The sequence below is a fragment of the Cydia pomonella genome, chromosome 6, assembly GCF_033807575.1.
Source record: "Cydia pomonella isolate Wapato2018A chromosome 6, ilCydPomo1, whole genome shotgun sequence".
NCBI classification, from domain to species: domain Eukaryota; kingdom Metazoa; phylum Arthropoda; class Insecta; order Lepidoptera; family Tortricidae; genus Cydia; species Cydia pomonella.
The window spans coordinates 13,097,231-13,626,678 of NC_084708.1; the positions used below are offsets into that span (position 1 = coordinate 13,097,231).

Here is a 529,448-nt window from a genome sequence, read left to right on the forward strand (position 1 = left end):
AAAAATGTTTAGGGCTAAATATTGTGATTGCAAAAACAGATTTTAGGTCTTAAATGGGGTTCAAACAATAGTGACAGTGCCAGTGCCGTAGAATTGGTCAAATTACAATATTTTTTGTATCTTTTGTATATTTGTAATAAGCGATATTAAATTTATATTAATATATCGCAATGTTCGGGAAGCAAAATTCTTCCAAATCATATCTGGGGGCACTAATCCGCCAAGACGAGCAAAGGAAGCGTAAGGGTTTAAGGATATAAACTCAATAGTGAACTTATATAAGCATAAAAATTTCAATTGCTTAGCTCTCATAGTTTAGATTTTATTCATATCTAAAAAAAAAACAATTTCGTTACTGACTCACTCACTCATTTACTGATAAACATCAAAACCCTTAGGGCACTTCTTGAAGTCTTAGGAAGCTGAAATTTGGTATGTAGGATAGTATTAGTACACAAACGTCGACGTCGAATAAAAATCGACGAACAAATATTGAATCGTCGAATGTAACGGTCGTGAAACATTTTTGCAGAGATCTTCCAAGATCTACATAAGACTACGACATCGGAGTAGGAGTTAGAAGACTTGTTAGTAACATAGAGGAACAATTTGACAGAGTCCGCGCAACTGACGAGCAGCTGTGACACTGCATTGGCGGAAGGACTCAATGTGTGCGTGTCACGAATGTACATCTAGGCGGATTGAGTACATTTTCTCTAGTTTGGTACGAACATCTTTCTAGCTCGGGGATAAGGTTCAATTTAGTATGGCAAAAAAAAAGTGAGAGCGCCCTCCACTTTAGGTACAACTTCATGAATTAATATCGTATTTTACGAAAGATAATGTGGTAATTGATTAACTTATGTAAGAAAATGTATCCTGCCTCTTTTTTTCTTTCGATCGATATAATTTTTGCAACGTTCGACCACGCGTGCCGGAACAAACTTTGCCTCCGAGTGAAACACAACATTTTTCATCACGCCAACGCGAGGAACCTACTAACTATGAAATAGGTACCAATAAAATCAAATCCAAATGAACGTAATAAAAAATATATCATTCACAAAAACTTTTTCCAAAAAAAGTAAACCGACTTCAAAAAGGATAAAATAAAATATTATCCTTTTTTTAAGTATAAGTATAAGCGTTACCTGCAACTGATATGTTTGAAGCCAAATTTAAGCATACCATGATTTTGGTGCGATTCGATAAAGATGCGGCTATAATAAGTATGTACAATACGTTGGATTGCCTTACTACGACAGTAAAAATCATCATTGAAAGTCAATTCAACAAGCTAACATAAGGAAACAACTTCAAATTTGCATCTGATTACTTTGCCCACATGTGGATAAAATGCAACTTATTTGTTTTTGATCAATCAAGAGGGCCTTTACCAGTTGGTGTGGTGAAAAATAATAAACGATACCGAGAATTAAAAGCATATACATTTGCATCTAGAATACTATTTTGTTCTGATTATTTATCACCAGCCTTGGAGATTAAAGGATGCGCGTACAATATCGCCTCGTGTGTAATAATAATAACCAACTTAGCACACTTGTATCATAATGTACTATTTCTTAATTTCACCAGCGGTTGAATCTTAGAGCATTTAACCAACCGGAGAGTTGCCTTTAAGAGCTTACGCCTCTGTCGAAAACTTCGGCCAATGGTCATACTCACGTCATACTTACCGTATGGACTGACGTTTATCTGTACGTTACGTCATAATTGCAAAACTAAGCTGATTTCTTTTGAGATCTTTCTTTAGCTAGTAAGTTCTTTCTTAAGATAGTGACTATTTGTTTTGTAGGTAACGACACCACAAATAAAAGTAAAATATAAATAGCCAGACGACCGGTCTTGCCTAGTGGGAAGTGATCCTGCCTATGAAGCGGATGGTCCCGGGTTCAAATCTTGGTAAGGGTATTTATTTATGTGATGAGGACGGAGGAGGATGATATTTTTTCCTGAGTCATGGCTGTTTTCTATGTATTTAAGTATTTATATAATATATATCGTTGTCGAAGTACCTACAACACAAGCCTTATTGAGCTTACTGTGGGACTTATTAGTCAATCTATGTAATAATGTCCTATAATATTCAGTGTATTCTTTATTTCAGATCAGGTCCATAATTATACATTTAAATCATAACATTCATATACATTTAAAATTAACATTAATACATTATATGTGTTAGTAGCAATATGAAATAAATAAATAATTAGTCTTCCTACAACTAAGGTTAGTAAACACAGGACATAACATACTATTTCTACATACAGTATATTGGCTTGTCTGTCAGTACATGTATCATATGATGTACTGACAGTCAAACCTTGCCGCAAATAAATAAATATAATAATAATATTATATTTAATAATAATATTATATTTATTTATTTGACGTGCCCCTCCCCCGTAAAAATCGGCAGACTGTTTTGTGCAGAAAATTACAGACAAGGAGTCTCTGGTTGGTTAAATTCTCTAAGGGTTGAATGGACTTGCGATTTGCCGTTCTGTAGGTGATAACAACGGCACATGTCATACATCATTCCACAAAGCTCCGTAGTAAAGTAGCACCTAATTCGGAAAACGCCTTTTTCTTGCCTGTTGTTAAGGGATCAAAGTAGCCCTGTCTTCTCTGCTAGGAGGGATCAACGGGGCCCTTTTCTGTTCTAGAACAGTTTATTGCCAGTATAGAATATTAACGTCATGTGAAAAGAAGTATGTGTATGTGACACATGGTAGTAAAATTTCCACCTTGGGCGTTAACACTTGAATCTCTCACTACATCACTCACTCCATTCAATGTACGCCCGTAATGTGTACGTATTTTGCTCGCTTGTGACACAATATAGGTACTATTGAAGTGTATTTTCAGCATAAAAAATACCATTCTTTGATCACTTTGTTTCGATCGATATTGAATAAAAGATTAAGCTGCTATAACTTGTCTTGAAAGTCGGATAAGGGAAGTTGCGTAAAGTTGGGTAATTCCATGCGTCGCAGGTCGCAGTTTTGTAACGACTCGACTGCAGCCGCGCCGCGGCCGTCGCCTCAGGCGGTGCGTCGCCAGCGTCCGACACCGACTGCAATTACGCATCTCATATGGGGTTCAACAACTAACAAGACCGAAAATGAATAATATGTTCAAATTTAAATCCTTAACCAGTACCTACCAACTTATCAAGTGAATAAGAAGATGAGTCTCGAGATAAAAAAAAACAACATTTTTATTCTCAGGTTATATCGTAATTTGACCGGCGCGGCGCTGGCGGCAAATTGCTGCGGCACCCTGGACATCGTCTCCGAGTAGGAGGGTCAGTCAGCATGCGTGGAAGATAAATTCGTCGTTTTGGTGCGTGCGTGTAGCGCGGCGGGGGCGGCGCGGGGAGGCGGGCGCGGCGCCGGGCCGCGGAGGCTGCTGCGCTCAGAGCACCTGCGCCCGCGCTCCGTAGCGCCGCACGTCGCGTGCTCAGTCCCCGCGCCCGCGTCCCGCGCCGCGTAGCGTCGCGACGCCACCCACGGTACGTAACGCCGGCGCGTCGGGGTCGGCCGGCCGCGCGTCCACCACTGCGCCGCGCCAGCGCCGCTTGTTGGCGCACTCGGCTGCCGCCGGCCGGTTTTGTAATTTCGCCGGGTGGGCCGTGACGTCACGATACTAGTTTGACGCGCGTGCGTGACGGCCTGCGCCAGGACGCCTGCGCCGCCGCCGCCCCCGATCAACCAGACCAGTGCTATGACGTGCTCGCTGCTGTCAAAAGTGTCTCGTGGTGCTCGGGGTTCATAATACTCCACAGGTCGTGGTCGTCGTCAGATGCTTTCCCTTCACGGATTCTCGAGATGCATTCAGAATCGAAAATACTTCTTTGTTTTGATTTAAATCTGTAGGAATGGCCGTCGATTTCCAATAAGCACTCTTATGAGATTAAGAAACGCAAATAATCTTAATTTTTAACTTGAAATAAAAAGGCCGCGATATCCATGTGTAAACGAGCGTGTGTGCTGTACGTGTAGCTACATAGGTATGTCCGCGCAGACAGGCCATATTTGCCAGCGTGTGTGAGTGAATTACGTTCATTTCTTGCTGTATCGATATGTCGGCGAGCTTCGTGCATGCTGAGAGTGTGTGCAACCCGCACACTGGCGAGGCTTGGCGGCTCCGCGGCAAAGCCTTTTTGTAATTTTATTTTTCCTCCTGCAGAGAGGCAATAGCGCTTGCCTGAGCAGGCATTACTGGTGGTACCTAATGACAAGGTCGTCGTCTTGGAATTTCAGAAAGTCGAATGACCAGGCTCCGACATTAACGAGGACATTATGACTCGATAACTCATTCGGATAGATTCGAATTCAGCGTAGTGCTTTAACACGATCATAAAATGTTACAAATTGGTACAAACAAATAAACAAAAACATCGGTCGAAAACCATTAGTTAGGTACTTTAACTTCTATAGTCAGTAAATAGTTCAAACATTTTACTACATATATATTGTATACAATCTATGTGTATTTTACAAAGAATCATTCTGGATTCTTATGAGTGCAAGGCAACCATATCAGGTAGACGGACAAAGAGAATTTTAAATCGTGAAAATAAAGCAACTGACCGATTCATTACCATTTCACTCGAACTGCCAGCAGCGCATATTCTCTGTCCTTTTCGCACGATGGCAGCCTCCCGGCTCCATCGAGAGGGCAAATTTATCTTTTTATGTATTATCCCTTACGATAATGGAAATTCGTTTTATATCTTCCGATTAAAAATATACAATAAACAATGGTGTATATTTTTTCTACTCACGCCCTTATCATAAATGTGTATCGGGAAAAGTAGGTAGTTACGAGTATTTTGATTTGCTTCAGTTTGATTCAATTAACTTATCTAATACGCGGTAATCTCATCGGATTCCAGTTTGGAAGTCCAGTTGTATCGAACGAGTTTACAATTTGGCGTACACAATAAAATGTAACCTGATGTATTAGGTGCATACTGTTGTTGTTTGACAGGCACGTGGTACAATAGTTACCAGTTTGTACCGTACGGGCGCGGTGGTCGGAGCGGCCGAGGGCGGCTTCTGAACGAGTTCGGGCGCTTCGGCGTCAGGTGCCTCGATACGAGTTCTTCTAACTGGACTCGCATCAGCTGTTGCCGTGTCACCCTTAACTCACCCGTATGCAATCTCGATTGTTATGGAACTGTGAACAATTAAGTTCTGATTTAGTCGTTTTTGATGTTCTTTCAAATCAGCGTTCTTTTATGCAATGTCTCGTTTCTTTCTTTGTTATAATTTAAGTTTATTTTGATATAGCTGGTTTAGTTCTTCGCTTGCAGTCTGAAACATATGACCCATCGTGGTTTTCTTTTTTAAGTTCCTGAACAAAAGAGTTCAACGCGTCACTGTCGCACGGGTCACGTCACACTACTGGTCATTATTAATAAACCTAAAAATTAAAAGTTTACGTACTTATAACTAATAATGAAATACAAGAAGACTATAACATTAATTACAAGTGTTCTAAATATATCATAGACTTTAGTTTTCCAAGCAGACTTATCCAATGTGGGAAATTATTTCAGAAGTTGAAATTGGGGGAGTCAAATTGTTACGCGGGGTGCTGGTGAGTGGGGCCTCCCGCGCGGCCTCCCCCCGCGGCGCCATGTCCGCCGTGTCGCCGGTGCCGCTGGTGCCCGAGCGCAGCCCTCCCGCCTCGCCGGCCTCCGCGCCGCGCTCGCCCGCGCCCGCGCACGCCGTGCTCGCCACCATGACGCCCGTGCAGCCCGCGCACGCGCACCACGCGCACCACCCGCACCCCCACGACTACTACCCGCACAAAGTCGAGATGGACTCCGACGACGGGTATCCCCCCGAAGCGCATTCCTACCGGCACTCGCCACATGAGCTCGCCGCGTACGCGCCCGACAACAAGGTGCCCGTGCAGCCGGACGTGTACGACCAGGGCATGGAGTCCATAGACGAGAAGACACCGATTGATCTCATTTACGAAGACGAGAAACAGACTGTTATATATACAACGACGCCGGACCAGAAGCGCGTGGAGATGATCAGTGGGCAGTTGGAAGACGGACAACTGGTGAGCGGCAGCGGGCAGCTTGTGGACGGCGGCGTATCGGTGGTGGTCGGCGCGCCTGGGCAGGGCACGGTACTGGTGCTGGCCGACCACGTCGTCGATGAGCTCGGACAAGTCATCACAATACCCAGGTCAGTAAATATTCCTAATACCTCACTCTTTTATTGAAGTGCCCTGACTCTTATGAGTCTGGTTGAGCTTATGCTTATATGTGTCAAGTTTCATTACAAGAAGTGGCTATTTACACAAATAGTTTCGAGATTACCATATCTGGAAGGTTTACTTCAAATATCTTATGACTTATTAAGATACGAATCAATAACGAAGGCAGGCAAATGACAAATTATACACTTTCATGTGATGCAATTTTTGGTAAATTTTAGTCAGCCTTAGGAAGGCCACTCAGATAACTTGAAAACAACATCGAAAATGAGAGGCAGTTTTAATTGAGAACACAAGTATTAATTTTCATTTTCCTTCACGAGGATTTCATTGAGGAAAACAATAGATACACACGACCGCGTCGACCACGGTTTATAGCCCGTTATCAAATTTCGAATAGCACAAGATTAACTCTAAATAGTCGTGGTTACGTCGTATTTTATTGCTTAGATTTATGAGACGGCATCGAAATATCGCGTTGCCAGGTGTCTTAACAGATTCAAGATGGGAAATTCCATCTCAGCGGATACAACTGAGTAGGTATAAAGTAAAATAAAACTTTAAATTTATTACAAGTTATTTATGTCGCTGCAATTTGGTATGCTTAATGTAAATTGCTTTTTTTAAGAACACGGCATGGGTCTTAACAAATATTAGGCTCCGTGTGAAATCCATACTTTGGAATATGTTTAATTATGGCTAAATAATTAATCGTCATATTTGTGCACAGTGTTTAGACTAAAATTACGGTGGGTCCCCTTTTGTAAACATTATTTGATATAGGATTTCTGTAAGCTGTAAGGTCATATTTTCCTTTGTGTGGATCAAAGTAGCTATGAGAAGTTACAATGCAAAGAAACACGTCAAACGTGAGATTGTGAAGTAAAATCAAACTCTGGACTGATCTAATAACTAATTACAGTAATTACACTCCATCCGTTTGGATATTGATATGGATATGTTATATGTTTCCATAAGCTTTTCTAACACATTCATTTATATCAGTCAAATTTACGGTACCTACGGAACGGGAGTCTACAAAGTTCTTCTATGCCTCCCCTGTTTGTTTTCAATTTATTTGACGACGGGTTGGCCTAGTGGCTAGTGACCCTGCCTATGAAGCCGATGATCCTGGGTTCGAATCCCGGTAAGGGCATGTATTTGTGTGATAAACACAGGTATTTGTTCCTGAGTCGTGAAAATGTTCTATATATTTATGTATGTATTTGTATATTATAAAGGAGGCCTTCACCTGTGAAAGCGGGGTTCTTGAATAATTTACCGAAAAAAAACAAATACGTAACCAATGTAAGGATTCGAGAAATAAAAGGCTTTTTATTTATATTTTTTATTTTTATTTATATATTATACATATCGTTGTCTGAGTACCCACAATACATGCCTTCTTGAGCTTACCGTGGTGGGACTTATTCAACTTGTGTAAGAATTTGAATTTTATTTATTTAATAGTTTACACACACTGAAAATTTTCTACGTCATATTACTGTTGACTCAGTATTTCCCGCTGACACAGACGGACAGCGAAGGCTTAGTAATAGGATCCTGGTACAAAACTAAAATTAAAAAACCCGTCAAGCGCGAGTTTATTTTACTCACGCACCGAGGGTTCCGTTCAAACTTTGAATTAGCTCGTGTAACTGTAAAGGCGAAAGACTTTTGATCAGAAGTACCAATACTAATTATAATTGTGTACAGCGCCATATATCAAAAAAGTTTCATGTATCAGCGCAATATATTACATATATTATGTACAAAATTAACATTAGTTTCTAAATTATACTAACAATCTGAATATCGGCAAATTGCCTAACTAATTTGCTTGATAGCTTTGCTTGCAATAGCTCTCTATTATATAATAATTCTCTATTATGAGAATCGATTTCAAAAATTGATCTTTTATTTGAAAAAAGCTGTCATGTAATCTCATAGAAATTTAAAGTGTAATAAACACTCGTAAAGTTGGTTAAATTGCAAACTAAATTCTGCAATGTGTTTTGTTAATTTAAAAAAAGTCATCAAGATAGAGGTCTGATTATATTTTTTCTGTAAAATTGATGAGATGGCATGAGGGGGGGGGGGGGGTATTATTTTTCACATTTTCCTTCATATATCTTTTTTTTCCACTACAAAAAAATATTAAAAATTGTTTGGGAATGGTCAATTTGAGCTCTTTCAAATGAAACCCCACTTGATCTAGCCACTAGATTTTGAAATTTTGCCTCCTCTTCATGTTGGGCATCTTACATAGTTATTAAAAATAAAAATATAATACTTTCTATGTGTCTGGATTAGCGTTGTTCCTAACTATTCCAAATTTCAAATCGACAGCTTAAGTGATGCTCGAGATATTTATCGATGTGACAGACAGACAGACAGACAGACAGACGGACGAACGGACAGAGTCTCACCATAAGGGTCCCTTTTGTGTACGTAACCCTAAAAATCAAATCATTTTGCCCCAAACGAAAATGCATGATGACGCGATGAATGTTACTTACCTACTCTAAACAAACGTGTTTTGCAGAATCAGGATCAATATTTTACGGGTTATTTAGTGCAGGTTGCACTGATAACGATCGCAGGTGTGAGGTGTGTGACATTGCACAGTCAAGCGGAGTAACTTAGTGTTAGGTACTAGGATGTAACAAGAAGGTCGTTAATTGTCAATTTGCGTTAGCATTAGCAAACTGGAGAAATAATCAGCGCGCTCATTTAAAAACTAATTAGAATCCATAACAAAAATGTAATACGCCAGTTTATTATATGCAGTTGAAATGAATGTTAGTTGCATGCGATGGAAAGGCCTCTCTTATTATGTATGCAGGCTAGTGATACCGATGCGAGATTAAGGCTTTAGAGCCGGGCAATTAAGTACCCTTTAGCAACTTCCGCGTTTTGGAGATTACTGGCATGCAGGTATTAAAGGTGAGCGCCAGGACAGCATTCCGCCCGTGATTAATTAACAATGAAGCATGACGATCGGACAATTTGGCTGCCCCGTCTAGACATGGTCAAAATCACAAAATAAAATGTTACAGGCAAACAGTTAAGGTTCCATTTCACTACGACCATCTTAATATTTAAGGATAGTTAGAGTTGCACAAAGATAATTTTCATAATAAAAGTATGTAAGTGTCAAAATATGACCTTTGTAATGACACTTTATCACTATGTTCCTTCAAAGTCGGCGCAGAGTCAGCTTAGACAGACTACGGAAGCTATCTTAATTTAAATACTAATGCTGTGAAGAGGAAAAACTAGATTTCGCTAGACGCCTACCTAAAGAGTGTGAAATAATGGAGTACCCACCTAGGTATGTGATGAAGATATTCGTATAGGAAAAAAAGTTTGCTAAGACCCCTTTTGAATGTGTGTGAGAGAGAAGTGTTTGAATAGACGTTCCATTTTTGCAATTTGTAATATAATGTATATAACGTTTGGTTTGTCTTTCAAGTTTGTTTTTACCTGTTCACTTACGATGCTTTTTTAATTATTAGATTAGTCAATATTGAGTATTTTTACTATCTTCGTATTTTTTGCGTATTTCATGAATTTACAATACAATAATAGTTTACCACAGAAGTAAATTAAACACATCTTATTTGAATTCAATTAGGCAAATAAATATGGCACCATTTCCTGCACTCGGTAGGGGACAACAATAAATTTGTAGAAATATTTCCAAGAGAAAAAAAAAATTAAAGATCCAAAAATAAATCTAATCAAAAATCACGCATTAAAGTTGACAATTCAATCAAGAGGCACCATATATTCAATATTTCTTATACTTATGCATTTTTTTGCAAACTGTACCCACACATACACACACGTAACAATGGCTTTAGTAAAGTTTTTTACCTATAAGCAAGGAGAATTGATTGTAATAGAGAGAGAGGTAAAGATTAAGACAAAAACGTGCCCCTTAGTTTGACATCCAACAGATGGCGCCGTACTGCGCCATATGTTTTGCCGTCATTGAATTGTCTAACGTAAAATTTTGACAATCAGTGTTACCGCGAAATGTATGGAGCTGTACAGTGCCATCTTGTTTATCTGTCAAAATTGAAGCACGAAATTGTCCTAGATTTTACGCATGTAGTTTTGCTATAAGTAACTCAGTAATGTTATACCAAGTATTTAAATTTCATAGAAGTTTAACGTTTAAAATAACAGTTGCACAGTCTGGGCTATCAAAAACGCTGCCAACTTAGCTTGGTCTAACTTTATGTCAGTTGATAGAGCGGTGGGTCAGTGTCCCAGAGGCGCGATTTTAAACTTCTCCCAAGGCGGTGAATTTATCCCAGTTCTCCTTTATTATCAAAAAAATTGTTTGTTGTAAACATACCAGTTAAATTAATTTGTCAAGCGATGATGATGTTATGATAGCACAATACCAACCTACATACGTATTTAATAGGTTTAGTTAAGAGCTCGATGACAGTGTTTATTTTCTGGTACAAATGTACCTATATATGACTTCGCCCGCCTGAATATTTAGTGTTCTTTGTTTGGTGAAAATTATGCCGTTGGCAAGGTAGGTAGGTAGTTACTTAATTTAGCGACAAGAAAGTGGTCATTGGATATCTGTAGTTCGCCAGTTAGGTTAGGAGCCTAGTGATAATAAAGTTTCCTCTGTTTTGATAGCTATATTATAGAACGATTGTGCTACGAGCTTAAGGAAAAATCGGGTAATTGTTTTTTATATGAAGAACGTTGCCACTAAAGTTGATATTAAGAATTTGCGATATGTCCACGAACTCGACTCCTATCGGGTTGCCTGTTATCATTTTTTTTCAACCAGAAACGTCACTTTTGACACTAACGTCATCGAGAGATCATATCCATAACAAATCTCATTCAAATTCATCATCTGTTATTACATTTAGAATAAGCCTAATTCGTCTTGAAGAAAATTTAGAAAGCGGAAGGCCGGTTCACCATAAAAGCGTAGTCCCCATTTTCCTCTCTAGATATTAACATTATGGGAATTATTTTTACATAATTTGATGTATGTTAACCAAAGCTATGCTCTACTTTTTAGATTTTTTGATTATTGTAAAAATTCGATGCGAAAAATATATTTCATACAAACTTTAAAATGCTCCTTACTCTTATACTGATTAAAAATTCGAAATAAAAAATAAACTATATTTTTAATAAAGTTAATATTCAGAGAGGCAAATGAAGACTACGTTTGCATGAAAAGGCGATTTCGCGCAGGTCCTTCACTTTCGTCTTGAGCGCTTGTATGCTCGTATCCAGAACGCGGATCTGCGTACGAGGAAACTATTTGAAAAAAAGTCGCGGCACACGTGATGTATGTTTGACGCTGCGCCGTTGATAGGTACCTACTTAGTTTAGGGTACAAAAACTGCTACAGCAAAAGTGGTCAATGGGTATGGCTAGGAGGCTGGCGATAGTGTTTGTTCTGTTCTGAAGCCTGCAGCATAACGGTTGTGCTAGGAGCGGCGCGTGGGCGGAGCGACGCGTTCACCTTGAACTTGCGAGGGCCCGCGGCGCGCCGCTCCCGAGCCGATCACATTTCGATGCTGTGATGTAGCCGTAGCTAAACCGTCGATACCAATACTTATTACTAATCTTTCTAAAGTGTTTAAATACATGGGTATTTAAACACTTCACTAAACTAAAGTCTAAAGTTATAAAAAATCGTCTCATATTTTACGGACGTTGCTCCACAAAGCATTGACGTGTATAAATAGTTCAACGTGCTAATATCGAATTCAAATTTACATGTTTACCTTCTCTAAGAATACCTTAAACCAGCTTTGGCTTGGTTTTATCATTCTCATATAGTGTACTATAATGTTTTCCTTAAATATTAATTCATACTAACTTTGGAACAAAACAAATAACAATTTTTAGTTATTTTACCTCAACTGTAAACTAGTATAGTGGTATAGTGTAGTTGGTATAGTTATAATAAATGAACCTATTACACCTAGTAAGCATTAAAATAACAATAATGTATATATGTACATATTGACAAATCATTCTATAGTTTCTGAATCTTACTCTTTTCGAGAAAGCTACTGTGACGGATTGGCCGCCACAAGAGTATGGAATATATTGTGGTATGAATCGAAAAACTGTACGTACTTATTGTTAGGTAAATTTTAATCTTTAGTCTGGGAAATCATCTCCATTAAAGGGAACTTGACTATTAGCTTGCCTATTCTCACAACATTTATAAGAATGTTTACATACCTATCTAATTAAGTAAATATTTTTATACAACACTTATACATAAAAATTAAACATAAAAGACTCGTACCTTCCTACCTTGCCTATTCTATCTATGATATCTTAATAGTTATTTTCCTAAACAAGCAGCTATACTTATATATATATATATTTTTAAATCGCTGTTATGTTTACACTAGCTGTTGCTCAAGACTTCGTCTGCGTGGATTTATTTCCCGGAACACACTTTCAACCCCTTTTTAACCCTATTAGGAGCTGAATTTTTAAAATTACTTCTTTTTTCTTGCATTCCAATAAAAAAAATTGTATACTACGTCGGTGGCAAAGAAGAATGCGGCCCGCCGGATGGTAAACAGTCTCCGTAGCCTATGTATGCCTGCAACTCCAGAGAAGTTACATGCGCGTTGCCGACCCTCGAGTTGACTACTCGACTACGAGACGACTCGTTGAGCTCTGGCAACCTTACTCACCGGCAGGAACACAACACTATGAGTAGGGCCACAACAATATGAATATAAACTAGTGTGCAAATTTCAACTTTCTTTAATTTTTGTAATTTCAGCTCTGCGTTGATGATGATGAGTCAGTCAGTCAGGACACACGCATCATATATACTTTAGTAAACATTTGCCTCTAAGGAGTAACTATCAATATATCGTACTATAATGTGTTGCATTTAAGCATTTTAAGAACCTATCTCATGCATACTACTAGTAAGATTAACAAACTAGAGTTAGAATCATACTATATCAACAATAATTCTTAATATAATAGCTTGAATTGTCGTATTTATACAATTACAATAGAGCTGAGTTTATAAGCGGCCCTCGTTAGGTCAGATACGTATCTTACTAGTGAAGCTCCGTCATGTGAATACCTCGGCCCCCATTTTGACCCTCCCATTAAGTCTTTATTGGGTCTTTTGTCTGTATTGGGTTTCATGGACTTAATTATGCAGGTAATAATATCACCTAACAAAATATCTAGTCTCATATCTGCTGTAGTCAATTGATGGGTATTTCTAGGCTTAGTGTATTCCAATCGCTTTTTGTCTTGTAGGTTAGAATCTAAGTGTCTAAAATTCTAGATCCTTTAACAAGCATGCCGCATCCGGATACGGATACCCTAACTCTGAGAGCGAGATGACGCGCACAATCCTCGGCTTTGGCCTCGACCCCGCGCTCATGGATAGGCGCCCATTCATTGTACACATGGCGACCTATCCACGCTTTAAAACGTGAAAGAACATTTGACACTGGAAAATTATGAAGATTGGACTTCATTTCTCTCTTGTTACGAAACCGATAGTAGTGTTCCGACGACCGTAATAAATAAGGCTTTAACGTATCTCGCTCCACTAACTAAGATCGTTCTTAACTGCTCCATCCACTCACCTTATCGGCAAAGTAATACGTATTAAGTGTTAGTTAGTATGCGAGTATGAGCTTAACATATGATGTAACTTGTGGTGAGAAATTTTTTAATGCATAATTTTTAAATAACAGATTTAAGAATATTTCCTGTTGTGGTTTGCGACTCAGCTGTAATTACTAGCCGTTATCGTAATTATCATTTATCGCGAGACTGTCGGCATTCGAATTCGCAGATACTCAATTTATTATTAAGAATAAATTACTTATTCAGAGATGAAAAAGTTTTATTTCAAGATACCAAAATCGGCAATATGTGCCGTTTGTCATTGCTATATAAATAAGTATACGATACGTGGCATAAATGATAAGATACTTGAAGAATATAAGACAACGTCGCTGAAAATATTTTGTTTGTTTCTTGTACTATTTGGCAAAAACGATGATCGAATATATGTATTAGCAATATAATTTGTATTACTTAAACCGTGATTTATTCAAAGATTTTAAAATAATTTAACCTTAATTTTCTCACCATCAACCTCCCTTACCGTACAGTAGTAAGGCATGTCATTGTTTTCTGAAGCTTGTCTTCATTCATTGTCTCAATATTCTCAAATCTAGCCATGAGTCACCGGTCTTGTAAGGCCTGGCGTCCAGTGGGAGCGGTCCAACTATTTCAAATAGGGTATTGTGTGCTGATAATTACAATAAGTTTTCAAAATGGAAAAGTTTCCAGTAGAGAAAACAAAAAGTGTCGATATGGATTGGTCGGTAGGTCGAGTGATAAAAAGTCGGCTGGATCGTTTAGGCGGGAGGCTGCGTTCGCCGCCTCCAACACTTTAATGATGACTTTTTGTTGAGAAGCGCCTTTTAATACAAGCTAAAAGCGATTTTTATTCTTGATTAAAACTCATTGCAGAATAATATAGTATTAAAAATTCGCATATTAAACAAGAGTGTTTATGAGCGTTAAAACTTATCTGACATTTTATTTAATACGGTATTCCTACCTAATTGACTTGTAGAAGTACAATGAAAATAACATAGTAATGTAAGATTATCAGCAGAATAATGCGACACTCAGCATAGGAGTATCTGTTACCTAGAGGAAAAGGGTAACTTATGTACCTCTGCAACTAAAACAAAGCATTTATATATTATAAGTCTAGTTATAATAAAGCAACCGCAATTTATATGTGACCACAAAATAAAACACAATTAAACTTAGTAAGAGACAAAATACCAATCTATAAGTTTTACCGTAACCAGTAGCAAATAACTGCATATTTTTTATCAATAATATTAATTGATCCGATTTGAACCAATTTCTATTCCAATATGAGTGCAGTTTGTCATAATCATAACCAAAAAGCGTTCGTTGAAACTTACTTAAGGATGCTAAAACGCTACCGGTGTTGACTTGCCACCGAAGGTTTCTCCTGAGGGCGACAGGCTGCGTGTCCCTCGCCCCCCTCTCCCATACTAGCCCCCCTCTCAGCCCGAATCCCTCGCCCCTCCCGCGTCGTGAAGCCTTATTTTACTGCCTCATCGAGCGGCCGGCGAGCCCTCGAGATGAGCGCCGTGCCTTTTTGCCCCCAATCATTATTTAATGTAATTATCTGTCCGGTAAACAACTTTTTTTTTGAAATCTTTACAGTTATGAATATTTTTTATTCGAATTTTGTGTTTCTCCCGAGACTTTGTGCGGTCGTGAAGGTAATTAAGTCCGAGAAAATTTTGCGGAATTTAGCTCAGAATATAACGAAGCCAGAGTACCTACGGCAATCATTAATCAAGTATATGAACTAAAAAATACAAAATTATACTGAAATAAACCAAGGTTGCAAATCTGAAAGTAACAATTCGGCTACTAAACCAAAAAAATTGTAGAATGTAGATTAGTTCAAACAATTTTGTCTTTCAATTTCAGTTTCCGTCCCTATTACCTTCAGTGTGGGTAAATCTGCATAAAAAGGTAAATTATGGTATACATGATTCAACAAGGTTCTCATTGAAAACGTTTACGCGAAATGTCTCAAGAGACAGGGTCAACAAACTCGTGAAAGTGGGAGACATTAAGCTCTTAGCAAAAGACATCAACGGGGTCTCGTACTCCCGGACAGCGCGCGGGTCCATTCCGCGCGGGTTATTCTCAATACGCGTATTTAGATTTTTGTAAAATATCATTTTAGTCGAACTTAGATATATTTGTACTACTTGGGTACTACAAAATCGTTATTATTGGCAAAGATTCATTGATTGTATAAAATGTGTAAAATCTAAAACAAATTAGTGCTTCGAATGCGATAGCTGTAGCGGTGGCAGCGTGGTTCCATTTTTATCATTTGTCATTATGCTCGTCACTTTCGTACTTACATACTTGTTGGAACGTGACAGGCACAGGTAGGCAGTTGATAACTGATAAAGAACCGATCATCTTAGCACTCTGATGTAGATGGCGATATAAATATGACGCCGTGAATTATACGGAACACTTCTAGTCAATAGTTGACATTTGACAATCCAGTTACTTATTACAAAACATATATATGTGCAAAGTACACCGCTTTCTATTTCAGTTGTCAACGAAGGGGCATGATATTTTTCGTAGACTTGAGATCTATTCTATAATCGACCACTCATTGCTATTGGGATGTTTATTTTGTTTCACCAACGAACGAGCGTCTTTTTGGTGCGTAATCGTATAGCAGTTACTATTATACCTAGTAAAATGCTTAAGGTCTGTTTTAAAGTCTGAGTAAAGTATTGGTTAGCTAATTAACAAATAAATTAACTGCCACTGCCAGATTTATCTTCCTGCAAAACTTTGCACTTTATCTACCAGTTAAGCTTATTTGAAGATTGTGAAACGCTAAAGATGACTTTGTTCCCCAGATAAGTGGCCATTAGCTCAGTCAGGACTTTACTTGGACATTGTCATACAGACCATAAAAGTTCTAAAGATGTAGAATTCTTACATGATTAATCATGTTTAACATCGCTTTATCAGTTTAGTGATAACAGAAATATCGATACAAATCTTGTAATCGTTGCCATGATGTATCTGATACTGTGCTTACATTTTTGTCGTTGAATGGCTATTAGTGGTAACTACTGGGAAACCTAAGTAAATAAATTTCAACTTTACTGGGAATATACCTTACGAGCATCCGCTGGCGTGATCGGCGAATAAGGTTCCTCCGTGATTCCACTATCGTGAATACCAAATCATTTTGTATTCGCTCGGTTTTCCGGGTTTATACTTAGATAGGTGTCCACACTGCTACTACGTTACATAATACCGCTTATAAATTTCCTATATTTTAGCTTGGTATTCAAATACAGTGAATCCTAATTTAATTTGACTGTATTGTAGATTTGATATCATTTTGTTTGGATTTGACTCAAGCGGGTGCGTCCAGCCAAACTAATGCGTTACAAATCTGATTCCTACGCGACCAATTACCATACGAAACCGCAGGTTTTCTTATCACGCTTATAGAATTGAAAAAAAAAACACGCTTACATACTTACATAAGAGTTGTATGTCTTCTTATTCTATTTGTAACATTTCTAATAAATACAAAAAAACACAGTTCTTCGATGTCATAGTCACATGCAATCCTGTCGTGCTCGCTATGTCATGAGATATCATTAAAACAAGTCAAATTTGACTTTAGATGTTTTTGAATTATTCCAATAAAATACGTGCCTCCAATTTTGAACGGTATTTACAGAACTGATTGAAAACAAAAACACACAAATCTATTTTAAGTAAACTTGACTTCCTTAAACTGCATAGCGAGAACAGGTTTGCTAATGTTATGGTATTGTTGGGAGTTCAATGATAATTGTTCACCGAAAAACCTGTTGCCGATGCAGACTTCTTAGAGATCACACTAACGTATCAGATCATGACCGCGTGTACAAACACAAAGTTCAGTATGTCCTTTAAAAATTAACGATCATCCTTTCTACCTGATGCCGCTGTCCGAGTGCAAATAAAAAACGGTTTCCCCGCGCAAAGGGTTCACTTCCCATCACATGGAGGCTGTAGATACCTACTCACGCACACATGTGTATCAGCAGCACTCACACATTCACCGCACCGACGTCACTTTAGGCAGCGAGGCTCGCAGCGTCCGACAGAAATCTCGACGGGGGATAAAATTTCTTCCGACCGTGAGCATAACGTGGATCTGTCAAATTAAACATTTTATTGATAATTCTTGGAACAAAGTCTTTATTGAAGGGTTGGCGAGAAATGAACTGTACCGATCATATACTCAAGTACCTACACGTCATTAACAGTTCCGTTCATTTACACTTTATTTGCAGAAAGTATGTAAATATGCCGTATTTTAATGCTACTGCCTAAAAAAGATAAATTTGGGTAGTAAAAGTACTTATAATTATAGTCATATTTCTATGATGATATATGATAATATTGAATACATTTAAAATCAATATGACGGGACAATTAAAATAAAGTTAAAAGTAGTAGTGCTTTAGTATTTTTGGCTGCCTTGCAATTACTGTAAGCATCACAACGACGGTTGGATACACGTACAATATACCTATAGATATTTAGATAAGTAAACGTAGGTAGGTACGTAGAAACATTCAAGGTATAAAAATTCTTATTTGTCGCATACATATTTCATATACTTACATATTTGTCTTTGACGAATCGAACCCGTATGTAAGTGACATTAATAACTAAGCCAAACATGCTGTCGGGTTTTTGAATTCGGCTGAGTTGAATACCTGTAGTATCGGTTGTCAATTGTCATATATATGTGTGTGTATATATATGTGCCTAATGCATCTTATTATAAGAACTATAATTCATTTTTAAGCATGAGAATCTATCTCCACAGAATTTTTATTAGGAAGTTTAAGTGGTAAACTAGTATAATATAATTTAATATTCAGCGAATACGAATATCGTTGACGACCCGTCTAGCCTAGTGGGTAGTGACCCTGCCTACGAAGCTGATGGTCCCGGGTTCAAATCCTGGTAAGGGCATTTATTCGTGTGATGAGCATGGATATTTGTTCCTGAGTCATGGGTGTTTTATATGTATATAAGTATTTATAAATATTTATATATTATATATATCGTTGTCTAAGTACCCTCAACACAAGCCTTATTGAGCTTACTGTGGGACTTAGTCAATTTGTGTAATAATGTCCTATAATAATATTATTATATCCCTGAAACTGCTGATATTCCGTAAATACTTACGAATACTCGTACCGGTATTGGCATAGGTACCAGAGTTGAGGTCACGCACACAACAGCATGATATGTAATGACTGCAGGATTTAGAAATTACTTAGGTACTTACTTGGATGGCGCGGTGATCCAAAATGAGTCTTGGGCTCCAACACAAGAGACGACGCCGAGCTCACGGAGATCTGCCTCCACTTTATCCGCCACACGATATTTAGGATTACCAACAGGACGGCGTCCAGTTGGTCGACTCAAGTAAGCCACTCACTCCTTTTGAGCCAAGTAGCGGAGACGACGTGCTTTGGTCTCACCTATCATTTTCAGCTCGGCTATTAGATGTTCTATCTCGGCATTCTTTCGGATCCTTCAACTGCCATCGTCTCTTTTGACGGGTCTTTTCTTCAGAATCTTCCTGAACACCTTACGTTCTGAGCTATAAGGCTGTTCTGATCCTTAAGTGTTAGTGTCCAAGCCTCACACCCATACATCAGGATGGGGCGTATCACGGTCTTATAGATCCGTAGTAATGCGTCAACTAAGAAGCTTGGACACCAACATCTTATGGAGCGCAGCACTGCAACGTAAGGTGTTTTGAGTTCGAATGTTGATTTCGTCCTCCCTTGTATGTGTATCAGTGACAGTACACCCAAGATATTTAAACTTGGACACTACCTTGTACGTGCTTTCACTCACAAGTAGGTTCTGCCTTTGGACGCGATTCTGATACCCACTTTTGTTGCTTCCTGCTCGAAAATCCTTGCCGATATTTCCACCTCTTCCGGTTTCTCCCTAGCAAGGTTAGGTCATCCGCATACCCTATCAGCCCTATCAGTCTATGCGTACCCTATCAGTCAGCGTGAAATGTTTTTGAACAACATGTTCCAGAACCAAATTGAAAAGCATAGGGGACACGGCATCGCCTTGCTTCAGGTCGGTACTCACCGTGAAATCAGCCGTCAACTGGTTGCCAATGCGTTTGGCGTATACTAGTAGCTACTTGGATCATATTGAGAAGTTTCTTGGGAATATGGAACATTCTCAAAATGGAATACAGGGCGCTTCGGTCAATGCTGTCGTATGATTTTGTGAAATTTGTGTTTGAGGAGGAAGATCTGGGGTACGATTCTGGCGAAAACCACACTGAAAATCGCTTAGGATTCTTTCCGCGTACGCCCGTACGGTTCTAGCCTTGTTTAATAGCACATACGACAACATCTTCTACGCCCCAGGAAGGAGAGGATTTAGAAATAAGTGTTCCTTTCGTAAGAAGTTTCTTCAATGTATTACCTAGCATCAATATCGTGCACGTAAATCATATTCGCACTTTAAATGCTTAACGCTTATCATGCTCAATTTAGAACTTTAAAAAAATTGTAATTACTAAGAAAATAAAAACTCCTCACCTCCTTAAGGGTCTCGTGAACACAGCGGAAAAACGTCATTACCATGTAATCGAAGATATGCTATTAATAAATAAATAAATAAATTACGATACGATAAGATACGCTATTAATAAGTAAATAAATTTTGACGACCGGTCTAGCCTAGTGGGTAGTGACCCTGCCTACGACGCCGATGGTCCCGGGTTCAAATCCTGGTAAGGGCATTTATTCGTGTGACGAGCATGGATATTTGTTCCGAGTCATGGGTGTTTTCCTATCTATTTAAGTACCTATATATATTGAGTCAATAAGGCTTGTGTTGTAGGTACCCTGACAACGGTATATAGTATATAAAATTATAAATACTTACATACATTGAAAACACCCATGACTCAGAAACAAATATCCGTGTTCATCACACAAATATATGCTCTTACCAGGATTTGAAACCGGGACCATCAGCTTCATAGGCAGTGTCACTAGCCACTAGGCCAGACCGGTCGTCGGCTATTATATTAAAACTTAAAATTATAATATATGTCTGGTACTAGTTTACGTTGCTAAAAATTGTTACACAAAGAAAGTAGTAAACGTTTTGTATATAAAACATCTACTTGAATATCTTTGTATTACAATTTCTAGCAATGAAAACTAGTACCAGATATATGTTACTTGAATGTTCATGTCAAATTTTATGTTATTTCCAAGTTATTTCAGAATGTCGTTTTAAAATGAGAGCGTAACTACTATTTTGTATACCAGTGACTATTTAGGTTCGTGTGACTCTTAACTCATAAACAAACAGACTAGCTATATGTTGTATTGAAACGATTTTATTTTCCTACTCGGCATATGAATATTGTCATTTATAATTATATTAATTGCACGATGGATAAATGTTCAATTTATTTTAAAATGACCATGTCCATATACAGTAGGTAAATCGGTCGTTGTTTTTTTTGTTCACTCACAGCCACAGCCGTACAAGAGCAAATCCATTATAGCATTTTATTATCTTATATCAAGGTTTGAAATTGTAAGGCATCAATATTTTATAGTGCTTGTGCGTGTGGATTATGTAAAACAGTTTCTTATTAGAGGGGTATAAGGCTGAAATCGAGAGTGCGTCCGCTGCAGGAGCTTCGGACATTAATGGGGATACTTTTTTTTTGTCGTTCGGGGATTCCTTTGTGGTTAGAATCCCATAAAGGGTCGACCGAAGATTTCAATCCCGTTGTTTGCCCTTTGTTTATGGACGAGTCAGTAGATAATTACTAATTACAGCATTGTTTTCACTGTGGAAATGTGCGGAAGCGGTGGTTGCTTACCGTCACGCCGTTTATTTCATTTGCTCATTATTATATTACGAGTAGGTACTAGATTAAAACAAGACATCCGCATTTAGATTTAGTTATTTTTAACAGAGCATCCAACACCTGAAACCAGTCGTGATTTAAAGATTTAATTTGTTATATTTCACCAGACCATTAAAATAATGTAATTCAAAATTATTATCCAACTTTGCATAGATAGGTATCTATATATCGCCATTGAGTCGTAAAATCGGAGAAACTGTTTATTCATCCATCGCGTAGACAACTCACACAGGCACGATGTATATGCGTGTGTAGCTACGAGCTTGAAACGTAGCTTATTAGTGGAAAAAAGACAGAGAATCTGAGACCAATAAGTGGAACTGAGAAAAACAGACGTCACTTGTTGACTAGCTTTACCTTTTTAGTATATGAATGTACATTTTTATTAACTTGCTTCGTTATACGGCTCCACATTATAATACGTGGGTACATATAATCGTAATTGAGTTCAGTTTAAAGATTACGGTATAAAAAGAAAAAGATGCTTGTTTTCCTGTTTATGACTTTTTGTTAACAAACGTGGTAGGTATGCGCTGTCCTCCAAAGTTTTTGAATGTTTAAGAATGTGAACCAATATCGCGTTAAGTAGGTACATGCACATGCGTGTGAAACGTGGTTCAGGATTATTTTTGCAGGTTGCTTTTATTTTACAAAATGTTTACTCGGTGTTTATGCAAACATATGAATAACACACCTACAAGTGTGGGTAGAAGATTTTTTTATCCGTTGATAGCCACTTCGAAGTAAGCTGGTCGATTTTCCTTCTAGTTATTGTGGTAATATTGTGGACACACTGCACACTACGGAGTGATATAAGCAAATTAACCACGTCTAATTCTCGTACCACCGTTTCAGTAGGCAGCTAAAGAGTAGCGGTGTGTTAACAACTATTTAATGACCTTATGAATGAAAAAGAAAATTGACGATAGGTTGCCATTGTGTGTAATTTTATAACCACCACAAATAGAATAATAGGTAACTTAATAATTGTGTATAGTCGTAGGCAAGATTAAGAATAGAGTGTAAATTAGTAATATGTAAATTGACTCGATAACACAATACACGCAGCGGTGCTAATTAGGAAATGACGTGTCGTACATAATGCTTTTGGAAACCACTACATTTATTATTTATTTAAAACTTTATTGCACAAAAGACAAACTTAATGTACAAAAGGCGAACTTAATGCCATGAGGCATTCTCTACCAGTCAACCTTAGGGCAAATCAGAAAAGATTGTAGGCGGCGCGTTTAAAACTAAAAGAAATTGTTATTGAAAGAATTAGAGTCCTAATACACATAAATTAATTATAAACTACTTAAATACATAAAGACACATACATACATTACAAAAATAAATAAATATATATATACATATATATATATACATAATATACATAACCGATTCGTGAGACACATATACATATATGAGACATTGTTTTTAATGAAATCTATTGCTACTAATATCATATACTATATAGGTATGTGGAATGTGGATATTACATGTGTCATGGACTTAGATCTTCTGTATCCTTATGATTAAACATAAATTAAATTAATTACGGATTTTCTTTTTTTATTGACTACCTCAGTGGCAAACAAGCATACGGCCCGCCTGATGGTAAGCAGCCTCCGTAGCCTATGTACGCCCGCAACTCCAGAGGAGTTACATGCGCGTTGCCGACCCTAAACCCGCCCTCCCTCGTTGAGCTCTGGCAACCTTACTCACCGGCAGGAACACAACACTATGAGTAGGGTCTAGTGTTATTTGGCTGCTGTTTTCTGTAAGGTGGGATTTTATATGAAAGAAGTGATAATGAAAAAAAAAGGAACTTGTGAGTCAAATAGAGCCATTATAGATAGGAGATTTTGCACTCTAAGCTATACTCCGTAAGGTGAATATGTAGGTCATACAAAACAAAATTACAAATCCTGGATAAACCCCTCTTTTCGGAGTTGTTCCTATCAATTTTGTGTTAACCTATGGCTAAAGTTCTTAATATGTATTAGTGTGATTGAGATGTACTGAGATCTTATTTATAAAATTGGAGTGCGTCCCTCACCAACATTAATAAAGGGAAGATACTTTGTAGTCCTACCTGTAGCTCATGAAATACGGCGTTGGGTGAACAAAACATTTCCTTTGGCAGGATTGGTCCTTAGGACCCAAGGATGGATTTAAGAAGTGGAGCCACCAAGATTTTTGTTGTTAAATTGGGGGGAGAGGAGGGTGGCTCTCAACTTTATATTGGTATCTATATCCTTTAAGATACTAGGCGAAGTTTGGTATTATTTCGTATAAATCTGGGATGCCGAATTCCTTAATGATATCATATTGACACCTTTCCTAAGTAAAAACATATTAAATAAATAAAAAAATCTCTTCGAGCTCACATTTGGTAATGAGATCATCACTTACCATCAGGTCTGATCGTGGTCAAACGCCTGCCTATCCTCCATAAAAAAAGAGATAGTTTGAGTCCCGTGAAAGAACATAGCATAGTTTTAATCCCAAAATATATCCCTTAAAAAGTGAAAAGGGAGGTGAAAGCTTGTATGGAGAATCAATAATAGCTGAACCTATTCAGATGAAATCTATTGATAATCTATCTACTTGATTTATTTGAAAATGATACCAAACTTGACCTATAATATATATAATAAATAGCTTTATGTTTCCACTTTTTTTAAGGTTACGATATTTTAAGTAGATTTAAGTTATACATTTAGTGTTTCTAATCTAATCTTATGTGGATCCCTTGTGGGTGAAAGCCTCCTCACACTTTTTTCATTTATCTCTGTCTTGAGTTGTATTAATCCATTCTGGACCCGTTACTGAGATTAATATCATCTATCCATTTCTTTTTTGGTTTTGCTTGGCGTCTCTTCCCTGCTCGTCCCTTCCATTTTGTAGATGCAAGTGTCCATCTTCTGTCTCTGTATCTGGCTATGTGTTCTGCCAATTCCAATCTTGACTTGTAACCTAAACTTAAACTTAACCTCTGACTTCGCCGACGCTAAAACCCCCCATCCCCTACCTGCATCAAAAATCTGGATGGCTCCACTTCTTAAATATATCTTAGGAACATAAGATTAATTCTGCCAAAGGAAATCTTTCATTCAGAGAACGCTGTAGCTATTTGACCTTTTTATGAAGTGTGCAAGTAGAACTATTTTTGGTAGGTATAGTCACTAAGGTCAATATAGATAAGTGTGGCTGCAGGATAAGTTTGGCTGACCTTCACATTGGAGCCTGTTTACACATTGGTTAGGTTTATTGCTTGCCAGGGTGCAGGGTTATCTCACAGTCAGACTTATCCGAATTGACCATATTCAGTTTGATTTGGAATTGTCGGCATTATGTTAAGTTTGGTTGTTTAGTTTAGACAAGTAGTAAGTCGTTTCGTATTATTCAATCGATGCATATGCATATGTATTTAAGAATTATTGAGTGTTATTAATATACTATTATTTATTTTCACGACTTCCAATTTATAAATGTACTTTGTTTTGTTGTGCACGCCAAAACCAATTAACAAAACTGTATATTGCCCGAAGGCTTTCGTTTTGCAGTACAGTTTTGTTGGTCAGTAAGGTTGGACATTCACTCGCATGGCACTGACAGGGTGCGCAGGCGCAGGGGCCGACTCTGTCGACCACGTCGTCGCTGCAAGGACCCGGCGCCGCGAGGGCGCGCCTCTCACTCGCCCCACAAAAGTTTCGGATACCTTAACGTACTCGGGTTCTTGTCATTTTCTATTTTAGTTGGTGATTAAACAATTTTGGATCTAAATTGACGTACCGAATGTAGAAGAATAAAAGAATTTGTAACAATGTTTAACGAAGCACAATAAAACAGACTTGTTGCTCTGAGGGTTTCTCGCATTGACTTGAACGGTTTAATCGTTAAGCGGATACCATAAGTACGTGAAAAAAGGAAGCGTTTAAGGAGCGCTATGTAGGGATTTTTTGCATGCAGTGGTGAGTGAGTGCCATAGCAGCCACCCTGTACTTACATACATGGAGTCGCAATCCCGCACGTCCGTCGCACCGCGATGTAAATGATCCCCAGTATAATGTATGACCATTCTTGGCCTTCTCCCACCACTAGCAAATAAGGCGTTCGACAATCGACCGTTACGACTAACTGCTAACTATGCAAATTGAAATAGTAATAAGCGCTTGCCTAATCTATGGGTGTAAAGTACCATGGGATTATTAGTTAGCTCTTGCCGAAACACTTCCGCGTGTCAGGGTTATTGAAGGTCACATGAGACCTTGAAAACTACCTATCTCACAACGTATTGTTAAAACAATACAGTGCTTATGCAAACACAATAATTTCGTTTTGTGTTGCCTCGAAGATGACGCCGAGTTCACGGCCTCGGGTTAGCGTCTAATAAATACGTGTCGCATCGTAGCGCGTTGTGATAACTGTTCGGGGTGACTCAAAACTAATAAAATATCTTGCATTGCAAAACCCATACCATCGCATAGAAATTATACCTAATACGCTTCTTGAAGTAGTTCGTAAAATATATTAGTTAATAAAATCATCCATGATCTCAGCGTGTCGCTATTCGGTGGTAGTGATTCAATGTTGTCGACCCACAGGACACGATTAATATGTACCTACATACATAAGTAAAAACAAAACGGCGCTGCAACTGCAATCTAATCGTTTGTGATATTATAGTGTACTATGCGGCTTTAACAACTGGTACAGTATTAGATGCAGGGCCCTAGCGAAATTAGTTTGGAATGATCATGGACTCTATCTGTATTGTGTTTGATGTAAATATCGCATGTAGTCGGTGGAGTTGAGCACAGCGCATGATCGGGTCACGACTGACGCGCACGCGCGGTCGTGACCTTGCCGCCGCGCGCGCCGCGCAGAGGTCACACTCTTGTGTTGATGCGCTAGATGCCAGAATACCCCACCATCACACACATTGTGGTTTTCTAGGGGTGGTGCGGGATCAGTTGAGGCGCGCATTTGTCATGCGGAGGTACATCCATGAATTATGTTAGGCTGGTTGTAGACGTCCGGTGTTTTCGCCGAACAATTGTCCGGGTTCGGCGACGATGTCTTGTTTTCTTGGGTGTAGCTGTCGGTAGCCATATATAAAACTAGTAGTCGCGTAACACAGTCCGGTTTCCGGCAAAAACACCGGACGTCTACATATCTATGCCCACTTCGTTGGATTTTTAATGTTCCCGGCCTGTTTTTATATTAAAAATGTTGCAATGCAAGGTAATCTTTTTGTGTAGATTTAAATAAATGGTTGAATGAAAGCTGTACTACGATCTTCAAACATTTTTAAGATGCACGTAGCAACAAAATCTAAATAATTTAGTTATATAGTGTACCTATATTTAGCTTATAAGTAGTTTTAATGATAATATTGTAGGTATATTCGCAAAGGGCACCTTTTGATACCATTTTTTGTACGGATAATCTACATGTATACGAAGTGTGTATGTACATATACTTAGTGTTTGAACCGTGCTGGGCGTAAATGTTCCAGAGATAAAGATGAAGATAAAGATATTTTATTATTCAAGTTGGCTTATTACAATGCGCTTATGAACATCAAATAAAGTTACATCGGCTCTAACCCTACACCTCTGACCCGAGAAGATTTAAATCCCCCCTCAATTGGAGGAAGGTATCCTAATAAGGACCGCCAAGAAACTCCGCGGGACATATCTTTTCAACACATTACATCTTATAGTAATTAACATGCATTAAATAAAAATCAAAATACAATTTAGATTACTATAGAAATCATGCAATTACATACAGTTTTCTTTATAGAAATTTGATAAAAAATGCGATATCCAAACCAATGGGTTCAATCCGGCTCGCAACAATTTGCTTATCGGCACTTAGGTATAGGTAAAACACTTAAGTCACCTGTTGTATGTAGTTGTGACGTGTTCGAATAGACACTACATGTTTAAAAGACACACACAAACAAAACAAATGTCTATTCGAACACGTCAAAACTACATGCAACAGGTGACTTACTTAAGTTTTTTACCTATACCTTTGTCCAAATTATCATTTCAGTATATTTTATAAAATTTTAATGTATTGAATTACCACCATAAAATTTTAATCATGTGATATTTAAGTATCAGTCGCTTTTCGGTGAGAAAACATCACCAGGAAATCGGACATCACAGTTGGGCGTAATTTTCCCAGAGTTAGAAGATCGGGGTGCTTAACCAGCATGCCAATCGTTATCGCTCCGTAGCGTAGCGTAGTCTTCTCTCTCTATCACTCTTTCATATTAGTGTGACAGTGACAGTTGCGTTTCGTTCACTACGGAGCGTTAACGATTGGCACGTTGGTTACGCACCTCAGATCAAGCGTGTGCTACTCTGCAGCGGCGCCACCATAATTCCAGCCTTCAGGTCCCTTTGGAGACCATGAAAAAATGCGAGGACACAAAGTTAGGAAGAAGAGCGTTTTTTTTATTTCTCTTTATTTTGGCACAAACAGTCATTACAGAAGAGTTACATTAGAAAATATTACAAATAATATTGACAATACAGTGCCGAAAACGTTATAGATTATAGTTATTAATTTTGTTGCAATGGACCTGAATTAACGTAACTAATGAAATTGAAAGAAGGAAAACGTTCAAGCGCTGACCACTATCCCAGTAAATGGCACCATTAAACTTAAGTAATTAAAATATTTAAGATACCTACATAATAATCAAAGATTAGGTCAGGTTTAAACTTTGGTAAAACTTTAACAAATATTTTGATGAAATTTATTTATTTATTTTCTTGACAAGCAGACGAAAGCTAATTCGGTTACGTTTACGATTTGAATTTTTTTTTTTCAAAAAAGAAACATATTTTCTGTAAAGAAAGGTACCCTTAAACTGATAATTTGTAAAAATATTTACTAAATCATTTGCTACCTTCGTTTATATCGTTTTGTTATTATGTATTATCCAAACCGAAACTAAAAACATTATATTTTTGGTAGGTGAGCTTTATAGCCTTCAAATATTTTTGTTTATGTTGATTGGTTTAACAATAACGTTAAAGTAACAAATCTATAAATAATATTTGTTGAACTTCTCTCCTTCTATGTTAACAATTCCAAGAGAAATATGGATGTAATTATAATACCAAAGAGACAGATTTACACAAGTAACCGGGGAAAAGGCTCGAGGAATGAGAAATGCCGCCATAACAGGGCGGTGCGCGGACTTTCTCCCGCGTATTCCCTTCCCTCGGAACGCAGGCAAGCTTTTGCCTCGGGATCCCCAGTCTACATGTGACCTCGAAATCCGTAATAATTGAACACATGAGTGTATTGAATGTGCTGTTACAATAACATAATTTTGAGTAAATCGCTTTAAAAGGATTTCGGCTGCAAGCAATGTAATCAAATCAATCGATAGGACGATGATTGTTTTTAATGTAACTGCAGCTAGCAAAATGTTTGCCAGGCAATAAATACTGTTTTCTAAATACGTAAATATAGTTGGTCAGTAACTCAGTAGAAAAAGGCGCGAAATTTAAATTTTCTATTGGAAGATAACCCATTCAATTTGATTCGAATTGATTACGAAATTCAATTTGCCGCTTTTTTCTACTCACTGAAATGGCTAGACAGATTATACAAGATTATTTTATAACTAAAAATGTATATTATGACGTTAATCCAAAAAATAACGTACCATATTCACAGATATTTGCAAATTGTCACATATGTACATGTTAAGTAACTTAGCACCTTCATTCGCGGAAAATATAACCTTTTATCAAATTTGAAACATTTCTTTTTATTAATTAATTTTACGAATGAAACTCGTAAGGTGTTTTGGAATGGAACGATGCGGTCTGACTTATTTCGAGGGTCTATAATAAAACCGTCAATAAACCGTTGAATTAAGTTTGATTCTTTTTCTTTTTGCTCATGACGTGAAAGGGACAGAGAGAATATAATCCAAATATTTCGAACTTGTATTAGGTCCCGCACGTAGAAATGACATTCCAATATGAAGGTCACTTGAATGTCATTTTGTATCACTCAGTGAGCAAAATCGGATTTGCAAATATTTCTAACTTGTATAACGCCCTGCACGTAGAAATGACATTCCAATATGAAGGTCACTTGAATGTCATTTTGTCTCACTCAGTGAGCATAATGCGATTTTGGTCACTGTTTTTAAGCCCTGTACACCTTGTACGAGCTGCTGAGTCGAAATAATGTTTTTCTTTGTACCGCCGACTTTATGACCTCACAGTTATTACCCCCGCCATTTTCATATATTTGGATTCAGGACATCATAATGAATCTATTGATACCATATTTATCATATACATGAGTCTAGGATATGAATCCTAGATGACTTGGATGGAAAGTAACCTGAAACCTAAGTTACCATCAACCTACTAGAATATGATTTCTATGTAAAAAAAGTCGTAGCATAATTTTAACGAAATAGTACCTGGGCGACCGGTTGTAACTATTTATTGTAATATGTGGTGTATAATAGGTGATAATCTTATTTACATTTTTTTACTAAATTAAACTTGTCTAAAACAATAAAAATTAAAAAATTATATATAAACTTGAACATATAAAAAAAAAAAAAATTAGTCACCGGGCGAGATTCGAACCCGTAACACTCGTTTACCAGTCCGCGTCTTAACCCGCTGGACCAGACGGACAGTGGCCGGCAACACGAAATTAGCGACCATATTCTGCGACGAAAGAAAAACGCATGAAAACTCGAAAACACGCGTTTTCCCAAACATAAGACTAATCTAGATAGATTGTATACCCCCAAAAACCCCCATATACCAAATTTCAGCGAAATCGTTAGAGCCGTTTCCGAGATCACAGAAATATATATACATATATATATATACAAGAATTGCTCGTTTAAAGGTATAAGATATTTGTATACAACACTTCCATAAGGAATTGACTATAGCAGGGAGTTTAAATGTGTATGTGTGGGAAATTAGGGGTCATTGTTGAACACGTATATATTACCTACTAGGATGGGTGGGACCCTTTAGGTCGGGGTCAAACCTGAGCACGGTCATTAGGAGCTTGAAAGTTTTCGCTTCGCGGGTATCCATTCCAAAAGTAGTAATAAACGTTAGATTACAAATCTTACTTTAAATATCGGTATAGTGTTTACAATAAATTATGCGAGTGATATTTATTCAAGAAATGCCGTTATGTCGGCTCATGTTATAATGTTATACGTTTTCTATTAACGTTTAGATTAGAACATAAAGTACAATATGTTCGAGAATGGCAACATTCTCATGTTGTGACCTAAAAAACGCAGATAAAAGTTGAGTTCTCAAATTATTAGTTGCCAGGTTTGAGAATTAAATTATGCGAGGATTGCCTAAAAAGTAGCAGCTAATTATGCATTATTTTAATCTTAATACAGACAGACATAGTGATGTAATAGAACGAATTGTCTGAAGAAAGGCATAGACCCTTCACATCCTGGGAAAAATCTCTGTTCATCATTGGTACATTACAGTCGAGTTGAAGGTGGATGGATAAAATATTGGTATGTTCACTTTGTATATTATTATACGATAGGTATGTTCGTACAAAGCCCAGCAATAAATTGTGTTATATACCATGGAGTTTTGTAGTTAGAGTCGCGTTATATTTGTACCGCCGCGCTGGCGGTTGCTGATTACTATGTAAGGCTTACCTACTGGCGGGTATAAACTAGATAAATGAATAAACGTAGCAGTGATTTCTGATTTATGTTCTTTAGCAAGTCAAATAAATACGCAGAATTAGAATCAAATACTCCTTACCTCTTAATACACTTAATTATGTCTTACGAAATAACTTTGTAGGTAATATAACACTATTCTAAATAGGTGCTAATTGGAGCTCTTAATTATTTGCTTGTTCAACGCTATTGTTGAAAAATGTAAGTAAATAGTTAGTTTAGGGGTTTATGGTTATAAGTAGGTTTACCTATAGACATAAATGATTAATGAAATTCAAATGGGATTGTGGTCATATTCCACTAAAATTGCTTTTGATTTTTTCTTTAAGTAAATAATTATGTGAATAAGTAGGTGCAAAAAGGAAAACTTGCGATCATTTTTGCAAATGAGCCAAGTAAATCATGTAGAAAACTCCATACCGTTACAGCCTTACTTGGGCAAAAGTAGTAATGAGCGCCACAGATGGTATCGCGCGGAGCACGTCCTCAGCTTACACACGCTAATGCTTCTCATTAAATACTGCAACACCAATTTGTATCTCCCGCCACGTATGAGAATGCCAAGATCATCGATTTTTATTGCTGATTTATATGAAAAACCATTTATGTCAGGTGGAAACTTGCCTAAGAGCCTATCAGCTGTAGCTTTTACCTGACTTTTTAATGCAACGTGCGATATATTAGAACTTTAAGGAAAATGTAATCTGGTTCTTTAATCACTATAAAGACCTACATTTGGAAAACATTATTAAAACCATTCTGGGGATCTTTTTTCCTGACTATGCGTTTTAAATCCTAATTTAAATCATTCCTACCCATAGTAACGGTACCAATCATGAAACTACCAAGAGTAAATTTGAAGTATTTTTGATGTTTCACTGACACTAAAAATATACTGCAATTGGTCTTAACATAATTAACAAATGAAAACAAATGTTTTTTCTCCAATCATAAACAACAAGGCGCCATTTCTTTTAGAACCGACAAAAATTAACGAAACATCAAACATAACTAGCTCAATGACTCTTTATGGTACAAATGTATGGTAAAATGTTGCCAGTGTTAAAGAAATGATGTTTATTACTTATTATACAGGATTTGTGGTTTATGTTTCATTATTGGTGCCATGTTCATTATAAGGGTACCATGCATACTAATGTATGAAACGAGTTAAGCGTTGACGAGACGAATTTGCAATTTCTTCAACGTTAGTGTTAATCATAGTACATTACGATAAAATATTAAAAAAAGCCTTTTATTTCTTGGATTCATACATTGTTTACGTATTTGTTATGTTTTTGGTAAATTATTCAAGAACCCCGCTTTCACAGGTGAAGGCCTCCTCCAAGCCCTCCATGTATGTCGATCCTTCGCCACTTGTATCCAGTTTGGCCCGGCAAATTTGGTGATCTCATCTTGCCACCTCAAGGTGGGTCTTCCTTTCCCTCTTTTTCCTAGAGGTCCCTTCCATGACGTCAACCTTGCTGTCCAGCGCTGAGCAAGAGCTGCTTAAGTTTAATTTTTCATTGATATTTGTTATTTTGAAAATGAATGGCGCCATACATTCCATGACTGGAGCAAAAAACCACAGTTTTAATTGGATAAAAAAATTGAAACCAATTGCAGTAGCTTCCATTAAATACATAGAAAATATAAAGGACGAATTGTAATGCGGTAGAAATTTTACAGGTGTCGGTCAAATATCAAAAACACTCCAATTTTTTTCTTAAATGATGTTCCAGGATTGGTGCCGTTAACTATAACATATGCTCTTTGTGTGCTGTCTTATTTTGGTATGGTTGATTGTCAAATCAAATAAAAAAAACAACATTACGGTACAAGTGCGGAAAACAGGAAAATTGTAACGAGTGGCGTCGTGTTTTAAATCGACACAAGTTGCGTTGCGAACTACCTATTCGCACATGTATCGTGTAACGTTTTACAGTACATATGACCCTTTAAATTTTCGACATAGTTACGTATTGTGCTAATTATCGCACTAGTGCGGTAAAGTAGCACCATATCTACTGTAAATATCGCAATTTTAGTAAGGATCGTGTGTTTTGATGACGATAGGTTCTCCTTTGGCAGACTGTCCAACTTTCTAGTGCGTATCTTGTGTGGTCTTGTAAGCAAGAAACTGAAAAAAGTCACCTTTAAAACCCCTTCCTCCTACCTCGATCTCACCCCCACCAACTAGGGTTTTTTCTTACTTAAAGCGTATTACCAAAGGAACATACAAACCAAGTTTCAATACTCCGGTAATCATTTTACCAGAATGACATTATACTCGTATTGAGTAATTCAATATGGGTGATATCACACTTTGTAATAATAAAAAATTAGAAAAAAAAACTAAATGTAAATATTTTCAGGTATAGGTATCATTTAACGTATATTTTCCAAAAAAAATAATATTCGTATCGTATCTGAAGGAGCACAAACTTGGTATGTTTTGCAAATGGTTTTAATTTTAATTTAAAATTAATGACTGAAATGGAATGTATAATAATATATATCAATATATCAACATTGTAATTGGAAAGACTGTTTGATGCCTCATGGAATAAAATAATTCAAATTACATATGTTCAATTAGTAGCTTTTAGGATGTTATTATATGATGACATACATAGCAATAAACAAATGTTTTTTTCTGACATAACTCCTAAAATAGAAGTCAGACCGAAGTTAAAAATAAATAAATAATAGCTTAAAATGCGAATACCAACGAATGCTTTACAATATTATTGCTTAATCCGTTGATTTAGGATCTTATACATCAGATGAACTTATATAATAATCTTAAACTCATACCAATTCCAATCTCCTTAAGAATTTTAATTAGAATTATAACACAATATAAACATATAATTAAAAAGAAACTTACATATATCGTGGTGTGTGAGGTATTGAAGCTCTTAGGGCAACTATACCAGCTATCCTTTTTGACATGGATTAGACACCCTTTCAATTCTAACAAAATAGCGATAATTGGCACTGTAATATAAATATTAATTGAATACCACTTCAAAAGTTTACCGTCCTGAAATTTAGATCCGTTTCAAGCTCTCGCCGTGGAAGTTATAGCAAAAATAATGCAAGCACATTCATTCCTGGGCAACTGCTTCTGGTAGACTGAGGTATGTGGGGGCTTGGGTTTCCTATTTATTAAATAGTTTTAAAGTATTTAAACTGTTATTTTTTCGTTCCGATGTTGGGAAGTTAGATTTTTTCAAAGTTGACACCTTTTTTACCTACAAAACTGGCTTAGAGTATATAAGGTAATTGCAATCCTATGAAATTATATTTATTTTGTAAGAAGTCATAGTTTTGATAATTATTAAATTTGGCCTGACGTTGTTTGTTTTGATGCATTTAAATGTGCAAAGTAGGTTGTATATTGAGCCTTATTATTAATTTATTTTATTGATGTTTGCAAGTTGCTTATATTTAATGATGACCTTTTAGGATATCTCCGTGGTGGACTTAATAATAAAATGGTAAATTTATTAGCAATATTGCGGATATTAAACTTTGGTTCAGGTATCACCAGTTACGAATAAAGATGGTAATTCGTATTTGTTACATTTTAATATAATGGGTTACGAAACTAATATATATTTGTTGCGTTTTGCAGAAGAGACGAAAGACTTAATTTAATACTAAATACGGTGATTACAAAGACGTACAAATAGCATCTCGCACAGATATACATTATCAAACACACATAACTACAAGGTGGCCAAAAATATGTGCATTCCCGTTGCCAGGGAGGTTTTGGGCTTATACTGAGCAACTTTTACTATGGGACCAACCCCGAAATTGCGAAAAAAAAACTGGCTGTTTCATACATTTTAGCTGGTTCATTTTCTATGGGAGAGTAATTTTTTTTTTATTAAAATAAATGTTGATTATTAATATTTTAATGAAAACAACCTTCACAAGAATTTTAGGTTATATGTTAAATGCTAACAAAATATATGACAAATTTGATTAAATTATTTGCAACTTCTATTGAACTACACTTTACTTGACGTTCTAAACTGTATAAGTATTATCTTTAGGGATGTACCGACTAGTCGGAAAAGCCGACCATCCGGCCTCATTTGTAGTACTCATTTGCAAAAGATACCAATTAGTCGGTCTTTTATTAGTTTCAGGGAAAATATACATTAACGAAAAAGGAGCCTATATTTTGCATATGTTTTATAACATTTTTACCCATACCTATTTAGGGTTCACACAAAAACTTTTGTCCATATTATCATATTAAGTTCATGTACCTTTGGGTATGTAGGTATGTTGCAGACGTAGAGTTGGTTACAATTACAATTAAAATATTACATTAGGTTTTTCATTATATGAGGTGTTTTTATTAGGCTACTAAGACCTACTAAGATATCACAAAACATGCAAAACATGGGTCTGAAGAAAAGTCTATATAGCTGAAAAGGCAATAAAGAGAGTTGTGCTTGGAGTTTCCCTGCGAGAACGAATTAAAGATAAGAAGAAAATAGTTGAATTGGACTTTAAACGAACAGTTGTTAGGTCTTTGAATCAACAGGGAACATCTTTCATTTATGATACATATCACGACGCAAGTTGCAAAAGCATAGTTTTTCATATGCATCTGAACTGAACTTGGACAAAGCTGTTGCAGAAGCCATCCGAATGTAAGCTTTATAAACGGAATTCAATAGAAATTGCAAATAATGTCAACAAATATGACAGATTTTGTTAACATTTGACGTATAACCTAAAAAAAATACTATGGTTGTTTTAATTGAAATATTAATAATTGACATAATATTTTAACTAGTATTTGATATATATAAAAGGTTTAGATATATATGGACCCGGGTACGTCCTTAAACTACGTCCAAAAGAGAGGTATGGGCATTGTGAATGTCATCTCGCTTTGTGGGGTAGGGCACAGCACAGCAGATGTCATTCGAGATCTAGAGCAGAGCCCAACTGGGGAAGTACCTTCACCTTACAGAAAACCGCAGCCAAATAACATTAGACCCTGCTCAACATAGTGTTGTGTTCCTGCCGGTGAGTAAGGTTGCCAGAGCTCAACGAGGGTGCGGAGAGTTAGGGTCGGCAACGCGCGTGTAACTCCTTCGGAGTTGCAGGCGTATATAAGCTACGGAGACTGCTTACCATCAGGCGGGCCATATGCTTGTTTGCCACCGACGTAGTATAAAAATAAATAAACTGTTAATAAAATCATGGTTGTCCACCAAAAGTACGAGATTTTGAAGAAATGAAGGTAAATTGGTTTATATTACATTATTTGCCATTTCTGTTGAACTCCCCTTTAGTGACGTAACGAATTAACGATTATGGATTCAGCCTAGGGAATGCAACCGGTTTTAGTTTTGTATGAGAAAAACCGGATATTAACCGAAAAACCGTTTTATTTCATAAAAAACTAGAACCGGTTGCATTCTCTACTTTAACCGACTAGCCAACTTTTCGGCTCGTCAGCCAGCAGGAGGAGCAGCGCCAGCGCCATTACGGGAGCGCACTTGAGCTGCGAGCTTGTCACTTTGAACGCGTCATACGTGAGCGGCGCCTGTAACTTTATAGGGATAATGGCTTCTGGCAAAATCTTGTCATTTCCTTAGCATAATGAACAATATTAAGAGCCCCGCTAAGCGTAATTGGGATTCGAGCAAAGTGCTCGGTTTATGCGGCCACATAATTACGTATAATAGGCGACTTTTGCAACGTACGCGTATTCAGAATGTTTAACTCTTGGACAGAAGTTTTGAAACGGCATGTAATTATGAGATGTAAGGTGTACATTATACGATTAACTTAAATATTGTTATTTGAACTTTTTCGTTCAGCGACCGCCTAAGCAGGTTTTAAAGTACCTAGGAAATTTTTCAGCCCGTTCGTCAATCAAGTACGGTTTGTTTTCTTTCCAATTGATTTATAGGCAGGCAAATATTTATTTCTTCAGAACTGTGTCAACTGTGCTATACAAAATGATTATCTACTCGTAGATAATGTATATACCGGATGTTTCCTGTAACACGAGCGAATAATTAAATTATAAATTGTACTCCTCAAACTATAAATCGTTTGTTCAAAAACTTTAACAAACAAACAACAACAAATTGATATTCTCTTTTTTATACGATTTTTTTTTTCAATGTAAGTACGCTATCAACAGTGTAATTGAGGTTGCTGGTCATTAAAACATAAAAAAGGTCGCGATACATTGTGTCTTACAATGAATTTTTAAGTGTACTAAAAATCAAAATACAAGTTATTTTTAAAAGTAGCTGAACAAATTAACAAATGTTGGTCAGTCTGCGAAGAACAGTCTACAGTTAAATTTAATAAGCTCCTGTAACAGGCCACACCCGGTATATGGTATAGACAATTGTACACTTAGCTGTAGAGACAAGTGACATCAAATATATTTTAATATCCAAAAACAAAGAAATAAACAAACATAATAAAACTTACTAAGTACATACACTAAAGATAAAAAATTTGGCCCAAATTGCCGTCAATGGGCAAGGTGCCTAGAAGGCTGGTCGTATTTCCCCGCTGTATTTCTTCAAGTGACTATAAAGGATGTTCACGGAAAAAGGTGCCATCGTAAAATGTTCTGTTTAGGGTTCCGAAGACACAATCGAAAGAACAGAATCGTTATATTGTCGTCATGTCTGTTTTTTTTTGTCTGTCCGTATGTCACAACTTCGCAACCACACACGCAGAAATTATGAATGAGCTGTATATTAGTTGAATTTTAATTATGTACCTATGCATGTTTTAAAATATGTAATGCTACATAGTGTTGCAGTAAAATAACTAAAAATACCTATCTCTTGGGAGGCTTAGAAATAGTACATTTCCGCACGTGTATCGAACGAGGTTCTTTAATACAGTTGCGAAAAAATAAGAAAAAGAGACAGAAACAATTGTAAATATAAAATATTATACTATTATTACCTAAGCATCGTTATTAACGATTTTATTTGTGCGTCGTATATTTAAATGGTATGAAAACAATATCGAATGTTGTCTATTGTATCCGGTTCCATTCAGACAACTTATTAAGAACGGTTTTTCAATATTCAATATTAAAAAATTAACGTATTATAATTATGAAGGGGTAAGTAATAAAATATCAAATATGCTTATGTTTATTATTTTTACATTAACAGTAGGTTTTATGTTGATTACGACTTTTAAAGGAAACTAAAATTAACACTCATAAATAAGTAGTCATGAATTGGAACAAGTGGAAAAGTAAAAAGCGCTAGTTTGCGAAATCCAACTTTCCGCACGCTAAACAGCTACGTAAAGTAGCACTTTTTGAGCAACTGTATTAAAATAGTACATTACGATACAAGTGCGAAAAATAGGTAATTCGAAACGAGTGGCGATAAATTAAAACACGACCAAAGGGAGTGTTTTAAATCGACACGAGTTGCGAATTACCTATTCGCACATGTATCGTACAACGTTTTACAGTACATATGGCCCTTTAAATGTTCGACATAGTAACGTAATATGCTAACTTTCGCACTAGTGCGGTAAAGTACCACCATATGTACTGTAAAAAATATTTTTAACATACCTACAATGACTCACTATTAACATTGTATAATGAACGATATATATCGTTTTCTTATAAATATTTTCATTATAAATGCAGGTTATACTTATTTAATGTTAAATGATTGATTCAGATGTTATTTATTTACACTCACAAATTTCTTTACACGAGTATTTACACTCAGGAATACAATCCTACACGTATACCTGCCATAAAATGATTCACCTCAACGGTTATATATTTTTCATTAATTGCAGATTAAATAATTGAATGCATTAAATGACTCAAAGCCATTACATACATATCTACAAACATTGTATAAAATACTTATTTCGAAAAAAATATAGGTACCTAGGCGAGTGAATTATCGGCGAAGGTTTAAATAAGGCTGCAAATAATAATTGACGTATTTACAGAAAAAAACTGCCAATTGAGATAAAATTACTTACGCTTAAATGTTATGGCTTTGTTTTATATACTTTGTGATGGCAGTCCCGAGAATAAATACAATCATCACAGTAAGGCTCGCTAACAAAACAAACGTACCCATCATGCCCATTACGGGCGTACCGTCCGCAGTGCACGCGCATCAGGTATTCGCTCTCATTTAATTTTACTTTGGGATATATTTATTGCTTACCTACGTTTGTTTAATTTTACAATGAAAATTGTGTGTATTTATGACTAATAATATCAATATCTCAAAAAAACCATAGTGGTGCGGTGCGATTATATGTGGTGTATAATGTATATTTAATAATTTATTTTGCAAGGAAATAAAACATAACAAGATTAAAAAATAGACATGGGTATGGATACTGTTTGAATTTGGTAAAAGCCTATTTTCGGCCTTGTTTATCCAACATAACATACGTTTCTGGTTCATACTTCATAATGTACGGTCCCATTCGAAGAATGAGATACGATAAGGATAAATTCTGGTTTAGATACGTTCTCATTTAGATATCGTTTTTATTTCGTATAATTGACAGAAGCAGCTCGATTCGGGCAACCAATGTCACTTAGACCTTAGAAATATCGTTGATAGATCTTATTGGGATCACAGCGGAATCAAAATAAACGTCAATTTTGACTTGTCCTTTAGTTATCGATCTTTTAAAGATCCTTCCAAGATCTTAAACGTGTCTTAATCATTATTCGAATCGGACCGATAGTTCAGATCACGAGTGGATCAAACACAGCAAAAACGGGTTCACATTGTACACAAGTTTTTGAAAGGTACGCTTTTTTCATATTGCTCGTGGGTGTATTTATTGTCAACGATATTGTTTTACTGATCGTACCTTACGGTATTGGAATCCATTAATAATGTATGGGCTTCATTAAACTTATTAAGTCACCGAAGGGTAACGAGCTTTTGGTAAAAAAATCGAAAAAAAAATCAAGGAGAAACTAATTAAGAAATTATTTCCATCAATTTACTTGCCAACCTATTAGTAAGTTGGCAATGTTAATATGTAGATTTCAATACAACTCCATCTGTACACATGCACAAAACATTTAGTAATCTGTACAATTATAGGCGTCGTAATTTCTCGTGGAATTTGGTGAGCAGGTTCAGTAGGTAAATATATTTTTTGCTGTCGTTTCGTTTTTGGGAAATATTCAAAATAGCGGAAATTGGCATAAAGGACTTAAGTGCCATTAGAGTCTATGGCATTTAAGACCATTGCGAGTACTCTGTAATAATGACTCAAAGAAGTATTTATTGTTTTTACATTTTTTAAGCTATGTTACTTAACGTGAGGTCTTAAGCTCACAGTGCCACTAGTATAATAATGGATATTTTCGTAAAAGTAGTTTTAAAGTCGGTTGAAAATGTAGACCATGTTAACCGCAGTAATTGTGGAGTACATTCATACATATCACATACATAAGTTGCCAAAATCATAGCCTGTGCTCTCGTAGTAGGTTAAAAATCGTTGTAAAATCTTTATAAGCGTTAAACTGTCTATCACGTTCGTATAGGGAAAATACGTAATGTTGTGTCGCTTTGTCAACAGATGGTATGTTAGGAGCACGTGTGTACGTTGAAATTCGGTTAGTTCCCGAGAGATGGCGTTGCTTATCACTAATTCAAAAGCGCGCGTAGCCTAGCCTCGATAAACAAAGTGATTCATAGCTAACCGTGTAACGTAGGTAAATACTTATGTATACTTTTTAGTTTTTACTGCTAACTCAATTTTCCATTTGACCCTAATGAATAGACTGGAGCGTTATATTATCCGTTAAATCAGTTTAGCTCCTATTACAGCCAGCTGAATACGGCGGTGCTACCAATTGAATGAACCATGATAACTTTTTGCAGTTATGATATCCATCGCGTTATTGACCCTAATCTCTAGAATTTATGGTCATTTAGTACAGAGTTCCATAAACGTTTTATTGACTGTCGTTATTTGAGAACGTGTATAAATGCGTTATGGCATTTCGCTGTTCGAATTTTATCACGAGATGCAAACTGCCACGATGAATCTTCTACTTTCGTCTGATCATAATAATTCAGGCGATATACGTACGTCCCACTCCCACTGTTGGGCACACACCTCCTCTCATGCACGAGAAAGATTGGGCTGTAGTCCCCACTAGGGTTTCTGGTTTCTCGACCTTTTTTATTTCTCGAGGCACGGGAATTGTCGACCAATATTTCTCTAGTTTCTCGGGTATCTCGAGAAATTTTGAAAGTATCAAAAAACACCATTTTATTTTAATTTTTTTGCTTTATTAAAAATCAGACTTATTGGAATCGTAGGTGAAATCAATAATCAAACATATGGTAAATTTTTAGTTACCTTAAATTGCACTTAATAATTAAAAATTAACCAACAAACAAAAAAAAACTGTAGGTGCGGGCGTGCGCACCGGCGATGTGATATGCTATAGTGTATTTCATTAGGTATTTAACAAAATGTACCACAATTAGGTATTTTATTAGGCAAGAATATTCAAGTCAATTAATTTAACTCGATGTGACAAACTTACAGAAGTTGTAGTGTTAATACTTACTGAACGTACAATGAAGCTGCTAAAATTATGCTATTTTGTTAATAGACATTCCTATTTTCGGGAATAGATATTTTCATTATCGGGAATTCGGGATGATTTGATATATGAATAGTAATTTGGTTTTGTAACATTTGTTATTACATGGCCCTATAATTTGTGTCCGACTTGCACTTGTTTTTATCTAATTTTATAGGACTTCAGTAATTCTATTTATTGTACTGTTTATCAAAAATATCTTACTAGATTAAATAACCAGTATGGTTTATTCTAACTTTTTCCAAGCCCTGCAGACGGCATTGCTTAGTATCAACGCATGAGCGTAAATTTACGTAAATGATTCCAAGAGTCACTGGAAATCTGTGTTATGCAAAGGTTGAATCGTCCTGGGTCTCTGCAAAGACAAAAACTGACCTATAGGTACTTACGTACTTACGTATCATATTACTTACTGCAAGTACGTACACAACATTGGCCTTTTCTTGGATCATATTTGCAACATTGTATAGGTAAGTAGGAACATTACTTTATATTATTGGCTTTGTATTATTTATATGCTTTTTTTTAAAATCCGGGGACAACTACTTTAAGAACTGTAAGTTCAATGAGAAAAATAATGGTTTAATATAACTAATTCTTAAATAAACTGGCTCTTAACCATTTTAGCAGACAATACTAGTATTTCTTTATTTATAAGTTATAAGTACAAAAGGTATGCGTTTTGACAAGGAGCTTGCTTAGCCGATTATATTTCTTTAAGCTTATAACATAGTGGGTCTGAAAATCATACTCTCAACTGTGAACTTTTAGACAGAGTTAAAGTACTTAGTTGTTATACTAATGTTTATGAAGGTACAGTCAGCAAAATTATTATGTTAGTGCCCTGCATACAAATATAGACTACAAATCGTAATTTGTTTTTTAACACCTCATTTCCGATACTCGGATAAAACTTGCTAAAGGTAGAGATACCATTAACATTTTAAAATATACTCCATAAATATAATTTAATATAATGTATTAACTTGACCGGAAATTTACTATACGCTTCGTTACAAAAATATTCTGAACTGTTATAAACGTATAACTAATGTATAAACCTTGAATCTATGCCATTTCCTCTATAAAACTGTTAGAAAAATTGGTTGGTCAATAAGCAACATGAACGTCAAACTAAATTGAATGTGCTACAAAATGTCATGTAAATACTTATTTAAATATACAGGCAGGTACAAAAAGTAAAGTATGTATGTCAGGAATTCGAGATCTGTATATAATAATTTATACAATTTATAACTCATTTTTATTTCACTCATTTGAAAGGGTCTCCTCTTATATAGATCCTCTCTTTATTACTGGAAGGTGCCTAACACTAACATATGGCACGATGTTAAAGTTAGATTTATATTGCAATGTCGCACGGAAGGGCACAGGAGTAATAATACGGCAGAGCCCTCGGGCGCAGATCGCCAGTGCGGTCACGTTCCCATTGTTCGAAAGCGGCAGATAAAAAGTTCACTGAGAACTAATTATTAGTTTCAGGTCGAAGCTCGCTCGAAACAAGAAGCTTAATTAGCACTCATAAAATAGCTACCACCAGGGCCTATATACTTTGTGGTGAATAGGCTTGAAAAAGTGATCTGTACGATATAGACTCTGGCTCTGTGGAATAACGTGTCGCATTCAATTAACTAATACTTTAGTATTTAATGGGTATGCCTATTGAAAGTAAATAACTGTTTTGACAACCGGTCTGGTCTAGTGGGTAATGACCCTACCTATGAATCCGATGGTCCGGAGTTCGAATCCCAGTAAGGGTTGTATATGTATTATATATATCGTTGTCTGAGTACTCACAACTTCTTGAGCTTACCGTCCGTGGGACTTAGTCAATCTGTGTAAGAATGTCCTATAAGTAATATTTCTTTATTTATTTATATAACCGCTTAAAATTGTCTTTAATAATAATGTAAAATAAATGCAAAACCCACATTGATTAACGCCTCCCTCCAAAAATCATATGCATAAACATAGGCATTACGAATATTTTTATTTCGTCGATAACAACTCCAAGGAGACATTAACTCAGAAGAATAGATTAAAATCACCTACACACGACTTTGGTTCCATTTGTGGGAGGTGCCATTTGTAATGTCGAGCACAAACAATGTGCATGCCGGGTATCAAGTGATCAGTGCGATAGGTCATCGCGCGCACGCTAACTATTCCTCCGTAGTCTATGCCTCTAAAAAATTTGTCATCCACTCAAATCATTTGATCAACAAAAAAATATTCTGCGAAATTAACTTAACTTTTGCGCTCATGCAAAAGTTAAGTTAAATTTTCTAGCGGTTTGGACAGTTGGACCATCGGTGATGTATGAATGAACCAACAAACAATTATTATTCTTTCATCTCAAGCTTAAATAATCTCTAGTACTACTCAACTGCATGATGCTCGTCTACAATATACTACTGCCAAAGGAGCAAGTCTCTCTGTTCTCATCGACGCGTTTTCCTACTTTATTTATTATTTTATTTAAACTTTATTGCACAATAAAAATAAGTAAAAATGGCGGACTTAATGCCTTACATGCCTTAATGCCTGGCATTCTCTACTAGTCAACCATAAGGTAAAACAGAAATTTTAAACTGCTTTCATTCTAAAGCAGCAGACTCCTGCTTAATTCCAAGATTGGTGTTCCCGTTGGTTTTTACAAAAAACGATAGTAATCTGAAGGTTTTCGATTTTAGAAGACAATTATAGTTAACCCTTTACCGTATAAATACGAAAATATTTAACTCTATTGGTAGATATTAAAGTCCAACTTTCAACAAATATTTTTTTATTACATGAATGTCGTTACGTTTTGTCTCATGAGTTTAGAAGTTCTTAAGCTGTCAATGTCTACGTAAAAGGATGTAAAATGTTGCGATAATTGAAATCACAGCACAGTTAGTATATACAAATTCTAAACCTAACTGCGGCCGATGTGGCAATGCCTGCATAATCAATGAATATGTGCAAGCTCCACAAAGCTACGAAAGTTTCATCCACAAATGTGCTCTGTAAAGCTTGCGTGCTTGAGGGTCATGCCTAGACACGGCTATCCTTCTCCGCCCTTCGCGCTAATTTACTTAAGCATAAATCTCCGAGCGCTCGCTGTATCTTGTCGCCATCTGTCACCGCTGTACGGCCGCCAACTGAAAAACGAACGTGATTTGGTAATAACAACGCACTAAACGAACCACTTAGATGGCTCATTAAATAAATTTATTCCATTTGATAACAATTCGATACGATTGCAAGTGAGCTGGACGTTAGGTTTTGATTAATGACTATCGCGTGGAGAAATTTTTATGTTACTCGATCTTAGAACGTGCGTCAGCGTCTGAATTTGCGCGGTGTTGATTATATGCAAATGAACATGGGTGTAATAGAAATTCATACGAATATCGATGGACAGTTCGCTGTGGAGAATAATTGCGTGACTAAATCCCGCTTCGGGGAGCGTGGTTATTCTCTTAAGTATACCAAGCTGTCGCTTTTCGCCAGCTAGTGTAAGCATGACATTTTTACCACAATTCCACAGTTCTACGATTATATCGTCACGTCAGGCGATATGGTCGGTAATTAAAGAAAATAGTACAGGCAGCTTATTCCCGTTGCTTACCTAAGTTAGTGCAAGCGTATCAGTTGCTCACACAAATCAGTGTATACCTAGTTAGAGTTTTTCAGGTATCCAAACAGTGTTATAAAACAATTAAAACGAGTTAAAAAAAAAAAACAATATATAACAGTCACTTGGATATATGTAACAACTATATGTAATTGCATATCTTTTAACTTTTTACTGGACAAGAATCCGGTTAGCAATTGGAATACAGAATACAGAGTCAGATCCAGCGCCGCTCGGTAGAGCGATTTTTGTTATTAATGAGACAATATTTGAAGCGATTCGTTTCGCGATTGCAATAAATCAAATTTGCGCAGGTTTATATAACGTAGAAATTGTAACGTTGTGAGGATTTTAATTAAATACAAAGGCATTTTTGATGAGTACTATGAGTACCTACCTACCTACTGTTACCTAATGATTAATGCTCATTGTTGTTATTTACAGTTTTTAATAGTATGAATAGTATCCCTTATTAGAGTTCCGTACTAAATAGGCTTAACAGTGATTTATGATTTATGAAAAGAATATAAAAAATACCATTCCTTTTTACATGATATTAACGTTATCACACTTACCTTGATATATATTTATTTTTAATTAACAAAACATTTTTCGAATTTAGTTTGCAATTTGAAAACGTTTGCGTATGTTTATTATTATTGAAATTCTATGAAATTAAACTAATTGCTCAAAGGTTAACTGCAAGAGATCCCTGAAAGGGATAAGTTCGCCTTTATACTAGTGATGTATGTTTTTTCCATTACTATTTCTTGCACAATAAAGTGTTTTACTACGTACTACTACTTCTAAATGAATCTTCTTTCAAATAAAATATTTCTTTTTTAAATCGGTTAACATAATAAAGAATTACCTGCAATAACAATTACGCAAATCAGTTAGACGAATTGCCGATAGATGGCGTTGTACGCAGTTATACTTAGTATACTTCGGGTCAAAAGTCTTTCGTGTTTATTAGCCTACCCTATCACTTATATACAACTGGTCAAAAATAAAAGAAATCCGGATGGCGACTACAGCAACATTACCGCTACAGCAGCGTAGAAGCGGAAAACAGGCGATATCCTTGATAAATTGTGTTGCTGTCGATGCCACATTTTTGAATGAAATTGACAGTGATATCGCCCATTTCCCTGAAAGTTCCACTAGCAACGCAGTCGCCATCCGAAGATCACCTTTGCACAGAGTGTTATGTTATGTTATTATGACCTTAGACTTGTTATCGGTTATTCCAGACAATATAAGTTGATGTTGATATTAAATCACTGTAAGCCGGTTCCAAGCTAGGTAACCTGTAATGCAGGAATGCACTAGACGTGACCTGCCCAGGTGTAAGGCTTCTAGACTGACAACAGATCGATACATCAACCTTCAGAATTATGCAATTTAAATAATGGGTTTATATTGATTTCTATGCATAGCTCAAGTAAAACTTGATTCCGTAGTACTGAAATATTCTTACTTGGTATACGTTTACAGTAAACTTGATTAAACGTGGCCTATTGATTGTTACTTTACAGCGACAAATCCACTCGTTAGTTTGGTATTGAATAAAGTGAATCCTTCTATTGACGACAGGTTGAAATCTTGAGATTATACAATCATTTTATTTAGCTTTTGACGTCATATATTTGGTATCTGTATACTAAATATAATATTTTTTGGAGAAATCGCGAAACGTCTGGTTGACGTAACTGGTGACCGAAGAGTTGGCGGCTTCCTCGCAAAACGTATCAGTATTGCGATACAACGAGGAAATGCCGCCAGCATCCTTGGTACAATGCCTCAAGGGCCTATTTTAGATATAAATGTATATTGTTATTGTAAATAATAAAGTGTCCCATATAAGAAAAATATAAAGATATCTCAGGTAATACCGGGAGAAACATTTACTTCGCAGCAAAGAATATTAGTCGCATGTCTCAATATATCCAGGCCTATTAAGACAACAATTGATGAAACCCCAAAAATCAAGCGGGGACTACTTTACAGCCCTAAAGGTGAAGACATGATTGCTATTCTCAAACATATTTGAAGGTTGACATGAACAAAGAATACAATGATTTTTTATTATCATAATATTATGAAATTTTATTATGAAAATAATAAAGACATAAGCCAGAGATGGCTCGCAGATACTATGAAAGGCTCCTTAACAAATAATTTGCAAGCCAACCACTGCCCTTAATAAAATCTTCTGCGGGATCAATATTAGAAATAAGTTTTTCAGAAGTTAAACTTGCTATCTCGAAAATGAAGAACCACAGAGCTGCTGGCCCAGACGATATATGGAAATAGACAGGACATTTTTAAGAACAGGAATTACGTCAGCGTCATGCCGAGGATGCATGGAGACAGAAGAAACAGCCTTCCACGTGGTGCTGGAATGCAGCGGAGTGGCCCCATACAGGGCAAAACATCTCGAATCCACGAAGTCCTACTCAACATCAAAAGTTTGATAGGATTCCTCGAGGTGTTGGGCTGGCACGAGTAGCCAACCCCTGTCACGCAAAATAGGCGCCAGTCGTCGAGTTGCGGAAAATCGCCCGTATTACAATACGATACAAATACACCATCCAGATCCACTATCGATGCTATACAAGCAGTACTATTCGTCATGGAAAAGCATCGGTCCATCCGGAAAGACTTGCACCTCGTCTTCATAGACTTTGAAAAGGCATTTGACCGGGTACCACGAAGTCTGGTATGGCAAGCGATGAGAGCGCAAGGTATACAAGAAACATTTGTTGCTTTAGTCCAAGTACCTGTGTACCTGTACCGCGAACGTGAGAAGTCTGGCCGGAGTGAGCAAGACGTTTAATGTAAATTTTGGCGTGCAGCAAGGTTCAGCGTTAAGCCTATTACTTTTCAACTTAGTAATGGACTCTCACCAAAGATATCCAAATTCCCTTGCTATGGTGTATTTTATACGCAGACGACATCGTACTAATTGACAAAAGTGCACAACAACTGCAAAATAACCAGTGAAGGACTACCATTTAAAACGACCAACGAATGTCGACTCCCCCTTAGATGGGGTGCTGCAGGGTCGCTATCAGCATTCGACCACGTGCGCCCCGTAGCCTGTAGGCTGTAGACATATTGGGTGTCAGTTGGTCAGCCATCCAATTGCTGTGGGCTTTTAACCGCAGGGACTCCCCCTGAGCCCTGCGTAGCTCACTGCGGCGGAGGCAGCAACTGCGCATAGCTATATCGAAGGAGATCAACTTCCAAAGGTATCCCAATTCAAATATCTCGAAACGTTGCTGAAGGTCGATGGTGCCATTGAATCCGACGTTGACAAAGTCCACGCTGGCTGACTAAGATGAAGATGAAGAGCCCTCTTTAGTGTTCTTTGCGATACAATAATGCCAATCAAAGTCAAGGGCAAAGTTTACGAGACAGTCGTGAGGCCGGCAATGATGTACGGTGCTGAATGCTGGGCAATCAAAAAAGCGCCCAAACAAAAATTACATGAGACAGAGATGAAGATGCTGAGGTAGCGGGAGGAGTAACAAGACTCGATAAAGTGTCTCTAATACTATGTAAAAAATACCTATGTAAATTGTATATGTACGGCTGTTGTTGTCCTGAATACCAATAAAATAAAATAAAGTGAAAAATGAATACATCAGAGGTTACAAAGTTGCACCCTCACAAACAAAGTTACTGAAAGTAGGCTTCGCTGGTATGGCCACGTGATGAGACGCTCCAAAGACCACGTAGTTCGGTATGCCTTGGCATTGGCGAACAGGGAAGTGAGCAGTCAAGGAAGACCTAAAGCCACATGGTGGTCTACTGTGACCTGCGACTTGGAACAAGCCCAACTTACCCCAATGACAACTCGGGACAAACAATCCTGGCACATGAGAACGAGGAGAGCCGACACCAAATAATGCAAAGAAAAAGAAGAGAAGAAGATAAAGATATCACATCAAAAGTAGGGCTTGCAGTCCGAGATTCCGTAATTTCGAAATTCCGGAATCTCGGACAAATTTTCCGATATTACAATTTCGGAATTGAGACCACTGAATATCGAAACTTCCGGAATTGGATTTAAGTACTTTAATTAGATTTTATTACGTTTACTTCTGAAAATCGTCACTATGCCACCTGTTGTCTGACTCTAACACTAATCAATTGTTTTCCTTTAAGCTGTATCTTTTACTGAGGTGTGCCAATATATAGTGTTATTAGCCGTCGCTAACAAAAGTCTGAAGTCTAGCAGCATGCAATGCCGCATTAACCAACGATTTTTTTTACTTTTGATACTCGCTGGACTTGGTTTACAGCATTAGTAAGAATGTGAGCGATATTGACATGTCTTTTTATTGAATAGCGCGTTTGACAAATAAGCCAATATGTAAAAATTATAAGTCATATTGGATAATTTACATGCTTTCATAAGTAAAAAAATACTTATTTTAAAAAGCGTTTTTCATTAGAAAGACACGTCAAGATTAGATTGTTTACCTTTTTTCTAATGCTAAAAACGAAGTATATAGCAAAGTCTTAAGTACATTTATGCTCGTTCAGAATCCTACCTACGCGTAACTTTTGGATTAAAATTTATAAACATGTGGATATTTTATTCGCAATCATCAGGCGGGCCGTATGCTTGTTTGCCACCGACGTGGTAAAAAAATACACAAAGAAAAGATTTCGGATCCTGTAGCAGCACATATTATAATCTGAATTAGGAACTAGGTAGGGTAAAGGCACCAGTGCTCAGCCATGCACCAGTGGTCAGCCTTTCTTGCTTATTTTTGGTTGTAATTATCAAAGTTTTTAAAATTTTCATGCCAAAAATAGGTGATATTACAGATTGATAAACTATTAATTGAAAAATAGCTTAATTTATAAAAGAATTGTCTAGCATGAACCACAACCCTACTTCAAAGAAGTGCTGTTTTCTGACATGATGGGTTAAGTGATATCCGCCATTTTTTTCGGAGTGTCAGATGGTATTTTCATAAGCCGTTAGCAGGCGAATTGTGATATTTTGTTATAAGAATTGGGACTGTTTTACATAATTAATACTTAATATATCTGAAAAAAGCAAAAAATAATATAAATCCATATTAAAGTAACATTTTTATGGGGGCTGGTTATTGGGAACTGCTTTTTTGTATTAAATCCAATAGTCAGCCTCCCCCGGCTGACTACTAGGTTTGAGGCAGTAATTTTAAAAAGGTCGTAAATCCAGAAGTCAGCCGAGGGTGGCTGACCATAGGATTTCTAGTTTTTTTTTGTTTCAAATGCATTGTAAGTCGTAAAATCAAACACCTTTAAATATTTACATTATTAGGACTTTATTTGACATCAAATACCCAGTAGTCAACCTGTGGCTGACCACTGGACACTGAGATTACGGAACTCAGAACCCACTAGTCAGCCATTAAAATGGGATGGCTGGACACTGGGTATTTAAAGGCTGTTTATTGGTACACAGGGGGCTGATTACTGGCAAAAAGGCTCGTTCTTTATATTTAATGGAATATTTCCAAAAGCAAAATTCAATTACATTTTATTCTTCATAAAAAAAAAAAAACTTTATGAAATTCTTGATCAATAAAAACATTCATGATTCTTATTGGTCAATTAGTGGGCAGATTAAACGACACAGAAATTTCGTATAAAGGCTGACTACTGGTGCCTTTACCCTAGTAAGAAAAGAACCAAACTTGAAAAGTTTAAGTATGTTTTGTGTAAGTCTATGAGCCATTACAGTTATTATTTTACACTTCATAAAAAGCAATGAGGATTTCTTTTTCTAATCCGGCTGTAATGAAGCGCTAATAAAATAATTCTAATCATTTAGCCCATTTGGTTTAATCTATTCAAGGCTTAAGTTTTGGGCACTATAGCTAGTTGGCAATGTATAGCGGATTACTTTAATACATAGAACACAACCTTAACTCAGGAACAAATAATCGTTATAAACACAATTAATGCCCTTACCGAGATCAGAAACCTAGGACCTTCATCTTCGTAAATAGAGCCACTACCTACTAGGCTACGCAGCCGTTATATTTAGACATTATATAAAATTAGGCATCTAATGGTTAGCAAGCACTCTTGTTTCCCCTAATAAATATGCCGTATCATTGAAGTGAATTAAAGTGACCATAGTAATAAAGTGCTATATCGAAACCCGAAGACCCAATATCGAAAATCTGTTCCGGAATTGGAAACCATCCGATTGTGCAAACCCTAAATTCAAAAGTCAAAGAAATAGTTTTGATTTTCTCTCAGGTAGTCATCAACACCTATTTAACCAGGTTTCACTAGGTTTATTTACTTTATTAATTATTTGCCACTCACGATTTATTAAAATCTCACAATTTAATGGGTCATGAGCTACAAAGCTGCGGTAATTTACACCGCGCTCTAACGAACACTGCACCCATGTCTGACCGGCCGGGTCACAATAAATATTGCCGCGTTGAGTCCCGTTTAAATTCTATGCGGATTGGACGTGTAGTTCATTAATACAGGCACTTGAGCGCCTACTTAGGTTTATATTTAAACATTTATTCCAAGTGGGTAATCACTAAACTTGTAGTAAAACATTCTAGGAGGGAGATCTTTCGCGTTAGCAATATATTAGAAATGTTGCGTCGTTATTTATCTTCTTCACATTATACGACTCGTTTGTACTGAGTAATTAGTAACGGGAAGTACCTACTTTCGGCACAGATTAAGTAATAGTATTTAATTCTGTACGTAAGCGTGCTATACGTATCGGTGTGTGGTGTCTATAAAATAAACGAAGTAAATAATTCAATGTAGGTTTGTGTTAAATATTCGAACATTACTTCTCTAGAAATTTTATCACAACTCTCTCACGATCGATCGAACGTTCAGAGCGACCGTAGTTTTAATTAGCTTCAAAAATTGTGGGCCCATAAAATTTATAGCAAGTTGGAGGTGTAATGTAAAGTCAGAGGAGTGCACGCCGGGCGCGCCGCCGCCGCCGTCGGCGTTCATTTGGGCACCCATCACCTGCAGACGTATGATAGTTTTACGATAGCGTTTATGATTGATTAATCAACGAGCCTAAAGCTGATCGCTTCCGCACTTAGTCGTTTGATTGCAAAACGTCAAACACTTCATCTTATACAAAGTGTATTAATTGGTAGGCAATGGTGGCCTGGTATCAAGATGAGAGGTGCCAGTGGCTGTTTTGTTGCATTGAAATGCATTAGAAGTCAAAGAGAAAAATTGCGTCATTTATTTTACATCGAGCGTCAATTCAATAGTGTTGCGTGAATTATTAGATTCTACACCTGTCGAGAACAATCGTTAATAGCAATCTTGTTCAGTGATTGACGATGACGTTAATCCTTATAATGTGTTTTAGTCATTCTTGGGATTATAGAGTTCAATAACCCCTTACTAAAATTTGGAATTAATTTATTAAAAAATATATAAATTTTAGGTCCTTTCTATAGGTATTTGACAGTGACAGTTTATTGTAAAATCAATACAAAAAAAAAAGAATAAATAAATAAATATTATAGGACATTATTACACAAATTGACTAAGTCCCACAGTAAGCTCAATAAGGCTTGTGTTGTAGGTACCTAGACAACGATATATATAATGTATTATAATTATAAATACTTAAACACCCATGACTCAGAAGCAAATATCCGTGTTCATCACACAAATATATGCTCTTACCAGGATTTGAACCCGGGACCATCAGCTTCATAGGCAGGGTCACTAGTGTCACTACCCACTAGGCCAAACCGGTCGTCAAAAGTATATTAATAGTCATATGACGACTAAAGCAACTCTTGGTTTAAGTTTATTATTATTATATTAGAATTCTTTTGTATTTTTATATGGACTTAGGTCTGAAATAGTGTTTTTTTATACATATGGAACTTAAAGTGAAAACACTTTCGTCAGTAAAAATCAACGTGAGGCACATCATTCGATAGGTCTCCAAAAATAGTCAAAAATTAGAACTCCTGGCTTAATATGTATTGCCTAAATGGCATTAACAGTAATGGTTTTTGTTTTAGTCTTATGCCAGTTAACTCTACTCCAGGGTATCTTGAGCATCAGAAGTAGCGGATAAGACTACGCGTCAAAAGTATTTACCATTCTCTAATAACTTAACAAAAATAGATATGTGTTTATATGTAGAGCAATTACACTGTTACATATACTTTAGAAAAGTAATCTGTAATACTTTAGTTGCACCACTACTGTTAAAAAACGAATAAGGAATGTCATCATAAATGTAGGTTTTAAAACTAGCTTGGTAAATACGCCAACATAAACAAGAACAAATAATTAATTGTACACAGTTATAATGGCAGAGTAAATATGGTAGAATAAGTAATTTGTAAACGAAATTGTGTAGAAAAAACCAAATCTAAGTCGAATTATATCACGGAAAACCCTAAAAATATGGCTTTATTGGCACCGGGCAAGATACCTACATGAACATTTTTTCTGCTCTTGCAATCGATCTACCTGTAATATAACCATTTGAGTTAAAACGTTGTTTCTGGGGTATATCATACAAAAGCGATGAAACCATACATTGTAATACATCTGAGAAAACGTTAAAGCTCATCTCAGCACGTATGTAAACTATACATGTATAAACAATTTGCTGCACGGCAACACTGAAAGAAATGTTTGCATAACTGTAACAAAATTTTGGTTACTGTTTACACAAAAATTGGGACTTGCGAACTATGTGTTATATGTTACAAAACCGTGTTTGGCTATCAGTGTTCAGGTACTGGGTATACACTACAAAATAAGTTTGTAAATTTATGCAAAGTTTATTTTCTTATAACCGTAGTTTAGTTATTTAGTAAAGTTACAAAACCAGTTCGGCTATCTATTTTTTTCAGTGAATGAGCATATTTTATAACAGGTAAAATAAACAAACATATACCATCGGCTTATTGCAATCGTGCAAGTAACTTATTGACATCAAACATAGCTGCCAAGATAAGGATCGTGATTGAGGAATTGGCACGTGTAGGTATCGAACAGCTGCGTAGGCCCGCAACATAGGTGCTGTTGTACATTTGAGAGAATGATCCATTAAAATGTTAATCATACGACTAACGAGCGGTAACTACACAATTAATCGCAGATTTAATATCTACGAACTGCTGTATCGGTGATCAGCCCGGAGTCCTCTAAATGATTGCTTAGCTTAGAGAATCATTAAAATTTAATTCTGTAATTATGTCTCATTAATCTACACATGCAGTTGATTCTATAGTAGGGTAAGAACGTATGTTTAGTAACATATTTATTTATTTAAGGTCTTGCTGTCTTGATGTTGACGCCTTCAATTTTTGCTCTATATCCCGGGTCTCAAAAAGGGCGCGTAGGTATTTAAATTTATATATGAAGTTACATGTAGGTAAAATATATTAATTAAGTACATACATATACGTATAGGTTCAACATAAAAAAAATACACAGACAGACATATGTATTTCCTGCCTGTTTACGCTACTTATTAATTAAACTGTAAGTACTTAAATCTTTCTGTACCTATATTACATTAAGAACCCTCGGAGTTCCCTCGTGTACCTATTTATTCGTAAACGAATGCCTGATTATTACCACTTAATATGTTATGGTGAGTGCTAGTGAGTGGATATGGGTACATTTAGGTACTCGTACTTTCCAACACCGTTAAGATAGTTGTAAAGCGTGCATAACTAGGATCACTAGCACTTTACCATTTTCTTAGAAAGCTTTGATGTTATAGCTGTAGATAAATAATGTTAGGTGTCATAGAGAATATTTTTAGAGAGTATTTTCTTTGACCCTCAGAGAGGTATTTTTCATGTTAAAAATTATATAGCTACACGTATGGATATCATTCGGACATCTGACCGTATAACATTGCATTAGCCATTACGGACACACTGTAGCATCTCAAAAGTACGTCGTAAACGCGCTACACAGCTACTAGAAACGCAATTTAGCGGTGCACAGAAAGAAACGATGGCTATCAGTAAACGTATAAAGCGGTGTTAGTGCCGTCACACATTTTTTCTCGTTACTGTAGGTGTTCTGGAAGCTTATCTCCCGGTCGTCATCACGTCATGTTTTGGGCTTGCTTTGCATTTTTCTTCCTTGTCGTTCCGTAACATACTCTCATTAAACTTTCGCAATGTCTCACGAAACGAATGGCATTTACTTTCGAGCTCCAATTGAGTTAAATTATTTATTATACCACAGTTTTACTTCTGATTTTAGTAGTAATTCGTTTCTTAGGATCGAAAACATCCGTTGTTGCCAGATATCCGTTGATACTAACATAAATCAGGTAATGCAATTTATGCTGAGAGCTAATGCCATCAGATCGTATGCTTGTTTGCTACCGACATAGTATGAAAAAAAAAACACTTAAGACAGATCTGTGAAAAGGAAAGCATAATTTTTCCGACGTCGAATGTATGACAATTTTAAGCGGGAAATGCAAGGGGCAGATAGGAGTACTGGCATACCCCCTTATTAATAAACGTGTACTAAAGTTACGATGCCGCTAATAATCGTTTGTCTCTTTCCATCATACCAATACGTCGACAAGGGACAAACGATTATAAGCGGCTTCGTAACTTTAGTACACGTTTTTGAATAAGGGGGTTAGTGTTTAATAATAAAATAGCCATAACTAGATATAGTAATTTATAACGTAAAAAAAACTTTATTACTGCCAAAAATAGTAAGTCATCTCATCACCAAAATTAAAATTCCATTTTAATGTGAAATAACAACCAAAATTTGGACATCTTGCTATCCTATTAAAGCAAATGACTCCAAAACCCAAAAACAGTTAATGACAACCAAAATTTTAACCACATTTGAGTTAAAAATGTCAAGCAAATATTTAATATCTCGTGACGAAGCCCCACAGTAAGTTCAAGAAGGCTTGTGTTGTGGGTACTAAGACAACGATATATATAATATATGAATACTCAAATACATACAAAACACCCAAGACTCAGGAACGAATATCCGTGGTGAATAAGGGTGCTAAAATTTAACCCTATATTATTGTAAAAATGTTTACTAAGGTCTAAGCTTTCTATGTTTCTAAATCAATTATTCCAATTTTATGATAGCATTTCGGTTCTGTAAGGATCACAGTTCTAACCTAGCCTAACCCACCTTTCTGCTAGTAATTCGATACTGTGCGGGTAGTAGTTCTAACCTAACTTAACTCATTTTTCTAGTAGCATTTCGCATTTCCTTTTAAGGGTCGCAGTTCTAACCTAATCTAACCCGCTTTTCTGGTAGCATTTCGGTTCTGTGAGGATCGCAGTTCGAACCTAACCTAGCCCACTTTTCTAGTAGCATTTCGTTTCTGTAAGCGTTGCAGTTCTAACCTAACCTAACGGCTAATCCACTTTTCTGATAGCAGTTCGGTTCTGTGAGGATTGCAGTTCGAATATGCATACATTTTATGATAATGATTGTGTTTATTTAAGTGAAAATAGTGCTTTAATTTGCTCGATAAGGTTTGGTGATCATTAATTATATTTAGTGTTTTAAAACAGTTTGAAGTGCAGTCGTGACTAAAACAGCTAGAACTACTCGTAGTGTAATTGTAGACTTTTTTTTTATGAGAGCTTAGGGTGTCAAAGTAAAATTGGGTTTTCATTATTACATGCAAAGTTCATGGTGGAGGTAAGTAAAGCGATCTCAGCGCATGCGCTGGTGAAAATTGGAACTAACCAAGGATAGCGTCTTTAACATTTCGTACAAGTTATATGGCTCGTAATGGAACTTTCATTTAGATTACTCCTGAAATATTCATTTAAATTGTATGGTGTAAGGGACTATTGTAATCTGTATGAAATGCTTAATATAACTAAAGTATTTAATTCGAAAATTATTAATACTGTATCCGTGTAAATAGCTTTACAAATGCCACATATTAAGAGATCTTTTTATAGAAGTTAAGAATGGGTATAGTAAGTTATCCTTAAAAGATAGACATACACCTGGCATACGCGCGCTGGTGGCCTAGCGGTAAGAGCGTGCGACTTGCAATCCGGAGGTCGCGGGTTCAAACCCCGGCTCATACCAATGAGTTTTTCGGAACTTATGTACGAAATATCATTTGATATTTACCAGTCGCTTTTCGGTGAAGGAAAACATCGTGAGGAAACCGGACTAATCTCAACGAGGCCTAGTTTACCCTCTGGGTTAGAAGGTCAGATGGCAGTCGCTTTCGTAAAAACTAGTGCCTACGCCAACTCTTGGGATTATTTGTCAAGCGGACCCCAGGCGCCCATGAGCCGTGGCAAAATGCCGGGACAACGCGAGGAAGAAGAAGAAAAGATAGACATACACCATCGTGTTATTTTTTGTAGACCCATAAAAGAGAGAACCCCATCATATAGTGTTGTTATAGCTCAAACCGATTAGACAGCGTCTTCGATTAAAGCTCCTAGCTCGCGTGTTTTATTCCGACAACATCGTCATATTTCAACTAATTTACACAACATCTTAACAAGTTACATACCTAAACCCTCCTCAAGAATCACTCTATTGATAGATGAAAGTCGTATGAAAATCCGTTCAGTCGTTTTTAGTTTAGGAGTAGTTTTATAAGATGTAATACATTGACGTTTTCCTCTAGATTTGCGGATGCTAGGTTGCGTTGCGTGACAGTCATGCACATAACATAGCGAATATTTAATGCCTGTAACAACTGTAATAGGATGTGCTTCTGGTAGTGGTTTTCTATACAATAATAGTGCCGGAACGGGAAATTCCCGGCTATATGCATATAAATTCAGTAATGAGCATTACCCTTCTGCAAATGAAGAATTTTTCATTGTACTTTTTAAATTAATATTCGATTGATGAGACAAAAACCAGAAATATTAATTGATCCAAGCGTGAACGACATTCACGCTGTCAGATTTAAGTCGTGTTCAAGGTGATAGTCTCTCTTGCGTCGGACTAAAATGGCGACCGAGTTGACATTTAAATGCCATGCATTTTTAAATTCATGCGACGTACGCAATTAACAGCGCTACTTCGATTATATTGTCATACGCCGGTGGACTTTTACAGAGCGCATACCGTTAGAATTCCGCTTTCTGGTTAATTTAATACTAGAAATTTTGGAGCACTAGTCGTAGTAGACTAATAAAAGTTTTTCATATCTTTCAAAGTACATGTATGTTCAAGAAAAAAAAAACTTTATTTATTTACCTATTTATTTAGAACATAGATACATAGATACATAGATATATCTAACGTATCATAAGCCAAACTGACAATTCTATGGATACAATTTATCTGACATGAAAAATTTATAATAATGAAATGGACCAATAGATTTATTCTGTATTACAAAATATTATCAACTAAGGGGTGTACCGAAAAAAAACTGATAATTTCAAATGAAAAAAAGTGATGCGATTGAGAACAAACTAGGGTTTTTAGAATAACTACAATAAAAAGCGACTTTTAATTTGGATATTTGTCAGTTTTTTTATTCATATTTTTTTCTGTAGGAGTCATAGGCAGCTTCTTCCTAGCGCATTCAGTGGCAGCTTTTTACGGACCCGTTTTTCAGCCCGTCACCTGCTGTGTGTTTTGGCTGTTTTTTGGCTGTTTCATTCTTCTCTTTTAATACACTTTTGACTTGAGCCCAATAATGGTTGAGAGAACGGCACTGCAGGACGTTTGGAGCTCTTACTCTATTCTATGTCGACGACCAAATGCGATTTTTGTACATAGTCATTGAGATGGGCCCAGGGTCACTTGTTCCTAGAGATCTGCCGCTTCGAGGCCTCTATTCAAAAGACAACATACTAAATTATTTGTTATGAATTGCACGAAACTTCGAGGTAATTTTTAGTGTGTCGAAATCAAGCATATAGGATGTTGCAAATTTTCTTGCTTTTTGGAAAAGCCCAATTTTCATGATCTCTTCTATTTACCGGTGTAAAGTCAAACAGCGTAAAACCAGAATGATTTTTATTGAAATATATAATATAATAATGAGACTTTTTATCGCGGTAAGAATGCCGTAATTATCTTGCTTAGAAACAAAATTAGAGGGGTTTGAATTTTAAAGTTTTTTTTCGGTACAGGCCTTAGGTATTATTTTTCGTACACATTTACCTGTTAGTGATACCAATAAGAAATGTTCTTGAGATGACCATTAACGAAAACCATTGTATTGCTTTGATTAGCTCTGCTCTACGTGCCATAAGACAGGGTCCATAATCTCATACCTAGTAGAATCATGTAGGTATAGGTACTGTGCATATTCTGCCTTACTTTGTAGGAAGGATTAAAAGCTTAGGTAGAGCTCGTCTATTATCTGAATATCCGTTGTCGCTATATGGACTAATAGGAGCTATAGGACCTAGTAGCAGTAGCGTATAAGTACTCAATTAACTTAAAGATCTTTCTGAATATTCAACACGTTAATAATTCATTTTGTTTACGAGAATGAAAATGTTTATTTCATTGGCGATACAAAGACTTTACAATGTAAACCGATATCGTAATTTCCTCTTACAGCGAGATGGAAGTATGTTAATTAATTGTGTTGGGTACTAAATATACAGTAGGTTTTTCTATACCTATTCTTACTGCACTAGTCAGTCCAGTGCTTGCCATGAGAATTGTCTGTTTGTGCTTTCTGAAAGTGATATAAATTGATAAAAAAGTGATAACTATTATGTTAAGTAATTTTAAATCAAAAGTTATGAGTCCCGTATCATACATAATACATGGACACAGTATTTGTAAGTATACTTACATATATGGTCACGTGTGATTTCTACCTAGGACCGGGACAATTTATCAACGCTGTCAAATGTCATGATTTACTGCGGTGCCTCCGTACAGCCGCGTTTAGTTATGAGGCTGGCTAAAAATATTCAATGCAACTCGAGTGTGAAGCTTTGCAGTCGGACATTATACTGACCAATATTGCAATAAGCGTTGATTTTTATAAAGTACTCACTCGTATACACTGATTTCGTAATCTCAATAACCCAGTAAACTTTCGCAAAATATCCATTTTATTTTGGTGTTTAAATGTCAAATATTATATTATTGTTTAATCCATAAAAATAAAATAACAAACAGCATTTCTGGTGCAATTGCCAAGTTTATTGAAGTGTTATGTTTGCGTTGTTACTTACTGATGACAGTTATTTTTAATTTTCAGGTATTTATTTCCTACACGTAGATCGTAAAATCGGGAGAAGGTACGAGTAAGTAAACCTTTTTATTCTTCGATTGTGATATTGGTACTAACTCCAATATATTTTTTTTTATAAAAAAACACTGATCGGCGATTGGCTCTAGTCACATCTGATGGAAAGTGAAGACAGGACCTAAGATGGAGCTCACCGGTTCAGTAGTAGCCTACTACTAGTAGTAGTTTGATGATTCACGGAGTTTTAAGTTTTTATTTTGGCTATGGGTTTTACGGCCGGTTGCCACTTGACGCCAAGACTGTCGTCCTCCTTAGGACCTGAGCCCGTTGGCCCCTTTGGGCTCATCCGACACCATCTCTTCTGGGTGCTTCAATCCAAACAACCAGCACTGTTGTCGACCTCGCCCTGAAGATGTCAGAGAAGCCCGACACGGGTGTTTGTTAACGGAGTAACCTTCTCCGGCCTCCAACAGGTCCGCGGAAGCTATTTTATTTCACCTTTACCCTCCTGGAGCTCCAGGCGGGCTTTCCACTATCCGCCACCTGTGGACGCGTTTTCTAGGGGTGAGGCTCCCCCGAGAACTAGGCCAATATTATAAAGACCTCCTAAATGAAGAATTTCCAATTCAAGAAATACCACCACCGCATCCAACGGTTGGTCCAGTTCAAGAAATCGACGTCGCCGAAGTGAAAGCCGCGCTTTTAAGAATGAAAAAACATTAGCTGTTGGTCCTGATGAAATTCCTTCTGGACTGGAAACGGATGGGCCCAGTAGGATTTATCTGGCTTGCAAGGTTATTCAATGCTATCCTTGTCTCAAATAAAATCCCGGAGATATGGCGTCAAAGTTAGATAGTGCCTTTCTTTAAAAACAAGGGTGACGTCAGCATCTGTGGAAATTACAGAGGTATAAAACTTACCTCTCATACCCTCAAAATATTGAACCACCGCTTCCTTAAGTATGTTTCAATATGATCAATATCCGAAAACCAGTACGGCTTTACTCCTTCGATTCTACGATTGATGCCATTCAAGCCATCCGTATCGTTATGGAAAAATACCGGTCAACCATGAAAATGGTGCCAGCCCAACTTATAGATACGACAACCCAGGACTGTCCGTCCTGGCGCCTTAGAACGAGGAGAGCCGACCCCAAATAATGGGATGTGGCAAGGAAGAAGAAGAAGAAGATTCCTGGAGTTTTAAGTTAAACTGGATATCGCTAAAATTAATCGTGAATCATGATCTGTTCTCATAGATTAATCTCTAATTGGCCAGTATGGAGTAATGTCGTTATCATCAATGAAGCATTTAAATTAAATGACTTACCGGATCAGAATGTGTGCTGAACGCAAAGTAGGTAGCCTATAAAATTAAAGCTATTTGACGTCTCCATTTTCAGCTAAATTGAATAGGCATCCATTTCACCGAATTCCGTTTTTAACCCCCGACGCAAAGAGGGGGTTGTTACATGTTTGACGCCAATGTCTATATGTCTGTCTTTCCATATGTGTACCGATGGACCGATTTCGATGCAGATGCAGTGAACGCGAGTTTTCTTACGGTGGTTCTTATCTATGTTTGATAGAAAAAGATCGAGCCGTTTGAAGAGTATCAGCACTTTTCCTAAATGTTGTGAGGCATTTATGGCATAAAATTGATATTTTTGATATATGGTGCAGGGTTATTTTTTAACTTTTAATTTAATAGTGTGAGGAAAAATTGCGTTAGGTAATATAACACGCTTACAAAAGTGTTTATGTTAAGAGGCGTAGGAACCTGCATTAAAAAAAAATCTGCATATTAAACGAATTTTAAACATGAATAGTATTTTACGAAAGGTATGATAAGGACTATAAAAATATAAAATCCGTAAATATATTGCATCAATTTACCATTTTTACAAGTACAAGCGTTATTACAACACTTTATTAATTTCCAATTGTTTTCGAGTGAAAGGCACAATTGCAGGAGATTACGGGTTATGATTACTTATGATGTGATGAAGCAAATAACGTCAAAAGGACTGGCAGATGGGGCGGGCAGGAGCTGTCGATGACGATGATTTATGAATATTGAATCCATTATGTGGCATATTTTTGCACTAAGTGCAACGTGCCTATATTGGGATTAGCGGGACGTGGCAATTAAATAGCTTGCAATCTAGATCCATGACTTATTAGGTTATACCTGCTTATAAGCGTCTTTTTAAGTCGAGCGGATGCATTTGTATGATAGGAATCCATTTAGAAAATCTGATAATTAAATGAGTTCCCATGGTTTAAAAAAATATTCTCATATTAGAACGTTCGTTGGATTTGGATAGTCAACTATTCATAGGTATTAGATTTTATGAGAATTAGAATAAATTATATTTCCAAACACAGGTGCAACACTTAATTCCCGCCGTATTAAGCAAATCAAATTAGAGCATGTAAACCTGGCTGAACTTACTGCTTTGGTTTTTCATACGTTATTGTTACATGTTTACTTTGTTTCCTAAACAAGGTAATATTAAACACTTAAGTTTAAGGTAATTTGCACCTTTTTATGGTTCCGTAGTCAACTAAGAACCCTTATAGTTTCGCCATGTCCGTCTGTCTGTCTGTCTGTTTGTCCGAGGCTTTGCTCCGTGGTCGTTAGTGCTAGAAAGCTGAAATTTGGCATGGATATATAAATCAATAAAGCCGACAAAGTCGTAGAATAAAATCAAAATTTTTTTTTTAGGGTACCTCCCCTACACGTAAAGTGGGGGTGAATTTTTTTTTTGTGCTTTAACACTACAGCGTGGGATACCATTTGAAAGGTCTTTCAAAACTAATAGGGGTCTTCAACAAACATTTTTTGATAAAAAGAATATATTCGGAGATAACCGCTCCGAAAGAAAAAAAAAATGTGTCCCTCCCCCTCTACTTTTGAACCATAGGTCAAAAAAATATGAAAAAAAATCATGGAAGTAGAGCTTAAGACAGATATTAAATGAAAACTATAGCGGACATGATCAGTTTAGCTGTTTTTAAGTTATCGCAAAAAGTTTCCCCTTCATAGTAAAAAGACGTAATATCCACAGTTCATCCCTTGGTTAATAATCTCCTATACTTTAAGCTCCAGTTTAGCTTATTATGACGGAAAAGTAACTACGGAATCCTACTCTGAGCATGGCCCGATATGCTCTTGGCCGATTTTGATTTATATGAATGAGTAGTTCGTGGAGCGGATTTCTTTTTGCGGCACATTAATCACACGATTAGGAAAGATAAAGCCTTCACTTAATCTCTCTTTGCTTTGTATGTGAGTATAGGTACAATCCGGGTACGTAATGAGTGCGTAAGTGCCACTCAATTTGCGGGCTAGGGCTACTCGGGTAGCAGATGTAATTTCACGCCGAAGGAGGATGGCCACGACACATCCCGTCCTCACCGACAATCAATTATCAACAATCCATAATCACGGACAATTAATTTTTTCTTGGCACGGTTAATGGGTCGCTTTCGTCGGTTATTTTCTCGATAAGGGTCAAATTGAGCCGCCCGCGGCCTATGTGAACAAAACAAGCAATTTACGGCACTCGATACATTACGGTTTTTATTATTATTCTACTCGGTTATCTCGTTACAGCGGCTCGGTCGAGACGTAATAACAGTGCTCGTTCATATCGCCTGCTGAGTCTGACTCGGAGGGGTAACTGAATACCTATCGTGCCGCATCTTCATTAATTGCTTTTAAAAAGCTGATTGAAGTAAACTTGCCTCACTAACAGTGAGTTATAGCAATGGCAAATTATCGAAAACAATTGCTTACGAAGTAGTAACTATTTATATAAATAAATAAAAATCGTTAAAGAGCATACCGGACCATGCTCAATGTAGGGTTCCGTGGTTACCATTCTGTCAGAATATGCCAGACGGGGGCTATTAGTTCTAGACACGCGGTAGCTTGTTCAGCCAAGTTCAAAGAAAAAGGAACTGGCGACGCAACCGTGAGTATTACACGAACCATTTCGAGCTACTTTTGACCCCTTCACAACATGAATCCTATTTTACCTACACATATGAAATTTGACACAGTTATTCAAGCCTCTTAGATTGTCTAAAACACAAAATTTCATAAACGTAGCTCAAATAGGTATTGATAAATTAATGTTTAAAAACTGGCATTTTTGTGACTGACTGACTTATAGATCAAAAATCAACCCACTTCCAGCTGACCTAGAAACTTGAAATTTGGAACCAAGGTAGGCTATTAGGTGTAAATAGGGGAAAAAATCTGAAAACTATTGAAAATTCGATTGAAAAAAAATCATATATTGATATAGAACAAAAACCTAACCCACTTCTAGATTATCTAGAAACTTGAAACTTGGCATCAAGGTAGGCTATTAGGTATACATAGGGAAAAAAATCTAAAAACAAAAATTCATTGAAAATTTGATTGATAAAGAATCATACTCGTATATTGATATCGGTCAAAAACCTAACCCACTTCCAGATGACGTAGAAACTTGATATTTGGTAACAAGGTAGGCTATTAGGTGTAAATAAGGGAAAAAATCTGAAAACAGAATATTATTACAAATTCGATTGAAAAAAATATCATATATTAATATAAGTCAAAAATCTAACCCACTTCCAGATGCCCTAGAATCTTCATATTTGGCAACAAGGTAGGCTATTAGATGTACATAGGGGAAAAAATCTAAAAACAGTAAAAAAATTAAAATGATGAATGAATGTTTAGTTACAAGAATATGCAACGTTCTAAAATGAATTTATATAACAATTTATTGTTTCTTCATACTACCACAATGTTTGCTCCTTAATAGGAAATATATATTTGAGCTTTAATTTAAATAGACAATTATTTACACAACATTTATTTAACTTGGTACGTTATTTAATTTCAGGATTTGACTTGGCTAGGTGTTTTTGTAGTTTTTAATTTCCGCTTCTGTTGCCATGCATATTTTATGTATCCATGCCAAATTGCAACTTTCTAGCGCTAACGATCACGGAGCAAAGCCGCGGACGGACAGACGTCGGACATGTACATGGCGAAGCTGAAATGAGTCCATTAGGAATCCTTATTTCCTAGTGGACTACGGAACCCAAAAAAATAGCAATTTAGTCATCTAAATTTAACAATCGCACAGATCCCACTGGGCACAATAGTATAAGCCATGACCCTATTTATGACGTTACTTAAGAGTTACATACGATGTGACATAGCCGCAAAAGCAGTCTTTTTTGATAAATCGTTGAAAAGAAACAAAGGGCGCATAAATTTATCGCCAGGGAGCGGCTTATCATGATCACGTCGACTTTCTCCGAGTGTCGATATACGCCGTGTGGCGGTAAAGGCGGCTCACACGTGTACCTGCGCTCCGCTATGGGATTTCTGAACATTCTACATTTCCGAGTGTTCGGTCTTGGGCGTCGTTGTATACTTAAGGCCCCGTAGATTCGTGTTGTTCTTTCACTCTCACTGCGAAAGTAAAAAATAACAAAAAAAATATGTATCGGGCACGAATACTTATTTGAGTGCGAGACTTGAAACTTCTTAGAACCTCATAATAAAAGAAAAAAATATTTCAGCGTTTTTGAAAATTCAGTCGTCCTTAAGCGAGTTAAAATGGGGTTAAAACATTTTTTCAAACGAGATACCTTAAACTTCGTAAAAATGCATTATACAAGAAAAACAATTTTAGTGTTCCATACGGAAAATTCATCTTCTAAGTTAAGCGGCATTACTTATATCGTAAACATTTTTTTTTTCAGTTAGGGGCTTGAACAAATGTCATGTTGACTGACAAAGATCTAAATTGTTAAGCAGTTCTGTAGTGTGCCATAATAATAGTAGGGCTATAATACCGAAAATAGCTATTTGAATTCCGTTAAAGAGTTACTACCTTATGTAAAGTATTTGAATCGCGAAGATTATTACACAGGTTTTTTAACGTTCGTTCGAATGCGATAATATTTGTAAAAAAATACTACTTACCCATAAATGTGTTTTAATCAAAAGGACAATTTCTGCGTCTTAATATGTTAGCATCCATTATTGCACGTTAATGCATCATGCATTGCATATGTGCATCCATTATAAAACGTATAATAAGCGTTCATGGTACCTGTAGCCTGAGCGATGAATAGCAACCGTTAACTTCCCTCGAAGGGGTGTCGCGCAACTAAATTTTCCTTTCAAATAAATCCGAGAGGGTGCTTCTTGAGGGTCTGCTTCTAAACAAAGCATTCGATGACCACCGATGACCAGTACCCACGATGACCAGTGTGGGAAGACCCGCTCATGTCTTTGTCAGGCTTGACCCTTTCTTAAGTTTCACTGTTTCATAGCGAAAGGGGATTTAGTCTATTGAAATGTATGTCTATCGTCTTTTGTTTATTTTTTCCTTGATATTAACGGCTAGAACATGAAAAATACGCACTTGGCAAACTTCCCATGGCCGTTTTTTCTACCCATAATTATGTGCACTTGGAATGGACTCTCAGAGATATTTTCGTGCGCACGACCTGAAGCACGACGTGCTTGCACAAGAACTGTTCAGGCGTTTCGGAGAAGAGAAATGTGATAAATCGGACCCACCAATTATGAACAACGCATTCGGTATGCGAAAGTGCTCACTATACTTATGGTGATTATTGACCAAAATCGGTACCTACGCTTGTTACGCCAATCATACCCCCGTAGGTACTCGCATCGTACGTGCCTCAGTTACAAGATTACGTATACTTACATACACAAATGCAACATAAATGACATTTACATATTTGTCGAGGCTTAATCGAATCACTTGTATACATACATACTCCCACTTTGGGCGTAAGTATGCGGATACGATGAAGTTAGAAAGACATCTCACTAAGCCATACAAAGGTTAATAAGAAGAGAGCTTTAAAGCTCAAATAATAATATTCTAGAATAAATTTATCTGGATTGGCATTTGATAGGTTGTTTACGAATACTATATTTATAAGTATGTAGATATATTGAAGAATACGTAACTAGATGGAAAATATGCACCTATTAAAAAAACCCCTACGCATTTTACAAAAAAAAAAAACATTTTATGCCGAAAATACCTTACATCATTTTAGAGAAGAGATGATACTCTTCAAACTGCTGGATCGATTTTAATCAAACATAGCTAAGAACCACAGTAAAAAAGCTTGCTTTCACGTTAAAAATGCATTGAAATCGGTTTATTCGTTTGTCTCGATTCAGCCGCCAGAAAATTCCGAAATTGTGAAATTTCCATATGGGAAAATTTCGGAAACTCGTAAATTTTTCATATTTTTGTATGGGCACCTAAATTTGCAAGATGAAAGTTTCCTTTGTTTCCTGAAATTTCAGAGAACTTTGCCAAGTTAACGGACACTCCGCAACTTGCACATCTGTCCTTAAATTAAGACTACTTTTAAGGCGCCGTGGATTCGGGTTCATCGCTTACTCTCACTGAGACTAAGTGTGAGCGAGGCGGATGTGCGTGCTTGGGACCACGGATATCTATAATGTTGTAGATTTTATAAGTTTTAACAAAACAAAAGTCGAGTTTTATCAAAAATAAAATAGCGCATTTTTAGAAGCAAATTTGCGCATAAATTGTTACAAATATTTTAAATTGGGTTGTAGACAATTGTTCGTGATTTTTTTCTATCGAGTGAGACTCAAAAACATCAGGTTTCGAATCTATGGAATACATATATATTATAAAGTCGTATAAAAATCAAGATTATCTTAGTAATACGTTTGATGACATTGAATAATGTGGTGAGCGATAAAATAGTAGATACATTATTGTAGAGGCCGAGAATTGTCAATTCGTGGATGAGATTCATTTTTTTTAAATTTGAGTTTTCCCGTAATAAAGAACTTTCCGTACTATTTTTGCTACAATAAGGTGACTATTTCCGACTATATTGGAGAAAATTATCTTTATTACCACGACTTTATGCACGCTTGCTTGTTTTACTGAATTGATACTTAGAGCGGTTTTAGACTAGCGTATTTTTCTGCGCGTATACGGTTGTTTTGGCGTTACGAGCTTCTACGCGCGTTACATTTCCCTATTTGGTCTATACAAGCTTACACGCGCATACGCGTACGCTCGTATAAAACGCTAGTCTGAAACCGCCCTTAATGCTACATATTGTAACGTTATCAACTAAAATATTCAGTGTCGTTGGAATTTGACATTAGAATACGGTAATAAATTCCTAACAGCACTTTATAACTATGTAGATATACTTCCAGAGCGTTATTGTCAGTATTTCTTTAGCATTATATAAAATTAAATGAATTTACAAAGAGGTTGCATGTAAGGATGTATTAAAGCCATTGGCAAATTTGCTACTCATTTAAAGCCCAATGGAAAAATAGCTAAATGTAAAAAAGTGTCCAATAAGAGTATTGTAAGATAACGATCTTTTCATATATATTATATTCTAATTTGATAGCTTCCCACTCAGCATTACTCGTCATGACAGTGAAACTAAAGTCATATTGGACGGCCCATTAGCAATTTGGCAGACTAGTTGTTATTTGGCTACTTGTGAACGAACATGACACGTTATCTGAAGCAATCCATCTCATATATAGACGAGCTTCTCTAATTCTCTTATTAGCCGCTGAGCGTGGGCGCGCCGGCGACCGGTATACTCGTAAATATAAGGCATAATTTTGTAATTATGTAAAACGGTAAAAAACCAAGTCCAAATCGTTTGCTATCTGTAACGCAATATAAATTAATGGCCGCCATATAATAAAACTCGGCGACGGCAAATCTTTTAAGTTGTTTTCGTTTCAATCGATTGACTCAAATGCCCTACTTTTATTATTCAATTAAGCTTACAGTATAACTTATTCGATGAACGATTTGATTGTCAAGGAAATCAAACTTTTAATTGTCAGACGTTGACGCAAAGACGAATAGTCAGTGGGGTTCGGTAAATTTTATTGCAAATATTTTTTTATGGATTAGGTAGGTACTTTTTGTGGATTTGATTTTATCGCATTTAATCTATTAAAAACCGGCCAAGAGCATGTCGGGCCATGCTCAGAGTAGGGTTCCGTAGTTATTCTTCCGTCACAATAAGATAAACCGGAGCTTTTAAGCTAGTATAGTAGATTGTTAACCAAGGGATGAACTGTGGATGTACGTCTTTTTATTATGAAGGGTAAACTTTTTGCGATAACTCACAAACATCTAAACTGATAATGTCCGCTATAGTTTTCATTTAATGTCTTTCTGAAGCTCTACTTCCATGATTTTTTTCATATTTTTTTGACCTATGGTACAAAAATTAGAGGGGGGGGGGGGACACTTTTTTTCCTTTCGGAGCGATTATCTCCGAATATATTCACTTTATCAAAAAATGTTTGCTGGAGAACCCTATTAGTTTTGAAAGAACTTTCCAACGATATCCCACACTGTAGGGTTGAAGCTAAAAAAAATTCACCCCTACTTTACGTGTAGGGGAGGTACCCTAAAAAAATTAAATTTTTAGATTTTATTGTACGACTTTGTCAGTTTTATTGATTTATATATCGATGCCAAAACCACGGAGCAAAGCCTCGGACAGACAGACAGACAGACGGACATGGCGAAACTATAAGGGTTCCTAGTTCACTACGGAACCCTAAAAAGTACCTAACGTGTACATACGTATTTACCCTACGATATAGTTATGTATCTTCTAAACAGCAGTAGACTGATTTCGATTCTACTCGAAAAAAAAAAAACATACGGTTTCCAAAAATTTTATTAGCAATCTTGAGGATTCAAAACATGTTTCTTTACTTTCACTCGACAGAAATAGATGGCACAAAAGCTCATATATCAATCAGCAATTGTTTTTGTTAAAACTTACATAATTCTAAATCATGATATCAGCTATCGCGGGCATAGCTTTTTTTTTTTTTTTTTAATAGAAGTGCGGGTTTTCACCTGTTCAAGAGTTACGTAGCGAGTAATAATTATTGTTCGCTACAAATAAGTATATTTACTTTTATAACGAGAAACATTTAGCATTATGTGTCTTTTATTGGATAAAATTATATTATATATCTATGTAGCTACCTAATGACTAAACTATAAATTGGTAATTAACGATTATTTATACATTACGATTCCTAGAATAGCAAATCGGTCATTGGTCTAAATTCTAAAGTAAAGTTTTTAAAGGAGATGTTTAATTTAAGGGCATGATATTTATATATGCTTTACAGATAGCATGTTGGATATAGGTACCTATATAGGTACCTGTACAGCTCATTTACATACATTGTTAGGAACAATTTACAATTAATTGCCGTGCCTAATGTTCATACTTCATATCAGGTATCTTAGAGTCAATACACGTACTGTAGCTTGGTGTAAAGCGGAGTATTAGCTATATGAGATTAATAAGTCCGCACGCAGACACAGCGGGCGCGCGCGGCGACTTCCTCGTCCGTCATTATGCCCGCTAAGATTCGACTTCTAATTATCTCGCCACTGCCAACATTTTATGTTTCCTCTGCGCCATTACCTTAATTAATGTTAGGCTCAACCATGCTTTTCTCACGAAGTTAAATTTAAAGTATTATGTACAATAAATAAGTTTTATAGTTAGAAACAGTGTTACGGGCACTAAGACAGTTTTATTAGTTTGAAGTAGGGATTAAAGATTTATTTGTTTATATAATAGTAATTTAACAGTTTGCTCTTAGTACATGTCAATCACAGTTACTGTTCTAATAGCTTAGCGTTTAAATCTTGATCGCGGGACTTAGAACATCGTAAAGTCGTATATAGTATAGTCCTTCATATATACATATTATATAAGAAACAATACTCAAATTATAAACATGCGCAAAATGACAGACGCAAATATCTTAGAGTATTAAAAATAAGGGTCGCCGTACAATGCATAGGCCGCATTGAGCACCCCTTTATGTGACATGATAAAGAGGAAGAACCGATGTCACCCTTCTCCGAATGGACTAAGAGAGCGCCAGCGGCCCGAGCGTGTGGGGCGAGCGGGCGCGGACAGGCTGGCAGTAGTGAGCAGCGCCGCACCCGGACCGCACCGCCGTCGGCAGCGCACTGACACCCCACACCGACCTTAACGGACCCCTTCCGGCTGGACAGTGGGGTGGACGCTGGATAGTCCATTGTGCACAAGTGACCCCTATTGGATGAGCCCGGCAACTGACCACCGCGCGGCGTGCCCGCCGCCCTCAGCCGCTGTCCGCTGATCCGGGGCTGCCCAGCCGCCCCCCCTGCGACCGCATTGCGACCCGTTCTACAGGTATTTTTAATAATCGTCGTGACCTGTTCTTATTGATAATTCATTAGTAAAATCAAGCATTGAATCATCTTTGATGGCGTCACTAATTAGTTAAAAGTAAGAACAATAATAACAAATCACTTAACTGATATTTAGACCTTTGGAAGTTTATCAGCGCTTGAATGCTTGCTACGTGTTTACGACTTTGAATTACACGACATGACTATAAATCATTTTTATAGTTCGTTCAAAATGCGTTTCCTATGTTTATTTTTTATTTGATTGCTTCACTTGATGATTTTAATTTCCGATGGAGAAAATAAATGTGTTAGTTGTTTAACTACACATTTGTATCTAAATTTAAGGGGTTTCTTGGTCCTAATGACCTATGAACAAATTGCCACTATATCAAATGATAATTCATTTTATAATAAATTAAAAAAAAAATGGCTAATTGACAACGCCTTTTATGACATTGATGAAATATTGCAAATATAGAACATAGTAAAATATTATAGTTTTTAATTTGTAACTTTATTGAACACATTACGTGAATATTTTTATATTATTATCTAGATGTTGCTATTAACTGAAATCCGCTTAATGATCATTTCACTAATTGTAATTTTGACATGTAATGTATGTGTACATTATTAATAATAAATATGAATATGAATATGAATCTCTCTCTCAACTGAATATCAGTTTTATCGTGTCTTTTAAATAACAAAGCACAAATATTATGCAAATATAACCGTTGTTTGGATAAAGGTAATATTGTGAAAATAAGTTTTTAGGTATTTGAAATCTCATTTATGTTATTACAGACATCAAAACGGAACAGTTATACAGTGTGTAAATTTAATAAGGGCGAATCTTTACACGGTGGTTAGCATAGGACCTTTGTAAGTATATTAAGATTTTTTTTGCTTAGAAATACAATGAAAATATTAATGCTCAGAGTAGGGTTCCGTAGTTATTTTTCCGTCACAATAAGCTAAAATGGAGCTTAAAGTATAGTAGATTGTTAACCAAGGGATGAACTGTGGATGTACGTCTTTTTACTATGAAGGGTAAACTTTTTGTAATAACTCAAAAACAGTTAAACAGATCATGACCGCTATAGTTTTCATATAATGTCTTTCCCAAAAAATTACCCCCACTTTACGTAAAGGGGAGGTACCCTAAAAAATTTTTTATTTTATTTTATTGTACGACTTGTCGGCTTTATTGATTTATATATCCATGCCAAATTTCAGCTTTATAGCACTAACGATCACGGAGCAATGCCTCGGACAGACAGACAGACAGACAGACAGACGGACATGGCGAAACTATAAGGGTCCCTAGTTGACTACGGAACCCTAAAAAGAGGAAAACAAGCCCCACAAGAATATTGTTGTTGATGGTAAGTATCGGCGGCGGGGACCAACAGAGGGTTACTTATAAGTTATAGTCATTTTGGTTGTTAAATTGGTCCCCGCCTGCGATACTTACCATCAACAACAATATTCTTGTGGGGCTTGTTTTCCTTTTTTTTAGTGTGAAGTCGGGTTTTTTGTTTTTTTATAATATTTTATTTTATAACTTTTTAGTTACCCCCAAAAAATCCCCATCCTATGACACTCCCGTGATCAAGACGAATCTAACGATACCTCATACATCAAAATCCATCAAGCTGTTTAGGCTACAGGAGGCCACAAATAAACAGACATACATACATACATACACTCGAAAAACATTACCCTCCTCCCTCTGGCAGTCGGGTAAATAATTCAACCCGCAATGTAAAGCAAAGCAACACACAAGTTACGAGCATTTTATAGTAACTGTCAACAAGCGTTACTATAAAAAGCTCGTAATGTCGTGTCATGTTATGTCTCGTAATGTGCAGTACATTGCTGCTCGGTAAATTTTCAAAAAATAATTACATGTCCATAATTAAGTATAATTCAAAAAACTTCTTAATTAATGATTACAGGAATAAATTCTGTCTGGTTTAATTTATCGGCCGTATTGGATTTACTCACTGTATATAGATGTCACTATATGTAAGTATAAGAGCAATTAAAAATATACCAATCCACAATGAACAGAACTTTATTATTAAAAATAGTGATTTAGTATTTTTTTAATAATTACTGTCTTGCAAATGAAGATAAAGATATGAATGAAGAACGGGAAATATTATTTCCTATAATTGTATCTATAGTGTTGATGGAGATATGTTAACTCAAACCTTGTTAAAATCAACGATGGAGCCACTGTATCAAACTTTATAGTCTCAACATTTTTTATCTCTGTACCAATAAGCTAAAATATGATGCAATTGAAGAAAAACGCTGCGTGGCATACTTTAGCTCTGGACTGGCTCAGAATTAAAAAGTGTTTCTTATCAACTTGTTGTATTTAGGGACTTACTGAGATACAGTTAACTGCATTACTTGTGTTCGAAAATTATGACAGAGACAATTATAGAAAATTATATTAAATAAGTATACAGTAAACTTGTGCTTTCAAATCGGGTACTTTTGCGGTAGAGAGAAGTAAATTATAAGTATAATATTTTCCATGTGATTCAATTATTACTTACTTTTAAAGAGGCTGATAAAAACTGCAGGCCTACTTCTGTGGAGTTCTTTCCAATGCAAACTAAAAACGAAATATTGAAATAAATTGGTTTTCATGTTTAATTTATTTTTACTTCCAATATTATTTAAGCAAAGTTTAGGCGGTTATCACACTGGATGCTATTCGCACATCTTTCCGATGTGTGAGCGGGATATCGCTATAATACGCGCATAGCGTTGTCTCATTCAAATATCGGAACAACATCGTGATAACTGCCTAACAGTTAATTTTGAATTCATGTTAAGTAATGCAGAGGAATAATAATAAAAGTTCGAATATGATTGATTTAAAGTTATGATTTTCTCTTAATTTTCACTTCATTGTTTGATTTTATAGCACACAGTTGTACATATGTATTTAACACGACTGTTTAAATAATAAAATACATGATGTAGATTGGTATTTTTAGCCCAGAAAATAAATTGGTATGATCCGATAGTCACTTGTACTAATGTACTTACACAATTTTATTTAGGTATAGAATATCTTTAGAATTTCTGTTTTAATCATATCTCTCCTAGGTAGGTACTTTACATTTTTTAAGTTATTAGATTGTAATGCAAGGTCAATTAACAATAGGCACAGGCCCTCCACGCTGTCCAGATAAATGTGCAGAGGACGTAACAATACTAACACTGCTGGCAATGTATTCGCATTGCTTACGTGAGCGCGGACGAGTAGAGTTCTGAAACTAACTTTTATAACGTGATCTCGAGATCTGTTCGTTATGGGAAAGCATTTATACTGGTCGGCCAAATGACTCGCACTCGGCAAGCAACTGGAGCGACAGCGGTGGTTTCCGCGTGCCCGGCCCGCTCCGCTCGCGACGTTCGTCACAAATTTACGGCGCGTTTGACCGTGAGATCCCAAGCGTGGCTGTTTTTTGCTGCTACCTAATGAGTTATTTATTAAAATTTGATTATAAAATCTCACAACTTAATGGCATAAGTCTGTATTTGTGTCAAAACCTTAAGAAAAACATAATAAATACCAAAACTGTGAATATTAATCATTGAGTGGTCAATTATTCCTATAAGAGGTCCAGGCCAGGAGGTATATCATGATCACGTTTATGTTATAATAAAAAAAATGTAGGTACCTGTCTTATGCCTGCAAATTTGTAGATTATTGCTTTTGAGTTCCGCTAATATCCATAACATAATAAAAATATATTTAATATAGTAAATATTATTATTAAATTGATTGATTTCTTGAACAAATATTGAATTGAATAATAAGCCGGTATACATCACAGTTAACGTTACTCACATAGGTATAATAGCGCTAAGAAGACACGTAATAATATAGACACAGACCAAAAGAGCCGCTAAAGTGCCAGATGCTTTGAGTGGTAGGTACCTATGTACCACGACATACATTAGAATAGTATTTTCGAATATCAAATATTGAACATGGCGGCGGTCACAGAGTAAACAGCTAATGTTTATTTCTCTAAAAACGTTGACGTCGTCGCGCGACCGTTCGTTTTTTTGTTTGGCTAATCATTGTTTTTTTATTGACTCCTCCGATGTAATGCTCTTCTAAGACAACGGCAAATGGTATTGGGGATATTTTCTCACGGCGCGTGACCTGTCCACGGATATGGCCCTATCAGGCTCCGTCATATAAAGCGTTTACGAAGACTCACAGGCACTTCCTGAAAGTGGGCATTAGAGATTTTCCTCTTATACTAAATTAGTATGGGAGCGTCAATGTATGGTGACCGCGCGTCAATTTAGCTGTTAAGTGATCTCTGCACGACCTGCAGCGTTTGGTCGCGAGACGCAACGCCGTCACAGCAGCGGACGATATAATCCGCAACGGGCTCTCGTGTCACACGTCAGATCAAATAGAACAGATAAAACTTAAACTAATGTACACTCAAAGCTTTTCACAATCACCGGCGAACGCAATAAATAAAGCTTCGTCGAAGAACGGGAGCAATTAATATGGGCGCGCCTGTCTTGCGTGAAAGTAGAGATACGACCCGGCACATGTGTGGCTCGCGGACGAAAGCACAAATGCCTGTACCTATACCTATACATATATGTATAATATCGTACAACCTACATGTGTATCCGCCCGGTATAACGTCCTTTATGTAATCAACTATGGAAAAAAAATGAAAACTGTGAATAGTCGTTATAAATCACTCTCACCAAATTTTCGCTGACTACTTACAAGGTAGCTACAGTACAAATTGACCTATAAATTCAGTTGTCGAAATATAAACGATTCACTAAGAACTGTGCCGCAAATTTGCAATACATTTATCTTTCTAAATTGCAAGCAATAACGAATAAATCATCGAACACGTATCGTAATCACAGGGTTTGGTGAAGTTAAACATAAACGTTTCATAGGTGTACAATTACACTCGATATCCAATTACTGTTCGATGCCGATCTGATATTCGGCTGACCTACATTAAAAACATTTGCGATATAGCCTCCCACGCACGTCGACGACATATCGAAATTGGCACACCTTCGATTTAAATACGGCCTCTGTGATAGTCTCCGCAACGTAGATACTGGAGGTTATGGAGGCATGTACCGCGTATGCTAATGGGAGCCGCGGGCGCCTGCGCATCGCGGACCGGGACGAGCAGCGCCGCCATCACGTCTTAGTGTTATTAGGTATTTACATACTAAAAAGGATTCTCGACTAAGACTTCACCGATAACTTCATTACATTATCACCCGGATAATACTGTCAACCTAGTACCTACATACCTTATGTTTCTGAGAAGAGGACTATATTTTTCATCGTTGTCAATAGCGTTATGGCAGTTTTATGGTATTAGAAAGGACTTAAAAAACATCATAGTTGTAATTATGTGATTGTCTATTGTATACAAACGTTTTTTTATTTAGTTAGTGTCTTCCCGAGAATCCCGCGCTCGTATGTTTTTCTAGGTATGACGCGTGAACACCGTGAACGCAGCTTGGAATGTTGTCGAGAGCACGCTCTTTCTCAAACGCTTTCAAAATTGCGATAGAAAGCCTATTTTTTTCCTTATGTGTTGTTATAATGTTAGTTCTAATTCAATGTTGTGGAACGTTACAAACCAATTGTATGCGTTTTATTATTATTTTACGCACTATTCCAAAATAACATTGTATATGGTTTGAAGAATAGTGGGTAGTAACCATCGAAGTGTCAGTATAAGGTCGGCATGCGCGGGATGCTGTGAGCATGGTGGCTACGGGCTACGCGCCGTAGATCATAATCGAACGAGTATTTATTGGTGCGCGCGCTTTCTAAAGCCCTGCGCCCGCGCTAAGGCTGAATACTCACGAATGTCAAATGACACGCGATGTTACACGCCACGTATTTTACTACACACCTTAAACTACATTATCATCGCATAAAAATTAGAATGTCTGAGTCGCCGGTGAATATAAGGATTTATTACTAGTTTACATCACATATCAATTTGATTAAATGACTTTGTATCACTAGGCAGCTAAAAATATACCTAGGTAGGTATATGATGTATAAGTACACAAGATTTACATTTTCATTCGGCATCTATTAAAGAGATTACCTCGTGGATTACTTTTTGTAACGGCTCGGAATGTAAAATTTATTGCATTCAGTTAACTTTTCTAAATTACTTCCAATTCCGAAACACGACAAGTCGGCTTCAAAGTGAAGCCACGAAACACATTTATACGGCGCGTCGTTAAAACGTATATCTTCCTCTGATTAGACGTGTATCTAGCTTCATTTAATTACACACACGCATTCATTAACGATCAAAAAGAAGTAACTAGTCATAAAATCGAGAACTTCATAGCAGTTGCGGATAAGCTTTTTTTTTGTAAAAAGTAATTGAATTTCGTTTTCCGAACACTGATTCTGGCTTTTTTAATCTGTATTATATCAGAAAATTTTATAATGAGAAATAGGTATCTATCCAAATAATTACCTTTCTATTTGAACTAACAAAACCAAGCGAGGACAAATATGTGGAATGTATGGTATACGTGTGTATATGTTATAAAGCTTTTAATTGCGTAAACATACGTTGCTAATAATAAGCTCTTTAACAGTTTGTTGTCCGAACAATGCATACGATCGTTGCTAAGGTGAGCTTAACCGATCTTGACACTTGCATTTTTGACATCCAGTTCGTAATGAATCTCGACGTAATCAGTATCGGGCTTGGTACATCCACATACTCACAGATTAGTAAAAAAGTGACTTTTGTAATGTTCAGAGTCGTATGTTTATACGCCGTTTTTCATAGAGAAGACAACGGTTGCGGGCCAACTGTATCGGAATTAGTCACATGGAATATATACGTATCATCGAACAATCTGGCGTCAGTCAGCCGAAATGCCGGTATTAGGCGATCATTATTGCGCTGCTTAGAAACTGTACTTGTGTTAATTATATACCTGCCTTCCTTGTTTTCACCGAAGTTTGGAACAGGTCGCGCTTACCTTTCACCTCAGTACCTATAGGTACATACCAAATTATTTAATTTATAAATATTTCATACCTAAGTTAAGAACAGGGTAAAATTGCAATTAGTGTACGATTTGTAATTAAATAGTCAAGCCAATATAAGTAAACTTTTTCACTCCACCAACCCAAGCTTATAAGCACACTTGATAATAGCTCTACAATAACTACTCAATTTCTGTCATGCATAAGTTAATCGCACAATGTAGAGAGTGATCATTCGTATACATAACATTAACCCTCTGAAATCCACTATCGTGGGCGGCGCGGGATCGTGAACCATATCGGAATGTACGAAGGTTGATATTTGGCTGTAGCTGCGGGCGTTAGTTGACGTCTTTGGTGGTCAAAGGGTTAATTAATTCAGATTATAACTTTCTGTGGGATTATACAGTAACATACTTTCAAATTAATAATTTTCGTTGATTAAGTGCATTTACCTAGCATGTAATATTAATTTTGCATTCGTAAATGCAAATGATAATTGTGATATGCAAATGACACACAAAAATAATAGCATCAAATAATGGTGTGTCGCAGTATTGTTCGCCGCCAGGGTACCTGCGGGAGCGTGTGAAGTCCGGCGCAAGGGGCGCAAGCGTAACAAAGAATAAAGGCATATTCAAATGCGCTCCTGGACGCTCCTCGCATGAATGTACCTTACCCTATGACCATATTATTTTTAACATCTAAAGATAATGGCTCATCGGGGCGATTCTTAATTTTTTTGTCCGCTCCTTATAAGACCCTTTATTAGGGTCCGCAACGCTTTAGGGTTTTTGTGCAGCCGTACGTGTCATTAATGAAAATTACATTTCTCACTGTGCGCATACTGCTCGCTTGGAACTTTATACTTATAATTTGTACCTCAAATGTTTATTCTCGAGAGCCCGACCGACGCTTTACCGTTATTTAACTAAGAATAGATCCGCGATAGAGTTGCCGAGTTTTACTACTAAGTTTTATAAAATACATATGTATTTATCTTGCTGTTTCGATAGCAAATCTCAACATTTACGTAGATAATCAGTTTTATAGATTCCGTCCTACCTAAGCATTAATTATAAAGTGCAATTAATATAGGTACCTAAGTTTTGATAGGTAGAATAACTGATTATTATTAATAACCCGTTTTCTAATGGCTACTGTAGCTCAGAGTCAAGTAATTTATATAAAGGTCAAGAATAGTTGCTATTAAATTCAGTAAATACAGCGCCAGGAGGTGTGGCGAAGTACCTGTACCTCGCTGTGCGATTAATAGCCAGATGGGCGATGTGTTCTCACGTATCGTGTCCCTGCGGAGCTACCTAGCTAACAAAATTGAACTCGACCGCGAGCTTGTCCCTGATGTAACTTGATGTCAAGATCAGTAATAAGTGAGCTTAATCATAGATCGCTTTGAAATAATTCACATGAAAAGACGCGGCTGGTAAGCATTGTGTATAACATCACTGTAGTGAAGCGCTACTTGAAATAAGCGAGTCAAACGTCCTAAAGACCAGTATAAAGTCTCTCTCCGATTATGCTTAATTATTATGTATCTTGATGTCACATTCAGACTGGTTTATCGGAGTGTTTGACTCGGTTACCAATAGCATTGTACGGACAGACCGCAGCGGCCCCCGCCGGCCCGGGCGCTGCTCAGTCGGAGGTGATACCCACCCTGTAATTTGGCAATCAGCGCCGTCGCGGCGCCGGCGTGCCATTGTGCGCCTAGACTAGACCATGTAATTTTGCGGTCTCATGCAGGTGTTTACTATATTTAACAACATTATACTCATGGCACTGTTCGCATTGGGGACGCCTCGATTAATAACCGACTTTTAATTATCAAGGCCGAATTTAAATCAATTTATTTTAACGGTTATGCTTAGATTAAATTTGCGAATAAATTATCTCGTGGCGGTTTGAAATTGGCAGCAATTTCACACGGTGAGAGGTGCACACTTGACCATTGTGTGTCCCCTATCATTAAATAGACAATTCGCGACCCTGGCCTTTGTGCCGTTCACCCCTTTCTCCGGCGCGTCCAAGGGCCTTGACGGCCTATGATAATGTCTCACAGTTTTGACAATCGCCTGATGTGAGGGTTTTATTGTTTTGCAGCATCCGAGGGTCCTGCCGAGAATTTATGCTCGCCTGTCATAACAGAATGAGTTTACGCTTTGTGAATCAATATAGTAATTTGATCTATAGACGGCCATTGTTTCTGGGCGTTGAGCTTGCGTAACGTATGTATTAGGATGTTGGTGTAAACAGTAACAGTATATTTTTTTGTGAGACAATGGCAACTCGTTTGTTGCGGCACAGATCGATAATAAGATGCGACGGTCGCCGCGGGCGTCGCTCCTCGCTCCTAACAAAAGACTTCAACGAGCTTTAACATAAACATAGTATATTTTTTGTTTTTGTTTACTTCATCAAATTAATATTAATAATATTGCTAAGGTTTCAACGTCTTGTCTCGTCAAGTATACCGCAAATACTTGGCTTGACTTGTTATTATTTTAGAACTATCATTATCAAACTAGATGCATAAATCTACCTACTAAATGTAATATGATTCGTCGCACACTTGATAATATACTGTATGTACTTATAGACCTATGAATAAAATAAATTCAAAATTATGGGGAACTGAAATGAATAATCTCATTAAAAGTATTTAATGTGATAATAGGTTAATATTAGCTATATAATGTGTCAGACTTGCAAATACTGAGGATACTATAAGTTAATGGAATGTGTAACCTTGGCCGCATTGCGATCAGCTTTATTCCTCCCTCAAGTTATGCCTCCCAGCGTCTCTTGTTTACACTCAATACTGTAATTTCATAATTCAAGCGTTTAAATGCATAGCTTTTCGTGAGCGTTCGCAAAAAGCGGAGGCACGCTGAGCCGCCATTACGGCCCTTAAAATAACATCGTACGTTTAAGTTAATGACAGACACACCGACAAAATGCATTTATAATTGCTTACACAAAGAGTTTTGGTGAAAAATTATCATGTGTATAGTCTTGCGGTAAGCTCTCCCACGACTGCGGGCGGTGCTTATAAGGCCGCAATTCCAATTCGTATTGGAGCCGTAACTTACTTGATTACCCGGTGTTTGTAGCAAGTTTCTTGGTTCACTACTTTACTTTTAATTGTTATCGTAAGTTAATCATCAATCGTACTATTATGGCAGAGAATTCGAAAATGTATCTCAGTCAAATATTACCTTGAAGTGCGTACCAACTTTTCCTGAAAGCTAGTAGTGGGCAATTAGCGCGGGCGCACCGGGCGATCAATTCTCGTAACTAGTCGGTAGTTACTATGCAATAATCGACGCAGCAGATTTGCATAATTGTGTCCGTTAAGTGTCTGTATCTACATAAAATTGCATCTTTTTCTCAAGTCCCCTATATTTAGCAACGACGAAAAATGCTTTAATCGAAAATTTCCTCGGGATCGCTTGACATTTCTAATTAAAGTTTAGTACATAGCTGCACATTATCAACGGGCGTTTTAGTTCTTACACGAAGACGCTAACTTTAAGTATAATTTATCGGCGGTTATATAATTTATGACTAAAATTTGTGTGTATTGTTTTGGATGAAAAACTTTTAATGAGGATTATTATATCGTCTGACGCGAGGCGGTAGGTAATAATATGCAATAAATTTTGTTATTCAAATGTTTGAATATTTTATATTACTTCCAATCGGTTACTCCGTTATTGGCTTATAGATAAAGCTGCTGCAAATGAATATGTATAATGGATCAGATTGAGATGTAAATAAATGTATAGATCCATTAACGAACACTCAGCGGACATTGCACGAGAGCCGTTCTGCGCGCTCTTTGATTATACATACTATTTACAAGGTAAATATGTACCTACCCGTGCCCAAGTTCTATTACCAGCTACACATTATAAGATATGACTAGCAAAGAAACATATCAGGTAAAAAAACCTTTACCTAATCACCGCTGACATTTGTGAATAATTCCCTAATATGATTTATACACTGATTAAGTATCCGCTATTTACCTTATAAGTATATAAACTATCTGTAAATATTCAAAGGCATTATAAAAACGTAAACAAGAACGGAAGAGAAAAAAAAGTGGTGCAGAAAACTGTTTTATTACAACGACATTTCCGTTTGATCTGATTTGAGATAATTTTAATATTGAGTTCCGACCGAGAATAGTAAGTAAATCTAATAAGATTCCAGCAAGTTGAACGACTATATAAAACTTGTTATGATATCGCAGTAGACGCGACGCGAGCACGGGGCGGGTGACAATTATTGTGTCGTTGTTTTGCTACTGAATACTTTTATTATTCCGAATCGAAATCAACCTGATATTGCATAAATATGTATATGTATGTATCCAAGTTAGCCATTACGTGTTATTGGAAACATGTCACTCTGCTCTTAGGGCCCTGAAGTTAGAACCTGGGCGTGTCTCGACTTAAATACGTATATTGCAAAATCCAATCAGAAAGTTGTTACCTATGAATCGATTTCCGTTTCTAATAACTTTTGTATGTCAGAATTATGTATCACAATCACGGTCATTGTACTGCACTGCTTGTTTTTCAGGTACCGTAAAATGGGGTGAGTAGGGATTACGAGGGCAGTTGGGTTATAAATGGGGTGAGGAAGGATGACAGAGGGGTGAGTAGGTTTTTACAGGCTACTGCTACGTAAATTATATATTCTAATAACAAATGAAGCTATTATAATGTTCATAATCCCAAAGTGTCAATCCAACAACTTTAAAAACTCACATTAGTAGGAAATCCCTCGTCACCCCGTTGTTGGTGTGAGCTGGGATTTCATACTATTTCGTGTTTATCTCTAAAGTTATGAAATGAAACAACAAATTATCATTGACAAACTAAAATTCATACATCCAGATTTTTTTTGTATATAAATCAATGTCAATTTTACGGTATATACTTACTGCTAAGTAGCATGCGGTTAGTGAATTCACTTATTAGTGGAGTACGAAAACATGGATTTTACTAAATGAAACGCGCTAATAAGACCCTTATTCAATAAATTAAGACGCAAAATCAAGCCATAAATGAGTAATAGGAGCTATTTTTCTTATTGGTTTTCAAATTATTCTTATTAGTTTTGAAATTGCACCACGCAATTTTGTAGTGCTGAAATTGATATGTACATTGAAATAGTAGATGCCCAGGCCATATGTATAGTATAAAAATCTTATATTTATAAGCATACTAATTAATTTATATTTTTACGTTAAACAGAAGTATGCAGAACCCTAGAAATGTTACTTAGTCGCTGGTAACTCCTTTGAATTTCGGAATTTTGTACCTACAACAACATCCTTTGAATTTCGGAATTTTGTACCTACAACAACATTATAATATACTTATTGTTGGTACGAGTAATACGAGTATATCTTGTTCATAAGCGACACTTTATAGCGGCAGCGATCGGAAACACGCATGTTTTGTGTTTGGTTCAGGTATAAGGAGTAAACATTCACCGAGTGATTTTGTATGCATATTATTATGTAATAAAAAGTTTAAACTGGAAAATATTTTACAATGAGCGTGTGTATGTTTATGCACATAATATAGTCGGTTATTATGCACGTACTATTCTTACGATTGGAGTAATTATTAATAAGTTTGTAAATAAATTACCCGACAATATTTAAGAGTTTATATCACTTCTTGATTAATTGTCATAGGATAGCGGTGCATATGAATTGAATGCTTGGGCCTTATTCGAGATGCACAACTGTCAAATTTCGCGTCCACATCAAATCAACACTTGATTCTATCGCATGTTGATTGTATCAAGTGTTGATTCTATCAACTGTGGATATTATCATTTGGAACAATCAAAACTCATTCATAAAAAAAATAATCAAACAAAAATCAACTTTGTTTATTACTACTATATAGTTTGAAATGGCTCTGAACTCGAAGTGGTTCGGTTTGATTTGATTGTCACCTGACTGTGGATTGCTAATGTCAAATTTTGACAAGTGTTGATTTTATTGCTAGACTTTATTGTCCATGGGCTTGGGCACCATCTTGGATTTTTTGACGTACGACAGGGAATACCCTTCCTTTCCTACAATATATGGCATAGAGTAAAGCGTCTTTTTTTTTTAAACATAAGTTTACAGGAATCAGCGACATCTTGTATTCGATAGGATAAGTAATGCGCTATGAACAATGCGGCGGCGAGTAGTGAAACTGTACCTGACAACGTCAATCAATTAAAAAGTGACCACACAGTTGATGGTCGATAAAGGCGATTATTAATTGAATTTTAACGACAATAAAGAACTATTGACATGCGATCTTTTTGTTGAACCCACACCTACACGTCGAATAATGCTCGCTCCACATATTCTCCTATAAACGCTCAAAATTGTAAAAAAAATTGATGCAATTTACTCCGCACCCAGTCTCAAGTTGCTTCTAAACCACATGCACGAACCAAGTTGTAACCTAACACATCTGTAAATATAAGGCATATGATTTAGAGATAGTCCGTTTTTTTTAAATTACGAGATGGTTCATGAATAACCTTTATTATTATAAAAATAATACTACATTTGTCAAAAAAAATTTCTGTATTGCGCTATTACATAATGCATAAAATTGATATAAAGATAGGTACCATAGTAGCTCGCTCACTTGGTCTATCAACAACTATTTTAATGCTCTTTGTACTCGTATACGCGACCCCATTGTATGTACAGTCGCCATCAGATATATCGGAACGCATGTATGAGATCTCAAATTATTAAGATAAGACCTACTGTACTGTCTATATTACTTACCAAGACCTAAGTACCTATTATTTATATGTACCTACACAAAGAGAATTCCTATGTTAAAAGGAGATTAAATACATATTTTGTTATTCAACTACAAATAAAATAAAATTTATCTTTTTCAGTTAACACATTTTTTTACCGATTTCTTTAATAAAATAAAACATTAAAGTATTATGTGACTATATTTCATTGTCTTCGGTGTAGATTATTTACTGATGTTCCAATTTCCTGTATCAGTTTGGTACCAGGAAATATAAAAACTACACCTCTTCAAAAACTTTGCTGATAGTTCGACATCTGTAAGTTTAAATATAAAACATGATAAAAACACTGAAGTCAAAAACGTAGTCAAATACATAAAATATTTGCCCTATATTCTGGTCGCTCGGTAGGGTGCCCAGAAGGCTGGGTGCATTTCCGCGCTGGTTAACAATGCTGATCCTCTGGTCACCAGAAGCCTATATAAGGCGCTCTCATAGAGCCACGCTAGTGCCCTAGAGTTTCAAATTCAACCCCAAGTGCCACAAATATGTAGTTAAGGGTTTAAATTCTGGATCAAGAACATGGAATACTATGTAAGGCCATAGGTATTAGAAAAAAATAATAGTAGGAGACGGCCGTGGTCATGGTAGGTGGTACAAGTGGGCCAGGCAAGCTTTGAAATTATGCACCTATTTTACTATAACTTTGTTCACCTGTGTATATTTACTGTTTCCATGATAATCATTTTTAATATGTAGCCCGTGTAATCGGGCTGTATAATTGGTCTCATATTTTTTAACACAAAATCATAATTTTAATTCAATAATTAATGGTGTTTTACATATTAATCATTAATGTACCTATTTTGCAAAAAATTCTTGCATATAATAATATTGTTTACTTCAATTGACGTGTTTATTATTTTCGTTACTATGTCAACGTTAATACTTAAAAAATTATAACGTGAAGGTTGAGTCCGCAGTACAGTTACAGTTTACGTACATAGTGGCATTAGCACAGTCGGATTAGGACCAAACTCGAAATGTCTGAACAGTCATGAAATTTGGTATGTATATACGCCCCTTAAAAGCCCCTTTTTCATGCCCACACCATTTGACATTTGGGGACCTCGAGGAACCGCAGCCATCTTGGAAAATGTGGACCATCCAGGAGAAATTCGCGTTTTACTCTAAATCTACGTTCTTTATTCAATAATCGTGTAAGGCAACATTCAAGCTTATAAAATTCTACATAAAATAGTTTTAGACATCTCTGCGAAAAAAAATGATCTTGCTTTAAAAAATACTTGCTAAACCCAGATTTAGCCCTTATACCCTTTCATGGGATATTCTCTTAATAGGAAACTTGGAAGAATAAAAATTCCACTTTTAACTATACATTTGTACATAATCTACCCCAATATCAATATTTTACTTGACTGCAACTTAACCAGAAAGTAGGGTTATGGGTATAAGTACTGAGGATTCAGGACACCCTGTAGCTTAGGATACTGGACGGATTTTTTAAATGACGTATTATTTAGCCCTAAACCTTTTTCTTCCGTTAATTTTAGTAACTTTGTATTGCATAGCACTTGTATACTAACTGTGGATCTACTGATGTCTGTTTTACTGTACTCCGCTCAATAGTTTAGGCGCTAGAAGAAAAAATATGATTTAATATTCGGAGTCCTCTCAAGGCGGCTGTATTGATTTTTGTTTAATAGAACAAGTAAAAGTAGGTTGTGAATGGCAAGAGGAATCTAACGATACGTCATTTAAAAAAATCCGTCCAGTATCCTAATACCTAGCTACTGGGTGTACTGAATCATCAGTACTTACACCCATAACCCTTCTTTCTGGTTTAGTCACAGTAGAGTAAAATGTTAATATTGGGGTAGACCACGTACAAATGTATAGTTAAAAATAGAATTCATATTCCTCCGAGTTTCCTTTTAAGAGAATGTCCCCTGGAAGTGTATAAGCGTTAAACTTAGATTCAGCAAGTATTCTCTATAACAAGATGTATTGTTCTGCAAAGGGGTCTCTATTGTTTCCCATAAAGTTTTAAGTCATAATGTATTGTTTGTCCGCATTTTCGTTAGTCATAATTTGGTTTTTCTCAGAAACGCGTAACTTTTCAGGATTGCCATAAAACAAACCTAACCTAACCTAACCAATCTATAGGATAATCTAAGGAAATTCCTGAAAAGTTAACGGTTTCAGAGTTATGACTAATGATAATATGACTATCATTACATTATGACTTTCAATAATTATGTCAAACAAAGGGATCCGTCTGCAAAGATATCGAGGACTTTTTTGTGTAGAATTTAATAAGTTTTAATGTTGACTGTTGTGTTGATGGTACACATTTTCCAAGATGGCTCGGATTCCTCGAGGTCCCCAAATGTTAAATGGTTTGGGCATGAAAAAGGGGCCTTTAATTTATATACATAATAAATTTCATGACTGTTACAGATATTTCGAGGTTGGTCCTAATCCGATTATGCTACATTGTGCGTCCGCAGCAAATTCGGTTCTCCATACAAATGTAGTTACGCTCTCATTTTAAAATGACTTGCTAGATTGCTCTGAAACTTTGTACTTACAATAGGATATGGTATGTCTATGCCTATAATTAATTTAAAACATAAATGTGAAATGAGAGCCAATTAAGTTCAATATTAAGAATATGTGTCGTTGTTGACTCGCCGACAACGGAATTGAGATCTATATGGGTGCCATGTTCTGTGTTGTGTAGAAAATCCTGAAATTATAAAGGATTTGTCTTGGCTAGTTTTTACGTATAGGCTACGTATCACCGAAACGTCACAAACACCACGAAGGTTCGGCTTGTACGGGCCCTCGTTTTTCCTATATTCTTATACGCTGCGGAAACCTGGACTATCCGAAAGACAGAGAAGAAGACGATAGACGCCCTAGAAATATGGTGCTGGAGGAAAATGCTGGGGATATCCTGGACCGAGTTTCGGACTAATGTCTCCATCCTTAAAGAACTCCGTATCAAGCAGCGCCTTTCGACTCTCGTAAAGACCCGCATACTCAGTTTTTTCGGTCACGTCTCGAGGAGGAACAACGACTCCATAGAGCGTCTAGTGGTGCAGGGTAGAGCAAACGGAAAAAGACCGCGCAAAAGGCCACCTATGCGATGGACTGACCTAATCAAATCTGCCATGAAGGGTCCCCTGAACGCATTTGCCAGAATGGCCCCCAACCGCGAAAAATGGCGAGAAATCGTACGGCAAGCAACATCTGCGCCTGATATCAGCAGTTGACCACGACGCTCTGCAAAGAGTACAACGACAAAGAAGAAGAAGACGTATCATATTTGTCTAAAATTTGGTTTATTGATACACACACAAGGGATAGTCTCTAGCTAGGTACGGGGTGCCACACTCGTCAGCGCGACGGCGATATTTTTTACCTTTTACCTAAAAATCTCAAATTTGTGTACGGGCTCAGCTCCTGTTTCGTCTTAAGCCTGAATTTAACAGATTCTGACTCACAGGGGGCTTTGAGCATGTTGTTGCGTTCGTTTTCAAATTTTGAAAAAAAAAGAACTAGCCTAACAACACAATAAATGCTTGTTTTTCCGCATTCTTCACTATATCTCCCTGTCTCACTACTATCTGACCTTCTAACCCAGAGGGGAAAATATACCTTATTGGGGCTACTCCATCTTCCTCATGATAATATATTTTACTTTACTGAAAAGCAATCGGTACATGATACAAGATGCACATTGTTAAGAGCCGGGGTTAAAACCCACGATCATTGGTTTTAAAATGAAGCTTTGTATATATTTAATTTGTATTTTTATAATAAATCTGTTTTCTTGTTGACATTTTGTGTTCTTTCATCCTGGACAATTGTCACATGCGTCACATGTACGTTTTTATGATAGATCTACATCGACGCAACTGCATGTCATTGTCAAAGAGCATATAATCACTAGGTTTTAAGAGACGGGACTTCCATACTAGCGAGTGGAATCAGTTTGTTTCGCAAATCATTACCAAAATGTACGACAAAGAACTGTCAAAGAACCATAGTACCAACATAAGCGATTTAAATAGTGTAGTACGCTACACGCTTACGATTCTTATCGATATCGATAAAATGGGGAGGGTTGAAACATAGGCTCCTGTCTAAAAATTTTGTACTCGAAATCAGGTTAGCATCGAGTCCACATTTAAGTTGTATGTTATATAGTGGATAGTTCTTAATTGGACTACTATCTGGTCGGGCTTAATGTGGACCCGAATTATTTTAATACAGTTTTTAAGTCGAATTTTTATTTTATTAAATGCTTGATTTTCATAATGATGTGCACATACATGTTTGAATAAATGTAACTTTTCTATGGGAAGATGTATCAGGTCTTCGATCCCAACAAATTTGGCCCACTGCCTGCATCTGAAAACATACAGCCTTGGAAAAACATGACTTTATCTACAGTTTATATTCCATGTGTTTGCTAATGAGATGATCAACTGATTATTTCGCGCTAATATGCATCTATAAATCATGTTTTTCGGCATCCAGTTATCAACAACCCTTTATCAATGCTTTAACTTTTTATGTATTTATATGTCTGTTAATCATGAGAACGGGTCTGGCCTTGTTGGCAGCGACCCTGCCTATGAAGCCGATGGTCCCAGGTTCAAATCCTGGAACGGGCATTTATTAGTGTGATGAGCATGAATATTTGTTCCTGAGAGATGGGTATTTTCTATGTATTTATAAATACTTATAAATTAGGTCTATGCACACACATATATATATATATATATATATATACATTATTGCACAAACTGACTTAGTACTAAAGTATGAATGGCATGTGTTGTGGGTATATATATATATATCGTTGTCTAAGTACCCACAACACATGCCATTCATACTTTAGTACTAAGTCAGTTTGTGTAATAATGTCCTATAATATTTCTTTATTTATCATAAAAACAGAGATTAATTTTCTTACATTTTAGGTTAATATATTAAATAATCACTAGATAAAAAAATATGTTAACTAATGACCATTAATGCATAAGTAATAGATAATTTATGCACTATTAATCTTCGACGAATTAATTATGGTCATATTGCATGCTATTTAGTTCTAAGGAAATTTCACATATTTAATTTAATTATTTACACTGATATACAAATAAAACTACAGTTATCGATAGTTATAGTACATCCCTAGTTCACAACGAAAAATAATGTAAAATATCTAATTTTCGATGTGTTTATAGCCTGCTGACCCAAAATAAGGTCAAAAGTATTTAAAGCAATACTTACCAGTCTTCATCCAAGGGAAATTTCGCCATAAAATCCCTTTTTTCGTGATTTTCTCGAGTGGCTCGCTTGCCACATATTTCACACTTAGTAAACCGTTTTCTCGCTGGCATTGTAACAAACTCGCTCTTTACTCTGATCACGGTTGACTATTTTCGATTTTTGCACTAAATAATAAAGAAATTACACGAAATACCCGAACAAAACATTGAAGCCTTCAAAACAAACAAAGCATTTAGGCTGACAGTAGACTTGATGTAAACTTGACATAATAAATAGCACTGACGTTTTCTTTTTCTTCGTTGGCAATGATTTGCGAAACAAATTCCATACAAAACTTTTTTCTTCCTAGTTGCGTCAGCCTGATCGGAATCTGGCAGCTAACTCCATCTTGCGTCCAGTAGAAGAATCAAAATCGTACAGGTAAAACTACTCTCTGCCTTAGGATCCCCTTTTAAATGTCATAAATCCAAACATGGCAGCCATACCCATCGACAAAAAAGTCTACCGTTGATCTAATTTCATTTGACAGTTAACTAATACGTATTCGACACGCTTATATTTGACAACTAGAATCCTGACTAGAGCTGGGACTGCGTACCAAAAGTACGTCTCTGTTACTCGTACCAAAAGTACGTCTAAAATACCAGTTTTACGAGTATGACCCCCAATAGGCAGTTTACGTATTTGCCGTGCTTAGGCGTCTTACAAATAAGGATTATTTATACAAATATCGACTTATTATTTCGGTAAGGGTCGGAAATATGGTGACGTTTTGAGTGAAGGCTATGAATCTATTGTCATATTTTTGTTATATATTATTACATTATTTTTAGATACAACAGACACCCAGACGACCATCTGTTAACAAAATTTTATTTTACCTTAAGTAACGGTAAGAATGGAGGTACGAGGTGATAAAAGTTTCATATTTGTTTTATTTCAGAAATCAAACTCCGTACTTTTAAATACTCGACAAGCTAAAAGTAGTCTATTACAAATAACCTGTTCCAAAAACTATTCCGGTACAACGCCCCGCCTCTAGTGTGGATATTGTTCACTGACAGGTGGTGATAATAGCAATTCGACAAGTCACAATATTTCTCACATCAAATGGAAATCAACACGAAACGTCACTTTTAGCATGTCGAATAAGGGCCCTTATAAGACACGGTGATAACGTGATATAGTGGCCGTAAACATAGTAAGTACAATTGAGTAGGTAGTAGTGGTCTCTGATGGACCGTAAATGGTTTTATGGCTATATTTAATTACAATGAAATTATCCACTTATCTACTGTTAATAGAATGAAATTATTATTTAAAAACTCGGCCGAGAGCATGTCGGGCCATGACCAGTGTAGGGTACCGTAGTTACAATTCTGTCAGAATAGGCTAAACGGGGGCTATTAATAAGTATCATGTACATTACAAGCATGAATAAGTACCTGCGCAGCGCTTTGTACATACGTCTTTTTACTAAGAGAAGACTTTTACAATAACTCAAAAACTGCTGGACCGATCATGTTCGCTATTGCTTTCATTTAAAGTATAATAAATACTTTTGTTTGGGTCATCATTGGGTTAAAGAAAAAACAAAAACAAAAAAAAAACTTTTTGTATGGGAGGTATCCTAAAACACTTGTTTTTTAGTTTTTATTTTACCTACCGTTCTATTGCCATGCTAAATTGCAGCTTTCTAGTACTAACGATCACGGAGCAAAGCCACTGACGGCCAGACAGACGAAGGGACATGGCGAAATTACCTATATGGGTTCCTACTTGTAGTGTATTGGGGAAGCGTTTGTACTGTAGTGTGCCGTATTGTGGATACGCGACGTATGGCTGCGCGAAGCGCCGCAGGGCCGGGCGGTGTAACGGTGCGCAAGAGTCTGATTTATCGTGGACATCCACCGAACCTATCCGATTTGCATTTAGATAGCGGCAGGCGGCGGGCGAGCGTCGAGAACGGACGACCGCTTTACTCTATCGCACGTAAATTAACTATAAAATTATGTTTGCGCAAAAAAATCAAGATGGCTTCGCATCCCATAAATGAGAGATTTAATCGTCCAATCAACGGACCAGGCTCAGTATTCTGCAAATAACTAAGACTGTTAAAGGAAAGAAACACTTACTGATTAGATCGTGGGTATTTGCGGACGGGACTACGGAACAAAATTCCTTCCAATGGTCGTAAAATTTATTTACGGTACTGTTCGCAGGGACATGGTATTTGGTTAACAACATTGTCAACGTTGATAATGTAGTTACCTAAGTGATATATTATTCTCACGAGAACCCTACATGTGTGTCATTTATAATGCAATGCTAAAGCCAAAGATTTCAAAAATATCTGAACATGAACCTTGAAAATAAAGGCATGTTAAGATACAAGTGGCTGCTCCAATATATCCGTAGGTTACTGTAAAAATCATGCAAATAGTAACGAAGCGAGCTCGATTCGGCTAATATAATCATATCAATTTTACACTTTAATGTATTTAACTCGATAGTTTGTAATAAATATTGTAATGTAATATAACTCTTAAACAAACTATTTATAGACAGTAATTGCATTAATCATTAATTGCCCAACAGTTGCGATACCGTTCAGATTAGAATATCAACAGATTATGGCTTTCTGCGGGCGGAAAAGTAAGCTATTAGATGAGGGGAAGGTTGCGAAGGGGGAGGGGTCTATTCAGACGGCTCGTAAATTATCCACCTCCGCAATTAGCAGGCGCCGAATTGGCGCATTATACGTTTCCTACGGCTGCTGCGGTGAGCCAGCCTGCCATACTTATACCATAATGTCACTTTTGACACTGACAGATTGGTATCGTACCACTGTGACTTCTTATAGGGATTGTTCGAATCGGGCCAATACTTTTTAATAAAAATAAAATATCTATGGAGTATGAGTGGACCACTGAGGAGAACAGGATATTTCTTAAACTAAGATTTATTAAACCAAATTAATCTTTAAAACAATACTTTTCTGTTGTTTTAAAGATATGTAACTTCGGGATTTAAGTTTTACTAGCAGTTTCCGTTCCTTATATAAACGCGAATGAAATCCTAATTATAGTCAAAAACTTTACTATGATGATGGAAAAAAATACTTTTATTGAATAATTCACTCTACGCGTGTGATCTGTGCGTAAGCGGCAAAGCTCCTCGTCTAACTAGTATTTTTTATGAATGCGAAATTGCAAGTTTAGCTACCGCAATCAACAAACTACAATTTGGTTAAAAAGCAGTTCTGCTGAGATAATTATAACAATTTTAATAAGTCATGGAGTTGCAGGTCTACATAGGCTACGGAGACAGCTTACCATCAGGCGGGCCGTATGCTTGTTTGTCACCGACTTAGTATAAAAAATGCAATTCAAATACAATATAAACTAGCCATAAATTAGTACATTACGATACAAGTGCGAAAAATAGGAAATTCGAAACGAGTGGCGATAAATTAAAACACGACCGAAGGGAGTATTTTAAATCGACACGAGTTGCGAATTACCTATTCGCACATGTATCGTACAACGTTTTACAGTACATATGGCCCTTTAAATGTTCGACACAGTAACGTAATATGCTACTTCTCGCACTAGTGCTATAAAGTAGCCCCATATGTACTGTAAAGTAGTTTACGCATTTCGATGCTTATTTGCATGGTAACGGGTTAGCATGCTAATACCAGCTATTAGACGGATAGATTTATTAATTATTATACTCGTAGTGTTATAAATGGAATTCGTGCCTGCTTTATGGTAGGTCTACCTACAATCTATATACCTCTATATCTGTGTTCATTCCAGACGCCCATATGCGTGACCAAGCAAATACTATGTACATATGTTCTGACTGTGCCGTTCGTATACAGATGATGCAGATTTTCCTCTTGAGAGCACTTAATCGTTCCGTCAAACAGATGTTATCGGATGAAACATCCCCGACCACTCCGAGGCGTAAAAGGAAGATGTATACGCCCCTAATTGCGAGATCTCCAGCAGTATCTACTACAATATGTAAATAGGCGTCGAAGGCAATTAAAAGCTTATCTCGCGGCCTGCCAGGCTCGCCGCGCCGCTGACCAGGATGGCTCCGAGAAATGATTGACAATCGCACTATTTTAACTGCAGCGGTCCGATAATGAAAACGTTCCTCCTCGATTAATTCATACTGTATTTATTGTTGACAATTACTATATTTACAAAACATTGCGGTATAATTGATCGCGTTCTCACAATTGTCAGGTTGATGAGTTGTTTGCAAGTTGTGTACGGTTAAAAAGTTGTCGGAGTCGAGACGTTGTCTGTCGACAACACTTCGCTCGTACAGCTTATTGCTATTTTTTCTTAAAGCGGTTTCCGATAATTTATCTTAAACGACAAATATTCGTATTCAGTTGGACCTATTAAACACAGTCATTTAATTATGTGTCTGTAGGTATATCGACGTATTTATATGTGCTTGAATGCAGATATCTTATTTAAGCAGCTCCCTAATAGAAATCGCTACTATAAAATAAGCCTACATGGATAGGGTTGTTTGGCAATGATAACATCCTGCTTTAGCAATCTATTGCATCAAATTGTATAAGAAAGTACCTACTGTATGTTATTTTACGTTTTTTTTTAATTCTATATTTATTTAAATCGTATTCTTTATTTAATGCATTTTAGTTATAAGATGTAACGTTTTGAAAAGATGTGTCTCGCCGAGTTGTTGCCGATGTTGCTGATCACGTATTGGGATACCCTCCCACAATTTAGGACGAATTTAAATCTTCTCGGGTCGAGGTGTAAGGTTAGAGCCGTCATAGCTTTATTTGGCGTTCATAAGCGCATTGTAATATGCCTACTTGGAAAATAAACTATCTTTATCTTTTATCTTAAGGAAATCAATATTATTGAAAAAATGGCGTTTTCATTCTTACTCGTAATTGTAATAAAAACCATTGGTGTTCAATTTTTTTTTATGAGATGTCATATTAGACAACGTACTTACTGCAACAGCTGAGGGTAGTAAATCAAGCTCGCGTAGATCCGTGGGCATAGCGCAGTGTCACAGATCTTTCGGGTATAATGGTACCGAGATTTAATTATAGTCGCAGGAGTATAGCATAATCGGGTATAAATCACAGCGTATAGATACCTGCCAGCGCAACCTGTTTTAATTCGCACGCCACAATGCAAACCGCGCCGAGCGGCGCATTGTGCGCTGCGCGGGCGACATCCTTCTAATTTATACCTTCATGCTTGTTTACTGAAAGCCGCCGAATTCATCCAAAACTATAACGTATCAACGTTTTTAATCTCGTTCTAAAGAATTGCAAATTCGTTCATAAGCTTTTATTCGGATGCCTATAAAATTTATACAGCATCGTCTCATTGTTCAGAACTCTGTTTAGTATCGCGTTTAGCACACAATTGAAAGCATTAACATTCCCATTGAAACGTGAGTGGTTTAATCAGCCATAGAACTCACTCAATCTTTGTCTACGGGAGTAAAACGTTGTAGGGTCAAAATATCTTGTGCAAGGATTTTTAGTTCTCGTAATCGCATTAAGGTGTGGTCTAATTAGTTTAAAGAGACACATTGCTACCTACCGTTTTGACATTAAATTAAAATACAAGTAGGGACATTACTTTTACTTCCGCCCGCGCAGATAGTTGTTTCTGATTTATAAGGATTGCTATAATATAGTAACCTATTAGGTAACGCCCTCTCACTGAAAATGGACCACACACGGGCATTCAAATTAGAAAAGTCAATGTAAACGGAAATGATGCATTTATCGTAGCTCGTACGTAAGGCGAACACCGCGGGCGTCTTCTCTTTAAGCTCGTAACTCTTCTAATAAGACACCTTTAAGCGCGCCTAATGCGTGCAACATCGATTAAATATTTCATTATGATTTGTGGTGAAACCGAAACATTTGTCCGCCGTGTTCCGTGTGCTAAGACGATTAGTGTAATAACTTCGTCTGCCACTTACAACCACGAAACTGTAATACGCTTTATTTATTTATTTAAGTTATATAATCATAACAACAATAAATTGATTTGTGTTATTACTTTGTAAGGTATTAATATTCAAAGTGTCCTTTTATTTCTTGCTTCCATGGTATATATTCCTATCTATAATTTGTCTGTTAGATGTAAATAAATTAAAATCGCATTGTAACGTTACAGCTGTACTGTTTATAATGGAACTGCTGATGATTAAGTTTACGTTAGGAAACATTAAAACAAACTGTATTTAACCAGAGTCTATTAATTAAGGAGACCGACAGCCCTTAGTTTAACGGCCTCATAGCCTAGTTGGTAGTGACCTTGCTTGTGTGTGCTTGCCTCCTGAAGCAGGAGGTCAAGGTTTCGAATTCTGGTAAGGGCATTTATTTGTGTATTCATCTCATATTAGTACTTATTCCTGAGTTATAGATGTTTTCTATGTATTGAAGTATTTATCTATTTAGTATTATACACTGCGGCTATATGGCTGCGAAGCTTGGACACTAACACTGAAAGAAGAGAGTCAGCTTCTGGTAGCGGAAAGAAAGGTGTTACGGAAGATCCTGGGACCTATCAAAAGAGATGACGGCACCTGGAGGATCCGTAAGAATGCCGAAATCGAGGAGTTAGTGGCCGAACCCAATATCATCGGCGAAACGAAATGCCACAGACTTCGCTGGTTCGGCCATTTACTGAGGATGGGTGAGGATCGAGGTGTTAAGAGAGCTTATTTGGGACAACCGACTGGTCGCCGTCCAGTGGGTCGGCCCAGATACCGCTGGAGCGACAGTGTACAGGCGGATCTGTGCCAACTCAAAGCCGATAACTGGCAGGAAGTGGCACAGGATCGGGACAGCTGGCGTTCTCTCGTTTTGGAGGCCAAGACCCTCTTTGGATCACTGCGCCACAATAGTTAGTTAGTTTTAGTTAGTTAGTTAGTATTATACACTGGTATAAGATCTGGTATAAAAAATCCCATCAAAAACATTTTTATGTAAAATGCAGCCAAGACGAGGTTATAAGGCTCCCACTGTCATGAAGTTATCAGATCTCTTGTAGAGCCAAGCTTCTAACTCTCTACACCTTAGTCAACATATATGCCTTGGACGCTTCGTCACATGGGCGTAAGGTGAAAAATGTATTCACTAGGTATTCTTTTTTGTTCTACAATACTTCTTGCAGTAACGAAACCAGAGCTCTGATAACTTTTTGACAGTGCGAGCCTTATGGCCTCGTCTTGGCTGCATTTTACATGAAAATGTTTTTGATGGGATTTCACTACTTTTTGTAATTCACTTCTATATTCCATCCCCTAATTGAAAGGGTTGAGGGTGATTTACTATAAATAAAAATACGTATCTGGGGGCATCTTTTATACAATCTGCTATTTTTACTAATTCCCCATACAAACTTCAACCCCTTTTTCCCTTTAACGCCCTTTTCCTCCCTCATCTTTTAAAGATCTTAAACGCGTTTTAATCATTCTTCGAATCGGGCCGTGAGTCAGTGACGAAATAGGGTTTTTTAGATATGAATAAAATTTAAAGTATGAGAGATATGCAATTGAATTTTTTTATGCTTAACAAGTCTACTACTCGTACTAAAATGATATCCCGAAAATTTTGTTTATCTTGTATAATCCAAACCCAAGTTATGAGGGTTCAAAAAAACGACATAGCGCTTCGAGAAAAGGTAGGTAGTGCGCTTACGCTTCGCTTTGCTCGTCTTAGCGGGGGCACTACCATGCCCCCAGATATCTACCCTCGTCTGTTATTTATTAGTGATAGGGAATAAATGACACATTGCATATAGGTTGCCTAGTTAAATTGCGTACAGCCAGTATTAAATAACTAATTAATTTTCCTTAGTCTATATTTCCGGTGTTCATTTTGTTACATATATCAAATGAAAGCCTTTTGCTTTATTAAAAAGTTGATCCCGTCCACGGTGGCCTAGATTTAAATTTACACCTGAGATCTGGGCCAACTTTTAAATAAGGCAACCTATTACAGTCAGATTAATAATAAAATAAGCTTTCATTTGATATAACATACGATTCAATTATGAGGGTATATTAACACCGGAAGTATAAATTACAGAGATTGTACGCAATTTAACTAGGCAACTTAATAGAACAAAAGTTGTTAGCTGCTCCGGATTTATTCATGCGATTACAAAATTATTTATAGCAATGTGAAGGATATTTCAGTACTTATAGAGGCGACGTCATTTCGTTTTTAGAAACCGTATAGTATTTTATATATTTTTTTTACTTCAACGTGCCGAAGCCTAACCATCGGCCAGAATGATCAATAATTGAAATTCATTATGTGGTATAATTTTATAAACATTATTAGTTTAAAAACATATTTGACTTTTTAGGTGCTGCTAATTGCGAATGTTGACCGTTTTTTACGTATAATAAATTATTGCCTTAATACATAGGTGTCAGTAATTAGTCATTCATCAAAAGTAATAATTTCAGATAATAAAAAAAATGTGCTTTAACATATAAAATTATTTATCAATTATACATTGGAAATAGCATATGATACGGCCGACGGGGACCCCAAATTTACGAAAAAAAAATTGGCTCTTTCATATATTTTGAATGGTCTGTTGTTGATATTTTCTATGGGAGAGTCAATTTTTTTCGCGATTTCGGGATTGGTGCCAAAGTAAACGTTCCTCAGTATGACCTATATTCACAACGTAAAATATTGCAGGTTATTAAAAAAAAAAAAACCGTATAACGCCGCGAGAATCGTCAATGTTATAGAAGACCCTATAAAAAGTATTTTTACATTTTAGTTATTTGCGTATGAAAACTGCCAGCCGTTAGATGGCCGCAATTATAGGCATAAAAGTAGATTTAAAGCATACATAAAACCCTAAGGAAAGGTTTAAAAATCTTAAAACTAGATGACGCGATTATCCAATCCTAACGGACCTTCAATCAGAACGGACGACGTATTCTCGAATCACTTTCATCCAAGTGCGGGGTCCATAGCCACTGTTGTTTAACATCTATACGGAAATCATCATGAGGATATCAATTGAAAATTAAGTCAGACGGAATCACTATTGGAGGCTATAAAATATCCAATATGCGTTACACGGATGACACCATCCCGTTTGTTACTAGCATCGAAAAAATTGAATTCCTGCTGGAACAAGTTAGTCTTGATTTCGGTCTAAGCAAGACGAATTGTAGATTGAGCTAACAACAATCGCACGAAGTCACTAAAATTGCGAAACGCGACGTCGTTCCATATACCTTGGGGCACTCATAACAAATAGTGGTGGATGCGCGAATGAAATAAAACGGTGCATGGCTATCACCAGATCCGCCATGGATCGGCTCAGAAAAATATGGAAAAACCGAAACATTAGTATTTCCCATATTTCTTTATGGTGCTGAGACGTGAACCTTAAAGAAAATTTAGAAAAAGAAGATCAATACTCTAGAATCGACAACATTGGTGCTGGATAAGAATGCTTGGCATAACCTGGACACAGTTTCGAACCGTCTCAATTCTCCAGGGACTTGGTATTAAACAGCGATTTTCTTCCATCGTCCAGTGTCGTATTCTCACTTTCTTTGGACATATTACACGTCGAGACGATACATCTGTGGAACAACTTGTAGAGCAAGGAAAAGTCGAAGGCACAAGGCGCTGTAGGTCACCAGTCCGAGGGTCAGATCTAGTCAAAAATGCACTCAATGGACAACTCCACGAATGTACTTACAAGAAGGGTTACAGTACGTGAAGAATAACGACCGATTGTAAAGCTTGCCATCGGCCCTGGTATGACGACCATGACCACTCTGATAAGAGTTTGACGACAAATAATAAGAGGAAGATGACGCCATTAAATAAGAATAGGTATGCCTAAAATTCTTTAATTGTACTTATGTGCATATGACATCTGCATTCGGATTCGAATTAGTATTTTATGTTCAGAAGATTTTCTTCGTATAAAGCTAAACTGGAAAAATCGTAAACGATACGCGAGGAACGCCGTATGAAAATAATATTTAAAATCGTATAGGAAGATCAATTTGCCTTAATAAAAAAGTTCTTTAAGAGCAATCGACAATGAAGGGCGCAAGTACAATGTCGTCTCTACGTCGGCCGACCTTTAGGCCACCTTCTTTTCCGCATTGCCCATTGTTTATGTTAGCAGATTAAGTGCGGAAATTATTGTAAATTGCTTAATTAATAAAAACAGCACTTAAGAAATATTTATTTATAATCGTTAAATTTGCTATGGTAACTACGCTCATTTTTAGGGTTCTGTAGTCGACTAGGAACCCTATCATTTCACTATGGCATCTGTCCATCTTGTTTGCCCGATCGTTAGTGCTAGATGGACTGGATGAGTCAGACCCGGGTACGTCCTTAAACTTCGTCCAAAAGAGAGGTATGGGCGTTGTGAATGTCATGTCGCTTTGTGTGGTAGGGCAAAGCACAGCGGATGTTATTCCAGATCTAGAGCAGAGCCCAACTGGGGAAGTACCTCCACCTTACAGAAAACCGCAGCCAAATAACACTAGACCCTACTTATAGTGTTGTGTTCCTGCCGGTGAGTAAGGTTGCCTGAGCTCAACGAGGGGTCGGCAACGCGCATGTAACTCCTCTTGAGTTGCAAGCGTACATGGGCTACGGAAACTGCTTACCATCAGGCGGGCCGTATGCTTGTTTGCCACCGACGTAGTATAAAAAAAAGTATAAATCAATCATGCCAATAAAGTGGTAAAATAAAAACAAGGAAAATATTGTTTATAGTAGTAAATCTTAATAAAAACTTACTACTTAATAAATCAGCGAAAACTATAGCGAACATGATCGGTTAAGCCGTTTTTGAATTATAGCAAAAGCTTTCCCTTTTAGTAAAAAATATACAAAAGGCTGCAAAGGTACTCTTTTGTGCAGAGTTGTGCTTGTTATGTACACATATGTACATGATATCTACTCACTTAGACTCCGTTCATAGCAGCCTATAGTGACAAACGGGTAAGTACCTCACTACGGAACCCTACACTGAGCAAGTGAGCATGGCCTGACATGCTTTTGGACGATTATTAATACTTCATGTTGTGTGAATTTTATTGTGCTGTTAAAAATTAAAAATTACGGTTCTGATGTCTCGATTTGAATGACGGTCCGCGGTCTTGGCCAGCCGTCCCACCGACTACAACACAAAGGGCACTCATATGAACGCAAGTTAACGTTCCAAACATATTCAATGAGCTCGCGTCAACGTCACCTCCGGGCGCTGTCACTCAACGGTCATCCAACGGTTTTGTAAAAAATAACAATGAAAAGTTCTCGACTTCCATAAAATTACATATAAAATGACAATTTTTAAACATCAGTAACGACTTTATAAAGTTATCGAATATCTATAACGTTAAAATCATATTCTTATTGAGCTAAATATGTAAATAGCCCATAAAAGAAGGTATCGTTAAAATCGTGTGGGTAAGATAATAAATTACGAGATACAAGTAATGTTTATAGCAATGAGCGTTAAAGATAATAAAAAGGCTCTTAATCGAACAATGAAATATCAATGACACCCCTTTTCTTTAGGAGCATTGAGGGGTACGATATACAGTAAAGTTCTGATGTTATAAATGGGGCACAGTGCGAACAAAAATAATAGATACGAGTAGTAGAACCGTCTCGAATTAGCTATTAATTGAAAGCTTCTGCGAGACTAAGTGTAATTATTTGCCGCCATTAAATTTTCAGATTACTCGGGCGCTACTAGTTACGCAGACAGGAGACATGACTTATTTAGTGCCCATGTTGTGTTTCCATCTTTAATCTGCGTGGGCGCATATTTCCGAGAAAACATTTCTTGTCGAGCGCGCATGATGCTGCTAAGAAAACAGAAGTAATAATGTTAGCCATACTTGTACGGTAAAGAACTCCGTAAATGAATCATCGCATATGCGTTCCTCGTCACATTACAAAAAGAGGTTTGTCGAAAATGCCCCTCGTTCAGTTAGCTCGCGCTTGTCTGCTGGCTGCTGGGTACTCATCCCTTATTTATTTATACTGGTATAAGGAATGCGTTTTTTGTAACTCTGTATCAGCGTGTTCAGCGCTGCCACAATCCGATCCAGCGAATACTTTAATTGACGAAATGCAGCAACTGCATTCCAGTTGGATCGTTAGGCTTAATGTGGGAATACAAAAATGCCTTATTTCTAGAACATTAATAATTAATGCATTTCACTGTTTCAACACTTGTTCAAATGAGCAATTACGCTACATAGTTGTGTAATATTTAGGTATAAGGTAATAATTCCCACGTCACATGATGACATTGATGACCCGTATTAATAAATGATACCCAGTAGTCTAATAGCTGCCTATTAAAGTTTATACTGGAGAATAAAGGACTATAATCAGGTATAGGAAGTACTTGAACTGTTAGTAGATTTATATATACTAGGCGCCAAATCTATATGCTCTTAAAATTTTTAGTAAGATAGTTGCACGCGGTTAAATATTTAAGTGTATTAAGTAGGTAGGTATGTAGATATTACTGGACTTAGCCGTACTCGTAATGTTCTAGAATATATTCGTTTATAGACAATAGCCACTAGTGACAGTTATTATTATTATTTATCTACGTAACCCAAAATATATAATGTTGATGAATCCTGAATTTTTTAATCTAGGCACACAATGTTTAACAAAACCACCACCACTGTCTTGAAATAAAGCGTTTCAATATTATGTTTCAACATACGCCTTATCCTGATACAAAATAACTCAAAAAGTTATCTCTTATTTGAAACATTGAAAGCTGGCGATATTTTTGCCGTTGGGGCCATGCAGCACGCTAGTCCAATTACTTGTAATTAAATGTCTCACAACCGCAAGTACTTCTTTTACCGATGTACTCAAACGTACCTTTTATGGCTCGAAGTCTATCTACTCTAGACGGTAAGGTAGTAGTTAAATACGTCAAGCTGGCGCTTTTGCTGTAATAATTATGACGCATGATACATTTTTATCGCGTTATAATGATATGAGATCCGGTATAATACAGCTTACGGTTATTAGATGTTAAAGTTGGAAGCAGTTTAAAAGTTAGCTCGTTGTAACAAGTTGTCAGGGATTGATAGCAGTTTCTCTTATCACTGATGATAAAACATGCGTGTAGTGCGGCACTCCCTGCACTTTCCCCTGAACTCACTGCACCTGCTGCGTCGTCTGTCGGGTGAAAGAGGTGAACGCGGCTCCGTCGCTGAACCATGATTCAAAACAGTACACTATAATGCACCACTAACGTTTATGGATATATCCAGATACGTGAGGTTATTCCATATGAGACGGGTTAAATCGATCCACGTGAAAGTTCTCCTTATTATACCTACCATATGAATGGCCATTCACGAGATATACGGACCTCGTATATCCCGTTTATTACAAGCTATGAGTAGCCCTCATCTGTAATTTTTATAAATGCACCTCTTAATAGATGGTAAGTGAAACAAACATATAACCGTAATGGAAACGTAAATCGACGGTGTTTTCGCATCCTGTGTGTAAGTGCAGTGGCATAATGTAGATCACGATGGTTTATAATGAATAAAAGATCAAAGTATTCCGCTTGGTGGATGGTGTTCGAGTTTTTAATTAAGAGATTAATAATAAAGCAATGCAGGCGCAAGGCAACGACCGGAGAGCACACACGGCAGGCGGGCGCACGCAGCCCTATGAGACATGTATGCCGCTCCGTTACGACACCGACACCGAATTTTTCCACATGCCCGCGCAGCTAAGATAAGCGGCAAGAGACGCCAACGTGTTATTTATTAACGAACCGAATGATCGATAGTTGGACGCGACACCGGACGTGGACGTGGCGGAGCGCTGCCTTTCGAAACTGGCCGTCGCCGTCGCCGAACAGACTCACCACGTGCGCCTCGCTTGCCCTCTAAATCAGTTACCCTTAACACTCATTTACTTATGACTATAACTCAATATAAGATTTCCAGTAAAACCAACTAAGAAATTTTCATAGCTGTTACTAAGTTGCATCAATCCAACTGAACACTTACCCGATTTACGAAGTTTCTAAAATAAATGAGTTTAAGTTATTTTGCAATGGCGACCACTGTAACAAAGCTTCGCTTACGTTACACATACATCAGCTGTTGTGTAGTAGGTACACATCAAGGATACCTATATGTTGTCTGAGTAACGGTCGTGTAAAGAACGGCCGTGTCGAATCTTTTGTTTGAACAAGTCTCCTTCAACCCTTCGCTCTGAGCCATCCGTTCCGCTCTTGCATACGTCACGTCGTCGTGACAGCTGTGCGCTATACTTTCTAATCGCTCCATTCAATACCAAACAAACAGACAAGGAGTTGGCGACTTGCGAAAGATTTAAATGGCTCGAACAATCGACAGAAAAGAAAAGACTTATCAATTAATTATTTATAGACGTGAGAGTCAACAAAAGCTTTGTCAACCTGATTACGTAAGCGGTGACTTGGTAGCCCAGATATTTAAATACAGAATCAGTACATTGTATAAAGTTTAACCTGTAGAAACAAACTCGGATGTATACTTGAACTCGATGTGTAATATATACCAAACGATAGGAAACGTTCGTAAATTCGTGGCTGAGGTGCGCAGGGCAGGTTAGACCAGTCCCGGTGGCCTCGCAAGGACCCCAGCAAACCTGTTAGATTCGTTGCACGATTTTTACGTGCGCACCTACCGGAATCTCATTCACGTGCTGCACCCGCGCCACGGCCCCGCGCCGCCTGCCAGTTAACTCGTCAAATGACTCACGCTTCGGCTGGTTAAATGCCAGAAGCTGGCTTTTCCAGTTTTCTGATCGAATTCGCGCATTCTATTCTTACTTGAAACGAATATGATATTCTGCGGAAAAGATACATTAATTCATTGAGTAACTGGGCATGCGTAGCTCATTCATTCATTTATGAACAACGCAAACACTGATGCACAGCATATAAGTAAAAAATGTAGTAGTAGGTACCTACGTACAAAACTAACAGGTTCTTTGCATAAACCGCTTTTAATGAATGAGTTTAATTTCAGTTAAGTCAATAAACAACAGTTAAGTCAACTGGATATTACGACTTACGGGTTTAGTTTAACAGGAAAAATAAAGGGTTAATAATATAAAATATGCATTTAATATTTCATTTAGGCATCGATGTTGTTGTACTAAATAGATCTATGCAACCTTAAAGCAAATTAGCGAATTAGCGATGTCATTCCATGATATCAACACGAGACCAGGAACAGGAATCAGGTAGAGCTACGATCCGGTCAAACCCGTCCGACGCGTGCTTCCAACATTTTTTATTTATTTGTCTGCATCGTCGGATACCGCTGGGCGTGACGTCAGACGACCTAAACTGGTTAGCGAGGGAGCAGGGATTTGCCTCGCATCCTTCCGGTTCTGCAAGTGGTACGGACCTGTTCTACATCAGGTTGCGGCACCAGGTGACCCGTCGTCGTGACGTACGCCCGGCTCCGCGGTACCTCGCAAAAAACTACCCGAATTAGACGCCGACGACGCCCCCGCGCTTAGTCGCGTCCCGTTCCGATCACTACTGGTTTACTTTTGAACCGGACACTCGCCTTGCTGACTCACGCCTGTGTACTCAACAATTAGCACGCAAAGCGTCACACGGACGACCGCTGGTGCCCACCAACCACCAGAGGTCAGTATCCGTACCAAAATGGTCACGCCTAATAACTGGTTCGCAAGTTGTAGTCGGCCCCGTCGTACAACTAAAGGCCAGGGTACAGGTATTTTACGCTATGTTTACTCGATGATCCGATAGACTGAATGAAAATCCATTTGCATTACGTAATACGGCAGACGGAATTATAATATGCATTGTACTTTTTATGATGACTTGTAGGTAGGTAGGATGTCTAGAAGTAGAATAATACCTAATGGTTATATTTTGTTTGAACAGGAGGCGCAAGGAGGTGATGGAGGTGAGCGGCGAGTCGTGGCGCGCTTACTACTCGAGCGCGGAGCACCCGCTGAGCGCGGCGTCGTCGGCGGTGCTTGGCGTGGATGACCAGCAGCCGCAGGCCCTCGTCACCGAGTACTACAAGCTGCCGCCTCTGCAAGCGCAGGATCTACACAAGGATGGGAAACTAACTGATGTCTGGACGTGAGTCCTAGTTATAGATTAATATTACGTTACTTATGAACCTCAATAACCTATACACTTACAAACGTATGTGATTATATACTCGGTAACCTATATATATATCACAATTTTACGCCCTGAGATTATCTACAATACAAACCTCGCTTCGCTTGGATCTATGTTGACCTGTGTAAAGTTGTTGCTTAGAAATTGGATCTACAGTGAACAGGGTTACCGTTCGAAATTATCAATAAAAAATATTTGTTATTAATAAGAACTGATATTTTCATAAAACTTTATAATCTTAGTAACATCACAACTCGAACTAAGAACAAATTGCTTCGGCAGTAGATAATATATCTTAGGTGCGGCTACAGCTGCTTTGAAAAGCATTACAAATTACGGATGAGCCGCGTTGATAACTTACACTCCGTATCGTATTTATAATAATCAATTTTATGTTTACGGTCTTAACTCTGAATTCCCAGCAAAAGAGGTAAGTGTGTTTAGTTTATCATTGTATTAATTCGAAAACTAAATTCCACTCACGAACAATGTAAACGGGTTACTTTGGAGGGAAATATACCTACGCCACAACTGATTTTCATTGTTTTGGGGTGTATTTATTGGCAAGGTTTAAATGTTGCCTACTTTAAATGGTATTATACCATAGATAGATAGATAGATAGAATTATTGGCACACCTCAGTAAAAAGATACAAAAGAAAAAACAAATGTAGAGGCAGACAACAGCCAGAAAAGTAGGTGTTGCAAAAACGTTATGAAGCTTACTTTCACACACACCATTACAATGAATAAACATATACATATACGAAATACAAATATCCAAAAACATATATAACAGCATGCCAGCCACAGAGTAAAAATAACTATGTACTAAATACATATATATTACATATTTGTTAAATATTTAAAATGTATTGCATAATATGTAATTCTACAAATGACCGACCATACAAAGGCAGAAACTTAACCATTGAGGTAAACCAATTTATTGATTGCTTAAAGATATAATAATATGTAAAAATACGGAACCCTAAAAATGCAGTAAATATTACATAATTGACTTTTTTACTTGCGAAGCAAATGAAGGGAAGTAATAAAAAACCATCGAGGGCCCCGTACAAATTAACCATTTTTTTTTTCTACAAATTTATAGCTTAAATAATATCATTATGATGTCAGTGCACGTTCGAATTGGTCTATTTTGCTTAATATTTTTCAGTGTATTAGGTATTAGGGTTTGGAATTGATTTATAAGTTATTACTTAAAGAGTTGAGTATCAAAAGAAGTATTATTTATTCGTTGATAAATTTTGGATACGAGTGCGGTTAAAACCAAAATTGTGGTTAAAGATCCGAGTATGCAATATTCTTACCCCCGGAGTTACACACAATGTATTTCATCACACTTGCTAAGAAAAAACTAAATTTTAAGCGAAACAATTCTTAAATACGGTGAGATATCAAACATTCGTCCGCCGTTTTGTAATTTCTTAACACGTTAGGCATCGAAGGCAAAGACCTATTCGGCATTCAGCCACGATTGAAAATTATGTAAAAATATTTTAAATGGCTGTTAAGTTAATCAAATTAAATATTTTAAACATAAACAGAAATATTAAATTATAAACGTCAGTATTTTAAAAGTAAAACTCATTTATGCTACTTGGTTTGTATGAATAAGTGACATTATTAAAAAACAAGCTATAACTCCCTAGGGAGTTATAGCTTGTTTTCCCCAATCCATAACTCCCATGGGAACAAAATAGGCCTATGTCCTTCAGTACACCTCTATGAAATAAGATCTTTTTCGAGGAAGTGTGATGAAAAGGTATTACCTATTAAAGATGGAAACAAAAAACAGTGCTTAATGCATGCAACGTACCTATAGGTACCTAAATAGTCAGACGTATTAAACATATATCCGCATACCTACCATACTCACGATAATTGCCTTCTGCAAAAAAGTAGGTACTAACACAATCGAATATGCAAAACGAATCTCGAATATCGACAACAATCAAAGTTCAATCAGACGCGATTGCGGAAAATCAATCGGCGATTCTCACGGCCGTACATCATGACGTTCGTGTATTGGAGGCATTATCATTATAATCGACGAATTTCGAAGCGCAGTGAATACGGAATGATTTCGCGCAAAATTTATATGTAAACTATGATAATATGCAATCTTTGTAGAGTTTTTATGCACATTGAAGACGCATGGGGTTTGTGTTGCAGAGTCTCACGGACGAGTACGCTGAGACAGAGGCCGCGTGGCTTCCGGCCCTAACGAAAGGTGTAAGAATAACAAATAATAAAAATGTTAATGTTCCACTCAATAAATCACAAGCACTCATTTGAATACCTATGGCAGGATTAACGAATTGAGAGTTCGCAACTGCGCATGTTTTCGATCCCCACATTTCGAGTTCGGATATATTTTGCATAATATTATGTTTTAGTCTTGACTTATTATTTTTTAAACTATGATAGATACTTTTTATCGACGACGATGTCATATCCCTTGGTTTTCAAGATTTTATATGTATCAAAATAAGCTTATCAAAATATTTTAGGGTGTACATATTATTATTATGGTCGTTATGAAGTAAACACAGTTAACTAAGTATGTAGATACTAAATATACCCACCAATCTCATCCATCCATATTTATTTCATGAACCTGGTCTAACTTTTTGAAGCAGTCAAATGGTTGCTTTTTATTCACATTATACGTGAAAATACGCGCAATCCAAACTCAAAATGTCAGTGCATTCAAAGAAATCCTATAGAAATGCGACCCCGATCCAAATTATGCTCGCTCTTTGAAAGAGGTTGTTAACAGCATCCCTTGAATAGCAGCCCAAAATGAGCAAACGCCGTGTCACATTTTAACACAAGGAGTGCATAATGTTAACTTGACCCTACAAACCGTTTATATCTACTTTTATGAAGGTTTATTATATTCCATAAACACAGTGACGCTGTTGTAAAAGAAACAAGTTTGAACCTATGAAAATGGTAATATGCCGACTAAGATTAACGCGCACCGCGAAAGACAGAAAAGACTGAGCACAGTCGCTGTTGAATGTATTGTAACTTTAAAATATTTGGAAACGCCTTTATTTTATATTTTTGGGGTAGGTACCTAATCTTACACAGAACGACCTAGCCTCAAACTACGCAAAACTGGTTCTATGGTTGCGAGGCGACTATATCTTATACCTTTAAACGAGCAATTCTTGTATATATATTTCTGTGATCTCGGAAACGGCTCTAACGGTTTCGCTGAAATTTGGTATATGGGGGTTTTTGGGGGTATACAATCGATCTAGATTAGTCTTATGTTTGAGAAAACGCGTGTTTTCGAGTTTTTATGCGTTTTTCTTTCGACGCAGAATATGGTCGCTAATTTCGTGTTGCCGGCCACTGTCCGTCTGGTCCAGCGGGTTAAGAGTTTAAGACGCGGACGGCTAGAAACGAGTGTTACGGGCTCGAATCTCGCCCGGTGACTAATTTATTTTATTTTATATGTTCAAGTTTACATATATTTTTTTTAATTTTTATTGTTTTAGACAAGTTTAATTTGGTAAAAAAAATGTATTTAAGATTATCACCTATACACCACCATATTACAATAAATAGTTATATAACCGAGCAAAGCTCGGTCGCCCAGGTATACATACTTAAATAGATTAATATGTACATAGAAAACATGCATAACCCATGAACAAATATTTGTGATAACCCCCATCTTCGTAGGTCCAGCTACTGACTGGGCTTGAAGTCCGTTAAGATCATTTTCAGTGTCAAAGCATGTTCATGAACAAAGTCATGTTCAGATATTTTTGAGGTACCTTTATCGTTCCAACATATCTGGTGAAGACTGTAATGGACATTATAAATTACTTATATGAAAATGTAATCTTCATAAAAAGTGGAGGGTGTAAAAGTGCGCGGTGGAACATTGCGATGGAGTGGGCCTCCTACATAACACCTCACACGTCGAGGGGCCGGGCCACAGGGACAAGTCGCCCTCAATTCTGGCGCGCGGATGGAATGTGACGGCGGCCAGATTCGGCTCGTCATTCTCGTCACCGTTTACAGGAGTGCATAAATACAAATAATGACAATAGACGGATGTGGCTGGAAGCGGCTCACATTGACAAGGACGCCCAGGACTTGTCTGGTGCATTGTCGATGCGCGGCCCACGCGACGCGCTACGATGAGCGCGCTATTGCTCATTCATACATTCAAAATTATAACGAATGCTCGCTCACCCGCGCCCGCTGCCCGCTCCCCGTGCTGTGTCTCTTTATGCGTTTGTATGCAAATTCCCCTTTAGTTGAGCGCCAGGTTCATCGTCAGGTTCGGCTTGCAGTGTTTGTTGTCTAAATCGCTCGTATTATTTGAATTGAATGCTCAATATACTTAGACACGGACTAGTTCCATCTTTATAAATATCCTCGAGATCAGTCGTAGGCGTGAGCATGTTTCGTAAACGCGTTGCGTATTGCGCGGGCGCAGCTAGTGCTAGCCTCCGTTATAGCCAGGACTTCGGATATTATAGCTGTTAAGTTGAAACGGGCGGCTATAACCATTAATATAACTTGGACGCTGTCGAATGCTAACTCTAAGATTAGCATAGAAACGCGCGGCGGGATGTCTCGGGGAGGGGCGCGCCCTTTGACCCTGTCACTGTTCACACTCACCACTAACGGGAAAACATTTTCTCTTCTCTCCGGGTCACTTTATTACATTACATTAATATTTGAATTACCTATGGAAGTATATAAATGAAGGTAATAGCAATGCAATAAAATATAACAAAAAATACTTTTCAGTGGGATTTCTTATACGCTAAATTACGAAGGTTCGACGAAGCCACTGTCCGCGCGTTAATTAATCCTGTATCGACATTTCGTTAATTATAAAATTTCCATTTTTGTTATGACCCTAAAACTCGGAATAAATTATCTTCTATAAACCAATTAAGCATTGTAATGCATCAGTTATTATTTTTTTATGAGAGTCAGGATAAATATAATACCTACCTCTGTTGGGCATTAATTGGTAGATTAAGTTTTTTATTTATTTTGCAGTTTTATAATGAAAATACAAGTGCAAAACTAAAATGTAATACAAAATGTTTCATAAATATATCCCTGGTTGTGCGAGGCTCGGTAATGCCACGGCAAAAACTCAGGAGCTGGAACCGTGTGACCCATTTAGGACCGAACCGGTTCTCTCTTGACGATCCGACTGTATTGTTAATAGCAAAGCAGTTAATACCATTCAATTCCCTTGGAAACACCCAACCCCCTTATAAGATAATGCATAAAAAAGATAGGAACATCGTTATGTCCCTGGCCGGCCATCACGTAGCGAAATATCAAATCGGGGCTGACCATTCTTCTTGACCATTCTTTATCATGCGAACATTCCCATTGAAATGGTCAGCTAAAGAATTTGAACTAACAGTCGTTACACATGCGAATTATTATTAGCAATATTACTCACAGTCATGCTGATTTATTTTTATTATTACTTGTTCGCTATTTTCGGTTAATTAGGATCAGAGAAATGTTTAACGGCTTATTAATCACCGTTACGGCTCTGCGTAACCAAAAGCTCTTTAATGGCTTAGACAAATGGCGAAATCGTTTTCAATTAAAGTTTTTGATAATGTATTAGTTCCGTGAGAAAAGTAGCAATAAACCTACATTTAGCGGAATGATATATTCAAATAGCATTGATATTACGATGCGGGCATCCGCTGCAAGCGCCTCCTCCTCGGCGCGGTCTCCATCGCGCGATAGATTCTAATCTATTCGTCAAGCAACGGATAAACTGTCGCCGCGGGAGATACCGCGCGCGATACCACTACCAAGTGTTCATTCACTTCATTATCTCACTGGTATTCTTCATCATTAAACTTCTTTACATTTTCCAACAGCTAGTTTGTTGCATGATCGACATCTACTTTGCCGGTAGTTATTATTTGTAAACTAAACATTATTATGCTATATTATACTTGTATGAATCACTTTCGACTACATTATGCTTTAACTAGTAATTGATTCTTACATTATTGGATAATTATTATTCTAAGAAACGGCCCAATTCGAAGAATAATTAAGACATGTTTAAGATCTTAGAAAGATCGATAACTAAACGACATGTCAAAATTGACGTTTATTTCGATTCCGCTGTGATCCCAATAAGATCTATCTACGATATTTTTAACGTCAAAGTGACATTGGTTGCCCGAATCGTGCTGCGTCTGTCAATTATACGACATACTAACGATATCTAAATGAGAACTTATCTAAACCAGAACTCATCGTTATAAGTTATCGTATCTCATTCTTCGAATCGGGCTGATAGTCGTCATTGGATATATTGGAGCAAAGAAAGCGCTCACAAATACTTAGATGAACACCACTAGTGTTAGAGTGCATAATCAAACATTTCTGTACATTCTGAGGATAAATATTTCTTATGGCGACAGTAATAATTATTGAAAACACAAATCACAACACTATGGTAGAGGATACTAAAAAGTTTATCATATTTGTGATTCATAGGAGATTTTTCAATCAGTGTGTCTCTGAGTTGATGCTTAGGATAGGGTTGCTCATGCGCACCCCTTGCATCGCATTGTCGCGATCTCGTCATGTGTGAAAGGGTGTTAAGTAAACATTGCAAATAATTATAATGGCAATTGCATCCGCGCGTATTCCGATTTGCTTTGATAAGAAAATAGTTATTTGCATGTAAAATGTAGCAGTCGGATGCTAGAGGTGTTCATTCTTATCCTTTTATTACCGGCACTGTTATGGTAATCATTTGCAACATGACACTGATATCTGATCTAAACTTTAGGATTCGGGTTCGTAACGGATTCCTTTCTATTCCTTATCAAAAATGAATTTATGTTGGCTAGTAGGTAAGTTTTGGAATTAATACAATTACTTCCTTGGCAACAGTAAGGTTCAGATACTGATCTTTTATAAACTACCAATAACATCGAAGTAGACACTTTAGGAACGAACGTACCAACTTGTTGAATTTCTGTTATATCACAGCCGTCATATACTTAATGATGTTCGAAAGTTCGGTGTGTAAATAATAACTGTTTATCATGTTTCAAGTTTTCGGGTGACTATTGTAATAACTCCTAAGTAGGCACCTAACAAAGAATTTTGTACCCTATAGTTCGTGTCATCCACGATGACGCGCAGATTTGTCAAATATAACCTTCAAATACGTGACAATACGATTCAAAGCAAGCGTCGTCGTGAATTACATTATCTATACGAAGCTTCGGTTGATATGATTTATATTAAACCTGTGACTAATAAACGCTTACTAGACTTCATTAATGATACATATGCCAATTTCTAGACGAGTTTTTGTTTGTAAAATGTATCTAATAGCATCACCGTTTATAAACAGACTAGGTACTTACTAGCTACTTGTTTTTTATGTGAATCGAAAGTGGTTAACGAGTGGCATGGAAGCAAGTAACAAGTTATGATGTTATTATTCCTAAATAATCGTGTATGTTAGAGGGGACATAAGCATTGAAACAGGTCACATTCGGCGGATGTGTTGGTTATTGAAGAAAATACTCATTAAGAGGAGAAAAAAATTATATAATATACCAATATTAGCGAGCCATTACCAGCATAAGCCAATATTGCTTGTTTGCCACCGACGTCGTATAAAAAAAAAATAGCCACTCTAATGATTCTGATTTTAACAAAAGACGTCCAGTACAGATATTCGATAGCGAGACGTGACGTACCACGTGTAGAAAACGGTTTTTGATTGAAAAATCTGAAGCATATCTTTTTTTTTGGACTCAATTTAAAGAAGACTTAATGAGCTTTTTAATTAATACTAAACAATCTGATCATTTTCCTATAAAATGCAGATTAGAAGTAATTCACTTTCCGGTAAGAAATTAATTTGAATACTTACGGCATTTTAAAAATACACAACAGCTTTTCATTTTCACACACCTTGTAAAGTAACAGATAAAAAATACTTTAGTTATGACGATGTAGTTAAAACATTTTTTAAATGTTGTCACGTTAGTAGTTTGTATTTTGAAAACAGTTTATACTGTACTATCTGTTTAGCCATTTAAAGATAAAAAATAAAAAAAAACCACATGCACTTCGTTAGGTAGCTACCACAATAATTTTAGAGATGCGCAATATTGGAAGGTCTACCTATCATGTGAGTGGAAAGTAAGTAAGTTTTTATACAAAGTATCTTCCACTAGTGTTATTTGAAATAGTACCCAGTGATATAGGTTTAGCTGAAATTATCACAGATTAAAAGTAACTTTTAAATCAGAATAATTCGTTCAAATTACCGTAATAAGAAAGAAGCCTACTCATAGTGTTGTGTTCCTGCCGGTGAGTAAGGTTGCCAGAGCTCAACGGGGGGGGGGGGGGGTCGGCAACGCGTATGTAACTCCTCTGGAGTTGCAGGCGTACATAGGCTACGGAGACTGCTTAACATCAGGCGGGCCGTATGCTTGTTTGCCACCGACGTAGTTTTAAAAAAAAAAAAAGAAGCAGAATCATATTGCAATGACTAGTTTGGTAAAGTGCATCGGGAAATAAAAATGGCTTGATATTTTTAATTGCTGGTTCATAATCATGTCTAAGTATTAACTAAAAAATCTTAGTTGCATCTTCTAACAAAGAATGGGGATGGGAAATAGAGCTCGAAGGGATGAACATAATATGTACCTATTTCAGTGCGAGTCGTTTCATTGCAGTGTTGCTTGGATTATTCTTCGAACTTACATACTGCTAGACACATGCCTCGTTACAATGGATGACGTCTCGCGAGCTTGGGTCGCGATAGCAAGCTTGGCCGCGAGCGAAGTTGGCGGTCGTGTCTCGAGGCGCCGCCGCGACTCAGCTGTCAGCGGAGCGCGCTTTGTGTAACGTTTTTGCAAGGCGCCAACAATAAACGACAAGCAAACATCGCTTTATGTTCCACTCGCATGAATAACGATATCTATGCCACTTCATTTCGTAGCCCGAACCCTCATTTTCATAAAATTTATTTGAATATCTTCTACATAGTTGTCGGTATTCCGTACGATCGACGGTGCAGTCCACATCTGGCCTAACCGGCGGCGGCGCCGCCGCCAAAATAATCCGTGAAACAAATTCGCGCCGCATCTCTCTTGTGTAGAAACACTGTCGACGTATCCCGAAACATTCTACACACGCGGTTTATCTTATCGGATGAGCGATTTCACACTCGTCGTGTTTCTCTTACAAATCGCTTTCATAAATCGTTAAGTATGAGCAAAGCGAGAATTGCAATCGGACACGGGCGGCGGCGAGCGAGCGAGCTTGCGGGAGGTCGCGCGTCCCGACCAATTCGGACGCATGAAATAGTGCGGCGCGAGACTCTTATCTAAAATAAACATCTGAACGCCAATGAAACTTGTCTTCAATTATCATAAATCGGCGCGCACTGACATCGCAGTGCCGACGAAAACCGCGCCTGCGCTCGGCGTGCGGAGTCTATGGAGGTGGCCGCATCGCTAACAAATCAAACAAATGTGCAGCCGTTCCTATAAGTATTCCGTGGGGCGAATGTTTTCACTAAAAAATATAAATATATTACAAATTATTTCCCTGGAATATTTTACTAAGTAGGTTTGCCTGCATATTCTTGACAGAGTTACGAATTTCCAAGAAACAGCATTCCTCTCTTAAAATGGGTATTGGGTATGTAAGTGATGTGTAATACATACGTGAGTAGCTACCTCTGCACATATAAGTATATCAGTAATATTAAGAATATGGGTATACATGTATTTAAAGTATAAGTTAAGAATTGAATTTAAAAATATTATAAGCATTCTACACTCCCGCAAGTGTATTTAATTAAATATTTTTTAGGGGATAATTTCACACAGGTCGACTTAATCCCAAACTAAGCAAGGCTATACTATGACTATGACTATGGCTGTACTATGACTTAAAAGCCAATTTAGGGAGCATTATTTGAATCTCAAAAATCTGACCCTGGCTTAACAATGATATGCTATCTCCCAAATGTATTCATCGGGGAAAAACACACCTTTTGAGCACCCTACTATCAAGAAGCATTGGCATTGGGAATGAATGTGCAGATATTAATTTAGACCCTTTAGGCTAATTTATGTTTAGTTTTCGTCTTGAATGTAAGTATGTATGTTCCCTTTATACGGTTACAGATTTTAATTGTTGGTATATCTACGGTTCAAGCTAATTTGGTGGTCAATACTAACGCTATGACATCTCCAATGTAAAGTAAACCCAAAATGGCTCAACAATTAAAGTCCCTAACTGTACCATTACTTTCATAAATATATGATTGCGAATTTCCAGTGCTGTCAAATTAATATCAAACGAATGCCGCCCTAGTACTTTTCAGTCTTACCAGTCATGCCATTTATGGTTCTACGAGTATTAGTTTACGAACTTTGTTAAATATATTCCTTAAATTAAGGCAATTTGTAAACATTGGTACCTACCTAACATCATATTGGATATAGAAGCTTTTAAAAGGTCACCATATTGAATAAGTATTAACAAAAGATATTTACAATAAAATCTACCATTAAAAAAAACATGTAAAATGTTGGCCATGGCGTGGCCGTTTCGCTACCGTCACATGGGCGTAAGGTGAAAAAATTATTCATTATTCATTATTTTTTATTATACAATATTTCTTGAAGTAACGAAACGGTCAAGCTACATATTTTGACTAAAGTGTAGTTTGTGAAGTTAGAAGCTTGGCTCTGCTAGAGATCTGGTAACTTTTTTAACAGTGCGAGCTTTATGTTTTTGATGTAATTTCACTTTTAATTTTATAATTTAAAGGGTTGGGGGTGATATACTATTAAAAATTCTGAAATACGTATCTGGGGGCATATAAATTTCAACCCCTTTTTCCCCCTAACGCCCTTTTCCACCCCCTTTCACGCTTACAGGTTGATCTTGGGGTAAAAAAAATTGTATCCTTCCCCACAACAAAAACGATCTACATACCAAATTTCAACTTAATCGGTTCAGCGGTTATTGATTCCCCATACAAAATTCCACTCCCTTTTCACCCCCTTCGGAACTAATAATTTCAAGTTTTGAATTTTTTTGTTGTTTGTGTACTAATATTATCTTACATACCAAATTTCAGCTTCCTAGGACTTCAGGAAGTACCCTAAGGGTTTTGATGATCATCAGTGAGTAAGTGAGTCAGTGACGAAATCGGGGCTTTTTAGATATGAATAAAATCTCACTTAAGTATGTTTTCTTAAGTATGAGAGCTGTGCAATTGAATTTTTTTATGCTTAATAAGTCAACTATTGACATTATATCCCGAGAATTTTGTTTATCTGGTATAATCCAAACCCAAGTTATGAGGTATTAAATATGTTAAAAGGGGTCACTCACGTTTTCGACTTGAAATACGTGAGTGACCCATTTTAACATATTTAATATGTCTGTGTCTCACGGAAGTTTTGTAACCGAGTTATGAGGGTACAAAAAAGGACGAAGCGCTTCGAGCAAAGTCGGCAGTGCCGCCTTCGCTTTACTCGTCATGGCGGGGGCACTACCGTGCCCCCAGATATTTTAATACATAGGTATGAGTAGCATCTACCTATATATTGGTAAAAATAAAGAATTACTTACAGTAAACTAGTAATGTACTTAAGATTAACATACAATTTAAAAAGCATTTCCAGATAAAATGTACTTTTTAAGAGTTTGCAAGTTTAGTATTTTCCTTAAAAAATACTGAGAAAATACCTATAGTCTGTTTATTTACATACTTGTATTTAGCTTCACCGGGTATACATATACGCTATTGTTTGTAGGTATATATCTTTGTTCATTCATTTTCAGCTGAATTTTGGAGTAAGGTCAAAGTTTAGGTTTAGTAGGAAGATTGGGTATACGAGCCCTCTAAAAGCGCACCAGAGAGTAGAACAGCTACACTCTGTTAACGGTAGTACTTAAAAACTACTCCAGAACACCTTTGTTTTGCTGTGGCCGGAATCGGTCAGGAGTATCATCATCTTCAAGGTCAAAGTTGGTAAGACCGTCTATCAGGTAAGATCATCTACAAGCTCTTTCGTCGCTTCTCTACTTTCAGAGGGTTAGCAGAGCACAAGGAACGAAGCTCTTACTTGCTGACTGTCGGATCGATGTTACGAACTATACTTACGTCAAACATTTGCTGAAGATACGATATGGATTAGATATGTCAATGTCAAAAGTGAGGTTTTTTTTAGATTTCAGAAACTGAAAGTTACAAATACCGTATGTCTGAGCGAAGTACGTTTTCAAACACGAAAGTTCTTGCTTCATGACGGTCTTCCAGCCAAAAATGTTGTAGGTATGTCGGTCTTCGCCCCATTGACCTTACTTCCTTAATTCCGATTAGGATTATAATACAATGTATGTTAACATGAAGCTGATCTGATGATGCAGTCGGAAGGTAGCAGCAAACGGAACTCGTCGGTGGAAAAACACAAACACATCGAGTTTAGGTGCATGAGTAAGGTCTCGAGAAGTAGTTACTTATATTTAAGTATAAAATACTACGCCATACATTTTCTATGCAAGAAACAAATGAGCATTCTATACTGTTTCCTATAGACAGTACTTCACCATCATGCACATGACATGTAACTTGTCGTTATAAATAAATTATTTGTATTTGTAATAAATAAATAAACAGACTATAGGTAATTCTTATTTAAATAGCGTTCTGTACTGTTTCCTATAGATAGTACTTCATAATCAAAATAAAAAACAGACTATAGGTAATTCTTATTTTACTGAAATTAAAAAGTGTTCCCGTTTTTTATTTAGACTTGACTGTTTTACAAAATGAGCAGTTACCAATAGTAAAAAAATTGAAAAGAAGCTAAGATTAAAATTGTGATCACTTCTTATTAATTACTTAGTAAATACTATCATTTGTATACAAAAAAGTATTTTTTTCGAATACGCCCTTAAATTGTGAGATTAGGGAAGAAATAGGTAGATACTTCTTTTATACAGTTGGGAATGTGTTAAGTATTTCTTGAAATTGTAGGTACCTATTTCGTTATACTTGTCATTCTGTTGAAAATTTAATATTAAAGTAATTGTTAAGCCGATGATGATTGTTTGTGGAATGTAAATTATCAATCTAACAGTTAGCGCAGTTGCAGGATAATGATAGCGCGAACTGTAACTTATCAACTGTAACGACGCTGCGCATTGCGCTGTGCGAGGTCGCGGCACGAGTAGCGCGCGCGCAGCGTTTGCGGCGCCAATCACCGCTATCTCCCCTCCGCAGGGCCGGATCGGCGCTGAAGGCGGCCAATGGCGCGCACGGGGCGGAGCTGGGCGAGCTCTCCGGGCTGCTACACGCGGGGCTCGTGAAGCGCGAGCCCGAGGACCTGAGCCGCAAGGTGGCCGACGAGCCCGAGCCGCACGCGCACGCGCTCAAGCCGCCGCGACACAAGGTGCGTCACACGTCCGCACGCCGCCGTCGCGCGCGCACGCACTCACACACTCCTTACCGGTTACTCATGTATTATTTATCGCGGTCTTTATACGATGCGCCGGGCTTCGTGCTCGCGACGCACTAGCCGCGCCCGCCCGCGCCCTAACCCGCTTTACCCTGATGCACCCTATCCCCAGGACCTGTATACTCATCCGGGATTATTCATGTGAACGTGTCACCGACCATAAACCTTAGTGTACGTGAAGCTGTGAACTGTGCTTCGACGCGGCATGTACGCGTCGACGTTGCGGAGCGGACAGTTGTCGTGGGAGAACGCGTGTAACAGACGCGTGTGTCCGCAGGTGGCGGTGGGCGAGGTGAGCGAGGCGGCGTCGCCGTCGCCGGTGCCGTCGCGTGCCTCCTCGGCCGGCTCGCTGCTGCCGGACGCCGCCATGTACGCAGCGCAGATGTTCGCGCCGCCCGGCACCCCGAGCCCGACGCCCTATGGCGATCAGTACTCGCGGCAGCCCTCCAGTGCCGCCTTCGCCGCTGAGCCCTACTACAGAGAGTACTTTGTGGGTGAAGGCTACCAACAGAGGTCCGCGCCGCCCTATGGGGACGCAGAAGCGGCGCCAGGTTCGGCTTTCGGCGAACGGTACGCGGCGCCACGCTACCACAGCAAGAGCGTGATCGCGGCGGCCGGGCTCACCGTGGACCTGCCCTCGCCGGACAGTGGAATTGGCGCTGATGCTGTCACCCCCAGGGATCACACCGCCGTTCAACAGGTCGGTGCACACCCGGGCGCGGGCGGGCGGGATGCTTACACCACACCACTCACCACTTTATCACACACAACACATTTATATGTATGTATAGGTAGTCGTGCTTGTTTACAATATCGTGTTAGAACTCAATATATTATTATCCTTTCTATTTATAACGGTAGTACATTTCATTTTCTATGTTTAGGTCTTATTAGTTGACAACATTCTAGGCAGGTACACCTTACAACAAAATGTCGGTCGGTAGATACTGGTATGCAGATAAGTGTTATTTCACTAATTAAGTCATCAAAGCCCACCCGCGCTCAGCTCTAATTACCAATATTTATTCAACGCTGATAACCTTATAAGTTAGTGCCGAACCATGCCTTTAGTTTATGTTTTTATTTTAATTACTTTTATATAAATAGGTACCAAAAATGTATGCTAAAAGGATTTCTAATCAGCAAATTGAATGCATATCAATTCCAATAAGATTTCAAATTTTCATCTTATTATATTTGTTGATTTAACACGGTTCTATTGGAATGTAAGCAATGATTATTAGTAAGTAGGTACTTTTTAAATACTTATGAAGTGCATTGATGTAATTGCTCTTTGAATCAGACAATGGCTTGCCGCAGCGTAACCTTCGGGGTCAATCATGTGCCTACCTGGAGGGTTTCCGAGCATTAACAATGTTAGCGAAAATTAAAATAACAAATGGACCAGACTATAACCCAGTTAGGTGATAAGCTGTTTTGAAGGACGGTTTTCAGGGCGCGGTGCGCACGAAGTAGGCAACTGACAACCTAGCACCACTATGACACCGGATTGAGTTTATTAATTTGCCTCTTATTGAACCGACTCGAGCTTGCAATTCAGTCTGACACTATATAAATTTCGCTTGATGTTTACTGTCACCTTACTGAGCGAAATATGAGCTAATCAAATTGAATGAGAGCAATAGTAAAATGTAAAATATACGGCGGCGCCACTAACTCAATTGTAAAGTTTACTTAGTGCACGTGGGGCATGGCCTGTTAGTAGAATATGCAATTCTCAGCGCATTAATTGCTCGATTATTGTTTACGTTTGCGGGACCACTCAATCAAGTCGTTATTGCATAGAAAACTGATAGTAATGACACCTATACAAGTATACAAGTATGGGCTTATGAAGCAGAACCTAGGAATACCAATATTAATCTTTCGATTGAGTCTAATTTGTGCAGCAGCATAGCCAGTCTTTTTTAACGATCATATCTCGAAAATAGGAGGAATATTGTTTTACTACTTAACAATTTATAACGATCAGTTTTAACATTTGTATCTAATTTAATTACCTTTTCTTCTAATGCGTTTATGAATTATTTATATACCATTTTTTTCATTTCTAACTAGCACTTCGTATTATTTTCTTTATATATATATATATATATATATATATGTTATACCTTTCGTTAATAGTTTGTTTAGGTTATATAGAGATACGATATTGTTTTCAATAAAAAAAAAATCCATAGTAAATGCATCCTTTGAGAAACTGACAGGTACATAATAAATATCTAAACAGCTAGAAACAAATAAACAAAAAAGTAGATGTATAAATGTATTGAAATAACGTCATACCTGCAAATAGCAGATAACTACTTAATGCCGATGACACACTTACAATGAAATTTTAATGAGAAACCATTATCATAAATTAGTTGCCAATTGGACTTTATTCACGGAAGATTTCGACATAAAACATTAGTGTAACAGAGTATCTCTCAAAACACCCGTTCGTGTAATTGGTTATTTATCAAAGCAATATCCGTTTGACGGGAAAACTCGCGAGACGTTAATTACGCCCCACCTCCACGCCCTTTGAATTAACTTGAGTTAAAATATCCATAACAGTTATACTCTTATTTAAACCATTTAAGATATATTTAAATATACGCTGACTTCGTACCTAGGTATCTATCTCATCATGAAAATATTAACATAGTAATTATATTGTATACTTATCTACACAGCCTAACTACACTGAATTTGCTGGGTGTGATTTGAGGAAATCTAAGTTATTTAAAACATTTGAACTTTGCTCACTAATTTATAGATGAGATAATCAAATATTTAATTAAGATAGTGATTAACATAATTTATTAGGCAAATATTGGCAAAAATTATTAATCCCCAGCCTATGAACTGAGAAACATGTAAAAAATATATAAATAATCACCTTTTTATTTGAATTTCCATTTGAATCTATTCTAAAAATCCTGGCTGGATATGTGACGTATACGTAGCACCCTAATGTATCCAAGGGAGAGCGCTACGTTGCTACGAAATTAGGCAATCGTAGGAAAAGACTTCAACGCGTTCCTTGCCAAGTGTCATTACAATTCAGGAATTTGATGATAGGAAACTCCAACACCAAAACACGCCAACGCTAAAAATGGAGCTTTAATCCGAATGCCTCAAGTTAATTGCGCGAACGTGATTTGAAATTACAATCTTTTTCGCAAATTGCGGTCACTTGGGATAGGTATACATTACATTGCATAGGTAGCATTACTTTGAATGCCTATAATATCCGCCGTACGTACGTACATGTTGAATCAACTTGCAAATGTATTAGATATTAACCATATGATTTTATATACTTAGGTAGGTATACTACTTTGCATAGTATTTACAATGTATACAAATAACACAGAACACACACCAGTGCTGGCATGAGTTTTTGTTGTTGCATGTATATTTTCTTTTCCAGAAAAGTAAGTTTTGCTTGATAAACTATCCTAGGATGTCAATGTTTTAATTACTCCTCCGTGAGGAAATGTATCCAGTTCAGGTTTTGAGGAAAGATGAATATTTGTTGGCTGTTTGAGGTTTATTATCAATATTATCTTGTACATGTACCAGTAATTTATTTAGCAACACCTATATTTTTTGTTATTGATTAATATTTTGAAAACTTATTTAAAATCTCTTTTAATAAACTCGTAGGTAGTGCCATGAATGTAGGTACTATTAAAAAATCGCCATAAAATCGAACTATCTCATAAAATATTCATTCAAATAACTATTAAACTAAAAGTCGTGTTAGCGAAATCATTTTAATATATATAAATATAAAGCATAGAACTTGAACTCCGGTACATGAACAACAAAATTTACAAACGATATCAAACAACTGTTTCTGGACAGTTTTCCCTTCAGAAAGCAACCTAATGAACCTATCCTACCCTATTAAATTGTGTGACTACCGTCAAAACATTACACAGGAACTTTACGGTCGGCCACCAACATATACATTATGTAGGTGTGAATTTGGTTAATAACTCTATTTTTCCTTTTCTTGACTTTATATTTTGTTGGCTATTCAATATTTGTTCATGAAACTAACGAACAACCAAGTGTAGGGCTTTAAATTGTTGATCGACGTTTATTATCTGAACGTTGTTCTTAGTAAATATCAATAAGTGGGTGAACAATTGCACGACTTTGCTTTACAAGGAAATTAAGTTGAATATTTGTCATAACAATGATTTAGATTTAGATTTATTTATTACACAACATACGATTGCATTACAAATTACATTCATGTCAATTTATATGAATCTATATTGTGATTGTAAAAAATAAATTCTAATCATGACTAAAGATAACATCATAATCCAGATAGCAACAATTAATAAATGGAAATTTTCACCTGAAAAGGATCGTCAAGTCAGAATTTACAGAAAAACAATGCGAGTTGAATATTCAGTTCACCGACAAATTACATATTTGATTGGAAAATAAAGTGTTTAATTGACAAGTCAAAACAGCTTCTTCAGACTGTCAAAACGATAGCTGCTATGAAATTGGAGAGTGGCGTCACGTTCAACATACTCTTTATATTTCATTCCGATTTATTAAATATACATTGTGTCAGAATGTAACTTATCATCTACGTTTGTCCAGTAATATTCTAGTTATTTATTTCATGCATGGTGTGAAATAATTTATCTTAAAAAATACAGTCTACAACAATATCCCTATTTAGAGTAATATATTATTATCTTAAAATTCAAAATCAATGTATTATTTCCTAATATAGATATCGGCACTACATTATGGATTAAGTTTTTTTTTGTGACTAATTGTAACAAAAAATGATTAATCAGAAGTTATTCATTTGTATTAATATCTTCATTAAAATCGGCATCAAATTGCAACTAGCCTTTAGATATAGAAAATACATAGCCTTTAGGTATATTCAGTGTTGGGAGCTAATTTTTTTTTTTGGGTGCACAGTCGTTCGACTACACGGTGATCTGCCAGCAACCACCGGAGGACGGACGAGGAACGCCGTCCGCGCACCACTCGCCCGTCCAGCCCCCGCGCACGCGCCCCTGGCACGACTTCGGCAGACAAAATGACGCCGATAAGATACAAATTGCCAAATTGTAAGTAAATCTATGTTTTAGTATGCTCTAAAGTATCATAGTGGTTTCAAAGTTATAAGGATATTACACGACGCCGTATACTTTAATTCAGATGATATCCACGAGATGTGGATGAGTTTACCGTTCCGTTACACCATCAGACACGGTGTATCGCATAGTGTAATAAGGGATTTAACGGATAATTAAATATATATAATTTTGCTCTTGCCATCATTAAAATTTTATGATTGATAGGTTTATACGTGTTATTTGACTCCTGGGAAGTGATTTTTGCGCCTACAAACGAAATTGTCCGAATAATGTGAGATAATTAGCAATCGACACTTGAGCCCATTGTAAAAAACGATGTACGTATTAGATAAGCAGTACCTATCCATAAACTCTAAATATGTATGGTCAGTTTTCGCTATATTACTATACAATTCTATTTTGTATTGCTATACTATGCTAATACTTATAAATTTATAGAGCGCGTTAATGTACAACCAGATGTATAATTTTAATAGTTTTCCTTAAGCCTGAATAGTAGAGGGTCAACGTGACACATCATAATCGATATCGCGTCACCTTAAGAGCCCTTAATCCTTGGAGCGTTCTCCGATTTCACGAAATAACGCTCGATAGATGGCGTTGGCGCTCGGTACGCGAGCGCCGGCAACGCGATGCGCGTATCAATGCAGACTAGAATAATCTTGATAGTTTTCAATATAATTTCAAGCAACATTAATTTTAGTGTCATATGATATCATATGGGCACTCTTTATTTTATTGTATATGCACAGTAGTTTTTTTTTATGTACACTACTACTAAGTGTACAGACTACAGAGTGTACTATAACCCTTGCTCTTTATTCTGTCTCTTTCACACCAATGGAAAATGAAGAAGTTACTAAATGACTGCAGGTATAAATAAAGTATATTAGTGCGATAGAGAGACAGATAGTGTTTCGTTGTCGTATCGTAAACGATTGGCATGTTGGCCACACACTTGCTTAGTGCCTAGCCAAAATACCAATCGTTTGCGTATATTAGTGCGATAGAGAGAGAGTAGTGTTTCGTTGTCGTATCGTAAACGATTGGCATGTTAGCTACGCACCCATGATACCTAGCCAAGAAGCCAATCGTTTGCGCATATTAGTGCGATAGAGAGACAGATAGTGTTTCCTTGTCGTATCGTAAACGTTTGGCATGTTGGCTACGCACCCATGCTGCCCAGCCAAGATGCCAATCGTTTGTGCATATTAGTACGAGAGAGAGACAGATAGTGTTTCGTTGTCGTATCGATTGGCATGGTGGCTACGCACCCATGCTGCGTAGTCAAGATGCCAATCGTTTGCGCACATTAGTGCTATAGAGTTTCAGTGTTATTTGAAATCACGTTAGGGTTTGTATTATTATTTTTGACCCGAATGAAGTCCATCCAGGTTCTTATGATGGAGTCAGGAGTTGGTCACCAGAACTCCTAATCTACTCATTATAATTCCATCGTGCTTGGGCTCAAAAGATATGCCCTGACGAACACCATCGATCTAGATGAGGTCCAGGGTCTCATGACGGAGTCAGGAGTTGGTCACCAGAACTCCCCAGAACTCCTAATCTACTCATCATAACTCCATCGAGTTTGGGCTCAATAGATTTACCCTGATGAGCACCATCAATCTAGATGAAGTCCAGGGTCTCATGATGGAGTCAGGAGTAGGTCACTAGAACTCCTAATCTACTCATTATAATTCCATCGTATTCGAGCTCAATAGATTTGCCCTGACGAGTACCATCGATCTAAATGAAGTCCAGGGTCTCATAATGGAGTCAGGAGTTGGTCACCAGAACTCCTAATCTACTCATTATAATTCCATCGTATTTGGGCTCAAAAGATTTGCCCTGACGATTACCATCGATCTAGATGAAGTCCAGGGTCTCATGATGGAGTCAGGAGTTGGTCACCATAATTCCTAATCTACTCATCATAACTCCATCGTGTTTGGGCTCAATAGCTTTGCCCTCACGAGCACCATCGATCTAGATGAAGTCCAGGGTCTCATGATGGAGTCAGGAGTTGGTCACCATAATTCCTAATCTACTCATCATAACTCCATCGTGTTTGGGCTCAATAGATTTGCCCTCACGAGCACCATCAATCTAGATGATGTTCAGGGTCTCATGATGGAGTCAGGAGTTGGTCACTAGAACTCCTAATCTACTCGTTATAATTCCATCGTGTTTGGGCTCAAAAGATTTGCCCTGACGAGTACCATCGATCTAGATGAAGTCCAGGGTCTCATGATGGAGTCAGGAGTTGGTCACCATAATTCCTAATCTACTCATCATAACTCCATCGTGTTTGGGCTCAATAGATTTGCCCTCACGAGCACCATCAATCTACATGATGTTCAGGGTCTCATGATGGAGTCAGGAGTTGGTCACTAGAATTCCTAATCTACTCATTATAATTCCATCGTGTTTGGGCTCAAAAGATTTGCCCTGACGAGTACCATCGATCTAGATGAAGTCCAGGGTCTCATGATGGAGTCAGGAGTTGGTCACCAGAACTCCTAATCTACTCATTATAATTCCATCGTGTTTGGGCTCAAAAGATTTGCCCTGACGAGTACCATCGATCTAGATGAAGTCCAGGGTCTCATGATGGAGTCAGGAGTTGGTCACCATAATTCCTAATCTACTCATCATAACTCCATCGTGTTTGGGCTCAATAGATTTGCCCTCACGAGCACCATCAATCTACATGATGTTCAGGGTCTCATGATGGAGTCAGGAGTTGGTCACTAGAACTCCTAATCTACTCATTATAATTCCATCGTGTTTGGGCTCAAAAGATTTGCCCTGACGAGTACCATCGATCTAGATGAAGTCCAGGGTCTCATGATGGAGTCAGGAGTTGGTCACCAGAACTCCTAATCTACTCATTATAATTCCATCGTGTTTGGGCTCAAAAGATTTGCCCTGACGAGTACCATCGATCTAGATGAAGTCCAGGGTCTCATGATGGAGTCAGGAGTTGGTCACCATAATTCCTAATCTACTCATCATAACTCCATCGTGTTTGGGCTCAATAGATTTGCCCTCACGAGCACCATCAATCTAGATGATGTTCAGGGTCTCATGATGGAGTCAGGAGTTGGTCACTAGAACTCTTAATCTACTCATTATAATTCCATCGTGTTAGGGCTCAAAAGATTTGCCCTGACGAGTACCATAGAAATAGAATAGAAATAGAATTTGTTTTATTCATAAACACACAAACAGAAATAGACAGACATAAAAGAGAACATAGTGAGAGTAAAGTGTCACGAAATGGCCTCATCTCAGCATGTTGCTGGCGACTATGTTGTTGCCATCATGTGGCATGTTGCCATCGATCTAGATGAAGTCCAGGGTCTCATGATGGAGTCAGGAGTTGGTCACCATAATTCCTAATCTACTCATCATAACTCCATCGTGTTTGGGCTCAATAGATTTGCCCTCACGAGCACCATCAATCTAGATGATGATCAGGGTCTCATGATGGAGTCAGGAGTTGGTCACTAGAACTCCTAATCTACTCATTATAATTCCATCGTGTTTGGGCTCAAAAGATTTGCCCTGACGAGTACCATCGATCTAGATGAAGTCCAGGGTCTCATGATGGAGTCAGGAGTTGGTCACCAGAACTCGTAATCTATTTATCATAACTCCATCGTGTTTGGGCTCAATAGATTTACTCCGACAAGCACCATCAAATTACCATTATGATGAATAGATTAGGAGTTCTGGTGACCAACTACTGAGTCCATCATGAGACCCTCGACTTAATCTAGATCGATGGTACTCGTCAGGGCAAATCTTTTGAGCCCAAACACGATGGAGTTATGATGAATAGACTAGGAGTTCTGGTGATCAACTCCTGAGTCCATCATGAGACCCTGGACCTGATCTAGATTGATGGTGCTCGTCAGGGCAACTCTATTGAGCCCATACACGATGGAGTTATGATGAGTAGATTAGGAGTTCTGGTGACCAACTCCTGACTCCATCATGAGACCCTGGACCTCATCTAGATCGATGGTGCTCGTCAGGGCAAATCTTTTGAGCCCAAACACGTTGGAATTATAATGAGTAGATTAGGAGTTCTAGTGACCAACTCTTGACTCCATCATGAGACCCTGGACTTTGTCTAGATTGATGATGCTCGTCAGGGCAAATCTATTGAGCCCAAACACGATGAGGTTATGATGAGTAGTTTAGGAGTTCTGGTGACCAACTCCTGACTCCATCATGAGACCCTGGACCTCATCTAGATCGATGGTGTTCATCAGGGCAAATCTATTGAGCCCAAACACGATGGAGTTATGATGAGTAGATTAGGAGTTCTGGTGACCAGCTCCTGACTCCATCATGAGACCCTGGACCTCATCTAGATTGATGGTGCTCGTCAGGGCAACTCTATTGAACCCAAACACGATGGAGTTATGATGAGTAGATTAGGAGTTCTGGTGACCAGCTCCTGACTCCATCATGAGACCCTGGACCTCATCTAGATTGAAGGTGCTCATCAGGGCAACTCTGTTGAGCCCAAACACGATGGAATTATAATGAGTAGATTAGGAGTTCTAGTGACCAACTCCTGACTCCATCATGAGACCCTGGGCCTCATCTAGATCGATGGTGTTCATCAGGGCAAATCTATTGAGCCCAAACACGATGGAGTTATGATGAGTAGATTAGGAGTTCTGGTAACCAGCTCCTGACTCCATCATGAGACCCTGGACCTCATCTAGATTGATGGTGCTCGTCAGGGCAACTCTATTGAACTCAAACACGATGGAGTTATGATGAGTAGATTAGGAGTTCTGGTGACCAGCTCCTGACTCCATCATGAGACCCTGGACCTCATCTAGATTGAAGGTGCTCGTCAGGGCAACTCTATTGAGCCCAAACACGATGGAGTTATGATGAGTAGAGTAGGAGTTCTGGTGACCAACTCCTGACTCCATCATGAGACCCTGGACCTCATCTAGATCGATGGTGCTCATCAGGGCAAATCTTTTGAGCCCAAACACGTTGGAATTATAATGAGTAGATTAGGAGTTCTAGTGACCAACTCCTGACTCCATCATGAGACCCTGGACTTTATCTAGATTGATGATGCTCGTCAGGGCAAATCTATTGAGCCCGAACACGATGAGGTTATGATGAGTAGTTTAGGAGTTCTGGTGACCAACTCCTGACTCCATCATGAGACCCTGGGCCTCATCTAGATCGATGGTGTTCATCAGGGCAAATCTATTGAGCCCAAACACGATGGAGTTATGATGAGTAGATTAGGAGTTCTGGTGACCAGCTCCTGACTCCATCATGAGACCCTGGACCTCATCTAGATTGATGGTGCTCGTCAGGGCAACTCTATTGAACCCAAACACGATGGAGTTATGATGAGTAGATTAGGAGTTCTGGTGACCAGCTCCTGACTCCATCATGAGACCCTGGACCTCATCTAGATTGAAGGTGCTCATCAGGGCAACTCTGTTGAGCCCAAACACGATGGAATTATAATGAGTAGATTAGGAGTTCTAGTGACCAACTCCTGACTCCATCATGAGACCCTGGACCTCATCTAGATCGATGGTGTTCGTCAGGGCAAATCTTTTGAGCCCAAACACGATGGGATTATAATTAGTAGATTAGGAGTTCTGGTGACCAACTCCTGACTCCACATGAGAACTTGGACTTCATCCGGGTCAAAAATAATAATGCAAACCCTAACGTTATTTCAAGTGAAAATGCGTTTTTCAGAAAATCGCAGCCAAATAACACTAGACCTTACTCATAGTGTTGTGTTCCTGCCGGTGAGTAAGGTTGCCAGAGCTCAACGAGGGGCGGGAGGGGGTTAGGGTCGGCAACGCGCATGTAACTCCTCTGGAGTTGCAGGCGTACATATGCGGGCCGTATGCTTGTTTGCCACCGACTTAGTATTAAAAAAAAAGTAACACTGAAAATCCATCAATAAGCGAGTCTGTTAGGCATACTGTAAAAAATGAACTTTTATTAAGATTTTCTAATCGCAGTATAAAGCACTTCTCTGAACTCCGTAGCTGATTACGATCGCAACGAATGCCTGACAATCGAGCACAGGTCCGTCCTCTAAGCGCGCTCCGCGCGGACTGCGAGCGGGGCGTCGCTGCTGCGTGATTTATACGTGTTTTAAAAAAATATAAATTTACGGCAATGTAGGTCTCATAGTTACGATTTTTTTTTTATAGGTTAACATAAAGTTACAGTTTGCTATAATATTATTTTTAAAGCAAAATATGCGTACAATTTGCGGAAATAAAATATAATAAAACCCTGTTTTCGCCAAAAAAATGAAGAAAACTCGGAAGGTATTTTATCAGTTTTTTCAAATGCATCTTCGATTGTTAATCATTCCAGCCCCTCGTACGAGATATGTTGAATCAAATTGTAGTCATTCATGTACCAAATGATTCTTGTTTATAGCAAAATTGAGAACCGAAACGCCACATCTCACTGCAAAATTTGGAAAAGACTCCCAAAAAACCTCATTAAAAAAGAGGTTTAAAAGAGAAAATGAAAATTTGAACTGTTGGAGCCCCTAGTTTAGGAAACGATTATTTAAGTACGTTATCAGTTTTTGAATAAATACTAATAGTTACGTCGTAATCTTGAATGAAAAAGGAAGCATTTTACAAAATACGCTCGTCTGTAGGAATAAGGACTCTTAAGAGCACGTTTGCAATATATTACGATCCACGTAAATCAACATAATTGTATACCTCCAATGTCAGCATATATTTTAATTTGATTCGTGGTCGTAAAATAATTACTGTCCACTTTTTGAATATGTCAAAGTATTCAAGCGGAAGTTTAAAAGAATATACTGTATCTATTTGATCTTGAAATTTCCATATAGTGATAAAGGCTTAAAATTAGTTAAGCAATTCCCCTTCAATTTGGAGTCCTTAATTAACGCTCGAACCAAAACGAAACAATTTACTGAATTTCTGTAAACACATAGAGCAAACATGGGCATAAAAAACAGTTTGATTAAATCGTTTGTTGGTAAGTAAGTGTGGTGTGTGTGCGCGCGCTGGCACACCGTCTAATGCCCGAGCGACCTTATTGACCGACCACTTCGCACCTCGCCGCGTGTCTCGGCCAGGCCCTTTCTAGGAAAACATTTTGTACTGCATGTGTTCACCGCAATGCCATCCTAAACTCAGAATTCTGATTACCCCAAAATAAAAGGTAAACTAGTGGATCAAGTAGAATAACGCGATAACATTTAACAACAATAATTTATGTATAAGGAAACATTGTTGACTCGTTTACAAAAGAGATTTTTAATTGTACATGTTCAATGAATTTTAAATGTAAAGTATCTAATTATTATAATTCTTATACGTATATTCCCTAAATAATGATATTGGACCATCATATAAATTTTACTAAAAAGAAACACATAGTTATAACTAAAGATCAGATCAGATCTACTATTTTACTGAGGCGTTTGATAAGACGTTATTGTTTGACTGTGGTCTGGACAAAGGCCTGGTTAAGTGCGTCTGATTTGTATTTTATTAACTAAGTAAAATAAATAAATAAATTAACTAATAACTTATTCTCAAAAGTAGGCTACCTTGTACAAAATCGGCTCACTATTCTACTATAAAACCGCCGCATTATTATTTTATGAATCGCCTATAATAATATACTTATAAATACAAATGTTTACCGATGAGATACGATAACTGTAAGCTCTGGTTTAGATAAGTTCTCATTTAGATATTGTTTGTATGTCATATAATTGACAGAAGCAGCTCGATTCGGAGGAGAAATATCGAAGATAGATCTTACTGGGATCACAGCAGAACGGAAATAAACGTCAATTTTGATATGTCGTTTAGTTATCGATCTTTTAAAGATCTTTCCAAGATCTTAAACGTGTCTTAACCACTCACTTGCTTCATATTTTTCAGTGACCTCTATTATGATAATAAAATAAGGGTGACAGCTGGTAACCACAGTTACCAAAAGCAAGTGAGTGGTTAAGTATTCTTCGAATCGGGCCGTATGATAGGAATATTATAAAGGAAGTATATGTCTTACAATATAACATGGATCACTAGTATTTTAATACCACTAAAGAGTCACCACTCTACAATCAATTAGACATGGAAATGTGAATAAGTAGAGGTTAAATTAATGAAAAAATTGTGAAATACTTGTTGTTATATCGGTAGCAGCCGGTGTCCGCAATAAGAACTTAAGAGGCCGTTTTCGATTTTAGTCGCAAAAATGTCAAATTGATAGATTTAGTCGATGAAATTGTACACCTTTTGTTAACTATTAGAAATAAAAAGTACTGGTTTCTATTCACGTTTTTTGTTATATTTCATTTTAATAAATAAATCATTAAAATAACAGCTTTTTTTAACACTAAACAAATAAAATTTCCAAACTAGTACGCATGTGTAGTTAATCATAATTAAAAAAAAATATAAACCTGCCTATAAACTCAAAATTACAATAAGGCCTCGAAAATGTCTACTTATTTACGACAACTGAGAAAATATTTTTCATGGTCCTTATTAACAAGCCCTGTTAGTCCACATTCAAAGAATTTCCGAATGTTAAAATTGACATCACAAATAGGTTCTTCACTCGGTGAGTTATACTTACTTTTCACTTTATGCACTAGGTATTAAAGGTATCAAACATTAATACAATCTACAAATGTTTAAATAGTACATAAACATATATTTGTAGACCAAAAAAGAAATGAAAACAACAAGGAAATGCTAAAAGTATTTACTCGTAGGTATAACTGTTTGTTGCTGTTGTGTGTATAGATATTCTCACTTACAATGACCCATCGGGGAGGGATAGTTTTTCTAAAAGGTGCTAAATGCCATTTCGTGACCATCGACGGTACTAGTAGAAGGTGTGTAAATTGATGTTTTCCTTGATGAACGCTAATTGCGTATGACGGAGATTAAGCTATAACCTCAAACATTTCGATGAATTATTGGTGATCGTTTAATTAAATTAGTTTTCTAAACATTGAGTACATTTTATCTGAAGCTATAATAAATAATAAAACAACACACTGATTATATCAAAAATATTGCCCTCGCCATTAATATTTATGAACATAACATGCAAGAATGCACGGATGCCTGTCCCACAAAGCTTACAGCGAATAACTTGCTGCACCTATTTGGTTTGCATATTATCAAGTCATAATTAAATTACTCTTAAAAGGCTAAGTAACGCTATAAGAGTTCTTTTTTGACGTTTAATGATTTTAGATTTAGAGTGAATTATGCTTATTTAAATAAATACATGTTATAGGACAATAAGTCCCACGGTAAGCTCAATAAGGCTTGTGTTGTGCCTAGTTAGACAACGATAGATATAATATATAAATACTTAAATACATAGAAAACGCCCATGACTCAGGAACAAATATTCGTGCTCATCACATAAATAAATTCCCTACCAGGTCAATACCAGGATTTGAACCCGGGACCATCGGTTTCATAGGCCAGTATCGTATCATAGGTATCGAAGTTTTAACAACTGGAGACGCCTTGTCTGTAATTTTCTGTACAAAACAGTCTGCCGATTTTTGCGGGGGAGGGACTCATCAAACGTTTGGCTATTTTTACGTAACGTACAAATAGCCATGTCAGAAAGAAGGCTGAGGTTTTCGACAGAAGGGTAAGCTCTTAAAGGCGACTCTAGGCGTTAAATCCTCCAAGGTTAGTACAGATCCTTCTTTAACCTATTTGATTTTGTTGTTGTTGTCCAGACAAAGAAAAATCAGTGTGCGTTGCCAGAACAAATATAACGACTATGATAAAGTGATTTGACAGTGCTTTATTAAATCAAGTCAGCCAGTAACACCATTTAGTAGGTACCTTTTAACGAGCATTTTACACGCACCATATTAAGTATCTGTTGAATAATGGAAATAAATTTATTTTCACGCAACCGAATATGTGGATAACTAACTAGGAAATGTAAGTACATGCTTTATTATTGTTGTTTATAGGTATAGACTTTGACAGATTAATTATGTAGGTAACTGTTATTTAAGTTAAGATTACGTCTGATTATACATATATCTATTAAATAACACATGTAATTGAAACAATATTTAATGTTTAACACAAATCTGCACCCTCGATAGAAATCGTCACAGCGATGGCGCTGCGCGGGCGACGAGGCGGCGGAAGCGCTCCGCGACACGATAAGTGCATTAGCATTATTATCTGGATAATAATTACTTGCTTGCATTTGGCCCAAATAACGCGGTTGCTTCTACCGTCTTAAATTACCTCGATACCGATACGGCGCTCGGTCCCGGCCGATAATCAACCCTCGGCCTCGTATCTGCCGAGTTATTCCGACGCCCTCACAAATGTTTGGCCTATTACTTACCATGCCGGTTAGCCACTCGACAGTTCCTCGCCTAGCCGAACTAATACTTTCAACAGGTACTTTGTTTACCCACCCAATGCTCAACAGAAATGAGCTCTTAAAAGCCAGTGACTTAATCAACTAATGTGTGCGTATGTGATTATCACTTCAAAATGGTATTTACATTCCTTCTCCGTATCACAGAATCGGATCTTAAAACGCTGTATACTGTTAGTTTTCTTGGTGATTTCAGAGAATGTCATTAGTAAACTCAGAAGTGATGACGATTATATACGTAATGATAACATTTCCGCTGTTTAAATCGCATTTTAATTCATGAGTTCATTAGCGAAGCAAGAAGTGCGATATCGCGTCGACAGTTCGGTATCGCGAATAGGTATTCGGCAAAACGGCATGCACTTTTATAAAATTTTTTTTGTACAAGCCAATGCTTTCACGGAAAATTAAATTCCAACTACCTTGATTCAGTTTTTGAATTACCACTAATGGCATCTACGTGTACTATCTAACATAAAATATGGGAAGTAATTACTCTGATCAACATTATTACTCGCTTATGCGTTTAAAACGTTAGAGAACATTATTCTATCCGGTAGCAGTTTAGTAAATTTCATTCAACCACCACTTAGTTACTTCAATTATTAGATATAGGGTTATCACCAACTAGAGTCCGCCTTACTCAACTTTGATTGACGTGTGTGGAAGTGCCATAGACATTTGATTTGACATTTATGGTGACACTTTATCATTCCAAAGTTAGTGCAGAGTTTGCTTCGTCCCACTATGAATAATAAATATCGTAGTAAATTGCTACGGAAATGCAACCCGTTAAAAAGATAGGACATTATCCCATGTGATTGGCAAATCCTGAGCTGGTCAATAATTGTGGTGCATCACCATTATAGTGTTGTGACGGTGCGTGTGTCGGCGAGGAGCGCACCTGGTAATCAGTACGCCGCTATTACGCCGCCTAAGCGTTCTCATTAACCGCTGCCCGCCGCTGCCCCGCGCCCTGCTAACATGCTATCATGCGTGCACCAACCCTAGCATTATCAGATAACATCTTTTAATTTTCTAGCTGTAGTAATAGCTGAGTGACCTCGATCGGTATCCTTTCAATATATTTCTCCTCAGTTACTTAACCCTTTCCATTTTTATACTTAAGTAATGTTTACTCTAATAAATGAATGGTCTAACTGCATAACAACTTAAGATTTCCATAGTTAGTATTTGGTATGTAACGCAAACAATACTGCTGCCGTTACAACAAAAGCAATATAAATTTTAATGAAACAAAACCTCAGGTACGTAGGCATTCAAGGCATTGTATCAGTCAAAGCATTCGTCTCGGGCATACAATGGTGCTTCAATTTCCATCAACGAATGATGAGACGATATCTTGGCGCAGTTAATGCACTTTAGTGAATAGCGGTATTCACTAATGTAGCCTTCTTGGTTAACGAGACCTACTGTATTCTTTTAATTACTCGATTTGCTTCCAACAAAAAAGGATTTTGTCTACCACATGTGGGGCTGACGTAGTAAGAATAAAGTATGAGCTGATCGTGCGGTGTGTAGTCGGTGGGGCTCTGTATAAGGCCGCGAGGATTATGCGCATCTGATTTGGGCCGGGAGCCCTCCGCGGGACGCCCGGGCTCTTATCTCGGCATGCGTTTTTATTGCGAGCACTTTGTTGCCGCGAAGTTCTGAGGCTTTTTGTGCACTCATCAATTTCCGCGCCTCACCGATTGATTTATTCATGAACGGTCCTCGTCTTCACGCAGGAAGTGTCTTTTTTGGCTGCTGCGTCGCTGAAATTTGTAATGAAGCTCATTGGAAAACAATGTGTTATTTATTACTGGAAATGAGTTACATGTACTTACCCGTTTACTTGGCACTCGCTAACGATCTGTGTTAAGGAGATATGCGGATTCTTAAATAAAATAGAAACCTAGACCCAGCTATCTATCATACCTATTTACTAAACTAACAATAATATACTAGTGGCTCTGTGAGCTGTAGACCTCGCGTTAAGCTTCGAAAATATAAAAGTGTAAAATACTTAGTTTGTTGAGTCGTTATCACAGTGTTCTCATAATGGTCTTAATGCCAATGTCTGCATTTTGAAAGATTTCAAAAAACTGGGTCGACAAAAACTATATTTAATCATAGAATCTGGTCACAAAATTTCTCGAGAATCAGTTAAGAATTGTTACTTGTAGAGAAAAACATCCGACCATACGAAAGCAAACTGCCCGAGTTAAAACGGAGACCTTTGCCACCGCTTAGGTCAATTACGTTATGTTCGTTAAACCATAGTTCATTAATCCTTGATCCCATGTAAAGCTAGCTTGCAAGAATATAAAGGATAAGGATAATCAAAATGACAATAGAGAGCAACGTCGCAAATGGAAATTGCGCTTGGAATCACTTAGAGAGCATCAGATAGGCGAGCGCCGCGACCGATCCGTCACTGTCGGCCTGCGTTTGCATTACACGGCCTTTATCTGCCCATGCTCGGTTTAAATCGCAAACATCAGCGGGCCTGTTTACCAAATTGTTTCCAATAAGCTTTAATGGTGCAACTGCGAGTCAAGAATGGAATTGATGTAAACTGGCGGGCCGACATTCCGGATTAAATCTTTCATAATTATTTACTGCGTTTATCTCATTGTATTGTTTAGTGCGAGAGCTATAATAAAGTAGGCTGATAATGACGTTTCCTAGTGTCATTTGGTGTGACACCTCGACGTCGTAGGCGTAGATTGGCGCGGCGACAACAGCGCGGCGGTGCGCGTGCGCCGGCCGGCCGCCGCGCGGCGCGCGTCGCGCTAACGAGCCGCGACACGCGATCAACTAAATTACCGATTAGCGGGGTTTTCCTTCCTTAGATCCCTAGCTCAGGAAATCACGAGAAAACCGTTTTTCATGACGTACTACCGACTGGATCTCGACGACTTTATGTAACGGCGGCCGACAAGCATTGCTTGAGGTGCAATTAAGATTTCCACTTTTTGCACAGTGTTATTGCTCAGTTCATGGAAATTATTGTCGAGAACTTGTATTTGTAGATAAGCATCTCAAAGAAGAAATCGCACTTTTTCTAAATTCTTGTTGAGTCGGCTCAGAACATTGTCGTTTTATTTGCATATGCGTGAACTTTACCGCTTACGAGTGCTGTTGGCTTACGTTTTTATCTGACTAGATCTAAAGCTACATTATGGCAGTTCTGTAGTCTTAGGTAATTTGCTATTAACTGACTACTCTCGGAGGATTTGACAACAATTTTAAAAGATGTATATATGACATTATATTATATAATTGCTACCGCTGCTGTGGTTTTCTATGGAGTTACCTTTGTTTCTCGTATCCATGTTTCCATTTTATATGTAATATCTAATGTGAAGTCGTCCATCCAACTAAACTTTAGGAATACCATTACAGTAACCTAATATTATAATAAAAACAAGTTCGAATCTCGTTAGCTGGAGTGTAGTTATTTAGTATATACAAACTTATTTTTTCAATTACACATTATTGTCCAGGTTTTCACCTTATGGCTTCAAGTACCACCTGGAGACAGCGAGCAGTAGCTCGCAGCGACGCGAAGACGACCGCATCACCTACATCAACAAGGGGCAGTTCTACGGCATCACGCTGGAGTACGTGCACGACCCCGACAAGCCTCTCAAGAACCAGACGGTCAAGGTTAGTGCTCATTATTTAAATCAACCAACCAACTGTAGTGGCGCGAGGGCGATAACATAACATACGTCGATTTTAAAGAGAAGTTCCATGGCGTTCCAGGCTAGTTAGAACCTCCAAATAGCTCCTAGACAAATGTGTTAGGTAGGCTCTCGTTATCACGACTTGGGGCCCATTTCTCGAACGATATTTAGTCTAATAGTGTGTTACTATGGTAACCCATACGACTTAACAGTTCGTGGACTAATATAATGTTAGTCCAGTACCGAGAAATCGTACGGCAAGCAACATCTGCGCCTGATGTCAGCAGTTAACCACGACGCTCTGCAAAGAGTGCAACGACAAAGAAGAATACCGTTCGAGGAATGTGCCTCCTTGAAATTAAATAATTGAGACTAATAAAAATTATACGTCACATAAAGTCGAGATCCTACTTAGAAAATTGTAAAAAATATTATATCTTAAGATCGGGACAGGTGGCACGCTCTCGTTTCGGAGGCCAAGATTATTTCTGGATCACTGAGCCAAAATAGTTAGTTAAAAAACAAACACTGAAATGACTAACCTAATTACCTATTAGTTAAGTCATTTCAGTGTTTTTTAAAATTAATTATAAAGAATTTAAAAGTAAATATTTGAAGGAAAATATACCTACTTAATAAAATTCAGCAGTAATCAGAAACATCTTGTAAACAAAAACAATATGTAACATTAATTCCTTACATTTTACGCTAATCAAACAATAATGCAATAGTGCCTCAAATAACATAGAAGTATGAAAGGTACGAGTATTAAATAGTATAAAACACAATACAGTAATAACGTTCCGTCTGCTAAAACACGACAATAATGGTTTGAATTTTTTAATTTCAGTTTGACAATAATCAAAAACTTCCCATCAGGGATCGTTACCGGTATTCTGAATTCCAGTTTTAAATTAGGTATAACCGGTTATAGTTGAATTTAGCTATTTATATCACTAAAGCTTTGATTACCGGTACAATCAATAACAGTATTCATGTCTATTAGTGATTTTGCCATTAGACAACAATACCTGTATTTGACATGTTACCCTAAAAACCATTACCGGTAATACATGTCAATGTCAATACACTTCTTTATTTGTTTCTGCGAATATCACTTTGCCGTATTGCTAAATTGTCAAAATATTTCGGACTTAGTACTTTGGCTAGGCTTTTTCTTTTCGAATAAAATGGAGGACAGAATATTAGTAGACACTTCAGCCAGCTATGCAGAATTTTATCGCGTGTCGTTACAATATTACTCCTATTTGTTGTGATTTAGTAGGGTCTGATTGACATCTTACCTTTCAAGTGCAATAAATAGCAGTATCGAATAAAGGCATTTAATATTGTAAATAGTCTATATATAGCGGTAAAAAGAAAAGACAAATGAAAGCAATACCTCTAATAGGAATATAGATATTCTTTTTATAGCGGTAATAGTTTGACAATCTATTTACAGGTATTAAAGAAAACCGGTTTTACAATCCCTACTTCCCATACTAATTTTGTCACAATAAGGTGAAAATTTACAAGCATATTGGAGAAATTTTATATTTTATATTATATTTATCGACGTTTAATACACATTACATTTTTTTTCACCTTTATATAGAGTTTCAAACATTTTACATAAATTAATCTTTTTGTGTACCGCAAGCCAGCTATCGAGTGGACAGGTAGATAGGCGCTTGAAATACACTCTATGAATAAACATGAATAGTAGTTATACCGTCGATAGTGGCTGCAGCTCGATGACTTTTTATTATGTATTAAAATCAATCGCAGCTATCGGCTTTAACTGTTGGTCGGCCGGATGTTTGCTCGCGGACCCTAGAAAGCTGTGCCGCACTTTAAGAGGCATAGGCAATCGTAAAACACAGCCGCGCCGCCTCTCACCGAACATCTCAATTTATAATTCTAGTGCGGAATAATAAAATGTTCGAAATTATTGCTCCTGTGCGGAAATGTAATCGGTGTTTGATCGATATTTACGAGCGGGGTGCAACGTGTATAATTTTATTGGGTAGCCCACGCCGCGTGCGCCTACGCCGCGCCGCGTCAGACGCATCGCGCGTCACTTATGTCACTGTAAGAGGCTGAACACAGCTCGCTATTAGCAGTCTTAGAGGACTGTTATTACAAATTGACATTTACAAGTTCCGATGTCCCTACTCGAATACTTAATTATTACTGCTTTTGTACCAATTAATGGAAGAAAAGGAGGTTTTTAGTTATCAGATTTGTTAATTGGGTTTGTTAAGACATCTCGGCTCGGTAGTGGAGCGGAGCGGAGGAAGCGGCGACCACATACACGCACGCATCTCGTGTCAGTTTCCCCACCTGCACCCGGGCACCACTGCCCTCGCCTTCGCGGACTAACCACAAAATAATTACAAATCAACTTGCAAAACTCAATACTGTGGTGTTTATTTTCAACTATCCATTATTTCTTATGGTAACCGTAATATAATTATTTGATTATTTCTTGCTTCATCGTATTTATTAATCGTAATAACATAAGTGCAAACTGAAAAAATAATTGCGTGTCTTAAGCTGTCCATTATTATTTCATGAGAAAATTATCAATGTTCAATAGACAAAAGATAAACCCACGCGTCGCGTTTTCCATGGAAATCGGAAATCCCCTCACATTATTGTTCTGACACTTCCCAGGAAATGATATCATAGAATAGAGTCCAACACGATATCTTTGTAACAATGAAATTGTATTAGTTTAGTTAGTTTTCTTGAAAAACCAGAAAATCAGGTACCATGCAATCTGGTCCTAGTTTAGATTATCGGCGTAAATGTAGGTAGTACTAGTACCTATTGTTTGAGATTGTACACATAATTGGCCATGGATAATAAATAGTATTTAATGGCAGATTACTGGTCTTTATAGTAATAGTATTTAGTTTGTTACAAAAAATCTCTCTCACAATTTTGATATTTACGGTATTTTTGCTGGTCTTTAGGTAGATATTAATGCTAAGAAAATGTTTACACTAAGATTGTTAACGTGCTAAACGCACTTAACATTAATCGTACAAGCGAGCGAAGCGAAGTGAAGTTTTTAACTTGAAACACACGGCTGGTTAACGGCACGTCCCGGCATTTCGATATTTTTAGCGGAACTATCAGAGGATAGTTTGATGGACAATAACTTAAGTAAATTTGTTCCAATTTAAATGAAAGTGGTTAAACGTGTAGTTGAGGGCATTAACTATATTTTAGTCATTAAATTATGAGCAGTCTCGATCGAGTGGTTATTATGGAGCTAGAAAAGCCTAGAAGCTCAAAAAGCTATTTATGATGGGTCTCGCTATTCTGGTCGTGTTCTTTGCAAGAAAGTAAGTATGGTTCCAAATGAATGCCTGGTTTAAACATTTGTAATGCTATTTTTTTATTTACGATTTAAATTATTATCAAAACGCAATAAAATAAACATAATATAGGTGTTTGACATTTGGCAAGAAAGATTACGGCTTACAGATGCAGTTAGTTTTAATCTCTATGGTGACTTAAATCTATCAGTTAAGGGCTCCACAGACCTTGCAATAAATGGCACGCGTTTTCAATCCTTTGCCGACAATTCAATTGATCTATCTTTTTGGTGAACCGCGAGTTCTCTGTTCGGGGCAAACTACTAGTTTAACTATATTCGTCCTAATATTTTTCAAAATCCTGAAAGAGTGAGAGGTTGAAAGTGGCGAAAAACTATATATTTAGTAATTGATAATGGCCAATTTGTATAAACTAATTAAAATCCTTTTAATTTCGATCTTAACCGTAAGTAGCTGACTAGTAGGCAGCTTCTAACAAGTTAACCCGGACTAACAGGCCAATTCGAACGTGATTCGTTTTTTGAATCATAGTTATTGGACTTATATCAGTTAACTCTCATTCGCGCGGGCGTCTACGGGACATGTCAGAGAGAAATGAACGCGCGAATGACTGCTAACTGATATGATTCCAATTTACAATATGATTCAAACATCGGTTTGATGTCAGATACACGTTCGAATTGGCCTGTAATTAAAAGACGCACGTAGATATTTGTAGTGATTCAATTTAAAATGATGGCGTGAGCCGTGCCTAGTTTAACTTAATACATACATTATGTACTAATAAGAGTATATTGAGCGAGTTTACTGAAATGCAATTGCTATTCAGTTGTTCAGTTTTCTTTCCTTTTTCTTGTAATGTTTCATGGTCAAACATGTTTATCTGTATTGAATGGAGTTAGATCGGAATAATCTAAGATACAATGCGACATACGTTTGAAATTATTATTATTAAGGCAGTAAGTGGACCGAGTGTGAGTCGGCGGCGCGGGCGCGCGGCCGCGAGCGGCGTATCGCATTCAATACTGATTCAGATAGTAGGTATAGAGGCCTTATCTCGGCGCAATCGAGTCCGCATTGTAAAGCCGCGCCCGATAATTAAGACGACGCTTTTGACATTCGCCATATAGGAACACAATGACCGCCCCGGGAGCCTGCTCCGCTCGGATAATATCGCTCCCTTTAAACAATAACCTTACTGTATATGATAAAATAATTTCAATGCGGCAAACATCGTGTTTCCTTAACGAGCATTTTGTTTGGTTCCAGTTTGAAAAAAAGTTACATTCCTAAAGAGGTTGTCGTGGCTTGAAATGTTGTGGTCTCTTTTGTTCTGTCTGATCTAAGCAAGTTGGTACCTAGGTACTTATCTATCTATATCGCAAGCCTTACGAGATAAATTGGATATTAAATAGCTTGTGTTGCCAGAGAATCTCGTTACATCCATACAATATACGTTATAATCTGTTATGTTTTTGTCGCATTTACGGTATGTATCTTTTAATTTGATGTCATAGACTTTTAAAGCTATAAATAATACCGAAAACAAAAAACATTTTATGCTTCAAGAGGTAATTGTTAAATCAACACAAGCAATTATTTCGTTATAAACCGTGGCTGACAATTTAAATTTCACACGCAATCTGAATACATTTTGCGTGTCAAGCAATTTTAGTAGAGTCGAGATTTGGCGCGCGGGGTGTGCGTGGCGGAATCGTAATTACGGCGGGCAGCGCCGCCCTTGTTTTGGCGGAGCTTCGGTGATACCATCGCGGCTGTCCGCCCCGCCCGCGCCGAATGCAACATTTTGCACCTAATTAAACACCGTTGCTACGTCCCAATAAACGACAGACACAATTTCACATCCATTCGTGAAACGTTCACACGCTATATGAAAATATTACGTTTTTTAATGCGCATAACAAATCGGTTTTTAAAACGCTGTCCTAAAATACTTAAGCAGTGCAAATATTCTTTCAGATTTAAAGGGTTACAGTAAAAAACGTGAAAGAAGACCGATCAATCAAAGTACACAGCAGCAATTAATCATTTTGCTAGTAAAACAGTTTAGTTTTTGTTATCCATTCCAGTCGCTCGAGGGTTGAATGTGCACGTAACAGGTAACCCTAAGCTTTAAACTGAATGTATAATAAGCAACCCGTTTTGCAAAATCTCATTAATCGTTGCTTTTTATTTAATGCTCAAACAAATAAAGACTTTATATAAACTTTACTTTTTTTTTTATAATATGAAAAGGTAAAAGTATTGTAGTTCTATTTTTTTTATATTTTTTTAAGCTGATACCTTAACGTTATTAGATAGATCTTAGACTATGTCTGCTTAAAGTAGTGCTTATCAGTAAGTAGGAGTCAAACTTCCGCTTATCGACTGCGCGGTGTTCCGTCGCGGGCGCGATTAAACGGCGTCGACTTAATGCGCGCCCACTCATTCAAAGCATTTTTTACTCTAAGTAGTTTTTATCGTTAACTGACATCATTGTGTTCACTTTCGTAGGAACGGAAACTCGCGTAACGAGATACGTCTTTTATTAATACAATCTTTTCTCTTTGCAATATTTTACGATTTTAATGAATGCCCCGTTTGCCTTTTTAAGGCAATCGTTAATGATACCTTTTACACTGCACATGTTATGCGCGATGAGGGATTATAACGGTCGTATTCAGAGCACGCGGGCCGCGCACCTTTCGGCCGTCGCGGACAAGTGAAGGGCTGTCATCTGAGACAGTTCAAATAATTCTCACAGGGAGCAATCGGGTGTAATGATTTTCTTATGCAATTTCACAAAAAAGCTGTGCAACAATGTAGGCCAAAAAAACACGACATTGAATTTGCATTAACATTTTTTGGTATTTGTATTACGAATCACGGTTGCACAGTAATCAATCACTTGTTGAGATGTCTCAATTAAGTTGCACCCTCGCTACCCTGCGCCCGCGCCGCTCGGCCTCGTCGCTTCAGAAACACGCTAATGATTATAAATTGCGAAATTATACGACAGAAAACATGAGCAACGGAATTTTATAAATTAGGTACCTACCTACTTTGAATAGATACATAGCATTAGATATGTTTAATTATAAAATTATTCTGTGCTATTCCATTAGATTTAATATAAATACCTACAAATAGGTGAATCAAAAGTTATTCTATGATATTAGTAGATATCTTAAATGTATATTGTAATTATTAAACACACTTTTGATTAATAATACCTAAGTCGCAAGCAAAAGGTGATCAAGGCGTGAAATGTATTTTTGCATTTCTTATCTTTTAAGCTTGCTTTTAACCATAAACACCTTTATGAGTTTCTGTAATTCAAAGTGAATTTACGTTCCTTCCAGTAATGTCATTGCTTTTTAGTAGCTCGTTTTCTTAACTTAATAAACTTCGGCATGAATTCGTTTCAGATCGAAAAAAACCCATTATGTCGCACCAAAGAACATATCCCGTTATTACTAAAATTGTAATCATTGGTTCGCTGATTTTTCCATGATAACCATTACGTGGCTCAGTGAATAACTCTTTGAGAAAACAGAAAACATGCAAGTTGTAGGTACATTTTAATACGCCTAAAAAACTTTCGCAGTGCTTAATAGGTACATATTTCTGAATTAGCCGTAAATACACGTTACAGACACGGATAACTCGATAATCTTTGTATATTACATGATGAAATAGAATGTCTGTCTGTACCGTGAGACATCGTAGCTGCTGGAACCGACTGCACTAAGGAGGTGAAGTGGCTAGGTATCGTAGCTGCGTCTACGCACGAGGGTCGCGCTTCGCCGAGCGTGAACTTTCCACGTTCGGTTTCAGGTTCGCATAATACACGATAGCCATTATGCTTTCGAAATATTACGTGGTATTCGATAATACAGCTCCACGTAACGACTGAAACTGCGTAACTGCACATAAGTACTCGATAGCCATCCGGCCAAATATTTTTGCATTATCAATCACACTGCGTCCTTTCGATAGAATCGTAATTATATTTGTTTTTTATAGATCAGCTTTCACTCGTCTTAACCTTAATTCCTCAACTTAGGTGACAGCAAAGTTGGACGCAAATGGCATTACGTAAGTTGAAGTCCGTCATTGCTCGAGTCGATATCGCGTCTTGGCGGGCGCGTATTTAGCGTCAATCGCGATAACATCGCGCCACTGCGACAGCGCACCGACACGCGTCCTAACCAAACGCAATTATAGATTTAAGAACCATTGTGTAATACCTATCTTTACATGATTTGCAACTTAAAACAATGGATTAATGTTAATAGTTCATTGACGTAATATTTCTGATAATAAAGGATAAATACTTACGATGTTTCATGCTTAGGTATTTTAGGTACAAAAATATCGTTTAACTGATTATTACACGACAGGAAAGTGAATGATTGTTTTGCACAAATTTGGCACTACAATACGCATGTGGCACACGGAAGGCAACTCTTACAAGAGAATTTTTACTTTCCAGGGAACGGATTCGTGTATAATTAGATGATTTATATATAGATGTAGAAATGCAAATGACATTAAATAAAATACCTGGGAACTTATAAGAATAGTACAATAAGTGCTGGTGAAAATTATGATGATTCTATTATTACAAGTGTAAATAATGATGTAGCGACGAATATGAGTGAAGCGAGTGACAGCGAGCCGTGCTCTAAGCGGGAGGCCCACACTTAAGCCCCATCACGCTCGTCCAGAGCTGCACTTTACAATCTGACATTTCCTTTCGACATTTAAGCAGATTAGTGTTATGACGCGACTTGGGATGTTAATCCGACGCTGGACGGATCGCAGGAATTGCTCCGATTTAATCGAGATTTAGCGGCCACTGGGTGTAACACGATCAAATGAAATTGTTGCGTTTGTTATATTTATTGGCAATAATAAAAGCGGCTGATACAAAATCCTGTGTAAGTAATTAAGAAACATTTAATCTCGCTCTCGCAATTTAAGTAGTGTAGTGAAGTATTGGAAATAATAATTTAGTCTGCGCTCGATATTTAATTATTTGTGCTGGGTTCTCGCCGGATGCGCCAGCGCAGGGCAATTTGTCCGCGAGCGGAAGCTGCACATCTCTAGCAATCTTCCGCGCGCCTGCGGGCGCCCTCCCTTCCAGCGTTCGCGAAGCACATAATATCATGCACGCAGCCTTTAATAACTTAATGCACGTTCTCAAATACATGTTATCCTCCACTTGTAGAGCAGCTCAAAGAAAAAAATGTTCTGCATTATTTGAACTCCAATGAAGGAACAAATATTTATATTGCCCCATTTATGAAACCCATTCTTTACAATGCAAAAATGACCATCGATATATTTCACTTGAGATGTAATAAATACCAACACGTAGATCGCTAGCAACTGCAGCAGTTACACCCACAGTTCCGCTCAGAATTTATGTCGAAACCGACATTCGCTACAGAGAACATTTGCAGCAAATAACCTAGGCGTTAAAACAACTAGCACAAACAACTAGCGCACTTAACAAACAGACGTAACCGTATCAGATATAGAGTATCTAGACGGCAGGACATTACTTTTGCGCTATCGATAAAGCTCAACGGTAAGCGAAATAGTTTTGCTATGCGGGGAACATAAATAATTGTCATAAAGTAGATAGGGTCTGATGGATGGCTGCGCCTTGCAGCTAACGAGGAAGTTCGCGGGCAAAAGGACGAGGACGAACCGGCGTCGGCGCCGCGCCGCTGCGCTGCACCGGCCGCGCCGCGTGCACCCGCGTTGCATAACATCGTATGCATTGTTCGCTTACGAACAGATGATGCGATCACCTACCCAATACCGTTCCGCTATATATGCTGTCACGCACTACTTCTCCGAAGACGCACAAAAGCGTAACACGATGAGATAAAATCAGAAACAGTAATTGTTTTGTTGACACATTACTACCTCACTGAATCACTGCTTCCATAAACAAAAACGACGGTTTTATTGAGCGGCATTCTCTACAAGTGTGAGAAATGAGCTTTGATATAGGAATAAAGCGAGTACATGCGCGGGCTTCGGCTCTAATTAGCCAATTTGTCATGAATCCTATGCAATACGCAGGCACCTTATGGCTTTAACATAACCATAACGGATAGAAAGATCATCTCATATGTACATAACATAACTAATTCAATAATAAGTCAATTTCATTTTTGGTACAACCTTTTGTCGCTGACGGTACTTTTCTTACCACAGGCAATAATCATCGAGACAATCCCAAAAACTCCAAACCCAAATAGGTCGCGTTGTTTTATCACATCCCCATCAGAGTCCCTATAACCACCTCCCGTCTCCATCATCAAATCAGCTTGATGGTACCATAATATTGCATTTTCACCCGACTTGCATATGTATGCAAATTTTCAGCTTAATCGAAAATCGGGAAGTAGGTCACATTTAGCTTGCAAGATTTAACCCACACTAACTAATACACTAACTAACAAACTTACAGACTAACAGGACAATTTAAATAAAAGCAAAATAGTGTCAGCTTGATAATATTTGCAGAAATAAATTTGACTACAAGACAATTTAAGAAGACTATATTGATGGCCGCTCACTCTGTCACACGTTAACAAAAAGATACCGATCGTCACTGCTTAGGCTTACGCAATGCCATACCTGAAATATATGCAAATGCTTGTTTTATTCAAATGGAATGATGAAATTAAAGTAGAGTGGCTGTCAGTAAGTAATCGGTGAGCTACACATGGGCAGAGCAGTCAACGAGCGAATGTGACACTAGTCACACAGAGCGCGCGCATGCAAGAGAAAGCGTGCTTAATCAGATAACACAGATTGTCAACCGAGCTCCTGAAATCGGGTCGAATGTCGATACACTCGATTAATTAATTGACGGTCCGAAAAGTTGGAGCTAACTGGTCCGAGAAACCGAAACTGTACTCTTATGAAACATGCGCCGACCAACGAAAGACGCTACTAAAAAGTTAATAAGCTCAATTTGGCTCTGGTTAATTGCGAGGTGTACATGCTTAACCGGCTGCGTAAATTAGAGCTTCATTAATTAACAAAAAGAAACAATCAGGGCTCTGAATATATTTTTCTTTTAGTTATTTGGGGGAAGACTTTGGTTTAGTTTTGAATAAAGTCACGATTGGACTTGCAAACATACGTAATAAAAACCACAAATCACCTGCCCACATACCTTTCCATAAATTAAGGAACTGACGGAGACTTATGCAAATCTTAGGCAATTAAAACTTTATTTCACAAATTTGGTGTTTATAATGTGTAAACTATTTTTTAGTAAATACTCCTAGTATGTAGTTATTAGTCATTCATATATATATATATATATATATATATATATAGGTTATGTGGTACAAGCATGAAGCTAGTTGTTAATTTATAAACTAATAGATTACCTATTTACTGCAAACGAAAACTAATGCCTGGCCAAATTCAATACACACATGATTCCATAATCACTTGGTTAAACTTAAGTCAGCACGAACGGGACTCCACAATCAATTTACATTTTATTAAAAAGCGCATATCTTAATAAAACAAAAACGGTCATTCATACAACGAAAAATTCATAAAGTAAGTAAGTAACCTACACAACAATAGTAATTTAGAGTAACGGGATTTCTGTAACATATTGCATAAGTATATAAGCAGCAGAGCAAAACAATTTTTTTTTGATTGAAATTACCTTTGACCTGAAGGTGGCATCGTCTCCTCTAAAGAATCTAGCGGGGACTACCTACTCGTGTGGCCCGGGTATAGCACTATATTAATTCGGTCATCTTTATTGCTATATTTAGGTTCGACTTGAACTACATTTTATAATAAGAAAAATAATACATGTACCTACTCCTGTCTAATGTCAAATTACAATTAGTATTTGTTACGTTACTATGCTGTATGCCTAATAATATCCGCGTATTTACCAAATGTCAATATGGATTAAAAATCCAATTAACAGCGTGGCGAACGTGGGCTGTTTGTGTCACCCACGCTTGCTGCAACCAATCTTAATGCTCACGAAGGATTAAATGGTGCACATTAAAAATTAATCGCATCTATCTTCATTTGTTGTCGATTGTTGTCTTAGCTGGGTTGACTTAACTACACCTAATATAAACTGTACCTTGATTTTTTTTCTAAACTGCTCTGTGTTGAAAAAGGTTGCACTAAGCTATACAAGTAATAACCTAAGTAATTTGAACTTGTCAATGTAATCGGAGTTAAACTTGTCTTTGATAAATTGCGTAATTGGAATATTTAAGATAGTCGTAGTCACCCAGTAATTATCTGCGTAGCTCAATGTATCTTTGTCAAGCAACAATAGCCGGCAAACATTGTTTCGTATCAATTGCCATTTCAAAATAGGCACTAACTTACGTAAACCATTGCACTAGGGCTTAAATTAGTTAGTAAGACTTTATTAATAATTACCTGCACTATATAATAAACAAAATGTTGCCCCAATTACAACTTAATGATTAAGAAATACGGTTGCCTATAAAAATATTTAGGTACACTTAAAGCATAATATTTTATAATAATAGGTAGATACTTATCTGCGATTTGAATGCCATTATCGTAGTCGTAAACCTATTTGACGTTTACAGTTAAACATGTGTTTAAAGATTTGGTGAAATACGAATCATTTTGGAGAATTCTAATAAAGTGGTACGGTAAAGTTTATTTATGAATAGCGACGGTTTGAGACGATGCACCGTTACAATTTTATACATGGGCTATCCATTAGTATGCACGGAGTCGTTGGCTATACACCGTCCGATCTCCGGAGAAAGCCTGCGTCCCCCTTATATACAAATATTCCTACATACGTAGCTATTCGCTGACATAAATTACTTGTAAATTCATTGATTTTGTGTAAAACTATTTATATAGCTACATTAAATTTGTTTACGTAGATACATAATCTTCCTGGTACTGTTGGTAGCTTAGATAATAATCAGTAGGTAATAATACTAATAATACTCGATGTCATCAATACAATTAGAATTCGTGTACAATTAACACATATAAAATAAATATTGAAAATATCTGTTTCTCGTAAAATGTTTTCTTTTAACCATTTTATTTGTAAGGATGCACCTGTGTGAAGACAGTTTTTGCTTACTAACAAATAATTTTTCAAATGAACGTAACATAAATGATGATGTATGATGTAAGTGTGCTATGACTGCTAAGTTTTGCACAGGCAACCGTTTTGCTAAGTTGGTCATTACACACGAGGCGATATTGTGCGCGCGAGCCGTAAGCGAGCGCGCAATAAGAAAGCCGATGTGGGTAATGACCAATGCACACGCGTTTCATACGACGTTTTTCAACACACTTGCGAGGAAAAAACAAAACTTTTGTCGAAGCAGTAAAAGTACAATTTCCAAAATGGTGGCTTACAGTTTTAACATCGAATAATTGCACCAAAGCGTGCTGGGCTTGTAGGCACTTGTTCGCCAGTTCATTGAAGTAAGTTACCAACACGTTTTCAAAGACTGGGCGTTTTTGCTGATTTTCCATTGAATAAAAGTTTCATATGCCGTCAATTATGTTTCACCCGATGTTGATGGTAAAATGCTATCGTTCTCGGCTCTTGCCTCTATTAGTATTACTGGCAGGGTCAATTTTATGTGTTCTTCATTTTCAATGCTTGAAAATGACATTTTCGTCAATATATAAACTAAAAACATGCAAAACTATTCCAATTTTATGACAAATACGGAAAATGGCTGGCGCGTTTTTTTACGCACGATTCCAATGCGTGCGCAAGGCAAAGGCGCGAACGAAATCGAAAAAACAGCCAATTAAAGTTAATATTTTCATATTTCTATTCGACGGATGGAGATCAAATCGATAAAATGTTATGTTTATTCATTAATGTGATTTACGAGATAATTTAATCCATAAATTATGTTTGGTGTCATAAAACCTCTTTGAACTAACATTTGAAACCTAATAGTTGGTTAAAAAAAATGTATTACTCGACCAAATTAAGAAGGCTCCTTTTCCGTGCATTTTATTAGCAATCAGTTACCTTCTTAACTCAGTCGGATAATATAATGAAAAAGCACGAGTGTTATAATATACTGAAAAAGCACGCGTGTTTAATATCTAGGATTATGAGGCAAAGATCGGTGAAATAAAAACTTCGTTTTGAGCAATTGTGTTGAAAATAACGTTTATAATTTTTTCCGTTTTGACTCAGGCAATCTAATTCCGTATGTCCGAAGGAGAACGTCCCTCCTCTACAGGTCGCAATTCTCAACCGATCCTCGAGAAATTTTGTCAGATTCAGATTCTATGATAAAATAGATATTTTTAGTCGATTCAGTTTTTGAAAAATTTACAAAAATGCAGAAATTGGCTTAAAGGACTTGAAAAAGTCCGTTTTGTCGTGGTCGTCGTCGTCGTACACGTCGTATTTACTACGCAGTAAAAGCTCATGAGTACTTTGTATTTATTGGGTATAGTCTTACTAATTTCTTAGAATCAAGCATAGGTAGGTTGCTTGGCTCGCCTGGGAATCGGACCGACTATAATTTAAAAAAATCTTGGAATTCAGTTTGGTTTCTTTAAAAAAAAAAAGAATGTTTCCTTTAAGTAAAATGAGCTAACTTAAGTTGTACAGCACTTTCCGTCCAGGCCCTATTAATATTTTCCACACTGTATATCTTCGTTAACCATTTTGATGATGAAATAGTGACCTGAACCCTGAACCCCATTTCTCGAACGCTATTAGTCTAATATTATTGGTGTGTTGCCATGGTAACCCATACCCATACGACTTGACAGTTCGTGGACTAATAATATTATTCTAATACTGTTCGAGAAATGGGCCCTGATACATTTAAATGAGTGATAGATGCTCCTCTATCTTACTTCTTATTCTCTTTCTTCGTTTCTGCGTTACTTTCGGCGGTCTTGCCACCGCGATACAGCTGATATTATTTATTCACAATACGAGTAGCATACAGACTGTCATCTGACAAAGTGTTCATTGGGATGTGACGACCATTTTATTTATTCCATTGCATTAGTTAGAAGTAAGATTGAATCGGGCTCCTTAATCTGGAACCCTCATGAAAAATCCTACACCTTGTTTTTAGAAAAGGTACATAAAGCTTTTCTCCGCTTCTTGTATAAAAAAGCATACGGGTATTTTATATCGATATATTTAAAAAAGCATACCCCTTTTTATACCCTACCAAATTTTTACTGGGTATGCTAGGCTTCAACTCTCTTGAGATAAGGCGTAATGTTAACCTTATATCTGCTACATCTCGAATATTGAGAGGGGAGTCTGACTGCTTGGACTTGATGGCAAAGGCGACTACCTTTTTTGTTCCTGACAACTACTTACGTGGTCGTAACCATCCTAGCGAATGGAACCTTTCACACGTGCTAACGTGGGTAGGTTAGTGTGCTAACACCAGTATTCTCCAATCGTCCGCTCCCGGACACTCCTCAACAATTTTTTATTTTTGGCACCTGACTGCGACTTGTTTGCTGACAAAAATCATAAACTTTTTAAAGATTTTTTACGTTATTGTGAATCAGGTTTTTAATAATTGTCATATTTATCATATAATTTGAATACCTAGCTTATAGCTCTATTACTACTTAATTTTACAGCGCATTGGCGCCCCTTAGCTGTAATACTGTAAAATTGTATTTCAATAAATAAATAAATATTTTTTTTATATATATATTCATGTGACCAGCTGACGGCCTTTCCGCTGCGATACAATCGCCAGACGATTTTTTTATTCACATTAGCAACTAAACTATCATCTCAATCAATCGGGATGCGAGAACTATTTTTATAACGTGTTCGGTTTGCTGCCGTTCCTCAACCCACCAACGGAGCGGCAGCTAACATCCACAAGGGTTCATTATATACATTGCCCTTAACTATGTACTTTACCCGGGATGCTATTGGTCATGGATTTCGGTTCTTGGCTCGCGGGCTATGACCATGACAATTATTTTATCATTGGATTGTAGATTACACCGGACGAATTGCTCAGCAATTACAATTTTACTGTATCTTCACGCATCGTTTCAGTAGAGTAGAGTCAGACAAAAAGGGCGAGGCTAGGCCATTGGCGAGCGTTGCAGCCGCACCGATCCATCAATCAGAGGCGACGATCGGAGGTGCTTTCTCATCGTTAGCCCTATAAGGCCACGTCTGGCACCACGCCTCGCGCAAGCCACTTCTTTTTCACTTTATTTTCTAACTCGTCTGTAGAAATCTTCTAACAGCATATTTCACTTTTTCACCTGAACGGAAACGGTCGAAAGGTTTCACGTGCCTTTTTCAAAAGAGATTTAAATGCGTATGAAATTAAGATGCCCGTCGCAACGACGTAATCGCACTCGTTTAACGTAATAGCTCAGGAATGCGCGTCGGTAATCACATTTTGCGTATTCGCGAAATGCTCTAGGCGTTCTGTTGCGGCGGTGGGCACTTTCGCCATTAAAACTTTGCTATAAATTACGCAAAAGCATAGCTTCTTGGCGTCAGGTATGTCTAATGACCACCCTCTGTATCGATTTATGTACTAAGGCATTCTTTATTGTCGTACATCTAAATCAACCTTGTTTTTTGTTCAGTTTCTGTCTAAACCGAAATGAGATGATTTAGAGATTCCTTATTAAATATGTTTTTATTTTGTTTCAGAGTGTGGTTATGTTGATGTTCAGGGAAGAAAAATCACCTGAAGATGAAATTAAAGCGTGGCAGTTCTGGCACGGGAGACAACATTCAGTAAAACAAAGGATACTGGATGCCGGTAAGTCATATTCAGACTTCCTCTGTACATTAAACGCTACATCGCGTGAGTGAGAGTAATTACATGCCCATTAAGATGATAATTTTAAAAACAATGACTCTTTGTTTTTGCGAGAGTGGAGATCGGACAGTAGCGCGTACAAGGATCGGAGACACGGCATTATCTGCACAAAAACAATCGTGCTTCAGGCTACACAGAAATATGCGGGAGTAGTTGCGTGAGGGTCGGCGGTGGCTTTCGCGTGGCCAGGAGGGTCTAATTACTGTGCTGCGGGCTGGCTCCCGCGCACCACCCGCGCTCCGCACCCGCCGTTACTATCTCGTTAGAACATTTGCATATATAAGGCCTACCTCTTTCGCGGCCCATCATCTGCGAACCTATCAATCGTCCCGGCTAAAAATATACGTATTCATAGTCCCCTGGCGGCGCCGCGTAAGTATCACTGCCCGCTTGCTTAATGCTGGCAGCTTCATATTACCTCCACGGTAAACCTAGTAATAATGACGCATTCCACGGCTACAACCAGATTAAAGATATGAAACTCAATGTAACGTTTCCACGATGTGAGGTTGAATAAAACGATCTAAGTAATAAAGATATCTGACGAGATGAGCTTTTCTGCTATTTTAAACTTTTACTGAGTAACAGGAAATCGTAAACATTATTAAGAAACGTTGATCTGAGCCTTAAAGTCGAAGATTAAAATTACTTAATTAAATGTTATAGGTAGATCGTTATATTCTTTTCTCCTGCTAAATACTCGTATAATTACCTCATGTGTCCACGATTGTTAGCTACATAAGTATTCATAAGCAGTTTACTGGCTTCGTTACTTAGATGAGAAAATTGTAATTGCGTATTGCACCGCACCATTTTATTGGCACAATATAAACATAGCTTCAGTTATGCTTAATATATGCGTGAGTTGTCTAACGCGAAAAGAAGAGACATAAGGAATGATACAATATAGTCTGGCGGACACATAAGTACAGCGATGATATCGCGGGCCGCGTTCATTAGCATGTTAATTGCGTGATGCTGCCGGCGCCTGCGCACCACGACCGCGCACCGCGCCTATTTACGTCGGGACTTATTTATTCTCAGGTTTGCTCAAGACGTCTCGAAATTATATAGAGATATTGATTGCATTCCCCTAAACACCAGCCGTCTGATAGTGATATGACTGATATGTATATATATATATATATATATATATATGTGTGTAGTGTTGTGTATCTACATATTTAAATACATATGATATGGCTCGTGGTAGGTAAGGAATGGTATTAAGTACTTAATCTTTTAAAAGTACCTAGCTTTACCAAGTACCTACCCTACCGTCCATTTAGTTACGTTTAGTTTGCAACTTTATATGCATTTATCTACATCTACATACGTAATAAGTTTATTCAATGTTTTGTACTTACTACGTACGAGTATGAATAATAAAAATTAGGGGCAGAGAATTGTTTACCACTTAGACAGATACAAGTATAGCTAATAAAATTGTGATTTCCCTCTATAAATAAATCTCATCTAAGTTCCACCAAATGACTTTAAATCCTGCGCGTAATACCGATATATTCTTAATTTATTTTGTAATATAAATAAAAAATCATAATGGATACCTACGAAGTAAATTATAATGATACATAACAGGATAAGTAATTCAAAACAATGTGGTTTTAAATTAACATCATCAATTTCTGTCTACTCGTCTGTACATAAAATTTAATATAAAAGACGCGTGTCCTTCTATAGGCATGTTATTAAGTTTAAAGAAGCTAGAAAACGTAAGTTAATCGGTTCAGTTGAAGTGTGGTGGGCCTGACAGCGGCGCCAAGAGCCTCATCGACCGAATTAATCCCAGGCAAACATCGGCATTGCTGATATATGACACTTTACACATTCTACCATTACTTAGCTGTGCCTATAGCATTAGTAATGAGTGAAGCCGCGGTCACAAGCATAGCCCATAAATTAAATCTCAAGGAAAATAAAAACATGGAAGCCATTAATTCGCGCTGCCGGGCCAAGTTTAATGTCAAGGCTTTTTTAGCTTATCTCGATGTTACTTGAGTTTTGTTTTTTACTTAGTTTGCGTTATTATAAACAATGATAACGTCATCTAACGTCAGAAAAATTAAAACTTAAAAACAGTAATTCCTCGTTTAAGACCGTAACCTATTCCTTAGATATATATAGATATTATTGCATTCGTATGTTTTACCCGTAGTTAGTCACTAGATCCTAAGAAGACTTAGAATTAAACGCCAAAGTAAAAAAAAAATTGCGGAATGTGTAATTGTATAATAGTAAGACATCTTTAGAAGACAGATATTGAGTTTATAAGACATAAGAGATTTTGTAAGGCATTAGAAATTACATGATCTTGGACTCGGGAGCAGCGTCAAGGGCGACACCGGACACCTGTGCGCGGGCGTGTGAAAGCGAAGGGGTGACGGGGAACGAGGACGGGGGTAGGGGCAGGGACTCGCAACGCACGGCGCACCCGCACAATGCCGGCTCCGATTACTACATGCCTTCTTGTATCGCGTGTCCAACGCATCCGAGCGTCTTTGGTTATTCCTTTTGACAGGGTTTTGCTTAAACACCTACCTGTAACACGCTAAACTGATCAAAAACTAAAGATTTTACAGTTTGTTTCGCCATAATTATCAGTTTACTTTGCCATATGTCAAATTTATTATATTTGCGACCCGAAACAATTTTAGTAAAAGTTATGGCCTATGTAGCCATAGGTCCTCTGCTGTCAATATAACGTATCCTCAGAAAATCTCTCACATATGATTCGCAAGCTACTCGAACACAATAATACTTAGATAATACCTCTTCACTATTAGGTAGGTAGAGTTATTAGTGGTTCGTAACTTCGTAGTATTCTGGTTGGAGACGATGGAGATTCTACACCAGTTACACGGTGGCGGTGGATTATTTACCTCACAAAGTCTTACACAATTTGTAATTTAAAAACCTGCTCACCCTCAGACTCATGGTCGGGGCTAGTTTTTTGGAAAAAGGGTTTAGCGTTTGGTTCGGTGTTTCATTTCGTAGCTTTTATCAGTAAGAAGCCTATGAAATGCAGTTTACAAGACGAAGAGAAGCCAAAGTTTAGGTATCTTGACAATTAATATCATATGCATTTTGTTATGTTTTGCGTGCGCGTAAAAAAGACATAACCAATGTATATAATTGGATATTTAAGTACTTATATCTATTTTTGTCTGGCTTTTAATTTGTACAGGAGTAATAGTAGTGAAAATATGTTTTATTTGTTAATTTTTATTTCTCATTCCCTAAAACATACCAAAAATATGGCAGAAGCGTTTTGAGTGACAGCACAGAAGGCGTATTGTTCACAGCAGGACGTAAGCCAGACTCGTAAATTCGTTGGAGGCAGTTAAAACAATAAGGCCGTGTGAGGGCGGGCGGCGGTCGTCATAAACACGTCGGCACCGCCGAGCGGCGCCCGCACAAATCGCTGCCTCGCTGATAGGGCTGCGCCCACGCCGCATCAGCCACGCCGATTACTCACTAACCACCACCCCCGCGCCTGATAATGCATAACCCTAGACCAGGGCTGCCACTCATGCTGCATAAAGTCGACATGTCGACTTTAGCCACTCATGGATAGTTTGCCCTCGTTTAACCCAAAAAAAAAATTGTCGAATATGATATGTCATCCAATATTTTGATTGACTTGATACATGTTTTCTACAGTAAATATCCAATTGATAAAACAAACCTTATCTCACTCATAGTTTTCTTATTTCGATTTTAACAAAGTCTGAAAATATTATTGTAACCGCATTTAGGTGATTAGGTACCAAAATACATATTAGTAGCCCAATTCGAAGAATGAGATACGATAACGATAAGTTCTGGTTTAGATAAGTTCTCATTTAGATATCGTTTATATGTCGTATAATTGATAGAAGAAGCTCGATTCGGGCAACCAATGTCACTTTGACGTTAGAAATATCGTAGATAGATCTTAGTGGGATCACAGCGGAATCGAAATAAACGTCAATTGTGACATGTCGTTTAGTTATCAATCTTTTAAAGATCTTTCTAAGATCTTAAACTTGACTTAATCATTCTTCGAATCGGGACGTAGGTGTATCAACTACTTAAATATTAATCACATGCTCGAATAACACCTAAGTACTGCAGTATGTACCTAATGACGGTGACATGGTCTGCTAGTTAAAGTAGGTGCCTAAATCAGTTAATTTCTAAAATTCATTTAATTTATGTATACATAAATGACAGTGGCAATTAAACAGTTGCCGGATTTGCATTTCAAAATAACTATAATAATTGGATTAAGTAAAATGACATAAAATATATAACAGTTAATTCGATTGAATACTATATAGCCTTAGGACTCAAAATAATTAAGTGCAGATTGTGATATACACGCAGTACTTACCCGTCCTTACCATTTGCAAATTGGACTTGATTGAGAGTATAATAAAATCAAATGCGTACGAATACTTACGACGTCAAAACTCGTTATTCGTTCACACAAAGGATAATTGACGAGGCAATCAGAAGACTTCACCAATTTACATAAACCCTAGAAGAACAGTTGTCGAAACGTACGCAATCGTTGATAAATCGATGTTATCACGTCACGTGATTATTCACGCCCTGCTAATAAATTTCCGTCGGCGATGACGTATTGTGAGTTGATATCTTAATCGAAATCTGCGTCGTCATTACTGCGGGCCCGGATTGATAAATGCTTGTTTTTGTTGCAGACACGAAGAACAGCATCGGGCTGGCGGGCTGCATCGAGGAGGTGTCGCACAACGCCATCGCCATCTACTGGAATCCGCTCGAGAGTGCTGCTAAGGTATGTTACTTATACGACTTCCCTAAGATAAATAAGTTTTAGGCACTTAAAAAAAAATATATAAAGTATAGGATGGGACTGTGTTGGGACAATACATTTTGAGTATTCAGCAGTTCAAAATTACACATTGGCAATTTCTCGGGATGGCATAATAGTTAATTAGTTAATGTGTAAAATGTAAAATGAACAAGGAACGATCACTTAAAAACAACTTGCTCAAAATATTTAGAAACATTTAATAAAGAGTAAGTATTCGTATACTTACTTAATTCGCATTATGAAGCAGCTCATGATATTATTATACACTTATTACAGTGTAATTAAATAGAATTCTACAACCTTATTTGGTCGAATAACGACTAAATGAAGCAAAAAAAATCTGCAAGCGTCCGCCCGAGAACGCTGGCCGCCGCCGCTGGTCGCCGGGCGGCCATCGCACTCATTACATTATTGAATAATAAACCACGGTCTCCGTTTTTAATTGCATTTATAACATTTGTTGTAGGGGGACAAACGTGCCGATTTTTATGATATACAAAATTGATCTATGAAAACGGTGTGAATAAATTTAGCGTTTACGAATAGTGGTATTGTTTTGTGCATCGTTTCTTATCATAATTTTTATTATAAGATAGATCAAAACGGAACAACTAACCCCGCTATGGGGCTGGTTGTTCTGTTGCTTCAAATTTTAACTTATCTGTCAACAATTTTAATCTCCGTTCACACAGACTAAAAATGATGTGATTAAATTTTTTAACAAAAAAAAAAAACAAAGCAAAATATGCTTATGCTTGCGTTCCTATTCCCATCGGAACAACTTACCCCCGGCACATATAACCCAGCTCTCCCCTACTATCAACCTATAAGTGCATTCGTATAGTTCAATGTAGATAGTCCTACAGATAACGTACAGCGCTTATAATCATGTAAGAGGCTGCCGTGCCGTAAGATAGAATAGGTACCTACCTACTCAAGAAAAAAAGGCAATCTTCACTCAGATAAGCCATTTCAATAAAATACGTATGGTTTGAGAGATCATTGCGCTATGCCAATAAACTCATGTGTGCGCATTTTGTTTTTCTTGGTTTCTTTTATTGCCGTAAATTACTTAGTAGTCAGTTTCCAATATCCGTAATTATTTATTGTTGGGCGAAACCATACAGCGGATGCGAGTTGTTAGCGACAGATAATGTGCGTTCAGACAGTGATCGGTGGCGGTGGCGGCGAGGAAAAACGCAGGGGGTCATTTGCATAGACTGCGGTAATGAGCAACGTAGACCAGCCACCAGCACTGCCCTTAGCTACCTGCTACGCTATAATGACCCTAACGCCACACTGAATACTATCAACATCGCCAATATTTCATTGAAAAATTCTCAGTCGCTTTATATTTTTTATACAACTGCATTAGTGACGGGCGGTTCTCATGTCTTAGTCTGACACCCCTGGCGCCTGTTATTGCGGTCAGGATGTATGCTGTTTACATCGCCGGTGTTATCAGAGTAATGAGAATCTAACATCATTATAATCGGGCTGTTCTCATGATACTTTGTTTATTTCAGATCAACATTGCAGTACAGTGCCTCAGCACAGACTTTAGCAGCCAAAAGGGAGTCAAGGTACGTTTGTGACACTTGTCTATGATACTGATTACATACATGTTAGATGCATTTTTATTTCATCGGGTATTTAAAGTAATTGGTACGATACGTACGCAGGTAAGTACTATGCTTATCACATGTCCTGAAATTATTGGTAATTTTTGCGATATTACTTCTACTTATTCTAAAATATTTATAGCTATTTATACCCTACCTTTCAACCATTAACTTCAACATGCAGCTTATGAGTAACGTGTCGGTTGTTGTTTTTGGGTATAAGTACAGTGTAACTTTAATTGCTTAAGTACACGCGTTGGTAATTCAAAAGGTTGAAACTAATGTTATGATATCTACCCGTATAACTAAATCACAGCAATTCCATTTTAGATGAAATATGAAGTTTGCATTCTTTTTTCTCAGCATGGTTTTGAAATGATAAGTAATAAAACTAATAAAACAGTAGTCAGCCGTTCTAGCCGCTAGCGCAGGCCGCCCGGAACAGCCAGTCCGATTCGTGATTACCCTCCAGACCTTACGTTCACATCACAGGGAATCCCATATAATTGTGTTGTCTGATTACGTATTGGTGATATGAACGACGAGGTTACTGTTATATTGGTTGTCTACAAGAGAGTGCTCTGCTAGTGAGCCTAGGTAAGGCCCGCCGCGCCGCGGTGACGTGCGCTGACCTCGCGCCGCCGCAATTAAGACGTTTTAACGCGATTCGATTCAGACACGTGCATATTTTTCCTTATTCGTAAATTTGACGTAATTATCCCTTATGGTTTATTAAAACAATTTTTTGTTACAATACTCGCTGTGAGACACGAAGCGTGAAATTGCGTCAGACGAAAACTATTAGATAACCTTTCGAGCAGTTGAGACGTAGGTATTTGCGTTTTACGTTTCATACAGACGAGTGGATTAATTACTCACATAAATAGTTTGGTACTTATAATGAATTATAATATTTGGTTTCAGGGCCTACCGTTGCACATTCAAATTGACACGTTTGAAGACCCACGCGACACACAAGTGTATCACAGAGGATACTGCCAAATTAAAGTTTTTTGTGACAAGGTAAGATTAACTTTTGTGACAAGTTAAGGAGAACTTCTACTTAGTTCAACCTGCTACCCTAGATACTTGAATGTAACATACTTCATCTGGCTTATAGGGTGCGGAAAGAAAAACACGGGACGAAGAGAGAAGAGCAGCGAAAAGAAAAATGTCTGCTACGAATAGAAAGAAGCTGGACGAGATTTACCACCCAGTGACGGAGCGGAGCGAATTCTATACGATGGCTGATTTAGCGAAGCCGCCGGTGCTGTTCAGTCCAGCGGAGGACATCGACAAGTTAACGGGGATGGACATCCAAGGGTTCTACGGACACGACGAGTCTGCGCTGGCGGAGGCTCACCTAAAGGGCGCCTCGCCGTTCCTGCTACACGCCGCCAAGCCGCAGGCGCCTGCGCTCAAGTTCCACAACCACTTCCCGCCTGACGCGCCTGCGTAAGTATCTGCTCTACATACCTATACCCACTTACTGTCACTTTTCGCTTACCTACTGTTCCGAGGAATCCACTCGAACGAGACTTTAGCTCGTTTGTTTTTAGATCGCTAGCCGTTTTGATGGGAATGACTAATTTGGCAAATCTACCAACAGAAGATCATATACGACTGAGAAATACACCTAAATTGAAATAATCCCTGATAAATATATCTGAGTTATTAAACAGCTGACGTTTTGCATGTTAGGACTTAGCGTTTTCAATGCCCTGTCGTTGTGTTTGTTTTATGCGATCACGTTAAAAATGCCGCTGATATAACCTCTCGATACCTGCATAATAATGCAAATTTTCGACTTCTTACACTAGGTAAATTGATTACTCCATCGATCACGAAACATGATACTACAATACCCATGACGCAAGAATATACTTATGAATTCATTGTGATACCAAGTACACAAAGAGCTTATTAATCAAATCTATGTCAGATAAAGACCCATTTGTTTAAGCAAATGTCATATCGGTTATTAGTTAAAGTCAGCGCCAAATTATTGATATCTCAAATTACTAAGAATAAGAATAGTTAAAATTCCGTAATAATCAATATGGGTAGATAATGCTAGTCCTTCAGCCGACCGATTGCAGCACCAATTATGTTGGCAAATTGTTATGGCTAAATTGTAAAATGTTCGTTTGTAACGTTGTTCAGATTGTAAATTATTGTTGTAGCAGAAATATTTGTGTACCATTTTGCTTGACCTAGTACCATACAGCTTTAAATAGTTAATCTGATAAACATAAATTTAGGAAATATATGTACACATAGAAAGATAGTGTTATTTATTTTATTATCATGGACATGATATTTAGGATTGTAGCATAAATAAAAGTATCGTTATGGTCAGAAACAGAAATATAGAAGATATTTATGTATATTCAGGTACAGATCGGAGGTGGGCAGCCTCTCACCGTACGGTGACCGTAAGGACACGCTGGAGCTGGAGGGCGTGCTGGGCAAGCGCGCGCGCACCGGCACGCCGCCGCTCAGCGAGCGCGTCATGCTGTACGTGCGCCAGGACACCGACGACGTGTACACGCCGCTGCACGTCGCGCCCCCCACCACGCAGGGCCTGCTGCATGCGGTGAGTGCACTACTCTCCACTAGTGGTTCCTACATTCGAGGGAAAAACGATATACGTCCTCCTCCAATACGGCCATCGACTCTGTTAAACAACGCCGTGCTTTTTCAACCACATTTCTTTTTTTAGAAATCGATTACCTTAAAGTTGATTCCATTTTTCATAGGTATGAAATACGATTTTAGCTTACCCATATTTTTTTAGTTACAATAGGCAACTGAAATAATAAACGAGACGAGACGATGAAATAATATACGATAGCTGAATGATGCTGACACGGCTTAAAAATTTCAAGGTGCTATGGTTGTCCAACGTCAACGAATACCTGTTTGAGTTTGCACGCTTATTAGTTCAGTTGTTTTTCATTGTATTTTCTATGACTGATTGGCCGATTGCCGAATTTCAGTTATCCTTTATCTTAGAGAATATGGTTGAATAGCACGGCTAAAACGAAATTTAAGTACGTGGATTGTTTTTCCTTTTCGTTTTTGCACACGCTTGCCTTATTGGCTCGCCACGTTGACTAGGGCTCGTCAACGCGGCGGGCCGCGGGCCGTCGCTCGACGCGGCAGCACGAGAATAACCTTGGTGATGTCGGCTAACCGCAGAACGTGAGGGAGCGAGATCGACTTGGATGCTTTCTCGCTATCTCGACATTCGTTAACGTTACCAATATTCAAAATTGTAAACCAATGTAATCGAGACGCTTCGTCCGCGCCGCGGGCCACGGCTCCGCCCCTTGGGCGCGACGCCGTCGCTCGCGGCGTCGCTGTAACCGATGTGACGCTTCATAACCCCGTCTAATACAATACACACGTCATCATAACTGCATGTTGTAATTAACACCCGCGCGGCCGCACCGGATCACGTCGCCAGAACTCGCGCGAATCATTCTCGTTGTGAAACCACTCCACTGGTTCCGTCAGACGAGACGTCTCGGTTCAAAAAACAAAGGCCCGATTGTAATCGTTTGTTTTTTGCTTATTTTCAGATTGAGAATAAGTACAAAATTTCAAGTTCGGCAATTAATAATCTTTATCGAAAGAACAAGAAAGGGTAAGTGGTTTTCATTGGCCTTAGATAGTTGTCGTTGTGACGTGTCTCACACACCCGGCCGCCACGCGCTAGCATCGCTTGCCCCGGGCGCGCCACTAACTTGCAACGCTTCTTCAAATAATTATACCCCTAATTGAATCGTTTGATTAGAAAACAACCAAGGTCGCATTAAAATATACATTGACTTTGATTGTTTTCAAAATAACCGACGCAATTTATAAGCTGCACATAAATTGATTTCATGTACAATAATCATGTCCCTCAGCACAGACCTTGCCCCCAAACCTAATTTATACCTGATCGCAAAAATGGTGAGCACTTGGACTAAATTAATAAATTGAGCACTCTAACGACTTAATAGCATTAAGAACCCAACTAATTAAATTGTGGGTAAATTACGCAAAAATGGATTGATTCCTCCGATTGTTGAAACCTAATAACTTATTTTTGAATAGCCTTCATTAATGTATAAATCGATGCATGCATTTGCAATTGTTAATGAAACAAAATTCTTGTGTCATTTAGTGTTTGTCACATTCTTTAAGAATGAGTCGGAGTGCTGGCTTAGATTGTCAGTGTTTAACCAAAATATTATTTGCAGGATTACGGCCAAAATTGACGATGAAATGCTAGCTTACTACTGCAACGAGGACTTGTTCTTGCTGGAGGTGCGGCCGGCGGGCGCCGCCGACGACGAGCCGCTGTACGACATCACGTTCGTGGAGCTGCCGCTCGACCACTAGCCGCCGCCCGCCGGCGCAGAGACCTAACCGCGTGTCGACTATGCTCTGGACAGTGATTCCAACGGTCTCCGTCACAGTTACACTCGTTATGAGAAAAACTGATTTAACGTTTTCTCAAAGTGTCGATCTCACGTTGAAATTTACTTTTAAGCGATTCATCACCGTAGCTTCATTTTACTAAAACTTATTGTCACAAAAATATCATGGTGGTTGTCGTAGGACGGCATCCGTTTGTGGGACCGCATTGTAAATAACGACCACGCTAGAATTTATTATTGTTGCGGTACGACGTTGGCAGAGAAATTCTTATCTCTAATGCGAAGAAATTAGTTCATTCTGACTATATTAGGTATAAATGTGTAATTTGTAAATGACTATCTGTTGCTGATCAAAACGTGTGTGCCATTCACTCGGTTATCATACTAGCTGTATGTAGTTAACGTTTCAACAGGTACCTTTGAATCTTGCCATGATGATAAAGTAAGAAATTCTTGTCACAAAACATTATGTATTAGTAGATACTATATTATCTACTTGAAGTAAAAGCATGAAGTGCCTTTGTCATAATAATTAATGTAAGTGAGTTAAGTCAAATTAAATGCCATCCACTTTGTTAAGTTTTATAAGCGTAAGTTTGCTTTATTAGCTCGCTCAATTCACTCATTTAGTAATGGTGACTCTAGCTATAGGAATCGATAGATTGTTCGTCATTACTTTCATCGTTCACTATCATATTGTAAATTACGTCCTTATTTATTTTTGTAACACATGAATGTAACCTATTCCCTTTCACAATTTCTCGTAAAATACAACGAAAAATTGTAATGACTTTATTCGAACCAATGTTGCAGTACTGAATTTGCCATTATCATTCACATTCAAAAAAGTGCCGCTAGTAATTTCAAAAAGGAAAGGATATGTACTTAGTCATTGTAACATAGTCACAAAGGACGAGTCCGTTTGAAATGCAATTTCATTATCATCTGTGGGATTGGTTTATGTATAATTTAAGGTATTATTGATAATAGATTTTGTTATTATAAACGAATTTCGATACTTAGGTTATCGGGCCATGACAACAATTTAGATTAAGAAAAAATGTATGCTGTGTCCAAGACTTTACTATGTACCTATTTACGGTATTTTACCGAGCCATTTTATAAATGATATCCAAAGTTATCCCTTGAATTTATTGATTATGGTTTTTTAATATAATTTGCAGCGATTTTCATATTTGGATTATAGACAAAGCGAAGCAAATTATATGTAGACATCCATACATGTAATGTACTCATCAATGAATAATGTATTGAATTACGCCTTACATGCAAGCGACTGGCCATTTCGTTACAACGTAAGCCATCGCATTACATAGTAGCTATTTACGAGTGGCATAGCCTAACCAACATACAAATGATTAATACGTTCCCAGTCCAGAACTATGTACTTTTTAGTATTGTAAATGAAACCACTTTGAAATGACCCACAAGAAAATACTGAATTAATGGATGCAATGAGTTACATTCTTATTAAATACTGCTAAGCAAAAAAAAATTAATAGACTAATGAAAAAAATGGTTTGGAAACTGCGATCGTGTTAATATTAAAGTGATGGATGACGCTGAAATCATATTATGTATTAAGTTTGTCCACCGATTATATTCAAAATTTAGAACCAGGTTCTGTGTCCTAAAAGGATCAGTCTTGGACATGCCCAAGAGTTTTTAAGAGAAGTGCCTAGTGCGGACGGTTCGATTAACTGCCATATTATGACATAATTTAGAATACTTAAAGATGTTAGTTATAGATTTTTAAATATAATTCGTTTTATTGTCCCAAGAATTGCAGATAGACATCGAATTTTAATTAAGATAATGTTATTGATATTTGTCTATTACTTTACTTCTATCTCGTTTCTTCCATGTTATTGCGATAGGGTTGTGACTCCTCTGGTCCATCGCGTAACACTTATATCTGCATTTCATATTAGATTTGAAGATATGTACCTATGTAAAAGACACTCGTTAATGTTTATCCACTACTTACATAAAGAAGATCGAAGTATCTCGATTCATTATAAATTTTATATGGTTACGCGTATTGCTCAAAGTCTGCGCTCGAGTGGGGCGGACTATAACGACATTGTTATTATACCTACTTATACGTATTCACGTAATGTTTATTTATGTTCTTATTATTTTAATCGTGCAGCTTTAATATTTACTTACATTGATGTTAGATCGTGATTCTGAATCTCGTCATAAGTCACAAACGTCAGTAGCAATAAATACGTGAAGCAGTTAGTAGTTAAATGGGCTCGCGCGGCGCGACGCCGGCCGCCGCGGCCGCCGGAGTTGTGCAATGTCGGGTCAGTGGTCGGGTCGTCGGGTCGTCGGTCGTCGGTAGTCGGTTGTCGGTTGTCGGTCAGCCGGAGTCGGGTCGGGCCCGAGTCGCGGCGAGCCGCGGCCACCCGCGTCGCCGGCGAGAGAGTTTAGTCACACTAGTTAAACACACCCCGAAAGTGTTAGCACATTTTCGTTATAAAATTCTACTGTACTTAAGATTAAATTGAATAGATGTTACGTTATTCTTTTATATGAATATTTGTAAGTTGTCATAAAATATTATTAATATAATTATTTTTATCAAAGTTTATAATCTAAATAAAAATGTTTTTCTTCAAAACATTAAGTTTGTTTGATTTGTCACATTGGTGTGCCGCAGAGATAAAGCGAAAGCTATGAAGACAAAGAGAGCATATTGGAACCATCAACATTTAATGGAGCCTTAAAGTTAACAATAAGTAGGTAGGTAAATATCAGAATTTTTCATACAAAGCACAGGGTATTTAAGTATTACATAGATCACGAAAGCATTGAGACGAAGATCTAGTTCAATTTAGAGATAGATTAAGAACGTTCCCTTAGTACTAGGTATAACTTAGCATAAGTAATAGGTACTCCATTTTGTTCACCGTCTTATTCATTTTTTGTTTTGGACTTAAGAATACAATTTATTTTTAATTTAATTACTGTTCAACGCGAATATGTATCTAAATATGCTGCCTATTTTATTAATTATAAATTAGGTCCTTATTTAGTAAAACTACTGCCAAATTTAACACATGAATAACAGTTTGCTGAAAATATACATAACGCACTGAAAACATCTTAACTCAGAATTTATTTCAACATGACATTATGTATTACTGGCGTGATGATTATAATCCATATGTTAGCATCGTATATATTTGATAGCGACTCACTGTAAATACGTACCTTTTTCTAACTGGAACATCGAAAGCAAGCTAAAGATAGTCGGAAAATATCTAATTTGAAGATCAGTCAAATACTTACATACATGTTCAACTATTTATTACCCAGACATCGTTAATTTTGTAAAAAATTCAATATAGTATTTTGCATGAACGTGATATATATACCCAATCTAGCTAAAATTATTAATTAGAGGCAAAGATAATTCATTGTAATAAAGAGGTAAAGTCTAAGAAAAAAACGCGCCCCTTACTTTGACATCCAAAACAGATGGCGCTGTACTGCGCCATATGATTTTCGGTCACGAAATTGTCAAACGTCAACTTTTGACAATCAGACTTGCCGCAAAATGTATAAAGCTGAACAGCGCCATCTAGTTACCTGTCAAAGTCGAAGCACGACATTATCTTACAATTAGATTTTACGCATTTTACTCAATCAATGTCGAAGTAACATAAATAATACGAACCCCCTTCCTTAAAATTCAACTATTGCAGCGAATATGCCACAAAATTTACGATGTCGGTTTACTACTCACAAATTTTATAATGCTGCTTTAATTCATAACTATCTAGAGACGGATCGGACAAAAGCTATTAGGTACTTGTATAATCTAGGTTTTATTATAAGCATTTTTGGCAAACCTAATAGGCACTTAGTGGGGAAAATGAAATCTATGATGTTATTAACAAATCAACGACCCACGGGCGTCACAGTTTTGCAGTGTCTAAGAAAGCTAATGAGCTTAATAACATTACCATTACCAGTGGCGGGGCAAGACCATAATTTTATGTGGGCAAGGTACATTTAGCGAGGCCCTCTGGTGGCGCAAGAAATGACGAACATTTTTACGTTGCGTCCGAGATATACTTATTTGAGGCGCGAGGCCCCTCGGACCGCCTACGGGTGGCCCACGTCGCTCACGCCTAACGCCGCTTTTGACTATTACGAGCCCTTATACACAGCGATCGGTAAACTTTTAGAAAAAAGAGCCAATTGCACTAAATCTATTACTAGATAGGTATCATGACTTTTAACGAGCAGTTTCGCCTTTTTTGTTAACTAGTAATGCCACACACAGCTCGAGAACTGTTGTTTTTCAACCCCCATCGTACGCAAACCCATTCGATTATCGATTAGGTACGTTATTGATTTGTTTTCATGCAAGTAAATTGTAGTTTATGTCAATTAAAATTTTAGACAAACAACTATATCCGATTTTGACGTTTGTTCCGACTTGAGAATCTTTCAGGATTTATTTAACTCATTTAATGACTTCCTTGGCTTATGTACATATATTACTATATTACATACCAATATACAATTTGGCTATCTTTTTACTTCTCTTTAACTAGACTAGTTATTCTTGACTTATGATTAACATTAATTACCTTGTAATTAAAAAGAAGATTTCTTAAAATATTCACATATACATAAACAATAATAATTACCTACCTTACTAATTACAATATTTTTAACAACAAATAAATGGTTATCATATGTTTTCGGACTATCAATAATTATTGATCCTTGAGTAAGGCTAGTAAATATGGGAAACATTTTTAATAAAAACACATTTAATTGGAACCCTAAATGGAAATATGAATTGGGTTAGAAACGAATCAATCGTTATAAATGGACCTTATGAGGTTATGCCAGTAAATCGGCCGAATTTATTTAACGGATAAAAGAAAGGTACCTAACGCCACTATAGATTATTTCTTTCGGAACATTAGTTACATCAAATACTTAGCATTATGAAATGCGTTTTCTCCACAAACATCCTACTATTATTATAGATCTATCTAACCGCCACCGACGCGCGACATCTCTTTACACTGAACGTTTTACATCGACAATATTCACATATGCAAAATAGAGATCACTAAGCTTACCTAATACGTACATTACGTATAAATTACTTCAGCTCTATATAGCAATCACAATAATATTTGTATGGAGGTCTATGTTGCTTTACTGTATAACAAGTAGGTAGTTTATATTATAATATAGGGCGGGTTATAACTATCACTTTTCTATACCTTAGGTATTGTGCGACAATATGCACTTGACGAGTACCCAGAAATTGTCTGTCGAAGGATTGATCTTTTAATATTAACTCTTTCAGTGCGCAGTTTTACTACAAACACTACGTAACCTCGCAGAGGTGTTTTTCGGCTATGTGGCGAAACGTATTAGTAGCGGACTGACACAATGTCTGTGTCATGCCGTGTATATGTTGGGCAATGGTGATACAAGATATTTTTATCTATATATCAATATTGCCGATACCAACATAGCGGATTGCACAATACATATTTGAGTTTTGAGTCACTCGTTTCTAACATCCATCGAGTATAGGTACTTGAGAGGTAATAAGCAAAGCAATACGAGGTTACGTATGGAGGGTAGCTAGAGCCGCCACATGTGTTTTGTTCCAAAGCATACACAAATGGAATGAAATAAAATTATAGATAGGTAATTCGGTCCATGTATGCCGGCTTTCGTAAGTCTACCCCTTGTTACAAATTCCCTATATTTGGCAACGACTGACAATAAGCTTCCGTTTAATATCCTCGGTTGCAGTTTACGTCGAGGTCTGCATTAAAAGGCAAATTATGAAAGAAAGTGTACGTACTATTCTTTTTTTCACAAACATATTTTGGGTTATTTCTACGCAGAATCACGGGGACTATAAAATAAGAAAAAAGAATAGAGTACCCAAAAATTTAGTCCGTTTTGGCACTTGGCACTTGACACACTGGATGAGGTGTGAGCGGGATTTCGCTATGCTACGTGCATAAAGTTGTCTCGTCCAAACATCGGAGCGACGTGCGAATGCATTCAGTGTGATACGCGCCTTTGTGACGCAATTTTCGTATATACATTTTATATGAACCGTCGCAAAACTGGCTCATAAATATTGTGTGAGAAACTGGGCACACTTAATACTTTTTTACAATCTTTTATTTAACTTGCAATGTATGTATGTAGGTTTGTTCAAGTCAAATCGTGCAAATGAAAATTTTGATAAATAAACTTATTTTAATCACTAATAGTCGTAATTATGAGAAGAAATAACCCAAAGTTTGTTAAATAATAAAAAATGGTACCTACACATTTTTCTGAAAACTCCCAAATATCTCGTATGTACCATGCAAGTGCTACGATTTAAATTTGTATCTTGAACCGTTCCCCATCGGAGCAGTTCATGAGTGATTGCTATTGGATGAGCGGGGAGCTCTGGCTGTCGCTGAAGTCGAGCGTGTAGTACATGTCGGTGGTGTCGAGCGCGGGCGGCGCGGGCGCGGGCGCGCGCTTGTCGTGCAGCCAGTGCGGCGCCGGCGCCGGCGCGCGCGCCAGCCGCGACAGCAGCCGCGAGTACGTCTTGTTCACGCGGCAGTGGCATGCTGTCACCTGGAATGATCATATTTTAATTAAGGTCTTGTTGGGTCGTTTATTTTGCTCAGGGCGAGAGGAACTTCTCTTACCCAAACCCAAAGATACATTGATTGAGTAAGATACGTAAAATCTAAAACAATTTCGTGCTAGGTAAACGAGATGGCGGTGTTCAGCTCCATACATTTTTCGGCAACTCTGATTATCAAAAGTTGACGTTTGACAATTCAGTGACCGAAAAACATATGGCACAGTACAGCGCCATCTGTTTTGGATGTCAAACTAAGGGGCACGTTTTTTTCTTAGACTTTACCTCTATATTACAATCAATTATCTTTGCCCAAGCGTTTCTCCTGCCCAATCTAACCTTACTGAAAATGTTTCTATTTAACAATTTTTAGTAAGCAGGTAGGTAGGTATCGAAATTGAAGTAAATATGGCAGTACAGCGCCATCTATTTCATTTCAACTATGAAACAATGATCGGTGATTTTAAATCTCTTACAAATAATTCTGAACTCTTGGATTTAACGGAATTAAACAAGGTTATAATCTTTCAGCAACGCTATCCTACGCTAGCTGAGCTTCGTTTTACGATAAGGTTTTAGTTACTATATACTTCTACTTCCTTCCATGTTTTTGAGTGGGCAAAAGGCAGCTCTTGAGTTGAGGAGGAAACTACATAAAAGATCCCCATGAATCGAAAATTCGTAGACGCGTGGCGTTATATTTTGGTCATGCGCACTGAAAGAATTAACCCCTAATATCATAGAGATCACCGGCGATGTATACGTTGTGCAGGCGGTCGTGGTACAGGCCGAGCGGCATGCACCTCGCGCCTGTAGCTGCAGGTATAATGAGTACTGACCACGACTCCCACGATGGCGATGGCGGCGCCGAGCGTGCCGGCGGCGATGTATACGTTGTGCAGGAGGTCGTGGTACAGGCCGAGCGGCATGCAACTCGCGCCTGTAGCTGCAGTTATAGTGAGTACTGACCACGACTCCCACGATGGCGATGGCGGCGCCGAGTGTGCCGGCGGCGTTGTATACGTTGTGCAGGCGGTCGTGGTACAGGCCGAGCGGCATGCACCTCGCGCCTGCAGCTGCAGGTTTAGTGAGTACTGACCACGACTCCCACGATGGCGATGGCGGCGCCTAGCGTGCCGGCGGCGATGTATACGTTGTGCAGGCGGTCGTGGTACAGGCCGAGCGGCATGCACCTCGCGCCTGTAGCTGCAGGTTTAGTGAGTACTGACCACGACTCCCACGATGGCGATGGCGGCGCCTAGCGTGCCGGCGGCGATGTATACGTTGTGCAGGCGGTCGTGGTACAGGCCGAGCGGCATGCACCTCGCGCCTGTAGCTGCAGGTTTAGTGAGTACTGACCACGACTCCCACGATGGCGATGGCGGCGCCTAGCGTGCCGGCGGCGATGTATACGTTGTGCAGGCGGTCGTGGTACAGGCCGAGCGGCATGCGCACCTCGCGCACCGCGCCACCGCCGTCGCTGCGGGACTCCGAGCTGATAACCTCGCCGCGGACCACTGATTCCAGGATGAAGTCCTCTGAAAATTATATAAGATCACCAACTCAGCCTAAATATATCCAATTCTGTCGTGTAACCTCCCCCTGCAATCACCACAAGGAAACGTCTGTTGCTAGTGCTACCGTCATGCAAGTTTCCTGTGATCTTTTACCAAACGCAGCGATTGTAACCAGAGTGTAATGCTTAAATTGCACGTCACGTTTAAAACTTATATTTTAAACCTATTCAATATCAGGGTTGGTCCCATAGTAAAAGTTGCTCAGTATGATCTATTCACTCCGTAAATTATTGCAGGTGACTAAATAAACATTCTGTATATGTATTATTTAAAAAAATCCTTTTCGATTTGAAATTGAAAATTGCTAATAATCACTAAATGTGCATAGTTTGCAATTTTTAAGCTACTTAGTTCGAAGTTGTTGTTATTATCCCAAAAAAAATCTTATTATATTTCCATTTTTATATAAAATTATAAGTACCTAGCACATCATTTTGCTGAGAACATTCCTAAGAATATTCTTGAGTGTAAAGATATTTTTTCTCTACGTATTAAGTTTAAAATATTGTTTCGAGGCCAGGTAATATCAATAAAACCTACAAACGAAATTTATTAGAGCAAAAAAAAAACATTTCCTCCAATAAATGCACAAAGAAGGTGCCGAGAACATTCCCGAAACATTATCGGGAATTTCTTGAGAGTGAAGAGAAAGTTGCCCATGATTTTTAATGGGATGAACTCGCCCGTAGGGTCCGAAAACAATGTCCGACATCAGAAAAAACTCTATGGGAGAGACTGTAATATGAGTGAAAATCCACAAGCCAAGATACGCTACTACACAAACTTGTAGAAATAATATCAAGATTACTCTGTAGTGGAAAAGCGTCGAGGATTTTTCGATGAGAAACTGTGGAAAAAGCTTCATATATATTACGTTTTTAATACATTCTGATTAATAAATTGCTTAACGCTTTATTATTCGGATTGTTGGTATCTCCTGCAAAGTAGTATTTTCGTAAAAAAATCATTAAAATGTTGATTATTTCCATATTCTGTTTTTGGTCTTAAACTTTTTGACGGTAGTGTATGTACTTTCTTTTCTCAGAAATTTCCGTTTCGGAGAACGTTCCCGAGATCTTTCTCGCTATGTACTCTCGTTCGCGAATGTTCTCAAGAAATCTCTACTACCCACTAGACTATAGATAGATGAATGTGCGCATAAGGCGACGTACTACTCGATAAGTTTTAGCAAAATATGCCAATATGGTTGAGGCATGTAATTATCTAACTAATACCTTCGCATAGTTTGCCGGTATATCCTGGTCGACAGGAGCAGTAGAAGGAGTCAATGCCGCTCCAGCAGGTGCCGCCGTGCGCGCACGGATTATTGTCGCACGCCTGTAACACCAACATAATCATTATTAACCTATAATCATACGCATGTCTTAAGACGTCATAGTAGGCTAGTCAATCCGCCTACCTATGAAATGGTACAGTGGAAAGTTCTGATAGATTCAGGTAAATGGTGATTGATTATAGGGTCTACCCTGACCTAGGCCGGGTCGTTTTGGCAGCCAGGTGGCACTTATCACTGACATAGCTGATTAGAATATTAAAATAACAGTTGCTTTTGTGTCTCAGTAACGCTGCTAGTGAGCACAGGTCTAGCTGCCAGGTGTGCTTCATACCAATTTAACAGGGAGACTCATCTCGTCACCAACGTAGCCGTAGGGGCACTCGCAGGAGTAGCTGGTTCCGCGATCCGCACGGTAGCACTGCGCAGAGCACGGTTTGGTAAGCACAGGTCTGCCTGCAAGGATTGTTACCGATTTGACAGGCAGGTGGCACTCGTCGCCGACGTAGCCGTGAGGGCACTCGCAAGTGTAGCTATTGCCGCGGTCCACGCAGTAGCGCTGCTCAGAGCACGGGTTTGGCGAGCACAAATCGACCTGAAATGTTAAATAAGGTATATTTTAGATACTGGTAAATAAGGTATATTTTAGAATAAGCTACCAAAATTGGAATTATCTATTCCAATCAAGTGTAAACATATTCTCTTAATTTATAAGTGATATGTTGTTTTTCGAGGCGAAGCGCTATTTCTTTGTGGATTTATTCATTAGCGTCAAAAGAAACCATTTGACTCGACAAACCGACACATCTAAATGCACATCGCCCATCACCATCTTTTCACAGAAGCCGACATGTGGTAGCCATAAGGTTATTAACGGCATCTGTGACTCACTTATATCAAATATATGTAATAATTAGGTTATTCTAGTGCACAAACAAGTTAAAAAGTAAATCGCAATATGTTCTTTTCCCACTATTTTCCAGTAGATAAGTACCGTATACCGTATCTTATGCTGGCAGTTGTTGAAGGTCCACGTCCAGGTCTCGCCAGCGTCGGATTTAGGGGAGGGCAACCGGGGCTACTGCCCCGGGCCTCCACAAAAGAGGGGCCCCCCACAATAGAGAATTCGGTAAATTTACCATTTTATTTGGAAAAATGTTGGGGCCAGGGGGCCTCCACTCCTTTATTGCCCGAGGCCTCCAGACCTCTAAATCCGGCATTGGGTCTCGCAATACTCGCACTCGTTATAGAGCGGTACCCGTGTACCCAGTACGCAGGTGTTGCCGGTGCAGCCGCTGCCGCAAACACACATGAAGCCCCCGTCGCGGTCGGTGCAGGTGTCACCCGTGTACCTAGTACCGTGAGCAGGTGTGAGTGTTGCCGGTGAAGCCGCGGTCGCAAGCGCACGCGAAGTTCCCGACGCGGTCGGTGCGGGTACTGCCGTTCGCGCACGGATACTCGCACTCATACATCAGCACCCGTGTACCCAGTACAGTACCTTGAGTTGGCAGGTGTTTCCGGTGAAACCGCGGCCGCAGGCGCACGCGAAGCCACCGACGCGGTCGGTGCAGGTGCCGCCGTTCGCGCACGGCGACGACTCGCACTCGTTGTATTCCATCTCACAGTGCTCACCAGTGTACCCTGTTTAAAAGCAAAGGCTGCAATTTACGATAAACTATCCATGCCTGAAAACGAACAACCCTGTGTACTTTACATTTATGTATAAATTGGCTGCCTATGATAATAATTATGGTATAATCAAATATGCAATGTATCGGTGAGTAGGTTTGTAATTTGACTTTTTGCTGGTAAGTTCTAGGTATCTAACTTTCATCGAAGTTTACAGTTTAACGAAACCTTTAATTTGTGAAACGGGAAAACGTATTCAAGTAACCGAAAACCTTTCAACAAACTCACTCATAATGTTATTTATTGACCTAAATTAGCAACATTAAAGTAAAATATGTTAATCTAAAACACAAACGACATAAATGCAAAGCAAAAGAAATTTCTCATTCCGGCAAACAAGCCACAAAGGGCCCCTTAACACGCCTATGGAAATAAAGATTACGCAATGACATTCGACGCGGGGCTGCGCCAAACATCTCAGTCGTAAGTCGTTTTTCAAGGCTCGGTTTTGCATGAAACTCTCATATAATAAATACATAAAATAAATTGAGCAGAAGAATATCATCGCGAATTCAGATTAGGAATAATGCCGTATTAGGGTAAGTGCTACTCGGATCTTTAATATAGTTATCTACATAATGTCCTCTTTAGCTTATGAAAAAAATCAGCGCTTACAGCTTATTACCCAAGACAGTGAAGATAAAAAATCGATGGATGCATGTTGGCTCCTAAAATGTGCAACTTTTATTAAAAGTCTTTTAAACCGAAGATCGCGGGTTCGAACCCGGCTCTTAGCAATGAATTTAATGGCACTTGATATTGATCAATCACTTTTCGGTGAAGGAAAATATCGTGAGGAAACCAGATTAAACCCAATAAGGCCTAGTTTCCCCTCTAGGTTGGAAGATCAGATGGAAACCGATTTCGTAAAAACCAGTGCTTGTGCCATTTCGGAGCGGACCTCAAGTTTCCCAAGTGAACCACGACAAAATTCCGGGGCAATGCTAGAAAAGATAACGATTAGTCACAATGAATAATCCACTCCACCCCCCATATCGTCTCGGAATTGAGGCTCATTTACACGGCGCGCGAACTCGCATGCAATTGTAGTTACAATGCGGACTTAATAGGTCACATCCAGTTCAGTCGACAAATACGGCAATGTAATCAAACTCGTATGCGAGTTCTCGCACCGTCTGCATGAACCCTTATGAAGCACTTACAAAGACTTGCGGTTGCCAACGCCACAAGTAGAAGCTCTTATACTTGAAAAATACTACGCCGTGAACCAATCAGTTGCTCTGCTAACTTTTAACGCTATTATGGCCCATTTGTACCTATAAAGCGGAATGTCGGGTGACATTTGTCATTTACATGAGTATAGGAGGCGAATTTTAATTGTAATAACCGGTTATTAATTTGATCTGGATTTATTTTCATTTCTTCAACCAGAAACGTCACTTTTGACGCTAACAGATCATATCCAGTACCAAATACAGTTCAAGTTCATTACCTGTTATTACAATCAGAATACGCCTTTTGATCATAAACATAGTCGCAACTGAATTGAGCGGATAATCAGACTCGAGGTCACCACACAACAGTGCTCCCTTATTAATTTAGTTTACACTAGTTAATACGAAATTAGCGAGTGAGTGCTATTGTGTGGTAATGGTAACCTCGAGTATGCTTATTATAGTTTCATACATTTCGGTTGATCAAGAGGCCGATTCTGATTTAACTATTTGTTTTGATCTTGTTGTGGTACTACTTTGACGATCAGTCACGCTGATTGGTGCGCGCGAAATCGACTGCGTCTGAAGAGTCGTATCATTAGGCATCTCGCTCGTACTTATTGTCGCGCGAGAGATGCACTACTAGTCGTACCAGGGTCGTATAATTACAAAATCAAAACTTTAACAAATCGTCTAATCAGTATCAAACTCCATATGCCGATTATGTTATCAAGTTTTTAACTTGTTCATTATGAAAATAGTTATTTACGATACAAGTGCGAAAAATAGGAAATTAGTAACGAGTGGCGATAATTTAAATCGACACGAGCTGCGAATTACCTATTCGCACATGTATCGTACAACGTTTTACAGTACATATGACCCTTTAAATTTTAGACATAGTTACATAATGTGCTAATTTACGCACTAGTGCGGAAAAGTAGCACCATATGTACTGTAAATAAATATTTCATCACACTTGCTCGTAAACGGTGTTATTGTATGCCAGCATATTGATATGCCCACGGGCGGTAATAGATTTATTTTATTTCATTATGCCCATGGGGATATATTTTAATGATGTCACTAATTCATATGAACCAAGTAGAGTTTTACTTTTAAAATATTGACGTTTATAATTTTTTTTAAATATTTAATTTGGTTAATTTAACAGCCGTTAAAATATTTTTTACACAAGACTTAAATCGACCGGGATATAAACGAGGTTATCGATTTAAGTCTAGTGAAACTAACCGTGAATTATTCAAAACTGTTATTTTTTACATAATTTTCAACCGTGGCTGAATGCCGGATGGATCTGTGTCTTCGATGCCTATGGCGGACGAATGTTTGAAATGTCACCGTATTTAAGAATTATTTCGCTTAAAAGAGCATACCTGTGTTATCATGTAGCGGCCCTTCCACGAAATGTTTACAGTATTTTTTTTTATTAAGAGCCCTTATAACAAATATTATTTCTTGTAAGTTTCAGCTTCCTATCTCTGTTATTTTCTGAGATATGATTTTTTAAAACATTTTATAAATAATAAAAAATATCCCACAATGGCTAATGCGATTTACGTAAACTTTTGGTACGGTAACCTCTATATAGATACTGATATATTCTTTAAATAATATTTTATTTTTATTTAATAAATCATGGATAAATGTAGGAATTCAAACTTAATTTTTTTTTTTGCTTTCTAGAAGAGTGACACCAACAATTCTTCGTTACGTTATTGCTTATATAATGGTCTACAATATATATTATTTCAAAATAATCCAGTTTGTACTTCATACTAGAAAATAGAAAAATAAACATATATACTTATACCAGATAATTTAGTCGCAAAAGAGATTTTGCACATTTATTGCATTTTGATTATCTATACAGAGATTACGGTACCAAAATTTTACGCAAATCGCATTAGCCAGTGTGGGATTTTTTTTTAATTATTTATAAAAAGTTTTAAAAATTATATCTTAGAAAATAACACAGATAGGAAACTGAAACTTACAGGAAATAATACTTGTCATGAGGGCTCTTAATAAAAAAAATACTGTAAGCATTTCGTGGAAGGGCCGCTTTTCCATGAAAACACGGCTACGCTCTTTAGTTTTTTACTCACAAGCGGGCTGAATTAACACTTATTCGTAAATTCTTACACAATGTACTATTAAGAAAGCGAAACCTGGAACAAAGCGAAATTTCAATGCGAAAATTTGTGTGAATCATGTTAAAGTGTAATACTATTACTTATTCAACTACCTATTATTGTGCACAAAGAAGGAATAAATTGCTGACCTGACTGACAGATAGGACTGTCTGATAGGAGTTTCTTTTTAATTAGGATAGCGTCTAAAACTTCAGCGTTAGATACGAGTGAAGTCCATGAGATACGACGGAGATTTCCGTTCTACTTTACGATAGCGTAATTAAAAGCAACTTAAGCGGAAGGGTTCTACCAAAGTGATAAAAATAAATCTCTACAGTTTAATGAACCAAACCTTTTTTTAATCTATTTGGACGATACTGAACCAACAGCTGAATGAATATGAATATTGAAATATTGGTTGTTCTTTATTTATTACTATGTGATCTGATCTTAGATGAGTTTTGTCCGAGGGAGTATCTAAAATATGCATCTCAATGAAACAAGTTTCGGTTGCTTTCTTCTGAAAGACAATATTGCCCTGGGGATTGTATGTTTGCCCCGGCACTATGTACCTATATTCTCTCTTCCATTCGGGAAAACAAGTCCCTTGATTAATTCACCCCGATATATTTCAAGCATAGGCCATAAAGCATTCGGTTTCTTAAGACCCTTAATGAAATTAGGTAAACGAGTATTGATGCGATAAAACGTCAAAAAATGATTTGCCCGTTTTTGAAGAAAATATTTTGTTCTCGTGATTACGGCTCCACGTGCCGTTTCGTGAAAAATGTTCGATGAAAGGAAACAAATTTTCATAAAACTTGATTTGATTGATTAATTCTTTTCTCGATCCATTAGTGTGACGTTTTTTAATAAACGTTGGTTTAAAAAAATATATGACAGACAATTTCCTTAAAAGTATTATGTAGGCGAACGCATCAATTAGTTTTATCACATTTTTTAACTACATCATTTTAGGCACAATATATGCATTAGTTGGAAATACTACACGTAAGTAAATTATTGTGTTAAATTCGCTAAACTTTCCGTACATATGTTGTAGGTACCCATTTTTGTCTTAATATTTAAAGTTCGCGTTATACATTAATGTTTCCGTCGTACGTGCTGAGCGTGCTTTCTTGTAAACGTCAAAGGGACAATTTTATGAAGTATATAGGTATTCAGCGGCGGTATCATGGTCGCATTTTTATCACTTTTCATGTCATGCGTCACTTTCGCACTTACATACTTGTTAGAACGTGACAGGCATAATGACATGATAAAACACCGACCATCTTAGCCCTACAGTTATTATATTATGCTACGAGCCCCGATGCGTATGTTCTCGTCTAGTCAGACCATTTTTAGAGATTCTTCCGTTTGTACAAAAATAATGTTTTATTTTAAAAATCACTGTTGTTTAATACTAATAAAAATGTAGTTTAAATTTATATGGAAATATTCTACAATAACTAAACCCAAATGACGGGCGGTCTGGCCTAGTGGGTGATCCTGCCTGTGAAGCCGATGGTCGAGTGGTAAGGCCATTTATTTGTGTGATGAACACAAATAATTGTTCCTGACTCATGGGTGTTTTCTATGTGTTTAAGTATTTATAAATATGTACTTATAGGTATATTATATTATCGTTGTCTAAGTACCCACAACACAAGCCTTAAAGAGCTTACTGTGGGACTTAGTCAATATGTGTAATATGGACATATAATATTTATTTATTTGAATAAGAAATACTATTTCTACTGAAATAAAATAAAAAATGCGATTTTTTATTTTTTCTCGGGTAGGAATATAACGATGTAGAAAGGGCTATTACTAAGGAAAGCAACACGGCTCTGGCAATATACTGTTAATTTTGCTTCGAGCTCATGCATGTAGAAGTGATGTAGGAGAGGACAACGTGATTTGGACAACGTTTTTTATTAAGTAAATATTTTCTACAATAAATTAAGTATCATGCAACTTTATTATACGATCAAAATAAACTAGATTAAAATATGGTATTATGGTTCCTATTACTGAGTCTTTTGATCTACCTACATGTGTAAAACTTACATATAAGAATAAACCAAATATTTGGGTATAACTAGACGAACTGCATCGGGGCTCGTATGGGAATTATGCAGTTTTAGAGAGAAGCGAATTGCACTTATAATAAATAAATGGAATTACCTACCTATACACATGTTGAAAATAAGATCTATGGTCTATGTGATAGAAAAGGTCTTTGTTCAAAAAAATAATGAGGTCGTTCTCCAGCAAGCGTGGCAAGGCGGTTAGGCATCACATCAAGTGACGACCGAGACCGCACGGACGGACAGGAGCGGGCAACCTTCCAAGTTCCAACTGATCTTCAAATAAATCACTCCCACAATTTCGCTCGCCCGATATTCGCAAACACGATTAACCATTATTAAATCGACTAACTTCAAAACGATTTATTACATTAACGACCCCTAAAACACAAACACAAGCGCGTGATAGAGATAAGGTCAATAGACATTAAATTAAGTATTATTCGTATTGTGTGAGAATTAGTGATCGGTTAGCGGTAATACATTTGCATACGTATGAATTTATTGTAGTAAATTCTCAGACGGGGTAAAAATGAAGAACCTACGTATAAGCAGTTAGGTGCATGGATCATATTTAGATTTTTGCACCTCATAGATTTAAATTTAGATATGTACCCAGACTTTATTATTTATTTATTGTGTACATAAACAATTTCAGCTAAAATATAGTAGGTAGCTAAATGTAAAGCCTAACAAGATTTCATTTGGCCTTCGCCATATTGCGGATTTTCAGTCGTACTCGTATTTTGTAAAGAAGCTCTTTATTTTTCAAAAACTCTTTATTCCCAAAGATGCAAGAAAAATATTCTAAAACAATAAAATATTGACATCAAACAACGACGAAGGAAATATTGCGCAGCATTTCAATTAACAATATTTTGAAATTGGTAGTTGACAAAACCGGTACTGACGTTTTATTTGACTACCTATACATATTATTGCCACATTGAAACTGTTTAAAGCAACACTATTTTTCCCTCTAGCACGTAATAGAGCAGTGCACTAGGTTTTACAAATTTACCTACGGTTTCTATAATCTTAAAAATACTCATAATGACCATAGCCACAAAAGTTCACGGCGACTTTATCAATGAATTCAGTTATAATTTCTCCATGTAATTTTGCAGATCACTGTACATATGTATTTCAGAAGTTTGCTCAGTCTTTTTATATTATATACCTACTAAAACGCGTTTTCTAAAATGTACACAACTACATACAAGACGGGCTTTACTTTACACAATTAGTCGCTAGTCTATTGAACTTAAGTAGTTTGTTTACAGTCAGATCAACGTCTAAGTACTTAGTTTATTTGATCACGTTTTCCCGACATGTCATCACTCTCCTACCTTTTATAAAAAAAGCATACAAGTATAATGGTACACAGGAGAAAGTCAACAACGACAGGTGCATTTGAATGCCGGCGTGACTGATTATTCCAGACTTTTATTTATATATGTGTACTTTACGAAGCAACTGGGAAAGCGCTATAAAAAAGAGGAAACGTCTCGACTAACTCGTGCCTCTCAATATTGATGTGTGTACCTACATCTGCTCTATGCAAATATCGCTGACGCTGTTTGCGCAAGCGAAACCAGTATGAAAGAAAACGCACTGTTAAATAATTACCTGGCAAGCAAAAACATCGGTACTCATGCCCCTCAGCGTCGATGTCTGTCTGTTCTATGCAGATGCCGTTGACGCAGGGCTTGTCGGCGCAGGCGCCGCCCACCGTGGGTAGCTCGCAGTGCGCACCCGTCCAGCCGTCCGCGCATGCGCAGTGGAACGTCGTCGACCCGTTCATCGCCAGACTCATGCACGACCCTCCGTTCAGACAAGGCTCCGAGTAGCACGGATCCTTTTCGCACTTTCTACCCGTAAAACCTACGTAAAAAGGAAACGTTTAGAGCTAATGCATAAAACATTCCCCACGCTGAGGCAAAGGCATGAATGTTTGTGAATGCTTCCCTTAATTTACCTTCCCTTCATCTCACCTTTGAGAATCATTGAAGCTTTATTTCTTTAGGTGCAATTATATGAGTATTTATTGGCACACACAGAAATACGAGTAAACGGTAGTCGCAGACACTTTGGCCGATATCTGTTTGTTATTAAAATACCTAAATCATAAGCTATATATAAATATTTATGAATACAGACTAGCGCTATAAATTGTGGCGATAATATTGGAACGTTAGGCCTGTCGATATCTTTTAGGATTAATGGTTTAGCGAGCATTGGAAGTCCGTCCAGCGTGACAGTTGTGTGTAATGGCGCGCTAAATCGACATCAAGCCTCGACATCAATCGTAAGTATATATTAGTTCCAATAACAACCGATAGTCGTTGAACTTATTATTAAAATGTGGTTGTAAGCATCAAAGTAAAACTTTTACATAACAGAACTTAGTATAATTTATATCATATAATATTGCAACCATTTAATGTGGTAAATCTATTATACCTACGAGATATTTACTCAAAGGTAAGTCTCTTAACAACTGTGTCAACGCATACTAAAATTCAAGTTCGAATACTATTTTGCATCGATTTAACCGAGTTTACTGTATCTGCATAAAAAAATTGATATTCCAAGTTAATCGATGCAAATTTAAACTACTTAGACCTACCTAATCCGTTAATAGATTAACACTTATGTATGCATTAGGTACTCTCTCTGTTTTATCACTACTTATATCAGGACGTACGGGATAATCTCATGAAGTTCTTTATCAGACTGAAAAATAAATATTGTTAGCACAAAATCCGCTATACTACTCAAAATAAATCTTCCTGCAAGCTGCCTAGTTGAGTAAAAGCGTCGTGTAAACAAGATATATGTGGGGCATGGTACGGAAAAAGTGTATTAAGAGCGCACCACTGTACTAACAAAGATAGTAGCTTAAGCTCTTGACAAACTTTACTCATCCATTCCAGCTACGAAAATAAATATAGGCGATGCCCATGTCAGGTCCAGTAATATTCAGCTAGTCAATATGAATATTTTATTCAAATAACTTATTCAATCCAATTCGCTGAATGATTACATAATAACATGCTCCGTATTCAGGGCAGCAGATTGCGTCACAGCGATGCTTAATTGACTGCGTAGCAAAAAATATTCCTCAGTCGAATTTAATACAATGAATAAATTTTCGCCATCACACCAATGAATATAATAGAAATACATTATTTCAACTGGGATTCTTTTCCTGGGCCTAAACATAAAACATAAACTGTTACCTCCAACATAAATTAGAATGAAGTTGTCCGAAAAATAAATGGCTCGAGGAAAATGGTAAAATCCAGGCAATAATTCATGAAGGAAACATGGTCTCGGTATGTTAGATATTTTCAGTTTCACGCTATGACGTCATGGGTTCACGCAATATCTGTATATGATTACAAAGGCGTGTAAATCCGTTCATTTAGAGTGTTTTATGACACGGACCAGCTTAGTAAAGGTCACCGAAATGAATGGAATGTTTTTACCATATTTTGACGTACCTAAACATCTATATATCCAATGAGTTTATTCTACCTATTTACGACAAAACATTAAGTTCATTAAGGATTCAACAACTAAGTAATTAGTAGGTATTAAGTTACATCTCACTCGCTAACGAGATAGGTATCATTACAATTTGTATAATATTCCTTACCGTAGGGACAAAGGCAGTGGTAGTTCGCCCCGTTGAGAGGCTGCGTGAGGTCGACACATATGCCATTATTCAGGCAGGGTGATGGATTGCAGACGTCGCGCTCCTCGCAGTGCGGGCCCAGCTGGCCGGCGCAGCACTGGCACTCGTAGCCTTCCTACAAGCACATCAATAACGCTGTCGGCTTCTATTACCACTAATGACACGTCACAGGCCAGTTGAGGTCAAACACATAAAAGCCTTTTTCTACCGACTACACAATACTACACATATCATACCACTTTTTAAAAGATAACATCTCACGTTTTACTTGGTAATTTATTTACAAAGCTAACACTTCAATGTTTTATTACTTATTAGACTTAATATATTTAGTTTAATAAGGAAAATAATTCATAATTCGTTTTATTGCGTATTCATGTGATACAGTATCAGGTCTTATAAATAGCATCTTACAGCTAGTTGTGTTCACATGAACCCTGCTAGGGTATATAGCAATAGCGCTAATCACGACACATTATTGTTAAGTATGCCCCTTGCAAGGTTTTATGCAAAAACAAAGCTAGCAAATACGTAAAACCAATTCATTTTCGACATTATTTTGAGACGCCAAATTGAAATCGTATAATAGGCCCTTTCTTATTCAAATCCCAAGGGAATACCGTCACAAACCGCGCATAAAGCTCTATACGGACCCTCTTTGACCAGCGTATACCTACTCGAGAAAACTTTTATTCGTGAAATATCACATTGAGGAGGTAGTAGGTAGGTAAGTAAGGATACATCCTGTTAGATAATGTTTGTTTTAAAGAACTTTGAAATCTGAATTGTCACGCGTTTCTGATGGAATTGATTATATAGTATTATCATTTCTATTTTGCTTACTAGCGCGTTAATAACACTCCAGATGTATATTTACCACTAACGACGATTTAGTCACAGATATCAGGGTTCGAACGCGTAATTAGCTTAGTTCAGACTTTTCCTACTTTCAGCGGTCACAGACTTACGAACATCGCTGTCGGCACTATCTACAAGTATCTACACTTACGGCCGAATATAGGTCATTATAAGATTTATAAGACCGTACCGTTGAGATATTAAATTGTTAAGTTTGAATAGGTACGTGCAAACACTTAGGTACAGTCAAGGTATTAAATATTGATACGGACAAAGTGACAAAAATATGTACACACTACCTTAATATATATGCAATAAGGTCGTGTATACATATTTTTGGCACTTTGTCCGTATCGATATTTAATACCTTGACTGTACCTACTCAAATCAACAAAATGAATGAGATGATAAAATATTCAGGAGTTCAACAAAATGGCTTTTGGACAACAATCTACAATGGAGTCCTCATATAAGAACGCTAGCAAACAAATTAAGTTCGGCCGCTTACTCCGTTAGGAAAATCAGGCAATTGACCACTGTTGAGACAGCTGGCCTTGTCTATTATAGTTATTTTCATAGTGTTATGTCATATGGTATTCTGGTTTGGGACAAAGCAGCTGACATACAAACTATATTTGTCTTACAAAAGAGAGCCATTCGTTCTATATATAACTTAAGAGCACATGAATCATTAAGAGAACTTTTTAAAGAAATTAATATTTTAACTGTAACTTCCCAATACATCTATGATTGTATTATTTATGTTGTTAAGAACCTAGACTCCTTCACTAAGAATTTAGATGTCCATAACTAGGTATAACACTAGAAATAAAAATAAGCTTTCTATCAGAAAGTTTCGTGTCCGCAAAGTACAAAAGTCATTCGTTGGGCAATGCATTCATTTTTATAACAAGTTACCTGACGATGTTTTAAGATTACCCTTGCCAGCTCTTAAGAATTACTTAAAGAAGTCATTGATGTTGAAGGCTTATTACAGAGTCGAGGACTACTTGACAGACAAACCAAACCAGAGGTGCAAACCAGAAACAAAACAAGAAGCAAATAAAATCATTGTACTATGTGTATATGTAAAATCATTGTATACTCGTAGGTGACACAGCTCAGGTAAGAAAGCACATCAAATATTTTTTGTAGGTATAGCAATCTGTCAGACTTATATAATGTATATTCTCATTTCTTTATTAATTTCATTTTCTTTTTCTTTTGTAAGAATTCGATATGTTTTCTGAAAGAACTACGTATTTGTATGATTTTATATGACATACATATATATTTTTATCAATTTTCTATAAAGAAAAGTAGCTACTGTATGTAATTGCATGATTTCTATATAATCTAAATTGTATTTTATTTTTCTTATTTAATGTATGTTAATTATAAGATCAATTATATTTACACATGAAAAAAATAGTGATGGATACCAATATTTTGCCGGCGCTAACATATGGCTGCCAAACCTGGAGCTACTCGGTAAAAACGAAAGCCAGAATAACCACTACCCAACGCGCGATGGAACGGAGCATGCTAAAGCTAAGGAAAATACATAAAGTCAGAAGTGAACGCATAAGAAAAAAAAACGAAATTAACAGATGCACTAAAATATGCGCTTCAAATAAAATGGCGATGGGCCGACCACGTAGCGAGATACACGGATAAAAGATGGACAAAAGAAGTGACTCTATGGAAAGGCCCCGACGTAAAAAGAAAATCAGGACGACCACGAAAGCGATGGAGCGACGACATAGTAGCCACGGCCGGTCAAAGATGGCTAAATAAGGCAAAGGACAGAGACGAATGGAACAAATTGGAGGAGGCCTTTACCCAATAAAGTGGGGTTCCTATCAACTTTTAGTTTGAAAAAAAAATTTACAACAGAAAGTATAATAAATTATAAATTATTAATATAATGCGTTTATTACCGTTAAGTTATGGAACGAGATCCCGGTGTCCATGAGGCAATCCCAATTTGTAGCATCACTCAAAGAGAGGCTTAAACAATTGTGGCTTTCCGATACTTTGGTTACGACTTCCTAGTTCCATTGAGTACTTCTACTTTTTTAATTTCCTTTACTTTTCTGGTTCGAATTCATATCTATTTATATTTAATATTGAATATTTATTTATTTTTAAATATGTTATATTTATATATGTATGCATTAGTTTATAGTTATTTTTCTATGTATGTATATTTGTATCAATGTGTATTCAAAACGTGTGTTTCTTTAATTTCAGTGATTGTACACTTTTGTTTGTGTTTGTCATTCATTCATCGTTACTTCTGTTCGACTCATTTCCTCAAAGGTTAACTGGAAGAGATCCCATACAGGGATAAGTTCGCCTTTATTGTATTTAATTTACTCTTTAACTGTGTTTTTCGGGTTTTTATTGCTATATACAATAAAGTATATACATACATACATTCATATAATCACCGGACAATCTTACACTAATAGACCTTGAATAGACCTAGCCCCGTATAGGTAAAAAACTTAAGTAAGTCACCTGTTGTATGTAGTTGTGACGTGTTCGAATAGACATTTGTTTTGTTTGTGTGTGTCTTTTAAACATGTATTGTCTATTCGAACACGTCACAACTACATAAAACAGGTGACTTACTTAAGTTTTTTACCTATAGCCAAGATTCACGGGCTATAAATAAATAAAAATAAAATAAAATAAAATAAAATAAAAATCATTTATTTCAGACCTTGGTCCATACAGTGTTAGTTTGACTTACTCTAAAAAATTATATTAAATGCAATGTACCTATCCAATAAGATTAATAAGGCTAAGTATGTAAGGGAGAGTTGGTTATATTGTACGAATGTTTACTGAAACACAAGTATATTTTCTCCAATATGCTTGGAAATGTTTACCTTAGTGTGCCTTAGTGTAGCAAAAATAGTACAGGAAGTTATTCATTACGGTCAAACTCAAATTAAAATAATTCAAACCATTATTGCCCTATCTTAGCGGACGAGATGTTATTACTATTGTTATTTACTTTTTTTAAACATGGATCCACTAAGAAAATCGTAAACAGCCGATTAATATAGCCGTGGGTTGCGTCTACACGACCCGTCAGCATCATTTCAAGCTATATGATAGAGTGAGATAGTAAGATAAACGACCTTACATGTCTCGTTCTTACAAGTCGTCAGTCGTGTATGATCGTGTGAATACTGTTTAATAAAATCAAAGACTAGATAACTTTTATATTTTTGTAAGGATCTCATGCGTGCATATACAGCTTTTATTGCACAATTATATTGAATGAACGAATATTGAATGGTACTGAATGGCAGAATAAGTTAATTAAGTTGTGCCTTTAACTTTTTTTAGGGTTCCGTACCTCGAAAGGTAAATACGGAACCCTTATAGGATCACTTTGTTGTCCGTCCGTCCGTCTGTCAAGAACCTTTTTCTCAGGCACGCGTGGAGGTATCAAGCTAGAATTTATATTAAATACTCAGGTCTACTGTCCCTTGGAGCTGTGAAAAAATCAAACTTCTAAGCCAACGCAATCAAAAGATACAGCCGTTTATGCCGCAAATTTTCGACACTCGCAATGGAATCAGAACCTACAGGGTACTTCCCGTGAACTTATAGCACAGATAAAGGAAAAATTACCAAAACCGTAAATTTTTAGTTACATCATATAATAATATATACCTACAGGTTTGTACGGAACCCTCGGTGCGCGAGTCCGACTCGCACTTGGCCGGTTTTTAATAATTAAAGAGGGAATTGCTTTTTAAAGTTTTTGATGTGAAGGTTGAATTTGACTGATTTGAGTGCTGATACTTAAATTATGATTATTTTACCTTATTTCCTTGCATGTTTGAAGAAAATAACTATACATGCCTCGGCAGAAACAGCAATTCGTGGATTCGTGGATTCGTCTCATTGTCGGACTCCGCTTCGCGTCGACGCGTATGTTTGACTATGCATTTAAAAGTTCAGTATCTTGGCTTCATTCAGTACTTATGAGGATAAGCATTATGGGATTCAATGTGTTTTTTCGGAAGGACATCATCTGTACGATTTAGCCGACAAGTTGGTGAAATCGCACCATCAACATTAAAGTATATCAGTTAAACACACTCCCTGTTCACTACTTATTTAATGTAGGTTTAAATGTGAAATATTTAGTGCCCGATACCGAAATCATACTAATACAATTAAAAAATACTTGGTCGTTTAAGTCGTAGGTACCTATGCCTGTAACCCACAGCACGATTTAAATGACTAGGTTTATTGAGATAATCAATATCAAAATAGAAGCATAAAACTTAAACAATTTTTGAAATCCACGTAACCAGGCCGTTTTTATTTGCAGTTAAATACTTTTTACTGCGTATTTTTAAATTACCCAGATCATACTTTGATAACAAACCTGCAAAGAAAATTAAACCAAGATTCAAGACCGACAAAAATCATATTTTCTCACTCCTTCTTTCGTTTTTAGCCGTATGCCATTTCTAGTCAGATTACTGGATGTGTAGACAAGATGCCAATCGTTCACGCTCCGTAGCGTAGCTATCTGTCTCTATCACTCTTCCATATTAGTGCGACAGAGACAGTTGCGTTTCGTTCGCTACGGAGCGTTAACGATTGGCATCATCTTGTCTGCCTATGCACCCTGAGGATAATACTATTATAGCATTGTATAATGTTTAGTGCCCAACGTGTAAATGAACTGGTTCGTTTTATGGGAATATATCTAGATGGGGTACGATTTAACTGGCGGTACCATATAACCGACTCTCCCCTATGAGACTAGATTGACGTGCCCTTACAGGATCGGGATTACTTGCAATATTTGAGAAATAGAGATGTTTTAAGTTGAGTTTTGAAAATCGTGCCGTGAGTTTGGCAGCTTTTAGCAGGGATTTGTCTTATTACTTTACATATAAAGTACAATCCATTAATATTTGCCCGCAATACGCTCAATAAGACTTATGTTGGGTAAGAGATAAATACATATACATAAATAAATAGGAACATAAATCAACATTATGATACAAACACACAAATAAATGCCCTTACCGGGATTCGAACCCAGAATCTCCAGCTTTGTATGGACTATTAACATTACCGACTAGGCTAGGGTGCCGTTAAATGTTACGTCAAACGTTAGTTTGGTATGCAACAGAATGCAAATGACAACGTACGAGTCCTCGTGACCTTTGTCATGTAGCGTGCTAAAACTCCTTATTATTCAATGGTCGCATAGTTAAATACTCGTGACCTCGTATATATATATATATATATGTACTTAATTTTCAGCTAAAGTCTTTATGGGTGTTAGTAACGGGGTATTAAGGGGTAAGTGTATGCCTGCCATTATTACCTCGAAAAGTAATTGGGTGTTAACTAATGTTATAAAGAGAAGTTGTTGGCTAGTGACTTTTTATAATAGTTGTAGTACTGTATCTATCCAGACTTCCGACCTACAGCAGAGAACAAGTAGGTAATAACATGCGATTAGCTAGTACTTATATGTGACTTAGCTTTGTATGATCTATTTATTAGAATGTCTTAAATTGAATTGAATTGCATTCTGCCCTGAATGCATAGGTAATATCGTTCGTGCGCAGACTCAAAATACACGGATGTTTATACTAAATTCGAAATTGCATCATAAACTTATCTAAAATACGGGTGCTTGGGAATAGTGTCTTATCTTTTAAGAAGCTACAATTGTTCCTGTTATCATAGAGAAATAAGTGCACGTTCATATTTAATGTACAAGTTATTTTCGCACTACATTGAAGAATAAGTCACTTAATACAAAATATATATCCACAACAAGTTTCGTCAACGGCCTACCTAGTATCTATATAACAAAAAGTAATAAACAAATAGAAACCTACCCCCCACTCTGATTTTCACCCGGACCAAAAGTGCCAAAAATACTGGCAGCATTGCCTCGCTGAATGGCCAGTGATATCTGCTGGACCAGGAAAGAACCAGAGCGAGGGTCGCAGCCCCTTTCTTTCAACCGACACCCTATGCTCTTGATAAAGGCTTTGGCCTCGGCACACCAAGGCCCCGCCGTCTCAACGGCAACCGGGACAAAATCATACACTTGCTCGAGGTTGGCGTATTTGTTATGTTTTAACTTGGCCGCACTTTCAGCCGCTGCGCCTGCTTTGTTCACCGTGTGCGCGAGATGAGTAGGAGCAAAAGTACTCACACACGTGGCATCCCAAAGCAAGCTGCGGCCTTTCGCCCAAGGAACAAGCGTAAGACCATCCGGCCTCTTACCATCTAAACGACTCAGGCCCTGGGGCTCCATGATACACGGGACATTCGCCGAAACCAAAGCTCGCCTTATCAGATCGTTGATAGCACAGTGCCTGGGTATCCTACCCACGCACCGCGAACAGCTCAACCCATGGTGACCATCAGCCTCTACCATTACCCCACACTTACACTTATGAGGCTCGCACACCTTGCTCCCAATTCTCAGTGCCACAGCCATCCGCAACGTGTCATTATCGAGCAAGGTTCCCAAGTGCGGTGACGGCAAGGCATGCAGCCACGCCCCCGACTCCGGTTCTCTGACAGCCTTCAGTCTAGCCACATCCTTCCCAAAAGCACCCTCCACCAGGCCTTGATGCAAATCATGGCACAAAATATCGTCCCATAAATAAATAAAAATAAAAATAAATAGAAATAAGTAAATTTAGAGTGCTCAATTATGGAAGGTGGAGGTAAGGAATACAATCTCCATGTACCAAAAAGTGTCCGTCAAAAAACCTTAAATAGCTGGCTACAATACCTAGAATATTTGAAAAAAAAAAAATTAAATCACAGACAGCGCACTTCACTCCGTCAATAACGCCTAGGTTCTTCATAGCTGTTCAAGAACTATTATTTATAGCTGACAGCTGGACACTTTTGCAACAGTTCTGCCTATGGAGATTGTATTCCTTAACTCCACCTTCCATGTTCTCAATGTTATTTTCAACGTCAAACTTAAATTATGACGTATAATGGACACTAAGACTCATGCACTGCGTGAGCTATCCAAAATCTTTGCAGACTTATCTTGATCTAGCTCTACTAATACGTATTATTAGTAAGTTTGAAACTCGCATAAAACTAAATATTACTTAAACTAAAATCTAATTAAAAATATGTTATGGCAAACCTCAGTTAAGGCCTGCAGCAAGCATACCTGTCATAATTATCGTAAAAACTGGGGTACATGTCCGGCTAAAGTACATCGAACTTCGATGAAAGTCAGTTCAGTTCTTCGTACGAAGGTTAGGCTAACAAAAGCTACAGAAAATGTGTGTTACTTAATTCTAGGCCAAATCGAAAATCATACAATTTCCTTCGTACAAAAATCGCATTTGGTAGTTGACATAGAATAGAGTAAGAGCTCCAAAGTTCCTGCAGTGCCGTTCTCTCAACTATTATTGTGCTCAAATCAAACGTGTATTAAAAGAGAAGAATGAAACGACCAAAAAACATTAACAACTTCAGCAGGTGACGGGCTTATGCAGGAAAATATGAAAAACGGGCCCGTAAAAAGCTGCTACAAAATGCGCTAGGAAGAAGCTGCCTATCACTCTTACAGAACAAATAATAAATAAAAAAACTGACAAATATCTAAATTAAAAGTAGCTTATTATTGTAGTTAGTTTGTGCTCAATCGCATCATTCATCATTTTTCATTTGAGGTTTACAGTTTTTTTTGGTACACCCCTTAATAGTATTTTATACAATAGTGGTATAAAAAATAACTTTGCAATCGAGTACCGTGTTCTGGCAACGAAGCTTGCTCAGTTGCATAAGTAAGGTAGGTACGAGATGGATTATATCACTATTGTATACAATCCTCTTTTACGGTACATTTAAAAGAATACCTTTTTACTATAAAATCTAAATAATTAGTGAAAATAGGTAAGTATTTCAGTAGATAAAAATGTAGTACAAAAGACATACACGCGCGACTCCCGCTCTGCGCCCGTTGACTACAGCGTATTGAAATGAATCTTATAGTTGAGTGGGAGCCCATAATGAAAAGAACGCAATGACATGTACTTAGTTTGGTATACTAAATCTTAATTCAAACATTACAGTCGACAAGTAGAAAAAACTTATTATAAATGAGTTTTTACCTTTGCATGAAGTGACCACTCTAAGCTTACTTATTTATCTAATATTCAGTTAAATAAATACCTAGGTGGAAGTAAATGGCTTACGATTTTTTGGAAGAAATAAAAGTGCCAACAGACTAAAAGTATTTGTGGTAAATTTTCTCACGTTTCGGTATTTTTCTCCATTTAAAATAAATCAGAAATATTAAAAATAAGCAGCACCGAAAATTCCTTTCCAGTAGGTAAGCAATTAAGAATAAGACATTAATTATCTAATAATTAATGTCATGTTTTACGTTATGTTTAGAACAATGTTGAAATAGTACCTTTGTAATGTGTTTACTTTATTAGGTACTGCTTAACCTTTTTTGCTACTGAAGATTTTAGCCGTGTTACCACTGTTACCAGTAACTAGGTACCTAATAGCATATCAAAACTATTTTTCACTTCTCATGCTCTGAAAGTAGGTCGGTCGTTGCTGTTCTAAAAAGTGTGCAGAAAATGATACGTTTCTATTCTAGAGGAATGTACTTTCTAAGTAGGTTTTTTACGATAAGCAATTAACATTATGGCTTTAAATGGATTTGTTGTACAATTTTCATTCTGATAATTAACTCCCCATTGCATAAATAACGATATTTATACCTAAATTGTTAATTGGACGTCTACTGACTGAAGGTTATACTTAGCCGTGCTTTTTAAATCCACATGTATTCTACTTTCCCCATATTTGAAATGAAAAGTAAAGTGTTTAACTCGGATGAAAGGCACCATTTCATCCCTTCGTTGACAATCTACTATTAAATATAAAAACATCTCCTGTGGTGCTACCATTTTATTAAAAGATGAATTAATAGATTGAAGTGACAAAATAATGGCTTCCTGAACGAAACTAAATTCCCATAGTGCTTGGGAATTTAGTTTCGCGGCACGATGCAGCGAACTAGAATACAGTTTAATTAACTTACCATAGATACGTTGGTGTAGCACACGCCCTTCCCGGAGCAGTCTTGAGACTCTCCGCAGTTATCCGACTTGACAGTAACTTTGAGGCGGACACACTGTGACCTCCAGTTCTCGGAAACAACTGTAAGCATAAATGTTTATTGCAGCCACACGGCGCCTCCTTAAAGTAACTTATATTGCTGGAGGACCGACCGCTCGAGAGCGCGGCTTTGCGGCTCTTCAGTCTAGAAGAGCGTTCTTTATTTCGTAGTGAGCGCTTGTGGAATGTGAAAAACAACCTCAATATTTTTATTCAAAGTTTAATTGAAGTGTTTGGCACAGTATTTGTAATAACTCGAAAGCTTAATGTATGAAGAAATAATTAGTGTATGTATTTTGAATTTTGCGTAAATTTTCGTTTAATTTATGCGAGCGCTAAATAAGAGATAAGATGGCAGAGGGTTCCCAGGCGGCAACATTAACTGTGTCAGCGATGCATGCGGCAGGATTCCTCGTATACCTGTTCCCGAGGCATAAAAGCGTCATTGTTGTCCCCTTGGTGCCTCATTTCCGCCCGCCATACACGTATTTACTCCCCCTGTTGTTAAAAGCGAGCATTTTCATGGTATATTACCTACGGGACTGAGCAGTTTATAGAATAAAGGCACTACGTAATAATAGTTGATTATGGACCCTGACAGTGGACCAACTTCTTGCAATTATGTCAGGCCAAGACTATGACACACAAGGATATGCCGACGACCTTGTAGTCATCATCAAAGGCCCTTGCCTCCACACAATATCAAACCTAATGCAAGGAGCTCTAAACACAATATTAGAGAAAATGACTTGTCCATTAATCCGAGCAAAACTGTAATAGTACCATTCACAAGGAAACGAAAGCTCGAAAAGCTCACAGAACCAAGACTTAATGGACAAATAATACCATTCTCAGACGAGGTCAAGTACCTAGGGGTCACTTTCGACCAAAAGTTAACTTGGAACCCTCACCTAAGAAATATTATACAAAAAGCGAAAATGGCCATGTGGTCATGCTGTCGAATGGCAGGAGCAAGATGGGGCATAAGACCCAAAATTGCTATGTGGTTATACACAGCGGTTGTGAGGCCCATAATTACCTACGCCTCCGCAGTCTGGTGTAACAAAACCAACCAAAAGACGGCAATAGAAACTCTAAACAGCCTGCAGCACACGGCATGTTTAACAGCAACAGGCGCCTTCTCCTCGACACCGGGGGCGGCCCTAGACGCACTGCTGGATATTATACCACTCCACTTGCAGGTGCAAAAGGAGGCTAAGCAGTGCGTCTACAGAATATGCACGCTAAACAGGCCAAAATGGCGCTCTCAAGCATTAACCAAACTAAAGGCCTGGGTTTTTGCAAATAGAACCCTTAGCATGCCCACCGATGACACGCACACTGAATGTCAGTTTAATAAACTGTACACAGTAGAAATACCTCCTAGAGACAAATGGACCAACAACCAAATGTTCGTCGAAGAGGGAAGTCATATTTGGTACACGGATGGTTCTAAGAAAGGCATTGATGTAGGATGTGGGATCTATGGTGAGAGACCTAAGCTCAGAGCCAGCGTCAGCATGGGCACACAGGCCTCAATCTTCCAGGCTGAAGTCTACGCCATCAACAAATGTGCGGAGATTAACCTGGATAAAAACCTACGACACCAACATATCTACATCAACTCAGACAGCCAGGCTGCTCTGCTGGCACTAGAATCCCTTGAGTCAAACTCAAAACTAGTCCAGAACTGTAAAACAAACCTCAATGCACTGGCAAACTCCAACAAAGTCACACTTAGATGGGTACCAGGGCACTCCGACATTAACGGAAACGAAGAAGCGGACGAACTTGCTAGAAAGGGCGCAGACACACCCCTGGTCGGCCCAGAACCGTTCTGTGGAATCACAAAACGGGATGCATATTCACTGCTCAGCAATTTAGAAAAAATAAGGGCAAACGATTGGTGGAAGTTCGTAAAAGGACAAGAACACTCGAAAGCTCTAATCAAAGGGTTCAACAGCAAAAATGCTAGGGAGCTTCTAGGGCTCAAAAGACACAAAGCCTGCGCGGTGACCAGAATTTTGACTGGACACTGTAAATTGAACAAACACATGTTTCAAATCGGAAAGAAACAAGACGCGACATGCAGGTTCTGCCATGAGTCAGAGGAGACTGGAATGCACATTCTCTGCTCCTGTGGACCACTAATGTCAAAAAGAAGTACCCACCTAGGGCGGCACGTATTGCAACCCTATGAGGTACAGAACATTACGGCCCAAAGAATCTGGAATTTCCTGGATTCAACGGGCATCAGTAATGAACTTTAAAGGGCTGTCACAATAGACCAATGCCTGGTCGACGTGGCATTCAAAGGCCCACAAACTACAATAATAATAATAATAAAATAATAGTTGATTGTGTATGAGTTTCTAGTTATTAAACCACAAAAGGAATTTATTAGGGAAAATGCAGCCTTCACTAAACTTGCGTTATACCGTAGCGATAACAATTTGCTACGACACAAAACGGCTAGCGCTGCGCTACTAACTTTCCGCAAGCTTCAAGTTACGTCATAGTTAAAGTGCCTTACTTATTCGAAAACAGGAGCTGCATTGTTACAAAGGATAAAGTTTAGACAACAGAGAAATTTTAAAAGTGATGTGACAAACAAAAGACTAAAGCTCTTCAATTCTGTAATCTTGTCAGGTGTGGTGCCAGTAACAAAGAATCTGTTTACTTTGTCATGCCACGTATCCGACGGTATCACTTTAGGAATAGACCGAAATAGCCGATTTGACTTGGCTAAGCGCCTTAACTAATGACGTCCACGTATACGTGCCCGGACTCGCAACTCTCGCAAGGGCTGAAACTCCCAACCACTCACACTCCTTCAGTTTTTACTGTTCGACTCGTTGTTTATAGCTGTTGACGTGGACAGTTGTTGGGATGAAAGTATGTTATTACTTCACGCCCACGGCAGCTTATGCGTTCCCGGATTTTTATTTTATTTTATTAGAGTACGTCATTTGCTTAACGAGTGAAACTTCCTTTTCCCTGGTTACTTTATTCTCTTATTTTATACTGTTTTTGTTTCTTTAGGGTTGTTGTTTTAAATGCTATAAATAAAGTTTGTTGCGTGCGCGCTGCTCATTTAGAACTCAATTCGACTTTGAGCTAAAAATGACATGCACATAAATCTCGAAACTCGACGTTTAACACGCTGAAGTAACTGCCACTGCCGTGTTTATAGGTTATAAAAAAAGTCATAAAACTTGCTGAAAGCAAGTAATATAGGAACGTGCATGAACAGTAAGCGGCAGCACAGGAGCCCCCTGTTTTTGGCGCAAAGTGAAAATATGAAGTTTAAGCTTCCAATGTAGCCTGCAAGATGACAGAACCTACGATTTATAGGTTCAAATTTGATATTATGAATGATTTAATTCATAACTTGTCCATTGTTGAACCCTACTGTACAAGAAAATGTAGAGGAGAACACTTGCTTTAACGTTAAGTGTCAATATACAGTTTATGGCAGATAATAGACCCTCCAACGAGGACGAAAACGTAAAAATACATATAGGTACCACTCGTATTATAGAGGTATTTTACAAATAATGTTACGTACCTATCAGCAAGTTGACGCCCTCGGTGAGATCTTTGTCGTAGAGCGTGATAAGTTTGGCGCCGTTCTCGTCCAGCGGGGTGATGTCGAGCAGCATGCCTTCAGACACGTCACAGTGCACGTGCCCCTGCCGCGTCACCTGGTACACGGCCGGTGATGGCAGCGTGCGGTGTACCCTGCACAACGCAATACATTAGCTATTAAGGTAAACATAATAACACTCAGTATTTGGACAATAAATTTACACAATACCACCACCTGCGATCATTGATGTATGCTTGATTTCCACCGAAGTGGTATAAAAAAAAATTGATCAGCATAATAATTAAAGACGAGTGGTCTGTGTCACAGTAGGTAGAATGTAATTTTTACACTCGTTAGAATGTGGAATTCATGTAATAAATGACAAACTGTTAAAGATTTAACTTTAATAAACCCCTAAAGGTGCACAAGGAAAAACTAGACGTAGAAAAATTCCAGAAAAGATCGAGTAAAAATAGCGCATCTGTCGCCTACATACGAAAATCCTTCAGAATTTGCGTCTACGGGTATTTACACTCAAGAATCGTAAAACACAGGGATTTTTTATTTGCCAATGCGGCAAGCGTCGGTTTCATAAGTAGAGGAAATCCATCTCTCTACTCGTTGTTTGAAGTGGTTTTGAAGCCCTGATGCTTTTACGGTCGCTCGGAGCCGACCCTAATGCGGTCTAACCGGAGTTCAAACAGAACCAAGGCAGTGCTCGCTTTCAATTATACTATAACGTCGATATACATAATTAACGACCTCGTTATGCTAACCACTCTGTCTAAAGGAGTAGTTATAAATTTACATACAGTTACAACATGCACGTGTATGGACTATTAGGTACTCTTACTTTAATTTTGTGACAGTCAATACCAGCAAATATGCGGCCCACTCTTGAGCATAGGCCTCCTGCCTCCTCTCTTGTAGGTAACAGTAGTTTTAGGATATCTTTAGCCGCCCAGAGGCATATATAAACGCTTTCTATTCATTGTATTTTTAATCTACTATTGACATTATTTTTGAGAATTTTGACAAAACAAAATTGCATTGATCTTGTCAGGTTTCATTTCAGGATCAGGCAGCTACAGTCCCCGCTACGCTAACCCTAAGTGGACAGGAATATACATGCAACTTTAATTTTAAGGATAACCATCAGAGATATACATATTCAGGTTTCCTTACGATGTTTTCTTTCACCGAAAAACAGCTGATACGTTTTACATAAGTTTAGAGAAGCATAACGCAGAACTCACGACTTCGGTATGAAAGTCGCACGTCTTATATACGAGTAACTACATAAGAATTTAAATAAATTATTTTAATTCTTAAATTGGTTTGGATTATACGAGTGCCTCTTAAAACGGCATTCACTACTCTATGAATTTAAAGTTTTTTGCACATGGAAATAGGCTAGAGAATGAGTATGCAAGACAAGATTTAACAAATAGAGTCTGTTCGGAAAGAGAAGAGTCGTAGAATGTATTGGGCCCCATACATTCCACGACTCTTCTCTTTCCGCACAGACTCTATATGCCTAACTTATACTTTAAGGAGGTAGTAAGTAACTATTTTTTTTCTAATATTTGATACAAGTAGCTTTGATCAAACAAATTGGTTCTGATTGGTTTCTGTGATAAATATGTCACTTATTGCAAGTCGATATTCTTTTAAATGCATTAAAAAATGAAATTAGCTTTTATTATAAACCCATCTTTAAATAATATGTTCCACTTTTTTCTACGACATAAATGAACTCTACTACAACCGGACAGGTAGATATCTGATCTTATATTAAATGGGATTAGGATCAGGGTCGCAAGCGAGTTTCTTGGCGGCGGCAACCCATTCGACGAACGAACCAAGAGTGTAAGCGAGTGAAGGCGATGAAAATAAAACACCATTGCCCCATGGGAACCCATATAGGGCAGGGCGCGAGAAAGTATCAAATGTGTGTGCCGAAATTTTACAAAAGTCACTAAATTGACAATGACAATAACAGTTGCAATAACTGTAGGAGCAAAATACCTGTATTAATATTTTTTCGGGATGATAGAACTAGCGTATGAAAAGAAAGTAGTGAATAATGGAAAAAATCTCTCCACCTGTATCCTTACCACGAATTTGAAACGGAAATGTTCACTAGCGACTGCACTAAGTGCACTAACTCATAATGCATCTCCCTCACACTGACATTAGTGCAAGCGAGTAGCACTGCGTTTGAGTTGACGCAGTCGCTTTAAGGTCGCGTGAAACTCATGGCGAGTGTAATGTTCTTGCCAAGCGGACCGAAGACTCCCCAAGTGAGCCATGGCAAAATTCCGGAACAATACTAGGTACTTACTACACAAAAAATAGCTTTAATAACCTAAACACTTCTGTTTTATTGCTTATTTAGTGCCTTTGCTCTAACATTTTCCAGGCTTAAGTAATGATGTATTTATATATCCGTAGGCCCGTCCAGACCCTTTTGAGGCTTAAATAAGCCATAAACTCTGAAGGGAGATCGATGTGGCTACGATAACGTTCACTTGGAGAAGGGAAGATATACGTACTATATTAAATTTTTTATCATAAGTCCAACACGAGCATATCAAATTTTACTGTAGTGGAATCGTGGCGCGTGAACGTGAACCTCTTCTAATACTTAATCTATGGGCTCATTTCCGTATTAGCACATTGAATGTTATAGGTAGATAATATTTCTAATTACCGCATCTAGGCCTACCCATAAAATACCCAGTACCCACCCATAATTGAGGAATAAAAATATAGTATAAATAATGCCTTCAGGCCTCAATGGTTTGTTGTTGAATTACATGTGCTTATTAGTCCATTAGTTCTCCGGATTACCCGTGGGTTCAGCAAAGCATTGAGGCATCGCTGTTTTTCGGGTCACCGCCTGACCCCTTCGAGATTAATCAATCATGTAATTATGATGCGTGAAGTAAGTCCACTCTGACCTTCTCTCGACTCACAGTAAGTTAGTTACTTTGATGATCTTTATTATAGCCTCATTAATCCTAAGGAAGTAGGTATATTAGATGCCGATATAATATATCTTCGTAGGTATTATATCCATGTTATAGGTACATTTATTTATTTATTTAAACTTTATTGCACAGATAAAGAAAAATGTACAAATGGCGAACTTAATGCCAAAAGGCATTCTCTACCAGTCAACCATTGGGTCAAACAGAGACATGTGTGTTGGTGCAGGAAAAAATAATAACAAATAATAAGGAAAAAATTAAACGTGAAGTCAAATAATATTAAAAATATATAAATAGTTAAATACTACTACTTATATAATGTATAAAAGATAGACTAATACATATAATTATGTACATATACATGATGGTGAACCTTATTTAAGTTCTTCTGACATTCGCTTCTAAATTCTTGCTAACTAAATTTAACATCGGGTTGGCTCCCATCGAGGGATCAAATCCTCTTTGTTCCATGCCACTGGATATTCCACAGCGGAACAATTTTACAGCTGAATTGAATAGTTTCAAATCGGATATCCTCTAGTGTTTAAGTTAAACACGAATATTTCGTTTAAGTTGTTTTACATTCAGGCCAATCGAACGTATACTGACAACTAAATGACGTCATTCAGTAATCGTGTATTGGCACGAGCGAGACGCATGATAACTAAATAACATCATTCTGATGTCAGTGTACGGTCAACATTCACATTTAACCGTTTTGGCAAGAACCCTTGTAAACCAGTACCTTTTGGAAGATTATACTTCACTTTATTATAAATCGAAGTTTTTTGAGTAGTCGAGATCCTGACCTGCACGGCGGCTACACTCTCCAATAACAATTTAGACCCAGCGACGACCCAGAAACGATATCTCTGGAGAAGGAGGATTAGGAGAGCCGACCCTAATTAGAAATGGGGTAAGACCGGAAGAAGAAGAAGATGAAATTCGACAAAAGTTAGAGGGCGGGAACACATTTTTTTTCTTTCAGAGCGATTACGACTTTATCGGCGTAACTGACTTATACATCCATGCCAAATTTTCCTTTCCAGCACTAACGATCAGACAGACGGATAGGCAAATGCGTATTACGAAACTATAAGAGTCCCTAATAGTTGACTATGGAACCCTAATAATATCAAAACTGGTCTAAAAATGACGAAGTTCATACGTAGCAAAAATATGAAAAAATCATACAACCGAATTCAAAGCCCTTTAAGATTATAAAGCGGGTTAAAAATAGAGATATGAATATTTTCGACTCACGGCTGACGGTATTCAGGAGGCAAGTTGTTAAAACTCTTGGCCATCATACTACACAATAATACTCAGCAATGTGACATATCATAATGATCAATGAGCGGAATTCTTCATAGCAAAAATCAAACTGTCAGAGGGATTGACCTAACTGTTTTATCGACTTATCGATGTTACGGAATAATATCGCATTAGGTATCCATAATCAACTTAAAAGATTATTCTGTAACATTTGACCTCTTTGATAAGCAACTTGCATCTCCGTATTAAAGTAAATCATGTCAGCGTCACATATGTCATTTATGTCACTTGAGTTTTCATGAGTGATTTCCGTGCCGTGTTACTAAAATGGTTAATCCTAAAAGAAAACAAAAAAAAAATGGATACAGAAAGATTCTTATTTCAGTATCAAAGAAGATTCTTCCACAATATATTGCTCTAAATGTTACGTTCATTTACATCATAAAAGTATTTTCTGTTTTATTCTTTACTATTATACCAAAATACAGTGGCGGTCAGCTAATTAGGGATACCTGTGTTTCGTTAAGTGACATATATTTATCGATAAGTCGATAAAACAGTTAGGTCAATCCCTCTGACAGTTTGATTTTTGCTATGAAGAATTCCGCTCATTGATAATGATTTATATAATTTTGTATATATATTCTTTTTTTGAGATCGTTTTTGCTTGTTGTTCATTTATCTTGCAGTGCATGCTTATTTTGAATGGCATTCTACTTTGTTTTGTATAAACCTACCACTTTTTAAAATATTCTAATAATGTTTTGAACATTGTTTGTCTAATGTGCCTTATAAATAAAATATAGCTTAGAAATAATTATGGCATGGTTTGCAGATGTTTCAACTTAATATTTCAACATTTATTTAGCAAATAGGCCACAAGGGCACTTTTTAATACAAAATTAATTTCGCTTTGTATGAGTTAATCCAGCGGGACGTTTTTAACTCCCACAGTACAGGCTGAGACTATAGTGTAGGTGTTTAATATTAGTTAGTACTGATTTAGCTTGGTTTAAAAATAATTGGTATTATGTCTATTTAGGTTTCCAACGAGACTTTATAGTCTATAATTACTAAGGCTACGCTCGATTACTTGGAACCTAATAGAAAACAGTCGAGCGTGAGACGGTCTAAAAAAACAAAACATATAGGTACATACATTACGTAACAAATTCCGTAATGGTTCGGAACCCCTGCCAGTTACACAAGTCTGACACACATTTTCTCAATATTTTACCTCGGTAATATTTCAGAGGCATTCTCCAATAATCTTAAAGACTCAAACTCAAAGATTTTATACGCAAATAGGCCTCAGGGGGTGCCTTTACACTTTAAGTTATGATATCGCCAACATTTATTAATTAAAAATATTAGACCATAAATAAGCCAGACGAGTCTTTAAGAATAAATATCTAGCTATCGTACCTCTGTCCATCTGCTTGAGTAGCGTTCGCATCATGGCTAGTGTTCTTAGCGTCAGGGTGGGCGAAGTTGTCGAGCAGTGACGAGTCGGCGATGCGCACGATCAGGATGTCTCCGCTCTGGATATCTGCCGAGCCTTCCCAAGACACGACGACTGGAGGACAATCCTCTCCGCCCGCGCAATCCTCTGCCACCTATGCAACAAATAGATTCAACGATTATTACCTTACCATTTTATTATTGTGTTCTTCAATAGGAACACGAAGGAGAATACATACTACCTCGCTTTAACCATTGTTTAGGTCAATATACTTGCGGGGGCGGGTAAAGGTTATATTCCGTTTCTTCGCAACGTATCTTAAAAGATACATACGGCCCGATTTAAAGAATGATTAAGACACGTTTTAGATCTAGGAAAGATCTTTAAAAGATCGATAACTGAACGACATGTCAAAATTGACGTTTATTTCGATTACGCTGTGATCCAAATAAGATCTATATACGATATTTCTAACGTCAAAGTGACATTGATTGCCCGAATCGAGCTGCTTCTATCAATTATACGACATACAAACGATATCTAAATGAGAACTTATCTAAACCAGAACTTATCGTTATCGTATTTCATTCTTCGAATCGGGCCAATAGTTTATTACCCTTTTTTTCGTATATTTTTTTTGTAGCGTGGGTGGCCGAGTGGGTCCGACGGCTCTGACGTCCGACTTTAGAAGGTCGCAGGTTAAAATCCTGGCTCATATCAATGAGTTTTTCTGAACTTATGTACGAAATTTTTCGGTGAAAGAAACCATCACGAGAATACATCCCTTGCATACATTCGCGAAGATATTCAAAGGTGTATGTGAAATCCCCAACCCGCATTGGTCAGAATAATACTAGGTTATAATTTTTGCGCTATTTATTACGCGTAAGCGAGAGTTAATTGGGGTTAGACAGAACCAGAAGTTAACTAACCAGTATTTTAAAAAGCGGCCAAGTGCGAGTCGGGTTCGTCCATGAAGGGTTCCGTACCATTATTGACGTATTAAAAAAACTACTTACTAGATCTCGTTCAAACCAATTTTCGGTGGAAGATTGCATGGTAATGTACATCATATATATTTTTTTAGTTTTATCATTCTCTTATTTTAGAAGTTTAAAGGGGGGGATACACATTTTACCATTTTGGAACTGTCTCTTGCGCAAACTATTCAGTTTACAAAAAAATGATATTAGAAACCTCAATATAATTTTTAAAGACCTATCCATAGTACCCATAGATACCCCACACGTATGGATTTGATGAAAAAAAAAATTGAGTTTCAGTTCTAAGTATGGGGAACCCCCAAAATTTATTGTTTTTTTTTCTATTTTTGCGTGAAAGTCTTAATGCGGTTCATAGAATAGATCTACTTACCAAGTTTAACAGTATATTTCTTAAAGTTTCGGAAAAAAGTGGCTGTGACATAAACGGACAGACAGAGACGGACATAACGAATCCATAAGGGTTCCGTTTTTTGCCATTTGGCTACGGAACCCTAAAAACAAAACAAACAACAAGTTTGGCCTGCAGCATTTTCGTATTTCTAGCATTATTCTTATTTAACCCCCGACGAAAAAAGAGAGGTAGACCCTCTCTCTTTGGCATCGTAGCTCTCAAACGGCGGATCGATTTCGATGCTGTTTTTTTACGTGTAAGCGAATTTCCTTGCGATGTTTCTTAACTATATTTGATATAAATCGATCCAGCAGTTTGAATGAATAATATAAATTAATAATATAATATATACCCCTGTAGTGCCACAGGTTAGGGCCATGGCACACTGCGTCCGATTACCACTATAATACGCGCATAGTGTTGTCCCGCACAAACTTCGGAGCGACGTCCGAATCGGACGCAGTGTGCCTGTGTGGGTTAAAAAACTTGAAATGACAATTAATTCAAACATTTTAAAAATCCCCTAAGCAAAAAAGACTTATAATAATAAAACCGACCAAGTGCGTGCGCGGTTTTTTTTTTCAAATAAAATAAACATGTGGAAAATCATTATTTAAAATAACATTATTAAGGTTGCTAAGAACGTTTTTTTAATTATGCAAATACTTTTGGAAATAATCGCTCCCTTTAACTTTTGAACCAGAAACCAGAAAAGCAAATTTTTTTTATATATATAGAAAATAAAACTTAATAAATACTTTCCACGAAATTTATTTTGAACATGATAGGTGGAGCCATTTATAAGTTTTTTTTGTACTTATCTTATCAAATCGGCCTTAGTGCCACGGAGATACACTCTTTTGCTTGTCTGGCTTTTTACCCGACTACGGCAAAGTAAAAGGAGAGTGTACAGATGGTACGAGACCCTCCGTTATGCGTGGTCCGACTTTTATACGAACTTAATTTTTAATTAAATAGTTTTTTGTAACAATAAAATAGAACGTTATAATGTGGCGCCACTTAAAAACAAAACTTATAAAAAATAATTTATTTATAAAATCACTCTCAGAAAATGTATCTTATTAAAACAACCGCTACTCATCACCTAAGTACCGACCTACCTAAATAAATACCAACCTAAATGAAAATTCCCAAGACCACAAAAAATATTAACTTCTACCGAAAAATGGCCAGTATCAAGACCCCCGGCGCATTCAGGCTACATTTGACTTTATACCGCCTCATGTGTCTCGCACAGAAACCGCACACGCGAGTGACAAAGTCACACACATTAATTATCACGTAGGCCTTTGTGGGAGCGTAGAGTGAAATGACTGCTTTATTTACTGAAAAACATTTAGGGATGCATCAAAGAAATTTATTTACACGGTGGTTACTTCGTACTGACAAGGGTCCCTTTTATATAAAAATTTAACTTTAATGAAAATATCCAAAATTAATTGCGCAATGATTTTTCTGCTTTCGCGCTTAATCATAACAATAGCTGAAAGCGTATTTCGATTATAGGTAATCAGTCACAGGTTGTAAAATTGTGATGGATATGACCTGTCAGTGTTAAAAATGAATTTGACTTGATTAAGAATAAGAATGTTATTACAATGAGAATAAGCTTCCTGGTCATTTAACATAAAATCCGATTCTGTTTATATTATTCTAGATATAGAGCCGGTGCGCGCTGGAGGATTTGCCCTACAGTTCATGCATGCTCCCACCTTGTGGCATAAATTAGAAACTTAAGACGAAAGGCGATGGCCGCTTCTCCATACGTAGTCCCCATTTTCCTCTCTGGATATTGGCATTATGCAAAATATTATTACACAATTTGATGTTATTAACCATAGGTATGCCCCTACGTTTGACTTTTATAGATTTTTTGATTATTGTAAAAATCAGGAACAAAAAACAGATTTCATACAAATTTTTCCTACTTAAAACTTTCCTTTCCTACTTCGAAAAAAAAAAATCAAACGTAGGGGCATATTTTCAATAATATGAATATCCAAAGAGGAAAATATCCTTATTTTACCCGTGCAAAATCGCTTTTGCACGGGTCCTCCACATTCGTCTTAAGCTTGACATTAACATTTCGCGCCAATAAACAAGGGACTCTCGTGCTTTGTGCTGCCTCCTACAGGGACCAATTTCTCGAACGGTATTAGTCTAATATTATTAGTGTGTTGCCATGGTAACTTATACGATTTGACAGGGTCCCATTTCTCGAACGGTATTAGTCTAATATTATTAGTGTGTTGCCATGGTAACTTATACGATTTGACAGGGTCCCATTTCTCGAACGGTATTAGTCTAATATTATTAGTGTGTTGCCATGGTAACTTATACAATTTGACAGGGTCCCATTTCTCAAACGGTATTAGTCTAATATTATTAGTGTGTTGCAATGGTAACTTATACGATTTGACAGGGTCCCATTTCTCAAACGGTATTAGTCTAATATTATTAGTGTGTTGCCATGGTAACTTATACGATTTGACAGGGTCCCATTTCTCGAACGGTATTAGACTAATATTATTAGTCAACGACCTGTCAAGTCGTTGTCATGGGTTACCATGGCAACACACCAATAATATTAGACTAATACCGTTCGAGAAATAGGCCCCAGTTCGTGGACTAATAATTAGTCTAATACCGTTCGAGAAATAGGCCCCTTTTCATGCACGCCCTAATAAGAAGCTAAGTAGCGCGATAATAATATGTGCTTACTCTAGACCTGTAGACTACGTAATTAATGATGCGTTAGCTTGAATATGATGTTATAAAATATTAATTTTCCTACTGAAGTAATAGTTAGTGCTTTATGGGAGGAATTCACTGAGAATTTTCGATATACGTGCTTATGCAAAGATTAATGTATGTTCATAATTATAAGGATCTGCTAGCTGTTTGCCTTCATATATTTAACGAAATTACGTAGTAGATGTACATATAAAATTTGACAACATATCCTAAATTGACAGTCTCCATTATTATTTTTATTAGCAATGTATTGAATTTCCAAGAGGTATTTACCACTCGACTCAAGACCAATAAAAATGGGAAGATATATACATACTTATTTACGTAAGTTATATATTGTGTATAGAATTTTAAATATGTTACAATCATTAACAAATGTACCATGTGTGTGTCTTTATACATATTTTTGTATATCATCGATAACAACGTAGAGCTAGAGCGTACTTTACGTTACTCCCTGAGACCAATTCAAACTTGTTTTTATTGTAATTGATGTCATTTAATCATCATTTACGGCATTTCGTACTTGTTCGTTCCTGCATTGGCGCGAGCGAGATGCACGGGTGAATCATAACAAAATGGCTTAATTTAAATATCATTTTGAGGTCAAAATGTAAGTTTGAACTGGCCTCTCAGTATTGCTAACCTAACCTAACTTCCCGTTCACTAGCCCCGTCCGGAAAATATTCGGTACCTGTCTACCTGTTATGTAGGTGAATATATATGAAGAAATATCTATTTTCTGTGCTCTAAAATATATAAGAAAAACTTAAATTTAAAATTTCTGCCAAGGCATGTGTATAAGGGTCGTATTCGTACCTTAAATACTACCTACAGACCGTAGGACCATAGGACGTAGGTTCCTACATCCAGATGAGGGTAGGTCCGATTGTGTCGATAATGACCCGTCATAAAGAATAATTCGAAGCCATTTCAAGAAAACCCGCCCGGATTCCACTTATCACTCTCACGCGTAATTTAATTTAATTGTATATTAATTTCCTTTCATCCTCCATTAAATTTCTGATATTTTCAGTCTCGTTCATTTATTCTTACAAATAAACGATTAATAAAGAACGCCAATTAATATCGTTCCACGTATAGGTACATATTTTTCCAACAATTCGACAACAAGGTCTTATATTCACGAATCAATGTATAAAATACATTATTTTCATCCTCGATGAAATTATTCACTTAAGCTTAAATAGCTTTTGTAATTTTTTATTTCATACATTAAGTATGAAAAACATTTCAGTAACCCTCAACGAGGGTGTGGAGCGTTAGGGTCGGCAACGCGCATGTAACTCCTCTAGAGCTGCAGGCGTACAAAGGCCACGGAGACTCCTTACCATCAGGCGGGCCGTATGCTTGTTTGTATTATCAATCGCTGCTTGTTTGCCACCGACGGAGTGTAAAAAAAAGTAAATAATTTTAGCAACATTCGACCACACTATAATACTTATTTAGACATTTTTTTAACCGACTTCAATTCCATAGAAGGAGGAGGTTCTGTATTCGGTAATGGGCGTAATGGCTATTTTTTTATGTACGTTCACCGATTACTCCGACACCCGTGGCCCGATTTGAGTAATTCTTTTTTTATTTGAAAGGAGTTACTTCCAAATTGGTTTCATTTTAATTTGGTTTTGATCTGATGATGGGATCCATGAGGAATTGAGGGAACTCCTCATTTTTTAAAGGCACGTGTATAGTGATTTGGGTCTTTTCTTAAGATTTAAGCAAATCGAGCATTTTATCTCAAAAACCATAAATTTGATGAAGTGGATTTGATGATGATGATTTTTTTTTAATGAAGTATGTTCACCGATTACTCCGACACCCGTGGTCCGATTTGAGTAATTCTTTTTTCGTTTGAAAGGAAATACCTCCAAGGTGGTCCCATAATATTTTTGGTTCTGATCTGATGCTGGAATCTACGAGGAATTGAGGGAACTCCTCAATTTTTTAAGGCACATGTATGGTGATTCGACTGTATTCTTAAGCAGCTCAAGCATTTCCTCCCGAAAATTACCAATTTGATGTCGTGCAACTGTAGCCTTACCACGAGTTTGGCTCTACATATTAGCTGACGTGTTCGTAACTTACTTTCTATACATCTCGCTCACACTAATAGGATGCCAGAACGAGCGAAATGTATAGAAAGTAAATTACGCTAGCGAATATGTCGGTGTGAAACTCTTGGTAAGGCTACTTACTGATTATGAAGACCACGGGCGATATGTGGAACTTCCATCTTATAATTGGGTGTATTATGATTTTTGATGTAAAGGTGTACCGGGTGTCTACCAAGTCAAGATTTGAGAAGTTAGGGGGTTGAGGGGGCGGTCGGGTCGGGTCGGGGACTGCGGGGTTGGGAGTTGAGGGATCGGGGGGTAGTAGATGAGTGGTCGGGGGTTGGAAATTGAGGAATCTAACCACCAATTCCTCAATTTGCAACCCCCGACCACTCATCTACTACCCCCCCTATTCCATTATGAGTTAAATTGTTTGGCGTTGAGGGGTCGGGGAATGGCGGTTGAAGGTCGGCAGCTGATGCAGGAGAATTTCACTGTTAATTCTAAACGGGGGTCAATTTGAATTCATTGGTCTGATCATCACCAAAATTGATCTTAAAGGACACATCTTGAATTTCTACATATTTTATTCAATCGCGTCGAAAGTTAAATAGATAATGTCTATGAATTTTCTTTTTTTATGATATTTATGATATAGGAGGAGGAGGATATGAGCAACGAGGAGACCAATCGCCTGAAGGTAAGCGATTACCGACGCCCATAAACACGTATGATAGTCGTATCGTTCCGAAAATACCGCAGGCGACAGATCATTCCATAGTTTTGTTGTCAGAGGCAGGAAGCTTCTGGAGAAACGCACAGTTGAAAACTGAATCTACTCTATAGAGAAATGTGGCGAACCGCGAGTTCTAGTTTGGGGCTACCTTTTTAGTTCACTACTAGCTTTAAATAAAGTTAATACTTGCTGTATTCGGTCAATCCCGTTCTGCATATGATACGATCCGATTAAATGGAAGCCAAATATAATGACTTTCGTCTGAAATTCTACAAGTTATTCGTTTTGCAAAGGCCAAGCCGGGGTCGCAAAGTAAATAAAATTATGGATCAAACGCGTATCATCCTACAGTAAAGGTTAAAAGGGTTCTTATTATTGAATGATCTTGCTACCCTATCTCTATTTCACAATACACTTATGATCGGAAATTGAGAATAGATAAGTGGGCAATCCTTCCTGAACCAGCCCATAAATATTTTTTTCTGCTCGTCGACTGTAATGGTTGAATTAAGATTTCGTATACCAAACTATATTTGTCTATTTTTCATGTATGGGCTCCCTTACACGACCGCCCAAAAAAGGAGTGTATTGTTTTCAGTTGTCATGTTTGTGGGTATGTAAGTTTCTGTTCCACCCTAGCAGCTAAATGCCTGAACCGATTTAAATATTAGAGATATCGTTGGAATCCTTATGTCATGCCGAGTAACATAGGCTATGTGACATCATGATTAAAACAATATGGCGGACTATGTATTGCAAATTGCGCAACCGACAGAAAAATAAAACTTATAAACCCATCGAGTAGGGTATAAAAAAAAAGATTTTGAAAGCCTATTCCAAAAATATATACAACTTATGTGTTAAGGTATTCATTTGGAAAGAGTATATTTTGAAAATTTACTTTAAACGCAAATATAAATGAATTACCTAAACCTATTAAGTGGGGTACCAAAAGAAAGAATTTTTGACGGCGATTATACAAATATATATAAGTTAAAATGTTTGATTGTACCGTTGGAGAAAAAAAAGAAATGTTCTACATCGCGATAATGACATTATTCTTTCCCACTCAACTCTACTGAGGTATTTACCAATTTTCACTAATTATTTAGGTGTTATAGTAAAAAAGGATTATTTTAGATGACTCGTAGAAAAAGTATGGTATACAATAGTGATATAATCAAGCTTTTCAATCACGTACCTTACTTAGGCAACTCAACGAGCTTCGTTGCCTAAACATGGTACTCGACTAAAAAGCTCTCTATTATAAGTCGAGGGCAAAACCTTTTTGTACCACACAAAATATTTCTCGTTTATTAATGAGTATATTATCTCCGATAGATGGTACAGGCACAGTAATTTATGAATTGGCTCCTATTGATCCTCTGAATTATTTTAAGTACATAAACTCGTATAGTGGTTAACCCTCGTGAGCGCCAGCTGCCGCTCCATGGGTGGGTTGAGGAATGGCACCCAACGAAGAACGTAAAAAAAATAAAACATCGTCTCCCGTTTGATACTTTGACAGATGATAGTTAAGATGCTGTTTTTAATTAAAATAATCGTCAGGCGGTTGTATCGCGGTGGTGAGAACGTCAGCTGGTCGCATGAACATGTAACAAATAAGCGCTTTAGCTTTTTGTGTTTATTACTATACTCTTATTCCAACATCCTATAAGGTTGTCATTTTTCATTAGGTATTTATTGTATGCGACCCACTTGCACCGGAAGAACTTATATAGTTTTCCGTGCAAAAATTAAAATATTTGAAAATAGGTATGTACTGTCAAGTGTAAAAATATGGGTGCACGAATCATACTCAAAAATATGTCCCATAGCTCTTATGTCAGCGTATTAAGAATATATTTTTGAGTACATCCATATTTTTACACTTTCCTGTACGTTGATTTTACTGCACTTCTCTAAATAACTAGGTACCATGATATGAGTACAGTGGAGTTTTAATATGACAAAGCAAAGCACCTTACATTAAAACTAGTAATATACTAGACTAGTCAGATACCTAATAGGTACTTACGAATTTATATGACATTTAAACAAAAGTGTATAGTCATGTAGAAAGGTATTCGCGAATTCCATCTCATTGGCAAAATGTTCACGCTGGAACGGTTAACCAACCAAGTTCTGAATAATGAAATAAGCAAACTTTTCGCTTTAGTCAAAATCAAATCAAATGGTACCTACCTACCATCGGAAATGCCTTGAGGCTAGCACGCTCAGCCAATAAGAGCTGTGTTTTGTCGATCGATATGCACTGTTTAAAATTTATTAGTTTAATTAAATATATTCATAACTCAATGACATTAAACCGGAGTACCATTGCAGTAAAAAACCGGGTGTTTATTAGCTATTCATAATTAAAAAAATACTCAATGCAATAATTCTTCAATTTGTACAGGGAAGGTAGTAGAGTCCGAGGGGTATACTTCTCAAATAATTATTACTTATTTCAATTATTAACAAAACAACGACATTTATCCAGTATACAGTATATATACACAAGGTACATGTTGAAAGTTTGAAATTTTGAAAGTACAAAACAACAACTTAGCTTTTGGGGCAGTTGGGAAGGAAAGTAAGGCTGTGGCATGTATACTGTACTGTACCCTGACTTGTGTGACCCAGATAGCAATTGTAAAATTATATATATGTGACCCGTTGCTCTAATTTATCTTAGTGAAGGTGTCGTGTCGGTAACGAGTTCAGGTATATAATATATTATTCCCTTAGCAACTAATGCTTAACTTTCACGGTTCCATCGTTAACAGCGAAAGCAGGTAAAATGGGGTTTAGGGCTCGGCAAAACTATTTTAGGTGGCTCTTACGTGAGTCATACGTATTAAATACCATGCAAACTTTTCATTTTCAAACTTGATTTAAATTGTTGTTTAACTTTAAGGTAACTCACGCAACACAGTGGTAAATGAGTCCCTAACTAAAGGTATACTTGGAACTAAAGATAAAAATAATCAGTTTCAGAATTCAATGTTTTCTTTTGAGGAGTGGTGTCCCCATTTGCCGGCCGCGGCCATGCCAAAAGTTACCGAATGCCAGCCGTGACGGACATGTCATATTGGGTGTAATAAAACGCAGGTCATGGTTATAGGTAAATAATGACTTTGGGATAACATTAGTAAAACACCCTATATAACACCGCTGAATTTCCTTTTTAACTTCATAATAACTTAATAGTGATAAGTTAAATCGCGGCTATGAAGAATTACGGCGAGATCGAATACGTTCATAAGACATACAATTCGTCAGAAGAAGGAAAGGAGAAAGGAAAAGGGGAAAAGCTTTTTTGCTTCAACGATTTAAGAGACTCGTTGAGCTCTGATCATTACTTTCTTTTAAGGAAAAATCTGGTTCTTATTTATACATGCTTCAAGATTGCGAACATTGTGAACGGACATCAAAAGCAGATTTATATTTATGTTTACATATCCATAAAGTATCAAACACAACCTTCGTGTTTTAGTATTTTCAGAAATATTTTTGTAGGAAGAATTAGATAATGATCGGTGGATACTCTAAAAATATTAGTTAAAAACTGCATAAGTACTTACTTCTACCTGGCAGTAAAAATATGTTTATCATTTAAATATTATCTATATTTCGTCTTGATGCACCTGGTTTTTGATGAAAATAACATGGTGACGCGTTTTATTATTTAGATCGTGTCGTCCACAAAGCTAAAACCTCGTAAAAGCATCCAGAATCATTATATTTTTCTGTCCGCAGCATGGCAACAGCATGTATACTCGTAGCAGAAGGTATATTGGATCAGCGATATTAATTTAATACGGATGGATAAAATTGCATTTCAACGCTTTTGAGTTCAAAGGGAAATTCCTTCATTAAATTACTTTCAGGTAAAGATGATCGTTTCCTCTGATAGCCATATCATATCATAAATAAAATTTTATAATAAATGCCTTTATCTACTTGGTCATCTTGGGACTCAATTATAGTGAATGGTGTCATGGAGAGTCCTTTTCGGAGAACCGATGATGAAGGCAATTGATTAGTGATAAGCGCGATTTAAATATAAATACTTTTGCTGGGAGCAAGTGAAAAATGTATTAACTCTGGCTTAGTCACTAATTAATGTGTAAAGCCTCTCAGGTATTCGATATCTGATAAGTAACTTACCGTGACCGGTAGATTGAGCTCATGCGTCTCGTTGCCCCGCCAAAGCCGCGACTCCCGCGGCAGCACCGGTAGATCACAATCTATGGCCCCGAGGCGCTCTTGCAGCCGGCCCGCGGAATGTACTCCCCCTACACTTGAACCAGTGTTTAACTTCGGCTTCCTTGCACTTTTTACTGCAGGCTTTGTGCTCACGTATACTTGAGTCGTTGAATAGCTAGACGTGGTCCGCCCGGCACTATTCGCTTTTGTTGTTTTACGGTTCGCCTTTGTAGTTGGAGATGCAGTAGCACTTGCTTCAGCCGGCTCTAATGGCTTCAAAGTTGTGTTTGGCGGTTGAATATGTACAGTTGTCTGAGTGGGCTCTGTGCTAGGCAACGTACTAGGTGACGTGCTGGGCGACGTGGTATGCAACGTACTGGGCGATGTGCTAAGCAACGTGCTAGGCAACGTAACGTTTTCAATGGGTTTAACAGTTGATTTACAGAAACACACTCCTACTAAAGACAATATTAACAGCGCGGCCAATACTCTGGGTGCCGAATGTGTTTGGACACGGAAATTGCGTCTCTGGCCATTCATGATGCTAAGACCTTTTTATTTGGTTTTTGTAAATTTGGCACAAGGTCGATTATTTTCTAGTGGTTCTTCTCTCAAGGCTGTGTTAATCCTGTTAACAAAGAAAGCAACATCAAGAAAATATGAATAAATCGTTCTATTGTTCGAAAAACATCTTACGATACGAAATTAATCTGTAATTGGGTTAAAAACTGAGGGTGAGACCTTTGTTCTAATGAAGGACTTTTAAATAAAAGGTGTATTTCAGGTGTCTCAGAATCCCAAGGCGGCGCGATACACGAGTGGTCGCTTGACGAAATCATCTATAGGTAATTGGACAGCTGTAGAGTCCTCGCCTACAGAGTGCGACCCTCTTTACACCACGAGTGCAGCTCCTGGATAAACTTTATTTATCTCACTTCACCAATACCTTTCATTTTAAGAAAACCCTTATACAATACATACCTTGTAACTTAGTCGCGGGCGCTAATTTATACAGAGGTTTAAAAAAAACTTTTACATAAATTTCAGCGAAGTAAAAATCTACAGTATTTTAACAATATAACAACCGCTGCTATCTAATAAGTAGCTATCTACTTTATCTATATGTAAGTATATACTATATAATAATAAAAAGATACTCACGTAAGAATTCATACAGAGCTTTCTCGGTCACGTTTTAGCCGTTCATAAGAACTAATAAGAAGTTGAAAAACAATTCCCATACTTAGTTGATAATCGTCAAACGAAAATTATGTTGTCATTTTTTTATTTCACAAGTTGAGCTAAGAAACCTGACTTTATAAGAAACATTGGCTCGTTTGGAGTTCGTAAAACTGTTATGGGGCAAGTTGTTGCCGTTAAAATGAGTAATTTGGATGGGTTTAGGTAGTGTTTTGGCAAGAAGATCGCGCGGCGCAGGGCGGGCGGCTCGATGCGCCGCAGCCTCCGCGACACTGAGGGCTGGCCGCCCCGCGCCGCGCCCCGCTCCACCCGCCACCCTCGCCTGCACCCTCACGCCGAATCTTTGCTTAATTTTACTTCATGCCTGAAATACAAACGAATTCCTCGACGTGTCAAGATTTAATGTGGGTTTCTATTTTTAACTTAAAGGATTTTATAAATAGCCATGCTTGCAATTAAGTTTTGTGAGTGTATAGGTTAAGGTCTCGGTGGAGTTGATAGTTCACTGAAGGATCAGTGTGATGCGACTGACAAACGACCTCCGTCTCGGGGGGCCTCGCAGCGGGACCGGCCTGTAAACATCGTCGGCAATACCTGCCCGCTGCCCACCGGGTATTTATTGCGTTACATTCCTCGGATACCGCGCCTAACACAATCCAATATCATGTGGGCAGATTGAAAATATTTTTCCGCTAACGCTGCCACTCATAAAACGTCGCTGAAATGCGCATTGTTGGTTATATTAGAATAGGTATAAATATAAAGGCGAGTAAAATTAAAAATGTATCTTATAAGTACATGCTTTTATACTGTTTTGGAATAAGACTGCAGTCAAATACAATGGACAATATTCAAATTTATAAGTATCAGGTTGAAAACATGTGATACAGCAGGCAGACTAGAAAATCTTTATGAGTATAGACATCGAATCCTGATTGAACGAGATACAGCTAAATCACTGAACCATCACTTAAGCCCCAATAATCTCTCATCAATATTGTTAAAACGTATTTGTGTACGCGGTAGCAACAGTACATTTTTCAATAAGGGAGGAATGGTAAAATTGATAACAAGAGTCAATAGAAAAATCTGAAATATGATCGTATTTAACGATTATCTCGTTTGTTAAACATTGTGTTACATGGGAGTTATGAAAATTGTAAACTCTAGTAAAAAGCATCGTGTTTCTATTGACTCTCTTAAGAAGAATTTTCCTCTCTGGATATTGACATTATGGAAGATATGTTTACATTATTTGATGTATATTTACTATCGATATGTTTATCGATATGTATATGATACGTTGGACTTTTTAGATTTTTTGATAATTCTAAGAAAGGAATTAAAAACAAATTCCTTACAAATATTTAAAAGCCCCTATTTCTCATAATATTTGAAAAAAAAAAACAAACTAAAGGAGCATAAGTTGTGGTTGATATATGTAGCTCAAATATCAAAATATTTTCAACAATGTTAATATCCAGAGAAGAAAATGAGGACTACGTTTGTATGATGGGGCGATTTCGCGCGGCCGTCCACTTCCGTCTTAACAGTTTTATCCATCGCACAATGACTATCTCATCTCTTCTGTTCCGCAGCTAGTTTTTCATGCGTAAATAACAGAGCAGAAAATCGCATTTCCTCTAGGGTGAAAAAAGCGTGACCGTGAGAATTTGGTTCAAATTGCCTAGTTATAATTATATTAAACTGTGTGCAAGTCTGACTCGCACTTAGCTGTTTTTTGCCTAAAACTAAGTTCTAAGCGTCTGGCTGGCGTCAGTCTCACACTTTTCCTTGTAATTCCTTGTTATGTTTAGCTAACTCTACTAAGTATATTACGAGCAGAATACAAAGGTGTCTAAAGCCTGACATGATTCTATTTTGGCCCTATGATAGCGTCGCGACAAGCGGCTTACATTATTATTATGGCAAAAATGTGCGTAGGTACGTCATGTGTAATCAAATAAAATGTCAGTAGTACAGTCAGCATCAAAAGTAGCGGATCAAATAACTCTTCATATGTATCTACCATTCTGTAACAGCTCAACAAAAAGTGATGTCTTTAATATAGAACAACTAAGACTGTAAAATACATATTTTTGAAAGTGAATTTTAGAAAATTATATCTGATAAAGTTATACAGAATATCAGATACTTTTGGCGCGTTATTTCATTCGCTACTTTTGATGCTGACTGTACCCCTCATGTCAATGACTAATCTCAGATCATTGTTTATTGATGGAATGCCACGCAATCCTTTTATTGAGTGAACACCTTTTAGCACAATTTTATGTTCCTTTATACATATATGAATTTGTGTATAATGATTTATATTCTTTTTTGTGCTAATATTTTTTTTGAGCTCAGCGAGGGTGGTCGGCAACGCGCATGCCACACCTCTGGATTTGCTGGCGTCCATAGGCTAAAGTAACCGTTTACTTCGTTTACGTCGTAGTATAAAAAAAAATATTCTTACCTTATCTCATCTTATGTAACAGTACATTGTGATACAAGTGTGCTAAGTTGGTAAGGCGCGCAATAAGAAAGCCGATGTGTATAATGACTATAGCACACGCGTTAAATACGACGTTTTTCAACACACTTGCGAGGAAAAAAGAAACGTTCATACCTATTATTCAAATTTTAACTGTTAAATCGGTTAGTCTTGCATCTGTCATACTGCCTGCCGCCCCCTCGCCCCGCGGGCGGGCCCCTGCGGCGGTCGGGGCGCCGGCTTCCGCCAGTCCACGTTGTAAAATCGACCATTTTAAGAAGGCTCCGCTTCCATACATTTTATTAGCAATCAGTTGCCTTTTTAACTCAGTCGGATAATATAATGAAAAAGCACGAGTGTTATAGTATACTGAAAAAGCACGCGTGTTTAATATCTAGGATTATGAGCCAAAAATCGGTGGAATAAAAACGCCGTTTTGAGCAAATGTGTTGAAAATATTTTATCATACGTATTCAATAGTTATCTGTGCAGCAAGAGTGGGAAAGTTAGTTTTTCTTGCGAGTGTTGATTTTGAGTCCTGAGTAAGTGAAAGATTCTAAGTTACAATCTTGAACGTAGCGAGGGACTCAAAACACGAGATGTAACATAACTTTGCTCTCGTGTGACACATACAACTTTTCACCTCAGTAGTGAGAACATATTAAAGGTTAAAAAATTCAACATCAAGTAAAGTTTTTATTCCTGTATTCATGGCCATCACTAAATTAAAAAACTACTTTGTCTCACTCCCTAGAGTGAAGAAAGTCGTACTTTCGTCAATCCCTGGAGTAAGAAAAGTAGACTTGTGCGAGCTGCTGAGGTGAAAAATATTTTTCTTCCATCTTTGACAATCGTTTTTCGTTTCGTTATAATTGTAAAATCTTCTTGTTTACATGGTGACATACGATGACTTACAACGTCTGCTTGTCAAAGAGTCACCTTGCTAGTAAAATAAATTTTCTGCCCTCCGGGCGGAAATCATCAACTTCGCTCCCGCTGCGCTAAACGAAGTTGCTGCTTTCCGCCTCCGTCGAGCAGAAAAATAGTATGCATACAACGGGAGGAATCGTAGGACATTCCATCCCGCCGTCCCGCGTGTTGACATGACAATTTTACACGCGGCACGCATTGTCCTACTTTTCCTCCCTTGGGACACAAATAACTATAGTACCACTGAAAATGCGCAACATGGCGAAGGGATAATAAAGATTATTTCTTTCCACGAGAAGGGCCCTTCAGTACTGTTTAGAAAGTGGAATTATTATAGATACCTATTCTTATTATTTAATATAAAGTATTCTGCTTTATTTAACTAAGTATAGGTATATATCTCTTCCCTAGAATTTAATGTGCATGTAAGACGCTAAAAATGCAAAGGTAAGTAATATTCAAGTGTGAATTTTGTGAAATATTTTCCTTTGCGCTATATATCATCACACGCCGCCAAGCCGCATTACACGCGCAAACGTTGTAGATTGTGCGAAAATTCAATCATTACATTGCCATATCATTTACTCTGTTATTTGTTAGTCTTGATTAGGATTTACAATAATGAGTTATGAAATATATTATCGTTAATGGTTGGCTGATTCATTGACCGGTGTACAGTGGAGTTTTAGGAGGTACTGGTATAGGTAGGTTTAGGTCTAGGTTTTACCTTAGATTCGCCAATTAGGCAATTTCTTACCTAAATAAAGTTCACTCGATGGAAAAACATCGGATTTGGACCCACTTAACTAAGATAGTATCATAACATAATTAAGCAATTGGGTACTTGACACCAGTGGCGGATTAACCGAACAGCAGAAAAAGCATATGCTAAGGGCCCCGCGCCCAGGGGGGCCCCGCGCACCGACCCTGACCATGCGATTTCGGCACGCGGAACCGGCCAAGTTCAAGTAGAACTCGCACTCCGCGGATCCTGTACTATAACATTTTATTTACAATGTATTTTTTTCGTAAGTCAGTAACAATATTGATCAATTATTATCATGTCTATTTTTCTTTATGACGATACCAAATTAAAATGAAAATGAAAATGCAATGCAATTTGTTAGAGGTTTTTTTTTTTTTTAAAGGAGTTTCTTTCTAAATGTTGAAATTTTTATTTCTTACTACCTAATTCTACCATTAATAAAAATTCAGTTCAAATACTATGTTCAGGTATTTATTTGGATATGTTACTAATGCAATTTTTTATGGTCTTTTGCCAAAAGTAAATTAAACTCGATTATTCATTAAGTATATATTTTACGACCGGTACGTATTTTTAAGGTTTCGAGCATTTGTGTGTATATTGCACATTTTCGTCGTTTTTAATTTTTTTGTTATTTTACTTTGTTATGTATTGCAATTTAATGGATGACTGTCATTGGCCTTCTTTTATGTAAGCATTTATATGTTTAGTTATATTTACGGCTGTTGTTATCCTGAATACCAATAAAATAAAAATAAATAAATAAAATAATTTATAGGCTTACGCAAAGACCAAGAGCAGAGTTTAGCATAAAACCGAAGGTGCAGTGTCTCAAAACTTTTGTGCATGGCTAAGCTGCAGGAAACAGCAGAGCTCGGAAACGAACAAAAGAAGATACTGTGTTAAAAAACATATTAGTGAAAAGCAAGGAAAGATAATTTATTTATTTATTATTTCAAATAACAAATTGCACCTTACAGCTAATGCCTAATGATGATCAGCTTTGAGCCCGTAATAGGCCAAAGGACGCGCTCCTCTACGGCTGGCCGAGCGCCCAAAATATGCCGAGTTGCTGCAAAGCCGTTATAAAAAGAAAACAGCGGGGCCCCTATGCAGGGCTTTGCATTCGCGTAGGCCGGGTGTAAAGCCCTACATAGGGCCCGATAACCAAAGCATTCCAGCAAGTTGCACTTTCGAGCAAGAACTAAGGCCGAGCAGCAGGCGAGCCGAGATCACATTGGTAAAATTCCAAACTCTGTTCTCCTGCAATTCAGCCTTTGCATGGTGGCGCGCCGCGATAGAACGCTCCGGGCCTCCGCCCTTATACGGAGCTCGGCTTACGGCCTCGTTCACACTCTGGCATTGGTTTCATTCTAGGCTTTCCTGCAGCTTGGCCTTCAGCTTCGCACGGGAACGCTACGAAATCGTTTGGTCCGGATATTCAGCTCGTGGGGCTCAGCCTTCGGCCTTGTTTTTTGGCTCACTTAGCCATTAGTTCCCACTTCTTAGATCCGACTCACGTTTCACCTATTTTTACAAGCTTTTATTAAACTTAATACCTAATATTGATGTAGTTAAACAGTATCCCTATATGCTTTTATTTAACTTGCAATACTCGTAAGTTGTTCAAATTCTGCAAACTATTTTTTTGACCATTTGTCAAAATTTCTTGTTAAAAATTCACTTACTAGGGAAAAATCGGTGACAATACAATGTTATCGACCTGATCTGGTGATGAAAACCGAAGGTAAGGAGGAAACCTATATAGAAGAAAGGAACTGTGATAAAATAACAACAACTAACAACTTCATTAAGATTAGGCACTTTTATAATGGCTAAATAAAATAAAATAAAATTTTTCTTTCGGAGCGATTATTTCCGAAAGTAATAACTATATAATAAAAGGTTTTTGGAGACCGTTATTCGCTTTGAAAGACCTTATCCAACCATATGCCACACTATAGGGTCAAAGCAAAAAAAATCAATGAAAAAATATTTTGAATGGGAGGTACCCTAATTTTTGTATAGTTTTTATTTTACCGTTCTGTCGCAATGCATGATTTATGTATCCATGCCAAATTACGGCTATCTAGCACTAACGATCGCGGAGCAAACCCACGGACAGACGGACATGGCGAAACTATAAGAGTTTCCAGGTGACTACGAAACCCTAAAAAATACACTGCATAATATGTTAAAAACTAATCGAGAACGAGTCGAAAAATATTAAGACATCGTAAAAATGTTGTGATGGTACTGAATCCTCGGGGCCGAGTCCGACTCGCAAGCTATTGTGCTAAGGGCCCCGCGCCTTCTTAATCCGCCCCTGCTTGACACATGTTCAATATTATAACAAAATGTAGCTAAATGGATAGAAAATGAACCATTCATTATAAAAAAGTAGAATTTAAAAAGACATATTAAGATTATAAAAAAATACAAGGCTCCAAAGTCTCAAAAAAAAAATATATTTTTTACTTTCATAAACAAAAAAGAAAATTTTACCATTCCATTCCTTACATGTTATTGATAAATTGTATACTAACTATATACATAAACGCAATATTTCGGGGTCAAAATAGCAATTTTCTTGATCTTCCATATATTTAGGACAGAATGTGACGTCACATTACAATATCATTTTGTTAGAGGCGTTTCAATCGGCGAGTGCGAGCGTCAAACTTTAACTCTTATTTCTGACCTTTGTGTTGCTTAAATGCCATGAGTTATATATAACATTTACATTTACATTTGATCCTCAGGAAAATCAAGGTCGATTGACATTATTTACAAAAAACTGTCAAGTAGCCAATTCATGTGAATGAAATGTCCCCTACTTGTATCATATTACGGGTTACAGCAGACAAATATTTACGAAGGTAATATGTGCAAATATACAGTTGTGTGCAATATTCACCGTGTTTTTTTGATTTCCTTTAATTTTAAGGGTACATTATTGAGCTTAAATTAAGTAACTTTCTCAAAGACACCGGTATTCTAATCAACTCCATTTCGGAGATAATCAAGAATTTATTTTTATCTTATAAGGCCCTTACAAGCGTATACACCTTAGGACCCTTTTTACATATTGATTAGTGTTTAGTATGAGTGTGTGACAATGATATGTCATGGTTTTCAATTGTTTACTTGAAGTAAATGTAATTCCCGTGTTACAACAACGCTATATGCAATGTTTAATTGCTTTTTATAAATATATATATATATATTTTTTTTTTTTTTTTTTAAATTAACTATGCCATTTAGTTTCCTTAAACTGGGGCCATAACCGGCCACGCCCCACTAAACAAACACCTACTAACCCTACGTGTTACAGATAGCTCCCTCTGCAGAGCATGCATGGAGGCAGAGGAGACAGCCGCCCACGTCATTCTTGAATGCCCAGGGTTGGCAGAGTACCGAGCACAATACCTTGGTGCGCCGGGGTCTCTCCCAGAAGTCGTCGGCAACATCAAGGGTCTGCTAGACTTCTTGGTAGAGTTGGGTTGGCAAGAGTAGTGCCGACAACCCACCACGCAAAATAGGTGCGAAATAGGACGTCGAGTTGCGGAAACCAAGCCCGCGAATACCTATAACTACCCATACCCCGGAGTTAACGGAATTCTATAAAAACACGGTGTATTAGCAGTACATAAGAAAATTCGCCCAGCACTGCTGCTTTCTGGGAATCCACTGTTTAGGGGAACCTCGACACGAAAGAAGAAGAAGATAAGAAAATTAAAGTTCGGGGTTTTTTTTTTCATTTTCTTATGTACTGCTATTATATTGCTCACAACTGTACATAGTAATAAGTAGGTACCTACGTTCTAAATAAAACATACTGCAAATTGCAAAAACGGCTCGTTTATAATTTCATCACATAAAAGGGCAAAGTTATTTATATTATGGCGCCTCATAAGCATAAGTAAGTTGGCGCAATATATTTAGATGTGAATCCACCTCACACGCAAGTAATATTTAACGAGCCGGTGCTTTTTATCGGGTAACTTTATCGGGATTTTTGAAGATAGTATATACAGGAAGATAGATGTATACAATTTCACCTAATGAAATTGTGGTATATATATTGTGTTTTAGCTTTAATATTAATTTAAATAATAATTTTCTAATAAATATACATTGTATTATACCAAATTGAGGCTTACCTAATCATACGGACTAAATACTGAACTATGACGCAGACAGCAACTTTACGGACGATTATTTCTCTTCACGACGGATTATGTGGTATAAATAAAGAAGTAAATATCGTCATAAAAAGCCTAAAACTCTCATTCCCACAATAGAAAACTTATAGTACTATGCTATCTGAAGGGATGTAATATATGCTTCTTATTTAGATGCAGCCAATGAAGTGTGACTTCTTGCATTTGTGATCTTATGAAAGGATACAATGCCAATGCCAAACGACTGTACTGACACTAAGAAACTCCTCAGGAACCTGAGTACCTAATTCAATAATTACGCTTCAACCTTAGACTGAATACAAAGATAGAACGACAAATTAATACGTACAAAATCAATACGTTAACAAATCAAACACTTATACAAGATCAAACTAAATACGCTCAAGCATATAAACTACTCGTGCCGTACTTACGGTTGCTAATGACTTTAGTGTTAATCTCTGCTTCGCTTCGCCTTCGGGCGTAGCCGGAGGTTGGTAAGATTGCAAGTTAATCCAATGCTTACGAGATTTAATATAATATGCTTTACAGGAATGACGCTAACGTAAAATAAAATGGTAACTATTAGTTACTGTATAGGGTGTCTTCAAATGGGATGTATTTATAGGATTAATAAGACTAAAAGTCAAAATAAACTTGTCGTGTGTATCAAATAGGAAACTAAAACACCAATTTATAAAGCTTTTTTTTTTATAAGAGTGCCACAATGTCCTCCAAAAACGCGCAGTGTTATTGTTACTCAAGACGAATAGTCTATAGGTAGATAATACGAAAGAGAATTTGAAATAGAGGTGGATTGTCAAAGAAAACTTTGTAGCCACAATAAATTTACTGCCATCTTTCGACACATTATTATAACATTTAAAATGCCATTTGACTTTGATCCTAATTATTTTACTGATATGTGTTAAATTTGTTAAATATCAAAAAATGGCGTTGCTTTGATATTAATTAAATAAGGATCAAAGTCAAATGGCGTTCTAAAAGTTGTAATCATGTATCGAAAAATGGCAGTAATTTACGTGGCCACAAAGTTTCCATTGACAATCCACCTCTATTTCAAATTCTCTTTGATAATACTGTACCTACAATGAGAAAGCTTTTTTCGCAGGCTATGAGAACTAACCTTGTGCCTGTCAATGCGACATCGTATATACTTGGTATAAACTGACACGTGACACTTTTCTCACAACTACCAACTACTGAGTTTATTATTGCATACCTACTACTATTCCAGGTTTGACAAAACAATGCCAATTATAATTATGTGCAATAAATTTGAAAATAATTGCTATTTTGCTACCAATTGCCGTTCGATTGGTTAATCAAATATATCGATTCCCTGACACCCTGTATGCCAACCGCTAAAGTACGCTTAGCACCATTTAGAGTAAACGCCACTGCGATCTTATTTCACTAATAATCAGCAGCTCACCTCTGAGAGCTTAGCTAACTGGGATTACGGCGCTTCTTATTACCCAGTAATAACAGTGTAGCGTGAGACGCAATTAATAATGCTAGGGATTGCTCCTGCTCATTAACATTCACAGGTGCCACATAAAGCTATATTGAAAGTAGAAAAAAAAAAAACAATATAAAATTTTCAAATTCAAAGCAATTTGGATGAATAATGTTGCCTTTTACGTTAATCCGAATAATTTGGATGAATTGTTGGCAAAATTTAGTTCATGTAAATATGTATTTAACAACAGGTGCTGATTAACTGCGCTTACATATTTTATGGATGATTTGGTAGGTACAACCATAGCGCCGTATTATATGAGCGTAATGGATTTCGTCCAATTATTTACCTTTATTAGTATGATGATAGCAAGCTATATTACGAAAAATATTTTGGAAGGAAACATTATTTTTGAATATTACCAAAAAATAATACTCATAAAGTTAGACCGACCGTTTAAGTTGGTGACGGTTTTACAGACTGTGCAAGTGTTATTTTTAACGTTATAATTTCATTGAAGTATGAAGTTTATAATAACACTTGAACAGTCTATGCATGGTATCAAAAGCGCTGCCAACTTAGCTTGGTAATGTATTATGTACGTACCCACTTCATTAAGATTTAAGACCTTGAAATGGTGTTCTCATGTAACCTACATTCAGCTGGGAAAAGGGACGCGAGAAAGAATCGGATTAGGCAGTATATGTAATACAGTAGAATCCGGTTATAACGACGCACAAGGGACCGCTGATATTAAGTCGTACTAACGAACTGCCTATTTTAACCAAAAACTCGCGGATTTTTTTGTAGACCAATGAAAGAGAGACAACCCAACCATACATTGTGTTGTTATAGCTCAAACGTATTAGGCAACGTTTTCGATTAAAGCTCCTAGCCGGCGTGATTTTTTCCGACAACATCGTCATATTTCAACCAATTTACACATAACCTTAACAAATTATACACCCTAATTGATAGGTGAGACCCGTTCAGTAGGTTTTAGTTTTGAAGTTGTTTTATAAGATGAAGTGAATTGACGTTTTCCCCTAGATTTGCGGATGCTAGATCGCGTGACAGTCGTTCACGTGCGTGCTTTTGGTTGGTTGTTGCGAAGTCGCACTAATCGGACTCCACTGTACTAGTAATCCTATGCAAAAAATACTTTGGAAAGATTGAGCAAGATATGTTTATGGACTTGACCGGGTGTGATATTCACTCGCATAAGAGGCTATTAAAAATAAATATGTAGAGCTAGCTATTGTGATGCAAATTTAACAAATAATTTACTTTATTTTTAACAAATATATACGTCTGCTAACGATACTATTTAGAATAAATTTAAAAGTGGAAAAATTACTGCCCTGCGGTGGCAGCATGGTTCTATTTTTATCACTTGTCACTATGTCCGTCACTTTTGCGCTTACATACTTGTTAGAACGTGACAGGTATCGTGACAAATGATAAACAGCCGACCATCTTAGACCTATTGGAGTAATATTTCAATTTTTTTGACTTGAAGTCCAGAGCCCATGCCAGAGGCCGAGGCTGTGAGTTCAAGTCGCACCCGGGGCAGTTATCTTTGGTGTATTCCTATCTGTGCCCGTCCCACGTGACCACCACCATACAAGAGGCGGGCACAGATGGGAATGATTTGTATGTAGTGCCTATTCCCATCTGTGCCGGCGGGCACAGATGAGAAATACACCTCATTTTTCCACTTTTTAATTTATTCTAAGCTTAAATAATTTACTTAACTAGGGAATACATAATTTTTTTTATGAAATATCTTTTATTTGTGTTTGTTTAAGTAGTCACACTGCTACCTATATATAAATTATAAACTGACATAGATATCATACAATAAAGAAAAAGTGAACAAGTCCACCGGTGGCCGAGGCGGGAATCGAACCCGCATCTTCAGCTTACGCGGGTAACGTCCCGACCACTAAACCACCCTTTACCTTTTTTTCTTTAGTATATGATATATATATTATATTTCAGTTTATAAATAATTTACTTAATTCCAAAATAGATGTAGCGAGAACGTAGCTTTAAAGAATAAACGTCAATATCTTATACAAATTCGTATCTACACATATGTTAACAAATGTAAAAATATGTTTGAGCTAGTGTTAAAAATTGTACATACTTTTTTTTGTTTAACTCGGTGTCCTGGGTAAACCTAGGTATACCTAATTAGCTATATATATAGCACAGTCGGATTAGGATCAACCTTCAAATCTCTGGAACAGTAATGAAATTTGGTATGTATATAAATTAAAGGGAAGGGAAGAAGGGCGTATGAATTATAGGGAAGTGGCACAGGATCGGGACAGGTGGCGTTCTCTTGTTTTGGAGGCCAGGACCCTCTTTGGATCACTGCGCCACAATAGTTAGTTAGTTAATTATATAAATTAAAGCCCCTTTTTCGCGTTTTACTCAAAATCTAAGTGCGAATTTCTCCTGGATGGCACACTTTTTCCAAGATGGCTGCGATCCCTCGAGGTCCCCAAATGTCAAATGGCGTGGGCATGAAAAAGGGGCCTTTAATTTATATACATACCAAATTTCATGACTGTTCCAGAGATTTCGAGGTTGGTCCTAATCCGATTGTGCTATATTACAAATTTCAAAACAAATCACTTTATTGCCAAAACATGATGGTATGTACAAAGAAAAGCAATACAAACAATACATAAAGTCTAGGTTAGGTATGTACTAACTTATTCTAAGTAATAACTTATTGTCTAATCTAATCGGTAATCAAAATTTAGCAAGACATGTTGGTCGTGGGTACCAAGCTCAGCATATGCTAGACTGGCGTCCAGCGCTGGTTTTCAGTTTGGCCCCTTTTTGTTGAGGTCTGACAAAGTACAATATGTTGATCTTTTCTGAGCCGTTAAGCATTTTACTTACATTGAAACCAAAACTTATGTAAAATTATGAGCAGTTATGATATAACAGTAATGCGTAAAGAGCTGTGTGTATTCCAATATTACAGTCAAGTGGTAAGCGTATCGTGTGATTGAAACTGTTTACCAGTGTAATCTGCTGTGCTGTTGTTACTGTGGTTGGGTGCATTTAAGGTAGCTGGTGATGTACGGGATTTGAATATATGTGTGTGTGTATATATATTATATATATATATCGCTGTTTTATCGCTATTTTACAAATGATATTATACATATATACCCAATAACATCCATCATGTCCTTAGCTTGCGCGATCACTCCGATATTAGACCTGTACTAGTACCTCCATGCTAACATGAAAATGAAATAGATATTAAGTAATTCGGTTTACGTTCGTGGCCGCTTTTCTGCCTCTTACATTACGGCTTTCCGTAAAGTGTATTCCATTCAATTATGCTTGTATGTAGCCAACTTATATAAATAATTCATACTATTACGTAATTTACTTATGACTGTTGAAGCTTACGAGGTCGTGTAGCGTCACGCGGGCTGCGGGGATAAGGAGCGGAGCTGGTTGTTAGTCGCAACGCTAGAGCGTTTATGTCAGACGAACCTTGTATAAGAGCAACTCGGTTACACTTGAGACACGTAACAATTATATTTAACACTTAATTTTGCAATGCACATAAGGATACTATCCGGAAGGAGGATCTTAATGTTGCTGTTTGCAGTTTTGGTCCAGCCCAAAATAATTGTATTAAATACTTAAACACTAAATTAAGGTGCCGTAGATTCAGAAAACGGAGTTTTTGGAAAAATCGTAACGCTTTTTCAAAAACTCCGTTTTAGATCGTATTACGAAATTTAATTGGCAATATTGAGGATTTTATCTATTGATTCCATCAATTCGATTCCTGATTGTTTCACTTTCGTTCGATATAAAAAAACATAGGTCTAAAACGCACTTAAAAAAATTGTTACAATTTATGCGCAGCTAAAAATATGAAATTTGCTTCTATAAATGCGCAATTTTTGTTTTGAGGAAACTCATCGATTACTTATTTGTTGCAACGTACAACAAATACAAATTTAAAAACATATGATCCGCGGTCCCGAGCACGCAAATTCATCTCGCTCGCGCTTACGCTCAGAGAGCTCAGAAATAAATCTCCTTATGACTGTATGGGCTCCAGCTCCAGCTCCACTCACCTTGGAACAAATCGCATTCGATTCGATTTTGATACATTGCAGCATTTGGCAGATAGATTTAATTTTCTGCACCTACTCAGTAAGTAATTAATGATTGTTAAAAAATAAACCAAACGTACGAAAAGTACAAAACGTACAAAGTTTTTTGATTTCCGTTAACTTCAAGGGTGCATCCCTGAGATTAAATTAAGTAACTTTCTCAAAGACAGCGGTATTCTAATTAACTCCATTTCGGAGATAATCAATATTTAATTTTTACCTTATAAGGCCCTTAACGAGCGTGTACACTTGCCTTAGGGCCTGTTTACATATTGATTAGTGTTCAGTACGAGTTCATACATTTGCTCCTAAACGTAAAGTACTATCTCGGACGATTGATGTTCGAAATGACATTGATATGTCACAGTTTTCAATTGTTTGGTTGAGTTAAATGTAATGCCCGTGTGACAACAACAACGCTATATGCAACATTCAATTACTTTTTATAAAAATACTTAAAAAATAGAAAAAAAAAATCTTTTTTGCAAATTAACTATGCCATTTCGTTTCCTTAAACGTACTTACCGATACCCCGAAGTTAACGGAATTCAATAAAAACACGGTGTATAATCAAGATCCTTAACCGTACGCAACAATCACAGACCACACTTATGCTGGTTCGCCAAAAGTAAATTATTCGGTAAGCAACAGAAATATACGAAATGCCTGGCAACGCGCCATCCGCTGACGCTGTCACTATCCCCGCTCGACAAAACAGCCTATGGACAGCACCATCAACATACGTTTACCTCCTATTAAACTGCGATAAAAGCCTTATCGCCGCATGAATCCGCGCCGTCAATGCCTCGCTTCACTTTCCTCGTCACCGTTTACCGCTGCCAGCAGTGCATGCCACATTGTCTGTTTCTGCAATAATGCCGGGTTTACTATGTGAGCTCCGGCAATTTCGTCAAATGGAAACTTATGTAGATTTCGTTGGTCTCTCCCAATTTCTCGCGCTCTGTAAAAGCACTCGTCTTCGTATTAGAGAAACGTTTTATGACGTAGATAAAATGTTGACATGCTTTATTAGCTCTCTTTCTAGTTTTATGAAAGATCTCTACAATAAAATACATTTTTGCATTTTCGACGTTTTTGTTATTTTGGTTTCATTTGCTTGTACCTATTTTGCGGCTCACATCAGGGCTAATCATAGGAAATTCTCGTCACGGTACCTATCATTTTAATAATAGAGGTGTATTCAGACTCAGAAAATAATATTAGATAAAAGCCAAGATTTAGTGTTATATTTGCTCGCACCATCATGTATATGAGAGCGAACAAGATGCATTATTTTATTATGACGATGTACGGCGCCACCGCGTATGGTCGTCACTGAAATAGTCAAAGCGCCAAATAGTATAAACTTTATTCATTAGCGCATTGCAGATTAAATTTGCAAATTCTGGAATCACCGCAGCGCCAGCAGTGCGTTATGCAATGAAACGCATTTATTTCTACTGTCAGCTGGATTAAATTATGGAAATGCCTAATGGTCGTTACGCCGGAGTAGATTTATACAGGTTGATTTTTCATGACTTGCCCTGAGATGAATAGGTACGAAATATTACGTAGGGCATGCCAAACAGTTTCTCCTATGGGATCAACACAGAAACCGCAAAAAAGTCGACTGTCCCATAGAGAACATCGACGTATGGTTTGCCTTCTTTATCGATGTCGGGTTTGGCGCCACAGCAAAAGTAGGTAATTCAGCATGACCTACATATTCAGCTCTCAAAGTAAGGGTAGTCATCAAAAATTTACCCGATAGAGAGATCTCTCCTCGCGACTTTACCACTTTACCAATAGATTATGATAAAATTATGTAAGTAGTATCCGCGAATTGGAGGTCGACAAGTGCTCATAAGAGAATTGAGTAACACTTCAGTCCGAAATTTTAATAGGTTACTGTTCATAATCACACTGTGGTTACGCTATCGCATTGTAGTTTCAGTCTGTGGGTATATCTTACTTTTTTTGTTGAAGACGCTCCCCTCCTATAATTCTTTGTTTCGTGACTATTCTACTTACCGAGACAGAATAAGATAAGCGTATCGCGCGACCTGAACCCTTGAGCACGAACCGAGGTCACCCCAATTATCACTTCTATCTAGTTCTACCGATCGATGCGCTACACTACATCACACTCGTGGGACTGGCTACAATCTAATATAAAACACTATTAACATTTATCAACATATTTGTTTTTTCTGTATACCTAAGTTTTCTCACTACAAATAAGTTTTGAAGAAACTGATGATGATGGCTACAACTATTTTTAGGATGGTAACTGACGGAGAAGGACTAACTAGAAGTGGCATATGAAGTTTACTAAATAATCTAGATCAAAATGATTTCAATTTGTTATGATCAAATGCCGCTCTAGTATTGTATCGCTTTATATAGATATATGGGTAGCGACTTTGTAGATCTGTTATGCTTTGAATACTTACCTTTATTTTACATCACACAACGAAATTCAGTATTTTACAATTAATTTCTAAAACATTATGATGCGGTAGAGCAATCAGAAAAGAATGGAACAGATTTAAAAACGTTTACATTTTCTAAGAAGTTGTCTTACGTCAGCCCGGTGCAAACAAACGGTTTGCTTCCAAGCGCTCGCTTCATTTCAGCGCTGCATTTAGATCAATGAAAACATACGGCCACAATAGGCGACCCATTTTTCTCACTACAGCGCGACTCTATTGATGCATATTGAAATGTATATGAGACAACCAATACTAAAAATAAATACTACTACCGTAAAACCACCCAACTATAGTCCAATACTGCAACTATGGTCCACAAGTTCAAAAGGAAATTAAGTATCTATACCAATGTTCCATTTGGTTTACTCCTAGTTTTGCCTTCCATTTATAAACATACTTTGCCTTAGAACTATTTGAATTTATTTGTGGACCATAGTTGGGAGCTTTGGACTATAGTTGGGTGGTTTTACGGTACCTATTATTCTCTTAGTGCCTTAGTTAGTTGAATTCTAAACGTACACAGGAAAAACAAAATAAAAAATCCCAAAAATAAGCACTATTTTTTGATATCTGACTTGACTTCCCAAGGGAAGAACTAGACAATGTGGGGATAAAATACTACTACTAACGAAAACTACTGACTCCAATTGATAAATTATTTATTATCAGTGAAACCAAAATGGCTATAATATTAACATTACATAGAATCAGCTGGCGGAATACTAAACTTATTCTTTAAATAGCCTCTACTTCATTTTTCGCGTTAATCGCGGAGACGTCAGCTTTGATGTAATCCTGAAAATAAATAACTTATTATTTATTTACTTACTTACATTTTAACAAGCTGCCGTAAAACTTACACAAGTACAATTAGTAACTTTATACAATTTACGAGTTTTCGACAAACAAGCAAAAGTTTAGACAAGTCTAAACAAAGGGTGACTTTGAAACTATCTAATACAATGGGCGTAATTTATTCTAGAGGAAAACAAAGTACAAGTCAGAGAGACATACGAGTCGGGCCCGCGGCACAGGCGCCCCGCCCGGCGCGGACAGCGGTAGCTTTATCATTATAGCTCTATGTGAATATTCAGAACGGGGTCTACGCCACAAAGGATTCATTATAAATGTAACGTTATACACTTTGAATAGACATGTAACTTTTAAATTTGTTATCCACATTCCTAATTTAATTTCTGTTTTGATTAAGCTTATTAGGCATATTCACATTATCAAGAGATCAAATCATATTGATATTAAATATATGGGGACTTAAATAAATACGAAATTGTTAGTACCTGTAAATATAAGGTAACCAAACCAGCTGACTGATTAACTCCAAGCCGAATAAAAGCACTTTTGCAACAAGAAAATAAATAGGTTTCCCGTTTGTGTTATGAATCCGGCCACACATGAATCACTAGCTCCTAGAACCGAGGCGCAGTTAAGAACCTGACTCTAAGAGTCGGTTTAAAGCAAGAAGCAGGAAGGTCATTTACAATAAAATTATACTCGTAGTTTTGTATATAGTTTTAGTTTAAGTTTATTTATCCCTCAATACAATTCTTCTTCTTCCTCGCGTTGTCCCGGCATTTTGCCACGGCTCATGGGAGCCTGGGGTCCGCTTGACAACTAATTCCAAAATTTGACGTAGGCACTAGTTTTTACGAAAGCGACTGCCATCTGACCTTCCAACCCAGAGGTTAAACTAGGCCTTGTTGGGATTAGTCCGGTTTCCTCACGATGTTTTCCTTCACCGAAAAGCGACTGGTAAATATCAAATGATATTTCGTATATAAGTTCCGAAAAACTCATTGGTACAAGCCGAGGTTTGAACCGGTGACCTCCGGATTGCAAGTCGCACGCTCTTACCGCTAGGCCACTAGCGCTTTATCCCTGAATACAATGTTCATAGTTATTGTAAAACAATACATAAGCAACTACTTATCATATCGTGATCGTCGGATACAAAGTAAAATTTAATAATTCAATTACAATATCTCAGTTAATGAGGTAGTTATATTCAATGGTAGATATATAAATATATCACGATACCTATATTAATATATTTATTAAATTATAATAACTCCTTCACTTTTCGGGCTGTTCGTTTGTGGAATGCTTTGCCGTTGGAAATAAGATGCACAAAATCCCTTCCCATATTTAAAAGCCTTTTAAAATCACATTACCTCTCGCTGCCTTAACCTGCCTTTTTATGTATATTATGTATTTATTACATTTGGTATTTTTAAGTATTTATAAAACTTTATATTTTTATGCGTGATAGATATGTGATACTGTTCTAATATCTACGTAATCTCCAGTTTTCACTATTATTTCCAGATACCCAAAGGTTGTCTGGAAGAGATCGCTTTTTAGCGATAAGACCGCCTGTTATTTTTGTTCTCTTATAATTGCACCAAAGCGTGCTGGGCCTTGTAGGCACTTATTCGCCAGTTCATTGAAGTAAGCTTCCAATACGTTTTCTAAGAAAGACTGGCCGTTTTTGCTGATTTTTCATTGAATAAAAGTTTCATATGCCGCCAAATATTTTTCACCCGATTTTGATGGTAAAAGGCTATCGTGTTCGGCTCTTGCCTCTATTAGTATTTACTGGCAGCGTCAATTTTATGTGTTCTTTATTTTCAATGCTTGGAAGGGACATTTTCGTCATTAAATAAACTAAAAACATGCAAAACTATTCAAAATTTATGACAAATGCGGAAAATGGCTGGCGCGTTATTTTTTTTTACGCACGATTCTAATGCGCGCGCGTGGCAAAGGCGTGAACGAAATCGACAAACAGCCAATTAAAAAAATGTAAACATGCTAATATTTTCGTATTTCGATTCGACTGATGTAGATCAAATCGATAAAATGTTATGTTTAAGTCGTTAATGTAATTTAATAGATAATTTAATCTACAAATTATGTTTGGTGTGATAAAACCTCTTTGAACTAACATTTGAAACCTAATAATTGGTTTTAAAAAATGTATTACTCGACCAAATTAAGAAGGTTCCGTTCCCATGCATATTATTAGCAATCAATTACCTTCTTAACTTAGTCTGATAATATAATGAAAAAGCACGAGTGTTATAATATAGTGAAAAAGCACGCGTGTTTAATATCTAGGATTATGAGTCAAAAATCGGTGGAATAAAAACGTCGTTTTGAGCAAGTGTGTAGAAAAGAATATTTATGCCATGCCATTATATAAGCCATGTCCAAAATAATTATATAATAAATCATACAATGTCAAAAGTAATTAATAATAATAAGGTTAGGTTTTTTTATAATTTGTTTATATGTATTTTGTATTATGTTTGCGTTTTACTTTTATAACCATATTATGAAAACCTAGCCAAATTGAAAGATAAATAAAGAGAATAATAATAGAAATAAATATCAATTGTACCATAATACTACAGAGTACCTATCAATAAAGAAGATAAATAATTAAACTTGATGTCAAATTAAAAACAAAAAAGAAATTAGAGACAATGTCAAATGAAAAATAAGTAATATATGTGTAAGAAAAGTATATATGTATATACAACGTACAGTGGGTAGTGCCACTGAAAGTGGAGTGGGTACACGTTTTATAGGCCATACTGAGCATATTTTACTATGAGTCCAACCCCGAAATCGTGATAAAAAAATGACTCTCCCATGCAAGATATCAACATCACATCAGCCAGCGAAAATGTATGAGAGAGGTAATTTTTTTCGCGATTTTGGGGTTGGTCCCATGGTAAAATTGTGTAACGCGTTGTATACAAGTATGTATGTTGTATTTGTAAGTAATATGTATGATCTTATTTATGTAGAAGTAATTTCTTTACTGCTATTTATTATTCATTTTAGTTTTTTGCACCTCCTTATTAGCTGAATTTGGAGTTTAATTTTTCCACTACCTAGAGGTTGTCTGGAAGAGATCGCTCTTTAGCGATAAGGCCGCCTTTTGTTTACTTCTATCGTTATGTATTATGTGTGTTTCCTTGAAAATAATTTTGAGGCTGTGCAATACAGAGGATTTGTATTGTATTGTAGAATTTCGCTCTACCATGTCAATGCCCACTTGACTGGTCAGGATACTATAGTTTTCTCTTTTTAGGATTCCGTAGCTCAGAATGAAAAAATTGAACCCTTAGTCATTCGTGTGTCTATCTGTCAGTCTGTCCATCTGTCACAGCCAATTTGCCCTGATCTACAGGGCCAAAATTAGTTAAAAAATATTGACGTACACATATATAAGTCGATGACCCAAAGACGAACATGTAACGTTAATTAATAAATTTTAACATTGGTGGCCATTCTTAGGGGTAGTTTTGAAAATAAAAAAAAGTTACAAAAAGACTACATCATGTAACGTATCAAATGAAAAGGATTGTAGTGAGGATTTTAAGTATATATTTTTATAGTTATAAGGCAGATAATTTTGAAGTTAAGAGTAGGTACTGAATAATATCGGCGAAAATGTATCTTCTTATTTCCTTGCCTCCGCGAGTTATCCTAAAATATGAAAAAAAAAATTGTCCATAGCCCACGGATTACAGAAAAACCTATAAAAAGATCACGCGTGAGTGACTAGAATACTAGACGTAAGGTATACGCGGGTAAGACCGAACTATTTTGCGTTGAGAACTTATTTCTCACTAACTTTTACCTCCGAATGTTTGAATCCAGTAACTTTGTCGCTTTTTGTAATGGTGTTCGTTGGCGTCAAATCCGGTAGTTCTGATTTTTTGCAAACTTGTTTATGATGATGGCTCAATGAATAATCCAAGTTTGTGACCTCTAACGCTGGACGCAACTTTGTCAAAACGTATTTAAAAAAAAGTACTTACTAGATCTCGTTCAAACAAAATTTTCGGTGGAAGTTTGCATGGTAATGTACATCATATTTTTTATTAGTTTTATCTTTCTCTTATTTTAGAAGTTACAGGGGGGGAGGCACATTTTACACCTTTGGAAGTGTCTCTCGCGCAAACTATTCAGTTTTGAAAAAAAATGATATTAGAAATCTCATATTATTTTTGAAGACCTATCCATAGATACTCCACACGTATGAGTTTGATGAAAAAAAAATTTTTGAGTTTCAGTTCTAAGTATAACCCCCAAATTTATTGTTTTTTTTTTCTATTTTTGTGTGAAAATCTCAATGCGGTTCACAGAATACATCTAATTACCAAGTTTCAACAGTATAGTTCTTATAGTTTCGGAAAAAAGTGGCTGTGACATACGGACAGACATGACGAATCCATAAAGGTTCCGTTTTGTGCCATTTGGCTACGGAACCCCAAAAACGATAAATCTGCGAAAATTATTTTATTAGATTTGGGCGGTTGTAACTTCAAAAGACTAGTTTTTGATATATCCTTCTTAATAGGGCGTTTTTAAAGTAGACTAAGTTAGGTACAATAAGTAACTAGATTTGTCTCTGTAGACCTAATGGGTTCGGTTAAGGGCCTACTAAAGCCGCGAATACCGGTTCGTAAGCCACGCCCGCTAGCTTCCTCACTCCCCGCTAGCACGCACACATGGAAGCGCTCCGCGGAGTCCGCGGCGCACGTGTAGGTGAAAGCTCCATCTAGCGTTACAAAAGTTAACTACGATTATACGTGGTCGGCCAGAAACTTAATTCTTAGAAAATAAAAAAGATGGCGTTATTACTTGCTACTAGAAAATAAAAAAATATATTGTTGTAAATTGTAATAAATTTGAGACTACAATATAGCCAATTTTTATTGTTGATTTTTGGAAGATGTTAATAGTATAGTTAATTGTAAGTATAACACTACCTATCTTTTTAAATTCGGTATCTTACATTGTTAGTTATCATATTTTATTTAGTAATATATTGTTGAGGCAGGAAATACAGGGTGCCGTTTTCCGACGACCAATTTTTCGGATGATAGTGAATCACATTTGTCAGGGGGAACTACCTACATATAAAAAAGAAAAAAGTAAGTAATATGGTAACAACGAAAACTACCAAAAAAAGTGAAGTAAGTATTTTTATTACGCTGAAATATGTAATATTCAACTAATAACTTTTAAACAATTACTCAAACAATCAGGGTGATTCTTAAATTGTGTCCAGAAAAATATTTTTTCATAAAAGCTTTTTATTTTTCACATATTGTTACGTATAAAAAGCATTTTTTGATGCATATGGTCAAGCTTAATACCCTCAGGAAAGGTAAATAAAATGAGTACATAATCACGGTTGTCACAAAGTGTCCCTCAGTCGTGACGTTTCAGCATTTTGGCGGCCAACTCCACTATTTTGAATTATACAATATTTTTAATATAGCCTAAGTATAACTACGACACATCGAATGACAGCTCATACGTTGAAATTCGTCAAAACTAGCGCTGTAGAGCGTGACAAAGAACCGGATACACATCATACATCCACATACACGCGGAAACCATTTTTCTGCTTTGGCAGTTGGGCAATAATAACAAATGAACGTATCTAATAAAATCCATTTCTAAAGAGTGACTATGCCTCTAAATTAATCAAACGAATTGAGAATGTCACGACCACGTGTCTATATGTCACGAACATGGATTCAAAAGTCCGTGGTGGGGACAGAATTTTGAGGCCACTGTCGTGACAATTTGAAACATGTTCGGTATTACCTAAAAATTACCTTTGACTTTGCAAATATTAAATAATTAGCTCAATCTCGAATGTAGTAGGTATATCTTATGTTACAAACAATAACGAGAAATGAGTACTGACTTTTAAAACTCAAACACGGCGGTGACGCGTTAAGGTTGACCTTTGTTTTTTCTTTAATTAACACAAATAAATAATTTTCGACAACACTTCTCCCTTCAGCCATTTGCAAATATGACACCAACACAGTATTGCTGTTCTAAAAAAATAGCGTTAAAAAGGCTGCCAGACGTAAAGGTAACTTTCTACCGAGTACTGCATGTTTATGTTACCACGCGCGGCGGTGACACGAAAACTGATCTCGTATGTTATTATTTTTTTTATAAAGTCGTTATATATCCATACAATTTTTAAATCGTATTGTGGAATAGGTGTAAGTGTTAACATTTGATATAAAATTCTTCCAAAATCACTTTCAAAGAAAAATAAGATATCATAAAATCCGAGGAAGTCACACTACACGTTTCGTGACATTTCGAACTTCTTAATGTTTCTAATAAATGCTCTCAGGATATTAGGTTGACATAAAACTAGAGGTAAATTACTAAGTATATTGATATTCAGTTAACTTATTTTCTCAAAAATATATGCTATTCTTACTGTTTTTTTTATTTTGTTTGTTATTTTGACTGTTTTTAATTTAAGTTAATTTGTATTGTATTTTCGTTTGTTTGTGATGTAATTATGGGTCTTTCACCTGAAATAAACGATTTCATAATATCGTTCCCCTGGCTTTGGTTCACTGTGATTTTCATTCCCGTGTGTTTTGATATAAAATGTATTCTTCATGGGCATGTACAATGTTAAATCATATGTCAAGTAAATGATTATTTACTTTCATGGATTAAGTAAAATTATCGTAATCATAACAGTTGATCAAAGACATACTTATTTCTTTTCCCCTGGTTCTCATTCCGTCCCTTTGGACTGGGGTTTCAACTAAAATCAACGCTTGGCACTTCGTTTTATAGATCTTAAAAATAACATTAAGTTGCTAAGAGCGTTCTATGATTCAGTGTATTATTTTGGAACTAATTGTTCCGAAATTCATTGTCATTATGCCATTCCTTGTCATTCCCTTATCGGTTTTTTTCATTCCCTCGTCGCTTTTAGATTGATGGGCTTATATTGAAATTATATTTAATAATCTGATTTCAAAGAACGACCCTTCAATGCCCGCCATAAGCTAATTGGTTGGCTAATGGCTGCGAGCAGCCACTGTGCCAACTCGCGTCTTATGCAATTTTTCACTTCCACCCCTGGAGCTTATAGCTCTAACGACTCCACTTTGGCCGGCCGGCTAAGGCAAGCCAGAGGCAGAGAATCCTGTCCCACCCACCCTCCTTGCGGCTAACAGAACTCCCCAGGAGCACTCGGGTACGTGAGGTCGCTACTCCCCAACAGCTCGCCACAAGCTGCCCTGCGTTGACTGATTGCACTGGTAAAACCAGCGGGCGATGGGGTCGTCACATCCCTACGCCTTTTATTATTATTATTATTATTTATTATTATTATTATTGTATCTCCTTGGATTTCACAGGCCTATAAATCCCGGTCTTTTGATAGGCTTGCGCGGGGATATAGATCCAACACGTAGAGGCCTCTTGGAGAGCTTTAATGTCATGTAGAACGCCTGCTGGAACCCGTTCACGGGCGCAACAATAGACACCCATGAACCGGTCGCAACAGGCATTGGGACTATTGTAGTAAAGTGAACAGTATAACGGTCTATGGATTGAAGTTTGGGAGGACAATGAGACTGGGTTATTGCAAAGACGTCCGGACACCTGCCATAACAATGTTTTCACTAGTTATCGAGGCAGGCGGTGACTCGCCGCCCACTAGATGGGCCCCTGAAAATGCCGTCGTGAAGACGACCAGGAGCAACACCGGTGTGAGCGGCTCAGGGGTGTCGAGAGGTGTACGCCGCTTTCTACCCAGTGGCTGATAACAGCCACTGTGCCAACTCGCGTCTTATGCAAGTTTTCACTTCCACCCCTGGAGCATTTAGCTCTAACGACTCCTTATTATTATTATTATTATTATTTATAAATGCACAGGCAGCTTATAGCTGATATGTGCACATCAATGTCCTGCACTTGTGTTTTGTCCATTAATAAAATGTTTGTCGAGTCTATTTTTAAAAGAATTCACTGAGGGTGCACTGATTACGGATTCGGGCAAACTGTTCCACACTTTCACTACGCGGTTAGACAGGAAGTGTCGTCTTGGGTTGCTACTACTCTGCGTCCGTGTCAGCTTCAGAGAATGTCCTCTCAGTCTGTCACACATATTCCGAGTGAAAATATCACTCAATGCGGGTACGTTGTAGTGTCCTGTAAGTATTTTGTATGTTTCTATTAAGTCACCGCGTTGCCTTCGCTGCTCTAGGGTCAGGTCAGGGCTTTGTCAAGACTAAGATATATTAATAAGGTATAAAAGTAGAGCGGTATAATTTTAAAATCTGAAAAAAAAAGAAATTAAAAACAGTTTAAGTTCTAAGATGTTCATTATCAAAAACCATCCTGTATATGTTAACATTTATAGTATTTTTCAAACTCGATGGGTAGGGTGACAGGTGTTATCTCTATATCATTTTAACCTAAAAACGCCAAATCTCGCAAAATCGTATTGAAACAACAGCTGTCAGCATACCCATATAAAAAAAACTATAGATAGCACCACACACGAGCTGAATTTTCTTTGAATGGCAATTTTAAGAAAAGGACGATTCGGTACGTTTTTCTTATTGCTCCTTATCAAGTAAAATCAAACTGAAAAGCATACTTACTTTACTCTTTGCTGAAAAGTCATATTAGTCATTGACGTTTTGACAGTATCCTGTTAAATAAATTATGTGAATTATGTTCTTAAGGCATGAGGATTACAAATCAGAGGTCGCTGGTTCAAACCCCGGCCCGTGCAAACGAGTTTTTTTTTTCTAATAAATGTGTTGATTTTTTCGTTTTTTTATATAATAAGTAGGTATATTTGTTTTACATAAAGATTACCTAGGCTATACAAAAATTGGTATGAATAAAATAAAATTATTCGTGTCATTAAAATATTTTTTTTATACACATATTTAAAAGAATAACTTTATTTCTGTATAAGACAGACAAGATTTACTTTTACAATAAAATAGAAAATAAGGAATAAAGATATTATATAGGAACAAAAAAAGAAAACAAAAAGTTGCGATTAGATTGGTTAGATGTCTCGCATTTTTTCTTTGGTGTCTACACGACCACACAGCTACCGATACATTACAGAAACTGTCGAAATTTCCTTACCCGTTGTAATTGTTCAAAGAGTATTAGACTTTGACGTAGCTAAGCAAACACGCACACATGCGTAACGTATAGGCCTGTAAAGATAGCTCCATTCGTAGTAGACCTCCGATTCCGTTACTAGTTAATAGAGCTACGACTCAACGTTTATTGGATATGTCGATTTTACGTAATTTGGAGCGCTGCGCGATTTGACATAGGTCTTACCTCTTTGAGGCACCACGGCCATCTAACATTACTGGCATAAAGGACGCATTTATGACTTTGACGCATGACAGAAAGAGAAACCGAACTGCGTAAAATGGGCGTTTTCTGTTGAATTCATAAAATCAAAAACGAGAATAAATCCGTTTGTATAAGATAATAAGTTAATATTTAGTTGAATGATGTTTAAGACGAGATGAAAACCTTTAGTTTAAAGTGGATTATGCTGGATGAAGATGTGTTTTCTAGTTGCACTGAGGTAAACACTAAACATGTAGATGTAACTTTGGATTTATATTCTATCGAGAAAATTTTAAGCCTTTTTGTTTCGACTAGTATCATACCTCTTATCATATAGTCAAGATACATATATCCGAAAATCACGCCAGTTTGTTTCCGGGGCTAGCCCCTGCCACGCTTCAAAGATCCCGTTATTTTTCGATGCAGGGCCTTAATCGCCCAAATCTAAAAAAACACGATATTTTTGCTGTTTTCTCGATTATTGACAAAGTTGCGTTCGCCGCTCGAGGTCACAAACTTGGATTATTCATTGGGCCAACATCATAACATAAACAAGTCCGCAAAAAATCAGAGCTACCGGATTTGACGCAAACGCTAATGTATAAAGTTACTGTATTATTTGACGGAATGGCGGAAATGATTAAGAAGAAAACAAGGTTTTATTATGAATTCACTTGAATTGCATTAACCAAACCTAAAAACCTTCTCGGACTAATTGGTAATTCGAACTCTAAAGCAAGGAATACGTTGCATACGTTGAAAAAATCCGGTCTGTTCCATAAATTTCAACTTATTGCGGTTTTATTTTAACGTTTGTAATACACCATTGACACGACTGAGCGGTTACTACAATATGGCAAGAGAGGCGGGATTAAATGGGATTCCACATTGTATCGCTAGTGATGTAAAATAACTGCTATTTTGGTAGCAATAGCGATAATACGATCATACCCTCCATCCGATATTATCCGGGTATACCTTACGTAACGTACTAGTATCTGCTGCAGCATGTTGACGTGTCGGTAGACGTACCGCTCGTTCATCTGCGCCGCCATCTTGTCGGGGTGGCATCGCAAACGGAGCGACTGACCGCCCCGATCGACAGTACACTACACATATAGCATTACGTACCTGCTGCAGGATGTTGACGTGTCGGTAGACGTACTGCTCGTTCATCTGCGCCGCCATCTTGTCGGGGTGGCATCGCAAGCGGTGCGATCGTAATGTGGATGCGTACGCGAACCGCTCGTCGCACCATTTGCACGTTAGTGGCTTGTCGCCCGTGTGAGTGTACATGTGGACCTGGGTAATTGGATAATACACGTATGATATTAAGGAACCGCAATGTTTACTGAGTAGGTTTTTAAACTAATATGACGAAATGGCGACGTATACGTTGGAAATAACTTGAAATTTCCTCATATTTTCTAATGAGGAACTTCTCCAAATGGAAACGATCTCAAAGTTCTGTGATTTTTTTCTTAAATTTCTCAGAACTTTTCCAACTTAAGTACTGCGCTTTTTTAGTCGATTTCGACGTCGAGTCGACGAATTTTAATCGATTTAATTATGAGTTCTTCTAAAAAATCTTGCCATAAAATGTAATAGCTAAATATGTCAAAATTTCGAGATACCTAAGATTTTTATAACAATTTCAAAAAAAATTTAAAATGTGTACCTTCAACGTCTGCCTCCTCTTGAAGGCCTTGTTGCAATACGAGCAGACGTGCCGGCACTTGTCTTCATGTACGAGCAGATGCTTCCTCAGCGTCCGGCGGCTGTTCAGCACGCGGTTGCACACGTAGCACGGGTACGAAGTTTCTTCGTGAATGTCCATGTGAGTTTTGAGATTCGAGTAAGTTTTGAATCTGTAACAAAATAGTTCGTTTTAAATGACCGGCTTTTACGAATGTAGTTAACATTACACACGCTATCCCAATGTACATTACGATGTCCACTCGGTTTCAATGAACTTTCAACTTTAATAAATACAAAGTAGGATTTCTTGTTTCGTACAATTTTAGAACACATGAAATTCAACCCCATTAAAATTACAACTAGATTCAAATTTCCCTAGCTATAATTTTGTATGGTGGGCAGCACGAGCCCATACATGTTTGGTACATCCAGTAGGCCTACACATGATTGGTGCGAGAGTATCTCGCGGCGAGATAGACTACCCGTCTTTTTCTAATTATGTTAATTAAAGAGAGACGGGTAATCTATCTCGCCGCGAGATACTCTCGCGCCAATCATGTGCTAGCCCGGCAGTGTCGTTAGCGCATGTTTAGTGGGTGGGGGTGGATCAACATTTTTTTGGCACTCGTTGTCATTCCCCCTAATACTCTTTGAACACGGTTGTATAACAAGTTTATTTCATCATAGGCCACCTACTAAGTATGTAATATGTAGTTGTGTGTTACAACCCTTACAACATTTTATCCTGACAAACTGTGTTGTCCCAATTTTCTTCTGGATGACGGGATATAATAACAAGATAATATATTTGATCCAGCCTTAATTTAACGTTAACATAGGGACACTGTGGATAACTTACGGCTTGGAGCACTTCCTGCACACGAACGGCTTGTCGTCGGAGTGAATGGCGCGGTGCTGCCGCAGCTCGCCGTTGGTGCCGCACGCGTAGCCGCACAGATCGCATACGTAACTCTTGATTTTGTCGTGTACCACGCGCTTGTGCGACGCCGCTGACGACCGGGTTGTAAACCTAGCCAGAATATCATGGATTACAATATCATCGCGAGAATTGCCGAACGAGTCGGCACTTATGAACTGCGAAAAAAAGCATATAAAAAGTAAACGGCTAATGCTACAGTAGGTATATTTTATGTTTAAGATTATTACAGGGTGGAAAAGCTGAAGAAAGCTTTCATTATTTTGTCATACATAATTTAAATGATTGAATATAATTAGGTACAAATTTAATTGTCTGCTCTATTTAGGCTTCTTTAAAAATCATTCTAAGGTAAGTTACATATGTACTAGCTATGTAAGCAAACTTACTTCATGTTACAAATATTACAGTGGTAAATTTTCCTATCTTCTATTGGAATGTGTGACCGTTCATGAGATTTTAACGCATCCTTAGTATTAAATATTTTATCACAGGATTCGCACGTGAATTTCCGTTCAGATTTAGGGACGTGTCTCATTTTATGTTTGTTTAACGCTGCCAGGGTTTTCGTGATTCGTGGACATTTGTCACACCTGAAAATAACGAATAAAAGTGTAATTGAGTATCGTAAAATGGGTTTGTAATTTAACAATTCCGTTTGTGTGATGTGCTTTATTTCGCAATTTATATTAATGAAAATTTCAAACATAATTATGCTGCTATAACAATTCTAACTTGCATAACGTCAAAACTTTATTTTACTTGCAGTACTGCAATGGCGACACTATTATATAAGTAGATTATTTATAAAAAAAAAACCTCCAATAGCATCATCTTTCTTAGTCTCCCAATCATATATAGGTATATATTTTTCTAGCAAGCAGTCACGTCTGCGAGCGATACTCCAAATTTTATATTAAAGGAAAAAAAAATGGAAAAAGTTACGCTTCCGTCATAAGGGAAGGAATGGAAAGATTTGCGAGGTTCTGGTAGGCTTCCGTACCTCAATTGGGTAAGGGCAACACAGAGATTGCGGAGGTTGCGGGTTCAAGTCCTGCCGGAAGCATATATACTACCCGTACGAATCAATTGTGCCCTCCGCTGGAATGCGACCCCTTGACGATCTCCAAATTACGCCACAGCGCGAGGTGCACAGTTAATTCCTACGGGTTAAATATATATTTTTTTATCTTTATTTAAAGAGCTTTGTCATTTTTGTGACGATGTCGCTCTGTGCGTATACAAATATGTGACTGTACTTAATCCTAATGAAACCAGTTTATATATAAATTTTGCATCCTCAGATAGTGAGTGCACCAAAATTTGGTCCCCCCCCCCCCCCCCCCAACTTCAAATTTCGTTCCGGACACATTTCATTATAGCACTAGCTAGTCACAGTTTGGCGACGGCACCTTTTTCACCAAAAATGCAATTTTTTTAATGGGATGTGTCCGGAACGTAGTCTAAATGCTAAAACTAGTTCGCTTCAACCCATGCACGAGTCTTCAAACCATGACTTCCTTAAGAGTTGTAAACATTGTATATTTTTAATAACAAGACTAAGTTATATATACTTACGATAATACATTAGGATTTTTGTGATCATTTATATGTTTGTAGAGAACTGACTTTGACTTGAGAGCAATGCCACAAACACAATGCACTACGGGAAGAATCTGGTGAGCTCTTTCACAGTGTGACTTCAGACTATACCAACTGGAGCACACCTTATCACAGGCATTGCAATTGAAACTGTGGGTGAGAAAAGGAATATAAATAATAACAAATATACTAAAATACAACACCACACTGATTGTAAAAGTATTACAGCAACTGTGACTCCCTGACCATGAGGTAGGTAATGTTCAAATTAGTCAAAACAATTGAGCTGAACAATGTATTAACCTTTTGACCGCCAAAAACGTCATATGACGCACGCGGCTACAGCCCAATATCAACCTTCATGCGTACCGACAAGGTTCACGATTACGCGCCGCGTGCGATAGGCGTGGCGTTCAAAAGGTTAAAGAAATAATTCCAATTTTTAAAAGATTAACGATGGACAAGATAAAAATATTCAATTGACATCATACATGTATCACAAAAACATCACAGATGCATCATCATACTAGTTTCCTTCAACAAACTTACTTCACAAAGTTATTAATTTTTAGATCTGAATATTGAGATTTTTCTGATTTGTCTTCAATCAAATTCTCGGCACTTCTAATGTTTCTACTTTCCAACTTATGCTGAGAAAAATGTTTATACAGAACACTTTTGGATCTTATTGCATATCCACATAGGCAGTATGCAACTACTTTGCTTCTATGATTATTGAAGTAATGCAAGCGCAAATTACTCCATGTATTGGACTCTGCTCCGCAAAGGTGACATGCCAACCTGCAAGAAAACAAAAACCTGCCATTCAATGCATACTCTACTCAACCACAGTGGCAACTTTAATGTTAAGAATTTAGATTATCATTAATGAGATAAATTATATAATATGTTACAAGGGGCGGCTGAACAGTTCGCGGCTTTAGAAAAAAAAAAAAGAGGGTATTAAAGTAAATGTTTTTATTCTTCAATATAGTCCCCATAGAGTGTTCGCTTCGAGCAAACAATGCTTTAATACCGCTGAAAAAATAATCTTTTTCTTTCGCTTCAAAATGGCTCTCTACCGCAGCCTTGATCTGATTGTCATCGGCAAACCGGCGACCACGTCTTTTTTCAAATTTGAAAACCGGCCAAGAGCATGTCGGGCCACGCTCAGTGTAGGGTTCCGTAGTTACTCTTCCGTCACAATAAGCTAAACTGGAGCTTAAAGTATAGGAAACGGTACCTTCCACGCGAGTTAAGCAAATAGGCAAATTTGCATAATCAGTACCTAATTAAAGCAAGTATTTTTACTATGGGAGAAACTTTTTGCGATAACTCAAAAACAGCTAAACTGATCATGTCCGCTATAGTTTTCATTTAATGTCTTTCTTAAGCTCTACTTCCACGATTTTTTTCATATTTTTTGGACCTATGGTTCAAAAGTTAGGGGGGGGACACATTTTTTTTCTCTTTCGGAGCGATTATCTCCGAATATATTCACTTTATCAAAAAATGTTTGTTGAAGACCCCTATTAGTTTTGAAAGACCTTTCCAACGATATCCCACAGTAGGGTTGAAGCAAAAAAAAAATTCACCCCCACTTTACGTGTAGGGGGGTACCCGCAAAAAAATTAAATTTTTATATTTTAATGTACGACTTTGTCGGCTTTATTGATTTATATATCCATGCCGAATTTCAGCTTTCTAGCACTAACGACCACGGAGCAAAGCCTCGGACAGACAGACAGACGGACATGGCGAAACTATAAGGGTTCCTAGTTGACTACGGAACCCTAAAAAGGAAATAGTCGCTTGGAGCCAGGTCTGGACTGTAGGGTTGATGATTGATTTCGTGGATGATTGATTTCTCCAAAACCAGTGTCTTTTAGAGCTTGCCTAGCAACACGGGAAGTGTGAACTGATGCGTTGTCCTGTAAAAATAACACTCCACGGCAGAGTTTCCCACGTCGCTTCTGGACGACTGCGTCACGAGCTTGAATCAATAAATTTGCATAATATTGACCGTTCATTGTGGTCCCTTTTGGCAAATAATCAACTAATAAAACTCCTTCACTGTCCCAAAACACGGTCGCCATAAGCTTGGACGCTGACTTTTCCACTTTAAATTTCTTTGGTGCCCTCTCTCCCTTTTTTAACCATTGCATAGACTCTTGTTTTGACTCTGGATCATATTGGCGAACCCACGTTTCATCTACGGTTACGATTCGGTTACAAATTTCGTCCAAATTCCCTTCAACTAGATCCAAAAATTCTTTGCAACTTTTACGTCGCCGTTCCTTATCAAGCGGTGTCAGCATTTTTGGTACCCAGCGCGCGGTATTTATGTAAAATGTGTCCTACCCTTTCTTTACTAATGTGTAGTTCCTCCGCTATCTGCCAGATTTTAATTCTTCTGTCAACCAGAACACATTTTTCCACTTTTTCAACATATTTGTCAGTGACCACCGTGACAGGCCGCCCATGGCGGGGGTCATCTTCACAGCTCTCTCGTCCTTGTTGAAATAAACGAGCCCATTTTTTTATCATAGTGTACGAAGGGTTTAAACGTTGGAGAGTATCCATCATAACATCAAAAATCTCTTTAGACGATTTTCCTTTTTTTACAAAATACTTAATAACTGCTTAGTGTTCAAATTTATCAAAATTTCCGCATTCGATAGACATTGTTATGTTTATCCGCGCACAGAACGAAAATCGAATAACTTTTTTTTTAATGGCGACAATATTTTAAATGCCCAAGAGGCGGGGAAATAGTTGCAGTTTTTTTTTATGTTTTTTCTTCTTTTTCTAGCTTAGGCGGCGAATATTTCAGCCGCCCCTCGTAAATATTAATATGTATGTGAGAAATATGTAGTAGTTTATTCATTATATATAAGTATTATTATATTCTTATTTGTGTATTGTATATGTAAAGTATATAGAGATAAAATACATAGTGTAATATATTTTCCAGTTGTTTGCAATAGATTTAAATTAAATTCTCTTACTTTTCTTCATGCACCATTTTTACATTTCTGTTTAGCCCTATGGTTGACTCGTAGAGAATGCCTTTAGCCATTATGTCCAGCATTTGTATTTTTTTTGTATTATGCACAATAAGGTTTAAAATATAAATAAATAAGATAAAACTTACTTAACAAAGTCTTTCACTTTCAAGTTTGGTTGTTTTAAAAGTTCACTAAACTTTAAAGAATCCTCTTCTGAAATGGCTTTCTTTTTGATCCGCTTTTGCTTTATGTCCTTCAGTGATGCGATTGCTACATCATCCAAGTCATCGTCATCTTCATCGTCGTCCATATCATCATTGATGTCAATATCACCATTGTAATCAACTGCTTCAAATTCTGACAATGAAGCATCATTTGAAGTGATTGCACCTAAACAGTAAATAATGAAATAATGAATATCAGTAAAGTAACTGTGAATGTAAAAATAATAATAATATAATATATTGTAATTTAAAATATAACCAATGATCGGCATTTTGAATGCCACACCATGGTATATCAAATTGAAATAGTAATATGTATATGCCTTTAAGCCAGTGATACCTTTGAAACTGCTCAAAAAGTTTCCTATTAAGTGTAGGTAATATATTTATATAATACTGTGACATTAAGGGTCTTTTTCACTAAGTCTGAGTAAAGTGTTGGATAGCTAATTAACAAATAAATTAACTGCCAGGTAAAACTTCCTGCAAAACTTAGCACTTTAAGTAGCAGTTAAGCTTTTTTGTAGATTGTGAAACGGCAACAATTATTCATCAGATAAGGGGCAAGTAGCCTATTAGGCAGGTCCACACAGAACAAGCGAGTGAGCACGTACGTGCGAGGCAATTTCCTCACGCAGAAACTGGCCAGTGTAGACGTGCCTCGGCCGAGATGGCACGTGCGTTTTCCTGCGCGTGCTGGTTTGTGCGTGAGGAAATTGTCTCGTGCATATGCTCGCTCTGTGTGGACCCAGCTAATCAGGACTTTACTTGGACATTATGAAACACACCCTAAATAAAATTAAATTGAGGTCATTCACCCTGAGTTGCAACCAATATGCTGATCAGTAAATATAACAAATAATGAAATCTGTATTAAAACATACTTACACACTATGTCCTCAGCAGTTAACTCATCTTTAACCTAAAAATTTATACTCATTAATAAAATTGTATTTGGCAAATACCCAACCAAAAGAACACCTATAATGCTAATTTATACCTCAGATTTGATCAAAGATGCTCCATAGTCTGCAGTACTTTCAAGTTTGATTTGCAATTCGGTACAAATGCCTAACTGCTCCTTATCCAATTGTTTTCTAAAATCCTCTTGAACTTTATAGCATTCCAAGACAAACAATTGAAAGGACACCATTTTCTCTTCACAGTTGAGACAGATTCGGGTTGGTAAATCATCACTTTCATTTATCTGCAAAATAAGGATTAGAATGCAGGAATATAACGAATTATGAAATTTGCTTGAAGCAACTTGTACATAAACAAGAGATGGTTTCTATATTCCCAAAGGTATTGAAAGAAGTAGAACAATACAAAAGTAAACAAAGTTTTATACTTACAGTTATTTGAATAAAATCTCTTATCATACTAAGTACGTTTTTGTTGCTTTCTTCGAGTAAATCCTTACAAAACTCATCGCTTTTCGCACAAAGTCTACACAAGTACTTCAAGTGTTTAAAGCTAGTCATTTTGTTAGAAACGTTCTTATATCGTAGATTATAGATGATCAATTACATATTGAAACAGATTATTTTCAGGAAGACAAAATAAACTGTTAATAAACAATACTGATATTCATAAATAAATAAAACAAGAAATGGTCACACATTTGTCTCATAAGTTGCATGACGTTTAGTGCCTGTCCTGTCACTTGCAGTTTTCAGTGTTGTCGGCTACAAAATTAAAGGGCTCTACAGAGTTTTTTTTTTATACATTGCTGACTAAGTAGGTGCCGCAAATTCAATCGATCAATCAAGTGCCACAATCCAAACTTGCGATTAATAAATCCCTGTAAAAGTGGAGCCCTTAAACCTATTTCGTAGGTGCGATAGTAAGATTAGTTAACTTAGAAGGGTACAATTACAATTAATGGTTTGTTAACGTGTGTCGTAGTGATTATATGCTCTTTGGTGTGTGCTCCTAGTGATTATTGTAGTCTTTGGTGGTGTCATTTTTTTTGTTTTACATATTGAAGAAAGAGATGCAACTGTGCAACTCGATGACAACCCATAAACGTTATGGGTAAAATACAATAAAATATAATTGAAAGAAAAAATAAATATAATTGTAATGCAAGATATTTTGGTAGTATAAAGAAACAAAGATATGCAAAACAAATATTTGAACAAAATCCAGGATTTTTGTTCCCGGGGGCACGGAAAAGACACGATTTTAGTAAAGAGCTTTACTACATTTTTTACATTGGTAATGTCATCTTTAAAATGTCAAGCGCATATTAAAAAAAAGAAAGTCTGTGTGGACTGTGGATCAATCATAAAAGTAATATCGCACTTCTAAACAATGTATGGAAATCAATGCATCTCAATGTGTTTGTGTGTCATAATTTAAAAGAATATTAAATTAATTATTGCAAGTTAGTGATTGCAACTGCAACGAAATAAAGTGTCATAAGGTTTCGAATAACGAACAAGTTGTGATAGCATCGGCGTCGTGTCAAGTTAACCGTCAACTGCGGTCGTTATTTATTTTCTACCTATACATTTTGTGGCGGCATGTTATGTTAGAGTTAAAAAAAACAGTCATGACGCCGTTGGAAGCAATGTTTACTTCGATCACGTGAAGTTGGCGCGGAAATGCAGCTAAACAATTTTTCGTTTTATTCGTTTTAAGTTTGCATTCAACATGGATACGCTTTCTGATATGATGGAGCCCGCCACCCCAGTGCTATCTTGCGATGGTGTCAACTATTGTAGAACTGAAGACAGTGGATACCATACCTTTACTCCTGGTTCCATCGACTGTTCAGAATTGTCGTCTGAGAATATAGATCCTGTTATTGTTCAAGCATCTATATGTGAAGGTAAAGGGAATCATCACAGATTTTATAACAATACTCCTGAACCATGCTACGATCTGACCAATCTCTCAGATAATAGTGAAAACTACCCAGAAAGGTTCAAGAGAAGAGGTGTAAAACGGCCATATCAAAGTGATATAGAACCCAATGACAGCTTTGGATCTGTTCCAACTCCAACAAGTGTAATAGCTGGCCAAATACAGAAGTTAAAAGTGAATGAAGCTGGAAACTACAGTGGCAATTATTCAATCTCACCAATCAGCTCTGATTATACTGATGCCAGTAGTATCTACAACTTCAATGCATATTCATGGTCATTTCCATCTACACCCATAAAAAAAATATGCAAAAGCAGCTGCAAATTAAACAGGATAAGATCTAACCATAAATCCAGTCCATTGAGGCCATTAAATAGTAATAATCAGCACCCGAAAAAGTTTGCTAGACAACTTGATTTTGAAACACACTCATTGTCCTGTGAGCCGCAGAGTCTGATAGTAGTCGCTATCCCACCACCAAGTCCTGCAGTTGCAGTACCCTATAAGCCCAATCAGAAGATTGATATCATCAAGCTCTTGAGCGAGCGAGTCTGCTCAATACCAGTTATTGATACTATATTGAGTTTTATGTCACCAGCAGACATTTTTAACTTCTCTTTGGTCAGTCCTACATGGTCTCAGGTTTGTGCGGATTCATGTGCAGGCAGAGAAAAGCTAAAGACATATTTGAGATTGTCTAAGGAGAACCAAGAGAACATAAGAAGTAGCCCTAAGATTAATATTATTGATATCAGAAGAAAACTTAGGGATATACACAATATTGAACATGTTCAAACTACACCAAGCTCTCCAAGAAGCCCCCCAGCTTCTCCTCGGTCCATGAGATTCAAAACATTTGCTCGGGTAAGATATCAAACTTTATTCTTGCATCTTGATCCCCTAACAGAAAATATTTTAATTTTAAGTCTGTCTAATCTATAGGTGGGAAATAAATTTTGAATTACAAATATTCCATGGAATGTGAAATTCTTCTCTTAAGAACAAAAGAAAATAAGAGGATTGGTACATTGAGGGAAGTTAATCTTAGCAATCTACCTGCTTGTAATGGGCTTGTGTAAAAAAGTTGCACTTGTCTTTTGTTTCAATGTGAAAAAAAATCTTAGGTACTAATAACCTTTTTACTTTACCTAGAAATCTTTTTGAATATTTTTTTTTTATATATTATTTGGTGGCAAACAAGTATACGGCCCGCCTGATTGTAAGCAGTCACCGTAGCCTATGGATGCTTGCAACACCAGATGCAGTGGATTTTTTAAAATTGGGCAAGACAATTACAGATAAAAAAAAAATTTGGGACAAAATTATTAATTTGGTTTGGGTGTAGCATCAGGTGATCTAGTTGCTAATCTCAGTGCCCCAATTAAAAATCTATCCTGTGTATACCTAGTATGAATTTTATGAAGTAATTTTTCGGCTCTGACCCTAATCTGTTAAAGAAAAGGTATTGTTTCCTTTATGGCGTGAGTATTTCTGCTACTGCCGAAAATCATAAGTAAACTGGAACAAGCCGTTTAAAAGCCAATTTTACCATCCTATTTATATGGTTCAAATTCATGAAACTACCCATTTGGATAAGAAGTTTTGTTATCTCCAAAAATAATGCCTGTTGTTTTTGCCAACCAATTTTTGTTGTTTTTTTTATATACTAAACAAGACGCCTCCAACTCCAATTGATTGATTGATTGTTCTTTGAATAAGCTGTTTCATAAATTTGAACCTTAATACTATCACAATAGATGCTTTTTAGGGTTCCGTAGTCAACTAGGAACCCTTATATAGTTTCGCCATGTCCGTCTGTCTGTCCGAGGCTTTGCTCCGTGGTCGTTAGTGCTAGAAAGCTGAAATTCGGCATGGATATATAAATCAATAAAGCCGACAAAGTCGTACAATAAAATCTAAAAATTTAATTTTTTTGAGGGTACCTCCCCTACACGTAAAGTGGGGGTGAAATTTTTTTTCTGCTTCAACCCTACAGTGTGGGGTATCGTTAGAAAGGGCTTTCAAAACTAAAAGGGGTCTTCAACAAACATTTTTTGATAAAGTGAATATATTCGGAGATAATCGCTCCGAAAGAAAAAAAAAATGTGTCCCCCCCCTCTAACTTTTGAACCATAGGTCCAAAAAACATGAAAAAAATCGTGGAAGTAGAGCTTAAGAAAGACTTTAAATGAAAACTATAGCGGACATGATCAGTTTAGCTGTTTTTGAGTTATCGCAAAAAGTTTCCCCTTCATAGTAAAAAGACTTTAATTAGGTACTGATTATGCAAATTTGCCTATTTGTTTAACTCGCGTGAAAGGTACCGTTTCATCCCTTGGTTAACAATTTACTTTAAGCTCCAGTTTAGCTTATTGTGACAGAAGAGTAACTACGGAACCCTACACTGAGCATGGCCCGACATGCTCTTGGCCGGTTTTTTATTAAATATATTATTGCTTTAGCACGTGTAGTACAAACAAGAAGTGACCACTGCATAAATGAAACAAAGACACTAGTTTTATGAAAGCGACTGTCATCTGACCTTCCAGCCCAGTGGGTACACTAGGCCGTATTGGCATTAGTCTGGTTTCCTTACAATGTTTTCCTTCACCGAAAAGCAACTGGTAAATTGATCGATCGATTGAAATCGCAAATGCTCAAATGATATTTCGTACATTAGTTCCGAAAAACTCATTGGTTACGAGCCAGGGTTTAAACCGGCAACCTCCAAATTGCAAGTAGCATGTTCTTACCGCTGGGCCACCAGCACTGTCCAAACCCAAAAATCATCTCATAAAATTCCTATGCATATTAGCTCTCTGAAAGGGTTTTAATTTTTTTTTTATTTACCACACTTACAACTATTTTTACAGAATACTAAGCCTAATACAATAGTGTAACTATTATAACAATCTTGTTTATTCCTTAATTATATATGTATTGTTACGCCTATAACATATAATGTACAATGCCGACTTTGTGAACTCATTAATCGAACACGAAAACAAGTCAATATTTGGGTGCGCAATGCTCGAATCAGCAGAGCCTTACCGAGCAGGTCCGTGCGCCCGCGCGGCATCACCACACATGGACACACAGACTCAACCCACTCAGGACTTCGCTGTTATAAGTTTGGCCTCTGAGTATTTTGAATATGTATGCTGCCAGACATAAATCTCTACGCGCCCGCAATTCATTGCAACCCACCATGCCCAATACGAATAACGTTGGATACATGAGGGGGTAAAACGGATATACTCCATACTTCCTCAAATACAAGAATCGAATAAACTTATTCTGAATGTGCTCTGCCATTAGCTGATATTTAGTTTCGTGCCGAGCCCAGATGACCGCGTTACATTCGAGGCTACTACGAACCAGCGCGATGTATAAAGCGATGATTGCTCCTATACTGGTAAAACCCTTGGAACGAAGTATAAATCCCAGCAATTAGTTTAAGGGCCTTTTGAATTGAGTAAAATCCATAAAAAAATTTAGTTAATCATGGGTAACATATTTTTATGCTTTTATAAGTATAACCCCAACAAAAGGGATGACCATAATAATATGTAACTGTAATGTCTACTTGTATGGATCACATGGATGACAAAATAATTCTATTTTTGTTTGCAGTCTGCATCTCTGGATTTGTGCATTCAACTGGCCTGTGTACGGTGTCAGCAACCAGCCAAAGTGACAAAAGAACGTTCTGGGGAGATTTGGGCAGCATGCACACGAGCGACTTGCGCATACCAGTTCTGCAAGCTTTGCTCCTGTGATCGTCATCCAGGTAAGAGCTGTATTCGTTTTGACCTTGAAGGACCCAGCCCATCAAAAAGGAAAAAGAAAACTTGTGCTGCTGGATCTAGACAAAGTAAGACCAACCTGCGCAGGCTTCTCATCAAATGAGACATGGTGGTTAAACTTTTTGATAATGTGTGCTACTTATAGTTGGTAGTTTCTATGAAAATGTAAGCTGGATGCGTAGGGGGCCAATTCATTTTAGAATGTATTGAGATTATTTTTTCTAAAAATTCCCAGTTTTAGATGTTGTGCCATTTTTATACAACTTTTTTATTCGAATTATTCTCATTTGTAATAGTAATGTGTTTGGATATTATTGTAACTTTGTGTGCATAATGTAGAGCAAGGGTCACCAATTAGTTTTTTCAGGGGTCCAGTAGTTCTTAAAATATATGACTGTCATGACCCGTTTCTACTTAAGTTTATTAAATAAGCAAAAAATAAAATAGGTTGGCGGTCCGGAACCCGGACCGCGGTCCGCCAATTGGTGACCCCTGATGTAGAGTATACACTTATGAACATTCTTAAGCCCTACATTCCAAAATGACATTTTAATTTTAAATTTCAAGTATAAGGAAAAACTCTGGAAGTTAAACGATAGACTGAAATATGAATGCCATGTTAAAGTAATTTACAATTTATAAGTTGGTTTTAATTTAGAAATAGTATTTTGAAACTTAATGTTGCCTTTAGAAGGAGATAGTGCCTATGTTCTGTTGTGCCTCTTAATGATAAGCCGAATTCTGTACCTACATGTAAATGGCTACTTCCATTTACTCATAAATAATACCATATTTTTTCCTGATGGCAAATTTTGGTACTATTATTAACATACAAATGGGAATTCAGTGTATGATTTTATTGAATATTGAACATTGTACTTACTAATTTTATTTTATGATTTTGAAATTATTTCGAATTTGTTTACTATTTATAGTAAAATCAAACATTTTGGCCATACAATTCACTTTTATGACGAATCCGTGAACTTGAAAAGCTTAATGTAAAAAGGTTTTTTTGTCAAACATGTGCGGAAATGGTCATATTTTGTTGGTAAACCGAAGACGCAAAGTGACCAATTTTTACCCCGGCGTCGGCAACACAGAGCCACCGCACGGACGTAGCGAAAAAAATGGAGTTTGTGTTAGTCATTATATTCTTAATAATAAAATAATCCACACAAAATCCATTTTTGTCTGCTGCGCGTGGAGCGCACTGGCCGTCACATGCTCCGCGGCCGGCGCGTCGCTGCACGCGATGCTGGGTATATGCAGCATCGTATAAGGAACGTGTATGATGTATGAGATATTCACTAAAGATAATGTTTTCATTGTATTTCCTCATATGTTTGAGAAAAGCACTACACATATCTCGGTGGAAATAGGCATTTTCTGATTCAGACCTTTTGCCATCTCTGCCCTTTGCCTCTTTTGGCAAATTTGGTATCTAGGACCTCGTCAGAAAATGCTTTTCCCTTCATCCCTCGTCACCAATTTACTATAAGCCTGTAAAAGAATTAACCACCACAACATTCAGAAGTTTTTCTGCAAACTTTTAATGGTTGTTCGTCTATAATTTTGATATATACTAATATCAGCTTCAAGTCTGTTTAATAGTGCCATATTTTTGCGGTGTAATGTTTGAGTAGGTACCTAACTTTTTTCACTTTAGCAAATGATTTTGGTGATATCCATGTAATAGTTAATTTACCAGTGATGTAAAAAAATAACCACCTTTTATATTAACTCAGGAGGATGTATTTACTCATAAAAACAAGACTGTTCATAATTACATCACTACTTTTAACTTTCACTTGAATGACGTGAACAAAATGGCATTTTTAGCTTATAGGTCACATTTTAATTATTTTTATTTGATTTTATTGCTTTTTATCACATTGATTATTTTAATAATATTACTAGGATTGTCACACAAACTCCTAATTACAATCAAATACGTATCTAGTCCTTTAACATTATTAAAATAGTGGTTTCTAATTAAATTTGTTCGTAATATATAAATGAATAGTATTACATCAAAAGTCAATTTGTTTGCTGGTAATACTTGATTTTAGTAATAACTATGTTCTGAGGTCATGCTTTTAATTACCTAAAGTTAGAAGTGAGATTTTAATTTAGATACTTAAATACATTTGCATCATTAAGTTTGAAAGGATTGTAAAAGTCTGGTCTTTCATTTTAGGTACTTAAAAATATTTACCAATTTTTAAACCACCCAATTTAAGATTTGTGTTACTTGATTTCTCCAGTGAGATATGCAGTGCGTAACTAAAAGTTTTATTTTCCATTTTAACTATGATTTTATTATTAATTTCAAGTACTATAGCATAATCTTTTTCCATAATTATACGTAATGGTATTGACTGGTACATACCTCATCTTTAATTATAATTGTATTTTATTTAGAATAGAATTCAGTAAGTAATTAGTTATCGCTACTAAGTTACGTATTTAATGCTCTTAATTTTATTTTCATAAAACATCGAATTACTCAATGTCATAGTGTAGAATTATCAATTTAGGTTATGCAGACATTGAAGACTTAATTATGGGCACAATTGTGTTTTGACACATTTTAAACAATTTTAAAGTCTCATTTTATTTAAATGTAAATACATAATTATTATAATTCGGGACGCTTCGAAAGCTCTCTATTTCTGTGAATTGATGATTTAAAGGTAAATAAAAACTTGATAAAATAAATGTATTTAATTTATTTTTGCCGAGGTAACCCAACCTTCTTCAAAATAAATATTTAAGTACAAATTCAAAAAGTGGCTGTGACAACCGGACAGACAGATGGACATGACGAATCTATAAGGGTTCCGTTTTTTGTCATTTGGCTACGGAACCCTAAAAATGCCGTGATTATTTAATTATAGAGTGGATATGACGTCCGACTTTCAATCTGGAGGTCGCGGGTTCAAATCCTGGCTCGTACCAATGAGTTTTTCGGAACTTATGTACGAAATATCATTTGATATTTACCACTAGCTTTTCGGTGAAGGAAAACATCGTGAGGAAACCTGCATGCATCTGCGAAGAAATTCAAAGGTGTATGTGAAGTCCCCAATCCGCATTGGGCTAGCGTGGGGACTATAGCCCGAGCCCTCTCGCACATGAGAGGAGGCCTGTGCCCAGCAGTGGGACGTATATAGGCTGAATTATTTAACTAAAATTTCTTAATTGCTTCCTAATCAACTTATACATGAGATACAGAAACGACACTTCCAACAAAACCGAAGTTTGACAGCGATTCAGGGACGAATTATGATGTCCCTTTCTAATATATGGCACCTTCCCTTTCGGCCATTTAGGGTTGTCAGAATTCAAGTCATTATCGTATCTGTGGTCGTGCACATATAGGGACGTCAAGTTGTGCCAACCCTAATAATTGCTCGGAGCAATGCTTGAGCCGAGTAAAGCTGAATGTAGGAGTGTCGCCCCACTGCTCAAAGGGTAAAACAGGACCCTATTACTAAGACTGTTCCGCTCACTTTGTTGTCCGTCTGTCACCAGGCTTAGCGTTGAAAATGTCGGAAAAAAACAAATGATTCTTTCGGGAATTTATGAAATATACGTTTTTTTCCGTTTTTTTTCGGATTTTTAAAGAAAAAATACAATAAGTCACTACAATTTATTTAATATCATTACTATTCATTTATTTCATCATCACTATCACTATGACCATATATTTCAATTGTTTCGGCTATCATGTCGTCGATGTTGCCCATTTGTAGGTGTAAATTAGACCGAATGTAGATTAATTTGTTTAGCCGTTCTGGCAAAAGTCGATTGCGATCTTTAGTATGCGTCCTTCCAAATAATGACCAATTTCTTTCTGCGGCGGCAGATGATGGAGGAATGCTCAGTAATCGGAAAGCAGTTTTGTAGAGCATAAACCTTTCCACCAATTAAGGGGATTTATTTTCGTGATAGGCTGCCAAATACACTCGTTACCCCAGAAACCTCCTTTCGATTGATATTCGGCAAATTGACCCATCATATCGCTGGTGCTTAACTGCATATTATCTGTTAATTTCGTAATATACTGCACCATTTTTAGAAACTTCATCAGATAATAAAGCCACATAAAGCGCAATGAAGCCACACGATTGTGACAATTGAACTGAACTGACACCGATGTCAATATTGTCAATAATCATTTACCTACACTCCAGTACCTATTAAGAAAAATAACCGATTGAAACCTTCACGAAAAAAACGATTAAAACGTTTTTTTCGGATAAATTGAAGCGATAAAAAAACGAGCCGTTTGGAAAGAAACGGGATTTTTTCCGGAAATTTTCAACGCTAACCAGGCTGTATGTATCTCATGAATCGTGATAGTTAGACAGTTGAAATTTTCACAGATAATGTATTTCTGTTGCCGCTATAACAACAAATACTAAAAAGTACGGATCCCTCGGTGGGCGAGTCCGACTCGCACTTTTCCGGTTTTTTTTCTTAAAATAATTCCCTATAATAGTGATAAAATCTCTAAAGTAGGTATAACACTTAATAAAGCACATATATTTTTAAAATCATTTAATTAAAAATTTACAGATTTGTAGGTATGTACAATATAAAATTACTTAAATTATTATTAACATCAAATTATCATTAAGTCTATACAAGTATCAGTATTTAGTACAGTTTGAGACCACCGCAGTGTGAAATTCTTAGTGTAAGTCTTAAAATTGATTCCAAGTAAATGTAGGAACCTTATTTTTAAAAGTATTTTTAGACATACATATATGGTTGAAGTTATAGTCATCAATGTTACGTTAGAATAAAAAGTAATAACGGAAACAGTTGGACTAATTTACCTGTCTTGCGTAAATACACAGATCAATTAGATTGTTCGATAGTAATCCGTTCCCTGTAATAATTGAAGTCACTACAGCAGCTTTACTTAACTACCGAGCTTCCGGCGCTGATCAAACTTCCGCAGTTTTCTTTCACACTTCTCAGCCGAGACCCATCACGAACTTTGGTATCGAATATGCCACTTGAGGTATTTGCATTATCATTGACATCCTGAAATTATTGATATTACATATATAAAATCACTATCATTATACTCACTAGACTATAATTGGAGTAACGTAAGAACTAATTATTGTCAGTTGAATTGACCCTCACATATATGTAGCTAAGACCTACCGTTGAACTGATAGCCTTATAAGGCTATCAGTTCAACGGTAGGTCTTAGCTAATAATTAGTTCTTACGTTAGCTGCTTTTATATGAAGGTCAATTTAAAATTGTCAAAGAGCAATTCTTAGATTACTCTGACTACCTATATCGTGCTACCTGGCTTGTACAAGAGGGTTCACTCTATAGTAACTACGCAAGCCCCATGCGGATTGAGGACTTCCCACATCAACAATTTGGTTTTCATCACGATGTTTTCCCCGGAAACGAAATACCTATTTATAAAGTTATAAGTTTATAGATAATTAAAATTATACCTATTAAACGTTAAAAGTGTATAAGTCCCGTGAAACGAATTGGAACCGGGGATTAAAATCCGCACGCTACCAAATTAATTTTTAAATTATTTTATACTCGACCTCATCCTTTGATATTGCGATTCGGTTCTTGCAACCAAGATAGATCATCTTGCATATTTGTATCGTAAGAAATTAACCCTTTGAACGCCAAGAACCATAACCCCTTACCGCATACGAAGCCATATATGGCGGATATGATATTCAACTCTATTGACAAGTATTAAAGTTAAAATTTCAACAAATATTTTTTATTACATGCGGTAAGGGGTAGGCGTCGTAAGAAGTCGGGCCCGTGGCGCCAAGGACGCTTATTTATAAGTGATATGGCGTGCGTTGTCAAAGTAACCCTCCAACGTTTCCAGTATGCTTTATTTCTGGCGTTCAAAAGGTTAAAACAGTTTAATGTTAAATTGTACCCACCTTTTTTGCGTTTGTTATATCCACCACCTTAAACTTGCTGTACACTAGGTCTGTACAAAAAGAAATAAACAATAATAAGGTATGTACAGTGAAATGTAGTTAATATCAAAAGCTGTTTAGGTAGTTAACTTAATACAGTATCGGCCAAAAACACTAAGTGTTTTTTTTAATCATATATCGAATAGACTCCTTGTCCGTCATGAGTGTCATGAATGAGTGTCATGACGAAAACATCTGACTTTTATCTTTACTTAAAATTGAATTGGCCGATATTGTTTATGCGGAAACGAGAGAACCATCACCATTTCAAGCTGTAATAGAGACAAAACACCGATTCACCAATTAAGGGTCCCGTACATTGTGTATTTGATCGTACTTATATAGGATACGAGATAAGAAAAATACAAAGAGCTCTTTATACTAAATACGGCACTCAGCACTTTACAACCTTTGATTGAATGAGGACGTTTGAGTTATCCTGCTAAAAACATATTTAGTATGAAGTATTTACTTATCAATGTCTACAGTCACTATTTGTTAGACTTTTTTATGATTAGGTAAATACCGCAGTTAAATTTGTCCCAAAATCGTTTCTACGTAAAATATCTGTGACATACACACGGACAGACGGACGTATATGAACTACCAAACTGCATTTAATATTGTAACTAAGATTATTTCTTATGAGCTTAGCTGAAAGTCACTGTCTGTGGTTTTTTTTCCAGTCATACTTATTCCAGTCCAATTATACTTATGTTATATTCTGTTACCTAAGTAAATCTACATACTTTGTTAGTATGTACCAAGTAGTAGATTTTGCTGTTTAGAGTGCAGTGCAGTACCTAAGTGATGTTAAGAGAGTTTAGATCTCCGTGCGCTTTTTCCAAATTTTAGTAATTAGGTGCAGTGCACTCGCGGACCCCTGGACTTGAAGTTAAAGATTTTTAGGCATGTTTGTTTATCGTTGTGCAGATACATGGTGTTTAATACATATTGTTACCTTGACATATAATTCCACTATTTAGTCGAAAAGCACAAATTATAAAGCGTCGACAACTACTTTGATTAAGTTTTCTATAGCTTTGAAACTGAAAATAGGACAATATATGTATACATAAATTACATAATGATTATTTTTTCAAGGATGTGAAAATAATAGTTATGGCAGGCAAATATTTACATGGATTGAATATATAGGAAGGTATTCTTTTCTGTGTCTACAAAACAGTGTCCCTGGACTATATACAGAGTGTTTTTTTTAATACCCAGCAATATTTTGTTTTCTGCCGGTCTAATGTTGACATTTTCTATGATGATGATGGTATCCTGTTATCCCTCATCAGGAACATAGGGCTCTCGAAAGGGATTTCCTGTTTTCACGGTCCAGCGCGGCCTCCTCTAGCTCCGCCCAGCCTAGGCGAACTGATGCAGCCTCCTTTTCCACTGTGCGCCTCCAGGTGGTCGACCCCTTTTTCCAGGAATTTTCCAAGTCAGTCCTTGCTTGGATAGGTATTGTGGTGGTGGTAGTGGTTGTTGTGTTGTTGTAGTGGATGTTTTCTATAGAAGAGCTAAATTTTGGGATTTCGGGGTTGGTCCCATAGTAAAAGTTGCTTAGTTTAACCTGCAGTATATTATTATATTCACATCGCAAAATATTGCCGGGTATAAAAAAACACAATTGACAAGAGTGCAGGAATATTGAAATACAGTCAACCGTTGCACGTGTTACATTCAACATGCTATAAAACTATATTAAGAGGGGGCTCTCGCAAAATTGTAGTTTTTATTTTAGATTTTTACACGTTTATGAGGTGCAAATGCAATGAAAAAATTCACACGAAAACTAGACCATACTTCCGAAGGCTTACTCCAAGAAAAACCTTAAAAGATTAATAGGCCAGGCAACGAATGCTCAAAAAAGGTATAGGGGGAAATGCTTGGAACACAATTTTTGACTTAGTCACTTTGTTTGGACTAGTTAGGAGGTGAACATATCAAAAGTCTCCGGCTGTAGCCCTGCGCCGGGGGGGGGACATGGGAGTTTGAAGGTTCCATTTTTCGGTTTTCGATTATATCTGGGAATCTATGTGACATGGCCACTTTACAAAATGAAAGTTGATTAAATTTGTTACACGTTTTATTCAGTCAAGTTTTTCGATATCTTGGATAATTTTTGAGATATCCGCTCTTGAAACTTTATTTGGGTTCTCAATTTTATCTTGATATCTACATCAGTCAAGCTAATTTATTTATGGTATCAAATCCCATTTTTAGGTTTTCCGCTTATTAGGTAAACTATGTGTCCTACCGACATGATCATTAAATCGTTGCTTGACCTATAAAGTTGGTCCAATAGGAAAATAAAAAAACACAAAAACATGTCTAATTTTCATTTATTTTCAATTGTATAGCGTTACCTTGCATACGATATCAGTATAATTTTAGTATAAAATTGCTAATGATATAGTCGAGGGATTTGACTAGCAAAATTTTAAACAAAAATGTACTTACTTACTCTCAGAAATATTGAGGAATATCGTTAAAACCGGCGCGATCGCGAAATCTTTACGCCCCCTCTTTAGTGTGTTTTATTAACATAGTTAAAGTGAAATTCCATCTATACTTGAACAGGTAATCGATTAGTTATAAGTACTTAAATCATATGTTGCAGATTGTTAGACGTAAAGGTTCTAAAATTTTATCATCAAGTTTATAGATTATAGTATAAACTTGTTTTTAGTCCGGACCAGACAGTCCAGTTTAGGTATTGACATATTTTATGGAGTGAAATATGTACACAGCAGTATGGCTCTACTTTTTTCTAACTTTTCCGAAGATTGCTGAGATACTTACGAGACTGAGAGTCCGTTGTAGAACCACGCTCGCCACGTCTGCGGCGCCGGCGCCGAGCCATCGATGCGCGCCTCGATGTGCCCGCACAGCGCGCGGCGGTCGTGCGAGCGGCCCGAGCGCGCGTCGCACACCAACCGCTTGCGGCATTCGCCGTCGCAAGTGCCTCGGCGAGGACTGTTCTTCCAGTAATGTCTGAAGAATCATAGAAGTTAAAAGATAAGATACCAGTGGCGCAATACCCAAGAAATGAACGCTAGCGGCCATAATACACGTGCAGCAGGGGGATAACAAGTTTTCAACTGTCAGTTGAAGGGTGATTGACAATATCAGTCAATAGATCTGGCCGTCCTGAGAATAATGTGCGGGCGGCGTTTTTATTGAAAGTGAGAGAACTGAAAGTTGTTCCGATGAGCTGAAATAAGCCAAGGACGCTGCAAAGGATATGAGGGGGCTTTGTCTGAACTTGTGAAGGTCCTCTGTAGTCGCAAGAGTGCATCAACAGTAACTCTTCCTGAAGTGTCTCTTTCGGAAGGCTTCGGTTAAAGGCTGTACTATCATAAGCAATTAAGCAGGTGCCGTTACCAAGATTGAACCTGCACAGAATTGGCATGTGTTTTTTAGCAAAAACAAATTAAGTCCTCTGGTGTTAACAAATTATCTTTAAATAATGCAAAATAATTCGATAATTTAATTACTTGTAATATAAATTGAATATCAAATATCAATATATAATACTTGTAATATAAATTGAAGACGTCTTCCTTGGCTGTCATATCGTCAATAAACTTGTCCCAATCCTGCGGCCGCAGAGCATTCATGGTATACGCCGACCGCGCCGAGTACAGCTTGTACCATATCGGGTAGCCAAATAAATTGGCCTCCTTCAAGTTCATTATCCATGTCTCGTGGTCCACCACTAACTGAAAAATACAATAAAACTTAGAAATTGCTTTTTGAACGCCAATGAATCGTTGAAATCACTTCAACCACACCGTCTTATGACTATGACGGCTAGAATCGTGGATCAACAAACTTCACTTTACAAATATGTTTTTCTACTGTAGTATAGCCATGCATTTTCGCAATTCTTGCTGTGTATGTACGTTATAGTTTAAACAGTTTATATCTAGACGTACCCGAGTAGTTGCTTCATGATCTCCGTCGACATAATATATTCGATATCCAAGATTTAAGTCATAGTAAGGCGATACAGACGGTCCCACATAGGCTATACTAGTTGCTCTGCCTGTAAACAAATAGAGTACGTAAATGTTATGTTTTCCTGTAAGGGGATAAAAAGAATAAAGCAGCTATTGTCATTATTGGAACATAATGAACTGGATATGACGTTTTACAGAATTCTTCTTAACTTAATATTTCGTAAAACGTGAGACCTGCCGAGTTGCAATCCCCATTTAACATGAGAAGAGAAGAGTTTGTAGCAGAATTTTGATATTTACCTAAGTCGTTTGGATCGTAAAACACCTCGAATTCATCAAAATGCGTGTGTCCGAAAAATTGTGCAGTAATCGTGGACTCATAACGATTGATAATGGCGTAGTAGTTTCTGCTCCACACTTTTAAACAGTCAGAGTGACCGGGCGGTATGTGGCCGATTATGTGAACTTTCTCCCCGCTGAACTCTGCTGACTGCAGCTCGTAGATGAGCCACTGAAGCTCGGTGGCCGGGTCGGTGCTGTTGAGTAACAGCCACCTAAAACAATTTTCAATTAATTATTTTTCAAAATTAAAGCAACATTCAGTTATTGGTGGGTAAATACCTAACTAAATACAGGCCAACCTACCTACACGACGTTTGCCATTAATAAATATAGAATATACCCATATCCCATTTGAGTATTGATACCATTAAGAGGAAAGAAGACGGCCGATTCTCCATACAAACGTAGTCCCCATTTTCCTCTCTGGATATTGACATTTTGGAAAATATTTTTACATAATTTATTATCTATCGAGTAACGGCAGGGCGTTTGAATGTTTTAGATTTTTTTGGTTTAGGAGCGAAAAACAGATTTCATACAAAATGTTAAATGCTTCTAACTCCCTATAATAATTAAAAATTCGAAAAAATCAAACGTATGGGCATAGCTGTGGTTGATATACAACAAATTGTGTCAAAATATTTTCAATGATGTTAATATCCAGAGATGAAAATGAGGACTATGTTTGTACCAAAAGGTGATTTCGCGTGGGTCGTCCACTTTTGTCTTAATGTTCTTTATGATACAATCTGCGGGAGTAGTCTACCGGAGTTTTACCGATATTCTGACTACGGATTAGATAAGGCAATTAATTAGCAATGGATTTAGAGGGAAGAGGAAGTGTTGCAACTGTTGCAAGCGGCGGAGTTAACTGAAGTCTCTAATTTAACACCAAAGAGCATCAATTTTGCGATCATGTCATCATTGCATCGGAATACCGTAGTTACACAATCAGCAGCAAAGTTGCTAAGTGGTGCTCATATTGATCTGAGCTCAACTTTATTGTTAAGAGAATAAGAGCGACCATTTAGACCACTTCGCCCGTTAAGCTACGAGTACTACTGCTCCTTACTCGACATACATTTGAGACTATAGAGGTTCTTTAAGCTCAAGATTTCGCTAAGTTCATAGCATAATTCATATATCACGGACATATAAATAACGTCTTCTTATTATGAAGAATACGGACCAGTTTTTGTTGTTGCAATAGTTCATGTTGAGCGATATGATGCGGAAGCCGGGGCGCACGAGGACAGAGTAGAAGGCCCCGCGGCGCACCGTATGTGACACTCCGGCGGGTAGCCACCGTCGCCACTGGGCGTCCAATTCGTCGTACAACCAAGCTATGTTGGACTCTGGTGAGGATATGTATGGCGGTGGGAAACTGGAAACAATAGGAATACTTATGATTTAAAAACAGAACACGGCACGGTTACCTACATAAGGACAGCCATGGCGATGGCGACTGCACTGATAATCCTAGCGTGTAGGTTTCGTATAATGTAAATAAAAGGTTTCAACATAGATATTGCCCCTAGACATTTAATAGGTTATGTTGTTGGTGGTAGGTATTTTGCATAGAGTCCCATACATTCCTCGACTCTTCTCTTTCCGCACAGACTATCTTTTTACTAGCTTTTATTTAACTTGGCATGTTAGTATGTATGTATGAGTAGGTATGTTTGCGTGGGTCAAATCTTGGTAGCTAAATTTGAACCACTTCCCGGTTTCCGATTGAGCTGAAATTATTCATACATATGTAAGTAAGTCGGGTAACAATGCAATATTAGGTATGGTACCATCGAGGTGAAGGAGACAGGAAGTGGCCATGGGAACTCTGTGATAAAACAACGCAACCGAATTGTGTTTGAGGTTTTTAGAATTTTCTCGACGAGTATTAGTTACCTGTGGAAAGAAAATCAAATTCTCAATTCAAATTTTGTGAGTCGCAATATGTGGAAAACAGCGATCGAAACTGTACCAGAACGTTCAACCTGTTTTTTGTATAAAAGCCAATTTAAAAATATCAACCTTAATCAAGCACATACGAGCGCTCGTGTTGATCGTACTGATTGATACGACCTCGACCATTACAACACAACGGAAAGAGTAATAAACCTGTATCCATAATTGTATACGTACCTATTAACTGGAGAGGACTCGTGGTTACCGAGAGCGGGGAAGATGGGAACCCCCGGAAACATATCAGACATCTGGGCTACAGTCTCCTGCAAAACTTTGAGGTTTTCTTCCTTTGTCTGGTTCCAAACGTCATGAGGAGGCAAGTCACCAGTCCATAAAATATAGTCGATATCCTGGAAAACGCCAAAAGCAAATTGTTGAGATCGATAAAGGGTGGTGATTTTAACGTAATGAAATCCATGGACACTTTGTGAACTTTAGGATAATGGGTAAGGCTTAAAGTTAAAAACAGCAAGGCGCCCTTTATGGCAAGCTGCCCGGAGACTCTGGAGTAGTCAAAGATTCAAATTTGGTAATTAATCTCGTACACCCGGGCATGTAGATATAAATAATTACCGTATGCGTATCAGCGATGTGCTTCAACATATGGTCGATGGTCCTCTTGGGCGTGTCGCACTTGCGGTAGTCGCCCCAGCGGCCGGCGCCGCCGCCGGGCGTCACCGCAGGCCCGTTGGACGCACGGCAGCACAGCGGCTCGTTGCATTCCGCGTTTGCACCTGCGTAGGGCAATATTTGCTTGTTTCAAATATAATATAGTCTGAGTAACCATTAGCCGGGAGCATCAATAACATTCTTTAGGGTGAAAGTACACAAAAAAACATTTGATCTGAGGCTTAAGTGTCGTGGAAAGGATATCCCTGTTCCACCTTCCAGCTGGAGCCAGTTATTAGAACTCTTATTTGCTACTTACCCAATTAAGCATAATACTCGTAATTATGTTCTAAGTAGACAAAACGATAATTACGAAAACCTTAATTATTACACGCGTGTTCGAGTTCTCCTTTCTTAAACCATATAAGGTTTCGGTCCTTATTGGATTGATTTTTTATGCGTAAGTCGTCCTAGCGACGCCTCGTTTTATTCTAATTCAATAGCTTTGCCATTCGCCCACTACATAGTTAACTAAATATTCAATGGACTCTGCAAGAACGCTTGCTCTTAGGTCAACGACTTATAATGGAATTTTTAGGTAGCATATAATTGTCTGCATGTCTGCGTAACAATTTATACCGTTGTAAGTACATATTAGAAAACGTACCTATATTATAAAATCACAGTATGATTCGTGACCCGTATTAAATCTTAATCGCGTGACGTGATGTTCTTCTACAGCAGCTGTTTAGAAGCCTGCCAAGCGATTTTGACCTAAAGTGACTCAAGAAATATCTGCTACTGTAAATACTTACCTTCAGCGTAATATGGATCGAAATGAGTATCAGAAATCTGAAGGACTTTGAATGATGGAGCCTTGTCTACCGGGATATCGAGGACTTTCGCTGCTGGCTTTGGCACCGGAGGAAAAGCGACTTCCCACTCATGGTAAGGGTTATATACGTCCCCACACGCGTCACCTATGACGAAGCTGCATATCTCGTCGGGTCCTATTGTTACACGCTTCAGTACGTATACAACTTCACTCTGAAAGTGAAATTAAGTGTGAAAAGAAATGTGTAATCGCCAAAGAAATGTGCCGTCTAATCGTGTGGTTGGAAAACCGCACACAACAAGCATTCAAATACAACGTTACGTAAGTGTTTGTTTGTGATTAGATGTTATAGTTTGAATAAATAGAAACTTGTCTTACCCCGAAGAGTCTTGTTATGCCCTCACATACTCTGGCAGACTGTATTTTCAAGGAGACGCAGAACTGATATATTATTTTATTTATTTCCTCATTGCTTTTGCCAGCCCGTATGTAGTGTTGGAGGAGCCCTGCGCCCGCTTTGCACGCGGTGCACGATACTTTAGACATCACAGAATGTTCTACTTCATAGTAAACTTGCTTTAAATTGAGCAACTTCAAGGCTTTTTCTACAAAAAGTGGCAAGTTTGAGCTTTTATCGCTGTCCCACAAAAGGCGAGAATAGTTTCTTTTCAAGGCAGCCATGTGCGCTATTAGTTCTGTCTCGTTCGCTGACGGCGGCAGCTTGTGCGCATGGTTGGAAGGCATGAAGAACAGTTCCTGGTTGCGAGGTTCTGTCGTCCAGTTCCAGTTGTCCATTGGAGGCGACCATTTTATTACAGGATTTTTGTTCCATTTTTGTTGATCTAGAAATATAGGGTTACCTGAAAGAGAATATGTATTTTGTTATCACTTACGACGTACTCAGACTTTTTTTTGGTAGAATATCAAATGAATTCTCGATGCGTGTATGTTAGTCGGAGACCGATATAATATTGACCGTTACATAAGTAAGTTGATAAGTATTTTTATTTAAACTACCTACGCTATCTAATACCAATACCATATGACACATGCCTGTTAATTGTTTTTAGTATGAAACAGATGACCTAATTTATCAGCCGTCGTATTTGTATTGTATTCGGGCGATTTTTCCGCAACTCGACGACTTGCGCCTATTTTGCGTGATATGTTGGGGGTGGGCTAGTCCTGCCAGCCCAGCTCCTCGAGGAATCCTATCCAGCCGTCGTAATTAAGTAGAATAATCGCGGCACACTCAAGATATTTAATAAAATTTTCATAGAACGAGGTTTTAAATCTGCACATTTTTAATAATTTGTCTAAGTTATATTCTTGTAGAGTACCTACGTCTCGAAGATCACAAAATTAGTCTTAGAGATTCTAATCCGTTGTAACTATAATATAGGATGAGCAAGAACAAAACTATAAATAAGTGCATTACAATATGTACATTACACCGATGAAGTCTTACATACAAGAAAATATACCCACATAAAAGAATTTCTCTAATTTCAATCTTCAAATAATGGCAATAGAATTGTGAGTGCAGAGGCAAGTGACAAATCTCTATGTTCCTTACCAACACAAAGCATGTAGACTCTGTTCTGATTGTGACGTGTATCTTGCGAGTAAGTACTTGTATATTCATAAAATATACATACATATATCGATGACTAAGCTAAGCTGACAATGCTTTAAAGTCAATGACTTGCAGGCTTGATTTGGTTAGCTGGTGTAACGGTACAACTTAACTCTATATTATATTTTCGACAGCAACCACACGATTACAAAGAAGATTACATAAACAGATGCTCAAGTGCCATTATAAATCGGCGATTGCTAATGACAGATGTTCACAATCTTAAACCATATCACAAATATGTGCGCATTCAGTATTCACTTCAACTTTCTCAGTTCATCAGCCCCTTTGGGGTCATCCATAAATTACGTTACACGAATTTCAAGTTTTTTTACCCCTGGTGTGACGTCAAATATGATTTAGCAATTTTATTTTCAAAGAAATCAGCAATTCGAATTAGGTATTATTATTTTTATATAAATAAAAAAAATACAATAATAAAAATTTGATAACAGGAAACCGTAAAGGAATAAAATCTAGTTATTTAGCTGAACATCGAAAAAAAAACAATATTCTGTTACAGAAGAAGTTAAAGTAACGTACCAAAGTTTTTAACTGGTCAGTCACAAGGGGGGCCTCCCCCTTGTCACAACATGTCACATTTGCTTGAGCCCCTCCCTCCCCCTAAACGAGTGACGTATTTAATAGATGACCCCTTTGTCGCATTTCACGAAAGTTGTTATTGTTGCACTTTAAATAATTACAGGATAACCCCCAATAAGCCTTATCACCATTACATAAAACGACTTACATATTTTTCGCTTTATTACAAAGGAGTAAGGAGCATTAGGAACAAAAGTGTAAAGTGTAAACATAACTTTAAAGTCGACCGTACATAAATAACTAATTGAACTGTGATTTACCTAATACAAAAGTAATGTAAGCAGACGTAAGTAGTATCAGTTGCAGCGAAAGCCATGGTATTCTGATAATCATCACTGAAGGTGAAGCAAGTTATCTGAAACAAAGAAAATATCATTAGGCAGGTAACATTAATGCGTCACTAATCACTATACATAAATACCTACTTTATTTACATAATCGACAGGATGATGTAGATTTGTTACTGAATACTAAAATAGCTGAACATATTTAGATGCAATTTGTCACACACATAGTAGGTATGTATTAAAGAATGGGAAAACTTTTTATCCCGAAATTTGGTCAGAAATAACACGTACTTACCTACAGGTAACTAGTACCTACTTTGAAATAGGTATTTCTATGTCATTACAAAGTGTAACTGGGTAAGTAATTTACATTCTAGTATTGTAAATATGTCTACCCGCACATGGCAAACCACCAGCTTCTTGTGAATCAAATGTAATAGGAATAACATTACATTATGGGTGAGTATAGTACAGTGTTTTACAATCAAGTATAGGTACTTAATTACACAGCTGCTGAAAAATCGGACGTCTCCTTCACCCCTCCAGTATTTTAAATCTATGCAGAGAAGGTGTAATTGCAAATAAACTTACATAGGTACCTGATACAAGATAACCAAGGACCTGTAATCTATTGGGAGATGTTGGTATTTTGTTTCATGGGTATTGAGAAAAAAGATGTTGACCTTCGACTAGTAAGACAAAATAAAGGCAATCGGCAGTTACGTATCCAAAGTTAAATATGCCGACGTAACGATACCGATTACCGACACAGATTTTAAACACACTCTCAAAAAAGTCTAGATAACACAAATCACGCAAGTTTAAAAAAGTTGGTATAGACAAACAAGTTTCAGCATTCAAAAGTTTCATACAACTTTCGTATTCGATTGTACACAAAAACTTTCTTCCCGCCTGCCGTGAAACTCGTAAAAAATCTCTTCTTTATTTGGGTGAGTTCGTAATTGTCGTAAAATCATTTTTGTAATAGACTAACATTTATGAATAAATCCATAAATACTTGGAACGAAATAACATTAGTAGTAAATAGTTATAAAGTAATAAAATTCTTTCGACTTTCGGAAAATCCAGTGAAAGTGGGACAACGGACTATCAATGACCTATTAAACGAGGTTTTACATAATTCAAAGCAATCATTGTTGTACGCAATAAAAGTTAAAGATTAAACTCGGGTCCCATATTTCCGGTAAGCTTTCATACTATGGGCAGGCGCGTCGTAAACATACCTTATGTAATTTGAGTCACGCACAACTCATCTCATACCTATTACATTACTTTACCCACTTTCCTCCTTTAAAATGTGTGCTATATACACTCAAATATTGTGACCAGTACAAACAGTAGTTTAACATAAAACCTACACCTATTGGAAATAGGACGCAGAATGCAATCCGATACTGAAATAGTATTTTATGCAACAGTTGTATAAGAAGGGTCAAAAAAGGCGAGTGGCGTGAGTTACAATGTGAGCCGGAGCCGAAGGCGTAGGCGAACATTGTAAAGGAATACGCCACGAGAATTTTTTGACCTACTTATACAACGTTGCATACAATATTTTTCCTACGAGTCAACAAAAATAAATCTTAATTTAGGTAAACAAATTACAGCAAAAGTATATAGCCAAGACGCACGAGCATACCTTGTTACGCGCCCGGCCCGCCCCGGGCCGCGGCCGGCCGGTCAGCGACACCTCCTCGTAACTCATGAGGCCCTGGTACTTGCTACTTGCTAAATTAATTTTTTGGACAGTTTTTTCTCAATTTTGGCCACCGTAGCCTACGGAGACTAATAAGCAACGCTAAGCGGTCTTCGTAGTCTATGGGTGTTGCTATATTACGGGTGTCACATGCGTGTTTCTGACTTATGAAATAATTATTTTTACTATGCAACCAAATGAATATTTTGTAAGTTGGCAGCAATGCACTTAGTTTAAAACTGTATTCGTTTTGGTTTTGTTAGGTTGGTAGCCATTAATCGCAGTAACATTATAGCGTATAAAAGCACAAGAGCTTTTATGAGGAATAGACAATATAGACTTTTCTTGAAACCTTTTATGTATGTTCTTATATTCGTGTTAATGAATGCATAAATGACAGATAACAGTAGAGGAGTAGGAAAAAATAATTAAAAACCGTATGATTATTCATATTTTATATGATTAAATTTGGATGATTTTTCACATAAAGCTTACTACACAACGTATTGTAGGTGCGCGCGTATTTACATATTTTCTCGTGCGATTGGTTTTAAGACTCACTATAAAGTCACTATAAAGTCAAGTGTAAAAAAAAGTGGCTGTGACATAATCGGACAGACAGACGGACATGACGAATCTATAAGGGTTCCGTTTTTTGCCATTTGGCTACGGAACCCTAAATATGGGTGCACACAAGTTGCTTAAAAATATGTCCTATAGCTTTTATGGCGGCGAATTACCCATATTTTCCACTTGACTGTACCCATATTTTCCTGCCTAAAAATAACATTTTTAGAGTTCCGTACCAAAAACGTACAAAAGGAACCCCGGAAGGAGTCCCGTCCCGCAAATTAGTTAGCGAATATGCCGATAGATGGCGCTGTACATAATTATGCTTAGTATACTTCTGGTTTGGTCTTTTGGAATTGATTATAGTTACATGAGAAAATCGAAAGTTTGTACGGAACCCTGGGTGCGCGAGTTAAACGAACTCGCACTTGACCGGTTTTTAATAGGAAGACTTGATAGCCAAAGTGAATGGGCGCATATCGGTTTACGGTTGCGGCGGATACATTGTACGTTCTGCGGATGCGGGCCGCCTTCTCGTAAACGAACTCGGTACACATTTGTCACTTTAGAAAAAATGGAAAACAATGTGTGATTTACGGTACGTGTGTGAGTCAGCGGATTTTACAGACTGTACGCGGACGTGGAGGTCGGCACTTTCTCCGCGCTTCATTGACTCGCTCCAAAGAAAGTGACGGTTGTATCGCACATTCGCACGCGGTGAGTCTGCTTATTGACACATTGTTACCGTGGTAAAATAATCCGATGCAAGCAGTCAGTCGTAAACTCTTCATCCTTATCCAACACGTAACGGAAACGGTAACGCGCGCCTGCCGAGGGCGATGGAGCGGCGTATCGGAAATATTTGCTGCGCCTTGGTTACCATGCCATAAAAAATAATGATCAAAATTTTGTTTCATGGGTAGATAAAATTTGAGTTGCTAATCGTGAAAACGCGTAACCCTACTTTATGTCAGAGCCTAGGTTAGGTTTTAATAATATTTATAGTTGTTGATATACCTATTTCCCGATGTACACGCATCAATAAACGTTTATAAATGTTAAATCATCTATCAATTATCTTTCAATCTAATTATGATATGAGAACCGCGCTCGCACATATAATTGTTTCAAATAAGTGCAAACAAACCAATTTCCGTACAAACCAATATGAGTCTATTCTAAAATGTTAAATTCTCATTCAAAAACAACCTCGTAAATTAATTGTAATGTAATTACCGCGCTGAAGTACCTTTTCACTATTAATTTTAGCAAACAGAAGAAAATAATTCGAATTATACACAATGTTAAAAGTAAAACGATTGATATGTTACCATAGTGTCAGGCACAAAAAACAGAAACAGTGCTTAGTAAGGTAAGGCTGTCATGGCTAAATAGGCAGGTAAAGTGAGATAGGATACAAAAAACGTCCTCTGTTTTATATTTCAAGACATCTCGCATAGACGAATTATAATTATACATCTAATCTGAACTGAACAATTACTTAATTACTACTAAGTTGCACATTAAACGTTAATATAGTTGTATATATAAAAGTTAATAAAATAATAAATAAACGTTTACTTACTGTATCGTGCTTACAACTATTTACATTAATTCTTCTGGCAAACCACAATGTATGTAATGTATGTATTGGTTATAATTTGGTATAGGTACTTGTTTTTATTTGAACACTTACTTCGCCTTATACTTACATACTGCCCAAGCATCCCCTGTATCTTTACTTGTCGCTTTCATGCTTCCTTTTTGTGGATCGCTGTGAAACTGATTCGTAAAACTAACTCTAACTTTTTTCATCACACAAATATATGCCCTTACCGGGATTTGAACCCCGGACCAGCGGCTTTATAGGCAGGGCACTACCCACTGGGCCAGACCGGTCGTCAAATAAGGAAGAGTAAATCAAATAACGTTATATCTTCCTACAGGGGGCGATTTAATTATGTAACTGTAAATAATTACCTAATACTATATGGACTTATGACTAGAATAACGTTTATGTATTAAGCACAAAAAAACTACTAAATTTATAATTTATCATACTTTAGTAGCCCGTTCCGACCCGGACCCGGACATGGTACTTTCCAAGAGAAAAAGTTACGTGAATCATTTTAAGCAAAACCCATATTATGATATAACGAATGCCTATATTTTAAGACATTCCGACGACTACTCGTGGATCCAATAATTATCATCAGATATCGGAAACTTTAGGGTTGGGATATTGGAGTAGTAATGGCGTTTGGGAGGGCCAACAAACTTTTCTTCCAACACTTCATTCATGTCATACGTAGGAAAGTATGTATTTTAGAACCTAAAAAGAGAGGTATAAGGTAAGCTATGTTTTATTTCATATTTAAATAATTTGTATTTGTAAGAATGAGCATATATTCATTTCATTAGTGTTTCATTTCATTTCATTTATTCAACATTAAAAGTCATGTGCATTACAGAAGATGTTAGTTGGATGTAGTCAGTACATGACACCCGGATAGGGTGTTTTACGGTGATTTATTAAAACTATTACCGTTTTGCAGATATGGAAAAGAATCCTAATTACCTACACTAGTACACATTTTTTCTCGAAGAAACTAAAGACACCAACGCACATTTGGACAAAATCATCCAAAATTGGGAATTTGACACCTATTAACAAATTATTACTAGGTACGTATAACAAAACCGATCTCTACAACGGTTAATGATGACTTTGGGGCCTATTCGACTTGTCAGAGTGAGCGGTCGTGACGTGGCTACCACACAGGTCCATTTTTTTCATAAATTTACGAACACTAAAGTTGAATTGTAATAATCGCAAGAATATTTATTTTGGAGTTTTTGTATGGTTATCCCGAGTCACGGCATTTAACTCTGTTGAGTCAAAAAGTTCCCATAAAATATATTATTGTAATAAAATTGGTTTTGGTATCACTCGTTAAAAGATTTTACCGGTTACTTCAGCATATAATGGTTTAATGACGTTGAATAACAATTACAATAAAATAGTTAACAATGTTAAGATCAAACGAGGTTACAGTTACAGTTCAGAAGACTGGCCTGCGTAATAATTCGTAAATACTTAATCTAAAATTTGCCAGTGACCTAGCCCGCTAACACTTAAACAATAACCAGCGAATAAACATATTAGGCATATATTTAATATTTGTATGTTTTTTTTTCTCACCACACCAACTGGTAAAGGTCCCGTTGATTGTTCAATAACTAATGAAATGTTGCATTTTATCCACATGTGTGGCAAAGTAATCTAATCCGAATTTTGAGTTGTTTCCTTGTGTTAGCTGGTAGAATTGACTTTTAAATGATATTTTGAATAATACAATTTTTATAATGTTCATTTGTTTTGGTTTGATTTTGTTTGATATTTTACAGTTAGTATCTTCCTCGCGTTCGTGTGGTAATTTTTGTTTCGCTCGGTGACATAGTTTGTTTAACCCTTGTTCCTTGGAAAAAGTCGTGCCTCGTGCCTCGCAACGGTCAAGATTCCACTTTCCGAAACACTCGCTGGTTCAACTTTAGGATGTTTCGCTTGCTCGGATATCAATATTAGCACGAGCAGTTAAACAACAGCTATACCCCCTTGTAACACAAATAACTATTGTCAACGTCTTTTTTGGTTCACAGCGTAAATAAAATTACCTGGGTACCTCTTTAAGACTTTTAACTTTTTACGAGACGTCTTCTTACGTTTTTCAGTAAATAAGTACCTACCATAATGGTTTAGTTAAGTCAAAAATGTTAGAAACGTTCAACAAACTAAATATTACTGTATAGGTACACTCAAATACATATTTATAAGCAAGACAAGTCGAAGCAGCTTAATTTTGTTTTTGTTGTCTTTTAGGGTTCCGTTGCCAACAAGGACTCATGCCGACAAATAATCTTTAAAACGATGGTTGATCAACTCAGAGAAAAACTATCACAAGTAGGTAGGTAAGTATAGAATCTATTTGTTTGTGACGATTAAAGTGTTTATACTCGCATCTACTGAAACGGCGGATTACAGTCCCTGAACGTGAGGTACTTTGTAAAAATCCCTCACTGGAGGTCAATTCACACTTAAAATTTGACATCTAAGTGATATAATTTTCCCATGCTTCTAGCTCACGCGAATACATGTCGGTCAAGTACGAATAAAATACACGAGCGAATGATAACTAAATGACATCATTTGGATGTCAGAAAGTATGTTTAAATTGTCATTCTGGTTACATTTATAACTGCTGGAAATGTGACGCACTCACGCAAGATGCAAGTTTCGCCGGCTTCAAGGACTATCTCCAATCTGCATACTTAAACAGCTTTCTTTCGTGCATATACGATACTTTGTTTACGAGAGTAATCCGACTACATAACTTGGGCCTCCTTTCGTTTTTACATATAATATCTGGCAGACCGAGTTTTGCTCGGAAAACATATAATAACTCAAAGACCTAGCTGGATCGATTTTTTGTCCCCGAAAACCCCCATATAGCAAATTTCATCGAAATCGTTAGAGCCATTTTTGAGATCCCCGAAATATAAATATATATACAAAAATTGCTCGTTTAATGGTATAAGTACCTGGGCGACCGAGCTTTGCTCGGTTATAACTATTTATTGTAATATGGTGGTGTATAGGTGATAATCTTAACTAAATTTTTTTATTTATTATTATTTATTATTTAAATTAAACTTGTCTAAAACAATAAAAATTATATAATTATAAACTTGAACATAAAAAAAACAAAAGTTAGTGTCACCGGGCGGAACCCGTAACACTCGTTTAGCAGTCCGCGTCTTAACCCGCTGGTCCAGACGGACAGTGGCCGGCAACACGAAATTAGCGACCATATTCTGCGTCGAAAGAAAAACGCATGTAAACTCGAAAACACGCGTTTTCCCAAACATATGACTAATCTAGATCGATTGTATACCCCCAAAAACCCCCATATACCAAATTTCAGCGAAATCGTTAGAGCCGTTTTCGAGATCACAGAAATATACATATATATATATACTCGTACAAGAATTGCTCGTTTAAAGGTATAAGATATATAAGAAGAAAGGTATAATAAAGTAATGACAGTGTGAGAAATTACTTTGTATTTTCTTCCGTAACTAACCCTCACTAATAAGTTGTCTCGCTTCTATTTTTCTAAAACAGTCAACCGAGGATCGAAACTCGTCTGGGCACTAGACACTTATTGCGGTCGGTATGGTGTATGGAGAGATAGCCGGTCCACCTGCTAGGAAAAATCCTACAGTAAGTATGCGGATTGCGGAGACGTAATTACACAGGCATTTATAAATACTACACAATTATAAATGATACGGGTGATTAGCAGCAACAATTAAATACAATCAACGCAACGTTACAATACAATCATTAGGTACCTAAGTGGTAAATGTCCGATTCAAAAATTAGGCTCACGGAAATGTATCTGCCTATGCAGTAAAAAAACATTTAGCATGCGGATTCCGGAGAAGCAATTAAAAAAGGATCTCTGTTTTACATATAATTATAAATTACACGTGTCATTGTATTAATTACCTATAATATAATGTGCATTATTGCATGACATTATTTTAACGATCAATCGATCTAATTTTATTGTTAAAGTATAGTATAAAAAACGTTTTTCCCGTGTTGTTAACGATCAAACTAGACTAGTGGCTCTGTGAGCTGTAGACCTCGCGATAAGCTGAAAATGTAAAAGTGAAAAATACTTAGTTCGTTGAGTCGTTACTATATTACAGTGAACTTAAGCGCCACAGATCGGCGCTTAAGTCCTTTATGCCAACATCCGCATTTAGAAAAAAAAAAAACTGGATCGACCAAAACATTAACCTTAGAATCCGGTCACAAAATTTCACGAGATTCGGTCAAGAATAGCGACTTGTGGAGGAGAAAATCCTGACATACGAAAGAAAAGTGCATGCCGCAAAAGAAGCGCGGACGTGGCAGGCCCAGACGAAGACGGCGGGACGACCGAGACACCTTCATCAATAATTGGACAGAAAAAGCACAACAACGGGAGTTGTGGGGATCAAGGGGAGAGGCTTTTGCCCAGCAGTAGGGCACTATAACGGGCTAAGAAACAAAAAAATATTTTAATAGGCGACGTTACACGTTCTGCATATTAACTATGCATAATTGTACATGTTACATCTTCCCGTCCTAACCTAAGGTCGCACGTTCGCTCGGATACTGTAAAGAAATTTGCTTTACAGTTCCGTTATAGTACGTAAGATGTAGAAAGTTGCGCCTACAGCTACTGTTATGATTCTTATGCAAGCCATATAAAATATGCAAGCCATTGCTATTATGTGTTAATTTAATTGATCTACTCATCTAATAATGAAAGAATAGGTAAACAATAAGCGTAACAAATCGTCTTTGGTAATTTCTCTCAAGTATCATGATGACAAATATTCTATACTTAAATTTACTAACATTTCCCCAAACCCGCATGATTATATTTGTGGTAAATTGGTTTTTAATTTATAAACATAAATATTTAAGTGGAATCAATTAACGACTTATAAAATTGAAAATCCAGCCGCCGAATCAGCCGAAATAAATTTTTGACCTCTACAAAAAACATCTCTGTTGATACATCAGTATTGCCGTGAATTGCTTTCTTTACAATTAACGTTCATTCATCCCGACAGGCGTGACCTTTTACTTTCTGGATCTCTACCCGATCCAGACTCCCTTTGTTGTACAACTTTCATTTACAACTAGTTCATCGAACTCACTTTCTCCCGATACCCGAACTCCCAAGGCTCTCATCGGAATGCATTATAATTGTTAGCGCCATCCACGTGCAGTGGAAAATCATATTCATACATCAGGAGCTCTACGCCTCCAAAACATTACACCAACAACGCAGTGTTTTTTTCTACGTGTGACAGTTAACAAACTTGGCTTGAAAGGGCCAGATTATGAAATATCCACGTGCACTTTATTCAGAAGTTTTAAAAAGAATTGAACACATGCTCACGTAAAAATAGAAACACTAAAAATTTTCTAAACGGATTGAAAATTTGCGCTAACATCATAAAAACTCGCGAGAGAATCTAGTAGCTGATAATAGAACAGTTTAATTAATATTTATTTTTGCATTACCTATTAGCCCAATTGCATGCAAATGAAAAATTAGCCTAATTGCAGTTTTTAGTATGAGCACTACTAGGGCGGGTAGATAATTTCATCAAGCATGCTAATTAATGTCCCACTGACAAAGCAGCGGCGCACGTGCCTCGTGTTCTCGTGTAGCAAACTGTTAATCAGTTTTACCGATTAACTTAATTCTAACACGCGACTTGTCTTTGAGCTCAGAATTCACTTTCAGCTATAAATTGGTTTTGACAGCTTTGTCGAACATGAAACGGCAACTTTGAGTAATGAGTCGGTGTTTCTACAGATAACTTCAGAAATTATAAGATCCTTTCTTAATTAGATTAAAATACAGCTGTCTTTCGAGATACTTGTGTAATTAAATTTGTAACATATGTAAGTCAAATACAAGAAAAAAACTTTTATATCGGAAAGAGATAAAAATACTCATAGAGACGCGGTATGTGGTATAAGCCATAAATTCGATAAACTTTTCATTAAGAATTCAAATAACTAATGCCTAATAACAATGATCAGTCAGATAGGAGTCACTTTATGTATTTTGGTGTGTACCTAAATGGCATAGGTTAGTCGGTTCCGCGCTGCGGGCAGCGCCTGTTCGGAGATCGCGCGAGATTTTCTCATTTGATATTCACATTCAGTGTTTAAGACGCTTCGCCGCAGCTATCTATAAAGCGAATCACTGTCGCGTATAAATAGTGTTAGTGACCGGCCTGGATGCCGGAAAAACATACAAACCAACATTAAAATGCTCTGCTCGTGTCTTCCTCTGTTGTGTTTGTGGTTTTGATGAGCTTCTTATCGAGTTATTACACATAAGCTTAAAGGTAAGCTTGTAATTTCTTAAATTCATGCAAATTTCTAAAGTACTTTTCTTTATCTGTTTATCAAACAAGTTTCTTGCCGGTCCCATATTGGGTTACCTTCCTAGCGGTGTAGAGCCGGCGTAGCTTTATTTGACATTCATAAGCGCATTGTCATATGCCTACTTGAAAAATAAACTATATTTATCTTTAACATAAACCAAACACGTACGTATTCAAAAACAACTTTTAGGTCACTGATTATTATGATGAGAAAATATCTTAATTTTATGAACGATGGATATCATGGATGATGAAAAATTTATGAATATTATTCTAGTAATTTGTTAAATAAATACATAACACTGAGCGAGCTCTAAATTAGGTAAATGGAGTTAATTAATAGAAAATCAGGCGACAATTGACCCGTGTGGCCTGGCGCTCGCAGAGACGTCCGATAAAAACCGTAACCTACAAAATGAACAATCATCCCAATATATTTATTGCAGATAACATTTGTAATAAGGCGCATTGTAATTTGAATCTAAACAATACGGCTTTTGTACAAGAATAAATGATATGAAATAAATATTCCAGATCATTCAAACAATTTAGTACCTACTCGATACTTAAATAAACTGCTTAGTACTTACCTGACCATGTAACTGGCATAAGTAGTTGCTACCAAACGTAACTATTTTTGGTAAAGTTTATTGCACGACACAAAAATTCACAAAGAGCGGATTAAATACCTTAAGGCATTATCTACCAGTCAACCATTGTCAATTTCAATAGGTATTATAGTTTTCCAAGTTGTGCCTGGCTTGCAATGCAGAACTTAATCGTGAATATCTGCACACTGCACAGTACTTACGACCTACTTCTTCGGTATATAACTAGATTAACTAGTCCTTACTATAAAGAAATCAGACAGTAAAAAAAAACTAGTAGGGTCATAAGACTCATAAGGGTTTAACAAAAAGTTAATAAGTAATTATTAATTACACAATGAAATGTTTTTTAGATAGATGTAGGTAGTCATTGCGAGCGAGACTTAACCCTGAAAATACGACTCATCAATTTCCCGAATCGATGAAAAGACAAAGAAACAAAGAAATCTGACGTAGTGTATCAGGAACGGAAAACTGTGTGAATAAATCTATTACCTACCTCGTAATTAATTGAAGCACGTTAGTGAGTGACTAACCGCAGCAGATTTCCTAGCCTCCTTATAACTGCGTATTTGTATATCCGACCTCAACCCTGTTTTCATACACGAGCCAATAATAGTAGTCTTCCTTGTTTGAAAACATACTGATAAAATTATTATTAGTTATAATATTGACTGATATCGTTACAATTATTATAGTACTACGCTATCTACTACAACGGTCTTGTATTTACGTTTCCTCAGGGTACGTACAAATAGTTATTTTTCTCAAAACACCCAAGAAAATGGTGTATTAAAATTTCATTATAAGAGTCGAAAGGGAAGTCGAGATTCGCGATTTTTGAGATGTGTGGTTTCGCGGCCTTTATTATCACAACCGTAAATAAGACCCTACCCTACAACTCTAAATCGTGCACTTGCGGCGGAATTAGGTAGAATAAATTTAGTTACTTATTTCACTCGCTGTTTTATTTATTTTTACCCCCAAGCCGCCAATATTTAGGTACCTATTAGGTGTTTATTACAAAAAGAAATGGAAGTATTCTCACTTACTTCATGAATCACTTTATCAATGAATTCCATTCATAATGTATGGACACAAAGAATGTAATTTACATTAGGTACAGTGAGCTGCGAAATTGCATGGAGAAATTATGAATGAATTCATTGATAAATTCGCCATGCACTTTAACATTGTCCTTTAACGACACCAATCATGGGACATATAAGAGAAAATTTGGAGTATTTTTGATATTTCACAGACACCTGCAAAATTTCTGCCACTTTATGCGTTAAAAGTTAAATGTCCTATTCATCCTTTATGTTTTCTATATATTTAATGAAAGCTACTGCAATTGGTATCAATGTTATTAACAAATAAAAACTATGTTTTTTTGCTCCAGTCATGGGATGTACGGCGTCATTAATTTTAAAACTAACAAATATCAATGAAAAATTTAATTTAAGAAGCTCTTTGGCTCTTTTTTATGGTAAAATGTTGCCAGCGTTTAAAAACTGATGGTAAATACTTGGTTTACAGGATCTGTCTATTATCATCATCATATCAGCCTTTTATCGCCCACTGCCGAGCATAGGCCTCTCTTCTAGAATGCCACTTATCCCGGTACCGAGCAAACGGAGCAAATCTCATCCAGTCCAGAAGTGACCTGTCTATACCATCCCATTACTGGTGCCAGTCCCATCATATAGGGGCGTTTACTAACATATCCCTATTTCTAAGCTTTTTTGAGTAGTAATTGTAAACAGATAGAGAAACAATAGAATTGCATGGAAGTTCTCAAGTGTTAGTATAAAATGCTACCGAGTATTTGTGTTCTTCTGTAGATAACAGCTTGTCTTTCTATTGTTTATCGTTGCATCGTGTTGGTAATAATTGCCGATAGTACTTTAATGACGTATTTCGAACTGCAGTGTTGAGAATCATAGTTTATCAAGTAGTTACTTACATCTTGTTGCATAATATTATAATGCTTGGATATAAAAGAAAAGTGGAAAAAGTCACTGTCTCGGGTGCCACTTGAACTTGCGAATCGGTTTACATAAGTAAATTTGAAAGCATTGTTGTATCGTTTTCCGATGTTTCTGCTTACTAAAAAAAAAAAATTTGATCTTGCTAAGTTTTGCATTCCATTGTATATGGTATTGTCAACATCAGTACGGATCACATTTTCTTTTTACGAGAGAATGCCTCTGCTCCTGGTCTCCTTATTTTATACGTATGAACAAACATATCAATATAACTAGAACACAACACTATTTATATGCTGCTATGGTACAGATAAGCTTGCGATTCGCGGCACATCGAAATTCGCCGTTAACCTCCTTCGGCTGCCAGAAAGAAAGTAGCTGCCGAGCCTAAAGGATGACGTGAATTTATAATGTCCCAACACTTACAGAGACAGATGTTGTAATAAATACATACTTTACACTCACAGACATGTTGCTGTAGTCAGCTAATTTTAGAAGTGCCAAGTGATTACCCCAACCAGTCTTCTATTATGCCTAGAGACCAATTAACGACTTCATCATCATCTTCCTCGCGTTATCCTGGCATTTTGCCACGGCTCATCTCGGCTTGGGGTCCGCTTGGCAACTAATCCCAAGAATTGGCGTAGACACTAGTTTTTACGAAAGCGACTGCCATCTGACTTTCCAACCCAGAGGGTAAACTAATAGGCCTTATCTGGATTAGTCCGGCTTCCTTACGATGTTTTCCTTCACCGGAAAGCGACTGGTAAATATCATATAATATTTCCTACATAAATTCCCAAAAACTCATTGGTACGAGCCGGAGTTTGAACCCGTGACCTCCTGATTGCAAGTCGAATGCTCTTACCGCTAGGCCACCTGCGCTGTTACTTCTTATATATTTCTAAAAAACGGAATAGTAATATAAATAAATTGCTTTCGAGTGTAAGTTATCATAGTCTCCACAGTCAAATTATTACAAAATAATTCGTAAAGTCGTATAACTTCAAAGAAGAGAACCTTCCTTCCTTAATAATTACCTATTTAAAATGTTAGCGTTTATTTATTTATTTATTATTTAATACGCAGGTAGACTGTGTCCAGTAATCATAAAGATAATTATCATGAACGAGTAGTATCACATTTTGTGCTGAAACCACGTCTTCTGGTAGTTTGTTCCAAGCCCTCACTACTCGATTCCTGAAAAGGGTTTCTATCAAAATATTGCGTTGTACGCATTTATGTGTACCTACTCGTACACATAAATGCGTTTAGGCAATTCGTTGTCTACTAAAATATTAACAATATTTTAAAAAGACCTACCTGCATATGACTTGCTTTTAAGGCGCGGTGTATAGTAAAATGCGCTATTTTTAAATCGATATTTACAGGCTTGTACAAGGATTTCATCGATTATTTTCTAGTATGTATAACTTCAGTCTTTGAACTAGCCGTATGCTTGTCAGAAACACGATGGCTCATCTTTTTCTCGATAGATTTTTGCTTTGAAAATATGCTTAAAACTGTATTTATTTCGATATTTTAGAAGTACTATGATGAATATCAATATGAAATTTACTTCATTCAATAGCTTTTAAGTAACTCTAACATTTTGCTTGTCAGTTTATCGATGCGTTAAATTTTTCATTCATAATTATGAATTCAACATTTTGTCTACTAAACGTTACCCTGCGCGGCAATACCGTCAGTACGCCAGTACGCCCGTGACCACTGTCAGCGTCGGACCTGTGCTAGTTTAGCGGACGTTACATAAAATAGATAATCACACTATAAATACACAAATATGTTATACACACAATGTTTTCATCACTCTTACGAAGAAAAAACTAATTTTTAAGCTAATTGATTCTTAAATACGGTGACATTTCAGACATCCATCCGTCATATTATCTTTTTTGACAAGTTTTACACACGCACCTGTCCGGCATACAGCCACGATTAACCAAATGATGAAATGGTGCCTTGCACCCGAGTTAAACACTCTACTTTTCATTTTTAATACGAGGAAGGTAAAATACATGTACATTTTAAAAAACACTGCTAAGTATAAAATTCAGTAGTACTTATTTCGTGAGGGGTACCTACTTTTAATTATCAATTTAGGTAAAATAATATTTTAAATGGCTATTACAGTAATAATCAAATTGAATACCTATTTTTAAACGTAAACAAATAAAATTAATCCGCTTGTTTAATTTATATAAGTCATTATATTGGAACAGCTTCCTTTTTAACATATACAGGATGCAGGAGATATACTGGATTTAAATATGTGGGATTTAAATAGTGCTTAGTGAAAGGTACCATTTCACGTTTTTGTGGAAGTGCTCAAATGGCTGTAATAGTTTATGTTATAAGTGTTGAATTTGTTTGGTATTTCTGGTTTATTAACTTTCATATGGTATACACTTAAGACTTTATTTACAACATTTATCAACTATTTTATTTTGTAAGGTGAGCAGGAGTGATATTTACCCTTCAAATTCCATTCAAAATTTTGCAAGTACTCGGTTCGGAAGTTCGTATATATTTGTACCTCTCGCCAATATTTTTATATCACTGGTTAATTATTCTGTAAATTCAAGAATGTCACTAAATTCCATTTTTGATAATGTTAAACATAAAGTCCTTTGTAAAAGTTTGGTATAATACTTTTATACCATGCTATTTCTGTTTTGTATGAAATGAAAACTGGTGACATTTTATTTCTTTTTTCAAGTATAAATTTCGATGACACTCTGCCGTCAATTTCAGGTCTCAGCCAATTTTTACCTTCTTCTTTAAAACCTTGGACCTTGTTATGTCTTTGTGATATGCTTTTACTATTTTTCCTGCCAATACAAAATATAAGTGGAAAAATCGATTGAAAGTTTCGCAAAATATATTTTCTTCATTTTTGCATTACGGTGCTTATGTGTAATATGTATATATTAAAATAGTTTATTTTGAAATGAATCACTAGTCAAGTCAATAGTATATCCCTTCAAGTGGCAGAAGCCAAAACGTAAAAAGTAGTCACGTGGCGGGGCCCCGTCGGGTGTTCAGCGCGGATTTAGAGAATATTACAAATTCAACTATTTAAGCTTATCTATGTATAAAAGTATATATTGAAGCATATATCGTTAGAATAAGCACTAAATACGCTATTCGAATAGAACAATTAAATTATTGTCTTCTTCTTCTTTGTCCCTCAATGCTGAGGATCGTGACATCATGTCCTTCTGTTGAAGTTGTCCTTGTTGTTGTTAAATTATTGTTATGTTTATGCATTTCGCCACATGCACCTAACTAATCAAACCTAGCAACAGTGACAGTTTTCCAGTTTCCTTATTAAAAATGACTACCACCACAAAACAAAGTTATGATTGGAGGTAATTGTGAATTAATATTCTACGTAGGGCTTAAAATTCAAAGGTTAAGTCATAAAAAGTGCCCGTGAGGAAACGGAATTTTTTTAACCACGTATTCCTGAGGTTATAAGAAGAATTTCATTTTTTTTTTAGTACATATATGGAAAACCAACAGCGCTATATATATCTAGAACTTCCAATAGAATTACAGAGCCAATTACAGGTTCTCACTTATAGAAATACAATAAATTATAAAAAGTTTTTGCCCATCTTAATTTACACATACAAGTTCCTACAGCATAAGAACAGATCTATATATATATATAGATATCTCCACTCGGCATATATATATATATATATGATTCATTATTACAAAAAATAAATTAATAAAAGAAAAAGTAGTTAACTCCTGTGAGTACATGTACATATTCAATAATGCACCGAGCCTTGTCCTGCGCCAGAATTATTGTCACCCATGAAGTGTCTAATTAATTTATTTTTTATTACTGCTATGCTATCATTATATATGTCGATATCACAATTTATAGAAACTTTATTTAAACTCATGCCTGCCATGCATATGAAACTGTTTTTCCTATACCTAGTAGTACAAGTTTAAGTCAATTCCGCAAAAAAAAATTGTTTTTTTTTTTTTTACTTTTTGTATGTTTTTAAACATATTGAGTTCATGTTCGTGGAAAATTTATGGATTAATATAAATTGGTACATTTTTTTTCGTAAAAATTAGTCTATTCAAATGGTACCTTGTGACTTTGATATCTGTCAATAAGGTAGTCTAGACTAGGTCCCAAAGTGGCGACTGGCGACATAGCCATCAAAAAGGCGTTATGCACTAAAACACAACGAAAAATATTTTTTTAAATTGGTATTAACTCTGAAACTAGGCGAATTAAAAAAGTTTATATGACATTTTTGCCTCTAAATACGATCCGGAATATACTGTTAAAATCTTTCCGTTTCCTCGAGGGTACCGTGTATTTACAAAATAACCTCTTTAAAAATCAAGACAGAACTCGACCTAGGCGTTCGATCCCGGATGAACGGTCCTTAGCAACCAAGCGTTAACAAGCGTGTGTATGTATGTTTTCCTTGTCTAACTTGCTAGCTACTTTTGGGCGCTAGAATAGCGTAAATATATACTTCAAAGTCTTTAATTTTGCCACTAAATATGGCAACACCTCACTAACCACCCTCTGTTGGCCGACAGCTTTCTGGCTATCGCATCGACCCGTGAGTGGTGGGCCACCACTTGAAGGGATAAATAACAGTTGACGATAAAATAATTTTGTTCATCGGAAAGTTTTGTATGTTAATTAACTTTACGGAACAGGTCTTAACTGTACTTCTTTCCAAAGGAAAATAATACTCATTGAGACAATTCTAACAACCTCAAACGCAATTTGGTTGCGATATTTTGACACAGAGTTCCTATGGCCACCTCCTCTCTCATGCATCAGATCAGCTTGATGGTACCATAATATTTCATTGTCACCCTACTTACATATGTATGCAGATTTTCAACTTCATCTGAAACCTCAGTGGGTCAAATATACTTGTAATATTTGATTACAGACAGAGTAGACAGACAACAAACTGATTCTTTATTAGACATTAATTAAAGTCAGTCAATTATACTCATTACTATATAACTTCGAAGTAGTAGTAGTAGTATAAGTGCATTTTTGCCATTATAAACTTTAAATAATAAATAATAATAGCAGTTTTCTCGACTTTTGCATTTAAAATTTATAATCGTCTTCATTGTCGTCAATTCAAAAAATAATATAGAAATAGTCGTTACAGTTAGAGTCATGGTTCTTTTTTGAGAAGATAGCATAATTTATCTACTTTTTGGAGCTACATATGCTTGTGCATACCTTATGCTTATATTTTCAGTTATCTCGATACCAGCAAAAACATGCTACCTTTTTACGTTCACTTCCACAAATTACTTAGCTTTGCTAGTATTCTTCCTTTTTTCACTACTTGCCCGAAATTGACTTCTATTGCATTTTAAGGTCAACTAAGTTTTGAATAGGTATCTATGTATGATTTAAAGCAGACAGTTGTAACTTTTGTCTGAATTAGTAAGTAATATTATTTCGACACAAAACGATTTGGTATCATTTTACTAGGTTCTCAATTTGCCGCGGTATACTCTAGTATTATATATAATATTCAAATTTTTAATTTCATTAAGTTTAAATCATAATCAATATAAATTTCCGGAAAAGATCCCAGAACTAACAAACCAGAATACGGATGGCGTCAGAATAAGGACGTAGGCTTGCTGCGAGCGCGGCGCGCGGGGCGCCCGCCTGCCTGCTTTACCACTTCGTCTGCTTCACCCCCTCAAAAACCTAAAATCTGTCTATAAGAGCGCCTTAAGTTAGTTGAAGGGTTCAAAGTTACATAATTCTTGCTTTTTTGTATGAATAAGTAAGTACCTTCATAATAATGAACATACCTAAATATTTATATTATCACACTGCGAAATCTTGCAATAATAAGTTTGCATTAGCCCCATAAACACATCTTCTATATTGTGTTAAACAACTATCAGTTTATGGTTTTTCCAATTGTAATCCGTTTAAGTCTTATTTGCGAAAATGAGTACTTAAAAACATTTATAATTATGTATAAGCGTGATTCGTAAGACAGTACCAAAGAAAAATTGAAATAGAGGTGTATTGTCAAAGAAAACTTTGTAGTGACGTAAATTTACTGCCATCTTTCGACACATAATTAAAACTTTTAGAACGCCATTTGACTCTGATCCTTATTATTTCACTGATATGTGTTCAATTTGTTAAATATAAAAAAAGTGGCGCTATCTTACCTGGCACTACCTAAAGGTTATGGCGCCATCGTTCGAAGCAATGCTGCTATACCTTTACTTTGACCTGTAATCTATAAGATGTGGCCACTTTATGATATTTAACAAATAGAACATATATCAGTAAAATAATAAGGATAAAAATCAAATGGCGTTCTGTAAGTTTTAATTATGTGTCGAAAGATGGCAGTTAATTTACGTCATCGCTACAAAGTTTTATTTGACAATACACCTCTATTTCAAATTTTCTCTGGTAAGACGAAAGCGTAGCCAAAGTTCAAAGGTGGCATCTGATGCGTGTAGCAAAACCGACAAGGGAAAAGCAATATTTGTTTAGTATAGGATGCAACAAAATATAAAATAATTGTGTTTAACGAAAAAGATTTCAATGTAGGTAAACAAAGCTTTTGTAACAATTACTATTTTTGTGTGATACCTACAGATTGTCCCATCTATAATATACATTTTTCTATTTTATCTATAACGGTAGATAACAAATTAACAATCATATTCTCGTTTGACAAAAAAGAATGCACATTCTTGATTTAATATGCAGAATTAGAGAAAACTGCGGGCGTGTATTTCATGTTTTCACGAGACTAACACAGTATCTTATAAGTCTTATGACTTTACTGTTATTTATGTAGCTTCATACCTTTTCAGTCATACTTTTAATAAATAATAAACTGATGTCGGTTTACTCCGCCACATATTAGTGTAAGCTAACATTTGGTAACGTCGCGCGATAAACTCGCGACAGGTTGCGCTGGCCCTGCCGTCGTCATAATTTCTAAGTACCAGACTAAGTATGAGAAAGTCGAGCCGACTAGTCTTCGGCTTAGCGACACTTAGCTTGAACTAACTGGATTATCTTCGGAGCTATCACGCGCCATAATTGAATACAATATACGTTTATAAGAAGCGGTTAACAACGCATTTCACTTTTTTTTTATAATAAACGGAGATACCGCGTCACACGATACGACAACGACAATCATTACATTCGCCGCTTTCAGTTGAAAACATACGGAAATAACATAACACGTTTTCATTACACTGTGTTATTATTACTAACGAGTATACACTCATCGAGGAAAAACAAAACGTCAAACGTCAGCGTTAGAATATCGGTAATTTAAAAATACCGTTTGCCTTTAAGTAATTCTATCAGAATTCTATAATAATGGTTGTAGGTATATTGAGGTAATTATTGATTTTTAAGTTAATGCCATAATTAATATGTTTAACCAGGCGAATAATTGGCTCTTAAAAGCCATATAATGAATGAATAAAGAATTTATCTATCTATCTATCAAAGATTAGTTTACTTTATTATTTATTGTGTTAGGTAGGTCTTCATATTTTGACTGATTACCTAGGTAACCTTATAAACTGACGACATAATTTAGTACCTTCCGACGGTTCCGACTACTACAGCAGTAAAAAGAGTACGTAAACGTTTGAACAGGTCACCCTTGACCACATTTTTGCTTATACAAAAACTTGAACCAGTGTTGATTATATTATAAGTGCAAAACTTCGCGGAAAGTGTAAAATAGAATGCCCTCTAAACTATCGTAGCCAATAAACCGGCACGAACTAACAGTTAACAGCAGTTCGCCACTCTGTTTGGTGACTTGATGCCGCGCGTTGACAAGTGGGACATCTGATTATCTGACCTACACAACTCGTAATGATAATAGGTAATATTGACTTTTAGCTGTTATTAAGCAATAATGTGATGAAGATCATCTTTAAAGATCACGGAACAACTGTTGCACTTATAAGAACTTAGTCTTAATCAACGTATTTAGCTCACTTAAGCAAAACAGGATATTTATACCAGTTCCTCATGAAGTCAGTCCAAGTGCAAGGCGAAGCGAACGCGCACTGATCAGCGAATCCACACCATTTCACTCGTTTTCGTGTTGAACAAATACACGTCGCATTCACATACTAATTATTTACGAGAGAAACTGCGCGATGTACGTTAAAGCGCGCATACGGATCGCTGTGTGCAAGTACACTGAGTGTGTGTCCGAGTCCGGTGAGCGAAGCGAGGAGTGGAGGCAAGTGACCACAACCGCACGCGGCGCGAGCAGTGAGAGTTGTGCTTGATGCGATGCGCTCTGCTTTGATTGCGAGTTGGGCTTCGGCCCGCTCGGCGGGCCAAGTATTTCGCTATGCACCAGACCAGGGAGATGCTGATGACTGCACCAGCAGCACAGGCAGGGCCTGAAACTCGACGCACTCGCGCGTTCATCGCACGCACGCGACGTCATTCACTAACTTACGATTATAACCATTGACTTCCTATTCTTCCTAAAACAATGAGGAAAGTGAACAGCGCCTTGTTATGTCACAGTCTAACAAGGATAATAACACAGAGATGATTTTAAGCCTATTTAACAAATTACTTTTTACCTTACATTAAGAAAAAAAAACAAAGGAATCTACAAAGCAGGTTTTGTCCAAAATGCAAGACCTATTAATTTCTACGTTTAATTATGAAAACTGCCGGGCTATTCAAATGGCTTTCTGCATCCACACAGGGACAATTATACGTCTGACCGCTGATTACTCATTGATTCTACGAGTCTCGAGGTCAAATTATGTTAGGGACGAGCTCACAGTCGATACATCATGTATAGCCCATAGCCCATGCGGTTCTTTGCTAAGTCGCAAGGACACTGGTTAACCCGAAGGGCAATGACTTGAAATAACATGTTTGGATACTGTAGTAGGTATAATTTACTCAACCATTAGTATGTACCATTAGAACATAATGAATATTTTTCATCCATTCATTCAGCGAAAGCGACGCAAGGACACAAATAAATATCCTTCATATAAAATGAAAACTGCTTAGTTTTAGTAGTAGGTACACTAATTTTAAATGTGAACGTCAATTGTGAGATAGTTAGCACTTAAATAGGTATGTACTTATGTAAGTACATACGTACATACCTATTTTTTTGAAGTTTTGTATCTACGAATATCTAATATGGAAATGATTATTAATAAGCATAGGTACACAAACACGTACCTGCGAAATATAATTTGTAAGAAAAAAAACCGACTTCAATGAGGGAGACCGGTGAAAGAACGATTATTGTTGATTTTAGATTTCATACAATGAAATTAAAAAGACAGCGTCTACGCCTAATTATGTAGAAAAGGAGGTAACATGTTTTTTTTGCCACTGCACCCACCTTGACACATTTCAGATTTGCCCTATGGTTGACTGGTAAGATACCCGCAACCCGCAATAGGGTATTCGACTGTATTTAAGAAAAAATATTTCACACCATGCATGAAATGAAGCACCAGATAATTATTAAAAAAAACTAAATAGGATAGAAATATAAAAATGTGCCTTGAAAACCTAACTGCTTGGCAAAGGGAACAAATTGCCAAACGTGAACTATGCATCATTGAAGAGTTCCGTTCTGTTCATCATTAGCAGTTCCACTTCATCAAATGTCACTTCTACAAATGTAAATACTTGATTTGTTAATGAAAATACTAAGATCACTATATATATGCCTTTAACATTTGAAGAGTTCCCTCGAGACCTCATGGACCTCATCGTCAGAACTCGAACTTGACAAAAATTTGTCTTGAAAATCTAATTTGCTTAACAAACACAGCGAAGAGGACAAATCACCAAACGTGTACTATGCGTCGTTGAAGTGTACCATTCTGATCATCATCAGCAGTTCCACTTCATCAAATGCCACTATTTTAAATGTAAATGCTTGATTTGTTAAAGAAAATACAATAATCACTATATGTATGCCTTTCATATTTGAAGAGTTCACTCGATTCCTCATGGATCCCATCGTCAGAACGCGAACCTGACAAAAAAATTCAGGTTCAGAAATGACGGAGTTATGGAGTAACAAACATAAAAAAAAATAAAAACATACAACCGAATTGATAACCTCCTCTTTTTAAATCCTGAAGTCGGTTAAAAATAAAAAATACACGGTTTCTAAACTTTTCCTCAGCGATTGTGTAAAGTACAATTCATGACATTGGACCTTATTTTATCTTCCTTGGTAACCCGCTATTCTATTATCAGAGGTAAAAGAACTTGTGTAAGTCTTAACTTTCATTTGTATAACAAATATGGTCTCTCTTACCCTGGCTGGAGTGCAACGAACATGATTACCGCTGGTCATTACTGCCTGGCAGTGAATAATACTTATAATATTGCACTGTACAATTATAACTCTAACTTAACGAGTTAAACTTAGGCATTATAGGCCCCGGTAGGTAACTAGTCAATCCTGACACCTGTTTCCTTGCTACTAATATGCACGTACATAGTAGATATTTAAATAGAAATTAGAGATTTCTTTAATTTCATTCCATACTTATAAATTTAATCCTATCACCGTCATCATAAAACGAATACGAAAGGTAAAAAATAAGTAATAAGTAATGTTAAAATTATTGTAGGTATTATGTATGTTAATTATGTTGAAAGTTTTTCCTAGATAAATTGTTGCTGAGAAATGCAACAATAGTTCTATTCTATGCAATGTATTGGGCCTGTCATACAAAGAACACACATTGGAAAAACAGAACCGAACCGAGTTACCTATAATCTTTGCCATGCCACGGTTATGTAGACATTAGACAGGCAGGTACCTGGAACCGATATATTTTGATACCTTGACTGTACCTGCTGATAAAATTAATATTTCAAATAAAACATCTTCAAAAAGGGTAAAATTAAATATTGATATTATTCCTTATAAATGCGCTAGCAACTGTAACTCTTCAACGGGTCAACACACGTACAGTTTGATAAGAAAGAAAGATAGCTGTTTATTAATTGCTTGGGGGTATTCTTGACCAGTATTGTAACCAATATGGGCATTACATAATTATAATATACCGGCACCTGATAGTACATTGTGATACAAGTGTGCTAAGTTGGTTATTATATACGAGGCGATATTGTGCGCGCGAGCTGCGAGCGAGCGCGCAATAAGAAAGCCGATGTGTGTAATGTATAGCAGACGCGTTACATACGACGTTTTTCAACACACTTGCGAGGAAAAAAGAAAATTTCATATTAATCAAATTTTAATTGTTTAATCGGTTAGTAGGGCCAAAATACTTTTTAATGCCTAATCCGAGCATACAAATTTCGATAAAAAATAAAAATAAAATATTAAATTTCTTTGTTTTTTTAGGTTAATATAGATGAGTTATAGTTCGATTTATAATATACATACCTCTGCAGCGATAGTTTTAATGAGTTTATTATATTACTGGCAACTAATATATCAAGGTGTCAAGAAATTAAACAACAGCGTTACTTTTTTACAAAATTAACTTTTTTTATTAAAATTGCACAATCAGACTTTTCAATATGTCAGTTTTAAACTGTAACGCTTACATTTAGCTCTTAGTAAGTTAAATCACAGAAATAATCAGTTTCATGGAGTATTCTTAATAATTAAGATTACTGCGTTACCAAAGTGTCATTTTAAAACTTAAACTTTCCTATTAATAACAAAAAACAACTTATATTGAATACCACCTAATGGCATAACCTTCCACTTTTGATCAATAATACGTACGTAAGAGGTTCAGGCATTTAAGATCACTAGAAGCCCATGTATTACTGAAATTACTACAATAATCAAGGGGACACAAAAGTAACGCAGTAGTAAGCTTAGTAACACAGTAGTATTTTCTTACATACTATACTTAGTACTTTCTATAGAGATCTGTTATAATGATAAAACAAAACAAAATTTTACTTCTTATGACGTGATATCTTAACAAGTAACTCAAATAACTTCAATAACAACAAACTTAGCAAATTTAATACAAATAATTCAGTCTTACTTTTCATATACGTTAATTGCTTCATCATAATGAAAATATACCCTTTTACCTTTTACGATAACTTTAGGGTTAGGAACAATTTCCAAGATGTTATCATAAGGCTCGTAAGAAATATCAGTCTCCACTGCTTTGAATCTTTTGCCAGTTTTATCTACCATCTTGTAAAACATAATTTTTACGTCTCCTTCTTCATCGACTTCACTTTTAGCAACGCCGAGGTAAGTGTAGTGTTTGTCTTTGACAGAAGACACTTTTATTAAAACATGGACACCGTCAGATATTTTTGAAGGATGAACATTTTCCTTTTCAATTAGCTGCATTTCGTTTATATTAGAAACCGATGGTTGGCTAAATCTTGCTAAAGGTTCGTCGTCAGAGTTGGAAGATGAGGAATAAACCGTATTATAATATGATCTTCTAGGTACGGCAACGACATTAGAAATGTCATCTAGGACTGATTCCTCATCCAATTCAAACGAAAGAATATCTTCTCTAAGTGTATTAATGACAGGAACAGGAACAGGCTGATATGTTTTTGGATTCATGCAACGGCAAAAACCCCTTTCGCAAAAGCAACTGAGGTCTCTGTATTGAAGTTCACCGGGAGTGTCAGTAAAAACTTGATGTACTTGCATAGTACCCTGGAGTGGCACTAGGTTTTTAGGTAGTGCTTTTTCAACGATTTGAATGTCGCTTTCAGTCAGTAAGTACATTCGAACCTTGCTCAAATCCTTCAAAGTATAATAAAAAGCTTCTGCATCAGAAATATCGGAACCAGCAGCTACTTTTTCATCTGCGGTGCGTTTGAGGTAGCCACCAACGCCATCAGCAGCCCCTTTTCCATGACCAGCTTCAAAGAAATTCCATGTAACGCGGATGAAATTGTATTCGCTGAATAGTCTGTGACTTATGAAATAAAAATTTTGCTTCTGCCGGTATTGAGTAGCTGGTCCATCGGAGAAAAAGTGAACTGTAGTTATATGACGGTTGTTGTGTTGTATTTCGCGAATAATTGGATGTAGGTGTGCCCAAATGGAGGCAGGGTTATGGGAATTATTCGCAGAAATGGTACAAAATGAATTTACAGTTGGCTTGTCATGTCCTTCAGGTTTTGTGTACATAACTCCCGTATGTAAAGTTACTTGCTTTCTTGATCCGCCAAAATGGTGGGACTGCACCTCTTCAAAATGCTTACAGTTATAGTTTTCGCTAAAGTCGACATGCAGAACGACTTCGTTATTATTCAAATTATCTATAGCATTTCGATAACTCTTGTACTGTATTTTAATGTTGTAAATATGTTTCTTTAATTGTATCAAAGTCTGTTTTAAGTTTCCTATCAATTCTTCAACTGTTCCTTCAGCTATTTCCTTTACGTTTTTAGTAACTTTTACTTTTTTGCCTGATTTTTCAATCATTTCCGATTTCCTTATCCAATGAGCCCATTTCACTAATCCGAGATTACCTGTTGTTTCCCTAAAAAGTATTTCTTTTGTCTTACAATCTTTACAATTGCCAGTCATACAAGCTTTGTTATATGTCGAGCATACTGTGCTAGCGATAAGTTCGTTCATGTTTGAGGTTGCAAGGACTCTTGTTTTGTGAAGAGCATCTATAATATACTGCGCATTTGTATGTGTCTTGCATAGGCAAGTCTCTCTTCCAGCAACTGAAGGCGGTTTTACGTAAAAAGGCCTATTTTTTATGAAATATGAATAAGAACATCTCAGTTCTGGGTTTTCTTTTTTGAATGAACGAAATAGGCCTTTCATCGTGTCCAGTAAATGGCGCTTCTGCATTTTTATTTTTTTAAGGGTGACAGTTTCCCGTTTACCCGCCGTAGCTCTAGAAACATCATCACGGTCAAAAAAGCTTTTAATATTATCAGCCAGAAGCTTTTTCCCTAAAGGGTTATTCTGTCGTTTCATCACTTTCATCTGATCAATGCCCAAAGTCTCGCGTATAATACTAATCTTCATTTTAGACTTGGCTATGCCTTCTCCTTGGAAAATTCGTTTTAAGGCTTTCTTCTCTCTCACTGACTTCAAACTTTTGTAATGGTCTTTGATTGCATTAGATATCGTTGAATACTTGTTTTGGTTAAGCTTATTAATTTTTTTCGTGTCTTTGATTGTGGTTTTAGCTCGTTGGTATCTCTTTTTGTATTTATCGCACAGCCGTTTCATTTTTTCGAGTTCTTCCTGAATTTTCAGATTTTTTCTGTAAACTGCAGAGCGATCTCTTCGTATTTGTCTTCGACCTCTAGATCTCGGTGAAACTGGAGTTCCTGACCGTGGGCTGGACGCCGGTGTAATGTTCATAATTTGTTGAGCACACTTTTGACGTTCTCGTCGTTTCTTGTTCGCAGTCTTCCATTTACGCTTGATATTTCTGTGTTCACGCTCTGTCATATCTTTTACAAGTTTTTTATTAGCGTGGTACCTTTCAAGATGTTTTTTTTTGGCTTCAGCATTTTTTATAGGGTCCAACTTTAATTTAAGCCTATAACGACGTTGCTTTTCTGCGTTCGTTAACGCCATTTAGTGCAGAAGCTTCTTTCTGTGAAGAAAGAAACAGTATTTTTGCATTTCGGTCTTATTAACATATTTCTAACATTAAAAATAATAAAAAACGCAACTGCGTTACCTTTACAACAACTGCGTTACTTTTTTCTAGTAACGCAGTGTAGCAGTTACGCAGTTGTAAATATTTGACTGCGTTGTAAATATTCACTAAAAAGAATAACAAAATGCAAATATTCTAACACTGACAGAAACAAAGCATGACTAACTGCGTATTAAAATAACAATAATGTAAAATATCGTCAGTACGTACCTTTCAACAGCGGTAACTCAGCGGCCACGCAATAAACACACGCACCTCTCTCAACGACTGTGACGCGACTGATCCTGCTAGCGGTCTCCCCCCCGCGCAGTTGCTATCATTCGTTCTAATAGTTACAATAAGTCGAACGAAATGAAGTGAAATAAAATGTAACACACTCACTTTAAGGTTTATTTTCATATAGCAACGCAAGGTAGTTACGATTTTGTTCTTTATTGGGGACACAGACTAAATAATTTTTTATTCCATGAAATATTTAATGTAAAAAATATCTATTGGCGTTGTAATAAAGTTCAAATGTTACATTTTCATAGGGACATTTAAGATTCAACGCCACCTAGGAAATATTGGGAGAAATAGCTAAGTACATCTTGACACAGTGCTCAAGGACAGCAATATTTTGTACTAAGAACGACTGCGTTACCAAAAATTACAACGTTGTTACCGCAATTTTAGGAAAAATAACATATTTTCCCGGTCAAATCTTGTTTTCTGCGTTAGAAAATAATGTTATATTTCGATATAAGTATACTTTTTGCGCAATTTTGTACTGATATCCCATAAAATTAATTATTCTTTCGGAGGGACCAGTTTTTAGGCATCAAAAAGTATTTTGGCCCAGTATGCAGTCTTGCATCTGTCATACTGCCTACCGCCCCCTCGCCCCACCGGCGGGCCCCGGCGGCGGGCGGGGCGCCGGTTCCCGACAGTCCACGTTGTAAAATCTACTCGACCAATTTAAGAAGGCTCCGTTTCCATACATATTATTAGCAATCAGTTACCTTCTTAACGCAGTCGGGTAATATAATGAAAAAGCACGTGTTTTATAATATACGAAAAAGGCACACGTGTTCTCATAATCCTAGATATTAATCTAGGATTATGAGTCAAAAATCGGTGGAATAAAAACGCCGTTTTGAGCATGTGTGTTGAAAAATAATGTATGCATTTACTTAAGATTGTACTTAAGATAACACAATACTGTCGATGAATATCGAGAACTAGAAACGGAGCTGTTAGAATATCAAATATACCATTTTACAGGCGTCTAAAGAAATCAATAATAATAATACTTATTATACTTATAGGTACCTACGCCGACGCTAACCTAATAGCTGTGCTTGAGTGTACCTTTTAATCTATTAATTTCAGTTTGCTTACCATGACCCCCTGTCATGAATTTATATAATTTAGAAAAATTAAGTAGGCACCTACTTTATTTCTGTCTTCCTATGTCCAATTGTTCATCCTTCTTTCTATGTGTTTAAAATAATAAAAATCTCAATGGAGCCAGACAGAGAGGCATAGCACACATCCATAAATTCACTTATGCTATAAGTAATACCATGTTAATTGCGTGCGACTCTAAATCTCTCAACGCCCATCTAAAATACATAGCGTGACGGTAAGAGCACCTGCATTCATTGTACGAGTAGGTACTTGAAGTGCATCGCGTTAACTAAGGGCGTGACATGAACAGCTGTTAGTTCAGTTGCTTTCCCCCGATAAAAACCTGCTGCGTGTCACTCTTGGCTGAGCACAGCCTTTGGCCACTGGCACCACCATACGTCACCAACCCCTAGTTGCATCTCTTTCTAGCATACACTTATTTAAAATAAGTATCTCTTTTCTTTGCCAGTTTTACTTCAAAGGGGTTGTGTGGGTTGTTTAATGGTCGTCCCGGCAACGGAGCGCCGTCCACAAGAGCCGCGGCTGCCCGGCCCGCTGACGTCCTACATTGTACTTCCATAATTAGACAATATTTAATTTAGCAAATGTTCTTGTAAAGTGTCAGTTTAGTACATCAACTTATCACAGCACGTAAGTAGATAGCGTTATCAATTACGATCCTACATAGTTTTAATCTTTAGATATAAGGTCGAACACAGACTCAGCTGACGCAGCACGTTGATATTAGAATTTATTAGTTACGTATCAGATTCCAAATGTTTCCTGCTTTTGGGAGCTACTCCTCTTGAAGTACTATTTTTGTACTCCCGTAGTAGTTTTCCCGTAGATTTTTCTTGGTTGATTGATAATTAACGAATTAATACCTATTTTTTAATTCACTTACCATTACTTATTGACTTACTTTATTCTTAATTTTTTATCTTCTATAAGTTACAAAATACCTACGTAAAATTAACTTTATTTATACGCAATCACATTAAGTATCCATTTCGTGTCACCCATTAATATATATCCATTTATTTATTCAGGTCAGGAAGTTGTCAGCATCTTGTAATGAAAAACAATTTAATCGTGATTTAAGCTTAATAATAAGAACACCTAATTGCTTTTTAGGACTAGTAATAATTCTCATAAATAAACATGAGGTTTTTTTTTAATAGAATTTTTTTGAATTTTCATTTAATGAATAGGTAAATAATAAATTGTGCTGGTTGAAATTATTTCCCTACTTATTACATAAAGTGTCTGATAAAAAATCTCTTGTCTTTATACTTCATACTACTGCAGGTTTTTTAAATGCTAAATAAACAAGGAAAAGTGGCAATTTGGCGAAGCGTCCATTGAACTCAATTCCCACCGGCCTGCCTTGAATCAAGATAAATAAAGCACCTTATCATACAGGATTATGCAAAGAATTACACCGTCTATGCTTCAGCTTACTAATTAAACTTGCGCGTTCAAGGGCCAACTAACTCTGAGTTAATAGTACAGCCCGCGTAGCCAACATGCCAATCGTTAACGCTCCGTAGCGTAGCGTAGTCATCTCTCTCTATCACTCTTCCAAATCAGTGCTACAGTGACAATTGCGCTTCGTTCGCTACGGAGCGTTAACGATTGGCATGTTGGCTACGCGGGCAGTTTCCCGGACCCGACACAGGTTAATTTAAACCTCGTGAACTTCATGTAGATAGTAAGGCGTTTACAACCTAGTCAATTCGGAGATAATAACAAGAAAAACCTGAGAAAGTAGCATGAATGAGATTTATAATAATCATAACAGTGCTCACGACGTAATATCTCTTTCCGGCGCCGTGTGAAAATCACGGGTTATTCCCACTAGTTAATACCAAGTTGTTACCAGTGGTACTGGGAATTTTTACCCACCTTTTACCAAACCTTGGGATTTTTTTCCCAGTAGTTACCACTGGTAAAAGGTGGGATTTTTTCCCTCCCCTTAAAATTTGGTTAGAGTTCAATATTAATAAAAACAGTATAAATAGAAGTTTTTAAACTGCCTTAAAAGTGATGTGCAAAAACTAAAATAGTCAAGGGAAAATTAACGTTTGGAGGAAAGTTATCTTATTAATTGTAATTGGAATTAATTACAAATCAGTCAAAAACCGCCTATTGGCAGTTTATTGGAACACTAATACTTAATAGACTTATCATTATTTATTAAAGAGTATTTATACTATAAGTACCTACTATTTATACTGTTTTTATTAACAACGTTTTAGTGGTAATTACCTACTGGGAAAAAAATCCCACCACTGGTAACAACTTGCTGGTAACTAGTGGTAATAACCCAAAGTAAGTCCCAAGTTACCTACTTACTGTCTGTCGTTTAACTTAAAAGATAATTGTTTAGGTATATATATATATATATATATATATATATATATATATATATATATACCTATTAAAAAAAAATATATATATATATATATATATATATATATATATATATTAAGAAACTTACAAGATTATTGTTTTTATTATATATGCAGGGTTTTTATTTCTTCATGACTGCAATAATTGACGAGCTGAATGAATATATAGGTCATATTGAGCAACTTTTACGATAGGACCAACCCCGAAATCACGAAAAAAAAAAAAACAATCTTCCATAGAAAATGTCAAGGCCAGACAGACAAAATGTATGAAACAGACAAATTTTTTTTCGCTATTTCGGGACTGACCCCATAGTAAAAGTTACTCAGTATGATCTATATATTCAACCCGTAAATTATTACAGGTGACTTAATAAACACCCTGTATATTAGAGACGTTGCTGGGCACAGACCTCCCCTCCTGCACTTAATCCCTTAATTTTAATTACGGACACGAATACCCGCATAGATTAAACGGTGTCGTTTTCACGCAATTAGAATTACTTATCCGTAAAAGATACTACATGATGCCCTTCTAAAGATATCAAGTAACGTGCAACTGAGGTAAAGGGAGCAGGTAGGGAATTAGGGATACTCTTGGACACCCTATCAGTTCCAAAAATTTATTTCCTACCTAACCTTAAGTGTACGAGTACCTACACAAATAAACTAAAACGTTATTAATTTATGTTTGTTTCAGACATTCTCAATCAAACTAATGTAACTAAATCCAATATGAATATGATATACATACAAAGAAGCAACCGGACACTATGACATTGACGGACAGTTTTTCCGGGGAGATAGCTAGCGCAACCAATGTTTCTACATCCAACTGGGATCAACTTTACTGCTCCCATCTTTGGTTAAACAGCAATCTACGGAAAACAATCCTCAACAATGTCCAAGGTGTGGACGATAGAGCGATTACGTATTGTTATACTTGCAGGGGAAAGATGAGAAAATATGAGATAAAATCTCCACGAACTGATTTCCGACCAAATGAGCATTCCACTCCAAACATAAGAATTTCCAAAGAAATTAGCTTACCGTTAGATGACCCCAGAGAAGATTCCATATGTGAAGATATTAGTAGAACAGAAGTTTTCTCGTGCAGAAGAAGTTCCACGAAAGACTCCGCTATCACAGAGGTAGAAATTAACCGTTGCATTCCATCAATATCTCATCAAATAGACTCAAGTATTCGCCAAAAATTTACTTCCTATGAACCACAGCCTGCTGAAAGTAACCCTCGAAGACTTAGGAAAAGCCTAAAAGGCGTCGGATGTATCGTGAATTTTGCTCTGACTGAACCCGTGAAGAAGCGGACTCAGATCCAAGCGTGCTCAATAAGTGTGATGATTATTGCTATTGTAGTTATAAGTTTTGTTTTGGTGAATTTTACTACTCCTAGTTCTACACGTGTAAAAGTAATTAGTACAACTGTAGTGCCAACCCAACCCGTAATTGTAAATAAAACTTCGTCAGCAGTTACAAATATCGCATTATCGTCGGCACAACTGCCCGAAGTTGTCACCTCAGAAATATCATTGACAACAGAAGACGAGTTTAGCAGTACAACGGAAAATAATTCCTTAATTAATAATGTTTTATCTAAAATCCGTAAGAATATAAGGACATATCCGAGAAACTCTAACAAAAGCAAAGAAAGCCAAAAACCTAAAGATATCATAAATCGAGACATTGTATCGCAAAGTTTCTGCTCGTGCCAAACAGATGAAATATGCATGCTAAACGAAAGCAGCGGAACACCTGATTGCAGGAAAGCTATCGACTCCGATGATCCTACGGGTAAGTTTACATTACGTCCCTTATTCCTATGTGTGAAACACTGACGAAAACTGACAAAATCCCATAAAGCTTAAGCAATTTAGCCATGGCTTAGGTAAAATTACACAACCGTTTGTAAACAGTTTGTTTCTCCGAAAAAAAAATCATAAAAATAAAGTAAAAAATAAATAAATGTAAGTAAAATGGTTTAAAAATGTTAATGGTAAATATACGTGTCTTCTAATATAATTATCTCTGTAATGTACAAAATATATTGGTGTTGTAGTAACCCAATAAATTAAGTCTTGTCTGAGCAATCATAAATAATATTAGTCATAAGTGTAAACTGTTTTGGCTGTGAATTGTCTAAATTAATTATTTTATTGTACTATTTTGCCTGTTTGTTTCCCAAGTTTAAATAAAATAAAATAAAAAAAATTTAAAAGTTGATTCTTTTCGTATTGTAGGCATTAACAAAATCGGAAAATTATTCGATTTAGGGTAATAAAAACGTGTTTTTAATCGTAACTTATCTTACAAAAGCTCGCCCAACGCCAATGTGATTCAGCTACTCAACACGGAATGGCGCTGTAATTAATTATTATTATTAATTTCGCTTACTTATCATACGGGAGTCAAGGGCTAAAGAAACCGGCATAAATAAGCTCTCCGATTACGCATACGTTGTTAGGTACGGATCTCGTTACACTGAGATTTTCGAGATGCCTTAGTCGCTTGCGAGTGGCCAACCGTTGTGGGAATGGTTTGACGGAATCGTGACGTCATCGTCGTATGTGACTGTAAACTTCCTACTTACGGAAGGTGGACATAAGGAACGAAATCTCCATGTACCAAAAAGTGTCATCAATAAACTTTAAATAGGTGGCGCTACAATACCTAGAGTACTTGAACAAAAAAACAAATCATAGACAGCGCAATTCACTCCGTCAATAACGCCTAGGTTTTTAGCTACTCTAGCGCTACTCTGGAGAGATTTGGAACTATTATTTATAGCTGACAGCTGGACACTTTTGCAACAGTTCTACCATAAGAGATGCCACTCCTCTTAATTCCACACTCCATATTCCTACTATGATATGGCTATTTGCCATTCACCGTAGAATTTGACAGATATGGAGAGGTTGACGTCTTAAACGTTACCGTATTTAAGGTTAATAAAGTCTACTGTAAAGTGTTGATCAAATTACAAGCGAATATCAGCCTTGGTGAATTAAGTATTGTAACCTTGATCTGATAATGAATATTATTTCAAAGATAATGGACTCTAAGTACTAGAAAATGGAAATAAAGAAGAATTTTAATACTATAATGCGACATGCTATGCGATAGATGGACGAAAAAAATTAGTCGATCTAAAAAAAGTTTCATTTTATAGTACATTGTGATACAAGTGTGCTAAGTTGGTTATCACACTCGAGGCGATATTATGTGCGCGAGCTGCAAGCAAGCACGCAATAAGAAAGCCCATGTGTGTAATGACCATAGCACACGCGTTTCATACGACGTTTTTCAACACACTTGGAGAAAAAGAGAAACTTTCATATCAATCAAATTTTAATTGTTAAATCGGTTAGTAAAAGTCTTGTATTTATCTGTTATACTGGCTGCCGCACCTCGCCCCGCCCCCAGCGGCCGTCGGACCCCGGCAGCGGGCGGGGTGCCGGCTCCCGCCAGTCCACGTTGTAAAATCCACTCGACCAATATACGAAGGCTCCATTTCCATACATATTATTAGCAATCGGTTACCTTCTTAACTCAGTCGGATAATATATCTGAAAAAGCACGCGTGTTTAATATCTAGGATTATGAGCCAAACTTCGGTGGAATAAAAAAGCCGTTTTGAGCAAGTGTGTTGAAATAGTACATTACGATACAAGTGCGAAAAATAGGAAATTCAAAACGAGTGGCGATAAATTAACACACGACCGAAGGGAGTGTTTTAAATCGACACGAGTTGCGAATTACCTATTCGTACATGTATCGTACAACGTTTTACAGTACATATGGCCCTTTAAATGTTTGATACAGTAACGTAATATGCTAATTTGTGCACTAGTGCGGTAAAGTAGCACCATATGTACTGTAAAATAATTTACGGACTCCAACAATAGCTGCCATAGACCCATAATACCTAGCCTTTCAAACGCATTATCCACATTCATATCATTAGTTCATCTCCCGATTAGAAGAAGACGTAAAAGTCCGGTCCACGAGTACTGATAAAGAAAGCTCTAGCTTGCATGTTTATCGCCCTCGCCATTGCGACAAACATAAATAAACATAACTCAAAGGTTGTCGACTTTCGAGGGCTGCGTGTCTTAAACCCAAGTCTTAAAGCAAAGCCAAAAAGTTCTTGAAAGTTGATCTATAAACGATAAGTACTATAGATACATAATTAGACTAGTTATTATTAATATTATATTATTATTCAATTGAAGTATTCGTTTGTTTTAACCGACTTCTTTTCCCAGAAGGAGGAGGTTCTGCATTCGGTTTTAGATTTTTTTTTATGTATATTCGCCGATTACTCCGGAGCTCGTGGTCTGATTTTGAGTAATTCTTTTCTTATTCGAAAAAAGCTACCTCCAAGGTGGTTCAAGGTGGTGGTGGTTAAGGTGGTGGTGGTATTGATCTGGTTCTGATCTGATGATGGGATCCATAAGGAACTGAGAAAACTTCTTAATCTTTAAAGGCACGTGTATGGTGATTTAGGTGTCTCCCGATAACCACCAATTTGATGTAGGTACTTAGTGCAACACTAGCCTTGCCACGAGTTTGACATTACATATTCGGAAGTCTTCGTAACTTACTTTCTATACATCTCGCTCGCACTAATAAAATGCTGGTAGGAGCGAGATGCGTAGAAAGTATGTTGCGCCAGCGAATATGTCAGTGTCTTTCTCGTGGTAAGGCTACTGATTATGAAGACCACGGGCAATATGTGGAAATTCCTTCTTATAATTATTATGATTTTTGATGTAGGTAGTACTAGTGTTGGAACTTACTAAAGAATGAGACTGATAGGTCATGGGCAGGTGTGAGAGGTGAATGTAGAGGATGGTGTTTGGGGGGTCTGAGGTTGGGGGTTGAGGGGTTGGAGTTTGACGAGTCAGGGTTTGAGAGGTTAGGGGTTGAGGGGGCGGTGAGTTGATGGGTCCGGGACTGAGGGGTTGGGAGTTGGGGGATAGGGGGTTAGGAGTTGAGCGGTCGGTGGTTGGAAGTTGAGAGATTGAGGTTAAGGGTTAGAAGTTACGGGGTACGGGGTTGATGGGTCAGGGAATGGTGGTTGAAGGATTGGTGATTCAGGGTTGGTGGATCAGGGTTGTTGGGTTGAGTGATCAGGGGTTGATATGCTGTGAGGTTAAGTGATTGAGGGGTTGAGGGAGGGGTCAGTGGCGGGGCGGAAGATGGATTTAAGTGTAGTGACAGGAATGATTTCCCAGACGAACTTGAGGAAAATCCTGATTATTTATAAAAGTTTACGAATACAGTATGTTTCCATTCATGCGTCACGCGTCATTCATAAGGTAACAATGCCATAAAACTAAAAACGGAAAAATAATACATTTTACGAAAAAAAAAGGCTTCAGAAATGATAAAATAAATATTATCCTTTTTAAGTGTATGCGTTACCAACTTAAACTTAAAAAAGGATAATATTTTATTCTATCCTTTTTAGGGTTCCGTAGTCAACTAGGAACCCTTATAGTTTCGCCATGTCCGTCTGTCTGTCTGTCTGTCCGAGGCTTTGCTCCGTGGTCGTTAGTGCTAGAAAGCTGAAATTTGGCATGGATATATAAATCAATAAAGCCGACAAAGTCGTACAATAAAATCTAAAAATTTAATTTTTTTAGGGTACCTCCCGTACACGTAAAGTGGTGGAGAAATTTTTTTTTTCGCTTCAACCCTAGAGTGTGGGTTATCGTTGGAAAGGTCTTTCAAAACTAATAGGGGTTTTCAAGAAACACTTTTTGATAAAGTGAATATATTCGGATATAATCGCTCCGAAAAAAAAAAGTATGTCCCCCCCCCCCTCTAACTTTTGAACCATAGGTCTAAAAAATATGAAAAAAATCATGGAAGTAGAGCTTAAGAAAGACATTAAATGAAAACTATAGCGGACATGAACAGTTTAGCTATTTTTGAGTTATCGCAAAAAGTTTTCCCTTCATAGTAAAAAGACTTACATACTTTAATTAGGTACTGATTATGCAAATTTGCCTATTTGTTTAACTCGGGTGAAAGGTACCGTTTCATCCCTTGGTTAACAATTTACTATACTTTAAGCTCCAGTTTAGCTTATTGTGACGGAAGAGTAACTACGGAACCCTACACTGAGCGTGGCCCGACATGCTCTTGGCCAGTTTTTTTTTTATTTCTCAAGTCAATACTCTCTCTCTCTCTCTTCTCTCGTGGTTTTCCTACTTACATAATCTGAATTTACCTAAATTTTCCTGTGCAGGTTGTGGAGGTCTGTGTGCCTTGGAGACCGAGGCATGTCAGCTAGTAGACAGACTGCGAGGCGTGCGCGTGTGCCGGCAGCTGAATCTGGTCACGTGCTCGCCTCAAGAGTGGCGCTGTCGCAACGGGTTGTGCGTGCCGGCCGCGGCACGCTGCGACGGCGCCGTTCAGTGCTACGACAAGTCTGACGAGACGCACTGCGGTAAGGACAATCAACATGTTCTGTGTCCTGAAAAAATATGTATGTATGGACCCGGGTATGTCCTTAAAGGACCCGGGTATGTCCTTAAACTACGTCCAAAAGAGAGGTATGGGCATTGTGAATGTCATCTCGCCTTGTGTGGTAGGGCACAGCCAGCAGATGTCATTCCAGATCTAGAGCAGAGCCCAACTGGGGAAGTACCTCCACCTTACAGAAAACCGCAGCCAAATAACACTTGACCCTACTCATAGTGTTGTGTTCCTGCCGGTGAGTAAGGTTGCCAGAGCTCAACGAGAGGGGTGGGGTTAGGGTCGGCAACGCGCATGTAACTCCTCTGGAGTTGCAGGTGTACATAGGCTACGGAGACTGCTTACCATCAGGCAGGCCGTATGCTTGTTTGCCACCGACGTAGTATTAAAAAAAAAAAAAAAATGTTGTCCTGATAAAATAAGTTGTTACAGGCAGGTACGTTAAATTAAACCATAAAAATAGAGGAAACAGATGGGTTTTACCGAACTAATGAACGGACAGGTGGTAATGCTCTTCGAGTGCATGTACCTATGGATATTTAGTTTATATTGGAGTTTGAGCTAATGATGTTGGCGTTAGTGTCATGTTTTACTTTACAAATGGAGAAATTGATTTGATTGTTGCTTGTTACAGAATGCGATCTAAAGAAGCAGTTTCGTTGCGGTCACTTCATATCATGCTTCCCTAACAACAAACTATGCGACGGGATCATCGACTGCTGGGACGGTTTCGACGAACTTAATTGCACGACAGGTTATTTATCACTTTACTCACTACCTACCATTTTACCTGCCCATCAATTTCGCGAAATCGCGACTTTCTAATTGTCAACATTTTTATATTGTTTCTTAATACGTTGTCTTTGTCACGTCTGCATTGACCCTTGCCAAGAATTTTTACTTAGAAACTTACTTACCTTACCTATAACTTGGATGGTAGGCATCAAAGATCATAATAGATAACAAGATAACTAATAACTATACGTTTTGGAGACGGGACTATCTTGTAGCTACGTTGTTTGTTGAATTATATAGGTAAGGCAATGACGATTACGGTGATTAGATGTCAATGAATAATTTCAATTTGAGTCTCCTATCCTTATGTAGAGAATTGAGAGAGTAAGGTACCTAAGGCAAAGAACAAAAAAGTTTGTCTACAAAAAAATGGGGGTGGTTGCGAAACAGACTCGTGAAAAAGGACCATAAGGGGCCTTGACCCGGGCGGCAAGAGCCGAATCTCGGTCAGTTTCGAGCGCTAAACCTAGAAACAAAAGGGATCATAATTAAATAAGCCATTTTCAGATATATTTTACAATAGGTACCTTAGCCACTAGGTACTTGCTACACTTTGTAGGAAGAGTAGGTACACTAGGTACGCCTATTCCTTTACCTTTAAATAATAATAGTGCCACAAAGACAACCTGATTCTTTGTTTCAGGTTTTTTTCAGAATGGTAAAGCGAATGTCTTCGATTTATAAATACTTATTATACCAAATGTAAAGTAAATCGCTGTGACCTTCATTTGGTAGCCACGAAACGGGGTTATGAATGTATTCACTCAAACTAACGGGATTTCCTATTCATTATAATCTATATTGACATAAATTTCCTTAATAACGAACACCGGGACACTTTTTATCGAACTGCTAATGAGTAAATACATTTTGTTAAGGTCACGAACAATATAGGTAACTGATAGTCTGATACTAGGCTATCAACTCTTAGCCCCTAACCTTAATAAGCAGACTCGTGTAAATCGGTAATCGTTTAAGTTGTAGTGGCAATTAGTTAATCTCGTAATGAATGATAGGTATGTAGGTAAGGTTATTTTACGTTTTACCCATGCCTACCTATTTTAATTTGACGGGGTCAAATCGACCCCGCAGATTACAACATGCACGTATTGCAGGTACCTTTTTTGTGTGTTTGACACAGTAACCGTCACGCACACGCTAACAGCATTGGTAGAAGCTAACAATTCGTACGGTACTATACTTACTTAGGTTTGTAGTTTTTATTGAGATTTGTGACAGACAAGATCTCTGAAGAATGAATGACTCACGCAACACCGTACCGAACCTGACCCACTTAACATAAAAATCTAAACAAAATATAACTTAATTCAACTCACAATTTTGCAGACTATTTTACAAACGACACTTATCCTGCTCACCTCTTGGCAGCGAAAGTATTAACTTTTCATAAATGTTGCAGAATGTCCCGAAGATCAGTTCACCTGCACAGACGGTCAATGCATTCTCGAGTCTCGCTTCTGCGATGGCTATGCCGACTGCCCGGACGGTAGTGACGAACCGCGCGGCTGCGACGGCGGTTGTAGTAAACACGAGCTGCAGTGCAGGAACCGACGCTGCGTGTCTAACAGCGTGAGGTGCGACGGCCAAGATAACTGCGGCGATGCTACTGATGAAGTTCACTGCTCTTGATTGTCCAACCTTCCCTTTATAAAATATTTCTTCTAGGTACTTCTATTTTGAGTGTAGTGTCAATTGATAGAGGTCACTAACACAACAACTTAAAACAGTCATGTTTTAAGTTGTTTCAAATGGAAGTTATTTCAACTTTTTAAGTATATCTGAAATGGCTAAAATCATTTTGATTTAATTTTGTGTAGGTGTAATTCTTAAATTACATTACTTTGTATAAATAGATAGTTAATTAAATAGTGACTGAAATTAATGTCTCTTTTTGTTTTCATGAACCCGGCGTCCCTCATATTATTAACCAAAAGAGAGGGGTGAGATAATAGACCGCGAGCCAGGAACATATTTCTATGACCAATCGCTTCCTGGGCGATAACTCGTATAGTGGTTAATAACGGCTATGTATTATGCACCCTCGTGGACGTCAACTGCCGCTTCTTTGGTGGGTTAAGTAAAGGCAGCCACCGAAATGCGTAAAAAAAAATTATCATTCCCGTTTGATACGTTGACAGATGATAGTTTAGTGAATTAAAAAAATCGTCAGCCGGTTATATCGTGGCGGAAAGAACGTCAGCTGGTCGCATGAACATTAAAAAAATAAACGCTTTGCCTTTTTATGATAGTGATAACAAAATCATGAAACTTGGCATGTAGCATACCATCAGGCGTTTCAATAAACCTGCTGCTGCGGCTGCTGGAAACCATCGCGAGCGCAAACTTCTGGCTGAAAGGAGTGATATTTCGGCGGTTTCGTGGGAATCTGCCGAATCCCGCACCAGAACAGGTGGCGCAACCGAAAACTTCGTTGTTAAAATGATTTTTATATTTTAAGATTTTTATTGTATATGTTAGTCTGTAAGGTATATGATATATGGGCCTTAGTTGCCTGAAAAAAAAGCTTTCTTTCCACCGGCTGACGGTTTTTATTTATTTAAAATAGTATCTAAACTGTCATCTGACACAATATCAACCGGGAGGCGATGGCTGATTTGATTGATGGCTTTTTCTATTTTTGTGTAAAAATCCTAATGCGGTTCATAGAATACATCTACTTGAACTAACTAAGTTTGAACAGTATAGCCCTTATAGTTTCGGAAAAAAGTGGCGGTGACATAATCGGACAGACAGACGGACATGACGAATCTATAAGGGTTCCGTTTTTTGCCATTTGGCTACGGAACCCTAAAAAGTGGTGATCAACTTTAAACTGAACTTGGGTTACATTGATACCCCCCCTTTTTTTCGACGGAATTCGATAGTAACCCTTCATAGAGAGTAAAACTTCAAAACATTACGAAAAAATACGTTCACAGGTTTAGGATTTGTAAGGATTTTTGTGCATTTGGGTTACTTTGACAAAGAGAAACAAGGATAGTTTAAGAAAAATCAACCTTATTTCAAAACAGTGTCATATTTTAGTTATTTATGTTTAAAAGCATAATTATTGAACAATAAAAAGTTATCAAACTTTACCAACAATATGTAATCGACAACACCATGATGTTCGGATGCTTGGCGTATCGATAGCCTGGCTTCAACCTCTTCTGTCGTTTAAAGGTATAAGATGTACTACAAATCATAATCATGGCGGTCATTTGTATTTTTTCGGATTTTGTGGCATGGGATGTCATTGACCGCTTATAAGGGTTTACTTTGATCACTGATCAATGACACCCCGCGAAATATAGTTTTTTTTTTAAAGATTATATAGGTAGTTAATTAATGGCTTATTAACTGATTTTTGTTTTATTGTTTTAGAACAATGCCTCGATCATTTAAAAAAAAAAACAATTAGAGTCCCGAGCATATCGGAACTACTTACTTACTTACTTACTCCGTTGGCTCAGCGACCCAAAATGAGACTTGGCCTCCGACACAAGACAGCGCCACTTTTCTCGGTCCTGTGCGACCTCTCGCCAATTGTCGACTCGAAGCTCGCGCAGATCCGCCTCCACCATGTCGCTCCAGCGATACCTAGGGCGTCCGATAGGACGTCCTCCTGCTAGGCGACCCAGGTACGCTCTTTTTACTTTCCGATCTTCGTCCATTCTCTCAAGGTGGCCCAACCAACGGAGTCTGCATGTGGGCTTTACTTTCTCCCATTATGTTAGGTTCAGCCACTAGGTCTTCAATCTCACGGTTCTTAAGGACTGTCCAACTTCATATCGGAACTACTAAGTATGAAAAAGTTTTAAACCACAGAAGAGGTTGAAGCCAGGCTGTCGATACGCCAAGCATCCGAACATCATGGTGTTGTCGATTACATATTGTTGGTAAAGTTTGATAACTTTTTATTGTTCAATAATTATGCTTTTAAACATAAATAACTAAAATATGACACTGTTTTGAAATAAGGTTGATTTTTCTTAAACTATCCTTGTTTCTCTTTGTCAAAGTAACCCAAATGCACAAAAATCCTTACAAATCCTAAACCTGTGAACGTATTTTTTCGTAATGTTTTGAAGTTTTACTCTCTATAGGGGTTACTATCGAATTCCGTCGAAAAAAAGGGGGGGTATCAATGTAACCCAAGTTCAGTTTAAAGTTGATCACCACTTTTTAGGGTTCCGTAGCCAAATGGCAAAAAACGGAACCCTTATAGATTCGTCATGTCCGTCTGTCTGTCCGATTATGTCACCGCCACTTTTTTCCGAAACTATAAGGGCTATACTGTTCATACTTAGTTAGTTCAAGTAGATGTATTCTATGAACCGCATTAGGATTTTTACACAAAAATAGAAAAAAAAACAATAAATTTTGGGGGTTCCCCATACTTAGAACTGAAACTCAAAAAATCTTTTTTCATCAAACCCATACGTGTGGGGTATCTATGGATAGGTCTTTAAAAATGATATTGAGGTTTCTAATATCATTTTTTTCTAAACTGAATAGTTTGCGCGAGAGACACTTCCAAAGTGGTAAAATGTGTCCCCCCCCCCGTAACTTCTAAAATAACAGAATGAAAAATCTAATAAAAATATATGATATACATTGCCATGCAAACTTCCACCGAAAATTGGTTTGAACGAGATCGAGTAAGTAGTTTTTTTTAATACGTCATAAAATTTTTAAAAAAAAAATTTTTCAATAAACCCATACGTGTGGGGTATCTATGGATAGGTCTTCAAAAATGATATTTAGGTTTCTAATATTATTTTTTTCTAAACTGAATAGTTTGCGCGATAGACACTTCCAAAGTGAAAAAATTTGTGTCCCCCCCCCCTGTAACTTCTAAAATAACAGAATGAAAAATCTAAAAAAAATATATGATATACATTAGCATGCAAACTTCCACCGAAAATTGGTTTGAACGAGATCTAGTAAGCAGTTTTTTTTTTAATACGTCATAAAATTTAAAAAGAGATTTTTTTTTTCATCAAACCCATACGTGTGGGTTATCTATGGATAGGTCTTCAAAAATGATATTTAGGTTCCTAATATCATTTTTTTCTAAACTGAACAGTTTGCGCGAGAGACACTTCCAAAGTGAAAAAATGTGTCCCCCCCCCTGTAACTTCTAAAATAACAGAATGAAAAATAAAAAAAATATATATGATATACATTACCATGCAAACTTCCACCGGAAAATTGGTTTGAACGAGATCTAGTAAGTAGTTTTTTTAATAAGTCATAAAATAATTTTTTTTTTCATCAAACCCATACGCGTGGGGTATCTACGGATAGGTCTTCAAAAATGATATTGAGGTTTCTAATATCATTTTTTTCTAAACTGAATAGTTTGCGCGAGAGACACTTCCAAAGTGGTAAAAAAAAAATAAAAAAAAAAAAATGTTTATTTCAGACATGTGTCCATATAAGTATTAGTAAAACTTAAAAAATAAAATAAAAAACTTAAAAAGACTTGGTTAGTTAATTTACAATACATACTAAGTATAATGAGAACAAAAATTCAAAAAAAAAAAAAAAAGTGAAACAATTCCATTGGCAGAAGCCAGCAGTGAAAATAATTTATTCACTACTTGGTCCTACCAATGACCTCATCAACCCAGTACTTAGTTAGCGGGCAGTCCAGGGGCTCCGCCAACACCCTCAGCATACAGTTGCTGCTGCCACGCACTCGCTTTAGCATCGAGGCAATTCTTTTCCGCCTTATGGCGAAAAAGTCATCCGCCCGTGCCTCGGCAAACATGCCTGATGCACTGCAGTGCTTTGGCAGCCTCAGCAGCATTCTGAGGATGTTGTTGTACTTAATGTGTTATAGGACCTCTGAGTAAAGCTTACCCACAGGCTGCGCGTGTAAAAAGTTTGACAATATGCTTTAAAAAGTGTCAACTTGACTTGATTGTTACAACGTGCAAACCTGCGGGCAAGCATATTGCCCCTCACTGCCAACGCCCTAAAAAAAAATGTGTAAAATGTGTGTCCAAAGTGGTAAAATGTTGAACGAGATCTAGTAAGTAGTTTTTTTTTAATACGTCATAAATGGTACGGATCCCTTCATGCGCGAGTCCGACTGGCACTTGGCCGCTTTTTATTTTATTTCAAGCGATACATAAAAAATAAAAATTATATTATTAGTGAAATCGACAAAGGAGCAAAAACCTATATTGTCTTTTTTTTTTTAGATTCCATAGTCGGGGAGGTAATTACATATTAATTTTTAAATTGATCAAAGACCCCAATTCACAGTACCACAAATGATAGTACTTTTATACTGATTATTAAACCAATTCGTGCAAAATTATTCCCTAACCATTCCAAAATATTAAAAAAACCAGCCAAGAGCATGTCGGGCCATGCTCAGTGTAGGGTTCCGTAGTTACTCTTCCGTCACAATAAGCTAAACTGGAGCTTAAAGTATAGTAAATTGTTAACCAAGGGATGAAACGGTACCTTTCACCCGAGTTAAACAAATAGGCAAATTTGCATAATCAGTACAGTAAGTACCTAATTAAAGTAAGTCTTTTTACTATGAAGGGAAAACTTGCGATAACTCAAAAACAGCTAAACTGATCATATCTGCTATAGTTTTCATTTAATGTCTTTCTTAAGCTCTACTTCCACGATTTTTTCCATATTTTTTGGACCTATGGTTCAAAAGTTAGAGGGGGGGGACACATTTTTTTTTTCTTTCGGAGCGATTATCTCCGAATATATTCACTTTATCAAAAAATGTTTCTTGAAAACCCCTATTAGTTTTGAAAGACCTTTCCAACGATACCCCACACTCTAGGGTTGAAGCGAAAAAAAAATTTCACCCCCACTTTACGTGTAGGGGAGGTACCCTAAAAAAAAAATTAATTTTTAGATTTTATTGTACGACTTTGTCGGCTTTATTGATTTATATATCCATGCCAAATTTCAGCTTTCTAGCACTAACGACCACGGAGCAAAGCCTCGGACAGGCAGACAGACAGACGGACATGGCGAAACTATAAGGATTCCGTTTTATGCCATTTGGCTACGGAACCCTAAAAAGGACAACGTTATTATTCAAGTTTTCACTTCTGTCGGCACTCCCGGAGTGCAACCCGTTGTTTTTTTTTAATGAGAGAGTCCCTTTTGATCTCTAGCCAAACTATACTCTGTCAAACCCACTTTGTCAGTAGAAAAAGGCGCGAAATTCAAATTTTGAGAGATTAATCCTTCGCGCCTACATTTTTTAAATTTGCCGCTTTTTTACTGACAGAAATGGCTTAACAGACTGTATTATTGATATCGATTCAGTTATAGGCGTTATAGCCAACATTAAAATGCCAAGTCGAGCAAAGCGAAATCAATTCGTTATCTGTGGTTTTTTGCGTGAGATGCTATTCTATAGTCTATGATTGAAGTTTCTCTTTTGACTTTATGTATGTGGGGCGGGAATTTAAAAAAAGTACACGGAAATTTTTCGCTCCAACTTTTAAAATTCTTATTTATTAGTGTAAACTAATTTAATTTGTATATATCTTATGTAAAAATTTGTAAATAATTATAGTTAGTGTTTAAACAATGCCAGGTAACGAGGGGGGCGGGGAAAACCCGCCCACCCTTAAGCGCTCCAAAAACGACATCCAAGGCAACACGGACGATGGCGGCGGGGGTGAGCAATTGAACAATGGATACTTACCGTATTTTAAACCGGACTATAAAAGACTATACCCTGAGAATTCAGGAAAAGTAGAATTTAAAGTGTTTGTTGAGCAAGTGGACCCAAAAGGCAAATTGGGAAACAAAAGCCCAATTTTCCTAAATCACATATTTACTACGGACATAAAAGGTGTAACGGCCATACAGCGTGTAAACGCTAACAAAATTGCAGTCGTTTTCAAGCAGTATAATACGGCTAATAACTTTTTAAACAACACTGCATTTTTGACAAAATATAACATGAAGGCGTACATACCGGCGACTCAAATCGAGAAAACTGGGATAATCAGATTTGTGCCAGCCAATATTTCAAACAAGGATTTATACACAAAGTTAAGCTCTATTTATGAGATCATAGCGGTACGACGCTTTACCAAAAAAGTAGAACAGGAACGTGTTCCTTTACAGACGGTGAGCATTACGTTCTTGTCGCATGTGCTACCGGACAATGTACAGTACGACTTATTCTCGTATAGAGTCTTCGAATATGTACCCCCCCTACTGCAATGTTTTAAATGTTTTAAATTTAACCATGCAGCTAAAGTATGTAACGGCAAACAGCGTTGCTCCATATGCTCGGGTGAACACTTTTATAAGGAGTGTGATAAGCCTAATGATTTATGTTGTGCCAATTGTAGTGGACCACATTTGGCAATTTCGAAACAATGTCCTATAAAACTTAAGAAAATAACAGAAAAGAAGACAAATATCACGTACGCCTCTAAAGCTGAAACTCGAAAAGTCGAGTTTCCGACATTACTTGACCAAACTGTAAGGCTTCCAGAAAAAGCAAGCAAATCTAAACCACAATCGCAAAAAAATGTTCCTTCTACAGCTACACCAGCAGAGACACCGAAATTTGACATTAAAAAAGAATTACTACAGAATGCAGACTTAATGAATGCACTGGTTAGCACTCTCATAGAATTAGCAAACAAGACTGATTCTAATCCAATCACTAGCAGTTCTATTAAAGATATGCTTATTAAAAATATTAAATAATGGATTCTACACTTATTCGTATTGCTCAATTCAATATTCAATCAGTTACAAATAAAAAACCTTTGCTAATTAATTTTTTAAAAGTTCATAATATCGATGTTTGTCTTCTTAATGAAACCTGGTTAAAACCAACTACTGCTTTTAGGATACCTAGTTATAATATTTTCTGTAAATATGCTAACAATGGACATGGCGGAGTTGCTATACTCGTTAAAAATATATACAAACATACTTTTATTATACAGACTGACTTTTATGAAAGTATCCAAAATGTAGCTATCTCAATTGTGACTAACCGAGGGCCTTTATCAGTTTTATGTGTGTATTGTCCTCCAAACCGTCCACACATTAGACTAAATAGACTTAAAAATATAATTGAGAAATTACCAACACCTATAATAATATCAGGAGACTTTAATGCGCATCATACAGCATTTGGTTGCGCTACTAATCAATCCAGGGGTAACACCTTGTTTGATATTATAAGTGACTTAGACTTATGTATCTTAAATGACGGAAATCCAACTACAGTTACTTACCCGAATCGAAATCCTTCAGCGATCGATGTTAGCCTCTGTAGTGCAAGTATTGCCCCTCTGTGCGAGTGGCAAGTCCATGATGACCCTATGGGCAGCTATTACTACCCTACTATAGTGAGTATATTGACCTCTCTTGAAAAATATCAAATAAGTGATCCAGTAGATAAATTTATATATACTAAAGCTGACTGGAATAAATATAAAGAGCTTTCAGAAGAGATATTCTCGGATTTTCCTTTAAATGATAACGATCCTATACAATCATATGATAAATTTAGTGCTGAACTTAACCTATTAAAAATACAATGTATCCCAAAACTTACTAAAAATACAAACTTCGTTAGCAGACCTCCGGTTCCTTGGTGGAATAAAAAATGTGAAGATAGTGTCATTAAAGCCTATGAGGCATTAAAATATTACAGGGCCAATCCATCTTTAGAAAATTATATTACGTACAAGAAATTTGTTGCTCTTAAAAAACGAACAATAGCAGAGGAAAGAACTAGTAGTTGGCGTAGTTTTTGTGCTTCTTTAAATCGATGTACACCTATTGGGTTAATATGGAACAATATTAAACGTTTTAAAGGATTAATAAGTAAGCAAATAATTAAAAATGATGAATTTATAGAACCATTCATAACTAAACTAGCCCAAGGTTGTATTAACGATTCTAGCTCTATTGAAAGTTTATTTGAAAATAACAATGATAATAATGAGTCTAAGCACCTTATTGAACCTTTTACTTGGGAGGAATTCAAAGTAAGTTTGCAATCTAGGAAAAATACTACCCCAGGATTAGATGATATACCATACTTACTTTTAAAGAAACTGCATGTTAATGGTCAAAAAGTTTTGCTCAGAATTATGAATTTACTTTGGTTACAAGGGAAAATACCTCTATCATGGAAAACACAATGTGTAATACCTATTTTAAAACCAGACAAACCTCCTAATGAGGCCAATTCTTATAGACCGATTTCTCTATCGTCATGTATTGGTAAAGTTTTTGAGAATATGATAAAGACTAGACTTGATTGGTATGTTGAGGCAAACAACATATTGCCTCCATTTCAAAATGGCTTTCGACGGGGTAGAAGCTGTTCTGACAGCTTCATATCTCTTATATCGGATTTAAAATTAGCTAACTATAACAAGTCACATGCTGTTTGTATATTTTTAGATGTACAAGGAGCATTTGACAAGTTTGATCCCGCAATACTTGTAAAAATTCTATCTAATATTAATATACCTGGGAAACTATGCAAGTGGATATTTAATTTTTTGGACAATAGAGAGCTATATGTAAAATTTAATAACATACTACATGGACCACAACAAGTTTTCAAAGGCACAATGCAAGGAGCAACGCTGTCTCCTCTTCTGTATAACTTGTATACTAGTGATATTAACTCATTTGTAAATAGTTCTAATGTTAATATACTGCAATTTGCAGATGATCTTGTAATATATTCTATTAATTCAAATTTAGATGTAGCTAAAGCACATATTAATAATGCACTAAATGAACTCTATGTCTATTACAATAATTACTTACACTTAAAGATAAATCCTGACAAAAGCAAGTTACTAATATTGAGCAAGGACACAACAAATGTACATATTGTATATAATAATGAGATTATTAGAGAAGTCCCTTCTCATAAGTTTCTAGGTGTAGTCATAGATAATCATTTAAATTTTGACCTACATGCTAAGCACATAATTTCAAATTCTGTTAGAGGTTTAAATGTTATGAGATGTCTTGCTGGTATATCTTGGGGTGCTGACCCTCAAGTACTGTCCTTACTGTATAAAACCCTTGTCAGAAGTCACTTTGACTATAGTTTTCTTGTACATATGAATACTGTTCACATACATAAATTAGAAATAATTCAAAATAAGGCTATGCGAATAATATCAGGGGCAATGTGTTCAACCCCAATAAGAGCAATGGAAGTAGAGACTAAAACAATGCCTTTACCTGTCAGATGGGTGTTGTTAGCTTATAGATATTTAATTAAGATATATGCTAAAAATAATCAAAGTGTAATTAGAAGAATAAAGGGTCATCCCAGAATCCCCAAGTTTACAGCACTACTCTTACAGGTGGAAGCTAAGTTTTGTAATATATATAAAAATGAAATTTGGCCATGTTATGAAGATAGCTTTGATAGTAAACTTTTAAACATTACAGTATGCACAAAATCTATCAATAATAATACTGATTTTCTATGTTTCTTGTCACAAATTCCCGATTATTACAAATTATACACCGATGGTAGTAAAGCAGATTCCCATGTTCGAAGTGCAGTATATGATCCTCAAACTAAATTTGTACAGAGCTTTAGGTTGCATCATGTATGTTCCATATTTACGGCTGAAGCATATGCTGTATTTGAAGCCCTGAAAGTTATAACCCGAGTGTCAGAATATAAACATTTCTTTATTTTCACTGATTCACTTAGCTTAATTTATGCATTACAGAATAATCAATTGCATTATAAAGATAATTTCATTTTGTACAAAATAAAAAATATCTTATCACTATTTAAAAATAATAATGTAAATATAAATTTTATGTGGATTCCATCCCATACTGGTATAACAGGGAATGAAGTTGCAGACAAAGCTGCTTATTTAGGTATTAACGAATTAGATGTAAGATGTAGTACTAGAATTCCACTAACTGATTGTCAAGCTTCTGTGAAAACTGATGTTGCTAAGATGTGGATAGATTTCTGGACCAAAGACAGAGAGATAAAAGGAAGATGGTACGCTAGTATTCAAACTGACTTACCTGGAAAGCCTTGGTATGAGAAGATTAAGACGGGAAGTCGTAGCTTTATTACCACCATCAATAGATTGCGGTTTGGTCACAACTGTGCACCAGCGCACTTAGCCAGATTTTCATTTATACAAGTATATTAAAAACACAGTGTTGAAGATTTAAAGTGAAGTGTTTTAAGTTTTAACAAAAGTGCATTCTCTGACATACAACTCTTTAAATAATGTGTTTTGAACAAAACAAAGACTTGGCTTAAAGGACTCGCATCCAGGCCATAAATGTTAAAAAAAAAAAAAAAAAATTATGTATGTGCTAAAACGTAGTGATTATATGCTCTTTGGTATGTGCTTGCCAATCATTATATTAGATGTTGATTCAGCAAAACTCGTAATTAGTGTATAAAACTAATAGACTAATAGTTGTCATTAAATTGCCTTAAACTATGGCTGACAGTGATGATGAATACGATCGTAAGCGACGAGACAAATTTCGTGGTGAAAGAGGTACAGCTGAGGGTAGCAGCTACCGGAGCAGCGATCGGCGGGAAGAAAGAGGTCGTGGACGCGAAGAGTGGTCTGAGAGGTACTTACAGTATTGTATACGTTAGCGTATGTGGCAGTTATTTTATGTGTACATCACAAATACTGAGCTTTCTTTTCCAGATCCCATCCTCAAAATACCGAGCCTCCTAAGAATCCTATACCTGCCCCTAAATATCCTAAGCGTTCTTTTACCCTAGTAATAAGGTAAAAATTAAAAAATTGGCTGTTAATATGAGTTGGTATACCATCTGTCTTAGCCTAGTTAGAGATATGACTGTTTTGTTAATATTTATGCTAACTTCTAACCTCATTTGCTTACCTAATGCATTATATAAAATAAGTTTTTGAATTAAATATTTACTCATTACCTATTAATGTATAATCGGATAAATCCGAATACTTGAGAATCTTGAGATTGTTGGGAATGCCTTTGGAAACCCTGTCTGAAAATGGACTCTAAAATGATTAAATTATGTGATTTTCAGAATAAGCTGACATTCTGTAGTATTTGGCTTTACCTGAATATACCTTATGTCATTTCCTACTACAAACAAGATGAAGTGGGTGAATCAACTATTTTTGTCACTGGTTGCCATGGTAACATTCCTCTGGGTCACTCCTTAAACCTGGATTTATGGCATTGAAATCATCTAAACATGATTTTTGTGGCAATTATAAGCCCTTTTCCATAATAGGTCATCTACCAAACATGTTTGTATAACATGTTTAAAACAGTTCTTCTAAAACAAACTTTGCTACTATTGTCTGCTGGCTGATGGGACAGAATAACATCAAGAAATAGTTGATTCACCCAGGTAATAGTAGGGTCAAGGGGGGGAACAGTGGCTTGGTAGAAAAAAGCCAGAAACAATAAATAAATAAATAATAATAATAAAATATGTGTCCACCTTGACTCTAGTAGTAATGTCTTATTTTTCGCTCCATAGTAAGTCTGTCTTAAACAAAAATGTATTACTGAGTAATAGAACTACTAGCATGTGTATTTAGGTTGTTAAATTGAATTAAACAGAAAATGCACTAGTTGGCAGTTGCCATTTTGTTATTAAATTCGGTTATCAAAAAATCAGCCAGTATACAATTATAATGGTTTAAAATGGTTGTTTGGAAATCTTAAAAACATAATTGAGTACAGTGATTCCAGCCAGCTCTATACACAGTGGTTTTTTAAAGTCCGACAATTTCAAGTACATTCTGAGCTTAAATTTCTTTTAAGTTACTTCCTCAAATTAACTCCATTTTGGAGATAATTTTGGCTAAAGACCAAGAAAGGTAGAAAGATATGGAGGAAGCCTATACCCGACAGGGGTCCTTAAAATAGAAAAATGAACAATGATACTGTTAGAACTTGTCAGAAAAAATATTTAAGGAAAAATAAAGGCTTAAATAAATAATAAAATATTTTTATCTGACAAGGCCCCTACAAGCATGTACATTTGCCTTAGGGCCTGTTTACATATTGATTTGATAGATCAAATAAATGATTTATATATATTATTATATTATTTATTTAATATTAGCACTAACAGATAAACCTTACATGCTAACACTCAGATTACATTTAGGTATATTTACTTCTTAACTTATAATAGCAATATACATTTCTTTTTTTTTTTAGGTAGTTTGTTACATATTTAATTTTAACAATTTGAAATATAATTTAGTTTATAAAGGCTTAAAGTATAGCTATGTTTATTTTGTGTTGGAAGGTAGACTAGTAGTTAATACAGTATAATTATATTAGAAGGTAATAGAACTTTTTGTGACTAGTATCTCCAGGTAATGGCTTGATGCTACCAAAAGTTTTGATTCAGGGGTAAAAAAAACATCCAGGGAGCTGTCGCTGTTTAGAATATTGTTTATAAGCGTCAGAGCTAGGTGCAGGGGGGAGGTGGAAGGAACGCGCGTGCGCGCCGGTGGGACGGCTAACAGGCCGCGTTGCCTCGCACGCAACTGCATGCCACTCGTACACCATATCAAGCGCTGTGATCGTTCCGGCATCCCCCACCACCCGCTTTGCACGCTCCCAATAGTTTCAATTGTTTGTGATTAAATGTACTTAGCCATACCCCAAAGTTACCAGAGTTTAAAAAAAAACATACCTTTTCCCTAATTCCTTAAATTGTAGCACATCCCATGCAAATTAAGAGCATATAGAGCTCAAAGCTCAATGCATTCTTCAAAGTAATATCCATGGCAATTATTAAATCTAAGTCTTGTTCTAATGAAAATATAGGTATGTAAATAAAATAATCAACCAGAATTTAATGTTAGCATTTTGTAGAAACTAATGAACATCATTTTGCTTCAAGATCCCGTGGTGGCGGCCGCTCGGGACCTGATTACAGAGACTACCGTGGAGGAGCCAGTGCAAGCCGCGGCTACTCCCCCATCCGGGGTGAGGGGCCACCCAACAAGAGAATCCGGCCGGACTGGCCTATGGAAGACCGGAGATATGGGGGGATGCCTCATGATTCGTATGGGTCCTATGGATGGGCTCATGATCACTTTGGGCCTCATCCTGCTCATCAAGGATATGGTCAGCCCATGCCCCCAGTTCCTGCTCGGTAATCCATCTTCAAATTACAAATGCCAAATGATTAAAACTGGTCATAATGGTATGCAAACAAAAGTTCTTCAAACATTTTAACAAGAAATGGTTTTGATAGTTATGTTACAGTTTTTTTGTTTGATCAATTCTGTGTATTAAGTAATTTTGATTTTCTTTTTCTTGAAAGTATAATCTTCTTAAATAAGAGTTTTCATAACCTTTTGACCACACACCTTAAACAAAATTTGTGCAAATAAAAATTGGCTTTTATGGCCATTTAATTATTGTGGGCGAGACCTTCAAATCCTCAACTTACATTCTAAAGAGTGGATTGGAAGGGCTTACTAGCCGTAGTTGAGAGAATCCTGCTTTAAATAAGTGAAAAAAGTCGGATAACGTAAAACCATTTATTTGGAGAAATAAAGTTTGAGTTGTAAAAATGTTTTTTTTTTGTTGCAAATTATAATAGTAACATTCTTTGTTTTCACCCAATGTGTATATGCATATTGTGCATACACATACCTAGTGAGTATAATAAAGTAAAATAATTATTTTAGGGACGCAGTCCTCCCCATTGGTCCAACAGACGGCTCGTCTACCATGATGTCCTTCAAGGCGTTCCTCGCGGCGCAGGACGACTCCATCACTGTCGATGACGCCATTGTCAAGTACAATGAGTACAAACTCGAGTACAAGCGACAACAGCTCAATGAGTTCTTCGTGGCTCATAAAGACGAGGAATGGTATGTAGCATTTTTATATACATTGTTTACAAATCTTGGAAAGCTAAATGCTAAAAAGCTTAATAATTACATTCATTTCAATTTACAAAAAAAAAATATCTTGCTATTTGTTGCAAGCAGACTCATAAAAAAAAACTATAGAGTCAAATGATTGAATGTAGAATTTTTGCATAGTAACTTGAAGTTTCAATCACAGATTAATTTTCTGTACTCGGCTTTATATTAATGTATTTGCTGGTAATTAAAAGATTCTAAGCATTAACATACTTGCATGAGATAAAATTATAATCTTTGATTTTTGTAGATCAGTTAAGGCTTAGAATCTTTTAAAGACCTTATGCAAATTATAATGTAAACTTTTTTCCCTACAGTCAACCGCGTAAACGCGTGGAATTGCTGGACACCGTTGAGAAAAATATATTGAAACTTTGTACAAATAAAATCGTGTGTGTAGCTAGTTGATCTCGCGTTGACCAGTAGCGCGCAATGCTACCGGTTTCGATACTGTAGGGATGCTAGGGCTAAATTCCACAAGTGTGGTACAGGTGAGAATGAAGTAATTTTACAAATTATTACTAAGCTCTTTAGTTTTCTGCAACAGTGGTTGAGCAAGACTGGTGTGCAACAGAGGTATAAACTGCTGACATTCTTTCTAATAAAAGCGAAAGTTCTTTAGTTTTATGAGCCTTTATTAGAGAGAAAGTCATGTTTATGTTGTTTTATAAGTCTGTTAGAAGTGATTTTTATGTAATATACTCTGGATCACTTGCGCTTCTAAAGGACTTTGTATTTGAGTGTATGACAAGACTAGACAACTTGTAGTCGTGTTGTGTGCTCTACTCTGAAGGCATGATAACAATTGATTTTGATTTAGGTTCAAGATCAAATACCATCCCGAAGAATCGGTTAAACGGAAAGAGGAGCAACTGAATGCGTTAAAGGTAATTCCTTTTTGATTAGTCATGTTAATTCGGTATTTCTCAATTAAATGTCTTGTTTGTTAGCTCAGTTTGAAGAGGAACTGTGGTGTTATGATATCTATATGATTTTCTTTAAATTTTGTTTTCAATTTATAAGCAGGGTGTTTTTACTATTGATGAAGAGACTGATGGTAAGTCGTTTTCTAGAACCGCGTCAACATCTTCCTGGAGCTTTTAGAAGGTGGGGAGCTCGACAAAGTATCTGTGGACGTGGACAAGTCCGACCAATTGGTCCGATTGCTGGATACTGTGGTTATAAAATTAGAAGGCGGAACCGAGGAAGATCTGAAAGCGCTCGATCTGCCGCCTGCCCCCGAAAATACTAATTCAATTAGTGAAAAATCAGGTACCCATATACTTATTTACCTGACCTGTATTTGATTCTAGGATCCCAATGTATGAAGTTACAAGTTTACAGTTGTAAAACGGCGTTTACACGCTCTGGACCAGTGGCGTATCCGAGAGGTGTTTAATTATTGATGCCGCTTTGCGCTTTGTAAAATTGATACTTTATAAAATGCGCCCTAAGTAGTACTCAATATATAAACATGTAAATATATAAACTCAATGTGGAAATGTTGTTATAAAAGTGGTTTTGATGATGTAGTTCGTTTATTATTATTAACCAAGTGGCTTCTTACAGATAAACGTGACGACCAACCGGTCGTCATTGACGTAGACGCTGTCAAGGTAAAAGAAGAAAAAGACGATTCTGAGAAAACAGAAGAGAAGGTATTTGTTGATTGTGAGATGATGCGATACCCCAAGTTATTAAATTTGCCGGATTGCTAAATGCTAAATGGAAACTCTATTTTAATAGGAAAAGAAACCAGAGTCACCAAAGCCTACAACGCCATTGACTATGGAGATAGACCCTCATCTCAAGCAGTTGCAAGAGCAAGCCAAAATGTTCTCGCGGTTCAACTCGGCGCCGGGCACGGAACCGGGCGACGATATCGATGTACCGGAGAAAGAACCACGTCAGTACCTTACTTGTCCTATTTGTAGATTGAGAAATCAATTTAAAGTAGCTGCCATAGACTCGCATCTCGAGGATCTGCATGTAAACCAAAATGTTCTTGCAAGTCAACTCCAGTTGTTATACTATATTCTTAGAAAATACGGATCATGATACAGTGATAGACTAATAATTTTCTACTACACCCCAATAAGAGCAAAATTGTCATCATCATTTTTATTCCAGCACCGCCTGGATCTTCATCAAGTTCCTCCTCGTCCAGCTCGTCTTCCTCCAGCTCCGAAGATGAAGGCGACACGGCACCTAGACGCAAATCAAAGTCCAAATCCAAAACGCCAGACAAGTCTCCTAAACGCAAGGAAAAATCCAAGTCGCCAAGCGCTGAAAAAGATGAGAAGCCCGTCGATATTGTTAAAGACAATGAAAAGAATGGAGACAAGAGCGGCGATGAGAAGGCGGAGTCGGTGTCTGATGTCGTCGTCGAGAAGAAAGAAACTAGGGCCCTTCATAAAACTACCTCCATATTCTTGAGGAACCTTGCGCCCAGTATTACTAAAGCGGAAGTTGAAGCTGTAAGTCTTATTTTCAACTGTCTACTTTGTGAAGTTTTTAAACCCCCAGCACAAACGGATTTTAACTCCTCATTGTTATGAACATGAATTTTTACTAATTATTCACGAAGTATACACGACTTAGTAACCAACATAAGCGACGCAGTATCAACCTCCCTTACCTAAAACATTCACTCTCCTTTGGTATCTAAAACAGTTCCCTGTTTTCATTAAATCAGTAGCCTTTCCAGAAACACTTTCCAGAGGTTTGGAAAGTGAGAAAAAAAAAGACTTGGTTAACATACCGTTTGTATAATACAGATGTGCAAGCGCTACGGCGGTTTCTTGCGCGTCGCGCTGGCCGATCCGCTGCCCGAGCGGCGCTGGTTCCGCCGCGGCTGGGTCACCTTCCGCAGAGAAGTCAACATCAAGGACATCTGCTGGAACCTTAACAACATTCGGGTATGTCATATCTTTCATTTTTCTAGTTAGACACCTAATTCTAAATATAAATATTTTATCACATTGGTAACTTAACCTTTACCCTGTTTAAAGTTAGATTCGAATTTGGAATCTTTTAAACGAGCCCGTGGAACTCGAGGGGTTTAGTCGATGACTGGATACTCATGGTGAACTCGCTTAAAATTCGTCTGTTGCAATAATTAGTAGGTAAAGTTGAACACGGCAATCGATGAACACGTTAGTGATGTAAATCTACGAGCACGAATTTGTTCCCATCCCGGTCAATGTTGGTATTCGTGCAGCTGCGCGAGTGCGAGCTGGGCGCCATCGTGAACCGCGACCTGGCGCGGCGCGTGCGGCCCGTGACGGGCGTGACGCTGGAGCGGCCCGTGCTGCGCGCCGACGCCCGCCTGGCGGCGCGCCTGGCGCACCTGCTCGACGCGCGCACCAAGCTGTGGGAGCGGCCCCGGGACGGCGGCGCCGCGGACCAGCACGACCCGCAGCCGGAGGTGACTTGTCCGCTTGCCACAGATCACTTAGGACAGCGCACTGCGATTCATTTCTTGCGGTTTCAGACTTGCGAGTGCGTGCGCTTATGAAATATGGAGCATGCCTCACGTTACACTTTTTGCGGTTCTGAAACCGCAAGAAAATAATCGCATTGCGTTCTATACCTTAGAGCGACCTACCTGTCCTGCATGTCGACGCGCGGTTATCTTGACGGTGTGACCTCATTTATCGACGTCGAATAGTCTTAAGCAAATGGCGTTTCATAATTTTCATATACACTGCATATGTGACCGCCGATGTCAGAAGCGAAGAAAGTAACATATATGCCTGGCTTAAGCCGATTTGGACACGACAAAATGTGGTGATCGTCTTTATGTTACTGCAGACATCATTTTCATATCCACATCATATACTCACACTTGCTTTTTTCTCTCCAAGAGCCTGCTTTAATTTAAAAAAGACCTTGTAACATAGCGTCCCCATGTTTATAAAAACCCAAAAAGCGTTCGACCTTTCTGAATTTTTATTATTAGTAAGGGAAGAATTTTACGTCGGACAAAACTGCAATCTCGCTAGCTTGGGCCATAATATACTCAATAATAATGAAAGCAGGTATATTTTATACAAATACGTTTATTTCATTACTTTTTACAGTAGTTCATAGGTACAAATATTAGGTAGGTAAGTAGTCCATCTTAGGTACAAAGTGTAGGTAAGTACTTATCTCCACAATGTGCAACAATTTAATTGTGTAAGTAATGAAAAAGGTGCAGGCACAGCTTGCTGGATTTAAACCCGCCCTTTATACAAAGTTTCTTTACATAATTTACTTTATGCTCATTGCTTTTGTGTGTATCTAACACCTATTTACTTTTAGGACGCCCACGGTCAAAAAACCAAGAACAGTCGCGATCCCCGTCTCAATAGAACAGTCCCCCATGAGGACTCGGTTAGTAAATCCTTCCTTCATTCCCAGCACGTCAAGCAAGTCAACATTGAGCTTGTTTTAAGTCGGACGCTTGACGTGTAACTCTTGCCCAGAGCTTGTGCTGGGCACGAACGTATTGGCATCCGTTTATCAAGGAAACTCTACTAAATAACATGGGTTGCACGAAACAATTTTTTTATCACAAATACGAGGCTTTATTGCCTCTATGGTCAGCTGCAAAGCCTGCAAAGACCTATGCATGGGGGCTCAACTTCTCTGCAGCTGCATTTTTGCTCGTTATGTAGGTAGCCTTCATGCATGTTTCTACATAGGGATGTAATATGTTAGATCTGTATTCAACTGTGCATTCATATTGAACGATTCTGATATGTAGGAATTAGAGCTAAGGTGATTTTGAGGATTAGCTGTGGTCATCACGTAGCACGTCGAACAATTAAACATTAAGTAGATGTCCCTTGTAGTTGTCTCTGGCGCATGTTGTGTAATGTACTGTATTGTAATAGAAGCCTCAAATTGTGTTGAACTGTTTATCTTTACAAAAGAAATTAGTTTATTTCCGAACGGAATAAACATAACCTAATATTTGACATGGTTTTTATGGTTATAAAGATAGACCTTAAACCTAAATATAAAACTTAACTTAGGGCCGCAGATTACATTTCTTACATCCTTGCCTTTAGCAAAGAGAATTTAAAATAGAGGTGGATTGCAAAAGAAAGAAAACTTTGTAGCCACAGTAAATTTAATCCCATCTTTCGACACATGATTAAAACTTTTAGAACTCCATTTGACTTTTATCCTTATTATTTCACTGATGTGTCTTAAATTAGTTAAATATGAAAAATATAGTAGATCATAGGCCAAAGGTATGGCGGCATCGTTTCGAGCGATTCAGCATCGTGTCAGCATGTAAAAAACACTGAGCGCCTATTATTGAACAAGTAAATATGTTTAGTAAATTCCACCATAGTCGCTCATGTTCGTTTTAGAGCTTCAGCCTCAATGAGTCTCCAAACCCTGTGCTGCACAAGATCACCGAGCATCTGATCGAGGAAGCTTCCACAGAAGAGGAGGAGCTGCTAGGAGTAGAGGCCGACACCGAGACGCAGACCGAGCAGGCGGACCCTGAGCTGGTACGTGAGAATATGAATGAATAAAAAATATGAATTTCAGAACTATTAATACTAACCCATAATTAATAGTAATGATTAAGAAATAACAGGAATATACTTCACAAGATCTCCAGGTATCTGATCAGGTGTATGCCCACAACGAGCCACCCACAAAAACAGACTTGCCTTGCTGGAGTGGTCGTAGCTGTGTGCGTTTGCTTCGAGTGGCTCGTTTGGCTCGTCTCAGTCGGCTTCACAGACCGCGCAGCTCTTTTCTAGCGAGGTGACTCTTTCTGTGTGGACTTGCCCAACTATACTTCTAATGAGGAGGAGGGGGACCAAACTGGAGGCTAATGGGGTTACGCACAGTGGTGGCGTTTTGTGAGTGGCCGCTGGGTATTCGACGATGATACCGCCCTGCCAAATAACCCTGTCACCCTAGTCTAGCCTTTTAGTATCTACTACGACACCCTACACATTCGTTAAGAGAAAAGTTATGTTGACTTTTAACTACATATATATCGGTTCAGATGCGAGTGCTGGACCGGCTGGTGCTGTATCTGCGCATCGTGCACTCGGTGGACTACTACAACCACTGCGAGTACCCGTACGAGGACGAGATGCCCAATCGCTGCGGCATCATGCACGCGCGCGCCGGCCCTCCTGCCACTAAGGTACGGAATACGACCAAAAAAATCTCATTTTTACCTATTCTATTTGTCCCCATCTGTTTTAGAAATTTTAGGGGTGCATGTTATAGAAAGTGTCGGTATTCTCACGTCTTCTTTCGCAAGAGCAGTCCATCTTTGGAATGCGCCCCCACTGACGATTAGACAAGCCCCAAGCAAGCTGACTTTCAAACGAATGATCTACAAGCACCTGCTAGATACTGTTTAGTCCGACTAAAGTTGACGTTTCGGTGGAATGTCGTCCAGTCCAAGTAGAAATGGACAATAAAGTATCTATTCATTATATCTGGGGAGGACTGGAAAGGAATTATTCCCAGTTGTTACAACAAAAACAAATTTCTTCTGTCCTCAGTGGTTACAATTAAAAATTCTCTGTTGTTCCTACTAGTTATAATGTAAAATGAAATACATTCGAATTAATATGCGATTTATTTTTTAGCCTACCCAACAAGAAGTGCAGGATTACATCAAAACATTTGAGGGGAAAATGTCTGCTTTCCTCCAAGACGTCAAACCCCTTACTGAAGAAGAGTTACAAAAGCTAGGAATCAAGGTAATTTTGTGGAGGATACAATTTTGGCTGTGACTTACATAATTAGTACTTGTTGTATACTTACTTTACTGATATATCTATTTAATTGCATCAGGATCCCGATGCAGAAGTAGAGAAGTTCATCCAAGCTAACACCCAGGAGTTGGCCAAAGACAAGTGGCTGTGTCCACTCAGCGGCAAGAAGTTCAAGGGGCCCGACTTTATAAGGAAACATATCTTCAACAAGCATGCGGAAAAGGTGCGTTATTAAGTATTCATTGCTCGTTTGATGGAGCTAAACTAATATTTTATATACTCGTAATTGTGTACCATGTTTTGTGTGTGTAAAAGTACGCAATTACAGTTTGGTAAACTTAATCATAATTCAACTATTACAGTCGACGAGTAGAAAATAGTATCTTATACAATCGTGATATAATAGAGAGCTGTTCAGTCAAGTACCGCGTTTAGGCCACGAAGCTTGCTGAGTGGCCTAATGAAGGCACGAGATTGAAAAGGTTGAGTGTATCACTCAATACTTTTTCTACGAGTCATCTAAAATAATACTGTTTGATGTACATCCAGCCGCAAAAATTCATGGCCATTTTATGTATTAATTCCATTCACGTGTCCATACGAATTTGTAACTGAACACGCCGAAGTCCATAAAATTGTGTGTACCCTATTAGTATGATCTGAGCCGAAATCGCATCAAATCAAACGAGGACGAGATGCCCAATCGCTGCGGCATCATGCACGCGCGCGCCGGCCCTCCTGCCACTAAGGTACGGAATACGACCAAAAAAATCTATTTCCAAGTTGAAAGTGGAAAACTATCGGCCCATTGCCATACTGTCTGCCCTTGCCAAGGTGTTTGAGATGGTTCTCCATGATTACCTTCTACCACAGTGCTTGCCATACATCGTAAGCCAACAGCATGCTTTCCTACCCAAGAGATCGGTGGCCACCAATCTTGTGGAACTGGTGGACCTTCTTTCTAGTAAGATGGACGATCACTGTCAGGTTGACGTCGTCTATCTCGATTTTCAGAAGGCATTCGACAGGGTGGACAACGATGTACTGCTACTTAAACTGGGAAAAATGGGATTCACCCCCCGCCTATTGCGCTTGTTTTCTTGTTACCTTAGGGACAGGAAACAATTTGTTAAGTATGGCCCATATCTTTCCAAGCCGTACACAACACGCTCGGGTATAAGTCAGGGATCAAATTTAGGGCCGTTGCTATTCTTGATTCTGATTAATGACTTGCCTGAAGTTGTCCGAACCTCTACGGTACTGCTATTTGCAGACGACGTAAAGCTGATCATGGCAGTTAAATCCGCTAGTGACTGTGAAAATCTTCAAGACGACATCGACGCGGTTTACGAATGGAGTTTGCGAAACAGGCTATTATTTAACATTGAAAAATGTGAGGTAATGACCTTTTCTCTTTCTTGCTTGCCTCTCTGTCATGACTACCGCATGGCTGGGAGCACAATGGCCCACGTCGAAGAAGTTCGCGACCTCGGAGTAATATTCGACTCGCGGCTAACGTTCCGGCCACACATACAGGATGTTACCCGCAAGGCGTTCCAAAGGTTGGGCTTCGTACTACGCAACTCGGCCTCGCTCACTGTAGATGCGACGCGAGCACTTTATGCGGCACTCGTAAGAAGCATACTCGAGACGAACGCTGTAGTGTGGAGCCCGCATGAAAAGAAGTATACCCTGGCACTAGAACAAGTCCAAAAGAAATTCCTGCGCAACCTATATAGGAAAATACATCTATATTACCCCTTCATGTACCCGACTGGATTTCTGCAGGGGCACTTAGGCTACGATTCACTAGAGCTGCGTAGAAATCTAGGACTAGCATGCTTTATAGTTAAGGTTTTGAGGGGTAAGATAGATAGTGTTGGCCTCCTAGAAAGGTTTCTAAAACTTTCTGTACCTGATGCGTACTGTAGTAGACGGAGGCGACCGCCCCTACTGGCCATAGTGCGCACGCGTACTCGTCTGCGCCTGCACTCCCCCGTATTGCGTGCAACTGCGCTCGCTAACTCCTTACTCACGGCCCTACCAGAGTGTGATCTGTTTGCAACAGGGATAGGAAGGCTAATATCTGAGTGGAAGGGAATGCTTGAAAGGATGCACGACAGATATTCGTAGATGTAAGTTAGTTTTTAATTAATAAATAAGTAGTTTTTAAGTAATGAATCTACGTAACGCTTTGGCGTAAGCTGTAATGTTAATGTTATAACTTGATTCAATAAATAAATAAATGGCCGGCTGGAATCTGCTTTAAAAAAGTCTAAGCTGATTGAGCCGCCGCCCGGTCAGGTAATTTAATTATAGATACCTTAAGATACAATAAAACTCGTTTAAGTAGATTCTGATGGTATTAACTAAAAAAATATGAAAAAAAGTGGCAGGTGTAAGATGGCGAATCACGCGAGTAATCCAATTTAACGTGACCGTGCTAAGAGGGGTTCAACAGTATTTTAAGCTGTGTCGTAATACCCTCAGGTGGAGGAGGTCCGCCGCGAGGTGGCGTACTTCAACGCCTACGTGCGCGACGTGCGGCGCCCGCAGCAGCCCGAGCCGCCGCAGCGCGCGCCGCCCGCGCCGCTCGCGCCGCCGCCGCAGCCCGCGCCGTGAGTACACCACTCCATGGTACAGGGGGCTAACGGCAACGCGCACGTGCGCGACGTGCGGCGCCCGCAGCAGCCCGAGCCGCCGCAGCGCGCGCCGCCCGCGCCGCTCGCGCCGCCGCCGCAGCCCGCGCCGTGAGTACACCACTCCATGGTACAGGGGGCTAACGGCAACGCGCACGTGCGCGACGTGCGGCGCCCGCAGCAGCCCGAGCCGCCGCAGCGCGCGCCGCCCGCGCCGCTCGCGCCGCCGCCGCAGCCCGCGCCGTGAGTACACCACTCCATGGTACAGGGGGCTAACGGCAACGCGCACGTGCGCGACGTGCGGCGCCCGCAGCAGCCCGAGCCGCCGCAGCGCGCGCCGCCCGCGCCGCTCGCGCCGCCGCCGCAGCCCGCGCCGTGAGTACACCACTCCATGGTACAGGGGGCTAACGGCAACGCGCACGTGCGCGACGTGCGGCGCCCGCAGCAGCCCGAGCCGCCGCAGCGCGCGCCGCCCGCGCCGCTCGCGCCGCCGCCGCAGCCCGCGCCGTGAGTACACCACTCCATGGTACAGGGGGCTAACGGCAACGCGCACGTGCGCGACGTGCGGCGCCCGCAGCAGCCCGAGCCGCCGCAGCGCGCGCCGCCCGCGCCGCTCGCGCCGCCGCCGCAGCCCGCGCCGTGAGTACACCACTCCATGGTACAGGGGGCTAACGGCAACGCGCACGTGCGCGACGTGCGGCGCCCGCAGCAGCCCGAGCCGCCGCAGCGCGCGCCGCCCGCGCCGCTCGCGCCGCCGCCGCAGCCCGCGCCGTGAGTACACCACTCCATGGTACAGGGGGCTAACGGCAACGCGCACGTGCGCGACGTGCGGCGCCCGCAGCAGACCGAGCCGCCGCAGCGCGCGCCGCCCGCGCCGCTCGCGCCGCCGCCGCAGCCCGCGCCGTGAGTACACCACTCCATGGTACAGGGGGCTAACGGCAACGCGCACGTGCGCGACGTGCGGCGCCCGCAGCAGCCCGAGCCGCCGCAGCGCGCGCCGCCCGCGCCGCTCGCGCCGCCGCCGCAGCCCGCGCCGTGAGTACACCACTCCATGGTACAGGGGGCTAACGGCAACGCGCACGTGCGCGACGTGCGGCGCCCGCAGCAGCCCGAGCCGCCGCAGCGCGCGCCGCCCGCGCCGCTCGCGCCGCCGCCGCAGCCCGCGCCGTGAGTACACCACTCCATGGTACAGGGGGCTAACGGCAACGCGCACGTGCGCGACGTGCGGCGCCCGCAGCAGCCCGAGCCGCCGCAGCGCGCGCCGCCCGCGCCGCTCGCGCCGCCGCCGCAGCCCGCGCCGTGAGTACACCACTCCATGGTACAGGGGGCTAACGGCAACGCGCACGTGCGCGACGTGCGGCGCCCGCAGCAGACCGAGCCGCCGCAGCGCGCGCCGCCGCCGCAGCCCGCGCCGTGAGTACACCACTCCATGGTACAGGGGGCTAACGGCAACGCGCACGTGCGCGACGTGCGGCGCCCGCAGCAGCCCGAGCCGCCGCAGCGCGCGCCGCCCGCGCCGCTCGCGCCGCCGCCGCAGCCCGCGCCGTGAGTACACCACTCCATGGTACAGGGGGCTAACGGCAACGCGCACGTGCGCGACGTGCGGCGCCCGCAGCAGCCCGAGCCGCCGCAGCGCGCGCCGCCCGCGCCGCTCGCGCCGCCGCCGCAGCCCGCGCCGTGAGTACACCACTCCATGGTACAGGGGGCTAACGGCAACGCGCACGTGCGCGACGTGCGGCGCCCGCAGCAGCCCGAGCCGCCGCAGCGCGCGCCGCCCGCGCCGCTCGCGCCGCCGCCGCAGCCCGCGCCGTGAGTACACCACTCCATGGTACAGGGGGCTAACGGCAACGCGCACTTGCGCGACGTGCGGCGCCCGCAGCAGACCGAGCCGCCGCAGCGCGCGCCGCCCGCGCCGCTCGCGCCGCCGCCGCAGCCCGCGCCGTGAGTACACCACTCCATGGTACTGGGGGCTAACGGCAACGCGCACGTGCGCGACGTGCGGCGCCCGCAGCAGCCCGAGCCGCCGCAGCGCGCGCCGCCCGCGCCGCTCGCGCCGCCGCCGCAGCCCGCGCCGTGAGTACACCACTCCATGGTACAGGGGGCTAACGGCAACGCGCACGTGCGCGACGTGCGGCGCCCGCAGCAGCCCGAGCCGCCGCAGCGCGCGCCGCCCGCGCCGCTCGCGCCGCCGCCGCAGCCCGCGCCGTGAGTACACCACTCCATGGTACAGGGGGCTAACGGCAACGCGCACTTGCGCGACGTGCGGCGCCCGCAGCAGACCGAGCCGCCGCAGCGCGCGCCGCCCGCGCCGCTCGCGCCGCCGCCGCAGCCCGCGCCGTGAGTACACCACTCCATGGTACTGGGGGCTAACGGCAACGCGCACGTGCGCGACGTGCGGCGCCCGCAGCAGCCCGAGCCGCCGCAGCGCGCGCCGCCCGCGCCGCTCGCGCCGCCGCCGCAGCCCGCGCCGTGAGTACACCACTCCATGGTACAGGGGGCTAACGGCAACGCGCACGTGCGCGACGTGCGGCGCCCGCAGCAGACCGAGCCGCCGCAGCGCGCGCCGCCCGCGCCGCTCGCGCCGCCGCCGCAGCCCGCGCCGTGAGTACACCACTCCATGGTACAGGGGGCTACCGGCAAACCGACGCTCACCACTTTCTCGACCTCCGAAAGCAACATATGTTTGCACCCAACGTGTACTTGGTTTTTTCGGCCATCTGAGCAGGAAAGAGTCAGATAGTCTGGAAAAGCTCATAATCACTGGCCGCATGGCAAGGATGGCGTAGGGATGGACGTCTGGCATGACGTTAGTATAACGTCAGAGATAAACCACATAACAGGCTGCGCCCTACAGGGTGTCATGTTGTATACAATGCTATGTAATAGGTTAAGATACAATGTGATATGCAATAAAGATTATGAGTAAGAGGCTAGCATACACTGGGCCCACTGCTGAAAAGTGTCCCAATAATAGTGGATAGTGACTCTGCACAGATGATGAGCACAGATGAGTTCCTGAGTTACGGGTGTTTTCTATATATTGAAGTATTTGTATATGTCTGAGTACCCACAACACAAGCCTTATTGAGCTTACCGTGGGACTTAGTCAATCTGTGTAAGAATGTCATATAATATTTATTTATTCCTTTGTACCTTTTTGGTACGGGACCCTAAAAATGCAATATGAAGCTAGTTGGGATACTGAAGACGATATGTCGCCGGCAGGTACGGCGGCGCGGGCGGGCCGGCGGGCGGGCGCGGCTGGGGCTGGGCGGGCTGGGCGCCGCCGCAGCCCTACGCGCCGCGCCACCCGAGGTTCTCCAGGCCGAGGTAAGCTTCCGGCTCACTTATCCTAAACCATATCTATTATATTTATACACTTCTTTTCACTTGAAACTGTTTACTAATTAGATACATGAAAATAAAAAATAAGTAACGAATTTGCCATAATAATACGTGCATTGCAAAAAACAAAACCATTGGTAATTTATATATTGATATCCATAAAAAAGAAGTAAGTTCCGCGTGAAAACAGGAAGTATTTATAATATGAATGAAAACCGTCCGTCGTTCAGCTGCAAGTTTGCATTTCAGTTAAAGAAAAATAAAATATTTTCCATTTCTTTATTTGCCTGTTTAAATTCATTGCCTATCCTCCTGAAACCGTGCGTATCTTTGTACATATTTCACAATCTATGTTGTACTTTTATTGAGTAACTAAGAGTTCCAAATTCAAAAACAAAACAAATGCTTCTAGGTCTCAGGAGGCTAGATTGCACATGATTTAAATAAAGTTTAACGAAGCCAAGGAGGACTACCGTTTTTTGTGCTCGCCAATTAGCGCCACTGTAGATTGTGGTCCAGAACAACAGTTCTCAAAATTTCGCTTTGTTCACATATGTGGTTGCAATAGTGCGTAATCTTAGTTTAGTATTATGTCACTACCTGTGAGTTCCTATAATTGGCTTCCTGTATCTACTATAATTTTCTATGTTAATGTCTCAGTTGTTGGATCTCCAAAAAAAAACGTCTAAATTTGCCGTTTTTTAAACCTTTTTAATTTTGCATATATTTTATTTGGCACTTTTTTTTAATCACTAACATTTTTTTAAGTAGTAACTTATGTTTCCCATGAATAATCAGAAATAGAAAAAATATTTACCACAATTGGCTACTTGACAGTTTTTTGTAAATAATGTCAAACGATCTTGATTTTCCTGAGAATCAAATGTCTATATGGGACTCATGGCATTTAAGCAACACAAAGATCTGAAATGAGAGTTAAAAGTCTGACGCCCGCACTCGACGATTGAAACGCCTGTAACGAAATGATAATGTGATGTGACGTCACATCATATAAGTCTGTCCTAAATGTATGAAAGATCAAGGAAATTGCCATTTTGACTCTGAAATATTGCGTTTATGTGTATAGTTGTCACACAATTTATTTTAGAATAAAATGTATGGAATCGTATGGTACCATTTTTTTAATAAGTAAGTAAGTTTTTAATCTATTTTTATAGACGAAAATTTTTTTTTTAGTTTGGAGCCTGGTATTTTTTTATAATCTCAATATAATTTTTTTAATTCCACATTTTATAATGGATGACTCATTTTATATCCATTTAACCAAATTTTGTTATAATATTCAACATGTGTCAAGTACACAATTATGAATATGGTGTGAAAATTTGCGAATAAAAGCTTGTAACCCTCAAAAATACTACGCATTTGACATTTTGAAAGACCTCCATCTACACTAGCGCCCTCAGCGGCAAAATTAAGCGTTAGCCCTCAGTGAATTGAGTTGAAGTAAAGTTTTTTTTTAATTGACAAACTTGTGACGTAATGATCGACCCGAAACTAAAGAGAATTGATTGTAATATAATAATATAAAGTCTAAGAAAAAAACGCGCCCTTTCGTTTGACATCAAAAACAAATGGCGCTGTACCGTACCATGTATTTTGCGGTTACTGAATTGTCAAACGTCAAAAGATAATCAGAGTTACCGCAAAATGTATGAAGCTCTATAGCGCCATCTCGTTTACCTGTCAAATTCGAAGCACGAAAATTTCTTACATCTTACTCAATCAATTTATCTTTGCCCGAAACTAATGCATCCCAGGTTTTGTTCCTTATTTTAACAAATATTGGATGAACGATGATTTTGTTTACTAAAAACGATATTGTTCGAATACTATTTGTTAATATTCTTTTTATTTAACGCTTATCTTCTTTTGCATTCGTCATGGTTCTTTATTTCATTAATCAATAATGGACATTTTACAATCGATAATGAAACGACAATTGTAATTCTGATCTTAATGATAGCCTAATATGGGCCGTGCGGTTTCTAGATGACAGTCATTAGCCCGGTATAGCCCTCATGCCGTGCCGTAATTAAACATTATAAAATGTAATATAATTTATTATAATGTCTATTGAAATTTATGATGTTTTAGTTACTACTTATAAACTTAACATGCACTTCAATTATTGAGATAAATAACACTTATATTAACCTTATGCTACTGTTTTAATCTTACTGGTAGTTAAACGCCGCATTTCTAAAAAAAAATTACTTTAAAGTCGTCTGTTTAAAGTATGTAACCGTAAAAATTATATTATAATTATTAAAAGCTTAATTCTAATTTACATAAACATGTTAACAACTAATAAAGAACTATTTATTGACAATAACAATATACATAATGGATATATACAGATGATTACTATAACTAGCTTATATCTAAAATAGGCCCTTGAGGCATTGTACCAAGGATGCTGGCGGCATTTCCTCGTTGTATCGCAATACTGATACGTTGTGCGAGGAAGCCGCCAGCTCTTCGGTCACCAGTTACGTCAACCAGACGTTTCGCGATTTCTAATAAATGATATAATATCGCGCAACGTCGTACCATTGTTGTTTACAATTTATTTGACATATTTGAAAAGATTTCCTATAATTAACATAATTTACATCTAATCATGTATTTAAAAGGATGTAATATTGTACTCGTTAAATAGTAGTTAACATTAATCCGTGTCATCAATGCGGAACCGTCCGATACCTACTCATTTTCTAAACATGAGGCGATCATAACTTCATGCTGGTTCCATGACAAATTATGCATGTTTTCTTTAATAACTGCTTTTTGGGTTGTTGCATGGCTTTTGTTTCCTATTTAAATAAAATATTAAGGTTGAATTATATATATTTTTGTACACTTCAGAAACAATTAGTTAAGTTTAAGGAAATAATTTGCAGGGACAATGTCGACCGCTCCCGTCCTATTATTGCCTACAACGATCTTGACTTCCCGGATAGTGGCGATATATTTTAAGTATTGACTCAAAATCATGACAGATTATATTTTATATTTGATATTTTTGTATTAATCATTCCGACTTTTAAATAATGTTAACTTATTTCAAGCATATTTTCATGTTCCACTAATATAAAATTACATCTAGCTCTAGACTCTAGCTTGTTCTAAAGTCGTTAAACGAACTTGTATGACTGTTTATTGTACAATAAATACTTTCTTTTTTTAATTAATTCCGAAACTATGAAGCACACAAAATAGATTCATTATTGAGAAATTACAAGACACTATAATTGACTATATGCCAGTCTTATGTACCTGTATGTTTAGTCTCAATACTTTTTCAATTGCATTTACAAATTTTGGTTGTGTAATGTTACCCTAAACCTTACATTATATCTATGTGCTAGTAATTCTGTTGTACATTAAGTTTGAATATAATTTAAATAGTACATACAGGTATATGTGAGTATTATTTACATTGCAGTAAATGTACCATAACATTTTGTTATTATTTAACGGAAGACACTGTAGTACAATATACATAATAATACAACCACTTGTAAGACCATTTTGAAATAAATTATCTTATAATATAACGTGTTAAATCTGTTTTTCCTAAACTTCCTATACTTTACAACTTAATACTGTAGCGTATCACTTTATAATCTCCGGGAAGCCGAGATTATTTTGTTTCCATTACTAGACTGGGCAGAAATATTTATGAACAGCATATTGTATTGATAACATTATTTGTTTTCTTTGTGGCGTACCTATGATACAGAACAAGTCTTCCACTATGTACTTACATAAACACTTTACATTTAAAATGTCATGCCTACACTTTGCATTAAATGTGTGGTTTGCTGTGTGTACGAGTTTTCGTAGATATCACTTCACTCCGAAAAACATTTTTCCGAAGGCTTTCATTTTAAATTTCGTTTTTCCGTAAACCATATTCCACAGAATGATGTTAGATTTAATGACAGAATATAATTTCAAAATTTGCACCTATTGTATATTAAATCAGTAACGGTAACGTCGACAATTCCGTCAATTTTCGGAATTATATCATTTTCAAAGAATGATGCTTTCGGACTAATAATTTCGGAATTTTCAAGTGATCACGATTTAGTAAGTTTGAGTAGAGTGGTTCCTAACCGTGTGGTTGCTTGTTAAAGGGGCGGCGGCGCGGACTACCGCCCTGTCATACACTACCGAGACTTGGACGCGCCGCGCGAACCCGACGAGTTCATATAACTTGGACATACATCACCCAAAGGACGCCCATTACAAACACTCGTAGTATTTTAACAATGTTCCGTACACAAATTAACTTATTTAGAATTTTAGTAGGTTTACTAATTTGTTTCCTTCGAAATTGTTCGTAGTTCTAAGCTAAAATTGTCGTAATGGTTCGAAGAAATATGCTATTTTTAAATAAAATACAAGTTTTATTCTGGTGAAATCGGCTTTAATTCAAGTTAACCGTATTTATACTACATATACTTAAAAAAAAGTATCTTTCCTTTAACATATTTTCAAACAATAATCACGCGAATTTGCTTTCGTTATTTTATTACCACTTCTACCTAGAGTCGAATAAGTAAGAGCTTGAGAATTGATTTTAATGTGTTCATCGTGCAGACCTTTTAAACAGGAAATTGTCTAATGCTCTCGAACAGTGCAACCTTGCTTTGTTTCGCGAAGTCTAATTCCTAAGTAAGGAAAATCAAAATGTGTATGACCGATACAATTTATTCACTCAAGCTGTAGAATTCACGGCACGTAAATGCAATGAGTAATTCTTTATTTATACAAAGTATAAAGTTTGTATTCGTTGTGAAGCCTTCTGCTCTGAATCTCCCGTGCCGTCATAGGCACAAACTATTACTTATTAATATTGAAACATCATATTTGAATACTATTTTAGCGTAGGTATTCACACTATTTTATTAAGTGATCGGTAAACGAAGATCTAAATATATACGACTTATTTTCCGAGACTAGTTGGCTCTATTGAGCCATAAATGTACACATTATTAGCTACGATATGGATATACCATTTACCATCTAAGTCCATGCCAAGTTCATGGCATGATTTATAGGAGTATGGATGAAACATATATAGTTTGGAATGTATGGAGAATTAGTGGTAAGTATGTGGGCGGTACGTCACCCGGATGTGTGGATGCAACGCGCGGCTGCGGTCGCACGACTTAGCTCGTTATTCGTATCGCGTACCGACCGCAAGGGACCGATCGTGTCAGGCGAACCAATTGTGAACTTATAGATATAAATTTTATTTTAAATTAGTACTTTTAAAATCTACCGTTTCACTGAGGCGGTGGGTAAAAGTCTATTATGGTCAACTTCGGACTGGTTATATGGAGCTGAATTGTATAAGGTTAAGTACCTAAATCCAAGTTGTAGTCACAAAAGTAGTAGAAATTCACCGCACAACTGAGATAAGTGGTAGACCTAAGTTCTCTGAATTCGGGCATTTGCTTCAACACAGTAAGCTATGGTAATATCATAAGAGTCAGCGACGCGCCACGCTTGTCACGCTGTACGGCGTAAGGCCACGGCCACACGGCGCCTGCGGCTGACACTTGCAACGAAAACCAGGATACACCGGCTTCGTGAGATGCACTCACTTTTCAAATCAAAGGTAACAACATGGTAAGAAATTTAAACTTGGGTTAGTATCGACAGGACATCTTAGCACCTTTGTTAATTAGCCAGAATGAAAATTATCATTTTTATGCCTAAGCATAGAATATGGATCAATATACATATGCAGTAAATAATCTGATTACTATTTACATTACAAAATGTAAAGAAAACCATAGTAAAGCAATTACTGTAAGGCCCTTTTATTGTGTTAACGACTCGTTCGTGGCTATCAGGTGGCTATGGATACTTATCGTTGCACGTGACTAAGACTACAATATTCAAGGAATCGAGATTGAAGAGATATTGCATAACTGCAGGAATAAGGATCAGGATAGTCATCAGTCTTCATGCTAATATTACGAAAAGAGGATATACAGTACCGGCCAATAATATATCAACTTTGTTTTTTTTTTTGTATGAGCATGTAGAGAGTAAACACTCTAATATAAAAATTAAATTGGCTATATATTTAAAAAATCTATGAAAAAACCATTACATGAGACCAATTTTTCTCATCGCTTGCACAAAGGACAACTACTAGACTACCTAAAGTGAGGTGGAAATCACTTTCAAATATAAGAAAAAGTTCTACCGCAAAAACATGGAAGTGATATATATTATTGGCCGGTACTGTAAAAGGATCTTACATATGTACTGTACTAGGTATATGCTATCGTATCATTATAGCCGGGTTTCAGTGCTGGCTTAAAACATTACTTGGGCAAAAGTTCAAGTTCAACTATGACTAACCGATGCTGATTCAACTGATCTAGTTTAAAGGCACTGGCCACACTATCACTTGTCCTCGCTGCAACAGATTTGAATACGAGCTGTTATTCGTCTTTGTTTTAGAGCAAATTGGTCATATGTCCTACTCCTGTCCACAACAACTTGCTAGGTTAGATTTATAATTTTCTTTCGATTCTTGATCGACGGACTTCACAAGCATGCTTGAAGCGACATTGTTGAGGTTGTTCAAGTTAAAAATAAGCGTTAAATTACCTACACAGAACAGCCCGCGTAGCCAACGTGCCTATCGTTCACGCTCTGTGGCGAACGAAACGTAACTATCACAGTCGCACTAATGGGGAAGAGTGATAGAGAGAGATGACTACGCTACGCTCCGGAGCGTTAACGATTGTAACGTTGGCTACGCGGCCAGGGGGCTTACCGCGAAAACCGAAATTCGCAAATTGCGGGGATCTTTCTCTTTTACTCTTACTAAGACGTAATTAGAGTGACAGAAAAATGCCCGCAATTAACGAACTTCGATTTTCCCGGTAGGAGCCCAGGACCGAGAAACGTGACGTAGATATATAGGTCCTTGAGCTAAACTGTAGGTAGATATTGAAAGAACGAACATTTTGTACTTTTACCTTAGTTTCTGGTTAACCGTTATTGTATTGATGTAATTAATGAGACTGTATTTGGCGTTACTAAATTTCATACAATGTGTAACAAAATTAGTGGGGATCCGTTTAAGAGCATATTCGGTATCGTGTTCTGATAGGTAAAAATGGAAATGCGTCAAAATTTTTGTTAGCCTGTATAATAAGAGAGAGATAAAATACATGGTTTCTATTAACACCGAGACACCAGGTTTAATTTAAATCGTATTAGCTGTTATGCCTTTTAATTTCGAAGTATAATATATAAATGTGGATTCATATTTTGGAGCGATGCAGGCCGAAACATGAAATTAAAACGACCACCCAAAAATAAATTAAAGCAGCTTCCTATACAAATTTAACTTGTTTTAAGGATGATCGGTGGGAGCTAGCCTTCTCCAATCAAATAGCAAAAGGAAGCTTTTTGTAAGCTAAGACACAATGTCACCAGCGGTCATTAAAAAAAGTCGAAAACCACCTCCGGTTTAGCAACATAGGTAGTTTATGCAGTCATTCAGTTTTCCCCATTGTCGTTGGCCCCGAGATCACATTTTATAAAGCTCCAGATGACTTGGCGTTGATGTCATATCTTGTTCAATTTTACATTCATGCACATATGGATGTAGTAGGAAGGACCGATTGTTTGTCTGTAATTTATGCCAATGACGTGGCTGTAATACAGTAAAAATGTTAATTTATACAGTACCTACTCGTATCTATGGCGTTTTTTTGACTAGGAGCTTTTGTGTAAGAAAACCTCAGTTTACTCCGATGAGGATTAAGGAGGAGGCGATGGCAAGCGAACCATTCGTCGGTTTTGCATACACATAGCATATAGGCGTGCTAAGATTACCTTACTATATACTTGTCTTACTTAGTAGTGTGTGTGTAGTGTAGGTACATATGATGCATTTAACGTCATTGTACACATTCGTAATGAAGAGGAAGGCGGACGACCACTTCTTTATACAAGCGTAGTCCCCGTAGTCCACATTGTGCTCTCTGGATATGAACATTAGTATATTTTCACCATTTGATGTATATTGCCTAACCTATACCCCTTCGTTTGGCTCTTTTAAATTTTTAGGGTTTCGTAGTCAACTAGGAACCCTTACCTATATAGTTTCGCCATGTCCTCCTGTCTATCCGTCCGCGGCTTTGCTCCGTGATCGTTAGTGCTAGAAAGCTGAAATTTGGCATGGATACATCTACCAAGACGAGACAAGCGAAGCGCAAAAGGCACTACCAACCTTTTCTCAAAGGGCTTCGTCTTTTTTTAACCCTTATATCTTGGGTTTGGATTATACCAGTAAAAAAAATCTCGGGATATGATGTCAATAGTCGACTTATGAAACAGAAAGTTTATATTACACGGCTCTTATACATTCGATTTTATTGATCTCTAAAAAAAACGATTTCGTCACTGGCTCACTTCACTTACTGATGATCATCAAAACTCGTAGGGTACTTTCTGAAGTCCTAGGAAGCTGAAATTTGGTATCTAAGCTAGTACATAATACATATTAGTACACAAACCACAAGAAAATCTTAAACTTGGAACTTTTACACCCTCCCCTCTTGAACTAGGGTTAACTAATGTTGATGCTAGAGGTCTGAAAATTTATATAGGGACTGAAAAGGTTTATTTATTTAATTTTAATTGCTTACATGCACATACACATATGTCAGGTCTCAGGTAACAATAAAATTGTTTCAATACATTGGCAGGAAAAGGGGGCGGTGAGTTGATGGGTCGGGGACTGAAGATGGGAGTTGAGGAATCGGGGGGTAGGAGATGAGTGGCCGGGGGTTGGAAGTTGAGGAATTGGGGGTTAGGATTAGGAGTTAAATGGTCAGGGGTTAAGGGGTCGGGGAATGGTGGTTGAATGTTCGGTGGTTCAGGGTCAAGGGTTTCAGTGATCAGTGGCGGGGCGGAGAATCGATTTAGAGTAGTAGCAGGAATGAATTCCCGAGGAAAATACTGATTATTTATGAAAGTTAACGAATTAAGTGTAAAACATGATTGTGATTTTCATTCATGCGTCACGCGTCACTCATAACCTTAAAACTAAAAATGGTAAAATAAAAACTTTTTACAAAAAAAAGTAAACCGAGTTTAAAAAGTATAAAATAAAATATTATCCTTTTCAAGTACATATATGCGTTACCAACTGATATGTTTGAAGTCGGTGCCAAGCCAAATAGTAAAAATACCGGTCAAAAATAATAAGCTTTATGTCTATAAATCACGTTCATCATCATCATCCCGTCCTAGCCGGTTTCGGCCTCGGCGACTGATTTTGTACTGGCTAGTGACAAATCACATTACAACAATCGTAATAGAAAATTGGAAACTGGAATTAATTCTGTCTGTCTCTTTGTTACCTTTTCACGGCTAAACATCTGAATCGATCTAGGTAAAAAGTTTAAGCCCTGAAGACGGTCCTTGAATTGTTTTATATTTTGAAACGAAGTTCTCTGGATAAGGGACTTAAAATAACTCAGTCTCAATTCCACACTTACGTGCTATGGACAGTTCGAAAATGAGTAAAAATAGCTGTTTAAAAATTACGGTGGCAAATAAAAGCTATGGCTTTATACTAATAAACCGACAGACATGGTACGAACTGCGCTAAGAAGGTTCGACCGTGAGTTCTTTTTTTTGTAAAAAGTTTTCATATTATATATATGTTATAGATATTTTTATTTATATATTTCACACACATTACACATAGAAACCAATGGAATGCCCATTCAAAATCCCATTCCATCCTATTAATACTAGACAACACGAGGAAACAACACAAAATTTGCATTAAGTTATTTTACCACTCTTGTGGATAAAATGAAACATTGCTATCTGATTTTGAATAATCAAAAGAGCCTTTCTGAAATAGTGTGCTCCTATTATTCCGTCTGTACTTATTACTCCATCATCGCGTATTTTTAAAGGATGATAATTGATTTTAGGGTATAAGACAATCAATGCCTTCTATTTAGTAATAATAATTGTTGAGCGTTGCGAGGGTGAAAAAGTATTATGTTTCACTCAGTGTCAAAGTTTGTTTATTCCTTGTGCCTTGAAACCCTCGCAACGGTCAAGATTCCAATTTTCGAACCTCTTTTGGTTTCAGTTACTTGTAGTTCAATTTAGGATCTTTCGCTTGCTTGGGTATTATAGCACGAGGGGTTAAACAACAACTTTGCCCCATTGGATAATAAATAACTATTATTTACCGTCATTTAACGTTAATTTTATCTTTTAATTAGGTAGTTTGTAAGTATAAATTAAAGTTTTGTTGTTTATAAACTAACTAGAGCAAAACTTTCGTGTAAAATGAGCGATAAAGATATTTTGGAGACGCCACCTTATCCGCGAGTTCCGTTCCGCGTGAGATAAACGATATTAGATTATAGATATATATAAATATATTTTTTATTTCAATATGAACACTATACCTATCGCATTTATTTTTATGTATTTAATAGTCCTGCCATTATATTGATAAATACTTTACGACCAAAATAGTATTTTGTCGTGGGTGTAGTCATCTGTGCATGTTACTTAGTTTCCAAGTAGGTACCTAATTACATCAAATACCGTAGGTATAGCGTATAGGTCCTTAGTTTATAAAAACACTTGTTATGACGTTAGGTAGGTATGAGTACATACACCTTTATTTAATAAGGATGATCTATTATCATTGATTACGATTGATTGATTTATTACTATTACGGACACTTTGAAATTAAACCGCTTCGCTGTTCATTCGAATATGTTAGTCTATTAAGTTAAATACGATAGAACCATAATGTAGTAAATAGTAGAATAACTCGATTCCCACGTTTTTACGCTAAAGTTGGTTCGCAATAAACGATTTCTGATTTCTAGTTTAAATTTTGTTCCTTATTTATTTATACACGTAGTTGCTATATTGTTTACACAAGTTTAACGGGGTAGTACATAACCTAGACACGTAGGCAGGTTCAATTCAGCATGTAGGTATCTTTGTTTTTGTATACACCGAAATTCAAATGAGTAAGCGATTATTGGAATTGATTTGATTATTAAAAGTTATTGGTAGGTAAATACCGGTTCTTAAAAACATAGGTACCTATAATGGAGGTCATCACCTTGTAAACTATATCAAAATCATCTCCAACGATAACCCCAACAGCGTCAATGTATTTTCCTGTAAACACTTAAAAGGATATAAAAAAACATTAGAGCATATAATCATGGCACTCACTTGTAAATTCCCGAATAGATCCGCGCATGGTATCAAGTTCATATGTTAATAAACGTATGTTAAGGACGTTACTTACGTAATAAAATTTGAAATGGAGTACCCCGACACCCAATTACCATGCACTGCGGAGTGGTGCTTCTAATGAATGCGGGAAACAAACGTGAAGTCAACATTTTGATTCGCGGTAAACGCCGACTGGTTTTTTGCTATACATTATGAACGACTGGCTATTTGTGTATCGCTTTATAAAGGCAGGCACCCGTGGCCGTGCTACATTGTAATCGCGAGGCTGCATTGAGATGGAGCTCAAGTGCGCCTTAGTGTTGACCCTCGTGGGTGTAGTGGCATCCAGTCCTTATAATAGCTATGGCGTGAAGGGCGGCGCGGGGGCTAAAGGTAAGTGTTTACTTGTAAGGTTTATTTGTTAGAAGAACAGTTTAGTTTATACTTTTATTTAATTATTCGGTAATTAAACTATTAAGCCGTCTGCAGTTTATAATTGTTAAGAGTCAGCAACAAACCGGCTTCTAATTTGAATAACTGGAAACTAGATTTAAATAATTAAGTGCGTAATGTTATTCATCAATAATAATTTAGGTTCAGGTACACGTGATTAATTAATAATAAATACCAACTATTAAAAGTGTCTATCATTTTATTTTTTAGCCGATGCAGCAGCGCTAGCCGGTGCTTTCAGTGGCGCTGGAAACATCCCCGCTGGTGCCGGATTTTCGGGCAGTGTTTCCAAATCCTCGGCCTCCAGCTTTGCTTCATCGAGTGCTAGTTCCAGTTCAAGTTCATTCAGCTACAGCGGTAGTGGTTCCTTTGGCCCGGGAGGTGCGGGTTGCACTTCCGGAGGGTGTCAGAAGAGCACAAACGGTCAACCTGGACACGGTTTTCCAGCATTCAGTGGTGCCAACGCGGGGGCTATAGCATCAGCTGGTGCAATCGCTGGCGCGTATTCACCTAATGGTGCTCCTTGCACTAGTGGTGTGTGTTCAGGCCAGAAACCCTCAGGATGTCAAGGATCTAACTGCGGTGACGCTACCAAATGTACTTCAGGCAAATGTGACACGCCATCATCAAACGATGGACCAGAGGATGACGGAAATGACATTCATGTAAATGTTGCTGGCACGGCAGCTTCGAAAACTACTAAAAATGCTCAAGGATCTCAGTACGACAAATCTTCCGATAGCTATCAACCTTTCGGTTGTCCCAATGGAAACTGTGGAACGCCGTCCTCTACAAAACCATCATACCCGCAAACGAACCCTGATGCAGGACTCGATTATACCAAGCCTAAATGCGAATCGCCAAATTGCAATGGTAACTATATTCCTCAGAGTGGCGCACAGGGTAATTCAAACGTACCTGTACCTGCTAAAGATTTGACGGCTCCGAAAGAAAACCCCAATCCAGGAACTGGGCGCTTGCCTTTGAATTACAATGCTTACCAAAACGCCCCTTCTGCGAATGATAAAGTTGATCAGTGCTCTTCCGGAAAGTGTGATAATAAACATCCGGACAGTGTATACAATCCCGCTAATGGTGATTCTTATTCAACTAATTACTTAGGCCCCAATTTCTCTACGCAATCGACGGATAGCAACAAAGGAAACTGTGCATCGGGAAATTGTGGCACGTATCCCTCTTCTGGTTCTAGTCCGTCAACCCCTGGGTATACTCCGACATCAGCCGGCCCCAATGGAAACTGTGTTGGTGGAAATTGCGGTAGCTATCCGTCAACAGCTCCTGCTCTTACAGGATCGTATCCCGGACCCAAAGCCCCAGGCTACTCACAGTTGCCTTCTACTGATGGTGATTGCACTAGCGGAAATTGCGGTACCTACCCTTCTTCTGCACCTAGCCCCACCGGATCTTATTCACAAACACCATCGGGCCCTAATAGCAACTGTGCCAACGGTAATTGTGGCAGTTATCCAACATCTGCCTCAAGCTCTGCGGGTTCTTATGCAAGTTCCAAAGCTACCGGCTATTCACCTGCACCATCAGCTTCTAGTGGTAATTGTGCTAATGGAAATTGTGGCAGTTATCCTTCTTCAGCCCCCAGCGCTACGGGATCTTACCCAGGCTCCACAGCCCCAGGCATTTCGCCTACGTCGACATCTCCTAACGGCAACTGTGCCAACGGGAACTGCGGCACTTATCCTTCACCTGCCCCAAGCGCTACGGGATCTTATGCCGGTTCCAAACCCACAAGTTATTCACTTTCTGCCCCCAGTAGCAACTGCGCCAACGGAAACTGCGGCTCCTACCCTTCATCTGCTCCAAGCGCTGAGGGGCCGGATGCAGGTTCCAAACCTACAAGCTATGCACCCACGCCTTCTACCCCCAGTAGCAACTGTGCCAATGGAAACTGTGGCATCTATCCTTCGTCTGCCACAAGTGCTGCGGCATCTTATGCAGGTTCCAAGCCCACAAGCTATTCACTTACGCCTTCTGCTCCCGGTAGTAGCTGTGCCAGTGGAAACTGCGGCACCTATCCTTCATCTGCCCCAAGCGCTACGGGATCGTATCCAGGTTCTAAACCCACAAGCTATTCTCCTACGCCTTCAGTTCCCGGTAGCAACTGTGCCAACGGAAACTGCGGCACCTATCCTTCTTCTGCCCCTAGTGCTGCGGGAGCTTATCCAGCTTCAAAAGCCCCTGGTTATTCATCTTTACCGTCAGGTCCTAGCGGCAACTGTGTTAATGGCAATTGTGGCAATTTCCCCTCATCAGCATCCACAGGAGCTAGCACTTATCCAGGATCAAAATTCCCAAGTTATTCCCAAGGAACATCACCTACAATCCCATCAGCGAGTGCAATTGCTCCCACCAATTGTGGAACTCCTAACTGTGTCGGTTCTTCCGCACAGCCTAGTTCTGGAACAATCACCAAACCAAGTATTACATATACTCCTCCATTTACTTCACCTTCTAACTCTGGCCAGTACGGTGCGGCGGCTGGTGCCAATGCTGGAGCGGGACCTTTGGGTGTTCCTAAACCAACTAGCGGAATATATCCCTCTTCCGAAGAAAAATTACCTCCTTATACCGGTGGCTTCGGCGCCCCACCCGGAATTTTAAAACCGAACGACTTTTCACTACCTTCTAAACCTTCATACCCAATAGGTCAAAATCCTACAAGTCAACCCGCCCACCCTAGCACAAGCGCAATCCCGTCCATTACACATGGAGTAGCTCCAACATCTCCCACTTCTAATTTTTATAATAAACCTTCTTGCACATCTGGGAATTGTGCAGCTCAACCAAGTCAGTCATCCCCTTCATATGGTGCTGGCAACGCGAACAAGGCTATAGCCGGGGCTGCGGCCGGTGCAAGTGCGTCAGCCAGTGCCAACGCTGTTGCATACTCAGGAGGGTTTGGCGGTCCACCGGGGCTTCTGAAACCTTATGATGCCGGGAAACTGGGAAGTAAGCCAGGTGCTTCTCAAAACGGCCTTGAGGCTGGTAGTTTCGGCAATAACGGAAACAGCAATAATCTGAATGCAGGAACTGCAGGAACTGGAATCCATTCGTCTTATAATTCCCCGAATGGAGGTGGAAGTGGATTGCAGGCAGGTGCTGGAGCACATGCAGCTGCCGGGGCTGTTGCAGGTGCATATAACTCTGGAAGTAACCAAGGTGGTCATAATGGATGTGGTGGTGGTTGTGGCGGAGACAATGTCGGCAGCCCGTATGGAAACTTCGCGCTGAGTAACAGTGGTGCGATCGCATCCGCGAAGAGTCTCGCGGGAATCACCAGCGGGGCATACAGCCAAGCTGGCAGCTTTGCGAGCAGTTCCGCTAACGCGCACGCTTCTGCCGGATTCCCTACTAAAGGAGGTTAGTATTTATTTGTAGTAGTAGTACAATAGTAAAACACTTAATTGTACAAAAAGAAACATAAAGAGGAAAGAACACACATCATTTGTACAAAGGCAAACTTATCCCTTTCAGGAATCTCTTCCAGTTAACCTATTAGTTATTTGTGTCAGTCGTATTTATATGAATATGTACCTATTACATATCCGATATATTCCATTCCCATTTTAGGTTAGTAATGTAAAATAATAAAAAATATTTATTTCCAAAAGTGTCCGTGGTTATCCAAAATTTTACCAACTATTACTTAGTTACACTTTAGCTTACTCGAAAAATTACAATTAGTTCAGGTATACATTAAGTTTTAGGTTACCTATTCAGTTTACGGTAATACCTAGTGTATAGTTTAAAGACTTGAAAGTCGATCCAAACAAATGCCACAGGAGACTTAAATCGACCGGGATATTAACCGTGATTACCTTTTAATATTGTTTTTATTGAGCTCCCGATATACGGTCACGGTTTATACGAGTATCCCGGTCGATTTAAGTCTAGTGAAACTAACCGTGAATCATTCAAAACCAGTTCAAAACTGTTACATGCCACACTAGATGCAAAACAATTAAGAGGAAAAGGGACGGCCGCTACTCTATACAAATGTAGTCCCCATTTTCCTCTCTGGGTATTGACTTTATGGAAAATATTTTAACATAATTTTATGTAAGTATATTAACCATAGCTATGCCCCTACGTTTGACATTTTTAGATTTTTAATGATTATTGTAAAAATTAGGAACGAAAATTAAATTTTATACAAAATAAACACTTATAATATAATAATAAAAATTTCGAAAAATCAAACGTAGGGACATAGCTGTACATTGTGCAACGAGGGGGGTAAGTGAAATTCTGGATACGAGGGTGATTATATATTAAAGACCCGAGTTTGCAATATTCTTACCCCTGGAGTTACACACAATGTTTTTCATCACACTTGCGAACAAAAAACTAAATTTTAAACGAAATAATTCTTAAATACGGTCATATCAAACATTCGTCCGCCATTTTTTAATTTCTTAACAGGTTAGCATCGAGGGCACAGACTTATTCGTCATTCAGCCACGATTGAAAATTATGTAAAAATATTTTAAACGGCTGTTAAATTAATCGAATTATTTAATTTTAAACATACTCGATGCTAACCTGTTAAGAAATTAAAAAATGGCGGACGAATGTTTGATATATTATATTAGTACTAATTCACCACTTATCTTGTTCCAGGTTACGGAAGAAGATAACTTTAATTACTTCACGACAAGACTCCATATATGGGCAAGCTGTTAATAAGGCACCCAAGGCCTGTGTGACGACCTGATTTAATTTAATTCATTAACTATAATAATGGTTTAATCATTAGATCTGAATACTTATTGTGATATTTAAAATATAGACTAACCAACTGAAATTGTTGTAACCAATTTGACAAGTAATTTGTATTTGTCTTAGGATTTTGAAATTATCGATGTAATACATACATTTGGGTATATTTTAGTCGATACTGGATGCGCATAGACAAGGAGCCAATAAAATTGTTAACGCTCCGTACCGAACGAAACGCAGCTGTCTCTGTCGCATTAATATAGAAGAGTGATAGAGAAATTAGAGAAAGATAACTAAAAGTGAACGATTGGCATGTTGTCTACGCACCTTGGAGTTCAATTTTCTGCATACTGTGTTGTCGCTCTTGCGGATTACAATTTCTATAAAAATACATATCTTTGCTACCTCTACTTAGGATAGAAGTAGCAAAAGCAAGGAGGTGCTTTCCGACAAACATAACAATCAGTGCCGGATTAACCATTAAGCAAAATAAGCACTTGCTTAGGGCACCACGTCTAGGGGGGCACCAAAATCGTGGGAAAATAACGGGTAGTTTGTACATGAAACTTTGTGCGTCATGTATAGGGCACGTAAGTGCGTCTCCAACGCAGGCCTTTGCCCCTCCGAGGGCCCATTCCATCAGGCTTGCAATATGCTGATTTTTTCATCATACTTTACCTATTGGTTCGTGGTTGATTTTTGATTTCCAGCATTCTGCAAATCTGTCAGCCTTTGGGCCAAAGGGCCTTATACCCAACGTAGAGCTCAGTTTTAGAAATCTACTTGTCTTCAACCCTACGAGGAGCTTTTTCTTCAGCCTTCTCGGAGTGTCGAATTTAATAGTAGATCTACACTTTTGTCTTAATTTATAATTATGTCGTGTCCGAATTTCGCTCTCTTGTAACTCGGCCTTCGCCTTCGCAGCACCGAAGTCTTAACAGATTTTCAAGGATCGGAATTTGTCACTCATGCTGCCCGAGCTCTTGCACACCAGATTGGTTTGCGACGTATTGCACACGGCCAAGCTCGTGCGAACTAATTGTCAAAGTTTTATTATAAAAAAACTGATGACGGAATCAAAGGCTAAAGTGCAGGTTCGGGGCTTCGTTCCCCACGAAGGTCGTAAACCAAAAGCATACGGTTTTATTTAACCCAAAGGTTTCCTTTAGCAGAATTAATCTTTGGTTTCCTAAGATGTAATTAAAAAATGATGCCACCCAGATTTTTGATTCAGGTTTATTTTAGCTTCAGCGAAGTCGGTCAGTCGGAGGTCAATAACTGTTTAAGTTTAGGTTCTAAGTTACGTTTGTTCTCATTTTCGACAAAATCTAAAATGTCGATCATACCACATTTCATACAAATAGATGCAGCGGTTATTGATTCCCCACATAAACTACCACCCTTCTTTACACATCCTTATCGATGATTTTTTTAGATTAAAACTATCCTGTCCTTTCTTGGGACTAAACTGTAAACTCTTGATTATATTTTTGGGTCTAAACTAATTATCTCTATACCAAATTTCAACTAAATTGGTTCAGCGGTTGAGACGTGAAGAGGAATATTAAAAAAAATGAAAATTTTACCTGTTTCCACTTCGGAATGGTGTCAATGTGATACCATACTCGTAAATGAGTTCGGCATTGCACTCCTAGGGGCCAATCCTGCCAAAGGGAATCTTCGGTTCGAAACGCCTATTTCATCGGCTGAAACTAACTCTAATCAAGTGCCCTTTTGAGCGAGGCCAAATGCCGAGCAGCAGGCCTCACATGAATGCGTTTCTCAGAAAAGCTCTCTTTTCAACCCTGTGTGGAGCTCGACCTTAGTCCTCGCTTACACTGGGTATTCAGTCACAAAACCCAGCTCTCTTGCAACTCCGCCTTTAGGTCTTGCTCGGAAGCGCCAAGTGGCCACTCCGGATCTTCAACCTTATGAGTATGGCCGTTGGATTCGTTTTTTGACTATTTCCACCATTGGTTCAATTCCAAGCAATGCTATTGCTATCCTGCAGTTCGGCCTTCGGCCTCGGACGATTGCCCGCCACGGTAGAAACAACTGAGTGTCAACCGTGAACCACGTTCGACGTGTTGTCTCCCTGTCGCACATACGAATTTACAATTGCCTCTGGGCCTCAGTCCTTATGTAACTTTCGGGTTACTTTTGGTCATGTTACTTCTAGGGTTTATTTGTGAAGTGAACCAAAGCAGGTTTTAATCACATAGTTAGCCGGAAAGGCAAGTACACAATCATAGATATATAATTTCAGTAATTTAGTTCACGCATGCTTTGATAAAGGTGACATTAGGATGGTGACTGCACCAGCATTACTGTTGCAACGTTACTGCTGCAGCACTGTCAACTTCCTTGATAAAATAAGTAATGGATTGAAAATACAAATTGCAGCAGCAATGCGACCATGAACGTCACTTAGTTTACCAAAAAAAAACAATGTTGTCAATGTAATCTGGATGAGCCTAGGGAGAGGGGGCACCAAGATCTAGAAATGCTTAGGGCATCAAAATTTCTTAATCCGGCACTGATAACAATTTCGTATATACCGACACGACATATTGAAGAATTGTAGTATAGTATTTTAAGTGCAATATAACTTGAGTTCAAAACTACTTAAGTCATTATTATTAAATTAAAGTTTTTTTATAACAAGGTTTTATTACACTTCTTTTTATTGCCTCTTTCCTTCTGCCTACTTTAATAAGTTTTATAATCAATGTAACTTTTTATACATCCTTCAAGTAAAGTGACCTTTAGTTTTCCCTGTGCAACAATATCTGATAATATTTGTGACTAGGGCTGGATTAATATGGTTGTTTTATATCCGTATAGTAAAATCTTCTCACATTCGCTGACTTCATCGTTTGGCTTAGCATAGAGTTAACGAGCTTATGTTATTCAATATCAGTTTTTCAATATGTGGGAGAACTTTTTAGGGGGATGCAGTAGAAGAAAAAAAAATTACTTACCTAAAGCAAATAATAAAATTGAAAGACACCGCCCTAGAGCAAAGGAATAATAATTGAATACATGTTATAATTAGCACCTAGTCCTTGAAGATCTTATATAAAAATAAAAAAGAAACACAAAGTCTGACATAAACTACCTAAAGCGTACCCAGACCGTAATCCGGCCAGCCATATCTCACAGAAACTGGTAAAGCAATCTACATACACTAGTCTCACTTTTACTTCAGGGTTTATCATCTCATCCCAAAGAAAAGGATAAGATAATACCTAAGGTAGATTTGCTGGTACTTACATAGAACTGTATGTTACATGGAACTTGCCAAACCATTCATAGAGCAGCTGTCATTTGTTTTAACAATTGTAAAGCAAAAAAATAAAAGGTCACTTCTTGCCTCGCATATATTATACACGACGGGCACTCCAAAAAAACGACACGTTTACTTGAGGGGTATTTCAATTGAGCGAATTTCTGACGTCACGACGTAAGAGCACACGTCTATTAGAGTTCAACGACTACTGACTTCCTGCATAAGTACTTCCGTGGAATTATCTCGTTAAATACTTCTTTACCGTGATGGGCGACATATTTGATAAATTAAGAAAAAATCTAAAAGTGGACTATCATTTCAGTGGTTTTTTTTTGGAAATTAAATGAGATTACCGCCCAATTAAACATACTGCTTACATAAAAAAACATAAAAAATTCTGAACTGCTTATATTTAGGCATATAGGCAGACTGTTAGTCTCAATACAATGTCGCATTCATTTAGTATTTAATAGTTAGTTATGTGATGAATCATCACTGATGATTTAGTTTTTATAGTTTCGTAGTGCCTTAGTAGTAATACGTTGTAATGATGTATAGAGAGGTCACAAGTCAAACTTCAACATTCATTCATGATAATAATAATATGTAAAAAAACACAAGCAGATAGAAAATAATAATAATCTAAAATGATTTAGAGGTGTAAATGTCTCAAAGTGTCAAAGGGGCTTATAACATGTAACCTACATGTGTAATGTAACCATCTACACTACAATGACGATGAAAGTCCCTATATAAGACAACTATCTTATCAGTCTACCATTTACTCGTCTCTGGTACAACTATGCCGACTAATTAAAAATATATATTAAAAAATGCCGAACTGCTCATAAGGAATTTTTGACGTGCTTATCTACCTTGTAACAGGATGCTATGGATCGATGACTATTAACGTCTAATCCAGGGGTTCCCAAAGTGTGCGCCGCGGCGCCCTGGTGCGCCGTAGAAAGTAAAGAGGGGCGCCGTGAGTTCTATCATTATCCGAAACCACAAATATTCGCGGGTACCTATTTGAGCGCTCGCATCGGTAAATAATATAGCGTCGTGTCACTCTTTTTCGACCGTGATTTTAAATTTACAAGGGCGCCGTTGCAAAATACTAAACTTGTAACTGCGCCGCATGTTGAAAAAGATTGGGAACCCCTGGTCTAATCTAAATATAATTTCTGTGTGTGACTAACGCCTTAACAGGTAAAACTTAAGTTATTAGAAGCAACTATATTTTAAACTCTATCACACAGATCGTTATCTTACCTGGTCACTTAATTACAGTAATAAATATTATAAATCTGTTATAGGTACTATCAAAGTTATATTCCAAGCTAGCGTAAATTATATCTTTGAAAAGTGTGTATTTTTAGTAAAGGACTAGGTCCGGCGACCAAAAGTTTAACCCGTACTAGCTTCTACTCGCGACTTTATGTGCGTCGATGTAGTGAAATAATATTGAGTATGGGATTATGCATAGAAATATATTATGGTAAAGGTCCGTAAGTTCGTGATAGTACGTTATTTCGTTAGTTTTTTTTCTGGCGCTAATAATAAGCAATTTCAATATTTTTTATTCAAATTATACCAAAAAAAAAAGAAAAAAAGTGTGTTATTTAATCTCTTTAAAAAACCAAGGACCAATACTGTAGTGCCTAAACTGAAAGTAATACAACGCTCGAAACTGTCAGACAGCTGCGATCAGCTGTGTTGTATGCGTATGGTATACGTGCACTTTTTGTAGCCGTAAGGTACGCGCTCTAACTTGTTAAGCTTATAGGAAGGAAAATGTAAACCGATTGGTATAAAAGTTTTGGAGAGTGTTTCTGAGAATTCCTTAGTAATTGATTTGATATGAAAAATAATTAAATATATGTATAGAAGTATCTTAAAATTGCAATAAATCGACTCACGAAATAGCGGTCATTTTATTTTTCGTGTGTCTCCTGTTTCATGTCACTAACGAATCAAGGATTTTCTAGATATATTTTGATTGCTTGGGTATTAATATAACAACGAAGGTAATTTAAATACGAATTAAAAAACAAATAATGTATTTCATGAAGTTCCGTATGAGCTAAATTCGGTATGTTTTTTTTTTACTAGAATTCTCATAAAACGAGTTTGAATATGATCCGAGTTTACATTTTTAAGGCAAATTCGCACAGCAAATACTAGCAAAACTTTGTTTATATTTCTATTTGTTTTATTGATTTATTTTTAAGTTTATATCAATTTACGTAATTTCAATATGATCGACTAAAAGTGCGGGAGCTTAAAAAAATCAGTAACACGAGGTAAGGTACTGTTTTTTTGTTACTTTTCCCCTAGTTCGTGACATATAAATCTATAGATAGGTAACACATAAACAGAAACAACTTACACAATGGAATTAATGGAAATATTTCTGATCATTAAGCAGGTAGGAATCTTAACTTATTGAGATTTTAGTTAAATATTGGTTCTTTTTATGGTTCAGGGATATGCAAGGAACAAAACATATAATAAATCAATCTAAAATCAATCAGTTAAAAAGTTAGAAATGACGAAATGACGGCTTACAATGCTTGCAAAGTTGTTTTCGTTTTTTTGTTTTGTTCTAATAATTAAGATACTGTGTAAAAAACAAGCTATGGATCAACTTGGTCTGAAATAAATGATTTATTCATTTATTAAGTAGCTTGTAAGTAATGCTGAGTGGCCTAAGTAAGGTACGAGATTAAAAAGCTTGATTATATCATAATTGTATACAAATAAACCTTTTTTTTAAACATTTATTCAGCAAATAGGCCACAAGGGCACTTTTACACGTCAACATGCAATTTACAAACAAGCAAAAACACGCACAACAACAATTATAAAATACAAAAAATTATAAATTATAAATACATCCTAAAAAAATAAACAAAATTAGGATCGTAAGTATCTACTGAAAGAGAAGCTCGTTGATGGCTTTTGTTCTATCCTCTGGTTTTGTTCTCTTGACGGCGGCAAGACGCGATTGATCTAATTCATTATCGTTCACGCGTTTCGTAATAAAGTCATTCGTAAAGTCACAGTGCGGGGTATGCGATTCTAGTTTGGTTTACTAAGTTCAAATAACACCATTAAAGTCGATGAGTATAGAAAAAGTTTTAAGGTGGATTTCAATTTAACATATTTTTATTTATTTAGATAAAATTATTAACTTGACCTTACTTAAGTAGGTTAAATATGTATGATTATTATCATCAAATTATCATCAATTATTCTATAAAACTTCATCCCGAAACAAATGACACGAGTTCACGTGTCAACTTAGGAGCTGAGCTGAATTTTATCACGAAATGGGAGCCAAATAAGAGGTTTACGAATAAATTCACATAAAAATAAGTTTTAACTAAAAATCTATAGTTCTTACATTAAATTACTACCAAAGAATAAATATAACTTCCTCAAAAGCTTTCAAGGTATCATGCTTAGTTATATTTAAAAATATGTACGAATTCTCAAGAGCCTTAACCTGCCGAAACAGGGGCCCTTTACCTTAATTGCACAATCAATATTATTAACCTTTCATATGCATACAGATGCTACCCGCTTTTGTGAAGCGTGCTTAACATAGTAGGTACTTACTTAAACCAACTTACCTAAAGGTATCTATTTACAAACTCGTAGGTCGAAGTAGAACAGTCTGAGAAAAATGCATTCAGCGATGTCCGCGAATGGTAATTAGATGGTCCGCACGCATATTTGCTACGTCTAAGGTATAAAACTATAAAATCAAAATACCTATTCTTCTCTTTAAAATATTGGAAATAGGTACCAACTGTTTTTATTTCCACCAAAAATAGCTTAGGTATAACCATCTCGAAAGAGTCGAATATTTCGGTAAAATAACGTGCTCAAATCAGTTCAACTCATAAACGCACAAATAACACGCACAAACTTATAATCTCTCTATTTCATCGGAGAGTAAAAAGCTTTCAATACGGCATTTTCTATTGAATATGTTGTTGTGTTTTCTATTGACCTGTGCGATAAAAGTAAAAATATGAACTGTAATAGATCCATTTACCTTCATTACGTCTTTATCCCAGCTTGACAGAATACCTATCAGTGATTGCTCGCATCACTCCTAATCGTCTGCAGATTCTCAGCATCGATCGTAAATCTCAGCAACCGTCACATATATCAGTGCTTACACTGTTACCACCACATGCATGATCGTTGGTAGCGAACAGTGTTTGCGATTCATATCATTATTACGGATATAGAGATTATAGTTGTACTGGTTAGCATGATTTGAACGCTCTGTGAGTGATGGGTATGCAGGATTTGCTGATACAATCATCCACTTCTCTCCATTGTTCACGACTCGTATGAACATCACGGATGCTGATCAATAAATATTCATTGTGGGAATCACCCATCCTGACATTGAATCTCGGGTAAATATTAATACTCATACTGTGACGAGAGTGCAGGTAAAAAAGTGTTCCGATAGACTTTTTTTTTTCTTATTAAGATCTCTCCCCTGGTTCTCTATAACGGCCCACTAACGCCATTGCATGACCAGCAAAAACATTAACCCAGCGACGAATAAAGCATGGCACGGCTAGGGATTGCAAACCGGATTGATTTACATAGTACATTTCGATGCTAGTGCGGAAAGTATGTCATTACCTACTTCACGAGTACCGAGATATCTTGCCACGAGCCGTAAGGGAGTGGCAAGACTCGCGATGAGTGAAGAATGACATTTTCGCACGTGTATCGAACGACGTTTTTAATGCAGTTGCGAAATAATAAGAAAAACAACAAGTAATTTTTTTTATGCATGTTCTATAAGACAGGAACAATTGTAAATATAAAACATTGTACTATCGTTTGCTCAGTATCGTTATTTAAAATTATTTATGTAGCGTATATTTAAATTTTATAAACACAATATCGAATGTTGCCTTTGGAAACTTAAAACATGATTTCAGTAAGAAAAAAACGCCTCTTATTTGACAAGCTATTCCGTTCCATTCAGACAATTATTAAAAAGGGTGTTTAAAATTTTTTCCTACTCCTCTATTGTTATCTGTCATTTCTGCATTCATTAACACGAATATAAGAACATACATAAAAGGTTTCAAGAAAAGTCTATATTGTCTATTCCTCATAAAAGCTCTTGTGCTTTTAATCGCTATAACGTTACTGCAATTAATGGCTACCAACCTAACAAAACCAAAACGAATACAGTTTTAAATTAAACTAAGTGCATTGCTGCCAACTTACAAAATATTCATTTGGTTGCATAGTAAAAATAATTACTTCATAAGTCAGAAACACGCATGTGACACCCGTAATATAGCAACACCCATAGACTACGAAGACCGCTTAGCGTTGCTTGTTAGTCTCCGTAGGCTACGGTGGCCAAAATTGAGAAAAAACTGTCCAAAAATTTAATTTAGCAAGTAGCAAGTACCAGGGCCTCATGAGTATTACGAGGTGTCGCTGACCGGCCGGCCGCGGCCCGTGGCGAGCCGGGCGCGTAACAAGGTATGCTCGCGCGTCTTGGCTATATACTTTTGCTTTGTTTACCTAAATTAAGATTTATTTTGGTTGACTCGTAGGAAAAATATTGTATGCAAAAAAAATGGTCAAAAAATGCTCGTGGCGCATTCCTTTACAATGTTCGCCTACGCCTTCGGCTCCGGCTCACATTTTAACTCACGCCACTCGCCTTTTTTGACCCTTCTTATACAACTGTTGCATAAAATACTATAAACGTGTTATAATGATATGAGGTAATTAATATAATATGAAATACTAGTTCGCGAAAACTAAGTTTCCGCACGCTAAACAGCTACTTGTAGTAGCATTTTTTTGAGCAACTGTATTAAAATTGTATTTACAGTACATATGGTGCTACTTTACCGCACTAGTGCGAATTACTGTGTCGAACATTTAAAGGGTCATATGTACTGTAAAATTTTGTACGATACATGTGCGAATAGGTAATTCGCAACTCGTTGTCGATTTAAAACACTCCCTTCGGTCGTGTTTTAATTTATCGCCACTCGTTTCGAATTTCCTATTTTTCGCACTTGTATCGTAATGTACTATTTTTCTACTCGTCGACTGTAATGGTTGAAACGGGCGCGAACGGGAGTCGTGCGTTTATGTCTGAGATACTTACCAATTTCATCAATTATTTCGATTTTTTAGTAAAATAAAGTATTATTTTAGATGACTCGTAGAAAAAGTATTGTTTACAATAGTGATATAATCAAGCTTTTCCATCTCGTACCTTACTTAGGCAACTCAGCAAGCTGCGTTGCCTAAACACGGTACTCGACCGAAAAGCTCTCTATTATATCATGATTGTATAAAATACTATTAAAAAGAAAAACGTAAGGAACACTTAAGCGACACAACGATCTGGAGTAAAAAAATGTAAAAAATTATAGTTTAGTTGAAAAACATCGTGGAAACCGAAAGCCGAAGAAAAGTTACATGGATCAAACTTGACACATATGAGCAGGGGTCGGACAAAAAGTGCGGATGACGTAAAAATGACGTAATCTTGCACACAGGATGATGTTTGAGTTTGTATTTAAACTTCCTTGTGACATGTAGTAACAAAGTAGTATTAATGAAGTAACAAAATAATCGTAAATAAATCCATGGAACTAATAATACAGGTGGTAGGGTGATGTAGTGAATAAAATAAATTTCACAAAACTTGTTACCATCTATACATATAATAAAGCTGAATGGGGTCGAAAGTCTGTACATGGAAGATATTCGAAAAAAAATAGGCTGGGGATACTAAGAATCGTTAACAGAACACGTTCCAACAGTTTTTAGAATTTTTGTCTGTTTGTCTGTTTCTCTGTTTATTTGACCTCGCATCACGTGAAAACGGCTGAACGGATTTTGATGCAAACTTTACTAATCTGTCGAGAAAATGCCCGGCCAAGTTATAGGCTATAAAAATTCAACCCCTAGAAGGGGGGGTAGCCACTACACTCGATTGAGTTAAGTTTGCACTTGAATCTTATGGCGCTACTTAGGAAGGAGGTGCAAACTTTTACAACAAATATGTGCTACGAGTATCGAGTACCCTGCTAAACTAACAGATTTGGTGCTGAAATTAAGCCACCGAGGAAGGATTTTGCCAAATTAACTCTAAAGCCAGAAGAGGGGGGTACGGATATCAATTCAATTTCAATTGTGTTGATGTAATAATACAACGAAATTAAACGACAGTAAATTTTTTATTGCCATACATTGCACAGTGCCATCTTTTGGAAAACTGAGTAAAAATTTAGTAATCAGGTAAACTAATAATTTTTAAGAAAAAAAAACCTACTTCAATGAGGCAGACCGGTGAAAGAACGATTATTGTTGATTTTTGATTTCATACAATTAAATTATAAAGACAGCGTCCTACGCCTTATTATGTAGAAAAGGAGGTAACATGTTTTTTTTTGTCACTGCACCCACCTTGACACATTTCAGATTTGCCCTATGGTTGACTGGTAAGATACCAGCAATAGGGTATTCGTTAAAATGCCATAAGAACTAAAAACTGAAAATGCCTTCCCGATACGAAAGTCTCGCAACGCATTGAGGTTACGAAACTATAGCGACGATCGTGATTTTAGGCGTAGCCACAACTACCAGAGACGTTATGCAGGATCGTTCCATCCATTGAAAACCTCATTCGTAGCGTGTACGGAGACCTGAGCCATTCTTGGGTTTGTGAGAGATCCATACTCACGCCCATAGAGGAACGGTCCATGCTCACGCAGAAAAATGAGCAGGCGGTTATCGAAGGTGAACATGCAGTATATAATTCCATTAACACTCTCTTGGATGAAGGCAATGTCACAACATACCCGGTAGAGTTTCTTAGTTCCTTAGCTCATTGAGTGCTTCAGGACTCCCAGCACACACATTAACCCTGAAAGTTGGAGTTCCAATCATGCTTCTTCGGAATTTGTCGCCTCCGAAGTTATGCAATGGAACCCAGCTAAAAGTAGTACAGCTGCAGCGAAACCTCATTGAAGTGCAGATCCTGACGGGGTGCGGCGCCGCAGAAGTCGTGTTCATCCCGCGCATCCCCCTCATCCTGAGCAATTTCCCGTTCCACTTCAAGCGCCTACAGTTCTCCGTGAGCGTCTGCTTCGCCATGAACATCAACAAGTCGCATAGGCAGACGCTGCGCGCCGCTGGCGTGGACCTGCGCACGGGCTGATTCTCGCACGGGCAGCTCTACGTGGCGTGCTCGCGCGTTACCAGCTGGACGGAGCTATTCGTGCTGATGCCCGCCGGGGAGACTCGCAATGTGGTGTACAAATAAATATTGTAAAATGTCAATGTTATGTAAATATACTATTACATACCTACTTATTAGTATGTAACTGTAGATATAATAATTATAAAAGGAGTAATATTAGAAAAGGAGAATACTCGTAGATATCAAAAACTTGAGGCCGAGTATTTACATTTTGTTTACAGTTATGTATGCACTACTAAATGTATATACATATAATTATTATATGTATTTTTTTTACGTCCTTGACTGTACCTATCCAAATCATGTCCATGGAAAATATCATTATCATTATTATATGTATATACATTTAGTAGTGCATACATAACTGTAAACAAAATGTAAATACTCGGCCTCAAGTTTTTGATATCTACGAGTATTCTCCTTTTCTCTAATCCTACTTCTAACTAATAGGTATTACACCTAAATTCGATAGTGTTCGGAAGTATGGATTGGTCTGGAGCACCGATTTGGATGATATTTTCCATGGACATGATTTGGATAGGTACAGTCAAGGACGTAAAAAAAATACAAAAGTGGAACTGTATTGTCCGATATACATCTACTACTCTATGTCGTTTAAATCACGTCAAAAATTTGAATAAGGACGAATTTGAAAAAAATAACAATTGATTTTGGAGTGTAGTTTCATTAAGTGGTACCTAATTGTAAAATATTTTATCTAGACTACTACAGTCCTCTAGCGTATCCATCTGTCAACTTTACTTCAAGTTCCACCTCCAGGGGAGAGGCAGAGAAATTAGCGGTGAATGAGCCGGTTACTGACACAGACCGAATACCACGCGGGCGGAGCCGCGGGCACTGCTAGTAAGGTATAATTATTTGAAATTAGTTAGAACAAGTCTGTGGGATTGCCACAATATTCGAGTAAAGATGACATTTTAGAGCGTTTTCTTATACATTAGTAAATATAATCGTGAAGATACAATAACTAAACAATAACGAAGTCAATTTATTGTTCATCTGATTGACAATGTGTCAGTCAAAAACGTACTTACTCATTTCAAGTGGCGATATCGTTTAATAAAGAGGTTGATAAATGATAAGTGATAATTGTTTATGAAAATCAAAAATACTATTTGAAATCACCTATTAGTGGTTTGACGTCATCCGCATCAGCATAAACTCAGTCAGACTCATAAGAGTCTGGGCACTTCAATAAAAAAGCGAGGTAAGTATTAGGAATATTTACTGACCTGGGTATTGTGATGACTTATTGTCCGAGCTCATCGACGACGTGGTCGGCCAGCACCAGTACCCGTGCCCTGCCCAGGCGCGCCGACCACCACCGATACGCCGCCGTCCACAAGCTGCCCGCCGCCGCTCACCAGTTGTCCGTCTTCCATGTTTTTCAGACTTTCTATATTTGCAATTAATATATACTTAAATACGTAATTTATATTAATTATCGGTATAAAGCGCTCCCGACGTTGGCCCCTACCAATTTTATTGTTTAATTTAACAGTTAATAACACTAATGACACAGTATAAGCTGCATATTTGGATAATATCAACATTCCTTATTTCAATCATATATACATAATATATATACATTAAATTATCCTAACCTTGTTTGGTCAAGTTAAAAATCTATTTTGTTCATAAAATAATAATGTACCGTGTCTTATTTATGATGACCAATTAAAAGACCAACCGGTTTTGGTTCATTACTTATTATGGTTGGTGTCCCGCCCATTTTATCATATTAGGTACCTACGATTTTAAATCATTGTTTTTTTATTTACTAAACAAACCTTATGAACACTTTAAGGATGAAGTGATAACAATACTAATAATACCGATTCCAAAGAGTTGTTGATTGTAGAAGACATATAAAGCCTATATCGTGGCCCCAAATCTGACAGCTGAACTAGACAGCACGATGTATTTTGTGGTAACTGAATTATCTAACGACAACTTTTGGCCGCCAGCACATATTACGGACCCGTGCAACTAAGTATACTAAGTACTTTAGCTGCTATATTCGAGACACAATTTTTTCTTACAGTTTAAACCTCTTCTACTATTAATAACTTTATGTGAATACTTTGCCAACTTGGTAGCGTAGCGTAGAGGATATAAAACATGTATGATGGACTATGGTGGACTTATCTCGGATTGACATGTAATTCCGCTGTACCTACTGTACCCGACCACTATATATAGATATAGGGCGTATGGAGACTAAATCGACTTAGTTTGCACACTGTCTATATAACTTCATTCCGCTATCGCTATTCGCAAAAACTATGACAGTGTGTAAATGTGTAGGCAGTCGACATTGTTTACATCGTTTCCGTCGCGGTAACGCCTTATATTATGTTTGCTGGAAGGGCTGACTAATAAACGTCGGCACTACCTTCACCCACTCACAATATCCACAAAGGCTCGTCATGGACACGGCATTCTGTTTACAGAACCTATATTAAACTATGATACCTAGAATTACTACAACGCATCATAACTCACTAACATTCGGTAAAATCGAACGGGTTAAGTACCTATCAAATTATTATCATATCCAGTTTACATCAATCTGATTGATTCTGGCCATCAATGCATAGATAAGAGTGAAAAATCATTCAAGGGCTATGAAAATGGGACTTTTTTTATGTACATTTTCATCTCGTCTTATTTAAAAGGAAAACTTGATTTGAGCTTCCTATTCAGAACACTTAGACGAACCCATAAAAGTGACGAATTAAGTCGGTCCGATCCTCCCTCTTATTCTGTTCCATGAAATGAGTGCGAGCCGAAATTAATGCCTATACCTAAATAACAGACGTGATATTAATTCCGTCGTTGTCGTCGTATTGCATTTTTTTTACTAAATATTTTTGCTAATAAATGATATACCTATGGCAGTAACAACATTCAATAATTACGGTAATTAGACCTACACTTCCGCTGTAGGCTGTGATGAGGCCTTCTATGAAGCTCTTTCGCTTCTTTATATATTCCTATTGCTCCCCTCTTGTTCTTGGATCTGATTCAAGATCCTTTTCTTTGACCTTCATTGTATTATGACAAGTAGCAACGTCACTGGTATTCATTAAATTAAACTATGCACATGTATCAATATTTCCCTACTGCACTATCTGCTATGTACGAACCTTGCCCAACGATTATTACCCATGATTGATACACCGCGGACAATAGCATTAATCAATTAATTTATGCGCATATAAGTAAGTAGGCCTTGGTAATTCAATAAATCCATTTGGTAATGGCGTCCAAATTTTCGTTATAATACGAGTACAACAATATTTATAGGGGTGTGGAGAGTAAATAATAAGATTACCTAGGTATTTTATTTTTAGGGTTCCGTACCCAAAGGGTAAAACGGGACCCTATTACTAAGACTCCGCTGTCCGTCCGTCCGTCCGTCTGTCACCAGCCTGTATCTCATGAACCGTGATAGCTAGACAGTTGAAATTTTCACAGATGATATATTTCTGTTGCCACTATAACAACAAATATTAAAAAGTACGGAACCCTAGGCGAGTCCGACTCGCACTTTTTCGATTTTTAGTAGTTATTAGTACCTATAGAACAATACCTACTGTATATACTCACATAAACAATGAAGTGTAGATCGTACATGTTTTAAATAAGAAAAAAAATCAATGAAGGCTAAGGGTCATCGTAAATTCCATCGAAAATAAAGCAATAAATAACTAAAGGCTATCAATTAAGCTTCTCGACTTATTTGTGGTTTAATGAAAAATGTGAATAAATTTATTCAAAAGAGGAATATATTGTTAAAAGTAAATAAACAAGTCGGGATCGCGTGGCAAGAGCCTCGTGATGTTGATATCCGGGTCACCGAGCCTCGGGCGTTCGTATAATATGCAGTAAACGCTATAATTTCTGTCGTCTCATCAGTAATTCATCTTTTAGAACAATGACCGCTTAGAGTAACACAGAGACAAGCCATAGACGAGCTTCGGGCAGTAGGCTGAGCAAATCTTCCTCTTCCAAAACATGGACGTGCAATAATAAATACATACCTATCTATACTTCTGAATTTCTGATTAAAATTTCGCTGGTCAAATCACTATATCACTTGCTATTTTATACTAAAATTATAATTTCTGCTATGGATTGTAGGGTAAGTATACAATTGAAAATAAATGAAAATTAGACATGTTTTCGTGTTTTTTTTTCTATCAAGCCAACCTTTTAAGGTTTTTTTGAAGTCTGGTCTCGGAAATATAATTTAGTTTCCGTATGATAATAATAATGTGTCGTTAATTAGGCCACTAATATTTTGGGTCGGATTTTCTCCCTTATAAAGTAATTTTAAACGAAGTTTATCTACACACTATTCTATTTTGATTGAACAGATTTCTTGATTGCGTAATTTGTATTATTGCGTAATAAAAACTTCGAAATCGATTCCCTAATAACATTCAAATTTCAAACAACTCTGAAAAACAAAGTAATTAGATTTAACCGCATTTCTAGTATCTGTCGAGATGAAGTTTTATTTAAAGTTAAATGTTTATTGCAAACAGATGGTCAAATGCCCCAATAGCGTTTATAACATGCGGTTCCTGAACATATCATGGAGAGCTTTAATATGTGTGTAGATGTATATTAATCAATGTATGTAAACGCACATAATTAGGCATTAAAATACTAGTGTGATGTTTTTATTAAATTCGCTTTCAGCTCGTTTCATAAACTTACACAGGTATTTTAATTCCTTTCATTGTGTAGCACTTACATAAATTACTATTAGGAAATATCGCAAATATAGTTAAATATGGACTTATCCAAAGGTATCATTTTGATTATTTACAGATTCAACTACTAATGTCATAAACATAAATAAATGAATAATTATTATTCGCTGACTGTACCTATACGTCACCCTTAACCTTTGTTGACTAACCGAACGCTACCTGCGGCGAAAAATGGAAGTAGGTACATTGCAAGTGTACTCGTAATATAGCGATTTATCATCGATACATGTTTACCATTGGCCGTATAAAAAGTTCATGATTTTATTCATACGTCATAAATTACTTGTACACATACAAAATAAGCTTTTTCTCCTTGTAAAGTCGTAGATTCGTATGTCGCCATATAGCTCGCATCGCTGGCAAGCCGAGTGGCTTTAAGACTTGACCCATTGCAGCTAACCACTTTCCCTATTGGCATAATCAACTTTAAACTTAAGCTGGTCAGATTAAGAGATAAGTTAGGGATTAAGACAATAGCTATTAAAACTCTTAGACGTGACTGTACAAAAATAATTTTCACCACACCAGCTCGTGGAAGAGATCGCTTCTTAGCGATAAGACCGCCTGTTGTTGCCTAGCTTTTAAGTGTCTTTTTCATTTCCTGACTATTTTTAACTGTGGTGCACAATAAAGAATATTTACTTGCGTAGGCTCTCTTGATTTTTAAAAACCTGAGGCCCCAGCCAAGATGCCAATCATTTGCGCGGTAGCGAACGAAATGGAAATATATTTCTATGACTCTTCCATAATTATATGTGCGACAGAGACATTAGGTTTCTTATTTTAGCTGGTAAAATTGACTTTTAAATGATGTTTTTGAATGATAAATATTTAATAACTTTCATTTCGTATTTATTTGGTTTGATGTTTTAGTTAGTATTTTCCTCGCGTTGGTGTGGTGAAAATTATTGTGTTTCACTCGGTGGCAAAATTTGTCCCTCGTGCCTTGAAACCCTCGCAACGCTCACGTGCACTTTTGAACTTAGGAATCCTTCGCTTGCACGGTTTTAATATTGATAACTGACACGAGCGATTAAACAATAACTTTTCACCTCAGCAGCTCGAACAAGCCTAATTTCGTCACTCCGGGGAGTGAGGAAAATGCGACTTTCGCTTCTCCAGTGAGTGAGGAAAGTGCGACTTTCGTCACTCCAGGGAGTGAGACAAAGTAGCATTTTAATTTAGTGAAGGCCATGAATACATGAATATTTCTAGAAGCTTTCGTCATTATGATGATGCCTTTCATTCATTAATGTAAATAAATGTGGATAACTTTACTTGATGTTGAATTTTTTGAACCTTCAATATGTTATCACTACTGAGGTGAAAAGTTGTATGTGTCACACGAGAGCAAAGTTATTTTACAACTCGTGTTTTTGAGTCCGTCGCTACGCTCAAGAACTCGCTTCGCTCGTGATTCAATTATAGAATCTTTCGCTTACTCGGAACTCAAAATCAACACTCGCAAGAAAAAACAACTTTCCTCTCTTGTTGCACAAATATCTATCTCCCCCTTGTATATCAAATAACGATTACCTATTACGGATCTTATACTATCTGTATAGAGTAATTTATTTTTTAGATTTATTTATACACCCTTTTCGCTGTCAGAAGGTATAGTCTAATACAAAAAATATATATCTAAGGTATACGAAATGAAAACATTCAATAGATAGCCAAGGTGATATTAGGGGGAACCAGAGCTTAGATAAGATGGGCCTCAGAGCTTGAGAGATTGGATGCAGTGAAACAAGAAGAGAACGGTAGAAAATGCATATACCTACTGTACCTATAAAGTTACGTTTACCTATTCCCATAAGCATTGACTGCCATGCCGTTTCTATTCCGTCGTGGGTCTACGATTCCGTGACCATCGTGTAGGCTCGCTTGAGTAAAGGTTTCGCAAAACGCTTCTTCGGACAATGCCGCGACAACCGGCGAAGACAAATACTTGTTATCTTATGAATAATGCCGATTATGTTGGGTAAACACATGCGTTCGAGTGAATTTTTTCACAAAAAATGTTTTCATATACAGGCTGTAGATTTTCTAGATTGTTTTATTTTTCATATGTAACGATATTTCATACGTGGCCATAATTTCAGGTTAGTACCACGTTTGCTAAAGGATACGTTATTTTTTACAGATTTTTTGTTTCGCTACGAGATTTCCTAATTTAATTTTGGTAACTGGACTGTGGTAGAGTTCTTTTACGCTGAAATTATTGGACTATAATTCTTAACCTATTTAAATAAGCACAACTTTATTTAGAACTAACATTTCGGTGATCAGGAGCCCTAAAAAAATACGGAAAAACAAATACTTATTCATCTCCGTATGATTTTTTTAAATATTTTATTATTGAAATTAATAAATCTGTTCAGGAACGAAAACAAATAAAATTCCCTTACCTACATACTGTAAGTAAGTAGGTATAAGAATAGGATACACAGAATTAGCTATGGCATAATCATGTCAATATGAATAATGTACTCCTTCTATGCAATGTATGTAAGGTATATTGGTTTGCATGGTTGCAACCGGGAATATGTACTGTACATAAGCACTACGCAATCCTCTTGCAAATCTTACAAGTCTGGTGCGTTTTCTCTCCGCTTTCACGAGCTGATTATGTATTCTGCCTTCAGCATATGCCATAATTACACGACTCATTCCAAGGAAAACTTAGGAGTTTAGCATACGACATGCAGATTCGGCACGGCCTGTGCATCGCACGAGTCACCTAGTTGTCGCGCCTATTGTCCGCTGGGTGAGCCACCATTACCTCACACTATCAATATTGGGCTACAATGAACCTCAAGGTCCTCTTTTGGGGAATAGAGGGGGTATAAATACAAGAAGAGGCAACAATAACATGCAGTCGACGCCGATACTCGTGCCAAAATGAATGCGCCCCTTGCACTCCTGCTGTGTTGTGTTGTTGGTACGTGATGTGAACTTTTAAGAGTGATGCGTAAAGTGATTGTAATGGATTTAGTTTGAAGAAAAACCTTTCAATAGTTCAGTTAAAAATATATGATGGTCAACAATGGATACATACCTACGCAGTGAAATTTTATATGCTTAGATACTCGTACAGAGCAATGTCGTACCTATGTTAAAAACGGGTGCTAATGACCTACAACCCTTGTTTTATTATAATTGTAATACTCTTATCACCATAGTAATAAAATACTATCCCTATCCCCAATACTTTTAAAAGCAACTTTGTGCAAAATTTTCGCTAAAATGGAATGAGACTTTCATTTCGTCACTAATAAACTAGGTTCAATACTTGTGCAACCTAAAATTTTTGTAATCTTAAATCATTAGTTGTTTATCCTAATACATAGTAAGGAGTAACTTTAAATATCTCGCGAATACGACATTGCTCGAAGCTTACGAACAATTCTAAGAATCGTAGACAACTTTCAAGTATCAGGTTTCTTGCAGTACCTATACTCTTTTGAATTTCAAATATAATTAATAGCAGTACATAAATCACACTAAAAACCTACCTCTTAAAAGTATCACTATAAATATACTTATTTTAGAATATATTTTCATGTTAGCCAAAAAGCCTAATCTACAATTAGGTACCTATGACAGTGTTAAATATTTGTGTTTTAGGAAGTGCCGTAGGGTACTACGCGCAGCCAAACGCGCCCTACAACATCGGACCGAACGATCCGTTCGCGGTTGAAGTTAACCCTAACTTCCTCGCCCAACCTTCGCAACGGCTATTCTGGGGCAGCGGGCAAGGCAGCAACCAGGTCGGCGGCACCGGCTTCTGGAATCACCTCACGAACAAGTTCCCGTTCCTAGGAAACATGTTCGGTCGGATGGAGCTGCCCACGCAGTACGGTTCCCCTTCATTCAATAACTACGACTACCAGCAGTACAGCGCGCCTGGCTACCAATCGTACAATCTATACCACCAACCGCAGCCGCAATTCAACCAGGCGCAACCTCAGTTCAACCATTTGCAGCCTCAATTCAACCAAGTACCGCCCCAGTACCCGGCCCAGCAATACCCTCGGAACTTCGCGGCAGGTCGCGATGTGGCCATAACTGATGATGCTGTGATAGTGACTCCCCCGCACGTGCCGATAGCGCCGCCGGCGCCGGCGCCGGCTCCGGCGGAACCCGCTGAGGGCGGTTACCAGTATAACAAGCCGCAGTACAGGCTCGAATTACCCCATAAGTGAAGTTTCAATTGCCAAGCTTGTAGGAAACCATTGATAAGACTTTAATTAATTATTATTCCAAATTTCCTTCGAGCATTGTTGGCATCAGATTACCAAATTTCTATTGTTAACTACCAGGCATAAAAATAACAGCATAATTTTACGGGTATTAAGTAATAAATTTATAAGAGGCTCTCTGCAGTATTAAGCAAAGCATATTCGGAGAATGATTTACAAATTTAGGTCGATAATTAATAAAATAATAAATAAGTAATGAAACATAAAATGCATTTATTATTTTGGTACCCATCCTGAACAATGTACCTCTATATTCAATTAAACTATATCACATGAAAGTTACTTAAAATAAGATATTACTAAACGCTACAACAGTACCTAATACAAATTCACACAGTTGTAGAATGTTAACCATATCACATACTCGTAATGTTGCAATTAATTTTAATTAACACGCATTATTGCGTTTGTAATAGTTTGTATGTGCGTGTACTCGCATATAAATTTTGAGATATTAATTCAATTGTTCGATGTTAAATTAGATTTTTCATGGTTCCTTACACAATTACATTGACACTAATAATCTAACTAATTAATATAATAATCTACTTACACAAGTTCACACATTAAATTATTTTTTGATTAGGAACCAAAAAGTATATTCGCAATAGGACCGTAAGCAGGTTACTTTAGCTACACGTAGCCCATTTTATTTAGGTATGTACGAAATAGTAAATGATGTCAAGAGTGGACTTCTTGCGTATTAATTCATAGGATTAATTATAACTAAATTATTAGAATTAAGGCAGAGAAACAATTCTGAAGGCATTTGTCGTTGTAAATACAAGCATCCACATTATAGGGCTGAACGGCACCTGACCTGATTAACTTAAGGAATTGAAGCTGCAGTCAGCCCTATAGGGTAGATACAGTCGGATTTGATGGAGGCACTTTTACCGTCTATCGTATCTTGCGTCACTCTCGTCTTTATTTTCATAATATATACTAGTTAAAACACGACGGATGAAAGCTCAACCATCACTCGCGGTTCGTGGTTGATTCGGTTTAGTAACCAACAGAAGAGGACACGTCATAAGAGCCGTTCCCTTCCCCGTCGACATCCACGGAGGAGCTGGCAGAGACCGAGTTGGCGCCGTTCACTGCACCGAACATACGTCGAGTCATCCCGGGGCTGTTGAAATTATACTCTATTAGTAACTTAGGCTAGTATACATTATTAAAGGGGGAAGCGCTGGTGGCCTAGCGGTAAGAGCGTGCGACTTGCAATCCGGAGGTCGCGGGTTCAAACCCCGGCTCGTACCAATGAGTTTTTCGGAACTTATGTACGAAATATCATTTGATATTTACCAGTCGCTTTTCGGTGAAGGAAAACATCGTGAGGAAACCGGACTAATCCCAACAAGGCCTAGTTTATCCTCTGGGTTGGAAGGTCTGATGGCAGTCGCTTTCGTAAAAACTAGTGCCTACGCCAAATCTTGGGATTAGTTGTCAAGCGGACCCCAGGCTCACATGAGCCGTGGCAAATGCCGGGACAACGCGAGGAAGAAGACATTATTAAAGGTTTCGTAGTGACCAAGGAACGCCAGTAAAGCCTAGTCATAGAGAAATAAGAAGTAACTAAATATAGAGTGCTCACTCCATACATCAGTTTTGGTATATACGCTTATTATTTTCGTAGTCGACATAGATGTTCGTAGTCGACGTATTAGTAACTTAGGCTAGTATACATTAATAAAGGTTTCGTAGTGACCAAGGAATGCCAGTAAAGCCTAGTCATAGAGAAATAAGAAGTAACTAAATATAGAGTGCTCACTCCATACATCAGTTTTGGTACGCTTATTATTTTCGTAGTCTACATCTAGCATCGAGTAGCGGAATTATCAGTATGAGTATTGCTGCTTGAGAAAAGATGTTGCGACGAATGAACAGTCTAATGCTCAACAATTTTCGGCTAATATTATAACCGGATTAACCGAAACTCTAATTTCAACTCCATCTCCTTGTAATATTAGCTATAAAATGTATAGAAATACAATTTTCGTCTACCCCGAAACATCTAGTATCAAGTAGCGGTACTAATAACTCCGCTACTCGTTGCTTGCACTCTATGCTTACTTCTTATGTCTCTATGACCTAGTTACCCTAGGGGGCTGGAAGGTCGGTTGGCAGTGTCTTTCGTAAAACCTAATAAATAAATAAATAAATAAATAAATAAATATTATAGGACATTATTACACAAATTGACTAAGTCCCACAGTAAGCTCAATAAGGCTTGTGTTGAGGGTCTTAGACAGCGATATATATAATGTATAAATATTTATAAATACTTAAATACATAGAAAACACCCATGACTCAGGAACAAATATCCATGCTCATCACACGAATAAATGCCCTTACCAGGATTTGAACCCGGGACCATCGGCTTCATAGGCAGGGCTTTTGGCAAATACTTTGTTACAGTACCTGGGATTAGAAATATCTGCAAACGATGCCACAATGCCTAGAAATAAAGGAAAAATGGAAAACGCACTGTCTCGGGTTTTTATTTCTAAGCACCCTGGGATTAGGTTGCCAAGATGGCAAGGTGCTCAGTGAGAAAAGATGGTGAGATAACGCTAGAAAGATGATAATTGACCAAGGAACTCTTATAGTTTCGCAAATTCAATCATAATATATTCAATCATAAATTAAAGCTTAAAGCTGTGATAACTAGACAAAATGAAAAGCATAAATACTTATAATGAAAAAAAAAATACCACCACTGGACAACTTTTAAACACAAATTAAATATATTTGTAAAAAAGACGTCTGCAGTCTAATTGCTGCGACTCATACAAAAAGGTATGAAAAGAGTCGTGGCAATTACAGCGCGACTTACGTGGGCGATGACTCGCGAATGCGACGCGGCGCGGCGCGGCGGCCCAACGGCATTCGAAGATCGCCCACGTAGGACACTTCCATAGGTATCAAAGGATTGAACTCACCCGCGCCGCTTCGCGTTCGCGAATTATTCGCTCAGGTAAGACACTGCCTTAGACGCAACGCAACCGCAGATATATTCTCAGAGAATGACCCTTGTTACAAGTAACGAGTCTATCGTGAACAAACTTTGTTTACCTTTATTCCGAGGTTTGGACGCAGGTTACGGTCTTGTTTGAGAAAAACTGCAAAATGTTTGACCTGTGATGTTTGCCTACCCCAACTTTCTCAATTGTTTTCGTCGGACACAAATTTACCCAATTTAGACACATTAGAACATATATATATATATACTAGCAGTTGCCCGCGACTTCGTCCGTGTGGAATCTTCTCTTGATCTTTAGTAGGTACCTATAATTTTCATATCCAAGCAATGTTGAAATTACTTTTCTTTTTTGCAAATTTTCTGAGGTTTTAAGTCAATTGGATTTTGAAATTGGTTGCTGTAATTTAACATGAACATATTTCAATTAATGCAGCAAACAATAGCAGTTGATTTAGAATAAGATGAACAAACACTCTTTTAAATCCCTAGCTTAAAATAAAACTTGAACCCCATTCAAACTTTCATCTACTTTTTACCCCCTCAGGGGTTGAATTTCCAAAACTGTTGAAATCTTTTATTTTTTTGTAATCGGGTATTATCTTAGAAGTTTCAAAGCATTTGTAATGGATTCAAAGTTTCAACCCCTTTTTTACCCAGTTAGAGGATGATTTTTTAAAAACGCTGTAATTACTTTTCTTGTATTCTAACAATATGCAAATATAAAAAGTTTCAAGTTACGCACTCGTAAAACCTTTTGATCTCCATACAAACTTTCAACCCCTTTTTCACCACCTCAAAAGATGAATTTTCAAAAACGCTGAAATTAGTTTTCTTCTCTTTTTTTATATAATACCCGTTTACGAAGTTTCAAGTTCCTCGCTTAAAATAAAATTTGAAGCTAATACAAACCTTCAACCCCATTTTAACCCTTTTAGGGGATGATTTAAAAAACTCTGAAATTAGTTTTTTCCCCTTTATTATAATACCTTTTTACGTTCAAGTTCCTAACTTACTATAAAATTTGAGCTCCAAGACAAACTTTCATCCCCTTTTAACCCCGTTAGAGGTTATATTTTTAATAACGTTCAGTTAGTGTTATTTTGTTATCTTATATTATGTCTTTATAAGAAGAATTTGTAAAGCCTTTTTAAGCTTGTTAGGGGATGAGTTTTTGAAAACGCTAAAATTACTTCTCTTGTGCTTTAATAATATACCCATGTACAGAGTTTTAAGACCCGCACTCAAAAATTTTTTTGATCTCCATACAAACTTTCAACCGCCTTTTCACCACCTTAGGGGATGAATTTGCAAAAACGCTGAAATATATTTTCTTGTATTTTTAAAATATATCTTTTTACGAAGTTTCGAATTCCTAGCTTATAATAAAACTTGAACCCCATACAACCTTTCATCCCATTTTAACCCCCTTAGGGGTTGAATTTCTCAAGATCGCTTCTTAGCTCTTGTACACTTTATAAATGCAACCTAGTGTGTAAATTTGAACTTTCTAGCATTTGTAGTTTCGGCTCTGCTCTGATAAGTCAATCAGTCAGGACACGTGCATTTATATAATATATATATATCCTTAGCTTAAAGAAGTACATTTCCCACATGACTTTTAAACTTTGTTTTAAACTTAATAGTGTTCAATTTTGCAAAATTTCTGACATAAAGTGACTACTAGAAAGTGCCAATTTCATTCGTGCTGACTATAAATAGGCACACAAAAATGTTCCAATATCTTACATTGGGCAATGTAATAAAATTAATAAAGTAACAAAACAAAATCTATAAAATGCATACCTACTTTATTAATGCCGCAAATATAGATATCGATTACGAAAATAATAAGCGCTTTGGTGGTGGTGGTTTGGCTTTTGGTATGGCTCACGCACTCTATGCTTACTAGTTACTTCTTATTTCTCTATGCTACAGCCCTGTGCTGTAGTATGATTTTATCCAAATCTACCAAGGTCGACAATTATTTAGAAGTATTTCCTACACTACAAGAAATTGTAATAAAAAACCGGCAACATGATTATTTTTTGTTTATTTTTTTTTGAACCTCCATTATTACGTGATTACTCACCTTAGTGTGCCATCAATTTATTAGTTTTGCGCAATGAGGTTATTGCTAAAATCCGTTATGTATAGTTAGTTCAGTACGTACATTTTGATATGGGGCCATAAGTCGCACTTATTGGTCTTGTTTAGTATAGGAATTGAAAGAGCTATGTGATGTAAGATGTAGGTAATTCCGTGTAGTAGAAACCGTAAATCACGCTAGCAAGATTTTTCTTGGGACAATAATAATGTTTGTTGTACAGTGTTTGTTTAGTTACCAAGCCAATGTTCTGATATTGGTTCGATTAGTGTCATCAGCATTATTAACAAGCCACTGCAAACCTACAACAGCAGCGTAATACAAGAAAAACTTTAAATTATGCAATCTAGCGAAATGAAAAGGACTTGACTTACCTACTTTGGAAATAAGTTCTTACTTAGGTAATAGGCTACAGTCTACATCAGTTGTTCCTTGGATTGCCGCGTGAGCCAAAAATCATGTTGGCTCTTAGTCTTAATCAAGTGCCTAATGACGGGGTCGGCAAACTGCGGCTTGCGAGCCTGATGCACGGCATGCGTCATACATCAGCTCTATCTTGGGTACTGCTCTCCCAATTGCTTATCAAGACGTATCGGATAACCAAAACAGCGTTAGCGTATGCCTATGTTTCACCAACACTGAGTTCTACTAGGTACTTCCAGGGTTCAGCATCAGCTCTATCTTGGGTACTGCTCTCCCAAGCGCTCATTAAGATGAGTCGCATGACCAAATCGCGTGTGTCGATGTTGCTCCAAATCTGAGCTCCACTAGGTACTGCCAGGGTTCAGGGTCATTTTGTTGAGTCTGATTTTAAAACATCACGATCTTATAATTCACTGAAGCTTGTATTAATATGCTTTCAAGTAATAGTAACATTAATTATTTACGAAATTATTTTATTCCATTAGACGTTAATGCAATTGAGAGTAATTGTAATTAATTTAATTCTAATTAGCATATCAAAAATTTAATTCTAATTAACCTTAATTCAATTAATGCTTAATGCAATTGACTAATTGTTAAATTAATGGTTAGTGCAATTGGTTAATGGTTAATTAGAATTAACAATTACGGCCAAACTAGGTACGCTGACTATGTCGTAAAATAAAAAGTAGATAATATTTTTTAAGGTGGGGGATACACGAAACGTGGGGATGATTTTTTTTCTTCGCTTCGACCCTATAGTGTGGGGTGTCGTTTCAAAACTAATATGAGTCTTCAAGAACCATTTTTTGATAAACATAGTATTTTTGGTAATAACTGCTGAACCATGGGTAAAAAAAGTATGAAAAAACTAAATCGTGAAACTGAAACTCAGACTTTCAAGGAAAACTATAGCGAACCGGATCGGTTAAGCCGTTTTTGAGTTTCTGCAAAAAGTCTATTTTGACTTTTAACTCCGGAACTACAGAACACGCAACCCTACACTCATGGCCCGACATGCTCGAGACCGGTTTTTTAAATTGTTTTCAGCAATTAATGTATGGCGGTCGGCGAGTTTACGATATCCAAGAAAGAAAGCGAAGTAATTAAAGATTTCAAAATGCATTTTTTATTAGTAACAACTTAGATACAATAAAACGGTCTTCCGGCAGCTGCACGGTAGGCCGCGGGGCGCCGGGCGGCGGCGCGCGGCGGCGCGCGGCGCGTGCAGCTGGTGGAAAAGTTCAGGATGGCCCACACCGGAGTTAGTTATGTCGCTCGCCCGCTAGGCCCTAGGGACAAAAAGGGCAAATTAGTCACTGATTGATGCTCTTTTCATGACGATGATTAATGTTCAGTTCTTATCGATTGCAGGATGGTAGCTAGCAAGACAAGACTTCAAATTTAGGTAGCAATCTTAATGATGTCATGGGCACAGTTAGTTGGGTCGAAATTCTATTCGTTGTCTTGTTTTTTGACCCCAAATTATGTGACGGAGTGTAGCCTTTTGTACGAGATTAAATTTAGTTTTAATTTTTCTCATGGTAAATGTAATCTACAACTCAACAAGTAACAGAGTGGTACAAAACAAGACAACGAAAAGAATTTCGATCCAGTTGACTAATCCTAACCTTATGATGAGTTTGACTATTCGTGACCGTTTGTAAACCAATGGGATGAGACTGTTAGTACGTAGGTACGAGTATTATTGGCAAAGTCATAACTCGGACGCTAACAATCTGTAAAAATATCTTGACATCGATTCTACACCACCACGCATAACAGCTACAATGCTATTGGAAAACTCACTATAGTCGCGCGATGAATTATTATCCTTATGACATTGACAATAACTGGCTATACATAAGTTGATGACGTCACTGTCACCTAAGTCTTAAATATCCTATACCTCTCGCGTCGAATGATGGTCCCTATGACAGTTTTTATATGGCGTAGTTGTAAAATGTTTGTAAACATTTTTGCAAGTTTACTTAGAAATGTAACATTTAAGTAATAAAAATATGATTAAACATAAGTATTTCTTCAATTTTTTTAAATTAAGCCCATCGGCTAAAACTGACGTGAAGGAACTATTTACTACATAGGGACCATCATTCGATGCGAGAGGTAATATAACCCCCCGTAACCTTATACAGACTGCGAAAATTAAAAATAAATGTATGCAATACAATAACAGATAGAAAAAGTTTTTCTAAGGAACAATTTTTAATAGTACCTAGGAAAAATGGTGTAAACCGAGAAGATGAAAATAAAATGCATTCAGCGATCTTCTAAACTAGTTACAATTTTTGTGTTACAGAATTTACAAATCAGAAACGCAGATAAAAATTAGGCATTCAAACTAAAATTGTATACAAAATACCCGCTCCCTGCCGTTCCGTTAGAATGTTCTTCAAGGAAGGATTATTTCAGATATAGATTTTCTTGGCAACATTTGTTCCTTATTTTTTGTACTATCTCTCTGTGCTAATTCTCGATATGAAAAAGACTTCTGGGCTTTTCCAAAAAGTTCGGTTATGACGAAGTATCATTCCTTTGAATAGGTATTTACTACGAGTAACTCATAATTTGGTTTTCTCATTATTTTAATGTATTATTCGGGCTCACCTTGTATACTTATGGTCGCGGCGGGCTAGGACCTTTTTATGATCTAAGATGCGTGCTCTACAATAGTCTAAAGTCAAATTTTTTTTTTTAATTTGGACCCCAGTAGCCACAGTACTAAATTATACATGTTCAAAATTTCCACGCCTTGGCCTACGTAAATAGCGAAAGATTTTTTGTGTCATCGTTTAGTCATCAACAGGGCACATTTTTAATAAAATCGCCTAGACAATAACTGGGGACTCATTCGACCTATCAATGTGACAGGTATGCCGTGGCTATTACCATGTTGATACTCGTACTTTACTTTTGTTTTGTCCTCGTGTGTACTAAAATTGTAGTTGCCTTTCATCGTTATAACTGGGATGACACAAATTACTTTTAGAACCTACAGAAGGTACCTCTGGTACAAGGGAGTTCAACCGGTAAATATCTAATAAGGTGAGAGGGGTCAGAAGAACATTTTGCTCAGGGCAAAGCAAATGTTATGACGATTCCACAAAGTTCTTCTCGTCACGTTGTTCGTCTTACCTCACCGCCGTCTCATGTCTCATCTCACCTTATGAGAGATTACCGATTTATCGGTAATTTCTAGATATACATTATTTTACCGGTTTGTATTCCCAACTCTGATGAGATAATGAGACTCAGCTACTTACCCCATCGGCTTCGCAGCTCCGTATGCTCCGGGCACGCCCCAGCTGCCGCCAGCACTACCGGGGAAGCGCCCGCCGGCGTTAGCGTTCGCGTTCGCGTTAGCGGTGCCACCTGAAAACACAACGACACCATCCTTTACTTCCCAATAATTTGTTCAGTGCTCTTAAACGAGTGTGGGGCATTTAATGTTGTGACTTTTGTGTGGAGACAATGTATTTTAAGTATTTAAGTAGGTATCCTGAGCTAAGGTAACTGCAATAAAACAGGTAGAGGTTTGATTGCAAAAAGAACCTACGGCCCGATTCAAAGAATGATTAAGACACGTTTAAGATCCTAAAAAAAGGCCTAAAAAAAGAGTAGCTCGATTATCTCCAAAACCACGAAGCTTTTACTAAATCCATCCAGCCTAAGTGTCGGTAGCCAGAAGGTTGGAAGTCCATTATTTACTGTAGGGCTAAGATGGCCGGCTCTTTATCATTTGTCACCACGCCTGTCATGTTCTAACAAGTATGTAAGCGCGAAAGTGACGGGCATAGTGACAAGTGATAAAAATATATCTCGAATATCCAAGTAGTTTAGTGGTTTATTGTCCCCCAGAAAAAGGGGCACATTGCACATTTGGTATAACCGTTACTGAGTATTTGTATCATACCTTAGTAGCCATGTCCCTTAAATTGATATAAGCAAAATATATTTTTCTACTCGTCTACTGTAATGGTTGAATTAAGATTTCGTATACCAAACTATAATTGCGTACTTTTCACGTATGAGCTCCCAACCCAACTCAACTATAATATTCATTACGATACGCAGTCAATTATAAAGAATTTGACCAATCACGCGCCGCCGCGCTCCCGTAGAAAAGACATAAATATATTTCATGAACATATCAAGTTATGTCTGTTGTACTACATTTTTGTCTATTGAGATATTTTCCAATATTTTCATTCATTATTTAGGTTTTATACTAGATGAGATGAAAAAAATATTATTTTAGATGACTCATAGAAAAAGTATTGTATACAATATTGATATAATATAGCTTTTCAACCTCGTACCTTACTTAGGCAACTCTGCAAGCTTCGCTGCCTAAACACGGTACTCGACTGAAAAGCTCTCTATTATATCATAATTGTATAAAATACTATTACGTACCTATTTGGTGTGATGAACCATTCACCTGCCGCAAATCTCTATAGGCACTGTTAGTTCACTGAACCCACCTTTACTGTCCTATACCACGAATGGAGCAATTATAAACTTATTGACAAACTTATTGAGTCACGAATTCCATTAAAGTTAGTATACCTACTTTGTGGGTCTACTGAAGACCAGGTTCCTCGCGTTCTGTCACGGATGATTGATCTTCAAGTAGCTGACACTTTTTTAAGAAAGTAGTTAATGACTTCATTGATCGTTTTTTTTTTTCTATTTGCGCATTGGCGGGTGTTGGGTGATTGAAGACCGTTATTCGAACGGCGGCGGCGCCAGCGGCGATGCACCTAGGCCGTGTTGCGATCGCAGACTCGAGAATTAGTAAGTAGTAGTAAAATAAACTGTACCCTACAATCGCGCATATTCCATTCGGGCTCAAGATCACACTTATACTGGTTTGCCTGAGACGGAGGATCGCAAGTAGATACTCGAAAAGCGATTAGAATATGGTGTTTGCCTCGCACGTCGATGATGCTCTACTTGCGTAGTACTTAAGAACTCATTTTATGCATATCAATTACCACTCCGTTTCCATTCCGTTTGGACGTGTTCCGTTGTTTAAGGCAAGACGAGTATACTTCAAACAGTTATGTTAGTGGTATTTATTTAGAGCAGGCACGTGATGATCAAAACACTGTACTTGCAAAATCTAATGAGAATAACGTTCTTATGAACCAATATACTAATGTTTCTTAATAAATCAGTTAAAATTCTCAATTTTGGTACGATCCCTTACCTACAAAAAGAGTTGTAGCGTTACCCATTATTAAAGTTTTGAAGCTCCTTGAATTTAGTCCTTAAATTTAGACCTCACGAGGCACGTTTTATATTTTTCAACAGTACGGCTACCACCAGTTTGACACTGATATATCCGCTAGCGTGTGCATAACTTACTTTCTATGCATCTCGCTCGTACTCGCATATCAGTACTATTGAGATAAAGACCACACATCCTCATCATCATCATCCTAGAAAGTAAGCTACGCAGACGTTAGCGAATATACACTTGACACTGCTAAGTCAGTTGTGGTAAGACTACAGGTACCTAATAATACTATTAGGTGGTGGTAATGCCATTACCACCAGTTAAGAAAATATTAGTATCTTACTAACGCTGTAGGTGGTACAGTCAGCATCAATGGTAGCGGATAAAACAGCGCGCCAAAAGTATCTGATATTCCGGATAAATTTTCCAAATATTGATAAATCTCTAAAATTTACATGCGAAAGTATATCTTTTACCGTCTTAATTGTTCTACATATAGAACCACCACATTTTGTTAAGCTGTTTCAGAATGGTAGATACTTTTGAAACCTTGTTTGATCCGCTACTTTTGATGCTGACTGTACATAATTAACGACATTTTAATTAATTGGAAAGTCGTGGTTAAGATTAGCTTCGAACCATCAAGGATTTCCTCGACCGGTCAGAATGAATGTTATTGCGATGTCATGATTCTCAGTCATCATGATTGAATCACCCATCGCGTTTTAGCGGTGATTAGTTCCGGATTCAATAAAGTTGAACAACTCAATGAGTTGAGTTAATAAAAATTTTACGGCAATCTTTTTTATAGGGAAAATTTCATTTTTAAGACTGAACTATAAAGTACCTAAATAAATAACTATGTATATTCATTATTAGAGAACTATTAAACTACGAGTACAAGTATTTAATAATATGTTTAAAAACTTTGACCCAACCCCAAATGAAAAAAAAAACGCTTTTAACTACTAAGTAGGTACGTATATTAGCCTTTGAGCAGCCATTGTGCCAACAACCCTACAGCATCAGTTAGGTGTCTAATACCTATTGAACACAGCACAGTCAGCATCAATAGTAGCGGATGAAACAACGCGCCAAAAGTATCTGACATCCGAGGTAACTTTTCCAAATATAGATAAATTTCTAAAATTCACATTCAATAGCACATCTTTTACAGTCTTAGTTGTTCTATATTTAAAACATCACTTTTTGTTAAGCTGTTACAGAATGGTAGTTACTTATGAAGCGTTATTTGATCCGTTACTTTTGATGCTGACTGTACATGTCTCCCTTGCTTTTGCACTAGTTAAACATTGCTAAAACAGGACAGGGCAGGGTAGGGAGTTTTTTAATGCTATTTTAACATAATAGGTATATCTGCGAAATAGTAGAGTGATAGGTGGTCGTAAAGCATCAGTTACTGAGTACTTACCTCCCCATGCGTTGGCGTTAGCGTTGGCATTAGCATCAGATCCAGGGCCGGGATAGGGGTAGAAGGACCGACGCAGGCGCTGCAGAGGCACGGGCGCCGACGCATGCCCTGTAGAGTCAATCGTGTAGTACGCGCGTGGCACGTAGTACTGGCCCTCTGGAATGTATAACAATAGTAATTACGGGATTGTATCGACTACAATAGTACAATTTAATCTAAGCCATTGTCTACATATATCTATAACAATTTTGGCAGACAGTGGTTTAAATTGTGGAGCGAAGCGTATGACAAGTCTCTGTTTTGTCAGCAGCAAGCTCGTCCGAATTTCACCATCCCAAACAAAACGAATTTCGTTCTCATTTTGAAACTACGTATTGGATTGTAATGAAACTTTACACATATAATGATATGAGGTATATCTATGCCTATAATTAGTTTATATAGCTCCAGCGTATAAAACAAACGAAATAGAGCAAACACAAGATTTGTATGAAAAACTTAAAGTCGCTGTATTTTGTTTGACTATGGTATCTGAAGCTAAATAAACTAATTACAGGCATAGATAAACCTTATCTTCTTGTAATTACAAAGTTTCAGAGCAATCTAGCTAGTTGTTCTAAAATGACCGCACTTTTTATGGAGAACCAATAAGCTCCTTGCTCCGGACTCTTAATTCATCCAAAAAGAGTTTCAAAATGGAGCAGTTCTCAATTTGCGGCTAGACAAAGCTTTCATAATTTTTAGGGTTCCGTACCCAACGGGTCAAACGGGACCCTATTACTGAGACTTCGCTATACGTCCGTCCGTCCGTCTGTCACCAGGCTGTATCTCATGAACCGTGATAGCTAGACAGTTGAAATTTTCACAGATGATGTATTTCTGTTGCCGCTATAATAACGAATACTAAAAACAGAATAAAATAAATATTTAAGGGGGCTCCCATACAACAAACATATTTTTTTTGCCGTTTTTATAAATAATGGTACGGAACCCTTCGTGTGCGAGTCCGACTCGCACTTGCCCGGTTTTTTTAAACGATATGCCTTACAGGTGGTTCCATTTGTCGTTATGTCAGGATCTGGCAATGGGGTCCTGATAAATTCGTGAGGCACAGCTAAGCCCATCTTTATCGCGTCGAATGATGAAAAATGAGTCGAAATAGTAAATAGTTTTTCAAAATTACTTATAGTTGTAATTTTATATGAAATAACATTTGTTTTATTTAATCAAAATCAAGCATTAATAAAATAATGATAAGTTCATATCCGCAACCCAGGCTTCGTCAGGGTTTTATGAAATTATTTTTCTCACTGTACCCACATTCGAGAATTTCTGTTTTGCCCTATGGTTGACTGGTAGAGAATGCCTTAAGGCATTAAGTCCGCCATTTGTACTTATTTTTATTGTGCAATAAAGTTTTAATAAAATAAAATAATAAAAACGATGATCCCAATGACAGTTCCTCTTCCACCACCTTTGTATATGAAGGAACGGTCACGTAAAATGTTTGTAAACGTTTTCTGGAAATTTAGCAGATTAATATAGGTATGTCACATGCACAAAATAAAGACAGGAAGACACATTTTTTGAATTCTTTTTAAGTCCATCCAAAAGCGACTTGAAAGAACTCTCATTTAGAGATAATAGAAATCATCATTCGACGCGTTAGGAATAGTGTATTGGGTGTTTTTCATAGTAAGTGTTACAAGTGTAACAGTTCAGGAACAGGGAAGTCCCCTTGGAATCGACTTTTGATGAAATGAAAACTGTTTTGTGAAGTCAGTCAGTTTTTGTTTTTCAGTTTATGTACTGTCGGGTTGTTGGTGTTCATATTGTTTTTGTGTTGAGCTGGGTCATGTCGACGTGTAGTAACTTACTAGTAAGCACGCGCACAGTACGCAGGTATTGTTGGTTCTACTGCCAGGAATGCACGCCGGTAGTAACAGTACATGCATTGTTTCACTGCGCTCCGAGTGCAGTATGCCGTTGTCGTTCAACGTCGTTCTTAAGAAAGTACGTTACGGGTACTGTTAGTTAAAAGGGGGCATTTCAATTCTGGTCTTTTGGTTCATTATTTTTTCTTTTAAACATCCTGGTTAGATCTACATTCTGGTGACATGTTGATCGGTATAAGTAGGTGTAGGTATGAGCCACTGTGCATTTTTGTTTTATATATTAATCTCAACAAGGTAGGTAAGCCATCTACTAGTACATCTCCATACATTTCCATCTTCCCCACTTAGATGGTTGGCAGTCCTCAACTGTGCGTTTCTCCAGAAACTTCCTGCCTCGCACAGCTAAATTGTGGAATGAACTATCTATCGCCTGCGGTATTTCCGGGCCGATGCGGCCTTCAAACCTTCAAGAAAAGAGCGTCCTTCCATTTTAAAAGCCGGCAACGCTCTTACAACCGCTGGTGTGGCGGGAGTCCATGGGCCGTGGTAATCGCCTACCATCAGGCGATTCGACTGCTCTTTTACCTACCTCCATACATTAAGTATGGCGTTTGTATTATCTTGTAAGGTGCCACAAAGATTAAGTAAATAAATATTATATACCTATAATAACCTTGACAAATCCCTGGTTAATTCCGCGTAACGAATCTTAAAGGGTCTCTAATTAAACCAATGTATATATGTAATCATATGGATATAGAAATTCAACAACCGATTTGTTGATCATCAAGAATAAAGTTAGTCACGATCGAGTGAGGTCGCCGCTTCAAACAAACATAAAAGATGAATTACGTACTGAGATGATCTCAACCTTGCGAGTGCCTCGATCCTATATATTCACAAATCTCTTGATTTTCTATAAATCCTTGTATAATATGACCTCGGGATAGCTATCAACTTTGCGTGATCGGAGGCAAACTTGTATTGGTCCGACTGTAGTGAAGCGCTTTGTGAGCTTTCGGATTGTCGTTCTGCTTGTTAAGCGTTTTCGTTTTTTACTCAATGAAATAAAACTGCGTAACCACAATAGTAAGCCCCTTTTAAATATTTATCGGCAAGATACAGGCGACGAGGCGACAGCCTGAATTCATCAAAGTGGTACAGTCAGCGACGGTTCTTCATGAGATAACAATAAATGAGAAAAAGGTGACTTTAAGAAAGTTATTTTAATCCTATAGAGTTTTTGAACTCTGTTTCTGTGTAAATATTTCTGCATAAATTACCTAGTAGGTCCATGTCAATTGATGAGAAAGTTGCATTTAATTTATTTTGAAGAGTGGCAAAGTTGATGCAAAATTTTAGTTTAAAAATAAAATAAATAATACCTAAATAAATATTACACAAATTGACTAAGTCCCACAGTAAGCTCAATAAGGCTCGTGTTGAGGGTACTTAGACAACGATATATATAATATATAAATATGTATGTATAAATACTTAAACAATGGTACCAGAATGGTGGAATGGTACCAGATATGAGGCTATGCGCTACATATCTGGTACCATTCGATCCACACCCGCCCACTGGCTACCGGCATTAAGTCACATAGCTCCACCTCATCTCCGACGACTACGGGCTCTGAAGAGGGAAACTGAGAAAATCGTCAAGAATCCCGCGCTGCCAGTTCATGATGAATTCTGCCGTCCACCTCCCCAGCGACTAAAATCCCGAAATCCACCCTGTTCTGCAGCTCAGACTCTGAACAACTTCTCTATCTCAGATCGGTGGAAAACGGAGTGGTCTGCTGCTACAACAGGGCACACCACCCATGTCACCGACCCAACAAAAAAACCAAAAGGGTTTGACCTCCCCCGCAAACTTTGGTGTCGCTTAAATAGGCTGAGAACTGGGCATGGCCGTTGTAATTCCCTAACATATAAATGGGGTTGGAAAGATTCTCCTCTCTGCGAGTGCGGCGAGGAAGAGCAGACCACTGACCATATTTTCCAACGCTGTCCCCTTCACTCGTATTCTGGACCAGCTGAAGATCTGGAGTCAGTCACGCCTGAGTTGGTTACCTGGCTTAGCGACCTCAAGGCTATACTCTGATTGCCTTCTTTATGCATGCCATACGATTAAATAAATACATAGAAAACACCCATGACTCAGGAACAAATATCCATGCTCATCACACGAATAAATGCCCTTACCAGGATTTGAACCCGGGACCATCAGCTTCGTAGGCAGGGTCGCTACCCACTAGGCCAAACCGGTCGTCAAACCCAAGTGTCAAGTTTCATCCTCATGTTGGCTGGTAGATTTAACTTTTAAATGATGATTTTGAATGAATAATGATACATATTTAATAGCGTTCATTTGGATTGAATTCATAATGTTTTATTATTTATTACCTCTCGTATATGTAGTAAAAAAGGTTGTGTTTCACTCAATAGCAAAATTTGATTTACCCTAATAGTGCCTTGAAGCCATCGCAATGCTCAAGATTCCACTTTTCGAACCACTCATTACGCTCGTGGTTCAATTTTGGCATCTTTCGGCATTTCAGCTTGTTCGGGTATCAGGGGGTTAAACAACAACTTTGTCCCCTTGTAAAAAAAACAATTATTAAGTTACTCGATATATACCAACACCAACGTAAAATAAATAATTGGGTGCTCAAACCTTCGCACTACTAGACTACTACCTATAATTTCGAAAAATTCTTACCATTGTCTTTAGGACTTTGATCTGATAATGAAGATCTACGAGGAGTGAGTCATCCATAAGTTCATGCCTAACGTTCTGCCGCCAGAAATGATCCGACGTTTCCAAAAGTTTCAAAATCAACGACATTCACACGAGTTCCCGCGTAATCGTCGGTACCTGGTCGGTACCTATTGTTTGGCAAATAAGGACAAGTTGCTTAAAACTAAACTCGAACGGATCGGATGTTACCAATCCAAAAAAAACAAGTGACAGCCGCATCGAACGGCGGCAAAAACTAAACGAAAGGGCACTAACCTGCAAGAGCGACAGCCAACACCGCCGAGAGTAAAAACAAGGTTAGTCGCTGCATGGTGAAGGTTGATACGTCGGACTCGGACAGATTCTGTGGAGGAACTGCCGGGCGCTCCGCTGCCTCACTTTTATATAGCTACCTCGATATAACTCAGTCCAAAGCTTTGGAAGCGCATCATGCTCGGCACACCCGCTACTTACAGTAACGGTCACCGGCGAAAAGCTATCGTAAAATTGAATAGGTAGCATTAAAGCTTGATGGAGACGAGACGGCTGTGATTTTTAGAGTGCGTGCCTATAAACCCACTTCGTGCCTACTAGGTTACTGTGTATTATAATTAGGTACAGCGCAGCGGGTCGTCTTGTAAGAATACTTTCTTTTGATACCTAATGGTTCAACGCTTGTGCATCCTTGATGTAAATCATGGTTAATTCACATATGTGAATGTAGCTTTCCATCAGAGAAGGGCATGCTCATGTGCATAAGGACCCTTCTCTATAGAAAGCCACATATAGGGTAGGAATAAAACGACAACGATAACCAATTAAAATTAGGTTTTAAATGGATTTGTTGTACAATTCCCATTCAGATATTTAACTCCCCATCACATAAATAACAATACTTTTAACTAAATTGTTAATGAATAGTACCCTCAAAAAATACTATAAAAGTACTTACTTAATCGTGTTTTTTTTAAGACATGTATTTTACTTTCCTCGTATTCGAAATTATACGTAGACTGTTTAACTTGGGTGAAAGGCATCATTTCAGCCTCGGACTATTGGGAATAGGGTGACCACACGTCCAGTATTTTACGGGTTATCCCGTATTTCAGACACGAGTTTTCCATATTCCTGTAATTTGGCCAACCCAATACGGGCAGTACATTGTTCCGTAATTTTATGATTCAATGGCGTTGAATGATAAAAATACGTATCCGAACAATATTTATTTTCTCGCACACATCGGTGAACGCTTGTGTTTATCCTCTCTAACTGATATTTTACAAACGAAAATGCGATAAAGTCCAAATATATTTTTTCTTTTTTCCCCTATTTCACAAAAATTAATATAATATTTTTTAATTCTAATGACCTCAGGATTACGCTGTTAAAATCGCTCGGGTCCCTCACGGGCACCCTGTATAACTATCAAATATGTCATAGAATGATCAAATTTTTTAGAAGCTTTTAAGACTTAAATGCTCCAAACCTTATAGACTTAAACCTTCAAAGCTTAGGAGGCTTTAAGGCTTGAGGCCTAAAGACTCGAGGTTTCTGTGATCGTAAGCAGCAACACGAACTTATTAATTTGAGGCTTATACGGTCGAGGCTTTAAGGTTCGAGGCTTCTAGACTCAGCAGTCGCGACTCGAGTCTTGTAGTTTACGCCTTGAAGCTTAAATTCATAACAATAATTCAACGCCATTGAATATCGTATTGGTTTCGCCAAATTACGGGAAAATTGTTGCCTGAAATACGGGACAACCCGTAAAATAATGGTCACCCTACTTGCACGTATCATGTATCAATCAACCCAATGCCTTGTGGATAAAGTCCGCATTTTATACCGTAAGTTATTTTTGTGTAACTAAGGTTAAATAGGTAAATAAACTCAACTCTCAACTGAATCGCAAGGGAATATAGATTGACTAGCTAAAAGTACTACGGAACTGCAAAGTTTTGCAAATTGCGATAATGTTAGATAATAAGTAGCTAAGCCTAAGCCAAATATCTACAAGTAAGCGTGAAACCCGAAAAATGATTCAAATACATAAAAGCGTATATTTACCTAAATTTTAAAAAAAAATGACTAAGACTAATTATCTAGTTGCGTACCTAAGAGCTATTTTAAAATGTATGTCCCATTGTTTTACCAACGTAAGTTATTGGTAGGTACTATGAAATACTGAAACATTAGTCAAATGAATTATCACAAATTATTTGCTAAGTTTACAGTTGGTTTATAGATTTTTATTGTTGGTAGGTAAATACCTACGTACTTAATAACTTTGCCATGGTCGGTTGCCACTTTTAATTTATTATTAATATGGAAGGTGGAGGCAAGGAATATAATCTCCATGGGCAGAACTGTTGCAAAAGTGTCCAACTCTCAGCTATAAATTATAGTTCCAAATCTCTCCAGAGTAGCGCTAGAGTATCTAAGAACCTAGGCGTTATTGACGGAGTGAAGTGCACTGTGACTTGTTTTTTTTTTTCAGATATTCTATATATTACTATACTATATATTACTATACTATATAACTGTCCTATTCTATATATTACTATACTATATAACTGTCCAAGCTTTTTATGACATTAATGAATTTCTTAATTTTAAATGTAATAACATAATGTAGCTTAAATAATATTAAAGTATGATTTTAATTTATCCGAATAACTTAATAATTTTAACTTGTCATTTTTATTTATTTGTATTTGTATCCTTTTATTTTAATCGAAAGTAGATCAAGTAAATATTTTTAATTTAATTTAATTTAATTTCAACTGTGTATTTTATTGCTGACATGTAAAATTGTATATTTTACCAATAAATGAGTATGAGTATGAGTATGAGTATTGTAGCGCCACCTATTTAAGGTTTTTTGACGGTCATTTTTGGTACCGGTGGTGAGATTCTATTCCTTACCTCTACCTTCCATAATTATTAAGGTAAATAAAGATACAGATAACAAATGATATGGACATGTAATATAGCTAAACTGCATAAGTTAATAGCGCGGGAAGTCACAGATTAGTTTTATAGTACACAGTAGGTTTTTGTTTTAATACACATTTATTAGATACGTTATTAACTAGGTAGGTACATTTAGTGTGTGATGTCACGTCTGTGAGTTGATGACGACTAACACGAATATTTTTATTATAAGTTTATGATTTTTTTTATCAGGAGAATGTTTCTGAAATAAAGTTTTTAGGTAAGAATATTATATTATAATTTTAACATCTTTTCTTTTTTTAGGGTTCCGTAGTCAACTAGGAACCCTTATAGTTTCGCCATGTCCGTCTGTCTGTCTGTCTGTCTGTCTGTCTGTCTGTCCGAGGCTTTGCTCCGTGGTCGTTAGTGCTAGAAAGCTGAAATTTGGCATGGATATATAAATCAATAAAGCCGACAAAGTCGTACAATAAAATCTAAAAAAAATATTTTTTTTAGGGTACCTCCCCTACATGTAAAGTGGGGGTGAATTTTTTTTTTCGTTTCAACCCTAGAGTGTGGGGTATCGTTGGAAAGGTCTTTCAAAACTAATAGGGGTTTTCAATAAACATTTTTTGATAAAGTGAATATATTCGGAGATAATCGCTCCGAAAGAAAAAAAAATTGTGTCCCCCCCCTCTAACTTTTGAACCATAGGTCCAAAAAATATGAAAAAAATCGTGGAAGTAGAGCTTAAGAAAGACATTAAATGAAAACTATAGCGGACATGATCAGTTTAGCTGTTTTTGAATTATCGCAAAAAGTTTTCCTTTCATAGTAAAAATACTTACTTTAATTAGGTACTGATTATGCAAATTTGCCTATTTGTTTAACTCGGGTGAAATGTACCGTTTCATCCCTTGGTTAACAATTTACTATACTTTAAGCTCCAGTTTAGCTTATTGTGACGGAAGAGTAACTACGGAACCCTACACTGAGCGTGGCCCGACATGCTCTTGGCCGGTTTTATTTTATTAATAGATAGTATGCACTAACTTCCAGTGATCGGTTTTTAGGGTTCCGTTACGTACCTGAAAAGGAAAAAACGGAACCCTAAAAACGCTCACACTTTGTTGTCCGTCGGTCCATCTGTCTGTCAAGACCATTTATCTCGGGAATGCTGGAGGTATTGAGTTGAAATTAAGATCTACTACCGTCCGTACGGAACCCTCGGTGGGCAGGTCCGACTGCGACTCGCACTAGTTTTCTTCTACGATGGACTTACCTACAAGTCCAGGGTCATTATTATACGAAGAAAAGTCTTGATAGCGTGATTCAGGCTTTTTACTACAAAGAACAGCGCCATCTAGCGTGCTATTCGTAAACTTCAACTAAATTTTTAAGAAATCTGAAATTCTGAAGGCCTGCCGTGGTGCTGTGAACCATTTCTTTCGTTAGTTTGTCTGGCTGCGTAGACAAGATGCCAATCGTTCACGCTCCGTATCATAGCGTAGTTATCTCTCTCTATCACTCTTCCATATTCGTGCAACACAGCCAGTTGCGTTTCGTTCGCTACGGAGCGTTAATGATTGGCATCTTGTCTACGCAGCCTGTTTGCCTCTTTATCGCTCGAATATCCTCTAGCGGTCCACCATACAAGATAAACTGGCAGTCAAATTTGAGTCAATATTATTAGTCTGTGCGGAAAGAGAAGAGTCGTGGATGTATTGGGCCCCATACCTTTCACGACTCTTCTCTTTCCGCACAGACTCTATAATCAGCCAAATACTATTGGTCAGTCAATTAAGTATAAGTACGAACAAAGAAAACTATACTCATCCATGAGTGCTAGTACTATCGTAAGACGAAGACAGTATGATTCTCTCTGTCTATGTTTGAAATGAGACAGTCCTGGGCCAAACTACATGTATATAAAATAAAATTGAATTTGTTGTTTTAAAATTGAAATAAACAAAACAAAAGCAATTCTGCAGTTCCATTTAAGAATTATTTAAATTCCAATTAATTAGTTCTAGTATTAGGACCGTGGTACACAAGAGGTTAGAGTCTGTGCGGAAGTTTCACTCATGGAAGAGTGAAAGAAATACAAATAACTAATTTTAAATTTTCGCGGTTGGTTCGCTGAGGTTTAATCTTGCAGGATTGTGACGCGGAGCACAAAACTTAATAAAAACGTACCAGTCTGTGCTAAAGTATCTTCTTAGAGAGAATCGTGAAGTTTATTTACTATATACCTACATAAAACAGCGCTAACATTAAATTGATACCAGACTCTACCATGGGGTTCTTGGGGGTAGGTGGGTTCGCCAGTATTGTAAGGAATAATAAAAAAAACTCCTACATTATTGTTACAAAATTTATTCTGAAATAAAAATAACATCAAGCTTTTTAAAATTGACAATTCATGTGAAAATAATAACTATAAATTGTGAGCACAAAATTCACATTAGGAAGAATAATTTCACAATGCTTTAGTTCACAATGTTCACATACATAACAACAAACATGGATTGAATCTCATGGCGTAACAGAATGCTCCCCAGCGAGCTCGTCCGCGGTCGGCAACAGAGCAATCTACTACAAAGCCTAAAACCTCGTTTCATAAATTAAAATCTCGAGAGCACCAAAACAATTTTTACTTCGAATGTTACAGAATAAAATAGTCACAAAAATAAACGAACTTATGTAATAAAAAGTAATCCGCATTACAAAAATAATTACGAATATATTAAATCAACTCAATATTGGAATTCTTGACAAATGTATATTAAAAATGCAAATTAATTATGCAGTTCCTCCGTTTAAAGTGTTGAACACACAGTACCTCGTAATCCTTATCAATATATTCATATAAACAACATTTTAACCTATTACATTTATTTTTACACTTTAGGAGATATTTTACAACCCTGTATCCACTATACTTTTATATGACAGTACATTTTGCTATCCAAATCATGACTTGAGAAAAGAAACGGCACATTTACGTAGAATATACCTACCTAACAACTCAACGCAACACATTTCTTGACGAGTCTTGTTTTCATTATTATCAAGACTGGGGTATAATTTTCTGTGAATGATTGGTAAAATATTTTTAAAATTTCGAAGCAGGTACAGATAGGTATAGTTTGTGCTCTGACTCGTTGACAACACAACGTTGTATAATAGTTACATCAATATAGGAAGAATAAAATGAAAGACTCGTTATGTAGTGGAAAGACTGAGATACAACGGGATGAGGACAACCTTCATTGAACTAGGTCTAGCCCTGACGTGCACTTCAAATGTTCGTCACTTCTCCAAACCTTTACAAAAATATCTCCCACAAATGGTTTGCGACGTTTAATTATGTCATGGTGTAATTTTACAGAGATAACCCGTGGGTTGCGTAGGAATAGTCAATACAATGTTTTCTTCTACAACAACTATTTCGTCATGTCAGTGTCGAATTGTAAACGCTTTCAGAATATGCAGTGATGGCCGTTTGGCGTCTCGGTTCGGAAGTGCAGGTCTATGGGCTACCGGGCGGGCTTCACTTGGCCTTGGCGGCGGCCTGGCGCTGCCTCAGAGTTTTGTTCGTGTTCTGATCCACCTCCGGCAGATCGGATTCTTCGACGGGCGCTTTCTTTACTGTTGACAACAGAATATTTTTTTTGTAAGTACATCAAATTAAATAACTCTCTATTCAATTCAAATACTGTATTGTGTATGTAGGATAACAATATTTTAGGTTTATAAATCTTACCCTTTTCTTTTTTAGGTTTATCTTTCTTTTCCTTTTTCGGCCTGTTCAGGGCCAACTGACGGGCCTCTTGCCTCTGCTTTATGGCTTCAGAGATGAAGTTGAACATGAGATAAACCTGTAAAAAAAGTAAAAATACATTACTCATATTTAATTCTGATTATATGTCCCATGTATGCCAATTATGGATTATAAAAAAAATACAATGTGGAAAATCTTTATGCTAAATGAATTCAGACTTGTATGCAGAAAAGATATGGCAGTCATACCTGCATACATAAAAAATAATTTGATTGACGTCGTACCAGTCTTATTTTTGACGGCCAAAGGTACTCACAACAGCCCGCAAGGTATTTTTTTTATTTTAATAGATTAATAAAAATGTGCCACAAATGTGTGCTACGTCCTAGTTTCAGGACACTGAGTCGTTAATATATGTAGCGAGTATTATAGTTGACTCAAGTAAAATACCTGGAAGGAGACGAGCAGCGACAGCGCGCCGACGCGGAGCAGCAGCGGCGCGGCGCCGGCCAGCCCGAAGTAGAACGTGAGCACGCCCAGCACCAGCGACGCCAGCCGCACCAGCACGAACACCGCGCCGTTCATCACCCGACCGACTGCAGAACATCACACTATTAGGCGGGTCCAGGTTAGAGCGAGCATACGCGCGAGGAGATTGCCTCGCGCGTATGCGCCTATTTACGATCGGTTGCACCAAACCGTCTGCCACCATCAAAACCACCGAGCTTACAGACTAAATTCAAAATTTTGTTGTTGAACAAAAACTCATTTCGCGAGCAACTATAAAATAAACGATTATATGGATGCAATGATAAAGTCCTGCATTAGCAATCTAGTGCATCAAATTTCTACAAGAAAGATGATTTTTTTATATTAATTTCAATTGTATTTTTTTATTTAATGCTTGTTAGTTACAAGGTGTAATGTTTTGAAAAGATGTGTCCTGCCGAGTTTCTTTCCGGACCCATATTAGATTACCCTCCTACAATTTAGAAGGGACTTAAATCTTCTCGGGTCAGAAGTGTAGGGTTAGAGCTCGCGTAGCTTTATTGGACGTTCATAAGCGCCTTGTAATATGCCTACTTGAAATATAAACTATCTTTATCTAAAACGTTTGCAAAATTTAATTACATGAAAAGTACTAACAGTGCGAGCATCGTTCACGACGGCCGTGCTTTGTTAGTGACTAAAAAAAGACACGTGAGTGTAAACCATAAAATTAGTTTAATGTTAACATGTCTCACGACAGTTTAATTTCGGTTATTGTATGAAAAGTGTCAAAATACTCTGCTGAGTGACGACGGTAGTTAGTGCAAATGGCCCTCAGGGTCTTACACGCTGCGACTTCTTGCAGAGATACATATGCGAGATTGCATCGCGACCAGTGGCGTAGCTAGGTGACCAAGGCCCTCCCCCCCCCCCCTCCCCCCGGTACCTACCGGTAGACAGTGTAGACACCGGCAGTAGTTAATTGCAGTACCGCTACTGACTGACTCACTACTCTATTGGTATAAAAAGTCGCAGAGTGTAATGGGCCCTAACTACAAAGTATAGGATATCTCAATAAAGACTGCACGATTTAAATATTGTGTATTTCATTTTTTTCGTGTATGTGACAACTCTGAAATTTAACAGCTATGATTGTTCCGATTAATACAAATGGAATTACGCAAAATAAGAACGTGTTATCATTGTGAAAACGCCCATGAAACAATCGATTTAATGCAACAACAATTTCCAAATCGAATGATTTAACGCCGTGCAATTTCTTTCTTATGGGTTTTGTGGAATCTCTGGCTTATGTGAATAAACCCTTCCAAGCCAAGATCCAACGCGTTATCAGTGAGATAGCCACATTTTCGTCAAAAACTCATCGAAAATTTCATGGAAAGAAAGAAAAGAAAAAATAGCCGGGTCCACACAGAGCAAGCATACGCGCGAGGCAATTTCCTCACGTACAATACGGCCAGTGTAGACGTGCCTCGGCCGAGCGCGTATGCTCGCTCTGTGTGGACCCGCCTAAAGGCCTGTCATCAAAGCCTTCTGACATGTCTTCTTTGTAATGCAATATAAATATCACAATTTACTCAAAAAATATGTATTTTTAAACGAAAAAGTGCACTCTTTGTCTCTTATTGAGACACCCTATACAAACAAAGTAGTACATAGGTGTACATAATACCTCACATTTGTTGTTCTACTTTTCTTTATGAAAGCTAACGTGTCTTCCCCTAGACACTGACGTTTTGTATTACGTTCACATAGTAAACTACTTAGTAAAATGTTTTATCTCACATTGAATTACTAGATCAAATCAGTAACTGCATTGCATACTTAAGTGATTTAGTTTAAACACCGGTCAACATCTTTCGATCCATTTCGAAGAACATCCTCGATAGTTCCAAATGTGATTGGCCCAAATTTTAATGTTTCATTCTCACGGGAGTTTTTCAAATACAGCATTGTGCAAATATGTGTAAAACTTACATTTCTCAATGAAGTCCTCTCGCTCGCCCCTCAGGATGACGTTAAGGCGGTAGGCGTGTGACACAAACTCAGCTACGGAGTGCAGGACAACCAAGCTGACGCCAACACGCTGGAATCTTGATAAAAATACATTTATATCAGTTACTTATTCTCTACGACTAATCTGGCCTAGCAGGTAGTGTAGTGACACCAACCCTTATTTGTGTGATGAACACAGGTTGTTCCTGAGTCATGGGTGTTTTCTATGTATTTATCGCCTAGTATCCATAGTACAAGTTTTGCTTAGTTTGGGGATAGGTTGATCTGTGTAAGATTGCCCCCCGATTTTTTATTTTATTTATAGGAACATACAATTTGTTTGTTTTTATCTTATTAGCCGGGTCCACACAGAGCGAGCATACGCGCGAGGCAATTTCCTCACGCACGCACGCGCCGCCTCGGCCGAGGCACGTCTACACTGGCCGGTTTGTGCGTGAGGAAATTGCCTCGCACGTACGTGATCGCTCTATATGGAGCCGCCTATTGATAAAACAAGACATCCTAAAAATTTAAAACACAAAACAAGTAAATTAAATTTCCATAGCCACATAAAAACCCAAGCTACTCTGATATTGTTGTAATGTTTGCTCTTACTGCTCAGTGTCCTATTAAAATTATTAGAATTGAAAAGTAATATCAAACAGGTAAGATACTGGGAAGTTAAGGATAGATTATTGTGTAGTACCTACACTACACACTGTTTTGATAAACAGAAGTCAACAAGTATATTGTTAAATTGTCCAGTTCAACAACAATAACATAAACCGAAAGTAACATGATTTATTTACAAATTCAATATAGTAACAGTACACATTTGTAAATGTGCACTGTAATTAATTACACAAGACAATTAGAGATATGATTTTGACTGATTACATTAATTACACTAATTAGGTTTCTGATATGAAACTTACTTGAAGCCATAAGCCAGGGCCACCAAAGTGAATGCAATGAGAGCTTGGCGGATACGGCCAGCCCACTCGTCTTTCTTGATGCGTTGGAAGTACAGTTCGGGGAGAGTGTGGAGCCAGTATGCGGCCTGGACGATCCACCATAGTTTCAGAAGGAAGCTCATTGGGTGGTTAGGGTACCCTGAATAGGAAAAAACATTGAACACTACACACATATTAATTACCAGCAGTCTTTTGTCGGGCTTGCATACTGCAATGCACAGCTGACCAAGCAAGTCTTTAACTTAGAAAAATTATTATGCTCTTTCTAAACTGAACAGTGCATGAATGGGAGAAGATTTACATCAATTGGCCAGGTTTATTAAATTAAATAATCCTCTATTCTATATAAGAAACACTTGTAAATACAAATTTAGAAATTTAAGGATATATGCTTATAAAATGTCTCTTAGTGTAGTGTGCCTGTCGGCATAGGCCTCTTCCAAGTCTTTCCAGTGCTGTCCAGGTTTATCAGCCCCTTAATTAATCTGTGTTTATGTGAAGAACCAGAAAAGGTAATGTTTCTAAACATTTTAGCTAATCTCTGCCAAAAATGTATCCCTGATTTGTCCAGTTTCAAATTAAAAGAACATTAAAAAACAGATTTATTTAAAATAATTATTAATAATTGTTAAAAAAAAATTAATTCTGAAATTAAGAGTCCACAGCAAGCTCAGCTGAATTTCAACATCCCATACAAACTGAGTTTCATTCTCATTTTAAAACCATGTGTTGGATTGTAATGAAACTTTGCACATACATTGACATAAGGTATATATCTATGCCTGTAATTAGTATAGATGGCTCCAGTTTATAAAACAAATGAAATAGAGCAAAAACAAGTTTTGTATGAAAATTTAAATTTGCTGTATTTTTAAACTATGGTACCTGAAGGTAGATAAATAAATTACAGGTATAGATATACCTTATCCTATTGTATTACAAAGTGTCAGGGTAATCTAGCTAGTTCTTTTAAAATAATGAGAGTGTAACTATGTTTGTATGGAGAACACAGCTTGCTGCGGACTTTTAATATAATATTAAAATATTTCTAGATTGAAGAATAAATGGTAGAGATAATGAATGCACAGTTCCAACTCTAATTGCCAGCTGTGCGAGTTTGATATTTTGTCACATGGTTATGTAGAAGTAAAACAATAACTTAAAGTAAGACTTACCATCCCACAGCTGTGAAATGTTGAATGCAAATCCTTCACGAAGAATAGCATCACCTCCCCATAGCAAGGTCACCAAATGAAACACAACCAGCTGACCAGACTCATTCAGCGAACTCAATCTTGATTTTGACAAGTGGAACTTCTTTGATATTTTCTACAACAAACCAAAAAAACTGTACTTATACTGAACAATGTACAAGACTAGAACAGGGTAGAATAAATGCATAGGGGGCAACTTACGTCCAAAAAGTATTCCTGAAGGATTGCATGCATCACGATGCACACCAGAGAGTAGAAGAACACCGCGCAGGAATCTTTCCAACCCGCTTCGTACGAGAAAGGCTCACCCTTAGGATTTTCTCTCGTAGGCTCAACGCCACTGACATTATGGTGCAGACTGATGAATAAACTCGCGATGGGACTCGTAGACTGTAACAAATACCACAAATACAACGACCATAGCACAAAAAATGCTACAATATTTCAAGAAACATCGAAAATCTCGGCTTACGTGGCAACTGGTTTGAACTTACCTGAACCATCAGTCCAACCAGGAAAACCATAACCACACATGACACTATATCTGCGTGATTCTGAATCACAAATTCATGGCTAAATATAGGTGGGTTTTTGTTAGATTTTCTTCCAATTGCAGGCTTAACACCCATTTTTCCCGGCAATAACCTAGATCAGAGATATCTTGTCCTTAACCAACTGTTTTATACACGTAAGATAATTTTCATAAAACAAGTTATAGGTATTATTTTCCTACTTTTTCAAAACTAGCGTTATTTCCGTACCAATAAGCAGTCAATAAGAAAATTATATCGGAACAAAAATATTACTGACAGCGAATCGGCCGACGTGACACTTTCACTTTACGCACGTCAACAGCGCTGTCGTTTGTTGATTGTTGTGTTGGCACCTAAAATAGTCAATGAATGAATTATTTAATTTAAACTTTATTTTGTTAATATAAAGTACAAATATTTTACATTTAAAAATCAATATAAAATTAAACACAATATTGAACAATAATTTCTGTTGACAATTTATAGTATAAACTATAATCGTTAAAATCTAGGAAAGGAAACTGTAGTCAGGTTGGTTATGGTTAGTTCCACTCACGACCGAATATTGCATTGCAACATGCAAGAGTACTGATTAAGTAATCGTCCTTCCAGAATATTTTTGATTACGATAGCGAATTTTGTGTTTTACACAGGTTTTCCATTTTTTCTATTTACAAATCTACAATCTATAGTCTGGCAAACACTACTTGTCAGTCAGTAAGAATCAGGAAAATTATACTCATCCCTTTCTGTTGGGTGCTAGTCTTGGGTGCTAGTACTAACGTCAGACAAAAACAGTATGATTTTCTCTGTCTATGTTTGAATTGAGACATTTCCGTCAGTAGAGAAAAGCGGCAAATTTAAACAATGTAAGCGCGAAGGGTTATCGTCAAATCAAAGAATACAATACTCACAAGGAGGTTATCGTCCCATAGTTTTTTTTTTACTGACAAAGTATTTGACAGACATTACGGATATGAAGCAAATACTTGATAGCGAGATACTTACAATAGGTTTGGTCGCGTTTAACCTTATTTTAGTAAAGAGAGGCAAACTGTGAACCAAAGAAATTCAAAGAATATAATACTCACTAGGAGAAGAACGCTAACTCCATACAAAAAAATGTCCCTTTCAAAAGTTCGTTTATACTAGTGGCGCTCTCTTTGTATCTCAGTACTAAAATTGACAACCGGTTTAGCCTGGCGGCTTTTGGTAGGTAGTGATCCAGTTCTAGCTAGTGGTTCTGGGTTCGAATCCCGGCGACGGAATTTCTTTTTGTATTTTTTCATTTTTGTTTTTTTTAAGTTGAGGTTTTCAAATTAGTATTTACCAAAAAAGAAAAATATTGTCCCAGATATTAATCAAAATCACAGGCATCTTTTGTCCTAAGAGATAATAATATCTATATTTTGAAGTTTTTTCAATATAAAAGGTAACAATACAGTTTATTATCAAGTTATAAATATTTTTATTCCTATATATTAGGATCAAAAGAGCGTAATTCGTTCGAAAAATATACAATAGGCAGGAAAAAAGTCATTTTCTATACAAATTTATGTATCGGACGGGGCTTGTTGAACTAATTGTGACACTTCCATATAATATTACATACCTATATGAATTTTATTCAATGAGACAGGTCGGTAATTTCGGTTCATTATTGATGTGGGTACCAAATAGTTAACCTATCCTGTGCGTGTGATTATTATCTTTTGATTTTTTTAAGGCGTTATTTATGTTTAGGTCGCCTATTTTTAGCACATGTTTTAATTCCCAGATTACCTTCATAACAATAAATAGAAGTCATTAAAATATTCATGATAAAAACAATTTTATATATATACATATACTATTTATTGCATTTAATATAGCTTTTTATATATCTAAAACATGATCTTTGGCACATCTGATTTTACTCCACAATTGCAATTAGTGTAAATTTTAATCATATCACATATATCATGAATATATGACAGACAAAGTTGTTATTACATCTATCCGATTGTCGGACACTTTCTGCTCCACAGCTCAGTGCAGCGGTCTTGTTGATGGTCACCGGAAAACTACAACTAGTCGGAATTATGTGGCGGATCCGTGCCTTTTGATTTTGAGCCTTTCCAAGGAAATGATATGACGGCCAAGGATTATTTTCTCACGTTCACCCTCTAAAACAAAACAGTCACATTTTAAACAATACTATAACCTATGTCCCTAATTACTAACCTTGCTAAGAGCTACCAGAGTTCTAAATTGCCAGCTAAAACAATGTTAAATTTTGCATCTATGATGAATTTTGATTGTAATTTTGGATGCGATAGGGCGTCCGTAGGACTTCAGAGGGTGGTAAGATTAAATTTATGTATTTGAATTTGGCAATAACACCTATTTTATTTATAGATTAAAATATTTCTTACCTTGAATTAATTGTTGTTTCTTAGTTTAGTACAATGGATTAAACTTTAACCGAGTCTGAGCGGAGATACTGTGCGGTGGATTTTTAAGTTTAAAAATTAATCAATAAATCTATTTCAAGAACATAAATCGTTATTTAATCATTTTATATGAAAACAGATAAGTATTGAAAATGAAAATAGTTTTGCGTCAATGACTTTGACAGCATTGACATTGCAGTCTTTTGTCTATGTTCTAACCGGCCAGACCATAGACATACAATATAACGGCCAGACCCAAGTGCAAGGCTTTATGGAGGGTATATGTGCCTCTGACCTCCATAGATTTTATGAACATAGACAAAGATAAACTGAAATGGGTAATAATTTATATAAAATAATAATAATTTACATATGGTAGTGTGACATAAATCAAAATATTTGATAATAATGATTTTATTTGTTCCCAAAGTTGAATAGACAAAGTCAGATAGGAGCAATGTTGCTGTAGCAAAATAATGGGTTGGGGAAAAAGTAATTTCGGGTCTTTTTAACAGATGGTGTTAGACTTGTATGTTTCTAGTAATGATTATTCAGTGAAGTCATTCTATAGCATGTTTAGAAGTTTCGAGTCTATAGACTATTTTAAAGCGCGAATTAGTGTCATTTGTTTACTTATTCAAAAATTATTGCGTATTGATTATGGAGATTCCAGAAGGCCACTTTCGTCACATTTGCTTTTTTACTTTCGGAAAGGAAAACCAGAAGCCCAGGTTCATCGAAAATTATGTAGTATTTATGGTGATGACTGCTTAAGTGAACGCCAGTGTCAGAATTGGTTTGCTCGATTTCGTTCCGGAATCTTCGATCTTATAGATGATCCTCGCCCTAGTCGGCCAACCGTTGAAAAAGTTGATCAAATTCTTAATGAAATCGAGGTAGACCGACATATTTCATCTCGTGACATTGCTGTAAAAGTAAACGTCGACCATAAAACAGTTTTGAACCATTTACATAAGCTTGGATACCAAAAGAAGCTCGATACTTGGGTTCCACATGAATTAACATTGAAAAATTTAATGGACCGAGTTTCCATTTGTGAATCCTTGCTGAAACGAAACGAAATCGAGCCATTTTTAAAACAAATGATTACGGGCGATGAAAAGTAGATCACGTACGACAGTAAGGTACGAAAGAGATCGTGGTTGAAGCCCGGAGTAACTTCACAAACAGTAGCGAAGCCCGTATTGACGCCAAGAAGGTGATGTTGAGTGTTTGGTGGGATTGGAAGGGTATTGTTTATCATGAGCTTATCGAACCTGGCCAAACCATTAATTCAACTATCTACTGTCAACAACTAACGCGATTGAAGTAGGCGATGGAATAAAATCGGCCTGAATTGATCAATAGGAAAGGCGTTATCTTCCATCACGACAATGCTAGATCGCACATATCTTTAGTGACTCGTCAAAAGCTGAGAGAGTTTGGCTGGGAAGTTTTAATGCATCCACCGTATAGCCCTGACCTTGCCCCGTCGGACTATCATTTGATTAGTTCTCTGCAAAACTCTCTTAATGGAGTAAAGCTGGTTTCAAAAGAGGCTTGTGAAAATCACTTGGTTCAGTTTTTCGCCCAAAAACCTCAGAAATTCTACAGTGACTGAATAATGATTTTACCAGAAAAGTGGCAAAAGGTCATCGATCAAAACGGCACATATATCGTTGATTAGTGTTTAAAATTTATATTAATAAATTAACTTTGAAAAACATAAAAAAACCGAAATTACTTTTTCCCCAACCCAATATTTTTATATTAATAACTGGTATCTATTTCCAGAATGTCAGACCACACATGCGCAATTATGAAGCGTCACGTCTTTCTAAGGAAGTCGACAGGCCTTGCTGTGAACCTGTAGCTTTTATGGCTCCATAGGTCGTACAACAAATCGTAAGTTATTTAAGATAATCTCCCGCTAAATATATTAGCAAACCCTCTTTGTGAGTAGAAAATGGCGCGAAAATCAAAATTTGTGTGGGATATTATCGATCCTGCGCACCTACATTTTTCACATTTCCCGCCTTTTTGTACTGACAAGCTGGCTTACCAGAGTATAAGTGTAACGACTTCAATCGATGGATCAAATGCCGCAATGTAACGCAAATTGCATGGAATTATCGGCGTGGTGTGTAGAGACCCTTATGAAACGGGACCCTGGACTTTGTTGCCGGCGATTTTGAATACATGCCATATCCTAGTATCAGTCCAAATCCAGTTGGTGTAGGATTGTTGAGTAGAATAAGTTGGGTTATTCCCATTAGTTACTACCAAGTTGTTACCAGTGGTAACTACTGGGTTTTTTTCCCACCTTTTACCAGTGGTAAGGTAACTACTGGGAAAAAAAATCCCACTAACTAGTAGGTAACTAGTAGGTGGTAACTACCACCAACTGGGTTTGGTGGTAATTACTGGGAATTTTTTACCTTTCGTTAAATTTTTAGGATGTCTTGTTTTATCAATAGGCGGGTCCAAACAGAGCGAGCGAGCGAGCACGTACGTGCGAGGCAATTTTTTTTCCCAGTAGTTACCAGTGGTAAAAGGTGGGAAAAAAATTCCCAGTAGTTACCACTGGTAACAACGTGGTGGTAACTAGTGGGAATAACCAATAAGTTGAGGAAAGGGATAAGAAGAATGAGAGCCAAATACATTTATTATAAAATGTAACATAATTTAACAACATTTACCTACTGTTTTTCTGATTTTATAGGTTGCTATATTAAATAATCTCTATCGATAGTAACGATTCATCGACGAACATTCATAACGCCTCACAATTTCAAAAAAATACTGTTAGCAAACTTAATTTCAATATATATTTTCTATTACACATTAAAACCTTAAGTTACTACACTCGAATAAATATCGATATTATAATTGATTAGTTGTGATTTAACAATATTAAAAATTACAAAATTGATACTTATATTAAAATGGTTTGATAGATTCACATGCATAGTAATGCTTATTAAATTTTAAATAATATGTTACTGTATCAAAATAAACAGTAAAAAAAAAAATACGTAAGAAATAGTAATCAAAGTCAACGGCAAAATACACGGTCTTTCCACAGCCCTCATATTTGTAAAGTTTGAATTCACAGCTCAACATTGTTTGGTTATCTATTTTTAATCGTTAATCATTACGCTGTGGTTACTGATTAAATTATAATACAAGTGAGTGAAGTGATTTGTACTTACTTAAAATAAAATTGATATACCATATTTTGGTAAAACACATCTTAATTAAATTCAATCCGTTTCATGAGTAATTTTATTTTATACTTTACGCATAATTAACTCCTGTAAAATTGATCTATTATCTGCTAGTGAATCTCATTGAAATATATGAATAATAATCACAAACTAATCAGCGTGTGTCTCCTACAGTTTCACATCTACCTACATGTAAAGCTGTAAGGCTTAGAACACACTGCGATTAATTTCTTGCGGTTTCAGTCCTGCAAGTAGTGTGTGCGCTTATGAAGCATGTCGTATGTTAACATTTTTGCGGTTCTGTAACCGCAAGAAATGAATCGCAGTGCGTGTTAAGTCTTAGTATCGGTGACGCGGTGGCAGCTAAGTTCTAAACTTGAAAATTCGAATTACGAATCCCATTGAGATAAAATTAAATGACATTTTCTGAGTCAATCTCTCCTTGTTCAACGGTCATGTACATTCCTTCTTCTTCGTAAGTGGAGTCGTGCTTCGCCAGAATACGAAGTAGGGGACGCAGTTTCATCCACCATTGCTGCTTTGGTATTCTTTGGCTGAAAAAGAAGAAATAAGTCACATCAGTTGTTTACTTTGTTCATGCTCTTTTATGTACAATAAAGTTATTATGTTATGATTATATTAAGTTCTCAACAGACAAATAAAGTCAAACAAACATTCATCCGAAATGAGAAGAACTACTTTTTTTTATGGCAATGACATAAGATTTAATTTCGATTGAAAAGTATTACGCTAGGCAAATGCTACAGTGAACATGAATGAATATATATTATTATTATTATATTTAAACTCGGTTCTACATAGCTATTTGTTGTTGGTAGGGTTGGAATAGGAAATCTGTTTCCCGGTGGTACTAAAACCAGGCTCATGTTTCAGCATGGAGACAATTGTCACATGACAGGGACTATTCGCCGCGGTCCAATAAGTAAATATTCACGCTAGGTATTGTCGTTACTTTTAGCACGTGTGGAAGCGAATTTTAGCAAGGTGGATTCTGCCAATGTCGAGGTCGAGGTGTGGATTGTCGTTAATGTCGAGGTGTGGATTGTCGTCACTTACCGACCCCGACCCAATAGGAAATGGTTAGTGTCAAATGCCAATTGTCAGAGTTGCGCGTTGTGAAATAGACGCAGTGCACATGTCAACACTTACGCAAAGTTGGTCTGAGCCTTGAGATCCTCGAGGGGTGTGAACTTGTACTGGCGCTTGACGATGCCGAGCAGGCAGGCCGTGTCGGCGCCGGTGGCGGGCCCGCGCTGCAGCGTCTCCACCAGCCAGTGCAGGCACTTGGCGGCCATCTTGGTGCCCATGTTGCGGTCGAACGGGGTCGGGGAGCCGCCTTGTTGCATGTGACCTGGCAATACCAAACTTTGAAACATTCAGAGAACAAGAACAGACAATACAGCTAGGAAATACAGCTAGGGACCTGGGCCAAATATTTTATCTATAGGTTTTTGTAATTAGTAAGTTTTATTATGTTTGTTTATTTTTTCATTGTTAACAATGATATTATATAACTATAGATAGGTTATAGTCATACATAAGAAGCACAAACAATAATTCCATATTTAATACCTACGAAGAAATCTTTTATTTCTGATTAATTTTCGCAATCCATTCATCTTTGTAGTACATTGTTGAACATGAGCTCGTCTTTTTCTCTTTGGGTGAGCGGGTTTCTTTCGGGTTTACCCAACACATTGCTCCTGACTGTGAATAGTCCCTTGCCGTCCTCCGAATAGAGCCGGTAGATAAAGTCAGTGTTGTAATTTTCGTTAGCTTTCTCATTGCGCAAAATGAGACTGCACTGAATTACAGGTCTTACCCAACACATTGCTCCTGGTAGTAGAGCCGGTAGATAAAGTCAGTGTTGTAATTGTCGTAAGCCTTCTCGTCACGCAGAATGAGACCGCGCTGAATACCACCCGTCAATTCAGACGTTTCACGTCTAGTTGAGTAATTATTGGTACAGGTCTTACCCAGCACATTGCTCCTAGCTGTGAACAGTCCCTTGCCATCTCCGAATAGAGCCGGTAGATAAAGTCAGTGTTGTAATTGTCGTTAGCCTTCTCGTTACGCAGAATGAGACCGCGCTGAATACCAACCGTCAATTCAGACGTTTCACGTCTAGTTGAGTAATTATTGGTACAGGTCTTACCCAGCACATTGCTCCTAGCTGTGAACAGTCCCTTGCCATCTCCGAATAGAGCCGGTAGATAAAGTCAGTGTTGTAATTGTCGTTAGCCTTCTCGTTACGCAGAATGAGACCGCGCTGAATACCAACCGTCAATTCAGACGTTTCACGTCTAGTTGAGTAATTATTGGTACAGGTCTTACCCAGCACATTGCTCCTAGCTGTGAACAGTCCCTTGCCCTCCTCCGAATAGAGCCGGTAGATAAAGTCAGTGTTGTAATTGTCGTTAGCCTTCTCGTTACGCAGGATGAGACCGCGCTGAATGCCGCCCGTCATTTTAGACGCCATGTGGTAAACGTCTTGCTGCAAGTCCTTGATGGAGAACTTTTCTTCATAGATGTAGGCAGCGTCGGCGCCACCGGCTAGACCTAAAAAGTATCGTAAATATTAAATATGGATTTTATTCGAGGCTGGTTGCAATTTATTATAAAATAGTGCTTTACCTGCTAAGGTAGCTAAATAGCCGCAATATCCACCCATGGTTTCAATGACGAACACACGACGTTTTGTACCCTGTGAAATAAATAGACAACTGTTATCGTTAAATAAAAACAAACCTTATGCGAGTATAAAACAATGTTCTAAATCTGAAGGCGCGGACTGACGGATGCGGTCGCAGATATTAATGAAGGCTGTATCAACGTTGTTACTGATGGTGGATAGGATCACCACTAGTGATATATCGAATTGGGATTAACTAACTAGCCCGATAAACCTTATGCCACTATAAACAAGGTTCAAAATGAACTATACCTGTGCGGACTGGCGGATGCGGTCGCAGATCTCAGTGATCTCGTTGAGGGCTGTGTCAGCTCCTAGAGAGAAGTCAGTGCCGGGCACGTTGTTGCTGATGGTTGATGGGATCACCACCAGGGGGATGTTGAATTCGGCGAATTGGTGACGGGATTCGTATAGCTCCAAGCCTGCTTGGTACGCCTGTAATTACATATTCAGATAATGTATGTTCATGACGAGATTGAAAAAAACCTTACCCATAGACTATTTTAAGGTGGTTCTCATTATGCAATTGTCATATAATTTTATTCATCGTTATTCTCTTAATACGTTTATTTTCTGCACGTTAAACCTTGATATTTAAGTAGAACATATTCGTTTGTCTGCGCAAAATTAAAAATAATAACTAGTTATTACAGAATATTATTGAAAAATCCATTTGAAAATTGAGAAGATTTTGGTTCAAGTTTGCTTGTGTGATGTGTTACACTGTCCATGAAAACCAAGATGGCGAGGTTAAGTTTAATCATAGCCAACAAAGATGTCACTTTAACACAGGTAATCGAACTAAGTAGTACCAAATTTGCTCGATAGGTGGTAATAAGGTAAGGGTATGTAATTCACAAAATATGTTATACTGGTTTAGCTTAAAAACCATTTCCGGTATAATTTGATCCCTAGATTCGTACATGTAACAACCCATTTAATTTAAAATAATTAAACCTTTTGTCAATATCTAAAATACTATGAAATTGGAAAACTATATTATCATCATTCTGATAATCTATGAAATCTAATTATTCGTATATTGATTTTCTCATAAATCTACAGAGAATAGACAGGTAGTGTTCTTCAGCTGTCAAATGGCACGATTTTCTTCTTAGGCCTTATATATTTTAAAAGATGAATGAATGTTTGGTCATGGGTACCTCAAATCCACCGATGATCAATAAGCCCTGGATGTTGAACTGCTTGATGCGAGCGGCCATCTCGGCCTTCTTGTCCCCGGGGAGCGTGCGCTTAGTGCCCAGGAACGCGCCGCCCTGTGCCACCCAGCCCGTTACATCCGACCTGAGTGAGTGAGTGATTAAAACAAAGGTGTTTTCATACAATATTTGCTATATTGGCCAAAAAATCAGTAAGAAACTGTATTAGGCTAAAGTTTAATTTCGCTTGCTAAGGAGGAAAACGTACCGAGCGAGAGGCACGTGGGAGACCTCTGTCCCTTTCTAAATGTTGCCACACAAGAAAAAAATAGTATCTTTGAGACCACATGTTAGATCGTGTTTTGTCTTGTAATACAATTGGACCAATGTACGGTTTGACTGATTAATACTGGCGCAACTATTAGATCGCAATAGTAAAAATCTAAACATATCTAACTCTTTTTACCCTAAGTGAGAGATATATTACTTAGAGGGAGAAATGGTTATTGCTGTCCCAGTCTAGACACATAGCTGCGTCCGAAATCAGGAACTTCGACGATATTTTTCGCCTTCAAACGCCATCGTGTATGCCGAGTACGGTGTCGCCCTGGTAGATACAGTCACGCACGATAGAAAACATCTATAGTTACCAGACCATCTTGACGATGTTGCCGCTGATGAAGCCCTCGACGCCGTCGTGTAAGCCGAGCACGGTGTCGCCGCGGTAGATACAGTCACGCACGAAAGAAAACATCTATAGTTACCAGACCATCTTGACGATGTTGCCGCTGATGAAGCCCTCGACCTCGACGCCGTCGTGTAAGCCGAGCACGGTGTCGCCGCGGTAGATACAGTCACGCACGAAAGAAAACATCTTTAGTTACCAGTCCATCTTGACGATGTTGCCGCTGATGAAGCCCTCGACGCCGTCGTGTATGCCGAGCACGGTGTCGTCCCGGTAAATACAGTCAAGCACGAAATAAAACATCTATAGTTAGCAGTCCATCTTGACGATGTTGCCGCTAATGAAGCCCTCGACGCCATCGTGTATGCCGAGTACGGTGTCGCCGCGGTAGATACTGTCACGCACGAAAGAAATCTATAGTTACCAGTCCATCTTGACGATGTTGCCGCTGATGAAGCCCTCGACGCCATCGTGTATGCCGAGCACGGTGTCGCCGCGGTAGATGCAGTTGCGCACGAAAGAGCGCACGGCCGCGTTCATACCGCACGCGGGTGCGCCGACGTGCATAACTGCCAGTGTATAGCCCTCCTTAACAATAAATATATCGCTTTTAAAAAACTTGCCTTGACTGTGATCACGCTAAGTTTGCACTTCTTACAATGACAACGTATTGCCGCGCAATACTTTACGTAAATCTTAGCATGCGATAAAATGGTTGAACTCTATATACAATGAAGTCGTTTAGTACAGCATTAAACAGTAAATTATTAAATATTAACAATGATATATATACTTGAGTTTGTGTTGACTTGACAAATATGGTCTGTATTTGTCAGATAAAGAGTCCGGCCCATTGAGACTTCATTAGTTATGAAACGAAAAGTTTTGAAATACAAATCATGTAGGATAGCACTATTTAGAAATATCGTACTTCATTCGGTAGAGCGTTGCAATAGCATAAGTGATCCCAAAGTATGAAGTGCGTCTAGTTGAGTAGATATAAGCGATGTTCAAAATTACCCAGATTTCAAAGTTATTCCCATGTATATTACCAAGATTTGTTATTCCATGGTGGTATAAAAATATCACTTACGGCAGGTTTTCCGGCGGCGTCGAAGGCCTCCTTGGGAGGCTTTAGACGCGTCAGCATCTTGTAGGTCTCCAAATTGCGAGCAAAGCTGCGACCACGCAGCTGAACCGCTAGGTCCCAGTTCTTGTCTGCCATGGCCTGGAAGATACTATTGTTATTCATATCTCAAGTAATAGAGTTTTACCCTCTTTTTAGGGTTCCGTAGTCAACTAGGAACCCTTATAGTTTCGCCATGTCCGTCTGTCTGTCTGTCCGAGGCTTTGCTCCGTGGTCGTTAGTGCTAGAAAGCTGAAATTCGGCATGGATATATATAAATCAATAAAGCCGACAAAGTCGTACAATAAAAACTAAAAATTTAATTTTTTTGAGGGTAGCTCCCCTACACGTAAAGTGGGGGTGAATTTTATTTTTTGCTTCAACCCTACAGTGTGGGGTATTGTTGGAAAGGTCTTTCAAAACTAATAGGGGTCTTCAACAAACATTTTTTGATAAAGTGAATATATTCGGAGATAATCGCTCCGAAAGAAAAAAAAAATGTGTCCCCCCCCCTCTAACTTTTGAACCATAGGTCCAAAAATTATGAAAAAAATCGTGGAAGTAGAGCTTAAGAAAGACATTAAATGAAAACTATAGCGGACATGATCAGTTTAGCTGTTTTTGAGTTATCGCAAAAAGTTCCCCCTTCATAGTAAAAAGACTTACTTTACCTAATTAGGTACTGCAGATTATGCAAATTTGCCTATTTGTTTAACTCGCGTGAAAAGTACCGTTTCGTCCCTTGGTTAACAATTTACTATACTTTCAGCTCCAGTTTAGCTTATTGTGGCGGAAGAGTAACTACGGAACCCTACACTGAGCGTGGCCCGACATGCTCTTGGCCGGTTTTTTTTTCAATAATAATTGAAGATTACGCCAGTCCTAATTCATAAAACTTTACAAGCTTCAATAAATTAATACATGTTTATATTTTATCCCCTGGTATAGAATAACGCCATTAATTTTAAATAAATAGATAAATATTATGTACATTTAAGGGCGAGATGCACCATCACGCACAATCGACCGAACCGGTTAATGTTAATTATATGGGGCCGTTAGCTGTCATCCCCACAGTTCTAGAATGTGTTAGTATGTAAAGGAGAAACTATCAGAAACTAGGAACCACCTCGCCAGCATACTACAAAAAGGTACCTATTTATTTATGTCCATAAACTCCGTTGTTCGCAATATCGAATGAAAGAATACCATTAGGTACTTTTAACTTCCTAAGTAAATCTATATGCAATTAACGTAAAAAACAAATAGAGAGATAATACAATTTATTTTATGTGTGGCTTTTATTTTACACAATCCTAGCTCGAATTCAATGTAAAGAGTCTTACTTCTGATTAGCTTATTTTTCACATATTCCATTAAATAAAACAGGAAGGTATTATCCAGCGACATAAAAGAAAATACAACTTAGCCAATATTGTTTATATTTTAAATGCAGTGCCATAATCCTGTAATAAACCGGCGACTTTCTGCTCATCAACTAAAATCCTAATAAAGAATAACATTGAACATAAGTATCTAATGCACGCTAGTAGGAAATCGATATCTGTCTAAATATGTACACAACTATTTACCTAATAGGTATATTGCGCAAGGGCTAGTATTTTTTGCACATTTAGCAATATTGCAGAGAATAAAGATTTCGTGACCATTTTATGCATAACTTTGCATTTTATGAGAAAAATAGGTTTGTTTTCAGATTATTATTTGCAATACTTAGTGCAAAATTGTATACAATTTTACTTCGTTAGGTATAATGTCCGTTCACGTTGATCATTCGTTTTTACACAGGCGTTAAGCCTGATTGGCGTTCAGGGTCAACGCTCTCGGCTTGTTTCCAGTGACAGCTTCCGTAGAATTCGTAGAATAGAATATTTATCTCGGCGTAATCTCTTAAAGCGTAATCTCGGTGTAATGTAATATGTCCTATTGTCGGGGTTCGTGCACTTTAGCCTTATTTTAACCCCTCAAGTTCCATGCATAGACAACGTAAAAAACCACTAAGTCGCCTGGGGGGCTTACGCGGTTGCCACACTGATGCGTATTCGCACGTCGCATCGGTGACAGTGCTATGCGTGTACGCATATATAGCGATGTCCCGCTCGCACACCGGAGCGTCGAGCGAATCCGCATCCAAGGTGAAGGCTGCCTTAGAGGTAACTTTTCGCAATGCCGCGTCCGCAGGACTCGAGGGTGTAACAGCAATGGTGAATTCTATAAAACTAGGTCCCAATCAATGACTGGTATTTTCATTCTGGTTACCTGAGCGACCGCTTTAGTGCGTCGCACGCACTCCATGAGGGGGAGGCGTACAGCCTGGTTGCCGTCCAGGGTCACCACGCACGGCTCGGTTTCTGGGGTGGCCTCCATGAGCGCCATCACCGCCTCTGCTCCCATGCGGCAACCCTACAGCGTAAAAGAATGTGTTTTAAAAAATGATAGCCTTGAAGAGGATTAGGTACAGTTTAACGAATAGTTCGTAAAGTAATAAAATTATATAGGTAAGTAGTTAAGTGCTGGCACTACTGGCGTAATAAAATTATGTACGGTCGAAATTAAATCTAATAAGGTATGTTATACCTACATACCTCAGAAACTTTAATATCGTACCTATCTAAAAATATAATATCGTAATATATATATATATTACGATATTAATATCGTTATATTTTAATATCGTAATTGTATCCTTTTTAGGGGTTCCGTAGCCAAATGGCAAAAAACGGAACCCTTACAGATTCGTCATGTTCGTTTGTCTGTCCGATTATGTCACAGCCACTTTTTTCCGAAACTATAAGAACTATACTGTTCAAACTTGGTAAGTAGATGTATTCTATGAACCGCATTAAGATTTTTATAGATAGAATAAAAACAATAAATCTTGGGGGTTCCCCATACTTAGAACTGAAACTCAAAAAATCTTTTTTCATCAAACCCATACGTGTGGGGTATCTATGGATAGGTCTTCAAAAATGATATTGAGGTTTCTAATATCATGTTTTCCTAAACTGAATAGTTTGCGCGAGAGACACTTCCAAAGTGGTAAAATGTGTCCCCCCCCCCCTGTAAATTCTAAAATAACAGAATGATAAAACTAAAAAAAATATATGATATACATTACCATGCAAACTTTCACCGACAATTGGTTTGAACGAGATCTAATAAGTAGTTTTTTTTTAATACGTCATAAATGGTGCATGAAGGGTTCCTTCATGGGCGAGTCCGACTCGCACTTGGCCGCTTTTTTTTAAATTATGTTTATATATTTCTAGCTTATGCCCGCGACTTCGTCTGCGTGGATGACGATGATGATGGTTGACAAAATCTGTCCTAGGTCCTTCTCATTCTCATTCTATCTCTACGAAAGTTCAACGAAATTGGTTCAGCGTTTTAAGCATGAAGGGGTAACGGACAGACAAACAGACACACTTCCGCATTTACAATATTATTAGAATGGATTAAAACCTAACTAAGTCGAGTCTATCGCGAATTTATTATGTTACCTTTACTTTCGACGTTACGACACAGGTTACTGTTACTACTAGTCGTGGTCACGCATAACCATCAGTGTAACCAGCATCAAAACATCGGAAATAAACTATTTAACAAACATCTTTTCATAACAGGTGTCACAGACAGTCCCCTATGCCGAGGATGCATGGAGACTGAAGAAACAGCCTCTCACGTGGTGCTGGAATGCAGCGGAGTGGCCCCATACAGGGCAAAACATCTCGGATCTCCGAGAGACCTTCCCGCTACTCAACATCAATGGTTTGATAGGGTTCCTCGAGGAGTTGGACTGGCAAGAGTAGCCATCCTGTCACATAAAATAGGCGCAAGTCGTCGAGTTGCGGAAAATCGCCCGTATTATAATACAATAGTTGCGCCTATTACGGTTCAAATCAGGGTAAAACACCCCATAAGTCACCCACTCTACGTCCATTCCTAGAGGATACGTTTTTATCAAAATCGGTTTACTACCTAGTAGTTGTTCGTATAATGTAGTAGACATACAGAGTTACTATCGCATAATTAACAATATTAGTAAATACCCATACATATAATACTACAATGTGGGCGCAGCATAAGTATTGTACGTTCCAACATAATTATTAGGAAATTAAATTACGGTGAAATCTACAGAATCTCCTTTCACTTGTAAAGCCGATCCTGGCTAAAAAAGTTGGGCGACTTGCGCGTCATTTCATGAAACTGCGTCCAATTATCGTACGCGAGCCAATTGCGCTGTCCGCATTCCGACACCCAATTTAAGCAGGAAAAGTGCAATTCGATATTTTAACATTGTCTTCGTAAGTTGACCGCTTTTTGGACGGAATATAGTGCAATTTCGATTTACGTCGGGCGAAGACTTCTAAAAACGCAGATCTTCCTAGAAGATGTAGGCGACTGTAGTAAGATTAGAACCAGATTTCAACCGATTTATTCAAGTACCTATAATATTGAGACACTTCTATAGAAAATCTATGCGGCTACGGCTAGTAACGTAAACGCATATTTTGGACTACAAATCAAGATCCGTAGCTATCAAACGATTGCAATGTACCTACGTATCAATTGTATCAACGGAGGGGCCCGTTGCCTGTTCTCATTCTCAGTACAAAATTTAATATTCAAGCCGTAGCCATTTTGGTGGTTGGTGGTAAATTTTGTACTGAGAACAGACAACCTTGGTGTGACGTGTTTATGTACATAGTTATGTGTCAAACCGTAACTGTGACGTCACACAATTTTCAAAGAGCGTTTTGGGCGCGAAAGCATGAGTCAAAATATACTTTGTTAATTTAACATATTTAAAGCCGTTTTTAGGGTAAAAGTTGAATTTTAGGGCAACGTTTGGTTAATATAGAACGTACCTATTACAAGCGTTTCAAAAAATTGGAAACATTTGGACGAGTAGTCAAATGTCGTTTTGTCGCGTACACACGGTACAAATTACCGTTAGCCATTAGACAAACACTATCGTACATTGACATGACCCATCAACTTAATCATATCACATTCTAAATAAACCATTTTACTTGATATTTCACACGTCTGTGGGTTAGAGTATTGTTTACATTACAAATACTTTCTGTACTAGTAGGTACCATGTATGTACATTACATACCTTGATAAAAGGAAACAATGCCTATTATGTTTATCAAAACACAATGATAAAATCAGATCAGATACATGTATAAATAAATAAACGGCGCGCCGTTTTTTATCCCTTTTTTTTTCAACAAAAATACCACGCGTCGCGCGGGTGGTATCTTTGTTAAAAAAAGAATTCTGATTGTGATGTGTAGACATATGCATTAACTTTCACTTTAGGAAGAGAGCCACTAGATTTTATAATAGAATATAGGTACGTACCTATATGAAATTCCTATGTATATCATGAATGAAACGCTACAACTTCATGATCTGACTAGCGACCGCCAGCCATTAGCGTTCGAAATTAATCGTTTCACTATTTGCCAGCGACGTTTAGGCTTATCGAATAAATAGTGTATCCAAAGCATCAGCAAATAATACAAAAAAATATAATTGGGTAATTTTTTTATGCACACCAGCAACACCAGAGGGGTTGTAAGTGCGTTGCCGGCATTTAAGATGGTCGGTTTGAAGGTCGTATCGGTCCGGAAATACCGCAGGCGACAGTTCATTCCACAGTTTAGCTGTGCGAGGCAGAAAGTTCCTGGAGAAACGCACAGTTGAGGACTGCCAACCATCTAAGTGGTGAGGATGGAAATGTTGTCGCGTAGGGCGATGGCGAAAAGAAGCGGCAGGGATTAATCCGAACAATTCCTCGGAGCACTCCCCGTTGTACATGCGATAGAAAATGCAGAGCGAGGCCACATCTCTACGCAGCGCCAAGGAGTCAAGCCGATCCGAAATACGCTGGCAGTCAACAATTCGAGTCGCTCTTCGTTGGATGCGGTCCTGCCCATAGATGAGAACAGTATTCCATGTGCATGTGCACCTGCGCCTTATAAAGCTGTAGGCGTTTGGCCGGTGTGAAAAATAATGAAGTTATCTAATTAGGGTAATTCCGGGGTAGTTGGCCATAGTTTTTTTAGAACGTTATAAAAAAAAAAAGTATATGAGTAATCAAAGAAATCTTTATTTATTTATAAACTTTGAACAATCAACGTTAGATAATTAAACAAACAAAAAATATTTTCTATTGAGATCAGATTGAAAAATCTTTAAAAAAAAAAAACACAATTGGCCGTCTCTCCCGGGGTATCTGGGTATGATGACCATACCAGTATGGGAAAGGTGGCCATAACCTAATTCTAAATTATTGTATGTCTTCAGTCTTATTTTTTGGTACTGAGGCGCTTCTTCTTTTCCTGGCCACATTTGGAGCATGCATCGTCGAATTCGGTGCAATTTTCATGAACCCAAAACATACAAATCGTGCACTGGAGCCAATCTTCAACAAGAAGAGTTTCGTAATAATTTTCTCCGCGTCCACGACAGTTATCCTCCCCTTTCAAGTTCTTTTTCTTCTTGTTTTTCGATATTATGGCAAGCGGGACATCGCCACTGCTATCCAACAGCCTTCGGATAGCCTTTCTTTTGTTTACCCGAGCCGTTTTCTTTTTTGCCTGTCCTTCCTTCTTAATGGAGTTTCCGGGTATTTTCTTGATCTCTTTTTTAATTTACTTTTCCTCAGCGCATTTTATAGCACCGATATGTGCTTCCGAAGTCAGTAGCATTCCCACTTGTTTAGCTCGTTTGCGAATTTCAGCGAGTCTTTGTGGGATAGGTGATATATCCTGTAAAATTCGTAATGGGGTATAGTCTGGATTTTTATTGAGGGGACGTTCTTTCGGCTTTGATGTGAGCTACCAGTTTATCCTCATTTTCTTTTCCAAACGAAGAAGACGGTCCCATAGGCCCCTTTTTGTCATTATTCTTCTTCAATCTTCTTTCTAACGTTTTTCGTGGTATTTGGTTCTGGATAGCCGCCACTCGCACGGATAACCCATCATTTTTCACAGCACTAATAGTAGCTTTAAGTGAAAGTTCTGACCAATTCCCTCTGACAGCTACTGCTTTTCTTTTGTACTTGATTGGCATCAAAAAAAAATTAATTATATGAATAAGGCATCATTTTTGCACCATCAGTGTATGATGGCCATATGGCCATGACATGCCGACTTAATCAGGCCATCTCTCCTTTTCTTCCGGGAGAGATGACCACACCTAAAAAGAAAACAAGTCAAAACTCGATCTGCATAATTTTGAGGTTAGAACATAACGACATCCGTATACTTTGCAATAAAAACAAAAAACACCAATATTATGAGAAACTAACATCACCACAAGTTAAAACATGAACCTCCTTTGAAATATTTTCACTTGTCAAAATAATCAACACAGATTTTACTTACTTTTTCTTTTTTTTTCGCCAAAATATTTGCCGTACCCTTGCTCCCACTCACGACGCGCGGCGAACTAAAACAAAAACTAGCGACATCTAGCCGTAGAACCATGAAATATTTCGATTGACCATCTCGTCCTTATGGCCATCTACCCCGGAATTACCCTAAACAAAAATGAAGCGCTGGTAGCTGCCGCCTAGCGGTACGAGCGTGCGACATGCAATCCGGAGGTCGCGGGTTCAAACCCCGGCTCGTTCCAATGAGTTTTTCGGAACTTATGTACGAAAAATCATTTGTTATTTACCAGTCCCTTTCCGGTGAAGGAAAACATCGTGAAGAAACCGGACTAATCCCAACAAGTCCTAGTTTAGCCTCTGGGTTGGAAGGTCAGACGGCAGTCACTTTCCTAAAAACTAGTGCCTACGCCAAATCTTGGGATTAGTTGTCAAGCGGACCCCAGGCTCCCATGAGCCGTGGCAAAATGCTGGGATAACGCGAGGAAGAAGAAAAGAAGATCTAATACACAACAACAAAAAATAAATCTTGTTAGATACTAAAATAAAACCATATAAACTAGTAGCTCTGTGAGCTGTAGACCTCGCGAGCATAGCTTATGGCTCCTCTACACGATGGCCCAGCGTATTAGGCAAGTCCTAGGGGCGCATTTATGCGTTAGAGCAGCGGTTCCTAACTTGGGGGTAATTACCCCCGTAGTGGTAAATCTGGTATTTTATGAAGGTAATAAGCTCAATTAAATATATCAGAAATTAGACCTGTAAGCAAAAATATTGATATTTATTGGGAGTAGGGGTAAAATCGGGTTCCCTAGTTAGTCATAGGGGTGACAGAACTGACAAGGTTACGAACCACTGCGTTAGAGGGAGCAAGTGATATTGCTATCTCATTTCACCGCATATCTGCGTCCCTTAGATTGGCCTACGCTGGGCCATCGTGTAGAGTATCCCTTAAAACTGAATAAATGTATAGCTCCGCTGTTTAGAAGAATTTATAAAAACTAAATTGACAAAAAAACATAATTATCGAATAGGAAGGTCCAACTTTGTATGTAGAAAAAAGTTGAAAGTATTTTATCTTCACATGGCTCCCTTTATAGAACAGTAATCTATGTGCCAAATTTGAACTCATATGCGAATAATCAAATCAAATGATGTGTGGTGGTCGCTATGATTTTGTGATTTGTAATATCCTCATACAAATAAAAAAATGCAAAGTTACCTAAAACAAAAAAACGATCGCCATCTTTTTTAGCATACTTATAAATAATAAATAAAACGAATAAAGAGCCCTTAAACACATTTCCAAAGCAGAATTATTGATGGGTCAATTTATTTTCATACTATTTTGTATAGCAGTGATGTTTCATTTATAGCGACCTCTAAATAATGTTAATTGCTCTTAATTTTTTATAGCTCAGAATTTAAAAAGCCCGCACATGTAAATTTACTGCCATCTTTGGACACATGATTAAAACTTTTGGAACGTTATGGTGCCATCGCTCGAAACGATGCTGTCAATCATTTGGCCTTTTATCTATTAGATGGCGCCACTTTTAGGTCTTTAACAATTTTAACATATATTAGTAAACAAATAAGGATCAAAAAGATCATTAAGGAAAGGAAAGTCAAATGGCGTTCTACAAATTTTTATCATGTGTCGAAAGATATAGCATCAATTTTACTGTAGCAACAAAATTTTGTTTGACAATCCACCTCCATTTCAATTTCGCTTTGCCATCGCCTACAAAATGGGAAGGAAAGAGAAAATACTCCCTTTCCCGTTTCCAAACGCCCACAGTTAGTCGGTCATCCCCTGAATGGTAAAAGTTGAACCACCTCCATCTTCGTCGGCAGAAGAAGGGTCATCAGAGCTTCACTCTGTAGTGTTTTATATCTATAGGATTTAGCAATTTAATCCGCTAAAACATCATTTTGCTACATCGAATACCTTGACTAAAATATCAACAGAATATCATATCTGTTGATATTGTGCCCTGAATTTTTGTAGACAAGATTATAGCAAGCATCGCTGGCTCTTAATAATCTATATGCACCAAAATTTTCTAAAAGAATGCCACGAACCGTACCGAAACTTTCTGCGGCGACTGCACGCAGGAAATATTTTAAAAAACCGTTTCCCTCTTTTAGCTATGATATTTTTTTATTTTTATTAAAGCAATATAACATACTTTTACGTTTAAACTTCTATACCTAATATAATATCAATATTCCAATCTACAACTACGTCTCTATAGCAAAGCCAAAGTTGATTAATTAATCTAAATGCAAAAACTGCTCAGATTTTTTTAAACATGAACCCGTTTTCGCCTGCGCAACTGTCCGTCTCCTTGAACTTTAACGGCCGTAAAAAAAGTTCAAACAATAAAACTGAAACGAATACGCTTTGCTCGCGCTTCGTGCTCGCTTGATCAACAATACGAAATTTAAATACAAAAAAAATACAAAATGTTACAATTCAGGGAATAGATCCAGGGTCCTCTTCTCTCTCCCTGTTACAAAGCTTAGTCAATAAAAAATAGGAAATTAAAGTGCATAAAAAAAACAAAAAAGATTCCATTGTTCGGGATTTGAGCCCGGAACCTCATGATTATAAAGCTAGTGTATTCCAATTGAGCCACGAATAGATATATGTGACATGGTGAAATTAGGCTACTTATTCTCGAGTAAAATCTAAATATCTAAATACCCCCTAAACCAGCGTTCTAAAATATCTGAATTTTTCGCAAATCACTCTGTAACCATGTCTGAAAAGGAGGAAACTCTTATGATATCGATACGGCTATTTGTTTAGGCGCGACGTACCATGACTCCGCCATTTTGAAAAAAATCCAAAAACTGGATCGACAAAAAAATTCTATTTGATCATAGAATATGGTCGCAAAATTTCACGCGAATCGGTTGAGAATTGCGACCTGTAGAGGAGAACATCCGGACATACGAAAGCAGATTGCGCGAGTCAAAACGTAGACCTACGCTACGCTTCGGTCAATAACGTTGCAACAAAATTGCCAAATAAAACTTATTAATAGTCCATAAAAATGCACTTCTCTTCAGAGTTCAGACCCTTTATTATATTGAGTACAATTTTTTTTTTGTGACGCCAACATTTTTGATGCAGAAAACACAGCTACAATCGTCAAAATGCAACTTTTACAATGTGCCTGGTTACGAAGGTACCAGCGATATTGACTAACACATTGCTCTTATCGCTCTACCGAGGCAGATCATGATATTCTTGGGCAAATCTTAGGCATATAATGAAATGGCGGCGTTTCACAATATGCCTAGGACTTTACTATGCATCTAGCACCATATCGTCATATATGATGACAGCAAAATTTCTGCAGGAGACCCATGAGCGGACCTCGTAATATATAGTTTAAATTAAGAATTTGTTCCTACCAGAATCCTGTCGAAAGCCGAAGGCGAACCTCCGCGCTGCACATGACCCAGCACAGTGATGCGCGTGTCTTGCTGCAGGTTGTCCACGACCACTTTCTTCACGAGTTCAGCGGTGATGGGCTTGCCCTCGCGGTCGATGGCTCCCTCTGCCACTATGATGATGTTTAATCGCTGGCCCGATTTCCTTTCCTATTTCACAGACGTTGTGTTAGAGATTGGAATGGTGAAAGCAGGTGTCATGGTTGAAAGACATACCTGCTTCATCTATAAATAAACAGCGTAATTTCTACTAAGATGGTACATCAAATGTCGAAATATTTAAATAATCGTACTAAAGTAGGCCCACTTTAATCGAAGTATAAAGTTCCTAGCATTTCTAAGCAGATTCATATAGTTTATAAATTGGATTACGGCATGACATCCCAAGGGATAATATTATTAACCCTGAAGGGATATATTACAAATATACTTAGCGCATTCAATGTATGTATGCAAGACATATGAAGGTCATAGCTTCGGAACTTTTTATGACGAAGTCTGCATTGTAGGGAATAGGTACATGGTAGAGGTCACGTAGCGCGGCGTGCATAAATCAATTCAACAATCTGACTCTTTCTGTACTCGTATTCCTGCAATGCTATTGATTTATTGCAATGCTGTAAAGGCTATCTAGATATATTAACTATAGGTAGTGTGGTAAGTAAACATGCGTTTAAAGTCATTCCAGAATTCAGGGTGAATTGCACATGCAAATTTCATTTCAAGTTCAATGTAGGACGTAGAATTTAGGACAACAAATGTGCGATTCTTTGTGATGCAAGGCAAAACGTGAAAAATTACATAAATCACTGTGAATGTAAAGTAAAATACCTACACCACAAGTACAGATATGCTACAAGTGATTAATTGAGACTAATTTAAGGAACAAACTAGGTTCACAAGAACATAAGAGGTTGACAAACAACACACAATCAAAGACAAAAGGGGTAAGTCACCGAACTTTACTGGTCGCAGTCAAATTGCATAAACTAATTCAGCTAATTTGCAAGTCGTCGTGGCATAGCAGTCAAATGGGACACTCAAAATATCTCCTTTCAATTGGCTAAATTGGATCGATTAAGAATGATATCACCGAGCCAAGTGAGTTGGTAGTACTTGGTAGGTACCTCAAAATAACTCTATTGAATTGCTTGATCGCAGCACCTGATAAAGCACAAACAAAGTAAAAGTCCTAGTGCTTGAAAGCCTAATACCAACAATTGACAGTCTACGAAATGTTTTGCTAGGAATAAGATTAAGGATGCCAACTATTGGGGCAGTGTCAGACACTGGGACATTTACGTTATATTATTTGCGTAATACCTACAGTGATTGCGGTTTATATGTGCACAGAGCCACTCAATTAAGCTGCGTACCTGAGTCAATCGTTTGCAAAGCTTTTCAACCCAATTATTGGGAACAGGGTCCTCGGGAATGAATACTTGATCTGCCTCGCTCGCCAGAGCGGCCACAAGGGCCAGGTAACTGTAACAAGCGGCCCGGGAGTTGGTCATGCAAGCGGAACCCACCTTGCACGTGAAATGATCAGTACAGGTATGGTCAGAGTTAACACCACCATAGGTTGGGTCAAAACAAAACGCCAGTGAAGCCTGCCAACTTGATTTAGACCTCTAGCATACTAACTCTGCGGATCGTGAAATTCTTGATGGTCAAATTCTTTAAAAGAAATTCACATCGCTGCGCCAGGGGTTCGCGGTCCGCAATGTCAGTATACTAGCAGCCTCAATGAAGTGAATTAATAGAGGAAATGGATAGTGATCCTGCTCCCACATAAATAACAGATTAAAATTCTTGCCTCGATAATCTTTTCACATAACTTTTTATGCCAATTGAGGGGCGCTGGTTCCTCGCATATAAAGTTATAAGTAGCGTCCGTACAAAGGCTGGTGTAAACTGCAAGAAAACTAAACAAGGACCAGTTATGGAATGGCATTTATATGATTTATCCATGAATGCTGATGGAAAAAATCAACGGGTGCATGGGGCAAGGCGCATATAAATGTATAAGCTTGCCTGTTCTAACTTATCACATAGTTTAGCGCTCCAGTCAACTGATGGAGGCGACTCGGGGATAAAGACAAAGTCCGCTTCAGACGCTAATCCCGTTACCACAGCAAGATATCTGGACGAACAACTTTTTTTTAGGTTCCATTTCCTTGTCTGATGCAAGCTTACTTAGCGTTGTGTGGTGATGTATGGCTATTTATAGTTAATTAAGGCGAGTTAAGAAATTGTAAAAGTACATCCACATTATGCGCAAACTCTTGAATAGGTAGGTATTGGGTTGCATGGCAACAGAGACGGCAAGGCAACCTGGAACATCGTTCATGGCTGTCGCGTGAATTCATTTTTTGACGCACTTAATGTGAATGCATCTCAATAGTTTTTTTTAAATATAGAATGTTGATTTAAAAATGATGACAATACGTCTCCGTTTTAAGGAACACACCCTGTAATACATACAAAACAGAAAATATAGACATCAATAAATTTACACATAATACAATGTAGGTACAAATGAGCATTCAAAACTTATAACTATTGTTACCTACCCGCAGTGTCTACCCATGACCTCCATGATGAAAGTTCTTTGATGTGAGTATGCCGTGCTCACGATGGCGTCAATAGCCTCGATAATCCGGTGCAGAGCTGAGTCCGTGCCTATGGTCATGTCCGTACCACAGAAATCATTGTCAATTGAACCAACCTAAAAACATTCATACTTCACTGTACCAATTAATGATTTGGACATCAACTCTGGTTGCTAAGCCAGGGTTGAAGTATCCAAACAAGACACCCACAACTTTTAAATACTAGAAATTTGTAATGTGTAAATCTGATGAAATTTAAATCATTTAATGTCAGTAATCCGGTGGCATTACCACTATGTCTGTTATTCCCTTTGTGAAAGTGAGTCCAACTGAAGGGAATATAGAGCAGTAAGGAAAATTGGTATTACCTTTCAGGGTTCAATATTATCAGGATGATTATACTACTTGATAATACTGCGCTGGAAGCCACCAGCAACATGCTGAGATGAGGCCATTTCGTGGCACTTTATACTTCCTTCGTTTTTGTTATATCATGTAATTTAATGTATCTTGTTTGTGTTTACGAATAAAAAATATTCTATTCTATTCTATTCTAATAACTAAGGACACAATAGGTAACATATACAAAAGCTGTCTGGTGAGCCCCAAACTAGGTTAAGCCTGTATCTTGGAACTCACCAAGTATTGTAATAATTATCGGATGGTTATGGATTGTTATATTTGTTATCACTGGTATAATATAGTATATTTTTAAACCCCCCTACCACTTTGGCGAGATTTATCCTCCCTCTGTAACAATTTCAGGGGAGTAATTTCAATATGCTAGTTTTAGGTAAGAAGAAAGGTAATCAGAGATTGATTGGGTGCCTATTTATATTGGTTTCTCAGCAAAACAAAAAGCTAATTAAAGCAATTAACAGTCAGTTAAGATGGCCTTGGTTACATACTTTAAATTTCAACATGAAATTAAATATAACAGAGTTAAATGATATGATTGGTACGACTAAAGAATGGAATGTGCTCCCGCCATCTGTATTCCATGATGAATAGGACTTCAGTCTCTTTAACGCAAGAGTTAATAGGCTACTACTGATCCGGTGAGCTCCATCTTAGGCCCTGTCTTCACTTTCCATCAGGTGTGACTAGGGCCAATCGCCAATCAGTTTATAATAAAAAAATATATAAAATACTAAAATGTCAATTTTACCCCATTCTTCCAATTTTGTACAAAAATGAGAAGTTGGTTGGACAAAGTAAGGCAATTAAACTGTCACTGTATGTGTAAGGAATTAAAAGATTGGGGCATAAAAACATGGACTACACAATAACTTACCATTCCTGCAATGTGCAAGAATTTGTATTTCTCTCTTTGATCTTTGGTGATCTTATTATTTTCCAGCAGTTCGTCAAGAAGGCTCGACCACTCCTGACGGAAGAGGTTAGCTCCAGTCAGAGATCCATCACCTCCGATGACGACCAGATTAGTAATGCCTCGAGTAACAAGGTTATAGGAAGCTTTCAGGCGACCCTCTCTTTTGCTAAAATTAAATAACTTTATAAATTATTTCTTTATTACATGTTAGGTGGATTAATAGGTAATTATTCATTCATAAGTAATATGAAGGCTGCAGGATTAAACTGGGTTATTCCCTTAAAAAGACTTAATTAATTTCTTATATTTCATATTCAATTTTAGAATTTATTAAAACACAGTATTTCATAATAACAGTTAAGTGCATATAATTATGTATATGATTACATCTTCCTGAAATAAGATGCAACCATGATGAAACATGCTGACATAAATTGAAATTCGTTATTGTAAAATAACAGTAACTAAAAAACTTCAAATAAATATATTGTCTAATTCATGAGTTGTTAGTAAATAAATAGGGATGATTCATCAATTTTTCTAACAATAACGACACTTACATGAAATCCATGCATCGGGCTGAACCAATAATGGTACCTCCTTTATGAATGATGGAGCTCACAGAAGACCAGTTAGCTTCCTCAATGTTGTCCCCTCCGTCCACCATGCCCTGGTAACCTTCGCGAATAAAGTATACTTTGCATCCCAAGTAAATACCCATTCGAACCACTGAACGCACCGCAGCATTCATGCCCTGGGAGTCACCTCCGCTCGTAAACACTGCGAGCCCCTTCCCTTTATGGGACCCCCTCTCAATAAACCTTTGCGTTGCCGTCACATCCATCCTGAAGGGTTAAATATCCCCCGACACCTAAAATACACACATACTCAATTATCACTATTAGTACTGAAGATACACAAGATAGTCTTGTAGTTTTCACTATATGAATTAAACAATGCAGATGCCAATGTTCTCTAAAGTTTTCAGCTCTTATTTATTTGAGAAATACGCACCAAACCTGAATTACAAAATCTTTTTGAATTTGAATCTGTCAGAGATGAACTTCATCAAGGTGACCTTTGAATGACAAGTTTGACAACAAAATGCTAGTGGTGCGACTGTCGATACTTTCGATGTCGATAAGGTTTTCAGAAATTCCTTACAACTAATCTCATTTGAAATATACAAACATTACTTTGTACACCAAATTGATTTTAATGTTGATTTCACCGATTAAAAAATTTACAAACTCCGTTTATTCTAATTTTACCTTGCAACAAGAGTATTTTTTACCTTGATATCATTATTAGTGTTACATGTAACGCAGCCGTCATGTTTTTTGGAAGTTTTCGGTAATATTTTTGTATTTATTGAGCTTAGTAACTTATTTTTGTATATCGTGCTTAAATATAAGTAAAACTATCTCGTAGAATATAAAAAAAAATCTAAATTTTATTATTGATTAAAAAAATACAGTTAAAGCATGATAATTATTTTTATCGTAGTTAGTTTCGTTTCGGTATGGAAACACTGTAAGTTTTTAGTAGAAAACAGTAGTAAATAAACGATAGATTTTTACTAAAATAAATAAGTAAGGCCTACTTAAATGTCGCAATCTAGTCATTTACATTGGCTTAATTCGGTGTGTAGGATATAATGTATTTAAAATGTTAAAATTTTCTGTGTATCAAAATATGTTATTATCGTCTTGATATCCACCCAACCTATATCCATCCGTTTCAATCCCATCCTTTCTACATTTTTCTCCAAAATGTCTGCGGAATCTGATATGGAATACTCGGATAACGATGGGGACGACTACGATTACTACGGAGGACAGGACGATTGTGATATGGAAGCGGTGGACCGTAGTAAGGCTGATCCCGAATATTTTTTATACTCCTGTCACAAGGTAGAAGAAGTAGAAAAATTGTTAAACGAATCGATTGAATTGCTCAGCAACAGCCTACAAATAACACCTTCCCTGGCAAAGGTTTGTATTACTGTTTCCAATAAACTGCAACTTACATTTTAATCCATTTACAAAAAATTACAAAGTACCAACTTTCATAGTCAAGTTCAAGTTTTTGTTAATTGTTTTTCAGGTTATGTTACATGCATATGAATGGAATGCTCAAGAGATTATAGCTAAGTATAAAAATAATGCTAATGAAGTGCTAGTGTACAGCCGGGTGAAGCCTCGCGTTCCTTCTGTCCAAGCAGGCTCCAGCAGGATGTCCTGTGCAGTCTGTGCCAACACTCCAGCTCTGACCAAGTACAGTGCTCTTGCTTGCGGACATTACTTCTGCAATGAATGCTGGGCTATGCACTTTGAAGTACAAATTATGCAAGGCAAGCCTATATTATTTTATACCTATCTAAATTCTTAGCTAAAACAGTTGTAACATTATCTATGAAAAACAACCTTATTGTCTTTAATATCTTAGCTTTTTGTCTCATTGTAACAGATAAGAGTGACAAGTATTAGCATTGTTTAGGTAGGGAGACCCCCCACTGGGATCAAACTGTACTTGTGTTAATATCACAGGAGGATTTTTGGTCTATTAATGTAGGACACAGGATGTTAATTTAACTGTGACATCATCATGTCAAATTTGTTTACTTATATCATTATAATATCATATATTATTTGGTACATTTATGTAGTGTAGTGATGAATGAAATTCATTAAGTGTTCATGCAATTTTGCAGCTGAGTGTACATGTTCTATAAGGGGTAAACAGAAATATGGAGCTGAGATGTCTGGGATTGTAATTTATCAAAACTAACAAGAACAAATTCTGGCATTGATCTAACACTTTGATCACCTCTAACCAAGTTTTAATCCTAGATTTATTTGATTTTTTACCTGATTATGCTATCCCAGGGGTTGGCAAACTTGCAAAGGAGACCCACAGTAGAAATCATTATTTTTTAGGAATCTCAAAGAGCTACAAAAATTGATTTCAGAGGTTTATATCCTCTACATTTTTAGGTGTTTGAAGAATACCATTGCACATTCCAAGAGCTGGAGTTTGTCAATCCCTATGCAATACTATTATTGATCCTATCTGTTGAATGTTTATGTTACAGGTGTGTCAAACACTATTCAGTGCATGGCCCAGGACTGTGAAGTGCGGGCTCCAGAGGACTTTGTGTTGTCGCATGTGGCTAAACCGGCGCTACGAGAACGCTACCAGCAGTTTATGTTCAAAGATCATGTTAAATCACATCCACAACTTAGATTTTGCCCAGGTCCAAATTGCCAGGTAAGACCAACATTCAAATTACTTTTGCAGTTATATCTAAATTATATCATGCATTTATTTATTTATTTAGCCTAGTAATACAAACACACATTACACACACATTTTTTTACATTGTAAATCTGTTTTTAAATTTGTTTTCTTTGTGGTGCAATAAAGAATATTTACTTACTTACAAAGGTATTACAAAGAATCCCATTGGTGGGCAAAGGCCTCCGCCATCTTATTCCAATTCCGTTTGTCAGTTGTTCCATGTTAATCCCGCAAAGTCAGCCAGCTTGTCATGCCATTGGGTCCTCGGTCGTTTCTGACCTCTTGTAAGATTCCTTGGGTACCAGGACGAGGCTTTCTGGGTCCATCATGTTTACTGTTTTGTTTTAATTAGAACCCTGTTATTTTTAGCACATTTGACTTTTGTTTTTAATGTAAATTCTATATACAGTTGTGTGCAATATAATAGCAGTCAATAAGATAATGAAAATTAGGGTTAATCTAATCCAATATTATTTAAGTAAAGGTTACAGTTAATTTTGAAACAATGTGAACTAATGCAAAAGAATTATATAAAAAGATCCAATATTATTGATCTAAAATTATAGTATTCCCCTAATTTACATTTTCTTATGTACTGCTATTATATTGCACACATATTAGTATATAACCACTAGTACAATAAAACCCTGTTTACCCTGTTAATACGATTTTGAAGGGGATGATCCTAAATACACGTTATTAAGCGTGAAACGCGTCTTAACATAGATAGAAGTCTGGAACCAGTGGCAAGGACCAGTGTAAAGTATTAAAAGAGATCTTTGAATTGAAATCTGTATTTGTAGTGGATATTCCAAGCGTGGGTGCGGACAGGCGCGCGCCGGGTGGAGTGCTCGGGCTGCGAGCTGCTCACGTGCTTCTCGTGCGGCGCGCCGCACCACGCGCCCACGGACTGCGCCACCATCCGCCGCTGGCTCACCAAGTGCGCGGACGACTCCGAGACGGCCAACTACATCAGTGCGCACACTAAGGTATGCCAACACAACATTGCTTATAGTTTGTGCAATAACACATTTTATTTTTGAGACAGTCCAACACTTCAGCAGTAACAGTTTCTAAAACAATTTATTAATATTTTCTCGCAATTTTTTTACAAGCCATGTCTCCGCTCAAGGCCTTTTATACATTAGGTCGAGCGCAATCTATGAACGGCCTTATTCTGTCACTTTTCGCGTGCGTCCAATCCGCGGTTTTCTGGTTTGACTGCCGTATTCAGCATTCGGCAGGCAAAAACGCTAAACTGTCATTTAACAGTACTTATACTTACGTATGTACTTATGGGTTATATTGCAGTAGTTGAGCGCTTTTGTAAATTTCTAGTATATGTATGCATTATAAACTTAAATATGTAGATGTCATATACTAAACAAAAAATGAACAAGCCTTCCATTAGCCAATGTCGGGGGGCTTAAAACAATAGAACTTTATTTATTTTCTAGTTATGGGTTGTGACACTACTTGCATTATAAACGCCCATTGCTAAAAATTTTTTTTTTTCAGGATTGCCCTAAATGCCAAATATGCATAGAGAAAAACGGAGGTTGCAATCACATGCAGTGTGGAGCTTGCAGACACGATTTTTGTTGGGTGTGCCTGGGCGACTGGAAGACTCACGGCTCTGAATACTATGAGTGCAGTCGTTATAAGGAAGACCCCAATTTAACTAATGACAATCAACATGCACAGGTAAACATGTGAATAGTTAATAATTATAGAAAGCTATATTGAAGATTTCAAGGCTCGTCTACACAATTGCCCATGATGGGCGAGTACAGGCATGCATGATTGTGTAGAGAGCATAATCGTCTGTAGTTGGCCAGAATTTCCTATAATCGTGAATGATTGATGAATTGTACGCATACCGATGATCGTGCTTGCGATGGCTTGCAATTTTATTATATAAAATAAAGCATGGAAATTCCTTTTGTAATGCAAAATTGCCTATGCTTTATTGCATAATGCTATATTGGACTAAATACTAACTAGTCTAGTAGCTAATGAGTAATGAAATAATATTGATATTTTATCATCCATATTTTTTACACCATAGAATAATCCAAAACATTACTTTTTTCTGTAACCAAATTTTCTGCGGGTGTAAGTACTATTATCTAATTTTATTTTTTATTTTAGGCACGTGAGGCTCTAAAAAAATATTTGCATTATTATGAGAGATGGGAAAATCACGCACGATCTCTGAAACTGGAGGAGCAGACCTTAGCAAGTCTCAAAAGTCGTATTAATCAAAAGGTAACGCTAAGAATACCGTCTGATGATAATCTTAATAATTACACCATTAAAGTTGTGTCCTTATAAGTTATTTTTCTCTATCGCTTATCGCATATTCGAGCGATAAAGAGTTGACGTTTGACAATTCTTTGACCAAAACCATGGCGCCATACAGCGCCGACTTCTTCAGAGATACTGTCGAACTCTATCTAGGATACGATTTTTTCGTAGACCTTATAAGTCTTATACTGACCGATCAATGTTTGGTGCTACGAAATGCACGCAAACGCGAAAGTCGCATTGGCGGCGCAAACCTGATCTAGACGACCATAACTCCACCGCCAGTGTTGGCCGAACGTTAATTGCGGTTAACGTTTCGGCCAACACTGTCCACCACGCACCATAACTTTAGATTTTTGTTACACAAATATTTTAATTTATTTAGGTGATGGCTGGGGAGGGTACTTGGATTGACTGGCAGTACCTGTGGGATTCTGCGAGACTACTGAAGCGCTGCCGATATACCTTGCAGTATACATACCCTTATGCTTATTATATGGAAGTTGGACCTCGAAAAGAACTATTCGAGTACCAGCAGGTAAGTTAAAGTTTGTTATATTTATATTAGGCAAAATGTAAATGTAATAATCCAATTTTGTTACAATTTGCGTGCAGTTTGAATATTCTCTAATAAATTACGGGTTATTTCCACTAGCCACCACCAAGTTGTTACCACTGGTAAAAGGCGGGGAAAAAATCCCAGTAGTTACCACCAAACCGAACCAAAAGGGCCCTCCACACTCGTGCGCGAATCGAGGCGCGAAGCCGCGAACGCGAGTGTGGATGGCCCTCGCGTCGATTTTGCAGATTGTTCATCGCCTTCGCGCCTTATTCCCCGTTTTTTGTCGGTATTTGGCCCGCGTCAAAGGAGACACGAAGCGCGAACTTGCAAGACTCCACACTCGCAATCGCTTCGCGCCGCGATTCGCTCACGAGTCTGTTAATCTGTAAACTGTCATAACCTTCTATGGTGGCTACTTGGTTATTGGGTGCGAACTTGATAAACCAAAAATCAATTTGACAGTTCCCAGTTTGAATCAGTGCCTTGCCACAAACTAAATCCGATCAGCTGACGCTTCGGCGCCATCTTGCCGCGAACCAAACTGCGAAATCGCCGTGAAGTTGTGCGAGTGTGGAGTCTACGTCAACGTCGCGGTATGTTCGCTCCGCAAAGTCGCGCCGTGATTCACGCGCATAGTCTGGAGGGGGCTTAACGTAGTTGGTGGTAACTACTGGGATTTTTGTCCCAGTTAGTACTGGCACAGAATAATTACAGTAGAGTAAGGGCAGTTTACTGAACTAATCGACTTATAACTATTTGTTAAAGAAGGTACTCTATATTTATACAATACTATTTATTCTGTTTTATTAGTATTGAACTCCAATAAAATGTTAATGGTAACTACTGGGAAAAAAATCCTAGTAGTTACCACCAACTCGGTTTGGTTCGGCTTGGTGGTAACTCTGGGATTTTTTTTCCAGTAATTGCCATTTGTAATAATTTGGTAACTTGTGGGAATAATCAAAAATGACGTCCTATGACGCCATATTTAAAGTTAACAACACACCCTAAAGCGCTTTACACACCTTGCTCTTTTCAGTAACTGTGATAAAAATTAGATGCAGATATCTTTACAGTGTTTGACTTATAGCTGCGTCCCTGTCGTCAGTTACTGAATTAACTAAGGTGTGTGAAGTGCTAATGTCTATCCAGAAATAGATTAAAAAATTGAATTCAATTAATAAAATGTATTAGGGATAAATATAAATTGGTAGAGGCTAATTTGGAGTCTTTAAATAAAGAAGTTAATTTGACTGTGTGTATTAAGGTGTCACTTTGTAACTGTGGGGAATGAAAGAAACTGATACCACAATTAGTCCCGCAAACGTCGGTTCACGAGTTGATGTTGATGATGATGATTTGTTTGTATCTTGCAGGCTCAGCTGGAAGCAGAGATTGAAAACTTATCATGGAAGGTAGAACGGGCAGAAACGACAGATCGCGGCGATTTAGAGAATCAAATGGACATAGCAGAGAAAAGACGCACTACATTACTCAAAGATTTCCTAGAATTTCATACGAATAGTGCTTCCAGTAGTAAAGCATAACTAGTGTTAGACCAAGATAAGTTTGCAACGGTTTTGATAGCACACGCAGTGCAAGTGTTATTTATGCGTCATAATTTCATAGAACTTTGTCGTTTAAAATAACACTTGCACTGCGCGTGCTTTCAAAATCGTTGCAGACTTTTCTTGGCCTGGGCTATAACCGCGAAAGTCCAAGTTCGTCAATTGCGGGCATTTTTCTCTAATTACGTCTTAGTGTAAAAGAGGAAGATCCTCGCAATTTGCGATTTTTGGTTTTCGCGGTAGGCCCCCTGACTCTAAACCTCAAGTATGAAGATACGCATTTTTTAAAAGTTAGTAGTTAACTATGTAACAGCACCTATGTATATTAATTATGAGAGCTAGATTTTTTGTTCTGCCAAAGTATATTTATAAACAAGAATTTGCAATAATATTTAAGTAATTAATAATAAAAATGGCAACATCTCATTTTTTTTACTCGTTTCCTAGATAGTAGGGCCTATTGTGGGCACTCCATCTATCGTTCAACGTGTTTGAAGGCATCACTATAGTCTGTATCTTTAGGTATTTAAAAAAAGGTAAACAAACAATTTGTACATTTTCGGGTAGTTTTAATATTTATTGGTTAACCAACCAAATACAAAACCGCCTGGATCTGTCACTGAACGACCTGACTTTAAACCTACATTATTTGATCATGTAATATTTTCATCTACCCTCAGCTGCCTTAAGAAGCCATTTGAGGGTAAATTTTGTTTACCATTTTTTAAATACCTAAAGATACAGACTATAACAGTGGTAATTAATTTTTACTCAATGGATTTGGCAAGTATCAAAGGTTTTGACGACCGGTCTAGCGTTGTGGGTAGTGACCTTGCCTATGAAGCCGATGGTCCCGGATTCAAATCCTGGCAAGGGCATTTATTCGTGTGTTGAGCACGGATATTTCTTCCTAAGCCATGGGTGTTTTCTATGTATTTAAATACTTATATACATATTATTATATCGTTGTCTAAGTACCCACAACACAAGCCTTATTAAGCTTACTGTGGGACTTTAGTCAATTTGTGTAATAATGTCATATCATATTTATTTATTTCTTATAGATTAACCTGCATAGGTTTTGCCTGTCTCTAGTTCTTTTATGAGATTTGGGTTAAAAAGCTGGCATCTAGGCCAAAAATCTCAAGATAATAACATAGAATGATTTTATAGATGTGCTATACCGCGTGCGCCCGTGAGGCACAGGACATACGCAATGCGACAAAATTAAATACTCGTTTTAACATTCCTCACAACTTGGAGGATTTAATAACTAGAGACGCCTTGTCTGTAATTTTTTGTACAAAACAGTCTGCAGGGATGTGAAAAATTAATCAACAAAAACACGTAAAGTATGATGAAAGGGATGAAGCCTCCCTGTAAGCAAAATAAATGCTTGTGTTGGGAGACACCGCTCTTCCTTTGGTAACTTGAGGCAGGTATAATAACATTTTGGTATCTACTTACTACAATAATTACTACATTATTATTTTTAAGTAAGTATAAATTTCTAGAGATAAATAACAGTTTATAAAAAGTATTTAAATACAATTATTTCCTTTATATACTATTTCAAATACAAAATAGGTTTTTTCAAAATACTTTTTTTTAATACAAATACTTTGCGGTTAAAGGTTCTCTGAATAGTGCATATGAGTACCTAGTCTCAATTAAAAAGTCAGAGTTGGAGAGGCTCTCTTTATTTTTTAAAAACAGTGTGTCAATCAGTCCTCTATAGTGCAAATTTCGAGTTGTTTCCTCATGTTAACCAATATAATGGATTTTTGAGTGATGGTTTTAACGGTCAATTTTTAAAAAATTAATTTAGATTTGTAATGTTAATGTTTTACAGCTAGTAGGTATATGCTTCTCGTTGGTATGATGAAAACGTCTCGTTTGTGTTTCACCAAGGCAGAAAAGTTTGTTCACTCTTGTGCCTTGAAAGTCTCGCAGCGCTCAAGATTCCACTTTTATAACCACTCGCTATGCTTGTGGTCATGTGCGATGTTACCAAAGAAAATTTGAAATAGAGGTGAATTGCAAAGAAAATTTTGTTGCGACGTAAATTTACTGCCATCTTTCGACACATCACTTTTAGAACGCCATTTGACTTTAATCCTTATTCTTTCAATGATAAGTGTTCAATTTGTAAAAATCAAAAAGTAGCGCCATCTATAGATCAAAGGCGATGGCGCCATAACCTTTAGGTAGTGCCCGGTAAAATAACTATTTAAAATTCTCTTTGGCGTTACTAAACAGATTCAACAGTTCTATAAAAATAAGAGAGTTGCAAGGATTGCAGCGTCAGAAGAGATTGTAACTCCTACTTACATACCTTCTAAAAAAAATTGTATCTCGAAAATAGAAAATAGGTCCCAAAAACCATTTCAAATAAAAATACAAAATGGTTTTCTTCAAAAGGTATTTAAATACAAAATAGGTATTTTGCATTTTCAATACAAGTATTTCAAATAAGTGACATCTCTGGCAGTCTGCCGATTTTTGCGGGGAGCGGAGGAGGGAATAATAATATAATAATAATAAAGTTTATTGCTTTCACATTGGTGTTCATACAGATGTTCTTAATGAATAATATAATGTTTCACAATATGACACCCTGTAAGGGTATTGCAATTTTATCTAACACTAACACATGAAACAATTATAACATACCTACAAACTACAGAATACACAAAAAAAAAAGATAGTTTATAGTATATGCCTATTTATGGTATGTGTTATCATCTAAATATTCTTGTAAAGAATAGAAACAATTATTTATTAAATAAGTTTTCAAGCTATTTACAAATTTATCATATTTTGATTCTATCGCTATTTCTTTAGGAAGACTGTTGAAAATTCTTACAGTCATGTTATAGGGACTTTTGTTACTCATTTGTAAATTGTACGTTACATTCAATTAGCCATATAGTAGATAAATGTCAGTATGGATCTCAGTCCATTGATATTGTATGGACAATACATATGGCCATTGGCCGAGGTTTTCGACAAAGGGGAAGCTTAGAGGATGGTTAAAGGCGACTGCTTTGTTAAATCCTCCAAGTCTGACAACATACCAAAAACAACCTACGTAATTTGGTCGGGTGTTATTTGTCGCCCACCATAAACCATACTAAAACTTACGGTGGGGAATAAATTAAAACATGAGACTGTGACAACGACACACAATAATAACACCTTCTCTGCTACTCCTACTGAACCCAAAGTACCATAAGAGCATCTCGTTCAGTCATCTGCCGGCTCTACCATTTCATAAACCATTGTATTGTACCTCTACTACTACCTTACTTTTCTTGAATAAAGCATGAAACTTGGCACAGTGGTTCCTTATATCAAAGTAAGCTGATTTAGATCGGGAGCTCACCCTCCGGGGCCCGAGAGGGTGGGGGGGGGGGAGTTAAAGTACCGCTCCGCCCGGCTTCATTCTAAAAATTCTAATAATCCCTGTGTAGCTAATAGGTCATGTTTGGTATCAATTTCGGATAAATCAATCGTAACGTAGAATTAATTTCCGCTATAAAAACGGCATATTGTAAAAAAAAAAACTGTTTTTTGTTTTTTATTTATTGTAAAAATTAAACTGCTTAGTTTTTTTACATACAAAAAATATGGTTATAAAGCCTATGTACCTAATGCAAATTGAAAAAAAAAACATAACATATCCTATCTCTACTCAAAGTAAGTCACCTAAAATAAAACGTCTCGCGCCGGTAAATATCTCTAAACCGACATTGGCTTTCATTTCATCAATATAGTCTCCGGTGTGTGTACTTCACACACTGGAGACCGACTAAATGTGTTGTTTATGTGGATCCTAAAATAAAGAAAAAAAAACGCAGGTATATAATATGTAATTAGAAAAAATGTCTCGTTTAGTGAAAAAAGGAACCTTGGAAAGATTGCTGCTAACATCAGAATCTTACGAGGAACGTTACTTTAAGACCACCGATTGGTTTGTGATATGTTTCTTTACACAATTTGACGAAAGCCTAGATTTACAGTAATAATATATACTAATCTATGGCCCAGATAAGAAATTTAACTCTTTGAAGGCAGTTTGAAGGTGTGTCAAAACAATGTTTCAAAATGATTTATTTACCTAGTGGTCAAGAAATGAGTGTTACTCGTACAGGGTGGACAAATAAGAATGATACACTTTGTTTTTAAATTTTAACTATATTAAGTGGAAATTTTATTAAATATTTTTTCATAAATATATTATTCAGGGTTGGCAATTGTATACGGAAGATAATTTCTGCCAAATGTCTACCACTAGCAGCAAGCAATTTTATCTCAAATGTTTCTGTTGTTTAAAACACGTTGTTTGCTCGATTAATTTTGAAAAAAAGTGACAGTGATTGGCACCCGAATTCCCCAAATGTTGCAGCTCTTGACTTATTTCTGTGGGGCTATCTAAAATTACGTGTCTATGCTAACGAGCTGATGAAATTTAAACAGTTAAAACCAACTATTCGACACAAATGTACTAAGATAATGCCAAAAATGTGCGAATAGATGCTGAACATTGGAATGATAAGAGCTTACATTTGCCTGCTGTTAGAGGTGGACATATGTCAGATATTATGTTTCGCATGAATTTGCCAACGCACATACGTAGATTTCAACTAATTAGGCGGCCAAAACTCGCTATCCGAAAAAAAAAAACTAATGATAAGATAACCATTTACTCAGGTAGTAAACAGTTCCGGGAATACAATGGGCAACCCCTCCCACCCTTCGTAGATGCGCAAGAGCTTCCCTCAGGTAGTCGGAATTCGATAGTCGCTTAACGTGTACGTGTCTGTTCTCGGCGCTCCTAAACTTACAACTTTTGTAAAATTCATATTCGTTTTTTAACTACTTATTTTCGAGTGTCAGTGATGGATTGCAGTAATTCAGGTAAGAACCTATGTTTTTTAATAGTAACTTTTTTAGTTTCTACTGCCTTTGATAAACTATTAATTCTTCAAAGATAGCTCTATCAATAAATCAGATTTTTTGTGTTTCTTACCATTAAATATGTCTTTTAACTAACTTAAGGGTCCGTCCGAGCAATGTTTTCTTTATTTTTCTATACTTTACTTATTTTTCTATCATACCAGTAAAAAATTAGCCGCGGAAACCCGCGCGTTTCCCAAATAAGAGCATTTGAATCTTAGGGGTCGAAATTGAGAAAAATACCACGTTAGTGCTAAATTGTATTAAATCTAATTATTTTTTGTTTTAGGTCCGTCTGGTACCTCGGGTACTAAAATAGTGACTCGGAAGTACCTGTTTCAACAGGTACAAAGACAAAATTTACCAAGTTTAAGGGAAAAACTCGATTCGTATGAAGATTTTCTTTTGATACGTTATGGAGACACCGAAAATGCTAAAAAGTGTTTGAAGCAAAGGTATTCTTATATCAAGACCGAATTCATGAAAAGATGGATGAAAGCCAGTAAACACGAAGAAGTTTTCCTAAAAAACAACCGAGATTGGTTAGAAGGAACTTTCGAGATTCCGATAGAATCGGCCTCTCGTCAAGGTAGGCCAGCAAAATCTTTCGAAGATTTAAGTGAGCGAAGCAAAAGAAGAAAAACGGAAGAAGTCCGCGCGACTTTGAAGCATGACGTCATCATCCATGCCGCACAATCTGTTTTACAAAACACTGGGCAAAGGAATGCTTCAAAAGTTCTCAAAGAAATTACTAATTCGCCGACACGAGCCAGCAAATATAGATCTGCCTATTCTAAAGTGAATAACGACGACGACATGTTACCTCCACTGACGCCTCTGCAAGCACTTCAGATGTTAGTGGAAGCTGATCTTTCAAGACGGCAGTATGACATAATAAGAGCAACAAACCCAAAACATTTCCCTTGCTACGACTTGTTGCTAAAGGCGAGACAAGAATGTTATCCACCAGAAGAATCCATGAATGTCACAGATACTTCGGCTTTTATTAACATCAGACCCCCTGATCAGCTCAAGCAGACAAATCAAGAAACCTTGTCACAAAGCATTCCTACCTAAAACTATAGAAATGTTGATGGCTGCCAAACCAAATACTTCTAGAGATAGCCAATAATCTTTGAATTCTCTCAAAGTAAAATATGTGTTTAAGTAGTTTTATTTGTAATAAGTATATATTTAAGATATAGATATATATGATATTTTACCATATTTATGCTTGTAACTAATAATTCATACGACGTTTTTATTTTGTTGGTAATTTAAAAAATAATTTTTATTTTTTGTATTTTATCGATGTAAATATGTTGCATAATCAATAATTATATTTTTTTCGGATCAAGAGGAGTTTATTTTAATTTCCTATTGTACGTATAGCTATTTTCCAGAAAAAAATATTTTTGGCCGCCTAAATAATTGAAATTACGTATGTGCAACGCTGAAGAATATATTTTTAAAACAATACTTAATAATTTTTGAACTTAATACAGTTAAAATTTAAAAACAAAATGTATACTTCTTATTTGGCCACCCTGTATTAAGCGATCAGTGTTGGATCAGTGGTTATATTAAGTAAAGCTATCGTTACCGTAATGGTAAATTGACCTCTTATTTTATATATTTCAGACCCTGAAAGACCAGAAATCTTACCAGTATCGTATTACAAGCATCCGTTATATGTAAGATAAATAAATAAAAACGATAAACCATTATTACACAAATTGAGTAAGCCCAGAGTACATTTATATATAAATACTTAAATATGGAGAAAATACGCATGACTGGAAGAAATATATATGTGCTAATGACACAAATAGATGCCCGTACCGGGATTTGAACCCGGGACCATCGGCTTAACAGGCACTACACTAGCCACTAGACCAGGGGGCCTACCGCGAAAACCGAAATTCGCAAATTGCGGAGATCTTTCTCTTTTACTCTCACTAAGACGTAATTAGAGTGACAGAGAAAAATGCCCGCAATTGACGAATTTCGATTTTCCCGGCAGCCGCCCAGGGCCCGATTTTATAGTTACAGGTTACAAGAGTACAGGCACCTGTAATGCACTGTGAACGGCTACAGGTGTTTTATAAATACACACAGATAAATTACAGTTGTAAAGAACCATGGTCAATCTCGATTACAAGTGACATCTACAGGGCCCAATTTTATAAAGTTACAAGTTTACAGGCGTTTACGGGCAACACTTGCTCCGTTTTTTACAATCTACGTTTTATAAAAGTACTGTGTTACAATTTTACAGGTTACAGGTACAGTCAGCGTCAAATACTTTGTAGCAGTCATCGTGTCCAAATAGTTCGGTACACCATACTAAATATATGGTGTACCCAACTATTTGGCTACTTTGGTTGCTACAAAATATTTGACGCTGACTGTACAAGTGCCAGTAGCTCAACCATAGACAAAAATATGAGAGTTTAATAGTTTTAAACTCATAATCGAACAAGCGTTTTATAAAAATATTGTAAATTACAAGTGTAGGTTGGTACACTTGTAACAGTATTCATAATTTTCGATACACAGCGTATCTTTAAGCCGCTACCGAAACGATATATTTTAATGTAATGGCCCACAAATCTCGGTTGTAAAACAGTACTTATTTACTTATTAGGTATATATTTCATTAAATCTATCGTCCTTTGCCTTAATGCTTTACCTGAAACGGCCCGAAAAGTGTATCTCTGGCAACGAACACCGCTCTCAACCACTCGATTTTACCTTCATTTCTGGACATTTTTCCATTAATAATTGAAAACTAAAAACAAACACTTACAACAGCAGCAAAATTCAATGAGTATCTATGATAAACTTTTTTTTTTTAATAGTGATGTCCTTCACAGGATACAATAAAATATTACTGTGGCAACAGCTGTCAAATCTTACAAAAAAAAATGGCAGAAGTCAGAGCCATTCAAAATGGCGACCACGAATGACTCTAAGGCGCCCTTGCGCCAAGTAAAAAGGGTACAGTTTGGTATACTTTCACCAGATGAAATAGTAAGTTATGAATACAGTGTTATTTTAAGTTCCTTTTGTGATAACAATATAATAAAGTTACGGTGTAGTTGCTGGATTCATATATTAGACACATGTCTTCACGGGTCACGCAGTTCGATTGTATTGTGGTGTTATCTGTTTGCCTTGTTCAAGACAAGTCTATTTGTTTATCACGGTCACAATTTTAGTGATCTTTCGTTTTTGTGACATCCATTATGAATATTATGTTGTGTTAAAGGATAATTATTGTGAAATACGTGTAATGCTGTGCTATGTATATCAAGTATGTAAACACTTTTTTAGCGACGTATGTCAGTCACGGAAGGGGGTATCCGCTTCCCTGAAACCATGGAAGGCGGAAGGCCCAAGCTTGGGGGCCTTATGGATCCTCGACAAGGGGTGATCGACAGAAGCTCTCGATGCCAGACGTGTGCTGGCAACATGACAGAATGCCCTGGACACTTTGGCCATATTGATCTAGCCAAACCAGTATTTCATATTGGTTTCATAACAAAAACTATAAAAATATTAAGATGTGTTTGTTTTTATTGTTCAAAACTGCTTGTCAGTCCGGTAAGTTATCCATTTTATGTATGTAACATTTTGTTTAATAACATTGCTTTGTTTAATGAATTTAATGCAGGGTAAGAATAATCTTTTTTTTTTATAGACAAATCCAAAGATAAAAGAAGTTGTAATGAAATCAAAAGGACAACCACGTAAAAGATTAACATATGTGTATGACTTATGTAAGGGCAAAAATATTTGTGAGGGTGGAGAAGACATGGATATAGGGAAAGAAGGAGAGGAGGCTAAAAAAGGCTCTGGCCATGGAGGTTGTGGTCATTACCAGCCTTCAATCAGGAGACAGGGACTGGACCTTTCTGCTGAGTGGAAACATGTCAATGAAGACTCGCAAGAGAAAAAGATCATCATTACTGCAGAAAGAGTTTGGGAAATTCTAAAACACATTACTGGTGAGGATTGAGTTAGTTGCATCACTTGGTGGATAAATTGTTTTTTATAATTATATTCCATGTATGTTTTTAACATTGACTGTCTGATTTTAGAGGCTTGATGATTTATTTACTTGTTTGATCCTGATGCAAGACAGAAGATATATTTATTTAGTTTTGTATTGACACATGTCCCTAATATTTAGTATGTAACTTTGAATGTATTTTGATATAATGGAAAATTTTAAAGCCATGAAATGTGACAAAGGATATCTTCACAGAAAAAAAGGTGTTAGCTCGAGGAAAATAATTAGTGTATTTTTGTAAAGTAGTACAATTGCACCTTGTGGTGTCCAGATGAACATACTAAAAAGGCCTCGAGTGTGGGGGTTGTGCTGAGGGTGTCGAAGAGGGGGGGGGGGGGGTTGAAGGTACCTTTTCCAGAGTTATGCTCATACCGTGATTTACGATCAATACTTCAGGAGCTACAAGGTGTTTAAGTTAACAAAGAGACAAAAAGTAGACAATATAAGAAAAGATTTTTCGTAATTGTTCATCATAACTTAAATTTTTAGTCTGGTATAAGCAAGTTTAGTCAACTGCTGACCAAATATAGAAAAACCAGCCAGGACCATGTCGGGCCATGCTCAGTGTAGCGTTCCGTAGTTACCCGTCCGTTTTTGATAGTGTCCGATCGAAACATGTTTTTTTGCCGAAACAGAAACCGTAACCGAAGTTTCGGGTTTGGTTCTAGTTTCGGCCGAAACCGAAACTTTGGTTGGGCCGTTCCCCATGAAAAAGTAAATACCTACAAGTACAAAATAAAACAAGTTTTGTAAAAAAAACGTAACATAAAATGTGTTCTAAGTTTTAATTTTTAAAGGTCACAATGAACCAAGCTCCAATAAGGCCTGTTCGATTTAGTGAGTGGAAACTCATACACCTCTTTTAATCTGCTAATTTAAAAACAATTGACATACAGCTCGTAACAAGCTCTTATTCATCAATTGCTACATATTAGTTCCCCAACAGTCAAATATTTTCCCCAATGCATCAAATTAAAGTAGAACATTGCAAGTTAGCTGTGCAATCATGGTGCTCAGGGAAGTATTCACTGCTGAACTCTTAACCCTTTTCCAGGTATAGAACGGTTTATTGGCCACCTACGCGCCATTAGAATTTCAACTTTAGCATTCCGATTTAAGGTTCAAATTAGATTACACTTTCAGGAAATGTTACTTGTCTTCAAATCAATCATCAAAGCTGGATTAATTGAAATATATTTGCATTTTTTGGGAAATCCTAGTAGATTGGGCGGCCTGTAAAACGGTTAAAGGTTTAAGTAAAACGCAAATCAAATATTTCAAAATTTGGAGAGCATCATAGAACTGAAGATTTTATAAAATCTCAGCCCAGAAGTTAGTTAAAATCTACAAATATCTTGTCGGTTCGCAAAATTTCAGAATGCAGACGTTAGCGTAGGAACAGTTTAAAATATCAGAAAAATATACAATACAGGGACCTGCTCCTAAAGTATTGATCATAGAGTAAAAATAAACATAACTAAATTTGTAGGAATTTTTATGGTTAAACTTTTGTCTGATGTAATTATAATGCTAGTTGTAACAGATATTTAAGATATGAGCAAAAATCTGAAAAAAAAGGTATCTTCAACCCCCCTACACCGTCAGCACAACCCCCACCCTTGAGGACTTTTAGTATGTTTATCTGGAGTCCACAAGGTATAAATATACCCGGGTGTGTCCTTACACTACGTCCAAAAAAGAGGTATGGGCTCTGTGAATGTCATCTCTCTTAGTGTTGTAGGGCACAACACAGCGGATATCATTCCGGATCTAGAGCAGAGACCTGCTGGAGAAGTACCGCCTTACAAAAAACCGCAGCTAAATAACACTAGACCCTACTCATAGTGTTGTGTTCCTGCCAGTGAGTAAGGTTGAGATCTCAACGAGGGTGCGGAATGTTAGGGTCGGCAACGCGCATGTAACTCTGCAGTTGCAGGCATACATAGGCTATGGAGACTTGTTTGCCACCGACGTGGTATATATATAAAAAAAAACCAATACCAATTTACAAAACTACACGAATTATTTAAATTTCTCCTGATTTTGTTAATTTCCTTGAGCTATGTTTGATCCACAAACGTTATGTTACATTTTATACACAAACATTAGTAATGACTGTTTTATTTGTAGATGAGGAGTCCTTTATTCTGGGTATGGATCCTAAATTCGCCAGACCAGATTGGATGATTGTCACAGTTCTCCCTGTACCACCGTTGTCAGTGCGGCCAGCTGTGGTCATGTTTGGGGCTGCTAAGAATCAGGATGATTTGACACACAAACTTGCTGACATCATCAAAGCAAATAATGAGTTACAAAGGAATGAACAGTCGGGTGCTGCAGCCCATGTTCTCGCTGACAACATTAGAATGCTTCAGTTCCATGTGGCCACTTTTGTTGATAATGACATGCCTGGTATGCCAAAGTAAGTTAGTCAATCTTGTTCAGTTTTGTAATGTCAGTGAACTGAGTTTTGAGCCTCTTAAGTAATGGCTTAAATAATCTCTAGCACTATCACTGTGTTACCTTAATTGGTAAACTTTATATGTTGCGGGCTGGAAGTTATAGTGGTAAATTTAAACTCATAGTAAATTAAACTGGTGATTTCTTATTACATCGTGCAAAATTTCTCATTTAGCATCTTGTTTTGTTATTTTCTCAATATTTCTGCCTTTATCTGACCTCATTAATGTTTCTTAGTATTTGACATATCTCATATGTATTGGTTTGCTTCCTTTTCAGAGCTATGCAAAAATCAGGAAAACCACTTAAAGCAATCAAAGCGCGACTGAAGGGCAAAGAAGGAAGGATTCGAGGAAATCTCATGGGAAAACGTGTTGATTTCTCAGCACGTACTGTCATTACGCCAGATCCGAACTTGCGTATTGATCAAGTAGGAGTACCCAGATCTATTGCTCAAAACTTGACATTCCCAGAGTTAGTAACACCATTCAATATAGATAGGATGCAAGAGCTTGTACGGCGAGGCAATGCTCAATACCCAGGGGCCAAGTACATTGTTCGCGACAATGGAGAGAGGATAGACTTGAGATTCCACCCAAAACCATCAGATTTGCATTTACAATATGGATACAAAGTGGAACGCCATCTGAGAGATGATGACTTGGTTATCTTCAATCGTCAGCCCACACTACACAAAATGAGTATGATGGGTCACAGAGTAAAAGTACTGCCATGGTCAACGTTTCGTATGAATCTGAGTTGTACTTCTCCTTACAACGCCGATTTTGACGGAGATGAAATGAACTTGCACGTGCCTCAGTCAATGGAGACTCGCGCCGAGGTAGAAAATATTCACATAACACCCAGACAGATTATTACTCCACAAGCTAACAAACCCGTCATGGGTATTGTGCAGGACACTCTTACTGCGGTTCGAAAAATGACTAAAAGAGATGTGTTCTTGACTAAAGAACAGGTCATGAACCTTCTGATGTTTTTACCCACTTGGGATGGTAAAATTCCTCAGCCTTGCATTTTGAAACCCCAACCACTGTGGACTGGAAAGCAAATATTTACTCTGATCATCCCAGGTAATGTAAACATGATTCGCACACATTCCACACATCCAGATGAAGAAGATGATGGGCCTTACAAATGGATTTCTCCTGGAGACACTAAAGTAGTAGTAGAGCATGGGGAGCTTCTCATGGGAATATTGTGTAAAAAGTCACTTGGTGCCTCTGCTGGTTCTCTTCTTCACATTTGCATGTTGGAGCTGGGCCATGAAACTGCTGGCCGATTTTATGGTAATATTCAAACTGTGATTAACAACTGGCTGTTGCTGGAAGGCCATTCCATTGGTATTGGAGACACTATTGCAGATCCGCAAACATATCAAGAAATTCAGAGAGCTATAGTTAAAGCTAAGGATGATGTAATAGAGGTCATTCAAAAAGCTCACAATATGGAGTTGGAGCCTACGCCTGGTAATACTCTCAGGCAAACATTCGAAAATCAAGTGAATCGTATTCTTAATGACGCTCGTGATAAGACTGGTGGGTCAGCTAAGAAATCACTGACTGAGTACAATAACCTCAAAGCTATGGTGGTATCAGGTTCCAAGGGTTCCAACATTAATATTTCCCAGGTTATTGCTTGTGTAGGGCAACAAAACGTTGAGGGTAAACGTATTCCATTCGGTTTTCGAAAGAGAACTCTGCCACACTTCATCAAAGACGATTATGGTCCTGAGTCCAGAGGTTTTGTAGAAAATTCATACCTTGCCGGCCTTACTCCTTCAGAGTTCTATTTCCACGCCATGGGAGGTCGTGAAGGTCTTATCGATACTGCCGTAAAGACTGCTGAAACCGGTTATATCCAACGTCGTCTCATAAAGGCTATGGAGTCGGTAATGGTTCACTATGATGGAACCGTGCGTAACTCTGTCGGACAGCTTATCCAGTTGAGATACGGCGAGGATGGCCTCGCTGGAGAAACTGTAGAGTTCCAAAATCTACCAACTGTAAAACTGTCAAACAAGGCATTTGAAAAGAAATTCAAATTTGACCCTTCAAATGAACGTTACCTAAAGAGGATATTCAATGAAGAAATTATTAAAGAACTCACGGAATCCGGATATGTTATTGCCGATCTTGAAAGTGAATGGGAACAACTGAACAAGGACAGAGAAGTGTTGCGTCAAATTTTCCCCAGTGGAGAATCTAAAGTTGTACTCCCATGCAACTTCAAAAGAATGATCTGGAATGTTCAAAAGATTTTCCATATAAACAAACGAATGCCGACAGACCTGAGCCCCATCAAAGTTATACAGGGAGTCAAAGACCTTTTGAAAAAGTGTGTAATTGTAGCTGGCGAAGATCGCTTATCCGTACAAGCTAATGAGAATGCAACTTTATTGTTCCAATGTCTAGTAAGATCTACACTTTGCACTAAGTTTGTTGCTGAAGAATACAGATTGTCAAGTGAAGCATTTGAATGGTTGATTGGAGAAATTGAGACTCGCTTCCAACAGGCTCAAGTAAACCCTGGAGAAATGGTGGGTGCCCTGGCCGCGCAATCTCTCGGAGAACCTGCCACGCAGATGACACTGAACACTTTCCATTTTGCTGGTGTGTCGTCCAAAAACGTAACCCTTGGTGTGCCACGTCTGAAGGAAATTATCAACATTTCCAAGAAACCAAAGGCGCCTTCTCTAACCGTGTTTCTAACAGGTGGTGCTGCTCGAGATGCTGAGAAAGCTAAGAATGTGCTTTGCAGGCTGGAACACACGACGTTGCGTAAAGTGACCGCTAATACAGCTATTTATTATGATCCTGATCCTCAAAACACAGTTATTGCTGAAGATCAAGAATTCGTAAATGTCTACTATGAAATGCCTGATTTCGATCCTACAAAGATTTCGCCTTGGCTTCTTCGTATAGAGTTGGATCGTAAGAGGATGACAGACAAGAAACTTACCATGGAACAAATCGCAGAGAAGATTAACGCAGGATTTGGAGATGACTTGAACTGTATCTTCAACGACGACAACGCGGAAAAACTTGTATTGCGTATCAGAATCATGAATAACGAAGAAAGCAAATTTCAAGACAATGACGAAGAGACGGTTGATAAAATGGAAGACGACATGTTCTTGCGCTGTATTGAAGCCAATATGTTGTCAGATATGACTCTACAGGGTATAGAAGCTATTGCCAAAGTATACATGCACTTGCCTCAAACGGAGGCGAAGAAACGCATTATTATCACTGAACAGGGAGAGTTCAAGGCTATTGCCGAATGGTTATTGGAAACTGACGGTACATCTCTTATGAAAGTATTGTCCGAGAGAGACGTCGATCCGATCAGGACGTTCAGTAACGACATTTGCGAAATATTCCAAGTGTTGGGTATCGAGGCTGTGCGTAAATCAGTAGAAAAGGAAATGAACGCTGTGCTGCAGTTCTACGGTCTATACGTGAACTACCGGCACCTTGCATTGCTTTGTGACGTCATGACGGCTAAAGGTCACCTTATGGCGATCACCCGTCACGGTATCAACAGACAGGACACTGGCGCACTCATGAGATGCTCTTTCGAGGAAACGGTGGATGTGCTGCTGGACGCAGCTAGTCATGCTGAAGTGGATCCCATGAGAGGCGTGTCGGAAAATATTATCATGGGGCAGTTGCCAAGAATGGGCACAGGTAAGACTTAATAATACAGCTAACACATTTTAATAACAAATTAAATAATTTTTGTATATGATATATTGTTTTGTGTTTAGTCTGTGCCAGACTTTTATTGCATCTGGAACACCTACTGACATAACATAATTTTTTTAAATTCCGCTACCTAAAGGTTGTCTGGAAGAGATCGCTTTTTAGCGATAAGACCGCCTGTTGTTTACCTAATAAAGAGTATTTGTATTGTATTGTATAACAACACATTGATTCATGAAAATATAATGTTTTGTAAACACTGTTAGTGTTTTTAGAAAATTCTTGCTTAATATTTTTATTATAGTTATTTCCTGTATTTTTTTTCTTTTCTATTTTAAAGGCCAAGACTAGTCCTAGGAACTATTTGTCATGACCTCATAGCTAACAAACAATAGTCTTGGAATGTTATATTTATGTATAATTATTATTTCCAGGTTGCTTCGATTTACTCCTGGACGCCGAGAAATGCAAGCACGGCATGGAAATGGGAGGCCTCGGTGTCGGCATGGGCGTGGGCGGCGGCATGTACTTCGGCGTGGGCACGCCCTCCATGACGCCGCTCATGACCCCGTGGTCTACGCAGAACACGCCGGGCTACGGCAGCAGCGTCTGGTCTCCTGGTCAAGGTATGTGTTGCACATATACTTAGGTCATAATTTCTGTCACAAAGGTTTTGACTGATAAAAAGCTTTTAATAAAATATAGCCATTATTTGAAAGCTTGTTTTGTACTTATCAAACAGTAATATAATTTGTTTACAATTAAGGTCGCGGTATTTTTACAATTTATTTAGTTTATGACTGTCGTTAGACGCGAAGACGCGTGTGAAAAATTATATTTTTCAAAAGGTGGTAAAAATCAGTGTCACATTAATAAAATAGTTACAATTGTTTATTTGTATGAAACTACTTATTTGTCCGACAAGTTTGTGTCTTCATAGAATACCTTTCAAACTAAGGGTACTTTTCAGTAACACGCTTAGATTTGACTCCCATTCAACAAGTAGATTTGGTAAAACATGTACAGTAGCAATGATGTCAGTTCAATTCACATGAAATATAAATATATATTAAATTCAATCATGTAAAATCGTATTGAAGAGAAAAATAATGAAATAGCGAACAAAATCACCTTAAACAAGTCGCGTATTTTCTGACTTGATTATGCAAAACTGCGGTAGCAAGTAACGTAAAATTACATTTTAAATTATTTACCATAAAATAAGCTTTTAAAAGATATTCATAAATAATAAGGAATCTGTACCCATAGCTTGTTTATCAATGAAAACCTTTGTGAAGAGAACTTGTGACCTGACTTAGTAGATATAGTGTCGTTATAAGCTATTAATCAATTGTTTTAATTTAAAAGAATCCACAATGCTCTAGGGAATAAACTATTTGCTAAGCTGGATTTCCACCCTACAAACTTTTAATGTTACTACCACTGAATTAGCATGAGTAATAATACTAACTAGCGACCCGCCCGGCTTCGCACGGGATACACAAAACCTTAACAAATTATACACCTTAACCTCAAGTATAACTATTGATATTGATAGGTGAAAACCGCATGAAAATACGTTGAGTAGTTTTAGTTTATCGCGAACATACATACATATAGACAAACGCGGTGGGGGACTTTGTTTTATAAGGTGTAGTGATGGTACTTACTAAAGTAGAGAAGATTCTCTTTCTCACTGCTACTCTTGTTAGCTATTTTATTTAGCTAATCGTTACGTCATGTTTGCTACGAATGCGCTTACAGTAAGATTGTAACCATACTATATCAATAATAGTGAAAGTAATATCTTTCGATTTCACGTAATAATATTGTTTTGATCAAAAATTTGTATTCCAGTGGGAAGCATCATGACACCCGGCGGGCCATCGTTCTCGCCGTCGGGCGCGTCGGACGCGTCGGGGCTGTCGCCGGCGTACAGCGCGTGGTCGCCGCAGCCCGGCTCGCCCGGCTCGCCCGGCCCGCCGCTGTCGCCCTACGCGTCGCCGGCCGGCGCCTCGCCGTCCTACTCGCCCACCAGCCCCGTGTACGCCGCCGCCTCGCCCAGCCTCACCCCGGCGTCCCCGCACTACTCTCCCACTAGCCCGTCCTACTCGCCGACTTCGCCCAATTACTCCCCCACGTCACCCATGTACTCGCCGGCCTCGCCGAGCTATTCGCCCACGTCGCCTGGCTACTCGCCGACCTCGCCGTCGTACTCACCCACGTCGCCCAGCTACTCTCCGACGTCGCCGAGCTATTCGCCGACCAGCCCGGCTTATTCTCCTACGTCCCCGAGTTACTCGCCTACTTCCCCCAGTTACTCGCCGACGAGTCCTTCCTACTCGCCTACGAGTCCGTCGTACTCGCCGACGAGTCCCGCGTATTCGCCCGCATCACCGGGATACTCTCCATCGTCGCCAAGCTACTCGCCGACCAGCCCCGTTTACAGTCCCGCGTCACCGAGCTATTCTCCATCGTCGCCGAATTACACGCCGACTTCCCCCGCTTATTCTCCGACGAGCCCGTCGTACTCTCCCACTTCTCCGGCGTATTCACCGACTTCACCGAGCTACTCGCCGTCGTCGCCAAAATATTCTCCAACTTCGCCGAACTATTCGCCGACGTCCCCATCGATCGCGGGCGGCAGCCCGACATATTCGCCGACCAGCCCGCAATACTCGCCGACGAGTCCTCAGTACTCACCGGCCAGCCCGGCATACTCTCCTTCGTCGCCACAACACCCGGGCAGCACGCGTTACTCGCCGTCCTCTCCGAATTATTCCCCTTCTTCACCGAACTACTCGCCGTCGTCGCCGGGCTACTCGCCCTCTTCGACCAAGTACTCTCCAACGTCGCCAACGTACACACCTACGTCACCGAATTACTCTCCTTCGTCCCCTGCCTACTCTCCTTCTTCCGCCGGTCCGACCTCCTACTCCCCGACTTCACCAAATTACTCGCCGACTTCACCATCGTATAACGAAGATGACGATTAGGTTATAAGTACTCATAATTCTTGTTATTGATTTAGGTATAATACGTATTCGGTAATTCGAAATTTCTTTGTGAAAAATACAATTTTGAATTCATACATTGTATTTTGCATCGCTTAAAAGCTTTGCTAAAAAGTATTTAAGAAATATTAAATTAGGCTAAGAAAGAATGACTGTTTTCGGTGTAAGAAATAATAAAGTTTGTGTTACATAATATTAGTGTAAAAATAAAATGTCAAAAAATGAAACTGTGTTTTATTTGGGAATGGAAAAGGAACAAAAATAGTATCAGTATTTCGCACGTAAAAATTTATTAAAACAACATGGATACAAAAGTAATGAGTGGACAATATATTTTACAGTAAGTGCGTAAGTATAGTTAGTGCTATAGGCCGAGTTACAAATAACTTTTCCCATAGATTCCAGCTCAAAACTAGGATCTTACAAGCCCATATCGAGATTTTGATTTAACGATGATACTTGCTCATTCTCAGCTTTAACAGTATTCTAATTAAATATCTCTAATGATAAAAACAAAAACCCTCTGAAACATCTATTATATTATATAACGCTAATATGATTGTCTTACTCTATAGGAGACCCCAGTCGATATACATTTTTACCCAACTATGTTTACTTGCTTGAACATTATTTCTAATTCAGAAATTATAACAGTAAATATATGGCTTTTCATTTCTCGGAAAGCTCTTAACTAAATAGTTTAGCAACAATTTTTTTCAGTTTGTCCAAGATAATATATTTTTGTTAAATAGCCTAATAATCTCCAGATTTAACCCATTCATGGCCAAGCATCTGCGAATGAACGCTTACCGCCAGGCCCCCATACAAACGGTTTTTCGATAAAAGCGTTGACGAGACTTGTGCGTCATGGGCCTGGCTCGACGTGTAAGCGGACCGCCACTTACTGCACAGGTAAAAAGGACTGGTTCATGCATCATTTTTTAGTAACCACGTCTTTTTTGCAAGTAATATAATATTATTTTATTTGAATAAAATTGAAGTCAGTTACTTCGAAATTTGCTCAGTCAGGTAAGGCAAGTACGTATTCCGATAATCCACAGCCAGGTCACTTCACTAGTTATACTCAATCACACACACGAGCGAAAGGTAGGTGTCAACGAGTAAATCGTGACTAAATTACTTACCCTCACTGTCATTGTTTTAAAAGTCGGGTTATATGGTAGAGTGGGAGAAGGCACTAAAACACCATCTGCACATGTGTCAGGTCAAGAGCACACGTGCAAGATAAGAAAATACAATTTATAAAAATAAACCGTTTTAGCTAGCCAGTAACAATATAACAGGCTCATTCTTAGAAGCATTTATTGTCCTCCTAAAGATAAGGTACTTTTCACAAAGCACTAAACACCGCCTGCAATGGGTACCATATGCGTCAGGGCAAATGCACACGTGCAAGGTAAAAAAATGAAATAAATAAAAAAAAGTTTTAGTCACCCAGTAGAGGATCTAAGCTAAGGAGAGCTAAATGCCCAATCTTAGAAGCATCAATTGTCCTCTTAAAGATATAAGGTACTTTTCACAAATGAGGTAAAAAGCTGTAGCCGTACTAATAAACCTGCCTAAATAAACGGATGAATCTTAATTGCTACCAAGAACAAAAGAAATCACGAATTTGTGATTAACCACAACTTAATAACCAACTTTTTTATTTCAGTTCTTAAAATCAAAACTAATATAATGTAAGAGTTTTGATTGATTCACGGTTAGTTTTTAGTCACATTGACCGGGATATAAACCCGTTTACCCGTGATCATGTTGCATGTAACTGCGTCGAAATATCGGGAGCACATTAAAAATCAAAAAGGGAATCAACTAATCACGGTTTATATCCCAGTCAATAGAACTCTAATAAATAATATAATATAATAAGTAAACGTTTCTTGGTTTCTTCGTGTGTGTGTTTAAAGTCGTCCAAACTTACATTTTTCACAAAATGATCTAAGTACAAAAGGCAATTATAGTAAAATAAACCTTATGTTAAAGGTGTAAGGATTATTTTGTCCAGTTGCGTAAATACGCGAAGTTTTTACGGTATGTGCCGGGCCACGGTGACGAAAACCGTGCGTCATGTCAATAACTTCTAAAATATACAATAACTTATGTCTTTAGTAAATGTATTCGCTATATGAAAATGCAAAGATTATATATAGAAATTTTCAAAAAACATCTGATTGAAATTCATGTAGTAAATCGTTTTTCAATTTTCAATACGCCCGATGAGTAGAAAAAAATAAAATTATAAAAAAAAAAACTATATTATCACTAAAAATGGTCATTATATTTTACCTAATACATGTGGATTCATCGTATTACGTTTAACTTATGCTTAAAAAGAGATTTACTAATGACGCGTATACTAGTCACGGGCCTGGCGGAAGCGTTGAGCCAGGACGCATATGTGTCGTCATGGGCCTGGAATGGGTCTTAAAATAAAGAGCATTTAACGAAAGAAAATAAATAGTAAATGTAATGATAAAATTTCTTAAGACTATGATTTAAATTACCGCGCGATTACCTCGTCCCTAATTACATGTCAAAATACAAACTTATGTCGAAACAGTATTGTGCTTTACGCTAGGTAAACTTCGAACACAGCCATTTTAATTTCTATTAATTTATTGTAATACCCTATTATAATCTTATTTGAACTAGTAGCATAATTGTTTACGATAACTTCTGGCTCTTCGTTTTGAAGCTCTAGATTGACTTGCTGGACTGCTAAGAATGTCTATTGCGGCATACGGTCCGCTCGCAACGCAAGTAGGTAAGCCAAGTGAGTTCAGTGATTACTTATAAGTATACGCAGCGTAGGTAACGTACCTACTTATGTCTTTGAATATCCAACTTTTCCTACAAGGCTTAACAAACCCATGACGATGCCAACTCTAGCACTATTATGCTCATAATACGCCGCTGAGGGTTTCTTCACATTGCGGCCAAGTATTCAAGCTTGTCTTTTCCCTGGATACCTAAGTAGGCAGGAAGAAACACGAAAGCTTGCTAGTAAGAGAACGGGCAGCATTGTCCATAACAATTAAGTCAATCAGGTATACTGTTAAGTAAATATTATGTAAAAGTTAAAACGTAGTAGGGTAGTAGTAGGTACCTACTGTCAAACCATACTACATAAATTAGTGTTTGTAAAGTGATTAAACTTGCTAATTAATTAACCATACCAAATTTATGAACTGCCAATTTAATGATAGCTGGTAGGTATAGATAACGTATTGGAAGCATGTGTAAGTACAAATATTTTTTTTTGAATACCCACCTTTAATAAATTACAAAGCTGGAGCGCTTAAAATACAAGTATCTTTAAGACTTCATTAGTTCGAATAAAACTGAGCATTGTTTGGACTTAATTTGCAAATCAACAATATTACATATCATTACTGCATAATGATTTTGAGGGAAGAAATACGTTGCATTTGGAAGTTTTATTTAAAACTGGGTTGACTACTATATAAAGCCCGACCAGAAATAAATGATCATTGTCAAGAGGGCGCTGTTATTCTCATGTATAGGGTTACAGTTCAGTTTAGTATGAAAAATTTAGTTCTAATGAAATTCCGCAATATGGCGCGTGATTATATATTACTGGTCAGGTTTAAAACAATAAGCAAGCCTAGAAAAGATTGTCGTACAGTTATACGCTGTTCGCAATTAGTATTTACTTCCCCCGATATATTTCGATAATACGGTCTTGGTCAACGTATTCAAAGATGTGTGGTGCGTCCATCAAGATGCCCACAGTTCCAGCAGTGGTCACAATGAAGAAGATGTACAACTGCAATCTATCGATCACCATAGCGACGTACTTCCAGTCCTCGCGCGTCTGCAAAGATTTATATAAGGTGAAATTACAAAATTTACGCAGGTACCTAAGTAGATACTCGTAAAGTGGAGTGAAGTGGTTTGCCATTACTATAGAACTCCACTTTATTGCTTCATTTAAGTATCTAGAAGTGAACAAAGTCGCGACATCGGCACAAACACCAGAGCAGATATAGCGCGACAGCTTGAAACCGCTTTTTGAGACTCACAGTGGAAAATGGCTCGCGAGACGTAGTAAGTAGGTTACTATTATTGGCATGATTTTAAAGAAGTAGCAGTGTAGGAATGTACATTATTTGTAAAATAAGAGAATACGTCTATATACTTACCTAACTGTAGTTAGATAATATAAGATGGTCTTACCTGAATGTAAAGATCTTCGTTTCTTAAATGCTCCGCAATGAATTCAACTGCTTCAGTTGCTTTGGCGGCTTCAGGAGACAGAAGAAGAGAGTCGGAGCTCTCTGACTCCCGTCTCTCCCCACCAAGGCCAAGGCCACCGAGCGCACCTAGACCACCCAAAGCTCCCACTTCCCCACCTCCTCCAGCTGCCCGATTGATCTTGCAGTTAGGGTGATGCAAGTCAGACAGCTCCATCGCCTCCATTTTGCTTTGGTTTGCACCAATAGCACTGAAAAGTTAAATATAGGTTCATTCGCGAAGAGGTTAATGTTTTGATTAGCCCACAATATCGTGCATTACCTGATGTGCTTGGGCAGATCGTGCGGGGCGGCGGCGTGTGGTGGTGCGCCCATGCCGGGCATCTCCATCATCCAACGCAGGCGGGTTTTGCGTGGACGCCGCATTAGAAGCGCGGCAGGCAGGTAGTGCAAGAACACGCTTCGAATCCAAAGGGGCATGCTGAAAATAACAGTTACAGTTGAGGCTTTTTTAGAGTTTCGTACCCAAAGGGTCAAACGGGACTCTATTACTGAGACTCCGCTGTCCCTCCGTCCGTCCGTCTGTCACCAGGGTGTATCTCGTGAACCGTGATAGTTAGCCAGTTGAAATTTCTACATATTATGTATTTCTGTTGCCGCTATATCAACAAATACTAAAAACAGAATAAAATAAATATTTCGTTCCAATCTCGAGGTTCTCATCCAATCACCGAAGTTAAGCAACGTCGGGCGGGGTCAGTACTTGGATGGGTGACCGTTTTTATAGATAATGGTACGGAACCCTTCCTGGCGAGTCCGACTCGCACTTGGCCGGTTTTTTTGTATTCACATAAGGTTAACACCTACAGGTACTAACATAATCTAACTTTGACACAAGGGCCAGGGTAGCTCCACCTCCATTTATGAAACGTATGTGGATGTACCTATAAACATTTTTTTTTGTTATTTTGTCCTGTTATCCAGGGGAAAATAGTACCACAGTTTGTTAGATGGAATGTTGTACAACGATCTACTAATGTGTATAATAGATAGTCCGTTAGGTTCTTGTAGTGAAATAAGTCACATGTAATGGGCCTAGTAAAAGAGTTAACTACCACAAAAATGCATGTTTGATTAATTGAAATACCATCCCATACCAGAGTGACCTCCTGAACTCAACTAGGTATGTACTTATGGCAGCAAATGACAAACAAAACTTGTATCACCCATCTCATTATGAAATGATGTAGTCGTAGGTTCCATAAGATTGTTACTCAAATGGCAATGGTCCATATATCTATGCTCGAAGTTTCTCGGCAAAATTTATTGGACAGAACATTGCCCGTAGAAGTCGATGGTCACTAATAGGCAAGGAGGATAAGATGTACCAACGACCTCATAAGCGATCTGGGAACCGTTAGATCATGGCAGGGCTCTACTAGTTATTCTGGATATCTTTAGGAGAGGCCTCTGTCCTGCAGAGGACCTCTTTTAGCTGATATGATGACGATGACAGGGAAAGAGTAGCTTAAATTGTATCGAACTTTTAGTAGGTATTAATGACACTCACCGATGAGTTCTAGGTCCTCTGAAGTTCCAGTTAATAATGATGACCGTGACGAGGATACTGACGGTGTTCATGATGAATGTGAACAGCAGGTACTTGGCGATGAGGGGCAGCACGAGCGAGGTGGGCGGAAGGATTTTCGATACCAGGAGCAGGAACACAACCAGTGACAGCAAAATGCTGATACCCAAGGTGACCTTAAATAATCAAGATTTATTAAAACTTTTAATATTATTACGTTTGTAATGAAATGAGTCTGGGCTTGATCTTAATTTAAATGCATTTCGTTCCAATAAATATAAAGGAATGTAGGTATATACCTACTGTCTATTGTGTTTTTATTGAATTCCGTTAACTTCGGGTTAGTTAATTTTAAATTTTTTGTTTATAAAAAGTAATTCAATGTTGCATATTTATTTAATTTCAGATCAGGACTGCACGAAGCATTGATGGCCTAGCGGTAAGAGCGTGCGACTTTCAGTCTGGAGGTCGCGGGTTCAAACTTCAAACCCCGGCTCGTACTAATGAGTTTTTCGGAACTTATTGTATGAAATATCATTTGATATTTACCAGTCGCTTTTCTCTGAAGGAAAACATCGTGAGGAAACCGGACTTATCCCAATAAGGCCTAGTTTATTTACCCTCTGGGTTGGAAAGGTCAGATGGCAGTCGCTTTCGTAAAAACTAGAGCCTACGCCAATTCAAGGGACTAGCCTTGTAAAATGCCGGGACAACGCGAAAAAGAAGAAAGAAGCTCAGAAATGCACACTTGTGGTTAACGGAAAAATAAACACGGTGTATATTGGTGTGAGAGGGATGCGGTAACGGTATATACCGAGGTAATAGGGATATAATTTTTTATTTATTTATATTACACTAGCTGACCCGGTGAACTTCGTATCACCTATCGTATTCGTATTATATAAATTTATAGTCCCTTTTAGCACGTCACGGATTATCCAATCATTATTTACAGATGTTACCGACTTGTCAAATAAGTACCCTACGGACAACTTTTTTTCGGAGCGGTTGAGGCATTTCCCTTTTTATAAGATGTAAAAAACACTTGGCCTACCGCGAAACACGCAAATCGAAATTTTGTTACCTGCCTCTCTATCGCTCGAATATGCAAGAGTGATAGAGGGGCAGATAATTCCAATGCCGTTTATATTTGAAATATTATTAAAAAAATATTTGATCTCCATACAATCTTTGAACCCCTTTTTCACCACCTTAGGGGATGAATTTTCAAAAACGCTGAAATTAGTTTTCTTCTATTTTAATAAAATTCCTTCTTTAAACGTTTCAAGTTCCTAGCTCAAAATGAAACTTGAACCCCATACAAACCTTCATCCCCTTTTTAACCCCCCTTAGGGGTTGAATTTTCAAAAACGTTGAAATAACTTTTATTTGTAATCGGCTATTATGCCTTTATAAGAAGTTTTTAAAACAATGGTAATGGATTCAAACTTTCAACCACATTTTAACCCCTTTAGGGGATGAATTTTTAAAAACGCTGAAATTGTTTTCTTGTGTTTTAATAATATGCCTACGTACAAAATTTCAAATCCCGCACTCAAAAAAATATTTGATCTCCATACTATCTTTCAACCTCTTTTTCACCACGTTAGGGGATGCATTTTCAAAAACGCTGAATTCCATTTTCTTCTATTTAAATAAAATACCTTTTTTTAAAGTGTCAACTTCCTAGCTTAAAATAAAACTTGAACCCCATACAAACTTTCATCCCCCTTTTAACCCCCTTAGGGGTTGGATTTCTCAAAATCATCATATTCTAAACCTTCTGGCGTCTAATACAAACATTTCAATGCCAAAATTAGCTAAATCGGTCCAGCGGTTCTCGAGTTTATGCGTGACTAACGAACGTATTTGATTTTTATTTATATAGAAGAAGATAGATTATCATACCAATATCATTGATATAAAATGTAAATAATCCTCCTTAACATTTTTTTCACTGCGCGGCTTATTTTGTAGTGCTACGCCGGCGCTGTAGCGCGTAGCAAATATGCTTCATCTTTCTTTGTACAATGTTTTATGAATACATTGTGTAAATTTAACGATTTCCGCTACCTAAAGGTTGTTTGGAAGCGATCGCTTTTTAGCGATAAGACCGCCTGTTGTTTACCTTTACTTCTGAAGCTGTTTACTCTCTGTATTGTTTTTTTATTGAGGTGTGCAATAAGGAGTATTTATATTGTATTGAATGTTGGTTATTGCCAATAACCAAACCAGGAGGGGCGTTTCAACGAATACACTATTAGTTTGTCATATTTCCTTCCTAGGTCTTTAAAAATTTAAATATAAAAGAAATACTTATGATTACGTTACCTTTTCCCCAGCTTCAGCAGGCAGATAGAATACCAACACACAAAGGAACGAGATAAGCACGGTCGGTAGAATCAAGTTGACAGTATAAAACAAGGTCTTCCTCCTTATAATAATGTAGAACGTAATGTCTGTCTCAGTAGGATGGTTTCCCTCGTAGATGTTCAAGTACGCGGGCACTTCTATGATATCCCATGTTCCAGATTTCCAGTAATCAGACAGATCCACGAAATTCTTATTGTTGTACAAGGCCAGAGATACTTGGTCGCCGTTGAAAGTCCAAGATCCGAATTTCATAATGCACGTTTGTTGATCGAATGGGAAGTATGTTACATCGATAGTGCATGAACTCTGTAAAATTAAAACATAAAATATACTCAGGTCATTTCTCTTCCTATAATTACTTCACCAAGTCTGGTTAATAATTAGGTACAGAAAGGGCGGCTAGTGTCTGTACTGTACCACTACTTTCTCTCTACCAATGTCTATGGTAGAGGTATTTGCCCTTAGAAAGCCTTCCCCACTTGGGGCCCATTTCTCGAACGGTATTAAGGGTCCACTAATTACCTGTTCGCCGGACGATATCGACCTATCCGTTATTCGCGATTGTCAGCTTTTGCGAATAACTGACAGGCCGATATCGTCCGGCGAACTGGTAATCAGTGGGGCCCCTTAGTATTACTAGTTCACGAACTGTCAAGTCATATGGGTTACCATGGCAACATACTAATAATATTAGACGAATACCGTTCGAGAAATGGGTCCCTGATCTTACAAAATATTTTTGTATGGTTACCTGGTATATGGCAGGAGGTACCCAAAGTACTTCGCCATTGGGATAGATGAGAACGTTAGATTTATATCGCACTTCGTAGTTGCCGTCAGCGCTGTAACAATGTGTTTAATTATCAAAAATATCATAACAACATCATTCAAGAACATTATTAACATTCATTGATCTATGGATTATTACTATAGAGAAGGCATACCAAACAATGGAAATTGTCGTAATTGCAACCTGTACCACGTGACCAAAACGTCGTACGCGCCGCAAAATTCATGGCGCTTACGCGCTTCGATCACGAGATTCACGCTCACTAGAATCCCTTGAGTCAAACTCAAAACTAGTCCAGAACTGTAAAACAAACCTAAATGCACTGGCTAACTCCAACAAAGTCATACTTAGATGGGTACCGGTACCGGGCACTCCGACATTAACGGAAACGAAGAAGCGGGCGAACTTGCTAGAAAGGGTGCAGACACACCCCTGGTCGGCCCAGAACCGTTCTGTGGAATCACAAAACGGGATGCATATTCTCTGCTCAGCAACTTAGAAAAAACAAGAGCAATCGATTGGTGGAAGTTCGTCAAAGGACAAGAACATTCGAAAGCTCTAATCAAAGGGTTTAACTACAAATTTGCTAAGAAGCTTTTAGAGCTCAAAAGTCACAAAACCTGCGCGGTGACCAGAATATTGACTGGACACTGTAAGTTGAACAAACACATGTTTCAAATTGGGAAGAAACAAGATGCGACATGCAGGTTCTGCAAGCAGTCAGAGGAGACTGCAATGCACATTCTCTGTTCCTGTGGACCACTAATGTCAAAAAGAAGTACCCACTTAGGGCGGCACGTATTGCAACCCTATGAGGTACAGAACATTACGGCACAAAGAACCTGGAATTTCCTGAATTCAACGAGCATCAGTAATGAACTTTAAAGGGCTGTTACAATAGATCACTACCTGGTCGACGTGGCACTCAAAGGCCCACAAACCCCAATAATAATAAATGTTTGACGACTGGCCTAGTGGGTAGTGACCCTACCTATAAAGCCGATGATCCCGGGTTCAAATTCTGGTAAGGGCATTTATTTGTGTGATGAGCATGGATATGTATTTAAGTATTTATAAATATTTATATATTATATATATCGTTGTCTAAGTACCCTCAACACAAGCCTTTTTGAGCTTACTGTGGGACTTGGTCAATTTGAGTAATAATGTCCTGTATGTATTATTTATTATGCCCGCCCATTCTTCTTCAATCGCAGTCTTTAGCTCCAATAAAGTTCCAGGGGCAGGATTTTTGGCCCGGATTTTTCTTGTCAGCTGGTCCCAAATGTGCTCGATCGGGTTTAGGCCAGGACTTCGGGCTGGCCACTCTAGACTGGACTCTGATGCCAACCTCCTCCATGTACTCCTTAGTGATCAGGGCTATATGTGGCCGAGCGGTAACTTTTATGAGGATTAACTCATCGCCAATATAACCCGCAAATGGGACCACATGATCTGGCCCTGTGATGAACACAATGTCCGTCTTCGCTTCCAGAGAAATACCAGCCCAGACCATGATTGACCCCCCACCATAAGCAATACGTTCCTCAATGCATCATTGTGAGAACCGCTCCCCAGGCCTTCGGTAGACTCGTGCCCGTCCGTCATTGCCAAACAAAGCTATCCTGCACTCGTCGGAAAAAAGTACCATTGGTATAGGTCCATGCATTCTTCATGTTCACGAGCGAAGACGCGTCGTGCACTACGGTGTATTGGGGTGAGTTTTGGACCATTTGCAGCTCTGTGGGATATCAATTCCTTCTCCTTCTGTCGTCTCCTAACTGTCCATCGACTGATAGACACATTCCTGGTTTCTAGGAGCTTCTGTTGAAGCTGAACAGCATTCAGTCGATGATTTCGTAGCGAGGTAACAACGATGAAACGGTCATCTCTCTCAGAAGTACTGCGAGTTATGTTAGTACCGGGTCTTCTGGAGAGCGTCGATCGTTGAACATGGTTTCCTGCGATGTAAGTCTACCGTTTCAAATTTAATACTCCTTAATGATTATGTAACTAAAGTCATGTTTGAAGGTAGTCAAGTAGATGTAGTTTACACAGACTATAGTAAAGCGTTCGATAGAATTGACCATACATTGCTAATCCTTAAGTTAAATAACATGAGTATTCACGGTGATCTGTTGCGCTGGTTCACGTCTTATATTGATATAGGTCGCAAGCTGTTGTCATTAACAACCATGTGCCTGGCTGGGTAACTGTTCCCAGTGGCGTTCCACAAGAATCGTTGCTGGGGCCTTTGCTTTTTAATATATTTGTCAATGACATCAGTGATTATTTCCACACTTCCAAATTGCTGTTTCGCTGACGACATGAAATTTTTTACCAATATCAATTCATTGGATGACTCTTCTTTTTTGCAAGATGACCTTACACGTCTTGTTGCATATTGCCAGACCAATAAATTAGATCTAAATGTATCTAAATGCTTTACTTTAACCTACTAGTCACTAGACAACAAAGTTGGACCCGGGTACGTCCTTAAACTACGTCCAAAAGAGAGGTATGGGCATTGCGAATGTCATCTCGCTTTGTGTGGTAGGGCACAGCACAGCGGATGTCATTCCAGATCTAGAGCAGAGCCCAACTGGGGAAGTACCTCCACCTTACAGAAAACAGCAGCCAAATAACACTAGACCCTACTCATAGTGTTGTGTTCCTGCCGGTGAGTAAGGTTGCCAGAGCTCAACGAAGGTGGGTGGGTTTAGGGTCGGCAACGCGCATGTAACTTCTCTGGAGTAGCAGGCGTACATAGGCTACGGACACTGCTTACCATCAGGCGGGCCGTATGCTTTATTGCCACCGACGTAGTATAAAAAAAAAAGTTCAATTCCAACTTCGTACAAGCTAAATGATCATGTGCTTAAATCTGTGTCATGTATGAAGGACCTGGGAGTCACCCATGATTCAAAGCTTTTATTTGATACTCATTTAGATAATATAGTTATAATAGGTCTTTACATTTTACCCAAATTAAAACTATAAAAGTTCTTTATTGTACATATGTCAGAAGTAAACTTGAATATGCGTCTCAAATTTGGAACCCCAGTTATAATATTTATATTAACAGAATAGAACGTATACAGAAAAAGTTTGTAAAATACCTCTGCTTTAAAATGAAAACTCCTTATAATTCATCCAATTATGACAATATTTGTAAAAAACATCACCTTATCCCACTACATAAACGTCGACAGATTGCAGATATTACTTATATACTTAATATTTTAAATGGGAACATTGATTGTCCTGAATTGCTCGCTAAGCTCTCCTTCAATACTCCATCTAGGTCTAAAAGATACTTCCCTCCCCTCTCAATTCCTTTTTCATCGCGTAATTACAGAAAGAATAGCTTTCTACTACGAGCTGGTTAAAGTCTAAATGGACTAACGAAGGAGCGGGATATAGACGTTTTTAATGGCAACATCACAACTATAAGACGGATTCTAACACACAAATTACTTGAGTGAGCGAGTCGTATGCGTTGGAATATTATTGTATCGATTAACGTATTAATTTTACTAATAAGTTTTGGTTTCTTTGTTCAGTATATGATATAATAAGTATTAATATTTAAAAATATTAGTAGTAACACGCTGTAAAAAAATTTCTAGTGCTAACCACCAATTATTTATTAACCTGTTACTACCGGTGGGAACATATAATTGGCTCTTTGTTATTTATATATACAGGGTGATTCAGGAGACGTAAGCAGGATCAAGCTTGAGCATTCAGTAAGTTATAAGTAACTGTTTCGTACCAGTATTTGTGAGATTAACGTTCTTTTATTTTTTACTGTTCAAAAAAAATGTTATAATTTATTTACGCCATGTATTTGTTTTATCCATAACAAGTGACAAATTGAATGTCATCGGAGTCTGGTTACTTTTGAAAAATCGTATCTCACTCAAGTGTGACATTTTGTTTTCTTCATAATCAAACTGCTGTCATAACGGTTAAAGAGGTTTTATCTTTCTAATTAAGTGTTGTAGGGTGTCCATGATTGTAGATTATTAAATTTGTCCTTCCCAAAAAGTTAAATAACAGAAATAAAGCGAGATTGTTTTACTTAAATATGATGATGAACGGTTCATTAACATTTACTGATTGTGCAGGCTTAGTTCTGCTCACGTCTCATGAATCAGCCTGTATATAACTATTGTGCAATTTATAGCTGTTGGTTCTCCGAACAATAAAAAATAAATTGTAGTGGAAGAAGCGAGGGGAGGCCTTTGCCCAGCAGTGGGACACTAAAATTAGACTAAAAAAAATAGTTGGCATATAGGTAAAAAGCTCAAGCCCTGTAGACAGTCATTGAATTCCTTTATACTTTGAAATCAAGTCCTTTGAATGAGGGAGAGGTGAAATAACTCAGTCCGAATCCCACGCCTGCGTGCTATGGACAGTTAGAAAATAAGTAACATTTTCTTTAAAAACACGACGGCAATGAATATACTTTCTTTGCGTACCTCAATCACTTCGATACGGATACATATAGCCTAGAATCAGTACATAGCCGGATATTTATTGATCTTAATCAATCCGCAGCTTCAATATTTGGCTTGGTACTGACTTCAAACATACACTTAAGTAAACTGTTTTGAAAAAGTTTTCTATGAATAGGTAAATGGTGAATTGTGCTCCCGGACTTCACCTGTCTTCCTATATTAGTAAGCTGTCAAATACCTGTTTATGATAAATACCTGTGCATAGTGAAAATTGGACGCATTTAGGGGGCTCCGTGGTCCCAATGACCTTCGATCTGAATCCCTTATTTCTCTCATGTTTTTGTAGCTTATTTTATTATTTTCACAACCACGGCTTTAAGCAGCCTATATTTACTTCAAAGTTCCATCCATTGTCTTCGAGATATTTGGCATCAAAGTTGAACAATTTTAGGCTAAAAAACTGGTTTATTGACCATGACTTTTGTGTTAATTAGTTTAAAATTAAAATTTATGACCAGTTTTTAGAGACGTGAAAGATAAACCCAAATATGTACATTTCGTATATGAAAGATCCTTAACAGCAATCGAGTAACGAAAAAAGGGTTTATTTAGATAATGACAGACAATGTTTAAAAAATCATAAAAAAATAAGTACCTATCCATTTCTTTCATAATTCGGCAGACCAGAATGGTGACAAAAGATTGAAGAACCGATAGCCAATTGTCTTATCATTCTATCTGTAGTGCAAATGTAGGAATAACGACTCAAAACTTGTCAAAAATCGATGAAACCCACGGGGGGGCTCCTTAATATGCTTCGTCAAAACACAAATATAATTAATTATTATTGTTATTAAATGGCTTGAAGAAGTTCTTTATATATTTCGCTGTTTTAAGTGTATTTTTTATCTTTATTTATGTTAAATCTCCGAATGTTGTTTAAAATAATTATGTATAACATATTTTTAAATGTGACATCCTTAGGTTAGTTAGGATATTTATCAGTCTTTTGTCAAATGTTATTTTAAATTTCATTTTGAATGTTACGCATGATTTAGGCTAAGTTTATTTTATTGTATAAAAATTTGCATGATACTTGTACTTGTATCTTATAATAGCAAATAAAGAAACAAACAAACAAATAGATTTACAAGACCGAAGTGATCCCATAAGAGCTCCGTCACAAAGTTTTGTACGGAGCTCTAAAAATTGATACTAACTTGTTGAAGAGCACGATGTCCGGTTTCCAGACTTTGTCAGGGGGTAGTCGCAGTACACCGATGCCTCCGTAGTCAGCCTCGTCCCACATCAGCTGATAATCCATCCATACTAAACGTAGCCACACATTCGATTTCATTATTTGATTCTTCTCGTTCTGAAATGTACATTGTTCGAATATAATAAACATAAATGTACCTATTTATTTGATGTTTTAATGTTTCTTTCTCAATCACGTCAAACAGCTGAAAGGACTTCGATAAAATTTAGCTCACCGAAGTTGTTTGAGTTGAAATATGACGTCCGATTGGGAGTTGAAAATTAGTACGCAAGGCTACAGGGGCTAGAATTGGCTAACTTTAAGAATAAACGTGAGATACTACTCTATCTACTAAATAATTAGGATGCGCAAAATACATAATATTACTTTTAAACATTCGTTTGATTATAAATGTTAACTGGAGTTGCTATAGGCTACTCTCATTTCGAATGAACGAATACGCGTATAAAGCGCAATTAACTGCCAATGTATTTATTAAATACGAAAGACACTAGAGCTCACGGAAGTTAAGTAAAATAGGCAATGTGACATACAACGTTGATAAGCTGGACGAAGGCTAGGCCAAACCGCACGTCGACCTTCTGTGTCATGTTTTGCACCGGCCGTATGAGCTTGTTGTATCCTCTGAATAGATCGCGCACTAGGCGCTCTTCGTCCTCGGAACACCATCCTGTTAAACATCCACAATGAATTAGTAATTAAATGTTTTATTTCGGTTATAATAGCAGAATTCTTTGATTCGCACGTTATCTGTCACTCGTTTGGTTCCGTGATGCTGCAGCGCTCGCAGATCAATAAGACACGACCGCGAGATGAATGTGCATATAACTACGTAAAAACGGATGAAAAGGTATTGGAAAATATATCCTTCTTAAGACACTTAACTGTATTAGGTAATAAATATAATCAAATATATGTTTGGACATTGAATCGTTACCTAAGATTCTAGTTGTTGTTACACTTATATTTGTTGTTTAGTTGTTACTGATCGCTTCGTGGTACGTTTGCTTTGCGTTTGTTAAATACGCATAACTAGCTTAGTTAAAACTCGAGTCATCACACAAATAATTGATTTTAATACATGAATATGCTAAAATTAAAATATATTGTTTAGTAAATAGTTTTTTCTTAAGCAAACAATTCATTTTCATAAACACCGCTGTTAATTTTTGATTAAGCATAGGTATGTTTATTTTGACAAAGTTTTGTTTTTTTTTGGTATCGTATCGTAACTGACCTGAGTAGAGCACGGCGAGCAGCGCCGCCAGCAGCAGGCAAGCGCGCGTCCCGCCCGACATGGCGGCCCTCTGCCGCGAGTACCGCCGCGCGCCGATTCCCGGCCCACTCCCTATCTATTCACAAACCATTCCTTACACGACCGGGAGCTCTTCCCCTTTTACCCTCTAGATTCAACAACTAAGCGCTAACAGAGCTCAGACTTATACTGGTTCAACTGTGGAACTATTTTTGACATGGTTATGAATAACAGGCTCTGCCGTTTACATCAAAAACGTTATAACGTTGCTCAACTCAAGACATACATATTGCATTTGTGCCTTAGTACATTTTGACAGTAGCAGAGGTTTTCTCGCTCTTAGGGAATATACACTTTCCTTGTTGGCGTTTTTTGTCTTTAAGTTTATCTTTTTAGATTTACCTCATCAAAGGTAAAAAGGCCAAGATCGTTTAAAGGGATAACCTGTTGTATTACAAATACACTAAATACTTAACGTTTTTAAATAACATATTGTTTATATAATTATATTTTTGTTTATTATAACATAACTTTTACAAATTTTGTTACAGCGTTTATTAAATGTTACACACATTTAGAAATTTCTGGATTTTTGTCGAATAAGACACGTAGGTAACATAAGGAATTATTACATAAATACGCAAGTATTTAGGTGCCTAGAGAACACACACTAAGGTACACTGTATCAAAAACATACGTATAGTTTCAATATTAAACTAATTTTAAGATTTACCTCACGGGTTTTTAGTCACTCGCGCAATATGTTTCGGATTTAAAACACTACTAATATTACTTTAATGTTAGTATGACTTACGACAGTTTAAATTAGAAAATTAATGTTTTAATTATTTGTTTCATAAGGTGTCAATGTGAGTAAGTACCTTAGTTTTCTTCTTCGTACCCTTAACATTTGAATTGAATAGGTACTTAGCAAAGTTACTTAAGCATTTAACGTATTGCTAAATGCAGTGGTTAACTTTGATAACGAGGCGAAGATAGAGCGAGTACCGAGCAGTATAAGAGAGGTTCCAGTGACCTGCAGTAACCCTGCACTCTACTAACGCCGCCCGCCCGCCCAACCACCACTTAGCGCTAAAATGCACAATACAGACATGCTCAAGAAAACCTTACAATTTTTGCGATTCATGGGTACATTGGGTACCTACGATTTTTGCAATACCTGCCTTATGGTACTTTCGGTTTAATGTGTTACTTATTGTAAAAGTTAGAAGTAAATTCATAAAAGTATCTATTTTCCAGGGTCACGATCCTTTCCGAGAATAAATCAGGAGTTAAATAAGAGGGAAGAATAGCTTTCCGAATCTAACGAAATAACCATAGATATAAGTTTTGTTATATTAATTAAATGGGAATAAAAGGCGGAATATTTTCATTGGACAAGATGTCAGTTATTCGTTTTATTTCATACAGCAACAATAGACAATTGGAACAATAGGAAGATAGTGTCAAGCGTAAACTAATATCTCAACACTCCTCCTCGATTAAAAATGTGGTACAGAGTTAAACATTTCTAATCGCATTTCAAATAACTTCATAAACAAAATTAAATTAAGTAACAATTCTTAGTTACACAAACACAACGAATGTTTCTCATTAACACAACTCTGCAATCTATAAAACACTAATATTATTATTTGAGAACACTAAGAGCACCAATAGTTATTAATAAATGTTCAGCAAATCTCTATTGTGATTAAACTTTTGTATAGAGAGTATTTTTGTAAACATATCGGCAGCATTATTATATGAGTCTACATGGCGAACAGATATTGTTTTATTTTTTACTAAATCCTTCACAAAATGGTATTTAATATCAATGTGCTTTGCACGTTTGCTGTTCTCGTAGCTACTTGACATAGCGATGGCTCCCATGTTGTCTACATAAACAGTAGGGGTTAAGCACTCACCGAAATCCTTTGCTAGACCTTTTATGTTTACTACCTCTGTGCATGTGGTGGCTAACGCGACGTATTCAGCTTCTGCCGTCGATAAGGAGACACAGTTCTGTTTCCTTGAGTGCCATCCTATTACATTGCCACAGTAAGTAATTACACTTCCACTTGTGCTCTTTCTGTCAATCTTCTGGCCTGCCCAATCGGCATCTGTGTAAGCTTCTATTTTATTTCCATTTTTCTTGTAGTTAAGACCAAAATTCTTCGTTTCTTTTAAGTATCTTAACATTCTTTTTGCTTGTTTCCAACATTGTATGGCTGGTTTGTCGAGGAATTGGCTTAAGTATGATACGGCATAACTTATATCTGGTCTGGTCACTGTTGCCAAAAACATTAGGCTTCCTATGATTTCCCGATAAGGAACATCTATCACATCTTTGTCATTTTTTATTGTGTGCATTTGAAAGTCTTTATCCAGTGGTGATTTTACGCCATTACATTCAGTCATGTTAAATTTTTCTAGCATTTTTTCAATATGTTTCTTTTGACTTATTTTTATTCCATTTTCATTTCGTGTTATTTCTATTCCGAGAAATTTATTAATTGATCCCATATCTTTGGCCTGAAATTCTTTATAGAGCTCCATCTTCACTCTCTTTATTTCTTCTTCTTCTCCAGTTATTAATATATCATCAACAAATATTATTATCCAAACTTTGGTGTTATAGTATAGACAAAAATCATGTTGAGATCGTTTCAGTCCAAACTTTTTCATAATGAAGTTGTTTAGTCTATCATTCCAACATTTTGGACTTTCCTTTAATCCATATAAGCTTCTGTTTAGTTTTAGTACTTTATCTTTGTTAACTTTCACTCCTTCAGGTACTTTGATGTACACTTCAGTCTCCAGTACTCCATTTAGAAATGCTGTTGGTATATCCATTTGAGATATTGTGTAATCATTTTGTACTGCATGTACTAAAAACATTCTTATTGTATTCATTCTCGCTACTGGTGAATAATTATTGCCAAAATAACTTTCTTTCTGCTGAAATCCTTTTGCCACCAATCTAGCTTTCTTAAGACCGTTTTCTTTGGTTCTGAAAACCCATTTCGTATCAATTGCTTTCTTGCCTTTAGCTTCCACAACTTCCCAAGTTTTTAGCTTTTCTAATGAGTTTATCTCTTTTCCGATTGCTTCTTTCCATCCATCATCTTTTACTGCTTCTTCATAATTTACAGGATCTTCACTACAAATTAAGCAATATGCCATATAAGTTTCATAATCGTTTAAATAGCTTGGTTTGTTTATTTGTCTTCCAGATCTTGTAGTGGTTGGATCTTGTTCATGCATGCTATGGAAAGAATCATCTTCTATATCAGTCACGGTATCATTGTTTTCATTATTTTCATTTACATTGTCAACGGTATCATTGTTTTCATTATTTTCATTTACATTGTCATTATTATTTTCATTTTCATTATTATTCTCGTTTTCACTGTTATTTTCGTTGTCATTATTGTTTTCATTGTCATTATTATTTTCATTTTCATTATTATTCTCGTTTTCATTGTCATTATTGTTTTCTTCATGTATTTCCTCAAGTATATTATTATCTTTATCATTTTCCATAATTTCTGTCGTTTCATCTTCATAATTTATATAAGGCACAAACTGGTTTTCTTTCTTTTCTGTTGTGTCTATTTTGAATTTGGTTTCTTTTTCATTGAATTTCACATCTGTTGATATGATTACTCTATTTTCTCTCGGGTCATATAGTCTGTACCCTGAGCCACTATATCCAACCATTATATACTTCTTAGCTCTTGGCTCTATTTTTGCTGGTTTCGGTAATGTGACAGCCCAAGCCTGACTGCCAAATACCCTTAGTCTTGTTAAATCATTATTGCCTAGCCATAACATGGCTGGTGTTTTGTCATTGAGCGCTTTAGTTGGACTTCTGTTTATTTCGTAAGCTGATGCTGTAACAGCTTCACTCCATAGACTTTTTGGTAAATTGGTTTCTGCCAGTTTTGTCCGTACTTTATTTAAGAGGCTTCTGTTCATCCTTTCTGATGTCCCGTTTTGCTGGGGGGTATACGGGGTGGTATATTCGAGTCGAATACCTTTATTATTACAATAGTTTTGAAATCTTTTTGAGTTAAACTCTCCTCCGTTGTCAACTCTTATTCTCTTTGTTTTTAGATTAAATTGTGTTTTTATATATTTAATGTAGTTTATTATATTGTTTTCTGCTTCATTTTTTGTTTTTAATAGTTTCACAACAACAAAGTGTGAATAGTCATCGACTAAGACCTGAAAATATTTATGGCCATATATGCCAATAGGATCGATTGGTCCGCATAAGTCTGAATGTATCAGATCTCCAATTTGTTTTGTGTTTGATTCCTTGTAATAGAAACTTCTTCTCGTACTTTTTCCTTCGATACATATATCACAAATATTCTTGGGCACGGGCAAGTTTAATTGTTTCAAATCATTATAATTTATGTGTCCAAGTCTCTTATGCCATAAGTCGTCGGCTTCGTTTGCTACATGGGCTTTTTCAGTTTTGTCAGGTTCAATCATATCCATTTGCATTATATATAAGTTTTTGTATTTATTGCCCCTTATGTTTACATGGCCTTTCTTCATAAAAACATTTTTCTTGGTGAAACTTATTTCGAAATCTTTGTCTGTTAACTTGTGGATTGATAATAAATTGTGTTTCAATCCATCGACCAGTAAAACCTCTATGTCTATTTCAAACTTTTCGTATTTGGCCTCAATTATGCCCTTTTTTCGAGATATCAGACATTCTCCGTTTGCTATTTGTATCTTTACAGGGATTTCAAGATCTCTGACGTTGGTTACATATTTATAGCATTCCTTTTTAATCATATGGTTACTTGCACCTGAGTCGAGAATAAAATCGTCTGAATTTTCAATGGCAGCAAGTGCTATAAATGCTACTTTGTCTGTCACGTATTGTGGGCTTTGCCCTCTTCCTCTGTATCTACCCCTTGGGTATCTTGATGAACTTCTACTATATCCCCTTCCTCTATAGGAATGTGGGCCTCGATGCATTGTGCGACCTCTTTGTTGGGTAAAATTATTACGATTACTGTAACAGTCGCTCGATATATGGCCTGTTTTTCCGCAATTAAAGCAGGCTAGGAAGGTTACCTCGGCTTGTGAGGATGACGACTTTCCTTCATTTTTAAGTTCCGCGTCCAAAAGACGGGCCTTCACGAAATCTTCTGTCAGTTCTTTGTCTACACTCATTGTTTCTAATGTCGTGATTACAGTCTCGAATGTGTCCGGCAATGTTAAAAGTAGGTGCGCAACTTTGTCGCTTGCATCTAGTTTGCAGCCTGCAGCTTCCATTTCGCTGATAATGCTGTCAAATTTCAAGAAATGGTCTTGTAAGTTTCCGGTACACTTGAGTGTCAATAGTTTCTTTTTGAGGTACAATTTATTGAATACACTCTTTCGTTCAAATATTTCTTCTAGCTTTTCAATCATTTCTCTGCTAGTTTTGGCCTTTTTTATTATATCTAAGTATTTATCGGATACATACTGAACAATAACCGCTTTCGACTTTGCGTCGTTACTTTCAAATTTCTCCTTTTCACTCGCTTCTGTTGGCGGGTCCTTGTTCAGGACTTTTACTACGCCTTTTTCTTCCAATAATGTTTTAATTCTAAACTTCCAATTAGAGAAATTTTGCTTCTCATCCAATTGCGGCATCACATTGTGATTTGTAGACGTCATCTTTTGTTTTTGCCGTTGTGGCTGAAAAAGCTTTTAGATGCTACTTACCTCTCGTATTTTCTTCTTTACACTTTTAATTTATACTCATTTACGTTTTTATTAACTATTATCCCCATTATTTAAGCCCATAACCTTTTGTTATATTAATTAAATGGGAATAAAAGGCGGAATATTTTCATTGGACAAGATGTCAGTTATTCGTTTTATTTCATACAGCAACAATAGACAATTGGAACAATAGGAAGATAGTGTCAAGCGTAAACTAATATCTCAACAATAAGAAGTAAGGAGATTTATAACGAAGCATAATTTCAACGAGTCTCGCTGTCTCCAACTGTCCCCCACCACATCATTAAAGGCGTGGCCAGACAACCAACTCACGCGCTGTGATTGGCCAAACCGCACGGTGTAGGAGCCTAGAGCGGCGGCACTAGAGTGAGGACAATTCGATAAAGCTATCGATATTTTACATGTCCTGAAAATGACCTTAGAGTTTTGACATATTTGTTTTAAGTAATAATTGCCATAGACTTAATTTATATTCCTTTAAATTTTTGACCTTATTTACGAGCTAAGAATTTTAGGGTACGTGTAAGGTATATTAGTTGAGCCATAAGTTCTCTCACAAAGGTTTTTACTGATAAAATGTAATACAAAGCTTTTAATTTAAAAAAAAAAACATGTACCATGATGCGAAAGCTTGTTTATGCTTAACTAAGCAAATTGGTTTAAATTTCAGTCATTATTTGATGTAATGTTTGTTTAAATTGTTTACTTTAGGATTGTCGTTAGACGCGAGCGCTTCATTAAAAAAAAAGTTTCAGTTTATTATAGCATATTTCGTCACCAATTGAAAGCAATTCCAGCATGTTATATAGTAAGTATAATGCACCATTAAATAAGCTTTTATATCATATGTACGAATAATAAGGAAACAGTAATCATAATTATCAGTAAAAATCTTTCTGATAGAACTTTTGGATCGACTAAGTATACAATATACTATTATTTTAAACATATTTATATTCTATCTGTAACTGTAACTGGAAACATTTTTCTTGAAAATGATCCGAACAAATAACACTTTTCTCGCTCATAAACCAGTTAGGGCCCTCTTCCTGTAGCATCTATCCATTTTTCGTTAATACTGGGATTTTTAGGGAAACTGAAAAAAATTGCAATCATGAACATATTTCTTTTTTGACTCACTGTAAACTGTACCTCTATAAATTCCATTCACCACCGTTTCTTTTTCAATTGTTTACTCTAAATAATTGTATATTATTATTTTCAATTGTAGTATTGTTTTTTTTTTTACTTGTAAACCGTATTATCCACCATAGGACAGGCTATGCCTAGTGTGGGGGCCAGCATAAATGTAATACTGTTATTATTTTATTTCTGAAATAAAATATTTGTACAATTGTACTTAATTAAATCAGTTTATTTTTTGGCTTACCTTTTCGATTTTTAATCCAAATTATTAAATTAAACATTATAGTGCATATAAAATAATAGTAAAATTTTACTTGAAAAATAATTACTCTCGTATGAAAGTAATTATTTTTAATGTGTGTATACACTATATCCAAACATTTTTATCGATAACGCTCAAAGATCAATTATATGCACGAGCACCACTCTACTTCGCGGCGTCAATGAAGGGAGCGGTTGGCATTCGTACCAAGAAACAATAATGTCCCTGTGAATATCGTTAGCGGTTTAATGCATTGCGCCGTTGCTAAGGACACTACAAATAGTTTTCCATGCCAAAGCGTCAATGTAGAATGCATAGACAAATTGCCACGCGTTTGTATGACAACATGGTCTGACTCAGAAAAATCATATGTCACTGGATTTATTTGTTAAAATGTGTGGTTTTATTGACTAATACGTGAAAAAAAATTTACTATGTAACTCCATGATCCTTATAGTTTTTGGATGCACTCCTATTTCGACACAAAATAGCGCTATAATTCGGCATTTCAATAAAATTGACGCGCACATTGTTCAATGACAGCTAAGTTGCTACTGTCTTACGGCGGGCCGGTATGGCCACGATGTGGCCATGTCGCGGCGACACGCGCCACGCCTCCGTCAGCCATCTAGTACTTTCTATGATCTGAGGAAATAACGGTAATTTTTGTATGAAATTCCATTTCGGGAGAAAACGTTTTCCACTAACTAAATATTAAAAAATCTCATTGATTTTGATATCGATCGCTTCAGCATGATAGGTACATTCTAGGTTTATAGGTTTCGCTTTTTTAAAAATAAAGAAAAATGTTTTTTCTTTGTTTTGCAAATTTTGAAAAATAGGAAAATCTGTAAGTAAACCTAGTTTTCCATTGTGTCAATAACATACTAAAAAAATAATTGAGAATGGAAAATATTGAGAAGTGGGTAAACATTTTCGTTTTTTGAATGGACGGCGATCACGTGGTACCTATACTTCCCTCTTAAAAAAATACTGTATGCCATATATGCGATTCAAATTTAATGATTTTTATGAAATTATTACTTACGTTGAATTACCATATTGTTTCGTACTGCCCCCATACCTCCATGTACAGTCAGCATCAAAAGTAGCGGATGAAACAACGCGCCAAAAGTATCTGATATTCCGGATAACTTTTCCAAATAAAGATAAATTTCTTAAATTCGCATTCAAAAGTATACCTTTTACAGTCTTAGTTGTTCTATATTAAATACATCACTTTTTGTTAAGCGGTTACAGAATGATGCTGATACTACTTTTGATGCTGACTGTACGAGTAGATATATTTATTTACTTTATTTAATTACTCAAACAAGTGAAACAGCATTACAGTAAAACCAAGAGACTGTGAAACTACAAAATAAAAGAGAATACTATAAGCATTGATGTACGTAATAGGGGTAGATGAGGTACCAGGCGCTCGATCGTGAGCCACAAAATATAGGTTCCGGGACCTATATTGAATTAGTCGTACGGGTGACGCTGAAGTGTCAACATTGTCATCAAATTCGATAAAATATTGCCAAAGAATGCCGTGTTGCGCCTTTTTCCAGTACTTCAATAACTCCAAGCACAAAAACAAAGCTCACGGTATCACTTTTCATTCGTAAGTACTGTTATAACATTTGAAAACATATTTTTTTCTAAATAAAATTAAAAATTTCCTTGTTATTGAGTGAGCGCGACAGCTAAATAATGCATTACCCATGTGAGAAACACGTTTATCCGAGTGTCAAGTAGGCATGCCCGCTTCATGCATTGTAGAGTCAGCAATTTTTTTTTATAAATAATGCAACTTTTTAAATCATGTGCTCCTATTCCTTGAAACTATAGAATGTAACCGGTTTTTATTTTAATATACGAATAACCGGTTGTTAACCAAAATTCCAGTTTTTTTGATAGTATTGTGAAAACAATATCTTGCATTAACTTGAAATCCAAATATCGGGAATAGTCCATCAAAAAATACTAAATAGTACTTGTACAACAATAGGAAAACTATGGACAACATTTTTAACGAGAGCTCGGATTTACAATTTTAATATGCGAGTTATAGTGTAGTTTTAAGATGTATTTATGTATGTTGAAAACTGTGTAAAAAATATTTAGAACAGATAATAGATCAAAAAATTTAACCTTTTACCATAAACAAAAGAAATTAATAATAATCATCTCTATTTGTCAAGTAAAATGTATGATGACTGGTCTGGCCTAGTGGGCAGTGACCCTGCCTATAAAGCCGATGGTCCCGACCCGGGTTCAAAGTTCTAATGATGGAATCCATGAAGAATTGAGGGAACACTTAAAATCTTATAGGTACACATATAGTGATTTTTGTAGTTTTTGTCTACAAATTAAGCATTTTCATCCAAAAACTGGCAATTAGTGTAGTGGAACTGCTGATGATAAACAGAATGAAACTCCCTAACTACGTATTTACCGTTTGAGTATTTGTTTTAATTTGTCCTCTTTGTAGAGCAACTAAGGTGATGAAAATGAAAACGATGAAAATCAGAACGAATACTTTAAATTGAACATTCTAATGTAAGGGCACGCTGCCGTCTCAAATCGAGAAAAGTGGGACATTGCTAATTTCGCCTTCGATAGGGAATGATTTAAAAAAATATAACTTCTAAATCAGTATTAACGTTAAAAAAATGAAAACTATAATGTTTAGAGAAAAAACTTTCACTTATTTCTATTTTAAAACGAGCTGCAGCTGTGGAAATGCCTAGCGATTGAATTGTGAAAATTAAAAATGATGCTCGGTTTCGTTTTTGATACAATTTTTTTTTCTCCATACATTATAATTTTCCTTTTTATACCGCCCTCTTCGCATATTTTTTTTAATTGTATAGATAAACTATCGGTTTTACATATAAAATACATACAGTTTTACATATTTTATTTAATGTGTTAGCGAAAAAATAATTGTTTTCCATAAAATAAATAAAGTGCCTATTTATTTTAATTTCGTATATATTGTATAAATATTTGTTTCCTGACGCTACCTAATAAAGACCGCCGTTGAAGGCGCTTATTCCCATGACTTACAACTTGTCCAATATAAGTGAATCCGTATACGTATCGTAACTATGAATAAACAAGGTTCACACTTTTATATTGGTTATCTTGAGTCGTGCGCTCGGTGAACGATTGGAATATATAAATACCAGGAGTAACTACGAATTACCAGTGTTTACATTATCTCTTGTCAAGCGTACTTGTCTTTTCCGAAAAACCATCAGAAGTGAAACCTCGAGATCCCTATCAACTGAGATCATATCGTTATACTGGTTTTCTCGAGGCGACACGTTAGTTGAACATAGTGAATAGTCGACCAGGGTTTCAGAAGTAAAAAACGAGGGTCAATTTCATGCTTTAAAAATATGATAGTCAATCATTTGATATTAATCTCAGTGTAACTCGCTCGCTCAGATATTTGCTTGAAGTGAGAGACGGTCTAAGATTAGGTAATATCAAATCATTGATATTTTTTAAAAATCGAAATGACTTAATATCACTTTAAGACGACAATGTAAGAAGTATGTACGTCTCGCCTACACATTTGTATAATGTTATTAGTTTTTCTCTGTTGCACCTCGAGGAATACGCAAAATATAGGGGTCTCGCTTGCGCAGCACTGTTAACTATATTTGGTTATCCCTGTTGCTCGTTGTGCACATGTACATTATAATGGTGTGTAGTATTTGCAAATGAGTGGGTGCTGGACCAGATTTTAGTTTTGTCAACTATTAACGTCACATATCTACCCCTTTTACTTACATCAATGACTATAAGGAAACAAAAAAAATTACAAATAAAAACCAAAGACAAATTAGACATAACATTTGGGCGACGAGTCGACATAACAGCATGGCTCTTTTGCGTTGTCTGACTTGGTATAAGATTTTGTTAGATAATAATTATGTCTATCATAGCATAGCGACAAGGAAAAAATAATTTTGTGCTCGAAACTAAATATCTGATCATATTAACAAGGATTTAGGTTCTGTTTTACATTTTCTGTACTTAAATTTAAGAAAATTGGCAAGACAAATGTCTGCATCCTGCTGTCGGGGATATAAGTATATCCTTAACTTTACGAAAAAGATATTTTTTTTTGTGTGTCATACGACCTAAATATCTCTTTCGAAGCGTCGCTCTTTTACTCGTAGATAAGGTAACCAATTCAATTAGCATCCAATTTATTTCGATTTTACACAATTTATTATATTCGAGTGCTTGTTTTTTAATATGATTCAGTACTTCCAGTCATGTGACATGTTATTTTTTAAAGTAGCAAATCAATAATACTGACAATTATAACTAAAACTAGATACTATAGGTAATATACCTTAAGTATTATTATTAGTTAGTTAAATGAATAATTGTAATTTGCAGTGCCCTTACAGGGTTCATAGCTGTCCGATATCCAAATGTAACATCTAATGTACTTACCTATGAAAGCAATAAATGTTTACTTACTTACGTACCTTATACTAAAATATCGAATATTTGTAACATCAACAGACTCTTGGCTGCATATATCGGCGTGTCATCTTTTTACAAGTTTATGGCATAATTATCCTGATAGTCAGTGCGGAAAGAGTCATGGAACGTAAGGGATCCCATACTTACATTCCACGACTCTTCTCTTTCCGTACATACTCTACTAGGTAAATAAATAAAATAAATAAGGTAAAACCAATACTACCAACAGAAACTTATATTAAATATTTACAATAAATAATACACAATGAACAATATATGTAAATTTGATCACGTAAACGGCTCTAACGATTTTGCCAAGATTTACTTTATAGGAGCTTTGAGACAGGAAAAAATTAAGTCGAGATTTATAAAATGCCTTCTTCTTGGAAATGTATATGTATAGTATTTATTGAATCAGCTGGTTTCCAATTAAAAGCAGAATTGAATTTGCTATCTGCATTGCGTTAATCAGGCTGAGTAGTCGAAGGCATGCACGATTGCACGGGAGCTCGCCCGGCGACGCCGCGCCCCTCTGCGCATGTGCCAACATCCCACGGGATAGCATCGATTGTCTTCAACCCCGGTGCTCGATGCGTTCCCTAACCGACGGCCAGGAATAAATAGGTCAGGGTTGCTCGGTCACACAATAAATCTACGCGGTCATCTGATAATTAAATAAAACTTCACGTTCTCATTCGTTTATATTTAATAAACAAAATGCAATTCAGATTATTAACCCTAACAATTGTACAAATCATTGGGACAGAGGTCGTCCGTCGCCGTCGGAGGCCGCGTACCGCGCTGGCACCAGCGGCCGCTGGCTAGTGACCGCAGGCGCCGCAGCCGCGCTACGCGGCAGCCACCACTCGGCTCGCTCTCGTCACGCAACCGACACAGAGTGGTCGATGATACGATATTTACAACAATAAGTAAACAAGGAAACTGCGTTCTCGAACGAAAACATTGGCTTCATAATCACAGACGGTCCGCAACTTCCAATGGGCCGTTTTAGATTATATACAAGCGCTGCCTTGCAGAAGAAAAACATAAAAAACGATGCGAGGGTACATTGCTTTCCAAACGTGTATCCGCGCACTCGCTTTGTCATGCGATGTTTTTCTCCTAAAAGGGTAACAATGTTTTCTAGAACTAAACAAAGTATAAACTGTATCGTTATTAACATGACTTTTAAGGATTTTATTACATAATTCATCGAACAAAATCGTTATTGCGTCGTATCTTAAGAATAATAATGTTACTTGATGAGGTATAGCCGGTGGCAGTGAAATGGGTAAGATGGTACTTATGCGTTGACTCATTGTACTATGTCGTCAGTTATAGGCACGTCAATCGTACATTAGGTAATACCACAACATAAAATGGATGTAGTAGGAAGTAGACTGGTTGATTTTTGACTGATTTATATGAATAAATGTTCAAATTCGTTATGTTTACTTAATTCTTAGGATAGGTAGTTTGTTTAATAATTGTCAAAATGTTAGTAATGGGGAGCGCAAAAGCTAAGATTGGCAGTTTACGAACTGCTCGTTATTAAGATACGGTAACGGTATTGAAAAGATGTATAAACGTGTTATCATGTATGTTAATTTATTATTTGTATAACTCGCTCCGAAAGACCAGGTACGATTTTAATAAAATAAGACTTTGTTTAACTACAACTTTTAACGAATGTTTTATTAAGCTATAAGCCATGGATATTTTACCATTTATAACAATATCGACCCGTTCACAACGAGGCATATCACAACCTGTACCAATTGAATCAACATTGTTTGTAAAGTTCTATACTAGCTACGGACACAAATACATCCGAAAATAAATAAGGGTCGTAACCACGATTCACGGAATCGAACAAGAATAAGGAAACAAAGGGCCATTGCCTTACTGCCCAAATCCTAAACTGTACAATAGATTTCAAGAATCGAGAAAGTTTTAACAAAGTTTAAATTTTAAATGCGAACCAGGTCGTTCAACGGTATGAAGGAAGACGTTTTTGTGCTAACATTTTTATAATTGGCCGTCGTAACGGCTTGCAGCCATTCTCAATTGTGAGTAAGTACTCTAGCGTGGACCTCTTGGCTGCGCCATCGCCACGGTGTCTCGGACAGGATGGTGAACTTGGGACCACTTATGTAAGAAGGGCATCGCGCTGTCGCCGTGCTATAGTGTGCACGCGCACCAGTCAGTGAAACCTTCCCCTAGCGTGACAACGATTCATAGATTCTTCAGATAACAAGAGCAAGAGCTGCTGGTGGAAGGAAGAAAACTTTAAGGGGATTAAGATGGGCAGTATTCGGTTGAGCGCAGGGGGATGGCAGTTCGATCAGCGTTAACTTATTACTATAGGGAGGCGCGGGGGCGGAGGCGAACGGCGGCAACTCCATCGCCGTAGCGGCCGCGCCCGCGCCGACTCGCACATCACAACTTAACAAGTATTCGCGGTATCACAGAACGTTACGCACGCGCAGCCGCAGCCGCAAGCGGGCGGGTCGCTACGACACCATGATGTGGGGCGCGGACAGCAGCACGGCTAGCGTGGCGATGATTGTGAACAGGGTAAAGATAATAAGGCACAGTCTGTCCACGACCATGGCGGCGAACTTCCAGTCGCGCGAAATGTCCGCATCTTCGTCATCTTTGCGCATCTGGAACAAAGTAGTCAAGTAGGTATACACTCATATTATCAAAATTAAAATTACTTTATAACATTAATGTTAATGGCATTAACATTTACCTGATCTGTGATGACTCGAATTTCTTTGAGAATGAGCGAAAGCTCATAGTCGACACCGAAGCAGCTGTGCGCAGCAATGCCCGCCCCGTTCTCCTCTCCGCCCCCCCTGCAACAGTTATGGCTCTGTAGACAATGCGGATGCCTGCGCTCTACACTACAGGTGGGACCGAGGATTCGAGGGAACTACAGGAATTATGCTCAAATATTTAATGAGACCCATGACCCACAAAAGCTGATAAATTACTGATTGATGACTGATTCGACTAATAGCTATTAGGGCCGGGTGACTGCGGAACGTTCGAGGCGGGGGTAAAATATCGAAACCGTGCTATTTACGGCGGCGAGTAGTGTTCGTGTAGATCGTCGAGGGACCTGTAGTATCGGCAGCAGGGCGGCTGCTGCGCGTGCCCGTGTCGGAAGTCGTCGTCGATATCGAGCACGTTGGCGAGCAGCGACTTGGAGGAGCGCTCGCGTAGCTCCAGGTCGGGCGGCGGTGGCGCACGCGCCGGCGGCGGCGTCGCTGCCGAGCCCGGCCGCGACATGCGTAGGATCCACGGCAGCCAGTACAGGAATACGCATCGGATCTGCGTAAAACCAGACATAAGTTAAATTATTGAGCATTGTTTTCATAATTCGTTTATAAATACATTTCGAAAACGCTTACAAATGATAGATAAAATAGGACTTTTTAAATATATATTGTAATAAATAATAGTGCATTACAGTACATATGGTGCTACTTTACCGCACTAGTGCGAAAATTATCATATTACGTTACTGTGTCGAACATTTAAAGGGCCATATGTACTGTAAAACGTTGTACGATACATGTGCGAATAGGTAATTCGCAACTCGTGTCGATTTAAAACACTCCCTTCGGTCGTGTTTTAATTTATCGCCACTCGTTTCGAATTTCCTATTTTTCGCACTTGTATCGTAATGTACTATTATGATACAAGTGTGCTAAGTTGGTTATTACACACGAGGCGATATTGTGTGCGCGAGCTGTAAGCGAACGCGCAATAAGAAAGCCGATGTGGGTAATGACCAATGCACACGTGTTTCATACGATTTTCAATACACTTGCGAGGAAAAAACAAAACATATTTTTTTTTTGTCAAAACAGTAAAAGTACAATAAAAAAATGGTGGCTTACAGTTTTAACATCGAATAATTGCACCAAAGCGTGCTGGGCTTGTAGGCACTTATTCGCCAGTTCATTGAAGTAAGCTACCAACACGTTTTCCAAGAAAGACTCGGCGTTTTTGCTGATTTTCCATTGAATAAAAGTTTCATATGCCTCCAATGATTTTTCACCCGATTTTGATGGTAAAAGGCTATCGTTCTCGGCTATTGCCTCTATTAGTATTACTGGCAGCGTTAATTTGATTTGTTTTTCATTTTCAATGCTTGAAAATGACATTTTCGTCAATATATAAACTAAAAACATGCAAAACTATTCCAATTTTATGGTTGGTGGCAAATGTCTGGCGCGTTATTATTTTTTACGGACGATTCCAATGCGCGCGCAAGGCAAAGGCGCGAACGAAATCGACAAACAGCCAATTAAAAAAAATGTAAAAAAGCTAATATTTTCGTATTTCTATTCGACGGATAGAGATCAAATCGATACAATGTTATGCTTATTCATTAATGTAATTTACGAGATAATTTAATCCATAAGTTATGTTTGGTGTGATAAAACCTCTTTGAACTAACATTTGAAACCTAATAGTTGGTTAAAAAAAAAATGTATTACTCAACCAAATTAAGAAGGCTCCGTTTTCATGCATATTATTAGCAATCAGTTACTCGTACCTTCTTAACTCAGTCGGATAATATAATGAAAAAGTGTGCTATACTCGTGTGTTGTAATATACTGAAAAAGCACGCGTGTTTAATATCTAGGATTATGAGACAAAAATCGGTGAAATAAAAACGTCGTTTTGAGCAAGTGTGTTGAAAATAAATATTTACATTCTTACACAAATCTACCTAGCCCCACAGTAAAATTACAGGCAGATAGTAAAGCCAGAAAAAATAATTTTGAAATAGATATTTATACGTATTGACACTCACCATAATATAACGGTTGTCTAGTCATTACTGAAACGGCTCCGAATTATTTTAGAAGAAAAGGCCCACAAATACCGCTAAACTCATTAAATATTTTGTCAGCGCAGACCATGGCCACATTTTTTATTTATGATATCTATTTCATTTCATATAACTATTATATGAAAAAAAGACTAATAATAAAAAAAACAAACTCTATAATTTAAAAATATAAATACCTATTTTCTTTTATCAGTCGTTAGAAAGCATCAAAGTGTAATTTTTTTTTGTTGAGATTTAAAGTCGCGACGGGGTATTGATAAGTAACAAGCTTAATATCCATTCGGAACTTAGCGGTACCATGATGCGATACAAATACTCTACACCTACTTGTACATTGGCTTCGAACGAATTATAAAATATATATTTTTTAATCTTCATGTTGGGTTGTTTTTATATTATTAGCTTTTCTTGCGTAGGGGGTTTTAATTTTTTAATAGTTATTTAACTTAAAATGGCACTCCTAATGGGGATATGTATCTATTTTATATCAAAAATGTCTTACATCATTTTGGAAAAGAGCTTCAAATCTTCAAATTAAACAAAACTAGGAATACTCAAATCAGGTGTTCAGGTAGACACAAAGCAAGGAAACTCGCTTTTACGTAAAGAAACCACATCGAAATCGGTCCATTCGTTTGAGAGCTGCAATGCCACACACAGATAGACATACATTGGCGTAACTTATAAGTCTTATAGCACCCCTCTTTTTGCGTCAGTCAGGGGTTAAAAATACTAGGGTGAATTTAAAAGTTTTGAGCCTGAGGTTGATAATAAAATAAAAAAGGTAAAATAATACTGGCACGGAAGATTTACATATTTTTTTTATCATAATTTCTTTTAGAATTGATAAAATTGAGCACCGTTCTGTCATAAAGAACTTATCAAATTTAAAAATAAAATAAAGTACTTACAAAAAAACGCTTAACGCCAAAGCAATTTTTTAAGATATCTGCCAGACTTTAGGACAATTCACTCCATCATATGCCCCAGTAAAACGATGGGTAGCAGATTTTAAACGCGGCCAAAGAGAATAAAGAAGACAAAGAGTGCTCACTCCATACAACGGTTTTGCTACAAAAAATACTATTATTTTCATAGTCTACATCTAGCGTCAAGTAGCGAAACTCTCAGTACTGCTACTCGACAATAGATGTCGCGGCAAACAAAAAGTCAAATGCTCAACAATTTTCCGCTAATATTGTAACTAGAGTAACCGGCACTCAATTTTTAACTCCTACGCTTACTCTGGTTATAATATTAGCTGTAAATCGTTGAGCATTAGACTTTTTATTTGCCGCGCCATCTATGGTCGAGTAGCAGTACTGAGAGTTCCGCTACTTGACGCTAGATGTAGACCACGAAAATAATAGTATTTTTGTAACATAACCGTTGTATGGAGAGAGCACTCTTGGTCCTCTTAATTCTCTTTGACGCGGCAGAGAAGCAGTTGAAGATGAACCTAGGTGTGGTAGACCAATAACGGCTTCTACAGACGAAAATGTCAACAAAATACTAAATATGATTATGAATGACAGGCGGTTGAAAGTTGCAGAGATAGCGAAGACAATAGGCATTTCCAATGAGCGAGTACAAAACATAATCACCAAGGCTCTTGGATTATCTACGGTTTCTGCTAGGCGGGTACCTAGACTGCTTTCAGCTGAAAATAAACACGGCCGCCATACAGTGTCACGGGATTGTTTGGATATATTTCAATGGGACCGACAAGATTTTCTTGGTCGTTTCATAACTATGGATGAGACTTGGGTCCACCACAATACACCGGAGTCAAAAGTGCAATCCAAATAATGGAAAAGGTCAGGGTCTCCACCTCTTAAAAAAAGCTAAGGCATTTTATCAGCGAAGAAGGTAATGGCTTCAGTTTTTTGGGATTGCTAATGGATGACCCCCATGGTTGATCTTGAAAAGGGTAAAACCATAAATGCTGATTTCTACTGCATCCTCTTACAACGTTTGCACGAATAAATTAAAACAAAAAGACCTGGTATGATATCTAAAGAAGTGTTGTTCCACCAAGACAATGCTCCTGTCCATACTGCAGCGAAACCTATCGCACAAACAGGGTTGGGCAGTATTTCAATTACATGTATTTGAAATACGTATTTGAAATACAAATACGTATTTTGTATTTGGTATATCAAATACCATACTCACATGTATTTAGTATTTTAGTATTTTGTACTTCAAGCTTAGAAATACATTTCTACAAAATACATTTTATAAAATTGTATTATGGAATGTTATTAAATTTAGCTAGATCTAAGCTAGGCTAAGTGAATGGGTGTGTGTTTATAGGTATAAAATGCGATGGCATCCAGAATACTGCTCCCTTGAGGACTGGCAAAAGTTATTTATTTAGAATCTGTAAGAATCGAGCAAGAATAATGACGATTTCTTTATCGTCTTTGCATGACAAATGGTAGGCCATCATCATCTGGAAGCAATTATAATAAGTCATCTTTTTAATAATAAGAAAAAATAACTAAACCTCTGCTCCTCCGCTCCAGTCGAGATAATGTTTCCATTGATTGGATACGTTCATTCACCAACAACACTGAACTTGTCTTACAATTAGTTACATGCATGAAATTTTTGGAGAATGTCAATTGATTCTTCTTCCCGTGAGATTTATTTTATTAATAAACCTGCTATCTATTGTACTTTTTCCAACAACTTCCAAAGTTGCGAATATTAATGTGGCGCGCGCACGGTTACGCCAAAATGCATGGAAAGATTCATGTAAAATAAGTTGTTCGTTGTTTATGTCTTAAAAAATGTGTAATATTTATTAAGGCACTTAAAAAAAACTATTATGCCTTATTCCTGCCATACGTATGTTCCTAGCTAATACGTACTTATAGGAAATAAGTTTTATGGAAGGAAATTTGTTCTTCAACTCATAAAAACCTGTAAAAAAAATCGACAAATAAGTTAAAAAAAAATCGTAAAATGTATTTAGTATTTTGTATTTAAAATACATTATTTTGTACAGAGTATTTTTGTATTTTGTACTTCAAATACCTGTCACCAAAGTAATTTGTATTTTATATTTCAAATACAATTTTTAATGTATTTTGTAATTTGTATTTCAAATACGATGAAGGCAGTATTTTGCCCAACCCTGCGCACAAATACGTAGCTGTGGGTTTAAATTGATGCCGCATCCACCGTATTCGCCGGACTTGACCCCTTCTGATTATCATTTTTTCCCGAACCTAAAAAAAAAACACTTGGCAGGTCGGAAATTTTCGACGGCTATTGAGATTCAAAAAGCTGTGACTGAATGTTTCGATCACCTTGAAGATTTATTTTTTTACAAGAAATAATGAAGTTAGAAGCAAAGTGGCAAAAGTGTATAGATCATTTTGGAGAATATATAGAGAAATAAAATTGGTATACAAAAAAAAACCCAAGACTTTGAAGGCTCAAAACTTTTCAATTCTCCCTCGTACCATGAAGATGAAGAGTTCAAAGTCGTGAAATATTAAGAGTCCTTCCCATACAAACGGAATTTCGTTCTTATTTTAGCTACGTGTTGGATTGTAATGAAACTTTGCCATACACTAGACCTGTAATTAGTTTATATAGCTCCAGTTTATAAAACAAACGAAATAGAGCAAAAACAAATTTGGTGGGAAAAACTTATACTGCTGCATTTTTTTAATTATGGTACCTGCTGAAGGACTATGTAAATGTGCCTTATCCTATTGTAAGTACATAGTTTCAGAACAATCTAGCTAGTCGTTCTAAAATGAGAGGGTAATACGTTTGTAAGGCGAACCGAGCTTGCCACGCAACTTAAGGGTCCCCAAGTTGCGTGGCAAGTTGAATTTACCTTTATTAAAAAATTGAATCAGAATTACCCAATCGCTCATTTCGTGTGTGTCCGCGTGCCGATGATGGTAGTTGAGGATGAGGATGGTGGACACGACCGAGGAGGCCACCATGAACATGATGCAGTTGAAGTACGTGCCCAGCAGCGGCACTGCATCCGACGTCGCCGGCATTGTCTCCGCCACCATGTTCAGGAATACCGTCAGCGACAGCAGTATCGTCACACCTGAGACGACACAGTGATGTAGGTACTATGAAAAACGGTTATTTGTTTACGAGAGTTCTCAATAATGCCGGCACAGTTACACATGCCAGCTTCTTGGAGTACGAGTAATTGACTGTTATACTCGTAATCTAAAAGACAGCTTGAAATCGTATAAAGTGTTGAAAGTTTTTCAAGGATGAAAGATGATTATCCTCTTTTTCCACGTAGGTCGATTTTTTGCAGTTTTTGCGTCAATATTTGTGTTTTTCAGGTCATTTTGTAGCAGACAAACATACCTAACGAAAGTTTCTCGCCCGAGTCCGGCGGCAACGTGAACCCGAGCAGCGCCATGGAGGCGATGAGCACGCACGGCACGATTAGATTGAAGAAGTAATACAGCGTCTTGCGCCGAATCACTACCGCGAACGTGATGTCGATGTACGGCTCCGGACAGCAGTTGTAGTAGATTTCGTTGCGCTTGCCCGGCACACCTGAGTTATACACCAATTTAAGTCTCTAATTTTTCATTACAACTTGGTATCAATATACATCTTATTCATTAATGCTTTCAAATACTTGATTTTAAAGAAGGTATAGGGTTATCTCGCTTTTACTTTCAAGCTCAATTTGTTTAAAGTTGTGTATGTGAACAATGCAGTACTTATGGAAAAGTTAACACGATTTGGAGCAAACACGAAAAACGAGTACATATCCAGTACACTTATTTACACGATATATTACGGTTGACACTCACCTATAAGCTCCCATTCACCGTTCGTGACAAAACTGCTTATATCCCCACCCGCTTCGTCTTGAAGTTGAAGGTCCAACTGTTAACAGATGACACAACGATCAGTAAGTATTAGGGTCACATTTTGCGGATTCCAACTAGGTATGTTAATTATTTTAGGAAATATTTATATACTACCAACGCAAAAAATTAAAATTGTGTCTAATTGTTAAGTGATTTTAATTTACTCGTAGTTTAAATATGCATATATTCAAGGAAAGGTAGCCAGTAGGTAGTGTAGGTACCTAGTTACTATCGGCAACAAAAAGATTCGTTAATATTCCGACTGACAATATTCCCAGGATTATAAATATCTTATTGCGGTAGTTATTTCGAAACTTTAGAGTTGGTCAATTAACGATGCCTAGTCTTCCTAAGATAGCATATAGTCGAGAAATTGGGACCGGTTCCGTCATGGCGGAGTGGCCTAGGGGCTCATGGCATTAGCCGCCCTAGCTAAAGACGTCGGTTAGAATCCGGCCTACACCACTGGAGGACTTCACATAGTTTTCTATAATATATGACATCTATTTCAGTTCATAAGAAGAGCTTACTTGATATCCATCGTAGGTCCAACTGCCGAACTTCATCTCGCAGCGCTGGTCGTCGAAAGGGAACCACGTGATGTCGATCTTGCAGGTGCTCTTGAAGATCCCGGGCGGCACGTACAAGCACGAGCCGTTGTTTCGCACCACTACGTTCGTCGGGTATGTGCTGTCGAAGCCTTCGTCGGCGCTATATCACACATAATTTACCTGTTATTTAAGTTCTTTAGGCGCTATTCAAGCTTTCCTTTTCATCGGACGCTTTCAGCTCATGCTGCTGAGCGACAGGGAAATAATTTATAGATACATGTATCTTTTAGGGAGGGAAAGTGTCCAGCGAGAGGATAAGTATATTCAATAACCCTTTTTCCGTGTTTAATGGTGCCTACTCGTTTAATTCTAGTTTCCACCCTAAAATACATTTTTATGAAAATCAATCTTATAATATATCACACTTACTCGTAAGTTTAAGGTTCTTGTTTTTATTATCATTTTTTATTATGGTAATTACAACCACTTAATTACAAAAGTATCGTTAAGCTAGTGAGTTCCATCTGCAGTTTACAGGTTGTGAAAGAGAAAAGAGGTTAAAGAACTGCAATGTGTTAGTTTCATAAGAGTTTTTTTTGTGGTTTATACATATAACGTATGGGATTTCTGTCAAAGTTATCAGATTAACAACTTAGTGGGCGTAACTTGTCTGTTTCGTAACACAAGTAATATAAGCTGACGGTTTAGACAATAGGTATTTAGAACGTTTTACTTAAGTTCAGACAAGATATGACGGAAATGCCCTACTTGCTCGTACTAAAGTTATTTGTTATTGCGGTTTCGAAACTATTCATTTTTTTAGAATAAGTGACGTTTTTACTATTTCATTAGTATAAACAAGGATATTTCCAAAAACTTGTTTACCTATTGTACATGAGGACATCTGGTTTCCATAGCCTGTGGGGTGGCACTCGTAAGTCTTTGACCCCGCCGAAATCAGAAGTGTTCCATCTCAAGTTCATATCATTCCATTCCTGTATAGATAAACATACACAAATAAATAAATAAAAACGTCTTTAAATGAGTCACTTTACATTAGTTTCTTAACTCGTGCACAGAAAATATCGTTTAATTGAATGGCTACTTTATCAAAATAGTATTATTAATATATCGAATATTTAGTATACATAAACTACATGATAATTATATGCATAATATTAAATTAGTGCCTTTTTTTACACAATGATGTATATTTACTCGTACTTATAACGTTATTTTAGGTACATAGTCGGTTAAAAGAGGGATTATGCAAGATGGTTTGCAGGGTTCTGTACCCGCAGGCAAACAATAAGAGCCCTATTACCTACTAGTCTCCGCTGTCTGTCCGTCTGTCAGTCTGTTATCGGGCTGTATCTTAAGAACTGTGTCCTATACCTAAAATCCTGAGATGGTATGGAAGCCATGCACGAGCACGACTACTACTTGGCCCAGTTACGTAGGTAAATTTAGGTAGACGTTTACAGGGCCGCAACGCACGCGTCGGACGCATCGCTCGCAAGTCGCAACGGATCAGTGAACGCACTTGTGTGACTTTCTATACAAAGAATACTAAAATCCGTTGCGTGCGATGCGTCCGATGCGTACGATGTGGCTCTGTGGAGGTCTACCATAAAGAGTCAATTTTAAAACTACTTGTACAATTAAAGCATCAACAACGTGTGGTGTATGTTAAAGTTACTTGTACACTTATAGTCTTATGCACCTATTAAGTTAGTCTGTAAGTTGTGTTTGACCAATAAACACATCCAATCAATATTCTATTTTATTTATTAAAAAAATCCATCCGTACAAACGAACGCCAGTTTAATGTCAATAGCGTTAACGATTATTCGATCAGCAAACATGGATACAGTAGGTAGTTTAATCGTGTAAAGTGAGGGCTAGTTCCATAACTAAGTAAATGTTGCGGCTTTCATGTGAAACAGTAACACCACTCCATATAAGTAAACATACCAAGTTAATGGATACAATAACTAATTGCGTATAACAGATAAACACATTAGGTCACCTCAGGTGAAATAAAGATATAGCTACGTATACTCACCAGTTTGAGCCAGATGTTCGTTATTAATAGCTGGTTCTTTTCATCCTGCGAACAAAATTGAATTGCTGAATATACATGCCAAAAATATGAGCGTTATTACCGCTGACATTATGTTAAACGATATTAAATTGAAAGCAATTACGTATCACCCACAAACCCATACTTCACACCCATTTTAATTAAGGCTTTACACAATTCCAACGGATTACCAGGAGATAACAATGTCAGGTAATTCACCCTTGATAGTGAATCATGTCAGTTTTAAATATGTTAAAACTGGTTACTCACGTATTTTAAGTCGAAAACGCTCGAAATGTTTCACTCTGTACCGAGGAGTGTCGTCAAGGGCTTGCGTTTAATATGTCCGTGTCTCAGGGAAGTCATGTCAGTTTTTATTTGTTTACCATTTTCGTAAGTCGAACCGAAAAGTGGAGATCCGTGTTTACAATCGATTGAAATAAATTCTTGTTGCATAAAAAAATATTTGTTCTAGGCGGCTCTCAAATACGCGGTGTTTCTAGTTGAAGAAAAATTAGTTTTGGGATAAAAGTAAAAATTCTGAATTTAATTTTGAATTACTTGACGAAAAAATGATCTAACTTAAACCTTATGTACTTATCTACTTTTTTTAGTTATATTAATAAACGGATGGCCTACATTTCCAACAACAAATTCATCTTTGCGCTGTTTTTGTAATGGCGCCTTAATTAAGAAGCAGGGTAGGATTGACAAGATACAATGACAACGTCTTTAGTGGTCCACGGTCCACGTTGCCTACAGTTTCTCCCACAAATTCTAGTAATCAGGTTGATGGTAGCAGCAGTTAGGCGGTTAACACACTGTCGCCACATTTCGTTGCGAAGTGCGAAGCGACGAATTCGCGTGCGGCGATGACGGTACGGTGCTGCGGTTTGCTCCGTATCTTCGTCCAACGCTGCGGTGCACGACGAATCGCGTTTAGGAACAAAAATCCGTATGGTACTACGGAGCTCGGTGTGGCATACTATGCGGCACGCATTGCATCTCCGTCCGAAAATCCGGCGAAGCCAATGGGTTTTTGCATACAAATCAAGATTCTACAGTACAAAGTTTAAAAACGCCGGCTGCCGAGCAGTGTGATAACCGCCTTTTAACGTAGTAGGGTTGTGTGTACGTACCACGTCAATGATCTGCATGAGCGTGAGGCCGAAGGAGAGCTGCAGTGGGTCGCTCTCGTTGACCACGGGCCTCTCCAGCACGTTGTAGTGGTCGAGCAGGTGGTGGAGCAGCCGCTTCTCGTGATAGCCGCCGCGCACCCCTGTGCAAAGATCGTTTGGCTTAGAGCTATACTATGTATGTATAATAAACAAAGTATAGTTACTTTTGTGTTTTATCATAGTATTCGTACTCGTAGCCAGCTTTACGAATTATTTATTTGAAATTGTCGATTTTTATAAAAATATGTGTAATTTGGCATATCAGTCGGAAAACGTACACAGCTGGAAAGCCAAAGCAATTTAGACAGTATTTCATATGTACCAAAGTATTTAAAAATTGAATAAAGTCTATAACAAAAAAAATAAGTATTTAGGATCTTAACAAGGACAAATAAATATTTACTTCTGAGTAAGAGGGTACTAATTCATGAGCAGCTATTTGGAACGCGCAGAACCACTCAGAAATATAATATGTACTTAGGTATTAAACTATATACAGTAAAATGCACGTGACACCAATAATGAGACGACCTTTGATCATGTAAAATATGTGTTTAACTCCGGTTTTGTACACAAAAACAAGAGTTATAGATCCGCTTAAGTTTGCTTAAGCTTCATACTGTCCACGACCATTTGTTAATTATGTTGAAACCAATAAACGACACCATAGGGCGGTTAAATCGATATTGCGTTTATAAATCATTAAAACGTTAAACCAAAACGAATTAACAACATCTTTATGGCGTTTAACTCGTTTTTGCGATTGAGAATATACGCTTATTATAATTTGTAAAGGTAAATTTGGCGTTCTATTCGTTTTTACGTAACGAGTTAGTGCATAGGGCCATACATATTTTAACGTGTCGCTTGATTATACCCCTTAAAATAATAATAAGGCTGTAAGCATGAATTTTCAACAAAGAAATAGTCAATACTATAGATTATCACACTTATATCCGACCTGCATTCATAACTTTTTTTTCGGATTATAGCGCTTAGTTCGCTATTCCATAACACTGTCCAATTGCATGCGGTAGACATTTTACGGGTTTCAATGAAATATCAAAAATACTCCAAATTATTTTACCTTAGTACGAAATCAATCTTGATTTCATTACCGGCTTTTACATTAATTCATTCACACTAAAGAGACTGGGGTGTATCCTGGCACAACAGCTCCACCAGAGAATAGGTATTTCGATTATGTTAAAATGAAGAAAGTTTACTTTATTATAAATTTGAATATCATGACATGACAATCGTGTCATTCAATTTGCGATGTAACAGTCAAAACGGAATGTGGAATTATGCGCCTGACTGTTCAGGGTGCTAACCAACGTGCCAATTGTTAACGCTCATAGCGTAGCATAGTCATCCCTCTCTATCACTCTTCCATATTGGTGCGACAGTGACAGTTGTGCTTCGTTCGCTACGGAGCGTAAACGATTGGCACGTTGGCTACGCACCCAGAAGTATTATAAGTATCGGAAATTGGCTTTGAACTTGATAGACAGCTATATAAAATGTGTCACTTCACAGTTATAGTACTGATAAAAACGGTCAAAAAGTTATGCAATTATTATGCTGGGGAAGGTAATTCAGGAGATGCGCTTACAAAATAATCAAGGCTACGCATATAAGCACGACAGACATACTAATATGCTCATGAGGTTAGTAGGGCAAGATAAGAGGGTTAAACTCTCAAGCTATCTTTAGTACATTTAAAATATGATTAAAAAAGTCTAAGCCTTTGAGGGATATATTTTTAAACTTTTTCGGTATCCTGTACATTAAAAAAACACGATCTAAAAAAGTATAGGTACGCCATAATTTCTTACTATCGATACGAAACTTGTAATGTTGGACTCGAAAATATTGAGGTAACTACATACTCCCCATTTTGAGAAGTATTATTGGGTAAAAACACCGAGAAAATGTTTAAAATCGTACGATATACCAAGGTATAGTAAATAAAAATACCCAAATTTTCCTAATATTTCGAAATATAGGATTTTAATGCTGGTTTTATCAATAGATAAAGTGATTGAAGAGGAAGTTCTAGATGTAAATTGGGTGAAAAATTATGATGGTTAAGTATCTATAGTTCGTGTCATCCACGATGACGCGCAGATTTGTCAAATGTAACTTTTAATACCATGACATTACAAGTCAAGGCACGCGTCTTCGTGAATGACACGATTTATATTGATTATGATGATATGATTAAGTGTGTATTGCACTATAACAAAGCCGGGCCAGGTCGCCAGTTACTGATATAGTCAAATCAGTAGTAAGTAGTAATAATAGTCCCTTTGACAATAAAGTTAATAAGGGGATAAAAATACGAATATGTATGTATTTATGTAGGTAGGTAGATACTTAAATATGTGGGTAGGTAGATACTTAAACCTACATATAGTAAACACTCCTATAATGGAACAGGCACCAGTAATGGGATGGTATAGACAAGTCCTGTAAAACAAGTATTTACCATCAGTTTTTAATCGCTGGCAACATTTTACCTTAAACAAGAGCCAAAAAATTTTTCATTGATATTTGTTAGTTTGAAACTTAATGGAGCCATACATCCCCATGACTGGAGCAAAAAACCACAGTTTTAATTGAAACCAATTGCAGTAGCTTTAATTAAATACATAAAAAACATAAAGAACGAATTGGACATTCAACTTTTAAAGCGTAAAGCGGTAGAAGTTTTACTGGTGTCGGTGAAATATCGAAAATACTCCAAATTTTCTCTTAAATGTCCCATGATTAGTGTCGTTAACAATATACTTATCGATTGATGTGTTGAGTTAGAGAGTACAGTTCGTTCGGTTTAAGATTAATGTAAAAATTAAAGCTGAATAGAAGAACAAATGAACGTACATAAATGTAGTTAGGCAGCCTCACAGTTTTCAATTAACAAGCATTAAGGTGCAGTAGGTTCAAACAGCAGAGCTTTTGAAAAATTGTAGCGGTTTTTTAGATCAGAATACGGTTACCATTTTAATTTACCAGTACCTAGCGACATTACATATATGTATTTATAGAACTCTACACTGAGTATTATTTGACTTGTGCTTTTTGGCCAGTTTTTTTTAATAAATATAGTTTATTAAAGGTGCCGTAGGTTTGTACACAGAGGTTTTGAAAAATTGTACCGCTTTTTAGATCAAAATACGTTTGGCAAAAATGTAATTAGCAATTCGAAACCTGATTTCTTGACTTTCCCTCGATAGAAAAAAAACGAATATTGGTAAAATTTGTAACAATTTTGGCACAAAAGCTAAAAATATGAAAATTTCTTCAATATGCGCAATTTTATTTCCACGAGCTTTTTTGTAACACCTATACATAAACCGGCCAAGTGCGAGTTCGTTTAACTCGTGCAAAGAGGGTTTCGTACAAACTTTCAATTATCTCATGTAACTATAAATAACAACTTTAACTTTAAAAAAGCGGCCAAGTGCGAGTTGGACTCGCCCATGAAGGGTTCTGTACCATTTATGACGTATTAAAAAAACCGGCCAAGAGCATGTCGGGCCACGCTCAGTGTAGGGTTCCGTAGTTACTTTTTCGTCACAATAAGCTAAACTGGAGCTTAAAGTATAGTAAATTGTTAACCAAGGGATGAAACGGTACCTTTCACTCGAGTTAATCAAATAGGCAAATTTGCATAATCAGTACCTAATTAAAAAAGTCTTTTTACAATGAAGGGAAAACTTTTTGCGATAACTCAAAAACAGCTATACTGATCATGTCCGCTATAGTTTTCATTTAATGTCTTTCTTAAGCTCTACTTCCATGATTTTTTCATATTTTTTGGACCTATGGTTCAAAAGTTAGAGGGGGGGGGGACACATTTATTTTTTCTTTCGGAGCGATTATCTCCGAATATATTCACTTTATCAAAAAATGTTTTTTGAAAACCCCTATTAGTTTTGAAAGACCTTTCCAAAGATACCCCACACTTTAGGGTTGAAGCGAAAAAAAAATTTCAACCCCACTTTACGTGTAGAGGAGGTAGCCTAAAAAAAATTAAATTTTTAGATTTTAATGTACGACTTTGTCGGCTTTATTGATTTATATATCCATGCCAAATTTCAGCTTTCTAGCACTAACGACCATGGAGCAAAGCCTCGGACAGACAGACAGACAGACGGACATGGCGAAACTATAAGGGTTCCTAGTTGACTACGGAACCCTAAAAACTACTTACTAGATCTCGTTCAAACCAATTTTCGGTGGAAGTTTGCATGGTAATGTATATTATATATATTTTTAGATTTTTCTTTCTGTTATTTTAGAAGTTACAGGGGGAGGGGGGACACATTTTACCACTTTAGACGTGTCTCTCGCGCAAACTATTCAGTTTAGAAAAAAATGATATTATAAACCTAAATATCATTTTTGGAGACCTATCCATAGATACACCACACGTATGGGTTTGATGAAAAAGATTTTTGAGTTTCAGTTGTAAGTATGGGGAGCCACCAAAATTTATTGTTTTATTTTCTATTTTTGTGTAAAAATCTTAATGAGCTACTTAATGGCGCAGCGACCCAAAATGAGTCTTGGCCTCCGACACGAGTACACGCCAGTTGTCTCGATCCTGTGCCATCTCCCGCCAGTTATCGGCCTGGAGATCGCGCAAGTCGGCTTCAACAGCATCTAATCATAAAAATCTTAATGCGGTTCATAGAATACATCTACTTACCAAGTTTCAACAGTATAGCTCTTATAGTTTCGGAAAAAAGTGGCTGTCTGTGACATAAACGGACAGACAGACGGACATGACGAATAAGGGTTCCGTTTTTTGCCATTTGGCTACGGAACCCTAAAAAGGTGTTTTTAATAAAAAAATAAAATAAAACATTTATTGTGATAACGTAATCTTATACGATTTTCAAGTATAATTAACACCTGCGAAGGGCCTTAAATGGTAAATTGAATTTGGATTTTTTTTGAATACTTAAAAAAGTTATCAAGATAGCTGTGTGATATTTTTCCTGTAATATTTATTTATTAAAAAAACATAATTATTCCTTGGTGAACTTCGAAGATAAGGCAGGGATTTTTAAAAAAATTCACATTTTCCGTCATAGGTATCAATTATTTTCACTATGAAAAAAGTTTTTGTGGAATGTCTAATTTAAGCTCTATCACATATACACCATTTGACCTAGTAACCATTAGAGTTTGAAATATTGCCCCCTCTTCATATTGGGCATTTACCATACTTAGTATAAAAACATAACACAATGTGTTCGGGTTAGCGTTGTTCAATGTTCATAACTCATAAATATTCCAAACTATTCCAAATTTCAAATCGATAGTTTAAATAGTTCTCAAGATATTTAGCAATATGGCAGACGGACGGACGGACGGACACAATCGCACCTAAGGGTTTCTTTTGTACCTATCGGTACGGAACGGAACCCAAAAATTAAAAATTAAAAACATGATATCCCCGATCCCGGGCTCGCACAGCCATCTCAATAAGAGAGAGAAGAACCTGTAACCACGGGGCCTTAATATTATAACGTCGCGCTTTGACTGATCGGTAACATCCGGTCATCGGTCAAAGGAGATTAGGATGATGAATGATCTTTCGCTTTTCTATCATGACATTTCTGGACTAAGCTCAACCAAAATATAAAAGGCTTTTGTTCTAAAATGCGGCTGTGGCTACTAAAGCACTTTCCGCGTCCTGTTACCCCACTATAGGCCTCTTGGGGGCGGTTAAATGCTCGTTACGTACATTATCCGAAAGACTCTTGAGGTTGTTTTCATCAAGTGGATCTCAAGCCAGTCTTTTGTGGAATTACGGCTCGTAGTCGGGGCGGGACGAAAATCTTTGATGTTCCGTGCGTGACTAAGCGTTTGTTTGAAAAACTGACAAGACGTGTTGATGCACATAATCTGACGAGGGATGTTGGTCCGTACATAGGTACCTACTAGTAAATGAATTTTTTGATAAGCTGTGGAAAATTCAAATGGAATAAAAACATATTAATAGCAAGCTCGATTATGCTTCTAAGTGGTTGTCTATCCCATTTACAACTATTCGAAAACATATAAAATAAAAAGTCTTGTTCCAGTCTTGTCTTGTTTCCAGTCTTAAGAATCTTGTAATGTTGAGAAAGGCGAATGGAAAGAATGATGACTGAATTAGAAAACAAAGGTAAAGTCAGACCAAGATAAGTTGGCAGCGATTTAGGCAGCCCAAACAGTACATGTGTTATTTTAAACGTCAAAATTCTATGAAGTTATGACGTTTATTTAACACTTGCACAGGCTGGGCTATCAAAATCGTTGCTAAATTAGCTTGGTCTGACTCTAAAAATAGAATAGAGTTTAAATTTAAAATAACGCTAACAGTTATAATCTTTATACACAGCTGTTGTTGAACTATACCTTGGAAAGAGATTACACATCATCTCTTTCCAAGGTATAGTTGACGTCAAAGTTATGTTTACAATTTTTACATACTCCTTTGTAATAAGGTGAAAAGTGTAAACATATCTTTGACGTCGACGTACCTATACTTCGTTTTTTTTAGCATTAGAAAAGAAAGAAGGCAAGCAACCTTGACGTGTCTTTTTTTATGAAATCGCTATACATTCATAAATGATCATTTACATTCTTTTACTTTCCTAAATAATACTTGCTCATTTTTTTAAAGTGATTTTCTATGGAAAGACACATCAATAGTTATTTGTGCAACAAAAGAGGAAAGTTGGTTTTTCTTGCGAGTGCTGATTTTGAATCCCGAGTAAGCGAAAGATTCTATAATTGAATCACGAGCAAAGCGAGTGATTCTAAGTTAGAATCATGAGCGTAGCGAGGGAGTCAAAAACACGAGATGTAAAACAACTTTGCTCTCGTGTGACATATACAACTTTTCACCTCGGTAGTGAGAACATATTAAAGGTTAAAAAAATTCAACATCAAGTAAAGTTCGCCACATTTATTTTTGTAATGCTAAAATAACGAGGTATACCTATAACTATTTATGTGGTAGAGAAGGTGGAGGGAGGTGGAGGTGGAGATCTGAACTAATAGTATAACAATATAGGATAGGCAAATCCTAAATATAAATTAAAGATAAAAAACACTGAGTACTAATAAATTATGTTAAAATATTCGAAGAGTATTTATAAAATTGGCATATTTTCTTTTTTATTCAAGGAAATGTACCTATATGTAACTAGCTGAGCTGGGCCGACCCAATACGAAGGTCCGTCAAATGCTGCACCACACTTGAATTGCCTAAGGGCTTTTAGATGCCGAGAACTAACTAGAATAGATTACGTACGGGAGAAACTGATGCTCTGATGGGTCACAACCCTCAACATTAGGACAAGGAGGGGGAGGAGGAGGTGGCAATGTGTTTATTCAGCGAATTGGGATCCGAGAGCGCAATTAACGGAGGACTGGGAACTGATAAATTTTCAGAATGTTAACTAGATACGATAAATAAGAGAATGAAGTATATGAAGTTTTAGTTTCTTAAATTTGTGCTCAATGTTCGGATAAAATATTCACTGCTGACCTGTGCTACGAGCGCTACGCCGTAGCTCGTAGCAATGCTTTCCATGTAGGTTACATAGCATGGTTCAAACTGTGACAATAATGTATCATGGCTACTTGGCTAGAGCATATTGATGTAACAGACCAGGAGGCCAATTCAAACTTATATTTTGATACAAAATGATGTCATTTTGTTATCATTCGCCCGTGTATCTCGCTCGTGCTAAATGCACAGACAAGTACGAGCGAAATGACGCACAATTATATATGAAAGTATACGTTCGAATTGGCCTCCATAAGACCTTAGGTTTTATCTTTATGAATCTCAAAGTAATACATTTTCTGTTCTGTAGGTATCGTTTTCAATGAGTCTGCAAACGAGCTTCGACCGTGACTTTAAGATGAACGCGTAGGTACGGAGGTGGGCTCGTGACTCACCCCGCGGCCACAGCAGGCCCAGCAGCAGCAGCAGGCCCGCGGGCGCCGCCAGCAGAGCGCGGCGCGCGCGCCCGCCCATGTCAGCGCCGCGCCGCCGCCGCGCCGCGCGCCGCCTTCCCGCCGCGCCGCGCCATCGCCCGCCCGCGCGCCCGCGCCCGCGCCCGCTTCCGCGCGACACCCACCCTCGCGCTACGACAACTACACTCCCGACCCTCTGTTAAACACGATCAGTTTAAAATTTAATTCTTTTGCCGTTAACATAAATTAGAATGATCACGACCGCTCGCCGACGGCCTCGCTCGCCGCCCAGATCTCGAGCATCGCCGACTGCGTTACGGTGAGGTTTGTGGTTACGGTGTGTTTTAAAGCATTGTTGTTTAGCGGAGTGCGGCCGACCGTGGGGCAGCGGAGCCGCCGGTGTGCGGACTGGCGGAGCGGCGGTGGGCGCGCAGCCGCGACCCCCGCGCCGACCCCGCGCCGCTGCCGCCCATTCAAGTCGCGCCGCCGCCAGCGAGCCGCACGCAGCCTCCGACCTTGCCATCTCCCGCCAACGACGGGGTTGCCCAATATACTTTTCGCTGAAACCGATATCAACAATATCCCGGTGTATTTACGAGAGTAGATCTAGGCCATGACGCATTGGCTGAACGAATATCTGAAATTTTCAACTATGCAGTTAATAGGGACCATTCCAATGTTTTCTCATTACACATTCTCACATAACATAAGTTAGCCGCATTTTTTACAGCGTTAAGCTTTCGCCGTTGTGTTAATAAGTACTACATATCTTCATGGTAGTCAATGTTAAGCTATTAGTCCCGGGTTTATTAGAAACGAAGTTAGAAAAACTCTGAATTGAAGGGAAAAGCGCCCGGAGTGCGTCATCCCCTCCGACTAAGCTTACGCTTCACCCGCACATTGTCGCAGACCTTCCGACACTCACCATCTAAATTATGTTAATTTGCTAATATTGCTTTTCAGAGAGCATTTGCTTTTCACAGTGCCAAAATATCATTATCATTACCTGCATGAGTACTAAACGTACTGAGTACGTTTAACAATAGTATAAAAGCATAAATGACGCATTACGACTGGTAGTATCACTGACCTGCATCAAGTTTTCATAAAAGTAGAAAGCCCATGTGATGGATACGGTGTGCGAGTATGCGTATCTATTTTTAATGAGGCGGTTACAATTTTGATGTGGTATGGGACTATTGGGACTACTATTGCGATTCATGCCTATTAAACGTAAAGTATTATGTTACAGTAGGTATTAATGCTTCTTTTATATTTTTAAGGTGAGGTGGACTCAAGGCGAGCCCAAGGCGTAAAGTTACACTCGTATATCCAGTTTTCATCTCGATTTCTAGATTTGTAATTCATCAATTGATCCAGAAACTCAATAGAATATTGGAACGAAGATTTTACTATAAGCATCGATCCATCTTACCTGAAAACTCAAACAACTTTGATTTAATTAATTCATGTACTAATCGCATTAATCGATTTTCAAAAGGCGGTTACAAAATTTTATTGCTGCTAAACTAGAAGAAGCCTTTGAAATTTGTACGTTGGAGTCGCCTATAATATGCATGAAATACGTTTGGTTCGTTAGTACTGTGCGCTATTAGGAGTATTCCTAATATCCAGCAGTTCTGTTGACGTTGAGCCCAGCGCGAGCGGGGCTGCGGCGTTGCAGGCATTGCTGGCACGGGCGCGGGGCCGGGGGACGGGGGATGCTGCGCGGGTGCGATCAATGAGGGCCCAGCCTCCGGCCCCGCGCCGCACCGCACTGCCTTAACCCCTGCCATTGGAGTTCTCCGCACTCGCAACATTTGCCGAGAAACTTGGAGTGCCACAGATTGCTACTTTATATGTGTATGTACTTTTCGACTGGGTAAAATATGCGGCAATCTGTACGCCTGTACGGCGTTCATTATGTATAAAACCGTGCCGTAAAAACAGAAGGAAATTTTTCACGTTGTACTTTCTGTTAAAATTCACACACAAAAAGTTCGTTTGTCCGTTTAGAAGATTTATCCAAGCCTAGTTAAAATGTTTTTCCAGGTATTTGGGATGAAGCGCTTCAGCAGGTATATATGTAAGTATAGACCAGCTGAAAATTCAGTGGGCGAGTTAGGACACACCTACGCTGCTGGCTTCTCGCCGTAGATCTTCGACTCTATTCACCTAGTAATTAACTTCGATGTTATCAGCTGATAAGCGTATATCATCGCCTAATGAGGGGAGGTTAACGTTATCATCTAGTTACGATAGCGCCAGTGGTAGTTCCAGGTGATTTACGCCTAATATACTAGTACACTTACCTTTCAATTTATCTTAACCGCTGTTTTGTTGCTTGTCGTACATCAAGTTCATGTGACAACATAATTAATCATAGTTTTTTTGTACCTTTTACCATCTCCTTCATAAATAAATAAATATTTGTCAATTCTAGTTTAGTTTTCCGTTATTAAAATATGTTTTCACTACAGTAAAAATATGGCTACTGCTGGACAATACCAGAGTAAAACAATGAGCATACAAGTGTTGGACCAGAAGTGAGATAAATACCTGCTAAGGATAATCGAGTATTTGACAGGCTTACCCGAACCGAAGTAACGAAGGTCTCCGGAGAAGGTGTCAAGTGGGTCGTAAACCTCAGCCGTCAAAAGCAACCTCACCTTCGCTATATTACGTATTTTTGCTGCTCTGTCATGAATCTCGGACGTGGGTGTACTCATGTTCCTAGAGAGAAATCGTTGCTAGGGCTGACGCTTGTACTCTGAAAAATGTATATTCACAATTACAGTAAAAAAAAAGTTTAGTTCAAAAACTTTGAAAATATAGTACTCGTAATAAAAGTGTGCTAAATTAATACGACTCGTACCAACAAGATTTATGGACATTATTTATGAAATATCATTTGATATAATTTTACAAGTCAGAAACATCGAGAGAAAATAGGACTAAGCCCAAGGCTTACTTTCCTCTCTGTGTTGGAAAGTCAGATGGCATTTGCTTTCGTTAAAACAAGTGCATAGTTACGCTAATTCCTGGAACAAGTGACCGAGCGGACCCAAGGTAGCGGACGACGGTAGAAGAAGTGAAGCTGTGCACTGGTACAGTGAGCACTCTTATGATTCTAAGGTAAAATAGCTTGTGTGCTGCAGTGGGTTGCTTGCGTACCTATATAATAGGTATGCATTTCATTTATAGTTTGAAAGAGTCGTTTATCAGTGCAGTATAAGCAAAAAGAATCATGCTAATATTATAACCCCAAAAAGAGTGATTGGTTTATAGCTTTTTTCTAAGTATTCTACTGTTACTGACATTTGTTTGCTTATAGCTTAGTAATTATTTGCCATAGCTAAGAAGAAAAATCGTACAATTAAAGTGTGCGGTATCGTGAAAGCGGTAAATGTCGGGCAGCGGGCGCGGCGCGCGCGTAACGAGCGAACACCCTTCATTATCAGTTTCCGCGACATTAGCCTCGCGACATTCCGCGACGCGCGGTACTCGATCTACTGTGACGTTGCGTTTTTTTTAAACTGAAAGTCCCATGACATTTTTAATATTATGGCAAGTTTGAATCACGAGATAAATATTGGAAAAGAATTAAAATCAAATAAACAACTTTAGGTTTAGACGGGAAAAAACTTAGGCTATTTAGCTTACTTAGAACGACGTGTTAAAGTCTTAATGGGAAAACGACAGATGCACTCGAATGAAATGTAAAGGGTAATTTTCTAACCTGAAGGGTCACCGACCCTTAAGTGTAGCTTGTCAGTCAATATTATTTTCATCACCGAAAAAGATCTTATTTCATGCAGGTATACTGAAGCAAAACGGCATGTCTTGTTCCCGAGGGAGTTAGGGATTGTGAAAAAAAATTGTGTCACTTATTCATACAAACCAAGTAGCATGAATAACTTTTACTTATGGAAGGTGGAGGTAAGGAAAGAAATCTCCATATACCAAAAGTGTCATCAAAAAACCTTAAATAGGTGGCGCTACAATACCTAGAGTACTTGAACAAAAAATCAAATCATAGACAGCGCACTTCACTCCGTCAATAACGCCTAGGATCTTAGCTACTCTAGCGCTACTCTGGAGAGATTTGGAACTATTATTTATAGCTGGCAGCTGGACACTTTTGCAACAGTTCTACCATAAGAGATTGCACTCCTTTTAATCCACACTCCATACTTTTACTTTTAAAATACTGACGTTTATAATTTAATTTATTATTTATTTATTTATTTTTTTTTCAAAAGAATACTTAAATACATATTTTTTCGCCAAACTGAGGACAGTTTGTTGGTGAATATTTTTGTTTATGTTTAAAATGATTTAATTTGATTAATTTAACAGCCGTTTATATTATATTTAATATTTATACATAATTTTCAGTCGTGGCTGAATGCTGAATAAGTCTGTGCCTTCGATGCCTAACCTGTCAAGAAATTACAAAATGGCGGACGAATGTTTGATATGTCACCGTATTTAAGAATTATTTCGCTTAAAATTTAGTTTTTTCTTCGCAAGTGTGATGAAAAACATTGTGTGTAACTCCGGGGGTTAGAATATTGCAAACTCGGGTCTTTAATTCCACCCTCGTATGTTAGTGAAATTTTGGATACGAGGGTGTATCCAAAATTTCACTAACTCCCCTCGTTGCACAATGTACTATAAACCAGATGATATTTACTATCACTGAGCATATAAAACATTAACTTCTCTGTGGTAAATAACTCGTGTTATATGTTTAAATTTTGTCCGAGATCGAGAGTGAATTTGTGTCGAAAAAGAATGTGTGTTCAAAGCCAATCACCGTCATACGTGAAGCCTTGACTCGTACTGCAGTTCCCTTTTTCTTGTTCTGTCATACGTCTTCTAACAGATAATATAGGTAGGACTTTGAAAAAAGTCACTGAAGTTTCTAGAAGTTTACGACAGAACTATAAAAACGGGTAGGGCGATAATTTTTATCTAATATCCATGGCTACAATTATGTATATATTTAAAATATATTTTCGTTTACGAACACTAGGTAATAGCACTAGTAATATTGGATTTATTTTTATTTTTTACAAATTATCACATTAGTCAAATTACATTTTATTATATTAAATCCAAAATTCCATGGAAATTAGATAAAAATGCTGGTTTGGTGAAATTTACCCATAACTGGAAACAAACATAATAAAACATATATTTTTCACCTCAGCAGCTCGAAAACGGATACATTGCTGCTTAAAAGCAGTGAGCAAAATCGCATTTTGCTCACTGAGTGAGACAAAATGACATTCAAGTGACCTTTACATTCGAATGTCATTTCAACATGTGGGGCTTAATACGAGTTCGAAATACCAGGATTCTATTCGCTCTGTCTCTTTCTCTTCGTTAGTAAAAAGAGTGAGACATAAACTTACGAAATCCTGTCAATCGTATACAGAACTCTCATAATAGACTCACCTTAAAAAAAGTTAAAATTAATCGTTCCGAAACACGTAAGCCTATGAAAGCAAATGATTTGTCAGTACAATTGACTTTAAAATATAAATTAGAATTATGATAAATATACTAATATTCAAATATTTTAACTTTTCTAGTGTAAAATATAATCACCACAGCCGAAATTACTCACAGAATAATACTTGAACACGTTTTTACAAACCATTTTTATTATTGTTTTCGAACAGGTAGGAGGTATCCGAACGCTGCTCATTATTAAAAAAAATGCGCGGCTCTTCATAGCCGTTTCAAAAAAATTGTTACTTGTTCTAACGGTTACTGTCGTCATATTTAAGTGAGTTTATAATAATAGAAAATGAGTGATAGTAGTGAGGAGGAACTAATTTTAACCCCTCAGGAGTTAACAGATACTATAAAGAATGCGGAATTAAGTTTCCTCCCGGATAAATCTCGGGAGAAGTATTTGAAAGCGTACGATAATTTCAACAAATGGAGAATGGAAAAGGGAGCAAATTCTTTGTCGGAAACTGTTATTTTATCGTATTTCATACAAATGTCTGAAACTAAACAAGCTTCTACAATGTGGAGTATTTTTTCAATGTTGAAAGCTACATTAAAAACTAAAAACGACGTGCACATAGAAAAATATTCCAAAGTCGTAGCATACTTAAAAAGGATCTCCGTGGGATATAAATCCAAAAAGTCTAGTCCTTACGGCCTCTAACATAGAGAAATTTATTAATGACGGTCCGAACAACTATTTTCTAGCGGCAAAAGTAAGTACCTTGTTGGGTTGACAAGTGTGATTATGATTGATAAGGTTTAATTTTAATATTTATATATACATAATGGATATATACAGATGATTACTATAACTAGCTTATATCTAAAATAGGCCCTTGAGGCATTGTACCAAGGATGCTGGCGGCATTTCCTCGTTGTATCGCAATACTGATACGTTGTGCGAGGAAGCCGCCAGCTCTTCGGTCACCAAAGTTATTCGGTCATCACGAACCTTGTCAGAATGCACGAAGGTTGATAGGTATTAGGCTGTAGCCGCGCGTTGAACGTTGAAGTTGACGTCTTTGGCTATCAAAAGGATATACAAATAAAATTTGTTATTGATATTTGTATTTTAATTGTTGTGTTAGCAATTTTTTCGGTTAAAAATTGCAACTTTCTTTCAATATAGGTATGTGATTATTTTATTGCAGGTCATCCTCATAATTGGTATAAATGGAGCATGCCGCACAAATGAACTCTTAAATCTTACAATTAATTCAATTGAAAAGCATTCAGACACATTGATGTTAATAAAGTTGCCAAATACAAAAACGAATATTGACAGGTCCTTTGTTGTTCGCGACGAGTATGTATAATTAGTAGAAAGGTATAAATCTTTACGTCCTGCAAATACAAAGACAGACCGCTTTTTTCTGCAATATCATAACGCCAAATGTACCAGGCAACCAATGGGTATAAATAAACTAGGTGGGACGCCCCGAGAAATCGCAACTTTTTTGAAATTAGCTGAACCACATCTTTACATCGGGCATTGCTTTCGGCGTACATCGGCCACACTTTTAGCAGATTCGGGAGCCGACCTCACCACCCTAAAACACCATGGCGGCTGGAGGTCTAACACAGTAGCCGAAGGCTATATCGAAGATTCTGTAGAGAATAAATCAAAAATCTGCCAACGAATAGTAGAATCCATACATGTGAAGAGCTCAGACCCTTGGTCGCGTCCGGGAACATCGAAAGTTATTTCACACACACGGCCTCAAACACGACCGGAGTCGAAGCATCAGGAACATCCGGGGACATCGAAATATATCCTGACAAGTTCGACACGATCGGAGTCGACACCCTGGGAACGGCCGGGAACATCGGAAGAAACTTTTACGAATTCGACACGACCAGAGTCCCCTACTTTTACCAACGATAATGAAAATACGGATGCTTCCCATTCTTTCCAGTCACAAAATACGCAAATTGCAAATATAAATGTCCCAAACAAAAAGATAACTTACCTGTCTATATCCAACTGCAATAACTGTACCTTTAACTTTTAATTTGCTATATAATATACGCATAATATACTAATACTGGTTTAGTTTCATTCTATTATGTTTCTTTTTTTTCTTATAGTGTTGTTCTCACTGTTGAGGTGAAAAGTTGTATGTGCGACACGAGACCAAAGTTATTTACGTTTCGTGACTTTTGAGTCCCTCACTACGCTCAAGATTCTAAATTAGAATCACTCGCTATGCTCGTGATTCTATTATAGAATCTTTCGCTTGTTTGGGACTCAAAATTGTCACTCGATGCAAATAAGAACTTTGCTCTCTTGTTGCACAAATAACTATTTTCCTTAAATTTGTGACGAAAACAAAAAAAAAGACTAAATTGACATAATAATACTTATAACAATTAATACTTTTTCACAAAAAAAAAAATGAGTAAAGCTAAAAACCAAATGAGTTTATTTAACATGAAAAACGAATAGATTTAAGCACATAATTATCTGCATTATAATAAATATTTTAAAGTATTTTTTTATTATGCTACGTTCATTATAGGTAAGTGTTTGTCATCGCCGCCTAGCGTCCACAACTTTGACATCGCCGTCTCTGGTACATCGTGCACCCGGCTAATACGACCGTAACGAAAAAGCTTCCACTTAAATACCTACACTAGGTAAGGAGATCACTCCAAAGTTCATATGCGCGTTATAAGGGCCGTAAGGGCCGGATGCGGTATGTTGACAGGTCAAGGGATAAATCTAGGACAGGAGGACAATTTACTCACCAATTTTCAATACCTCGACGAGAAAAGGATTGCCGGTCTCGTATTTCTATTTAGCCGACAATCACTTTACTATGAATTTATTGAATGTTTTAATCCCAACCCGACAAAAGTAAAAAATAGGTACCTATAAAAAGATAAGGCCGACAGGCAATTACCGAAAATGGACACAATTTAAATAGCAAGATGGAACATGCTAATAAAAATTGTTCGTTAATAATATAAATTCGCAATCAAACATGCATTACGAGTATATATAGTGCACCAACTAGAAACAAAAAGTGAAGGTATGTAGGTAGTTACTAAATTAACTATCAACTTCGGTGAAGACAGGATAATTATGATCGAACTTCACTTCAGGTAAGTTTGTTGATCACGTAATTAATAAGGAACCAATGGCTGCAATTGTCGAACGCAATCTTGTTGGAAGTCTTTATTAGGCGAACTGAATCTAATGGTAAATGGCAAATGTGTTCTGTGCTAGGAAGTTTGCGAAACTTGGAGAAAGCGCCTAAGGAGTAGCTAGTGAATAGCCAGCTTCGAACAAAAGCGGTTCATTTGCTGGAAACTAGGCGCAATAATGACCGTCCCATAAGTGAAATGTCAAAAGTAAAGGTTAAATGTTACGAGTGCACGGCGTGGGCTATGGACTGCGGCCTGGGGTGATATGCCATGCGCTTGCCAAGTTGATCGCTTAGGCGAATAAAGTTTAAGATTGCTTTTCAATCTCGACTACTTTTAATGGAAATTAAGGTCAAGTTTCTTTGGTTCGCCGAAGAACTCTACTCACCTAGGCTCGCGTAAGCAATGCGAATAGACGGCCTAAAAGCTGCAGGGCTATTGCATAGCGGCGCCGGTTGCGGGCTATTGAATACCTATGGACGACGGCTTTGGCCCGGAAACTTCAAGTTACCTACTTACTAAATTATAATTATTCGGTTATACCTTCTTTTCATCATCTGTATAGATCGTTTCATCATCAGCGTTTGCTGAAAGTATTGCCGATAGAAACAAAATATACTAAATATACGAGTTTCTTATGTGCATTAATTAATAGATTAAGAAATACCTACACAGTTTAATTATAATGACGATATTATAAGCAACTTCGAGAGATGAATATTGCGTGTATAATAGAGCTAACAAAATAAACCTTTTATAAATATGTTATATTTACAGCTAATATGTGTGTGTTTCGTGTAACACGAAACAAGGTCACAGCTTTATTTCCCAGATGGGTCAGGCACAAGCACGACGACAGTGGCCAAAAACTCGGGCTTACTTTCTGATTTATAGACGTTACATTTCTCATTACTTAAAGGAAGAAGGTTCATGATTTTTTTACGTTTCACTTTTACGCACTAAACAGGTCGAGCTTCTAATCCAGGAAATATAAAAAAAGAAACTTACTGTACATTATGGAAACTTTTGTTTCTACTTAGAATCAAGTATTTTTCTTAGAATCAAGTGATCTAAGTAAACAAGTGTTTTAAATTATGAACACATATTTATCTTATTATGGCAAGTCGAATGAAGGTACAATGTTTGGGAATTATAGGTAGCTGCTCAAGAAAATTAATAAAATCAGGAAAAATTATTCGTGTAGTTTTGTAAATTGGTACCTTGTGGTCTCAAGATATAAACATACTAAAAGTCTTCCTAGGTGGGGGTTTTGCTGAGGATGAAGGGGGGGAGTGGTTAAAGGTATAATCCAAAATCTGCATAAAGTAGGGGTCTGATTTTAAGAACGTTCGACCTTTGTTTACGCCAGGTGGATTGTACAACACCGTAGTAATAGTTTACACCAATTTATTCTCTGCCGACCGCCGCAGCTGGGATAACTTTTATTTACTTTGTTTTGCCTAGTTTCTAGTTGTGTTACCATTTGGAGCGCTAACATATTGTGGAACTTTCTATGTCCGTGCTGGCATCTCTAGACAGCCGCGCTAGAATGTAGCTTTTAATGGGTTTGAACGGTTAAGGCAAGTAGGCAAATGTTTTAGTCTTAATGAGATTTTGTTGAACTTTATCCATCTGTCTAATAAGACGACTACCTTGAAAAAGGACAAATGCAAACTTACAATAAGTAATTGACTTACGATGGATGTGATAAACATAGTGTTGTCATCGTTTAATTTTTTTCTAATTCACCACTCTTATTTGTCGATTAAAAGACTGCCAGTGAGATCGAAATCAACTTCACAAGAAGCGCGGCGCGTGGGGCTCCTGCGCCCCTGTCTAGGGGATTCTTACAGCAGTATTATTAGGAATATTCATACAATATTTTGTATTCATACAATACTGTTGTTTTTTTAAATTTTTTGATTTTATTTATAATTTTAGGTGTTTGCTGCGTTCGAGCGCCAAACAATCTCGACAGAAATGAGCGCCTTTCATCCCTTGGTTAACAATCTACTATTTCATTTCTCATGCTTTATAAGAGGGTCATTGTTGTTCTAAACAGTGGGCAGAAAGCGATACGTTTCTGGACTAGGGCATTTTACTTTACAAGTATGTTTTTTTTTCACTTTAATAAGCAATTGGTTTGATGGTTTCAAATGGATTAATTATACATTTTCCATTCTAATATTTAACTCCCCATTCCCCAAATAACAATATTTTTACCTAAATGGTTAGTTAAAAGTACCCTCAAGAAATGCTATAAAAATATATAAAAAAAACAGATGTATTTTACTTTCCTCGTATTCGAAATGAAAAGTAGAGTGTATAACTTGGGTGAAAGGCATCATTTCAGCCTCGGAATAATGGCGCTCGAACGCAGTAAGTACCTCGGCAAAAATGAGTGCCTTTCATCCCTTGGTTAACAATCTACTATTTTGTATGCGCGTCGTGTCTTATTAAATTTAAAAGATTGGCGCTAAGAGTGTTTCTAGGTACTTCAAATGACACAAATTAAAATATTTCAGAAAATATTTTTATTTGTTCTAATAGAATTTATTAGTCCTTATCGAAATCATGCAGTACTATACTTGGAACTGCAATACCCCGGGGTATTGCAGTTCATTGATTTCCTTGCAATTTTTTTTACATGACGCGTGTACTAAATTGACTGCGCACGCGACACAAACACACACACACACACACACACACACGTGGCTTTTTAGCTAAAGCAATTTCAACTTTATTTCCTATTGAAAACAGTTCATTAATATTGTTTTGTGTGAGGTTGAAGTCGCGTGACCGCTGAATGGCTGCCCGCAAATTGCACATTACACGCATTCACCTCTGCAACCGGCCATTAGTGCATTCCCGCTGATTACTTCATAACTAAACTGACCATAGAAACTGCTAAATTTTGTTGCCCTAAAGCAATATTGATTTATATGAAACGATAAGTTATTTAGCGGACACAAGTTTCGTAAATGTTTGCGTGCTCCGAGTTATTGCAGATACTGGGAATGGAAATAAATAAGTACTTAATGCGCCTTGGAGTTGGATATCGTAAGGAGGCGTTGAAGTAGAGTATGCCTGATATATATGTATTTTGTAAACAAAAGACAAAGTTTTATTGGCCGAAGCGTATTTAAGGTCTACGTTTTGACTCGGGCAATCTGCTTTCGTATGTCCGGATGTTCTCCTCTACAGGTCGCAATTCTCAACCGATTCGCGTGAAATTTAGTGACCATATTCTATGATTAAATAAAATTTTATTTGCGATCCAATTTTTGGAAAATTTTCAAAATTCATGGTACATCGCGCCTTAACAAATAGCCGTATCGATATCATAAGAGTTTCTTCCTTGTGAGACATGGTTACAAAGTGATTTGGAATACGATCGCTTTGTAATGACGAGGTTCCGGGTTCCAACGCCGAACAATGATTTCATTTTAGTTTTTTTTTATTGGACTTTAATTTCCTATTTTTGATTGACTAAGCTTTGTAGCAGGGAGAGAGAGGTCCCTCCTCCCATCCCCTGAATTGTTACTTTATGTATTTTTTTTGCATTCAAATCTCGTATTGTTGATTGATCAAGCGAGCGCGAAGCGCGAGCTAAGCGCATTCGTTTCAGTTTTTTTGTCGGAACATTCTTTTCAGCCGTTAAAGTTCAAGGAGACGGACAGTTGCGCAGGCGAAAACGGGTGCATATGTGGGGGTCCATGTTCAGAATTTTTTGGGCAGTTTTTTTACTTAGATTAATTCATCAACTTTGGCTTTTCTATAGATTCGTTGTAGATCGAAATAGTGATATTGTTTTAGGAACAGAAGTTTTAACGTAAATGTATGTTATTTTGCTTTAATTACCAAAAAGAGTATCATAGCTAAAAGAGGGAAACAGTTTTCTAGCATTTTCCCCCAGCCCCGGCAGCAATGTTTCAAGATGGCTGTCGAGGCAAAAACTTACGGTACGGCTCCTGGCATTATTTTAGATAATTTTGGTGTACATAGATTACTAACAGTCGGCTAAAAATGCAGGGCACCAATTTACAGACACAGTGTTCTGAAGTTTTTTTATAAATCTTCTGTTGATAATTTAGGAAAGGTATTCGATGTAGAAAAATGTGGTTTAGCGGATTAAATTACCAAATCCTATAGATATAAAACACTACAAAGTGAAGCTCTAATGGCCCTCCTTTTGCCGTCGAAGATGGAGGTGGTTATACTTTTACCATTCAGGGTATGACCAACTGACCGTGGGGGTTTGGAAATGGGAGTATTTTCTCTTCCATTCAAATTTTGTATTCTGTGGATTGTCAAAGAAAACTTAATAGTCACAATAAATTTACTAACATCTTTCGAAACATGATTAAAACTTATAGAACGCTATTTGACTTTGATCCTTATTCTTTCACTGATATGTGTTAAATTAGTTAAATATCAAAAACGTGGCGCCATTTAATAAATCAAAGGTCAAAGGTATCAAACGACAACGTTTTGAGCGATGGCGCCATAACCTTTAGGTTGTGCTCGATAAGATGGCGCCGGTTTTTAATATTTAACAAATTAAACACATATCAGTGAAAGAATAAGGATCAAAGTCAAATTGCGTTCTAAAAGTGATGAAGAAGATGGCAGTAAATCTACGTGGCTACAAAGTTTCCTTTGACAATACACCTCTATTTCAATTATCTTTGCTGTTAGTCACCAGCAGGTAGATTACCAGTCAGGGGCCGCATATTTGTTGGCACTGTTTGGTGTTTCTTTCTAATCATGCTCTACCCGTTCCTCGCCTTTCGGTTGTAATGGTCACATTTGATAACTGCACTGTCACAAGAACTTGGCGTCCTAAAGAACTTACATCTTCTAGGAGTTAGTTTCCACTTACTTACGTTAGTATAAGCGGTCACCATCAGTAATTCAGTCGGCAATATACTACTGCGGCCGACTGCCCAGCATTGCAGCGCTACATGAGTTTTTGTCGATAACTATATTGATGCTCTCCTCGGACGACCAAAATAACTAGATAAGTAGATTTAATACCTGGACAAATTGCGAAAAAAGATATCTAGGGGTAGATCGAAGCTAATGATAATTATTAGGCTAATTATCGCTACCTTCCGGGAAACCATTAACTCGCAGGTTGTACTCTACCTAAATACACAAAATGTCCCAACCAGAATAACTCCCAGCTGACAACAGCAGGCCAGCAACCCAATTCCATTACGGCGATTATCTAAATCGGCTGATGTGGGCTGGAAGGGTTTCATCAATATTGCATAAGCTGTGAAACATTATACGGTTTGTCGTTATTGGCTGGCGAGTGGTGCAGGTCACGCTGATTACTTATTGATGACTGCGGTCTGCGCCGCCGCTGAGCAATGATAAATTTGGACTAACTGTGTCATTGATTAAAGAAGAAATTTTATCATACCGACAAACCGACCGCAGAAGACGCGCGTGTAGTTTACTACCATCCATATTGCGGACGGAGAATGTCTTGTTAACTGTAATAGGGTCACAATCTATAGGTTCAAGACTATAAAACATATTTGGAAATTTATGACGCGTCTCATTTTGTAGCTGAGCACTCTGTAATGAGCCGACAAGTGTCGGGAAACTTACAGTGGAATTTTCTGAACGAACTCTCGGTTATCAGGTTGTGAGAATATTCTGGAATTTGTTTCGCTTCCTAGAATAACCCTCTTGCCGTTAACTGACTGCAGACAAAGTTGGCATGTAGTTCATATATTTATTTCTATTATTTATTCGCAACAGCAGATTTTAAATTGCATGGGTAGGTAAATGTCATTGTAAGGGTAGTAGGTATTGTAAGAGATGGCGCCCTAGCAGGGAGGATTACAAACACTCTTGATAGTTTAAATGTATATATTTTTATAACATTTTAGCTACGTTGCAATATTCGCCTAGTCTTAATGACTACCTCTTCTGGAATGGCCGGCTCGCATACATACATACATTGCAAACCTTCACAGTATACACGGTGCTCACGAGGAACCCGAAAGATTTTAACCACGTACTTCTGAGGCCAAAAGAAGGAAAAAATGTTATATGAGTTTCAGTAAAAAAAATTAGTTTTTTTTTCAAATTTTGAACGTATGTGTACATAAAAAGTTAATGTTATGGTAAAACTGGCACTGAAAATATTTTTTTACGATTTTTTTTGTAAAAACTAGTTCTTGTTAAGGTTACATGTCACTTTTTGACATCTGTCAATAAGGATATTTAGACTATGCCCCATAATGGCATCATTGCGATCAAAAAGGCGTTTTGCACTAAGTTACGATAAGATGTTTTTTTTTTTTACATTGGTATTAACTCTGAAACTAGGCGAAATCCAGAAAAGTTTATATGACATTTTAGTCTCTAAATGTGATCAGTAATACACTGTCAAAATCTTTCGGTTTCCTCATGTAGCACCGTGTATAGTTCATGTCATTCACGATGACACGCAGATTTGTCAAATCTAACCTTTAATGACATGACATTACGAGTTAAGGCGCGCGTCGTCGTGAATGACACGATCTATGCACATATAAACGGTAGCCAAAAAAGGAAATGAGGAGTAAGGTTGAAATTCTACATATTCTTAACTTTTTTTTTTAATATACGTCGGTGGCAAACAAGCATACGGCCCGCCTGATGGTAAGCAGTCTCCGCAGCCTATGTACGCCTTCCAGAGGAGTTACACGCAACTAACTTTATTTAGAAACCCACCTATTACCACCTACAATATATATTTTATGGTCTGCATAAGATGCACCTACTGATTGTGGACATGTACTCGTATATCAAAATAACTAGTGGCTCTGTGAACTGTAGGTAGACCTCGCAATAAGCTTCATAAGCTAAAAAATACTTACTTCGTTGAGTCATTATCATAGCGAACTCATAATGGTTTTAAGTGCCATAGAATAAAAAAATACAAACAAAAATGCAATGCAAAAATAAAATTGCCAAACATCCCTATCTATAATCTCTAAATATAATCGCTTATTTTATAGTATGCTCGCGAACATAACTATAATCTATCAATATACAACACCGCACCATGGTTAATTCAAATTTATTACTCTTACTTAATTAAACAGTATGTTAACAACAAATTTCTCTTGTTAATGTTTGCGAATGTGCATTTAAAAACGCAATGCTTCGGTGTAACGAGCTGTCCTCGGCAGATGCGTTACGACAGCGTCCTCGTACAGACTTTCCATCATTGTAATTATGTTGTAGGTTTTTTGCAACTGTTCCTTTATCTTTGTAATGAAGTTATAAATAAGAATCATAACTGGTTTCACCAGATGCCCTACTTCCCTTGGAGTCAGAGCTGTGATAGGGTCTTTTTATAGGTACTCTCTTGAAGAATCCATTTTGATTTTTGCTTTGAATGCAATTTACGTTTAATTTTCGATTTGAATTTCGATTCTTCTTAACTTGTCAATAAACGAAAATAAAGACTCGCTAAAATTGATTCGAAGAATAAAGTGAACGTCTGATTTAAAACGGCAAGAATGAATTTATTGATGGTAAAGTAGCGCCTACGTTATGCAGATTCTACGAGAGTACAGTTAGGGCCGGTTTATGTGTAAACACACACCTTCCGTAGACGGTCGCTCGAGTCTCATTGACTGCAGTTGAGTAAATCTCACTCGCCCGGTACGGCAAGTTGACGATATTTATTAACCTGAAATGAGAAAAATGCTGATAGCCTCGTTCACTCCCCATTTAGAAGGGGATTACTTGCTTCCCAGCCGATAATGTAGGACGTTTGCGTATATGGCGCGGTAGCATTCAAGTAGATTTCGTATGGGACATAAATGCCGGACTGCCTAAAATTTGCGTGTAATGTACTGAGTTTACAAAAAAAGTATAAGCACATTTTTTTCTTTAAAGGTGACTTCTTGCATAATGGTAGTAGGTTGGAAATAAAATGCGATTATTCTACCGTCCAATATAAACAAACAGTAGGCACACTGGTGCCAAATCCAATCTGACTTTTAATTCCGAGCAACTTCTATTTCCAGTTTGTCTAAAGCAGGCCTTAGCTGGCGTTTTCGTTTCAAGTAATTCACAAGGTCATTCACCTTTAAAATAAATTGCTTACAATGATACCGAACAGCGGGCAGTGCTTTGTTCGTGTCTGAGGACCTGTCGGCTTGACAGCCTGTGCCGATGCAGTCCCATTCACGGAACTGATTTGACTGACACCTTTATATTATAATAACATTAATAACTGTATCTAGTATTCAATATGTAGGTACACACAGCTGAAAAAGTGCATACCATTATATGAATGAATTTTACCTTTGTACTCTTGCAGCTTAGCTTATACTACAAGTGACTACAAATATCTATCGCTTGCATATGTGTGACCGAGAGAAACCGGGATACAGAATTTTTCAAAGAATGTAGGTATCCGTATTGTAAATTCATTTATTAATAAAAATATAATTAATTGATACTCATTGTAGGATGGAAATAACATTTCAGAAACAGAAATCATTAGCACCCAGGTGATCAAGCCGTAAAACCTGCGGAATCTAGACTAATTATTATTGTTAGAAGCTACAAATAACACGTATGTATGCGTGACAATGACGTGATGAACTCCAAGCCCCGTGAGAATGACTCCTGATTTGAAAGCAAAAATTTTAACTTATTAAACACAAAGACCTAATTAAAAACAAAAGATCCAAATTAATGCGTCATCATGATACGTTGGAGAGAAATTTAAAACAAAACTACGATGATTTGTTACGTTAGATACCCGTTACGTACGATTAGATTATGCTCGTAGTCAGGTAATGGAATCTACTATTATGTTTATTTTTTGTTTTAGAGGTGTATTAGCACTTAGAGCGGTGAATGATTGAATTAGCAATTGATTGGTCGACACGACAAAAAGAAAAAGTGAAT

The 529,448-nt window shown here is 37.5% G+C and overlaps 15 protein-coding genes and 2 long non-coding RNA genes across 32 annotated transcripts; 8 read left to right on the plus strand and 9 right to left on the minus strand.

Annotated features, from left to right (window-relative positions):
• Window positions 1-3,429: 3,429 nt before the first annotated feature.
• LOC133519016 (protein grainyhead) lies at window positions 3,430-170,561 on the plus strand. Of its 3 annotated transcripts, XM_061852866.1 has the most exons (15): window positions 3,430-3,535; window positions 5,588-6,230; window positions 107,644-107,847; window positions 121,228-121,396; window positions 121,740-122,162; window positions 126,431-126,582; window positions 140,586-140,748; window positions 156,831-156,942; window positions 161,727-161,821; window positions 163,387-163,443; window positions 164,407-164,505; window positions 164,603-164,937; window positions 165,877-166,078; window positions 167,067-167,131; window positions 167,733-170,561. In XM_061852866.1, the coding sequence occupies exons 2-15, from the start codon at window positions 5,668-5,670 to the stop codon at window positions 167,872-167,874; spliced, it is 2,781 nt and encodes a 926-aa protein (XP_061708850.1). In that variant the 5' UTR covers window positions 3,430-3,535; window positions 5,588-5,667; the 3' UTR covers window positions 167,875-170,561. The 3 variants fall into 3 exon arrangements, with proteins under 3 accessions (XP_061708850.1, XP_061708852.1, XP_061708851.1); XM_061852868.1 differs by lacking the exon at window positions 121,740-122,162; XM_061852867.1 differs by lacking the exon at window positions 167,067-167,131 and having other exon boundaries at window positions 167,733-167,885.
• Window positions 170,562-170,632: 71 nt separating this feature from the next.
• Window positions 170,633-255,818, minus strand: LOC133519014 (uncharacterized). The gene is made up of 21 exons (XM_061852860.1): window positions 255,553-255,818; window positions 255,198-255,404; window positions 255,086-255,119; window positions 254,120-254,363; window positions 251,515-251,766; window positions 250,942-251,115; window positions 249,753-249,956; window positions 249,286-249,456; window positions 248,407-248,596; window positions 247,860-248,030; window positions 207,581-207,771; window positions 201,867-202,039; window positions 198,222-198,340; window positions 188,222-188,375; window positions 186,190-186,444; window positions 178,946-179,088; window positions 177,920-178,042; window positions 177,389-177,491; window positions 175,676-176,114; window positions 171,562-174,566; window positions 170,633-171,530 (listed from the first exon to the last, which is right to left on the minus strand). The coding sequence occupies exons 1-19, from the start codon at window positions 255,679-255,681 to the stop codon at window positions 175,921-175,923; spliced, it is 3,231 nt and encodes a 1,076-aa protein (XP_061708844.1). The 5' UTR covers window positions 255,682-255,818; the 3' UTR covers window positions 170,633-171,530; window positions 171,562-174,566; window positions 175,676-175,920.
• Window positions 255,819-256,248: 430 nt separating this feature from the next.
• Window positions 256,249-263,595, plus strand: LOC133519020 (uncharacterized). The gene is made up of 2 exons (XM_061852880.1): window positions 256,249-257,932; window positions 260,702-263,595. The coding sequence occupies exons 1-2, from the start codon at window positions 256,856-256,858 to the stop codon at window positions 260,975-260,977; spliced, it is 1,353 nt and encodes a 450-aa protein (XP_061708864.1). The 5' UTR covers window positions 256,249-256,855; the 3' UTR covers window positions 260,978-263,595.
• Window positions 263,596-265,425: 1,830 nt separating this feature from the next.
• On the minus strand, window positions 265,426-298,352 carry LOC133519017 (sphingomyelin phosphodiesterase). 6 transcript variants are annotated; one of them, XR_009799567.1, is made up of 14 exons: window positions 298,070-298,352; window positions 277,091-277,185; window positions 274,970-275,451; window positions 274,572-274,803; window positions 273,721-273,881; window positions 273,325-273,497; window positions 272,372-272,566; window positions 271,141-271,394; window positions 270,817-270,926; window positions 270,416-270,600; window positions 269,681-269,872; window positions 267,828-267,915; window positions 266,828-266,877; window positions 265,859-265,932 (listed from the first exon to the last, which is right to left on the minus strand). XR_009799567.1 is itself a non-coding variant. In XM_061852875.1 (13 exons), exons 2-12 carry the CDS (start codon window positions 277,161-277,163, stop codon window positions 266,856-266,858), a joined length of 2,079 nt encoding a protein of 692 aa, XP_061708859.1. In that variant the 5' UTR covers window positions 277,164-277,185; window positions 298,070-298,352; the 3' UTR covers window positions 265,859-265,932; window positions 266,828-266,855. The 6 variants fall into 6 exon arrangements, 5 of the variants coding, with proteins under 5 accessions (XP_061708854.1, XP_061708853.1, XP_061708859.1 ...); XM_061852875.1 differs by lacking the exon at window positions 267,828-267,915; XM_061852871.1 differs by lacking the exon at window positions 266,828-266,877.
• On the plus strand, window positions 279,674-317,492 carry LOC133519019 (vitellogenin receptor-like). 2 transcript variants are annotated; one of them, XM_061852879.1, is made up of 5 exons: window positions 279,674-284,682; window positions 309,244-310,355; window positions 314,818-315,018; window positions 315,682-315,801; window positions 317,263-317,492. In XM_061852879.1, exons 2-5 carry the CDS (start codon window positions 309,317-309,319, stop codon window positions 317,490-317,492), a joined length of 1,590 nt encoding a protein of 529 aa, XP_061708863.1. In that variant the 5' UTR covers window positions 279,674-284,682; window positions 309,244-309,316. The 2 variants fall into 2 exon arrangements, with proteins under 2 accessions (XP_061708863.1, XP_061708862.1); XM_061852878.1 differs by lacking the exon at window positions 279,674-284,682 and adding an exon at window positions 305,999-306,783.
• LOC133519029 (uncharacterized) lies at window positions 310,190-317,337 on the minus strand. The gene is made up of 3 exons (XR_009799571.1): window positions 317,222-317,337; window positions 314,800-315,045; window positions 310,190-312,127 (listed from the first exon to the last, which is right to left on the minus strand). It is a non-coding gene; the product is annotated as an uncharacterized LOC133519029 (long non-coding RNA).
• A 9,774-nt stretch (window positions 317,493-327,266) lies between the features above and the next one.
• LOC133519005 (uncharacterized) lies at window positions 327,267-328,198 on the minus strand. Its single transcript, XR_009799566.1, has 2 exons — window positions 327,921-328,198; window positions 327,267-327,526 (listed from the first exon to the last, which is right to left on the minus strand). It is a non-coding gene; the product is annotated as an uncharacterized LOC133519005 (long non-coding RNA).
• Window positions 328,199-328,251: 53 nt separating this feature from the next.
• Window positions 328,252-348,127, plus strand: LOC133519004 (serrate RNA effector molecule homolog). 2 transcript variants are annotated; one of them, XM_061852845.1, is made up of 18 exons: window positions 328,252-328,490; window positions 330,781-331,035; window positions 331,577-331,762; window positions 332,637-332,703; window positions 332,890-333,088; window positions 333,386-333,474; window positions 333,563-333,722; window positions 333,947-334,293; window positions 334,594-334,734; window positions 335,037-335,243; window positions 336,122-336,193; window positions 337,183-337,326; window positions 337,836-337,979; window positions 338,434-338,547; window positions 338,642-338,785; window positions 341,053-341,180; window positions 344,427-344,531; window positions 347,471-348,127. In XM_061852845.1, the coding sequence occupies exons 1-18, from the start codon at window positions 328,351-328,353 to the stop codon at window positions 347,544-347,546; spliced, it is 2,718 nt and encodes a 905-aa protein (XP_061708829.1). In that variant the 5' UTR covers window positions 328,252-328,350; the 3' UTR covers window positions 347,547-348,127. The 2 variants fall into 2 exon arrangements, with proteins under 2 accessions (XP_061708829.1, XP_061708828.1); XM_061852844.1 differs by lacking the exons at window positions 336,122-336,193; window positions 344,427-344,531; window positions 347,471-348,127 and having other exon boundaries at window positions 328,254-328,490; window positions 341,053-341,199.
• Window positions 348,128-356,082: 7,955 nt separating this feature from the next.
• LOC133519006 (mucin-19-like) lies at window positions 356,083-363,713 on the plus strand. The gene is made up of 3 exons (XM_061852847.1): window positions 356,083-356,238; window positions 356,509-359,694; window positions 360,955-363,713. Exons 1-3 carry the CDS (start codon window positions 356,142-356,144, stop codon window positions 360,969-360,971), a joined length of 3,300 nt encoding a protein of 1,099 aa, XP_061708831.1. The 5' UTR covers window positions 356,083-356,141; the 3' UTR covers window positions 360,972-363,713.
• A 16,176-nt stretch (window positions 363,714-379,889) lies between these two features.
• Window positions 379,890-381,901, plus strand: LOC133519007 (uncharacterized). The gene is made up of 2 exons (XM_061852848.1): window positions 379,890-380,372; window positions 381,059-381,901. Exons 1-2 carry the CDS (start codon window positions 380,333-380,335, stop codon window positions 381,634-381,636), a joined length of 618 nt encoding a protein of 205 aa, XP_061708832.1. The 5' UTR covers window positions 379,890-380,332; the 3' UTR covers window positions 381,637-381,901.
• LOC133519008 (circumsporozoite protein-like) lies at window positions 381,890-399,012 on the minus strand. Of its 2 annotated transcripts, none has more exons than XM_061852849.1 (4): window positions 398,820-398,969; window positions 393,903-394,058; window positions 390,492-390,600; window positions 381,890-382,825 (listed from the first exon to the last, which is right to left on the minus strand). In XM_061852849.1, exons 1-4 carry the CDS (start codon window positions 398,872-398,874, stop codon window positions 382,699-382,701), a joined length of 447 nt encoding a protein of 148 aa, XP_061708833.1. In that variant the 5' UTR covers window positions 398,875-398,969; the 3' UTR covers window positions 381,890-382,698. The 2 variants fall into 2 exon arrangements, with proteins under 2 accessions (XP_061708833.1, XP_061708834.1); XM_061852850.1 differs by lacking the exon at window positions 381,890-382,825 and adding an exon at window positions 388,314-388,499 and having other exon boundaries at window positions 398,820-399,012.
• A 4,822-nt stretch (window positions 399,013-403,834) lies between these two features.
• LOC133519009 (translocating chain-associated membrane protein 1) lies at window positions 403,835-410,822 on the minus strand. 2 transcript variants are annotated; one of them, XM_061852852.1, is made up of 9 exons: window positions 410,685-410,822; window positions 410,446-410,596; window positions 410,153-410,341; window positions 409,913-410,066; window positions 408,699-408,876; window positions 407,746-407,861; window positions 405,709-405,854; window positions 405,241-405,355; window positions 403,835-405,125 (listed from the first exon to the last, which is right to left on the minus strand). In XM_061852852.1, the coding sequence occupies exons 2-9, from the start codon at window positions 410,578-410,580 to the stop codon at window positions 405,028-405,030; spliced, it is 1,131 nt and encodes a 376-aa protein (XP_061708836.1). In that variant the 5' UTR covers window positions 410,581-410,596; window positions 410,685-410,822; the 3' UTR covers window positions 403,835-405,027. The 2 variants fall into 2 exon arrangements, with proteins under 2 accessions (XP_061708836.1, XP_061708835.1); XM_061852851.1 differs by having other exon boundaries at window positions 410,446-410,805.
• Window positions 410,823-415,563: 4,741 nt separating this feature from the next.
• LOC133519010 (ATP-dependent 6-phosphofructokinase) lies at window positions 415,564-437,837 on the minus strand. Of its 3 annotated transcripts, none has more exons than XM_061852854.1 (15): window positions 437,681-437,837; window positions 437,227-437,537; window positions 436,628-436,832; window positions 435,295-435,449; window positions 434,098-434,206; window positions 432,683-432,871; window positions 424,108-424,251; window positions 421,795-421,929; window positions 421,126-421,289; window positions 420,020-420,161; window positions 419,109-419,291; window positions 418,799-418,868; window positions 418,499-418,723; window positions 417,314-417,515; window positions 415,564-416,697 (listed from the first exon to the last, which is right to left on the minus strand). In XM_061852854.1, the coding sequence occupies exons 2-15, from the start codon at window positions 437,508-437,510 to the stop codon at window positions 416,556-416,558; spliced, it is 2,349 nt and encodes a 782-aa protein (XP_061708838.1). In that variant the 5' UTR covers window positions 437,511-437,537; window positions 437,681-437,837; the 3' UTR covers window positions 415,564-416,555. The 3 variants fall into 3 exon arrangements, with proteins under 3 accessions (XP_061708838.1, XP_061708840.1, XP_061708837.1); XM_061852856.1 differs by lacking the exon at window positions 434,098-434,206 and adding an exon at window positions 434,538-434,646; XM_061852853.1 differs by lacking the exon at window positions 434,098-434,206 and adding an exon at window positions 434,756-434,864.
• Window positions 437,838-438,202: 365 nt separating this feature from the next.
• Window positions 438,203-444,826, plus strand: LOC133519011 (potential E3 ubiquitin-protein ligase ariadne-2). Its single transcript, XM_061852857.1, has 8 exons — window positions 438,203-438,660; window positions 438,773-439,019; window positions 439,761-439,936; window positions 440,770-440,955; window positions 441,485-441,670; window positions 442,118-442,234; window positions 442,659-442,811; window positions 444,212-444,826. Exons 1-8 carry the CDS (start codon window positions 438,439-438,441, stop codon window positions 444,380-444,382), a joined length of 1,458 nt encoding a protein of 485 aa, XP_061708841.1. The 5' UTR covers window positions 438,203-438,438; the 3' UTR covers window positions 444,383-444,826.
• Window positions 444,827-452,282: 7,456 nt separating this feature from the next.
• Window positions 452,283-462,860, plus strand: LOC133519012 (DNA-directed RNA polymerase II subunit RPB1). The gene is made up of 7 exons (XM_061852858.1): window positions 452,283-452,395; window positions 452,699-452,968; window positions 453,066-453,372; window positions 455,568-455,859; window positions 456,177-459,604; window positions 460,054-460,245; window positions 461,477-462,860. Exons 1-7 carry the CDS (start codon window positions 452,315-452,317, stop codon window positions 462,613-462,615), a joined length of 5,709 nt encoding a protein of 1,902 aa, XP_061708842.1. The 5' UTR covers window positions 452,283-452,314; the 3' UTR covers window positions 462,616-462,860.
• Window positions 462,861-466,077: 3,217 nt separating this feature from the next.
• On the minus strand, window positions 466,078-478,707 carry LOC133519030 (acetylcholine receptor subunit beta-like 1). 2 transcript variants are annotated; one of them, XM_061852891.1, is made up of 9 exons: window positions 478,599-478,707; window positions 477,895-478,031; window positions 477,303-477,457; window positions 471,581-471,671; window positions 470,788-471,135; window positions 468,439-468,632; window positions 467,191-467,349; window positions 466,852-467,119; window positions 466,078-466,489 (listed from the first exon to the last, which is right to left on the minus strand). In XM_061852891.1, the coding sequence occupies exons 1-9, from the start codon at window positions 478,657-478,659 to the stop codon at window positions 466,325-466,327; spliced, it is 1,578 nt and encodes a 525-aa protein (XP_061708875.1). In that variant the 5' UTR covers window positions 478,660-478,707; the 3' UTR covers window positions 466,078-466,324. The 2 variants fall into 2 exon arrangements, with proteins under 2 accessions (XP_061708875.1, XP_061708876.1); XM_061852892.1 differs by having other exon boundaries at window positions 466,852-467,098; window positions 478,599-478,680.
• A 12,277-nt stretch (window positions 478,708-490,984) lies between these two features.
• LOC133519032 (neuronal acetylcholine receptor subunit alpha-7) lies at window positions 490,985-512,889 on the minus strand. 2 transcript variants are annotated; one of them, XM_061852895.1, is made up of 11 exons: window positions 511,827-512,889; window positions 503,817-503,956; window positions 502,660-502,704; window positions 501,480-501,589; window positions 500,574-500,754; window positions 499,984-500,059; window positions 499,526-499,720; window positions 499,054-499,250; window positions 493,388-493,635; window positions 493,052-493,157; window positions 490,985-492,962 (listed from the first exon to the last, which is right to left on the minus strand). In XM_061852895.1, the coding sequence occupies exons 1-11, from the start codon at window positions 511,903-511,905 to the stop codon at window positions 492,810-492,812; spliced, it is 1,530 nt and encodes a 509-aa protein (XP_061708879.1). In that variant the 5' UTR covers window positions 511,906-512,889; the 3' UTR covers window positions 490,985-492,809. The 2 variants fall into 2 exon arrangements, with proteins under 2 accessions (XP_061708879.1, XP_061708880.1); XM_061852896.1 differs by having other exon boundaries at window positions 493,424-493,635; window positions 511,827-512,888.
• Window positions 512,890-529,448: the final 16,559 nt, after the last annotated feature.

What these genes read in the sequence shown, in the direction of transcription:
- LOC133519012 (XM_061852858.1), top strand. Translation starts at nt 452,315, where the DNA reads ATGGCGACCACGAATGACTCTAAGGCGCCCTTGCGCCAAGTAAAAAGG. An exon ending in CAAAACTGCTTGTCAGTCCG is followed by an intron (nt 452,969 to 453,065) that starts GTAAGTTATCCA and finishes TTTTTTTTATAG; the next exon opens with ACAAATCCAAAGATAAAAGA. An exon ending in GACATGCCTGGTATGCCAAA is followed by an intron (nt 455,860 to 456,176) that starts GTAAGTTAGTCA and finishes CTTCCTTTTCAG; the next exon opens with AGCTATGCAAAAATCAGGAA.
- LOC133519030 (XM_061852891.1), bottom strand. Translation starts at nt 478,659, where the DNA reads ATGTCGGGCGGGACGCGCGCTTGCCTGCTGCTGGCGGCGCTGCTCGCC. An exon ending in CTGCTGAAGCTGGGGAAAAG is followed by an intron (nt 468,633 to 470,787) that starts GTAACGTAATCA and finishes TGATTATTTAAG; the next exon opens with GTCACCTTGGGTATCAGCAT. An exon ending in AGAGGACCTAGAACTCATCG is followed by an intron (nt 467,350 to 468,438) that starts GTGAGTGTCATT and finishes TGTTATTTTCAG; the next exon opens with CATGCCCCTTTGGATTCGAA.
- LOC133519007 (XM_061852848.1), top strand. Translation starts at nt 380,333, where the DNA reads ATGAATGCGCCCCTTGCACTCCTGCTGTGTTGTGTTGTTG. An exon ending in CCTGCTGTGTTGTGTTGTTG is followed by an intron (nt 380,373 to 381,058) that starts GTACGTGATGTG and finishes TTTGTGTTTTAG; the next exon opens with GAAGTGCCGTAGGGTACTAC.
- LOC133519019 (XM_061852879.1), top strand. Translation starts at nt 309,317, where the DNA reads ATGACATTGACGGACAGTTTTTCCGGGGAGATAGCTAGCGCAACCAAT. An exon ending in GTCTGACGAGACGCACTGCG is followed by an intron (nt 315,019 to 315,681) that starts GTAAGGACAATC and finishes TGCTTGTTACAG; the next exon opens with AATGCGATCTAAAGAAGCAG. An exon ending in CGAACTTAATTGCACGACAG is followed by an intron (nt 315,802 to 317,262) that starts GTTATTTATCAC and finishes TAAATGTTGCAG; the next exon opens with AATGTCCCGAAGATCAGTTC.
- LOC133519008 (XM_061852849.1), bottom strand. Translation starts at nt 398,874, where the DNA reads ATGCAGCGACTAACCTTGTTTTTACTCTCGGCGGTGTTGGCTGTCGCT. An exon ending in GTTGGCTGTCGCTCTTGCAG is followed by an intron (nt 394,059 to 398,819) that starts GTTAGTGCCCTT and finishes TATACATTCCAG; the next exon opens with AGGGCCAGTACTACGTGCCA. An exon ending in GGAGCTGCGAAGCCGATGGG is followed by an intron (nt 382,826 to 390,491) that starts GTAAGTAGCTGA and finishes TAATTTCAACAG; the next exon opens with CCCCGGGATGACTCGACGTA.
- LOC133519016 (XM_061852866.1), top strand. Translation starts at nt 5,668, where the DNA reads ATGTCCGCCGTGTCGCCGGTGCCGCTGGTGCCCGAGCGCAGCCCTCCC. An exon ending in CAAGTCATCACAATACCCAG is followed by an intron (nt 6,231 to 107,643) that starts GTCAGTAAATAT and finishes TTGTTTGAACAG; the next exon opens with GAGGCGCAAGGAGGTGATGG. An exon ending in TTCCCGCCTGACGCGCCTGC is followed by an intron (nt 164,938 to 165,876) that starts GTAAGTATCTGC and finishes ATGTATATTCAG; the next exon opens with GTACAGATCGGAGGTGGGCA.
- LOC133519017 (XM_061852870.1), bottom strand. Translation starts at nt 277,163, where the DNA reads ATGATTATCAGAATACCATGGCTTTCGCTGCAACTGATACTACTTACG. An exon ending in CGATCCATATTACGCTGAAG is followed by an intron (nt 273,882 to 274,571) that starts GTAAGTATTTAC and finishes TGCCCTACGCAG; the next exon opens with GTGCAAACGCGGAATGCAAC. An exon ending in GAGTCCTCTCCAGTTAATAG is followed by an intron (nt 272,567 to 273,324) that starts GTACGTATACAA and finishes TATTGTTTCCAG; the next exon opens with TTTCCCACCGCCATACATAT.
- LOC133519020 (XM_061852880.1), top strand. Translation starts at nt 256,856, where the DNA reads ATGGATACGCTTTCTGATATGATGGAGCCCGCCACCCCAGTGCTATCT. An exon ending in GATTCAAAACATTTGCTCGG is followed by an intron (nt 257,933 to 260,701) that starts GTAAGATATCAA and finishes TTTTGTTTGCAG; the next exon opens with TCTGCATCTCTGGATTTGTG.
- LOC133519032 (XM_061852895.1), bottom strand. Translation starts at nt 511,905, where the DNA reads ATGGGCGGGCGCGCGCGCCGCGCTCTGCTGGCGGCGCCCGCGGGCCTG. An exon ending in TCATGCAGATCATTGACGTG is followed by an intron (nt 502,705 to 503,816) that starts GTACGTACACAC and finishes TTTTGTTCGCAG; the next exon opens with GATGAAAAGAACCAGCTATT. An exon ending in GGGCGAGAAACTTTCGTTAG is followed by an intron (nt 499,251 to 499,525) that starts GTATGTTTGTCT and finishes GTGTCGTCTCAG; the next exon opens with GTGTGACGATACTGCTGTCG.
- LOC133519011 (XM_061852857.1), top strand. Translation starts at nt 438,439, where the DNA reads ATGTCTGCGGAATCTGATATGGAATACTCGGATAACGATGGGGACGAC. An exon ending in GCCCAGGTCCAAATTGCCAG is followed by an intron (nt 439,937 to 440,769) that starts GTAAGACCAACA and finishes CTGTATTTGTAG; the next exon opens with TGGATATTCCAAGCGTGGGT. An exon ending in AACTATTCGAGTACCAGCAG is followed by an intron (nt 442,812 to 444,211) that starts GTAAGTTAAAGT and finishes TGTATCTTGCAG; the next exon opens with GCTCAGCTGGAAGCAGAGAT.
- LOC133519006 (XM_061852847.1), top strand. Translation starts at nt 356,142, where the DNA reads ATGGAGCTCAAGTGCGCCTTAGTGTTGACCCTCGTGGGTGTAGTGGCA. An exon ending in GGGCGGCGCGGGGGCTAAAG is followed by an intron (nt 356,239 to 356,508) that starts GTAAGTGTTTAC and finishes TTTATTTTTTAG; the next exon opens with CCGATGCAGCAGCGCTAGCC.
- LOC133519010 (XM_061852854.1), bottom strand. Translation starts at nt 437,510, where the DNA reads ATGGATGTGACGGCAACGCAAAGGTTTATTGAGAGGGGGTCCCATAAA. An exon ending in TTTGCAAACGATTGACTCAG is followed by an intron (nt 432,872 to 434,097) that starts GTACGCAGCTTA and finishes TCTGTGAAATAG; the next exon opens with GAAAGGAAATCGGGCCAGCG. An exon ending in CTATTTAGCTACCTTAGCAG is followed by an intron (nt 418,724 to 418,798) that starts GTAAAGCACTAT and finishes GATACTTTTTAG; the next exon opens with GTCTAGCCGGTGGCGCCGAC.
- LOC133519014 (XM_061852860.1), bottom strand. Translation starts at nt 255,681, where the DNA reads ATGACTAGCTTTAAACACTTGAAGTACTTGTGTAGACTTTGTGCGAAA. An exon ending in GCTACACCAACGTATCTATG is followed by an intron (nt 188,376 to 198,221) that starts GTAAGTTAATTA and finishes ATGTGCTTGTAG; the next exon opens with GAAGGCTACGAGTGCCAGTG. An exon ending in GCCACCTGCCTGTCAAATCG is followed by an intron (nt 177,492 to 177,919) that starts GTAACAATCCTT and finishes TTGGTGTTACAG; the next exon opens with GCGTGCGACAATAATCCGTG.
- LOC133519009 (XM_061852852.1), bottom strand. Translation starts at nt 410,580, where the DNA reads ATGGGTGTTAAGCCTGCAATTGGAAGAAAATCTAACAAAAACCCACCT. An exon ending in CATTTCACAGCTGTGGGATG is followed by an intron (nt 408,877 to 409,912) that starts GTAAGTCTTACT and finishes TTTCCTATTCAG; the next exon opens with GGTACCCTAACCACCCAATG. An exon ending in GCCCTGGCTTATGGCTTCAA is followed by an intron (nt 407,862 to 408,698) that starts GTAAGTTTCATA and finishes ATTTTTATCAAG; the next exon opens with ATTCCAGCGTGTTGGCGTCA.
- LOC133519004 (XM_061852845.1), top strand. Translation starts at nt 328,351, where the DNA reads ATGGCTGACAGTGATGATGAATACGATCGTAAGCGACGAGACAAATTT. An exon ending in AGCACGACCCGCAGCCGGAG is followed by an intron (nt 335,244 to 336,121) that starts GTGACTTGTCCG and finishes ATTTACTTTTAG; the next exon opens with GACGCCCACGGTCAAAAAAC. An exon ending in TCAACAAGCATGCGGAAAAG is followed by an intron (nt 338,786 to 341,052) that starts GTGCGTTATTAA and finishes TAATACCCTCAG; the next exon opens with GTGGAGGAGGTCCGCCGCGA.